The sequence below is a fragment of the Zalophus californianus genome, chromosome 8 (genome assembly GCF_009762305.2).
Source record: "Zalophus californianus isolate mZalCal1 chromosome 8, mZalCal1.pri.v2, whole genome shotgun sequence".
Classification (NCBI taxonomy): Eukaryota; Metazoa; Chordata; class Mammalia; order Carnivora; family Otariidae; genus Zalophus; species Zalophus californianus.
The window spans coordinates 16,343,043-16,919,758 of record NC_045602.1 but is presented as its reverse complement, the minus strand read 5'-3'; the positions used below and the strand labels follow the sequence as shown (position 1 = coordinate 16,919,758).

The following is a 576,716-nucleotide window of genomic DNA, read 5'->3' as shown; positions in this document are numbered from 1 at the left end:
AAGGGAGCTAAATTGAAAGGATGTATTGACAGACTTAGACTATTTGCCATGTGCCAGAGTTGAGCCAAGTACTTTATCTGCATTAACCCATTTAATAATCACAAAACCTCATCAGGCAGGAACATCTGTTATGATACCCTTTTTACAGATAGAGAAACAGAAGGGACAAGAGACTAAATATGCCCCCTATTACAAAGCCAAAAAGTGACAGCTGCAGTGTAAGCCCAGGCCTTTGACTTCAGGAGTGTGTGTCCTTAACCCCTCTGCTGGTCCACTTCCTAAATAGAAAAGATATGTGAGCAAAGGAAGCACCAGTATCCAGCTCTGAAAAAAAATGGTGGGTTTCTGGGTCTGCCTGTGATCAGCTTGTCCTCCTTAGTCCATAGGTTACCTTGAACCAAGTCTAGCTAACCAGATGAATTAATCGAACACATATAAAATCTTTAGAAAGGGAAGTTACAAATGCTTCAGCATATCAGCATCAGCCTACACAGGCTGATTTCATACATAATGAAAACATCCAGTTATCTAAACTGGACCTGTATCTCAAAATGCTTTTTGCTAATTGATTAATTGATTGACTGATTGATAGGAGGAAGCCTTATTAATCTTTTATTTTTTGAGCCCCAGCTTCATTTATAGTCAGGTACTTCAACACCCCACTATCAGCAATTCATAGAACCAATACACAAAATAAGCAAAGCTGTGGAAAAAACTCAACAGCACCATCAACCAACATGATCTAATTGACATTTATAGAAAACTACAGCCAACTCAGTAAAATCGTTTTTTTTTTTTTAAGTAATCATGAAATATTCAACAATATAGGCCAAACTCTGGGTCATAAATAAACCCTAACAAATTTAAAATAATTGAAATCACACAGCATAAATTCTCTGACCATAATGGAATCAAACTATGGTTGAGTTCAGTCAAACTACTCAGCCAAGCAACATTATGCTATTTTTGCCTTATTTTGATATCATTTTTATGAAATAAAATATTACCATACTTTTCTTCTGTTTGATATCAAAAGTGTCACTTTTTAAATCTCCTAAATAGCCAAAAATATTTCTTCCAGCACTTCCTTAAAGAGGCCTGATATCTCACATAAATGATTCTTTTTTAATTCATAATTTTTGCACTTAATCTTTTCTTGCCAGAGACACCTTTATTTCTCTGTTCTCTACCCAAAGCTTCCACAGTGTCAAACCTTAATCTGCCCTTCCAGATTAGGCCAAGGTCGCCCGGCTGCGTTGTCTCTGGAGCTAAGTGAATTGCTGGCCTGGAGGTAGAAGGGCGTCCATTGCTCTTTGGGAGCCTATCTTTAATCCCCTAGAGACGAGTTTACTCTGCTAGAAGAAAATTAGCCCCTGGAGAGTAAAAGTCAACAAGCTTTATCATCCTTCTTCCTGGGTTATTTTGCTATTGTTGACAGGCTGTCTTAATGTCCCAGGGTAGTTGCTTTCTGGATTTGTCTTACCCTTGGAATAAATACCCCAGGATTTCATGGCTGTATGGCCCCAGAGTGCAGTAGCAATGCTGCCCAGCAGTATGCCCTAGATGCACTTTCCAACAATAGCCTTCCACTGCAGCAAGCACCATGGCCAAAACCCATCTTGGGAAGCACTTGGACACTAAGGAAGCCATACATAGGTCTGTGAGGCAGATACAAGACCATTTGGATCATAGTCCACAGTCAGGTAATCAGCTATCAGGATCTCCTGGACCCTTCTCAGGAAAACAAAACAAAACCAAAACAAAAACTCCCTTCTCAGGAGACACAGAAAGTATAGGTCTGTATCACAGCCCACTATAAGGAGATCATGTTCTTCTGTTTGTGGTCCCTGCTCAGACTATTATGGGCTCAATCAAGGGTGTCCACCACCACCCCCAAAATTCACATGTTGCTGTGGACTGAATTGTGTGGCCCCAAAATTCGTATGTTGAAGCCCTCATCTCCGATGTGACAATATTCACAGCACTTCTCTCTCCTCTCAGTCTCTTTCTCTCCCTCTCCTCTCCCCACCCCCCCTACTCCCCCCGCCACGTGAAGACACAGGCTTCCTGCAAGCCAGGCAGAGAGGTCTCACCAGAACTCAACCATGCTGGTGTCCTGATCTCAGATTTCCAGCTTCCAGACTGTAAGGTAACAAATTTCTGTTGTTTAAGCACCCAGTATTTTGTTATGGGAGTCCAAGCAGACGCAGACATATGTTGAAGTCCCAACGTCCGGTACCTCAGAGCATGACTATATTGGAGAAAGAGCCTTTAAGGAGGTAATGAAGGGAAATGAAGTCATTAGGGTGAGCCCTAATCCAATATGAGTGGTGTCTTTATAAGAAGAGGAGATTAGGAGACAGAGAGGGAAGACCATGTAAGGACACAGGGAAGAGAAGGCAACCATGTACAAGCCAAGGAGACAGGCCTCAAAAGAAGCCAACCCTGCCAACGCCTTGACCTTGGACTTCTAGCCTCCAGAGTTATGAGAAAATAAATTTCTGTGGCTTAAGCCACCCAGTCTGTGGCACTTTGTTACTGAAGTCCTAGGAAAACTAATACTCTTGGGGGAGCCATTGTGGTATATTCCACACGTGCCAGCATCACAGTCCATAAAGTCACTCAAAACAGTAATTACTTCAGAGATATGGCGTACCAAAATGGTGGGTATGATAAAGAAAATGTGAAGGAGCAGGAGTAAGACAGACACCTTAATGAAGTGGTGATAAGGCCTGAGACTTGGTGAGCAGGGCAAGGGAGTGAGCGCACTGAGAGGGACCCACGTGAGGTCAGGGCATGGGGGAGGGGTCGCACGCAGGAGCACCCCTTCTCCACTCATGGAAGAAGAATGGTAAGGCAGGGGGACACGAGGGAATGAAGCACAGGAGCCGGCTGAGAGCAATAGATGGGGGTCCAGTCATCAGAGGGATGAACTCAGAAGCTGCTCTAGTTTTGTGACTCTGCCATCTGTCTACCCCGCTCCCCTCAGGAAGGTTCTAGCTTCTCTGAGCAGTAAGGGAGTAAATAGTTTATCTGCCCTCTAACAAGGAGACACGGCCCTATTATTAATGAAGTGAGAACAAAGTAATTATCTGGATAATTCAGACAACCATCCCCATTTTCAACTAAAATGTTCAGGTAAAAGAAGGTGTAAGAGTCAAGAGGAATAGATTGATTTGAATTAATTGACTCAATTTACCTTTTTATATTGGACTTGTCCAAAGTAATTTACAAAGATGACCTTTAGCTGTGCTCATGGGTCAGCCAGTGATAGACAGTGTTATCAGCAGTGTTGCCTCAAGGGACTCCAGTCCCAAGACCTGGTCTGGAAGCAGAGGACTTACATATCATTTCATACTGAGTCATTCTCAGAGGTATTTTCTGGGTATGAAGCAGTGTCTCACATTCTAGAGCGTGAATCCAGTAGGATGAGCCATGCAAAGGCAGAACAAGTATGGAAAAAGAACTGAGGTATCTGAGCCAGCTTCTTATGTACCTACTTGGGGAAAATGCCCGAAGGCATATGGAAGGGGAAACTGCAATCAACAGCATTTACAGGAAGATCTCATCCGAAGAGCAGTGACCACCGGTGTTCCAGCATACCTGTGCATCCCCCCAAGCACACTGCATCAGAAACCTGAATGTTATCAAAGGCCTACCTTAGGAAATGCCACTCAGCCCCATCTCCTTCTTTAGTCGTGAGTGCTAGGATATTTTCTTTCTTTCTTTTTTTTTTTTTTAAGATTTTATTTATTCATTTGAGACACAGAGATACACAGAGAGAGAGAGAGAGCATGAGCAGGGGAAGAGGAAGAGGGAGAGGGAGAAGCAGGCTCCCTGCTAAGCCAGGAGCCCGATGTGGGGCTCGATTCCAGGACCCTGGGATCATGACCCAAGCAGAAGGCAGACGCTTAGCCATCTGAGCCACCCAGGCGCCCCAGTGCTAGGATATTTTCATGTTGCTTCCCTGAGTGTCCTCGTTGGGAGCCAGCAGGATCTAAAAACCCCATGCCTTAACTCCTTAACAAATGCCATGAAGAGTTCAGGATTGCCCCATCTTCTCATTGGACTCAAGATGACAGAGTACAAACTACTTGGGATATGAAGTCAGAACACCTGAGTTCGAGTTTTAGCTCAGCTAGTTATAAGCCAGGCAATCTGGAAAGTCATTTAATGCCATTTCCTCAATCCCAAAGGATTTGAGGATCCTCAAATACCTCACCTGTGATATATAACATAAAACACACAGGGTTATTAGAAGAATTAAAAGAAATAATGAATACCAAAGCCCTTAACAAACCTCAAAGCAATGTGGAATTGCACTTCTTCCTAGTAAGACACTAGCTTACTTCCTCAGATAGAAGGCAACATGTGTATGAATAGAGTCACTGAGATACAACCTTATGCTGCTTACTTGATCCTCTGACACATTCGTGACTGGCCCTTGTAGGTATTTGTGCTTAAACACAATGCAGACAGTAGAATCTGGTGAGTGATATAGAATTTATATTCTGGCTTCCTTATTTGTAAGATTGGTGGTTAAAGTATCCACTTTGCAGATTTTTTCTTTTGAATATTAAATGAGACCACTTATGAGTTAACTATCACAAGGATTGGTACATTTTTGGTGCTTGATAAATATTAGGGTTTTAGGGGCACCTGGGCGGCTCAGTCAGTTAAGCGTCTGCCTTTGGCTTAGGTCATGATCCTGGAGTCCCGGCATAGAGCCCCATGTCGGGCTCCCTGCTCAGCAGGGGGCCTGCTTCTCTCTCTGCCCCTCTTCCCTGCTTGTGTTCTCTCTCGCTCGCTCTCTCGCAAACAAATGAAATCTTTAAAATATATATATTAGGGTTTTAAGTTATTTATAATGATATGACTATTGTTCTGTTGCCACTAGGGGGCAGAGAGACGGGCATTCTCCCCTCTCAGGGTCTGGCATACTGTTATCATTGGTCTGTTGGCTTAGTTTGTATATTCCCCATTCTAACTCCCTACCCCCACTCTCAATTCCTGTTCTTCTCCTCCTCACCCCCAAAGTACCATTCTAAAGTTTTTGATGTCAGTTCATTTATTTTATTTATTTTTTACTAGTTTTGTATGTTTCCTTGTTAAACATGTTGAACTGTTTTGGGTGCAAAAAACAACAACAACAAAAACTTCATTTCTCTAATTCTCTAGCCTCTGGATCCTTTCTGGAGAAAAAGGAAGAATGGCTCTCACAGCATTATGGCATTTTGGACTATACCAGGAGCTTTGGAATTCAGCTCGAGAGACCAAAAACATCTTTTTTCTTTCTGAAAAGGTAAGGGCTCAGGGCCTGTCCCCTCAGGGATTGTGACTCTCAGTCCCAGGTGACTGGTCACTGCTTGGAAAGCACCAGGGAGGAGCAGCACCCTGATAAGGGACTGATCCTTCTCCTTGAGCAATATGACTGATGTCAACCTCGTGGGGAACAGGTCACGCCCTATTAGCAGGAGGGAGGAGAGGTTACTCAGGGCCATGTACGGGCTTATAAAACTTAGACATTTCTAAAAATAAGGCTGAAAAGGAATCTTCCATACACAATAATAGCTCTAAATGGATCATAGACACAAATACAAAATCTAAAGCTATAAACCTTTTAAGAGAAAATATAAAAGTTAATTTTCTTGACCTAGTTTTAAACAACATTTTTTTAGGTATGACGCCAAAAGACAAGCAACAAAAGAAAAAATAAATTAGACTTCAGCAGAATTTAAAACTTTTGTACTTCAAAAACACCATCAAAAAAGTGAAAAGAATCCACAGAATGAGAGAAAATATTTGCAAATCCTATATCTGATAAGAGATTCATATCCAGAATATATAAAGAACCCATGCAACTTAATAACAAAAAGTCAAAACAACTCAATTAAAAAGTTCAAACCGTGAGAGACTCTGGACTCCGGGAAACAAACTGAGGGCTACAGAGGGGAAGTGGGTCGGGGGGGATGGAGTAACCAGGTGATGGGTATTAAGGAGGGCACGCGATGTGATGAGCACTGGGTGTTACACGCAACTAATGCATTGTTGAACACTATATCAAAAACTAATGATGTTCTATATATTGGCTAACTAAACATAATAAATAAAAAAAAGAATTATTTAAAAAATACTTTTAAAAAAAAGTTCAAAACCCAAAGGATTTGAATAGACATTCCTCTAAAGGACATTTCTCAAATTGCCCATAAGAACATGAAAAAAGGCCCAACATCATTAGCTGTCATGGAAATACCAGTTGAAACCACAATGAGATACCCCTTCACACCCAATAGGATGACTATTATCAAAGAGATAGATAAAAAGAAGTGTTGCCAAAGATGCAGAGAAGTTGGAACATCCATACACCAGTGATGGGAATGTAAAATGGTGCAGCCACTTTGGAAAAGTCTGAAGTCTGGCTGTTCCCCAAATGATTAAACATAGAGTTACCATATGACCCAGCAATTCCACTCTTACCCAAGGGAGATAAAAAAAAAAAAAAAGATGTCATGCAAAACTGATACACAAATGTTCATAACAGCATTATTCATAATGGCCACTAAGTGGAAACAGCACATGTCCATCAACTGATGAATAGATAAATTAACCACGGTATATCCACACAATAGAATATTATTCGGCAATAAAAAGGAATGAAATGCTACAACATGGATGACCCTTGGAAACCTTATGTCAAGTGAGAAGACACCAGTCACAAAAGACCACCCATTGTATGATCCCATTTATATGAAATGTCCAGAACGGGCAAAGCTATAGGGACAGGAAATAGATCTGTGACTGCCCAGGGCTGGGGGAACGCAGAATTTAGGGGGTGTTGGTTAACTGGTGCAGAATTTCTTTTTCAGGTGATAAAAATGCCTAAAAATGTATTGTGGTAAAGGTTGTCCAATTCTGTGAATATAGTAAAAATGATTGAGCTGTACACTTTAAATGAGTGTGTATTAACAAAGCTGTTAAAGAAGTCTCTTCCGAGGGCAGATCTCCGAACACTGAAGGTGGTCAATATTTTTCAAAGTAACATTATTTAAGGCTGAGTGCCACCATTAAAAAAAAAAAAAGAAAGAAAGACAAGGGACCCCAGATACATGTTTCTACCCACTTTCTGTTTCGGAGACCAAGAAATCAAAGTAACCTGGGTTGTGGGGCTGGCCTAACCCCACCCCCTATGCTAATAGAGAGGAAGGAGATAAGATGAAACCATCAGGCAATCTGGTAATTCCTGGGTTTTGACTTCAGAATATCGGTAAGACCTGTCAGGGAAACTTCCACTCCCAGACTGGCACCTTTCTCAGCTTTCCCTGAAGTGGCTGGTCTGTGACCTGGACAGGGGGCAGAAACAGAAGAGACATGATGGGCTCCCTGGGTACCTCAGTCGGGTAAACGTCTGCCTCTTGATTTCAGCTCAGGTCATGATCTCAGGGTCGTGAGTCTGCTTCTCCCTCTCCCTTTGCTCCTCCCCCGCCCCCCCGCCTCGCACTTGCTCACTCTTTCTAAAATAAATAAATGAAATCTTTAGAAGAAAAAAGAGAGAGACCTTAGATATGGCCACAAACATTGCCATCCATGCACAGGACCATCTGTCCATCTGTAGATGAACAGGCTAGAATGCTCTGTTTTTAGGGACTCTCAATTCCTATGCTGACCGGAGCATTATCTAATTTCACAAAATTGCACCAGTTAGGCAGTGTGCTAATGGGTGACCAGGATCTCAGACTGATGAGACGCCTATATTGGGAGACAAATAGGATTCAATGTCCTTAATGGCCTTTGGAGACCCTGAGTCTCTATATACTTAGTTACGTAGCAATATGTATTCTGAATATGAATCCACAAAAAAATAAGTTTTTCACTTTTAATGAGCAGTAGCTTACAAGGAAACACCTCGATATCATGGAGTCACCTTCATAAAACAGTCTCCAAGCAATTTTATGTAGTCAACATAGATTTAGTGCAATTAGAGTAGAATGAATAATCTAGATTATAATCTAGGAGACCCAAGTTCTTGCCCTGCCTCTGCCCTTGTCTTGGACACTACAACCACAACCACAGGCTGTCTAGGCCTCAGTTTCTCTATGTATCTAGAGTCAGTCTCTTAAGATCTCTGCATCTAACCCTCTATAAATCCCTGCTCTTCCATCCCCCCTTTATAGCTCTGCACATGGAAGAACTCAGCCCTATTCTCATGGCCTTCTACACAACCTAGGGTGTCAGTGGCATATGCACTATATTTAATACCAGATATATACTGTGCAGTTTATACAGTAACTCTCAGTTAAATCAACGACTGAATTAGCCAGAAAGCTCAGTCCTTGCCTGGGTCACAACAAACTACTCCCTCCCAATCCCCCAGCCCCCTTTCTCCCCAGCCTTCTCCATGGACTCAGCTGGCTGGCTGGGTTATGGACTCTCGAGCACGTCATAGTCTCAGCTTCCTGCTACCTTTTATTTCAGCGATGTCACCCGGTACAGTTACCCAAATCCACCCCAACGTCCAAGACGCAGCTCAAGTCAGGACCTCTGAAACCCACGTTGGACCAGTGCAGTCTGCGCAGACCCCACAGTGGGCACTTTATACACACTGGCTATCAGCTGTGATGTGTTCTCATGCCCTTCTCTTCATCTGTAAGCTCTCAAGCACGGAGTGCTTACGACCTCCCTAAATACTTGAGAATCAATTGACCTGTGGGAATGGAGAGGCTTGTTAGCAAGCCAGCCATCTGTTTACCATCAGCACTGGTCTCAGCCTTTTGAGGGTAGTATATTCCAGTCCTTAGTCCTATGAGAACATAAAGAAAACTTATGGGGGGAAAAAAAGTCAGTAAAGAGCAGCTGACAAAAGTCAGCAAAAAGCCTTTCAAAGAAAAACTCAGGTGTATCTAAGAAGGTTTATCTGAAGTCAAGGCAAAGACAAAGACACAAGGAAGAACTCGCTGAGCGTTCCCCAGTACCCCCAGGAAGGCGTGCCCTCTCCTTATCTGGAAATCCCGTCTAAGATGAGTGGAAGGTTCTATTTCCTAGATGCAAGAATGAAAGTCCTTATGGAGGTAGGCGGCCTCCCAGAAAACCCTTCCTTCTCAATGATTCTGAATCCTCAGCCCCAGCCCCTAACCACCATGAGGTTGGAGCCCAGCGTGACTTATAAATTGTTTTTTTAAGTTGCAAAGTCTTCATAGAATCAAATTAGTTGGAGCTGTGGTGGGCATTAGAGGTCCCCTAGTCCTGTCCACTTATTACACAGGTGAGGGACGGACACTCAGAGTTTTGGAGACTGTCCCATGACCATGCTTCATAGCAGCAACTCTCTCTCATACAGATTCAAACGCGCCACACATTTTAAATTAAGGGGAGAGGGGTGGGAGGATGGGGTAACTGGGGGGTGAGCATTAGGGAGGGCACGTGACGTAATGAGCACTGGGTGTTACATGCAACGGATGAATAACGAACCCTACCTCTGAAACTAACAATACGCTGTATGTTAATTAACTGAATTTAAATATAATAAAAATTTTTTAAAAGATACAGACACATGTAGAGAGCACCCAGGAGTAAAAATGAAGTACGTGTATAAAGAATTACCTGTCTCACAAGTACCATCTCCCATTATAATCATGGGAAGTATACTCTTGCTACTTACTATCTGCCCAGCCTAACAGGAGGTATTGGTGAGCAAGAGGGACAAGGGATACAAAGGTGAAAACCAGGCACAATCCCTGCCCTCCTCACTTATCTCTCTGGTTGGCAAGGTAATATGTAAACACATGAAAAATTAAATCATATTACCAGAGAAAATATAAATTCAGGGCAATAGTAGAAGATTTGTATGAAGGCTCTTCATGGTCGATTGTTCTAAAACGAAACTGAGAAGAGACCAGGGTCAGAAGTCTTGAGGTCCAGCTGGGCTGGACCCAGAGAAAGGTTCCTTAAAGTAGGTGGGGCCACAGCTTGCCCTGGAAGGTAAATGGATGACTTGTGCATAATCCAAGAAGTGGTACTTCCCACGCATAGAACCTCACTGCACGTAGAACAGTGCTGACTTCTGAGGTCCCTCCCCTTGTAAGAACTGCTGTTCCACATTCTGACCTTATCTCTTGGATAGCAGAATGAGGGAGTAAGAAAATTTCTCTTTTGCTTCCTCACAGGAGTTTAATTATCCAACAATAATGCCTTCATTTGGTTGACAATGGCCCTACCCACTATCTTCCACCTATACCATCCACCTAAATGCATGCCCCATTTTTTGACATTTTCTGACATTTCTCATTTGTGTATGTGTGTGTGCATGGTGTGTGTGTGTGTATGTGTGTGTGCATGGTGTGTGTGTGCAATGTGTGTGCAGGCACACATGTACCGACCACACTGGGCCTGCATGGTTCCATCTACAATTCTTGAGGTTTCCTTTCCAGCTTCTGGGCATCATTTGCAATTACAATGCAGTCATAGGCAGAAAAGAGATAGGCTAATTAGTCATTGTCAGTACTGGTCCCTATTCGCCAGATGAGTTTTTTGAACAGCGTAGCTGGGAATAATTTGTATCAGATGGTATTTCCTTGTTTTATGTCACTGAGAAGATTTATTTGGCATCATGGTCACTGTACATAAATATCCTGGAATCAATGGGGTATAAATGAATGGCACAGATTCATCCATTAGTATGCAGCAAATTATGTATGGAACATCTATATCAGTATGTGAATTGCACTGAATTCAAAATATCAGGCTTCTGAGGGGCCTTTAATAACTTCCATAGTTCCCTGAACTTGGCCAGGACCCTTCTGGTCACCTGCAGATAAACACAACGCGGAATTTCGCTTCTGGAGACTGCAACTGGAATATTCAACATTATCTAATTCCTTGAAATTCTACTGGTCAGGTGGCTTTCTAATGGGGACCCAGAGCTCTGTGTTTACAACAGACTCGTGGTTCACCTAGACTTTGCATCTAGGAGCTGGTGAATCGCAGCCACTGGCTGGGATTGTTCTTCCCGACACCAGAATGCATCTCTGCTAGAGTCACTAGTCCACCTGCTGTAGGAAGGCCCCCATTTGCCTCAGAAAGGGCAGTGATTTCAAACACTCAGAAATGCAAGGAATCATCAAGGGACAAATGGATACTCTGGACTCCGGGAACCAAACTGAGGGTTACAGAAGGGAGGGGCTGGGGGGATATGGTAAGTGGGTGATGGGTATTAAGGAGGGCACGTGATGTGATTAGAACTGGGTGTTATATACAACTAACAAATCGTTGAACACTACATCAAAAACTAATGATGTACTACATGTTGGCTAACTGAACATAATAAAAAAAAGAGAGACAAACAGACAGCTATGCATAGCCCTCCTGGATGCTTCTGCTTTTCCTCAGCCCTGATTTCCTATTTGTGTTCTATTAATCTTTGCTTCTGTATACAGCAGGGTTAACTAGTTCAATAGGTATGTTACAAAGATACTTCCGCTCTGATACACACATAATAAGTAAGTTATTTCTCTTTCTTTTTTTTTTTCTTTTTTGGCCAGATATCATGCTATCAGTGCAATTATTTACATAATTGTTTCATTTAATTCTCACAAAAATAGCTAGGAGGAAGGTAGATATTTTTAATCCTGTTTTAGGGATGACTACACAGAGGCTTAGGAGGGTAGAGTCACTCGCTCAAGGTTACAAACTTCCCAAGAAAGCCAGAACTCAATCTCTGGTCTTCCTCAGTCTAATACTCACAGTGGTTTCCTTTACATCAGCTGACCTCTCTGGGCCAGTATGTTTTCCATTGAATGAGTAGCTTATATCATACGATTTCCTGAATCTTAATTCTGTTGATGTCTCTATGGAAACTAGTTAATATCCTTTGAAACTTAGAACTTGTTGAGAGGCGGGAACTGAGGAATGTTTTACTCAAAGGAAAGGGATGAGGGGTGATACCTGTGGTCACAAATAATGCTATGTTTTCAAACAGCTGTTGACAAAAGGTCCAAGTGGATTTGTAATTTAAGAAAAGTCTATGTATTGGGGCACCTGGGTGGCTCAGATGGTTAAGCGTCTGCCTTCGGCTCGGGTCATGATCCCAGGGTCCTGGGATCGAGTCCCGCATCGGGCTCCCTGCTGGGTGGGAGCCTGCTTCTCCCTCTGCCTCTGCCTCTCTCTCTCTCTCTCTCTCTCTCTGACTCTCATGAATAAATAAATAAAACATTTAAAAAAAAAAAAAGAAAAGTCTATGTATTAATCCTCACAGTATTGCTGTGAGCGCACTCAGGTCAACTCAATGACTCAACATTTGCTCTGTGGTGCTTGTGTCTGGGCCCTGTCAGTGAATGGAGCCCAGCACAGGGTGACTCTCCAGAGGAAATGAGGGAAACAGAGAAGCTGACCCGCATGTTTCCAAGTCTTGGGCTTTCTCCTTTAGGGATGGTGACAGCTCAGAAGCATCCAAACATCCCACAAGTTTTCCCTACATCCAAGTTATCAGATTCATTTTTGATTCCCCAATCACAAAAATTATGTTCTCTGTTGACACGGACAATGGTACAGAGACACTTCATTCATCATCTCTGTTTGGTTCTTCCTACCTAAATTTTTCACCATTCTCTTTAAAGTGAATATGGGTTTCCCAAAATACGAACAGCAGCTCCTCCTACGGAAAGTCAGTCATAAAATCGTTTTAATAAAATGCTCAGAGAAATGGGGTTTGGAGGAGGATACTTTTCTCAGACTTTCCACAGTTCAGTGGCTCAGGTACAGCTAGCCTAGTAACAACATTATTAATACAGTGTGGATGCCAAGCAGCTGATCACAGCAGGGAGTTCAGCTGCCCAAGGAGTTCCTGGCTAAAGACGACCATACATGAATGAGGAGAAATGTGGAAAATGAGTGCCAGGAACAAGGCAAACGTTGTAGTGTGCGTCTCCACTGAGAGCACGGAAGGAACCCTTCTGGAACCATCCTTCTTTACCACCAGAAGACTGAAACACTTCACAGGTAGTTTATTCCATCTGGATACAGAAGCACCGACTTGTGACAAGTAAGCACTGGCCCGTGCAACAGGCAATTGTGTATCTGGTAGTCCCCTGTCCCTGTGTCATAGCTCTAGGCTCCTTGCCCCCACCCCTGCCCTGCACTCCTCCAGCCCTTACACCGCACCCACTTTAATGCTCCTGACAGCCTACCTTCAGGGCCCACCAGCTGTTTCCTGTCTATGCATCTGTGTCACCCAGCAGACTGGAGGTGCCTTGTGGACAGGCCAGTGTCGGATGTCGGTCCATCCCATCTATCACACTCGAGGTCGGCCGCTGGGTCAGTAAAGTCCGTGCAGCTGAAATATCGATGCTGTGCGGGATACCCTACAGCTGGGAGAGGAGTGTACCTTTGTCAGATGACTCCTGTGGGGAGAAGGGAAGGATTTGTGGAGGACGCTCTGGGCTGTGTCCATCCACTGCTGGGCTTCTCACTGGCCTCCCCATCCCTGGAGGAAACCCAGGAGCTGGTGCATGCAGGGAAAAGCCTCCTCTCCCTAATTTCCCAAGAAGATGGGGAGGGGCACCTCACTGGGGTTTCTTAAAGATTTGGACACTTGGACTCCTGCTGGGAATGGGACTCGGTCCCTCAGGACACCCAGTCATTCACCAGGCCTCCTTCCTCTTTCCCTCTGCTCCCTCCTGGTGGGCTGAATCCCAGACAGGTGGCCCATAGACACAGGTACTGATCAAGATGAGGGGACCCTGCCACCCCAAAGTCCACTAAAACGGAACAGAACAGAAAATGTCTCAACCAAGAGACTGTTAAGGACTGGTTCTGGAAATGGCTACAAAGTCAGAGCAGGGAGGAGGGGTGGGGTTTGTCCAGGCGCCTGGTCATCTCCTGAAGGCACCGCTGGGTCAGGGCAGGTACCAAGCCCCCCGCCCCCCACCCCCCACTCCAGGGCCCCATTCTATACAGGCCTGAGGAGGGGCCCACCGAGGCCCTGGCTGGATCTGGTCTCAGCCCCCTCGCCAGCCCCGCCTCGAGCTCGGAGGCTACAGGAGCCAGGTGTGCAAAAGCAAACAGGCCCGGCTGCCCTTTGGACCTTTTGCAATTCGCCGGGCTTGCTCTCTAAGCCCGGGCGCTGCGGCCTGGGCGGGCGGCCTGGTATAAATAGGGCGCAGACACGGGCCGCGCATTCCCTCCTCAACGGTGCCGGGCGGCCGCCTGCGAGTGCCAGTCCCTGAGGAGCCAGCCAGCCAGCCCGTCGGCCAGGAGACACGAGGCGCAGCGAGGGAGCCGCCCGCGCCGTCGGCATGGGCCCTCCGAGGCCCGCGCTCCTGCTGCTGCTGCTGCTGCTGCTGGGGGCCGCCCGCGCCTGGGCGCGTGAGTGGGGCGGGCCGGCCTGCGGGCCGCGGGGTCCCGGGCCCGGGGCGGGGGCTGGGGGGGCGGGGACCCGGGCCAGCGGTGGCTGGTCCCGCCGCACAACACGGGAGGGGGGGGCAGCACAGGCTGGGGAGGGGCTTCTCCAGAACCTGCTTCTCCTCTGAAAGCGCAAGCGGTACCGCTCCCGGGGAGACCCTGGGCCCCATGGGAAGACGGGAGAAAGCAACCGCTGTCTCTCTCCTTTTCTTACAGAAGATGAGGTGCTGGAGAATGTCAGCCCCAGCTGCCCAAGTAAGGCGTTTCCCCACTGGGCGGGGAAGGGCGCCCCCAACCCCTAGCCCCTAGCCCCTCCTTCTGCACCTCAGCTCACTAAGATGCTGGGACGCTATGGTGGATGTGCTCTGCTCTGAGCCCCAAGAAGCCAGTTCCTTGAGACTGTGCCCACCTCCAAGGGCTCTCAGTTCCTTCTACCTGTATTTCTATTCTGTCTCAAGAGCTTGGCCTGGGGGGGAGGGACTGTCACTCTGTCGGCCCACGGACACATTAAAGAGACATCCCATTGTTTATCAGTGGCTAATCATTGATTCGAAGCACATGAGGGTGAGGAAATGCTGACTTTAACCTTTGTGGAGAAATCCAGACGCCCCCACCCCCGACTCCTTCATATTTACCTGACCTCCGGGGGTCAAAAGAGCTGACGTCGCGGTGGTACCCCGTGTACGCCTCGGAGCGGGAGGCTGGCCTCTGATGGGGCAGCAGTGCCATCTTGTGGCCATCTGGCATCGCTGCACCTGTGCTCTTTTTCTCACATTGTTCGGCAAATTCCTCTCAAGCACGATGGAAAACGCCAGAATTCCTTCTTGGGTTTTTCTTAAGACAGTCAGATAGCCATAATACTTAATGAACTTTGCCTCGGGGATTTGGGAGAACCAAAAAAAGAGCCACGGGATTGTGTTATTTTCAAGCTGAAAAGGCATCAGAGGTATTTGCTTTATGATGCCAGCTCTTAATTTGCCAGTCTCTCCTATAGACCTTCTGAGCCCCATTGTTTCACACTCCCCTCCTTGCACCTCAGATGATACATTCAAAAAATACTGGCAAACGTAAACATTATCCTCAACAAAACATAGCGGGGAAGTTAAATGTGTAAAGGGAAATTATAATGCAAAGTCAATTAAAAATAATTTGAGTTTCATTACCATTTTTTTGTGTGTGTGATCTTTGCCACTACCTCTCTCTTTCCAGAATAGACTACCCTTGGGGGAGTTATGTCCTATGTAGCTGACCTATTTCTCCCTATTTTAGAGGGTGCATCTCGATTCAAGCACCTCAGGAAGTATGTATACAGCTATGAGGCTGAGAGTTCCACTGGGGTCCCTGAGACCCCTGATTCAAGGAGTGCCACCAGGATCAACTGCAAGGTATGGAGGGGACAGGAAGAGCCACTGGAGGGACCCAGGGCTCCCATCCTTGCAGACCCAGCTCCTGCCAGGACTGCCGTAATCACAAAGTGAGGGACTGTCCCTGGGTTTGAAAGTCAGCCACTCTGCTGAGTTTCCTGCCGCAAAAAAAAAAAAAAAAAAAAAAATTGCCAACCAGATTTATTATTCCATTAGCTTCCAAGGTGTAACTGGAATACATGATCTAGAATATCAGCATTGCAGGACGGTAGATTTAACATGATGAAAGAGGCCCAGTGGGTAAGCCAAGGCAGGTGGGCATCTCAGGAAAGCTTTCTGGAGTGCAGTTTTTATACTCTGAGCCAAACAGAATATTTGCTTAAGACAAACAGGGGGAAAAAAAGAAAAATTTAAATATGCAGTTTGTTTTCAAAACTTTATCGCTGAGATGACTGTATTCATGTCAATGTTCATATGGAACAGATCTAAGGGCCGCTATTAGGGGCCATGTGGGAAAGAGAAGTCAAGCTGGAAAACTGACTTCTTTCTAGGGCCCCGTAGTCTGTGTTGTCAAATAAGGTAGCCGTTGGCCACACGTGGCTGTTTAAATTGAGTAAAACTTCTTAGTTATACCAGACACGTTTCAAGTGCCCATGGCCAGCAGATCTCTATCAGACACAGTAGATGTAGAACATTTCAATCACTGCAGAAAGTTCTCGAACAGTGCTAGATGACTGTTAGGGACCTCTGCAAATGCCACCAATACATAAAGCTCTGAATGGGCCCCAAGAGATACAAACAGTTGGGTTGCTTGGCTTTTTGGGGTGACATTAAGGAAACATTTGCTGTTGAAACCAACAATGGCCTTCTTCCTGCCCCGTTGTCCTTCTTCTAGCTCTTAGACGGCATTCCCTCTAGACAGTGGGTCCCCAACAGTATTTCCCTTGGTGTCCTGATTAGAGAGTAAGCCCTGGGCTGTGACGGGTCTCATGTTCTTGATGGAGAGTCTTCATGTACTGCTTGCTACTCTCTTCTCAGGTTGAGCTGGAGGTCCCCCAACTCTGCAGCTTCATCCTCAGGACAAGCCAGTGTACCCTGAAGGAGGGGTATGGCTTCAACCCCAAGGGCAGGCCCTCAGTGCATAAGACCAAGAACTCTGACGAGTTTGCTGCTGCCATGTCCAAGTAAGGCGTGGGCCTGTCTGAACTTCTGAGCTCTGGGATTCACTGGATGTGTTGTACATACGTGTCCGTGTGCGCGTGTGTGTCTCTGTGTGTGTATCCAGGGAGGGATGGAATGCATGCGTTTATATGAGGCATGTGTGTGAGGATAAGTATTTTATTCTGTATTCACCATGGATCAGGGAATTGCTAAGTTGTCACAAAAGTCAAAAAGAAGGAAGAATTATTTACCCTTCCCTAGTGAAGTGCCCCTCATTATCATTTAAATGTGCTTCTAAAAAAACGTCCATGCTTTAAAACTCCTTGAGACAATAAAGGTGAGATGGTTTATTTAAACAAGTGAATTCTTGTTTAAAGAATTAAACAAGACCGGTAGCCCACGGTCTTCAGGGAGGGTCCAGCAGGACTTGGTGTGGTGCAGGGTCTGTTCCATGGGGGCGGCAAGGCCCAACCTCAGGGAGTGCAGGGAATGCCAAGTCATCCTCCCCCAGGGCCGGCGTTCTGCCTGCATAGTGACCAGGCCATCCTGGTGTTTGCAGCTGGCCTGTCTTCCGACTGATCCGTGTCTGTATTGCACCTGTTGTAAGTATTTTGAACATCGCCCCTGCCTCAAGTCCAAATCACAGTTAGTAGTGTCCTAAGTGTGTGCAAATACAGGCAGCAATAGGTTTGTTGATCTGGGAGCATCAGAAACTCCCCACCCGTCTTTCGATTTGTTAAACATTAGACATGAAAGCCAGTCCTTTCTCTGCAGTCAGGCTTGATGCTTCTGTCTCTCGCCGAAATTTTATCCGAGACCTAAATGTGTATGAGGGACAAGGATGCAGTGACAGGAGGGACTGGTAGTTACTTTTTGGGCTTTACCTTTCTCCAAACAAAAGGGACTCCTGCTCTTGACGACCACAGGCTTTCCAAGCCTACACTGCAGTGTCTAGAACTTTCTGTGAGGATGTAGATCTGTAGGAGATGTGCCTGGTCTCCTTTTCCTCCTTCTGACTTAACTAGGGCAGGTACAGCCCTGAATTTCCAAAAGGAAGTCCCCAAAGGGAAGTTCCTAAGACCATAGTTGATATGGGCTTTAGACATGGTCTCAAACCATATTAAAGAGCGACTACCCAACAAATGTATGAAAAGAAGTTCAAATTCACTAGTAGTCAGGAAGTGTAATTAATGTAACAACAATATACTTATCACATTATGCCCATAAGATTACAAAAATGTAAAACCGCCAAGCACCTGTTGCTGGTGACCTCTGAGGCAAAGGGTACCTATAGCATTGCTGATGGAAATGAGAGCCAATAGTCAATATCATAATCAAAAACTTACTGCCTTTGACACAGCAATTTCAAAATGCTGGGACTCTAGCCCATGAAAAGAAAAGCAGTAATGTATGAAGATAATATGCATAAGGGTGTTTGTTCCAGTGCTGTTCATGTGGGGGGAAAAAAATCCAGAAAGAAAGTGAATCCCATCAAATAGGGAATAGGAATCCCATCAAATAGGGACACACTGAATCAATTACATATAACCATAAAATGAGAAAGCTCTATAGCTTTAAAAAAAAAAAAATCTGTTAGAGTTATACCAAATGAGTCAAAGGATTTCTGTGGAGTATAATTGAGAAAAGCAAGATAGAAAAAAATGTGGAAAATACAATGTCATCTGTGTAAAACAAGCAATGAAAAAATCTTTATGTGCAAATGTTTCCACCCCCACACCTCTAGATGGGATTGCCTGAGTGTGGAGATAGAAACGGAAAACCCAGTGGGTTGTTCTGTGAGAAGCATGACAGCAGAGACTGGTGTGGGTAGAAAACAGCATGGGGACGCATGAGGCAAGCAAAACAAGTAAAGTACGAGAATGCCAAAAACATACACATATTTGTATACTTTTTTGGAAAATGTACATTTATAAAGAAAAGATAAAAAAAAAAAAAAAACCATGAGTAGAAGGGAGAATGCAAAGCTACCTAGCTTACGTCCAACAGGCTCTCAGCGGAGAAAGGACATTTCTGTGACCGCACTCTCTCTGGAATAGGTACGAGCTCAGGCTGGCCATCCCTGAAGGGAAGCAAGTTTTACTTTACCCAGAGAAAGAAGAGCCTAAACATATCCTGAACATCAAGAGGGGCATCATTTCTGCCCTCCTGGTTCCCCTGGAGACAGAAGCGGATAAACAAGAGTTGTTTCTGGTGAGAACTCAGAAGGTTGATAACAGTGGCCCTTTGAACTCATCTTCACATATTTGAGCCGGGTCCCACTGTGTATATAAAGTGGATTATTGATTTAGCTACATGGCTAGCTACACACAAGAGGCCCTGTACTGGTATGAAGCACCAGTACCCAAGGCTCTCCCTGTCCCTGGGCTCACGGATGGATCCTCCTGAGCAGGTGGAGCAGGTTAGCCTAATTTTAAAGCAGTGTATGTGGAGTCCTGACCACCCTACTCTTTTGTTTGCTTTTTTGTGTCCCCACGAGGTATAACACAGTAAAGTTGGTGTGTATTTTAAGCACAGAAAATAATTGAATCTGTTGCCAGCCTCTCTCAAGAATTTCAAGTTTCGATCTGAGAGAGAATTCAACTTGAGTTGAGTCCCATGAACATTTTTGAGCCCTTACTGTGTTCTAGGTTCGATACTATACTACCCTTGGAGAAGACAGAGACATGTCCTGCCCAGAACTTTCCTCAGGGAGTTCTCGGGATCTGGGGAGAGAACCAAGACACACTGAACACAGGGCAGACTGGAATACATGCCGTAAATGAGCAATAGAGAAAATCTTCTGAGAGCACAGAATGCAAAGTCAGAGTCGCCTGGGTCCTAGGAGGGTCCAGAACCATCCTTCACTGGCCTTCTCACTTCACCTCTGGCCAGCCAGCAATGCCCACCCTGTGCCTAGGAAGAAGAAAGTCCCTTCCCAATCCAAGCTGCTCCTGCCTTTTCTCCCAGGCTCCTTTCCCAGCCCCTCTAAAGCACCCACGGCTGTTTTCCCACATTGAACATACCTGTTCTATCTCCTACTCCCATAGGATACTGTGCATGGAAACTGTTCCAGTGACTTAACTGTTAAAACAAGGAAGGCAAATGTGGCAACAGGAATAGCCATTGAAAGGAACCTGGAGAAGTGTGATCACTTCAAGCCCATTAGCACAGGAGTCAGCCCACTTGCTTTGATCAAAGGCATGGTAAGTTTCACATCCACATTGCTCCTTGCACCGAGCACTGTCCTCTTGGTTATTAAAATTCTGGAATGTTAGAGCTGGTAGGGATTTTAGAGAAGAATCAACCCAGTCTCATCTTCATCTAGACTATAGCAGGAAACTGAAGACCGGACCAGGAAAGGACTGCCCAAGGCCACATGGCCTGTTATTAATTGAGCCAAGACTAGAATCAGGTTCCGGATTCCCCAGTCCACAGCTCTGTCCTTCTTGCTGTCCTTCTGTCACTGGCAGCAAACCTTCCACCATCCCTGGAGAATAATGACTGTCTATCCCTGAAAAGGTTCTAGGGCTTAATGGAAGGCAGCAAAGCCATCTATTGCTGTTTCCTGTAAGAGGGCTGGATGTCCCCAGCTCCAGGCATCCAACCTCTGAGGAAGGCCCAAGACCTGTGTTCCATTCTCCTCTCCCTCACTCCCATGAAGTGACATTACCAAGAGCAATTCCAATGTCCTGTGTCCTTTCATCCTATGTACGACCATGATCGATGCCTGGCCTCTCTACCTCCTGCCTAGACCAGCCCCTTGGTATTAGCCTTCTCTCCTGTACCTCAACAGGGGTCATGTGGCACCATATTACCAGAGCTTGCCCAATGCCTTGTAATCTTCTGGTACATGAATCACAGCTTATCTCAATAAACAGGAAGGACTTGAGCAATCACTGCCATGCTTGGCAATGTTCCTGGTCATTGTCCTTGAGGCTGAAAATATGACGTCTGACGGCCACAAGGGTCATAATCAGAAGAGGCCAAGGCACTGGCTTATGTCTCTTTTCTGAGCACTTGCTGTGTGCTTAGCCCCACTCTGGGCAGCACTGAGGGCCAGAGGCAGTGGCAGATGAACCATGGACCTTCCTTTGTACCTACAGTCTAATCCAGGAACAAGGTTCCTACACATGCCAGTAAAGGACAATAAATGGCATACTTGATAAAGTTATAAACTGAGCAGTGCAGACAAGCAATCCTAGGCCTGACCATGGAGGAAAAGCACTACTCATGTAGTTCATTTGGCAAAGCTGGCGGTAGATCTGATTAGACAGAATGGCGGGTGAGCATCCATCAATCTAGCCTCAAAGATTTATGGAGGATGTGGACCATGAACCTGAAAGATACAAAGAACATGAGAGTGGAAGAGAGACATAAGGACAGGCTTCCAGGCAAAGAAAACTTAAGAAGCAGTGTGAAGTGTTAATGTGTGGTGGGCGGGTATATGTACGATACTGGGCTGTATACACTTTGTGCAAGATGAGAGATCCAGTGGGGTGGAACAAGAAGAGTCTACAGCTTGACTCAGCTTTGGGTATCCTGAGTTATTGCATCCCTTTCTTTAAATGTCAAGTACCAAGTTACCTTCTTTAGCTGAGTTTATCTAGTGGTGCAGAACTCCCATCTCCCATCTTCCTTGAAGGTAAATGCCCATGGCAGAAGAATCAGGTTCAAGCCCCAGGAACTGATCAAAATATTTTTTTTCCAATCTCATTTACAGTTCCACCCCTTGTCAGCTCTGATTAGCAGTAATCAGTCCTGCCTGTACACTCTGGACCCAAAGAAGAAGCATGTGTCAGAAGCCATCTGCAAGGAGCAACACCTGTTCCTGCCTTTCTCCTCCAAGTAGGTCACCTTCTGCACCCTGATTCATCGTTTATGGAGTTGATGTGAGATGAATGCTTCTCAATGCCCTGTTCTAGGCAAGGCTGTGCCTGGAGGAGGCTATGAGGAGGTACAAAGCAGAGCCCATCCCTGTCTCCATTTCAAGCTAACAGACAATTTAGCAGGAAAATCTTAGGAATACAAAACAATTTGAGACCAACCAAAGATATCTGAGACCCAGACTTTAAGGGTTATGGATCAGGAAACCCAGGGATCCTTGCAGGCTGCCATGGTTAAAAAGGCTTTATGGAAGTTTTGGGATTGGTACCAGAGACTTGTATACCCAATCCATTTTGAAACCTGATCCATCAACTAGTGTTTACTGATTAATTGCTCTATTCTTGGCATTGTGCTGAGGGAGATAACACAGGAATTTCAAGGCACGGTGTTAGTCCCTACCCTCTGGACACTCCAGATTGGTGAAAGGTATAAGGTACAGATGTCCCTCTGTGCAAGGACAGCTAGCATGACCGGGAAGAGGTGGAGGCTATTCATTGGCAGGGAAGGAAGTCAAGGAGGCTGGATTTAATGGTTTGAAAGGTAGGCAGGATTTGGGTAGAAGTAGAGAGGAAAACATTCAACATGAAAAGAATAGTACGCTCTAGGGAACTGGCCATCCATGACATGATGTGCTTCCTTCGTTACCAGGAATAAGTATGGGATGATGACACAAGTTACACAGACTTTGAAACTTGAAGACACACCTAAGATCAACAGCCGCTTCTTTAATGAAGGTAAGATTTTATATGCACATAGTTGCCAGGGCTGGGAAATCTGCCCAAGACACACCATGTACCATGGCTAAGAAATGTCTGCTGATTGATGAGTCAAGTGGGCTTTGACATTCTGGCTATGGGCTGCTCCAGTGAGAAAGCACGTCCCTTTCAAAATGTCAAGTGCCAGTAGGATAAAGGAAAAGGAGAAGTATCCCCAAACTACCTGGGTTTTTGTAAATAGGAAATTGGCCTCATAAGTCTACCTTTGGTAGATCTGACAACCTTATACACCCTATAATAGGCCTGGGACCTGGACGAGTTGGGGCAAGTGGGAGAGGGCCTTTGGGATCAGGAATCAGTCTTCAGAGCAGGATAAAACCTTAATGATCTCTAGTCCAACCCTAACCCTGCATTTGTCTTATATTTAAATCTACCGTGGGGCGCCTGGGTGGCTCAGTCATTAAGCATCTGCCTTCGGCTCAGGTCATGATCCCAGGGTCCTGGGATCGAGCCCCGCATCAGGCTCCCTGCTCAGCCAGGAGCCTGCTTCTCCCTCTCTCGCTCCCCCTGCTTGTATTCCCTCTCTAGCTGTCTCTCTCTCTCTGTGTGTGTCAAATAAATAAATAAATAAAATCTTTTAAAAAAAGACATTTATAAAAAAAAAATCTGCCATATGCATTCCCTCATTGTTCTCAGCAACCTATGATGTCAGGTGGTAGCCATGTGTGCTTTTATACCCATTCTACAGAGGGGGAAAATGATACTTAGAGAGGCTTGTGATGTATCCAGGGTCTCTGAATATTGGAAGTAGTGCAAGGTCAGACCTTGGGTCTAATTTAAGTCAGGACTCTTTCCATTGTACCACATTTCCCCCATTATTCCCCCACATTTCCCACATTAACCCCTGTCCTGTTCAGGGTGATGGAGGAGACAGAGAAGCATCTTCCCCCCCCCCCAATAAGCTGCTTATAGATCCCATTGGAAAAAATGACAGGTGAGCATCGATGGGTCTTGCCTCAGCCACAGCGTGTCAGTGGCAGCACTACCTCTAGTTCCTTCTAGCAAAGAGGTTATCTGATATCAAATTCAGACAAACCTGGATTCAATTTCAGCTCTGCCTCTTGCACTCAGAGAGGTCTTAGGCAAGGTGAGTTGCTCATCTCTAGGTCTCAGTTCCCCTGTTTTTAAATTGAGGAATAATAGCAAACCCATAAGGATACTGTGATGAGTCAGTAAAAACATTGAAGTCAAACACCTAGCACAGAGCCAGATACATAACAGGCATTGAGTATAGGATAGTTTTCTTTTCTTTTTGCTGATACCTCCTAATTTCCAGTTTTCAGTAGACCAGGAGGTGGTTGAAATGTGGAGGTAAGCAAGAATCCCTTTGACACTTTCACCCTTCCAGGTGCTGAGGAGGTGGGTCTTGCCTTTGAGAGCACCAAATCCACATTACCTCCAAAGCAGGCTGAGGCCATTGTGAAGACTCTCCAGGAGCTGCAAACATTGCATGTCTCTGAAAAGAATGCCCAGAGAGCTAACCTCTTCAACAAACTGGTTACTGAGCTGAGAAGTCTCAACGATGAGGCATTCACATCCCTCTTGCCAAAGCTGACCGAGGTGTCCAGGTATTTCTTGAATGGTTGCAGCTATATCTTTTGTATGACCTATGATAAGTGGCTGAACTTTCAAACCATGGCCAAGCAGAAAATCTCAGAGGCCACTGAAATATCAATCCAGTTATTCCACTAGTCAATCAGTTAATGTTTGCTGGATAGAGAAATATCAACTAACGTGCTTAGAGTTCCATGGGCCACACATACACACACACACACACACACACATGCGCGCGCGCACACACGCTCCATTCAGGGCAGATATGTATTTGTGTGTCAAAAGGGAAGAGAAATATTTCTCACATTTTGATGGGTATCTTCTAATTCCTCATTCTATTATGAGGACCGTGGAAAATTCTAGAGAAAAAGAAGTCTGTGTCCTCTGGAAGCCTGGGCTAGTGGAGAGAGAACTAGGCAAACAAAGAGATACTGTGATTTCTCTATACTTCAAGGCATTGGCTCTAAGTGCTGGAAAGGTCGGAGGAGGGACTAAGGACCAAAATTAGGCCATGCCAATGTTTTCCTGGCACAGTCTATGTTCTGAAGGAAGGGCAGTGGTAACAGTCCTCTTTTGGTGATTAATCTGGGGTCCTTCTTCAGACTTTCCTCCATGGTGCTTCTCCAGTGGACAGTGCTTGTAGGGAAGGCTCCCTGGGATCTGAGTTGGATTTTGGAAGATGGTTGGATTTGGAGAGTGAATAGAAAAGAAATCAGGGCACTCCTGTCAGAGGGAGCATCATGGGCCAAGGATATTGGAGCTGCCTGAAGGCGATCTATGTAACCTTCTCTGCTCTTTCCTTCTTAGCCCCATCACCTTACAAGCCTTGATTCAGTGTGGACAGCCCCAGTGTTACACTCACATCCTCCAGTGGCTGAGAAGTGAGAAGGCCAACCCCCTCCTGATAGATGCTGTGACTTACCTGGTGGCCCTGATGCCAGAGCCCTCAGCCGAGAGGCTGCAGGAAATCTTCAGCACAGCAAAGGAGCAGCAGAGCTGGGCCACCTTATACGCTCTGAGTCACGTGGTCAACAAGTGAGTTTCGCACTGGTTCTCCTCCCAGGAGCTGAGGAAGACCCCACATCCCTGTACTAAGATTATACCCCACCCTCCACTTTCAGACTCTTGCATACTCTTGTTTTCTCCACTAGCCATTTTGAGAGCAAAGACTTGCAATAAGAAATCTTCACACACAAGCCTGTATTTTAAAGTAAACTTAGCTATGCTTGCTAAGTCCTAACTCTTACTCTGTAGCTATCATAAGGCAAACCCTGTGGTGACCCAGGACCTGCTGGATATTGCTGATTACCTGTTGGAACAGATTCGCGATGACTGCACTGGGAACAAAGATCACACCTACTTGATTCTGAGGGTACTTTCAGTCTTTTGTATGATATGCATTGTTTCAGAAGCATTTTCCTGGACACCCCCTAGTTTTCCTTCTGCACCTGATTTGCCCTTGTTTCTTTTCAATGCAGGTCATTGGAAATATTGGAAGAACCATGGAGACAGTAACCCCAAGATTTACGTCTTCAATCCTGAAATGTATCAAAAGTACAGAGCCATCCCTGATGATTCAGAAGGCCGCCATCCAGGCACTGCGGAAAATGGAACTTAAAGATGAGGTGAAGTTCACAGAGGAAGTCTGAATGTAAAAACTTTATTCAGATTAACAAGGACTTGGAATGAGATTCTAAATTTCATCATTCTACTGCTTTCTAATTGCCAATTTTAACAAGCCTATTGACTGCCTAGCAGTATGTGGAGAAGAAAGAAATATCAGACCGTGCTACCACTCTAGCCTCGAATATGAGATTTTAGCTACATGCTGTCCCCCTACCAGATCAACCGTCACTCTCATCTTAGGAAAACATGACTGATTTCCCCCATTTTCCCAAACTGGGATAGTCAACCTGGCCCTGTCTTGGGTGCAAATGACTCCAGAACTTTGGAAAATGCCTTATTTATTCACCCCAAATTCTCACTATCCCTTCCCACCTTCATTCCCGCATTAAAATAATTTATGTTAAAACAAGTTTATTTTCACTTATAGTAGCAGATCTTCCTCAAGTCACAACTTGAGTATGTTAATGCAGTTGAATGTAACATGCATTTAATAGTCTTCTGAGACCCTTCCTTGAGCTGGTTGTTCTGAGAGACACTAGTGAGAAGATACCATACCAGCATTTGAAAAATTATCAGAAAGAAATTTGACTTGCATGTAGTAAACCACCAGTAGACCACACCAGTGTTTGCCAGGCATGTTCTATGTTCTGACCAAATGACAGTGGTAACAGTCTCCTTTTTTGGCTACAGGTCCGGGAAGTTCTTCTTCAGGTTTTCCTCAATGATGCCTCTTCAGGGGATAAGCGACTGGCTGCCTATCTCATGCTGATGAGGGACCCTTCCCAGTCAGATATTAACGAAATCATCCAGCTTCTTCCATGGGAACAGAATGAGCAAGTAAAGAACTTTGTGGCTTCCCACATCGCCAACATCTTAAACTCAGAAGAATTGTATATCAAAAAGTAAGTAAGAGTAATTTTCCCCCATCTGCCACAAAGGGCAAAGAGTAATCCACCACCCCACCCAACCCCCGCCCATTCCTAAAGGCCATTGCCTGCCCTTTATGGAGTGTTCTTTCTTCTGGGCAACCTGCACACAAAAATGCAGCAGAAGCAGACCTGAGCCAAGCTCTTGGGCAAATGAAGTCCAGATAGTTTGGTAGCGTTCAGCAATCCATATTTCCTTGGGGTGAGAGAGACAATGGACTCTTAACATGATGTGTAAGCTAAAACTATGCTCCTTCTTTCCATCTAGCTTGAAAAAGTTAGTGGAAGAAGCTCTGAAAGGATCTCAACTCCCAACCATCATGGACTTCTCAAAATTTTCCCGGAACTATCAGTTTTCCAAATCTGTTTCCCTTCCATCGTTTGACCCTGTTTCAGTCAAAATCGAGGGAAATCTTATATTTGATCCAAATAATTACCTTCCTAAAGAAAGCATGCTGAAAACAACCCTCACTGTCTTTGGATTTGCTCCAGCGGACCTCTTTGAGGTATGTGTGAGACTAAGAAGAGGCTCCCGTCCTCTCTCCTGTTCTGTACAACACCATAAATAGAAAGTCAAGGGAGTCATGAGCCAGCCTGGGGAGGAGCTATAATCAGGCAGCTCGTTCCTACCATCAGTTTGAGGGCTTCTTCTTTCCCTCCTTCCTTGCCCTCCTGCCTTCTAGCTAAAGGTCACCTGAAGCATGACTCTGTAGTATTAAGGGAAATGTAGATGTCTCAGGGAAGCCCTTAGAACCGAATCCAACAAAACACATGGGCTATGCAATCAGACTGATCTGGTTCAAACCCCAAATTCATTACCAATCTGAATCTCTTGTTTAATTGTTTATCCTCTCTGACCTTAGTGTCTTCTGGAAAAGGACAAGTAATAAGTTCTGCCTTTCAAGATTCCAGTAAGATTTAAATAAAACAACTCCTGTGGTGGCTGAGCTCAGCTCTTACCCCATAGTATTCATTAAATACTTGTTTAATTAAATGGACATGAGGAGAGGAATTGGAGGCTGACATGCAACAAAGCAACCTGACGGCATTTTCTTGCCTGATTTTCTTTCTCAGATTGGTTTGGAAGGGAAAGGTTTTGAGCCAACATTGGAAGCTCTTTTTGGAAAGCAAGGATTTTTCCCAGACAGTGTCAACAAGGCTTTGTACTGGGTTGATGACCAAGCTCCTGATCATGTCTCCAAGATCTTGGTGGACCACTTCGGCTACACCAAAGATGATAAACGTGAGCAGGTATGTTTCTATTAAGAAAAGCTTTGGATCTCAGTGCAAAAATATTTTTCTCCAAGCCTAGAAGTCATCAAGGAGCTATCTAGCTGAAATGATAATTATGTCTATTATTTACCAGTCCTGTGGGGGTAAAGACTAGGGTCCTCTGCAGTTATAAGCCTCCTGGAGATTCAGTGTGCCCAGGAGCCACACTTATTAGAGGCATTCTCCCATACTGATTAACAGTGTAGACTCTGGGGCATGGGTTTAAACTCTGACCTTACTGTCTTCAAAATGTGCACACCTGGGAAAGCTGCTTGATACTCTGCTTCTACATCCCCAGGGTGCTGATAGTCCATAACTCACTGGGTTATTTAGAGACTAAATGAAATAAAGTATGTAAAATGCTAATCAGAGTGCATGACTGGTACTGATTGTTCAATAGCGGACATTATTTTAATTTTTGAGTTCATATTTTCATTATTAACTGCTTTCTTTGGCTCTTACTCACTCATATAGTGGGAGCAAAATCTACTTTGAAGCTAGGATAAGCCCCCACTTAAGGAGTAGAAAATAGATCATATAATCTGGACTTCTTATTCTTTAATTTTTTGCTACTCCAAGTGTGATTCAGTCATTGGCTCACATCAGAGTTTGTTAGAAATGCAGATTCTGAGGCCCCACTGGGATCTACTGCATCAGAATCTGCATCTTAATGACATTCCCTAGGTGACCTGTATGTACATTTCAGTTTGAAAAGCAGGGCAATAATTTACTCCTAGATGCTCACAGATGGCCCCACCTCCACCTTCTAATTTACTCACCTCCACCTGAGGCTGAGGGTCTTTGCTCTGGGTCTCTCAATCACTCTTTTCTTTCACATGTTTAAGCATCAGTCTATGGAGTTCTTCTAATCTCTAAAAAGAACTTGTCTAGGATAGGGTGTTTTTCAAGCTTTTGGCCAATTTATATAGCAGCTACATTTTCTCAAGAAACCCCTAGTATTCATCCCTCATCAAAGGAGAAAGGGATAATCAGGGGAGACATGAGGGACAGACAATCTTCTGCTCTTGGTGAGCCTAGGAATCCTGGCATCCCAGAGAACAAAGGTCCCTCTTACTATGCCTACATTCAAGTTAAGAACAGCATGGAAGCACCCACTATCCCTGATAAGACCTCAGTTTCTCTTTTCATCTCAATTTGGAGGAGCTATCTATCTTTCTGTAAAAGGCAGGAGTGATTTCAGTGGCTTCCCTATATCCCCACCTGTGTACTTATATTTAGCGCATCATGGCTGCAGCATATGGGCCCCACATCAGGAATCTAAAGGTGTTTGACGATGCTGACATCTCATTAGACACTTTGTCGTTAAAATCCCAGGACATGGTCAATGGAATTATGCTCAATGTTGAGAAGCTGATCAAAGATTTAAAATCCAGAGAATTCCCAGAAGCCAGAGCCTACCTCCGCATCCTGGGAGAGGAGCTTGGCCTTGTCAGGCTCCATGACCTCCAGCTCCTGGGAAGGCTGCTGCTGAATGGTGTTCACACTCTTCCTGGTATCCCCCAGATGGTAAGTGGGCCAGGCACCATCACGGGCAATGAGATTAGCCCATGCCCATTTTAGATCCCCCAGACTCCTTAAGATCCTGTCCCACAAACCAGAGAAAGTACTTGTACTTCCTTCAAAGAAGCAGGTTTGCCTTGAATTTCAGAGAGGAAGATTCTTGGGTTGCAAAGAATTGGTAACATTTAGAAATTAGGCCTTTGGTAATATTAGGTGTATCTTTCAAGGGCATCCATTTGTTCATCTGGAAAACAATATTAAGTGTATCTCCCATTATCTATGCTACAAGTTCCCTATGTCTATGCTACAAAGATTATGAAAGGATGCATTTGACAAACTGTAATCCACTATCTAAATATGAGCTATAGTTTCCATCATTATTAATTTATTAATAAGGGAGAAAATATCCAAATATTATTCCCCGGTATTTGATAAATAATAATGTTGGCTTTAAAAAACCAGATTCCAAGTTATTTTCTAAAAATGTTATTTAAAAAAAAACAATGCATACTAATATGTCCATCAACTCAATATCTCTTTAGTTTAAAAAAGTGGTTTTGGGGTGCCGGGGTGGCTCAGTCACTTAAGCGGCTGACTCTGGGTTTCAGCCCGGGTCATGATCTCAGGGTCCTAGGATCAAGCCCTGAGTCAGGCTCTGCACTCAGCAGTGAGTCTGCTTGTCCCTCTCCCTCTGCTCTAAATAAATAAATCAATCTTTTAAAAAGGTGGTTTTATCATAATAGATTATACTTAAGTAAACCCTCATTTCCATTTAGACTCCAAATAACCAGAATTAATCTATGCCATCCAAGGCTACTTAAAGCTCATAAAGCTCTGAGGCACAGCGGTATTCTTAAGTGACTGAACCACTAGATCAAAATGACATGGTATCTGTCTAGGGCAATTTCTTATATCCCAATCTGTTGAAAGCAATAATCATGCATTTTATCAAATAGCTAATCAAAATATACTAGTCTGTTCCTTTCTGGATAAAGAAGAACAGTTATTGTCTGATATGTGGGAGGTTGCATTTCACAAATCCCACTTCGATGAGGCTTACTTGTAGTTACTGTCCCCTGTTGGATCTACAGATTGGAGAGGCCATCAGGAAAGGCTCAATGAATGACTTGTTTCTTCACTACATCTTCATGGACAACGCCTTTGAACTCCCCACTGGACTTGGGCTACAACTGCAAGTCTCCTCCTCTGGAGTCATCACTCCTGGAATCAAGGCCGGAATGAAGCTTGCAATAGCCAATGTAAGACCCTCTTCACTTTTTCATTCCTTAGGTTCGTCTCCTCCACGATTGGTTTCTTGTACGATTTTAAAATGTGTGTAGTTCAAGATGAAGTATATCATCATTGTCATTGCCTTATTCATTTTTATGAAAAACTTTAGGATTCCACTAGGAGGCTCCACCTTGCTAGCTCTGAGCAGTAAGGAGACAGCTATTCTCAATAAATGAGGATTCCTGTCCTCTTTTCATCCTGTTATGTTAACTTTAAGCAGTTAACTCGGGCACTTCCTAGTGCTGGGTATCAGTGTAATCTGGCTCTGGGGAACTGAGAACATGGCTTTTCTTCCTCCAAAGAAATCACAATAATGTTTCCTGAGGTGTGAGTGATCAGAGATGTTTGCCCAGGCATGGGGAAGCGCAGCTGATCTGCCTGCACAGGGACTGAGATATTTAATGAAGCTGAACAGGTCATTTTCTGACTTACAGTTGCAGACAGAGCTGGTGACAAAGCCCTCTGTGTCCGTGGAGTTTGTGACAAACATGGGCATCATCATCCCAGACTTTTCAAGGACTGGGATCCAAATGAACACCAATTTCTTCCATGAGACGGGCCTGGAGATGAAAGTTGCCTTGAAAACTAAGCAGCTGAAGTTCATCATTCCTTCTCCAACGAGACCAGTCAAGCTGCTCAGTGGCAGGTAATTCCATCTGCCAGATCTGACTACCAGTGTGAGAGGGAGAGTTGAAACTGGATCCGTAGGACTTGACTGCCTGAGATAATTCAGGACCCTGTGAGCCTGGGGGTGTGGGGGGAGAGAAGGTAGTGAATTACCTACTTTTAACCTAGCTTAGACTCACCAAACAATTACAATTTCCTCGACTGTCCAGGTTTTACCAAATTGACATTTAGGACTTACTGATTAGTCACTTGTTATTAGGTTATGTTTGTTTGTTTGTTTGTTTGTTTGTTTGTTTGTTTTGAGAATGAAGAAACACGAACTCTAGAGAAATCATCCTTGGGAAATGAACATATTTTCCACAGGAAAAATACCAGAGGACATACTAATCTGTGGTAGCTAGCTCAGTGGATAGAGCATAAAGGTCCTAATCTCAAGATTATGGGATGCAGCATATATGGAGAGCTCCATTTTCAATGATATCCTTAAACACTGATTTATCTTAGTTTCTGTATCTTGGACACACTAATTTGTTGATTCAAAAAGAGTATAAATAGTATTTAAGTGCCTAATATATATGAAGCACGTGGAATGAGATACACCTGACCTTCTAGCGCTTAGTTCACAGGAAGGACGTACAATGAAGCAAGCCATTAAGTATCAAGTGCAGGCTGAGAGGAAACACTGGAGGACATGAAGTTCTGTAAGATGTAGCCTGTGGCAGTCGGGGAAAGTTTTCTGAAGAAAGTGATGCTTGAGCTGATACCTGAAGGCTGTCAGAGTTATGCAGACCAAGGAGAAAGGAATGAGTGTTCCCAGGCTAAAAGAAGAGAATGGCTTGAAGGAAAAAGAATAGTTCGGGAGCTGCAAGAAAGTCAAAACTCAGTGTGGTGAAGTGCACAGGGCTCATGGAGGGAGGTGACAGAGGCTGGCCTTCTGAACCATCTGAAGGATGTTGTACTCTTCTGAAAGGCAGAGGAGTTTAAGGTGGGAGCATAAATAAAGCAAGCCCGGTGTTTTAGAGGACATGCTCTGACTCCAGAGTGGGGCATGGATGGACAAGGAGCGTGACTGGAGACAGGGTGACTGGTTGGAGTCTGTCACACCCACCTGTGGGTGAGAGATGCTCGCAGCCTGAAACAGGTGAGGGCCAGGGAGGGTGCGGGGAGGAGCGAGCCTACTCCAGAAATTCTTAGGAGGTGGAAACAAGAGCCCTTGGTGATTGACCAGATGCGAGGGGAGGAAGAAGAAGAAGAGCAGTGGGGGTGTCTCTCACTGAAACAGGGAAAGTGGCTGGTTTGGAGGAAGCTGACAAACTCGGTTTGGGATATACCACCTTTGAAGTCCTGTGAGACCACCCGTTCGAAGAGCTGGCAGCAGGACCAATGGGTCTGAGCTCAGTAAACAGGCTGGAGCTACACCTACGGGTTTGGGCGTCATCTGCAGATAGAGGTGGTTGAAGTCAAGCAGCAGTTGGTGTAGGGTAAGACGTGATAGACTAGGACAGAAATGGGGAAAATGTGAATGTGTGAGGCGGAGGAGGAGAAGCAGCAAAGAGTGGGGAGGAGTGGTCAGAGAGGCGGAAGAAGAGCCCTGGCTGTAAAGGCTCACAGAAGCCCAGGAGAGGCCCCCAGGGTGGATTGCCCCATGGGTAGCTAAAACTGGCACTTAGGGTTCCAGCCCACCAGCAAAGCTAGCATTTAGGGCACCCCTAAAACGACGGAAATAATATAGAGAAAAGAACATGATATTAAAAAAAAAAAAAAATCCTTGGATGAAATCAGGACATTGTTGAACTTTGTTGCACTTAACTAATTTTTTTAAGTACATACTTGGGAGGAGGACTCTAAAATCCTTTCAGAGGTTAGGGACTCTAAAGTCTTAATCTGGCCATAAGTGAGCAGTTCTCCCTAATGCTTCTGGGAGATCAAGGAAGATAAGGCCTAAGAAGGTCCTTTGGAGTTAGGAGCAAGAAGGTGATTGGAGATGCTGATGGCGGCAGTCCCAGAAGCACGATGGTATGGCATCAGATCACAGTTCATGAGAAGCTTGTTGAAAGAGTGGAGACCACGAGGCCGACAAGTTTCTTGATTGTGAGGGAGACAAGAGGGGCAAGCAGGGAAAGAAAAGGGTGTGTGTGTGTGTGAGTGCACGCATGTACGTGTGCACACATGCAATGGGAGAGGTGTGCAATGGAGAGGTATGCACGATGGGAGAGGCGTGCGATGGGGGAGGCATGCGATGGGAGGGGTGTGTGACGGGGGAGGCGTGCAATGGGAGGGGTGTGCAGTGGGAGAGGCGTGCAGAGGGAGAGGTGTGCAAAGGGAAAGGCTTGCGATGGGGAGGTGTATGTTGGGAGAGGTGTGAGATGGGGGAGGTGTGTGATGGGGGAGGGTGAGATGGGGGAGGCATGCAAAGGGAGAGGCTTGCAAGGGGAGAGGTGACTTGGACTTCCTCAATGTGGGAAAGAAGTGGAAAGAAGCCAGTAAAGTCAGAGTTATCCCTAGGCTTCCCTTCATGGGAGGGAAGGGGCACACCAGAGTTCAGGGCCCAGTGATTCTTATTTAACATCTGAATCTCTGTTTCCTCTGTAAAACAAGGAGCCTCCTAATGCCTGCTGTTGTGGGGTTCACAGCGAACAAAAGTAAACAACTCAGTGCAATGTCTGAAACAGAAGAGTCACAGTGTTTGTTCACCTTGTTGATGTTTGTACTGTTCACGGTTTCTGAGTAAATCAGATAATCTGAGGTGGGTGTGGACAGAAGGGAGACAGAGAGCAGGTTAAGGGGGCAAATGTTGACACTGCGACATGCGACTACCAGTGACGTTCAAGTCAACTGGTAACTTGAAGGTAACTCAGGTTTTTTCTTTCTTCACCAGTAACACATTGCATTTCCTCTCCACCACCAAGACCGAAGTGGCTCCACCTATCAACGAGAACAGGCAGTCCTGGTCGGCTTGCAAGCCTCTCTTTACTGGCCTGGACTACTGTACGTCAGGCGCTTACTCCACCACCGTCTCCCCAGAATCTGCCTCCTACTATCCGCTGACCAGGGACACCAGGTCAGAGTTGCTTAGTGTCCCACCCGCATCTGCTCACCTTCTACATTATGGCCGCTTGGCAGGGCAAAGGGAAATCTGCTGTGTGTTCTAAGAGGCCTGTGCCACCAGCCTTCGGCGTTTGCACCATCCTTTGATTATTTAAAATTACCTCTGTCCAGTGCACCTGAAGATTCTTAACATTCCTACCTAAACTTTGAGTAGGACTGAGTTTCTCCATAGGTGAGGCGGCAGGGCGGGAGGGGGTGGGTGCGGCAGTGCGGCTGGAAGGTAAATCATGACTCCTAAAGGAGGTCTTAGCTCAAAAAATAAACAACCAAGGTGATTCTAGCACACTCCCTCCAGGGAACTAAAGCCATTGCCCATGAGAAATATTCCTTTGAAAGTATCTCTTTATAGATGGTGTCCCTCTTTTCTCCCGTATGCATTAGAAGGTGGAATCACAGCACAGATTCCAATTTGCTCCTAATTCAGTGTCCAGGTTTCTGAGCCTCCAGACACATTAGCTGGACTTTTCCTGGAGCCCCCTGATGTTTTCGAAGCATCGGCCATGCTTGGGGGCTCTTTGTCCACAACTCTCTCCGCTTCCACTGTTTGTTCTCAGCTTTGCTGATACAATCAGCCAACTCCCGCCCAGTTTGTCCAAACACCCTGGGGTCTCCCCTGGCCTTGGGCTCTTGGAGGGACTGAAAGGGATCAGAAAGGTCCTCCTTAGTTAGGGACAAGAGACGATATTAAAATAAGGACTGTATTTTGGTTGCCATGGAGGCTGAGTTGTTTTGGGGGCGGTTAACATCATCACTGAAAGCTCTAACATTGTGCACCACATTACACTGTGATATCTTTAGATTTGAACTGGAACTGAAGCCCACAGGAGAAGTAGACCAGTATTCTGCCAGTATAACCCACGAACTGCAGAGAGAGGCTGGAGACCCGGTGGACATACTAACCTTTGTAACTCAGACAGAAGGCAAGTATCTAGAAAGGGCTCCTCCATCTCTGCCTCAGTCTCAGGTCCAGGACTCACAAGGAGGACTGATTAATTTAATGTATTTAACAAATTTATTGAATGCCTGAAAGGTGTCAGGCCACTTCTAAGAACTGAGGCTAGAACAATAAACAGTGGTGATAAACTCTGCCCACATACTGTTTACAGCCAACAGCCAAACAAGTAAATATTCAGAATGCCAAATTGGTGCTGCGGAGAAAAATAGAGCATAAAGGAGAAAGGGTGGAGGAAGACAGTGCCATTTGACATGATAAGGGAAAATGTCACTGGTAAAAGAACATTAAAAAGAGACTTGAAGGAGATAAGGGCATAAGCCATATAGAAAGAGTGTTACAGGCTGAGGGGCTCGTAGGTACAAAGGCCCTGAGGCAGCTATATGGCTGCCAGGTTGGAAGAAAAGGAAGGAAGCTGGTATGACTGAAGAGGAGAGATCAGGGAGGAATATGGTAGAAGATGAGGTCACAGAGGTAGGGGAAGTAGGGGAAGGATGGGCTTGTAGGCCATGGCAAAGACATTGGCTTTTACTGTGAGTGAACTAGGAAGTCACTGGAGAGTTTCCATGATCTGAGCTGAAGACTTTAGGGGGACAGGGACAAAGAAACTAGTATATGGGCTATTACAGTGATCCAGACCAAAGATATGGGCGCTTTGGATTAGAGCAGTGGCAAAAGAGATCTAAGAAGTAGTTGGATTCTGGACATATTTTGAAGTTTAGGCTTCTCGGGATTTGCTGATAAGGTGGGTATTGAATGTAAGAGAGAAAATGGAATCAGGATGGCTCTAAGTTTTTTGGCCTGAGCAACTGAAGAGTGGAGTTGCCATTTACCCAGATACAAAACGCTGGTGGAGAAGCAGGTTTTAGGGGATGGGGCAAACTTAGACATTCACTTTGGAAGATCTTTTAATGTAGGAATAGTATGTCACAAAATTAAATGAAAAAAACAAAACCCACAGGAAAGGGGGTGCATGCTGAAAAGAAAGGTTACATAACAACTTTCCAAAGGTGTAAAATGGGCACACCTGTGGATTGGAGAAAGCCTAGGAATCTTGTGACAAAGGAAAGAGAAGTCTGGAAGAGGGGAAGCCAGGGCTGGGGTGGCTAGGAACCAGGAAGTGTATCCCAGGTAGAGAGTCACATAGAGATGTCATGTCTGCCTGGCACAGAAGGACCTCGAGACTTTGTTGTTCCCTGAATACGCCAAGTGTTTCCCATGTCAGATCTTTGCATTCCAGGTCCCAGTGCCTGGAATGCTCTCCCCCCAGAACATGGCATGGCTCAGACCCTCTCTTCATTGCGGTCTCTGCCCACACACTGCCTTATCAGAGAGAACTCTGACCACCACGCAGGAAATAGCACCTCTCTGTCCCTCTCTTTATTGTCTTCTTCAGTTTTACTTTTCTTCATGAAATCTAGTATCATCTGACATGAGTAATGTGCCTGTTTATTGTCTGTACACTCCCCCACTAGAATGTAAGCTCCACGAGGGCAAGGACTCCCCAGTGCCAAGAGCGGTGCCAAACACGCGACAGGCAAGCAATAAATATTTGCAGAGTGAACAAATGTGTAAGTTAGAAATTTAAGGTAAAATCCTAAACTGTGTCCTCATTTGAGCACATTGAATGCTGAGGGTTTCTCTGCCTTTTCCTCTGCTTCCTTCCTAAACATAGCTTCTGTTCCTTGATTCTCTTGTACACGCCTTTTTAGGTGCGAAGCACACTGAGGCTACTATGATGTTCAAATATAACCACCAGACTAGGACTTTGTCCAGTGAAATCCAAATTCCAGATTTGGACGTTGACGTTGGGACAATCCTCAGAGTTAGTGATGAATCTACTATGGAAAAAAAGTCTTACAAGCTCACTTTGGACGTTCAGAACAAGAAAATCACTGAGGTCACTCTCACTGGCCACATAAGGTATGGAAGCCTTGGGGTGATCTGACCTGAACTGCAGGCCCAAAACTGACCAAACCAAGGTGCCTGGGTGGCTCAGTCAGTTAAGCATTTGCCTTTGGCTCAGATCATGATCTCAGGGTCCTGGGACTGAGCCTCACATCTGGCTCCCTGCTCAGCGGGGAGGCCTGCTTCTCCCTCTACCTCTGCCCGCCGCTCCCCCTGCTTATGCTCTCTCTCTCTCTCAAATAAATAAATAAGTCTTTTTTAAAAATTGGGGGAGAAAAAAGCTGAGCAAACCAGGGGCATCCCCAGTCTGTGGTCCAAGAGGCAGATAGAGCCCTCAATATTCTGACCCTCTGCACATGTCCAGTTGGATCTTCCTACCATTCGCTGGACACTTAATGTTCATCAGGTACTGTGCTGGGCGCTCTAAAGGAATTATCTCAGTTCTCATAATAAACTGCAACATAGATACGAGTTTCCCTATTTTGTAGATAAGAAAATCGTAGCTCAGAGGGGTTAAATAACTTGGCCAAAGCAGTAGAGCTAGTAAATGGTACAGTGGGATTCAAACAGTTTTTGAAAATCATTTGTTTCTCCCATATCACCCTGGAAAGTCCTGAATTTGTGCCAAAGTCGGCTTCAGAAGTTAATGAGCTCATTTTCAGAACTGTTCATGTATCTCATTTTTGTCGCCACCAATGACACTTCTGTTTAATCCTACGTATCTCCTTGGAATGGATAGTCATTGAGGTCAAATGACTTTCTTCTCAATAGCTATGACGGAAGGGAAGAAGGCAAAATCAAAGGTGTTATTTCCATACCCCGTCTGCAAGCAGAAGTCAGGAGTGAAATCCTCACCCAGTGGTTTCCCACAAAACTACTCCTCCTAATGGACTCATCCGCTACAGCTTATGGCTCAACAGTTTCCAAGAAGCTAGTATGGCTTTATGGTATGTACCTCCTCTCCCCATGAGTGCTTCCAAAAGCACTCTGGACATGAGTGTATTGTTGAGAGCCATGGGTTAAGGGCTGACCTGGTACTATGGATGACTATTTCACGTGTGCACTTTCAGATGAAGAGAAGATTGAATTTGAATGGAACACAGGCACCAACGTGGATACCAAAAAAGCGGCTTCTAATTTCCCTGTGGACTTCTCTGATTATCCTAAAAGCTTGCATATGTATGCCAATAGTCTCTTGGATCACAGAGTTCCTCAAACAGACATGACTTTCCGACACATGGGTTCCAAATTAATAGTTGTAAGTATAAATCAGTCAGTCAATAAATACATGGTTATAAGGACTAATTACATACTCAACCCTGAGTTAGGTGAAGGAGAGTATCCAAAGATGGATAAGGTATGCTTCCGACCTCAGGGAATTCCTGGGGAGCAAATAAACATTCATGCATGATTAGTTACCCAGTTACACAAGGCCCTATGTGATAAATACCTAATAAATACTACTAAGCAGAAAAGTTTACTGTGCCTATAATATCAAAGGAAGCTTCAAGACCCTGGCTAGGAGTTTGACTATGTTATATATTCTTTTTATAAAACACAGGAAGAAATCAATGACTAGCACCCAAAATTCATAATTTTCTGTGATTTCTTTTTAACTTTCAGTGCATCATTCTACTTAATGATTGATCTGTCAAATATAGATTATCACCTGATGTTAATTGTACTTTGAGGCCCCTCCATACCCATTGTTCTAAAAGCTTTTTTTATTTTGTAGGCAACAAATACATGGCTTCAGAAGGCATCTAAGAGTCTTCCTTTTGCCCAGAATTTGCAAGATCACCTCAGTGGCCTAAAAGAATTGTACCTCCAGAAAATGGGATTGCCAGACTTTCACATGCCACAAAACCTCTTCTTGAAAAGGTAAAACACACACACACACACAAATGCAGAAAAATTTCTTGAACCATGAAAAGTAAATGGCAAGTTTTACTTAGCATAATTTAGACTCTTTTTAAATGTACCTTTTTAAGGGAAATAATTGAAGCATCTTAAGGAGATTGGTAACTCTCACATAAACACAATGCCATTTTTGCATTATTGGACATGGGGTCGAACGTGAACAGCAATCGAGTCAGAAAGAACCTAAGAAAGTAATTGGGGGATTCTGGTACATTCACACAAAGAGGTTTTACGCACTGCAACCTGAATTTGAAAGCCATCTAGTTTTCCTCCATCATAAGTGAACTATCATAATAGTCCACTATATGTGCATAGTATTGAAAAGATTTACAAAGGGCTTTTAGGTGTCCGAGGCAGCTCTGTAAGATCAGCAGAAAGGGTACCATTATCCTCACTATACAGATAACATCACTGAGACTCAGAGAGGCATAGACACAGAGCATCACCACTCAGTGGAAACTAAAACTACAGCCCAAGATTACTGCTCCCCACACCACACTCTTTTCACATACCCAGTTGTCTCATTTCAGCTTAGCAAATAGGAAGTATCAAGTGTCACATGTGCATAAAATGCCGCACTAGGTGCATTGAGAGTATAAAAACCAGATAAGGTGTCATCCTTCCTCCCAGGAAGAGCATGTAGGCACTGACAAGTGAACCAGCTAATTATGTAAGCAGAATTGCAGCGTGTTCTTTGAGATAGACACAAGGACTGGCTCTTGGAAGGGTTTTGAATGGATTTGAGTGTTTGATGGATGGAGGTAAAAAGCACCATTCTGGACACAGGGGGCAGCCTGAGGAAAAGCGTAGAGTGTGGGTTTGGGAATGGGGGACATGCCCCACTGTTTGGAAGGTCAGAGAGCAGGGAACTTTGGGTTCTTGATTTCTGATTATGGGGATGTTGTCTTTGCTCTTCATTTTAGTGATGGCCGGGTCAAATACACGTTGAACAAGAACATTGTGAAAATTGAGATTCCTTTGCCTTTTGGTGGAAAATCCTCCAAAGATCTAATGATGTTAGAGACTATTCGGACACCAGACCTCAACTTCAAGTCCATGAGATTCCACCTGCCGCCTCGGGAATTCCAAATCCCCACCTTTACCATTCCCAAGTTGTATCAACTGCGAGTGCCTCTCTTGGGTGTTCTAGACCTCTCTACAAATATCTACAGCAATTTGTACAACTGGTCCGCCTCCTACACTGGCGGCAACACCAGTACCAACCACTTAAGGCTTCAGGCTCGGTACCACATGAAGGCTGACTCTGTGGTTGACTTGCTGTCCTACAGTGTGCAAGGTGAGCCATGGTCGGGCAGAGGGTACACAGGGCTAATTCATTGCAGGCTCTGACGGGATAGCCTCCTCTGGGAAGGAAAAGACTTGGGCTTTCTTACAGATATTTTCCTTGCTATTTAGAAGCCTATTCATTCATTCATTCATTCATTCATTCATTCATTCAACTAATAGAAATATTTACTAAACATATAATATGTACCAAGCATTCTACTTGGGCAACAACAGAGAAAGCAGACAGCTAAACTGGTAATGAAAATTCAGCATAGGAGGTGCTATGATAGGGTATAATGGAAAAGTATAAGGCACAGAGAAGCACTTGATAAAGGAAACCCCACAAAATCTGTGGTGGTCAGGGAAGCCTTTTGCTGTCAGATTTTATACTTGTGTCATGGATGGAGGAAGTTCCTCTTGCACAACTAACCCAGATCAGGGGGACTTTATTTATTTGGGGGGGTACTTTATTACTGAAAGACTTTCAACATAGAAATTGCTTTGGGAATTTATTATTTAACTAATGTGTTTTAATTTTTATGTCAGGATCTGGAGAAACAACCTATGACCACAGGAATACGTTCACATTATCATGTGATGGGTATCTACGCCACAAATTACTGGATTCAAATATGAAATTCAGTCATGTGGAAAAAATTAGAAATAATCCAGCCTCAAAAAGTTTGCTAACATTTGATGCTTCTAGTGCCTGGGGACCTCAGATATCTGCTTCAGTACATTTGGACTCAAAAAAGAAACATCATTTGTATGTCAAGGAAGCCAAGATTGATGGGCAGTTTAGAGTCTCTTCATTCTATGCTAAAGGCACATATGGCCTGTCTTACCAGAGGGATTCTACCACTGACCAGTTAAGTGGAGAGTCCAACCTGAGGTTTAACTCCTCCTACCTCCAGGGCACCAATCACATAACAGGAAGATATGAGGATGGAACTGTCTCCTTAACCTCCACCTCGGATCTACAAGATGGCATCATTAAAAATACTGCTTTCCTGAGATATGAGAACTATGAGCTGACCCTGAAATCAGACACCAATGGGAAGCATGAGGATTTTGCCACTTCTAACAAACTGGATATGACCTTCTCTAAGCAAAATGCATTGCTGCGTTCTGAGTATCAGGCTGATTACAAGTCATTGAGATTCTTCACCCTGCTTTCTGGATCACTAAATTCCCATGGCCTTGAATTAAATGCTGATATTTTGGGCACTGACAAAATTAATAGTGGTGCTCACAAAGCAACACTAAGGATTGGCCAAGATGGAATGTCTACCAGTGCAACTACCAACTTGAAGTATAGCCCTCTGGTGCTGGAGAATGAGCTGAATGCGGCGCTGGGCCTCTCGGGAGCATCTCTGAGATTAACAGCGAATGGCCGCTTCAGGGAACACCATGCAAAATTCAGTCTGGATGGAAAAGCTGCCCTCACAGAAGTATCATTGGGAAGTGCTTATCAGGCCATGATTTTGGGCATCGACAGCAAAAATGTTTTCAACTTCAAAATCAGTCGGGAGGGCCTGAAGCTTTCAAATGACATGATGGGATCTTATGCTGAGATGAAGCTCGACTACACGAACAACCTGAATATTGCAGGGTTATCACTGGACTTCTCTTCAAAACTTGACAACATTTACAGCTCTGACAAGTTTTATAAGCAAAATGTTAATATACAGCTACAGCCCTATTCTCTTGTAACTACTATAAACAATGACCTGAAATTCAATGCTCTGGATCTGACCAACAGTGGGAAATTACGGCTAGAACCCCTGAAGCTGAATGTGGGTGGGAACATAAAAGGAGTCTACCAAAACAACGAAATAAAACACATCTACACCATTTCTTACGCTGACTTATCAGCAAGTTATAAAGCAGACACTGTAGCTAAAGTTCAGGATACAGAGTTCAGCCATCGGCTTAACACAAACATCGCCGGTCTGGCTTCAGCCATTGACATCAGTACAAACTACAACTCAGACTCACTCCATTTCAGCAACGTTGTTCACTCGGCCATGGCCCCATTTACAATGACCATCGATGCACATACAAATGGCAATGGGAAACTGAGTCTCTGGGGAGAGCATACTGGGCAGGTGTATAGCAAATTCCTGTTGAAAGCAGAACCTCTGGCCCTTACCTTCTCTCATGATTACAAAGGATCCACAAGCCACCATCTCCCATTGAAGAGCAGTATCAGTACTGCTCTTGATCACAAAGTCAGTGCCCTGCTTACTCCGGCTGAACAGACAGGCACCTGGAAACTCAAGACCCAGCTGAACAAAAATGAATACAGCCAGGACTTCGATGCTTACAATAATAAAGACAAAGTTGGTGTAGAGCTTAGAGGACAAGCCCTGGCTGACCTCACCATGCTAGACTTCTCGATTCAAGTGCCATTTTTACTCCGTGAACACACCAACATAATTGACACTTTAGGGATGAGGGATGCTATTGCCCAGCCCCAAGAATTCAGTGTTGTTGCTTCTGTAAAATATGATAAGAATCAAAATGTCCACACCATCAACCTCCCATTCTTTGAAATCCTGCCAGAATATTTTGAGGAGAAACGAATGGTGATTATAACAGCACTGGAAACCATACAGAGAGAACTGAAACTCATCAATGTTGATCAGTTTGTGAAGAAATACAGAACAGCCTTGGACAAGCTCCCACAGCAAGTCGATGGTTATCTGAATGCACTCAATTGGGAGAGACAAGTTTTGAGTGCCAAGGAGAAACTAACTGCTCTCACAGAGAATTATAGAATTACAGAAAATGATCTACAAATCGCATTGGACAATACCAAAATCACCCTTAATGACAAACTGTCTCAACTAAAAACATATGTGATACAATTTGATCAGTATATTAATGATAATTATGATTTACATGATTTTAAAAGAGCTATTGCTAAAATTATTGATCAAATCATTGAAAAACTGAAAATTCTTGATGAACATTTTCATATCCATGTAAATTTAGTAAAAACAATCCATGATGTGTGTTTGTTTATTGAAAAGACTGATTTTAACAGAATTGGAAGTAGTACTGCATTTTGGATTCAAAATGTGGACACTAAGTATAAAATCAAAATCCAGATACAAGAGAAATTGCAACAGCTCAAGACACAGATTCAGAATATAGACATCCAGCACCTAGCTGAACAGTTAAAACAACAGGTCGAGGCTATGGATGTCAGAGTTCTTTTACATTGGTTGAGAATTACAATTGAGCATGTCAAATACTATATTATAAATCTTATGGAAGATTTTGAAGTAGATGAGAAAATCAATGCGCTTGGAGCCATGTCCCATCAGTTAATTAGGATGTATGAAATAGACCAACACATCCAGGTTTTAATGGATAAATCAGTACAGTTGGCCCACCAATATAAGTTGAAGGAGACTGTTCAAAAGCTAAGCAATGTCCTACAACAAGTTCAGATAAAAGATTACTTTGAGAAATTGGTTACATTTATTGATAATGCTATCAAGCAACTTAAAGCATTGTCTTTTAAAAAAATCATTGGACAAGTAAACAGATTCCTTGACATGTTGGTAAAGAGATTAAGGTCATTTGATTACCACCAGTTTGTAGATGAAATCAATAACAAAGTCCGTGAGGTGACCCAGAGACTCAATGGTGAAATCCAGGCCCTGGAACTTTCACAGAAAGCTAAAGCGCTGACACTGTTTGTAGAGGACATCAAGGCCACGGTCTTAATCCATCTGGAACACCTAAAGGGCACCCAAATAAACCTATTCTTCGATTGGTTGCAGGAGGCTTTAAATTCAACACCTTTAATCTACATGAGAGAAAAATTCCAAGAGACCCTAGAAGATATACGAGACCGGGTGTATCAAATGGACATTCAGTGGGAAGTTCAACGGTACCTGTCCCTGGTCGGTCAGGTTTACAGCACACTTGTCACTTATATTTCTGACTGGTGGAGTCTCACCGCTAAGAACCTCACTGACTTTGCAGAACAGCATTCTATCCAAGACTGGGCTGAGAACCTGAAAGTCTTGGTAGAACAAGGGTTCGTTGTTCCTGAAATCCAGACCACCTTCGGAACCATGCCTGCGTTTGAAGTCAGTCTCCGTGCTCTTCAGGAAGCTACATTTCACACTCCAGACTTCATAGTCCCCCTGACAGATCTGAAGGTTCCGTCAGTTCAGATCAATTTCAAAAGGTTGAAAGATATAGAGATGCCATCCAAGTTTGCCACACCAGAATTTACTGTCCTTAATACCTTCCACGTGCCTTCCTTTACAATTGACTTGGTAGAAATAAAAGCAAAGATCATCAGAACCATTGACCAAATGCTGCACGGTGAGCTGCAGTGGCCAGTTCTGGAAGTGGACCTGAGGGACCTGATGGAGGTAGACACCATTCTTGCTAGCCTCACTCTGCCAGACTTCCATTTGCCAGAAATCACAATTCCAGAATTCATACTCCCAAATCTCGATTTTAAAGATTATCAAGTTCCTGACCTTCACATACCAGAATTCCAGCTTCCCTGCATGTCACCCACAGTTGAAGTCCCTACTTTTGGCAAGCTTCATAGCATTTTGAAAATCCAGTCTCCCCTTTTCACATTAGATGCAAATACTGACATTCAGAATGTAACTACTTCAGGGAACAGGGCAGAGATCGCAGCTTCCGTCACCGCCAAAGGAGAGTCCAAATTAGAAGTTCTCAATTTTGATTTTCAAGCCAACGCGCAGCTTTCAGGCCCTGAGATTAATCCACTGGTTATGAAACAATCCATGAGGTTCTCCAGCAAGTACCTGAAAACAGAGCACGAGAGTGAAGTGCTATTTTTTGGAAATACTATTGAGGGAAAATCAAACACAGTGGCAGGTTTACACACAGAAAAAAATACACTAGAGCTTAGTCATGGTGTGCTCGTCAGGATAAACAATCAGCTTACCTTGGACAGCAACACAAAGTACTTCCACAAATTGAACATCCCCAAACTGGACTTTTCCAGCCAGGCTGAGCTGCGTAATGAAATCAAGACCCTGTTGGAAGCTGGACGCATAGCATGGAATTCTTCTGGAATAGGGTCATGGAAATGGGCCTGCCACACATTCTCAGATGAAGGAGCACATGAATCACAAGCTAGCTTTGCTATAGAAGGACCCATCGCTTCCTTTGGATTGTCTAATAAGATCAACAGCAAACACCTAAGATTAAGCCAAAACTTCATTTATGAATCTGGATTCCTCGACTTTTCTAAATTTGAAATCCAGTCACAGGTTGAATCCCAACATGTGGGGCGCAGTGTTCTAGCCGCTAAAGGCACAACACTGCTTGGAGAAAGGAAGGCAGAGATAACTGGCAACCATGATGCTCATTTAAATGGAAAAGTTATTGGAACTTTGAAAAATTCTCTTTTCTTTACAGCACAGCCATTTGAGATTACTGTATCCACGAACAATGAAGGGAATTTGAAAGTTAGTTTTCCATTAAAATTGATAGGGAAGGTAGACTTCCTGAATAATTATGCATTGTTTTTGAGTCCTAGTGCCCAGCAAGCAAGTTGGCAAGCAGGTGCCAGGTTCAATCAGTATAAGTACCATCAGAGTTTCTCTGCTGGAAACAATGAGAATAGCACTGAGGCCCACATAGGAATAAATGGAGAAGCCAACCTGGATTTCCTCAACATTCCTTTGACAATTCCTGAAATGACTCTACCTTACACAATGCTCACAACTCCCCAGGTGAAAGATTTCTCCTTGTGGGAAAAAACAGGCTTGAAGGATTTCTTGAAGACAACAAAGCAATCATTTGATTTAAGTGTAAAGGCCCAGTATAAGAAAAATAAAGACAAGCATATCATCCCAATTCCTTTTTATGCAAAAGATTTCCAGGTATTGAGTACCCCAAATGATATTTACATTCCAGCCATGGGCAATGTTACCTATGACTTTTCTTTTAAATCAGGCGTCATCACCCTGAATACCAATGTTGGACTGTATAACCAGTCAGATATTGTTGCTCACTTCCTAAGTTCCTCTTCTTCTGTTACTGATGCACTGCAGTACAAATTAGAGGGCACCTCAAGTCTGACAAGGAAAAGAGGCTTGAAGCTAGCCACAGCTTTGTCTCTGACTAATAAATTCGTGGAAGGCAATCATGACAATACTATTAGTTTGACCAAGAAAAACATGGAGGCATCAGTGACAACATCTGCAAAAGTCCAAATTCCCATTTTGAGAATGAATTTCAAGCAAGAACTTAATGGAAATACCAAGTCGAAGCCTACTGTCTCTTCATCCATTGAATTAACGTATGATCTCAATTCCCCTGAACTGTACTCTACTGCCACAGGGACAGTCAAACACAAACTCAACTTAGAGAGCCTCACCTCTTACTTTTCCATTGAGTCATCTACCAAAGGGGATATCAAGGGTTCAGTACTTTCAAGGGAATATTCAGGAACTATTGCCAGTGAGGCCAGCACTTACTTGAATTCCAAGAGTACTCGGTCTTCAGTGAAGCTGCAAGGGGCTTCCAAAGTTGATGGTATCTGGAACCTTGAAGTAAGAGAAAATATTGCTGGAGAAGCCACTCTGCAACACATCTATACCATCTGGGAACACAACACAAAAAACAATTTACAGCTAGAGGGCTTCTTTTTATCATCTGGAGAGCATACAAGCAAAGCCACTCTGGAACTCTCCCCATGGAAAATGTCAGCCCTTGTTCAGGTCCATGCAAGTCAGCCCAGTTCCCTCCTTGAGATCAATTACCTTGGCCAGGAGTTGTCCCTGAATGCTAACACTGAGAACCAGAAGGTTAGCTGGAAAAGTGAGGTCCAGGTTCATTCTGAGTTCTTCCAGAACAACATACAGCTTTCCAATGACCAAGAAGAGGCACGCCTCGACATTACAAGTTCCTTAAAACTGTCCCTATGGTTCCTCAAAGATATTGTCCTTCCAGTTTATGACAAGAGCTTATGGGACCTCCTAAAGCTGGATGTCACCACCAGCATTGATAGGAAACAGCATCTTCATGCTTCAACTGCCCTTGTGTACACCAAAAACCCCAATGGCTATCATTTCTCTGTCCCTGTGCGAGAATTGGCTGATAAATTCATTATTCCCAGACTGAAACTAAGTGATTTAAATTCAAGTTTTGTCATACCTACATTCCAAGTCCCATTTACAGATCTTCAGGTTCCATCCTACACATTTGATTTCAGTGAAATAAAAATCTACAAGAAGCTAAGCACTTTGCCATTTGCCCTCAATATACCAACACTACCCAAAGTGAAATTCCCCGAAGTTGATGTGTTAACAAAATATTCTGAACCAGAAGACTCCTCGGTTCCCTTTTTTGAGATAACTGTGCCTGCATCTCAGTTAACTGTGTCCCAATTCACCCTTCCAAAAAGTATTTCAGCTGGCATTGCTATTGGGTATCTAAATGAGGTGGCCGGCAAGATTGCAGACTTTGAGTTGCCAGCCATTACCATACCTGAGCAGACTATTGAGATTCCTTCCCTTAAGTTCTCTGTACCTGCTGGAATTTTTATTCCATCCTTTGGAGGACTGACTGCACATTTTGGGGTGGCCTCTCCCCTGTATAATGCTACTTGGAGTGCTGGTTTGAAAAACAAAGTAGAATACGTTGAAACATTCCTGAAATCCACGTGCAATTCAACCATTCAATTCCTGGAATATGATCTAAATGGTAAGAAAATGTCCTGACTCCTCTTCTATATGCTCTATATTTGCAATGAGAGTTGTGAATAAATAATTGCATATTTTTGTAAGATGGGAAGTAAAATTACTCTCCGTAGCAAAATTTAAAAAGAGAGAAAGAGAAGGATATATACCCCACATGTAAAAACCACCCTGTAGAAAACCTATAACAGGGGCACCTGGGTGGCTCAGTCGTTAAGCGTCTGCTTCAGCTCGGGTCATGATCCCAGGGTCCTGGGATCAAGCCCCACGTCGGGCTCCCTGCTCCGCGGGAAGCCTGTTTCTCCCTCTCCCTCTCCCCCTGCTTGTGATCCTGCTCTTACTGTGTCTTTCTCTGTCAAATAAATAAATAAAATCTTCAAAGAAAAAAAAGAAAACTACAACATTCAAGAGGAATAGATTCAAAGAAAGTATTTATTTTTGTGTGATGATCTTAGGACTAATAATGTCTCCTTCTAACTTTATTTTTGTTAAACATGGACTGCACATTTCAAACATGTAAAGCATGTAGTTAAGATAGAATTCTCCTGGTTTTCACAATGAAAATATTTACATCCTGCAATTATTAATCTAATGAAATATATAACATTTCTCCTCTACAGTTGTGGGAACACACAAAATTGAAGATGGCATGTTAGCCTGTAGGACGAAGGGAACATTTGCACACCATGACATCAGTGCAGAATATAAAGAAGATAGCAAATATCAAGGACTTCAGTATGGAACTTTTATGGAAATCTCATCTCTTTTCAAATCATTGTGATTTTTTTTTTCCATCTCCATACCCTTCATGATGGCTCATCTGCTTTTCTGCTTTCAGGGACTGGAAAAAAGAGATTCGCCTTGACATCACCAGCCCAACATTCACTGATGTCCATTTGCACCACCAACTAAGTAAGAATAGCCTCTCCTCCTCTGTGGCCTCCCCAGCCATAGGCACTGTAGCCTTGGACTTGGAAGACAGTAACAGTACCTTAAAATGGAACCTGTACTATCGCCCTCAGGTGAGTCCCATCTAATGGGTTACATACCCCAAAAATCGGTAGAGAATTTGGGAAAATCTATTCAATCTAATGCCAAGCATTCTCTTAAGGCTTTCCCAAAGTAGAGGAAACCAAGAAATGAGCAGGTTGAACTTTTTCTCTGAGAAACTACTCTCCAGAATGTACTACAATGATTTTATTGATTTTAATTATTACAGTCACACATGACATCCTATTTCCACTGTTATTCTATTACCTTATGGCAAATTTAGAATGATGAGGTTATGCCTCATCACCTAAATCATGAGGAAACTCCCCTGAGTACATTTTTCAGATAAGGGTTTCCAGAGTATCTGAGGCTTCAAAATTTTTCCCCACAAAGAAGCGTTAGCTGAGATATGCCAAATTTCTCTCATGTACTTTGTAAGCTCTGCCAGGGCCAAATCAAAGATGCCATTAGTAGAGAAGAAGAAGCAATCAAGTTCTACTGCTAAAGTTTGTCACAGGTTTAGAGAATGAATGGCTCCTGGTACTGGGATTCTAGGTCTCTGCTAGATGGACTCTGGACTTTTTCCTTTTTGCTACTTCTCCTTTCTCTGAAGTAGTCTTCTCCTGTCTCTTTCTCCACTTTCTCCTCCCCCTCTCCCTCCCCATCTCCCTCTCCCTTTCCCAATCTTCAGTCCTTAGAAGGCCTTAATGTTAAGTGTTACTGTGTAAATGCCATGCATAATTTTATACTTCCTGGGACATATGATAAAGAGGAATTAACAACAGTGAACTTGTTTAACCATAAGACAAACACATGAACTGACATATGAAAGATAAATCCCCTTCAGAATATGAAAGATCCTCTGATCTTTACTTTTAACTGCTAATGAAGTTTTAATGTAGTATATTATGTAATCAGGATAATTGAAAACATGTTCTTTTCATCCTTTTTTTTTTTTTTTTTTGGTTTTAGTCCTCTCTAGATAAAAAACTCAACATATTCAAAACTGAGTGGAGGTACCAGGAATCTGGTGAGAAACGTCAGATCAAAGTCAGCTGGGAAGAGGAGGCAGCATCTGAACTACTAAGCTCTCTCAAATACAATGTGCCCAAGGCCATGAGGGCTCTTTATGACTATGCTAACAAGTACCACCAGGAGCACACAGGACTCGATCTGAGAGATGCTTCTTTAAAACTGAGAAAAAGTCTGCAGAACAGCGCTGAGTGGGCCTATCAAGGCGCCATGAGGCAGATTGATGAGGCAGACATAGGGCTCCAGAAGGTAGCCAGAAGCACCACTAAAACCTACCAGCAGTGGAAGGACAAGGCCCAGGGTCTGTACCAGGAACTGTTATTGGCTAAGGGAGACCAAGCTGATTTCCAGGGACACCAGAATGAGATGTTTGACAGATTAATAGGAGTTACTCAGGAATACAAAGTCATAGTCAGTCATCAGATTGACTCGTTGACTGATTTCCTGAAGTTAACCAGATTCCAGGTCCCAGGAAAAGCCAGGACATACACTAAAGATGAAGTCTGCACTGTGGTCATGAGGGAAGTAGGGCAGGTGCTGTCCCAGGTATATTCAAAAATACATAGTGGGTTAGAAATAATGTTTTCCTATTTCCAAGACCTGATAGAGAAATCTGAATTAATCAAGGACCTAGAGATTAAAATTCCTTTTGATTCACAGACCTTTAAACTAATAGATCTAACCTCGGAGTTTGGGAGACTGTTGATACCTTTATCACAAAAGCTACAGGATATATTTAACAACCTTCAGTCTCTCAAGACTACAGAAATGCTAAGAGATCTTCAGAGCTATTTACAAAGAAGTTTCCAAGAGCTAGAAGAAGATATTCAATACTTAAAGGAGATAAAATTTCCTTATCTCATTGATCACATTCAATACAAGATCAACAGAATCTTCAACAAATATATTCCATATGTTTTTCAATACCTGTACCTTAACATTGGCAAGTTTAGTGAACTTGTTGAAAGCCAACTTCAGGAAGCTTCTCAACAGTTACAGCAGTACCATCAAATCATAAAGGATCTTCACAAAGACTATGTTGATACAAGTGTGGTCAGCTGGACAGCAAGGTTTTATGAACTTGAAGAAAAGATCATCAGCTTGCTCAAGAACCTAGTGGATGTCCTTAAGGACTTGCACTCCAATTACACTGTCGGTACTACTATGTTTGTTTCAAAGGTCTCAAGTCAAGTTGAGCAGTTTGTGCAGAAAGATATCCAGGAATACCTTAGCATCCTTACCGATGCAGATGGAAAAGGGAAGGAGAAGATTGCAGAGCTTTCTACCAGTGCTCAGGAAATAATTAAAAGCTGGGCCATTGCAATGAAGGAAATCATTTCTGATTACCGCCAGCAGTTCAGATATAAACTACAGGATTTTTCAGACCAACTTTCTGATTACTATGAAAAATTCATTACTGAGTCCAAAAGATTGATTGACCTGTCCATTCAAAAATACCACATGTTTCTGAGGTATATCACTGAATTGCTGAAAGAGCTACAATCGGCCACAGTCAATAACATGATCCCCTACATCAAGGTTTCTCCGGGAGAATTTACTATCACTTTCTAATTGTTTATAGCAATCCTCATTCATTATTCTGTTCCAATTAAACTTTCATATAGTAGGGGAAAATTCAAACTGTACGTGCTGATATAACCACACACTGAGCCAGCCTTATGGCAAGCAGCTGACTCTAGGCAGAAGCACATATGACCTGGATCTGTACTGAAGCTGGCATCAGATCTCTGACGGTCTCTCAACTCTGGGAAATAACATTTTTTTTGCAAGTTAAAGAAAATCAGGATCTGAGTTATTTTACTAAACTTGAGGGAGAGAGAACAAATAAATGAATTCTTTATTGCATATTGTAGCACTCAATTTGACTCATTCGTATTGAAAAATAGCAAAATGAGGGTATTGATTCAAATGTCTGGCATTTCAAAACTTCTAGAAGAATACACATGGAGTTTAGAGTAATAGAATAAAAGAGGAAAGGGAGAATTTGAGGAGGGAAATATTTTGCCACCTAAAAGTTAAAAAAGGTAACTGATATCAGGGATTGTATTTGCCAAGTGAAAAGGAAGAACTATTTGCAAAGGCCTTCATGTAATTTGATCCCAAGGAGCAACTTATTCATCTTCATGTGCCACACAGTCTTCCTCATCCACCAGTCTGCCCTCTCCCGGCAAGGTGCTGTATGGGGTTCTGAGATAGTCTAATTCTGAGATTTCACTCAGCCTGCCAGGAATGGAGAAAGGATGGCTAGGAAGTCCTGGCCCTGAGGGCTTCATGATAATAGGGACCTCAGATGTCTCCCTGCAGCTTGGCCAAGATCCATTCAAGGCACAGAAAGTAAGGGTGGAAGACATATATTCCTAACATTTCTGAGACCAAGTGTACATTTATGTTCTTGAGTTCCCTTATTCCTCCAAATTTAATATCTAACAAGTCCAAGTATAATCAAAACCTAAGGATGCCTCTTGCCACATCCACTCACCTCAAACTCTTACTTTTAAACCTTGGCAACCTCCGGTCAGAGCATCCAAGCTGAGCTCTAGTAAGGGAAGCCTGCAAAGAACCTGTGCAGCACAACCATCACTAATATCTTGGGGCTTAGAAGGTGAGCTCTACGTTTCCTTTCAGTGGCATTGAACAACAAAAAAAAGTTATACCTCTGGGGAATAGGAAATTGGAGATTAGCACCCCCTCTGAGTCCTATATGAGGTCTGTTTGGAAATGACTCTTTTTATCCAAAAATACCTTCAACCTTCATTATTTCCTAAAGCCTTCATATTCCCTTGGATTCTTTGGAACTGAGGAGCCAGAAATAGTCCTAGGGAAGTGGAATACTTGGTAGTATATGGATCTGGTACTGAAGGAAAGTCTGTTGGATAATGAATCAATAGATGGATGGACAGACGGATGGATAGATGGATGGATGAATGGACAGATAGTTGAGTGAATGAGTGGGTAAATGAAGGGTCAATTCCAAATGTGATAGAAGGAGGAAAATTAGGCCCAGGTCCCAGGGCATCACATGAGTGGTTCTAGGCACAGCCCTAGAAGAGTTTCCCTGATGAGCTCTGAGTAGCAAGAATGTACTAAGTGCTCAAACTGAAAGGAGGCCTGGAATTGCGGCTTAATTTGGAGGGAAAGGAGGAGTCCAAGGTTTCTGGTGTTCATATAATGATATCTGCCTCTAGGGCATAAGAGGAAGAAAAATAGACACAAATTTGAAATGACCACGTAATCACACAGTGCCCACCTGTCCAGTTCCCTCACTGGTATCCCTTTACGAGGTGCTCCTGGATGGCCTAGAATACCTTCATTATGCTCGATAGAGTTGGAATAAGGGATACTTGGGAGGCCTTCAATTTTGCTTGATTTCTTCTTTGGTCTTCTACCATAAATCAGGATACTTCCCTGGGTTCAATTACTGGCTACATTCCTTACTTGCTTGTAGCTTTGGACTACTTATTTCCCCTCAGTGAGCCTGTTTTCTTAACTATGAAGTGAGGCTAATATCTATCCTGCCTGCCTTTGAAGGGTTGTTCACAAAAAAAAAAAAAAAAAAAAAAAAAAATCAGTTGAAGTAATACATGTGAAAGAGCTTTGCAACCTTTAATGTTGTATTAAAAAAAAAAGTGCCATGATTTTCAGATGATAATTTAAATGAGTTTATGGCAAGGAGAGGAAATAGAAGCAGGGAGACCTATCCAGTTCAATGAACAGTCATTAAATGCTTCTGTATGCTAAGCACAAAGGCTCTATAGAGGAAACCAAGGTCAGTAAGATGAAGTTCATAGGTACCTGTCCATTTGTCTATCAAAGGTGGAATGTGTTATCTTGTGATGGGTATTAAGTACTATGAGGGCTTATAACAGGAAAGAATGGAGAAATTGGAGTGAATCTTGAAGATGCATTGGTAAGTGATAAGGGAGATAGGGCATTCTAGATGAAGAAAAACATGTGGAAAGGAAGATGGCTGTGTGTGAGAGAGAGACACTGGATCATCTAGTAGCCAGAACATAGGAAAAGTAAAGGGAGACAGGATTGGAAAGGTGGGTTTGGCAGGATTGCAGAGATCTCAAAAACCAGAGTGAAAGGTGGTACCTTCTTTGCTGGAGAAAGTTTTGGAACAGGAGGAGTGATAGAAGTTGTAACTTAAGAAAACTGCTATAGTAACTCATGTAGGATAAATTGTAATGGGATAAATGTGGATACAAAGCTGTGCCAGCATCCAAATAAAAGATGCTAAGTGCCTTAGCCAAGCCATAGTTGCTAGGAATGGTGAGGAAGAGCATCATGAGGGCATATTTGACAGAACCAAGAAGCTGATTGCTTAGAACAGAAGTGATAGGGGCAAAAGCTATCAGAAAGAGAGCTGCCTTGGTAAATCACTGGAATCAAGAATTGAAGAGGGTACAGGAGACACCAGAAGAGCAAGGAAGAAGAATGAATGAAGCAGACTTGAGAGTTACAAAATTTTGAATCTGCATAACCTGAAGAGCTATGGGGCATCCATAGAAACAGGAGGAATGTGTTGGGGGCAGATTATTAGTGTAAGGCATGGACTCATAGACTATCACAGCTGGAAAGGGACTATGGTAAGTTTCAAGTTGAAGTAGTGTGTCTAAGCAGAAATTACTAGCAGGCTATTAAGCTGGACAGAGGGGCTAGAGAGACAATATTCAAAGGAACAGAGACAAAGGAGAATTTTTTTTATTTTATTTTTTATTGTTATGTTAATCACCATACATTACATCATTAGTTCTTGATGTAGTGTTCCATGATTCATTGTTTGTGCATAACACCCAGTGCTGACAAAGGAGAATTTTAACACTGCACTAATTTTATGAACTTTTAAGTATCTTTAGAAACTTAACAAGAAAACAAAGAGGGTTTTTTTCTTGTACAATTAACTAGGTATTATCTTGAGAGTGAGTCAACAAATACATCTTTTAAAAACATACTATGAGGTGACATGGAAAATCCTACTATAAACACAGATATTCTTTCTGTAAAACAAATGGCCAATGTTTCAAACCAAAGGAGAGGTGAAATAATGGAGCCCAGCCCAGGTCCCTGGAACTTTGGAAGCATGATCAGGCTGTGTGCTTTAGTTTTACTTCCAGTTCCTGCCTGGAGTAGGGGTGCTGTCCCCAGAATAAACCTTGCAATAAATGAGTTCACTGGGAGTGGGCACCACCAGGTGCATTTAGAACAAACTCCATTTTCTTTGCTTTTCACTTGAAGGCTGGTTAGTTGAGGAGCCCAATGGCCCTTTACTGGTGAGATGAACAAAGCCCCCTGCCCCAACTTCTTATTCTAGGTCCCCCTTCTGGCTCTAATTTATGACTTAGTCCCCATTCAGTCAGAAAAGGGGCCAACCTAAGCCCTCGAATAGGGCCTGCAATATGGGAGCTGGAGTGGCGAAACAGATGTTCCCTCTAAAAGTGTCTAATAACCAGAGATAAATGTGCAGAAACAGACCACTACCTCTTAGCTCATCTCTTTGTCTTGCTGTTTCACATTAAGAGGTCAGCTACAACTCTCTTCCGAGTTATTTGGGTGGTCACCAACAAATAACATTCCAGTTCCTCATAAAAGTTAGTGGGGTAGGTGCACATGTTTCTGTGAGGAAAGGGCCCTGCCGTCTCCTCCTACACAAACTGGCTCATGCCCTCTTCAAGTCTGAGCGGTGCTGCAGGTCAGTGATGCCTGGGACACCAGGCGCTAAGCTCTGACCTCTGTGTCAATTTTACACCGTCGACTGGCACCACTGAGGCCCAGTTTCAGGTGAGAGGGATAACTCAGGCCCGGGAGGTGCTCTGGTCCATGAGAGGTAGATCTGTGTCCCCACCCTTGTTTTTAAGCTATGGGTAGGACCGTGGCTGTGCTGCATGAGCTCTAAGCTACACCGAGCGGAGGAGTTGAGAGTTGAGACTCTAGAGAGTAGCCTGAGGGAAGGGTAATCGGTGAACAACCCAGCTCCACCAACTCCCCCTGGTTCCCCAAGTGCACAACACCCCCTCTCAGCTGGCATGTTGGTCCCTATAGTGCAGGGCGGGTGCCAGGACAGCTCCAGGAGCCTTATAGCAGGCCTGGGCTAGCTTGATGGGACCTGTGGTCATTAGAGCACTTCTGGAATTGCAGGAGGTACTAGAAGATCATAGAAACTCACTCACAGTAAGAAAACAACTCACAGTAGGAATAGGACAGGGTGCTGTCTGTAGCTCCACTTCGCTGAAGGAGGGAATCCTGGTGCAGCCTGTACTCGTCTCTTTTCACAAGAACGCCTAAGCATTGGGGCCAAATTCAGGCTTCACTCTGGGTGGTTTTGTAACCTCAGGAAAGTTACTTGGTTTTTCTAGTTTCATCTTTAAAATGGAAATCATGAAAGAATAGGTTGAGCCGCTCTGAGCAGTAGTAGAAAGTGGTTTCCTTTTATTCTTAGATAGGGTTGTAATGAAGATTAAATGAGAGAATGTAGAGGTGCCTGGGTGGCTCATTCGGTTATGAATATTCAGGTCATGATCTCAGGGTCCTGGGATCAAGCCCCACATTAGGCTCCCTGCTCAGTGGGGAGTCTGCTTCTCCCTCTACCTCTGCCCCTCCTCCCCATGCTCGGTCTCTCGTAAATAAATTAAATAATTAAGTTAAATGAGGGAATGTATATCAAGTGCCTGGCACATGAACAGTGGATAAATTAATAGTGTCATATTGACAGAAGTAAAAATGAATGATAAATAGTTACAATTATACACAACTATGTAAAGGGACCTCACAAATATAATATTGAGTGAAAAGTTAAGATTAAACGCAGCACAACACCCTTCTGATAAAGTTAAAATCAACTAAAACCAAACAATTTGTTTTCTAGAATTATAGTTTTAAAGACAGGGAATGATAAACTCAAGACTCAGGACAGGTTATATCTGGTGGAGACAGGCAGGGGAAAGGATTGGTATATTAGAGTATTCCAGGAAAATGCAACCAGTAAAATATGAGAGATTTATTACAGGAATTGGTTAAGAAATGGAGGATAAGAAGGTGCAGAATCTGCCCTCTGCAAGCTGGAAAACCAGGAAAGCTGGTTTTGTTCAGCTGATGATGTCCAAGTCGGAAGGCCTGAGAATCCAGGGGTTGTTGGTGTAAGTCCTGGTCTGAGTCCAAAGGCCTGAGAACCAGGGGCACTGATGTCCAAGGGGGCAGGAAGGAGAATACAGAGGTCCCAGCTCAAGCAAAGGGAGCCAATTCACCCTTCCTTGTTTTATTCAGACCTCAACAGATTGGATGGTGCCAATTCTTACTGGAGAGAACCATCAACTTTACTCAGTCTGCTGCTTCCAATGCTAATCCCTTCTGGAAACACCCTCACAGACACAACCCGAAACAATACTTAACCAGATATCTGGGCATCCCTTGGCCCAGTCAAGGTGACACCTACAATTAGCCATCCCAATGGGAGAGGACATTATGAATTATGCCATGTTCTTATTCTTGTGCTGGCTCATGAGTTTTGGGGTGTTTATTATGTTATGAATTACTTTAACTATGTTGTTGATTATTTATGTAAAACAAAAGACAGAAAAGACAAACCTTTAAGTGCCTGGCACATATTAAGCACTTAATTTATCTTGTGTTTCCCTTTCCCCTTCAGGGTATCAACCTAGGATTTTTGGATGGACAAACCCTCTTTTCAAGAGAAAATCATCTCAAAGAACTCCATGTTAAACATCTTAAAAATAAAAATAAATAAATAAATAATCAAATCAAATCAAAACCAAAAAAAAGAGAGAGAAAATCATCTCGTATCTTCAGTAGCTGTTTATTAAGCCCCTTCTCTGGGCCAGGTACTCTCCTAGGCATTCGGGGCACTGCTGGGGGAAGCTAGGGGAGGCCCTCAGTGTGGGAGGGACCCAAATGAAGAGGACTAACAGGGACCCTGGGACCCTGGGGTGACCATGGGGACAGGCAGGGAGAAAGTGAGACTAGCTAGAGGGGCCTGGGACAGTCACTTTACCTCTCTGACCATCATTTTCTTCATCTGCAAAATGAGAACTCCACAGTAATACACTCCAGATGCACTGAATTAGCCTGGGTACTCCTGCAATATCTGTACTTTCTTATCTCCACAACCGGCTCTTCTATCCTCACTAGGGAAATCCTTCAAGGCCCAGCAAACAATGTCTCTTAGTCTTCCAAGTCTTCTCTGATCATCTCCGGAGCACACCCAGGCCATGTGCTTGCATTGGTCTCTTATATCTTGCTGATTCATGTTGCTGCCCCAGACCAAACCCTGAAGTCAACCAGGCCATGTGCAACGGGCTTCAGCTAGGGCCTTGTCAGTTTTCTTCTAAGTTTTACCTTATGGCTGGGGAGATGAGGGACCCATCCCTTCTTGGGGGTTCACTGAGTTTGCTGAAACAATCATTCCCTTCTATGAAGTCCGGTCAAACAACTCACTCAACACTGGCATGTGCTGTTTGTTAACTGACTAACCATTTCATCGAAGTGGTACTTCAAGGTTTTCCTCTCACAAAAGCATTTGGACGGTAGGAGGAAGAAGCTGAGGATCCATGAGGCTGACTTTGGTCCTTCAAAGGGAGACTATCCAGGTCCTCCAAGGAGGATGTGGCTTTCCTGAGGCTCCCTAACACATGACTGTCCTGTGAGCTGTCTGCTCCTGTCTGTCTAGGTCTGTCTCCCTGTGCGTCCCCCATTTAACTTTCCCCAGGTCCCCAAACCCTGTCTGCTCCACCGAACAGAGGAAGACTCTTGTCACCACAGAGTGAAGAGCAATTTGACTCTTCGATGGTTATATCTAGGGAGGGGGTGGGGTCTCATGTTTTATAACCAACAGGCCCATTGACCTATTTTCATTTAAGAAAAAGCAAGCAGTCTTCTTACTAGGAAACATTTTGCCTTCCTTTCAGGACCCAGGCTCCAGCTGCATGCAGCCAGCTTTAAAACACTTTTTTTCATCTTTCACAAAATAAAACAGGGCAATGACTCATCCTACCATGTTTTTAAAAGAATCTATTGATCTAAAACTCTGCATACAGTTTTCCTGGGACACGGTAGATTGGTAAAGAGAGGCCCACATGCACTTGCCTTCTCCTAAGAGGTTGAGATGGGAACCTTGCTCAGGGGAAATTAGTAAAGTCTTTGGTTTTGTTCTAAGAGACAGGTCCTATGGATTCAAGTTTCTGATAGCACATTCTTTGCCTGTGCCCTTTCTGGGCCTAAAGGAAGGAAATAGATGGGAGAGGGTAGGGGATAGAATTTGGAGAATTTGGAGTATTTGCAGAATTTCTTTTTATTATTATTATTATTATTATTATTATTATTATGTTCAGTTATGCAGGCAATTTTCTATCTAAGAGTCACTGAGGTTGTAAGCTGATTGCTGAGCCAATCACAGCTCTGTCTCAGCTTCCATACACACTTACTAGGTTTAATAAAATTTGGGTATTCCCTTTGATAAATCAAAGAATATTTGAAATTTACAATGTACGAGAACCTGGTGGGGAATATTCTTATAAAGCAGTTTCCTCTTATCCTGTGAACCATTCTACCTAAAATGAATCTTCGTTGCAGATTTCAGGTTTTTTATGGAGTATGCTTCAGTCCGCTTGGTACCAAGCCATGTCCTACTGAGGCCACTGGAAGACTGTATGCAGTAAACCCACCTTCGTAGAAAGAAGGATTTTGTTCTATTGTTACAGAAATTCTTCTAGTCCAGGGAATAATCAGTCAAGAAAAATCAAGCAAGTTACTTGTGCATTGTCCTCACAGAGGCCCTAGACTGACAGAGGAACAGGAGACGCTTCCTGTGACCTCATCATCCCTGACACATACATGAGAGCAAGGTTTCCTCCTGCCCCCTTGGCTACACAGCATGCCTTGCCACCCACCTCCAGGCTTTTTTCACTCCCTTCCCCGTGCCTAGAACACCCTCCCTGATCCTCTGTGGAAAGAGTCGAAGTCTTCTCAAGTCCCACTTCCTCCAGGAAGTCTTCCAAGACCAGACAGCCCTTGCCTTGATCATCTGTCTGCTCACAGTGGAAGTCCACCGTTCCCTGTCAGGCCTGACGTTAGCTCTGTGCCTGACCCAGCCTGGGCATGCTACGGCACCTCAGCAGCACCTGCCTGCGTCACTCTGGTCTGCAGGCCCTCTCCTCAGAGTGGGGATGAAGTTTCCTGCACCCCCTCATCCCACTTTGAGGACAGAATTTGGCTCTGCTCCACCAAGAGTGGCATCACCCCCCAGCCCTAGAGGTGGCCTTGCTTCCGGCCAGCCCGCAATTCCATTGTGGTGGAAAGGGCAAGTCGGGTCAAGAAAAGCCTGATGTGGGAATCAAGAGGACCAGATTCTAGTCCCAGCTCTGACCTAAGGCTAGGAAGTCACCTCACCTCCCTGAGACTCCTGTTCTTCATCTTGTAATATCCCTCTCACAGGAGCACAGAAACATCTGGCGAAGGCTGACAGCACTGCGCTCAGGCTTGCCCACCGCCGGCCATGGGACAGATGCTCCATGAACGTGCGCTGACTGGATGAAGGATGATCAGGAGTCCATACTGTCCCAGAGCAGTGACCCTTCCCCTTCTGGGCTCTGACTTCAGGAACCAGCCTGGCTCACTTGTTGGTCCAGCTCAGGCCAGCTCTCTGCACCATCTTGATTCTTGCAGAAACTTTCTCTTGTCAGACAGAACACACGCTTCCTGTCAGCTTTTATTTCTGTGAGGGCTCGCTTACAAGCAGGGCACTCTGTTCTTGGAATTTCTTGTTAAAATATTTCATTTAATTAAGTTTTTACAACCAGCTCTGCTTTGTGTCTGTCAGAAGGTAGGGGCCAGGGCAGCGCTCTCCTCGGCTCCCTGGGAGGCCAGGTCACAGAGACTTTGGGGAGAGCCGAGGCCAGGCCTGGGGGCCATGTCCCTAGGTCTCCAGGCATTCCTATGCAGCTACAGGAGCTGGGATCCTCAAAGGGTGCATCTCTGTGACAGGCCCCACTTAGCCACCTCTTAGCACCCTCAAAACTCCAGTCAAGACCCACGCCTTGTCCCCTTCCTACTCAGGACCCTCCTCAGCCCATTCTTCTGGTCTGTTAAAGCCTTACTCGGGTCCTTCTCCCTTGTGGGTCCTACCCAAGTCCCTTGGTTATAACTGCTTTTCTCTTCCAGCCACACACTGCATGGAGATGGTCCCTCCCAGGCCAACCCGGGGATTCATCCACCCTCTCGTCCCTACCGTTGCACACACCCAGGCCATAGTCAGAGCACCTCTCTCCCCTCCCCAGGCCCCAGCTTAGGGCCTTGCTGGGGAGGCCACAGGAGGTCACTGAACCCAGCTGAGCATGTCCTTCCTTCTCTCCACAGAGCCCAGCTGGTACAGGACAGGAATTTGTGGTCAGGGATGTGGCAGAAGGTGCTGTTCTCCTTCACCCATGTTTTGAAAGGCTACAGAGCACGTGTGCCTGACAGGCAGAACATGAGGTTACTTAGAACAGCGGGAGAGGAGGGGGCCCATGTGAGCAGGTGGATTTGTGCAGAGTGTTCTCAGCAGAGATGTGGCTGCACCCAACGCTCATCATGGAGCCTTGGCAAACTCTCTTTTTATAACAAACAAACCAACATTTCTGCATTAGTCTCCAGGATTCCATGGCAAAGCCTCCCCCAACCCCGCCCTCACTGCCCCAGTGCTGCTGGAAAGCCTAGGACCCATGCCATGGGGGCCTGGGAGGTGGGCTGTTTCTACGCCCTTCCCAGCTCACCACTGGGCTAAGGCTGTGCCCTGGCCTGTCGCAGGGTGGCACTGGTGGCCAAGGCTCTGCCTCTGAGGCCTCCTTTCCCCCAGCCGGCAGCCTCCTGACCTGGCCCATACCTGGCCTAAGGGAACCACCGTGGCCCCTGGATCATTCCAGGCTCCTTGTGGGTTGCTAAGAGCCTGGCTGACACCTGTCAGGAATTTGCGGTCAGGGATGTGGCAGAACGTGCTGTTTTCCCACACTCATATTTTAAAAGGTTACAGACCATGTGTGCATAACAGGCAGAACATTAGGTCACTTGTCTCACTTAGAACAATAATCCGTTTTGCTAGGGGTCAGGTTGACACAAAGAATCTGTCCAGACCAGGTCTCTGGATGGGACTTAGCCCTCCCCTCAAACTAATGAAATTTTCAACTCGTGGGTACTTGAGTTAATAAAGTGTGCCACACATCTGCTCAGGCCACTGGCAGAAGAAAGCCCTGGGGTTCAATTTTGAGATCACTGACATAATGTTTGAGTGGCCTCCTGCCGGCGCCCGGTGGGGCACCAAATTAAGGAAAGCCGCACAATGAATGTGTGAGAAAAAACATTAGTGTATAAACATAGAGGCCAAGGCTCCCCGAGGGGAGGGTGAGCGAGGGGAGGCCTTGGAATTACAGAGAGAGGATCGGTGGGGGCTACCGCTGGGATTTCACGCCAATGGCCTGCAGGTAATGAATTATTTTAAAGGAAATTGGCACCAACATGATCTTAGGTCAAAAAGATGAAAAAAGTAAAAAGAGCATATTTTCTATGGCTATTGAATTAAGTGCTAAAGTATAATGTGAGCCGTTCTAAACAAAATAAAAACCTGGAGGTGAGAATATAAAACAGCCCCAGGAGAGGTTACAATTCAAGCCTGGGGACCCCTGAGAACCTAGCCACTCCCTCCACCTGCCGCCAGCCTGGCTGGGGCAGGCCGGTGAGGTTGGACCCAGGCCTGCTCCCTCCAGGGCCGGGGAGGAAGGAGCCCCTTGCGCACAGGCACAGGAACTCCTCTGAGTCTTTCTCAGAAGCCCACAGACAGAAGATGAAACTGAAAATTTCTCAGGAGATGCAAATCCTGATGGCGCCCCTCCCCCAGAGACTCCCAGGTTCCGGAGAGGAAGGGGACAGACAGCACCCTGAATTTTCTCTGGTCTTTCCTTTGGGAAAAGAGAGAGACTTTCTTACTTCCATGGCCTGGCTCCCAGGAAATGCCATGTGTTTGCTCTGAGGTCAGTGCGGCTCAGGGCTGAGACCTCCCACTGACACTTCCCAGCGTCTCCCGCACCCTGCCTGGTGGTGGTAGACTCTGGGAAGGAAGGGGGCTGAGAGCCCCTCAGGGCCTCAGACCAGGCCCCCAGGCTGCAGGTGGGGGGTCCTGGAGGATTCAGCATCACCAGAGCAGGCCAGCTTACCCCCAGACACCAATCCAGAGGTTGTGCGAGCTAAGGCGGTACATACCTAAGGCAAAGTGAAGGCCACCTGAAGTCCTCCAGGCTTGGCCAGCCTTCGGCTCCAGGTGCTCTGCTGGGGCACTGAGGTCAGGGTAGGGAGCCACCTGTCTTTAGTTTTCGTGTTCCTTCAAGTGCCTACCATGTGCTTTGGGGCCCTGCCCCAAGGGGTACACAGAGAGGCCAGGGTGAACCAAGCACAGGAGATGATGACACAAGCCTGTGCCGGGGGGTGGGGTTCAGACCTCCTGACACATGAGGAAAAGGGCTCAGCAAATGTGGCCCCCAGGGCTTTGCCAGCACCACCCCTCCCCTCCCCCTTCCCAGGGACATGCCACACCTTGTCTATCCCCTTCCTCTGGGAAGTCATCTCTGACCCCAGTCCCTCAGCCCGTAGGGCCCTACCTGTCCTCTGAGGCATCGACCCTCTCTTCTCCTGACTGCGTGGTTTGGCCTGAGTTTCACACACCTGGTCCCCTCTGTAGCCCACTGCTGGGGCCCAGGATCTTGGTGGGTGGGGGAGGGGGAGGGGTGGACAAGACACTGTAGATCAACTTTGGGGCAGAATTGGTCCCAGCTACACACCTTCAAGGCCAGAAGCCTACCCACCGAAGGAAAGCCATGGTACCCTTCTCGGTGAGGACTTAGCAAGTGAGAGGGGAGAGGCTGGGCGAGGTGCAGCCAGTCCCCACAAGGGGCCACACCATGATTAATGATCTTCCCCAGAGGCTCTCCCAGCAACTGCATGGGGCCACCGTGGAATGCAGAGCAAGTGCCTTTCGGAGCGGCCCAACCACGCCACGCAGCTCAGGCCTTCCCACTTTGCTGAGAGAAATGTCCATGCTCACAGTCTCCCAGCACTCAGCCCAGATCTCCCCCAGGGGAAAGACGAGGCTTTGTCCCGTCTTCAGTCCCATCTTCCAACAGATGACACGGAGAAAACAAACTCCAGGGCCCGGCCACCTGGATCTCATTCCAGCTCCCTCCTGGCCTTTTGAGGGCACTGTATCTCCATTCCTCATACGTAAAGTGGGGATGATAATAGGACCTCCCTCACAGAGTTCTGGTGAAAACGGTAGACATTCATATGTGTCAATGGCTCAGAGTGGTGTCTGACACAATGAAGTGTTATATATGGACTTGCTACTTGTATTATCTGATAATCTGATTTCAGAAACTTGCTCTTCCTTGAGAACCAACTCAACACCTCATGGGCCATCAGCCTCTACCTCCCTCGTCAACCCTGGAAAGTGGCAATAAATTTCTATAATGTTTAATAGCCAGGGTACGGGGAGGCCTTGTGTTGCCTGAGTTTCTTCCTCTGCCACTAACTCAAAGGCAGCATCTACGCAGGCTTCAAAATGTGGAGAGGAGGTTTTGCAGGGGATGGGGCCAGTGCAGCCAACGGACCTGCACACGCCAGCCAGGCCACCTCTGCTCCCAGCAGGGAAGGAGCCCAGCGATGCCGCCCCCCACTTCTCCCCTCTCTCAAAGTCACCAGGGAGCCTGGGCTCCAGGGAGGGTACGTGGAGAATGGGAGCAACAATCCACATGTTTATTGAAAGTAATGAAAGTTGTATATGGCGCCATGTCTCAGAAAGCCCAAAGGGCAGCTTTGGAGCCCAGGCTCAGCAAAGTGAAGAAGGCGGTTCCAGCCAGAGGCCCACTGGCCTGATGCCTCAGTTGGCTCCCCAGGCTGCTGCCCCCAGGGAGGCCTGAGGTCAGTCACATGTCACGCTTCTCTAGGCCACAACAGGCCCATCTGTACAATGAAACGGTTGAACCGGGTGATTTCTAAAGCCCTTCGGGTTCTGACAGACTGCAGAGGGGTCCCTCCATTACCATCGTCATCGTCGTCATCACCATCATCATCATCATCATCAGGAATAATAATAACAGGACTCATCTATAATTACTTTGTGCAAGGCATTGTTAATCATTAGAACAAGCCCATTGTAACATTTTGTGGTCTTTGTGGGGACCACAGACGGGGGAAACTGAGATTCCGAGAGGCTGAGTAGCTTCACTTACACAAGTTATCAACAGCAAAGTGGGTTAAATCCAGATCTCTGTGATCTCCAAAATCATACCTGGTAAGATACACACTATGTCATTTTTATAGTAACAATGATGACACCAGCGGTATTAACAACTCCATGCCCAGTACACCGTATGAATGTGATCTCATTTCGTCTTTACACCAACCTTAAGTAAAGGTAGGTATGGTCATGGTTCTCCCAATTTTCCAAGGGCATTACATAACTTATCTAGAGCCAATAGAGTGTCCCTTGAAATCTGATCCTGTCACTCCCTTTAATGAAAATGGAGCTCCCGGTGGCCAGAACATATTTCCCTAATTACTGACCCAGCTTGATTTTTGGTGACAGCAGAACTGATGTTCTTCCCATTAGCACAAGGAAAGCTACACCAGTTATTAAAATATTGAAATACATCCGAGCCAGTTGGTACACAGCCACTGGCCCAAGCTGCCCGCAGGCTCCCCTACCCCACCCCAAGTCATTGTCGCCACTTCCAGGGGACCTGTGGGCCTCCCCTGGACTCCAGTGCTGCTGTGTTCTGATTGGTCAGTGCCCACATCGGGCTGGGTGTCACCCCTTGGTGACGGCAACCTACGTGCATCCACAGGCACGTGGGGCACATTCTTTACATACACACCCGGCCCTATGCACTTGCACCCAGGGGACCCGGGAACTCAGAAGTGCCGATGTTAAATCAGAAGTGCCGATGTTAAATTAATTAAACACGGAAGTCATCAGCCTGAGGTGGTTCCAATGCCTTCGTAGCTTACATCAGCAAACCAAAACCAGCCTGTAAATGCCTCAAGGTTAAAAAATTGAAACTGAAAGCAAACCAATCACAAACAACTAGGCTTTCCCAAAGAAGGCAATCACTTCAGCTATAGCCAATCAGACAATTTCCTTGCTTTGCTTCCAGGCCTTCTCTACAAGTCTTGCCCCCAGCTCTGTCGGTGCGGTGTTCCTAAGCACTTCTGCTTTGGCACTGCCCGATTTGAATTGATTTTGCTCACATAAACTCTTATAATTCTTAATATGCCTCAGTTTATCTTTTAACACCAGGCCTTTGCCCAGCGTCTATGTACAGACACCAAAGCACATGCGTGCACACACATGTACACACACAGATACACACATCTGCGGGAATGCACACACACACAAATGAGCAGGTGCACCTCCCTCATACATACGCCCAGCTCATGCCTCTTGCTGCCTCCCTGTAGCTGCCAGACACACTCCTTTCCAGGCTTACTACCAGCCTCTGCTTCTGAAATTCTCTCTTTCCTGCTCCATGGTGCCTTCAGCCGCTCCCTTGAAATCCAGGGCTGTGCCACTTGATACGCGGAGGCAGAGAGGAGCACAGTGACAAGGGTCAGATGAAGGGGAGCCGAGAGCAAGTGCTTTGTCAGCCTGGCCTGGCGCACTGAGCATACGCTGGTGCTCTGCTTGATAGACGTCACCTCAACTAGAAGGGAAGTAGCCCGGTTACTGGCAGGCAGGTGCTCTTGCCAGCAGTCTGCAGGCTTCCAGTAAGTACACACGTTCAGCTTCTTATCACAGAGGGAATGAGGAGGCTTTGGTTCTACCAGCTTCTGGTGAGCCCCAGCTTGACGCCAGCTTCAGGGAGGGACGAGGGCATTCCTCACTTGGCCTGATGCTGTCCAGGGGGTGCTCAGAGACAGCCAGGGAAGGTGGCCTTGTCACCTTCTGTCGAAGGGATGGAAATCTCCAAGAATGCATCACAGCACTTTGCTCTCAAATGAACTCCTGTGCAGGTCATCCCACACCTCTTGATTTGAGCACAAATTTGCAGGGCGGGGGGCCTCCCTCAGCTCCCTGCCTTCCACTCCGGCTAGAACCAGTATGGTGCTGAGATAGGCCCAGGAGTGGAGATGGGCTGTACTTGTTCATCCAGCAAAATGAATGAGCACCTCCTGCGTGCCGGTTGCCCTTCTAGGAGAGAACAAAATAAGAAAATCTCTTGATTCTGTCCGGAGTAGCTCTGTCTACAAGCCCTTATCCCCAAGTAACACAGTGACATTTTGGTTGTTGGCCTCTGTGACTTCTCCTATTGGGCCACAAACTCCCCTTCTGTTCTACAGTGTATTTGGGTCTTAGAAACTCTCATATCCCTTCTAAGTTAAACTTGTCTAGCCGGGTAACCTCCAGAGACATCTAATCTCTCATGGCCAGGAGAGCAACTGAGCCTCCAAGGAAAGGCCTGCAGTGTCTGAGCAGGGTGAGCACAGTGTCAGCGAGCGCTCCCTTCTAGCAGGGCACCAGGCTTGGGTTTCTCCAGGGAGTATCTCCCTTTAGTAAGATGCCCTGAAACAAAACCCATACCACCTAAAGAACTTCACCTAAAGGCTGGTCCATGGTCCTCACTCACTTTTAAGCTGCACATCTGCTATCTCTGTTTCATTCCAGGTAGAGTGGCCCCTGGGAACATCAGAGGTGATGCTGATAAAGGGAAGGCATAGGACCTGACTGCCAAGACCCACAGGGCTGTTTGGGGGAACTTCCAGCCAAATTTCTGTTGCCCAGGATTTGTTTACTAGAGGTGCCACCACTGGACCAAGCCACTCTCAACTGGGGCCACCCACCCACCTGCCTATAGCCTGAAAGTGCCCTTGTGCCCTCTCTGTGTGCCAAGGCCATGTCCCACAGCATCTTCACACGCAGTGCAGGACCAGGCACAAGAGTAATGACCCCATAAACATACTGATTGTGTTTGCCTCCAGCAGAATCAGCTCAATGAAGGCAAGGTCTCTGTTTCAGACCCTTTCTTTTCCTGAATCCTTATGTGTTCTTCTCCCCACCACCCATCACCTTTGTACTTGAGCCACCTGCCTCCAGGTGGACATCAACTGAAGGAGTCAAGGTAGGGAGCCAGTTTTCTGGATAGCTCCTGCCTCCAGGAAGCTGGCTTAAGTCATCCCTGCTGCTCATCTCCATTTCCCCTCATACCTGCAAGCCACTTGGAGCAGAGGAGGCAACATCTGCACACCAACTGTCCCTAGCCCAAGGGCATAGATATTTTATATGCAGCCCTGAGGTTCAGGCTAAGGCCCACTATTGGCCCCAAGCCAAATTTCCAAATTAGTTAAAGCTCAAAATGCGTCAAAAACGCTCAGCCCAAGAGAGGGATTTACAGAGCATCAAGCAAGACATGGGTGTTAAGCTGATGGTGCACTCCTCACTGGCTGGAGGACCAGTGTGGAGCAGACCCTGGAGCTGCTCTGAAACCCCCAAGTCTTCTCTAGGAGGGGAGATATTCTCCCCTAGCCTTGCTGCCCAACTTTACAGTTCGGGGGCCGGGGGGGGGGTTGCGCCATGTGGTAGACCACAGTCACTGTCCCTGACAACCAGCTGGACACCAGAGAGCCTCAGGCACGGCCAGTCTTGCTGCCAAGCCTGCTGAACAGAACTGTACTTTGCTCCCTCCCCTTCCTGCACCAGGAATAGAACAAGAGGGAAAAAAACAAGAACAAAATGTTGCTCTGACTTTGACTCACCTTGGTAGTATTTGCCATTTCAGGTACCTTCCATCCCTGGAAAACATACTTAGAAGAAAACTTCAGCGCCCTCGGTAACATTAAGAATTCGCACAACTTCAAGCATTTCCATTGAAATGACAGCTGTACTGAGGCCTGAACTATACCCCGTGATCTCAATGCCCAGAACAAGGTGGTCATGTGGCTAATATTCTCTAATGAGTGACAAGGGACAAGTTGTTTCTGTTTGGTTTGTTTTGGTTTTTTGTCTGTTTCTTAAGCCTCTCACCATGTTTTGTTCATGCCACACCAAGAAAAGCCCTAGATGTCCAGCCCAGCCAAGAAGACAGGTATTCGGGGGCCAGTGAGAACTCGGGGCCTCACAGGAAATCTGCAGGCCTAAGCATAAACCTGGGTTGAGGACCCCATGTCCCACAGTCCGCTAAGGTGAGTGAGCATTGCTTCCTTTCTCCTCCCGGGGCTATGTGTTGGTCCTATGTCAGGTCTTCATTCTGTTCCAGCATCCCTTGTGACCTTGGGAAAACCTCCTCCTCCTTCTAGTCTTGGTGTCCTTAGTTTCTTTGGAGGGAGGCCAAAAGACAGAAAAATGCTGAGGGACCCAGAGAGCTGCCCCCCTGGAAAAAGATGCTGAAGTAAATGGAGTCCCACCAAGGGCTGATTGATGAGGCTGTTGTCCTGGCTGAGGTGCGAGGCCAGAGCCCTTCTCCTAGGCCCTTGGAATCATGCGAGTGGTCAGGTTCCCTGGACCCACAAGGAGGACACAGGGCAATACAAGGTAGGAGAGCGGAGGCAGGGCCCTTTCTTCCAACTCTGGGGTGCATGGCAGACTTCCTAAGTCACCACATGTAGCAAAGCCCCCAAGGCAGCAAGCCAAGCTACACCCAGGCCTTTCTCTCATCCTGCACTTGCACTCCTCTGCAAGGGAAGTTGGTTAGCATGGTCCCGCTTACTTGGTGCAAGCTTCTACAGGACAGAGGTCCAACCAACCAGCCCTGGGGCAGCTCGCATGCTCTATGACCTTATGTGGGAGTCTTATGAAATTTTAGGCTTAAAAAGACTAAATCCGTAACCTCTCCGAGAGTGAAAACAGGTAGTAATCTCCACATCCGGGGATTCTTGCGGTGTTTCTGTAAGATGCCAACACTGTGACAACCCCGTTCTCCTCTCTGCCTTCCTTCTGCCCTGGGAAACAAGGCTGATGATCCGTTTGAGAATCAGGCAATGGGAAAATGGGCCCTAGAAAGACAGGTGGAAGGCAAGTGGGGAGCCAGGGATTGTTCGCCCATACTAGGCTGTGAAACAAACTAAACCAGCACCTCCCAAATCCTCCCTTTGGTCCCTTTGCCCCAAGTGAAGTCCCAGCCATGAGGATTCCAGAATGTGCCTCACAGGCATCCCAAGACCCAGCTCCTTATGAAACATTACCATACTCATTTGGGCACAATCAGAATTTTTTAATCATCTTCCTGAGCCTCAGTTTATGGGGCTAGATCATTTCCAGATGTAATTCAACATACCAAAAAAAAAAAAAAAGCACACTCATTGATTAACAAATAATTTCTAGATGGCGAATACATGTGACTAGCAATCCCTAGTCGCAAGTTGCATCGAATTTTGTTTGAGTGTGAAACAAGTCAGGCACCACTACCCCCGCCCCCTCCCCCCAGAGAAATCTATCTCTTTTCAGCTGAGGGCTCTTCCCCAGACTGGCTCTAGGCACATCTTCTTCTGACCAGATCAAACAAGAGCTGGAGAAAGAGCTTTGGCCTTTACCAGATCCCCTCTACCACTTTTACTGATGACTTCCCACTGCTGCCGTGCCTTGAGCCAAGGGCAAGAGTAAATGATACATAGAGGAAGAGTTCAGGGCTGCCAACCAAAAGAAAGCTTTCTAGTCCACACTCTACAACAAGCTGCCTATGTGAGCTTCAGGAAGACATTTCACCTGTCCATTGTGCTTACTCTTCATTCGCCTACTTGATTTACAAACTTTTCTAATTCACTTACTGTGCACTAGTCCCTGATTAGCCTATGCATTTATGCCCTTGTCCACTGCAGACATTGTTAATCGATGGTCGCACACTTTCCCAAAGCAAGGTTCCCGAAGAACCTTCACTGAGTGCATTAGGTACCCCTTAAAAATCTACTTCTGCCTCAGGTAAGAAGTTGGTACCAGTCTGGTGGGACTTGGTGTCCTCAGTGGAGCTGGCAATTCAACAAGAGACAGATCCAGGCACAGCCGCCTCAGAAGGCAATGGGAATGGAAGATTCCGGAAAGGGAGGAATCTGGGCTTGGTGTTTGGACCCTGATGTCGGAGCTTACGGGTTCAAAGGGAGGTGTGCCCATCCTAAAAAGAAAATAAGGACCCTGAAAATTTGGAAGGATGACTCGGAGCCAGTCAAAGCCACTGAACTGGCTTCCGTTCCAACCAAACTTAGCCCTGGGAGCCAACTCCTGTGCACATGGGGACCCACTTTGCTCTTTCCTTGGCCTCTCAGAGCCCCTGCAGTTCCCCTAGATGCTCCACATTCCATCAGTTAATTGGTTTGTTCCTTCCATTCTGTGGCCAAATGTCACGTGACATTTGCATTATTCCCAACCCTCTTTCAAAGGGTATCAATTCCTCCAGTGACCGTAAGTGATTCTCCATTCCTGCATGTTTCACGGGGCCACTGGAAGGGTGGATGCGCCTATCAAAAAGGAAAATGTCTGCATCTTGGGCTGCAACCAAGCCACAGCTTAATTTCCTCCTCTGGCTGTACTTCTTGAGAATTAAATATGAAAAATGGGGCTGGGGTGACTTTGTCTCAGATAAATAGGCTACACTCCGTAGCTGGACAAACAAGGTGCTTGGCTGGAAATAAGATGTTTCTTGGCTGGCATCTCCAAAACATGACAGATTCTTCCCAGATGCTATTTAAAGCACGTGGCAAGCTTTCCCTGACTCAACACATTGCTTACACCAGACTTTAAAAATCAGGCAGAGTGCAAACGTAGCACCAGCAATGTTGATCCTAATAAAACTAATGTTTCCGAAGCACATGCTAGGGAGCAGTCACTGGGAGAAGCCTTTTGCCTGTGTTTTCTCACTTAATGCTTACTGCGACCCTCTGATGAAGTTGGTGTTATTATCCCCATTTTACAATTAAGGAAACTGAGACTCTGTGGGGTTAAGTAAATTGCCCAAAGACACACAGTTAATAAGTGATACACTAGAGGTTTGAACTCAAGCATAACTTCAAAAGGCGTGGTCTTAATTGCTGGAGGCCATGCCTATTGGCTCTCCGTCCACCCCTCTGCTGGCCACCCCATGCCCAGTGGGTCCTGGCTGAAGATTGTCACCATGACAACAAGCCCTGATCTGGGCCACAGTGATTTCAGAGATGCTCAGCAAGTCAGAACTGCTTTCCGTCCTTCTCCCAGGAAGTTTGGGGGCTATTTTCCACAGGTGGGGGCCTCTGACTGGCAGAGGGCCTTGAATGCCAGGTCTCAGCCTCGGCAGAATGATCATTGCTCTGAGAGAGAGATGGGCAGCTTTCTGATGAACACAGAGCAGGCTGAGAGGAGGTATGTGGTTGGTTACTGCCTCACAGCAGGGACGGAAATGCAGTGTGAAGGCCAAAATACAGAGAGTTGACAATGGTTACTTTTACAGCCAAAAGCCAGTGTTTCGGGCAAAGCAGAAATTCTATATTGAACACACCCCTCTGTCACAGCCCAGGATGATGACTTTCAAATGCAAATATAAAATAACACACAGAAATGTGTCATGGATCTCATTAATGACTCCCTTTTACCCTCCAGATCTATCCATTACCACCGGCAAGCATTTCCAGCCACATTTTCTTTCCAGCTTCGTCTACATCTCTGCGTTAGGCCAGCTTTTCATTTCCTATAGAGCAATGGTCTTTATCCTGTGGGCCTGGATCTTTATCACATCTCAGAGCTACAACTAGGGGCCCATGAGGCTGTTCACACATTAATGCCTGAAGCCTTCGTATGTCTTATTTCACATAAACTTTTACTACTTTTTTAATGCCTATTGATGCTACTGTGACTAAAACATATGCATTTATTTCAAAACCTTCTCAAATTTATGGTAACTCAGTTATTAAGTAACTTTTCAAACATTAGATTGTGAAAGGCCATCAACCATTCTGTGGGGTTTTTGAAACTTTTTGACATTAAAAAGGAATCCTTATAATCTCCCAGACATTGAAGTTCTTCTCAGATTCTCTTTTCACAAATTATTTGGTGGACTTCAAGTGCTGGAAGGAAATCCTTAAAGCTACCAAAAGCACAGAGGACACCTGTGGTTTTTTGCAAGAATTGCCACAATTCTTTTCTGCTCCTCCCATCAAAAGGTAGAATCTATGTCTTGAGCCGGTGATTTGGTTTGGATGATAGAACTTAGAGAACATGACAACGTTCCGTAAGTTCCAAGCCAGGGCCTCAAGTGTTTCACACGTTTCCATGGGCTCTCCTGGGACCTTGCCACTGCTGTTATGTGATAAAGTCTAGCTTTGCTGACGGAGGATGGGAGAGCAGCTTGTAGGGCTCTGCACCTCTGGGAACACTACATTCTTGAACTTGGCTGACAGTGACCCCTGTCTTAGCTTGGACTGCTATAACAAAATACCATCGACTGAATGGACTGAACAACAAACATTTATTTCTCACAGTTCTGAAGGCTGAGAAATCCAAGATCAGGTTACCAGCAGATACAATGTTTGGTGAAAACCTGCTTCCTGGCTTGTGGATGGTGTCTTCTCATTATAACCTCACATGGCACAGAGCAGAGAGGAAGGAAACAAGCTCTTATGTGTCTTCAAATAAGGGCACTAACCCCATTCACGAGGGCTCCACCCTCATAACCTGATCACCTCCCAAAGCCCCACTTCCTAATACCATCACATTGTGGGTTAGGTTATCAATATATGAATTTGGAAGGGGACACAAACACTCAGCCCCTAATAACCTCTGAAGGCAGAATCTTCACAATTGCCCAAAGGAAGGGGTCTGAAATTTCAGAATGAAGTTAAGAGAGTTAGCTGCACTTAATTTTTGGCATCTCCCACCTGTTTCCTGCACTCAAGCTAGCCAGACTGGACATACTGTTTCAGCACCTGTCCTTCCCCCTCCAGCTTGGTGTATCTCACCCCGCATTCTCTGTGAGTGTGGTTCCTTTTTAGTCTCTCAGTCCTCTTACTGGGATTTCCATTTTGACCCATTCTGCCTAAGGTTGAGATTATGCCCCCAACCATTTGCAGCAACATACCTCAGTTCTTTTTTTCCATAATAGTTAAAGTCCCTAATGCAATTGTGAACAAAGTGCATGGACCCTCTGACCACTTTAGGGGTCTAGGGTCCCTGGAGAGTCCGTCAACATAATACACTTAAACCTTCTAATTAAATCAGGTCAGAATTAGTAATAAAGGTATATGTCAAGAAGATCCATGTCCCCATTTTGTTATGGTGCTAAATCATCTCTACAGTCAACTGCGGTGAGGGGTGAGGACCAGAAGACAGTCTTCCTGGGAAAGGCTCACCCTCAGATTGCAATGCTCAGTCCCTGGGCCAGGTCTTAGTCTATGGCCTTTCTCTTTGGACTGTTTCAAAAACTCCTTTTCCTCCTATGAGGTCACTGTCCATCAGTAAATCCTTGAATCAAGGAACCACGATATTTAATAACATGCTTCTGAGAGGAAAAAAAAATCAGATATGATGAAGTTCGCTTTAGTCCAAAACCCAAAGAGCTGGGTGGGCCAGCCTCCCTCTGTGGGCCCCTGCCAGTCAAACCCAGTAGGGTCTGGACTCTTCCCGATACAGAAAATGGAGCTCTTCTTTAAAAAGTAAAATAAAAATTTCCCCCCAGAACAAACCTGGTATACTGGCTCTAACTACTATTCTCAGGATACAAAGGCTAGAAGGGGGAAGTGACCCTTCTTGCCCAGCCCATTGACTGCCCAGGTAATAATTTCCAAGTATTTGGACTGGAAGATATTTTGGTTAATATCACAATAATATCGGCAGCTTCTTCCCAGGAAGGAGTGAGAGCTCATAGCCAAGGGAAGGAGTGCCTGTGTCAGAGTAATTATCATCATATAAGTCAGTTCAGCATTATGTAGGGCTCTGGGTGCCCCCACAGCCCCCTCAGGTCAACCCCATCAGGTTTTGCCCACTGCAGCATTTAGCGTCAACCCTTCATCTGCCAGGACTTCCTAGGGGTGACCCATGACTGTTCACAAGAAAGAGTCAGCTCAGAGACTGCTACCACCTCCCACAGAGAACCTCAGAGCTAGCTAAGGTCCAGACTGCAACAAGCAATAGATCTTTTGAGACCAACCAACTCTGTGCCCAGATCTGTCCTGGGTGCTACTGAGCACAAGGGAAGAGAAAAATCATCACCACCATCACCACCATCATCACCATCATCATCACCATCATCGTCATCATTAGCCTCACCATCATCACCATCACCATCATCATCACCACCACCACCACATCACCATCATCACCACCATCACCATCATCATTACCATCACCATGATCTTCATCATTACCTCACCATCATCACCATCACCATCACCAGCACCACCACCACCATCACCATCATCACCACCATCACCGTCATCATTACCATCACCATCATTTTCATCATTACCCTCACCATCATCACCATCACCACCATCATCATCACCATCATCTTCATCATCACCATCACCACCATCACCATCATCACCATCATCACCATCACCACCACCACCACCACCACCACCACCACCACCACCACCACCATCATCATTATCACCACCCCCACAAAACTTACATAGTTTGTGCCAGGAAGAGTTTAGTATTAACTCATTTAAGTAATAGCAACTCTATGGGACAGATAGTAACAATATCTCCCCTTTCACAGGTGAGGAAGTTGAGGCATGTAAAGATTAAGTAACTGGCTCAGGATCACCGGGTGCTAAATAGTAAACCTGAATTCCACCCCAGGTAACCAACACCTGTGTCTGTGCTTTTCATCCTTCGATGAAAAGAAATGGACTTCCTGCCCTTGGGGTAGATGGACAGTTGAGACTAGCACACAAGGAATAAGAGAGCAGGTGCCTGAAGTATTAAGTAAAAGAAGGGGTGTAGAGAGTAAGGACTGCAGTGGGCAGAAAGGTAGTTGACTGCTGGAGGAAGTCTCTCCACATTCCAGCCACAACATGGTAAAGCATGCTTCCACTGGGTCCAACACTATGAAAATCCTGGGGATATCATAATTTCTCTTTAAAAGTTGCCCACACCTGAATCACACTTTGTCCTGAGACACCACACAGGATATAATGACTGAGTTGATCCTTAGCTTGTCATATTGGGAAGAACTAAATCATCCTCCCAGAGCACAAAGCAAGCTCAGGGCTTTTTGGAGTTCAGTACGGGAAAGGAACAAGGTGGGTGGGCAGAGGGAAGGGGTTTAGGTTGGTATTCTTGGGACCTTTCAACAAGCTACACAGTGACCCCTTGACTGAGAACCTAACTGATAATTCCTACCAACTGTCACTCCCTTGCTTGCACAAAGATACATCCAAAAGACCCAGGCCTAACCATTCCTAAGGAGAGGTATTTCATATCCTTAAAGCTGAGCTCCATTTCTCTGGATCTCAAAACAAACTTCAGAAGTTTAGTCTTAGGTTCATGAGCAGCTATGAGCCAATAGGACTTGGGTTATAAATTGCCAAGGGAAAATCCAGAGCCGGCAAAACAGTGGCAAATGGTTAGTCCCTGATAAAAGAGAATGTAAACTCTTAAAAATCAAGTCAGTCCTTTGAGAGATAAGACAATAATGAGCAAGCTAATTGTAGCTACATCTTATTTAGTGTTTAATGTTTACCAGACTCTGTGTTCAAGATTACACACAAAAATCACATTTAATGCACATTTAATACAATAGCAGTGCAAATTGGTTCTAACTTGAATAAAGTCTGGCTTTCTGGCTCTGCTTTTAAGAGGACTGTCACATTCAAACGAACCTCTGTGGAGCCATTAAAGTGATGGAAAAACAGACTCAATCAATACTGTAGTCCCTCAAGGAAATACCAAAGTGGCATCACCATCCTAATGTACAGAGAACCTTCTTAAAGATTGTCATTCCCTAGTTCCATCTGTTACCATGGTTCACATGCTTTAGAGATGCCCCCAAATCCTCTTTCTTCCCTCAGCCCTAACGGCAAGAGAATTGCTCCCCTGAGCCTGCACGACTCCATCTCCCTCTCTAGGTCCCCACTCTGGCTCCATCCTTCTTCTTAGCCAGTAAGTAGCACCTGTCATTCGCAATGGAAATCCTATAAGGCTCTGTGTTTTACCCTCACCACACCACCCCTCCCCCAAGTCTGGGTCATAAAGACTCCAGAACTGTCAGGCAAAGATAGCAGATGCTTCTTAACCAGCAAGAGGAGGGCAGGGGGATGGTAGAGACAGAGCTTTTGGTACTTGTTGGACCATCATAAATGAATCGTCAGCCATAGTTTACAGATAAGAAAACTGAGGCTGGGAAGTAAATACTTTTTCAAAACACACTAATAAATGGATTTGAACCCAGGTCATCTGCAAATAAATAATAAAAAGTTACCACTATCCAAATGTTATTAGTTCATGTGAAATATATATGCTCTTCCCACCACTTTTTCCTGGGTTGATACACAAAATATCTTTTCCTATTTTTTATTTTTGGCCTCCGGGGTATCATAGACACAGATACACACCTGTGTATACACACTCACCACAATACACACTCGTGCATGAGAAGCACACTCCCACAACCTCACCTACTGTGTGGGTGAAATCTCAGGCTGCTTATACACTGGCCAATGGGAGCCTGTTATGGGAAATGGCTCCTGAGAATCCAGCACTTCGGCATTTAGCCTTGTCTGCTAATTTGCAAGGAAACAAATTCTTTTTGTCAATGCAGAAATTGCCCTAAGTATGTTTGTGCTGCAGTAAAGGAGGCAGCTGACCAACATTCATTTACTAGGGCCAGTGCACATAGGCCAACCAGCCAGGGCACATCCTGCTACCCACTGGGAAAAGAGAAAGGAGGGCAGAGTCTGCCTCCTGGAAGAAGTAGGGCTTTGTTTTTTTTTTTTTTAATAACAAACACTTTGTTTATATTTGTAACAGAGAAACATTTTGGAAAATAAGGATTTATTTTCTTTTTCTCTTCTGCAACTCCTTACGCATGACCTGTTCTTTAGGCAGCTAAGGTATACATCGGTCGGGTGAGGTGGAATGGGGGTGGCGGCTATGGTCATAACAGGAATGCATAAAGAAGGAGTTAATGGTCAGCTCATAGTATTGAAATACGATTTCACAGTAAGACCATAGCCTGAAAGCTAGCCATTGACAGGAGAGAAAGGATGTTCTAAATCACCTTAGCTTCTATTCAACATATTGACAATCAATCAGGCAGGCAAGCAAGCAGAAGTATTTATTGAGCCCTTCTCTGTACTATTCCAGAAGATTAGCTTTGTCCTCAAGAAACTTAGGGCAAAGAGACACACTACAAACAAACAGAGGTAAGATAATATTAGGTATTAATAAGTGTTATGAACAAGATACAACAGGATAATGGGATATGGGGTGTGTGTGAGTGTGTGTGTGTGTGTGTGTGTGTGTGTGTGTGTGTGTGTGTGTTGGAAGGTGAGCAGAGGGCCTGTTTTATTTAGGGAGGTCAGAAAAAAACTTGTTGTGGAGGTGACATTTAATCTGAGGCCTGAGAGATGAGATAGCAAGCAAGCAATGATCTGAAGAACACCATTCCAAGGAGCAGTAACAGCAAGTGCAAAGGTCCTGAGACAGGAACAAGTTTAGAAAGTTGGAGAGAAGGACAAAAGGTCACTGCTGCTGGAGTATTACAAATGAGCAGAATGAAGAAATAGGGAAAAGAAAAGGCTTACAGAGGACAGATTCTACAGGGCCTTGAGACTAATGCAAAATTTTAAATTTTATTCTTATTGCACTAGCAATCCATATTGTTTTAAGCTTGGAAGTGACAGGATCTAATTTATACTTTAAAAAGATCACTCTTGTCACTGTGTGAGGAGGATAAACTCTGTGGCAGGGTTTCTCAGACTCAACACTATTTACCTTTTGGGCCAGGTGATTCTTTGTTGTGGAGGGGCTGTCCTGTGCACTGTGAGATATTGGGCAACATCCCTGGCTTCTGTACACTAAATACTAGTGGCACCTTCCTCCCAGTAGTGACAACCAAAAATGTTTTCACACATTGCCAAATGTCCCTTAGATGGAGAGGGATTGCCCCCAGATGAGAACCTCTGCTCCTTGGGGACACAAGGAGAAGTCAGAATCCCAGTTAGGATTCTGTAGCCATGGTCTAAGTGAGAGAGATGGTAGCTTAGATGCTGATGGGCTCTTCCTCTTCTTAGAAGGGCACTAATCCCATTCATGAGGGCTCCATCCTCATGACTAATTAACTCCCAAAGACCTCACCTCCAAATATCATCACATTGGTGATAAAGATTTCAAACATGAATTTGGAGGGCCGAAAACATTCAATCCCTAGCCAGTGGTCTAGGAAGATGTGATTAGAGAGGCCTGGCACCCTACCACCATCATGAGTCTTGATGCCATCCCCATAGGCATGATATTACCTCATGTAAGAAGTACCTTCAATACCTATGGTAACTGAGCTGTCACCAAGCCAGCAGGCAGAGACAAGCCACAGGGAACTACCCTCCCCAGCTCTTCCCCAGCAGCACTGGCCCACCTGGGGTAGTTGTATTGGGGGGGGGATGGGAATATAAACAGAGCTAATACTTCAAACACCAGCTTTCTTAAGCTGCACTCTACAAAATATAGACCACTCGATTTGGTTTATTTTTGACTTCATACTCGCATTTTACTGAACATATTCTTTGTACATAAAATGGGACCAACTTGTGATTCCATGCTTACCTTTCAATCTGGCAATGAAGCAGAAACCCAAGGACCTGGTTCTTCCCCGGGCTCTGACCCTTGCACTAGAACCTGGGTGGGGTTCTTTATCTCTCCAGATCTTCCTTTCTGGGCAATGAAGGGATTGAACCTCAAGCTCTCTAAGTCTCCCAGCTCCATCCAACTGGGCTTTGAAGAATGAACAAGGTGTGACAGCCTGCTTCCCACCCATCCTCCTTCACTACAGACAGTGGGGGTAACGACTGAACCAGCCACCGCATTCCTTAATTCTTTGGTCCTCAATTCCCTGACCTTCAGGAAACAGTGGGTCTCGTTTCTCTTCGGGATGTCATTCCTAGTCCTGTGGAGTTGGCCATAGGGAAGGGGAGTGGTAAAGAGTAGTCAACAAGGAAGACTTACGAACATTTCCCCTTGTGTCCACGAAAACACATCAGAAAGAAGGACCCTATTTTCCTTCCTCCATTCCCTCAATGCTTCCTTGAAGCTGAGGGGAATGACGTCACAACAAAACAAAGTGGCCAAGACATACTCTACAAAAATGTCCTCACATGGTTACATTTTCTGCAAATTATAGCGTTTGGAGTATAAATCAGAGTAATTGTTTAAATCAGAGTGACTGCTGAAACAGATTTCCAGTGATCAAATCAAAAACGCAATCATTCTTGCGGTCGCTTCGGTGCTTGGAGCCCCACATACTTCTGAAACTGTCGGTTGTCAGTTACACGGAGTGTTTACATTAGCATGCTGCCCTACAGAGAAAATATATATTTTAAGAAGAAAATGTGAATCCAGGGTTACAAGAATGTTTCTGAAACAGCTAAGTCATCTTGTTTCAAGTAAAACCAGATGTTTGCATCAAGAGAAAGCCAATCATTTCTTTTAATTATGCTCAATGGTCAGGCCACCAAGAATACCCACATGTGTACACATGAGCCGGTGGAAATCAAAGGCTTTGTGACAGAGAAAGCAATCAGCAACTCCCAGACCACCAAATGGCATCCCCAGCACCAGCTCTGGCCACTGTTCGAGTTCCTGATCTGAGAAAGCCGGGATCCCCAGCAAGGCCAGGCTCAGGAGTGGATTCTCTAATCAAGGCTGAAGTTCCCAGAAAAGGCACCTCAACAGTTAAACTGTCCTCTTCAGTGTCCTCTCAGGACACTTCTCCATCACCAAAGACTCAGGAACGTGCATAAAGGCAGAGCCCATGCCCCTTGTCTTATCCCGAAGGAGATGCAGTGGGGGCTCCCATACCAGCCTGCATCCCCGAGTAGTGGAGGAGCCGGAGTTCACAGATGACACACCTGTTGGCGTGGCCTCTGCTCGGATGCACCATGAGGTCTGATGGCCCCGGGGGAAAGTCATCCATGTGGCTGGCAATGCTATCCCTGACAGGTGGGCAGAGGGCAAGTCTTTGGAGCTGTCAGCTTCCCCCTGATGTCCAGGCTGCATCTAAGAGAAGGTCCACTCTCCTGAGCAGATATCACTGCCTGCTGAGTGTCTTCACTGGTGGACTCACAGAAACTTGATCTAGGAAGATCCTTTTGTCAAAATGCTTCCCATAACCCAGGAGAATGGCCGCGCCCTTGAGACTTCCTCCAAACACAACCACAGTACCTGAGCCTTCCCCCAAGTGGATGGCAGGTCCTGAATGTTTATTCTAAATATCGAAGCAGAATCTGAGTATTGCTCCTAACAGTGCTGTAAAAATGCTCTTTTGAATCTGTTTCCCAAGCTTCATTGTGTAGGTACCAGCCTCACAATATCACAACATATTATTATTAGTTTTCTTTAACTTAACATGCCTTCTTTTTGTTCTTACTTAAATAGCTTCTTTAGCCTTTTCCTAAATTATTCGTGAAATCACAGGTAAGATGTGTTAGTTCTGTATCATTTTAATATGTGTTAAAATAGATATATGCCATTAAAATCAATGCCATTAAAATACATTTGTTGGGGTGCCTGGGTGGCTCAGTCAGTTAATCCTCTGCCTTTGGCTCGGGTCATGATCACGGGGTCCTGGGATCGAGCCCTGCATTGCGTTCCCTGCTTAGCAGGGAGCTGCTTCTCCCTTTGTATGTTGCTCCCCTGCCTGTGTTCTCTCTCTCGCTCGTTATTTCTCTCTCTCTCTCGCTCTCTCTGTCAAATAAATAAATAAAATTTAAAAAATAAATAAATAAAATACATTTGTTAAAATAAATATATGTCATTAAAATAAAAATACTTATCCATGTCTTGGCTAGAATCATGTCGCATGCTACATTGGTACTCGTCCACAGCTGTGGGAAATGCAGCTGTAAATTATTGCATAGAATTCTAGTGTTTCTGCCAAATCTTTAATCAATTTATTTTAAATGACATGGCAATAAATGACATTCAAGGCCATGCCTCTCCTTCTCCGTGATTCTGTGAGCCCTGAAACCAGCTTCCAGCATGGTGTTTGCTGGTGGGAGAATTAAAGCCCATGCTTCATTTGTCCCAGGAAACAACCACCATTTCCCATCAAGAAAATGAAGGAGAGACATTTTCTCCATGATTCATCATGATAGAGTATGGACAAAAACTCAAATACACCCTTCATGCTTTCTCAAAGTCTTCACTTGTGCCCCCAAACTTCCGGGGTATTTCTGGGTTGTTGTTTGTTTTTGTTTTGTTTTGTTTTTCAAAAGGGTTCCAGCATGAGAAGTTGTAAAGGAAAGCAAATCTTATATTATTGTTAAGCTAAGGATTCTGCTTTGAACTCAGCCTAGAAGTCAGAGCTCTGTCTGTGAAGAAGGCAATTGGTAATCACTTCTAGACTGCGGTTGACTGCTCATGTCCTCAAAACCCAGCCATCATGGGGATTCCTAAAGTCAGAAGACAAGTGAATTGTTTAAAAATACATCACTCCTACTTTAGGCCCTCAGATCCCCATGAGATAATGGGTCGAATAACATAAATCATTGTTTTAAAAAGTGCTTTGACTCCATTTTGCCAAATGTTTACTTGCGTCTTTCCATTTCATCAACTAAGTACCCTGACTTGGCTCCAGGCCCTCTGTCCTATCAGGTAATAGTGGGGTTCACACGTCCAATTTCTTCACACAACACTGTGGCTTCGTAGCCCAGAAGCTTCATCTGAAGTACCATTGCTGAGATTCCACCCATCCATTCGTCCATTCAGCCTTTTAACAAACAATTGTTCGGCACCTATTAAATGCAATGATCCAAGATATTTGCTTTCGGGGATTCGTAGAAGCATTTCTCCTGCTGACAACTAATTTTTTTCAATCCAGAGACAATGCCAGGAGCATTTAGTCCTCTTAACTTATTCAAGATAAATCTCAGAACAATACAGCATGCTGCTTAGGTAAGAAATTTTTCAGAAAATCACTTGTCTTGGAAGAGGTTGAGTCAAAGACTGAAGGGAATTTAATTAGAGCTTTAACTGGAGATGCAAATAGGTGCTGATACCATCAGAAAAGGAAGAGATTGGGGGAAGTGGCAAAGCAAATAAGCTCCGTGCCCTAAACATCTGCTCTCTCTCTCGGCAGCTCCAGAGAATAGATGCATCCAGAGTACCTGGCATACAGCAAAGTACCCCAAGCAAGTGGACCTCATCAGGCTACAAGGTAATTCCCCTGGGAGGAAGCTTCAGCCCTTGGCCCCACTCAGCATTGCTGACATTTGGTAAAGACACCCGCAGAGAAGGAGACCAGCTGTGGGCAGTCAAGAAGAGATAGCACCATCTTGAGACTCAGGGGCCTCATACTGCCCACCCCAGAACCACTGTCCTTCAACCTGGCCATGCCAGGCAGTGCCCCTACAGTGAACTCCATACTGTGGAAAGCCAGCAGCTGTTGAGACTGGTGAAGGCTGCTACCTTAATACCATGGCCTGCAGCCTTCCGTAGCCTGACTTCCCACACTTTAGAAGAGTTACTCAACATTCCAAGGTCTGTCCTGTACACTCTCACATGGGAGTATTTCTCAAGGCAAGAGCCTTTGAGGAGATCTCACAACACACACATTGGGGTACTATATACTCCACCTGGGAGTGAAGCTCACCTTGCCCCTTCTCACAAGCAAAGAGTCTGGAGAGCCACACACCGATCAGCAAACCCAGTTGGAAGTCAACGGCTGCAGCAAGTTACAGAGCTCACCGCCAGAGGGCAGCCCTGCACACAGACACAGCGTGTCTCTCCCCATTTGAGAGAGGAGAAAACTAAGGTTGGAGGAGGGGTTAGCAATGCACCCAAGGCTCACAAGGAGTATAGGACAGATCCAGGCTCAGAACCCCAGTCTCCCGCCTCCCAGCCAGTACTCCTCCACTTGCCCCCAAGGTGTCAGGAAAGGGATGTTTGGGATGGTTTATGTATCTTTACTTACAGTCAATGAAGTTGCCTGGTGAGAGCGGTAGCTTCTTCCCCCAGGGAGCGTGGGATCCCCAGCCACCCCTGGGATGTTCTAACCTTTTTTACCTTGAACCACTGCAAGAAATACATTGCACATTGCAACCCTCATTTACTAGTCTGTGTATCATACACAAAACTGAAACACATTTTTTACAAAGTAATATCTGGGTCTGCCATTGAGCACTTCCAGCCCAGCGCCAACCTGCTCTTCAGTGACCCCTCCCAGAGCGACCCTGAGACCAGAGACTTCTGGCTCGACATGGCGGCTCTGACCGAGGCTCTGCGGCACCAGGCAGAGCAGAATTCGGCCGCCTTCTACTACAGGCTGGCGCTGCTGCGGTACCAGTTCTCCCGCCCGGGCCCCAGTCTGTGCCTCTACAGCTGAGCGCCCACTGGCAGTGTGGGGCGACCCTCACTCAGGTCTCAGTGGGGTACAGTTACTGGCCGGTGCCACGGCCGTGCCCACACCACTCACTGACGTCCAGATCCCGCTGCCTGCGGGGGAGCCTGTGACCAACATCTGCCCACAGCCCGCCACCACCTGGAATCGAGGAGGAGCGACTCCTTTGGAAGGTGCCAGCTGTGTCTGAAGCAGGGGGCATGCCAGCTGGGAGCCATGCTCGAGCTCCAGCACACCCAGCCCTGTGGCCGCTCAGTTCACCGGCGAGGGGACCACTCTGTCCGGCGGGGACCTGGAGTTGGCGGGCTGTGGCTACCGCGTGTTGCTTGTAAAGAGGAGGTTTACCACAGGGATGTTCCTGGTGAGCAGCTGAGCCTGCAGAGGCCCCCAGCTCTGCACTGCGTCCTGGTGCTCGCTGAATGATCCCTGCCTTCCGGCTGGACCCTGGGATCCCACCCTGCCTCCCTTGGGGCCCTGACTCCCTGGAGAGGAGCCCCACACCCAGCCTGGCTGAGCCGGGGATTCCCTCCTGCTCAAGCCAATTCCCATGCAGGTCTTTGGACTTTTAATGTTCTTTGAATAAACTTTATCTTCTAATAAAATAAATAAGCCTTAAAAAAAAAAAAGTAGTATCTGTATGCCTAAGATACATCTGGTATTTTCAGTTATACTTGATTCAATGTCTTCTTCTTTTTTTTTTTTTAATGCTTGACTACATGAATTTCACTGCCCACTAATTGGTTGCCAGTCCCGGTTGAAGGGTGGCCTGGAGAATACTCAAGGCCGATGCATCGCCATCCCTTGTGTGCCCCAGGTCTCACAGGCACTTAGGAGGGTAGTCTAAGGACCGTGTGTTTCTCCAGTTGAAGAAGGAGAATAATGGCCCAGGGACAGTGTCAAAGGCAACCTTGACTCACCATTCAGCCTCACTTTATCCCCTCAGCAAACATTAAGTCACCACCCTGAGTTCAGCCCCGGCCTTCGCCAGCCCTGCCAGGAGGTGATTTCTGGCTTCAGACACCCTTAGGGTCAGGCTTCAGGTCCTAGAAGCCAGGTAGGGTCCCCATTTAGAAGCTCTGTGTGAAGAAGAAGATAGGAATGAGGGGAACAACCTGAGGCCAGAGGGCCAGAAGATGCTCGAGCCCTAGGGCCCTCACCAGGCAGAAGCTTCAAGGGGAATTGTTTTGACCAGAGGTCAAAACCTCAGAGCAGGGGCCCAGAGGCAGAGCCCCCAGGGTGCTCCCTCCTATAGCCAATACAGGACTCCCCCAGACTCAGGCAACAGCCCCCTCCCCCTGGGGCACAGCTAATAGATCTGCCCAGAAAGTGCTTCCTGACACTCTGCCAAGTATTTCACTTGCTCAATTTCATCCTCTTGCTCCCAGCATGTTATTTTATGATGAAACACAAAGGAGGAGACATCTATCACTGATCAAGCCTCAAGTGATCCTATAGCCCTGCTTGAACCCAAGGGTGGCTCTCAAATCCAGTTCCTTGATGTCTGGAAAGATTCCTGGTGAGGCCCTAGCACTGGACAAGGGCTCCCAGCTTCAGTCCTGGTATTCATCTCTCATGGGGGGAAATGTATGACAAGAAAGAAAATTCTCCAAACCCTGGGGCCAGGACTCTGCCCTGAGGATGCTGGCTCAGTCCCCCTCTTGGGCAACAGTCCCTGACTTCCCGGCACATCACAGTCCAGCAACCGTGGCCCTAACGAGAAAAATGAAAGAGTTGAGTCAGTTCCTTGCAAGTGGTATATGTTGGGTGTCTATGGGGTATAAAGCAGTGAGCTCAGCATTGAGGAAAGAGAGAGGATGAGTTCACCCCAGTCCCTGCCTTCGAGTTTTTCCACAGTCTAGCGGAAGAGTTAAGCCAAGCATTGGCTTGGGTAACAGGGCTCAGAGGAGCGACCCGATCTTGTCGGCTGCCACCTTGCTCCCTCCCTGAACTCATGCTTCACTTACTGTACGACTGCATTTGTTGGCGCACCTGGCTGCTACTCAGATGGAGTGTGTATTCTCTGTGAGCAGGTCACAGACAGGTGACTCTGCTGGCTTTGAAAAGGAAGGACGGGGCCATGAGGTGAGGAGCGCAGGCAGCTTCTATAAGGTAGAAGGGAAGGGAGAGCCTTCACCCCTAGGGTCTCTGCCAAGGAACACGGTCCTGACAACAACTTAATTTTAGCCCAGTGTCACACTTGGCCAGAACCATGGGATACTAGATTTGTGTGGTTTTAAGTCACCAAGTTGTGGCGATCCATTACAGCCCCGATAGGAAGCTAAAGCAGATGTTGGCCATTTCCTCCGGAGTCAGAACTCTGTTGACCTCTCTTCTGTATTCAGAGCAAGAGGAGGGAGACGTCATCATGCGCGACAAGGTGGGCTTCTCTGGAAAGCCAAGTCACACAAAGACAAGTATCTAGTTCTGTCTTCGTGGGTAAGGTATCTAGAGCTGGTTCTCTGAGGGACCGAGGGAGGCGGACTGGCCCAGGGGAAACCTGCACTGGAGGATGGAACAGATCCCTAGCCTCCCCACACACAGCCCAGGAGCAGGGTGCCTGCTGCAGGGTGCGGGCGGAGATGCGGACGAGGAGCACCAGGGCCCGGCAGACCCTAACCCCAGAGGCTCCTGTGCAGAGCAGGCATGCTGCTGCCCCAGGAGTTGGCTGCCTTCTAATGAAGCGCCTGGCCCTGGCAAGAAGCCACCTCGGCGACAGGTGGTCCTATGGGTGGCCCCTGGTTCTCCCGTGCCTCCCCTGGATTGCAAAGCCATGAGGCTCTAATGTAACACAAGCGAGGAGGAGGAGCCACGGAAAGTCACAGGTACTATACATCCACTATGTGCAGGGGTACTTTTACTAGATTTAGTTGTGCTGTAGGGAAAGAAGGAATGATGACCTTTCTTGCACGCCTTCACAGCTCTTGTAGCCCTGGTTCCTGCCCTATCTAGGACCAGACAGGCCCTCTCCCTCCTCCCCACTCCTCTCTCCAAACAGGGCACAGGGTGTGTCATCAGGCCTTTCAAAAGACTCAGTGAATAAATGATGCGGAGGAGGGTGAATAATCGAGCTCTGACTCTGAGCCACATTTAACTTCGTAACTTCGGTCATCCTGGGGACGGGGCTATCTCCAGGGGGCAAGTCGCCTCAGAGGACCACGGAGGCCCCCGTGGTCATCAGTCACCAGCCCTGGCCAGCTACACCCAGACTTCTTCACCCTGGTCCACGCTGCTGGTCTGGCGCAGCTCCTGTCCCTGGGGACCCTGGTGCCCAGGTCCCTGCCTCCCTGGGGCACATCACAGCCACCCCCTCTATGTGCTGACCCCTCCTCAGGGCATGATCTCAGGCGGATTGGGCATCCATTGTGATTCCCAGAACCCAGAGCTCCCTCCTGCCCCATCCAGTCTCCAGAAATCTCCTTCTGGACCTGGTGGGGTGGCTGATGGGGAATATCTCCTTCTTTTTGTTTCCTGCAGAATATCCCTCCCTCCTCCGTCTGTCCCACCCTCACTCACTCCCTCTACCTCTATCTCTGTCTCTCCGCCCCGCCCCCACCTCCTTTTCTCTCTCTCCTTAAACCCTCCAGGCTCCAGCACCAACTCTTCAGCGGTGGTAACATTGTGGAAACAAAATGCAGGGAGGAGAGTCTTGTAGACAACTTGTGCTTTCAGCCCAGCTGCAAATCTCCCCTGAGGAAAGAAGCCCACAGCCTGCTACCTGCTGGAAAGGGGGGTGGAACTTGGGAAAAGACAAGGAGGGATAAAAACACAATTAAAACGTTGAAAGGTTACCCTGACACACTCCGCATCCTAGCCATCATTTCTGCAACCATGTATCCAAGAGCTCGTGCACCAGACACTGGCTTCTGAGGTACAGTGGTCCATGCAGAGGTGGGTCCCTGCCCCCACGGGCCTTCCTGCCAGGAGGTGCCAGACAACACACTCTTAAACAGGGAAGCAGGGAAGCATCCGTGCCCTGCAGAGGACAGGGCACTCAATGCCCTGAGCTGGTGCCTGCATTCGACCAGAGCGGGGGAGTCAGAGATGGTCCCTTGACATTTACACCTCGACCCGAACGACAGAGGACACAGACCCAGGCTCACCTTCCATGTGCTGAGCACGCTCCACACATTGTTCTATTAGATTCTCACAGCTGACCTACAGAATCTACACTACTATCTCCATTTTACAGATGACAAAACTGAGGTTTGCCGAGATTCAGCTTCTTGTCTGAGATAAGTGAGCAGCAGACAGACCTGCAGTCCGTCTGGCTCTAAAGCCACATCCCCCCTACTCTGCTAGGAGAGACTCTAATTGCAGCCCTCTTGGAATTTTCCCAAATGTTCCAGAGAGAAATTTCTTTCCCACTAGGCGCTGACATTTCAATCTTTCCTCCTTGGTCCCCTGGCAAGGGCAACCTGAGTGGCGGTTTCCATGCTCACAGCCGTCTCTCGTGAGAGAGGACAGCCGTGTCCACCAGCCACCCGGACTGGCCTCGCTCTGGCTGCATGCTGCTCTTCTCCCCGGGGCGGCAGCCTTCCTGCCCCCCTGTCCCTCGGGCTCGGGCTCCGGCTGGGACCGCCGCCCCTCCGTGCCACTCTGTCCTGCGGGCCGGTGGCTGGGAGAGAACTAGACCAGACGGGCTGCGAGGAGCCCCAAGTGACTGGCCAGTGGTATTCAAGCCTATTTTTATTCACAAAAATCTGTTCTGTATTTTATTCAGCTTTGGGGCAAGGAGAGGTCAACTCTCTTCACCTCTGCTGTAAGATGAGAATACAGCAGGAAATGAAGTGACAGGGAAGCCAGCCCAGGAGAGGGAGCAGGGCAAATTACAGGGAAATTAAAAACCTGTGTTCAGATCAGAGCGGAGGGTGTCAAAGCTCCCCTTCCACGGGGGCCCTTCTCCCCAGGCCGTGGGCCATGTAGATGCCCTGCTTGACGGACCCCACGTGAGGGCCGGTGACTCCAGTGTTGGTGGCCCGGCAAGGTGCCACCCATCCTGGCCCCCCGAAGAGGTCCTGGCTTCCGCCCACGGCACGTCACCTGTCCCTTCCCCCTCCAGTGGGGTCACTGGAGGGGACTTCCCCAAGGAGGGAGGCCCAACAGCTGGGTGTGCTGGCGCCTGGTCCATCTTCATCCTCATCACGGTTCCTCAGTGACTTCTGCGCACGAGGCACAGAGTCCCACTGCCATCAAGTCAAACACATGTGCAATTATTTGGAACTCGGGTTAAGCAGCTCTCTGTCCCCTTGCTCTCACAGAGGCATGACTGCCACTCACATATCCGTCAAAGTCCACCTCAGATGTTCCCTCCTCCACGCAGCCCTCCCTGAACTGGAGCAGAGACTGCAGTTTGCGTCCCAGCATCCCAACAACTGGAAAATGCCAGACAGGCAAAATGTTCTCACTTTTCCTCGGCCTGCTGGATGCAGAGACATAATTTTAATTGCATCCAGAAAACAATCTTTGAGCACCTGTTCCGTGCTGGGGCACTGTGCTGGGTCCTGGGACACAGGATGAGTTTCTGCCCCCTAAGACCCCCCAATATGGTGAGAGGGGTAAATGTGGCAGGGGGTGAGAGCAGGACTGAGGCTTCCACCCGTTGTGGGAGCACAGAAATGAGAGGATCGGAGTGAGTTGCTTGGAAAAGGAGGCATTCAAGTCAGACCTTAAAAAATAGGCAGAATTCCATTTTACCTGGTTTTGTTGGATTGTGCTGTTGCAAAAGAAAGACAGCGGCAGAGCCCTGAGGGAGGAGAATGGAGCCTTATGCAGAATCCCGGGACGGAGCACTGAAGCCTTGGGGTGCACTTGGGGAGCAGCGGGGAGAACTGTGAATCAGTCTTGTCCAGCTGCCCCAACAAAATACCACGACAGAAATTTATTTTCTCACAGTTCTGGAAGCTGGAAGTCTGAGACTGAGGTGTCGGCAGGTTGGCGTCTCTTGGGGCCTCTCTGCCGGGTTTGCACGGCCCCTTCCTCCCTGTGCCCTCACATGGTGTTCCCTCTGTGCGGATGCCGGGCTGCCACCTCTCTGCGTGTCCTCATCTCCTCTGCCTGTAAGGACACCGGTCATACTGGATATAGGGCTCACCCTAATGGCCTCATTCGAACTCCATCTGGGACCTGATGCCCTGGCCCCGTCCTCCTTAATGGTCTTACCCCCCAAAACAGTCATATTCTAAGACACTGGAGATTAGGATTTTAGGGCAACAGATCTCAGCCCATAGGGACAGCATGCTTGAGGAAAGGGATGCATGGAATATAGGGAGGAAGAGGTGAGACAGGGAGAAGCTCAGGTTGAGGACAGATTTCATCATCTCTTGAGTGCAAGGCTAATTCATGTGGGGGTTTTTTGGGGTTCTTTTTTAAAGATTTTATTTTTTATTTATTCATGAGAGACAGAGAGAGAGAGAGAGAGAGGCAGAGGGAGAAGCAGGCTCCCCGTGGAGCAGGGAGCCCGACGCGGGACTCGATCCCAGGACCCCGGGATCATGACCCGAGCCGAAGGCAGACGCTCAACCGTCTGAGCCACCCAGGCGCCGTAATTCAAGTGGTTTTTATGCTGTAGGTTAGTGTGACCAAAGCACGTCCCAGACTCTGCTGTGTGCTAATAGATGTTAAGCAAAAAAAAAAAAGACAGAGTCCATTGTCGAGCTTGGGAAACCAATTTCTTCCCTGCAGGTCTTCTCAGGGCCCTTAAGTATGCTAATGTGTGTTGCAAATCCTCAGGAGGGAAGCATGATCACAGAAGCCAATTTTTAATAACACCTCCTGTGACAAATACCCCAGTGAGCACTGTTAAAGGGAGCCAGCAAAGATTTTTGAGCAGAGGAGCAATATGATCAAATCTTTAGTTTAAGGCTATTGCACTGGGGGTGACAAATCTAGACTCTCAGAGATGGTTGAACACCAGCAGCGGGGCAAGGGTATGTTCTAGAAGGCTGGGCCTCCATGGGTAGAGTAGCCTGTGACTGAGTAGAGCTATCTGGCATTCAAAGAAGCTGCTCTGCGGCCTCATCGATGCTTGCATTTAACAGGTATGAATTAGGCGCCGACTGTGTGCAGACCCTCTGGTCTCCCAGCCTGCTGGTGCCCCAACCTAGAGAGCCTGGCCCAGGACACACCTCCTCCCTCATTGTCCGCGTCTCTGGGCAGGTTTCCTGTTCCGTGTGGATGCAGGTCCAAACCATCTGGGACCTGATGCCCTGGCCCCTCTCTCCTTCCCTTTAAGCACACAAAGACCTAGGACACATATGAGGGTGACAAGGACCTTCCTGGTGCCTCAAAGCTGAGCTGAGGCCCTGCTGCTCTGGCCCAACAAAGCAATTACGGGGAACTCAAACACATTCCTTTTGGAACAAAGACTTCTATTTTCCAACTCCCAGGGGGTCCCAGGCGGTATAGACACATTCCTGGAGGCAGTCATTCTCAAGAATTCAAGAGGTTCAGTCTCAGTTGAAGGCTCAGGGCAGATTGCAAGTGCTGATGTGGGGGAAATAAGACCCAGGTATCAAACCCCAGCGGATGAGACTGTGCCGGACAGGAGCCATAAGGAGGCTATAAATGAGGCTGCCCAGTCTTGCTCCTCGGGTCCGGGACTGAGCCCCGCAGGAGAGTGGCAAGGACCCCATGGGCTGGGGAGTGGTGTGCAGAGATGGAGGGCAAGAGGGGCAGGGAGCTGAGCCCTGGGGCTCAGCGGCGCCCCTGACTGATAGTAAAAAGCCCTCTCTGCGGTCTTCCCCCAGGGCTGCTAAGAATCCAAGTGAGATATTTAGATGCAGCAGTTTGTAATCGGGGACTCTCTGATGCAGCCCCTTCCATATATTAAAAACTATTTTTTTCTTTTTTGTTGTGTTTTTTTGCCAAGTAATATATATATATGATTCATACCCCTATGACCCAGGCCTCAAGGCTCACCTGGGTGCAGAGGAGTCCTCTTACCCATATTGTTAGTAATTACAAGTTTCTTTTTATGTTATGTTAGTCACCGTATAGTACATCATTAGTTTTTGATGTAGTGATCCATGATTCATTGTTTGCGCATAACACCCAGTGGTCCATGCAATACAATTTAAAAAAAAAGAAAAGAAAAGAAAAATGAAAAGAAAGAGCTGAGCATTCCATGGGGTATTTTTGTTTTTTTATTTTCTTTCTAGTATTTTTAAATTTTATTTCACAGGGTATTTTCTTATGCCACTAAAACATGTCCCTACGTCAAAATTCCAGCTGCCCTCCAGGGCCAAGGGGCGTCCTCTCGCCTTGCATCTCCCCCCCACTCAGCACACGCATGCTTCAGGAAACGGGCTAAGGCTCTAGGGGGAGTCTGGCCCCAAGGTGGCAGAGAGCCTCCCCCCTCCCTCCCTGGGCTTTCTTGGCCAGTCCTGAGCAGCTTCATAGATCAAATGAACAGCCTGCTCCCATCCAGGTACCCTTTCTGGCATCTGCTGGGCCTTATCCACAAAGGCTCATGGCAGAAACGTATACAGCCGTTCCTTCCTAGTGGGACCCATCTTCCCTCTGGTCCTGGGGGGGAAGGGGGAGGCGGCAATTAAGTACCCTACTTACTATCATGAGCTTCTCCTTGCCACAATCAAGCCAATGACTTTGGGTGTCCCAAGGGGCACAGAAGTCAGAAGAGACAGCCGCCCCTTAGGCCCATATCACCTCCTCACAGTCTGTGACCAAACATGGCTACCATTCAGATGGCAGGTGGCACAATCCAACTCAGCTGCTGCCTCAGATAACCCCGAGATACCGCCTCCCTGAAATGTGGCAAGCGTCCTGGGGGCTCCCGATCCTGCCCTTTCATCTTGGCTCCAGGCTGGGAGCATCCTTCCCCGGACCTTAGCTTCTTCATTTGTAATGTAAACTCTAGAATCCCTTCCAGTTCCCAGAGTCTATAATCCTGTTCTCCTATGGTTGAGCATACGTAATGTTTATTTTGGGAGAAAGGGATTTTGGCGGGGGGGGGCTTTGAAAGTGTAACTTCACACTAGTAGTCATTTTGGATGACATCACACGAATTCAGGGCTAAGTGCTTAGCTAGAATACTGCTGTAGCATGCTTTCTATGGGGACAACAGAATGATTTGGGAAGCTTCCTGTCCCTTAAAACATATGTTCTGAGCACAGACTTTCTTTCTCAGCTTTACTTCTGAAATGAAATTTTGCCATTTTCTTCCAGACTAGAGGGACAGGTCGGGAGACCCCCTCCTAGGTCTACTCAGAATGCCGGGTTGGGGGCAGGGAGTAGGTGGTGAAACTGGAACGAGTGAATCTGTTGACTGAGGGACGACGGGTCTTCCAACCAGAGCCTGGTGCTTTGCCTCCAACACTGTGCTTCTCTAGGGCTAAGGCACCTAGTGCTCTGGGGGAGCTTCGGGCAAGCCTCGCACAGCTGTTGGGACCAAGTGGGGACAGAGAGTCATTTAACCCTTTGGGCATCAGCAACATTCCCTTTCAGCTTTAAGACCTGCCAGATGCCAAGAGGGCCTGAGCCGAGAGGGCCAACAACATCCGGTGATACCAGAAATGTGAGCGAGGCTACACGCTGTTTTTGGAACACAGCTGAAATGAAACAGAGTCTTGAATTAAGACAGTTCATAAATGTAAGGCGTTGCTACTGAGAATATCAGTATCTCCCCAGATATTTTAGGGTTTAATGCCAAGAGAATGTTCCGGGAGGCACGGAAGGGAACAGGCCCTTGAGCGGCCTTCAGGCTACTGAGCAGGGCAAGCACTGTTGCCCAAGACCTCAGGTGTTCCCCACATAGCCCTAACCGCAGGCCGCGCAATAAGGTTGGCTGGGGCCCAGCAGGGCAGGAAGCAGCAGGTCCGTCAGAACCTCCAAGTAGGACAGGCTTTGCTGCCCGGTGGAGACTGATGACTTGGGGAGGCTATTTTCAGGGCTTTTCTGATGTGAAGCCAGGAAATCATACAGTCTCCCCTTGCTTCGCTCTGCAACTGGCCAACACATCCGAGGAACAGACCTAAACTCAAATCGTGAATTGCTAGGTCACAAGAGGACACAAATTAATCATACTATTTACAGAATCCTATCCACACATGCCAGAGGGAGCAAGCCAGCCGATGCCAGTGACATTTTGTGAAGTTCTTGCAGCATGTGTTTTGCCCATCCTTTTCTTATTAAACGTTCAAATCCTCTTCACGTCCTCTAGAACGGGATTTGGTTGTCTGCTCACCGGCTGAGTACCAGTAATCAAAGACACATGCCCTGAGCCACACTGGACTGGATGTCCCCAGGGTCCAGGTTCTACCACATCATTCACAACCCATACAGAGACACACACACCAGGCAGGTGTCATGCAGATGCTGCAAAGCCAGGGCCTCCCCTGAGACTCAGTCTCTCAGCCTCTGCCCCGGGAGTCTTAAGCTGTCCCTGCAGAGCTGACCCACTGAGGCCTCAGCACAAAACACCTGATTTCTGCAGGTATTAGTAAGGCAAATGCCACCCCCTTTTTTGTATGGAGAAACTGAGGCCCAGATGGAAGAAGCAGCTAGCCCAAAGTCACAGAATCCTGCTTTGTAGTCAGTCCAGGTTTGGGGTAAAAACAAAGATGGGTTTCTATCCTTCCCCAGAGAGGAAAGGCGCTCTGCCTGGCCTGAGGGAGCACCAGCAGCCTGGGTTTTGCCTTAGCTCTCTACCCCCGTTCGGGGACTGACCACTGATCACCACTGCCCTCCTGGTACTCTAACCCATAACCTGAGCTATAAAAGCCACATTCTGACGGTGTCCCTCATGCTCAGAGGCTCAGAGCTTTGTGCTGGCTCCTGACAGCCAGTTGTTAAATGTTCAGGAATCTTGCTAGTCGGGTATTTAAAGGTGGGTGTTTGAAATTGACCATGTTGGAAATGGTAATCAGCAAATGGTAAAACCCACAAATCAGGGATTTTTCTTTTTCTTTTCTAGAGAACGGTTTGTCAGCACATCACTGCTTGCCAGACAGGATCACTCGGACTTCAACAAGACCTCAGGCCTCTGTGAGCAGAGGGGTTTTATCAAAGGGTTCGTGGTTGTACAAACAGACGCTAACTCTGGGAAGCACGAATATGATTTTTAGGAAGGCTATCAGGTAGCTTCCAGAACCCACAGGAAATATGGAGAATCAGGATCAGGAAACAGGCTGGAACCCAGGGTGGCAAGGCAGGGTGTGCCAGTCGGGGCCACGGGGAGGCTCACCTCCAAGCGGCTGGATGCTCATCACAGGCCCTGCCACCAGGGGGCACTGGACCTGGACCGATGGTGCTTGCACCTTCTGCCAGAAGGAAGTCTAAATAGCTGCTGCCTCTTGGCGTCCCTTGCTCGGGTTCTGAATGGGTGCATTTGATTGGCTGGCCTTAAGTCCTAAATCTGCAACCCCCAGCAGTCAGAGTCTTAAGGAGCAATCTCAAACAATTTCTGCTTCCGGAGCAGGAGGTGGGAGGCTCACACCTAGTAGATTTCCCAGACAAAATCCTGAAAATGCCTACTACAGAAACACTCTCCTCAGACCTGTAGGCTGATGAGTGGATTGGTCCTAGAACCCTCCCCTCAAATCTGCTCCCACCCTTACAAAAATGTTTCCCCTCATCTTCCCACTTACTTGGGATTTTACAACTTAAGTCTTTCTTTTACCCAATAAGATCCTTCTCTGAAACGGAATAACCTTCCCCATTCTTCCAGGGCTCAAGTGGCATATTACTCACTTTAGTGTGCATCTACGTAATCTGACATTTTCCTTTTATCTCCTTGATTCAGCTCAACTAAGAGAGTGGGAGCCACTCTTAATCGCATACATGAGTAGAAGAGTTAAGCATGGATAATCTAGAATAGCAGGTAACCCAAGAAATATTTCCATGTGCTCTGGGTTATGGCATATGAATTTTTAATTATAAAAGGAATTAGAATTGCCTATGTAAATTGTGACTTCACAATCAATGGAGATAGGGCTGCCCTAGCCCACAAGTCCAAGAGTGCCTTTCAGCCTATAAACTATAAAATGGATGGTACCACTTGTGCAGTGCACAGCCTGTGCAACTGTATATGGTAGCTCTGGAGGAGGCTGTTCAGGGCTTTCTGGGCAGGAGGGGAAGATAGCTAGGAAGAGACAGCAACCAAAGATCACATCAAATTGATCGCATCATTGGGAGAGAACAAGATTTAATACGTAAAATTTAAATGTACACACAGCCCACAAACACCTATAGTAAGGGCTCTTCACCTTCACCCAGACCCACCCTAATTTGTATAAAAAGAATCAGGAGAAGCACCAAAGAACTTCTTACTGCTAATTAGGCTTATGAAAAACAAAGGGTTAGGGACTTTTAGTATTCGAGGATGGGCAGGTAGGAAGGGGATAGGACTGCTGGTAGGCCGGTGAGAGGGCACTGAGCTGCTCATCAACCTATCCTTCAGGCTGTGGGAGTCACAAGGGGCTGAGAAGAGACAAGCACATGGCTTGCCCTGCTTCCCCAAAGGCATGTTTCTTTATAACAAGGGAAAGAAACTTCGAGAGTACCAAGTACCCGATGTAGGAAGACTTTGGTCTCTAAGTGATCCCACGTTTGCAGTCTTTTGTTGATTTGACTCTGAAATGAGGAGGCAACTCACCACTTTTCTCTTGGGGGCCACAGTCACAGGCCTGCCTCAGTCTTCTGGTCATCTCAGTAGCCCATGCACCGCCAGCAGGAGTCTGAACTCAGCCAGGCCCAGGCTGCAGTGCAGACCTCCAGGTCATCCGTGGGGCCCTTGGGGTGAGGAGGCATGTGAGCCCATCAGCCTCAGAGCTGAGCTCTCTAGTTTAACTGGGACCAAGCTGGGCTTAGGCCCCTGAAACCAGAGAACAAGCCCTCAGCTTGTGGTTACCAGATCTGCGCTCCAATCCTTCCACCACCCAGCTCACAGAGTGGCTGAGAGGGCCCCTTCCCTTTCTAGGCTCCAGAGGGAGGCTGTGTGAGCTCTTCCTCCTCCCTGGTATGGCCGCTGGAGTTCTCAGGGAGCTCTAGAAACTGACATCTGACCCATAACTGCACACGCGGAACAGCACCAAGCCAAGTGCAAAGTTACGTGGCCCTGTGTTCCTTTCTCCCTCCTTCTTCGGCCACCTCCCAAAACCCATTTGCTCAGGATCAATCCAGGCTCCTGGTAACATGCCCTGCCAGGTAGGACCTCTCAAGGATTAAACAGGAAACATGAAAGTAGGCATATCCCCAAAGAAAACACCAAAAAAAAAAAACGTGTTTAATAATCCAGCAGGGGGAAAGGGCTTTGTAAACATAAAACACACAAAACCTCAAAATCCACAAAATATGAGATTGATAAATTTGACTAGATTTCCATATAAAGAAAAAAATGCCAAACAGCCAAAATGAATAGATAAATGGAAACCTAGAAAAAGTATCTGGAACTCCTATCATACAGGTAAATGATGAATTTACTTAATACCTACTGGTGTGGTGTTTGAAGAGGTCTAATAAACAGCACACCTTTTCCTACAATTCCAAATCAACTTGTAATAGCAACAAGAGGAGGCAAATGAGGATCCAAATGTCAGCTTTGTTACTGACAGGGCTGTTGGAGAACGCTACTTGGGTGGGCAGACCAGAGGTGTCCTCATGCCGGGCCCCAGGATGAGGCAGATTGGCCCACCAAGACACGGGTAGCTCTGCAGTGCCTTCATTGCTAAGCTTAGGGCAGAGCCAAGGGCCCCCAGGAGCACCTGTGTTCTGCAGGCAGGCGATCCCAAAGGGTAGGAGGAGAGAGGTAAGGAAATCCACTTCCTCTTCCCAAACTTACTGATTAGACCATTTACACCTCTTCTCCACAGTTAGAGTGAGCAAAGGGGAAAGCGGCAGAAAGCGGACAAGATTTACACTTACTGATGTCCTTTTACTTGGAACTATAAAGCCATGGAGAAGGGAAATGCCTCCCTCTCTTCCAACAAATCCCAATAAATCAGTAGAAAAAGCCATAATACAATAGCAAAATGGGAAGAACATGGGGGCAAGTTCCAAGCCTCAAGGGTCTTCACCTGTAAACAGATCAGGCTGGAGGAGATGCTTCCTTAGATCCCTCTGGGCCCACAAGACCGGGTAAAAACAGATCTCAGGGCTTGTCTCAGTCAGCTCAGGCTGCTATAGCAAAATACCTCAGACCAGGTAGCTTAAACAACAAACATTGACTTCTCACCGTTCTGAAGGCTGGAAAATTCAAGGTCAAGTTACCGGCAGATTCAGTGCCTGGGAAAGGCCCTCTTTCTGGTTTGCAGACAGCTGTCTTTTTGCTATGTCCTCCCATGGCTGAAAGAGGACTCTGGTCTCTCTCTCTTCTTGTAAGGGCACTAATCCATCATGGGATGGACCTCATCGAAACTCGTTTATCTACTACAGACCCCCCCCCCCTACAAATACCATCACACTGGGGATTAGGGCTTCAACATATGAATTTGGTGGGGATGCAAACATTCTGTCCACAGCAGAGCTGATAGACCCATAGAGCTGCTGAAAACCATCTTGAAAGAGTATATTGTGCTTATCACACACCCTCCTTACAGCCCTCCCCTCCCTTCCCTTCTGTCTGACCACCTGCTTGCTAGCTAAAGGCGTGGATTGCAATTCTGGGGAACCTCAGTCTCTCTTCCAAGTCTTCATTCCCAGACCATTGCGTAGCCTGAGCCTTCACACCCATTCTTCAGGGAGAGTGAGGACTTTGAGCATAAGCCAGAGGGTAACTGGAAACCCCTTTGCTCTTGTGGTTCTCAGATCCACCCCCCTGAGGACTTGCATATTCGAGCTTGTTATTGTACTCATTTGCTGAAGCCAAACAAAGAACTTGCACCTGAAAAACACTGAAACTTGTATGGTACTTGGAGTTCCAGGGTATAAAACTGGAGGTTAATCTTAGACTCCTGCACAAGGGAGAGAGCTGAAGAACCAGAGAAGGAGCTTTCCAAAGCACACAGCTGGCCCTGGATATCTTCCCAGCTGGGCTGGAGGAGGAAGGGTGGGGTACTCCCCAAGGGCCAGGCAGCCAACCCATCTCCAGGCAAGGGGTCCGGCCAGAGGAATCCCAGAGCCCACGGTCCCTGGCAATCCTGGAGCCTGGCATGCAGGGATGGCAGGAAGCTGCTGGAACCACCTTCCGCCACCAGCCCTCTTAAGGAGCATGGCTTATGGCTCTCGTGACCATACAAATAGCCAAAAGAGATGTTTAAACCATCAGTGATCCAAGCACCTATTACTGCTCAACAAGCCACTCCAACTTGATAGTATTAAACAATGACCACTTATTATCATCGTCATCATCATCCTCCTCCTCATCATCATCATGGTCCTAGAGGCTGACTGGGCTCAGCTAGATGGCACTCTCCCAGGTCCCTCGTGTGGTTGTGGTCAGCAGTGGCTGGGGGCAAGAGAAACTCTTGACATTTCCGCACATCTAACGGGACCTCAGCTAACACCTCCAGCACGGCCTCTCCATGGGGCCCCACTTATGGTTCTGCTCTGTGATTGAGCTAAGGGGGAACAAGGGGGTGTGCGCCATGGTATCCACCCTCCCTGAATTCAATCTCACTTGGAAGATGGAGAAAAAAGATCAAGAAAACCTTAAGAGCCACAGGAGGGAGCATGAGGCGGGCGGTGTGGACAGAGGAGATGAGTTTCTTTCAGCCTAGAGGAGGGGTACCCCGCCGCCACGACAGACGGGATGCTGGGGGCGTGGCATACCCTTGACATCACTGGTGCTACCTCCGCTCTGCCTTTGGCCCCACGCTGGTAGCAAGTGTGTTCGCCTTGTTTGTGTTTGTTTTATTCCATGTTGCTGTCAAACTGGAGTGAATACGGCAGGGAAATCCATGTTGGGCCCCCAAATAGGAATGGAGGGCAAAGATCTAGTGTGACCTAATTTCCCCCTCACCTTCAATCATTTGTTGCTCTCGTGGGCGGTTCAAATGGACCCACGTGGGATGCAAGGATCAGAGCTAGCTTAGGAGGCCCGACTAAGGTATTCGGTAGCGAAACAGCCCAAGAGGGATCTAAGCCAAATCCCAGACAGTCCTGAGCATCACCCAGCTTGACAAGCCAAGTTCAGGTGATGAGCCCAAAGCGAATGGGCTAAACTGAAAGTGAGAGAAGCCGAGGGTCAAAGATAGGCTGCAACAGGACTGAAACAAGGGCCCCATCACGAGCACGGGAGCAGTATACGGAGCGCCTGGTTTGACCCTGTGGTATCTGGGTGAGTCAGACCCTCTGCCAAACAGCCTGATTTCTGCTTGTATAATGGCAACGACGGTGAAGATTCATGGAGGGCTACCGTGTGCCAGGCATGCTGCTAAGCAGGTACCGTGCCCATTTCCCTTAATCCTCTTAACAACCCTGTGAGGTATTAGTATCCCCCATTTTATAGAGGAGGAAGCTGAGACTCAGAGAACTGTGCACCTCAGCAGTCGGCCCCGTGTCCATGCAGGTGCTCTCCCCAGAGCCACCACCGAACCCACAAGGAGCGCGGGATGCTGGAGCCTTCTTTGCACAGTGAGGAAACAAGATGACTGACTTGCCTGAGGTCCCGCAAAGCTGGTGAGCGATGGAGTGGGGATTTGAACACATTCTAACTCCCCAGTCTAAGCTCTCTGCACTGTTCCAAAGGCTCTTACTTGGGGGGTGTCCTCCCCTGCAGCCCAGAATGGTCTGGAACAAAGTTAAGGAGGAAAAGAATGCCAAACAGAGCTCTGTGTAGCCCCAGCAGGGGGAAGAAAGCAGATCGTTAACAGAGGTGAAGGGCAGGGCAGGGAGCAATGCTAACCATATGCCATCTCCCATTTCTCCCTTAAAAAGAGAAAATCACCTTGTCATTTTTTTAAAATTACCTGTCCTGAAGAGGGAAGGGAGCAGGTACTCCAAAGAGCTAGACACCTGCTTTCCTAACTGTCTGCTTCCAATCTGTTATCTGGCCTGGCACATGTCTCCTGTTCCTGGGATGTTTTAAGGGGCCTTCCTAGCTGGATCCAAAGAAAACATTCATTTTGATTACAGAAAAGAGGCGCATCTGCTAGCCTGGATTTGTGGGAGAGCCCATAATCCCTGCATTTTACCTCCTATTAGTCCTCTTCTCCAGGAAAGAAATGTCCTGCTCTTTAAAGTCAAGGCCATAAAACTGTGACAGCTCGCTTGCAAACAGAGCTGATTCTGGAACATGAAACAACCCTTCAGATAAAATATACAGCTCAGGTGTGGGAGTGAGAGGGCTGAGGTCTTAAAACCGAATCAGTTGTTAGTTACATTTTGTTTTATGGATCTATCTGGGCCGTTCCCTACTGTAGAACATCACCAGTTCCAACATTTTGGACATATTTCCCATTAGCCCTTTATTTGAAATTTTATGTTTCCCCTCATAAAAACCTTCAGCAGATTAATGTGCTGGGGATGTTTATTTATAAGTACAGCTGGTCTCCCTGTGAGTTGCTTTTATTGTTGGGTTGCCTGAGTGTGCCCTTTGGGCAGAGAAAAATGGTAGGACTGCAACCCAGCAACCCGCATTATCTCCGAGATGAGGAGACACATGGCGGGGGCGGAGCTGAGGGTAACGGAGGACATCAGGCAGGCCTTTGAGGTTTGCCACGCATGAGGCACCTGGGAGCCTTCTTTCGCTGGCCTGCGACTGTATACCCTGGGAATGGGCTGCGTGGGGCTGGTAGGTAGAAGGGGAACTGAGCCGGCTGTCCTCGCCTCCCCGGGGGACCTGTCCTGAGGACCCTTCCCTTCAACACACGGGGCCTGGTTGACTTTGTCCGAGTCATCCCTTCCTTCTCAAGATACATGATAACCAGACGTCTTGAAAGTTTCTAAATTTATACTGTTCTTTCCTTCATCTTCCTGCTTCATTATTTTTGCACTAAAGATGAGCGATATCATTATTTTTAAGCCGGGTCTTTATCAGGTTGTGTGTGTCATTTTATTGTTAAAGACCACCAGGTTGTATGTTCTCGTTATATATTTGGCTTCATAGGCATCATACATTACGGAAACATCGTTTAGCAATATCACTAGTGAGTACGGCCCCAGCTCCTGCTATCTCTCCCTAGGCCTAGCAGCAACACTGCCCTTTGATTGCTAGGAAGTTTCTATCTTCTGTTGGCCTATATATACCACATTTTGGGCCCTCTGGGGCCATACAATCTACTTCCTCTCCTTCCCTTTGACTAGTCCCCCCAAATCATCCTTTCCCTGGACCACATGTCCTGGTACCCTCCCATGTTCTGACTCAGAATCTGAATGAGTGTTGGCAGGTTCAGTCTGTTCTCTCTTCCTTGGCTGGTGGATTGTTCTGTCAGTGAGACCACTAAGCTCCTGTCACACATACCAGCCAGTATGCACTTATGTACTCTTGGCAAAGACCATCACTCAAGTCATGCTCTTGGGCTCCAGGGAGAGATGCTTTTTATCACTCAGATGTCTTTTGATTCGCCGGATATTACCAGAGGCAGCAGACGTGGAAACCAAAGAAAGAAATGGCAAGAGATTGAGATTTGTCTTGTCCTTGCTCTCAGAAATGTTTGGTGATGTCCAAAGCACAAGAAAATGCAATCCAAGGATCAAATATTAAAAACCATTCATGTGGTCTTTGGAGAGGCAAACACCTCATTTCCCAGAACTTCTTATGAGTCCCTCACCTCCTTGCTCTGTAATTGGTGCTCGAAGGCCCTCTGAGTGTCAAGAAATTCATGCCATCCCCCCAAATTCCGGAGACCAAAGGGGGAAGCAGAGGTAAAAGCAACTGTGGTCGTGGGCTCAGGACATTTAAGGGAAAAGATGAACAGTTGTTGGCATAAGTAATCTCTTTAAAATACTAATGATTATAACAAAGATGTTGCCCTAAGACTTAAAACTTTTCATTAACCCACAACAGGATAGAAGGCCCTGGGAAGTTAGGAAGAGCAGAGACCCATCCCTTATGCATCTGGGGCCTGGACCACACCACACTTAGGTACTCAGTGGGCAAAGTCAATGTCACACCCCTGTTAAGGTGTTCTGATTCATACATGACCTCACTTCCATCAGCCCCTCCTGCTTGATTAAACTCCAGGGTCCAAGTCCAAACTGGCCAAGCTTCCAGATTACAGTTCCTTAGGAGGAAGGAAACTTTCTGTAGAACAAGTCTGGAAGCAAGGCTGGGGTATTTCCCATTCTGGCAATCACCCTGTCAGGCAGTCTAGGCAAAGACCCAGGATGCTTCAGACTCTCAGAGGGTGAGGATCATGACTTGGGATGGACAGGGAAGACTTCCTGAAGAAGAAGAGAACTGGGGGTGGGGGGGGTGAGGTTGAAGAGGCAGTGCTTGAGGAATGGGAGTGTGAGAACTCTGCTTGTCAGTTGGCAGCACATTTGCAAAGGGAGGAATGGACAGGTTCAATGCATAAAACTGATTCAGAAAAAGATTTGGGTACCTGTGAACATCTATGCTTTCCAAAGCTAAGCTAATCTCCACGGTGCAGAACTCCGGGGCCTGGAAACATGTCTGTGCCCTAGGAAGGGTTGCAGTCTGTTTTGACCTCTCCCACAATGTCCGGGTGCTCACACCTGGCGCTCCCAGCACAGGGAGCCCCCCTCAGAATTCTTGCCTCTGACCTCAGGGGAAATGAATGCTGAGAGGCTCCTTCTTCCTGCTAATATGATCCAAGAACTGAGTTTTTTCCTTATAATAAGCAACAGAAATGCAATCCTGTCTCTTGAGTTCCAGAAACTGCAGCTCTGGTGCTTTAGGGCCCAGACTGCAACAGTTCCCACCAAAGTCAGATGGTTCACACAACTCCCAGGAAGAGGGAGAGGCATACGGGGAAGGATTGTGGGGGGACTTGCAAAGACTAAGCTTCCTTCCAGAATTGCTTCTGACTGGAGGTACAGACCGGAGCTGCTTGTGACAGGGCTTGCTGCTCTGATCGTTGCTTTTATCGATAACCTGAGCGTGAGGGACTTTGGTTGTCCTCTTCTACCTGGCCCTGAGTCATAGACTGCGGAGCAAAGACACACCTAGACAGAGCATCAAATTCTTCCCCTGTCACTAGACAGGGTAGAAGTCCAGTCAAACCTCCCAAATAAATGAGAGCCTTTCCCAAAGCTGGGGTGCAGGTAACTAGAGATGGCTTTGGGAAAAGCTCCCAATGCTCCCACTCTCTTCCAGGCTTAAAGTCTGCTTCATTTCAGCCTAAAAATGTCTCATGCTGTTTGCTGCAGGCCAGTGCCCTCAGGGAAGGCAGAGAGGGCTAACAAAACTCTATGGGGAGGCTCACACATGCACGTATACACACACACATGCAGACCCAGCATAGTGCTTAAGGGCATTGTTATTCCCCCAACTTACTTTGAGGGAGTTAATTCACTTGCTGAATAAGGCTACTTGATGAGTCTCACCTATGAGGAAACAGAGCCCACCACCCTCCCACCAAAGATTCTGTAGCCACCATACAGTCCAGCAATTGCACTACTGGGTATTTACCCCAAAGATACAAATGTAGGGATCCGAAGGGGTACGTGCACCCCGATGTTTATAGCAGCCATGTCCACAACAGCCAAACTGTGGAAAGAGCCAAGATGTCCATCGACAGATGAATGGATAAAGAAGATGTGGTGTATATATACAATGGAATATTATGCAGCCATCAAAAGGAATGAGATCTTGCCATTTGCAACGACGTGGTTGGAACTGGAGGGTGTTATGCTGAGTGAAATAAGACAATCAGAGAGAGACATGTATCGTATGACCTCACTGATATGAGGAATTCTTAATTTCAGGAAACAAACTGAGGGTTGCTGGAGTGGGGGTGGGGTGGGAGGGATGGGGTGGCTGGGTGATAGACATTGGGGAGAGTACGTGCTATGGTGAGCGCTGTGAATTGTGCAAGACTGTTGAATCACAGATATGTACCTCTGAAACAAATAATGCAATATAAGTTAAGAAAAAAAAAAAGAAGATAGCAGGAGGGGAAGAATGAAGGGGAGGAAATCGGAAGGGGAGACGAACCATGAGAGTTGATGGACTCTGAAAAACAAACTGAGGGTTCTAGAGGGGAGGGGGGTGGGGGATGGGTTAGCCTGGCGATGGATATTAAAGAGGGCACGTTCTGCGTGGAGCACTGGGTGTTATGCACAAACAATGAATCATGGAACACTACATCAAAAACTAATGATGTAATGTTTGGTGATTAACATAACAATAAAAATTTAAAGAAAAAAAAGATTCCGTAGCCAATACAGAGTGTCCGTGAGAAACACCACGCATATATGTATGAGGATGTGTGCACCTGTGCGGGCGCCAAGGGCCAACGCGGCAGGAAGGGCTGCAGGAAGCAGGCTCCAAACAGATCTCGGGATTGCATATGTCCTGGATAGTCTAGGACTCCCCCGATCTCCAGGAGGGTGTGGGCAACAGGCTGGTTGCACGAGGCCAGGAGGAAGAGAAGTGAGGAACATGTCTCCTTGGGGTCCAGCAGCAGTGGTTGCAGCCCTAGAACTGGCCCAGGAATGCTTGGGGGGTCAGAACGCAGCCCATTTGTCATCCTGCTCCTCCAGGGAGGGCAACGGTCAGCTCTGGACCTTATGTCCCTCACAACGCAGCCTCCTGCAGCATTATCTTCTACGGGCAAACTTTTCGTCCCTGATCCAAGCTCCACCTGCCTCAGACCCCCTGGTCTGCCTTCATGACCTTTCCTGTAGCCGGGTCCCTCCCATTCTGAGTTTGTAGAGTCAACTTTAAAAAAAAAAATAGGTTGTTGCACAGTTAACAAGGCCAGAGGGGTTTTGTTTGTTTGCTTTTATCAAAAAAAAAAGTAAAAAGGACCCATGGTATTGTCCCTTTAATATGTGCAGGCCATTAGATTTATTATACCATCCCACCCAGCCAGATTTTTTTGAGATTATCTCTAAACAATATATAACGACCAAAGGAATGTGGGGCAGAGTGTCCGCCTCAGGGGAGAGTGGGAGGAAGTAAGATCACAGGTGAGAAGAGCTTTGGAAATGATCCTGCATTGGGCATGCTGGAATGTTTACAGGATTATTCTACCACACCCTGGTCCCTGCAGTCTGGATCACCACAGGCACTTTTTCCTGCCACGGGGCTGTCCTGCCTGGACTCCAAGTGCTGACTCCCGGAGGTGGATCAGAGAAGGTGCCACCGGGTTTTGCAAGGCGTTGGGATAATCACTGCATCGCACAGGGGCTGATTCTCAGTGAAGGGGCTCCAGAGTTGTCAAAAGACAAGACAGGTCTCAGTTCCCTTCCAGCCTTATGTTCTACCCGTCCCTGGTGCTGCTTTGCCCATCTAACCCCTGGGGACGATAGGGGGCCCTGCAGGTTTTCAAGTAGAGCTGACCCGACCTTTCACATGGGTGCAGCCAGATCTCCACAGGGCGTATAATAGTCACACAAGTGAAAAACACTCACCTCCCTTGCAGGTTCTGGGCTGCAAAAGGTGAAGGGAACTCCACGAATGCTTTAGTTCATGTTTCACTTTGGATTAGAAGAAAAACCGCAGAAAAATAAACCGTGTCAGTCAGCCCTGCTGTGTAAACAAGGGGTTGATGATAACCCATGAGACAGTTTGCATTTCTTTATGGAGTAGCCAGCGACAAAGATCCGAAAACAAACCTTCTCTTTTACGGTTATTTGGAAAAGGAACAAGGAAAGCATTTGTTTTCCCTCTGGGAGCTGCTACAACCAACCACTAGCTCCCCGAATAGCCCCTCTGCACAGCAAGCCTGTGGTACTTCTACGACCTGGACCCCACTCTGGAGTCCACCAAAGCCCACAGGGGCTGAGCTAAGGCTGCCTGAGCACTGACTCCTGCAGTCTCCCACCCTCAGAGGCGTGGCTGGGATCTCCTCCAGAGGGCCTTGCTAGCCCACTAGGCAACTTTGTGCAAATTAGGAAAAGACAGCCCCTACCTTTCAGAGGCAACCCTGGCTTGGCAGGCAGAGAGAACCTTTGCAGATTCTAAAAAGTTGCCCCTACCTCCAGATCAGTGGTCTCTCAAGGGCCAGATAAATATTTTAGGCTCTGCAGGCCAGAAGGTCTCTGTACAACTACTGAACCATCTGCCGTTTGTCACATGAAAGCAGCCGTAGACAATACATAAACAAATGGACATGGCTATGTCCCAAAATATTTTTATTTGTAAAAATAGGCAGTGGATCTGATTTGACTCACGGGCTACTCTTTGCCAACCCCTGCTCCAGATGGATGTAGCCCAACACCAGGGCTTGTAAAATGGACACTGGCTAAAACTCATCCACTTACCCTTCAATTGGTTACCCTTGTGCAAAACCTACACAATCCTACACAGTGCCTCTGCTTCTGAATCTTGGGGACCTAAGGGGACAAACTTCTCAGACCTGGGACGGACCACCCCAGTGGTCTTAGCATCCCTGAACCCCCACCAACTCTCCACTGTTCCAACAGCCTCCAGATCTTGGGATCAGAATACCAGTGGTACAGACCCAGAGCCCCTTCTTCATTCTACTGAATAGTCCCCAGCCAGTGAACTGCACTGAGCATAGCTCCTAAAACCAGACTTCTTCTATTACTTGAAGAGATACAAACAAGGTCTGCAAAGACAGGAAGTCCAGCAGAGCCAGATCACTGGGATTCTCAGATGAGCAAAGCAGCCTTTCTCCAGAGATCTCTTCTTTGGCAAGATACCATTTAACCAGTGAATAATTGGTTAAAGTGGAAGATTAAGACAGTTGGCAGAAACAAGTTATTTCTGGACACTTTCCACCTTTTTTTCCCAACCAGTCCTCCAGTTATAATTAAAATATGGCGGTGGTTTCATGCAAACCATGGACAGTCCACAACCTTGCAATACAAGTGGAATCGACAGAAAACCCATTTCTTACAGCACAAAAGAACAGCCACAGTGGTCGTTTGCAGGAACTGGTCTGACTTTAAGTGGAATACTTTGTTGTATTACTCACCCTCCATTTGACCTTCATAAATATCAAAACCTTACTACCCTGTATCCTGACATTTAATTCTTTCCTGTCGTCTAATGAGGCCACATTTGGTTAGAAGGTCACTTGTCATTTACAATGCTGAGAGAGACATATTTCAATGAAGCTCCTAATTCACAGCAAGTCATGGAGTTGTGGACAAAGATTACAACATGTGCTGGCCTCGAGACAGCGGAGGCCCTCAGACTCAGCCCCGCCTTTGTGGGATCACACTAAAAGAATGAAAAACAACTGAGGGAGGCTGGCATTCCTGCATGAGCTGCAGAGTCTGGCCGATGTCACTCTAAATTCAATTATCTAGAAGAAAGTGTGGATTCATGTTAATATATTTTACAAGGTCCTATAATTTATCATCTTTTGTTTTTCTTTATGAATAACAGATTTCCCCTCAGTTAAAAAGCACATTTGGGGTTAGTTGGATGAAAGAAAGACCAAGGGCCACTTGATTTTTCCTCAGTGGACAGGAAGGCCATACAAATTCTTTTCCCCAAGATAGCTTGGCAAAGATTTGACAGGGAGAAGTGTGAGGAAGTAGATGGTAGAGACACAAATTGCAGATGCACCCACACTTCACATTCGGGGGAGGGAAATCAGGTGAATGAAATAGTCTGGATAAAAATGATGGTTGATGATTACTCCAAACCCTGCGCTGGCCCCAGAAGGTGAGGGTACAGACTTTATGAACAGCAAGAGGAACTGTCCAAATACCACCCAGAATTCAGCCCAGGTAGACACAAACCTTCATGCCAGAGGTGAGAATCTGATGTCAAGGATATGGAGATTGACTTGATTGGGAAAGGCAAATCTTTTCAAATAGCTCACTCATGACAGCGCTGTATTCTAACATCATCTCTCAACTCATGTATCTGCCAGGGGTCAGAGTTTACCCAAAAACCTCTGATAGCAATGCTTCCTGCCATGCCATGCCCCCTCCTTGCCAACACACACCCAAGGGATGAGATCTCATACTGGCCTCTTTCATGCTCTTGAGGCTGCCCCATGTTGTTGTTGATGCAAATCTGGTCAAAAGTAGCTGCAGAGACCCTTGGTGTAAGACTGTGAAGAAGCACTGTCAGCTGTCTTCTCTGATGGAGATGTGAGAACAGAAGAGAGGGAGATCTGGAAAGGGAAGGGGATTCTCCCAGTCGGGCCATGGAGGCCCACCTGGGAAGGAGAAAAGGCTGTAGCAGGAAGGGCAGGGAGACATCAGACAGACCAAGTGCCAGACTGGTGAGCTTTTCCCACAGTGATTGGCACAGATTTTGTTTTCCAAGAATGAATTTAATAGGATCTCCCACTCACATGCTTTTCTGCAATATGATCTTGGCACTCTCCCACCCCCTTGAATCTGAAAGGGCCTTTTACAGCTTTGACAAGTAGACTATGGTGGCGATGGCACCGGGCTGGTTCAGCTTCCTGCCCTGGGCATGCTGGCTCTTGGGATGCTACCTCTGGAAGAATCAGCCACCCTGCTTTGAGAAACCCAAGCCACTTGGAGATGTTAGTGCTCAAGTTGGGTGGACAACACCACCAAGCTCCCAGCTGATGGTCACATCAACTGCCAGCCACAGAATCGAGCCATGTTAGATTCTAGCCCAGCTGAGCCTTCCGATAACGTCAGGCCCAACCACCATCGGACCGCAGTCACAGGAGAGACCCCAATGGGGAGCAATCCAGTTGAGCCTGGTAAACCCACAGAACTTTGAAAGATAGTAATAAACTGCTGTGTTAAGCCACTAAGTTTCAGAGTCGTTTGTTGCATATCAATAGATAACCAAAATGTATGGTATGGTGTGAACACTGGCAATTAGAATTGATGCTGACTGGCAGTAGGGCTGGAGCAGAGTCCTTAGAGATCTACTGCTGTGTCAAATGTTTATCTTCTAATTCCTGAGGGAGGGCCAAGGTGGCAGAAGGGTGCTCAGGGAGATTGGGGCAGCAAGCATTTCAGTATTTTAACACCAGTTATGGACAAACTCGTGAGCACCAGCTGGGCATCATCCCTGGCATCTATCATGCTAGAATTCATGCCTACATCATTGCTGGGCTGTGTCAGATATGGAAAGGCAACATATACCCAGATCCTAGGACCCAACACCTTTACCATTTTTGTACCTCTTTCTATCCATTATTGCACTGGGTCTTCACAATAGTCTTGAGAGGCTGATGTTACTGGCCGCCATTTGACAGGTGAGGAAATCTGAGCTCCAAAGAAATTAAGTAGGGATGGAGGCAATAATGGGAAGCATATTGGTTGGGATACTTTATTTCTAATTCTGGTTTTGACACCACCTCAGTCTGGGACCTTCAGCCAGTGCTGTGACTTCTTAGAGCCTCCCCATCTCTCAAGTGTGAGAAATGGAAAGATGATCCCTAAGGACCCATCTGGCATCACCATTCTCTGATTTTGTGACTTGCCTGACGTCACCAGGAAGGAAACAGAAGAATCAAGACATGGTCTCAAGGCTCCTGACTCCTTGTCCAGTGCTCACATGACTGCCCCCACAGCTGTCTTCCTAAGACATCTCAGTGTTATTATACAATGGGGAAGACAAATCCTATCCCTAGCTCCTATATAGGAGAATATATCTGGGTCTCATCCAGATCTGCTTCTGCCTCTGGCCCTGGGCCTTCTGTCCTGATATGCAAGGACTAAATCTCCACCTTCATGCTTTGTAGGGGAGTACATATGGGGATAAGGAGAGAGGAGGATGGGGAGAGAGATGAGGTGGGGAGTTGATTCTGAATCTCAGCCAGATCTGCCCAAGCTAGCTCTGAGTAAATCCTGCAGCCACCACACAGGAAGCTGCTAATCAGGGCAGACACTGTCTCATTCAGGGGTCCAGGGCCCCTGTCCTGACCTAGTCTTAAGGCAGCATTGGGAGGTGATGAATCTCTCCTGAGATTGTGTGGTTTCCAGGAAAGCATTCCAGAATCTGAAACCGGCTTCAAAGGAATGCGTATCTGCTCACTCCCTCCCTGGCTGGGAACCAGCCCAGGGCACCTTATTCTTATTAGGCTGGAGATGTCTTGGACACTAAGCTTGAAAAATGCACCAAGGATTTTGACACAGATGGGGAATGGTGTAGCTATGCAGAAAACCCCACTGTTGGCAGCACTAGACTTTCTCTGAAAGATTTTTGGGGCAGAAATTTAATTCATCTTCATTTCACTTTTTATAGCTTTGAAATAAAAGTGAAAAAAAATTTTCATCTTATAACCTTCCTATACCTGTGAGGATCAGACAGAGTAGAAACTGACACATCCATTACCTGCTCAAAGGTGCAATATGAAGAATACTAGAATCAAATGTGAAGGAGAATCTCCATGTAGAGAACAAAGAAGAGTGTCCAAAATAGGTGTCTGAAGAAAGGAGGCCTGAAGTGATAATTAGATTGGAGAATTGGGAAAGATCAGGTTGGAATGAGCAAATATGATTGAACAGGTATGTGGCCCAACCCTTCCTCTTCCTCCCTCCCTGGAGTACATATGTGTGGTGAGCATGGTGAGAAGGAGTGGGCATGTGGGTCATTATAGCAACTGTGAAGGGGCAGGTTATTCTTTATTTATTATTTATTTGCCCTCATCTGAACCTGGGTGAGAGGCTTCTGGTGGGTGTCCCACCTTGTGGTGTTTAATTTTAGGCATCAACTTGACTAGATCACAGTACCCAGATATGTAGTCAAACACTAGTCTAGGTATTTCTGTGAAGGTATTTTTTAGATGACACTAACATTTAAATCAGTGGACTTTGAATAAAGCAAATTACTCTCCAGAATGTGTGTGGGCCTCCTTCAATCAATGGAAGGCCTTAAGAAAAGTTTGATGTCCCCCAAGAAAGAAGGAATTCTGATTCCAGTCTGCCTTTGGACTCAAGACTGAAACATCAATTCCTCCCAGTGTTTCCAGCCTATTGGCCAAACCTACAGATTTTTGGACTTGCCAACCTGAATCATCACATGAGCCAATTCCTTAAAATAAATCTATCTCCATGTATCTAAATCTATATCTATATAATATATGTAAATATATGTCAGAGGAGAATAAAAAAGAAGTGATTGGAATGACATCAGGTTGGTGATGAAGTAGACTGCGAGCAGATGATGAGAGCCCTGTGGCAGACTCATTTATCAGTGCCTCTTTCTCAGCATACCTAGAAAATGTATACATCCCACCAAGACCTGTTCTCTCCCCTCCTCTCCTTCCTCTCCTCTCACGTGACACCTTTTGCCTGGTTGATCTAATCTTCTTTCATCTCTTCAACCACATTCCCTTCGTGGGCAATTCCTAAACCTCTACCATCAGCCCTGACCTCTCTGTTGAGCTCCAGAACCATGTGCCCAACTGCTACTGGACAACCCTTCTGGAAGTACTACTGGCTCCTCCCACTCAACATGTACATCATCCCTCCTGCCCCAAAACCCTGCTAACCCTCCTGGTGAATGCCAGTATCATCTGCTCAGTTTCCCAAGTTATTAGCTTGAGAATCAAGGATGACTTCTTTATCCACCCCAAATTTCACAGGCAATACTCACTAAATCATGCTGGTGTTGCCTCTTAGGATCCTCCCCATGATAAAGTCACTGCCCCAATTCAGTACTCATCTCTGGCTTGAACTATCAAGTAGCCTCCTGTTGGTTTCACTGGTCCCACTTACAGTCTATCAACAGGATACCCCAAGTTGCCCCCCTTGTGTTTAGATGCTTTCTAAAAGGAGCGTATTCCTACTTCTCAGAGGTGATGAGAATATACTGGTGTGAACGTATCTGACTCAAGGGTGGTTACTTCCAAGTAGTAAGGCATTTTGAGTCAGGCTCCTCCAGGCATCTCGGGGATGCATCATTTTTACATTCTGGGGTTTGCTCAGATCTTTTGGTCAATCTTCCCACATCAGTCTAGAGAGCCTAAGCAGCATCTTCTTTCCCTCAAACCTACCAGGCATTCTAACCCAGCACAAAAATGGAGGCAAAAAAGATACTCCAGATGACATGGGTGAGCTTCAAGGCACATTTGCTGTGTAATGTGTCCTCTGGGGGAGTTGGCCTGAGCTATCAGCACCTTGGAGAGCTCCAGCTCTGACCTCTGTTGGGGAGCTAACTGGACCAGAGTCCTGGATTCTTCTGAGGGAGGTGGCAGGGAAAGGAAAGTGTTGGTGTTGAGCACCTCCGTTAGCCAGCTACCCAGCCTGGTAATTTCTGGGATCCCAAAAATACAAATGGCCCTGAAGTCAGCCCAGAGTTGGGCTTCAGGTGTTCTACAGTCTCTCCTCAGGTGTCCGCAAGAGGTTGGTGGTTATGATCCTGAATCACAGCCGAGCTGGTTTAACGCTGAAGACTAGTGCTACACAAGGTTCTGTGCCCAGACTGCACAGGATCCAACAGCATTCATGATTTCATTTCAGGTTAATTGCCAGTGAAAAGACAATGAGTTACCCCATCTTTCTGAACTATTGCCACTTATGCTTCCTAGAGCCTACCCCTGCCATTCCCACTATGGCCACTCCAACATCTCAACCCCAGCACCACAGGATGAACTGGGCAGTAAGGACATCAGGGATGTGGAGGCTTCACCTGACCTCTGGCTCAGAGCCCATTTGGGGGGAGGAGGTGTTGCCTCTGGTCACTTGCTCAGGGAACCCTGAGGAGATTCATACACTGGGTCAGTCTCTGCCCTGCTCTTTGTTCCTACTCGACCAGAAGCCTCTAAACCTGGAGTAGAAAGGAGTGGGTCTCCAACTAAAGACAACATATGTCTTTGGGCTGACAGAAAATGTCTTTACTCCCTGGAGTTAAAACAGTGATTCCTCCACTCATCTAAGCTCCCTCAGATCCAGCCCTGCCCTGCTGCTGCCCTCTCTGACTTCTGACTTCTGCTTCTGTGTAACAACCCTGCTGAGTCCCTGTAGCTGCCTATCACAGCCTCCTGTCTGCTCACAGCGTGTTTGACGTCTCCAGTGCCCCATGCAGTTTTCACGACAGCTCAGACATGTAGATCGGGCTTTTTTGTTATCTCTCCTTACAAATAAGAAACCCCTGGAATAAAGGTTAGGTGACTTGTCTAGACACACAGAGCTCCTGACTACAGTCAGGGGCTCTTTATAAATCCTTAAAAACTGCCATTAAACCAGGACCCCACGGTGGTGCCCAGAAACACGACAGCATGAGCTTGTAATGCTGCCAGTGAAGAAAAAAAAAAGAGAAAAACAAACAGAAGGAAGAACCCTACCTTTTGAAGATTATACTCATCTGCCCAAGTTTGTCAAAGTCCATCTATTACTCTGCCTTCAGAGCACAAGCAAAAACCCAGTTCACTGGAAGCCAGTCAGCAGCTTCCTCTGAGGTTTTGGAGATCTCCTGGGGACATTTCCACCCCCTCACACATAAAGGTCAACCAAGGCTCCAAGAGAAAGAGCAATTCTTTTTTAAAAGACTCCCTGGCAAACATTTTGATCCCTATTTATTTTGTCAGACTTGCCTTTAACTGTTCAGGTACAACCTCCTCAAAAAGAAGATTTGAATCCAACAAAGATATATTCAGCTTTGCCCTTGACTCCAAGTCCCTGAGAGACATGGCCATACAGAGAAGATGTTCCTGATTAGTCAAGGAAATTGGTGGGGTAGGCTCTAGGAAGCACAAGTGGCAATAGTCCAGAAAGATGGGGTAACTCATTGTCTTTTCACCGGCAATTAACCTGAAATGAAATACAGAGAAGATGTTCCTGATTAGTCAAGGAAATTGGGGAGGGGGGCTCACCATCCATAGCTGTGATCAGCAGCAACCATAATGGTACACATTTTGGTCTCAAAGGATAACATTTTCCTTTAAGTTTGGTTACAGTATATCACTCCATGTTGTATCGTTAGCCACACTGGACCAGACAAAACTCAAGGCCACGTGGGGTACCCCATGTTGAAAGCCAGTAAATTCACATTCCCCTGGCCTTCCTCTATAGCTCCCTGCGCCTCTAAACAAATGCAACATCATACAGAATGAGCAAAGATGATTTATAGGGCAGGCCCGCCTTATTCTCTATCAAGGAAAAAACCTCTTCATTTTCGTTTGATGACTCTTGAGGCCCAATTAGAGGTTTGCTTTGGATAATAGATGTGTTCTTGTAGGTATGTGGGTCAATCACTTTCTGTACATGTGACTCTAATCCTATCTGAAATTTGCTCTTTAAGAAAGCTCAGGTTTGAGCCTTTTTACAAAGAGAAGATCTCTGTTCTAAATTGAAGTATGAATCTTCACCTTTATTGCTTAAGGATGGTCAGACCCAGGGCCATCCCTGTCCCAAGAAAACATAGTCACTTCAAAATGCCCCACAGGATTAGGCTCTTTCTTCATCTGTTTTATCCTGGGGCAAATTAGGTCAAGATGGCCTCATTCTTTTGTTAATTGCTCTCCTTACCTCTCAGGGATCCTGTTCTGCAAATTCAGTTTCTCAGGGCCCTCGCACTGTGTCTGCTCTCAGGCAGGAGGCAATGCCGGCCACTTACCCCACCACGACAATCAGAACCCTAGCTCCCTCTTCAGGAGTGTTAGGATCTCTACCCTCCATTCCAAATAGGGAAGGAGAGGCTCTACTTCCTAGGAAGGGGTTTCGAGCCTTCTTGAAGAAGGGATAAGAATGCCTGGGGACAGGAGAGACTAAAGGAGATCATTAGCCTATTCTCCTTACAGGTAAGAACAACCCCAGAAAGGGCCACTCTTAAAATGCTGCCCACAATTGGGTGCTGAGCTCCTGCCAGAGAGAACCAGCGGTCAGGAGGAAGAGGTTGAAGAAAGCAGTTCTGCGTTGAGCATCCAACATGCTCCAGAGCAAGGCTTTTCTGGCCTTCTTGGGGGAAGTGTGGGAAATTCTGGGTCCCTCTTTGCCATGGCTCACTGGGGAGGTGCCATCTGTGAGCTAGGAATTCACAAGAGGCCAATACTGCCTCATGCGGGAGACACAACGTGAGATTGGCCCAACAAGGAAAAAAGCAGGAGTTGGGAAGGAAGCAGCGCTAGCTCTTGATATTCAACCCGAACACTTGGAAAATGACCCATCATCTCTGTCTTAAACTTTTCCATACGCTCAACATTATTAGAATCTCTCGTTAACTACACAAATCATCCTCAGGATCCGGGACAGCTGGACAAAAAAATGTTTCGCTCCCCACCCTTTCCCTTGAGTTCTTATAATGAAGGTGCTTACTTAACACAAATTACCAGCTTTGTTTTTTACTTTTCTGACAGATGAACAAACATAAAACCAAGCATAGAGGCTTGGCTGACCAAATCCGTTTCAATTATCTATCACCAGGGCAGAATTCTCTCGCTGAGATGGGAAGACATGGATGGAGATTTCTGGGTTGTACTGTTCGCTCCAGTAAGCAGCCTGTTTCCTGCTCATCGTGAGACTATAAGAAAGCCTTAAATGTAAATCAAACTATGGCACTGGGGTATCTTACTTATTAAAAAAACAAATAACGGGGGCGCCTGGGTGGCTCAGTCAGTTAAGCATCTCGGGTCATGGTCCCAGGGTCCTGGGATCGAGTCCCAGGTCGGGCTCCCTGCTCATCAGGGAGTCTGCTTCTCCCTCTAACCCTCCCCCTCCTTGTGCGCACTCTCTCTCTCTCTCTCTCATGCTTTCTCTCTCTCAAATAAATAAATAAAATCTTAAAAAAAAACAAATAACAACAAAACACTTTTTTACTCAGACGAATTAAGAGAGATAGAGAATATAATTGAAGGAGCCCTGGGGTGGGGTACAGGAGACCTAGGTTCTCACCCCAGCCCACCACCTAGTCTCTGTGTGGGCTTGACATGTCCTTGTCACATTGCAGCTCTCAGTTTACTCATCTGTGACATAAAGGGGGTAGACTCAATCAGCGAGTCATATCAGTGCATTCTGGGCCCTAGAGAGTCAAGTTACTCTATGGATTCCAGAAATGTTTTATTTCAAAATTTTGTATTTTAAAAAATAGCTTTCTAAGTTTGGGATTATAAAATAAATATATTTGTCAAGTTGATTTATTATTCATTCCCTTATTTATTATTTATTCACTTCTTTGTCATACGCTTGAAATTGTACAATAAATATGTCAGTAGGATTTAATTAATTTTCATGAATCACTAATAAATATCAATATAGTCCTAAAATCCTGCTTTGCCTGCTTGTGTAGTTCAAGCTTCTATATAAAATTTCATTTGAAAAAAAATGGCTCCAGTCCTTTACAAATCTTGAAAACCACTGGACTAATTATCTCTAATTTTCCTTTCAGCAAGAGGATACTTTATTCAAATCCTTCTCTGGGGATAGGAGAATTGTATGATTTCAGGAAGTTTCTGGCTTACTCAGAACATTCATGAGAAAAACAAACAAACAAGCCTGATTCCCACATCTATAAATTCCCCTGAATTCTCCAAGGTAGAGGAGTCTTGAAGCCGGTTTCACAGCCGCCCTAGCGGGGTGAGCCCACGTTCCCTGTCGGGTACCGCGCAAGACACAGTGGGTACCAGAAACGCGGACTCCGCCCCGTGGATCTCACAGCCTCGCAGCGGAGACTTGCGGTCAGGGAGCAGGAAGAAGCCTAACCTAGTGCGCGTACCTACTCTGTGCCGGACTCTGTAGCAGGCACTACACACATCACTTTATTTATTACACACATCGCTACTCAAAATATTTTGCCATATTGTTTCTCTCTTATAGACGAGGAACTCAAGATGGTTGTTTACCCAGGCAGTGAGCAGACGGCAGGTCTCAGACTGTCACCGTCCCCCACCCCCCACCCCCCGGCCAACCAGCTCCGGGCAGGTGGTGAGCAGCATCAGAAACCCCCCAGTGCGGGGCTCCGGTGGAAGGGTAATCCAGGCAGACCACCACGGCAGTCAGGGAAGGCTGCAAGGAAGAGCTCGCATCTGAGCTGGAGCTTGCCAGATGAAATTCTCCAGGAGACAAAGAGAGGAAAATTTTCCCAAGAAGAGAAGACAGTGTGAGAAAATCACAGAGAGAACAGGAGTATGGCTTTTCAGGTGACAAGAGCACCTTGTGCCACAGGAATTAGAGGTGTGGGTGAGAACACAGCGATGAAGCAGGTAGGGTGGTGATCTAAGAGCAGAGCATGGCTCACCAGGACTAAAGACTGAGACTCAGCCTGGGATGCCAAGCTTCATGCCACCTTGTGCCACCAGGCTCATCTCCCTCCACCCTGGCACAAGGACCCTGGCCACCAGCAAGTCAGACTATCCTCTGTGCCTTTGTGCTCCTGGCAACCTTCTTCTAGCCCACTCGTGCCTGGCAAAGTTTTTCCTATCCTTCCAGACCTCGCCGAAGCCCGTCTGCTAGATGCAGCCATGCCTGATCCCCCTTAACCAGATGCAATGTTTCGTCCTTCTGCATACCTAGAGTTCTTTTATTGGTTCAAAGCTGTGCCTCAGTGGATGAACACACAGTGAATGTTTCTTGGCAAGAAATATTCTCTGGCAAAGATGCTGAAATGGAGTCTGGGGTATCAGCCCCAGTAATATCTCTATGTCAACTTCACGTTTCAACAACCAATAAGCCCCAGCCTCTAGCCCCTACTCCTTGTAGCTCTGGACCCTGGAGTCCCTAGCCCTGGAACTGTGGAGCCAGGTGTGGCCCTGGGTGCAGCGCACTCCAACTCTTCTGTCTGCATTTTCAGGACATTTCCCGGCCCCATGGCAGAGGTCCAAGCACCTAGGAGGTGCCGGGAAGTGTTTGCTGAACCCAGCTGAACCCTAGTCCCAACTTTTCCCAGGATATCCCCCTCCTGTGCATTATGCATCTTTTCAAGGAACTCAGGAACTTCTATGACCATATTACTAACTTACAAGAAATACTGCCATTTTCAAATTAAATGTAGAGTTAATTTTTCTCAGATTAAAGTTTATGTTTCTCCCAGCAAACAGGGTTTTCACTGCAACCCCTGTTTCCAAGCCATTACCCAAGGGCTTCAGTCTGCTATTCAGACCGCAGGCCCAGCTCAGACCACACAGCAGGGCCCGCGCACACCCAGCCGTCCTCCCCCGCAGCCTCTGCTCCTATATTCCCTCAGTTGCCCCCTCCACCACCCAGCCCCCAGGCATCTACCCTTTTGGGAAGCCTGTGGACCACAGGGCTGTTCGAGTCCTCTGCCTCCAAATAAAGTCCACCTTGCTGGCCAACTTTTTGCATGAGCTCTGTCCCTAAATGGGGGTCTGAGGGCAGAAGGAGCACCTTCTCTTTCTCTCTGATATCCCACGGCCTGGCAGAGAACCGGGCTCTCAGAAGTGCTCAACAGAGACTCATCCTAGAAGCTCTACTTCCTGTGCAGACGTGGAGCTGGAGCCCAGAACTCTCTTGGACTGGCCCTGAGGGAAGCATTCAGAACAACCCTCCAAAACAAAGCCTGGCCTTGGAGGCCAGCTCGGCATGCACAGAACATCAAATGGCTGGACATGAAAGAGCCGGGAAGGATGCTTGCTGGAGAGGCACTTAGCCCGGAAAACCTGAAACCATCTACTTGACTGAGGGCCGCTAACCACAGCTTCAGTGAATGATTAATGATTATGGCCAGAGCTTATTGCAAACAGGCATGTGACAGCAGGGCCACTACCCACCCGCAGGCCCTGCCCGTGTGATTGATGAGCCACTGAGGGGCGCAGAGGGGCTGCAGCGGGAATGGGCTGGCTAAGGCTGCAGCTGCCCGGGAGCACCCATCTTGGGGGGCCCTGGAGGGACCCCAGTGTTTATGCTTGGGTGGCAGGCTTACTTCAGGCACGCCATCCAAGCTAACTGGCACTAACCATCTACCCGGGTGATGAGGGGAGGGCACAAGAGGCCTGGGCTCAACTCCCATGAGGAGAGAGGTGCCAAAATGGATCAGAAGTGGCCCCTGGCCTTGCAGCATCTCTATCCAGGGTTGTGCATCAAGAAGTAGAACTATAGTTCCAGAACTACCAAGAGAGTGCAAGGTGCTTTGAGAGAAAACTGAGTGCTCCATGCAGACAGAGCAGGCTGCCCGGCCCCCCACCGGCCCCCCACCGGCCCTCCCAGCACCACGACCGGCCAGAGACAACCTCCCCTGAGCCCTAGGTCACTTTTCAACACGGTTGGCACGCGAGAGAAGAGGGTAACTGAAGCTCCTTCTCTCATGCTTGCTCTGTCCTTCACCAGAGAGGGAAGGTAGCGCTATGTCCCCACCCTGCCTGCCCTCCCAACCTGCAGCTTCCAGAATGGCTTAACCAGACTTCCTATGTCCCCTTCCAAAGCCTCCTCAGTCGGGAGGCAGGTCCTGACTCTGACACGTGGGTTCGGTACAGCCCAGCCGGATTCACAGAGCACAGACTGCGCGGGCTGGCAAAGACACGGCTCCTGCCTTCAGGAGTTTGTAGACTCATCAGCGAGGCAAGCTTCCCTCGCGGGAAACACAGACAGAACAAAGCATAGCCCCCAAATGTGCTGCCAAGAGACATGAGGAAAGGGAGAGTGATGTGGAGTTGAGATGCCACTGAGGGTGGCCAGGGAAGCTGAGAAGGGCCCGCGACGCCCCCCGGGCTGCAGACCACCATCCTGTCTTAGTCTGGGCCACCTAAGGGTCCAAGCCCGCCCCCTCCAACCTGGAGCTCCAGAGGCACCACTGAGCAGGCCTGAGGCAGTGGCAGCAGCAGGTAAGCCCAGCGGGGACCCAGGAGCCGGCGCAGAACCGGGCTCTGAGATGACCCAGAGAGCCGCTCGGGAGCCCAGGACGACCGTTGTGGGGGCCTGGCCGCTGTGCAGACTCTAGCTGCGTTTCATCTTAATACACTCCTGCATGTACCTGACATTGGATACCCGTCCTAGAGCATGCAAATCTAATAAATTCTTGGCTCCTGCAAGTTTCTTTAAAAAATATAAAAGAGGATCATATATAAAGAAGTTGATTAATATACACCCTGGTAAAACAGCCTGGAACATCTGTGTATTAAGTTCATTTATTAAATTACACCAATCTGTATTTTAATGAGTGAAAGATACAGTACTTATTCTGTCATCCATCAAAATAAACTCAGGAAATACTTAACATTATAATCATTTTTCTTGTTTGAACACGAGTTATGAAATATGAATCCCACACTAAGAATGCTGGACTTGCCATCATGATCAAATATGTTTTCACAGGTGCAGCAAATATTCAGTTTTCATTTCTTTCTCCAACTGTTGAAAATATAAACCATGCTTTCTAGTTCGTAGCTGGGTAACATTGCCTTCCCTCCACATGGCAGCCATTATTACAGAATTATTACCCCACCGTCTTTCTTTCCCCAAACACACTCCTCCTAAAGTTGCTTAGTAATGAAAACACAGGCTTCTGTGGGGCCCCCTCAACACAGGCTCTTTTGGCTCAGGCTGGGCACTGTCCCCTTTTCTTCCATCCTGGTGGCACCTAGATCCTCCGGGTTAGGGCCTGAGTTTCAAAAGCCATCTGAAGCCAACGGTACACTTGGTTGAAGCACAAAAGACAGTTGGGCTTTGGCCTTATCGGTGAGCTCCCTCCAGCCGTGGGGGACCCATGCCCCACTTCTGCCCACCCAGAGACCCTTCTCCTCAGACGAGGCACAACTTTCACATGGACTAGAGCCTGAGGAGCGAGTCTAGGCTTTACGTGTGTTCAACTCTCCCAGAATCAGAAACCATAGGACCCATGGAGCAATACCACTTACAAAGCAGCCAGGCTCCATGAGCCTTGGAAGGCTCTGCTCAGTGGCCAATGGGAGCTCATCGAGACATAGGAGCCTGGAGAAAGGTCCAAACTGGGGTAAGCTGCTGGGCAGAACCACAAAAGGAAGCTATGAAGCCCAACTACAAGCTGGCTGGGCTTCTGTCTGCTTCACTCGCCCAGTGGCTCCCCATTGCCAGAAGGTAAGTCATACTTCAACTGCAAGGTCCCTGCCTGTCTCTTTGATCTCATTCCAGCCACCCCACCCCGGTACCCCAACACACACACAACACACGTGCTTCTCTCCAGCCCTCCTCAACTACCTACTACTGGTAGACGAATCCTCTGAGCTCCCTCCACCCATCTTCAGCCCATGCTGTTCCCTAGGAAGCTCTTCTGTTCCCCCTCTTCTTCACCTGGGTAATTTAGCTTTGATCTAAGGCCCCACCTGTTGGGAAAACCAGTAAGGGGAGCCACCCATTTGGCCACTAGGAGTCAGGGAAACGTCACAGAGGGATTGTCCCCAATGGGAAGAAAGGGAAGGCATTCAAGGCAGAAGGAACCCAGTGAGCAAAGGCATAGAGGGCAGGGAGACTCCAGAGCTGTTATGGGGTTGGAGGAGAGATGAAAGGTAAAAAGGTGTCTATGGTGAGGAGGGCTTTGGGACACGGGGCAGGATGAGAGTTGGGCCAGCTGCGGGAAGCTCTTGTGTGCTGGGCTAAGGGACTTTTCACTATAGACAATGAGGAGCTTTCCTTTCTTTCTTTTTTCTCTTTTCTTTTCAAATTCTCACCTTTATTCTTGGCAGATTTCAAAAAAAAAAAATCCAAGTCCCAAGCTGTGGACATTAAAAATATAAAACAATGAATGCAACCATTTCAGAGTAGTATAATCCCAAAACAATCTCGGTAATCAAAGATTTCCTTCTCATATTTTTCAAATGTTTACACCTAAGCACTGCACTTCACTTTTGGTGAAGAACATTTAGATTTTTATCCATTGTATAAAGCTAAAAGGGGTCCAACCAGTTGTGCTCCCTGGATAACACAATGCTAATAAGCAATAAGGAGCTTTTGAAGGGTTTTGAAAATTCAAGAGATATGTCCAGATTTAAAGTTAGAAATAAAGAAATAAAGTTTGCTTAGAAATGAAGTTTTAGAAATAAAGTTTACTTGGGATTTAGTGTAAAGAATGGGTGTTTGGGGGAGAGGCCTGAGCAGGCAGAGGCTAGTAGGACATAGTAATAGAGACAGGTGTGTGGAGCTGGTGTGAAGGCAGCGGCAGGACACCCTCCCCCCACTCACGCCAGGGACGACCATAGCAGGTGTTCAGTAGGCCTTCCTCAGGAATGTCACTGATTACCTGGGCTCCCCGTAAGCACAGCTGCAGGCCCCTGCTCTTCTCTGCCCAAGGAACCCCCGGTGTCCTCGGCCCTACCTTCTCCCAGGCCCTGAATCTGTTTAGCCCCTGACCTGAAGACCTGATGATTCTCACAGGGCACTAACCGAGGGAGGCACCTGCCTAGACCCTTCCGCCTTTCCTACCCCACGCTCACCACCACAAAAGCCCTGAGACCTGAAAGAGCATCATCCTGGATAAGGTTTAGAAACTCCATAGGAAGATTGCAGAAATTTATACCCAAGCAGTTCATGGAAAGGAAACAGCTCCTTTTCAGGGTGATTTTCGGAGCAGACGCGGCACGGGCACTGACCGACAGAACAGACTGCCTGAATCCCTGGGGCAGGGTTGTGGAGGTCCCCGGTGGTGCTAGACACCCTTGTGAATACTGGATTATGGAGAGGTCCAGGGGGCCCCAGGGGAGGAGCTGAGTTGGTTGGGCCAGGTGGGGGGGCAGCATTTGGGGGTTCCAGCAGTGGCTATTTTAACATCTGGTTCTAACTGGCTAAATCAGCTTTACTAAGGAGCACATAAAGACATTTTCAAACTCACCAGTAATCGAGGAAATGCAAATCAAAACAGCAATGAGATACCACTTTCTCAAGTCACATTGCAGGAAGATGTGTGCCCGGATCCCCATTGAAGGAGGGACGTGCTGCCCACCTGTGAGAGTGCCTTCAGCAGAGAGACTTGTTCAGGTTCGGCCTCAGCTGTCGTGGGCAAAGTGGAAAAGAAAGGCCTGGCCTTTGCAGCCTTTGCAGCCCAGCGCAGAACACTGACAAGCAACATTGAATCCAGAGCTGCTTCCAAGGTCAGCCACAACTTGCCCAGCCTTCCCTAGGCCTGCATCACCATTCAGCTTCTTCCTCCCAATTTTCCCTCCTCCTCCTTCCCTTCATAGGTGTTGATCCCTAATAAATATCTTCTTGCTCACCAAATTCTGTCATGGTGCCTATTTCTGGAATACCCAGCCCGCAACACAGGGAAAGTCGATCTCACCTTTGCTAGTGATAGAATAAATGCGCAGAGCCACTTTAGAGAGAAACCTGACCATACTCCTTCAACCTCAGCACTCCCATGCCTGGGTGTCTATCCCAGGGAGGCTCACTGACCTGTCTCACTCATCCACATGGAGAGGGGGCCAAGGATGGCCAGCCCAGGGCAGGTTATGGGCAATGGAGTTGTCACCAGGGAAAGGGATGTGTGACATGTAGTGAACTCCCCGGTTGGGATTCCATGAAACTGAAGTGTGTATAGCAACTCGTAGAGTTCTCGAACACAACATTGAGTGAAAAACAGAAGCAGAACCTAAGACAAGGATCCGAGGGTAACTAGTTTGCTTGGGTAGTGATCACAGGAAGAACTGGTAGGTGAGTGGGGAAGGGAGATGTGGAGGGGAAGATGAGGAGAGGGAAAGAAAGAGTTGGTTAATGAGCAGGGCGCTTCTGTGGGCAGCTGGGCCTCCCTCCTGCCGAGGATCTCAGGGGAACCACAGAGAGCACTCCCCAGGGTTGTAAGAAAGCTGGGTTTTATCACTTAAGTGACTGAGGACTGTTCCCAGGGATGATGCTCACCCTGCACTTCCTACCTGTCCCACTCTCACAACAGAGCAAGTCCCCCAAAAGTCCCAGGAGCATGCAATAAACAGTGAGCGATGAAAGGATATAGGGGTGGGGGCACCAGGAGCAAGTGCTCCAGGAAGAAACTGAGATTTATAGCACAACACCTTCTGCAAAGTAAAAGCACACCCTGCATTTTAATTGGCTATCCATAGGTCTAAATGAAATTCTGGTTTGGAAGTACATGCATGAAACGCACAGAGCACTGTTCTCATTACCAACTCTTCAGCCCATTGCCCAAAGTCCTATGAGTCCTGCAACCATGACACCAGACACAGGACAGATGAGACTGACAGCAGTTTATTAGTCACGTGTACTCACAGCCACAGGGAGGAGGACACCACACACCACACAGGGCCATCGGGGTTGCACTAGGGAGCAGAGAGAACCGCCAGGGGCTGCAGGCAGCAGACATTTAGTAACTGGAGGGTGGTGTGCCCCTGGCTCCCATGGGAGAATGGGATTGGCTTGTTTGAATAATTCCACAGGCTGGCAGGAGGCAAAATCATTAGATGGAAGACCAAATGGGGTGCAGCTTGTCCAGCTGGTAGGGGAACTAACCAAGAGGGGGAGAGTTTCCTGCTGGGTGGGGACATGTCTGGTGAGAGCAGGGAACTCACAGCTAGGCCTGTGGGGCTCTGTGAGGCTCAGAGAAGGCCAGGCAGCACATAGCATTTCAGGCCTTGCAACTTAAGTGGGTTCCTACAGAGGGAGAGAATGGGACAGAGATGGAGGAAAAAATAAAACAAAAGGCCTTGATGTTAGTGTGACATGAACTAGAGCATATATATGTACTTCGCTTTTGTACACTGGAGGTCCTCAGAAATAAATAATATTATTAAAAACAACAACAAAAAGCAAGAAAAAATGAGGTTCGGCCTGGGGGAAGGGATGGGCTAGGCTCTCAAATACAACCAGGCTATAGGCCAGAGGCCTGTGTTCTCAGTGGAACAGAAAATGCTATTTGTTATAAAATGTCCTAAGAGCGATTGCCCATTGAGATAACAAAAATAGAAGGAAATAAAACTTCAAACAGAGTTTAATGGCTAAGCTAAGCCAGTTGGCTGGTAAGGCAGGCTGCTCTGTGTGTGAACAGACCAGGGTGAGCAGCCAATAGGGCCGAGGGGCTCCAACAGGGCTCAAACTTGTTTTCTCTGTCACTTAGACACTTTCCCCAGGAACAATGTTAGTGTTACCTTCTGGAGTCCACAGGGAGCCATGCAAAGACCTGGACACCCAATAAAATATAATGAGGCAGGTTTTATAATCATGAAGCTTCTAGACATCAGGGCTTTTCAGAAATGTTGACAGGGACAGGCTGAGGTCAGCCACTGTAGATACTTCTCCCAGCCTGTATCACTGGCAGGGAAATAACAAAAGGAGTGTGGATCATCCCAGCACCGTCTGAGATAAAGCAGGAATCCAAGTTCAGTCTGGGGCACCCACAGACCTAGAGACCCCAGATCGAGACCAACGTTTCTATCAAAGGAGCCCCCCAACAAGAAGTGAGTGGTTCAATCAGGCTGAAGGGAATTACATGGAACCCACATCCAAACGTGTGGAGGGTTCTTCCCTGCTGCTAGCCGTGAGCAATCAGACAGCTTTATGATGAAGCAATTGTTTCTTAAGGACGTTGCCTCTTAAGGACATCAGGAGGGCTCCCAGTGACATACTTCCCTACCTCACCCACAAAACAGACTCCATTATCCATTCACTTGACATGAATTTACAGCACACTCACTTGCCCATCTTATAATAGGAAAATAAAATAACATCATGCATGGTTCTTCGTGTAGTGGAGCAGGGAAAGAAGGCAGAGCACTCATAATAAAACAACAACCACACACACACACACCTTATCACCAAGCCCAAGATCAGCAGAGGAAGTTGATTCTGTGGGAGTCTGAAGGTGGGCCTCAGAGTCACTGGGTCAGGAAGATAGAAGGAGAAGGGATACATTAAGCACAATCCCTGGGGAACATTCTAGAATATGTGGCATCCCATAAAAGAGCTGTTCTGGATTGAGAGACACTCTCACATTCACATTCACATAGGCACTCATTTATCCCTGGCTCTGGTTGGGTCCATACGTATAATGGAAAATATGCTTCTGTAACCACACCAATCTTTCAGAGCATGCACACACGGTCCTAACTGTGATGATCTGACACAAAGTTCAAGGTTACCCAGCAAAGGTGTCCTTAACCCTACCCAAGGATTCAACCACACCCCAGGGCCCCACGACACTGCTTTCCCTAAGAGATATAGCCGTGCAGAGACACCAAACCTTGGGAAGGGCTGCAAGGTAGAAAAGAGGCAGGTATCACCCATTTCCCTGTGCTCCACATCTTGTAGCAGCTGTAGACCTGGTTCACAGCCTCAGGGATAAACTGCTAGCCAACCACTCTTGGGCCACAGGCTCTGAGAGTCAAGGGCATAGGTGTGACAGGTCCTACCTCTACCACTGATGTGCCTTGGCCAAGCCACTCCCACTTGCACTTTGCTCTGCCCAGCCCAGCGCAGAGGGCACTGTGAGGTTCAGATGAGGAAATAAGAAAACAAACGTTTTGTGAAATGCAAAGTTCACACAGTCCTACATCGTGAGGAACAGCCATCCAAAGCCAGAAGCCCTAAGGACACAGTAGATGGGAAAATGATTAAAGAGCCATAGATATTCTCTTCTACCTAATGCCACTGCCAATCTATCCCTGTTCCTGTTTCAACACCAGGCAGATGACCACTTCTAGCCAGAAAACAGTCCTGCTCACTGTAATATGAAGTAGTATTTCCCCTCTGCTGACATGAGACACAGATGAAATGGAGAGGCAGAGACTGAGGAATAGGCTGCTGTGTGAGCCAAAGACTCATCTTAGTGGAGATTTCCAGATTTAATCTATGAAAGAAGGAATAGTCAGGGCCAGTTGTGCACTTTGTTTGCCCTGACTTGTTCTGCATCTTAGTAGGGCAGAAGAGAAGCTTCAAGCACTGAAGATGAGGAAGAGAGGGGAGAGGAATCTAAAAATCCTAAAAAGCATTCTGAATAGGTGAATCTCCTGCTAGCTTGTCTCCTTATCCTTATTATGGAACAGTCTGTTTCCTGTACAGCCTTGAGTTATACTGTCATAAAGTAAAAATATTTTAATTTCTCAACCTTAGGAGGCATCAAACTTAAAGAAGAAGAGGTGATGGGGTGCACAGTACATTTGTGTGGAGAAAAGCCCGGCAGAGTGCACGTTAAACCCTAACAGTGCTCCTTTCAGGGATATAGGCTTTCTACCTGACCGTGTGAAGCTTTGTATACTACCTAAATTTTGCATAACTATATGTGACTTCTTGCCAGAACAGTAGATTCTTCACATAAATGGAAGTATAAAGAACTGTTTAAAGTGTAGTCAAAGTTGAAAGAAATTGAAGATGACACAAACAAAGGGAAAGATAGTCCATGTTCATGGATTGGGAGAACAAATATAGTTAAAATATCCATACTACTCAAAGCAATCTATAGATTTAACACAATCCCTATCAAAATACCAACGTCATTTTTTAAAGAGCTAGAACAACAGTCCAGAAATTTGCATGGAACCACAAAAGACCCTGAATAACCAAAGCAATATTGCAAAAGAAGAACAAAATTGGAGGTATCACAATCTTAGATTTCAAGATATACTACAAAGCCATAGTCATCAAAACAGTATGGTCCTGGCACAAAAATAGACACATAGATCAATGGAACAGAATAGAGAGCCCAGAAATAAACCTACAGTTATATGGACAATTAATCTTTGACAAAGGAGGCAAGAATATGCAATGGGAAAAGACAGTCTCTTTAAGAAATGGTGTTGGGAAAACTGAAAACAACGTGCAAAAGAATAAAACTGGACCACTTTCTTACACCACATACAAAAATAAACTCCAAACGGATTGAAGACCTAAATGTGAGACCTGAAACCATAAAGTCATAGAAGAGAGCATAGGCAGTAATTTCTCTGACATCAGCTATAGTAATATTTTTCTAGATATGTCTCCTGAGGCAAGGGAAACAAAAGCAAAAATAAATTATTGGTACTACATCAAAATAAAAAGCTCTACAAAGCAAAGAAAACAATCAACAAAACTAAAAGGCAACCTACTGAATGGGGAAGATAATTGCAAATGACATATCCCATAAAGGGTCAGTATCCCAAATATATAAAAAACTTATACAACACAACACCCCAAAAAACAAATAATCCAATAAAAAATTGGCTAAGGACATGACATTTCTCCAAAGAAGACATCCAGATGGCCAAGAGACACATGAAAAGATGCTCAACATCTTTTCATGCTTCAACATCAATCAGGGAAATGAAAATCAAAACCACAAAGAGATACCACCTCATGCTTGTCAGAATGGCTAAAATCAAAAACACAAGAAACAACAAGTGTTGGTGAGGATGTGGAGAAAAAGGAACCCTCATGTACTATTGTTAGGAATGCAAACTGCTGCAGCCACTGTGGAAAACAGTGTAGAGATTCCTCAAAAAACTAACAGTAGAACTACCATGTGTTCCCATAATTCCACTACTGGGTATTTACCCATAAAATAAGAAAACACTAACTCAAAAAGATATACAAACCCCCATGTTTATAGCAGCATTATCTACAATAGCCCAATTATGGAAGCAGCCCAAGTGTCTATTGATGGATGAATGGATAAAGAAGATGGAACATTATTCAGCCATAAAAAAGAATAAAATCTTGTCATTTGCAACAACATGGATGGAGTTAGAGAATATAATGTTAAGCAAAATAAGTCAGAGAAAGACCAATGTTCTATGGTTTCACTCATATGTGGAATTTAAGAAACACAACAAATGAACAAAGCAAAAGGGGACAAACCAAAAAACAGACTCTTACTATAGAAAACAGATGGTTAGCAGAGGGGAGGTGGTGGGCGGATGCGCAAAATAGGTGATGGGGATTAAGGAGGGCACTTATCACAATGAGCGCGGAGTAATGTATGGAAGTGTTGAATCACTGTATTGTACATCTGAAATTAACATAACCCTGTATGTTAACTATGCTGGAATTAAAATAAAAAATAAAGTGTGGTCAAAGTCATTTGCTTTGGTCACTACAAACGAGCATGGAGCCGTGCACAGGGAAGCTCTGAGGGGACCGTAGCCAGGAGCTGCAGGAACTGGCCCTGGGCACAGTCAGGAGCCTTCTAGGCAGAACAAAAGAAATAGAAAAGGCCATCACCAAGGAGGCAGATGACAGGAGGGAGAAGGGCAAGAGGCACTCCTGATACTGAGCAGTATTCATTAACGTGATGCTATCGTTTTAAACTACAAAGCCCTGTTCCTTTGGGAAATGTTGCTGCTGTCATTACTATAAGGGATGAGAAAGGAACCCTCTAAAAGGCCAGGCACATAAATGGGACAGGATCTCTGTAAGGTTTGATTTTGTTTTGTGAGAGAGAGAGAGAATGGGGAGGTAGAGAAGGGGTAGAGGAAGAGAGAGTATCCTAAGCAGACTCTGGGCTGAGCACAGATCCTCACTCTGGGCTCGATCTCAGGACCATGAGATCATGACCTGAGCCAAAATCAAGAGTCGATGCTCGACCGACTGCTGTCACCCAGGTGCCCCTCCATTAGGTTTTTAAAAGAACTAAACTGTTGCCCCAAATCAGGGAAAAGAAACAGCAGAGATTGTCATACTTAAAATACCAAAGAGCTAGAAGAACCATACAGATCCTTCTAGTCCAGTCTCCTCATTTCCCAGGGAGGAATCGGGGACTTGGAGAAGTCTGCGCAGGTGCTGTGCCCCCCCTGCACACCCTGCCAGAGCCAGGACCAGGATCTCAGCAGCCAGCCACCAGCCACAGCACACTTGCCCACCCGCCCCTGCTGTGCTGTGAGGGGGCACGTCCTTCAGAAGTCAGAGAGGCGGAGCTGGATCCCAGGTCGCAAAACACCTTCTCACTCAGAGTCTGAAGACAGGGCTGGACTCTCAGAAGACTCTACGGGACAGAGCAGGGGCAGGACAACTCCTTGCTCAATGTTAAAACATGAGCTGCCATCTTTCTCTGGCCACAGGGTGAAGCCTCTCACCCCAGCCCCCACCCCAGCAGCCCCACAGCCATAGCAGGTTTCCTCTCCAGAACGTGGGTGCTGGACGGAGGAATTACAAAAGCAAAGGGAGAGATGTGGGTGGAGGGAGTCAGAAGGGAAAGGTGGGCTTTATCCAGATCTGGTTTATACAGATTCCACAGCAGGTTCGGATCCCTGCTCACCACTCAGGTGTGCGATTCACCTGTTTTTCTATAACTTCATGTTTATTTTGAGTTCCACTGCACTGGGGTAGCAGAAGCTTAATCTCAAGCACCTCTGTTTTCCCCTGGACTGTGTGTGTGCTGGGAAGCTCACATAGTGCTAAGGGACTGGCTGGGAGGGCTCACGGAGCCTCTGCAAGCATCCTCCCCCTTGGTCGTCAGTTTTCAGTCCTTGGCAGGACATCCCTCATTCCAGGCAGAAATCCCTTCAGATCTGACTATTCCATTAGCTTTCCTGTGCTGCCCATGAAGGCACAGGACACATTTTATGCCATGTCGGGGCTGGAGAATCTTCGCAGACAGAATTGCCAACAGGTAGACCACAGAGCTCTCTATCAACCCTCCTTCCCCCAGGAGGGCCCTTCCTAAAGATGGCAGTAGTGGGCATCTTTGCTCTTATTTACGATGTCCATCCCATCTTGTCTTAACACAGAGTCCTTAAAGTATCAGCTTCTGGAAACATATGTCAAGACAACCCTTCATTGTCTCTTCTTCCTACTACTTTCCCCATCCCCTTGCTGAGGGACTGAGTACAGAACAGCCTTGTTGTTTAAACTGGCTGAGTGGAGAGGGAGGGGCAAATCCTTAACTATAGGGAGGAAAAAAAAACCTCATATAAGTTAATGTCACCAAGTGTCGCCATGCTATGCATCCCATTGCTATAGGATGTGCATATGGAAGAAAATTCTTCATGTGCGCTGCATCTTTGCGGGCGGGAGAATCACTGAAGAAGCTGAAAATAAATAGGGAAGATTAAGCACTTGTGGACAATGGCAGGAGAGAAGAAATCCTCCCCCCTGGTCTCTCCTTGGCCCTAGAGAAGCCTGAGGGTCCCCTGGAGGCAGAGGCCAGGGAAACACCAAGATGCTAAGGAACAGAGCAGACATAGCTTACAGGCCTACCGGGCAAGAGGGTGCCCCTCTGAGAGGACAAGTTACACAAAGATGCCCCACCCTCTGGGCCCACACAGCCCAGGACCAAAGTGTAAGGCCTGGCCGGCAGAGGAGGGCTGCATTCCAGCCCGACAAGCACCGCCCTCCTGCCACCCCACCCCCCCCCCCCCCCGACCTGGGCCATGTATTTTTACACCTTGCACCAACTGCATGACTCTGAGCGGGAACCCGCTACTTTTCACTACAAAACCATGTTGTACTTTAGATTAAGATTTCAAGGGAACCTGCAGGAGGGCATGGCTCGATACTCAATAATCATGGGTAGTTAAGAAACTCAAAACACAAAACACCAAGGTCCTCAGACATTAGCTGTCGGAAGACTTGGTTAACTTTGGTCTGTTGTTTTCGTTAAAGGCACCTCCACCTCTCAGGTAATGAGCCAAAACTCAAGAATGACACGTTCAAAAAGTTCTACACTCAAAAGCTTCCTTGCTACTCTAAATGGTTTTCATCTGTTACGTATCTGTGCCCCTCGGTGTCAATGCCGCAGGACACTCTGTAGGGAACACAGAACTTTAGAAATCACCTCCCAAGGTTACAAAATGATAAACAAGAGCCGAGCAAAGACTAAAGTCGTTAGGCCAGCCACCACCCCCCGCGCCCCCGCACAAGCCCAATTTTCTGGTAACCCCGATCATATCTGATGCAAAAGCTGCTTCTAATCAAAGGTGGTTGCATAGCTGTTATAATACTTTCCACATTGGACATTTTCACTAGTGCATGGTGTATCAGGAGGTCTGTGCATAAACAGACTGTCAGGTTGAGGAGATATGCTATCTCAAAGGAAAGCCTGCAGAAACACATATGGAATGATAAACCTCCAAGGAACCTCCTGCCCTCACTCAAAATGACCCAGTGGAAAATTGCTGAGCAAGTTGCCAAGTTAACCTGATTCGAGGCTGCTTTTTACACTATGGAAGTGAACTGTTCAACTGAGGAGCTTTCCAGTATCATCTGAACCACAGAACATGAAAAATTACTGTGATGACTTTTTTCTCACTTTTCCAAGGACGGCCTATAACTGGCACCATTCCAAATGCACACAAGAGAAATTAGTTTGTTAAGTACTACTGAGGCTGGTAGCCTGTCAATCAGTGAATGGAAAGCCAGCAGAGTGTTAGGGAGGGTGGGAGACACGGAAGTACAGAGTGTTTATGATCTGATGGAGAAGGTTCTGATTTTGCACACATAACCAAGAAGGAAAAACTTACTCTGGCTCTGCAGAAAGGTCCTGGATGGTGGGGTTACTCAGTGGGCCACCACAGAGCGGGCAGCGTCTAGCTGAGGGTCAGCTCAGCTGTCATCCTGCCTCATGTTACTCTGGGATAGACTGTGCGCAAAATCATGTAGAAGGGACAGCAATCAAACCCTTTGAAAAGCATGACTAAGAAATTTTGGAAAATGTGAGGGTGGGTTCGATGTCAATGGGGGATTAAGATAATTTTTCACAGAAGACACACGGCCTGCCAGGCCTTTGAAGGAAAATGTAATCAGTGCCTGGGGATGGATTGTTTCCATGTGTTTATTTGTCAACAGCCTAATGAAATAATGCAAAAGCAGTGAGGATGTCCCAGCCCCAGATCTTCCAACTTGGGGTGCTAAGCAGCCCACCAGGCTTGAGGGAGCTGGGCTCTATTTCCTTCCCCTGCTCCAGAAAAGCCTTCAGCTCTCAGAGCCAGGGTGATAGGGTTTCACATCAGTGGGGACTTTGCCTTTTCCCCCGCATTGATCTTTTCCTCATTCTGCCCCAACACACACAGAACCTGAATGCCTTCTCCCCTTTGCTGGGGCCTCCTTCTTTTATGTAGAAAATGGTCCAACTTCCTTGTTGTCACAGAGTTGGGGGAAAGGGACTTTTTTAAAACGATGGGTGTGATAACAATTGCTAGGTCTAATGTTTGCTCCATCCGTGGGCCAACACCCTGACCCTTTGGTATGATGGAGGATGTTACTTTGGCAATCCTGGGCTCTATCTCAGACCAGGTAATGGGCTGACCTGGGATAAGAAAACCAACACTGGCCATAGTCATTGACAGAGACCTGTAATCTTTTTAAAAATGTTTTGTAGTGAATTCATTAGGTTATAAGGATGCTTTTCTCAGAGACACTCTCCTTAAGTCAATCAGTCTCTTGAAGGCGGGTGGGAGGGGGGAGTAGTAAAATTATTCAGAATAACACAGATTAAAAAAAAAAAAGCACAAGTTTGCCCGTCCAGCCCAATGCTTAGGTATGCCTAGGCCATACATTGGAAAGAGGTTCGCACCCAGGGAGTGCCCAGTATTTTATGTCATTCCTGATATTTCGTATGGAATATTTAATGAACTAACTAACACATGCTCCTTCTCCGAGGCCCTGGTTACACTATTCCCCTGTCTCTCTTGGTTGACATGCTCCTGATGCTCCATTATTAACCATCTAATGCTTCACACACACCCAACAATGTGTGCCCATTGTTAGGGAATGATTTCCTCATCTGGCTCTGAAAAGCAGTCATTTCAAACATCCATTCATTCATTCATTCATTCATTTATCATTCATTCATTTGTTTATCCAAAATTACCTGAGGGCTTTCTGTATGCCATGAACAATGCTAGGCATCAGAAATAGATGTACTGCCTTCAGGGAGCCTACAGTCCAATGGCCAAACAGAGATGAACAGACGATTATGACACATGCAAAGAAATATGCAAAAGGGCATACAAAGGGGGCACAGTGGAGGGGTTGTGAAGTTCACTTTATCAGGGATGGGAAGGCCTCATAGAGAAGGTACATGTAAGTTGAGTCTTAGAAGACTAGCAGGAGCTATCCAGAGCATCATCAGTCATTTCCAGGAGTTTTGATTTTCCTATTCTGCATCAGACCTGCTCATATAGCAATTTATAATTATAAGAATACTAAACCCTCAAAAATCCTTCCCTAAGACACTGACAGTTGTTGCCAAGTTGGCTGTCTATAACCACGGTGCTCTGGCATCAGTGAGCTAATGCTAGCTCTGCAATCACCGGGCCCCGAGTCAGCCAATCCCAGAGGAGGACTCTTTTAGGCTCACCTCACTCTGCAAAGATCTCCCAAGCACACACCGTGTGACAGGGTCTGCATATTCTCAGTCATTGTATGGCTGTCTTAATATCGGTCATTGTTCAATTTAGAAAAGAAACAAGTGGGTCTCTGGGGGCCTTTCCTCAGCTCCTATTCCTGACCATGCTTGTCCTAGGGCCTCTTTCCCCTCCCATGGGTTCTGAAAACCTTCACTTCCACACTGTGCTTCCCTGAACACAGTGATTCCATCCTCCTGTTTTCTAAAATGGTGGATTACAAAGTAGCTAGAGAACCAAGGCTCTACGATAAGAATCAGGAAGAGTTTTGAGGATGGTTCGAAGATAGAAGGACAATATTATTTCCCCAAATATTCAGGCCATCTGTTTTGCCTGTAGTTGGTTGGGGATTTCTTCTTTGCTTCTTAAGAACTACAAAATTCACTTATCTGTAGTCTATGCCTTCTGTCACCAAAACTCCCAACCTGTCCATTCCTTCTACCAACCAGACACTCTTCAGGTACCTGCAGCTATTGGGGTATGGATGCTGGAGAAGATCCTTTGGGGTGGGATCAATTATATAATACTCTCTGGAGCCTCTCTCAGCTGCAATAGGCCCACTATGCCCTTCACTTGTAGGGACCTGGCCAAAGCACCAAGAGATGATTCACATGTGGTGTGAAGAACAGAGAGCTGAGATGGGTTCCCGAGGAGCTGCCAGATCCAAGACAGAGGATGCTACCATGGACGGTGGTATGGTCAGCCGGTTGGAGGGAATGAGAGGGGCGAAAGCCAGCAGTCATTCCAAAAGAATGCACTGATGCCAAGGGGTCATATGCCCCAAGGAGGCCAGTTAGACAGGGCCTAAATGGGTATCCACCAGAGTCAGGGATCAGAAGGCTGTTCATGAGCAAGAGTGGTCTCAGTGCAGTGGTGTAGACAGCAGCAGAATGGACGACGGTGGTGTACTTAATGCCCCCGAATTATACACTGAGAACACTTGAAGGGGTCGGAACGGTGCCTCGTATGTTATATATATATATGTTACCACACACACAAAGAATAAAACACCAAAGGTGGGCAGGGTGGGGGAGGTGTGTGCAGGGGAGGCAAGGAAAGAAGAGAAGATGGAAATGGAAGAGATACGAAGTCGTGAATTTCTGCCTTGTTTAAGACAGGAGTGACTTGGGCGCCTAGGTGGCTCAGTTGGTTGAGCGACTGCCTTCGGCTCAGGTCATGATCCTGGAGTCCCGGGATCGAGTCCCACATCGGGCTCCCTGCTCGGCAGGGAGTCTGCTTCTCCCTCTGACTCTCTTCCCTCTCGTGCCCTCTCTCATTCTCTCTCTCTCAAATGAATAAGTAAAATCTTTAAAAAAAAAAAAGACAGGAGTGACTTGAGTGTTCATAGGCCCAGCGGAACGACTGCTAACAATACAGGACAGAAGACTCGATGGTCTAAAAGAAGGACAGATGAGGGAAATGCAGTCAAGGGCAAAGCAGAATGACTGGCCTTGGGAAGGAAGAGGACTGGATCCTTCTGAGAGCCAGAGTGGAAGACGGGAGGTCAGAGCGAAGTCGAACACCCCAGGGCCGCAGTGAGACAGCCCACGTGGGGTGTGGTGGAAAGCGCAAGACAGCTGTGGTAGGGCCGGAGAAGGCACTCACCTAGAGATATGTGAAAGGTCCCCTAGTTTTCGTACCAAGTTTATCAAGTAAGAAAAGGCAATGAGTCTTCTATCTACTCTTGGTGACTTGCTCTCATCCTGACTCCAGCTGCTGAAGTGTCTTCAGGAGGACACCTGGACAAGTGCTCCTTGGCCCATAGGTCAGGGTGTCAGACCACCACAGCTGGGCAGAAGCCAACAGAATTCTGACCGGACCCCCAGGCTCAGCTTTGGACAGCAAACACAGGCTTGGGGATGACCCCAGGTTGGCAGCCCCTCCAGCAGAGCGGCTGGGACTGGGAGGACCTGCAGTTACTGGGTCCTATCCGTTGGGCTTCCTGTCCAATCGGCCAGGACAACATGCACCAGACAGGGCCAGACCAGTGTCAGGATCCCCCCTTGGGTTCCTGCTTTTCTCTTTTATCATCACATGGTTGTTGTGATTGCTGATGGTACTATTACCATCACCATCATTATTGTAGTTGAATTCCACCCAATGGGATTTGGAGGCCAAAGTGGAACACTGATGCGGCACAAAAGCATTTTTTTATCTTGCCTGCCTCGTATATTAAGTTTCAGTTTTATGGGATTAAAACCAGCTGAGGTCTGAGGGCCTCCTCAGGCCCTCTTGACTACCTTCAGGCATCCTACTGTGGTTTGCCACCCACAGTGGCAAGGACCCTTCTGGGATGTAGACAGCAGGGCCTTAGGCCGGCAGGCGGGTGGTCTGGAGAAGCCTCTAATTAAAGCTCTTCAGACCTGCAGCCATGGGATCCTAACCTCTGCTTCTCAGTGTCTGAACACATCTCAAATCTCAGGCCTTTCTCAGGATTCTGAGGAACAGAAAACCCAAAACGTAAGGGGTCTGCACGGAGAGAGGGCACGGGGGCAAGGGTTGGGCTGGAGGCTGGGTCTGACTCTCAGTTGCCCTGATTCTTCAGATGGCAGACGTCAGTGCCAAGGCAGCAAGAACTACCATCATGGTCTGTGTTCAACTGCGGGAATAAGCCTCTGGAAAAGGAGCATAAACACACCATTCTAGAGCTTTTTGGGGAATCATGGCATCATCCCTGGGGCTCCCCAGCAATCCAATACACCTTGGCTGAAGCTCTGGAGTTGAGTAAGCATGGACACTCCTGCTCCCCCCTGCTCTCGGAGGCCCCGTCAAGGCTTCCTACACTGAAAGTCCCTCTTGGCAAAATAATTCCCTGTGAGATATAGGCATTCATTCAATAAAATACATTTATTGGATTTTTCACGTACACCTGCTTAAAACACCAGACTCCAAAAGAGATTTAACTCTGAGTGCCCCTTAGATATGGTTTTCACACTGGGAATGAGTTGCAGATCTCTGCTAGGCAGAGAGCCAAGGGTGTGTAGTGGTGGAGTGGTGGGCAGGTAGCTCACAACAAGATCGGGCCTTGACTACCAGGTTCAAAGACTTCCCAAACTTCCTGCATGCAAAACTCCTTTGATGTCCTAACAAGATGCCAGAGAACGCTTGGAGACTACTTTCAAGTTGGGCTTTCTGAAGGCTGTGATAAGTGTCCCTGGAGCCAGGACTCCAACCCAGGATGTCCTGGTTCTAAAGCATATGGTCCTCTAGCTTTACTTCAGTCCGACTTCTCTCTTGCATGTTCCCACAGATGGCTCCTGGGACAGCATGCATTCCCCGGTTATCTTGGGGGATATGTGTTCCCACTGGATGTGCTTAGGGGTGGACTGGAACAAGGAAGCCTGCAGAAATGAACATGGTAAATAAAATCAGTCCCCATTGGGCCACAGATAGATCCTTGCCCACTGGGCTCAATTTTTGTTCTTCCTTCCTAGAGGGAAAATCCAGACAGAATCCAGGGGCCAGAGAACACTGTTCTCAGAGAAGTTATTGGTCTCCTGGATGCTCCAAGCTGATGTGGTGGGAAGGGGAATGGACAAAGCTGGGGGAGTTGGAGAAAAGACTAGCCCTATGCCAGGAGTAGCTGCACATCATTGCGACATACCAGAAAGGAATAGAAACTAGTCTCTTAAAGGAAAAACAGATTTAGGAATGAGAGGAATAGCTTCTTCATGGAAGGCATGAAGTGTAAGATCAGAAGGAATGAGAGACAAACAGAAGGAAAAAATACCGGCAAGGGATTAAAACTGAAGAGAAATTATATGAAGATGCTAAGAATAAAGAAGTGACTAATGCACAAGAGATATGTTGTCAGAGAATAGCTAGCCTCTAACTTGGGTTTTTTTCTGGCTTCTCTGAGAGCTAAGCCTGTTTTCACAGGCCATGATCAAGGAGGGTCATCCCGGCTTCCTTGAGCATGTCTACTTGCAGAAGAGCAGTGACACTGAGAAAGGGTAAGGATGGAATCCAGTCTAATCAGACCCCAGCATATCAGACCAGACGCCCCATCCAACCAGCTCACAAATGTGTGTGGATTCATGTCATATTTCTGCAACTTACAGCCTTATGACTTCGGGCAAGTTTATTTAAATTGTCTGGATCTTAATCTCTTCACCAGTAAAATCGATTTATTATCTACCTCAAGTAGTCATTGTGGGGTCCACATTAGATAAGATAATGTTATAAACACCTAGCAATACACCTGGCATACAGTAAGCCCTTACCAAATGTGGCCATTCTACTGATCCATCTGGATTTCTTGCATTTAATTACATTTCCTAGAGCAAAATATCCAAGACACCTCAAAAATTAGAGTGAGCTTAAAAACCAGGCAAAGCCCAGTTAATATCTAGAGATGTTCAGCCATGCTTCCTTTCAGGGGTTTGACCAACTTCAAATGGCCAGAAAGTAGATTCCGCTACTCCCAGCCCTACCACCATTAAATAACGTTTAGGTTATTTTTTTAGCCCACCATCCCCTTCATATGGGACTCTGAGCTTGTGAATGGCATGCTGCAGCCAGAGTATTAACAAATCCTGGCTTCTCTCTCCACTGGATGTGGTGAATGGTTAGACACACCATGTTACACTTTGTGCTCTAGCATTGCTGTCATTTAAACTCCATGGTCAACATTATTTCAGTGGTATAGTATGCAATGTGGGTTTTGGTTGAATGCGTAAAGAACTTACATGAGAAGCTCTTCGTTCAATAGGCTTACAATGATGAAGGCAAAGTGTTTCCCAACACAGACATTAGAATCACTTCTTCAGGGCGCCTGGGTGGCTCAGTTGGTTAAGCGACTGCCTTCGGCTCAGGTCATGATCCTGGAGTCCCGGGATCGAGTCCCGCATCAGGATCCCTGCTCAGCAGGGAGTCTCCTTCTCCCTCTGACCCTCTTCCCTCTCGTGCTTTCCATCTCTCATTCTCTCTCTCTCTCTCAAATAAATAAAAATAAAATCTTTAAAAAAAAAAAGAATCACTTCTTCACTGTTCTTTGTATTTTCTACTGGGGCAAGTGGTTTTCTCAATAGAATTGCTCCTCTGAAATGGAATGGAAATTAGAAGGGAAGTACACATTTTTACTTTTCATACAGTTTTTCATAGCAAATAGAAGTAAAATAAGATGACTATACATGTAATGTACATTATTATATATAAAATACTATGTTATATATATAATGTGCTTTATGTATGAATTATGATATATATTACGTGTCTATATAAAATATCATGTATACATTAAATATTATGAAGATCATATAGTAACTGTAGCAGAGGCAATAATGCTCACCATACAGTTCGTTTGCTCTCCTTCTAGCTTATCTGGTCAATGGATTCTGGTCAGAAATGAGACTTGTCACTTTCAGATCCAATCATTGAAGAGCAAATGTGATTTCTCTATGCTTCTCTCTTCCTCTGCTTTGGCAAATGAGGTGTGTTCCACATAGGTGTAGCAACAATCTGGCGGAGCATCCATTAGCTGGATCCCAGGAGCAGAGCCCCCTCTCCTACCCAATCCTTTGGCTGACTCACAAAGGACAGGTTGCATGAGGGGTAAACGCTTGTTGTGTTAAGCCACTGGGGTGCTGCAGTTAATTTGTTATCCCAGTATAATTTACCCTAATCTTGGTTGATACAGTAACTATTCCTTGGAATTCTCTAAATCAGACCTCAAGTAGAAATTTAAACTCAGAGTGAAGAGTAGCAGGTTTTAGAAGTAATGATTGCATTCTATGATCCTTTTTCAAAATGATGTTAAAAAATCAAGTAATCACAAGTAAATTAATAAAAATATTTAATATTTTATTAAAAATATCTAAGTGTTCCTCTTAAATCTGGATAATTTTGTTTAAAATTCCAAACTCTTTTATCTGGATGAGGTTTAAATGATTTTAAGTCTTCAAAGTTCCTCTTATTTCTATTTTTTTAAAGAATTTATTTATTTATTTGACATAGAGAGAAAGCACAAGCAGGGGGAGTGGCAGGCAGAGGGAGAGGGAGAAGCAGGCTTCCTGCTGAGCAGGGAGCCCGAAGTGGGGCTCCATCCCAGGACCCCGGGATCATGACCCGAGCCGAAGGCAGTCGCCTAACCAACTGAGCCACCCAGGAACCCCAGTTCCTCTTACTTCTAGACTATCTTTCAAGCAAAGGGACTTTCCTTAATAACTAATAAGAACATTTCCAAATCTAGTAAGACAGAGGGCTTAGAGTTGTGTCTCACTTGCACTACAGAAGGTATTCACCAGATATTTTTGTAACATTAAGATAATTGAACTAATGCTTACAATGTAAAAAATAATAATAATCATAATAAAAACAAAAACAGCAGACTTCTGCCAGCTTTATAGTTTATGGGAGACAAAAATGAAATGGTGAAGGAAACATTTTTATTATTATTTTCATTAACATACAATGTAATATTTGTTTCAGGGGTACAGGCCCGTGATTCATCAGTCTTACACAATTCACAGCGCTCACGATAGCACATTTTTCACAATTCATCCACCCCAGGTGGATCCAAGTGATAGAGAAGGAAGCAAACACACTTCAGTGGTTTGAGTTTGAGACTATGAAGTGAGAATACTGTACTGTTTGCTGACTTCCTCACCTCACAGGGGTTTTCTGAGAATTAAATGGTTAAAACACTTTGAAGATGACAAATGCTTAAGAGCTAGGCATTATTATTATCTGAAACTATTATTACATCAATTCCTTGTATAATCAAGTATTATTATTGGAAGCGCTACAAGAAAATCTAATCTTCGGAGATTTTCGGCTCTATTTGCAGAACAAAGGGGCATGGATATCATTCATCCTAAGTACTTTAGACATGTGAATCGAGAGTATCTCGACAGTGAGTGAGTATTTCTTGTTTGTCCATATTTCAACTAATAAGAACTTTGTATTTATTGGCATGACCCAAAAAGCAATATGGTACTTTGGGGAGGAAAAAACCCACAAGATTTAGATTCTAGAATAAGGTAAAACTAAAATGGAACCTACCCAAACATTTTCAGCTGAGATTAAAACCCCTCCTGGCTATTTGAATAAATTGCTCTTTCAGTAATTAAAACTGTAACCTATGGTCTTTAGTAAATTCTAGCAATTTCTCTGTAGTCAATTTCAAGTATTTTCTAACTGGCTTCTTTCCAAAGAGTACACCTGTGTGTTAGTTGAACAATGTCTTACTGAAAGATGAAATTAACTAATTTTGTTTGATTTGGATCTTGGTTAAAACTCTGAAGTTAGATATTTATATGCAGAGCCACATAAAGAATACTAGTTTAAATTATTCCACCAGGGACTATAATAAGATTTCCATTTAGCTAACAGAACATTAGAATATGCTTAGCTAATGAAAACGATTTATCTGTTTTACTATCAAACACAAGAATTGGAGGAGCGGCAAAGAACTATTATTTTAAGTACAGAACTTCTAGTATTTTACCTTTCTTCCCTTCCATACTACATCCTTTTCCTAAATTTATTCACTTTTGTTTCTGAACTTTGAAAAGACCTTGATCTACTTTAATTCATGAAAACCCAGTAAAACATTGTTTTGACTTTAAGTAATGGGCCTTTAATGCCTTTGATCCCCCTTTTCCATGTAAAATAAAAGCCTAATGATTCCTATAAATGGGAGGAATAAAGTTTATTTCAATAACTATTTTCATTTTATGAGGGTAATTTAAGTTTTCACTTTTGTCCATTAATTATATGGGATGTCACAAGTGTTGGAAAATGGGATTTGCTTATAATTCCAGTTTTGATCTCAGTTTTTGCTTTGTATGGAATTAACACGTAAGAGCATGGGTGCCACCATCCACCCCTGTACCACCTCAAGAGTGCAGGTGTGTGCAGTAAGAATCTGCCGCCATTCACAATCCTACTACAATTCCTGAACAATCACACTTTCCACGGCCCCACAAAGGCCTCCAAGGAACCCCCATCTTGCTGTCAGAACATGCAAGCTCTCCTTACCCTTGGACATGTGGACTTCATACAGCCTTGATGGGAAGGAATGTGGCTGGTTTCCCATGCCATGTTCTCTGGGACCCAAACCTAGTCAAGATTAGGAGAGATACTCAAGTTTATGAGAGGAGACTTTTAACTGTGCCTTGTATGCCTCCTTTATTACCTCCCCAGTTTTTGTAGCCTACCTCTGGAAAAGTAATAAATGTTTGTGATTTTTTTAAAAAGAATATTCAAGGGGCGCCTGGGTGGCTCAGTCATTAAGCATCTGCCTTCAGCTCAGGTCATGATCCCAGGGTCCTGGGATCGAGCCCCACATCGGGCTCCCTGCTCCGCGGGAAGCCTGCTTCTCCCTCTCCCACTCCCCCTGCTTATGTTCCTGCTCTCACTATCTCTCTCTGTCAAATAAATAAATAAAATCTTTAAAAAAAAAAGGAATATTCAATTCTACAATCAAAACATTAGAGAAACAAATAAATGAGGATAAATGAAACCAAGCATGGAAATAGATATCATGTGAGAAACATTTAAAAAAAAAAAAGTAGAACACACATGTGCTAAAAACATTGGAATGGATGGAAGGCCCGAGTAGGCACTAAATATTCATGAGGCATGTGATCCATCAGATTTTCATGAGGCACTAAATAAATATTCATGAGACCTTTAATTAGCCACTTGGTGGTGGTACCCATTTAACCTCCATTTGTTGTCAACCTACTACTCAGTTTGCAAGCTTGTTCTGCAACAATATTATTCATGGGACACTAGTGACCCACAGGGCTGATGCCCAAAGAGTAGCATTTGCGTCTTTGAAGGGCATATGTTCTAAAACTTTAAACACACACATACAAGAAAGTCCTAATTATATTAACATATATATAAAGAACTCTTATAAATCAATAATATAAACACCATAAAAAATTGGCAAGAATTGGGTGCCTGGGTGGCTCAGATGGTTAAGCGTCTGCTTTCAGCTCAGGTCATGATCCCAGGGTCCTGGGATGGAGTCCCGCATCAGGCTCCCTGCTCCTTGGGAGCCTGCTTCTCCCTCTGCCCGCCCCCCCTCTGTCTCTCATGAATAAATAAATAAATAAAATATTTTTAAAAATTGGCAAGAATTATAAACATGCAGATTCACAGTAAAAGAAATATATGTTAAAGCATGTTTTAGGAGTATATAAAATCAGAGAAAGAAAGAGAGAGTCTTTCAGATACTCTCATAGCCACCCTCTTGTAGCTCCTCCAGGGTTGGGGTGGGACCAGAGAAAGGCGGGAAAAGGCAAATGGATGCTGCACCCTCTTCTCTGTGGGCTGTTGGGACCGACAACCCAATGGTGGCTCTCTCATCAACACACATGTGGTTGGAGGGCCACATACTTCTCAAATTTTATCCGGTTCACCAAAACAATATTTTTCTAAGCATTCCCAGAGAAATCTTATGTATGCTGCCTTCTACACCTCGATTGCATGTGGCAGCTTCTATTAAGTCCTTTTCCTGGAAAACTGATGCCTCTGCTTCAAAGGTTTCACTACCCTGAAGTCACGGTGTCTCCCTGCACAAAATGAGGAGAATGGACCACTCTACACTCTGCATCACCCTTTGTCACACAAACTCAAGAGAAGCAAACAGCTATAATTCTTACAAGACAAAATTCTGTCATGGACCCTACTAAGGAGATACAGTTGCAGAAGAATCTAAAGGACCTCATCTGGAAGTAGTCCCATGGCATGATCCACAGAGTAACTATTAGGGTTTTATCCCTCCATCCTTCCTTCATTTCCTTCATTCTTTTTCTACCTTATGTTCAATTTTTAGCGTTGCTACTAAAGTGGGGTCCAGCAATATTGCATCACTGGGCAGCTGTTAGAAATGTAGAGCCTCGGTCCTACCCCAGACCCACTTCAGCAGAATCTGCGTGTTAACAAGATCTTCTGGTTATTCAAAGGTACATTAAAGTTGAAGTACTGATTTCTAGAACAGAATTTCTGGATCTCCTGCTCCAGTCTCTCACGTCCACAGGCATTCTTGGCTGGGGTGGCTCCTTTCTCCAACAGACTCCACCTCATACAAAGCTGTCCTTGGCAACATTTTAGTCCCCATACCCCTTCTTTTCCGTTTTCTGATGCCCTTTCTTGTGACCTTTGTCCTTCCCTTCCTGTTGATAAATGTCCACTCAGGCTCCTCGGCTCCACTTACCTTCCTCCCAGAGAGGCTAGAAACACACTCTGAGGATCAGCTGGGACTGGCTCAAAGGACCCCGCCCTGCCTCTTCTAGTGCCAGATGTAATTTAATCATTCCCAGAGTTCAGAGGTTTATGACTTGTTTCTTGTAGTTCCAAATGTGCGGTCAAGATGCTCCGGTGTTGAGTTGGCAGGACTAATGGCTTATTTAAATATTTTCCAATTCTGCTCTTTCAGACCACTGCTTCCACATTGCTATCACTTGGAAATGAATGTAGTGAAATCATGAAGCTTCTGTCAAGTTTGCCTTTAAACTTTTATACTGATTAAGTCATTATACCAGCAGTTTCTATGAACTAAATCTATTCTGAAAGAAGGAGTATCTGGAATTGGGACCCAAAATCTTTCCATTGGTTCTTGGACATACTTTGTGAGTGCGCTTTTGTTTCCTAGACATGGCAAAAAAAAATTGTATTTGAAATCCAAAAAGGTCGTGGATGACTTTCTGTATTTCTGGGGCACTTAGAGAATCCAACTGCATCCACAGAGTGAAGTGCTTTCATCTGAGTGCGCACACATGCACACACACGCACGCACACAACTGCTGTACCTTATTGTCCAAACTTCTTGTCCCTGTCAGAGATGGGGAAAAAAAAGGTTATCACTAGGGGAAAAAAAATCAACTCTAAAACTGGTGATATTATGCATTTTTACATTGGACTATTGAGGACAATTCAGCTGAAAGACATCACTAGTTACACAACTCAGATGACTGATGCTGTGGTTCACAAAGGCTACAAAAAAAAATATAGGGAAACTGGACTCCATTAAAATTAAAAACTTTTGGGGGTGTCTGGGTGGCTCAATCGGTTAAGCATCTGACTCTTGGTTTCGGCTCAAGTCATTATCACAGGGTCCTGAGATCAAGCCCCATGCTGGGCTCTGCTCTCAGCACAGAGGCGGCTTGTCCCTCTCCCTCTGCTCCTTCCCCCACTCATGTGCATTCGCTCTTTCAAGTAAATGAATAAATAAAATCTTTAAAAAAATGAAAAACTTTTGTGCATCAAAAGACACTGTCAACAGAGTGAAAAGGCAACCACGGAAAGGGAAAAAATCTTTGCAAATCATACATCTGATAAGAGGTTAATATCCATAATATGTAAGGAATACCTACAACTTAACAACAGAAAGACAAAGAGCTCAATTAGAAAATGGGCAAAGGATCTGATAGACATGTCTCCAAAGAAGATCTACAAGGGCCAATAAGCAGGTAAAAAGATTCCCCACACCACTAGTCATTAGAAAAATACAAATCAAAATCACAATGAGATGCCACCTCACAACTACTAGAATGGTTATAATTGAAATGTTTAAAATAGCAGGTATTCCTGAAGGTGTGGAGAAATTGGAACACTCGTGAATGGCTGGTGGGAATGTCAAGTGGTGCAGGCACTCTGGAAAATAGTTTGTTGGTTCCGCAACAAAACTAAACAAAGAATTTTCACATTTGAACCAGCAATTCCACTCACAGTATACATCTGAAAACAGGGACTCAAACAGATACTTTTATGCCAATGTTCATAGTAGTGTTATCCACAATAGCCAAAAAGTGGAGATAACCTGAGTGTCCATCAACAGATGACCAAATAGATAAACAAAATGTGGCAGATGCATACAATGGAATATTGTTCAATAATAAAAAAGAATGAAGTTCTATGCATACAACAATGTGAATGAACCTTGAAGACATTATGTCAAACGAAATTAGCCAGAGTATCTAGAATAGGCAAATTCATAGAGATGGGAAGTGGGTAAAGTTTATCAAGGGCTGGGGGAAGGGAGGAATCAGTAATTATTGTTCAGTGGGTAGGTCACTAGATTCATACAGAGAAGCCATAGACCCCTCCCCTTAAGGGAAGGAATCTTGAAGAATTTGGGGCCATGTTTTAAGACCACCACACTCTCTGTAATGGGTTGAATTGTGTCCCCCCACACACACCTAGTCCTAAATCCTGGTACTATAAATGTGACCTTTTTTGGAAATAGGGTCTTTGTAGATCTGATTAAGTTAAAGATCTTGGTATGAAATCATCTTGAATTTAGGGTGGGCTCTAAATCCAATAACTAGTATCCTAATTAGAGAAAGGAGAGAGAAATTTGAGATGCACATAGAGTTAGGGGAAAGAAAGCTTTGTGAAGATGAAGGCAGAGACTGGAGTTATGACAAGCCAAGGAATGGCAGGACCACTAGAGGCTGGGAGAGGCAAGGAAGGATTCTTCCCTAGAGACTTCAGATGGAATGTGGCCCTGCTGACGCCTTGATTTCAAACTTCTGGCCTCCAAAACTGTGATAAAATACATTTCTGCCATTTTTGGCTGCCAAGTTTATGGAAATTTCTTATGGCCACTCTCATAAACTAATACACTACACCTGTGAAGAAATAAAGAATTGTGTTAAGTTTTTAGCTTTTACGTCTTCCAATAAATTTGGGGAATTGGGAGGTGCTGGTGTCAGGATAGAATCTGTCGCCTCTACTCTCCTCCTCTCCTCCTCTATTCTACCCTGTTTTCAGATGGTGGGGTCTCTGATACAGCGCTGTCGTCTTTGACTATCTTTGGTGGCAAATCAAGTTCAAGAGCACTCCTGCTATCACTCTGCTCATGATACTCCCATCGTTCCAGATAAGAAATTGTTGATTTTGCCCCTCAGGATAGGCCATCCACTTTACAGAACTCTGCTCTGCCAGCATTCTCTGAGACATCCAAGACACACGCATCATCTCCTGGTTTCTCCTGGTTGATCTCCACCACATTTCTCCATAGACTGTGGTTCAAGGTTATAGATGTTTCCTTTTTTGTTGAAGACGGGGATACATCTGACTTATTTTACTTTGTTGCTTTGATTTACTATCCAAGATGAGAAGGTAGCATAATCTTAACATTATTCTGCCTCTTAAAAACTGGGAGTCCAATCATGCCATCCCAAATTTTGATATTCTACAGCAGAGGTTGGTAAACTTTTCCTGTCAAGGGCCAGATAGTAAATATTTGAGTTCTTGCATTGCAACCACTCAACTCTGCCATTGTAGTAAAAAGCAGTCATAGGCAACATGTAAACAAATAAGCATGGCTGTTTTCCAATCGAACTTTGTGAACAACAATGGAATATACTACATGCAATGCGCAATGTGATTTTGGGGGCTGGGTCATAAAAGGCATGCAGCTTCTGCCCTCTTTTCTGGGACACTGAGAAGTCTGATCACCCTGAACTGCCATGCTGGAGAGCCTTTAAAATCCCTAATGAGATACTACACACAGAGACATGTGAGGGAGATCCTCTCCTCCTAACAGCCACCAGCACCAAATGTTTCTAGCCTTATGCTGTCTGTTACCTTACCCATGTGGCTAAGGAGTGCTTGAAATGTGGCTGGAGCACCTGAAGAACTGAATTTTAAATTTTAGTTTATTTTAACATTAGGGTTAATGTAAAATACATCGTTACTAATTTTTATACTAATGGCATGTTGAAATGATAACATTTTGGATATACTGGGTAAAATAAAATATATTATTAAAAATTAATTTTACCTGTTTCTTTTTCCTTTTTTAAAAATTTGGCTACTATGGGGTGCCTGGGTGGCTCAGTCATTAAGCGTCTGCCTTCAGCTCAGGTCATGGTCCCAGGGTCCTGGGATCCAGCCCCGCATCAGACTCCCTGCTCCATGGGAAGCCTGTGTCTCCCTCTCCCACTCCCCCTGCTTGTGTTCCCTCTCTCGCTGTGCCTCTCTCTGTCAAATAAATAAATAAATATTTTTTAAAATGTGGCTACTAGGAAATTCTAAATTATTTATGGCTCACATTATATATTTTTTTATTTTTATTTATTTATTTATTTTAAAACCAGTATAATTAACATACAGTATTACATTATTTTCAGGTGTACAATATAATGATTCAACAATTCAATAGATTACTCAGTGTTCATCAAGGTAAGTTTACTTTTAATCCCCTTAATCTATATCACCCACCCCCCCCACCCACTTCTCCTCTGGCAACCACCAGTCTGTTTTTTTGTTTGTCTCTTTTTTTAAGTTTGTTCATTTGTTTGTTTCTTAAATCCCACATATGAATGAAATCATGTGGTATTTTTGTTTTTTTCTGAACGATTTATTTCACTTAGCATTATACCCTCTAGATCCACATTGTTACAAATGACAAGATACTCTTTTTATGGCTGAATAATATTCCATTATATATACCACATCTTCTTTATCTATTCATCTATCAATGGACACTTGGGCTGCTTCCATCATTTAGCTACTGTTAAGTAATGCTGCAATAAACATAGGGGTACAGATATATTTTCAAATTCGTGTTTTCATTTTCTTTGGGTAAATAGGCAGTTGTAGAATTCTTTATATTTCTATTGGAAAGAGTTTCTCAAGCATCATCTCCAGGTTCAGGAATCCAGAGCTGGGGACCCTAGGCAGTTGTCTCCCACCTCACCAGGTAAGTCACTTGAACCAGATGAGCTTCCACAGGCCTTTCATGCCTCTGCTGTCCCCAAGCATGGAACAAACCTAAAATTCACAGTGGGTCCTGGTGGAGGTTAAAAGACACTTGGAACAGACAAAAAGGTCTTTCTTTGCCTGATGCTTTTTGCTCCTTTAGAGCACTAAGGCATTTTAGAACAATTTTAGTTGCTTACTTTCAACACCAGCTCATCTCATTATTAGCTGTGTGATCTTAAGTGTGTTTCTATACCTCTCTGAACATCTTAGTCTTCATGTTAAAAAGAGAAAGAGAGAGATTTATTGTGAATCCATCTAACCTGCCCTACTCTGTGAGTTTCTTGAAGATGTGATGTGATCCCTGCCTGGTGGAGATGTCATGAGGATCAGGCATCAGAGCCCACCGAACATCTAATGCTCAATCAACAAATAAATAAGACTCAGTGCCTAAGAGTTCTGAAGGACCAGGAGGGGAAAGCCCTTGAGAACACGGTACTGATGAAAGAGTTTACATTCGTGTGCGTGCGTGTGTGTGTGCACACATGTATATGTGTGTATGTGTATGTTGCTCGGGAGGAAGGGGTGCAGGCGACAAACAATAAGCAAATAAACAAATAAATACATAACTCCAGATGGGGTCTATACTGGGAGGAAGAATAAAGAAAGATGAGTTGCTGCTGAGAGCCAGGGTGGAGAGGCTGGTTGGGGAAGGCTTCTCGCTAAGGGGACCTCCACTGAGGGTCAGCGTTGGCCAGTCTCCATTTCATCAAGTGCCAAACCCGCAAGGATACAGCTTTTGGGCAGAAACCTGTCCTTTAACGCTGCCTCTTTTTGCTTTTCCTGTATCCATCAACACTGTTTTTCTTTTTACTCCAAAAACTGCCGGTATAATCCCAGAATCACCAGATCAGTGCAATTTTCTAAGAAAACAATTTAACAAAAGTCAATTTGCCTAAAATCAATCCCTCCAAAGTGAATTTGCATCTAGGCATCTTGCTCAGGGATGCTACTTTCACCTACCTTTTTAAAAAAAATAACTATTAGAACAATGGAATATTATGCAGCCATCAAAAGGAATGAGATCTTGCCATTTGCAACGACGTGGATGGAACTGGAGGGTGTTATGCTGAGTGAAATAAGTCAATCAGAGAAAGACATGTATCATATGACCTCACTGATATGAGGAATTCTTAATCTCAGGAACAAACTGAGGGTTGCTGGAGTGGTCGGGGGTGGGAGGGATGGGGTGGCTGGGTGATAGACATTGGGGAAGATATGTGCTACGGTGAGGGCTGTGAATTGTGTAAGACTGTTGAATCACAGATCTGTACTTCTGAAACAAATAACGCAACATATTTTAAGAAAAAAGAAAAAGAAGAAGATAGCAGGAGAGGAAGAATGAAGGGGAGTAAGTCAGAGGGGGAGATGAACCAGGAGAGATGATGGACTCTGAAAAACAAACTGAGGGTTCTAGAGGGGAGGAGGGTAGGGGGATGGGTTAGCCTGGTGATGGGTATTAAAGAGGGCACATTCTGCATGGAGCACTGGGTGTTATGAACAAACAATGAATCATGGAACACTACACCAAAACAAATTATGTAATATATGGTGATTAACACAACAATAAAAAAAATTAAAAAAAAAACTATTAGAGCTTTTTTCTATGTAGTAAGTCAGTTTTACCCTCGTGAAATTTTTTTCTAATTTTTCTGTTTCAGTCACTCGCTAAAACATCTCTTATTTTCCTGTTTCTGATAAATATGTCTGTGGTTATTCCCATATGATTAACCAAACTGATCACTCTTGCGATTTCTACCTGCTTGATTCTTTGTTTCTTTATATCTATGTGTCTCTCTGGGATTACTGACACAAATCACCCCTCCTGTGGTTGATGCATTTAATGCTGCGTTACTACTGGGACAGAGAACAAACCATTCTGCAGAAAGCTTCCTAGTGGAAAGTTTTTACTATGTGCTTCTAGCTTCGTAAAGTGGAAAAATAAAATGACAATTTCTGTGTGGCTGTGCACCTTAAACCCACTTGGCGAGGGCAAGCTTCGGTAGCCCACGTGTGTGGGCAGAGACCGGGTGAAGGTTTTTCTGACTCCAGACTCCGTGCGTCAATTAAGCACTCTACACTGCTTCCATTAATAACTGTGTAAATGTACTAATTAGGCTGCTAATTAGTTAAATAAGACACCGTTGATCTACCATTCGCTCAAACACTATCTCATTTGCACTTCCAAAATGTCATTTCTTGTTACCACTATCACTTTAATGAAAAGGAAATGTGATTGAATGGATGAACAAATTAATTATGTAAAGCAGCGTTTAAAAACTTTGTCCAGTGATGGAAGAAAAAAGAAAAAAGAAAAAAAAAAACTGAGACAAGGAAATAGTTGAACAAAGTAACAAAGAAACATCCTCCTTTAGAATATATAGGCCAGTCATTCTCAGATGGGGGAGATCTTGTACCCACCCATGGCACCTCTCGAAATGTCTGAAAATATTTATTGTCACATTGGAGAGAGGGTCCCACTGGCATCTCCTAGACGAGGTTACAGATGCTACTAAAACATCCTACAACGCACAGGACAGCCCCTCACAAGAAAGGACTCTCTGACCCAAAATTTTCTCTGACGGAGAAAAACCTGGATTTAAGGGCTGCTGATATAAGGCGATTAAAATGGGATGTACTCTGAGGACTAACTGATCTTGAAGGGGATATTCTTCTCTGTGTAATCTGTTTCCCCAGTAGTCCCTTCCATGTTTTGCCATTTACAGCCAAGCCCCATGTCAGAAAGAAATCCTGTTCCTATGTTCATTTTCTCAGCCTGCAGTCTTGGGTGAGGCTGTTCTGCTTGTCTGTTTTCTCTGGCACAGCCCCCTTCTCCATCAACTCTCTTTCCATGAGCCTAACTCTTGCTCTCAGCAGAGAGAAAGGCCATTAGGGCCTCAAGTTCTGTCCCTGCTCCCAGATGCGCTGTCTGGGCGAGGCTCCCCTGCTCAGGCAGAGTGGGCGGGGTCTCTGGTTCAATCTACTCCCTTCCTGGCCAAGGCCAGCCTGAAACCAATGGAGGCAGGGGAGGGTTTTCTGTTTCTTTCCGTCCGTCCTTCTGACACCACGCTCCCCGTGTCTCTCTTCTTCCTGTTCTTCCTTCCCTCACTCCCCCTTCAGACAGCTTGTGGGCTCCTTATCCCTGGCTTTCTGACCAGCCCGCCCCATGGATGTCCAGACCTCAGGACTCCTTTCTTTCAGGCTTCCTTTTAAACCCCATTCTCGGATAGGGTCACGCAGGAAAGAGTCAAGAAGTTGGTGACTGATAATTAGTGTCTGACCCCTTCAGGCAGAGCTGCCTTTTAGCAAAGGACTGTGGCAAAGTAGGACAACTACCTAATGCACCCCAACAAATGTGCCACACTTATTCTGAGGCCTGCCTTCATCTTAGCCCTGACATGGTCATCTGCTTTCATTACTGTCTACAGCTAAGCTTCCCTAACCCAGCTGGCCTCTCCCTGCTCTTTCCCTCAAAACTCCCAGGGCGATCCTACCATTCTTAGTCCAAGGTTTGTTTTGTTTTGTTTTGTTTTGTTTTTTCACAGGAAATTTACCTGTTCCAAATAACTTTTTTTATTTTTAACTAAATGAAGCAGCAAAGCTCCCGGAAGTGCATTGGTTTGGGATGTTTTCAACCCACAGATTCAGGGCCTAATAATCCAAGATCACGGGGATTATGACCAACGATGTATTGTCCTATTTTAAATTAGAAGTGGAACCAGACAGACTGACTCCAGATAGAGCCTGTCCCCTCTAGCACCTCATGCTAAGCTCTCCTGGGATGGCTGGGAGCACCATAACACAAAGCAAGCACTCTGGAAGTGTAGGAGGGACAGTGATTACTAAAGTCTGAGGAGATGCTGGAAAATTGGAAAGATGGGAGTTGGGGCTGGACCTTTAAGTCTGGTAGAACAGGAGAAAGGACCTGCAAGGAAATGGAACACCTTCAGCATGGCACCATGGTAGAGAAGGGCCTGGAGGGGAGAAAAATGAGTCCATCAGTGTTGCTGGAGATGGAAGCTCTGGGGTGTAGAAGGGCAGTAAAGGAGGAGAGGCTAGGTAGTTGAGTCAGAGAAGATCACATAGAGCTCTAGATGACAAGCTGGATGTGGACCTTATTCTGTATGGATTCCAATGACCAGTGACAGGCTTGAGAACTTTCACTAGGACACTTGCTGCCAAGAGGAGAAGTGAGGGGAAAGGAACTTTGTAGCAATCAAAGTGAGCAGACCGAAGTCAGGGTGGATATGATGGACTGGGGCCAAAAGTCTGGTATGAAGACAAAGAAAAAGCCAATGATTAGACAATGTATATCAAAATATTTTCCCAGTGCAAGGCCCAAGGTAGGCACTCAACAAATTCTTAGTGAAGTTGATGTCTCCAAGATTTGGAGTGTAAGTGACTGGTGATGTCATTCACTGGGATCAGGAAAAGAAAACTGGGCATTCGAGGGAGATAATGGGGTGAGCTGTGGGCCACGATGTGTTTGAGGTGCTTGAGAAACCTCCAGGTGGAGATAACTAATTGGCATTGGACATACAAATCTGGAGCTCAGGAGAGAGGGGTTGGACGAGAAGAAATCATCAGTGTTTAGAGCACAGGTGAAACCACAAAAGTAAATGATATCTTCTGAGAACCAGAAAACCCATTGTTCTCCAGGGATTCTTGTGTTTTCTCCTTTAATTGATTAATTCCGGATTTTGTAACAGCCCCACACTGTACAGCGTGTGGGAAGGAGAAATGGCTCAGCCCACAACAAGCCCGGCGTGCAGTTAAAATGGGTGTGTGCTCACTCGTGTGCACGCATGTGTGCACATATCCAACTGTAGTATGATCTGTAAGTAAGCACTGTATTCTGCGGGCACATAAAGAACAGTGAGCCTAGTTCTGTCTTAGAAGTAGAGATAAAGGCGGGAGATCATGGAAATGTTCACAAAAGATACAAAAACAGAGCCTTGAAAGCTAAATGAATTTGGGATTTTTTGTTTTTGTTGTTGTGGCTGTTTTTTTCCAGGCAGAAAGGGCCACGCAAGCAAAGATGATGAGACACAAGACAGCCTGAGTGTGAACTGTTTGAACACCTGCAGCAGCATCCCAGAAGGGTCTGAGATGAGTGTGACATCACTGGATTTGTGTTTGGGGAAGACGCTCCTGGCAGCAAGCATGGCTTTTGGTTTAGAGCCTGGAAAGATGCCTGAACAAAGAACTTTATGTCAAGGTGCCTTCCTTCCCATCCTGCTGTCTGCCCCACAAGGGCTTCAGGGGGTGCTGGGCTCTGAAGACCTACACGTATGAATGGGTTGAACCATTAGAACAGGCTGTCGACCTGAGCACCTGAGCATACACATGAATGCCATTGTGGCCAGAGGAATGCAAGGGAGGCACAGACTCCTGATTGTGGGGAATAAAAAGTAGGCTGCTCAAGAAAGTAGCTCAATGATTTGGTCCCATTTGTACTTACAAGTCTTGATTTGTCATAAATCAGACTTCTTCCAGTCGTTAGTAGGTTTACACTTAACTTCCTAAATCCCCTTCTGTGTTCTAAAGAGTTGTTTCATGTGTCAACACTGGCCCAGGCTCCAGCCCCAGCACCAGCTATAGGAAGGAACCTTGAGGGACCCAAAGGAAAAGTGCCTGAAGTCAGCAGAGATGCTCTCACTGGGCTTTATACTTAGTAATTTGCATTTTAACAACTGTTAACACAGTTCACCAGGCTACGAAATTCAAGTGGGATTTGCAAAGAACTTTTATGACCTAATACAGTCCCTAAATGGGATCTCAGAATATGCTTTAACCACCTCATCTAGACTCAAGTATTTTAACAAACCAAAACCATTTTTTAAAGTGCTGATTTAATTGCTGTTGTGTTTAACTGTGTTCTCACACATGTGCTTTAAGCATTTTGCACTATGTAACCACATGAACCGGAGACTGAATTTCTAATTTCTTAAGAGCCGAGAAATGAGAGTGGGGGATTTTTTCCCACAGTTCAAGAGGCACAAGCCCTAGCATGACCGGCAACAGAGAGAAGCATAGCCACAAAAGGACTGTCCTTTCCAATGCTGGGATACTTTAATTTTCTCTCAAAGAATAAACATGCTTCTTCCATCTGGGCCTTGGAAAATGACCTCTGTCCCGCAGTGCATGATGGTGTTGGGCCAGGTTTTGCATCAAGAAATTTTCAGCAATGACCACCTAGTATGTGCCTTCTGAGTCCCATCTATGTCTACCTTTGCTCTCAGCAGCTCCTCTCCCCTGGTCCACGATTAATGTCCCAAAGGGAGTTTTCTGAAATTTCCTGCTAAGTAGAATAGAAACCCACACTGGCTCTCCAGAGCACTGCCATCCATTCACTCAGCGCAGAGTGCAGAAGAGAGGTGTTTCCTCTAGGAAACCCTCAGCAAAGTCCGGCAGGATTGGCACTTTGACAGCATATGAGACTATACGCTGAGGGTCTCCTGGTAAGAGATGAAAATCCACCCTGCTAACCAGGAGAATCAGTGTTACCATTGACTTCCTCCAAGGGCTTTATTATTCCACAAAGCTTATTTTCACCTTGTACCTGAATTTTATTTTTTTAATTTTCCTTTTCAACATTTATTTATTTATTTATTTGAGAGAGAGAGACAGAGATAGTGAGAGAGAGCACAAGTGGGGAGGAGAGGGAGAAGCAGGCCCCCCGCAGAGCAAGGAGCCCGATGCAGGAACTCGATCCCAGGACCCCGGGATCATGACCTGAGCCGAAGGCAGACGTTTAACCGACTGAGCCACCCAGGAGCCCTGTGCCTGGATTTTAAAAAGACATTTTCACCCTAGAAGTCTCTTCTAATGTTCACCAAATTAATTACATTTAAAAATATTTGTAACAATGGATGAAACTAAACTCATTTACCTTTCTCTTTCTATTATGCTTTATTTCCTCCTGATAGTAGAACAGGAAAGAGCACTGGACAAAGAGTCCCGAGTTCTGTATTTCAGTCTGAACCCTGCAATAATGCTGGAAACCTTTGAAGGTCAGTTAACCCTTCCGAGGTTCAAATTCCTGGCCTCTCAAAAGGCACAGAAGCTTTCTAAGCTGCTTGTCCCACAAAACTGCTGTGAGCTTCCGACAGGAACTGTGTCTGTGAACCCAACCTAAAAACCCAGCGCAAGCCACAGCAAAGAGAATTTTAAATTTCCCACGGACATTTCACATCAAACGTCATGTCATTTCAATGTCCTTAATTTCCTTCGATATTATCCATAGCTTTGGCCCTAAATGGTTCACATTCTTGGAATTGATTTAATAACAATCTGACAGGGGCACCTGGGTGGCTCAGTTGGTTAAGCATCTTGCCTTTGGCTCGGGTCATGATCTCCAGGTCCTGGGATCGAGTCCTGCATCGGGCCGCCTGCTCAATGGGGAATCTGCTTCTCCCTCTCACGCTCCCTCTGTACTCTCCCTCTCTATCTCTCAAATAAATAAATAGTAATAAAATCTTTTTTAAAAAATAATAATAATAATAACCTGACAGCTGTGTTTCCTGCAATATTTATAGCCACCTATGAAGACAATAACTTTCTCACCTGGGAACTAAAGACTGTGATCGTTATTAATCCATATTTAAATCTATTTAAATTATGTAGTATTGGACCATCACTGAAACCATTCCAGATCTAAGAGATTTGCCAACACGGCCTCATGTACTGTCTACTACTGTTAGATTATGCTTTGAGCCCACCAGCCCTGACGAAGCAAACACTCTGCAGAGAGCAGGCCACAGAGATCACAGAGATGCTGGGAGCTAAGAATTGAGTGAAAACGTTAATGAGGAGCATACCTTATGGATTATGAATTTGGGGAGCATTTTGAGGGGAAATCCTTTTTTATGCAAAGCTTCTTTTTAAATTCCCATGCCTTATCATGAAAAATGACAATGATTTTCAAAATGTGTCTTTGGCAGTGAAGACTATATTTGGTCTGATAAAAATCTTAGCAGCTTCCTCTTTTAACCAACAGCTCATCTAAAGCTTTTTACCAAATTCAGAATGTAAGAAAAATTACAATTAAGTCTAGAGGGTAGGAAACACAAAATCGGCCGATAGGAAACTAAGTTTTGCTTGGATGCAGCCTGTGCAAAATCATATGCACTTCTGTGTCCAACTACACAGAGTAACATCCTTGGTGCTGAATGCAAAAGCTTCAGGTGCAAGGAGCAATGATTAAACTAGATCAGGTCCAGGAACACACACTGGAACTAGAAAGAGGGACCTTCCAAAGCTCTGAGTTTTGCTTTCATCTGTAATCATCTTGCAAATAAATAGAAATTCTATTATGTGAAATCCTGGCACCTTTTTACTACAAAAGAACCATGTGTACAATTACTAGGAGCTATTACACCTTGTCAATTCTAGATCACAGAGAAAGAAGTATAGGTGCCTTCACGTGGTTAATGATCTCCTAATGAAGTGCATTTCTGCATTGATAGGGACAATTTAAATATTTCTAACTGATTACCTGAGTTTCATTTCTCTGTTAAACAAATATCTGTAATATTGAATAATATGCTTCTGTTTGGGTTTATCTTGAGGAAATTTGAATTGTCTTAATATTTGCTAATCACGTACAGATTTCAAGCACCATATTTTCAAATTAAGCTTGCTTTTGTCTGAGATCTTTCCTTTAAAAAGATATAGACTTAGCTAACTAATCTACATTTTATTGTATTTTAAGCAAAGACAGAAGGAAGCTTTGAGGAAAAAGTTAGTATGCACTGTTTTCTTTTTTCAATAGCTGTAAAGGAAAATAGTATGATCAGCCAAAAGCAAATGACCAAAAGGATTGACAGGTTGTAAGATGACAGGTTTAGGAACTGGGTAGCTAAAACACACTGTCTTCTTCAAAAGGTTGCAGAGAAGAGATAAGCTTACTTATATTTCCAGCAGCATGGTGGATTCAATCCTCTGAATGACTCCTGATAAACACCACCAAAATTTCTGAGTAAAATAATTTTATTCACTTTTTTAACTTGACAAAAACGTCAGGGATCTTCAGAAGAAAAAAAAAGTGGGGGACTAAACAAATACCAAAGTCAACTAAATGAAAGCACATAAGTGCCAGAAGAAAACATGCGTGAGCACCACTTTAACCTCCATGTAGAAAGAGACTTTCTTGCCATAACTCAAAATCCAGAGGCAATAAAACCGGGAGAAAATATTCATGACAGGTATCACAGATAAAGGGCTCATAGCTCTAGTTTTAAAATTTGGGAGGAAAAAAAGGACAAAGCCACAGATAATTCACAAAAAGAGGTATAAAAATGGCTCCAAACATGAAAAGGTGTTGTTCTTACTCATGATAAGAAAAATAGAAGTAAAACCACACTGAAATATCATTTCTTACCCAGTAGATTAGTACAATTTAAAAATGTGACAGTGCACTCTGTTGGCAAGGCTGTGGGAAATTGATGGTACATTGCTGGTGGAGTTTTGAAAGGGGAAGGACCTCGTATAGAGAGCAGTTTGGCAATATCTAACAGAACCATGTATGCTTCTCAACCCATAAATCCCGCTGCTAGAAATCTACTTAGAGGATACCCCTCCAACAACACCAACATTCATGTGCACAAAGCTATTCATGATAGCATCTTTTGTAATTACAAAATGTTGGAAACTGCCTGAACATTCAAGCACAGGAGATCAGTTGAATCAACTCTGGTGTATACACTCAATGGAATACTACGCAGCTGTTAAAAAAATGAGGGCGATCACTATGAACTGCTGTGGAGTTATTTCTAGGAGATATTATTAAGTGAAAAAAGCAAAATGCTGAAAAGTATCCTACCTTTTGTGAAAGTCTGAAAAAAAAATAAGCATATATGCCTCTATTTGCCATTGTAAAACAGAAATACAGGATGCATTCACCAGAAAACAATGAAGCCGGTTACGAGCAAGAAGGGAGAATGGAATGTAAAGGACATGAGAGGGAGTGAAATATCTTTGACTTTTGAAAGCATTTCATTGTCTTCAATGTTCAAAAAGGAAATTAAATCAATCAGAACAGGAACGGGGTGGTAGAAGCTGGGAGTCACCTAAAACACAGAGCAAGAGAATGAGAAGAGAGAGGAAAGAAAGTGCAAATGAGAAACCCAGCGGGGTAAAACATTACCAACAGGTGTATTGGGTTGAATAGCATCACCCCCAAGAATTCATGTCCTTCCCAGAACCTCAGAATGGTACCTTATTTGGAAATAAGGTTGTTGTAGGTGTGATTAAGGTAAGCTGAGGTTACACTGGAGTAGAATGGGCTCTTAATCCAGTGTGACCAGTGTTCTTATGAGAGCAGAGGGAACACACAGACAGACATCACTGAGAAAAAGATGAGAAGATACACCAGGGAGAAGGGCACGTGATGAAGGAAGTGGAGATTGGAGTGGTCTGTCCATGAGCCGAGGGATGTCAGGATTGCCGGCAGCAGCCCCAGCCAGGAGGGCACGTAGTCGATTCTCCACAGGAGACTTCAGAAAGAGGAGGGCCCTGTCAACACCTTGATTTTGGATTCCAGCCTCCAGAACTGTTGGAGGATAAACTGCTGCTGCTTTAAGCTACCCAGTCTGTGGATTTGTGTTACAGCCACCACAACAAACCATACAATAAGCAGATCTGGGTAAAGGGAAGAGAGGATATATACCTTGTACTGTTTTGTTTTGTCTTCTGCAGCTCTTTCTAAATTTGAAAGTATTTCTAAATAAAGGCAAACAAAAAAAAAAAAATAGGGCTTCTAAGAATCTTAAGGGCCTGGCCCCATTGATTGCAGTCCCTCAGGGAGCCTAGAGATTTGTGAGTGTGACTTTGGTCTAACAGAGGGACTTCTACATTGATACACGAAAAGCTCACAACATCTTTTAAGGAATTTTATCAACTTAGACTGAAAGCAACAAAGAGAACACAAAGTGAAAAGAGGACTTTGTATTCCCAGACTGCTATAGGTAGGAAACTGCCATACAAAACTCCCCAGCTCCAAACACAGGCCATTTCTGATGGAAAAGGAAAGGGGACTCACGGGGTGGAACCAAGAGCCCAGAGAGCAAACGGTCCTGGAGAACAATTCCCAGGCAATCCATCTGAGCCCTAAGCAAGGAACAGGTGACATATACCTGGCTGAATTTCAGAATTACTCTGAACAAGTAACTGCTGTGTACTCTCCCGTCTCCTGTTTTGGGATGGGAGTGTCTGTAGCAGCTGACTTATGTGTGTCTCACTCTTTCGGGCTGAATGCATAAAGGACAGAAAACTTGTCTCTTCTCTCCACAGGTCTTCAGGTTAAACAGAATGATAGTCGAGGAATTGTACCTGAGGGACAGTATACCCCACAGAGGAGCTTTATCTGCACCTGGACCTGATCTAGATGGTGAGATCCTGACTTCAAGCTGACTGTTAAAGAGATGAGAACTGGTGGTTTAGGGGATGAGAGATGGGTGTATTTTGCATATGTGAGGGATAGCAACTCTTGTGGCCCGAGGGCAGACTGGGACAGGCAGATGGAGGGTCTTTTCCAACTATGGGCATGACAATACTGTCATTCCACTTGCTCTCCCTACTATGTGACTTTGACTCTTCTCCCATCAGTACAGGTCTGTAAGAGGGTTGCCAGCCGTAACAAGTGAAAATGGAAGAAACCCAAATAATTTTTTAGTATACATGTGACCCCAAAATTGTATGTGACACACTTAATGCTAAAAAATATTGTTATTTATCTAAAGTCCAAATATAACTGAGCATCCTGTATTTTATCTGACAATCCTAGAATTCATCCCGCTTAAGTCGGTGGGCTTGTGATTATGGCAGAGATGCTATGTGAGTTCCTGGGCGAGGTCATGAAGGATGGTACAGCTGCCTGGTCCTCTCCCTTAGGTTGTTTGCTGTTGGAATCTAATCACTGTGCTGTGAGCAAGCCCACATAGTCTGTGGTCCACATGGAGGGCAACAGGGCTTCTGGCCAACAGCTCTGGCTAAGCCCCAGACAGCAGCTAGCAGCAACTTGCTAGCCACATGTGAGAGTGATCTTTGAAGTGGATCTGGGGGCACCTGGCTGGCTCAGTCAGTGGAGCGTGTGACTCTTGATCTCCGGATTGTGAGTGCGAGTCCCACGTTGGGTGTAGAGATGGCTTTAAAAAAAAGTGGATCTTTACTCCAGTGCATCACTGAGCTAGCCCAGCTCGGCCACTAAGTTTTAGGGTTGTTTGTTATGTAACAATAAGATAACTAGAAAAACAGGTCTCATGTTATATTAATCGGGGTTCTCCAAAAAGATGAAACCAACAGTATAAATATATACACACAGCATATATAGAGAGAGACAGAGACAAAGAGACAAAAACAGAGAGAAAGGGGGAGACCAAGAGAGATTGAGAATTCAAGGAATTGTCTTAAATGATTGTGGAAGCTGGGCAAGTCCTAAATCTGCAGGGTGGGCCAGAGGCTGGAGACCCAAGCAAGAGTTGCAGCTGCAATCCAAAGGCAATCTTGTGGCAGAATTCTCTCTTTCTTGGGGGTAGGGGGCAGTCAATCTTTGTTCTATGAAGGCCTTTATCTGATTAGATGAGGCCCACCTGCATTATGAAGAGTGACCAAAGTCTACCAATTTAAATGTTAATCTCTTCTGAAAAATATCTTCACAGAAATACCCAGAATAAAGTTTGACCAAATATCTTGGCACCATGGACCAGCCAAGTTGACATATAAAATTAACCATCACACACATCAAAGGCTTGTAGCTCATGATTTGTCTAAAACAGCACTTTTCTTCTGGGCCCTAGAAAGGTCTTGATATTTTTGTATATGTGACTTCATAGGAAATGACAGAAGTACATGCTCTTTGCTGCCAAGATTTACCATGATTGGCCCTGAAATTACAACTCTGGGGGGTAACATTCATTAGATGACAGAACAGGTTTGAACAATCCCTTTAACACCATACAGAGAATGACCCAAGTGGCAGGTTTCTCTCTCAGAACCCCAGAAACTATAAGAGGAGGTTAAGACAGCCTTGATAAAAGGCATACATGTTTCAAGGCTTTGACACAAACGACCAGTGTCCAGAGATGAAAATGGATGGGAGGGTTACTTCCTACTTCCACTTACCCCTGAGCTGTGGAAATGGGGTGGTGAGAACACGCAGTGCTGCTCCAGCCATAGTTCTGGAATGTACCCAGCAAGGGAGGGACATGACAGGAGCGTCTCTTCCCGTCCTGCAAGAATCACAACGGTGGAGTGTATTGTTTCAAGGAGGCCTTTCTATCATTCTCTTCCCTCTCCACTTTTATGCTTTATTCTGGCCCCATCCCTCAACTTGCTTAGGCGAAACATTTTTTTCTTCTTTGAAAGGAAAAAAAGGGGGAACTCTTTATGCTATATACCAGAAAATATTTAAACACCTAAACCCAAGGTCACAAGACTTTTGCTCTCACCACAAGACTTACCGACCAGGACTCTGCCTTCCTTCAGAGGGATCGTGGATTGTCCTAGGACATCAGGAAAGAGATAGTTCCACACCGTGTGATTGGGTAGAGTCCGATCAAAAGCCCTGGAAAGAATGTCATAACTACTCCAGGGGCCACTGGTAGCATATTGACTGCTGCAAGGAAGTTTCTTTTTGAGAAGCTAGCCCCAAGAGCAAGTGGCATAGCCCCTCAACCCAGGGGATACTCACAAGGAGACTAGACACCCTGTGAGCACTGGCTTAACTGCTTTATGGCTCATGCATAGTGAATACCTTGGCTGCTTGCTCAGGTGAACACTGAATGGTCTCCAGATGCCATCTGTCTTCCTCTCCCATGGCCCATCCTCTTTCCCCACCTTCTTCCCTAATTAATCATATCTTCTCCCTTTCTCTCTCAATGCCGCTAGCCTAAGGAATGTCCCCAAGCTTTCTCTTACCACATAATCTTCCAGTTTACAGTCCAGGTACTGGAGGGAAGTTCCTCCCCTTTCTCTGAGACTTGGAGTTTTGAAACACAAAAGCAAGGATTACCTTCTTTCTGTTTTCTGCTGTGTCTTTCCTACCCTGCTTCAGGGAATGTGAAATGCCCACTCCACCAAGTGGGAGGAGGGCCAGAAGGACACACCAGGGACGAAACTGGATTAGTTATTATTTCAACAGCATCACACCACAGGCATGCTCATTTTGAAAGCATGGAGTAGGTAGGAGACACCGATGACCCAGTCAAGGTGAGCGGCAACTTCGCAGACTCCATCCGCAGCTATACCTGGACCCAATGTTTCTCCTTCAAAGCGTTGTTTATTCATTCATTCGCTCACTCACTCACTCAATGATGCTAACATTTTCAAATTTTATTTTGCTAACTACTTTGTCTGATTGGAGTGTGAGGCATAAACTATCTAATAAAATGAGTAAAGAAAAAAAATCACTTGGGAAAAGGACATAATTTTCCAAGTCCACAGAGGTCAGAAATTATATTGAATGAGTAAGCATCCAAGTTCAAATTATCATGTTGAACGGAGCAAACACTTGTGAAGAATGAAGGAAAATATCAGCACTGACTGTAGAGCACCAGGCCTTTCAATGCAGCCAATGCTGATAGAAACAAACGTTCATCTGTCAGCGGGTGGGGTGGCATATGGAAACGCCACACGCCTCCAAATGGAGCACCTACTATAATAAAGGTATTTTCCCAACAAAGCCTTAGTTACAATTACAGTAAAACATCAAAGAAAAAAAGTTTACAGTGAAAATACAAGCTACTTTCCTTCAGGAGAAACTGCTTGGTAGATAGAGTTAGGGAGTGGGAGGGACATACCTGTTGGAATCTCATTCACAGGAACTTGGAAAAACAGATGAAGAAGTTATTAAAATTGCCATTCTCCCAACCTTTACTGTTCATGCTATGGCTCATGGATGCCCTTGCAAATTTGATTTAAAAAAAAAAAAAAACCTGTGGATTTCTTCTCCCTAAAAATACATAAACATGCAATTTTTAAAATTTATTTTATTTCATTGAAAATTGATTTGTTCAGTGACCTGATGTCAATATTGCACAGTGGAAAGAACATTGGACTGGCTCTGCCACGAGCATGGGCAAGTTCATGTAACCTCTGTGGATCTCAGTTTCTCATCTGTAAAATAAGAAGTTTGGACTAAATGACCTCCATGTGCCCTTCTATTATGATGTGTTCATAATTGAAGGGAAGTTCAGTATTACTTAATGGACAGTCTTGCATTAGAAGCACGTGCTCTTCATGGAAGGGGTGGCTGGCCCCTTGATTTACTTTTCTCACTCTTTCTTCCTGAGTTCTCCTTTACTCTGTGGACCCTGGTCAATTCGTGCAGCTACCCTCATGCTGACTTCAGAAGGACTCTACATACCCTCAGGCTCAGGATGGAAACAGGCGCTGCCTTGGCACTCCTGAATAATGCTTAGATAGGGCTGAAACATTTAGAATGTAAATACACAGAGAGAGCAGCATGCATCTAGAGTGAATCGACTTATAAGCTATGGCTTACTCACTTTTACCCTGTGATGCACAACGGTCCCAACTTAGTCTGCATCCCCATATGCCTCCTCACCTGAAAGTGTCCTTATGGAAACCCAGATTCCTCACAGTTCAGGCTCAGAGAAGATGAGAAAGGCCGTTATTTATCAGCTGAGTTCCCCCTTACAATTGTTCTGGTTTTATCTGAAGACTTTGCCTGTTCTCTAGATGATAGACACCAAGAATGGCCTTTTGGGAAGGCCCCATTCTCACCCCTCACCACCAATTCAAGAGTCATGTCCTGGCAGAACTCAGCATGATAGTCTTGTTATATTAGAACACAACACAGTAACCCTGGCTCTCCTGCAAAATAACAGAGTGGGCGGCATATATATGAAAACGGATCAATATTATAACTTCGGTAATTGCTATAATGCGGATGCATTAGTCACAATTAAGAGTTGGTGAATATAAGAGAAAACCTAACTAATGACTGCATACCACAAGCATATTTCAAAAGCACAAAGTGGATAAACAAATTTTTATCTCTTAGGTAAAAGAAGTTCAGAGGTACATAGCCCAAGGCTATTAGCTATTAAGACAGCCTCAGCCTCACAGTGTCAATCGCAGATTTTTCCATCTTTCTGCCCCACCATCTCTAATACATGGTGTTCATTCTTAACAGGGCCTTATGGTCCAAGATGGATGCTACAGGTCCAGCCAATACATCCACATTCCAGGCAGTATGTAAATACAAAAAGGGTCAGTGCTAGCTATCAGTTTGCAGTCCAAGATTTCTTGGAATTTCCACCCAGCATCTATTTGTAGCTTATTGGCCAGAGATTGGCTTGGACACAAGACGTTTGGGAACTGGGCACACTGCCACTCCAAATAAAATTAGAAAGCCTTTATGAGGGAAAGAGAGAAGAATGGGTATTGGATTGACAGTAAATTAGCAATCTCTGCTTTAGTAGGTGTGTACAAAGTACACCTACTGTGTATGTGTGGGAATTCCGGAATATGCCTGAGGAAGGTAGGAAAGACTTCCTTGAAAAAATTTAGCATTTGAACTAAAGACAATTAATTAGCCTCCCCAGTTGGTGAAGGCCACCCAAGATTATACAAAATAGATGTGTAAAGACAAAGGGATCAAATTTAGCTTGTAGGAAAACTCTAGATTGTTCAACTCCTAGAGAAGGGGAGATGAGAACAGAATGGAAGATTAGGGCCAGATCATAAAGACCTTGTTTGCTGGATAGAGGAGTGTGGGTTTCATCCTATAAGTAAAAGGGAGTCAATGAGCAATTTTAAGCATGGGAGTGACACAGTCTGATTTGCACGACTGTAAGATTACTCAGCACTTACACCAGGATATGTCCATTGGTGAGTGGGACAAGGGGAATTCTGTCTTATCCCAAATGGCTCACCTCAACAGGGAGTCACTAACAGATGCTAAAAGGACATCTTTGGTGATGGGAGAAAAAAAAAAAGGAGGAGCAAGGCAAATAACTGGGCTAAAAACACTTTCCAAAACTTCCTTGCAAAGATCACACACACACACACACACACACACACACACACACTACAGACAAACCCAGTATAAACACATTCCAAATCTGCAGAAGTTTACAGGGAAATTTTGGGATTCAGATAAACATAAAGGAGGGAAAAAAATTAAGAGATGGATAAAAAGTCACAGATTTAATTCTGATCTATTTCTTTGTTCTGCCTTTTACAGATCAGTCTCCCCCACCACCACTTAAATTCTATCTCACTTTTAACATAATGGAGAGCCAATTTTTTAATCAAAAGCCATTTTTAGGATCAAAGAGAAACATATTTCTAGGCGGATAGTATGTTAGTTATATCTTGTAATATCATATGGTAAGGGGTATTCAACTAAAATTAGAGATGATATTTACTGAAATTCTCAAAAAAAAATCAAATGCCTCCAAATCCAGGGGAGGCAAAAATCTTTTTTCTTTCAGGATATTTTTCTCAAGTACTAGCGGAAGTGCTAATGAGAGACAGGCCTCCTTGCCATCCAGTGACAAATGTAATAGGTTACACGAAACCACAGAAAATGAGTCTATTTAAAAATGTCAGATACAACACTAAAGGAAAACTCAGACTTGTATTTTTTCCTCTTGATCAGGGCCTAATAGAGACAATTCAGAAATGATTTCTTCTGAACTTGGTGATATTCATGATTGAAATAGTGTTGCTAATGATAACAATGTGTAGAATTATTACATGGAAAGTACTAATAATGCAAATCATATGGTCTGTAGATGCAGCTCCCCGAAGATTATTTTTTCCTAGGCATATTTGATTACTCAGAGATTAGCATACTGGAACTCAGATTTGTACTAACATATCGAGAATTGGGGTTTATAAGAACAAAATTAGACATTTAACCAAATTTTTGCTTATGCCAGATTTGCCATGTACAATAATGACAACACAGAGAGGGATGTATTGAACCAAAATTAATATTTTCAAATACTTTTGGCATCTTATGCTTTTGCATAAGACAAAATGTGTTCCATAAGACATAATATTAAAATAATTGTAAAATTACGTAAGCACGCACCAAATAAAAGTACAACTCTTAATCTGCGGTTTCAAAATGAGATGCATATTTTGGAATCTTTAAACATTAGCTGACTTCTTGATGATGGTTTCAAGAAAAAATTAAAATGTTTTCTTTTTCCTATTTAAAGGAATTTTAACAAAGTATTTCATATATTTGAGAGAGCAGAGGTGGGATGGGGATGGGGGCAGAGGAAGAGGGAGAAGCAGACCCCCCACGGAGCAGGGAGCCCGATGCGGGGCTCAATCCCAGGACCCCAGGATCATGACCTGAGCCGAAGGCAGATGCTTAACCGACTAAGCCATCCCACTTACGGACATCAAAATAAAATCCTACATAAAATATTAGTCCATAGAATATAGCAGCATATTGACATCATATCTTATGATTGTTTATATCTTTGAGAATACTCACAAGATAGTACCCTTCATTGCCATCAGTGTTCTAAAAACACCAAGAAGACTAGGAATAGAACGTATGGAGACCAAAACACCATCTGGATTTCCAATACAGGCTATATTAGGGTCCATAGCTGGCATGTGAGTCCAAAAGAACCACCCAGTGAACCCCAGAATTAGATTTACCCAAACTGTTCTACTAGGGTGGAGACTTGCCCAGGTCATATCATGGAGAAGCAAACACCTCCTATACCCAGTGTGAAGCTAGCTCCAAGAAAAAAACAGAGATGTGTTAAGCATTTACAGTTTATTCTTCCAAAACTTACGTATCAGGCAAGTCACACCACTTTCCTGGGCAGAGTGAGGGAGGGATTGAGAGAGGCCAGGAATGTTACATTTATTTAGATCCTTCACCTTGAAAAGAAACATTGAGAGTGGAAAAAATATTCCAGGTTTTTTTATTATTATTCGTTTGGTTTGACCATGAGTCTATGGTTTATATCCCTCAAGAAAGAGACCCATAAGAAGAGTCCTGTTCTTACCCTCAGGAGGCTATTCTGCCTCTAAATGTTCTTGGGGTGCCCTGGGACTACTGATGGACAAGGTGGATTTCTCCCCCGAAAGGCTATGAACTGGCTAGAAGAGTATATTATTTTTTTTCCACTAACATCTTTTTTTTTTAATTTTATTTTATTTTAATTCAATTAATTAACATATAGTGTATTATTAGTTTCAGAGGTAGAGTTCAGTGATTCATCAGTCTTATATAACACCCAGGGTTCATTCCATCATGAGCCCTCCTTAATGTCCATCACCCAGTTACCCCAGCCCCCCACCCACCTCCCCTCCAACAACCCTCAGTTTGTTTCCTACAGTTAAAAGGGTCTTTCATGGTTTGTTTCCTTCTCTGATTCTGTCTTATTTTATTTTCTTTATTTATTTTTCTGAGTACAGATCCTTTGCCTCTTTGGTTAGATTTATTCCTAGGTATCTTATGGTTTTGGGTGCAATTGTAAATGGGATCGACTCCTTAATTTCTCTCTCTTCTGTCTTGTTCTTGGTGTATAGGAATGCCATTGATTTCTGTGCATTGATTTTATATCCTGCCACTTTACTGAATTCCTGTATGAGTTCTAGCAGTTTTGGGGTGGAGTCTTTTGGGTTTTCCACATACAGTATCATATCATCTGCAAAGAGTGAGAGTTTGACTTCCTCTTTGCTGATTTGGATGCCTTTGATTTCTTTTTGCTGTCTGATTGCTGTGGCTAGGACTTCTAATACTATGTTGAATAGCAGTGGTGAGAGTGGACATCCCTGCCGTGTTCCTGACCTTAGGGGAAAAGCTCTCAGCTTTTCCCCATTGAGAATGATATTCGCTGTAGGTTTTTCGTAGATGGCTTTTATGATATTGAGGTATGTACCCTCTATCCCTATACTGTGAAGAGTTTTGATCAAGAAAGGATGCTGTACTTTGTCAAATGCTTTTTCTGCATCTATTGAGAGGATCATATGACTCTTGTTCTTTCTTTTGTTAATGTATTGTATCACGTTGATTGATTTGCGGATGTTGAACCAGCCTTGCAGCCCAGGGATAAATCCCACTAGGTCATGGTGAATAATCCTTTTAATGTACTGTTGGATCCTATTGGCTAGTATTTTGGTGAGAATTTTTGCATCCATGTTCATCAAGGATATTGGTCTGTAGTTCTCCTTTTTGATGGGGTCTTTGTCTGGTTTCGGGGTCAAGGTAATGGTGGCCTCATAAAATGAGTTTGGAAGTTTTCCTTCCATTTCTATTTTTTGGAACAGTTTCAGGAGAATAGGTATTAATTCTTCTTGAAATGTCTGATAGAATTCCCCTGGGAAGCCATCTGGCCCTGGGCTTTTGTTTGTTGGGAGATTTTTGATGACTGCTTCAATTTCCTTAGTGGTTATAGGTCTGTTCAGGTTTTCTATTTCTTCCTGGTTCAGTTTTGGTAGTTGATACATCTCTAGGAATGCACCCATTTCTTCCAGATTATCTAATTTGCTGGCATAGAGTTGCTCATAATATGTTCTTATAACTGTTTGTATTTCTTTGCTGTTGGTTGTGATCTCTCCTCTTTCATTCATGACTTTGTTGGTTTGGGTCCTTTCGCTTTGATAAGTCTGGCCAGGGGTTTATCAATCTTGTTAATTCTTTCAAAGAACCAGCTCCTAGTTTCGTTGATCTGTTCTACTGTTCTTTTGGTTTCTAGTTCATTGATTTCTGCTCTGATCTTTATTATTTCTCTTCTCCTGCTGGGTTTAGGCTTGATTTGCTGTTCTTTCTCCAGCTCCTTTAGGTGTAGGGTTAGGTTGTATATTTGAGACCTTTCTTGTTTCTTGAGAAAGGCTTGTATTGCTATATACTTTCCTCTCAGGACTGCCTTTGCTGTATCCCAAAGATTTTGGACAGTTGTGTTTTCATTTTCATTGGTTTCCATGAATTTTTTTAATTCTTCTTTAATTTCCTGGTTGACCCATTCATTCTTTAGTAGGATGCTCTTTAGCCTCCATGTATTTGAGTTCTTTCCGACTTTCCTCTTGTGATTGAATTCTAGTTTCAAAGCATTGTGGTCTGAAAATATGCAGGGAATAATCCCAATCTTTTGGTACTGGTTGAGACCTGATTTGTGACCTAGGATGTGATCAATTCTGGATAATGTTCCATGGGCACTAGAGAAGAATGTGTATTCCATTGCTTTGGAATGGAATCTTCTGAATATGTCTGTGAAGTCCATTTGGTCCAGTGTGTCATTTAAAGTCTTTATTTCCTTGTTGATCTTTTGCTTAGATGATCTGTCCATTTCAGTCAGGGGGGTGTTAAAGTCCCCCACTATTATTGTATTATTGTCAATGTGTTTCTTTGCTTTTGTTATTAATTGCCTTATATAATTGGCTGCTCCCATGTTCGGGGCATAGATATTTATAATTGTTAGATCTTCTTGTTGGATAGACCCTTTAAGTAGGATATAGTGTCCTTCCTCATCTCTTATTACAGTCTTTGCTTTAAAATCTAATTTGTCTGATATAAGAATTGCCACCCCAGCTTTCTTTTGGTGTCCATTAGCATGGTAAATGGTTTTCCACCCCCTCACTTTGAATCTGGGGGTGTCTTTGGGTCTAAAATGAGTCTCTTGCAGACAGCATATCAATGGGTCTTGTTTTTTAATCCAATCTGATAGCCTGTGTCTTTTGATTGGGGCTTTTAGCCCATTTACATTCAGGGTAACTATTGAAAGGTATGAATTTAGTGCCATTGTATGGCCTGTATGGTGACTGTTACTGTATATTGTCTCTGTTCCTTTCTGATCTATGCTGCTTTTAGGCTCTCTCTTTGCTTCGAGGACCCCTTTCAATATTTCTTGGAGGGCTGGTTTCATGTTTGTAAATTCCTTTAGTTTTTGTTTGTCCTGGAAGCTTTTTATCTCTCCTTCAATTTTCAATGACAGCCTAGCTGGATATAGTATTCTTGGCTGCATATTTTTCTCGTTTAGTGCTCTGAAGATATCATGCCAGTCCTTTCTGGCCTGCCAGGTCTCTGTGGATAGGTCTGTTGCCAATCTAATATTTCTACCATTGTAGGTTACAGATCTCTTCTCCCGAGCTGCTTTCAGGATTTTCTCTTTGTCTCTGAGATTCGTAAGTTTACTATTAGATGTCGGGGTGTTGACTTATTTTTATTGATCTTGAGAGGGGTTCTCTGTGCCTCTGGATTTTGATGCCTGTTTCCTTCCACACATTAGGGAAGTTCTCTGCTATAATTTGCTCCAATATACCTTCTGCCCCCCTCTCTCTTTCTTCTTCTTCTGGGATCCCAATTATTCTAATGTTGTTTTGTCTTATGGTATCGCTTATCTCTCGAATTCTGCCCTCGCGATCCTGTAGTTGTTTATCTCTCTTTTTCTCAGCCTCTTTATTTTCCATCATTTGGTCTTCTATATCGCTGATTCTCTCTTCTGCCTCATTTATCCTAGCAGTTAGTGCCCCCATTTTTGATTGCACCTCATTAATGGCCTTTTTGATTTCGATTTGGTTAGATTTTAGTTCTTTTATTTCTCCAGAAAGGGTTTCTCTAATAACTTCCACACTTTTTTCAAGCCCAGCTAGTATCTTTAAAGTCCTAGGTCCGACGTTGTACTAATGTCCGTATTGAGTAGGTCCCTGGCTGACGGTACTACCTCTTGTTCTTTTTGCCCAGGTGATTTTTTCGTCTTGTCATTTTGTCCAGAGGAGAATAGATGAATGAGAGAACAAAATGCTACCAGGTTAACAACATCCCCAGCAAATATACTCTATACAAATCAGAAAAGACCTGAAACCAGGGGGAAAGAAAGGGAAAGAAAGAAAAAAGAAAGAGAAAAGAAAGAAAAAAAAACAAAAAGAAAAGATAAAAACAAAAACAGAACAATACAAAAAAACAGAATATGATCATATATGATCAGGCTAGTGCATAGATGAGTGCCACACACTAGATTTTGGGCGTATTTTGGTCTGTTAGAAAAAAGTGCCTCCTAAAATTTTAAAGGAAGAAAGACTTATATATGTACAAAATAAGGGTTGATACAATGAAGGGATGGAAGATGACTGTAAAGATGAAAATTATAAAAGATTTTATAAAAGGGATTGATAAGATAAGAAGTTGTTTGAAAAAAGAAAGAAGATTTTTAAAAAAAAGAAAAACGAAAGAAAAAAAAGGTTGAGAATGTGATCAGGCAGGAGACTAGAACAAAGCCATACACTAGTGATTTAGGGTATATTTTGATCTGTTAGAAGAAACTGTATCTCAAAATTTTAAAGAGAGAACAATTTATATATATATATATATATATATATATATATATATATGCCAAAAATAAGGGCAACTACTATGAAGGGATAAAATATGACTCTAAAAATGAAAAATAAAAAATGTTTTTTTAAAAAAAGGGATTGATAAGATGTTGGTTGAAAAAGGGAAAAAGAAAAATTTTTTAAAAAGTTAAAAAATTAACTTTGAAAAATTAATGAATCATGGTAAAAAAAAAAAAGCCATGAATTCTATGTGCAGTATTCCCCTAGCGCTGGAGTTCTCCCATTCTCCTTGATCGGTAAACTTGGTCTTGGCTTGCTGGCTGTTCGTGCTGATCTTCTGGGGGAGGGGCCATGGTTCCCAAATGTCTTTGCTGGAGGCGGAATTGCCCCACCCTTGTCGGTCCGGGTTAAGCAAGCTGCTCGGGTTTGCTCTCAGGAGCTTTTGTTCCCTGCAAGCTCTGGTACAGCTCTGGAGGACCAGGGTGAAAATGGTGGCCTCCCAATCTCCACTCGGAGGAGCTGAGAACTCGGGCCCCGCTCCTTAGTGCGCCCCCAGAGAAAAGCAATCACTCCCGTCTCCCTGGTCTCCGGCCGCACTCCGTTGCTCACCCAGCCTGTGACCGAGTGTTTCTATCTCTGGCACTCGACCCTGTGTGGAGTCTCCAAACCCAGCTGATCCCTGCAGTGCGTTTCTGCGCTGCTCCTCCCTGGGGATGGAGGGGAGTCTCCCCAGATCTGCCGCTTGTTGGGTCCCTGCTGGAGGAGCAGTGGCCCGACTGGGCTGCAGATCACAGTTTATGGCAACCCCGAGCTGAGAGCCCGCGCCTCAACTCCGTCTCTGCAGCCGGCTTCCCCGCTCCGATACCTGGGAGCTCTGCCGCACTCAGGCACCCCTGGTCTTTCTGTGACCCCGAGGGTCCTGAGACCACACTGTCCCGTGAGGCTTCCACCCCCCCGCTTAGCCACTGGAGCGACGTCCCTCAGCGGAGCCGGCTTCTAAACGTTCCGATTTTGTGCTCCGCGGCTCTAGCACTTGCCAGAAGCGGCCGACGGAGGCCCCCTCCCCCGCCGTCTATCCTCCCGAATATCGCCTCGGATTCACTTCTCCGCACGTCCTACCTTCCAGTAAGTGGTCGCTTCTCTGTTCAGAGAGTTGTTGCTACTCTCTTCTTTGGTCTCCTGTTGAGTTCGTAGGTGTTCAGAATGGTTTGATCCCTATTCACCTGAATTCCTGAGACCAGACGAAATCCACGTGTCCTGCTCCTCCGCCATCTTGCTCCGCCCCCTTAAGGCAATAGCGTTCTAAACAGAGGGCATGTGATATGTAAGGGCGCACAGGTTTGCAAGAGGATGGTGAAATAGACATGGAGGAGCTCAGGGCAGTTTTTCAGTAGAAAATGTGCCTATTTAACATAAAAAGTTCTATTTTTTTTAATTGTGCGGAGTTGAGACTGAGTCAACTTTTCTCCACTGGATTACACCATTTCAGACCAGTTAATTTTGTTAAATTTTCTCCTCATCTAGAATGCCATTTTCTTTTTTCCTTTATGAAAATACCAGCTAGGGCGCCTGGGTGGCTCAGTTGGTTAAGCAACTGCCTTCGGCTCAGGTCATGATCCTGCAGTCCCAGGATCGAGTCCCACATTGGGATCCCTGCTCAGCGGGGAGTCTGCTTCTTCCTCTGACCCTCTTCCCTCTCGTGCTCTCTGGCTCTCATTCTCTCTCTCAAATAAATAAATAAATAAAATATTTAAAAAAAAAAAAGAAAAGAAAAGAAAATACCAGCTATCTTTCAAGACAGGACTCAAGAACTCCCTTTAGTCAAAAGTTCTCCTTACCCAACTTATAGTTCACTGAATTCCCCCTCTTCTGACTTGACAGCAGACTTTTCATTGTGGTACTGGATGATGAGCTCATCTACAAAACCAGACAGTTTTATGTGGGATAATCTCATCTCCTTGGAAGACGTTATCTCTCAAGCCTAGGACAATCCTTAAGGTCTTATAGGACTCATCTATGGGGCATTTCCCCAAACACAGGGAGGGAGAGGGCCAGATATGGGCAGTCAAAAGTTCATGCATCCACTCAATACCCACAGATGCTCTTTGGGGTTGATATTTCAGTTTTACCATCTGGGGGGAAAGATCCCCCAGAAAGGGAAAATGAATGTGATTCCCTGATGTTTCTGAAATGTTACAAAAATGGATAATATCAGAACTAAAGCTGAGATGCTCTAATAATATTGGAATTTCAACATTTCTTTTAAATTTTTGTTTAACTTTGTCAATTTCACTCAAGATTTCTAAAGAAAATCATGAATTAAAATGGAATCTAAGAATGGATTTGAACTCTATGTTAACAATGCGACTACATTTTGGTTTTTAGGAACTAGACTATGAAAAGAAAGGCAAGCATGAGACTCTTTTAAAGGTATCTAAATCCAAGAAGGCAAGAGTTTAACAAAGAAACTACAATACAGGGTAAGAGGATAGTACACATTTTAGTTCCTCTGCTGTGTGGTACCCAGGATCATAGAGGGCAGTATCTCTGATGGATAATTCAGAGAGCTGAATTGTAGAACTGGGCCTCATTAAAGTTATTAAATATGTGAGTTTGGTTGGGTTGAGCTGAGTATAAAATGGTTTTGCAATTTTTAAGGTTACAACATACTGTAATTCTAAGTTAGAAACTTAGAAAACTAACACATATGGCTAAGCCCAAAGAAAACTAAGCATTAGAGAAAAACATATATTAGTCAGTTGGCTTTCTCTCTGTCGAGACTGAATATATGTCAAAAGTCACATCAAACAGGAATATTCAGCCAACAGTAGGATAAAGGTACAATGAAGAGTAAATGTTTGGTGGAAGTAAGAGAAGGCATAGTATTTTGGCAACAGCTAAAACTCTGAAGCTTGAAATCTACCTGGCTAATATTATTCACTTGTCTACAAAACAGAAATGATCTAAACCATTATTTAGTTGGTATATTCCTTTCCTATTGCTGCTGCCACAAGTTACCACAAATCTGTGGCTTAAAACAACACAAATTTACCATCTTACAGTTATGGAAGTCAGAACTTCAAAGCCAACCTCACTGGCCAAAATTAAGATGGCGGCAGGCTTGTGTTCCTCCAGAAGATGTAGAAGAGAACGCACTTCCTTGGTTTGTCCGGCAATTGGCTGCCTGCATTCCTTGGTTTTTGGCCCCTTCCTGCATCTTCAAGCCAGCAGCATATTACTTTCTGACCTGTCTTTCTAAGAGTGTTGTTTCCACCTTCATATTCTCCTCTCTGATTCTTCCCCCTCCAATCCCCTCTCCTATGGTCCCTTGGGATTACATTAGGTCCACCTGGATAATCCAGAATAATCTCCCCATCTTGAGATCCTTAACACAGCTTAATCACATCTGCAAAGTCCTTTCTGTCATGTAAGGTAGCAGATCCACTGGCTCCAGAGATTAGGACATGGACATCTTTGAAGGGCCGTTTTTCAGTCCACAACAGTTCGACAAATGGATGATATGGGAAGACATTTTGATTTATGAAAAATTCCATTCTTATTTTACTGGGGAGTTTCCATTAAAAAATTAAAAAAGAAGAAATAATTTGTAAAAGTAGCAATATGATTAGCCCAAAAAAACCTTACTGAACAGAGCATTAGTTTCTGAAGAATCCAATAAAATGGAAGTATACAATACTCTAAAGGAATATTCATGTGTAGCTAGTCCCAAACTCTGTCTTTAATTTTTAGAGATGTTGAACTACCTATCCCCTATTTTCTTATCCTCACCTTTCCCTGTCCTGACATTAAAAGCTTCTTTATGATGTGGTTTCATTGAGGGGAATTAAGGGATCATATCGATGGATTATAACAAAACATTTGGAGCTGCAGTTACATTATATATGGTGAATGACCCTAAAACTGGTAAATGTATATACATATATAAATTGTCGATGGCCCAAACATCAAAATGTTGATGTTTGCCAGATTTTTAAAAATTCATTCTTTTTATAAGCCCAGTGCCTCTGTGAAGGCAAGGCTATCAGTGAACAATCCTTTAGAAAGAATTTCCAAGTCTCACAGCTCAAGTTTTCTGGCTCTTAGGACCATCTATCTCTTTTGGTCTCTGCATAATTAAATGCCAACTGGAATAGGATAGATATAATACAGGAGTTAAATATGGCTTTGTCAATGGTTTAGGTACTGATTTTGAACTTATGCTTAAGATAAATCATTATGTAGATCAGTTTTCTTGATCTAAGGTGTTTGAAAAAGATACTAATATGGATTTCAGGGTGCACCAGAGCCATCTTATGGAGGCTGCATGAAGCAATCATATGTTTACAAGCTTTTAGAATTACCTATACTAAAAAATTTACAAAGGAGAAAATTCACTATTTGAGCCAGTGGAAAACCACAATTCAAAAGCTAACTGATATTTATGACTAGTGATTCTATCTCTAGAACATATATTGAGAATAAGTTTTAGTTGTCTTCTATATTTAGAAAAAAATCTTTATTTTCTTCTATTTCTTTGCTCTTTTTCTTCCTCTTGTTCTTTTTTACATAACCTTCAATCTCCATATCTTAGTTCAAAGGGGGTCTAACCAAGAGTTTCAACTTTCTGTGCAATGGAATAATGAGGAAGAGGAGAACATATTTTACTAGTAAGTACAGCTCCTTCTAACATCTTTCTAACATCCACCAGAAGTATTCTTTCCTGTCATAAATATCTAAGTGCCACACTTTTCTCCGTTTCATTCTCATTGCTATTGTGGGTCCTCCATCCCTTCTGCAAAGTGTCCCCAGCAACTCTCTTACCTTCACTAAAGGGTCCTCAACAACCATGGCAATTTCTAGGAGTTGTCTTCAAGGGTCCTACATAATTGATTGGGGCCATATCAGAGATGCTACAATTTTTCCTCTCTTTCTCTTCATTGACATTGCCCATTTCTGATACTACCTCCACTGAAGCTCCGTCCTCATAAAGGCTGCATGTGGCCGACAGTCCCCTGAAATCACTTCATCTCCACAGGACACTGTGCAGAGGCCCCCCTGGCTCAACAAGAGACATATTTCCTTGGTACTATACTCTGTCTCGGTAGTTCCTGAGGAGTACTGCCTTGGGATCCCCAAATCTCTCATAGATTATGTGGGAAAATTACTTCTTTCTGCTTCCTGCTATAATCCTTCTCTCTCTAAGACTCAGACATGAATTAGAATGAATAGGGCAAAGAGGAGACCATTTATCTCAGATCATCATCCTGAACTCTGTCCTGAAATTTCTCTTCCTCTTCTAAAACTCTATAAAGCATTTGGCACAAAACTCAGCACATAGTAAATGTTCAATAAATATTAATTGACAAAAGTCTCTCTCTCCTTCTGGTCATTTACAATCCTTAGAGTTCTATAATTAGCCTCTTCTACATAAGCCTCAATTTATAATTTGAAGCTTTCTTTCCATAAATTATACCTTGCCACCCAGTCCTGAAGTTAATCAGAAAACCTTGTATTGCATCTTTTTGTGGACATTCCTTCATCAATGAAATGTGGAGTCGTCTCCTGAAGGCTTTTATAATGAGCCCCAAGATGCCCCCGGAGTAGGTCAGCCACTGGCCAGCAGCCAATGAGGAACAGTGACTGGCCAATAATCACATGATTGAGCTCAGCCGTAGGTTCTCCAGCCCCAGTGGAGCTTTGAGATGTCTGCAGCTCTGCCCAAACAGCTTGGCTGAGACCTTACAAAAGACTTGGAGCTAGATCTTTCCATTTAGGCTGCTCCTGGAGTCCTGACCCTCAAAAACTCTGTGGGATAATAAATGTCTACTGTTTTAAGATGCTATGTTTTGGGGTAATCTGTTAAGCAACAATAGGTAGCCAATGCACTCCTCTCTCTTGATTCTTACCCTTTCAGTTCCCCCATCATTTTATATCAATGTATTTTCATTTATTTGTTTGTTGTGTTTCTGTGAGAGCAAGGGTTTTTCTCTCTGGATTGCTTTTGCGTCATTGGTGCCTAGAAGAGTTTGGAATGTAACAGATGGTTAATAAACACTGAATGAGTAATAAGAGTCTAAAATTTTTATGTAAAAGATTAAAGTGTTTCAATTTCATATACTGTTTTAAATCAGTATGCAATGGTCTAATTTTATAGCCATGTGTTTACAGTAGACACCCTTGTGGAATATTTGCCTACTCCCTATGATCCCCTTTACTGTAGCAGAGGGCCCCTCTGTATAAGGTATAGTATGACCCCTGGCCCTGGTCATTGATTATTGGGTAACTGCTGGAAACCAGACCCAAACTGAGCCAATCAGAAAATCTCCCCTGAGTATTTGGAATTAAAATCAAGAGAAGAGAAGAAAGAGCCTCTCTGTGTGGCTGTCCCCGTGTGTCAGTCTGCACAGGCGACATTTTACTGCCATAACAACACCAAAAATAACAATAGAGATGTATTTCTTTCTTTCATGTGTCCATCACAAGATGATGAGTAGGCTTTATACAAGAGCAGCTACTCAAGGATACAGACTGTTAAGACAGATACCATCTTGAATGTTGACATCACCTTGTCAAAGAAACAAGTGAAGCTTTGGAGGAACTCACATAAGGAATCAACTGCTTAACCTGGAAGTGACATAACATTTTTCTTCACAACTCATTGGACAGAACTACTCACATCCTCTCAATCACTCCCCTCCTCCTGCCCCCCCCCGAACTATAAAGGAAGTATATTCCTAGCAAGTGCCTAGAAGGTAGAAAGTAGAAACTATTTGGACAGCACAAATGACTCCTCAATCTACCACATAGATTGTATGAGCCGTAAACAGCCATATTCTGTCATGAACCTGGGGATCAAAGAATGATGACAAAACAGAGACCCAGAGAGAAGTAAAGGCAGGAGAGAGAATTCTGCCTTGGTTCCCAACTGTTTTGTTTTTTTTTTTCTTCCAGATCCTGTTTCAACTTTGTACTCAGATCTGGATGCATTCCTGCCCTTGGAGTGGGAAATCAATAGTTCTGTGTGCTTTGAGATGCCTATTTGGCTTTCAAGTGGAAATGTTAGGGAGACTGTCTGATCTATAAGCCTGGAACCCATGGAAACAGTTTAGGCTGGAGATGTGACTTTGAGAGTTATCTATAAATGGTATTTAAAGCTGTGGGGGTGGGGAGAGTGTTTAGATAGAGAAGTGGCTCAAGGACAGTGCTCTAGGATACAAGTCAGCTAGTATTAAAGGACAGTATGGAGGTTCCTCCAAAAATTAAAAATAGAGCTACTGTATGATCCAGGAATTGCACTACTGGGTATTTACCCAAAGAACACAAAAACATTAATTCAAAGGGATACAGGCACCCCTATGTTTATAGCAGCATTATCTACAATAGCCAAATAATGGAAGCAGCCCATGTACCCATCGATAGATGAATGGATAGAGAAGATGTGGTATATATATATACAACAGAACATTACTCAGCCATAAAAAAGAATGAAATCTTGCCATTTGCAACAACATGGATGGAGCTAGAGAGTATGACGCTAAGCGAAAGAAGCCAGTCGGAGAAAGACAAATACCATATGATTTTGCTCACGTGTGTAATTTAAGAAACAAATGAACAAAGGGACAAAAAAAGAGACAAACCAAGAAACAGACTCTTAACTATAGAGAACAAAATGGTTACGGTGGGGGAGAATGGGTGAAATAGGTGACAGGGATTAAGAGGGCACATGCCGTGATGAGCGCTGAGTAATATGTGGAATTACTGAATCACTATATTATACACCTGAAACTAATATAACACTGCATGTTAACTACACTAGAATTAAAATTTTTTTAAATAAATAAATAAAGAGGGGTACCTAGGTGGCTCAGCTGGTTAAGCATCTGTCTTCAGCTCAGGTCATGATCCCAGGACCCTGGGATCAAGCCCTGTGACGGGCTACCTGCTCAGAAGGGAGTCTGCTTCTCTCTCTCCCTCTGCCCTTCCCCACTGCTCATGCACTCTCTCTCTCTCAAATAAATAAATAAATAAAATTTAAATAAATAAATAAATGGCACAGGAAATGAGAAGGAATGCAGGAATTACCTTCCACTACATCTTCTGGCTGATTTCTTACCATTTAGGACAGCTCAGATGTTTCCCTGACTGCCCACCTAATTGAGCCACTCTCTTTCACATTACCATTTAATTTTCTTTTTTCTTTTTAAAGATTTATTTATTTATTTTAGAGAGAGGGATAAAATAAGACACAGAGAAATTAACTTGCCCAAGGTCATAACCTTGCCCATAACCGTGGGTGGGGGGAGGACAGAGGGAGATGGGGAGAGAGAGAACCTCAAGCAGACTTCCCACGAAGTGCAGAGCCCAACACAGGGCTTGAACTCACGACCCCAAGATCATGATCTGAGCTGAAATCAAGAGTTGGACGCTTAACTGACCCATCCAGGTGCCCCACCATTTAATTTTCTTTTATTACTTTCTTATTTCTTACTTTCTCACATATTGTTCGCTGTCCTTCAAGAAAGCAAAGATCTTTCTGTTTTGTCCCTAGCACCTGAAACAATACCCAGCACATAGTAGGCACTCAATATATATATTTTTGAAAGAATGGATAAATGAATGCTGTAGTGCAAATCTATTTCACAAAAATATTTTGTGGAACTTCTGTTGTGAATGCTAGAAGTGAAGACACTTATACATAGTCTTAGGTAAAAATGACTGTAAGTCAAGACCATCGCCCTCCCACAAAGCACTGTCTCTATGCCTGTCATATAATGCAGAGCCAGGAAAAGTATGACCTGAGGAATAGCAATAGTAGCAGCTTTATCTGAGTTTGAAATGCAAATTCTAGACTACCCAAGACCTACTAAATCAGAATCTCAGTTTTAATAAACTCTCTGGATGAAACTTATGCACACTAAAATTTCAGAAGCATTGATGGAGGATAATACTAGAAAAGATTATTTGATTTCAAAATATCCAGCCCTTCAAATAAATTAATACATGTACAAGAACATTAGCACTCTCTTTATTCAAGGACTGTATGGAGCATAATTTTCAGGGCAATCTCTGTCTTAATTAGACCTGAAAAATGTATGGGAAAAAAAGATACTCACACAAAAACTCCAAAATGCCAGTTTACTTGGAACACATGCCAAACAGATCCTACAGGCCTCACAGGGCACTGCACTCCACTTGAGTGGAATCATTTACACATAGACTTATGGAATGCTCACCATGTCTCAGACCCTTTTCTAGACCTAAGGAATACAAAGATAAAAGAAGGAAGGGGTACTTGTCTTCTGGAATCTCAGTCTGATGTTGGAGACAAATAAGCACCCTCACAGAAGAAAGCAAATGTGATACAGGACTACAAAGGAGGGACCTCACCACAGCTGGGGGCACCAGGGAATGCCATGCCAAAGTGAATCTTTCATATGTGTTAGAGTTAGTCAGGGGTGAATGGAGGGATAAGGAAGGGAACCCCAGCAGAGAGAATAGTGTGCACAAAAATATGAAAGCTTTACTGAAGAGAGCATGGGCATTCCAGAAACAGCAAGGAGAGAAGACGTAGAAAACAATGAGGCTGCTGCAAGTAACCCAGGTGTAGAAGAGTAAGTGCTTCAACAATAGCAGAGGTGGTGGGAACTCATCCAAGCATGGTGTACTATATAGAGTTGTAGAATCTAGCTCTGCCAAGTGACCTTGGGCAAGTTAATTTCTCTGTGTCTTATTTTATCCCGCAGATAAAAATGCGGATAATAATAGAGTGGCCATCAGTCTGGAAAGATAGATTTTTTTTTAATGATTGAACTCCCTTGGTTAGGTTTTCTGGCATAGGCTTCTTCAAGGAAATCAGAGTCATAAATCACTTGAGCAGTGCACCACAAACGCACTTGCACTTGCAAGGATTGGAAGAAGGGTTGCATTAGTGAATCATGTTCATTGAAATGCACACATTGAGTTGTGCATTAGTAATGAGAGAGAATACCTTGAACATATCGCGTAATGCCATTGTAATGTAATCACTCATCTATTTTGTGTATTTGTGTTTCCATATTAATATTGACCTCATTAGGCTGCTATGAGGATTAAAAATGAGTCAATTCATTAAAAAAAAAAGCTAGGCAGTGAGAGGCTTTTTCTAAACTCATCGTGTTAACTATTGTATTAAGGAAGTAAAACTGAAAAGTGGAAAGGTAATGAACAAGAGGTATGCCTTGTTCTATGCCAACGACTGGTTGGAGAGTGGTGCCTATCACTGAGATGTTGAATACAAAACGTTCAAGGTTTCTTTCCTACCTGTGGGTAAGTTTCACTGGTTTGCCAGTCTACTCATCTGCTTTTCCCCCTGACTCCAAAACGATGTCACATTCACTACTGCACTTTTGGACATCTAAACACTGATCACCTACTATGTGGCAGGTGCTGAGAATGGAACAGTTCACAAGGCCCAGGGTGATCTTTATCTTCACAGAGGTTAGGTGCATTAAGTTCGAGATACCTCTGGAATCGACATTTTCCACATTTTGCTAAAATGCGTAGTAGCAGAGGCTGGCCATATTACTGCTAATAAACAAGGTCAACTAATAATCAACTGTCCTGTGTATGTGGGTAAGGGAAAGGAAGAGATGCAACCATTAACGGGGGTAGGAAAAAATGTGCACGGAGAACGGCGTAAGGGAAGCAGAAGTATATCAGAACGACTGAAGAGGAGGAAGACATTCAAATGAAAGGGAAGAGAAAGTTCCAGCACAGCTACACCCTCCCAGCGGTCTCGCGGAACCTGGAACACACGCCCCAAGCCAGGTTCCCAAAACCTTCCAACCCTGAGCAGGTCGCGCATCTAAAAGGACCGCCTCCCCGTGGCGCGGCGCGGCGCGGCGCTGTGACGTCAGGGTAGGCGGGACTTCCGCTCCCGGTGACGTCAAAGCAGGAGCGGTGCGGTCGAGCCGGTTGCTTTCTAGGCGGACAGGTGAGGCCTAGCTCGCAGTTCGGGGGGGGGGACGACTTGGCGCAAGGTCTGACTGGCGAGCAGGCGCATGGGAGCTAGAGCCCTTCCTTTGTGTGGCTCCTCGCAGAGCCCGTGCTGCCCTGGGCCAAACGGCCCGCAGGGGCGTGAATAACCCTGCTGCGACCGCTCGGGGTTCAGAACCACTTTGGTACTGTCCCAGCAGTCGCTCCTCTGGGCGCAGTAACGAGCCATTTGTACTGCTAACTCTAGTCTGCCGGCTGGGCGTCTTAAAACGACCCTTTTGGGGGTTGGGGCCAGGATATTGGGCAACTGACCAGGAGGAGTGACTAGAAGGGGCCAAAGTCTGGGCCGGGGACTCCAAAAATCAGAGTTTTTGTACCACCTAAGCCTCTGACTAGCCCTGGACAAGTCACTGTCTTCGCTCCGTGCATCTCAGTTTCCTCACTTGTCCATCGGCGGGGTCATTAAAGGCTCTTTTGGTTTGATCTCAGGTTTTTCCGTAGGATAAGCCTCCTCCCCCACTCCTCTCCCAAATTTGTTACACCAGGTACCTTTGAGAATTGGGCCAGTCTCTGAACTTGACACGCCCCTAACCACATGCTTGATGTTCAGCCTTAGTTGCGCAAGTATTTTTCTGCGGCATAGAGGTGCCTTGGTGGCTCAGTCGGTTGAGTGCCCACTCTTGATTTCAGCTCAGGTCATGATCTCAGGGTCGTGGGATCCAGCCCGGAGTGGAGCTCTGAGCTCAGCGCGGAATCTGCTTGAGAGTCTCTCTCCCTCTGCCCCTCCCCCTGCTCACGAGTTCTTTCCTCTCTCTAAACTAAAAAATTTTTAAAGTATTTTTCTGTGGCACCAAGGTCAGAACGGAGCTTGGTCCCTTGAATTTAGAGTGCAGCATGTTCGGCAAACCATTGAGGCTTTCGGTTGCCTCTACCACTTGCCTGGCATTGTGGTATTTTACGGAAGGCGTCTTGTGCCTCAATTTTTCTCATCTGTAAAATGGGATACATTAGTATCCATTTGTTAAGATTGTTTTATTCATTGAGGTAATTTATATAGAACTCAGAACAGTGTTTTACACACAGTAAGCACTCATTAACCGCCAACTGTTTTGGAATGACAAACCCATACCCACAGCTCTCTAGAAGATCTTCGCGGCAGGCATCTGGTACTCACACTGCTTTACAATCACCCTTCACCCTGAGGTCTTAACTGTAAACTCTCACTCACCCTTGAGTTTTTTATTTTTCCACACAAGGCAGGATGAGATATGTATTCTTTGATTCACAAATTCATTTCTTCCCGCAGGCGTAGTAACCTGACACCTGCTTTGTGTCTGGTATGACAACACTGGAGAGTTCATAGTTTAACGTCGGGACCCATAGTTCTTAACCATTTTCATTCAAAGAGCAAATCCCTATGGTGAAAGTGACAAGTATAACAGAAAGAAAAAAGAAACTCAGAAAAGTTAGGAAAATCTCTGGAATCTTTATTCATGAAGGTTTTTGTTTTGTTTTGTTTTTTAAACTTCTTTCTGAAACGATAAATAGGAATGTCTCTTTTGGATTTTTTTTTTTCCATTTTTCCCCCTAAAGGTAAAGAAGGCTTATAGACCTAAGGCCCCTCTTCCCAGCATAGGTATATAGTGGGGCAATCAAAGCAACACAGTAGGTGCTCCTCTAAAATTGGTATTTATTTTCATAACTTAGACCTTTGTAATAGGTGATTTTCTTTTTCTTTCCTAAAAAGCCCATCTTCTTTTCAGCATTTTCTCATTTGTAGTAGTATTATAATGTATTTAGAATTAAGTGCTAATTCTGAAATCTACTTTAAGTATACGTCAAAGAAAAATTAGTATATTACTTTTAATGAGTATTTAATATATAAATAGAACAGGTCATACAAATATGTAAAATTCTTAGTTTTCACTGATGTCCAGAAGCTGACTGGGACATAAAAAAAATTATTTTGTGTGTGATTACAATACAATTTGAAGTAATAGTTGGTAGCTTAAAATCCCCAAAGGAGTTACGGAAAAAAAAATTTTTTTTTTGTCTTTTTCAAGAAAAGAGAAAAGGTAATTCTGCAAGTTCATCATGAGTGTAGTATGTGCTTCAGTTTTGATATTTCCGCAGTGGGGGTGATAGACTTTATATTCATCATATAAGCTCATCTAGTTATACAGGTTGAGAAGAATCTCACTGGTGGTTAGTATGCAGTCATTAAAATAGCAAAATCAGATGAAATATAAAAGTTGTAAAAAAAAAAGTTGTAAAATTGCTGGCCTCATGACCACTTATCAAGCAAGAGACTGTTGCACAGAATTTTGGTATAATGTGCATCATGCCCTTCCTTCTCTGACCTTCTCCTACAATATTACGCTATTTTTTTGGATTCTGTAATACTGCATAAACTTTCAGAGTGATATGTGACTGGAAAATACTGGAATAGGAGTAAGAAGACTATAGAATTGATTTTGCCATTTAAAAGCCCTATAACCTTGGACAAATAATATTACAACAGTTGTACTGCCTATTTTGCAGGCATTGTTAAGGTCAGATGAGAAGGATGAGAATGTAGTTCACAAATGAAAAGAACTACAAAAAAGAAGGTGGTTTTATTGCAGTTGGTGAGATGATCATCAAGTCAACATAGAAAATGATTACCTCCTCCAATATGTTCTTTGGAGAAAGATGGAATAGAGGTAAATTTAATGGTTAGAGCAGATTGTAAAAAAAGGTTCTGTTCATGCATTTGTATTATGTGTTGACTTTCAGCTGTATGTTTTGAAGCTTACATGGGGCTGTGTGGTAAGATTCCCAGTTTTTCTCTTTAATTCCGCTTATAACACAAATAAATATATGTGTAGTTTTAATTTTCTTATTTTGAAATAATTATAGATTAACAGGAAGTTGCAAAAAACTGTACAAGGAGGTCTCCATGTGCTATTCAACTAAACTTCCCCAATGGTAGCATCTTGTATAACTGTAGTACAATTTTTAAATCAGAAAATTGGCATTAGTATATCCCTAGAATTTACTGAGATTCCCCCATTTCACAAGCACTCATTTATGTGTGTATACATGTATATAGCTTCATATAACCAACCATCTCATCCCACCCCAATCCCTAACCGCTGGCAACCACTAGTCTGTTCTCTAACTCTACAATTTTGCCTATTTCAAGAGTGTAGTATGAACACAATCATACAGTATATAACTCTTTTTGAGATTTCTTTACTTTGCATGATTCCTTTGGGATCCATTCAAGTTGTTGAGTATGTCAATACTTTGTTTCTTTTTATTGCTGAGTAGTATTCTGTGGTATGATTGTACCACAGTTTGTTTAACCATTCACTTGAAGGACATTTGGGTTGTGTCCAGTTATGGGCTATTACAATTACAACTGCTATGAACCTTTGAAGTTTTTGTGTGAATATGTTTTTATTTCTCTTAGATAAATGCCCAAGAATGCAATTGCTGGGTCATATTGTTTGTATTTGTTAATTTATATGATCATACGCTTTTTCTTCTTTAGCATTTTGATATGGTGGATTACACTGATTAGTTTTTGAATGTTAACCATACCTGGAAGAGGTCGCACTTGATTGTGGTATATAATACTTTTTATACATTGCTGGCTTCTTTTTGCTAATATTTTAATATATAGGTATGAAGGTATTGGTACATAGTTTTCTTTTTTGTGTTCTGTCTGGTTTTTTCTTTATCAGTGTACTATTATTCTGTAGAGTCTTTAGTGGTAAACCTGTTTCATTCCTGATATTAGTAATTTGTGCCTTCTCTCTTTTTATCTTTCTCAGTGGCGTTTTGTTGATTTTATTGGTCTTTTTCAAAGAACTAGTTTATTTAATTCATTTTTTTCTACTTCCAATTTTATTGATTTTTGCTCTGATATTTATCATTTTCTTCCTCTGCTTGCTTTAGGTTTATTTTACTCTTTTTTTTCTAGTTTCTTCATTATTGATTTGAGACCTTTCTCATTTCTAATGTTAGCATATAGTGCTATAGATTTCCCTCTCAACATTGCTTTTGTTGCATCTCACATATTTTTATATATTGTATTTTCATTTTCACTGAGTTTTCTGTATTCTTAAAATTTCCTTTGAAACTTCCTCTTTGACCTGTGGGTTATGTAGACATGTGTTCTTTAGTTTCTGAGTATTTGGAGATTTGTCTTGTCTTTCTATTGTTTGTTGTCTTTCTGTTGTGTTTGTTATTGTCTTTCTATTATTGATTTCTAGCCTTATTCCATAATGAAGAGATAAGCTATATGATTGTAATTCTTTTACATTTACATATGTTGTATAACCCAAAATATGGTGTATCTTGGTGAGTGTACCATGGGCACTTGGAAAGAATGCCTATTCCGCTGTTGTTGCATGTCAGTTACATGTCAGTTACATCCTGTTGGTTGATGGTGTTGTTCCATTCTTCCACATATTGTTGATTGTCTATCTAGTAGTTCTTTTCATTGCTGAGAGATTCCCAACTATAATTGTGCATTTTTCTTGTTCTCCTTTTCAGTTCTATTAGTCTTTGCTTTGTGTATTTTGAATGTCTGTTGTTCATTGCATATACCAGATATCTTTTTGGTGGATTAATCCTTCTATCATTATGACATGTCTCTCTATCCAGTTATTTTCTTTGCTGTGAAGTCCACTTTTTCTGACAGGAATATAGCCAGTGTTGCTTTTAAGAAATAATATTAGCACAATATATCTTTTTTCATTCTTTTATCTTCAGGATACCCCTGTCATTATGTTTGAAATGAGTTTCCTGTAGACAACATATAATTTGGTCATGTTTCTTTTTAAATCCTTAATACCAGTCTCTGCCTTTCAACTTGTATAATTAAGCCATTCATATTTAAAGTAATTATAGCTATGTTAGGACTTAATTCAGCCATTTTATTATTTGTTTTCTGGTTTTTTCCTCTTATTATTTTTCTGTTTTTCTTTTCTTGCCTTCTTGTAGGCTACTTGAATATTTTTTAGAATTCCATTTGGGGGCATCTGGGTGACTCATTCAGTTATAAGCATCCAGCTCTTGATTTCAACTCAGGTCATGATTGCTCAGTCGTGAGATCAAACCCACCCCCACTCCCCGCCCCTCCGTTGGGCTCCGTGCTGCCCCTGGAGCCTGCTTGGGATCCTCTCTCCCCCCTCCCTCTGCCCCTCCCTGCCCCACTTGCGCTCTCTCTTTTTCTCTCTCTCTTAAAAAAAATTCCATTTGACCTATTTGTAGAGTTTTTGAGTTTATTGCTTAGTATACTATTTTTTTAGTGATTGCCCTAGATACAACAGTATACGTACCTAACGTCACACAGCCTACTAGTATTGATATTTTACCACCTCAAGTGAAATGTAGAAACCTTACTTACATTTAGGACCTTTTACCCTCTCCACTTTTTATATATAATTGTCATGTTTCCTCTACATACATTGAGCACCACATCAAATGATGCTATAACTTTTAGTTCAATCATCAAATATGATTTAAGAAATTCATAAGGATAGTCCCTTGTATTAACCACTGCTTTTAACTATTCCATTGTTCTTCCTCTTCTGAAGTTAAACTTTATTCACTTATTTCTTTCTGTTTGGAGAACTTCCTAAGAATAGGTCTGTTAGTGACAGATTCCTTTAGTTTTTCTCCATTTGAGAATATCTTTATTTCCCCTTCATTTTTGAGGGGTCATTTTTCCTGATAGGGAATTTGGGATTGACAGTTATTTACCTTCAGTACTTGAAAAATGTTGTCACATTTTCCTGGCCTACCTGATTTCTGATGAGAAATCTGACATTCAAATTATTGTTCCCCTATAGATACTATGTCATTTCTCTCTCTGCTTTTAAGATTTTTTTCCTTGTTTTGGTATTCTAAAGTTTGACTATAAGGTGCTTTGTATTTCTGTAGTTAAGAAGCTCCCAGTAAGGGGCACCTGGGTGACTCAGTCAGTTAAGCGTCTGCCTTCGGATCAGGTCATGATCCCAGGGTCCTGGGATCGAGCCCCGCATCGGGCTCCCTGCTCAGCAGGAAGCCTGCTTCTCCCTCTTCCACTCCCCCTGCTTGTGTTCCCTCTCTCGCAGTCTTTCTCTGTCAAATAAATAAATAAAATCTTAAAAAAAAAAAGAAGGTCCCAGTAAGTATGAAAATTTATTATATGAAAAAGATTGCATTTTAATTCAATGGAGAAAAGATGGTTTTAGCACATGTAGCTCTCTATCTGAACGAAAACAAAGTGGATACTTATATAGGTGGATTAAAGGTTTAAATGTGAACACTAGAATAATAAAAATGAAAATAAACATCTAGGAAGTTGTATGTAAAATATAGGAGCCCAGAAAAGTGTTGAGGGTCAGCAGTATACAAAATTCTCTTACAAGCCAATAAGAAGAAGATAAATAACCCATTTGAAACATGGGCATAGAATATAAATAGTTCACAGAAGAAAAAGTTCAAAAACCCAGCAAACATGAAAAGATGTTCAAATGCACTAGCAGCCAAAGAAATGCAAACTGAAGAGTGCGATATTTTGTACCCGAAGACTTAAAAATAGTGGTACCACTTATTAATGATAGGATTATAGAAGGAAAATAGATTGCTAGAGGAAATGTGATTCTTACACTCTTTTTGAGAAAACAATCTGGCAATACCTATTAAAATTCTACCAAGTAACTCCACACTTGGGAATCTGGCCATTAGAAACAAAAGACCTGGTATATATGGATATATGTAAGAACATGGGAGATTTAAGAGAACGTACTGTGACATTGTCTCAAAACACTGGGAACTAATTGAGGCCTGTCAACAGGGAAATGGTCACATGAATTATGGTGTACCCATATTATACAACCATTAAAAATAATGAATTAGAGTTATGCTATTTGACTTGGCAGGATTTTCGTGTGTTACTAAGTATGAGAGCAAAATGCATTGAAGTGTGTACAATATGCTCCTATTTATCAAACACTGACAACTCATATTTATCAAAATGTGTATAAATGCTTATGTATATTTGTAGTTGATTATAGAAAAACATGGAAGACTTTTTACTGAGTTAATAACGTGAGTTTCTGAGTGATATGCATGGAAGTGAAAAGAAGTAGAGATGAGGCATGTAAAAGATGAAAAAACAGCTATTTTAGAAAATCCCAGCATATATTATATCTCATCCATTCAAATGAAATTATATATATATGTAAAATTTCTCAAAGAACATGACCTCTGGAGTCATTCAGACATCTGGGTTCAAATTCTGGCTCTACCACCATCCAGCTTACTAGTTGTTACATAATTTCCATAATATCTTTCAGTTTTCTCTTCACTTGTTTTGTTGGGGTAGAGGGAGGAAACAATAGTATGCATCTCATAAGACTGTTTTCAGGGTTAAGTGGTGCAATATAAAGTGTTTAGCACAGTGCCTGGTTTATAGAAAGTATTCTTAAAATGTGAGCTCTTACTGTTGCCTCATTTCTCTTGCTCTTTGACATTTATATATTTTTAAAAATTCATTACCAGCCCCTAGCTTACTTGAAGCATTCCCCCATGGTTTACATGATTTTACATATCTTCTTAGTTCATGCCTATTTCTAATTGTTCCTTTTCATTTTTTTGCTGGCTTTTTTTCTTACTTAGGGATATCCCTCCCCACCCCCCACCCCCTCAAATTCCAGCAGGAGCTGTCTGTCAAAGAATCTTTTGAGTTAGGTGACTGGGTGAATAATGGTACTCTGAATGGTGACAGAGAAGTCAGGATATAGGGTCTGTAGAGTTGATTTTTGAAACAAAATGATTTTTATTTGTGGCACTTATTAAAGTTTGATGCATCAGTAAGGCACCCAGATAAATGCTCAGTAGTTAGCACTCAAAAGGAAGAAGAGGGCCCAGGGCAGAAACTTTGGGTACAGGGAATGGGGGAGGAAAATGTTCTCATTGAAGATGGGGAGGTATCAGTGAAGCCAAGATAAGGGAGCTCCTTAGGAAGGAGCTGGGCAAATCATATCTCTACTGTGACCTTCTGGAGCTTTAGTTCTATGGCTCCCACTGTCTTCTGGTCTTGTCCCTTATTTTCTTGAAACTTACTATGTTTGTAACTGTAACTTCCTCCAGCTAACTTCCCTTCCCTGGTAGTTCCCCTCTATGTGCATAGTGCTTCCATTCTCCTCATCTTTAGCATCAGAATCCAAGTCATCTTTGTCATTTACCCTTCCCTGGCTTCTCATATAGAATCGTTACTAAGACTGGAGTCTCACACTCACTCCTTTATTCCCACCCTCATTTCTTGCTTAGGTTATTTTGATAGTTTTTAAACTTTAATGTAGTCTTCTGTTTTTTTTTCTGTCTTTCACAATCTTTTTAAAAGAACTACATTAATCAAATCCTTCCCCTATTTTATTTTTTTATTTAAATTCAATTAGCCAGTTTATAGTACATCATTAGTTTCAGATGTAGAGTTCAGTAATTTCATCAGTAGCATATAACACCCAGTGCTCATCACATCACATGCCCTCCTTAATGCCCATCACCCAGTTACCCCATCCCCCCACCCACCTCCCCTCTAGAAGCTCTCAGTTTGTTTTCTATAGTTAAGAGTCTCTCATGGTTTGTCTCTGATTTCTTCCCATTCAGTGTTCCCTGCCTTCCCCTATTATCCTCTGCACTGCTTCTTGTATTCCACCTATGAGTGAAACCATATGATAATTGTCTTTCTCTAATTGACTTATTTCGCTCAGCATAATACCCTCCAGTTCCATCCACATTGATGTAAATGATAAGGTTTCATCCTTTCTGATGGCTAAATAGTATTCCATTGTGTGTGTATATATGTGTGTGTGTGTGTGTGTGTATACACACATACATACATACATACATACATACCACATCTTTAACCATTCCTTTGTTGATGGACATCTGGGCTCTTTTCATAGTTTGACTATTGTGGACATTGCTGCTATAAACATTGGGGTGCAGGTGCCCCTTCGGATCCTTACGTTTGTATCTTTGGGGTAAATACCTAGTAGTGCAGTTGCTCTATTTTTAACTTCTTGAGGAACCTCCATACTGTTTTTCAAAGTGGCTGTACCAGCTTGCACTCCCACAAGCAGTGTAAGAGGCTTTCCCTTTCTCTGCATCCTCGCCAACATTTGTTGTTTCCTGACTTGTTAATTTTAGCCATTCTGACTGGTGTGAGGTGGTATCTCATTGTGTTTTTGATTTGTGTTTTTCTGATGCCAAGTGCTATTGAGCAATTTTCCACTCTCACCACTGTTGTTCAACATGGTACTAGAAGTCCTTCCCCATTTTAAAAACCGTCAGACTTTCTGTGCCTTCAACATTTTCCCAAACCATTCAGAAAAAGTGAGATATTAGTAAGAAAGGTTAGCAGGATCACCATTGACAAAATTGGTCAAATTGCTTTTAGAAGGTTGTATGTATACTTTGTCCCTCTCTTAAAGGTTCAAAAATTCTTATTAGTGTAATTTGAAAAGTTCTGCAGAACTGAAATTTATATATCTTTGTTTAACCTATTTTGGCAGATTGTGTTTCCCAAAGTTGGCCACAATAACTCCCATACTGCATATTCTTCCAACAATTGAACTTTGACACGCCCTCTATTGAGAGAGGTCCACTTTTCCTCCCTTTGAATATGAGTGGGCTATGGCTAACATGGAAGTGATGCCATGTGACTTCTGAGGCTAGGTCTTAAAAGGTCACATGGTTTCAATCTGGCCTTCTTGAGATAATTGCTGTTGAAACTCAACCATCATGTTCTGAACAAGTCCAAGTAGTCCATGTGGAGAGACTATATATAGTCAGCCCATGTATGTGTTCCTGGCCAAAACCTGACAACAGCATCTGTCATCAGACATGTGACTAGAGGTACTTCGAGATGACAACAACTCTTGCCCTCACTGAACATATCACACCCAGCTGTTGAACCTTCTCAGCAAAGGCCCCAGACATTATAGATTAGAGATGGGCTATTCTTGCTGTGCTGTTTGTCAGTTCCTGACCCAAAGAATCTATGAGTATTATAAAATGGTTGCTTTAAGCAACTAAGTTTTGGGGTAGTATGTTATGTAGCGAGAGTAACTGGAACACTCATAAATATATATATCTACATATATATATAATATATATTATCTTGTTATTTGTGAATAATGACAGTTTTCTTTCTTCTTAGCCAATCCACATACATTTATTTCTTTTCTGTGTTGTCTTACATTGGCTAGGACCTCAAGTACAATATAGAAGTGTTAATAGCAGATTTCTTTGTCTTGATCTCAAACTTTCAGAGGGGCTTTCAGCATTTCACCCTTAATAAAATGTTTACTGTAGGTTTTTTTTTTTAAGGTTTATTTATTTATTTGAGAGAGAGAGCATTGGGGTGGGGGGAGGGCGGGAAGAGGGAGAGGGAGAGAGAATCCCAAACAAGCCTCATCTCATGACCTAAGACCACCACCTGAGCCAGGACCAAGAGTTGGGTGCTCAGTGAACTGCGCCACCTAGGCACCCCACTGTAGGTGTTTTTTAAGATACTTATATTTCATCAAGGAAGATCCCTCTATTTCTCCTTTTCTTAAAGAGATTTTTCATGATTCTTTATTGGATTTTATCAAATGTATTTTCATTTCATTCATTGGTTGAGATGATTCTATGATTTTTCTCCTTTTCTATTAATGTGATAAATTGACTAAATTTTGAATGTTTAACAGTCTTATATTTCTGATATATACACATTTTGGTTGTATGTTTCACTGAATTTGGTCTGCTAATATTTTGAATGGAGTTTTCGCATCTCTTTTCATGGGAGAGGTTGGCTTGTAATTGTCCTTTCATATGAAGACTGTCAGGTATTGATATCATGGTTTGCACAGCTCATAAAATGAATTGGGAAGTGGTCCCTCTTTTTCTGTTTTCTGGACAACTCTGTAAGATTGCTGTTATTTCTTCCGTAAGTGTTGACTCATCTGGACCAGGAATTATGGATTCAGTGTCTTTGGTAGCTATTGGACTGTTAAGAGTCTTCTAGCCTTTTTGTGTTACAGAATTTTCCCATATCAAATTTATTGGCATAAAGCTCTTCATGATATTCTTTCATTATCTTTTTAATGTCCATAGAACCTAGAGTGATAATCACTTTTTCACGTCTCACTGGTTATTTGTGCCCCTTTTCTTGATGAGTCTTTATTTATAGGTCTTTTCAAAGGCTAGACTTCAGGCTTTGTTAATGCTCTCAAATGTAAACTTTTTCACCATTCTATTAATTTCTATTCTTTATTACTTTTTTCTATTTTTCTTTATTTGGGTTCATTTAGTTTTTCTAACTCCTTAAGATATGTGTTTGATCTTTGATTTCCAGCCCTTTTTTCTAATATTTTAGAAAGCATTTTAAGACTTTGAATTTTCTTCAGTCATGCCTTTATCTGCATCCCATACATTTTGATATCTTATTTTCATTATTTATTTCATTATTATTTAGTTCTCAGTTACATTGTGAATTCTTCCCCCACTCATCAGTTATTTGGAGGTTTATTGCTTAATTTCCAAAATTTGGGGGATTTTCTTACTATTTTTGTTATTTTTAGCTTAATTCCACTGTGATTAGAGAATATATTATTTCACTTTTTGGAAATTTGTTGAGACTTGCTGTGTGGCCCAGTATATGGTCAGTTTATGTTCCATGTCACTTGAAGAGGATGTGCATTTTGCCATTATTTGGTATAGAATTCTACACATGCCAGTTATGTTCATTATGTTAATATAAACAATTATTCAAATTTTCTATATTTTCATTGACTTTTTTCTTTGTTTATTCTATCAGATACTGAGGTATGTCAGAATCTTCCATTATGATTGTGGTCTTTATTTCTCCTTTTACATTTGTCAGTTTTTAATTTATCTCTGGAGGCTAAAATATCATGTACATGCTAATTGAAAATTGTTATGGTCTCCTGGTGGATTGACTTTTTGAAATGCTCCTATTTATCTCTCATGTACTTCTTACTTTAAAGTTTACTTTTTAAATCTGATTTCAGTATAACTATACCACCTCTTCATTCATTAGTATTTCCGTGATATATTGTTTCCACCTTTCACTTTTATTCTTTATTCTTAATGTGTATCATTTATAAGTAGCATACAGTTAGTTGTTTATTTTTATCCAGTCTGATTCTTTGCCTTCAATTGGCATAATTGGTCTATTTACATTTAATTTATTACTGATATATTTGGGTTTAAATATAAAATTTTACTACCATTTTAAAATTTAAAAAAAACAAAATTTATTTGTTATAACTGTTCTATATTCTCTGCTTTCTTCTCATTTTCATATTAAATAGATTCTCTACTTCCTCTTTTATTACACATTCTTGAATGGTTCTTTTATTGGTTACTGATTTTTTTTAACAGATTTTTTTTTTTCCAACATTTTCTCTGGCTTTTCAAATTGTTCTCAATGGAAGGTTGTTTCAACACAAGCTAGTCTTTCCTTGCTAACACGGGATTGAACTTAATTTTAATCTACATTTTAAACTAAAACAAAACAAAACGAAAAAACCCTCTACTTTAAGACAACTCCCAGATTGACCAGATTCGTAGAGATCGCCAGCATGTTAATGTTAGCTACTAGAGTAACTAAAAATTCACAGAATTTAAAAACAGCTTCTGCTGCTGTTTTTGCACATATGTGTACTTCTTATATTGTGTTTTGAAAACAATTACAAATTTAAGTATTTGTGAGTTGAATATAGTTAATAACTTTAGATTCTCTTCTGGTGCAAGTATTCAGTTTACCAGTGTCTTCTCTGATGGTATTCTACTATAAGGCAGTATAGAACAGCTAAATCTAATATTGTTTCCAATGTTTTATAAATGTCATAAGACCTTTATAAATATAATGTATTTTGTGACAGTTTAAGAGATTGGACTACAGTGACATTAATAAACTAAAAATCAGTCCTTAAAATGTGAGATACTTTTATTAGTCAATTTATTTTGAATGAAGAGGAGTTCCCACTTTTTGAGTGAGAATTTTTTTATTTTCTAAGTAGTTTTATTTAAGAGACTTTTGGTCACACATGGAGATTGGAATATGTTTACTTCTTCCTTATTCCTAAATCCAGTAAAATGATGGTAAAATTAATAAGGGCATAATGAAGAAAATGAAAGAGGCAACATAATATCTGACTAGAGAAGTGAGGTTTTAGAAATGTTAGAAAGCAGATGGATAAATTATCACCATTTAGCAGAGCTGAGCAGTTTTGATTGAATATAATAGTGGTCAGAAGATTGAACTGTAACATCCCCCTGAATGTTGAGTCATATATATCATTTTTAGTGTCTGTATAATGAATTATCGTATTTTATGTAACCATTCTCCCATTAATGAACATTGAAGTTCTTCAGCTCTTCAGTGTTGTAAATAGCATTCCGTGCATTTATTCTTTGAAAAATATTTTAGATACCCTTTTTAAAATTGTTTCCCCAAAATTGCTGAGTCAAAGTTTATGTCTTATGGATATTGCCCACTTCTGCCAGATTGCTTCCCAAAGGCCATTCTCACCATTACCATCAATGTGGAATCTCTGGTGTCACTACATCCTAACTACCATTACGTTTACCTTAAGGTGGGTGTCAGGGGAGGAATGGGTAGTCTTGCAGTAGATTTATTGACTGTTGTGCTGGGAGAGACATGAATAACAAGTGTACAGATTACTAGGTAAAGTTTACCTGGCTACCTTTACTATTGTTGACTTAGGATAACGACAGGTGCTATGAGTTTAGAGGAAAAGGAGATTTCCTTTATTTGAGATTTTCAGGGGAGACTTCCAAGTAGGAAGTAGAATTTGAGCTACATCTAAGATGGCAAAGATTTGAAGAGAAAAATTTGGATAGACGACGAAAGATATGTCAGTCTAGATCCATTCAGGAGACAGAAACCACACAGTAACTTAAATAGTTAAGGAATTATTAAGCTGTGGAAAAAGAGAAACTCTAAAATTATTATATAAAGAAAACTGTATAAAGATAGCCTAGGGCTGAGGGAGAGTACCCAAGAAAGGACAAACATAGAATGTGGGTTTAGATCTCATTGAAGAAGGTGTGGTTGCAGGTGTATGGTAGAGAAATTTGGTGGTTGTCTGCACCAAAGCTGGTCCACAGTCACTGTGTCAGCAGGTGAACCAAGACTGGTGAGAGGTTGCACAGAGTGAATCAGGGAGCTGGTGCAGGTGTGAGGTCGGGAGTGGTGGCGCATCTGTTGGAAGGGCCACAGTAAACCACTCTGGGATCCATCCAGGTGAGTTGAGGCTGTTAAGCACAGTCAGAGGAGTTTGGGGCACTGCTTTGGGTACTGCTATGAATGGGCGGTTGGAGAAGCTTCCCTCTTAAGCAATTCAGAGCTCTGTTGGGCAAGGCAGTTCCAGGCTACTGTGTGGTCAGGTGGCTGGTTCTTTAGTGTGCCTGTGGGCTGAGGAGAGGGTGCAGGGAGCAGCCACCTGGTCTGAGGTACACACCTGTGCTATCTGGGACTCTTGCCGTATTGTTGCTGTTGCTGCCAGAAGAGAGAGCAAGAGAAAGAGGAAACACATAGCAGCCAGCCAGATGCTGGAGAAAGCTGTACTCTTCAGGCACGTTAGCACTAGAGCCGGGCATTTTTTCAGTCTTGGTGCTATTGACTTTTTGGGCTAGTTAATTCTTTGTTGTGAGTGCTGCCCTCAGCACTGTAGGATGTTAGGCGGCATCCCTGGCTAATCGGATCCTGATTCACACTGCTGTCTAGTCTTTCACTTCACTGAAGACATGTCTCCCTGTTTCTCCTTACTCTTATGGTTTGTTTTAATTTTGTGTGTGTGTGTGTGTGTGTGTGTGTGTGTGTGTGTGTGTGTGTGATCCTATAATCCAGAATAGTTGACTAGTCCTATACCTTCTGTATTTGCTTGTGTATATTGAAAGTTGCCTTTTTAAAAATTCTTGAATATTGCCTTTGGCTCAAAGCTTTACGTCTTAGCAACTCACTATATTGTTTTTCTCCTCTTATTTAGAAATGGACTCGGAAATCAAGGAAGAAGTTCCTGTGCATGAGGAATTTATTTTATGTTGTGGAGTTGAAACCCAGGTTCTAAAATGTGGGCCCTGGACTAACCTCTTCAATGAGCCAAGAGCCAATAGGCCTAAGCTGCTTATTTTTATTATTACAGGTAAGTTTAAAAATCTGGATGAGGAGTCTATCTACAGATACTTACAATAACTTTTTCAGATTTTAAAGAGAAATTGATAAATATAAAAAAACTCTGTGGAAGGAAATAAAATTACTCAAACCATTGATAACAACCACCCTTGGTTCTTTAGTGGCTGGGCTTTTTGGTTTTTTTTCTCTGCATTTATATTATGTATGTTATGTTGTCTGTTATATATATTTTAAATCATAATTGGAAGTATACTATACATATAGTTTTACAATCCACTATTTAAAATTCCTTAATATTTAGAATAATTAGAACTATCACATTTTTGACAGTTTTCTTAATATTTTCTGTCTCATTCCAAGATGATTATAAGTTTAGTAAAACATTTATCCTGAGATTTGGCAACTGAGTCATTTGTGACTTTTGCTGGATCACTATCAATAGAATGTTAGGTATGGGTAGATGCTTGATTGTAGGTATTCAAAGTGCTTTTAAAATTGTGAGTTAGAACATATTTATATCAGCCTGAAAGATTAAAAGTGAAACTGTAAATATGTATCGTATCATATATAGCTAAGTCAATGGGGTATTATGATTGCATTTCCTTTTTTTTTTTTTTTAACAATTTTATTTGTTTGAGAGAGAGGCAGAGATAGCAATAGAGAGCACGAGCAGGGAGGAGAGGGAGAAGCAGGCTTCCCCTGGAGCAGGGAGTCTGACACAAGACTCCATCCCAGGACCCTGGGATCATGACCTGAGCCCAAGGCAGACGCTTAACCGACTGAGCCACCCAGGTGCACCGCATTTCTTTTCTTGTATATTTTTTCTTGTTTGTTCTCCCTGGGTTAATGATTGTCTTATTTGCTTAGTTTTTCTGTTTTTGAATCACTATTTATCCTTAAATTATTCTCTAGGAAGTGGGAAAAAAAAATCCTCTTACTGGGTTTGAGTAATCAGTCAGGTTTTGTTTTTTTCTTTCTTTGGAGATATCCTTCACAGAACTCTGTTCTTTGGCTCCAGTCTGGACTGACTGACCTGTGGGTCTGCTGCACAGGCCATCCTGGGGATTCTTTTCACTTTCCTCCTGGGTTAGATTACATTTCCCGGATCCCACATTTTCTTATTTCTTGGTTTATTGCTTAAGCACATCTCCTAGTAACTTCCTGAGAATAGGTGCATGGGAAGTAATCTTTTAAAGATCTATCATGTCGGAAGATGTTTTAGACTTCTAGATTGCAGATCATTTTTCCTGACAATTTAGAGGGCGTCTTAGCTGTTTTCTAGTACCTTGCTGTGGATGTTTTTTCATCCACTGTAAGCTTTAGTGGACCCTTTTATGCCAGAAACTCATATACTTCAATTCTAAAAGCTATGTTTTTTCTTTTTTTATAGTCTCTTGTTTCCTGGGTACATACATTATCATTTCCTCTGGCTTCTTGCATTGTTAGAGTTTTTACCGTTTGTTTACATTAGTGTTTGTTTTTCCTCAAATGTTTGGTAACCCTTTCATTTTTCAGAGGAAGACATAAACAGCTAATTGAAATCTTTGTGTTCAGTGATGAGACTTGTCTACAGTTGCGCCTAGAGTGACCAACCATCGTAGTCTGAGAGATTTTCCAGGACACATGATTTCTGGTACTAAAACCACAACAGCCCTAGGCAAAACAGGATGGCTGGTCACTCTAGGAATCCTCATGCTAGGGTAATCCATTTCACTGGAGAATTTCCAGCTTTCATATCTGTAGCTGTTTCTCGGGCCGTTCAATTTTTCCAGGAAGGAATCTTCCAGTATCCAGTTTGAGGAGTGGAAGCCTGTTTGCTGATGTTCAGGGCTGAACAAGGGAAAGAAGGTTGGGAGTTTCAGTGTTTAGTAAACAATTGATCTAACCCCTTCTCAGTATAGTGCTTCTGTTTGCGGCTGGCCTAAGATTCCTGATCCAAAACGTCTCTTCCATGGGGCACCTGGGTGGCTCAGTCATTAAGTGTCTGCCTTCGGCTCAGGTCATGATCCCAGGGTCCTGGGATCAAGCCCTGCATCGGGCTCCCTGCTCCGCGAGAAGCCTGCGTCTCCTCCTCCCACTCCCCCTGCTTGTGTTCCCTCTCTCGCTGTCTCTCTCTGTGTCAAATAAATAAATAAAATCTTTTTTTAAAAAAAGTCTCCCGTTTAATCTCTTCTGGAAATAAAACTTCCAGTCTCCTGCCATGATGTAAAAGTCTTTTTGGAAAGCAGTCTGTTGACATCTATTAAAATTAAAAATACATATGCTTTGCTAGCAGCGAGGGAGAGTTTGAAATTATAGACATGACACATGCTATTTGATGGAGCAGAGATTTGAGGCCAGGGCAGAGCGTAGAATTGAGAAAGTAAGTAGAAACATTGTCTTAGACTGGAGATGGAATATTCTTCTGAGGCGAGCATGAAGGAGGTGAAGTTAATTACTCAAGTGGAGAAGCGTGAAGGCATGTCAGAGGGAGTAAAGTAGTTCGTGCCTCCTGTTCTCTGCTAATTAAGAGTTGAGGTGATCTGTTGAGAATAAGTATGGCAGAGGGTAGATAAGGGCCCTGAGGAAAGTAATCAGCATTGAGAATAGCAGATACGTAGGATGAAAAGAATTATCAACCAAAACCAAGTAGAGAAATTTTGAGCAGCACTGTGATGGAATAGTGGGTGTATTGGGAGTAAGATCTGAAAGAGTAGAAGGCCTATCAGAGTGAGAATGGTTTGAATGTTAACCATTTCTGAGTAATGAGAAAATCTAAGCCTGTGATTCTTAAAGTTGGGGTCGGGACCAGCAGTATCATCCGAGAACTCCCTAGATATGCAGGTTCTGGGGCCCCATTGTAGACCTTCTGAACCAGAAACTCTGGGGATGGAGCAGCCTCTGTTTGTTAAAACAGAGGATTGTGATATGCACACCACTGATTAGGACGTAGCTCATTGTATAAGCTTAATGTACCTGAAGTTCTTTGAATTTGATCAAGGTAATGAGTTATGAGACAAAGATGTTGGCTCAGTGAATCCACCTGGAATTTAAAATCTCCTGACGTGGAACGGCAAGTGAAACTGTCATTTAAGGATCAAGGTTTTCGAGGAAATGTGTGAGAATGACTAAACAGTTGATAGATGGAAATGGAGGCGGAGAGGTTGTTACAGTAAAATGGATTAGTAAGTGGAGCTGATTGCTCACTGTGCTTCCCCACTCAGAGGTGCTCATTCACCCACTCATGTGCCCTCGGTAAGGGGAATCCTGTGTTGCAGAAGTCTTTGCTTTCCTTGAGGCATAAGAGGTGTTAGAGAAGAGTGCCTGCTCTACTACACAGGCTTGAAAGGAAGAGTCCGTGCTAGGGGAAGGCCAGGTTTAACATACGATGAAGAGGTAGATAGAGGGAGCATTCGGTGAACACCTGGTGGAGAAAGGGAAACTTAAAACATTTGTTTTATGGTGTTGCTGTTTTATAATGCTTTGACATTTTCAGATGATACTTAGTTTCTTAGTATTCTTTTTTTTTCTTTTTTTTTTTTTAGTTTCTTAGTGTTCTTTCATGTTTGCCCTTCTATTCTCATTGCTGCCCTTGGCCCTTTTTCTTGGAGTTCATGGGAGCTGTAGGCTGGTGCTGCTCATTAGTTTTTGGAATTCAGAACTGTATTTTATATTTGGGCTGAGTCTATTTATACTGTGGGGAAAATTAGTACTTAGAAAAAGTAATTACTTTTAAGTTGGTAATGATAATGAGGAGTGATTTATTAGAATCCACAGATTGAGGAACTTTTAATTTCATCTTTTCCAGTGAACCTATGTTTTAGAGTTTTTGTTAAGTAACAGTATCCTTGGACTTTCTTTAAATAGGGAAATGAGCAAAGGAAGCCAATTTGAGAACTCACTCTAGAACATATTGAGTCATTATAACTCTCAAGGGGTCATCTGGGTATAATAGTCATGTAATGTATCTTGTATGGAGTATAGTGATTGAAAATGGAACGGACAAGGCTCCTTAGGTAAGCCCAAAGTTCTGTCCACCTGACAGCCTTCTGTATAGATGCTGTGCCACATTAATTTTATATGTGGCAGTTTTTGTCCCCTACAAGATTAACTGGAAGGTATAAGTCTGCAATTACAGTGTTGAATGGTTAGAGTTTATTGACAGTTGGGGTCTAGAGATGGTCACTGCAGCCCGTTATATGTCGCTCAGGCATTTGACTATATGTTCAGTCAAGTATGTGTTTATAACACATTTTGATATGCTTTGATAAAGTGTTTTACTAGCATTTTTATATTGGAATGTTTTCAAACATCCCTACACCTGAAGATACAAATATACATGCAGGCGTGTGTATGTATCTGATTTTAGTTGCATAAACAAGACCCTTTTCAATCTTTTTTGGTTTCCTAACCAAGAAATTAAGTTCCTGGCTCATAAAGTGTATATGTTACACTTATGTAACCATAATATTTACATGGCGAAGTATGCAATGACCTTTAAATAGTGCGTTATGTTTTCTACTTCCATCTCAGTTGTGAGTTGGATCTTCATGTTACTTACTGGCCATTGTGGACTCTTCTGTTTCTTCTGGAGCCAAGCTTTTCATTGCTTGAGGGCCTTTGCACCTGTTCTTCCCCTGTCCTGGTCTCCTACCTCACATTTTTACAAGGTTGATTTGTTTTCATCTTTTCAGTCGTAGCTAAATGCCGCCTCCTCAAACATTTTTCTCAGGCCACCCTAATTTCTTCCCTTCTCTACCACACGCTGTTTATTTCCCTCATAGAAGTTAGCACACTCTTGAGTTATCTTATTTACTTATTAAGTTATGTGTATATATTTTCCTACTAGACTATGAATTACAAAAAGACCTTTATCTGTCCTGTGCCTGACACAGTGACTTCCATGTAGTAAGTGGTCAATAAATAACTGATAACTAAAAGAATATACAAAAGAAGCTATAGCCTGACTAGAATGAAATCAGAATGGAGTAGTTGACATTATCATTTACTTAATGATGATAAAATGGTGAACAAGAAAGCTTAAGATCTTGTAGTCATTAAGGGAAAGAATCAAAACCCAGAGATAGGGAGAAAACATTGTTTTATAGCAGTTCATTAGCTAGTACTCTTCAGTTTCATATTGTAACTCATCATAATTATTGCATCTAAATCATGTAGTTGTTACCTCTGGATTCTTCTGAAACCAGTTTTAACATGCTATACACCTTAAACCACAGAACGTCACGTGTCAAATTTATTCAATAAAAACATAAATATGTAATAATAATGTTAGCAATAATAGCTACCATTTATTCAGCATTTACTATGTGCCAAGTATCATGCAAGGGATTGCCTGTGCATTACCCCTAATGATAATGCCAGCTACTTTGTGGGCCTTTTGTAAGATTAACTAACGGTATGCAGAAGATCCTAAACCAGGTAATTTATGCTCTTTTTTAAATTCATTATTACTGTTTTCTTTTGTATATTCTTCCAGCCATCAAATATTTATTGAGCCCTTATCATCTGTGTGATCTTGGGCAAGCTATTTAACCTCCTTGTGCCTCAGTTTCCTCATCCATACAATGGAAATAAGAATAGTACTACCTCATGGGAGGACTAAATGAGTTAATACGTGCAAAACACTTAAATGCTGCCTGGCATGTAATAATGTACAGCACTTTAAAATGTGGACTAGGGGCACCTGGGTGGATCAGTTGGTTGAGCATCCAACTTGTGATTTCAGCTCAGGTCATGATCTCAGGTCAGGAGATCAAGCCCTGCACTGGGATCCACACTCAGCGGAGAGTCTGCTTCAGACTCTCTCTCCTTCTCCCTCTGCCCCTCCCCTGCTTGCTCTCTCTTTCTCTCTCTCTCTCAAATAAATAAAATAAAATGTGGACTGTTATTATTTTCTAGCCTTATGAAAACTACTGTAAAACTTTGTGAGAGACATAAAACATTTGAATGAGACATGACGCATTCCTAAAAGATTATACTCAGTAATGTAAAAAAATAAAATCTTTCTAAATTAATGTATAAATGAGATGAAATTTCAGTCAGAATTCCAAAAAGATAAAATTGAAGCTGGTGAAAGTAATTCTAAAGGTTATGAGACCAGGCTAGAAAATTTGGGAAAAATTAAGAGAAGGGACTTGCCCTGTCAGTTACTGAAACATTAATAAATAAATTAATACATAAATTAATAAATAAATACATACATACATACATACATACCCAAGACAGTAATCAAGACAGTATGGCACTGGCAGAGGAGAAAATAAGTAGAATTATTTGGAATCAGAATTAGCAAGCTGGGGGCGCCCGGGTGGCTCAGTCAGTTAAGCGGCTGCCTTCGGCTCAAGTCATGATCCTGGGGTCCTGGGATCAAGCCCCACGTCCAGCTCCCTGCTCAGCGGAGAGCCTGCTTCTCCCTCTCCCTCTCCCTCTGCCTGCCACTCTGCCTACTTGTGCTATCTCTCTGTCAAATAAATAAATAAAATCTTATAAAAAAAGAGAATTAGCAAGTTAATGTAAAAATTCAGTATTAAATTCAGAAGACATTTCAAATCAATGCAGAAAGAATGGATTATATAATAAATGGTCTCGGGACACTTGGCTAATCACTTGGAACGAAGTTGGATTGCTACTTTGTACTTTACACTCAGAAATATTCCAGACTTACTGAAGATTTAGATATAAAACATGAAACAGTGCTACCCACATCCACCACAGATGTTACAGCCTTGGTGCTATACACCCCTCCTCTCTTCCTCCTCCTCAAGCTGCCCCATGTCAGTCATGGGGCATATTACTGTGTTCGAGGAAGTTTCTGTGCTATTTAACAAAGATGACACGAGCACAATAACAAAGAAATTTGGAGCATGGGTTAGTAGGTCAGAATGCAGCAGAAGCAAAATAGCAATATGAGTGAATAGGCCGTTTGTTACCGTCATGGCTAGACATGACAAGTCTGAAGAGCCAACATTTACGCAGCACTTGTGTATCAGGCAGTGTTTAAGTACTTTACATACGTTAATTCACTTAGTTCTTAACGTGACGTACTTGATTATTATCCTCATCTTGTGGACAAAGAAGCTAAGACCCAGAGAGGTTAGGTAACTTGCCAAAGGTCACACACTTGGTAAGTAGCAAAGCCAGGATTCGACCTCACACAGGCTGGCTCCAGAGTTTATGCCCTTAACCACTTTGCTTCTTTGCCTGTCTAGGACACTGAAAGATGCAGGTAATGAAGAAATCAGTGTCATGTGACAAGGGTGGCAGAGGTTCAATCAGTGCAGCAAAACCATGTCATGTAATTGCAAAGAGGAGAAAACCTAGTAGCATGAAGAAATAATAAATTGATTGGCAAATTAATATTGATGGAAGTGGACCAGTATCTGTGAAAACATTATACAGATGATGATTGCAGGATGAAAGCCCCATTTCACTGTCTTTTCCCCTAAAAATGTATCAGATTGACTCTTCTTCTAAAAGGTCATTATTCATTCTATTTCTCTATAGCAAACCCATGTCAAAAATACCTTCTGTATATACACAAGAAAAGTCTATATGTATTAGTTGGTGGTCTTTTTCCCAAAAGGTGAAACTATACATCTGCTTATAATATTAGTACTTGTGATAAATGATGAGGAAACCTCAGTAAACTCCTCAAAGTACTGTTTGTGAATGATTCTTACACTGATTTGTTTTCATGCAGCTTGCTAACTAAGCACAGTAAAATCTTGAAGGGCTTTAGAGACAGGATTATAATGACTTTGAACTACTAGGATGGTCATGGGAAGCCTCTGAGAGGTGTTTAAATTAGGATACTGCTATGAGTTGATTTGAAGTTTGAAGGTATCTTTCTGGGTACCCTGCAGAATGGGCTCCCCGGGGACAAGAGTAGATAGAAGGCCCATGAGGAGGCTGCTGCAGGAAACTCAAGGTGGTAATGCTGATGGAGAGACATGAGATGCATAAGATGTAAGATCTGTTTTGGAAACAAAGTTGACAGGACTTATTGGTGAATTGGAGGTGAAAAACAGGGAGAAACCAAGAGTGACTCCTGGTGTTAGGACTTGAGTATTGGGGTTTAGGATTGGTGGTTCCTTTATTAAGCTGAGGAATAGGGAGGAAGAATTTATCTTGAAACCATTGGGGAACAAAGCAGGAGCAGAAATTTTCTGAGTGATCATTCCCAGACTTACGGTATAAAGGATATTAAAATTGAAGTGTATATATAAATGTTAGTAGATTTGTAGAAGAAAGCGTGAGGTCAAATGGATCCTTCTTTTCCACTCTGCATATCTTATGTGAGCTTATTGCTTTAGTTAACTAAGGTCTGTGTTTCTTTTCTTAGGTAATCCAGGTTTTTCTGCCTTTTATGTACCATTTGCAAAGGCTTTGTACTCCTCAATAAACCGACGCTTTCCAGTTTGGGTTATCAGTCATGCTGGACATGTTTTGGTCCCCAAAGGCAAGAAGATTCTTATAACCTCAGACGGTATGTCTTTATTAACATCTCTTTTCCTTTACAGCGAGTGGGTATTCATGTGTCTAGAAAGTCTGCTAAGGTTAAGAGTTACACCATTGGAAACCTCTGCTTGTGGCATTGGGCGCATGCTGCCACGTTTTGGTAATTTTAGGATTTTTAAAGTCCTTTTCATTTTCTGCAGGTAGTTTTCTCTAAAAATTTGAGTAGATCAAACAATTGTCTAAAACTTGCCTTCTCTGTGGACCAACTAGTAATCAGCTATATATTTATTGATCAAGCACTATATTTCCAGGGCTGTACTAAGAGGAATGGTGGAGGAAAAAATATTGTAAGCCATGGTCCTTACTCTAAAGAGGCTCTTACCCTAACATTTAGAGAATGATGAAGTGATAAACTCTGGCCTGCTGATAATGTGGATATTTGGGAAATAAGGGAAAGAACACGGTATGGGTTCGAAAAGACTGTGGAGTAGATGGGTCCCAACAGTTGAGTAGAATTTGGATCCAGGGGTTGTGCGGAGTGCAGAGGTGTAACAGGCAGAAGACATAGCGCAACAGGAGAGATTCAGTAGGTGTGCTGCTGGTGCTGGGCAGGGCCAGACCTAGAGGAACCTTGGAGCTGGGGAGAGAGCCATGACTCCATTGGTAGACTCCTGGAGGCCTTTAAATGGAGAAAGTAGCACCAGGTAGCTGCAAATTACCTGCTTCTAACATATGAAAATTCAGCATTCTCACTCTTCTAGAAAAGAAAAATATAACTTCACTTCTCCGTAGGCATTCCATTTAAGGGCCGTTTGTCCCAAGCATGACCCTTAGTTAATCTGAGGTGGGGGAGAGGTGGCTGTGGCTCTGGTTTGCTCCTCTTTCTGGTATGCTTCTCCTATGGTATGCGCATCTTACTGAGCATCTAATGATAGGGGAAACTGTGTGGGGAAGGAGGGAGAAAAGAGCAGGTGATACAGGAACTCTCTGTGCTAATCTCTTCAAATTTTTTATAAATCTAAAACCATTCTTTAAAACAAAACCTGTTAAAAAAATACTGGAATTTAAAAATAATTTGGTATTTAGATTTTGCTTTTTATCATTGCTGTAACAGAAACCGTAGATTAGGTAGCTTCATTAACAGGAATTTATTTTCTCATAGTCTGGAGGCTACAGGCCCAACATTAGGGTTTCAGCATGGTTAGGTTTTGGGGAGAGCCCTCCTGGCTTGCAAGTGCTCTCTTTCTCTTTGTGTCCTCATATGACAGAGGAGAGAAAATGATTTCATGTGCTCCAGGAAGCTCTCTGATATCTCTCCTTACAAGGCCACTAATCCCATCATGAGGGCTCCACCCTTATGGCCACCTTTAATCCTAATTAACTCCCAAAGGCCCTATCTCTCAATACCATCACATGGCAGTTAGGGCTTCAATATAAGAATTTTAAGGGACACCGGTACCTGGGTGGCTCAGTCGGTTAAGCATCTGCCTTCAGCTCAGATCATGATCCCAGGTTCCTGGGATCAAGTCCCATGTCAGGTTCCCTGCTCAGTGGGGAGTCTGCTTCTCCCTCTCCTGCTGTGTGCGTGCTCTCTCTGTCTCTGTGTGTCTCTCTGTGTCAAATAAATAAATAAAATCTTTAAAAAAAAAAAAAGGAATTTTAAGGGACACAAACATTTAGTCTGTAACAGTCCTGAGTAGGGATGCTATATACCAACATTCCAAATCTGATCACAAGTATAGGTCAGCATATACATGTGAACATTGCACCTGAATAATAGTAAACATACAAGTTACTTTTTGAAACATTTTTACTAAATATTTATTCAGGTTTAGTAGTTGCCTTTGGTCTATCCTCAAAAGTATTTCCTGACAGTTTATAGAAACTGGTCCTTTTTGAAGCCTTGACCCTATTGAGTAACAGAAGAAGTTTCTAAGTGGAATTTCTTTGCACATTTATGAACATCTGCAGGTATGCTAAGTTTATAAAAATTGCTTTATTTGAAGAAGTGGGTGACAGTTAAAAGATGATTCATATTTTTATCCACATCCTATTTATGGCTCTTAATTGGAGCATATGGTCAAGACACAATATAATTATTGCAGAATTTAGGAAACAAAATCACCATCATGCATACAGGGTAGGTACTCTTCAGTTCTGTAGTTAGTATGGAATTTGGTTGTCTTTTCTTTTCCCTCCTAAAGCCATAGCTCAAACTCTTTGTGTGTCACCTCACTGTGAACATCTCAGTGATTCTTTTTTTTTTTTTGAGAGAAAGAGAGCTCCCAGAGCACAAGCAAGTTGGGGGGTGGCGGGGAAGGAGGGCAGAAAGTGAGAGAGAATATTAAACAGGCTGCATGTACTCCATGCACTGCGCTGATGCCTGCAGCTCAGTCTCACAACCCATGAGATCATGACCTGACCCAAAATCAAGAGTCGGACACTTACCTGACTGAGCCACCAGGTGCCCCACAGCTCCCCAGTTCTTGACCTCTGTCTTACTTCTCACATATAGTAGTATAGATCAGCTTCCTGAAATCTTAGGTCTGGTTCCAGAATCCTGTGTTAACTTTAAATTGATAACGTCAGATACCAGCTCTTGAGGATGGAATTCAGTCTCCTTTTTTTCCCCCTAATTCCACTAAATTTAGTCATTTTTGAGTACCTGCTGCGAATATGCCTCTTTGCTAGCACTTAGGGAAAAAGACACCTGTACTTAAAACACATCTGTTGCACTTACATTGTTTATGGTTAGGTAATGTCACCAGCCAGACTTCCTGTGTCCTCCTCTTTAAGGCATCACATGTAAGATTACCCTCCTCAGGAAACCCTCTACTCACAGTTTCCACTGTCAGTGCTCAGGTCCTTGGTGAGCCTTCTTTGTTTCCATACTTCAGCCACTCAGAGTTCTACTGCCACCTTCACTACCTTGTTTACTGCCCTAATTATCTTCCATATAGAATTACAGATCTATAGATTCAGAGCGATCCCTGTAAGAATTCCCACCAAAATTCCAATTGTGGCATTTTTCACAGAAAGAGAAAAAAATCCCAAAACTCATGTGGAATCATAAAAGTCACCAAATAGCCAATAAATCTTGAGAAAGAAGAACAAAGCTGAAGGCACCACACTTCCTGATTTCAAACGATATTGCAAAGCTGATAATCAAAACAGTAATAGCACTGGCATAAAAACAAACCAGTGGAACAGAATAGAGAGCCCAGAAATAAACACATATGTATAGAGCCAATTAATCTTTGACGGGGGCTCCAAGAATACACAATGGAGAAAGAGATAGTATCTTCAATAAATGGTGTTAGGAAAACTGGATATCCACATGTAAGAGAATAAACAGAAATACACATAAAATTAATTCAATACTTAAATTTAGGACTGGAAATCATGAAACTTCTAGAAGAAAACATAGGGGAAAAGCTCCTGTCAAGGTCTTGACAGTGATTTCTTGAGTATGACACCAAAAGTACAGGTAACAAAAGCAGAAATAAATATTGGGACTGTGTTAAACTAAAAAGCTTCTGCAAAGCAAAAGAAACAATCAACAAAATGAAAAGGCAACCTGTGGAATAAGAGAAAATATTTGTAAACCATCTATCTGACCCAAAATGTATAAGGAACTCATACGCCTCAATAGCAAAAAAACTAATAGCCTGATTTAAAAATGGGCAAATTTTTCCAAAGAAAACATACCAATGGCCAGCAGAAATATGAAAAAGATGCTCAGCCTCACTAATCATTAGAGAAATGCAAATCAAAACTACAGTGAGACTCACTTCACTCCTGTTCAGATGACTGTTATCAAAAAGACAAAAAATAACACAAATTGGCAAGGGTGTGGAGAAAAGGGAACTCAGCACTGTTGGGACAACCATTACAGAAAACAATATGGGAGCTCCTCAAAAATTAAAAATAGAACCCCCATATGACCCAACAGTCCCACTTCTGGATCTATATCTAAAGGAAATGAAATCAGTATCTCAGAAATATCTATATACCCATATTCATTGCAGCGTTTTTCACAGTATGTGGATAATTCCAAGATATGGAAACAACTTAAGTGTCTGTTAATGGATGAATAGGTAAAGAAAATGTGGTATACATACGCACACACACACACACACACACACACACACACACACACACACACAATGCAATATTATTCAACTATGAAGAAAGAAGGAAATCCTGCCATTTTCAACAGCATGGATAAACCTGGAGGATATTATGCCAAGTGAAATAAGCCAGACACAGGAAGACGAATACTGTATGATCTCAGTTATATAGGGAATCGAAGAAAAGTCAAACTCATAAAATCAGAGAGTTCTATGAGCAGTTGCCAGTATTTGAGGGATGGGGAAATGGGGAGATGTTGGTCACAGGGTACAGACTTCCAGTTATAAGATGAATAAGTTCTGGGGATCTAATGTACAACATGATGATTTTAGTTAATAATACTATATTGTATAATTGAAATTTGCTAAGAGAGTATATCTTAATGTTCTCACCATCACAAAAAAAAAAGAAGGTGGTTATTCCCTCCATCCCAAGCCTCCTGATGGCAGTGGCCTCAGTTAGGAGTGCCTGCTGTGCTTGCCTGGTACACATCACTGGTAGGGAGCTCCACAGACATTTCCTCCATGGGGGCCCTTATTTATGGCTGGGCTAGGTCTTGTGGTTCTAATTATGATTGCAGGATGCACTTCAGGAAGACACCATGAGGGAACTTTGAGGAACAAGATTTATTACCTACAGTTTCTTGAGGGTACATGGAAGGGGGAGCAGACCTGGGGCCCTGCCTTTATTAGAGCCCGAGGGTGGGGTGCCTACAGTTTTGCACTTCCACTCTTTACTGGCCAATGTAAGGCATAAGAGCCAGAGTTAGGGCTTGGGAAGGAAGAAGTGGGTCATACAAGAAGTCAGTCATTACCCAAGGCTTTCTGAAAGGTACGTTTGTGGGTGGGGTGGCCTAGTTCCTTATCTGGTTGTTTTACTAGCAGTTGTGTCATACAGGTGGTAATATGCTTATTCAAGATGGATGTCTTTTGAAATGGAGGCCTAGTCAATCAAAACCTTAACGTCAGGCACTTACACTACATTATGTGAGGTGATGGATATGTTATTTTGATTGTGGTAATCATTTCACGGTGTATCCGTATATTAAATCATCACATAAAAACAATTATGTGGTTCAACCTAAGTATATACAATTTTTATTTGTCAGTCATACTTCAATAAAGCAAAAAAAAATTATAGAAAGTGGAAGATGGGTACATGCAGATCTATTATATGTTCTCTCTACTTTTATGTATGTTTGAAAGTTTCCACTATTAAAAAAGAAAACTTTAAAGAAAGAAAAAAAATTATAGAATCGTAGAGCTAAAAGTATCCACATCAAATCTTACCTTGAACCCTTATTTTTCCAAGGAAGGAAAGTAAGGCCCAACAGGGCTAAATCACCTGCTAGTGAGTGGCAGAACCTTGACAAGAAGCCAGCACTTTGATTGTTTAGTTCAGTGTTCTAGTCCTGTTGGTGGGTCATCTTAGGTGACTAATGCAAAGTGCTAATGAGACTCCGTTTTTAGGTTTAGTTACTCTGTGAGCTAATTCTCAGATTGACCCTTCCATGATCACCAGTTATACCTGGTCTGTGACCCTTTTCCTGCTGTGGTTCATAGGGGAACAGGGTAATGGGGTGTAGAAGAAACAGTGCAACTCATGGCAAATGCTTGTATAAATACTTCAAAGTGCCTTTTTTCATAGTATCTTTTTCTCTGTGTTAATGCACACTCGTGTGTGTCTGTGTGTGTCTGTGTGTGTGTGTCTCTGAATGCAGTTCACTTGAGAGTCTTTAACACTTCACTTAAAGACTAGGGTATACTTTGAAAGACAAGTAAATATTGATTACCTAGCAGTGAAAGATTTTAAGAGCAGTAGTGAGGTGAAACTGAATATACAGATTTTGCGTCCTTGATTAAAAACATGTATTTAAACAGCCATTGTATTGAAACGTGACTGAAGGTGAACAGAATGTGTAGCAGATACTTGCTTTGCTATGAAATATCTTAAAAGATACAACTTTATTGTTCTATGTCCAAAGAAAATTTTAGGTTCAATACCATAGTTTTTCCTTTGTCAGGAAGTGTATATGTTTGCTTGGGAGTGTGTTTTTACTATCTTAGGCTGTGTTTGGAAAACAGAGGTGTTAGAATTCTTCTTAGAAAACAGACTTGAGGGACACCTGGGTGGCTCAGTAGGTTAAGCATCTGCCTTCCGCTCATTTGGCTCAGGTCATGATCCCAGGGTCCTGGGATCGAGTCCTGCATCGGGCTCCCTGCTCAGCTGGGAACCTGCTTCTCCCTCTGCCTGCAGCTCCCCCTGCTTGTGCATGCTCTCTCTCTCTCTCTCTCTCTCTCTCTCTCTCTCTCTGACAAATAAATAAAATCTTAAAAAAAAAAAAAAAAGGAAAACAGACTTGAGGTGACTTAGTCTGTTGAGTGTCTGACTCTTGATTTCAGCTCTGGTCATGATCACAGGGTTGTGAGATCAGGCCCAGTGGGGCTCCGTGCTGGGTGTGGAAATGGCTTGGGATTCTCTCTCCCTTTCCCTTTGCCCCTCCCCTGTGCATGTACGAATGGTCTCTCTCTCTCTTTCTTCTCTCTCAATAGATAGATGATAGATAGATAGATAGATAGATAGATAGATAGATAGATAGATAGATAGATAGATAGATAGATAGATAGAACCTTTTTTGAAAAAAGAGAAAAATGGAAAACAGACTTGATTAACATGCTAAACCTCCAGAAGCCTCCAGCCCTGCTGGTCTGTTATTGCTGGCCTGTCATCTTAACTCTGTCAAGAGATAAGCCCAAGACAGAAGGAGCTAGGAAGTAGTGAAAATAACCTCAGGATACTCAGTGAAGAATAATACATCTTTCATGTATGTAGGTCATATGTCTAATTCCTACATTCTTAACCTGGGTGAGAAGCTACGTACTGGATTACTTAATGAGAGCAACGTTCAACTCCATTATCACAGTAAGCCCTTAAGTGAAGACAAAATCAAGCATTTGGACATGAAGAGCAACTTTGAAAGTTGCAAATAGATTCAAAGGGTAACCATAGATCAGGGCTTCTCAAATTTTGGCAGGCATCAGAATCACCAGGAGGATTCATTAAAACACAGATGAGTGGGTGTCACCTCAAGTTGTTGATTCAGTAGATGTGGGGTGGGACCTGAGAATTTGCATCTTTAACAAGTTCTCGGAGTAATGTTGATGCTGTTAGTCCTAGGACCCTATTTTCAGAACCACTACCATAGATCTTGAGGAAAACCAGTTGAAATGATCTGTTTTGTCTCTGAATTTCTGGGAAATGTCTTTAGTTCTCATTTTAAATTGACATCTTATTATTTATAACTTTGAGTATGCTTATTGCTTAGGCTGCTTGTGTACTGTTGAGTTAATAACTTAGTAATTGGAGCCTGGTTCCTTTGCTACCTAATGAAAACAGTGCCATCTAGAGGCATTAGCCCAAAGGGCCACCAGAGGGCCAAAGGAAGCTGTGGTTTTCTAGAGAGGGTGAATGGGCAGCTCCTCATCATCAAGGATTTATTGACAACCTACTAGGTTATTACGTTGATACCACGGGGTCTATAAAAAAATAGACATTCCAGTCTCTTCCTTGTAGGTTAGTGACTTTCCATCTGTGTTCTGAGGAGCCCAAAAGTTCTATGAAGGGCAGGCGGGGCTCTGGGCCCCACCAGCACCCCCATTCAGCCAGACAGTTCTGCTTTCATCTGTTTTACATATTGAAAGATATGTTTGCAAATGCATGCTATGGTAGATTGTTTGGATCAGCAGAACAGATAGATTATTCATCATCCAAAGTTATTGCTCTAAAGTACCAGTTTTCTGACATGCAAAATATGGTGTGAAAAATATGTAATCATTGAGAGAGAGGACATAAGCTGTAACCACCCATCAAATGTTGAAAGTATGTTTTGCTTCATATTAGCACATGTTAAAATTATGAACAGTTGGAAATAATATTCTAGTTGCACCACATTATCACAATCATAAAATGAGTATAATTGGGAGAACAGATGTTCACCAATGTCAGGAGGGGGTGATTCAAGACAAAAAAAAAGTGTGAAAAGAAAATGTGAGGAATTAGAAGTATAAACTTTTTCTGGCTTTGATTTACTATAGAGTCAGCTTACTTGACGGCAGATTCATTATCAACTATTTTAAGTCGTTTGTTCAAAAAGTGTAACATAAAAGCTAGAAATCACATTGGTTTAGTTTCAGCTGATAAAACACTACCTAAAAAAGTTACACAATCTTTCAACTAATGATGAATTTGGGTCATGCTTATCCAGAGAAACAATAAACCACTCCCATTCCAGTATTCAAACAGAAGGAAAGAGAGAAAAACAGTCGGGTGTTCTCTCTTGCCAGGACCATGATTGGCAGAGGAACATGGAGGCAGAATGGAATGGCTAGAAGAGCCCAAGGCAGGAACAGTCTGTCAGTCAGTCTCGGGGGCTCACAGTCACTGAAAGTAAATGAGTCTGTGAGTAGGTGGGAAGAAACAGGAAAAAAAACAAAGGGTGGAGCCAGAGAAGTTAGGAACCCAGCACATTGTTAGAGGCTCAGGGAAGGCGAAGTGGGAAGCGCAGCAGGACCGCGGAGAGCAGTCGTGCAGTTAGTTAGTGGCCCACTGCCCGGCCGGCCCACCGCCCCTGTCTTCGTGGGCCTTAGCATCTTTTCAGTGCTCGCGACGGTGGAGCCCAGACTCCGTGGTGGTGGCCGGTGTCCTCCTTCATCTAGTAGCAGCCTTCCTTTCCGACCTCATTTGCTCCATCTCCCTATCAACCACAAACAGCCGCAGAACTCATCACTGTCCAGAATTACACCTTATACTTTTATGTCTTTGGCTTTTTTTATTTGCTAAGTCAATAAACATTATGTTCTCCTCGCTAAATTAATCTCTCGGTCTCTTTCTTTTTCTCTCTCATTTCCCGTATTTTCCCCACTGAAATCCATAGCAGAGCACTGGGTTTTGTTAGGTGGAAAGCATCATTTAATGACCCTGGTTTTTAACCATCTATTTGGAGAATAATAATAAAAAATTATTTTTGTAAGGTATGTTTGGGGTTTACAAAGTTTTGTTTGCTTGATAGCAGTTTTAAATAGGATGCCTACCTACTGTAAGCTAACCACAACCTGTGTTGCATGCCTTAAAAGCTAACATAATCGCACCAATGTTTAGATGCAAGGAGCTTGCAGAAATACTTAGGGGGCCAGGGACAGTGGAGGCCTAAACTATGAGAGTATGCTTTCACATCATCTTAGTAAAGTCAGGGTACAGTCATGAAAGGAAGGCCTTTGGATCAGTGAATTAAATAAGCATAAAGAATTAGGGACAGTTCTCATCTACCCTTTCACTGATGTTTTGCATAAACCTAGTTAAAGTCCTTTGGGGCTTTTGTATTCCACTGAGAGTAATGGAGAAGTGAATGGTAATTTCCCCTATAAAACTGAGATAAGGTAGGTGGGATCATCATGTCAAAGCATTCTAAAGTAAAATTTTTTATTTTGAGAAAAAAATTTTAAATATAGAAAAGTACAAACAATAGTGTAATAGTCCAAGATTCTGTTACTCGATTTTCTCTTCATAGTTAACACTTGGCCATAATTGCCATATTTGCCATAATTGCTTTAATATTTTGTTAATAAACAAAACAGTACAGAAAAAGTTCCATTTTTTTATGCACAATGAATCATGGAACACTACATCAAAAACTAATGATGTAATGTATGGTGGTTAACATAACAATAAAAATTTAAAAAAAGAAAAAGTTCCATTTTTAAATTTATTTTTATTTTTTTTTTTTAGAGATGGGGGGAAGGAGCAGAGGGAGAGAATCTTAAGCAGGCTCCACGCCCAGCGAGGAGCCCAACATGGGGCTTGATCCCACAACCCTGAGATCATGACCTGAGCTGAAATTAAGAGTCAGGCGCTTTACCTACTGAGCCACCCGGGTGCCCTGATAAAATTCCATTTCTTAGATCCCATCTCCAGTTTTACTGTTGTAAATTTCATGTCTCTTTTTATATTTTTGGTGACATTTATGTAATGATGAACAACATATGATACTGTTTTGTGTTTTTAAAACTTTACCTAAAGAGTAAACCATATAGATAGATAGATAGATAGATATCTTCCTCAAAGCATTCCTTAAAATATGAAGTGCTCTTTTTAGCCTTTTAATCTCCACATGTAGGTTGTTTAAATTATTATTAAGATACAGCTTTGGAGTAATGTTGGGGGCAGGATGGAAGAGTTCACAAGTTGAGAAATTCTGGTATGAGATTTGGAGAGTTACTGTGTGCAGACTCAGTCCTAGCAGAAGGCTCATGTAGCACTAATCTCCCAATTTTGTTAGTTCTATGGTCACAGATGACTTATAAATAAATCTGCTTATGTGATAATATATAGTAAAACTTATGCATTTATATTCGGTATGTACCTAGACATACATATATGTGTATGTATTATTAAATTTAGGCCATACGATTGCATTCAGATATATAAAGTTTCACATTTATAGTAGTGTGCATTAGTAAAGAATATTTTCTAGATATTTATCTTGGTTTATTTGGAGAAGGTCCCAATAGTTTTCATGAATCCAAAGGGGCATTACCTTTCAATTGTGATGCAGTAAAAATTTGTTCTTTTTTCAAGGAAATGCTTGAGATATACTTATATCAGTGTTTTATAATTATGTTTTTATCTATTTGTTTGCTCTTATTAGATTGTGAACTCCTTGAAGATAAGGGGAGCACATTGTATTTATATCTGTATTTTCAAAGTCACCTTCGGTCATTTAGTCACTGTTTTCTGTCAGAGTAGTCAATTTAGTTGACGTAAAATAGAAGAAAATAATAGTTATCAGATACTTGTGTCCTGAAGCTGTAAGGAATACATAATATTTTGATCCAAAATTGACAAAATTTTAATTACTGGATCAATCAGTTTGTATAACTAGATGAAAAATAAATGTGAAGTACTAATATTACTTAATTCTTCTATGAACTATGTAGGAATAGATTATACATACCTTTTGAAATAAACTCCAGAATCAATAAATGAGCTACAAAGTAAATTCCATAGAAATGGGTCTAAAAAATAGGGTCAGGTTCTTTTTTTTTTTTTTTTTTTTTGAGAGAGTACAAGCAGGGGGAGCTACAGAGGGAGAGGGAGAAACAGACTCCCCACTGAGCAGGGAGCCCGATGCGGGGCTCGATCCCGGAACCCCGATCGTGACCTGAGCTGCAGGCAGACACTTAACTGACTGAGCCACCCAGGTGCCCCAAATAGGGTCAGGTTCTAAAAGGGATTTGTCAGTATCATATTTAAAACCATATCTTGATAAAGTTTATGTTCCAAAATTACTTAGTTGATTGTAACTTGGAGTACATTTTTCTACAGGAAGAATGGCTTAAGTAATTTCCATATCATTCTTCTGATCTTGGTACAATTGAATATAATTTTTTTTACTGTATTTCATGGAAAGTTAATGATTTCTAGCATTTTTTTCAGAGATATTAAAATAATAATAGGCGTGAAAATATATGATGAAGTATATAGTCCTTTAACCTTTAGTTTTTGCTAGTAAAATAATGTCCAGATAGCACATTTAATATTTGCTGTCATTATTATTTCTAGAAAGTGTTTTCTCCTCTAACCTCATGACTACAGCAGACACTAGTAAGTAATATCTTTATCTTGGAAAGCTACTGAGCAGTTCCCAGAGGTAAAACCAGATTTACTTCTGAAATATTCATTTAATTAATCTTTTGAATTATAATGTTCATTAAAGTTCATCTGAAATACAATCTTTTAGAATCTTATTTCTGGTGTCAGTGAAGTTTTAAAATGTTTACTGCATTTAGCTCATTTTCTTTCTCTTTGCACTATCCAAGTAAATATTCTTGGTATATATTCGAGGGAGGACTTAAATGACAGGAATTGAAATGATAGCAGTCGTAACTCATTTCTCTCACAATTTATGCCAGACACTTGTGCTATGTGCTTTAAAAGTATTATGCTTACACTCTTAGGAGGCTAGAATTATTATCTCTGTTATAGATAAGAGGACACTGAAGCCAGATTAAAAGATTTGCCCTAGCCACCAAATTAATAAGGTGCTCAGCTGGGATTTAGACCCAGATTTATCTTATCTCCAGCACCCATGATGTTATTACACCATGTTGTCCCAATGAAATGAAGATTTTTACATTTTCAAACCATTATGTATTTTGAAAAATAAAGAATTTGGTTTGCAAGTATTACAGATGTTTGTTTGGGGGTATCTGAGAATAATATGATCCCTTCTGGGTGGAGTGATCAGAGCAGATAAACTGAAAGGGGAGCATAACATACTCAAGTGTAATACTCAGTGAACATTTGCCTTTGAAGCTCTCAGGAGCCCTACCAAGGTCAGACTTCCAGATTCTCTTCCCCATTCTGTTTTATGCTGAACTTCCTTGTTAAACAGAGAACGGATTCTAGGCTGACCTAGGAAGGTCAGAGCACATCTTAACCTGAGAGATCAGTAATACCATGGAAAAAGGGAACTAAGCCTCATTGACTCAGTAAAAAGGTCTTCAGTAACTGTATGCCAGCACTGAGGGACAGAGATAAGCAAGACATAAACTGTAAAACAGGAGTAAGCTCGGAGTTGGGTGGTAAGATAAACATGGGCTGCTGGGGGACCTGAAAGGAAGGCTACTCCACCCCCTGCCCACTGAATCATACGGTGGCTTCTCAGAGGAGCTCACACTCGCTGGGAGTTCGAAGGAGGAAGAGGAGTTAGCCAGATTAACAAGGGGAGCTGAGCACTGAAGGAAATGGAAACAGCATGCACAGGTAAAACTGAAGAGCAGTCCTTTGCAGTGAGTTCTGGGTGTCTTTCAAATGAGCTGCATTGTGGCTCATTACAGTTCGCATCAGTAACTTGTAGGAGTCGAAGGCAAGAAATTTAGTATTTCAGTAATTCAAACTTTAATAAACAATTTGCTACCTTGTGATATTTTGAAATATTACAGGTGCATAGGGAAAACCTATTGAAATTTCCCATATTTATAGACTACCAGAGCTGGCAGCATCCTCAGAGACTATCCAGTGAGTTCATTTTTTTCACTCCACATTAGTATTTACTGTGTGCTAGTCACAGAGGACACAGAGGAAAAGGTGGACCTTGCCTCCAAGGAGCTCACAGGCTACGAGAGGAAATAAACAGACAATTATACAAGTATGATAAAGTGCTCTAATAAGAGTGGAGGGGACTGGTTAAGCACAAAGGGAGGCTCATTCATTTTTCTTGGAGATTAGCTAGATAAAGTTTTAATTAGCTCTTGAAGATTTCAGAAGACAGTTCATTTATGAAAGGAAGAAAGGATATTTTAGGTTAAGACTGCTAGTTAAAAGGAACAATTTACAACATTTCTCCTTAAGCCCTTCAGTCTAAGTTTTTCAACAAAGATTATCTAAAATAATGAAGCCGTGTCATGGGTTTTCTTAGTTGTCTATTAATAATATAAAATAGCCTAACCAGTGGTTCTCAGTGTGTGGTCCTGGGACCAGCAATATCAACACCTCCTGGAAACTTAGAAATTTTTTTTTTTTTTTTGAAACTTAGTAATTCTTGAGCCCCAACCCCGACTTACTGAATCAGGGAGTCTGGTGGTGGGGCCCAGCAGTTACCACTTTCCTAAGACCTGCAGAAGATTCTGATACGTGATCAAGTTTGAGAGCTAGTGGCCTGAGCTAACTGTAGTTCATGGACTAGTTGAAAGTTCATGGACTTTGAGGACAGAGAGACCTAGGTTTGAATCTCACTGTTCTCACTTCATAGATGTGTGACTGTCAGTCTGTCACCTAATGTCTGTGAGCTTTGGGATTTTCATCTATAAAATGAAAATAATGCTTCCTTTCTGGGGCTGTTTTGAAGACTTGTTGATGTCATTTAAGTAAAGTGTTTAACACTGTAGCTAGCACATTGTAGGCTTTAAATAAATGGGAACTACTACTGTCGTTAGTTTTTTTTTTTTTTTTTTAGTTTTCCCAGTGAATTTATTACTTTCCCTTACTGAGTGAAAATATATTCATATTTTTGCTTTTAGATTCAAATGCTCCAGAAATTAACGACATCTATGGACTACAAGGTCAAGTGGAACACAAGCTAGCTTTCCTGAGAACTCATGTGCCAAAGGAAATAAAACTTGTGGTCATTGGCCATTCAGTAGGCTGCTATATTAGCCTTGAGATTTTGAAGCTTGCTCCTGAACTCCCAGTAAGTATGCCCAGTGACTGTAGGTGCTAGATTATGCACTTGTGCAAATCCTTCTCAGCTTTCCTTCCCTCTTTTGTCTCTTGGTCTAATTGATAAATATAACAGAGGGGGATATTTGGTAGCTGCCTTTATCTTTATCCATATTACTGTGGGCCTATGTGGGTGTATGTTCATGCAATTTCCATGTGTTTTAAAAAAATAATACTGAAGGAGGTAGAATTTTCCAGATGAATGCCATTTAATCTAGGGTTATCTGGAAATCTGAAGTTGCATATAACTTGCCATTTATAAAGGAATACTTAAGAGTAGTCCCCAGCCAAGACCTAGATAAGAATCTGTCTTTATCGAGAGAATATTTTGCAAATGTTCGTGCCTCCTTTCAAAAGGAAGAAAATTTATCATCATCATCATCAATAAGCAAACAGCTATCCTTATGGAACACTAAATCTTTATTTAGTCATAAGCCTGGATCCTTCTCCATTCTATAGATTGGCAGCCTTTTTGGGTTCATTCGTTCACAAATGATTGGGTACCACTGGGTGTCAGATAGTAAGTGAGATGCTGGAGACACAAAACCTATTTAAAGTGCCCAAGAAAGCTAGTAAGCTAAAAGAGACTTCAAAATAAAACAGAAACTCATACTCTCAATAACATGTACCATTGAAAGGATCTATTGAATGGATGCAATTCACAACATAAATTATTTCTTGATTCAACAAACACATATTAAACACTGGCCATGTGTCAGGCCCTGAGCTGTGTTTTGAGGACATCCCAGTGAATAAGACAGTCTTTGAGGTAAGAGAGTCCAAAGTCTAATGGAGGAGACACAGTAATCCACAGGTCTGGTAACTACTGGGTAGGAGCATGAGGGAATGCTATTTAACCTTGTAATCTGAATGCAAGAGAGGAAGTGATTCCTTCCTGGAATCTTGGTGTCCTAGGACTTTGACTTTTCTCATTCCATATGATAAAAATTTCGAGAGGAGTTTCAGAGATCCCTGGAAATTTTCTTCTACTTCTACCAGCTTGGCAAACGTAGGTCTCACTCATAATTGCCCTTAGGAAATGTACAACTATAGCCTCCCTGGGTGTGGTTTTTAATACCAAATGGAGGTTGGTAATTTTCATTTATTGGGTATAAGAAAACGTATTTTTCATTTCTAAGTGTGATTTCAATAAATTCAGGACTGCTTTCCATTGACTGTATTATTGTTTCTCCTCTTTTTTTCCATAGAAAAGCCATCTTAATTGGAAAGGAGACTTTTTGTTTTTAGCATTTTGCATGGCTTCTGATCTTTTTTGTGTCTTCTAAATCTCCTCTAGTACTGTGTGATGAGGTTACCTTTTTTATGGTGCCCAGCCCTGCCATTCTGTGGTTCTGTCTGCGCAGTTGCCAAAAGCCCTGGCTCTAGAGCCAGGACACCTAGGTTCATGTACCTGCTGTGTATTTTGTCTGTGTGACCTGGGACAAGTTATTGAGTATCTCTGTACCTCCCTTTCCTCATCTGTGAAATGGGGATAATAATATGTTCTCCAAGGGAGAATTAAGAATGGTGCCTCAGCCTTAGAAGTTTCCTAATAGGTATTAGCTGTTATTATGATGATGGAAATGACAGTGGAATCATCGGCTCAGTCACTAGGTTAAGTACCATATCAGTTATCTACAGCTGTGTAACAAATTGCCCCAAAATATAATGCCATAAAACCATACATATTTATTCTCTCACAGTTTCTATGGGTCTAGGATCTGGCCACAACTTAGCTGGGTCCTCTGCTTCAGGTTCTCTCATAAGACTGCACTCAAGATATCTTCCAGGACTGTAGTCTCATCTGAAGATTTGAATTGAGAAGGATGTGCTTCTAAGCTCACTTACATGATTGTTAGCAGGACTCCGTTCTGTGAGGGTTGTTGGACCGAGGGCCTTGGTCCATCAGTGGCCTGTGGGTGGAGGCCACCCTCAGTTCCTTAATATGTGGGTCTTTCTAACTTGCCTCATTGGAGCAAGTGTGGTAGAAGAGCCAGAGAAAGTCTGCTGGCAAGATGGAAGTCACAGACTATCCCCTAGTTATGGAAATCACATTCCATTACTTGTACAGTATTGCATTTGTTAGAAGCAAGTCCCTAGGTCCAGCCCCCACTCAAGAGGAGCAAATCACACTGGAGCCTGAACATTAGAAAGTGAGGGTCATGTCAGAAGCTGCCTGCCTCCTCCCCCACTACTACAGTTAGTATTTCACTTGTGATGTACAAGCAAGCATATGGGTACATGGATACATATAAATTAAAATGCCCAGTTTACTTCCCAGTGCAGGAGGTGAGTTGGTCCTGTCTAATAAAACACAGCAAACTGATATGAAATACAATTTGGGGTTATTAGTTATCCCAGGTGTTTTGAAAACTTAAAAAAAAAAAAACTTGAAGAAAAGAGTACTTGCATGTGTGAAATAATAATAGCATTACTATTTGTGATGGTTAATTTTATGTGTCAGCTGGACCAGGCTAAGGGACAGCTAGATAGCTGGTAAAACGTTTCTCAGTGTGACTTTGAGGATGTTTCCAGAAGAGACTAGCATTTGAATCAGTAGACTCAGAAAAGATTTGTTCTCACCATTATGAGCAGGCATCCTCCAATCTTTTGAGGTCCCAAATAAAACAAAACTCAGGAAAGGGGGGGTTCTCTCTCTCTCTGTTCTTGAGCTGAGACATCCATCTTTTCCTTCCTCTGACATTGGAGCTCCAGGTTTGCTGGCCTTCGACTCTAGGACTTATACCATCAGCTCCTCCAGTTCTGAGGCCTTTAAACTCAGACTGAATCATACCCCTGGCTTTCCTGGTTCCCAGCTTGCAGATCGCATACTGTGGGACTTTTTGGCCTCCATAATCATGTGAGCCAATTCCTATAATAAATCTCTTTTCATATATATGCATACTTATGTATCCTATTGGTTCTTTTTCTCTGGGGAACCCTGACAAATACACTATTCTATAAACATAGGGGGGAAAATATTCATTGCTGAGTCCTTCACAGTCTATTAACTTAATCACTGATCTTTTTGGTTTTTGTTTGCTTCCCATTGATTCTGCATGTATTGTATAGTTTCTCTTGTGCATATTTGCGAACAGTTGTTAACACATTTGTTTTGAACCCATCTCTCCTTTTTGGCATGCACTCACATGTCTATTAGGAAAGAAGTACAATGCATCTTAAGGTTAATGCAGCTTCTTATAGCTCCTTTTGCTTTAGAGCTTTCTAATTATTGCTCTCCTTGCAGGAACCGTGGTGAAAAGGGGAAAGGGAAATGAGACATGAGCGTAACGTAGTCTCTTTGTGGAGGCATAACTCATACTGCGATTATAGAGTTTTCAGAGACATATAAAACTGTGTTTTCTTAGAAAGGGTGTTTTCTAGAAAATAATGCGTGCAATAAATTGTCCATAAAGGTCACCCAGGGAGGAGGGTGAACATCTGTATGTTTTTTTTTTTTTTATTTTCAAAAGCTTTGTCTGGTTTCAATTAACTGCATTGTTGAAGTCCCCCCACCCCTCTTTAAACACCTGGCCCAGTTAATATCATTGTTGTGATCCCTGCTGAAGTGTTGAAATTTCAGTGTCTCTGGGCTACTCTAAGACAGCACAGTGCTTGCATGCCTGAAGTTAGCATGACACGCTCCATTTAAGATGCATTTGACAATCAAATAAGTTTGTGTAAGCCAGAGTGTTGCAATCCCTAATCATTTTGCCAAAAATAAGTTAGCTGTTACGTTTTATAACATATGAAGTGTGATAATAAGAAACTTGTGTTTCCATCTCTTCTGTTATTTTTACTGGAATATTTGACTCCCATAAGATTTTAAAGACATATGTGTAGTTTAGTAGCTGGTTTATTTGGTTTCATTTTGGTTCAGTTGTTTACAATATTTTTATAACTAATTATAGGAAACTTTGGTCTTAAAATCATTTTAAGAGACTTAATGCATACTTTAGACAAATTATCTGGCATATTTTAATATGCTAAGAAATTGGCTCTTTTAAAAATCTGGTATTAAAATTTTTTTGTTTCTTTAAGCAAATTTGGTACATAGAATTACAGAAATTCTTCCTGTTTTGGAAGTAATGTCCAGTAATAAAGAATTTAACAAGAAGCCTGAGAAAATAGGTAATTGGAAGACTATTCAATAGTAGCTGTCATGACTTGTAATAACAAACATAGTTTTAGATTCGTAGAATCTTAGAACTGAAATAGGCTTTAGAAACAGTCTTGTCCCGTCTTTCATTTCATGGTTAGGAACTGAGAGCAAGGTCTGTTGCCAGGATGCAGCCTCAGCTCTGTCTCAATCCAGGGGTGGGGTACAGTTATATTAGCAGTGGGTATAAAGAGAGTCTAAGAAGATATTTGATGGCTCTTTCAAACTTTGGATGATAGCAGAGCCTATAGATAGCATGGTATACTCCTGGACTACACACAACAAGCTTCATGCGGTCCATTATATTGCAGCTCAAGGAGCAGGAGACCCCATAAAAATGCTGCTTTAGCAATTGGGGCCTGGAGGGGGAGTAACTGGAACAAAAAAGTGGTAGTCCTATCCCCACTATTTAGAGTCTTCTTTCAACACTGGTCCTCTGTATGTTAAAAATGTGCCATCTGATTTTGCTGGTAAATTGTTTGCATAAAGTTCAAGGTTGGGAGTTGAGAGACCTTGATTCTTTTTTTTTTTTTTTTAAAGATTTTATTTATTTATTTGAGAGAGAGAATGAGATAAAGAGACAGCATGAGAGGGGAGAGGGTCAGAGGGAGAAGCAGACTCCCTGCCGAGCAGGGAGCCCGATGCGGGACCCGATCCCGGGACTCCAGGATCATGACCTGAGCCGAAGGCAGTCGCTTAACCAACTGAGCCATCCAGGCGCCCGAGAGACCTTGATTCTTAAGTGGACTCTGCATTGAGTTGTGAGGTGAACCTCAAGTAATTTTACTTTTATTCTCCTCTAAGCATTTGTATAGCATTTTATGAAAACACTTCGTTCCCTTGCAGGGATAGCAGATCCTTCAAAAACTTAATTTTTTATATCATTTGGCCTTTGTTGGGGAAAATGCACAATAATATAGAGCTTCCTTTGTCTGTCTTGTTAGCAAAAATATCTTCTCTCTAAATGAAATTTCCAGATTACTTAAACTCAACTTTTTTAAGCACCAGACTCTTTTATCCAGTTGGATAAAAATTTGTCTAAAATATATTATTTACTTGTCTATCTTCTTCAACAATGCATATTGATTGTGGAGGAATTAGTGATTCAAGGGCATCATTTTGATAATGTTATTATACTAGAGTAAAATACAATCAAAGAGATTTTGCCTATGTCCTGAAATTTCTTAGATGATAGTGCCTTTAAAAAAAAAAAACTTGTCTATTTTATACTTTCTCTGTCTTCTCCCTCAGTGTTAGGTTCCACTTCTCTTCCCTACTTATAATATGTTACTATAATTTGCTTCTATTAGAGAAAACAGATAATCATGTTAGAATTTTGTCTCAAGTAAGGATGAACAGGTCTTAAATGCATACACAAGAGTAAAGATGATAAAGTTAAGTACATGGATTTTGTTATTGCTCAGAGCTTTTTTGTTTGTTTGTTTCTTTTGGGTCCCCAGTGGTGTTTGAGAGATTCAAAATACACCACAGGTACAGCTGAGAAGCTTGAAAATTTTTACTGAAAGAATTAAAATAGCATGTTAGATCATGTGTTTGTTGATTTAGGAGTACATCTTGTTGGAGAGGGGGAAGAGATGGCGGAGGAGTAGGGGACCCTATTCCAACCGGTCCCTGGAATTGAGCTGGATATCTACCAGACCACTCTGAACACCCATGAAATCAGCCTGAGATGTAAGAAGATAGATCTGAATCTCTACAAACAGAATATTGCAGGCGGTTGGTTTCGAGGTACAAAGCGGGGAGCCGTGATTCCGCGAGCAGATATCGGATGATAAACAGAAGGCGGAGGGAGCAGAGCCATGGGGATCCTACACCACCAGTGAGCGATAGCCTCCCGTGCTGGGGACAGGGCACAGACTCGCAGACCACTAGCGGTGGGGAAAGGACTTTAGGGCAGCCCTCCAGATGGAAACCCAGAGCGCGGGGCCAGGTGTGCAAACTGGGGATGACTGGCAGTTTCAGAAGCACAAAGGGCAGAGACCGAGCCCTGACCTGGAGGTAAGGACTGGGAGTGCTGCTGAGGGGCGCACAACCCAGGACCCTACAGTTTTAGCAGCACAAACAGAAACGGAGATAGTGTGGCCTGGAGAGCTCACTGAAGAACAGACTGTGATCTCTCTGCTCTGAGGCAGAGGGTTAAAAACCATCTCTTCTGCTCTGACTTTCAAAAGCTGCCAGGGAAAGCCACCAGAGAACAAAAGCCTCAAAAAACCGTTTTTCACTGAGCCCATCCCCCGCCACAGGGGGCAGGGCAACTCTGCCCAAACAGGGTTGCCTGAGTAACAGCGTGGCAGGCCCCTCACCCAGAAAACAGGCTGGGAAAACAAGAGGCCAGCAACCCTAAGATCCCTAGAAAAGAGGTGCATCTTGCTTGGGTTGTGGTCAATAATTTGGACTCTATACATTCCCTCAACCACCCCTCAACAGAATGACTAGGAGGAGGAACCCCCAAAATAGAAAAGACTCAGAGATTATGATTTATGCAGCAGATTTACAAATGGATGCAGATATAACCAAGATGTCGGAGATGGAATTCAGGCTAACAATTGTGAAGACAATAGCTAGAATGGAGAAATCGATTAATGGCAACGTAGAGTCTCTAAGGGCAGAAATGAAAGCTGAATTGGCAGAACTTAAAAATGTCATCGATGAGATCCAATCTAATCTAGATAATCTAACAGGGTAAGTGAAGCAGAAGAACGAATCAGTGACCTAGAAGACCAAATAAAAGAGAAAAAGGGAAAAGAGGAGGCCAGGGGAAAACAACTCAGAATACATGAAAATAGAATCAGAGAAACAAGTGACACCATGAAACGTTCCATTGTCAGAATTATTGGAATCCCTGAGGGGGTGGAGAGAAAGAGAGGACTAGAAGATAATATTTGAGCAAATCATAGCTGAGAACTTCCCTAATCTGGGGAATGAAACAAACATTCGTGTCCTAGAGGCAGAGAGGACCCCTCCCAAGATCAAGGAAAACAGGCCAAGACCCGGGCATGTAATAGTAAAACTCACAAATCTTAGAACCAAGGAAACCATCCTATGGGCAGTTAGGGGGAAAAGACTCCTTACATGCAGAGGGAGGAACATCAGAATAACATCAGACCTATCCACAGACACCTGGCAAGCCAGAAAGGCCTGGCAAGACATATTCAGGGTACTAAACGAGAAGAACATGCAGCCAAGAATACTTTATATGGCAAGGCTGTCACTTAGAATGGAGACATACAGAGCTTCCAAGACCGGCAGAAACTGAAAGGATATGTGACCACTAAGCCGGTCCTGCTAGAAATATTAAGGGGGGTTCTATAAAAGGAGAAAGACCCTAAGAGTGATATAGAACAGAAATTTACAGGGACAGTCTATAAAAACAAGGTCTTCACAGGCAACATGATGACAATAAATTCATATCTTTCAATAATTGCTCTCAAGGTGAACAGCCTAAATGCTCCCATAAAACGGCACAGGGTTGCAGATTGGATAAAAAGACAGGACCCATCCATATGCTGCCTACAAGAGACTCATTTTGAACCTAAAGATACATCCAGACTGAAAGTGAAGGGATGGAGATCCATCTTCCATGCCAATGGACCTCAAAAGAAAGCTGGGGTAGCAATTCTTATATCAGATAAATTAGATTTTAAACTAAAGACTATAGTTAGAGACACAGAAGGACACTTTATCATTCTTAAAGGGTCTATCCAAGAAGAAGATCTAACAATTGTAAATATCTACGCCCCCACCATGGGAGCAGCCATCTACATAAGCCAACTGTTAACCAAAATAAAGAGTCATACTGATAACAATACGTTAATTGTAGGAGACCTCAATACTCCACTGTCAGCAATAGACAGGTCATCTAAGCAGAAAATCAACGAAGAAACAAGAGCTTTGAATGACACACTGGACCAGATGGACCTCATAGATATATACAGAACATTCCACCCTAAAACAACAGAATACTCATTCTTCTCGAATGCACATGGAACTTTCTCCAGAATAGACCACATACTGGGTCACAAATCAGGTCTCAACCGATACCAAAAGACAGATTATTCCCTGCATATTCTCAGACCACAATGCTTTAAAACTGGAACTCAATCACAAGAAAAAATTTGGAAGAAATTCAAACACTTGGACGCCAAAGACCACTCTGCTCAATAATGTTTAGGTCAACCAGGAAATCAAAGATGAACTTAAACAATTCATGGAAACCAGTGAGAACAAAAACACATTGGTCCAAAACCTATGGGATACTGCAGAGGCGGTCCTAAGGGGGATATACATAGCCATCCAAGCCTCACTCAAAAAAATAGAAAAACCCCGAATTCACCATCTAACGCTACACCTTAAAGAACTAGAGAAAAAGCAATAAACGAAGCCTAAGCCACGCATTAGAAGAGAGATAAGATTAGAGCAGAGATCAGTGAATTAGAAACCAGAAACACAATAGATCAGATCAACAAAACTAGAAGCTGGTTCTTAGAAAGAATTAGTAAGATCAACAAACCACTGGCCAGACTTATCCAAAAGAAAAGAGAAAGGACCCAAATTAATAAAATTATGAATGAAAGGAGAGAGATCACGACTAACACCAAGGAAATAGAAACAATTATTAGAAATTATTATCAACTATATGCCAATAAGCTGAGCAACCTGGATGAAATGTATGCCTTCCTGGAAACCTTTAAACTCCCAGACTGAAACAGGAAGAAATTGACAACATGAATAGGCCAATAACCAGTAATGAGATTGAAGCAATGATCAAAAACCTCCCAAAAAACAAAAGTCCAGAGCCTGATGGATTCCCTGGGGAATTCTACCAAACATTTAAAGAAGAAATAATACCCATTCTCCTGAAGTTGTTTCAAAAAGTAAAAACAGAAGGAAAGCTTCCAGACTCATTCTATGAGGCCAGCATTACCTTGATCCCCAAACCAGGCAAAGACCCCATCAAAAAGGAGAATTTAAGACTGATACCCTGATGAATATGGATTCCAAAGTCCTCAACAAAATCCTAGCTAATAGGATCAAACAATACATTAAAAGGATCATCCACCACGACCAAGTGGGATTTATCCCCAGGATACAAGGGTGGTTCAACATTCGCAAATCAATCAATGTGATAGAACACAATAAGAGGAGAGAGAAGAACCATAAGGTCCTCTCGATTGATGCAGAAAAAGCATTTGACAAAATACAGCATCTTTGCTGATTAAAACTCTTCAGAGTATAGGGATAGAGGGAACATTCCTCAAGCTCATAAAATCCATCTATGAAAAACCCACAGCGAATATCATCCTCAGTGGGGAAAAGCCGAGAGCCTTTCCCTTAAGATCGGAACACATCAAGGATGCCCACTCCCACTACTATTGTTCAACATAGTACTAGAAGTCCTAGCAACAGCAGACAACAAAAAGAAATAAAAGGTATTCAAATTGGCAAAGAAGAAGTCAAACTCTCTCTTTTCACAGATGACATGATACTTTATGTGGAAAACCCAAAAGACTCCACCCCAAATTACTAGAACTCATACAGCAGTTCAGTAATGTGGGCAGGATACAAAATCAATGCACAGAAATCAGTTGCTTTCTTATACACTAACAATGCATCTGTAGAAAGAGAAATTAGAGAAACGATTCCATTTACAATAGGACCAAAAACCATAAGATACCTCAGAATAAACCTAACCAAAGAGGTAAAGGATCTATACTCTAGGAACTACAGAACACTCATGAAAGAAATTGAAGAAGACACAAAAAGATGGAAAAACATTCCATGCTCACGGATCAGAAGAATAAACATTGTTAAAATGTCTATGCTACCCTGAGCAATCTATACCTTCAGTGCCATCCCAATCAAAATTCCAATGACATTTTTCAAAGTGCTGGAACAAACAATCCTAAAATTTGTATGGAATCAGAAAAGACCCTGAATCTCCAAAGAAATGTTGAAAAAGAAAAAGCTGGGGGCATCACGGTGCCTGATTTCAAGCTATATTACAAAGTAGTGATCACAAAGACAACATGGTACTGGCACAAAAACAGACATATGGACCAATGGAACAGAATAGAGATCCAAGATATGGACCCTAAACTCTGTGGTCAAATAATCTTCGACAAAGCAGGAAAAAATATTCAATGGAAAAAAGACAGTCTTTTCAATAAATGGTGCTGGGAAAATTGGACAGCCACATGCAGAAGAATGAAACTCGACCATTCTCTTAACACCATACACAAAGATAAACTCAAAATGGATGAAAGACCTCAATTTGAGACAGGAATCCATCAAAATCCTAGAGGAGAACATAGGCAGTAACCTCTTTGACATTGGCCACAGCAGCCTCTTTCAAGATACATCTCCAAAGGCTAGTGAAACAAAAGCAAAAATGAACTTTTGGGACTTCATCAAGATAAAAAGCTTCTGCACAGCAAAGGAAACAGTCAACCAAACAAAGAGGCAGCCCACAGAATGGGAGAAGATATTTGCAAATGACACTACAGATAAAGGGCTGGTATCCAAGGTCTATAAAGAACTTCACAAACTCAACACCCAAAAAACAAATAATCCAGTCAAAAAATGGGCAGAAGACATACAAATGGCTAACAGACACATGAAAAAATGTTCATCATCATTAGCCATCAGGGAAATTCAAATCAAAACCACACTGAGATACCACCTTACACCAGTTAGAATGGCAAAAATTGACAAGGCAAGAAACAACAAATGTTGGAGAGGTTGTGGAGAAAGGGGAACCCTCTTACACTGTTGGTGGGAATGCAGGTTGGTACAGCCACTTTGGAAAACAGTGTGGAGGTGCCTCAGAAAATTAAAAATAGAGCTACCCTATGACCCAGCAATTGCACTCCTGGGTATTTACCCCAAAGACACAGAGGTAGTGAAAAGAAGGGCCATATGCACCCCAATGTTCATAGCAGCAATGTCCGCAATAGCCAAACTGTGGAAAGAGCCGAGATGCCCTTGAACAGATGAATGGATAAAGATGTGGTCCATATATACAATGGAATATTACTCAGCCATCAGAAAGGATGAATACTCAACTTTTGCATCAATGTGGATGGGACTAGAGATTATGCTAAGTGAAATAAGTCAAGCAGAGACAATCAATTATCATATGGTTTCACTCATTTGTGTAACATAAGGAATAGCATGGAGGACATTAGGGGAAGGAAGGGAAAAATGAAGGAGGGGAAATCGGAGGGAGAGATGAACCATGAGAGACTATGGACTCTGAGAAACAAACTGCAGGTTTTAGAGGGGAAGGGAGTGGGGGGATGGGCTAGCCAGGTGATGGGTATTAAGGAGGGCACGTACTGCATGGAGCATTGGGTGTTATATGAAAACAATGAATCATGGATCACTACATCAAAACTAATGATGTATGGTGACTAACATAACATAATAAAATAAAATTTAAAAAAAATTTCAACAAAAAAAAAGGAGTACATCTTGTCTACAGTAGGGAAAAAAATAAAATCAACTATTCTGTGAACAATGAGATTATTTAGACCATGATGCACTTACACTGTTCTGATGAACCTTCATGTCTGCAGTCAAAGTTAGATTTGCTTGTGATAAGCATTCATATATCACTGCATTGTGTTCAACAGGCAAGATAAACTGGAGAGAGGGGAAAGAATAGGAGGTCATTCATATGTCAAAGTAACGGTTGTCAGAGTCCTGTCCCTAGATTAACATAAGAAACAGAAGGCAAAATGAGGAAGTACCATAAGGCTCTGAATATTTTGAAGAAAGAGATGGATCCTAACTGGGAAGATCAGAAAAAGCTTCATGAAGAACTGGTATTTGAGCAGGGGAAGACTGAGTCAATACTTTGAAATGTTCAGAAGTAGAGAGTTTGATGTGTTGGTGGTAGGGGGTTGTTGTATATTCTAAGCAGTGGGAACAGTATGAAAAAATGGTTTGTATCATTGGACACATGAAAAGAGCAGTGAGTGGTCTGATCTGGATGCAACCTAGTGTGCATGCACAGAGCAGTGGGACGTAAGAACCTAGGCTGATAGAAGTGCAAACAAGAAAGTTTGCACTAGGGGGTGTGGACTCTTCTTGGACAGTAAGGAGCCACTGTGATGATAATAGTCCTGAATCAGATAGATTAATCTCTCAGCAAAAAGGAGTGGGCTGGAGAGAGAGTGTAGAATAAGAAGCTAACAACCAAGTGATAAGCAAGTTATAGTAGTTTAGACGAGAAATAATGAAGATGGTATTTGGGATTTGCCAAGGGAAATTGTTAAGAGAGAAAAGAAACAGGTCATAGATGTATATTAGGAGAATGACTTTATTTGGCAGAAAGGAGGAGGAAGGAGAGGAAGAGGCACAGTTACAGTAATTTTCCAAATTAATGACTACATTAGTCCATTAGTGGATTCTGGATTCTGCAGTGGGTTGCAGCCAGTGGCTCAGTCAAGGTAGGGTAGACTGTGGTACAGTAACACAGTGTCAGTAGCTTTTAACAAGAAAGATTTATTTACTGCTCATGCTACAAGTCTTCTGAGGGTTGTCTGTCCCATGTAGTTGTCACTGTGCACTCCTCCAGAATCCAGATTGATGGAGTAGCTTCTATCTGGCATACTCCAGTCTCATGGCAGAAGATAAAAAGGAAATAATGAACCACCCACTGCATTTTAAAACCTCTGCCTGGAGGTGACATTTGTCACCCTTCACACAGCATTGCACAGAGCAAGTTGTATGACCAAGTCTACCATCAAGGAGGCTGCAAAGTGTCATCCTCCTCAGAGCAGAGAAGCATATGTTTGTGAACAATAAAATAGCATTTTTAAGTATATATATAATAGAGTAAAATAGAATAGAAAATATTAGAGTGGACTGTATTGTGAAACTTCTGTTTCACTTTTTGTGTGTTGATTATCCTAGATTACAATGTAGAGTATGTATCTTACTGTGGATCAAGGTAAAAAAAAAAAAAATGAAAGCCATTACCCTAGACCAGAGTGTACCACATGCTAAAAGAAGAGAAAGGAGAACATCAAGAAAGATGTAGATACATCTTTGTATCTACAATGTAGATGGTGGATTAAAGATGGCCACAGATTCTTTGCCATTCTTCTCTCAAGGGGTGAAGTCTCTTTCCCTTCTCTTTTGAATTTGGGCTGGACATGTGACTTTCACCAATGGGATACAGTGGAAGTGATGTTAATTCCAAGGGGACTGGGAGCTTCTATTTCTTCCCTCTTGGAAGCCAGCTTCCATATACAAAGTTCAACTACCTGAGACCACCATGCTGTGAAAAAGCCAAAGGTGGCCACATAAGAGGATCATGCGGCACCAGATGTCGGTGAAACCTTCTTGAACCTTTCAGCCCATCCCATCTGCTACTGAATGCAGCCCAGGGAGTGACCCCTGCCAATGACATATGGAGCAGAAGTCCAGCTGAGTCCTGTTTGAATTCCTGACCCCACAGAATAAGAGTAATCACTGTGGTTTTAAACCATAAGGTGAGCAGATAGTACATTATATAGATAACTGAAACAGGATAACAGAGTTTAGTTCAAAGAGAACATAAAGCTGCTGGTATTGGTAATCAGAAGGTCACTAATGACCCAGAAGAGAACATTTTTAGTAAAATAGTGGGAGAAGGGGGTCTCAGGCAGTTGGTGATAAATGAGTCATGGTCCAGGAACTGGCCAGTGAAGAGGAGGAGACAAGATGATAACTTAAGGACAACATTTTTTCCTGTAAGTGGAAGAGACTTTAACATATGCTGGGGGGAATAGCCCATGCAGAGAGAGATGTTGAAAATGAAAGAGGAACAGGAACATTTGTTGGAGGAACGTCAGCATCTATTTGTCTTTTAAATCTGCACACATGAAAACTAGGAAAGTTGACTTTTTCTTAATCGTTGACTACATCCTTGTGAAAGCGTTTTTGTGATTTAGCTTGGTTCTTCATTTGATACATGTGCCTTGTACTTTGTTCTTCATTTGAGTCTGGAAACCTGAAACAGTTTTTAAAATTGATGTATTGTCATTACTAACAATTATACCCAACAGTCATTTGAAATTTACAGAACATGTTTACATGTAACAAGGTCATGTGACAACTTAATTTTTCCATTTTGCAGATGTGGAGACTGAAGTAACTGGGAGTTACTAACATGTCAGTTAGCCATGAAGGCGCACAACTAGGACTCTTGTCTTTTGTTTACTGACTTTCCCATTATCTGTTTTCCAGGTGAAGTGGCCAGGGAGGTGATGATTGTAGATGGGATAGAATAAGTTACTTTAAGAAACCACCAAAACCTGTTTGATCTAAATATAAGGTTTCTACTACTGTTTTTTTAATACTTGAGTTCTTCAAATAACACAAGGAAGACTTTAGTGGGAAGCAGGTCGATGCTTTTGGGGGCAGTTTGGAGAGAATTTGGAGAAGTGAGAACATGTGTGTTTTCTAGTACAAGAAAGATAAAGGGACTTGGTGTTGAGGCATGGGCCAAGGGCAGAAATTGAACTTGGAAGACAATGAATTAGAATCCTAGACTTGAGCTAGGGGTAGCAGGGGGATGGGAATATGAAAGGAAGTGGATGGTTCTGGAGACACAGGGCACAGGAGTACCACACTTACGTCCTCGGGAGCCATCAGTGACCCCTGCTACGTGAAAACCACAGGTGTCAGGCAGTCAACAGCTAGCTACTCTACTTGGTGAAAGACTCTCTTACGGGAAACAATAAATCCCCTCCTGAGGAAGGCTTGTATTGAATATGATGAAATGTGACTTTGCCAATCACTTGTGCGTTTATTTAAATGCATATGTTTATCTGTTTGTGTGCATACACATTATCTTTTCTAATTACCCAGGAGACTACCTTGCTAAAAGCCGAACACATGGAAAGTTTCAACTTTGTGACTTCAGCCATGTTTTAGTCATCTGCATATTTTTTTAAAATCCTAAAATTGCTTTCAAAGTGGAAAAATTGTGTGGGCTTTTTTCATCTTTTCATAACTCAAAAACTATTTAATATATTTTTCTCAAACTTTGCAAAAAAAAAAAAATCACCTTTGGGCTGAAACCAAGCATGGAAAATTTCACCACAAAGGGCTAATTTTTTGGAAAGCTGCAAGAAAGTGAAAACAGGGGTTTATAATAAAACATTCTTCATGCATGTTAATCCTTAGTACTTTATCTAATGCATTTCATCTGAGTATTTCTGAGCACTTTTCAGATTTAAATATTGAACCATTTTAATATTGGTGTATCCACAATCCAGTCAGATATGGAAAATGTCCCCCATCTTCTCACAGGTCCAGTGTATTGAGAGTTAGTGAGATGTGTTTAAAGGGACAAGGAGGGCAAGTGAAGTGAAGTGGCCACAAGGCAGAGAAAACCTTACATACTGCTCGCACACATGTTAGCACCTCATCTTCCTGGCCCGGGAGTAGTTGTGCGCAGAATGTGGGAGAGGACAGTAGGCACTCATTCAGATAGCTAAGCCAGCATTTCTTAAAGCAGCATCAGTGTTACTTGGGGTGTTGTTAGAAATGTAAATTATCGGGCCCCTCTCAGAACTCCCGAATCTCAAACTTTCTCGGGCTTGGACCCAGCGATCAGTGTTCTCACAGGTGCTCCAGGTGGGGGGCCACCAACCTAAGCTTTCCAAAAGCTGGGAGCACAGAATGAATGGAGATTTTGTGGACAATTAAATCTGTCCTCGGTCTTTCGGGAACCTGTCAGTCTCTCTGGATACTACACATCACACCCTAGAAGCAGGAGGAACACTAATCAGGTTCTCTAAAGGAAAGTTCTTTTTGTCTCTATTTCTTGTATCCTTGCTGTTTCTGCCTATGATCTGATCCATAAGCATTGCAACCCTCTTGAGTAAAGGTGCTGGTACCCAGATTGTTCAGGGAAATGGCGCTACCCAGAAGTATTTTCTCATTTCCTTGAGTTATCAGGGTCACACCTGGGGTGGACCCATGTATGTCACTCTCATTTCTTTGCAGTCTTACGTTCTAAGATTTAAGTGGCAAGGTAGCAGAAGTCTGTCAGTGGAAGCTGACTTAAGCCCCTCTCTTCTGTGTGCAAGTTCTTAGTCATGTTTTGCATCGGCGCTCTGCATTCCAGCAAACCCCAGTGTCTATGTTATTGTGTCCCTAGGCACTGAGGTAGCTGTGTTCGTGGCATTGTATCAAATTCTGAGAATATTCTCCTGGTGATGGAAGTCCTCAGTCTGCTATATGTGGACCTTTAGCTAACCACCCAATGCTTGTTGTTAGGATGAAAAATTCAGACATAGCCTGGGAGAGGTGTTTAAGCAGTTTAAAGGTATATTCAGTTACAACCCATCTCAGCGAAGCATGAATACAGCAACCTAAGCGGATGTGGATGGAAAGGAAAAAGAGACTCATTTTTCAATTGATCATTTAAAATTTTTATTATGAAAAACTTCAAAAAGAAAAAGAATTGTATAATGAATCTCCAGAACCCATTATCCAGATTAATATAGCTACTAAGATTTTGTTATCTTTACCTCATTTTTTTAATACTTTAAGTTGAATTGTAGCCTTCATGGTATTTCACCCATAATTACTTCACTGTGCATCGTTATAAAAGGACCTTTTCTTATATAACTACCATGTCATTATCACACCTAACAAAATTAATGGTAATTCTTTGATATCATCTAATATAGTCCATATTCATATTTTCTTTGTCCCCAAAATGTTTTCTTTACAGCTGGTTTGCAAGATCTTTCTTTAGTTTAAAAGTTTTCTTTCCTATTACCAAATGTTATGTTTTTAAGTTTCAGGAAGGTAGGAGAAAAAGTAAAAAAAAGTAATTACCATGAATTGTTCTCATAACTCAACAAGTAGCTTTTTAAAACTGAACGTAAAACTGCTTAAAGAAAAGTATGGATAGATCATGACTTTATATAGGTCATTTTAAACCTAACTAACTGTCCCTTGAGTTTCCATGTTTAGACCAGAGGATAGGGCGCCTGGGTGGCTCAGTTGGTTAAGCGACTGCCTTTGGCTCAGGTCATGATCCTGGAGTCCCGGGATCGAGTCCCGCATCGGGCTCCCTGCTCTGCAGGGAGTCTGCTTCTCCCTCTGACCCTCTTCCCTCTCGTGCTCTCTATCTCATTCTCTCTCAAATAAATAAATAAAATCTTTAGACCAGAGGATAATACAGCACACCCTCTCAATTTTGTTTTTGTTTAATAAGAGAACAAACTTTGAACTGTTTTTGCATTGTTATTTATTAGGATTTAAAAATTTATGTAAGATACTTAGTTCTTTTGTAGATAGAGTGATTGAAGATTAAACTATGCACTGTTTTTACTATGACAATTATTATATCACTGTAGCTATCATTTGTGGGTCTTAATCCGCTCATCAAGTCTTCGATGGGCTCCTGTTCCCATTTTCTACATGAGGAAACCAAGACCTAGTACAGAAATAAGTTGCTCAGGGTTAGATAGCTGGTAAGTGGCTGTGCTAGAATTTGAACCCATGTGTGTTTGACTCCAAAGTCCGTACTCCTGCTGAAGAGATAGCTAATAAAATCTATCAAGAAATATGTACCCAGAACAATGCATGACACAGTGCTTAATAACTTAGTATATGGTAGCCCTGGGTAGTGTCTGCTTATTGAGTATATAGTAGCATTTACTAATGCTTGCTAAGTGGACCTCAACAGTTATCAAAATGAGCTGCTACTATTGCAGTATTTAAAAGAAAAATGTAGTGTGATGTGTGTATATACTTCTGTATACACTTTTAGAAAGTCTGAACAGGTAAACACCAAGTGGCTTACAGTAGTGACCTCTGGGGTTAGAGGTAAGGGTATATTTGTGGTAGAGACTCTGCATTGTTTGTGCTATTTCACTATGACTGTGTTAGCAGAAGAAAAAAATAATTCTAAAAAACGCCCATTCTTTTCTTTGGAATCTATGTTAAGAAAATAATCGCAAAGATAGAGAAAACATGTACAAAAAATATTATTTGTTGTAACGAAAAATTGGAAACACCCTACTGTCCTACTATAAAGAAAAGGTTAAGTAGAGTATGGAATGTGCAAGTATCAAAAATACATTCTCAGAAGACACTGTGGAACATAAATTATAAAATGTTAAGGGTGTTAAAATATATACATAATAGATGACTACAGCTATATTGAAACATCCATTTAAAGCCTTGAAATAAAATTACCAAAATGAATATAGTGATTGTGTTTGAGTGGTGAGTTTGGGGGTGATTTTTTTTTCTATTTACTTTTTGTCTTAAACTTCCTTTAACGGCATATGTTTCTTCACTGTCCTAATCATTTGGGGGTTATACATTTTCTCTGTTTTTTAAAAACAGCAATGTGATTGTAAGAGTTCCTAACAGAAAGTTGGCTCAGGAGAGGACATTTTTGGTTACTTGTTACACGGTGACAGATAACTAATAAAAGGGGAAAAGTAGAAAGGTCAAGTCTGCATCACGGTTCTTGTGCAGGAGAACTCGCGCCTAGGACCAGTAGCGGCACCAGGTGGGTGGCAGCGTCTTTAGCAACAGCTTTGACCCGCGCCTCTTATCTGACCTGCGCTTCCTCCTCTACTCAGGTGGCTAGGCTTTTGTCCTGCCTTGCAATTTTTTATTAACCTGCTTCTCCCCACTCCTAGAATAATTGGGATTATTGATAGGTATGTCTTTTGATGGTCTCTTCATGACTGTTATTTGAATGTGATTTAAAAAAAAAAAAAAACAACCACAGGCTGGGATTAGCATCATCATTCAGCATACTGTTAGAATGAAGCAGGTTCCCTTTTAGAATAGGAGAGCCATCATCGGACCATGAGGCTCATAGTGGCTATGACTCCTAAGAGGCTCTGGGGTGTGAGTGAGTAGCCATGCTAAAGCAGAAGTGTTATCTTTGTGAATACCGTTACAGTTAGATGGATGCAGGTCTGAAAAATAGAGCTCATACCTTGCTACATTTCGACTTTGTTTTGCCAGTGAACTGGGCGTTCACAGAAGAGCAGATTCATAGAGCCGATGGAGGACGGAAGAGATAGCATGCAAGAGTATGAAAACAGATGAACACATTTCTGTGATCTTCTGTGGCTCTTACTTATTCTATCCAGAAGATTCTTTTTAGGTCTGTCAGTTTGTGGAGATGAGAATGGTGAATGTGATCTAGGAAGGAAAAGGCTCTCTAATATGGTTATCCTGCGTGCATGAGGCTGTTTTACCCTCCCCTCTTGCTCTTACGGAAAATCTGTGAACAATATGCAATGCAGGCCACAAAAAATTCCCTGAAGTGGAAAAAGCCTAGCAGGCACTAAATGAAAGATGCTTCGCAAGAATAAAATGTGGTTGCTTTGAGATCTTGCATTCCAAGCCAGTTCAGACTAATTGCATTTGGTTGGGAAGAAGCCAGATTATCAGGTGTCAGAAAGGTATATTGATGAATGGGCAAAGATTGAAGCCAGCATCATTTCTGGCAGCCGGTCCCTAGGAAAGCAGACTGTAAATCATTTCCCAGTATCAGTCCTACAGAGACCAGAGGGAGCGTGCATAAATGAAGCCTATAGACAAGCCAGAAACTCCATTTCAACAAATAATTTGATCTCCTCACCAGTAGAGTTCTGGGAGCTTCTGTAGTAAACCAAATTGAGGGTTAGAGATTCAGCCTTTTCCTTTTTCATAGCCCAGGACCCTTAGGGAAATGCTGAGGAGCCTCTTGATCCCCATTGCAGAGGGGAAAGGCCCTGAGGGCTTCCGTCATATTATATGAATGTTGACTGATGCCAATTCAGAAGTGATTTCATAAAATCTTAGGGGCAGATTGTGATTATCTGGGTGCCAGGGAGTTCTTCTCCAGGTCCTCTGAGGGAGATGGCCTCCTCTGTCTCCCCCGGCCATAGTCCCCGCACTTAGTGCGTACCTAGTGCTCCGTCCTACCTGTTAGTATTTCTTCTTACCTACTTCCTTTCGGCTTCCTCCTATCACCACCCAAAAGATGCCATCCGTCCATCTTCTGAAATCATCTCAGATGCCAACTCCTACGTGAACTCTTTCCTCATTCTTCTTAGTCATTTTTATTATCCTTCCTTTGAAACCGTTTTCTCATAATTCTTATGTATTCCACCTTGTATTATAGGTATTGCATATTTATTTGATTCTCCCTATTAGATTTTTAAGCTTTTCTTTTTTTTTAAGCTGAGGTATAATTTACATACAACTTTTTTTCTCTCCCTGCCTCAATCTAGATATTTTCTGCAACCTATTTTTCAGTACACCAATCTTCCCTTCAGCTATGTATAAACTCCATTTATACCCATTTTTTGTAGTCTCAATTCAGTTATTGTAATTTTTGCTTGTAAAATTTCCATTTTATTATTTTTGTTGTTACCAATTCTTGAAATTCTGTTGTGTCTGATAATTTCAATATCCAAGTCTCGTGTGGTTGCATTTCTTTTCTTTTTCCTTGTTTGTTTCTGGTCGTCCATCTTGTCCCTCATTATGTTTGTATACAAACCAGAGTTCTCTAGAGAAACAGAACCAGTAGGATATGTGTACATATAGAAGGAGATTAACTGTAAGGAATTGGTTGACACAATTCTGGAGGCTGACGAGTCCTAAGAACTGTAGTCCGTAAACTGGAGACCCAGGAGGACAGATGGTATATAAGTTCTAGTCACAAGGCAGGCAAACTTGAGACCCAGGAAGAGCTGATGTTTCAGTTAGAACCCAATGGCAGAAGAAAAACCATGTCCCTGCTCAAAAACAGCAGAGGAATTCCCTCCTACTCAGCCTTTCTGATGGGATGAGGCCCCCTTATATCAAGGAAGGCAATCTCTGCTTGACTTGATCCACTGATTCAAATATTTATCTCATCCAAAGCACCCTCACAGATGCACCCAGGATAGTGTTTGACCATATCTGATCACCCCATGGCCCAATCAAGTTGACACAGAAAATGAACCATTGGGGCGCCTGGGTGGCTCATTTGGTTGAGCATCCAACTCTTGGTTTCAGCTCAGGTCATGGTCTCATGGATCATGAGAGCAAGCCCCATGTCAGGCTCTGTGCCATCGGGGAGTCTGCTTGAGATTCTCTCCCTCTGCCTCTCCCCCAGCTCGCTTGCTTGCTCTCTCTCTCAAATGAATAAATAAACAAATCTCAAAAAAAAAAAAAAAAGAAAAAATGAACCATCACTGCTTAGTAAGGTGTTCCTTTTTTAATTGAATTCCTGACATTATATATGAAAAATTGTTAAGACAATATGAGGCTTCTGTATTCCTCCATGGAGAATTTCCTTTTGCTTTTGACTAGCAATTACAGTAAGGACTGATCACACGTTAATGCTGTCTGGACTCAGGCTGAGTCAACGCTACCTCTGTGAGAGTGAGAGTTGGTCTATGTCCAGTTGGTCTCTACTTCTAGGGGGTAACCCTTTAGTGGTTCCCACTGAAAGCCTGGGGTGTGCCTTCTCTTGAGTGGGCACCAAATGCCCAAATTTTGACCCTTGAGCCATGGCATACTTCTAGAAAGCCAGCTTCTTGTCCTCTTAGCTACTGCTCATGAATTGGTAAAAAAGAAGAGCTATTTGAATAACACACCTCTCTTGAGTTTCCTTTTTCTCTAGGATTTTGGCCCTTTCAGTCTCTTCTGCTTTTGATGCTTTCAAAGGCACTTTTAAAAAATACTTTTTCCAGCTTTTCTAATTGTTCTTGGCAGGAGGATTGCTTTACAGTAAGCCAGTCTGCCACCCCCGCTCCCCATCTCCACCATTACCAGCTGTTGCCTGGCTTCAGGTTCTTCAAGCTCTGCTGTTGAAAAGTATGCCATTTCAAGTTTTTGATTCTTTATGTAACTCGTTTCTTCTCTGGACAGTTTTAGTATCTTCACTTTATCCCTATTATTACATTTTATGATGATAATCCTCAGACTGTTTATCCTTTTTAATATGGAAACTGGCATCCTCACGTACCAAAAGCTTCTCCTGTATTTTTTTCCTCCTCGTTTTCTCATTATTTGCATGTTAAACATCCAGAAATGATTCTCTTGATTTATTTTATATTTCAGTCTCTTTCTTCCTTCCCCCTCTTTTTAGTTCTATACAGTGAGAAATACCGGATATTTTCCCAACTTTTTCTTGTAATTTATATAATTAAACTTTTTATTTTGGCCTTCATGAAAATAATTTCTAAGATAATTTCTTGTTCTTTGTTCCCTTTTTGTAGTGTCCTTTTTAATTCACGGCTTACTTGCTTTCTCTCTCTGAGGAGAAAAATTTCTGGACTTTTGTTGTATTTCAGCACTATCACGATTCATTCTGAATTCCTTTTTTCATGTTTCGTTTATGTTGGTCTGTCTAGTACAATTGAAGCTTTGCTTAAATGTCTGACATTCCTTTGTTATCTATTCATATGTAAGAATGAAGCACTGAAAATCCTAGGAGGTTTTGTGTGAGAGTGGGCCTTATCAGCTAGTCAGCCTCACTGCAGGGTGATTGGACAGGTATCCTGACATTTTGTGTGTGTGTGTGTGTGGTATTCCTCAGCGTCACTATCTGTATGGTTTTTCTTTAGAGCCATTCAGTTTCTCCAAAAAAAGTTCTCCAAATATCCTGCCTAAGGGCAGCAGCATCAGAGCAAAACAGCATGAGAGGCTGGTGTTTGCATGTGAGAGTTTCAGCATTTAGTGTTTGGGCTTTCATTTAATCCCTCTTTCCTGTGGGCCCTTTGCCCTGCCTTACTCTGTGCCTGTGTACCTAGCTCAGAAAAGTTCTTTCCTTCGGTTTCTAAATAAACCCACACTCCTGAGCTGGGCTTGGAGAGGAGTTGTTGCTTGGGGATATTGGATGAGGCAGTCATCTTGGAAGCCTCACTGCCCCTCAGCCAGACCTGCATTCATTCAGTCTGCTAGGCGCCGTGCACCGTCACTGAGCACCTGTAATAGACAGGAAGGTACCCGTGAACAAAGCAGAAAAGAAGCTCTGCCCTCTCAAAGTTCACAGTCTGCTAAGGGGAAATGATAATAAACATGAAAAATGCAGAAATTAATATGTTCAAAGGTGATATCACTTTGATAAAGAGTGGAGCAAGATCAAGGGGATTGGAAGTGCCATGGCTGGGGGATAGAAGGCAGTGGTGGACTGTACTTTATTATTTATCATTTTATTTGGAAACAGTTTCAAACATACAGAAGAGTTAGAAGAATAAGAATAGTATGTAGAACACCATATACATTTTACCCACATTTACGATTGTTAATATTTTACCTCATTTGCTTTATTATTTGTTCTCCCTCTCCCCACCCTCATACTCCATCTGTCTCTGTCTTCTCTCATATATATAGGATAGGGGTATGTATACACTATGTGTGTGTGTGTGTGTGTGTGTGTGTGTATTTACATGTGTATATACACGTACACACATATCATCTATATATGTGTGTCTGTGTATATATATTTAAAATATTAGTTGCTGGGTAAAATTTGAGCTGGTAACAGAGTAAATGATGCCCATTTCCATCATAAAGCATTTTCAGATACCATGGAACATTTTTAACTGATAAATTAGTGACCTATCATATTTGTATGCCAAACACTCTTAAGAGCAGAGATGTTTGTAGGCTCTCAGGAGTGCCATCCAACCCTGTTAGAGAAGGTAAGGAAGGGTCTTCCCAGGGGCACTTGTCCTCTGTCTGAGCTCCGTAGAAGCCGAGGTCTCAGAAGTTCAGTGAATTGCAGCATTAGGACTCAGAAACTAACTCAGGTGTTGGCCGAGCCCAGGAGACCACCCAGAGGGATATTACCTTCAAGAACTGGGGAGTCAATGGGAGGAGGAGCACCCTGTTCAGAGGTCTAGAAGGGAGAAGATACGTTAAGATACTTCTTCGATATATCTCTGTTTTTTCCTGATCTGAAAGGAGGACACCCTTAGCTCCTCCATTATCAAAGCTGTAATGGAGTTTCTGCATGAACTTCAGTTATTTAGGCCTAACCCTTTGCTGTGAATCAATTCTTTTCTCAAGTTTTAATCTCTGTCTCCTGGGGTCTTAGCTGCCCTGACTGTTGGATTTGCTTTTTGCCAGATAATATGTAGCAAGAAAGCCATATTTTGAGCCTTCCTTTTGACTTCTGAGAAGCTAGGAGTGTTGTCTGGGACAGCTTCTGTGGCAGAAGTCACTCACTGTGTGCTGCTTGGCACGCGCCCAGCATGTGCCTCGGGCCATGGGCCTTTCCATTGTTCTACTCTCTCTCCGTCTGAAAACCTGTGATGGATACCTTTGCCTCATCTTAGCTCAGGTATTAAAATGGTACTTTAGTATATGAAACAGAGGTGTACATATTTCACAGTGTCTTTAGCAAAGTTAAATGGGGAGGAGTCTTTTGTACAGATTTCCCCCAAATAACCCTGAGCTCTGTCATCAGCACTTTGCTCATGGAAGTGCCCGTTGAATATTTGTCAATTTCCCTTTCCAAGGCCCTTCTCAAAGGTTCCTAGGCCATGATGAATCAGAGGTGTCTAGTGCCCGTTTTATGGTTCTGTTGTACTCTTTCTTTCCTGTAGCGTACTTACTATCATGCATTATTATAAATGTCTCTCTGCTCAGACTCAGGTTCTCTAAAAGCAGAGACTACTTTGTCTTGTCCCCCAGTGAGTCTCCCACACTCCCCACAGCATTGGTGTATTGTAGGTACCAGTATATCATGAATGAATGAATCAACCAACCAACCAAAAAACAAGCAATAGACCCAATGAATGACCCTTCCTTCTCAGTCATTCTTGGCTTAAGCTTTTAAAGACTGCCATTTCTAACTTTGGAAAGTCCCAACCCCATTGTGAACAATTAGGATTTTTTTTTTTTTTTGCTTCCTGATCCACATCGACTACTCCAGCTCCAAGTTTAGGGAATTGCCAACCAGCAAAACCATCCTTTCTGATTCTGCGTAGCTTTGCCATTGAAAACCAAGAGAAAGCTGAAATTGCCAAAGGCCCATAGTAGTCCTGTGAGAATGTTGTAGTACAGTGTAGACGTGAGGATAGATTTGCTATAGACGCCATTCACTGAGGCCGCCTGAAGGACACTGTTCAGTTCAGAGTAACATGCTCTGTAATAGAAGGCTGTGCTGCCCAGCAGCCTGTGAAGAATAATCTGCAGTGGGTCTGTGAGCATCACTATTTTCTGTTTGAGTTTTTTGTGATTCTGAAAGAATCACAAGACTCTGAAAGACTGAAAGTGAATTCCAAGAGATATGAAGCTGAGAAGAGCACTTTGCATTCAAAAGAAAATAAATGTGAAGTGTATGAAATGACAAAAGCTTGAGAAGAACGGGCTCTAAGAAGATTTTGAACCTATGTTTCAAATGTTTAAGTGTAATCAGTCATAAGCTATATAAATCTGTCTGCAAATATGCAAGCATTCCTTGTAATTAGCAACACCAACATGTAGGTTAAATGCATGGAATGGCTTTTTTTTTTTTTAACATTCACGTAATTAAAGTATAGAAAAATCTCTGTCCCAGAGGGTAATGAGTATAATTCACATGAATGGAAAATGATAAAAGTGGTCATTTTCTTGAATGCCACCCATCTTAAGAAAAACATGTTGGGGCGCCTGGGTGGCTCAGTCGTTAAGCGTCTGCCTTCGGCTCAGGTCATGATCCCAGGGTCCTGGGATCGAGCCCCGCATCGGGCTCCCTGCTTGGCGGGAAGCCTGCTTCTCCCTCTCCCACTCCCCCTGCTTGTGTTCCCTCTCTCGCTGTCTCTTTCTCTGTCAAATAAATAAAATAAAATCTTTAAAAAAGAAAGAAAACATGTTGAAGTGGCATAATTTTTTTCAGCGATCAATTGTTGAAGGATCTCATGCTTTACTTCTTAGGATATGGAGTTAGTAATTTCTGAAGCTGAATGGTTTGAAACACTCGTAAATATTGGCCTGCCTCTAACAATGATGGTGATTGGCTCACCTGTAGGAAATTAGGTCACAAACAATAATGATTGCTAAGAAATTATTTTGTATGAAAGCATTTAGTGTATATAATAGTTAATGGCATGGGCTCTGGAGTTACCCTGCTTGAGTGCATACCTCATCTTTGTAGCTAAACCTCAGTTTTCTCAAGAGTGAAGAAACTTACTTGATAAGGTTGTCACAGGTATTAAAGGAGATAATGTATGTAAGGTGCCTTAACATAGTTCCTAGAAAGTAGTAAACAGACAGTACTACTATTATAAGCACTTCCCTACTGTGGGGCATATTCCTATCGTACTCCTCAATGAAACTGTTAAGACAGAATACAAGATCTCAGAAAGCAAGCACTTGATCATTAGAACTGAGTGGCATCTGCAGTTTATAAACTGCGTACGTATGATTAAATAAGCTGAATAGTCTTATCCTAAGGAGAGGAAAACATGCCTCATGGGGAGAAGAGAGAAACAGTTTGAACTAGGATTATTTCTAGGTCTGTGCCTTGATCCCTAGCAACTTTATCTTTAAAGGCTATGTGGTTCTCTCACATGTCTTAACAATGTTGGCAATCATATAAAAGGAAAAACCATGTGCTCTGTGCTCTTGTTTTCACCATTGCAGTAGAGAAGCACCCAACGCTTATTGCAGCAGGTGGGCTCAGCTAATAAACAAATAGGGAAAGTGGCAGTGATACTGCTCCTTTGACAATATTGAAGTACCATTTATCTTGGCTTCATTCAGTCCAAACGTAGAGGCATCATGGCTGCATCCCAGAAAGATGGATGTATCTGTAGTATACTATCTGAACAATAACATTTATTGATGATTCTTTAGATTGTACTCTTTAAAAAACATGCCTATTTAATGAAACAGATTGCATATAATCCATGTCTGAACATCAGACATCTTACCTTACCTTACCTTCAACAAATTGTTCCTAACTTCCTTTCTATAAAATAATTAACAATAATAAATTCAGAAAACATAAATATCAAAATACTTTCTCTAATCCCCCAAAATGTATCTTCTATAAAAAGTCCGAATGTGTATATTTACTTTCCTGCACTATTCAAGAAAACATGGTGGTGCTTCATCATCAAAGTTGACTCTGGTAGATTTCAAATGAGCATGTGAAGTATATGAGAATGTTTCCTTAGAGTAGAATGAACTGGCCAGCCTAGAAGTTCTTTCTTTAATGAGACCAGAACATAAGAAAATGTTTTGTCATGTACACAGATTTGGAAACCTTCTCTGCACAGCTGTGTTATAAAATTGGGTATACTTCCTTGACCTTGGTGATTTTTTTGCCAATAGGTTTCTGTATGAATAAAAAATGTTTATTACTGTGGCTTATCCTATCAAATTTGGACTATAAATTTCACTGAAGTTGCCATTATGGTATCTAAGAAAAGTATAAGTTTCACCCAACAGGTAATAACTGTTGTTCTCCAAAGGCAAGAGAGGAAAACCAGTCTCATCAACTAAGTATTAGTTGTGATAAGCAATCTTTGGTCTTCTTACAGTTTTGAGAGGTAATGATGCATTCAGAGTATGTATTCTAACTTCCTTATTGTTTCAGTACATTCCCATGATTTCAGAGTGCACTTGAATTCTCATTTTGTTATTGATACAGATCAACCACATGTAACCCTGTAGTTGCTCGTGTATTTTTAGAGTTTCCCTTGCATGCAGTTTTGTTTAACATGGGTCACAGTAATGGATCATTTATACAAAGTAATGGATTGCTTCCTCTTTCTGCCAACTGATTTGATCAGTCTGAAGTTCTTTGTACTGTGGGTTACATAACTAGTATGGAATCTGTATGGTGTATTTTTTAGTATGACAGTAACTGTATTAACCATTTATATTCTCTAAATCTTTTAAGGACATTTTAATAAACACAAAGAAGCCCTTGTTTTGAAGTGAGTAAACTTGAAACTAAAATAAGCAATGAGTTATCATAAAGGACTAAACCACCAGACTTCTTGGAAAGCAGGTCATTTTCATCAGTTGATTGTTCTGGTTTAACTGTGGATTGGCCAGGAAAAAAAATGAAAATATTTCTTTCTAGCTTTCTCATTTAACATATTTTTCTGCTTTTACAGAGTTCAAGAGAACATATATTCGTTTTACTTTCCTAATGAAGAATTTGTAGCACCTGAGGGTCCTAGTTCTGAATATTTTCATTTATCATCCACGATGCTATTTTATAAGTGGCAGAAGGTTTAGGGGATTAGGATTAAATGTACTGATCTCACATTATTCCCTGGAATTTTCCTTTTAGCCAAATCCCTGATGATAGTAGTTGGTTTCGTTTTTTACTAATATGGCTTAAAAGTTGCCTGGAGGAGAAAATAAGATTGAGAGCTGAACAGTTAAATTCCAGTTGGTGGAGACTGCATTATTCAGTGACGTTAATTCTCCAGGTATCATTCATAAGATGTAGTTGAAAAACCTGAAAATAAGCAAAATGGCCTTTGTGTTTTCAGAATTGAAAGCCCAAAGAGCATATGAGCCCAAATGCATAGAATGTTTCCTTTAAAGTTTGCTAACTCCCTTTTATTCACAGTCGCAACCAGCTGGTCTCAAAAAAGAAAGAAAATTTGGACATCCTTGTTGTCAGCACATGCAAATCTACCTGATGTCTCATTGTAATATAGTTTTCCATTGTATGGGCGCACCACCATATGTGGAGCCACTCCTCCTTATGAACTCTCATCTCCAGTCCTTGGCTACTCCAAGTAATTCTTTTTTCCAGTTTTCCCAACTGCATTTATTGAACAGCTTTTCTTCTCCACTGATGCTTTCATCATAAATTTTATTCCCGCATGTATTCAGGTTTGTTTTGAGACTCTTATGTTCCACTGAGCTATGTGATGGTTTTCTGATAAATAGTTTCAACTATTGTAGCTTCATAATCTGTCCAGTATTTCAGAGAGCCAATCTCTTTCTCTTCTTTTTCAGAATTCCTAGTTAGTGCATTTTATTTTCCAAATGAACATTAATACAATTCATTAAATTTCAAAATAAGCATCATCTTTTAGTATTTTAATTGAGATTGAAATGAATTGAATTGATCCATTAATTTAGTGGGAGAATTTAGATCTCTTTTGCAACGGAAGAACAAAGAAATGTCCCATTGTGTTTTAAAGTTTTCTTTAGATAAGTGTACTACATTTCTTCTTACATTTGTATTTAGCTATTATTTTTATACATGGGATTTTTTAGTGTTTTAAACATAAGTCATAAATAATGGTAATTTTGCCTTTCCAATATTTGTAACTCATTTTTTATCTTGTCTAATTTCATTGATTTAGCACTTTTGAGACAGTATTTAACAGTACAACAGAGTAATTCTATTAAAATGGAAGTCAAACACATCAATCTTGTTTCCAGAACCCTTCAAAGGCTTCTCAGCTACTCACAGTAAAACCCAAAGTCCTATCAGACCCTACATCCTCTCTCCCCGCTGCTGTCCCCGTGATCACAGCATGAACTGCTGTCCTTTCACACACCCCACCCCAGCGATACTGTTCTCCGTGCTTTTGCTCAACACACCAGATTAGGTTCTGTCTTACACCCTTCGCACCTGATTTGCTCCTCCGTCTTCCAGAAAAACTTTTTTTCCAGATATCTTCCAGCTCACTCCATGACTGCCTTTGCACAAATAAATGTCAGCTTTCTTTGTAGCCTTCCCTCGACACCCTATTTAAAACTACACCATCACTTCCAGTAATTCCTAATCTCCTTTCATTGTATTTCTTCCCTATATCACCATGGACTTGAGTTTACTAACATGCACATTTTTGCTTATTTATTATTTTATTATTTATTGTTATTTATTCCTTAAATTGTCCTAGAATTATTAATCATTTTTGTGACTTACATACATGCTTTAATCACTTTTGGATCATTTACTCAATTATTTAATATTTATTATCAATTATATTTATTATTTATATCTTTCTCATTGCAAAAGATAGTAAGAAAGAAGAAAAAAGGTGAAGGTACACAAAAAATAAAAAGCAACAAAGTAAGATTTTAGGTTTAGATTTTAGACTTAGCTCCAAAATATTAGGAATTATTTAAATAAAAAAGTAGTAAGCATATTAATCATACTAGTTAAAAGACAAAGGCTGTCAGATTAGTCAGAGAAAAACATCCAAATATAACTTCTGAATATAAGGCCATAGAAAGGTAGAAAGTGAAAGAGTGGGAAAAGTTGTTTCTTATAAATTCTAACCAAAAGAAAGCTGTAGTAGCTATGTTCATATTAAAATAAGCCCTAAGGGAAAAGCATGCTAGAAATGAAGAGAGTTCTTTTTTTTTTTTTAAGATTTTATATTTATTCATTTGACAGAGAGTGAGTGAGCATAAGCAGGGGTAGGGGCAGAGGGAGAGAGAGAAGCAGACTTCCCACAGAGCAGGGATTCCAATGTGGGGCTCGATCCCAGAGTCCTGGGATCATGACATGAGCCCGAGGCAGACACTTAACTGACTGAGCCACCCAGGCGCCCCTGAAGAGAGTTCTTTCACAATTATAAAGGTTTACTCTGTCAGGTAGTAATAGTCAATATCAGAAATGAAAGAGGTTATATCACTACTGTGGTCCAGAGATTGAAGTATAATCACAGGATATTATAAATAACTTTATGCAAATAAATTTTGAAGTTTAAATGAAATAGACAAACCCCTAGGAAAAGAAAACATGAAACATATTGAAGAAGAACTGTTATTATTTTTCCAAGAAGAACTTTTAAAAACCAGAATGGTCCTAAGCCATTAAATAAATTGAACCCATCAATAGGCAAAACTTCCTAAAACTATACTCCAGCCTTCAGTGATGAATTCTATCAAATATTTGGAGAATAAATCATTATTATTTTACAAAATCCTCTAGGCAACAGAAGAGGAGACCATACTCTCCAGCTCAATTTCCTCAAACTAGCAAACCCTTTACATCTAAACCTGGAAAAAAGGTAATACAAGAAAAGAAAGTCATAGACCAGACTCGCTTATCAACATGCAAAAGTCCTACACAAAATACTAGGAAACCATGTAAAAAGGATGAATCATGACCACATGGGTTTATCCCAAGAATGAAAAGTTAATTTTGCATTAGAAAATCAATTGATAGTTTACCACATTAATAAATGAAAGGAAAAAAAAATCATAAAATCATCCCAATAGATACAAAAAAAGTAATTGATAAAACTCAACATCCATTTATGATGTTTATTTTTTTTTAAGATTTTATTTATTTTACAGAGAGAGACAGCGAGAGAGGGAACACAAGCAGAGGGAGTGGGAGAGGGAGAAGCAGGCTTTCCGCCAAGCAGGGAGCCCAATGCGGGGTTCGATCCCAGGACCCTGGGATCATGACCTGAGCCGAGGGCAGATGCTTAACAGCTGAGCCACCCAGGCGCCCCCCATTTATGATTTTTAAAAGCAATTAACAAACTAGGAATAGAAGAAATGTTTTTAATCTGACAAAGTATATCTCTAGAAAACCTTCAGTGCATATCATGTTTTGTGATTATATTAGAAAAAAAATTTTTTTTTAGTTTGGGAACAAGAATTATTTGTTAGCATTGTATTAAGGTTTTGGTTAGCTTAGGTAATGTAAGAAAAAAAGATACAAGGATCTGAAAGGAAGAAATAACACTATCATTATATGTGGATGATAAGACTATGTACTTAGAAAATCCAAAAGATCTACAGACAACTTATTAGAATTAAGGGACTTTAATAAGTTTGCTGGACACAAAATCACATGTAAATATTATTTATATCATATATAAGCAGCAACCATTTAGAAAACGAATTTTTTTAAAAGACTTTATTTGAGAGAGAGAGTACAAGTGGGAGGGAGAGAGAATCTGAGGCAGACTCCCTACTGAGCACAGAGCCCAACGCGGGGCTCGATCCCACAACCATGAGATCATGACCTGAGCTGGACAAAACCAAGAGTCGGATGCTTAACCAACTAAGCCACCCAGGCACTCCTAGAAAATGAAATTTTTAAAATACCCTATTTACAATAGCATAAAAAAATAAGTACCTAATAATCTGACAAAAGTTACACAAGATGACTACATGTAAGATGTATAAACATTTTTAGAGACACAAAAAAAGAGAACTATCCCGTGTTCATGGGTTGGAAAACTCAATATTGTAAAGATATTACTTCTCCTCGAGTTAATTTTTAAATTTAGCACAATCAGAATCTCAGTGAGATGTTCCAAAATGTTTATGGAAATGCAGAGAGCCAAAAATACCCAAGACATTTTTGAAGAACAAGCTGGGGTTTAACTTATTTACCAAATATCAAAATATAATGAAGCTTTTCTAAGTATGACACTGTGCTCTTGGCACGGACTGAGAGAGGCAGGCCAGCAGAACGGGTCAGAGAGCACTGCAAAGAACCCATTCACATCTACATGGGATTCACAACAGGAGTGTCCCAGCAGAAAAGCAGGGAAAGGGCAGCCTTTACAGTTCATAGCGCTGGGACAATCGGGTTTCCATATGTTAAGAAATTAAATTAGACCCATATTTCACGGCACACATAACAATCAGTTTCAGGTAGATTATGAACGTAAGTGTGGAAGACGAGACCACAGAGCTTTTGGGGATACTATTAAAGAATGCTGGCTGCCGGGGAGCCTGCCGTGCCCATGGACTGGCTCACCTGGATTTGTCAGCGTGGTGTGTTCCTAAGGCTCCTGATGAGACTGGCGAATGAGAGCCCAGCTGAAGCCAAGAAGTCAGTTCCTTCATCTTTTCCTTTGCGGCCACCACAGCTGCTAACACACCTGCTTCCAGCCTCAAGGGAGAAGACTTCCTGTGGTTGGGAAGAGTAGCTCCTTCTTGGCCCTTCTGCTGGGAGGCCTCCGCAGGGCAGCTAGAAACCCTGCCTCTCCCAGCATCAAAGATTGCTCCGTGTAAATCCACCCCTGTTTGAATCTCTCAAGTCTTGTTGAGTCCAATAGAACATTGGTAGCACTTACAGGAATAAAAGGACTCAGGATGTTAGAACTACCCAAAAGATAAGGAAAGACTTCTGAATTTGAGGGTGTAAAAATCAGTGGTTAATTGTAACAGCACTGCAGTGCTGAGAGAATTCATCATTTCTACATCTTGGACTCTTAAAGCATGCTGCTTGGTAAACAAGTAAGTGCCAGATCCCCAAATTAAACTACTAACATGTGACAAAATGATAAAATTGTACTTTCTGTGTGAGTTCCAGACACCCACTAAAGTGGGGTCTCAAAAACAGAGGCAGAAAGTGTAATAGTCATTAATGTCATGTTGTGCAGGAGTTCGTATTGGTTCACATCTTTAACACTTGGTATTGTGAGACTTCGTAATTTTTGCCAGTCTGAAGGGGATATTCCACGTCTCTAAGAGTGACAGCAGTCACATTTGACTTTGAGCCATTGGTCATGGTCCTGAAGAATGTCTTTGGACAGAAAGGCAGAGGTGAAGTAGCAGCATACCACTGTTAAGGGCTGTTGGATTCTTTACAGGTGCCTCCTGCGATGGCAGAGGCCTGCAGTTATGATGCTGGTGCAGTGTGCCCTGCTTACCCTGTGTTCTCACCCTGTGGTGGTTACGGCAGAATCAGGAATGCTGCATCCCGGTGCTACACCAGAGGGGAAGATGAAGACCGAATATCAGAGAAGTCCTGGGATTCCAGAGCTGATCTCATTCCTTCTCTGTCTGTGTTTGAATACACTGGGTTGGAATTCACACTGAAAGTGGCATCCAGGGAGGATGATGATTCCTTTAACTGACTTTTCTTGGTTAGTCAGACTTCACAGAGATTCCATAACCTTTATGTGAATCTTTATATATAATCTTTGTATAAACCCATTGCAGAGTAGGCAGCTGGCTTTGAATGGAGGATTCTGGATCATACCTGATGCTCTCGAGTCCACAGTCATCTGCATCACAAGTCCCCATGAATGCCTTTATTAAGCACACATAGTCCATCTACCATCTCCTCTGCTTTGTACTAAAGAAGATGCTAAGGTGGCAGAAACTATTCCCATATTCTAGCTGAAACCCTACATTCACTCCAGAAGCACATCATGAGCATTTTACATGTAAAGTTGCCAAAGCCGCATTTTAAAAAATTATCAAAAAAAGCTGTGGCTTCCTGCTCCCAAAGAATGTCTTATTCACCATCAAGACCACAAGGAACAGCACATTCTTACTGATGTGACAGAGGAGGAGACCTAGTAGAGGTCAAATTATTATGACCAAAAAGGAAAAAAGTAGAATATCTCAGCTACTATTGAGAGAAAAGGAAAAGTCTGTAGGAAATGGCTGAGCACTCAACTGACAGATATGACCAAGGAAAAACAAGAAAGATGATTAGAAAAGAGTCCTCCACAGTTTCACCCTCAAATCCCTGTTTAGAGACACTAACAGAAGACTGTATATTAGTGAGAATTACAGATCAACTTGAACGTTTGGGCAGTGCCGCCCTACAGGTTATTATGAAAAAGGACTGTCAGTGTAGATGTCCTGTCAGGTCCTTCCAGGAAAAGTGCATTCAGTTCATCCAAAAGGAGGAATGTAAACACATAAGGGAAATGTAAATCACTGATAGCTGGAATCAAAGGAAAAGACTCCAGTAAGAGGTAACTTTACCTAATTTCTAAAGGAGCATTTTGAATGAAAAAAAGTAATATCTTCATGATTTGAGGTTGGACAAGAATTTTTTGAGCTAGGCACAAAGAATAGTACAAAAGAAAAGATTTAAATTCAGCTGCATCGAACTTAAGGAACTTATGTCCATTAAGAAAAAAATAAGAACAGGCAAGCCAAGACTGCAAAATGACAAAGGACTAGTATCTAGAATAAAAAACAAAAACAAGACTACAGATCAAGGAGAGAAAGTGATAGGCAGCCTAATAGAAAAGTGTGCAAGAGACTTAAATAAACATTTCAGGGGATCTAGAAAATGTAAACACATAAAAGTTGTTCAACCTTACTGGTCATCAGAGAAACACAAAGCCACAGTGAAATACCACTATTCATCAGGTTAGTCAAAATTAAAGAGTTTGTCAGTACCAAATGTAGTGCAGATATGTAACAGTATGAGTCTTATGTCTGTTCGTATGGGGGTACGTTAGTACAACTAGTTTGGGAAACTATTTGGAATTATCTACTAAAGCTGAACTTATAGGTACCATATGACATAGTATTTCTACTTTGAGTGATATTATCAACAGAAATACATGCACCAAGAGACACGAATAAAAATGTTCATGGCAGCATGTTTGTAATATCTCTGGACTGAAAACAACCCAAATATCTATCAGTAAAATAAATAACAGTATATTCATACAGTGGAAAACTTTAGAGCCAAGATAATAAGCTGTTGCTACATATATCAACATGGATGAATCCTACAGTGTTGAGTGAAGGAAGTAAAACACAGAAACATACGGCTGATTGCTTGCATTTATATAAAATTCATCAACAGACAAGATTTAACTTTAGTACTAAGGAATATGTATTAGTCTGCTGGAACTGCCATAGCAAAATACCATAGACTACGGGGCTTAAACGAGTGACATTTATTTTCTCGCCATTCCGGAGGCTGGAAGTCCAAGATGAGCATGACGGCATGGTCAGTTCCTGGTGAGACTTCCTGGCCTTTAGACGAACGGCTACCTTCTCCATGTGTGTTCACCAGACCTCTTTGTGTGTGCTTGGGAAGAGAGAGCGAGCTCTCTGGTGAATCTCCTTGTAAGGACACTAATCCTACCTATCAGAGCTCCACCCTGTGACCTCATTTATCTCTACATATAATCACATTGTATCACATTTCAGGGGAGTCACAATTCAGTCAATTGCAGGATGATAACAATGTAAAGCAAAAGAAGGAAGTGATAATAGTATTAAGGAATGTTAAGTATTGGTATAAAGCAAAGTAAGGAAGTCAGGATAGAGGTTACCTATGATGTGAGCAGAGGTAGGAGTTGGGATCGGAAGACGCCATGCTGGGAGTGTTTTGTTGTTGGATCCACATAGCTGTTCATTTTATCCATTATTTGTTAAATTGCCCATTGAAGTTTTATATGCTTTTCTGTTTGTAGCTTATACTTAATTTAAAGTTTTTTTAAAGAAGTAAAACCATTGTGTCCATTCTCATTTTCTGTTCTACAATCTGTTAACATTGGTGATCTATTTCACTTACATTACTCTGTTATTAATAGGGATCGTGCTTAACTATTTGCCTTTTCTGGCCCCTCATAGAAATTATTTTTATATATTTTTAAAATATTAATATGGTAGATAATGGTAAATTTAAAATGTTTTAGCAATGCTCTTCTTTCTTGTGGAGTATATGTTTCCTGATATCCTGATGAATTCAGTTGAAATTATATTTTTGTCCTTGAACATTTTCCCATGTAGGTAGAAATTTCCAGCTTTGCTTGTTTCCAGCCTGCACTTTAGTAAGGTTAAATTAGGTGTTAGAAATGTATTTGGTGTATTTGGTCCTCTTAAAGATTATCTTTTATTGGCAAGAGTAAGGAAAAGAGGAGATTTTCCAAAGTGAACTATCCCCAAATATAATCAGTAAAAGAAATGCTGACTAGAACCAGAGTTCTTTATGTAGCTCTACTTTCTTCTGGTATCACTAGTCAGTCGAGGTGGTGTAACTACTGAGATGGGACATGAATTCCTAATTTCAGCAGTCTTTCAAAAGGATTGTGAATTGCTGTCCCAGTCAGGAAGGTATCTAGGAACCTGGCGTGCTCCTCACCCTAAAAATTAACCCCAATAACTCAAGGGGACATCCTTATATTCTCCCCCAGATGGCTTGTGCAGTGAGAAGACAAGCAGATGGTGGTTCTCTTTCACAACAGATCTTTAGTCATATTCTGAAACCCCGTTTGTCCATACTGTATGGAAGAAACAATAAAACAGTGGGTTATCCCTTAAGAAAACTTCTCATCAAAGTATGTTTTTTATTATAGATAATTCGCTCCTTTCTGCTCTTTCCAACAATTGAGCGAATAGCTGAGTCACCAAATGGCAGGATCGCCACTCCACTTCTGTGCTGGTTTCGATATGCTCTCTATGTTTTTGCCTACCTTCTACTTAAACCATGGCCTGAGAAAATCAAGTCCTTTGTGATCAGAACTGGCCTTCGAATGATGAACCTGCAGAGCGAATTTTCAGTTCTGAATATATTAGAACCATTCTGCCTTGGTAAGCACATTTTAAAATGTGTATGTTTTTCCATCTCTTTGTGTCTTCCTCACTTTCTTTCTTAAGTTTCTATAGTTTTCAGAGTACAGATCTTTTACCTCTTTGGCTAGGTTTATTCCTAGGTATCTTGTGGCTTTTTGGTGCAATTATAAATGGGATCGATTCCTTGGTTTCTCTTTCTGCTGCTTCATTATTGGTGTATAGAAATGCAAACAGACTTCTGTGCAGTGATTAAAAGAATGAAGTCTTAACTGACTTGCCATTTGCAACTACATGGATGGAACTAGAGTATTATGTTAAACGAAACAAGTCAGAGAAAGACAAATACCATATGATTTCACTCGTGTGGAACTGAAGAAACAAAACTGATGAACATAGGAGAAGGGAAGGAAAAATAAAATAAAGAGAGGGAGAGAAACCATAAGAGACTCTTGACTATGGGCTAATTGGGTGATGAGCGTTAAGGAGGGCACTTGATGTAATGAGCACTGGGTATTATATGTAACTGACAAAACACTAAATTCTACCAATAAAACTAATAATACTCTATGTTAACTAACTTGTATTTAAATAAAATCTAAAAAATAAAATTTAAAAATAAAAGAAAGGAAAAATAAAATGTATATGTTTATTCTAGTATCAGAAAGTGGTAAGAGAATAACCTCAGACAGTTGGTGAATATTGAGCAAGGAATTATTTGTTGGTTTCTTTCTCCCAAAAGCTAAAAAAAAAAACAAAACTAGACATAGAAGGTTTAATTTTAATTTTCATCAAGCTTTAATTTAAAACTTATCCTTCTGATTCTCCACTCTAGCTATCAGATGGTGGGAAAAACTCTGTATATAGTATATATGGAATCTTTATAGGAATCCAGGGTGCACCCTGTTAGTCCAGTGTGAGAACTTAGGAGAAACCAACCAAGGAAACCAGGCCCAATATTCCTGTAGATTGAACAGGCAGTGCTTTTATTTTCCTCTTTAAATGTTTTTGAAGGGGTTTAAATGATAAAAGTAATAAATAATGGTCATGGTAATACAACACTGGGTGTTGTGCTGATTATATTTTCTGAATGTGCCAGGAAATATTTGCTACTTTACTTTTTGGCTCCAACCTTGGTTTTTAAATGTAATCTACCTTTTTAGTTTATAGTAATTAGAATATTTATAAATCATTTTCATAGTAAAATAATCCTTTCTTAAATGAAGAGGGGGGAATCAGAGGGGGAGACAAACCATGAGAGACTGTGGACTCAGAAACAAACTGAGTTCTAGAGGGGAGGGGGGTGGGGGATGGGTTAGCCCGGTGATGGGTATTAAAGAGGGCACGTACTGCATGGAGCACTGGGTGTTATGCGCAAACAATGAATCATGGAACACTACATCAAAAACTAATGATGTAATATATGGTGATTAACATAACATAATAAAATTAATAAAAATAAATAAATAGATAATCCTTTCTTAATCTATACCTCAAAAGGTTATTGTAGGATTAAATATAATATATGCAAAGTATCTAATATTTTATTTATAATAAGCCTTCAGTGAATGATATAACAACAGTTGCAGCAGCAGCTAATGGCACTGTTCTAAGCTTTTACTTGTAGTCCTCAGAGCTAATCAGGTTTGGGTATTTTGCTATCACCATTTTACAGATGAAGATACAGAGAAGTTACATGATTTGCGCCATCATACAACTAGTGGGTAGTGTTCAAACTTTGGCAATCTACCACTATGCTAAAACTTCCTTTTACCATAACTGCTACTATCATCTTTTTGCCCTAGTTGATCATAAAGGCAGGACTCCCGAATAAAGCTTACCATGCTCACCTGCGTTAAGAGTGCCACACTATCATGTACGTAATGAATCTAGAAACAAGTCACAGCCCTGTTGTACAGCTACAGATTGGTTGTATGAGGTATTTTTTCCAAATATGTAGTAAGAAAAATATATTCTGTATTTGTAGATTTTTGTCTGTTCCATACTCTCTCCAACCCCCATTCTTTATTATAGACTTAGCATAGCAGTGGAAGAAGATGAGATAGGAAGAAGGGAAGCAGGGCTAAGGACAGTTATAAAAACCACCAATGACCAAAGTTGGAGAGGCCCCTTAAAGATGTGGTCCGGCCCCTTATCCTTCCCTCCTATTATAGAAGAGAAAGAGATGCCCTAAGTGAGGAAGGCATTGACTGCAAGTCAGAAATCCTTTCCCTGTCTGGTTCTTGGTCATTGATCAGACCAAAAGTTAGACTTGATGATTTCTAAGGACCAATACACCTTTAGAAATTATTTGAGACCAAATGGAAGTTACTTGAAATTGTAGCAAATGTATATAAAATTACTCTACATATACTTCAATAAATCATTTTATTTCCCTAGATATAAAATAAAAATAGAAATAGAAGGTTTAATTTTAATTTTCATCAAGCTTTAATTTTAAAACTTATCCTTCTGATTCTCCACTCTAGCTGTCAGATGGTGGGAAAAATTCTGTATATAGTATATACGGACTTTTTATAGGAATCCAGGGGGCCCCTGTTAGTCCAGTGTGAGAACTTAGGAGAAACCAGCCAAGGAAACCAGGCCCAATATTCCTCTAGGGTGAACAGGCAGTGTTTTGGTATTTTTTTTTTACCCTATAGAGGAGATTATAAAAAGCATTTTCCAGTTAGGAACTCCATCTTCCAAGGAATTCTGCTTCCAGGAAAATGGAATGGATGTACTTTTCCCTGCTTTTCCTACTAAGTACCAAAACCCCTGCATATTCAGTAACATGGAGGAAGACGAGAGAAAGAACACAAGAGAAACAAAAAATAGAACAAACAGAAAACAAATAATAAAATGGCATAGAAGCTCTAACATACCAATAATTACATTACATGTAAATGGTCAAAATACACCAATTAAAAAACAAAGATTGGCAGAGTGGATTAAAAAACATTTCCTAAGTATATGCTGTCTTCAGACATCCCAGTTCAAATATAATTATATAGGTAGATTGAAAGTAAAAGAATGGGAAAAGATACATCATGTAAACATTAATCAAAAGGAACCAGGAATGACTGTATTAATATTAGATAAAATAGACTTCAGAGCAAAGAAAATTACGAGGGACAGAGAGGGACATTGCATAATAATAATAAAAGGTTCGGTCTACCAAGAAGACCGAGGACATAGCAATCCTAAACGTGTGTGCACCAAACAAGAGAGCTGCAAAATATATGAAGCAAAGCCGATAGAACTGAAAGGAGTAATGGACAAATCCCCAATTACAGTTGGGTACTTAAGCACACCTCTCTCAACAGTTGATAGAACAAGACAAAATTAGCAAGGGTATAGAAGAATTCAGCCACAGTATCAACCAACAGGATTTAATAGACTTTAATAGAACACTTCACCCAAAACATCTGAGTTTCAGATAGGCATTAGATAGGCAGCCACCTGTGCTTTTCTTATACCTCCTTAGAAATATTTTCTAAACCCAAACCAGGACATGGAGTATATGAAAGTTTTATTTGTTTTTCTATATATGTTTAGTGACTATGTAACACATATGACATATAGTAAAGTGTTTAATGTTTTTAACTAAAAGAGGTAATTATATAAAGGTATTTTCCAATTTTTCTACACCAGAGTTCTAAGCACCCTCTTTGAGAAGTGGGCTGATTAAGCTGCACATAAGAGAAGGGAATCATCCATCCACCTGTAGCAGTTGGCCTCCTGCTGTGTCTTCCAGAGGACCCCAAGTGCAGGCATCAAGAAACAAGATAGTTCGGACATGACACACTACCCTCCTTGGCTCAAGGCAACCAGAGCCTTCCAGCCACATTGCTGCTTGGGGAGCCCTGGGATTCCTTTTCCACACAACCACTGTAGAGTGATACTATGTACAAATTAGACTCTAGACTGAGCTCCCAGCTGCCTTGCTTCATTTCTGTGCCAAACAACGAATCTGCAAACAAACTTTTGGAGCACAGGTCTGCTATTTCTGCCATCCTTCCTTCCCTGATTCTCTATCCTCTTTGTTCTAGATCTGGCCTTCTGATGTTCAAGTGAGCCGTACTTCAGGGGTCTTTTTCCCCATTACCCACTTGGTCTGTGTACCTTGGGTAAAGGCAAAGCACGCAAAAATTACTTGTCTTTTTTCTTTGGGTTCTTGGTTCGTGGTTTACATGGGTCTTAATTAAGTCTCCTGGTAGTGACCCTAGGCTGATCCTTAACCGATCATTTCAGTCATCCTAGCCACCTCTTCCTGCCTGTCTCCTTGGGATCCCACATCACCCTTGTCTCCTCTTGCAACAAGTACCCCGGGAACTGCCTTTGCCCGGGCTTGCCCTGGCTATCCCTTAGGTGATTCCCATTACCTTGCTTACTATAAAAGGAAGACGGTCTCAGGTGAGCAAGACCAATACTCATAAGACCTGGGCTTTTGCAAATGATTAGTGGGCTCCTGCCGAGCTTGTATCCTATGAATGGTGAAGGTAATCAGTATTCAAACCAACCCACTTGAGTCAGAAGGTATGATTTTTAGGTTATACAAAGGGCTCACCAAGGGAAAGGAAGACTGGCTCCAAGATCATTCTCAGTGGTCTGTGCCATCCGTGACATCCCCTGCAGACCTGTTTCTCTGGCTTTCCTGTCATCTAGACAGTGACCTTTAACACACCCGCTTGACTTTTAGGAAGCCTTGCAGTGTTTGCACATTATGTAATGTCTGTGCTCCAGTAAAAATCTCACAGAAACAAACGGAGGAAGTTTGCTAGTCCAAATAGTGGATAATAAATCCTGCCCTATCTAGATAGACACTGATTTTCTGTATCCTTTAGTTTATACACATATTTTTTTGTTGTAGTAAGGTCTGAAAAATTCAAGGAACCAAAATATTCAAGTATTTCAAATGCTATTGCACTTTTGGCAAAGAGGGCACTTCCTATAGGCTGGGAGTCTACGCATTAGCCTTCTTCAGCAGATTGAGGGAGTGAAACATCACTTCCTACCCAGCATTCAAAGAGTACCCTGATTCTAGTTAGCATACTTTATGAACTGTACCACCATGTTCATCAGATCAATTTACGTAATTAGATTGTTTTAAATGTTGTTTTTAAAGAAAATATATGGGTTTTTTTTAGTTTAATTTTAATTCTGGAATGTTTGCTACTGCATATTTTCTTTACAATAGATGTTCTTCTGTTTCATAAGAAATAGACTTTTCACTGAGACAGCTAAGTTGGATCTCTTGATCAAAGCTAAAAGCAAATATATTTTAGCTTAGCAATATCACAGGTCAAGATAATTAAAAAATATTCTAGGGCCTTTTCATTAGTTAGGCCAAATTCATGTTTTAATTCCTTTCAGTTACCTATCTAGAAAATCATAGTGCAAAGGGCATTCCTGGTAGGTTCTGTTACTTTGTTGCATACATTCTTATAAAAAAAAAACTTTCATTATCTTTCCTTTCCTTGATCTATATGGAAATAACTGTTTTAAACATTTACAGTGATATGAAAAGAATACATTTCTTCTCAAAATATTTTTAACTCAGTCTCAGAATAATTTTTTGAGTAAGACAAAACCAGATTCCCATGTTACCTATTCTCTCATTTATGTGTGTAGCTTAGAAAAATCTATTGTTAAAAAGCAACTGCAGCTTTAATAATTCATGGAAATTTAGCCTAAAATGCAACATGACAGAAAAGTTTTGTGTATGTGTATGTGGTCGGTATTAGGATTTAGGACAAAAGGTGATTGGATACAACACTAGAATATCATCTCAGATTTAGAATTCAATGATTCAATGAAAGTTTTACTATATTTTTCTAAAGAAATTTATATGTATATATTATCTGCTACTCTAAAAAGTTGTATTATTCCCCCCCCAAAAAAAATCATACACCTTGAGTTGTGTTTTTCCCTTTGGTGAACTCAGCATCACAGAGGTAAGATGATCTGTTTGCAGACTAAACGGATGGTTATAATAACCAGTATAATGGCAAAATCAAACGAACAGGGGCATTCTACTGTGAAACCTTACAGGAGGCTCTAGATTACCTGTCACCAAACCAGCAAGACAACTTGGCTTCCAGTCCCCAAGTTCTACCTCGGAAAACTGTGTGCGTACACTCACTGTGGGTGTACCTCCCTCTGCATTTTCCCTCACTGCTGAGACCAGTGCTTTATGAGGCCTAATTTTTGGTCAGTCTCAACAGAATCTCTTAGACTCTCCCTATTCCCTGCAGTGATTTGTGCTAGTCTTATACCAGTACCTCCCAGCTCAGCTCACCAGTGTCCGTGTGCGTCTGCCTTCAGTTCTGGTCTCCACTGTAATGTCAGCTCGTGCAGCACTTCAAGGAAAGCAGCAGGTTTTTCCTTCTGGCCACCACTCCCCCACATCCCCCCAAAAAACGAACACCAGCTCAGTCTCTTCCCATTTCATTTAACAACGCTTACTGACATCTGCCATGAACCAAGTACTCAGCTACGCCCTGAAAAGAATAGTAAATGAAATAAAGCTCCTGCCTTTAAGCTCACTTCCAGCATGGCAAGGGAGACAAATGTGAAGAATTGTCATCTGTCACAGGGCTATCATAAGAACAGATGCCCAGCATGAGTGGTGCCAATAAAGGAGAAATCAGTTCTACCTAGGTAAGGAAGGGAGAAGAAGACAAATGAATTTGGACTTGAAGATGAGTTGGGATTTTTCCAGAAAGACAGAATAGCATCAAGATAGGTGATGGAGTTCAGCAGAAAGCAGTTTTCCGTCATAAATTATGTGTACTTGGAGAACTTAGTGATGCCATCTGACCTGTGAGCTGAAAGTCCTACTGGTCTTCCAACGTCAGCCCCCACTCCTTTCTTTCCAATCGCCACTCTCCTGCGAGGGGAAGTCCTGTAGTGATACTTGAACACTAAGCAGGTTTCAGAAGATACAGTAGTAAATAGAATAGAATATTAGACTCCTCAGTGAGTTTTCTTATACCTGTATTTAGATTTGTAATGGGAAAAAAGTAAACAATTCATTCACATTCTTCTAAATCATTCTCTTTCCTTCATGTTCATGTTTTTGTTTCCATTACTCCTGCCCCTGGATATTTCCTTCACTGTGGTGCTTGAAACTCTGAATTCTGCTGGGTTTCCAGGAATGCTGTTGACAGTCATTGCCAAGAGAAATGTGTTTTCCCCTTAGGAAATTACATGTCCATTTGGTATTATTATTTCTGACCACTGTGTTGTGTTATGAGCATTTCTGAGGAATGAAAAAGATGGCTTCCTTGGAGCAATTACTGGAAAGGAACTGCTATATTACTTTCTTTAAAGTATACTTAGATCAGAAATTATCAGGGGGAAAAAAAGAATAGAAATAAAGACAGGGTGAGGTACATTCCCTGATTAAAAAAAATTACTTTTAGAAATATAAAATTCCTTATAAATTATTTGAATTTTTAAGTTGTTTCTGATTCAGGAATAACACTACAGAAAAGTGATTAAAACATGAATGTTTTTACCTCCATGAATTATCCCAAAGTAAACTCCCATGTAACTCCCACCCAGCTCAAGAGTCACTGTTGCCTTGATCTCAAAAACCTCCCTTATGGCCCTGCACATCCAAAAATCCACTTCTGAGCTCATTTGGGTTGTTGACAAAGTCCAGTTTATGTGACTTTATGACTCAGGTACTCACTGTCTTGCTGTGAGCCAGGGGTCCCTCTCAGCTCTAAGAGGTCACTCTTCGTTCCCTTCCACATGAACTCCAGCTTCAAACCAGCAGTGGTACTTCTAATCCTTTTAGCACTTTGAATCTCTGACTGCCTCTTCTCCCACCAGCCAGAGGAAAACTCAGATTTTGAAAGACTTGTGTGATTTGGTTGGGCCCACCAGGATAATCATTCTTAAAGTCATCTCTGCTGTATAACATAACCTACTCATGGGGGTAAGATGTCATCAGATTCACAGGTGACACCCACACTCAAAAGGGAGGAGACTGTAGAAAGGCAAGGATTATTTGTGTCAGCTTAGAATTCTGCCTACCACAGACCACTGTTTTCTGCTGCTCTAAATGCTACCTCTGTCAAAAACCCAATATCCATATATGTGTAGTCATTTCTGGAAGAGTTTATATAAAATCAGTATTATTTCTTCCTTAAATGTTTGGTAGAGCAGACCAATGAAGTCCTCTTACCCTGGAGTTTTCTTTGTGAAAAGGCTTTAAATTATAAATTTAGATAAAAGACTTTTCAGGTTATCTGTTTGTTTTCAAGTAAGCTTAAAATTTGTGACTTTGTTCGTTTTATTTCATTTGTTGAATTTCTTGGCATAAAGTTGTTTAACAAGATTACCTGATTATCCTTTTGGCGTCTGTAAGATCTTTAGGGTGTCACTTCTCTTTCCTGATATTGAAAATGTTTTCTATCTCATGTCTTCTCATGTATTTTTTTTTTCCTGATCAGTCTGGTTAAAGGCTTATCAATTTTACTGAATTTGTTCTTGGTTTCATTTATTTTCTCAGTTGTTTTTCTGCCTTCTGTTTCACTAATTTCTGCTATGAATATTATTTACTTTATTCTCCCTACTTTGGAGTTAATTTTCTAGTTTCCTACAGTGGAACTGAGGTCATTCATTTGAGATATTTTTCCATTTTTAAAATAGGTTTTTAGTGCTTTATAAATTGCTCTCTAAATACTACTGTGGTCATGTCCCACAAATTTGGATATGATGTGTTTTTATTTTTATTCACTTCACAATAGTCTCTTATTTCCCTTTAGATTTCTTCTTTGACCCAGGGATTATTTCGAAATGGGTTATTTCATTTCTATATATTTGGCGATTTTCCAGGTATCTTTCTGTTATTGATTTCTAATTTAGCTCCATTATGGCAAGAGAAAATGTTTTATATGATTTTAATTGATACATGTTTTATGGACCAGGATGTGACTTGACTTGGGAAATGCTTTGTGGATACTTGAAAAGAATATATATTCTGTTCTTGTTGGGGAGACTGTTCTGTAGATGTCGCTTAGGTCAAGTTGATTGATGGTGTCATTTTCTGTATCCTTACTGACTTTCTTTCTTACTGTTCTCATCAATTATTAGAAGATGAGTGTTGAAATCTCCAACTGTATTTGTGGATTTATCTGTTTCTTTTTATATTTCTATTAGTTTTTACTTCACATATTTTGAAGTTCAAACATATTAGGTGCATAAACATTTAGGACTTTTATACATTCCTGATGAATTGACCCTTTATCTCTGGTAATATTCTTGTCTCTGAAATCCAGTTTTTCTGATATTAATATAGTCATTCCACCTTTCTTTGGGCTAATGTTAGCATGATGTATCTTTTTCCATTTTTTAACTTTTAGCCTATTTATGTCTTTATATGAAAGATCCATTTCTTGTAGGCAGCAAATAGTTGAATCTTGCTTTCTTACCCACTCTGCCTTTTTATTCGAATGTTGAGACAATTTATATTTAATGTAGTTATGAATTGGGCTGGCTTAAATCTGTAATCCTGACATATATTTTCTATTTGTCTCCTATGTTCTTTGTTCCATTTTTGCTTTTTTCCTACCTTCCTGTGAATCAGTTGGGTATTTTTTATGGTTTCATCTCCTTTATTGGCTTCTTAGTCATTCTTTGTTTTGCTGTGTCAGTGGTCACTTTAGGATTTACAGTGAACACCTTTAACTTTTACAGTCTTCAAATGATATTATACCACTTGAAGTATGCCATAAGAAACTCAACAACAGTGAGCCCTTTCTCCCTCCTAGCATTTGTGATACTGTTGTCATATATTTACTTCTTTGATATGTTATTACTGTTTTCGATTAAACAGTCAATCGTCTTATAAAGAGATATAAATAACAGAGAAATGTATTTTAAATTTACCCACATAATTACTGTCTGATGTCCTTTATCTCTTTGTGTAGACACAATTTCCATCAGATATCATCTTCTTGCTTTAAGTATTTCTCATAACATTTCTTGTAATTCCACTGATAGTTAATTCTTTCAGCTTTTGTATGTCTGGAAATGTATTTTCTCCCATTTTTGAAAGCTATTTTCACTGACTATAGAATTCTAGATTGGCAAGCTTTCCCCTTTTGTTACTTTAGAAATGTTCCTCCATTGTCTCCTAGTTACATCATTTCAAGAAGAAATCTGCTGTCATGTTAACTCTTAGTTCCTCTGTATGTAATACAGTTGACCCTTGAACAATATGAGGGGTGGGACACCAACCCCCTGTGCAGTCAAAAATCTGTGTATAACTTTTGCCTCTCCAAAAATTTAACTATTAATAGCCTACTGTTGATCAGAAGCCTTACCAATAACATAGTCAATTAACACATGCTGTGTATGTTGCATTTTTATATACTGTATTCTTACAATAAAGTAAGCTAGAGAAAAGAAAACATTATTGAGAAAATCATAAGGAAGAGGAAATACATTTACAGTACTGTCCTGTATTTATCAGAAAGAATCCATGTATAAGTGGGCCCACACACTTCAAACCCATGTTGTAAAGGGTGAACTGTATACCATTTTTCTCTATCTACTTTTAAGATTTTCTCTTTATCATTAGTTTGCAGCCATTCATTATATACTTTGGTATAGTTTTCTTCATGGCTCTTGTACTTTGGGATTCTTTGAGCTTCTTGGATTTGTGGGTTTATGGTTGTAATATTTTAATATTTTTTCAGGTATTTTTTCTGTACCTCCCTCCTTCAGGGACTCCAGTTACATGGTATATGATGTATGACACCACTCTGAAGTTCACCTGTGGTTCACTGAGGTTCTGTTCTTCCCCTTGCCACCCCCCCACCCCAGTTTCTTTCTCTCTTTGTTTCCTTTTGGATAGTTTCTATTGCTATGTCTTCAGTTCACTAATTTTTCTTTTATGATATCTACTCTGCTGTTATCCCATCCAGTGTATTTTTCATCTCTAGAAGTTTGATATGAGTCTTTCTTATATCTTCCCTAATTCTGTTTAACATGCTCAATATTTCTCACCTCTCAAATATATGGAATAGGTTATAAAACTTTCAATATCTCTGAATACCAATTTTTTAAAAATAGCCTAATTTTGATATAATTAAAATGCAATAAAACTCCCTCTTCAGTGGTTGTTTTTTAGTATATTCTCAGAGTAATGCAACCTTGACAACTATCTGACTTTAGAATATTTTGATCACCTCAAAAAGAAACCCCATGCCTATCACTCCCCATTTCCACCTTCCCGCAGTCCCTGACAACCACTAATCTACTTTCTCTCTCAATGTATTTGCCTATAGTGGACATTTAACATAAAAGGAATTATACAGTACGTGGCCCATTGTGACTTGCTTCTTTCATTTAGCATGGTGTGTCCAGGATTCATTCATGTTGTAGCATGTATCAGTACTTCATTATTGCTCAATAATATTCATTTTATGCATATTTTGGTTTTCCATTCATCAGTTGATGACCATACAGATTGTTTCTACTTTTTGGTTATCATGGACAATGTTGCCGTACACATTCACATCAAATTTTGTGTGGACCTCTGTTTTCAGTGTTCTTGGGTTTGTGCCTACAAATGGAATTGCTGGATATATGCAGTAACTCTATATTTAACATTTTGAGCAGCTGTCAAACTATTTTCCAAAGTGCCTGTACCAATTTACAGTGCCACCCACAATGTATGAGGGCTTCAGTTTCTCTGCATCCCTGTCAACACTGGCTTTTGTTTGTCTTTTTTCTTGTAGCCATCCTGTTAGATGTGATGTGATATGACACTGGTTTTGATTGCATTTCTTTGATGACTAATGATGTTGAGCACCTTTTCACACACTTATTGGCCATCTGTACTTCTTCTTTAGAGTAAAGCCTATTCAAATCCTTTGCCCATTTTTATTTTTATTTTTTTAAGATTTATTTATTTCAGACAGAGAAAGGGAGTGCATGCAAGCATGGGGGTGAGGAGCAGAGGAAGAGGGAGAGAGAAACTCAAGCACACTCTGAGCTGAGTGTGTGGAGCCCAATGCAGGGCTCAAGCTCATGACCCTGAGATCACAACCTGAGCCGAAACCAAGAGTTGGACACTTAACTAACTGTGCCACTAGGCACTCCCTTTTGCCCATTTTTAATCAAGTTTTATATAAAGAGTTCTTTATATATTCTGGATACTAGATCCTTTTTGGATATACGATTTTTTTTTCATTCTGTGGGCTGTCTTTTCACTTTCTTGATGGGGTCCTTTAAAGTGCAAACGGTGGTAATTTTTATGAAAACCAGTTTATTTTTCCTTTTCTCACTTGTGCTTTTAGTGTCATGTCTTAGAACCCATTGTCTCATCTGAGATCACAAAGATTTATTCTTATATTTCCTTCTGAGACTTCTGTAGATAGATTTAATTGTTAAATTAAGGACTGTGATCCATTGTTAATTAATTTTTGTATGTGGTATAAGGTAGTGGTCCAGCTCATTCTTGTGTGTATGTATATCCAGTTTTCCCAGCACCATTACTTGAATGTTTACCAATTTTATTATCTTTGTCATTTTGGAGTCAGTTTTAACTATTTTTTTCCCTTATTTTGGGTTGTATTTTCTTGCCTTGCATGTTTGATAACTGTTTATGGTATGCTTTACATTGTTAATTTTACCTTTTTGGGTGCTGGATATTTTTGTATTTATGTAGATGTTCTTGAGCTTTGTTACAGGACAATTATGTTATTTGGAAATAGTTTGATACTTTCTGTTCTTGCTTTTAAGCTCTGTTAGTTGGTTGCAAGACACATTTAGTTTAGGGCTAATTTTACCCCACTACCAAGGCAAAACTTTTCCAAGTTCTATAGTTGGTACACCATGAATTACGAGATTTTCCTACTAGGCCGGTAGGAACAATAAGTACTCCCAGTTTGGGCATTGTTCCCTCCAAGTCCTTTCAGGTGGTTCTTTCCCCAGCTTCTGGTGGTGTCCGACATGATAGTGCCAATTAGTACTTAGCTGGAGCTGAAGAGGAACCCTCTGCTGATCTCTGGAGCTTCCTCCCCACCCCCTCTTTCGGCAGCTCTCTCCCCTCCACTACTCTGCCCTACAAAACCAGGGCACTGACCTCCCCAGAATACCAGCTCGGCCTCCTTGTTTTACAGTGTGTCTAGAATTTGTTTGAATCAACAGTGGTAAAGTGACAGGCATGGAGAACTGCCTTTGGAGTAAGAGTTTATTACCTACAGTTCCCAGGAGGAGACAGGGTAGAAGGAAGGCATGAGGAAAGTGCAGGATGCCAGGGGCCACCTTGTTTGGATGGAGAGATTATTGACACTGATTAATTCCAGACAGCAATAGAAAAAAATACAAGTTTTCCAAAATTTTAGGTACAGCTAACCACTTGGTGAATAAAAATAGAATTCGTGCTTTCACACTATTTAGTGAAAAGAAATTTTTAAGAGATAGTAAAGGGGCATGTGGCTGGCTCAGTCAGAAGAGCGTGCGACTCTTGATCTTAGGGTTGTGAGTTCAAGCCCCATGTTGGGTGTAGAGATTACTTAAAAAAAATAAATGAACTTTAAAATAAATAGGAGAAAAAAACATCATTCACACTAAAGGGAGTAGAAAGGAGAGTTGGAAATCAAAAGAAAGCAAAAGCATATACAAAACAGGATGACGAGTCAGACCAGATCTCTCTTATATTAATATATGTGACTGTGTTAAGTCCCTTTATTTAAGAGATACTTTCAAATTACATTTTTAAGGAGGTCTGCTTATGATTTCAAGAGACATACTTAAAACGAGAAAAGATTGAAAAATAAAGAAAAGGACACATATACTAGGCAGATGATGACAGAAAAGCAGGCAAAGTGACAATAATATACCAATCAAAATGGAACCCAAGGCACACAGCATTTAATGAAAATTTGCAGACCAGTCTAAGAAAGCCACATAAATTCACATTGTCTCTGATTCTCTTTCTCTTTCTCCGATATGTGACATCTTGAAAGGGAGAGGGTCAACTTTGCTCAGTATGCAGTCAGTACAATGGAACTAACCCTCAGTAAAAACTCTTTAGGGAGCCTTTAAACCTATTTTAAAATAAACATTCATTTTAGTTGTAACTTTAAAAAATAAATAAAGGGTCAGGAAAGTTTCACATTAGTAACTGCATGCAGTTTCCCTGGTATACATGATTTAGCTGTAGAAGTGTGTGCTTTTAATCCTTAAATCACAGGGGCGCCTGGGTGGCTCAGTTGTTAAGCGTCTGCCTTCGGCTCAGGTCATGATCCCAGGGTCCTGGGATCGAGCCCCACATCAGGCTCCCTGCTCCGCGGGGGGCCTGCTTCTCCCTCTCCCACTCCCCCTGCTTGTGTTCCCTCTTCGGCTGTGTCTCTCTCTCTGTCAAATAAATAAATAAAATCTTTAAAAGAAAAAAAAAAAATCTTAAAAAAAAAAGAAACCTTACAATCCTTAAATCACAAAAACACATTGATCGGGCACACCGTACACCATCAGCTGTGGCGGCCAACGTTAAGCAGTCCTGTCACTGCTGTGTGTCACTGTCGAGAAAGGCAGGTGAGGGGGACATACCTCTCTTGGCCTCTGTGACACCTCACATCAGACAGTGCTTGCTGCAAGGAAAAGGGGGAACAGGAATTAAATCCAATTAATTTGACATTTGTGACGTTTGTGTTCGTTCTCTGTATTCTAAGTGTTTGACTCTTTTTTCTAAATGTAGCTAACGCTGCCTACCTTGGGGGCCAAGAAATGATGAAGGTGGTGAAGAGAGACAACGAAACCATAAAGGCATACTTACCTAAGGTAATCACTTTGGTGCTGCAAGGAAGTAAGTAGATGGGCGGAAATATTTACTGAGCATGAAGTGCTAGAATTGGTTAAGAGTCTGTAAGACCTCAGGGTTTGTAGATTTCACATAGAGTTCTACTTCTAGTTCAAATAAGGCAGTTCTTGAAAGTTGCATAGGAAGTCAGTAAAGCTGACTGTACACTTCAGTATATACTTAAATAAAGTTTACCACCTGTTTTTGTTAGGTTTGTTTCTAGAATCAGTGCTTCTGTCTAGGGTCTTATGCTGAGGAGATCTCAATAATATTTATTGAATAATTGAGTTATATCAAAATGTGAGTAAAACACTGGACAAGAACTAACATCACTATGACCTGTTGACTCAGCCTGTCTTTCTTTATTCTCCAGTGCATTAGAACAGGAATGTTCAGCTCTGACACCAAGACCAGATTTCTATACAAGGAGGTGCAGAAGGGCAAAGATTGAAATATTTAGCATTTGGGAGTTAACTGCTCCAAATGTTAGCATCTTTTTTTATTTTATTTTATTTATTTATTTCAGAGAAAGAGAGAGAGAGCATGGGCAGGGAGAGGGGCAGAGGGAGAGGGAGAAGCAGACTCCCCGCTGAGCAGGGACCCTGATGGGGGGTTTGATCCCAAGACCCCAGGATCATGACCTGAGCCGAAGGCAGACGCCCAACTGACTGAGCCACCCAGGCACCCCCAAATGTTAGAGTCTTACACAAACACATTTGGAAGCACCAGTCTCTGAAACTATGAGGGTACTGTGTTTGAGAATATGTCTAAGAACCCTAGAATTGGTGGCTCTGGTACTCCCATGGCATCATTTGTCTGCTGTCCATTCTGAATAGGATAGAACTGAACTGTCTAAATATGATAGCCACCAGCCACGTGTGGTTCTTTGTGGCTAGTCTGAAAGGAGATGTGCTGTAAGCATAACAGACATATTGGATTTCAGAAACTTAGTACCCATAAGAGAGAAAATATTTTTTATATCGATTACATGTTGAAATGATAATATTTTAGACTATTGGGATAAATAGACTGTTAAAAGTAATTTCATGCATTCTTTTATACTTTTTAATGTAGTTACTAGAACGTTTTAAAGTACGTATGTGCTTATATATTTCTGGGGAGCTGTGCTAATCTGGAATCTAGAGCTTTACAGTCAGTGCTGAGCTGTGACATCTGCAGAGCCCAATGCAGTGAGCCCTGCTGAGTGGTCACCTCTTCCAGGGCCCAAGAACCTACAGTCTGCAAGTCAAATCTCAGATACCCTCCCCTTGGGTTTAGAATGTCTTCATAAACTTTGAGACATTTGACTTCAGCTTGCTACAGTGTTAATTCGTATTTCTAGAACCTCCCAATACAATTATCTTAAAGCAAAAAATATATATGTTCTCTTAAAAAAAATATTTTCAGAATATTGATCTATAGGAGCTTCACTCAGAGAGGACTTTTGAAAATATGTGTTTGACTTATGGCCATAGTGGTCATCTTTTTATAAAACAGCATTTGGCTAGAGATTGAAATTTTGAAGCCAGAAGGAAACCCTCACTAGCTGAATGGGGGAGGTTGGGGCCTCAGAAAAACACTTTCTTCGGGACTTTCAGCTGTTTCCAGTCACTGAAGGATGTAAAAATACAAAAACAGTATTTTATTTTTCAGCTAAATTATAAGTGAATTTGTTTCAAAAATGCATTTAAGCTCTCAAGGCCAGAAGTTCATAAAAACAACTCAATTCCCAGTTAGTAAGATACCCACTTCCAAAATTCACACTTGCAGAATGACTAGACCCATCACATGTCGAAGCCTGTCTTACCACCTGTGGAAGCCAGCTGCTATAAAATACTCATCATTTCTGGATTCTGTTTGTATGTTGTGCTCAGAAAGAGGTCACAAGAAGGTGCTAACTTATTCCTGTCCTAAGTTAAATCCATATGCAAGTGTAATCATTCCCAGATCGAAGTCTGCTTATGGTAACTGTGTCAGGACTGTAAGTTCACTGAAACTTTTAAAAGAGAAATGGGGGTATAATGGTAGATGGCAGGCCATTTCAAGGTTATTATTAACACAGTCACAGGAATAAACTTTTCCAACTACAGAGAATAGTTTTGTTTTGTTTTTTGAGACAGCACTAAAGGGACTTGTGGAACTTGGGAAAGCAAGGCATTGTTTAGTTTAATGATGCAAAACTACCTTGCCATTAATTGATTATCCTTTGTACCAGCTCAGTTTGATCTCTCCACTAGAATAATACAGTTCCAGTTCCTAAGCGAAACGAGGTACAGAGAGACAGGAAGTTTATTGCAACTTTTTGTTTCTGTAATGAAGAAAGAGGAAACATGCTGTAATTTAATATTGGTGAAGGTTGATTCAACAGACGTCCCAGTCTGCTTGAGAAAATAAGGAAACTTGAAAGGGCCCATAGTCTTAGGAAGGTGGTGAGCATTGCCTCCTTCCTTCCAAACAATCCTGATACGTGGTTCAACTTGAAAACCGATTCCCAAGACGAGACATATCCCTTTTTAGATACTCTAGTCAAGGATACTCTGTCCCATTTCAGCCGCAAACATAGGGATTTCAAAAACTTCCTACCTATCCAGGACTGTCCCGTGTGGAGACTCCATGAACCACATATTTTGTTGCAAAAATAAGGTATCTCAATTATTCAACAAATTTTAAAACAGTTCTGAAAAATGTGTCTTTGTGCCATCTAGTCAGGAAGCCACAAGAAAGTCTAAAAGTAGTCTCTCTACTACATCATGTGGATGGCTTTGGGATTCTTTCGGATCCCCTAGAAAACTATCATACCATAATCAGCAGGCTTTGGCTCTACATTCAGATTTTCTACCACTGGATTCCCATTGTCCATGTGAAGAGAACTTTTATCTTCTTGAGGAAAATGGGCCTTTTTAACTCTGAAAAATCCACTGGGCTGATTGCCTGCCTCCCTCCCAGGTCTAGAGACTTTATACACAGTATCAGACAGTTGCATTTATTAGCAGTGCTTCAGTACTACATAAAGTTGTTTCCCTTTCTTGGAGCAAATATACCAGACTCATAGCTGTTTCCAAAAGAGTGTACCATGACCTGTGGCATCATAGATTGTGTTCTGTCTTCACCTGACTGAATCTTACCTGTCCTTTAAAACTTGGCTCCAGGGGCACCTGGGTGGCTCAGTCGTTAAGCATCTGCCTTTGGCTCAGGTCATGGTCCCAGGATCCTGGGATCAAGCCCCACATCGGGCTCCCTGCTCGGCGGGAAGCCTGCTTCTCCCTCTCCCACTCTCCCTGCTTATGTTCCCTCTCTTGCTGTGTCTCTCTGTGTCAAATAAATAAATAAAATCTTTAAAAAAAAATAAAAAGAAAAAATAAAACTTGTCTCCCTTGTCATCTCCAAGAGGCCTTCCCCAGCCCCTGGTTTTGGTTAGATGCCCCTCCTCCAGCTTCCCTGGCTCCCTGTGTAGTTATAATATTGCATTTTTTACACAGTATTTAAGTAGTCAGTTTGCCCCTCTTGTCCACCTACAGGTCAGGAACTATGTTTTTCTCATCTTGGTGTCTCTAAAGACTCAGAACAATTTATGATACCTGCAAAGTTAATAAATAAGTTAATGTATACTAGATGGATGGATGGGGAAGCCATTAGGGTATAGATTCTCAGCCTTTTTTGTGCCAGGGGTCTCTTTGGCCCTCTCATGTATGGACCCCTACTCAGAATAACATTTTTAAGTATGTAAGATAAATACATGAAATTACTACCAAAAAAAGCAATAGTATTGAAGTATAGTTATCACAATAACTTAAAAAAACAAATTTGTGGTATATAGTATGTACACCTTTATTAACACATTAAATAATAAGATAAATAGAATTAAAATTGTAAATGTGTAGCAAGGAGCATAAATAACTTTTTAGTTATCTTCAAGTTTCCTGTGATTTGAAAATTTCCATAATTTTATAGGTAACAAAATATAGGTGTTACTCATACAACTATTGTTTGTTGCCTATATTACTAATTGAAGGAAATATGAAATTATAGTTAGAGGTTAGCAAAAATAAAGATGTCATCTTTTTCCCAAGCAAATTTACATTACCCTTCCCCCACTCACCACATCCACATGAACTCATGTGGACCCATAGACCCCCCCCAGTGAGGAAGCCCTACTCTTGTGACACCAGACAAGGTTGGGCAGCATGGTGGTGTGGCTTGGGGGCTGGCCTGAGAACAAGAAGCCATGAAATGCTACACTAAAAAGATGAGGTTATTTTGAGCTGTTGGGGAGCTAGTGCATGGTTTCAGCAAAGGGGTAATGAGCAGGGTGATATACAAAATGTTTGACCACCGTCTGACATAGCGACTTACCTCTCTAAGCCTGTGCCATCCGTGAACAGCTAGCCAGGTGAGAGCGACCGGTTCACATCAGTCATCCCTAGGAATGTGGCTGGCTTAACAAATGAGAGGGATTATTGGGGGGGGGTGTGTGGAAAATACTGGAACAGAGGGAAATCTGAGATAGGGAGATCATCCAGAAGGCTTTTACAAGGACCGAGGCAGTGGATGGGGGCGGAGAGGAGGTGGGATAGGGGGAGAGTGAGGAGGTAGAACCAGAAGCACTTGCACTAATAGGACACCAGAGAATGAGAAGGAGGAGTCTCAGGTTGTGTTTCCCTACGTAGACTGGTAACAAGGTAGGGAATGGGGGAGAAGTACCGGCAAGTCATGGCAGGTGGTGGAGAAACTAGGTCATGGGGGCACCTTGTTTGAGACACCTGTGGGACTCCCAAGCGGACACATGTCTGGCGGGCAGCTGGACATACGGGCGTGAAGCTTAGAATGGTGGTCGGGGTGGAATTTCGATTTGGATATAATGAGGATAGACTCGAAGCCATGAGCCTGGGTAACAGTAACAAAAGGGAGTCGTATATGGAGAGAAGACATCTACAGATTGATCCTTGGGAGCACAGCTCACAAGGTTGAGAGGAAGTAGAGGAGCTAATGAACAAGACAGGAGTGGAGGGGGAGGGGTGGGAATGAGAACCAGCAGAGAATAAACCCAAGTAAGAGAATCAGCTGTACCTTTTCGCCACCCCAGTCCCAGTTCTTTGGGGAACCCCTGGGGTATGTTCTGCTTTATGAGCCACCTGGTGTGTCTGAGGCAAATAGGTTAGCATTCCCTTGTTCTGTCATTGTTCTAAACTGTAAGGGAATGTATGTCTCACTCACAGAAAAGTGAATTAGTGTTTGGTTTAGAAACTTGAAGTTTTCATTTAAAACTCACTTAGGAGGGAAATTCTAAACTGCCGTGACCATCTCTGGCCTAGGCGTATGGAAACAGCTGGTCTGTGCTACTGCCAGACCGAATCTGAACACCCCTGTCAGTCGGCAGGGGTCTCAGATCGTTCCTGGCAAGTACACACGAGGTGCAGCTTTGTGACAAAGGCAGGCAGCCGTCAAGGGGCCACCTGTCGCCAGGCCAGGGCGACAGGGGGGTTGGGAAAGGGGCAGAATGTCCTCAGGAACAGGAACCCCTCTGCTATGGCTCTTTCTTGGCCCCCCCTGAGCCCAGAGGTGCACGTTGCCTTTGGGAACAAACCTTGTGCAGTTGTTTGCAGACTCGGGCATGCAAATCCTTCAGACACGCACAAGTCCTGCTTAGCGGAGCATAGGAAGTCTGCCTGCACCAGCTAACCAGGACTGCCTTCCGCCACGCCTCCATCTGAAACTGATGGTGTTAGTTCTGCCTGTGTCATCTGAAACCTGTTCAGAATGTCATAATCATCCTGGAAATACATAGGTTTGTTTTTATCTCAATCATTTGAGATTGCAAGGAGCTGGTGTGTACTGGGGAGCAGTCTTCTGAGTCGCAGCCTGGGCAGCTGGACGTATGGTATGAAGCTTAGAATGGTGGTCGGGGCAGCATTTCGAACTGGATGTAGTGAGGATAGACTCGAAGCCATGAGCCTGGGTAACAGTAACAAAAGGGAGTGGTATATGGAGAGAAGACATCTAAAGATTGATCCTTGGGAGCGACCAGTTCATATCAGTCATCCCTAGGAATGTGGCTGGATTAACAGATGAGAGGGATTGTGGGAGGGGGGCTCTACCACTAGTTTACTTAGGGAACCTTGATTAAGTTACGTGACCTCACTGTGCCTCCTTTTTCATCAATAAAACGGTTTAATAATAGTCTCTAATATCATACATTTGTTCCAAAAATATAATGCTATAATTGATATGAAGACCTTTCAAGAGTATCTGTCATGGACTAAGCACTCAAAAGTTTATTATTATTATGATTACTATTGTTATTATTATGAAGTTAGTTATATCCTAGATATGCCTCTGAGTGCTTTAAAAAGACTATTTGCTTAACTTCTCCCCCCACACACTCCTTCCCAGATATTTTCATTCTGCAGTGAAAGATTTGGGTGATATTAAGTATACAGCCCAGAGACCCTGGAGTGCCCCAACCCCATTCTAGATCACAGCCACTGCTCCCCTTGAGATGCCTAACAGATGTTGTACAGGAACGAACAGTGGTGAAGGAAAGTGCAGGAGTACTTAATCTTTACCAGGACTTGGGCCAGTACCCCCGTGCAGAGAATTCAGATGGGCTGCGCTTGGCCATTTCCCTGAGTTAGTTAAACATGACCCTTGAGCACATTTGCCGGTTTCCTGAGGCACGTGACCGGGGAGAAGCGGAGACAAGGGGATACGGGCACGTGACCGGGGAGAAGCGGAGACAAGAGGGGAAGTTTGTTGCCGACACCTCAGACCCTGTAGCCTCGGCCGAAGAAAGTCGATGCCTCGGGTCAGCTTCTTACTCTAGTCCCGGGTGAGAAAGAGACAAAGCCAGTCACTAGCTCGTCCAGTGCCTTCCATTTGGGAGCGTGTTCTGGCCCTTTACACTTGAGCCGCACAGAAAGGGGGCGCCTCACTTGGCAAGCCTGTGGCTGCGAGGGGTCCCGGCCGTGGCGCGCCGGCCTCTGCCCTCCTCATGCTCCGCTTCCGTCGCTGCGTCGAGTCCCACCGCTCCCTGAGCGGCCCGAAGAGGGCTGGCGGCTCTGGCCATAGAGCGTTATGTCGTCACCTCCATCCTCAGCCACGCCTCTTCGTCTTTGGGGATTTTAATTCTCATGGTCTCAAGAATGATAATTGAGCCAATACCGGATAAAAGGAAGAAAGGAAACAAGGTAAATTGGAAAATGAATTTCCTAAACTATCTCCCTTTCTTTAGCAATTCTTCAAGTTCCTAAAAAGGGTTGCTCAGAAAGACTGCAGTGAAATTGTAAAGCTTAGTGACTGCTCTCCGTCTGTTCCCAAGAGGAATGTGGTTTTTAAATAACAGAAAAGAAGACCTTATGCTACGGAGTAGGACTCCTCTGCGGGTGCAAGATCCGACTGTCCGGGGAAAACAGCAGCCTGCCCCGGGTTCTCCGCAGGGGTGGAACGCATGAAGGAGGGTTAGTCCCCTGAGCCTGGGAAAGCTGGAAGGAGGGGGGGATGCAAACAGGGAAATAAAGGCAGGACAGGGAGATCTCGCTGGGAGGTACCTAGATGTGCGAGGACTGATTTGACCCCTTGGCAGGCAGCCAGCTGCTTTGTATCTGATCTTTGGCTTCTTTGAGCATAAACAAAGCAAACAAAAAACAAACCCAAACTTGTCAGGTGGCAGTTATTTCTGAGAAGGAGAGGAAAAGTGGAGAAAGCAGGAATGACAATTTTTCTGACTTCTCAGAGCACGAAGGAGAAAATGTCTCTACCCTGAGCATCTACACCATTGCTCTGTGGTTACTCTCACAATGCGGGGGGCTTCCCCTGCTGCACAGCATGACGGCTCAGCACTCTTTCTAAAGAAGTCGTCTTGTACATGTACTGGACACCCAGGGAGCTACAGCTCTTTGTGGAATGCTAACAGAGGAATCTGCAAAAGCAGCCCAGGAAAGCAGGGGGACTTATCTCTGCTGCTGCGACAGCCCGGGGCTTCCCCCTGTGAACCCTACCAGGAGGCAAAGTGACAGTCTCCGAATGCGGGTACCGTCCTTCATTTTAGAAGACACTCAACCAGGAATAGCCAGATGGCACTGCAATGTAGGCTCCAGGTCTCATTAATAAGTAAAACTGGTGAGAGTCACCTCAGCAAGCCAAGCGTGAGTGGTGGCTTGAAGACAGGGGCTGTGTTTGTGTATTTGGTTGACAGCTGATCTTGGATCTTCCAACCAGTGTCTTTCCCCATGGTCTTCTCAGGGGAATACAGCGTGTGTGTGTGTGTGTGTGTGTGTGTGTGTGTGTGTGTACTATATGATAATGTATATAGTAAAATGCTTTGCTTTAGGCTTAAAGAGTGCATAAGGGGCGCCTGGGTGGCTCGGTTGGTTAAAGCAACTGACTCTTGATTTCAGCTCAGGTCATGATCTCAAGTTTGTGGGATCAAGCCCCATGTCAGGTTCCATGCTTGGCAGGGAATCTGTTTGAGATTCTCTCTCTCTCTCCCCCTGCCCCTCCTCTCCCCCCAAAAATAAATACATCTTTTTTTTTGAAAAAAGGAAAGAAAGTATATAATACTTAATATATTTTCTGAGCCTGACATATCAAAAGCAGCTTATCAGAAGAAAATATATTTTCTTAAAAATTAATTTAAGGTCATGTGGTTGCTTCCTCCTCTGACCTGAGCACAACTCCCACTGTAGGGAAGAACCTAGACAGATGTTACCCCCACAGGAGATTCCTTTGTCTTCATTGTCATCAGCAGTAGAATAGCAACTGCCCTTTAGAGTGTTTACTATATGTCAGGTACTTGATATGCTTGTTTTCTGATCTTACCATCCCACACTTTACAGAGAAGGAAACAGGCACAGAGAGGCTAAGAAATTGGCCCAAGATAGCAATGCTAATAAATGGAAGAACCAAGATTCCAGTCGAGGCAGGTATGGCTCAGGGTCCAAGCTCTCAACACTACACCTACTGCACCGTTCTTCCCCTGTAACTGCATAATGAACTTGAGCAGTTTCACAGATTATTTTACCATAATAGAACATGAAGTCTTTATGAGAAGCCCTTTCACTCTGAGTATATTGGCCCTGAAATACCATTTACCCCTCTGCTCAGGTCTACACTCTATCATGAAACAGATTGCCTAAAGACCACTTGAAGAGAGGAAGTTCAATTTGTTTAACCACCAGGAACAAGTTTATACCAAACTTGGCTACATGGTGAATTATGTTCTGAGGAGCTTCTCAAATTCAGCTTACCCGTAGGGTTAACAAAATGAATAAATGAATAAATGAATGAATACATAAATAAGTAAAATTTAAATAAATAACATTCTAAGACTATGAAAACTTCCTTTTATTAGAACTGTGATTCCTGTAATGCCTATAGTCCTACTGGATTGTTGAACAAAGAGAAGTAATACAATTAGAGATTTTTTTCCAGTTTTATTGAGATATAATTGACACAAAACATTGTGTTAGTTTAAGGTATAAAACATGATGAATTTGGTATATGTATATATTGCAAAATGATTACCACAGTTAAGTTTAGTTAACATAATCACCTCACGTAGTTATAAATTTAAATGTCTTGTGATGAAAACTTTTAAGGTCTACTGTCTTAGCAGCTTTTAAGTATACAGTACAATACTGTTAACTATAGTCACCATGCTGTGCATTAGATCACCAGGACTTAATTCATATTATAACTGAAAGTTTGTACCTTTTGACCACTTTTACCCAATCCCTCCACCCCCTACCAGCCCCCATCTCTGGAAACTACCAATGTGTTCTCTGTTTCTAGGAGTTCTTTTTTTTTTTTTTTGGTAGAGCCCACCTATAAGTGAAATCATACAGTATTTGTCTTTCTCTGACTTACTTCACTTAATATAATGCCTTCAGGGGCTATCCATATTGTCACAAACAGCAGTATTTCCTTCCTTTTTATGGTTGAATAGTATTCCCGTGTGTGTGTGTGTGTGTGTGTGTGTGTGTGTGTGTGTGTGTACACCACCAGATAGAGATTTCTGTGTTTTTTTCATGTTTATTATTTTAAGATATGTCATTGAAAGTGATTTTTATTAGTTATTAGCTAAATCAAATACATAAACTTAGGTCATAAGAGGGTTTCTAGCATTTCTTTTGTTCTTAAATCCTCTGTTAGTAATGCATAAAAGCCAGCAACACAAAACGTGTATTAAAACAAAGCTTTGTTGACTCCTTCAGGGCAGAATTTGGGTTTTCCTACGTTGGGCTCCTGTAACAGTACCTCTCTCTGCCTATTGTGTTGAATGGCCAGTTTGTACATGCCCATGTTTTTCCCTAATCTGGCAGCTTCACCAGGGCAGAGCTGTTTTACTCACTGGTGAATTTCAACCACTTAGCTAATACCAGATGGGAAATAGGGTTAGAGTCATTTTTAGTGAGACTGCTTTGAAACTGTGAGTTTCAGCAGCAAAAAGTGAGAGAAAAAAACACCCACATGAGAAAAGACAAGTGTGGTTTCTGTATGGTGGCAAACTGCAACCATGTGCAGGGACATTTCTGCAGGGACATATCTCCTTAGGGGCGCACTGAAAGGTTAAAGGATAATATGTCTGTGAGCACAGAGACCATAGTAACCATAATTCCACCTTACCGCAGAAAACACATGAGGAAAAGCAAAAAGCAGTCCTGAGAAGTCAAAATGTACAAAAACTGGGAAAATTAAATTTTGTGTTTAATAGAGAAATGGATTACTTAACATGACAGCAGTTTGGAAACAGAATAATTCCCATTCAATAATGTGTACTTCTTATCAAGTCTCATGTGTATCAAAGCAAGTGCCAAGGAGAAAGAAACTACAGGAAATACTTGATCTTCATACAAACCTTTGGATTTAAATATGCCGCTGATAGCCTGAGATCTTCAGGTAACAATTCCAGTAATTTCCCAGCAGTTATCCCGCCCATGACACGCAGCGCCCTGGAACTACATAGACTGTGAAGAAGGCTGTAAGTACAGATGTTGGGTGTGCTCCTGCCCTTGCTGACCACACTCAGGTCTCATAGCCAGTTTAAGACCCTCTCCCCCCAGTCTTTAGCTTTTGTGTTTTCATAACATGGGTCAGTTCATTTTTTTTATTATGTTATGTTAATCACCATATATTACGTCATTAGTTTTTGATGTAGTGTTCCATGATTCATTGTTTGCATATAACACCCAGTGCTCCATACAGTATGTGCCCTCTTTAATACCCATCACCAGGCTAACCCATCCCCCACCCCCCCAGAACCCTCAGTTTGTTTCTCAGATTCCATAGTCTCTCATGGTTTGTCCCCCGCTCCGATTTTCCCCCTTCATTCTTCCCTTCCTGCCATCTTCTTCTTCTTCTTCTTTTTTTAACATATAATGTATTATTTGTTTCAGAGGTACAGGTCTGTGATTCAACAGTCTTGCACAATTCACAGCGCTCACCATAGCACATACCCTCCCCAATGTCCATCACCCAGCCACCTGATCCCTCCTACCACCCACCACTCCAGCAACCCTCAGTTTGTTTCCTGAGATTAAGAATTCCTTATATCAGTGAGGTCATATGATACATGTCTTTCTCTGATTGACTTATTTTGCTCAGCATGATACCCTCCAGTTCCATCCATGTCATTGCAAATGGCAAGATTTCATTCCTTTTGATGGCTACATAATATTCCATTGTGTATATATACCACATCTTCTTTATCCATTCATCTGTCGATGGACATCTTGGCTCTTTCCATAGTTTGGCTCTTGTGGACATTGCTGCTATAAACATCGGGGTGCACGTACCCCTTCGGATCCCTACATTTGTATCTTTGGGGTAAATACCCAATAGTGCAATTGCTGGATCGTATGGTAGCTCTATTTTCAACTTTTTGAAGAACCTCCATACTGTTTTCCAGAGTGGCTGCACCAGCTTGCATTCCCACCAACACTGTAGGAGGGTTCCCCTTTGCATCCCCGCCAACATCTGTCATTTCCTTACTTGTTAATTTTAGCCATTCTGACTGGTGTGAGGTGGTATCTCACTGAGGTTTTGATTTGGATTTCCCTGATGCCGAGCGATGTTGAGCACTTTTTCATGTGTCTGTTGGCCATTTGGATGTCTTCTTTGGAAAAATGTCTGTTCATGTCTTCAGCCCATTTCTTGATTGGATCATTTGTTCTTTGGGTGTTGAGTTTAATAAGTTCTTTATAGATTTTGGATACTAGCCCTGTATCTGATATGTCATTTGCAAATATTTTCTCCCATTCTGTCGGTTGTCTTTTGGTTTTGTGGACTGTTTCTTTTGCTATGCAAAAGCTTTTTATCTTGATGAAATCCCAATAGTTCGTTTTTGCCCTTGCTTCCCTTGCCTTTGGCAATGTTTCTAGGAAGAAGTTGCTGCGGCTGAGGTCGAAGAGGTTGCTGCCTGTGTTCTCCTTTAGGATTTGGATGGACTCCTGTCTCACGTTGAGGTCTTTCAACCATTTGGAGTCTATTTTTGTGTGTGGTGTAAGGAAATGGTCCAGTTTCATTCTTCTGCATGTGGCTGTCCAATTTTCCCAACACCATTTGTTGAAGAGACTGTCTTTTTGCCATTGGACATTCTGTCCTGCTTTGTCAAAGATGAGTTGACCATAGAGTTGAGGGTCCATTTCTGGGCTCTCTATTCTGTTCCATTGATCTATGTGTCTGTTTTTGTGCCATTACCATACTGTCTTGATGATTACAGCTTTGTAGTAGAGCTTGAAGTCCAGAATTGTGATGCCACCAGCTTTGCTTTGCTTTTTCAACATTCCTCTGCTATTCGGGGTCTTTTGTGGTGCCATACAAATTTTAGGATTATTTGTTCCATTTCTTTGAAAAAAGTGGATGGTATTTTGATAGGGATTGCATTGAATGTGTAGATTGCTCTAGGTAGCATTGATATCTTCACAATATTTGTTCTTCCAATCCATGAGCATGGAACATTTTTCCATTTCTTTGTGTCTTCCTCAATTTCTTTCATGAGAATTTTATAGTTTTCTGAGTACAGATTCTTTGCCTCTTTGGTTGGGTCAGTTCATTGTTAATTGTAAAGAGTAGTAAAAAGAACTGATTAGGAATGTTGTCCCTGGATTTATAACCCAGCTTTACAACTCACTAATTGTTTGAACTTAAGCAATGTACTCCCACTAAGCCTCAGTTTCCTTTTCTATAAAATAGGGATAAAAGGCCTTCCTCAGAGTGTTGTTGTGAGGACTCCATGAGTACAGACCTTAGCACATTATTCTCAGTTTTTATCAGTTCATTATCATGTGTTGTGATGGTAATTTGCTTTGACATATGGACATAATAGTAGTATACACTCTTAACCACCATGCTTTGGTGTCCAGTTCTTCCTTTCTTTCTACTTCACCTGTCTGCCCCCAACCCCCACTAGTACCTCTACACACCCCATCCTTTTTCAGTTTCCTGTTTAGGGTTACAGATGCAGAGTCTTCTGTTCAGATCTATTGCCTGTGACTTGTAATCTATAGGGACGGGAAGTATCTTGAGCCAGTGTATGTAAAGGCATTCAAATAACCATGTGTTTTACTTGTAAGCCAAGATTTTCATAGAGGGCCCTTCAGTGAATATAGTCTGAAGAAGAATTACAAAAAAAAAAACAAAAGACCTTACCGCACCATCACTTAGAGATTTAACAATATCTAGCCCACTCTAAATGGTTACTGGTCATGAAGGATTGAGAAATAAAATTACATGAACATATGGGCAATCTGGAACCCTCACTATTAGGCTGTCTGTGTTGTGTTAAGGTTCCTAGTACATGCCTTGGGTAGCACATGCCCGTAACTACTTGGACATGACTTGTCTCTTCATACCCGAAGCTAGGTGTAGGGTCCCTGGAATCCATGTGTATTATTCCTGCTCAGCTGTCTAACACTTTTATGCATGAGGGAAGGAATGGTGTTTCCCCAGTGCTAAGGCTCATCAAGCTGGACTTCTCAGGGGAGACATTTCAAGTGGTGATTGCCTCACCGAAAAGTAAATGCTAAGTTTGCCATAGAAAGAGTCTCTGAGATGTGAGGCAGAAGCAGCAGCGGGTGCAGGATGGTGATAGTCCTCTTCGTCGGAGAGGCTCCTGGGGAGGTCTTTCTGCCTGGCCATCCTTCCAGCTGACCCTTTCATAGTAGGGCTTTTCCCAGGACTTCACCACCAGTTTGGGCTGCTCTGAGGGCTCCCAGAGTGCCTCTCTCGGTGTTCAGGAATCTTCCAGCAAGAGAGTGCGCTGGAGCAGAGAAACACCCCTGATGGCCACGAGCCCAAGTCAGCATTTCCAGATTTCACAGCACTGTTTCCTACTCTGAGGAAGTGCAGAACCACTGGACACAATGACTGTTCCATACACTATTTCCCAGATAGAATTTCAAAGGTTCTTGTGGGTAAGGGTAGGACGTGGTGTAGAGAGAACCTAAAGTTATTAGCCCTGTTGGTAGGTAATTAATGCCTGCAGGCAGCTTGTCCTCCCAGGATACCTCAAAGGGAAGCTGTGGCCAGGTGGCCCTGACGGAAATAGTCACCCACTGGCCGTGAGGCCACACACACACCTGAGCTGTAGAGACACTGACCCCCGAAGGAAGGAACCAGGCCACTGCCAGGTCCTCTGGTCTCTAGCAACAGGAAGGACTTCACATTCTGCTACGAGCCATGGCAAAATGAATTTCCGTTTTAAGGCCTTTGGAGTGCCCAGAAATGGTTGCAGTGAGCAAAAACCAGGAGAATGGGAGGAATAAGTGAGCCGCCTGTGAGCCACAGATCCTTTGCAGCATTCAAAACTAAGACCCCAGGTGACACCCAGAAAAATCTCTGTGAAGTAATTCATAGGAAGTCTGCACCTCCAGGTTTAGCTGTTAGTAACTGACTCTCTGGACTACTAAGTCACATATTTTCCTCTTTACAGGATTAATTATCCTTTTAAACATTGGTTAAGTCATAAGGGTATTGTAATAAAGACCAATGTTTTTATAAGCGCAGTCTCTCTTTTCCATATTCAGCTAATGGATTTAATGGCTGTTCAGGCAGAATCAGTGGACAGTAACACACATGCCCGTCTTGTCCTCCCACCACACCTTGACTCCTCCAGCCTCTCGTTGCCACTGTAGCCAGAGTACGTGGCCTACCATGCAGACCTTATCATGACACTTCATTGTGTGAAGTCCTGGGGACTTCCTGTTTCCCCCACTATCTGAAAGTCGAGCGTTCCTGTGAAAACTTTTATAAGTTGAAACGGCATAAAGGAAAAAAGCCATCGCCTTTAACCTGTATGGTGAAAATTTTTCGAGTGTTCCCAGGCCCCAAAAATAAGCTCTCGTAGGCTTTTCTGATATCTTAGGACACAGCTTGCTAGTGTGTGCACACAGTAAATTCAGGTAAAGCACGGACGCTTGCAGACACAGTTCAAAGCTCTAGTGGCTGGATGTGGAATGGAGTTCCGGCGGGGGAGGTGCTCCGGGTACAACACGCAGCCTCTCTACCTGCCCACTGCCAAACAAACACTGAACACTACTTTCACTTTTAGCCTTTATTCATAAAAGCGAAGATCTCTTTGGGTTTCTTTCAGTTGGCGGAAACAGGTGCTAACATAGGTATTTCATAAAAGCAAAGCAGCAGAACACAGACTTTGGAAAAGCAGGGGTTACGTGTGTGTGTGTGTGTGTGTCATGGGCAGGGGTTACATGTGTGTGTGTATATATATCATGGGCAGGTCTAGATCAGTATCCAGTTGTGTGTGTGTGTGTGTGTGTGTGTGTGTATGTATGTATGTATCATGGGCAGGTCTAGATCAGTATCCAGTAAGGGTCTTAGTAATGTCTTCACAGAGGCTCTGTCTCCATGCAGCTGCTTGCTCTCACCTGAAGTATGAGATTATCACCTGCCCACTGAATCAACATGCTCTCCTGCTACACGGAGCCTATTCGTACAAATGTTACCAGGGTTCTGGTCACTTTTCATCTGCTACATTGAGAAGCCTGAGCTTATCTGATTCATCTTTGGATGCATTCAACAAACCTTTCACATCTGCCTACCATGTGGGTGCATGGAAACGGCGAAGTGTGTGGTGAATGGATGGTCACTAGTCACTCAGTGATTATGTCTCAGTAACTCGTCCTTGTCCTCAGCAGTCATCTCTCCAGTGCCCATCCCAGCCTCCATGTACACAACGTGGCTGGCACGTCCTTTTAGTGACTCACGGGTGATCTCCACACAAGACTCTCCCTAGATGGGGATGGGTTTCTTTCCATCACATGCCTCTTAATTCACTCCCGTACACCATGAAGGTCACTGCCTTGAGAGAGCCATGCTCTGGAGGGAGCCTTGGGACTAGCCTACAGAGCCAGGGACAGGAGCTGTTTTCAGAGCACTGCAGCTTGCTGGTGTCATGTTTGTGTTGGAAGAGGAAAATGTTTTCTAATAAAATGTTTTTGTCTTGTCTTTTAGCTTACATTTTACTATGGAACTATAGATGCTTGGTGTCCAATGGAATACTATGAAGACATAAAGAAAGATTTTCCAGAAGGAGATTTTCGACTCTGTGAGAAAAAAATACCTCATGCTTTTATCCTCCATTTTCCCCAGGAAATGGCTGACATGGTAGCTGACTGGCTAAAGGATGATCTGTCCAAAATATAAGTACTGGCCCAGAAACATCACTGACAGCTAATACGTAGCAGCAGTGCTGTGCCTTCTCTTAGTAGTTAGTAGTATCCTTCGTAGGCAAGTGTTCATTGTTAATGTTTGATATTAGAAGAGGAAAACAAAAAAGAACCTCTTGGCTTACTGTCCGCTCCCAGCTAGCTCCCCATACTACCAGCTGAAGTAAACACAATTGATGAAATACACCATAGGTTTAACAGCACATTTTCCAAGACTCAGGGAACACAGTGATCAGTGACCTAAACAAGACCCCTTCCTTATGTTTGCGTGAGATATGCCAGTGGCGCCAGGCAGTTGATATTAGTAGGCAGAATCCTTGCAGACAAAAGGAAGTCTAAATTTAGCTGATTTTAATCCAGTTACCATGTACAGTAGGCTCTCCTAGAAGAAATTATGAAACACCTACTAGAAAATGTGAAAGAGATCAGTGAATGTGAAGTGTAGAGTCAGATATATAAGTGTATGAGATCATGAGGACACACAGTCCAGTAGCAGGAAGTGATGAGTGGTGGATCTTGGAAGTGGACCTGGGTCTCCCTTAAAGACAGAAGCTGAAGATCAGCCCGGACTAACTTTGTACAGGTCTTGGCTGAGGTCATCGGAATCAGGCTGGATACCAGCACGGCCTCCGTCACCTCCCCACTCCCCCTCCCACCCTGTTCCCACCTTACAGCATGTCATGAACCACAAGCAGAGCTGACATCAGGGCGGGAGGCACCACTTCTCTGCATCTCCGAGAAGGTCCCCCGAGGAGTGAGACTTCATGATCTTCCTGCATTAGACAGAGAATAAAGTTCACCAGACATTCCTTTGGCAAAGGAACCCGGTAAGAGTTGTTGAAGGATCCTTACTGTGCCTCCTGCCACAAGACAACCAGCAAGCTCTGTGCTGAGCCCTAGGCTGCCAGGTTGTCTGCTCCCTGCAGGCTCCTCTTCTGCAGGGCCAGGATGTGGAGGCCCCGGGTGTCCCAAAGCCAGCCTGTACCTGTCTCCTGGAGTTGCCTCTGCTGTGATTTTTCCAAGAAAACTACATTGAGGGCAAGCTATGAGCCAAATACTATGCTAGGCATCAAGGACCAAGTTCTTAGCTATGTCATGATTTTTTCTTCTGAAAATCTTCCAGTAAGTAATTTTTGAGAGGGCATCTTTCAGTCGCTGAATAGAGAATTACCATAAATGAGTTCTACGTTTCTGCCTTGGTTTTGTTAGTTGGAAAGAAATTGACTACTGAACCAAAGCAAGCCATAATGAATTATGTGACTTCACCTTCTCTGGATGTCTTGAGGTCCAGTAGAGAAGAAGCTTGTTCTCCAGCTCACAGTATTTTTGCCTTCCCTAAAATGACTCAATCCTGGGACCCTAGGGGCCAATAATTCCCACTGACAGCAGTGCTAGTTGACAATTGGTCAGAAACATTCAGTTTTCTCCTAGAGGAGACCCCTCATGGTGTTACCATTCCTTAAGAACAATAGAATGTTGTCCTTCCTTTCAAAGCCTAAAGCCCCGATGAAAGATCCTGCTCTGATATGCTGCCACCCCAGTGGTGAGTGTTGAACAAGTTACTGTCCCTTGGCATGGCTTCTGCATCCAAGCAAATGACTTCTCAGAGGGGAAGAGCCAAACCCCAGGCCAGGAGTGCTCTTGGCCCTGGAGAGAAGCCAGGAGACACACCTTGGCACGGGGCTGTACACAAAATCCTGATCGGCCTCTGTGTGGGGAGGCCTTCTGGAAATCTGATGTTAGAAGCTTAGGATTCATGGCTCTGGAGTGCCTTGTGTATAGAAGATGCTCAGTACTGACTTGAAGCACTCGAGCAAGTCCTGGGTGAATCACACCTACTCAAAGGATAACACCACCCCAGCTTTTCTTTCTGCATTATTTTATTTTACTCCATATTTCACAAGTCCACATGTATGACATTGTGTCTTATTTTAGTTTTTCAGAGCTTAAAAAAATGATGTAAAAGATATGGGCTTGTTTTCTGTTTATCGTCTGATCACCAAATAAATTTGCAAAATAAATGTTTTACCAGCATTTATGATTGCCTGGCCTGATTTCTGTGTTGGGGGAGGAAGGTATAATCTCAGCAGTCCTCTGAGTTAGACTCAGGCCAAAGTCTCTCTGTTAAACTGAAAAGCCATTTTCTCAGTACTTCTTTTAGAGAAGGAAGATTCCGATTTTAGGAGATTGAGGTTCATTTTATTTCATTAGGAATTAAACAAAACACTAAATGTTCTCATGCATGTGTATGAGGTAATGATACGGTATAAGAATTCTGGAGGCCTCATCATCTGATTTTTAGGCAACTTTCTCTAATTTTCCATGCCTCGGTGTCCTCACTTATAAGATAGGATTAATAATAAAGCATACTTCATATTGTTGGAAGAATTAAGTGGGATGATAAAATTAAAGCATTTAGTGCAATTCTTGGCCAAGAGTATCTTCTCAATAAAGATTGGCTATACTAATTATTATCATTATTAAACATCATCACCATAAAAAAGACTAAAATTGATAAGCAGTGGATGAAATTCATTTTCCAGAAGCATTTCTGCCTGTATGTACCAGTCAGCCACACAGATTGTCTTTGTCAACGATTTAGCTTTTTAAGGGTTTATCTAGTGCTGAGTGAAAAGTCTAAGCTAGAGTCATACCCAGCACCTACAGCTTGTTCTCAGGCTGCCCCGGGCCAGGGGACAGATCCAGAGACAGCTCCCGTGGCCCTCTGGACTCATGTCCGAGGTGGCTAGGGACCTCTCACCACCCACTTCTCCACCCAACCCTTGGAGAGTCAGGGACCTCCAAAGCCTTGATTTCTCTTCACCCTACATTATATTAAAAGTAATTCCATTATTTTTAAAAGATTTATTCATTTATTTGAGAGACAGCTGGCACAAGTGGGGGGAAGGGCAGAGGGAGAGAATCTTCAAATAGACTCCCCACTGAGGGTGGAATCCAACAAGGGGCTCAATCCCACAACCCTGAGATCATGACCTGAGCTGAAACCAAGAGTCAGATACTTAACCAACTGAGCGACCCAGGTGACCAAAATTAATTCCATTAAAGGAGACTAAAAAGACATGACAATGTAACACTTGATTCTGGATCGGATGCTTTCTTATAAAAGAAAACATTGTTGGGACAGTTTGCACAACTTGATCAGGGTCTACAGATGAGCTAGGAGTAAGAGATGAATGTTAATTTTCCAACTTCAGTGGTTTGTGAAGAGAATGTCTTTATTTGTACTGAAGACACACTGAAGTTTCTGGTGGTGATAAGGCATCATGTCATTTTACTCCAAATGGTTCAGAGAGGAAAGAAAATGTTCTTTGTACTTGGCAATTTTTTTATAAGTTTGAGATGAGTTTGAAACTTGTAAAAGCAATTTTTAAAAAGTCACCCTGCTCTGTCCTGCATCTGTGTCTCATTGCTTCTTTTACAGAAAGTAAATTTCTTCTAAGTAAGTAGAGATCTGAGTTCAAATCCTGAATCTGTCATTTACTGGGTTTGCGATGCTACATTGGCTTAGCCTCTCTGAGGCTCCCCGCCCCCCATCTTGTTGTCCATGAAAATACTTGCTTTCATTTTGGGATGTTAGAATGTTAGATTTGGGGAGGGTTTTTGTTTGTTTTTAATGGGGCTAATTGAGGTCATGCATAACAGCATCTAGCACCCTGTCTTATGGTAAATGTTCTGTAAAATGGTACCTGAAGGAAAGTAGAGCAAACTTTTGCTGTCTCTTCTCTTTGGTGCAGTGGACGACCCGGTGATGTCTCAGCTTCGACATGGTTTCACCCAGCCTGCAACTTGATTCTTGCAGTCTTAGCATTTCTGGTTCCTTTGAGGGGTGGGGGGGTGGAAACGGTTGCTCACCTGGCTCAGCTTCCTGGCCCCAGGCCATGCAGGCCTCCCACATGCAGCACAGGATGTTGGACCATCACCTTGAGGACCTTATGGTGGATTTAGAAAAGGTGCAGAAAGCAAAACATTTCTTAACCTGAGACTTCATCTTTGTCCTGGCCTTCTCTTGCAGGACAGAGGGGACATCCTTGGGCTGCTCCGTCCCATGGGAGGTGGGGTTTAAAGAGGGGTCAGTGGCGAACTAAGTGTGTCCTGTGAACAGATTTCTCTCCGATGCCTTAAAGCGGAAGCTGTCCTGCAGGAGTCCCTTTCCAAAGGGGCTGTGATTCCTGCCTATGCCCCGTAGAGATGTAGGCGAGTGAAGGCTCCGGTCCACGGGGGGAGCCGCTGTGGGACACGGGTCTGGCCTCCTCCACCAGCCTGAAGGCTCTGGTTTGCTGCAGTCCTGTGAAGAGGAAAGCCCCAGAGGAAGAGGGGAGGCGGCTGCTCCTAGTGCCAGAAAGACAGGGAGAGCTTATGTGGTGTGGGAGAGAGGAGAGAGCCCACAGAAAGAAGCTGCTGCCCGCCTGCCGCACTTCCAGTGTCTCAGTTAAGCCTTGCGGCCCTGTAGGCCACAGGTTATGGCCGTACTCAGGACAGACAGGTAAGTGACTGGCTCAAGATCTCACAGCTACTGAGAGGCCGCGGGAATTCAAAGGCAGCCTCTACTCAAGAGTAAAGGCTTCCTCCCCTTTCCACAGCACCGTGCTGCCTCCCGGAGGCAACAGTGGACAGCCCAGCAAGAGCGGAAGTCTGGACGAGGGGATCGAGGGAAGGGCAAATGAGGGCCAGGTTAGCAGGCCCAGCGTAGAGTAGCTAGTTGGTAACACGGGGATAGTTTTAGAAGAAGGAGGGAGAGAACAGATCAGCTGGCCAGGGAGGGGAGGATGGGGGGCGCAGTGCGTCAGGCAGAGGATCGCAAGGAGGAATGCCTGCCTGCAGGAGTCAGCGCAGAGGCCACCGTGCCTCATTGTGTCCCTCTGCTCCCCGCCGCAGCCGCTCCGGCCCTCCAGGTGCTGACCTCTCCGACCGCACCTGTGCTCTGAAACCTTAGGAGTCAACAGCTCCAGATCAGAGCGTGCCCATGCCCCTACCCTCCCCCGCCCCCAGACACAGCCCCAAAGGCCAACAGCTCCTGCCTCCTAGCGTAGCTCCCCCGCCTCTGAGCCCTCAGGGTGCCCTGGCCTTGTCTCTATTGGAGTACTTACCAGATACTGCTGGAATTCTATTTTTCCAATCTGCTCCTCCTACCCCCACCGCCAAACTCCTTTCTGCTCTTGAAAGGAGAGTCCTAGGACATGGAACTTGTGTCTTGTCATCTCCGTGTTCTCAGGGCTTACAGAATAGGGCCCGCCACACGGAATATTCAACAAGCTTTACTTAATTCAATACAAGTTTCTACCATACCTGATAGTCAACCTCTCAAGAAACACAATTCTCTCAGTTGGTCAGACTTTCAGGGAATCACATCTCAGGGACTCTGAGTCCCTCACGACTGAATGTGTAAATGGAAATGGGAGGTGGACTAGCTCTTTTATCCCTGAAGCCTCTCCCCAGCTAAGCAAGGCACAGCCAGGGCAGTTAGACTCAGGGACATGGAATGGTGGCTTTCTGGCACTGGGGAACCACAGAAAGCAAGGCCCCCACACTTCGTGGCCATTCTTGTCCCCTCCAGCTGCGACGGTTACTTCCATTCTCCCATGGTCAGAAAGCCTCTGGAGTTTGAGTCTTAGCAACTACCAAATATGTGGTTAGTATTTGTTGAGCGCTAACCCGGTGCAGCACCCCAAGTGGGAATTAAAGCCACAATACATGAGACGGGGCTTTGGGAGAGCAGAGAGTTTTCATTTTGGCTTGCATTCCTCAGACATTCTGGCAAAGGGGCCTGTGCTGACCTCCCTACGTTGGGACAGACTTCCTTGCTGGGTAAGTCTATGGGAAAATTCCTCTTCCCTGGGATGGGAATGTGACCCGGTGACTGGGCGTCCATTAGAGCCAGGGGTGCGGGTGCACCTGCAGGGCCTCCCTCCTCACAGAGGGACCAGAATCCCATCTCTGCAAGTCCAGCCTGCACCGGCTCCACACCACAGCTGGGCTTCCTCCTGCTGGCACTGCCGAAGGGCTGCGCACCTGCATGTGATTAGGACTGGCAGACGCCCATGGCCTCGCAGTCCAAGGCTGCACGCTGGTGACACGTTGCAACGGAGGAGTTCCTCCCCAGATCCCTCCTCCTCCCGCACAGAAGAGTGTGGGATCCGCTGGGGCGCAGGAACACGATGCATGCACAACCAGGTCAGGGGGACACCAGCCCCGGCAGGACAGCAGGTGGCACACATCCGCCTCGGCTGCTGGGCGGGGACAGGCAGGGGGCACGCAGGGCGGGTTGGGCGCACCAGCACCCACCAGGGAGGGCGCAGCGGGCAGGCAGCACCTCCCATTAGCGTCTTTCACTGTGGACCATGGACGCTTGCTCGCATCAGTGTTCGGGGACCCGGATCAACGTCTAAATGCTACCCCTGACTTTCCTTTCTCCCTGAAACTGCCCCTTGTCTTCTGACTCTGCATGCCCCTCACCACGGAATGCCAGGGTAAGCCACGTGGAGACCGAAAAAGAGGAAAATGAAGAACTGACCCAGGATCCTTATAAACAATCATGACAAGACTCCACACTCTTCGATGGCAGAGTCTGAAATCTTACACTTGAATGTACCTACCAAGTGAGTTACTTGAAAGGTGAACATGATTTTCTTCCAAAGAAAAAAGACTCCCTTATTTAGTAGTAATGAAATTAAGAAGCAAAAGGGAAGCAGACTTTCTTGATCTACCTTTCACCAGAGAGAGACAAACGTGACCACGGGGACTGGCGTTGACCCACTGCAGGAACAGCCGGCACTGCTCTGCAGGAAGGGGGCTCCCCCTGGCCGCGCCTAGGTCCCAGAGGAGATAATTCTGGTACCAAGCCATTCCCGAGGGCAAGGCCCTGTCACCTTCCCCATACAGCTGCTCTGTCACTAATCCTCTCCCAGAAGTACGTGAGGAACAGATGAAATAGCTTTCTCCTTCCTGTGTTAGAGGAAAAAGTTGTGAGTGCCTGGTCCGCTCCCACCCGGTCTGGGAGAGGTCCTGAAGGACGCGAGGTGGTGCCACAGAGCACAGGTCGTTGGACTCGTCTGAAGAGTCCTGAGCAAAAGCGGCCACAGTTGCTGTCGGACTTTGTTGGTTTCCCTAAAATATGTAACGGGCCCTGCAGAGGAAGCTGCCGCAGTTGGGCATTGCTGTGGGCTATGGATCACAAAGGCCTCCCTGAGCAGCCTCAGAATGGGGGTGCTCAGGCTTTGCGGCCTGCTGTGTATGGAGCAAACTTTCCACTCGGACTGTGTTGGCAGGACAACACTCACTCGCGACACATGGCGATGCTAGTTTTCTAAAGTGAAAATGCTTTCTGCTGCATGTTGGCCCCTTCACCCCCGAACCCCAGTTTGGATATCTTCCTGTGCAGTGGCTTCATCCAGTACGGGCTGTGCCGTGTCCTACGGAGCCGCACCAGTCAAAAGACCCGAAGCACGTGACAGCCTGAGCTGTTTCAAGGGGGAACGGTGGACATAAAGACCGACAGGCCCAGAGCTACCACGGAGCCCCGTTTCTGTGCAGGTGTCCTAACGTCTAAGTGGTCGGCTTCTGTTCTCAGTGCACAGCAGTGGGAGCAGACCACCAGAGAAAGGCTGAATAACAAGGCAAAACACAGTTCTCTAAAGGCCAGCCAGGAGCAGGTTTATCAAAATATTTAATCAACTTATCTGTACAAAATATTAAAATGGTTAATGTGAAGAGCATACAAGAGCACATTTAACAAATATATACTGCTATATAACTGTCAAGAAAAATAGAGATTGCTGTTTTACAGTTCATTTACATTCCAATATGTACAATCCATTTAAACTTGAGAATACATATACACAGTGGGTTAGTATGAGCCTTGAGCTCCCTGCCAGCCCGCCTCACAACATCAGCTCCTGCTGCCCCAGCCACCCCGCGGAGCAGAGGGGAGATGGCCCGGGCTCCAGCTTCCAGGCCTCGGAGCTCTGCTCCAGCCAAACCAGAGCTGGAAGACTACCGACAAGGAGATTTCAGCTTGCATTCAATGAGTTTACAATTCTCACCACCTGCCCCATCTTACTCCCAAGCCGAGCTGAGAAATAGTGGGTATCACTGCGAAGGGAAAGGGGCTTCAGCCCCCCAAAATAATACATTCTGTCTTCAGCTGCTGGAATGTGCGTATTGAGCTGTGATAGTATTGCTGTCACTTTGAGTTTTGCCCATTTCCTTAGAACCACAGCATTGGCGGCAGAGTCAAGGCACTGGCTAAGAGGCAGGGCGCCTATCTTGTCAGACGACGCTGCCCACGCAGAGCGTGCACAAAGAGGGGCACGCCGTAAGCTGGTGCCCGTGGTCTGCGGCAACCTCTTGATATGTATTTAAAAAAAAAAAAAAAGCTTCCCAAACTTTTCTGAATCCCCTATTCTCTGATGAACGGCAAGTTGCAGTCAGTATGCTAATCCTTATAAGAAAAAAAAATGTATTAACTTTTCATTTGGGGCGAAATACTTCCAGCTGAAAGACCTAAAGTGACTCAGTTATGACTCTTTGTCACAGAAAACACAGAAGCTCTTTGCACTACTGTCAAAAGTGGACTACAAAACAAAACACCCCAAACAACAACCACAACAACAAAACAGCCATTACTGTAAGGAAGCTTATGTTGATCTGTGACTTATCCGAGGTGGAGAAAGACAGAGAAACTCCGCCTTCTAGAGTTTCTGTTCCTGGCTTGGAACACTCGGGGATTTCCCAGCCAGAAAATACATTCTTGCTTTCTCCCTGAACATGTATCATCATTTTCTAAACAGAATGCTGAATGGCTGGCTTTCCTTGGACTCTGACAGGCCCTGACCCGGAAATGTAAACTGCAAAGAAAAATAAGCCCTGCTTGCGGGTGCACCCCATCCTCGAACCAGCCTGCTCATCTCAAGCCGCGCTGCTGCTGTCCCGAGCCCCCGGGGAAACCTGGGACGTGTGGGTCGTCTTGGGCCCTCGGCAGCCTTCAGTCACTCGGAGACAAGCACGCAGACCGGGAAAGGCTTCCCCTGCACATCGTCAGACTTGCTTCTCAGACTCCCTGGGCTGACAAGTCCAGGCTAGGGCTGCCCACGCGTGAGATCTATGAGAGGCCAGGCTCGCCGGGAAGCTGTGCACGGACAGAAGACGGCCGCACGCCGTGTGCAGGTGCACCGGGCCACCACGCCCCCTCCCAGCCTTTAGCCCAGGGACCGGCTTCACGGACTGGTTAGCCTCTGTGCTTCAAATGGGTTTGTGTTTGCCTCCAATTCAGCAGGATTCCCACGAATAAGCCTCACAGGGGATCTGCTTTCTGTGAACCATAGGCACACCTCAGCACCAGAAGGTTCGGACAAGGTTCTAGATTCTGGCCACCAAGCGGCCGAGCAGGGTGTAGGCTCAGCACAGGTATCTGCACCACCACCACCCCCACTCCCCCACCCCCGCTCTAGCGGCAGGAGCTGGGTGTGGTCGCTGCCACTGCCTGTCCCACGGAGCAGTGCAGAGAGGATTATGCAAAGAAGGACAGCCACCGGCCCACCTTCTGCCTGGCCAAATCTCCAGCTGCCCCAGGGCCACGCTCCTGTTCGCCAACAGCTCAAAAGATGGTGGAATACAGATGCAGAAACCAAGCAGCTAGCCACATCCCGGCAGGTCTGTACTACCGAGCAGCAAGGTGCCCCGGACTCACTCGACCATCAGAAGCTGGTCCTTGTTTTTCTCAACGACTTGTTTCAGCTTCCTATCACCAACTTACAGCAAGGAGAGAAAGTTTCTGCACGACAGCTCTTACCTGGTGGGCCTGTCTGTAATACAGAGCTTCTAACCTGGCGGAAGGAAGTGCTCCCTAGACCAGCATGCAAAGCGGTCCTGCCAACAGACCCCCTGACTACAGAAACACCTCTTTGCAGAAGTCTCCGTGCACACTGAGCCCTCTTACCCTTGTAGGAGGATTCCAGGGGGAGACACCAGCCCCTTCCTTTGCATGCCCTCACAGCCACAGATGCTGCAGGGGCCTGAGGACTGCTCCCTGGGGGTCGGCACAGGCAGGAGCAAGCGGTCCATCGCCCACCAGTCGAGCTGCTCGGAGGGCGTGCTTGCACTTTTCAACAACTCTAAGCACAATTGGAAAGGCAGACCAGCTTTTCAGTGACCTCACACTCTGACTCTACCGTTCCCTGGGTTGCTCCGCCGAAAGTGCGGCTGCCACCGTGAAGCGCCAACCCAACTCTGCGCAGTCAGAAGGCCTATGGCCAGGTCCCAAGCCGGCTTCAAGCACGGCCCCTGTGCCGGCCATTTTGGGGCCGGGGGCAGGGGAGAAGCCCAGCTCTGGTGACACTGGGTGTGCGCACATCATGAGCAGAGGATCCCTGAACCAATAAGCAGAGCCCACACAGCAAACGTCAGGCCCTCGGTCACCCCCATTGATTTACTAAGCCAACCTCCAACCCTCTTCCTACAGCTACATCTGGGTAGGTGACTCCACATAAGGGACGTGTGGCCTTCCTGACAAGAACAGGCTTCTCTCACCTTGAGCCCCTTTGGGATTTAACTAATTTAACAGATTAAAGTCCAAAATTGGCACAAAAGGAGGAAGAATCTTGCTCCAGCCTAAATGGCCAGAAGGCTCTAAGGACAAAAGGCAGAGCTGTCTGAAAAAATTATAAATAACCTCTTTTGACTCCTCCCTGTTTCTTAATGTTAAACTCCACCACCATTTTTCACAAAATGGTGAGAAAAAGTTCTCAAGGTGTCCAGTCCTGAGTCACTCCTCCAGCAAGCTGGACCAGACATGGGCATGGCAGTGAGGAGGGGGTGGGGGCCCATGGGGACCTGCTGGGGCATGCCACCTTTACTACAGGCCTGCTTGCCTGGTCCGGGGACTCTGGGACAGCCCCGGGGCCATGCCAGGCTGCCAACAGGGCCTGGGCTTGCTTGCTTCCACTGCTCCCACAGAAGCACCAGCAGGAGGCAGCAACCCTCCCAGGATTGGGTCACAGAACAATCTCGGCAGGCCTGGCCCTACCCACCCTTACAGCCCCTCACCTGGAACACAGGAAAGGTCGTGGCTTTGGTGAACTGAGCCCTACCCATGAGATCCTGGGCTCCCCTGCACCTTGCCATGACCCAGGTGGAAATCAAAGCCACATACATGAGGCACCAACAGAGGCCAGGGATATAACACACACACACACACACACACACACACACACACACACACACGCACACGTACACACAGGCAGGAGCTGTGATACTTGTAAGAAGTGGCTTTGGGATGGGGATGGGACCCTTTCCAGGAAGAGTCACATCTGCTCTGCCTTTAAACTATGTTAGTGGGCTTTCGGGCCAACTAGAATCCTAGAACCACAGGACTGGAGAGCTTCCCCTTTTACAGGGACTGAAATGGAAGCTCCGGGTAGGGAGGTGGCTGCCCACGGTTGTCCCAGACCTCTCAGGAGGCACAGTGGGGAGCTCTAGCACTCAAGTGACTCAAGTGACCGTGCATCAGGCAGACAGCAGGCGACAGCGTGGGGCGGTTCCCTCCTGGGTATGCAGAAGGCCCCAGACACACCAGTGCAGCTCAGACACACCTCAGAGGGATCTAGTTCTCTCCCATCTCTCCCAACATCTTCCAACTGCTGGGTTCACTTGTCAGCTGCCTCTCTTCCCTTCCCAATCCAGACCCCTGAGGGGACAATGCAGGTCCTTCCCTGCCAATGACAGATGGCTGCCTTCCAGACCCCCAATCCTCCCAGCCCACTGGGCACCTGCTTGAAGCCTCCTGGCCCAGGCCCACTGAAAGGGCCCTGCTTTCTCAGCCCAGGAAGGCTTCTGCATCCCCACCGACATGCTCTCAGGAGATCAGCGAGGCCCCCATGACGTCTGTGTCCCAGAGACAGCTGTAGTTGCTGGCTCTTCTTCTCACCCCATTTTCTGGAGACCAGATTCAAGCAAGGCAAGAGTCTGCCTTTTTCTGTGCACAAGCTCCTCTTGGAAAGAATTCAATTTTTCTCCCTGCTTTAAGAAGAAAATCAGTCTACAGTCCTGGGTTATTTTCTGCTATGAGTTTCAATAAAATTACAAACAGGTAAATGACTTGTAGAATTTGAGTTACACTCTGATTACATCCACAGGGTGGTCCGTACTCCCTTCAGCACTGACAGCAAGGTCCCTGCTCCTGCTGACACTTCCAGGAGACTGTCCTGGGAGCAGTCACCGCACTGGGTTTGCCAGATTTGACTCGACATCACACAATCCATGGCTCTTCTTTTCCCCATGCCACTGCAGTAGTAAAATGGCGGCACACTAGGATGAAGGGGGGTCTATGTGTAAGGAATGGGTAGAGCTCAAGCTGAGACAACAGAGCCTGACACCCTCTCGGGAGGACACAACCCTGCTGCTTGGAAAGCCAGAATTCAACCAGGCAAGTGTTTGGGCATCATGTCTCCCTTAACACAGAAGCCTGGCTTCCAGCAGCACTGACCAGACTGTCTTCGTGTTTAGCAGACCCAGCACCAACCCCCTTGGGCCTCAGCTGGCCCACCCTGTGCTCTCCAAGCAGGGATGCCCACCCTATTCTCTAGCAGGAAGGAGTGGTTCACATGGTCTCAACTGGAAGTGCCCAAGTCTTCCCCAACAAAATGGAAAATTCGCTGGACTTGAGGAAGAATACTGTGGTGGCCCCAGACCCAGGGGGTCCTGAGTTGGGAAGGGGACACTCCTTTCGCTTACAGTGCTGACACACTTTAACCCTGCTTGCCAGCAGCCAGCTCTCCGGAGGGTGGGGACTGGGGCTTCTAGCTGCGTGGCTTGGCCCCGCATCCCCCCCACCCCCCACCCAGAGGACAGCCAGTACAGGGCACTCCCAGCTGTGCCGGTAGGATCCTTCTCCAAATCCTGGCAAAGCGGCTCGAACCCCATCACAGTAGCAAAAACACGTCTGCTTCTACATGCAGTGGCCCTTCTGCTGTCATTTTTACAAAATGTGACACATCTTCTCCCTTCACCTACTTTTAACTCTGAGATGCCAGAGGCCCAAGCAGAGTTGTGGCAGGCACAGGTGGTCCCCCGGGGGGCGAGAGGCAGCTCCAGAGCAATTCCCGGAGGCATTGCTTCTAGTCGGTAAACAAGCACACACTGAGGACATCTGAGACCATCCGAGGAACTGTCACTGCCCATGGACAACCCCCCCACCCCCCAATGCAGCCGGGACCTCCAGATGCAAGAAGATGCCTACTTTCTACACCACTTACAACACAACTTGGTAGAAGGAGGTCATCAGGAAAAAAAACAAAACAAAACACACACAGAGAAAATGGACATTTTTTTTCCTGCCACAAAAAGCTCAGGCTAAATCAAAACAGGTCTTCTCAAAACTTTGTTTTTCCTAGTCACTAAAAAAGAATCAAAATGTTTCCTTTTGTCCAGGATATTAAATAACCTAGAATTTCTTCAAAGTATAGCTAGTTTTTTCATTAACTCCCTTTCTAAAACTTCAAATACTACAACTTTTAATATTTTAGGGTCATTTTTTTATTCTTCGCTATGACAGAGCAATCACCATGCAATTATTAAAAACAGCTTAGAAAAGCGAAGCTTCTCTGGCAAAATCCATAAATGTAAGGGGACCACAGGTCACTGAAATTGGGAGGAAGTGTACCATAGCTGCCACCTCGGGAATTTTGTTTGTGTGTTTTAACCTAAAGGGACTTGCGTTTTCTCATTATTTATAGCTACTCAGATAACCACAGCATATAAATTCACATTGTAAATGTATTTTCTTTTCCTTTGGGGGAATTTTAGGGGCTAGAACGGACTCAGGTGGGGCCCTTAAGTAAAGTAGCTGTATTTAAATCCTTAGTGTTCCTCCTCCTTGAATGTTTAATCACTGAGAATTAAAATCTGTACAACTCATCTGGACCTTAGCATCCAAGACAAGAAGGATGGAATGGATGCCTTTCTCAGGGACCCCAAAGGTGAAAGCCCAACACAGCCTTAAAGAGGAGTACTCAGGAGGAGGGCTGAAGGGGTTTTCAAAGAAGCCCTGGGAGCCCCAGACAAGTGGAATCCAAATTGTTTCTCATTCCTCTCTCAACCACTTACACAAGGCCACAAAGGACTCCGGGGCAGAAATGAACCAAATAAAACAATGTAGGCTGGCATGTTCTAGCTTCCCTAGACAAGGACCGGCAATCCTACCATCAACAAGACAAAGACAGGATTGCGGGAAGAGGCTTCCACCTCTGCCCTTCCCCCTGCACCAAAGCCCCGCCCTTCTGAAGGGGCCACAACAGCTGAGCTGCAAATGCCCCTCTACATTGGGGTGGGGGGGAGCGGCTTCCTCCTGCTCTGAACCACTGGGTTGTGGGGAGCTGAAATCTCACAAAAGCACTTTTGTGTAGCTTCACTTCCCGTTACTATCACACTGCCAAAACCTACAGCAACAACACAGTGAAAGCGTGTAAAAGCCAACAGACTTGATAGCTAAGCGCAAGCACATGTTGGCCCATTCTGAGCACACCATTTGGAGAGGGTTGTGCCTACCTGGCAGACAAGCCTGAGTCTTCTGCAGAAGCCCGCCCCAGATGCCTCCCCGCCTCTTTCAAAGCCCTAAGAGCCTCTTTCCCAGCTCCTTAGCAAAACCTCCTGGCAGGTCTCTAGGAAAAGGCACAGCTGCCCACCTTCCCCCATTCCCAGCCCCTGCACTAAGCCTCCTCCTCAGCACCCCCCAAGGCACTGCCACCACGTTGAACTGCCCAGCCTAGGAGCTTCAGAACCTGACATATGCCATCCCACCCCCAAGTTCATATCAGTTCAGACTGGCAGTTTATAACCTCTCCTCCATTTCACTCCCCCCCAAAAGAAAAACATTTTTTTTCCACATTCTAGATCATTCCCAATTGGAACTGATTTTTTTAAAAGGGTAGTGCTGACCTTTGCAAAGATCTGGGTAGTTCCACCATGAATTCTTTAGGACAAATGTTCCCTTTCAAAACTGAAGAGGCACGTTAGATTTTTTTTTTTAAATTAAAGAATAAACATGCCTTTTTGCAGCGGTTCCTTTCCAGAGTAAATGGCCTCCGTGCAACGCAAACCTTGGGAAAGGGCATGACAGCCGTTCTGTCCGTCCCAGGTGCAACACCAGGCACTCAGCCACCCAGAAGGGCGTTCCCCCACACTCAGCCACAAACAAAAACGGGTGAGATATAACTTACTCCAGTACCTCCATTAATTCATCCATTCTGGAACCCCCAATTCCCTAACCTATTTCTACCCGATTTAGTGCCTGTTATTGTAACATTAACACAAACAGCATCCTCTCTCCAAAAGGGGGCGGTGGGTGCGATGGTGCGTTTGCAGAGTGAGTACACATTCGGTAGCGTCAGGTCGTCTCTTCCCAGGGCTTTGGGTGCTGCCCAAGGTAAATGTGTGCATGAGTGAACGAGTGTGTGGGTGTGAGTGCTGGTGTGAGTGTGAACGTGCGCTCGCCCTCCACCGTGCGGGCCCGGGGCTAGTGTCCGATGCGCACCCACGCTCGGCGACAGACCCCGGCCGCAGCTGCTCTTCAGCAGGGGGTCCTCGGTGGCGCGGCCGCCCCCTCCCCGGGCCCGCAGGCTACCTGCAGCCGCACGCCTCCACCACCATGTCCTCGTACTGCTTGTAGACCACGTTGTTGGCCGCGTCGATGTAGAGGATGCTGATGGGGCTGAGGCGCGCGGGCACGCAGCAGGAGGCCGGCGCCGCGTCGGGCGCCATGGAATTGAGCAGCGTCTGAATGATGGCGTGGTTGGTGGGCTCAAGGTGCGAGCGCAGCGGGAAGTCGCAAACGCCCTCGCAGTGGTACGCCTCGTAGTCCAGCGGCGCGATGATCCAGTCGTCCCAGCCCAGCTCCTTGAAGTCCACGTGCAGCGGCCTGCGGCTGCAGCGGCTCCGGCCCCTTCGCCCGTGGCCCCGGCCCGCGCCCCCGCCGCTGCCCTGCGCCGCTCGCGCCCCGGCGAGCGCGGTCCGCCGCCGCCTGCGACCGCCGATGACCGCCGTCGGCGGCCCCGTGCCGGGTCCCGGGTCGGGCGGCGGCTCCGCCGCCAGAGCGGCCCCGAGCGCGCGGGCCTGGGCGCGGATCTCCCGGAATAGGCTCCCCTTCCTCTGCGTGCGGGAGGAAACGACGAGCAGAGCGCGCTCTTCCGCCGCCGCGCGGCCCCTGCCCGGTGAGCCAAAACCCAGCAGCCGCAGTGCCAGCGGGCCCCGCGAGGGACCGGCCACTGAGCGCAGCAAGAGGCAGAACGCACGGGTGGCGCGCGGCTCCTGGCGGTGGCGCCGCACGGCGTCTGCCACGTCGAACACCTCCCAGCGCGCTCCGGCCAGGGGCTGGGCGGCCCGCGAGTGCAGCAAGCGGGGCGCTCGGGCGGCGCCCGGGCACGTAGACAGCAGGAGCAGCGGCGGGGGAGTCGCGCCGCCAGGGCCCAGCTCCGGGGACTCGTGGCGCAGCACGCGCAGCTCGGCTCCCACCACCTCGTCGGTGTCGGGAAGGCTGGACACGTCGAACAGGAAGCTTTGGCCGGTCTCGGCGGGCGATTCGTCTGCAGGAGTCGGGCAGAGACAGAGAAAGAGCGCGGTGAGAGCGGAGAGCGGAGTCCGCACTCCCGGCCGCGGGGCCTCCAAACTGCAAAGAGCCCCACTGCCCGGGTTGCGGGAGCGAGCCCGCGGCAGGCGGCGCCCGCCGGCGAGTCCCGGCCCAGCCAGAAAGCTGCCAGCCTGGCCCAGAGTAAAGGGAGCCTTCGCCCTATCGATTATCGGGACCGGGGCTTCGGTTCATCGAGCCAAAGTTCTGCCACCGCGACAACCCACGGGCATTCACTTATCGCCGAGCCCCGGGGCCAGGACCACACCCCTACACCGGATGCCACTACAGTTCCGCTGCCTGACCCAGAGCCACGGGTTTGCGGGGCCTAGGTCGGAAGCCAGACTTTCGGGCGTGTGGCGGGGCGAAGGCCGGGTGAGCGCCTCAGAAGTCCTGAGCCTCTTCCAGGGTCCGCAGGCCAGGCCGAGGTCCCGCGCTGGGCCGGGACTGCTCATTATTGCCCGGCTGAGGCCACGAAGTCTCGGCTGTGCGAAAAGGGAAAATTCGTGTCCCCTGAAAACTTTGCTCCTTGCGCTACCTCTCTTCCCCAGCTCAGCCTGGACATCCCTGCCGGCCACCATCTCCCGTGCAGGCTGGGCCTTGCGTGCGAGTCGTCCAGAGGGGAACGCGTCAGCGGGGCTGCAGACCCTCTGGCGCATCCAGCCTCCCGGCTATGCTGAAGGGGAGCTAAGGCCCAGATAGGGAGGGGCCCCGGCTCGGCCCAAGGTCTCCTAGCGGTGAGCGCTGCTGGTGGCGATGGGAAACTCCTGGCTTAGCTTCTCCCGGCTTTCCGCGACCTCCGCTGGAGGAGGGAAAGCGGCAGAGGAGGGCAAGGAAGCTTCTCCGAAGGGTTGGGGGCAGCCCAGGACTGCCTGCCTTGCTGCACTGAGGGCAGCGGTTCAAGGAGGTCTCGCCTCCAGGACCCACCGATCCTTTGGCATATTCTTTCCCTCCGTTATGCCTGCTCTCTCAGAGTTTGGGGGTTTTATTTCTGGCCATGGGCACTTTTTTTCTTCTGGGGCTCAGGAAAAAAAAAGTTGAAATTCCACCGAGCAGCAGATAAGGAGCTCCCTTTGAAGAGGGTCATATGGTTTCGTTTTGCCCCAAACTCGGAGAGACTGCGCAGACTGCCCCACCGCTGGAGATTTGCTCACCCACCACTGCCCCTGCCGGCCCTCACCTCCTGAGGTCCGAAGTCTGGGCTCTGCCGGTGGCTTCCGGGCGCCTCAGGTAGCCCTTCTCCAAGTTGAACCACAGAGTGGAGAGGGAGGGAGGCCCAAAGTGCTCGCCAAGTGCGGCCTCCTCCCTGCCACTGCTCTCCCCCAGGGCTCCCTGGAACACTTTTCCTGAGCTGCCCCTACAGCATCTCTCTGCTCCAGGGTGCGGCCGCCGCTGGCCCTCCTTCCAGAAGGAGGAAGGAAAGGTGCCCTCAGAGCCTTGCCAGCCAAGCAGAGCTCCACAGGAAAAGATTTAGCTCAGGCTGAGGCTAACAGTAGGCCTAACTCTACCTAAGAAAGAGCAGCTGGTGCCTCTGCAGCTCAGAGTCCTGCACACCCATCTGTCCTCTATCCCGTGGGCCCGCACAGCAGCCTCAGGGCTGGGGCCTTCCCTGGCCCTGTACACCAGGACTCAGGCTTGGTAGGAGTACCCCAGCATCCAGTCCCGGGGGCCTTCAGAGAATGCTTGGGAGTTCCCGCTGCCCCAGAGGACCATCTGGGCCCAGGATGTCCCAGCACCCAAAACAAAGCAGTCTGTGGGTAGGCATCGTGTGTGTGTGTGTGTGTGTGTGTGTGTGTGTGTGTGTGTGTGTGTGTGTGTGTGTCAGAGGAGGTGGGTGATTTGGTTACTGCACCACCTCTACCTGCTTTTCCAGGCTAGGGTGTGGGGTGCGCGCCAGCAGATCCTCCCAGGCTCAGCCTGTCTGCTGCTTCCCTTCCAGCCCTACTCCCCTTTCTTTCCCTCCTGCCTTCCATGCTGGGTCTCTGGCTGGATAGAATTAAGGCCAACATTACTTGCATTTCCGCCTGAAATTAGTTAAATTTTCCCTATCTGTCTGCTTTAATGACTTCAATAGAGATTAATAAAATCCAGATGACACACAGCAACCACCACAGTCATACCCACGTCCTACCTTTGAAGGACCCAGGGCAGAGTAAGGTGGGGTGCCTGCTCCCAGCGAGGCCTGCATTCCGGCAGGGGCTCACTGCCCATCCTCTCCTCCTCCGGTGCCTGGAGTCCTCCACCTCTGGTTGTCCTGGGGCGGCCCAGGCACCCATAGCCACACAGCTCCACCCTGACACAGCCTGCCCAGAGGGGACCTCCGTGTACCTGGTGATGCCACCAGCCTCTCCCGGGGCCATTTACTTCAGCCTGCCTCTTTCCCTCATTCCCCTGAGTTCCCCCCAATTTATGCGGCCCCTAGGAGACTAGAAGCTGCAGAGTTTGCTGCAATGAAACAGCCGCGGCCACCACCATCATCACTGCGCCGTCCCTCTCGGCCCGGGCCCCTTCTTGCTTCCGATCCTGCCTCTCCTCGAGGGGACCCGCCGGCCGGCAGGGCCAGGGCAATCAGGCGGAGGGACGGGCTCAGCCCCGAGAGCTGCCGCGTCTCTCGCCACAGTCCAGCGGGTTCGGGTGCGTGGGCCTCGGCGGAGTTTCTACCACCTGAGGCTGGGGCGTGGGGGGGCCGCGCCCCGAAGGGTCTGGAGCTGGGGCTCGGGCTCTGGCGGTGGCCTCAGCCTAGGAGCGGACAGGACGGACGGGCGCAGAAGAGGCGTGAGTACCTTGGTTCGCCTGGTCTGCGAAGCCGGTGATTGTGTCCGCGCGGCCGTGGCGGCCAGAGCCCGAGGTGGAGGCGGCGGCTGCCCCGGCGGGAGCCCTCCCGGCCAGGTTCCGGTAAAGCGACATCATGAATTGGTGCGGCACCACCGAGCCGTTCCTGAAGCCGGAGCCGGCGGCCCGGCGCGCGGCGCGGGCTCCGGGAGCCGCGGTGGCCGGGGCAGCGGAGACGCCCGCAGCCGGGGCGAGGGTCCGCCCGCCGCCGCCGCCGCCGCCGCCGCCGCCCCCCGGACTCTCGACCGGCCCTGCCCCCGCCGCTCGCAGCACAGCGGCCGCTTCGAGCCCGTCGCGGGGCCGGCAGGCGCTCAGCAGCCAGAGGCACAGCGCGGCGGCCGCGCTCAGGTCCATGGGCTCCGTGGGCCAGGCGGGCGGGCGGCGCGGGCTCCGTGGCTCCGGGAAGTCCCCCGGCGCCTTTTGAACATAGTGTTTAATAATGGGGGAAGTGTGCGCAGCAAGTCGCGGCCCCCCCTACTCTCCCACCCCACCCCCGCCCAACGCCCGGAGCAGCGCCCCCTGCTGAACACTGGAGTGGCAGCACCGCGCCCCCCACTCCGGCCTAACGCGGAGTCCGGGACAGGAGCCTCCTCCTGGCGCCGTAGTGCTTCGCCCCCACTCTCGGCTAGCGAGTGTTGACCCGCCGGTGGCTCCCGCCACAAACCGGGGCCCCGCCCTCCTTCCCCACGGCAGTGCGACCCCCCGCCGCCCACGCCGCGCCCCAGCTAAACGCGCCCTCCGGAGTTAGAGACTCCGAGGCATCGCGTGCACCAGCCCAGCTTCGTCCCCACTCCCCGGCGGAGTAGCAGCACCCGCCCCCTGCCCGCTCCAGTTCTGGGAGTGCCCGAGACGCCAGGGGTGGGGCCGCGGAAGGGCAGGGACCGGCGGGGCCAGGACGCACCGAGAGGCCACCAGGGCGTCCAGAGGCCATAGGGGCGCGCAGGGCTGCCACAAAGGCGCGTTTCTCATCACCGGTTCGAAGGCTGCCCAGCCTGCCACAGCCTCCAAAGACCGGAGCGCGGGGCCGGAGCGGGGGTGGGGACCCGGAGGGAAGAACGGGCTAGTGGCTGGAAGGGCAGGTCGGAAAGACAGATGGACGCGGATCGACAGTCGGAAAGCAAAGGTCTGGGCGGAGAACGTGCGCTTAAGGTGGAGCCAAAACCTCAAAGGAGCGCAGGAATTACGGAGGCAGCCCCGGGTTGATGAGGGGACTCCTGCGCCGGAGCGTCGTTCCGAGTTCATTTGTGCGTCGAAAGTGATGACCTTCCGCCCTCCTTCTAGGGAGGCCGGTCAACGGAAACGGGCTACCTGGTATGTTGGGGCGCCGCCAGAAGCCGGGAGGGCGGGCGGCCGAGAGCCCCAGGGTGGTGCCTCCGTACCGCTCTGGCCGCGGTGATGGGTGATGGGTGGAGGGGACGCCCAGCGGCCACGGCGGCAGCGGCACCCCGGAGCGCCCTGGGTTAGGGTAGGGAGGTGGTTGACCGATACTGATCGGTTCAGCTCCACCGCAGCCCGACATACCCAGTGCGGGAACATCCAGCGGAGGGACGAAGTCCTGGTAGGCAGACAGAGGGCCTGAGCCGGACAGACCCTTGAAGCAGCGCAGATGCGTCCTTTATCCTTTAAAATTTCATTTAGTACTGAACTTGAAATCTAGACGGTCACTTTGAGTGGGTGACCAGCGTCAACACGATGCCATAGGACCCAAAGCCGAGGGAGTCCCGAGTCTCTCCCGGTTGCGCCACACTGACCCTCGGAAGGGGCTCGGCCCAGGGTGTTCCCCGGGCGGATTCCAGCCCAGGCTCGGTGTTCCCCTGCACCACTGCCTGGTCCGGAGCGAACTCCTCAGTCATCGCCATGCGGGCCACCTCAGAGACGCCATGGCCTTCATCTGGGCACTTTGGTCCACCTATCACCATCGAGGTCGTGTTGGGGCAGGAGTGGTCTGGCCAGGGGCCACTCCTCCCGCACTCCAGGCCCATCCGGTGGGCAGAGGAGAAAGAGCTGAGATTATTGTGGGAAGGTGTGGTTGGGAACGGCAGTGCGGGGCTGCCACAACAAGGGCTGCATTAACCCACCCTGCTTTGGGGACTGAGGATGGAGTGCCAGCGACAAGGCCTTAGCCCCAGGTCTCCCTCTCTGGGTAGTGCTGGTACAAAGGGCCCTGCAGAAACCTCCAGAGCATGCCCCTAGAGACCCCAGCCAGGGGTCTCCGCCATTGCCAGTGCTGGGGCCCTGCTGTCTTTCTCAGCTCCTTCACCCTACAGCCACAGGGGAACAGTCTCAACTGATTATGATTTGCACAAACACCCTGGAACCCTGGGCTGAAGTCAGTAGTGCAAGTTCTAGTCCTGGCTTTGACCTCGTAATAGCAAGGAGAGAATGGAAAGGTGCTGGCACAGACGTGGTATAGCCTGTGCCAAATAAACATGTGTGGATTATGTGTGATTCCCTTGCCCTGTGGCAGTCCTTGGGCTTAGGAATTAGTACTGGGTTGGAATCCCTGCATTGCTGCTGCCCCAGTGGGAGCAGGCCACTTAGCTTCTTTGAGACCAAATTCCGTCATCTGTACAATGGGAGGATTCTCACCTCGGGGAGTTGATGTGTGTCCAGGATAACAGGCTGGCACGGACGAGGCTCAGTAGCCTTGCCCCCGACCCGCCCTGCACCTGGTCTGTTCTGGGGCCCAAGGGTGATGATGGCCCCAGAGAGGAGCAGCTTGTAGGCACCAGAAAGGCTCTGGAAAAGACTGCCTGCCCGCTGTCTTTGCTTGAACCAGGACTTAACCACTCTTACCTGTGTTTCTTGTCTGTAAAGTGAGGTCATCATTCATTCCTTCGTCATTTATCCATCCCCCAATTCATTCTTTCTTTCCAGTAAATACTCACTGCCAGTAGCCTTCTCTGTGTTGCCGGTCCAGCGATGCACAGGTCGGATGCATGGGAAACCAGGGCTGGGGGGCTTTCCAGTCAGCAGCAGAGGACACCCTAGAGCTGAGCCCAGAGAGGAGCGGGGCACAGGGCCGCCTGGGCCCCGTCTGGCTCCCTGTCCTTCCCCTGAAATCGTGACAGTAACCCTTTGTTCTCTGAATGCTGGGCACCGTGCCATCTGCTCAGCCTGCCTCATGTCACTTCTTTGCCACCGCTGCTGTCTCCCATGAGGTAGGGATGGTTATTCCCGTTTCGTAGACAAAGACGGTAGAGCTACAGAGAAATTAAGCGCCTTGCGCAGGGTCACCTGCTAAGTGGCAGAGCCTGGAGTTGCCAGCTGTTTTTGCCCAACCCTTGGCTGCCCATGGGGGAGGCAGGCATGGGAAGGACTTGGTCTGTAATACCCTCCCCAACCCCGGTGAACAGGCAGAGGGCCCTGCCTTTCCTCTCTAGCTCCCTGGAAAATTCTTGGCAGAGAATAAACTCTCTGGTCCGGTGCAGGTGAAGACCATGACAGTGTCTCCCTGCCACTGCTGCTGGCTAGGAGCTGACGACATCTGCTGTGGAACACATCCTGTCCTCCCGGCTTCAGGGCCACAGAGCTCAGAGCAGGGCGGGCTCGCAGGAGCATGTGCTCCAACTGCTAAGTTTCCATGATGTGACCTGATGGCCTAGCGGGTCAGGCCCACACACACGGGGCCTGACCTGATCCCTGTCTCTGGATGTCTTGGGGCCCAGGACTAAGTATCTGTCTGCAGTGAAGACGGTGCCCTCCCACAGGAGAGAGAAATGTGAGACCAGCAGTTTCTAGTCCTCCATCCCTGACTCTCCATCCCTGTGAAGCTGAGCAGGTGGCCCTCGGTGGGCGCACAATGCCAGGCTGGACCAGGCATGCTTGGGGCCTCCTCTTGGGGGATGGGGGAGCCTTCGGGGGGGTGGGCCGGGCAAGAGGGAGCTTGCACTCCCGGCCTGAAGACTCAGAAGTCGTGTTCTTCATGATGCTTTCGAAGGGAGTTTCCTCTGTTCTCTGTGTTGCCCCAGAAGTCACTGGGAAGCTGTGGATGAGGCCCTGAGGCCAGTGCAGGAAGTTCCAAGAGGGCTGCAGAAAACTTCTCACTTCCGCTCATCAGTCTAGTGACCGCTCCCTGACCCCCCAAAATCCAGACTCCAGCTGTCTTCCCTTCAGAGAGAGGAGGTGAGACTGGCTGCAAGGGGGGAAGAGGGTTAAAAGCAGCCTGGTGGTTGGGGTGGGTGTTCACTGACTGGGGTGGGCAGAAAGGATCCCCACATTCTCACCTCCAGACCCGGCCCGTGGAGAGCGCTTTGCTGGTCCTCTGTTCCTTGCAGAAGCTGTGTGCTTTCTCAGAGCACCAGGACTCTGGTTCAGGTCACAGAATCCCAGAACCCAAAGGAACATTTTGAGTTATTTGGGCCAATGTTCCGCACCATACCTGAGTGATGACAAATTGTGCACCTGTAGAGATGAGAAGCCCCCTATCCCACGCACCCTTCTGAGAGTTCTGAGTGTGAGCAAGTTCTCCACACTGCACCTGTGATGGCCACGACAGCTCTCAAAGGGAGGTCACATGTCATCCGGAGCACCAGCCTGGCACGCTGGATCGATGCCCTTTAGGAAGTTACATTTGACCCTTGAACAAGGCAGGGGTTAGGTGTCATCCCCCTGCCCCTGCGCAGTCAAAAATCTGAATTTGTTTTCTCACTCCCTCACAACTTAACTATGAATAGCATCCCACGGACCAGGAGCCTCGCTGATAACATAAACCGTCAATTTTGGTTATCACACACGTTTTGTATATTACATGTATTATGTACTGTATTCTAACAATAAACCAGAAAAAAGCAAATGTCATTGAGAAAATCATAAGGAAGAGAAAACACATTTACAGTACTGTCCTGTGTTTATTGAAATAAATGCAGATACAGGTGGACCCATGCAGTTCAAACCCTTGTGGCTCAAGGGTCAGCAGCTGTCCTGGATTCCGCCAGCTAGAGCCTCCTCATAGTGACCTTCAAGCACCAGGAATTGCACTGGCCCCAGCTGCAGCCTGCTCAGCCTTGAACAAGGTCTCCTGCCACACCAGACACCGGGCCTCCCGGTCTGATGATAGGAGCACCGGAGGTCCCTCAAAGGTGGCCTGCTCCTCGGCTTCTGCTGTCCACAGAGAAGCCAAGTCTCTGGGAAAGGAAGCGATCAGCGCTCTGTTCTTTGGCCTTGAACCGTCCAGGATGGCGGGTCCCTTCTGTGATCCTGTGCCTTTGCTGTCCATGCAGCTCAGCTGGTCTCATCCCACCTGTGCCTCAGGCGCCCTGTAGATGAGGCAGATGAGGGCTCAGCCTCTGCCCTGTCCACCAGGCAAGCCAAGCATTATTCTGGAAGGGTTCTGGGTCCCTGCAGCCAAGCAGTATTTTGGAAGATAAAAGAGATGCCCCCTGACTGTGACTGGTCGAAGCTCCTGAGAGTCTAGAGACCAGAATCCAAATCCAGCCCCTAACCTGGGGCTGCATGTCCCTCAGCCCTTCCTGGCAAATGCACAGTGAGGTTGACAATCAAATGGCCACCGTGGGCCCAGCTGTGAGAGGTGGAGAGCCTGTGAGGGTGGGGCCCACTGCCGGGGACCCAGCCAAGAGCCTTCCTCAGTCTGGACCCACCATGGCCCCCGGCCTTTGCAACACAAAGCTGGAGAGAGGGTTAGTGGTGAGGAGGCAGGGCCCCGGGTGAGCCTGGGGTTCTGCCCCTGAAGACAGTCTCCCTGGAAGGGTGTGAAGGGAAGATGGTGACCAAGGCCCACAGAGGGAGGGAGCCAGCTACCATTGCATCCGGGGCTTCTGGTCTCTGCAGCAGTCCTCTCCCCCGGAAAGACCTGGGCGGAGGCTGCTTGGGTGTGGGAAGATTGCGGCAGGGCTCTGGCTCAGCCCCATGTCTGATGTCCCGGGCTTCGGGCGGCATCAGGCTCCCAGGAATTTGCCATGCTCAACCCAGGGCTGCCTCTCCCCAGGCTCCCAGGCAATGGCTCTGGCATCCACACCGGGTCGGCTGCAGCCTGGCCTTGGGACCACCTGCTCAACCCACACCCTGGGCCCTGGGCTGCTGAGTGGGGGAGGAGAGGGGACAGAGAAGAAAGGAGTGGGTGGCTTCTTTTCCTGGAAGTTCCACAGGGGATCTCTCAGAGCCCTTCCTTCCCCTTGGGACAAGTGGTGAAGGGCTGGTGGACACCGCCATCTGCTGGTCACTCATTATAACAGCATCACAGTGTGACCGAACTCCCCGCTCCCCTCACATTTACAAAGACCAGGACCGCCCTGCCGGTCTGGGGGAAGACTCTGGAGCCCCTGCCGAGGGACTACAGGCCTCCACTGAGGTCAGGAAAGAAACTACAGTATGGGGTCATGATAAAGACCTGGCTTCCAAACCACCTTTGCAGGGCACTAGCTTTGTGACCTTGGTTCAGTTAATAAACCTGCAGTCCTCTGTCTCCTCATCTTTAAACGGAGGTAGGGATTCCTACCTGTCAGGGTGTGCCAAGGTGTAAAGGGCATAAAGTAGGTAAAGTCCTTACCACAGTGCCTGGCTCAATAAATGATGGCTTTTACTGTTTTCTGGGCCAGTCTCAGTTTAGCCAGTTGGAAGGCTAATTTATTAACCTGTACATCCAGTATCCTCTATCCGGCCACTGTCTTTGAGATATTTCCCTTCTGTCAGCTTGTTATCTTGTGAATATCAGTAGTCTGAATGTTCTGGAGATTTTCTCGGAGACCTTTGTAGACACATAAGATTTTTTAAAAAAGCCCCTTTTGGAATAAAAAACAGGTACTTAGAATATCCAATGATTTGGAATGCCTGGTCCTTTGATCTTGGTCAAATAGGAACCCAGGATTTCTGTTGTAGACACACAATGAATAGGGGACCACACTGTCTTCGTCTGGGAAGACGGGGGCTGGCATGGGTGAGGAGCAGATTGGAGGGGCCAGTTGTGTCCCCCAATCTGGGATGTGAAGCCTTGCAGCCGCCTCCAAGGATGAAGACACTGGGGCCAAAACGTGTCATGGTTCCCACAGCAGAGTGTCCAGTGGGAGCATCCTGGGGCTGACCTGGGGACCCAGTGTCATCAGGTTGGATGGCCTCTCTCGGGTCTTCTGGCCCCACGAGGCAAAGGCATCTGTGAGATCCGTCTGCGAGAGACAGTCTCTGAGGCTGCCCTGAAGAGGAAGAAGCTGGTTATGAAACTGGGAACTTGGCCCTAGGCCATGGCCACCCCCGCGTGCTCCCTGCTTACCTAGGTAGCTGATCCACCTCTAAGTAATACCTTAATTTAGGGCAACACCCCAGCTGGGTTCTGTCCTCCCAGACTTCCTTCCTGGGTTCGATAAAGAGTTGGAAGACTCTAATTAAAATGCTTATCCTCATTGCTGGGGACACAAACCTGAGAGACTTCGGAAAACATTGGGTGACAGAATCAAAATCCCAAAAGCCACCAGCAAAATCATGGCAAATTAAAAGAACAGCGAGACGTCATTTTTTCTTTACTTCTCAGGTTAGTAAAACCACAGAAGATAAAACCCGTTATTGGTGAGCAGTGGACAAGCGGGCATTCTGTAGATCCTTGGCAGGAACGTAAGTTCGTAGATTTTCCAAGAGCAATGTGACAGCATCAACATTTGAAAGAAGGAAATGCTTTGAGTCAGCACTCCCGTAGGAATTTAAGTTGTTATGGGTATACTCACACAAGTAAAGATAAATATACAAGCATTTTTAATATTGAGGAAATCATGAAAACTGGAAATTACCAAAATGGCTTTTAATAGGGTCATAATAAAATAAATTATGATACACCTTCACATGGATTGCTCTTCCCCTGTTATAAGACTGAGTTAGCAGTCGGCGTGTGGCATGGAAAGATGCCTGTAATATATGATACTGAAATGCTAGGTGGAGAGAGTAGAGGAAGGGGAAGGAGCCTCCATCCACACCAAAGGTTCAAGCTGCGTTGATAGATGTGTGTCTGTCCACCTGTCGGTCACTGTCCCACCCAAGCTCTGTACCCCAGCCCTCTTCTCTCCTCAGGGACCTCCCTTACTTCTTTCTCCTCCATCTAAAAACAGAGGCACATTGTTTACATCATAAAACAATAAATCTGCCTCGGAGAGCTTCATTATTAGATATCAGTATAAAGGAATTCCCGCGTAGCACGGATTGCTAAGCTGAACTGACGGATCAAGGCAACAAAATAGGGAGTCCAGATCACAATGTTTGCAAATAATAGTGTTTGTGAGTATTTAGTATACAACATAGTGACAATTCCAGTGGAAGAAAGGACAAATTGTTTAAAAAAACTTACCAATGAATGGTACTGGATACTTAACTAAGTATTTAGGGGAGAAAATGACCCTTGCCTCATGACATAAACCAAAACGAATTCCCAGTGAATCAAAGAATTGGTTGTGGAAAATATATCTGGAGAAAATGTGTGACTATTTATATAGTCTGGGGTAAGGAATACTTCTCTAAGTATCATTTCATTGTAAAAACCACCAAGGGTGGGAACTACATAAAAAACTTAAAAACTACAAAACCTGCATGTGAAAAATTTAAAAAACAGAATTGACCTTAGGAAAATTATCCAACTCGACATCACCAATCATGAGAGACACTGGCAATCACGTGTCCCGCCTAATCACCTGCAGGGAACCCTGAGAAATCACTAGACAAACACCAGCCAAGGAGCAGCCTGCACAATTGGTGTGGACGCCCCACAGATGTCAGCGTCAGGGAAGACGGAAAAGCCTGGGCACCATAGAACGAAGGAGACTAAATGCACACGACAGTTGAATACGGTGCATGACCCTCAACTCGATTCTTGCTTAAGAGGAGGACAGGCGAGCCATTGTGAAGAAAAGCCATCATTGGGACAGGTGGGCACACTGGGATATGATCGTATGTTAGGTAAGAGTAATGCGTCCGTGTCACATTTCCCGAGTAGGACCACTGCACTGCGGTTATGCGGGACAAGGCCCCGCGCTGTGCTTCTAAGAAAGCGCACACTCCAGTGCTGAGAGTGAAGTGTCATGGCGTCTGCGAGGAACGCTTCAGTGTTTCAGGAAAAATGCAGAGAGAGAAAGGGAAGGCAAATGGCAGCGTTCACCACTGTGCAGTTACTCTGCTAGGGCAGCCCCACACCCCTCTCTCTTTCCGGGGCTGAAGGACTGACCCCCTCGCTGCTGCTGGGAGGGTTGAGTCTCTGCTCCCTGGGACTTGTGGTGACTGAAGAGAGTGAGCTGCCTCACCAAGGTCAGACCCCTCCTGGGGGGGCCCACAACCAACAGCTGGTCTAGTGAGTGTGAGGGGATCAAGTCCTGCCTCCTCCTCTCAACTCAGGAGGACCTGCCCCGGGTTGTGCCTCTGCTGTAACCTTAGCACTCGGCCCCCCTTTGTCCAGCCCTGCTCCCCTGGTCATCTGCGGGTTCCATCTCGGAAACCCAGCGTGGGCCTTGACGAAGGGTGTACATGTGGCGTATGAACCGGTCCACTTCTCTGTGAATCTGAAACCTTCTCAAAATAAAAACTTACGGGGAACAATAAGTTAAAGACAAACGGGATAATAGGTATCAGAAAAGGTTAGGATCTTTCATATATAATGCATTCTTACAAATCAGTAAGAAAAAGACCAACGGCCCAATTTTTAACACACGCAAAGGAAATAAACAGGAGTGTTAGAAAGAAACATTCTGAGACCGAGAAGCCGGCGGAAACATGTTTAACCTCACTGGAATCGAATACATGTCCTTCTAAAACAAGAAATATCACTTTGCCCTTAACAAATTTGAGAGGATTTAAGGAAACGAACCCAGGGCTGGCGTGGGTTTGGGGAGGAGCTCTGTGCCCAGCCTCCTGGGAAAGGTCTGGTGGCCGATATCAAAGCCACTGAAAGCTTTGTGTCCCTGTGTGTGCGCCCAAGTTCTCCAGACTTGGGCAGCCCCTTTCCTTTAGCATCCAAACAGAAAGGCTGGATTTGCCGTGCCCCAGGCGGGGGGGGGGGGGGGGGGGGGGGGTCCTGGAGGAGCATCACAGAGCAGAACAGGGTCAAGGCAGCCCCGGGACGCCACCTTCCCAGCAGCGCCCTTCTCCAGCTGGCTGGGGTACGCACCTCACCTGCCTCTCCCGGAGCTCACGAGCTGCCAACAGACAACTCCTCCCAAGTGTCCATTACTTTTTAACACAAAAAGATGAAGCTCTTGGTCTTCCTGCTCTTCTCCCCATCTCCTGAGACCTTCGTTTACTCAACAAAGGACACAGAGACTCACCAAAGTGTTTTTTGACACATTAGCACTTTGCTCCCAAACGGCCTCCTGGTGTATCTGGCTCAAACAGCCAGCTAGCCTTGAAAAGACCACCCAGTCATCTCCTGCCCCACACCCCACCTTTCCATCATATACCCATACCTTAAGGACTGGACAAGTAAGTTATTGTATGTCGGTACATGGCATCCTAAGTAAAGATTTAAAATGATGGTTTGGGTATCATATGATCTCACTGATATGAGGAATTCTTAATCTCAGGAAACAAACTGAGGGTTGCTGGAGCGGTGGGGGGTGGGAGGGATGGGGTGGCTGGGTGATAGACATTGGGGAGGGTACGTGCTATGGTGAGCGCTGTGAATTGTGCAAGACTGTTGAATCACAGATCTGTAGCTCTGAAACAAATAACGCAATATATGTTAAGAAAAAAAAGAAGAAGATAGCAGGAGGGGAAGAATGAAGGGGAGTAAGTCAAAGGGGGAGACGACCCATGAGAGACATTGGACTCTGGAAAACAAACTGAGGGTTCTAGAGGGGAGGGGGGTGGGGGGATGGGTTAGCCTGATGATGGGTGTTAAAGAGGGCACGTTCTGCGTGGAGCACTGGGTGTTATGCACAAACAATGAATCATGGAACACTACATCACAAACTAATGATGTAATGTATGGTGATTAACATAACAATAAAAAAAGAAAAAATAAAATGATGGTTTGGGAGGGAGATAATTTAACATGGAAGAATGTTTACAGGGTGACAAATGATAAAGCAAGTTACAAAATAGTACATCCAGTAAGATTTTGTATTGTTTAAAGAGATATATATAGAGAAAGAGAATAAAATGTCAAGAGAGAAGGAGCAACAAAATGTTCATAGTTGTTATGTCTGATATAGAATGAATGGTGAATTTTATGTCATTTTTGCACTATCCATATTTTCTGTATTTATTCTGCAATGAGGATGAATTAGATCTATACAACAGTTCTAAAAGACCCCCTGCTTGCCTCCTCTGCTTCAGAATCACGCTTCTGGCGAAGGGTGCCTCACTCACTACCCCACCTTGTCATTTCCATCCTGAGGCCCACCTTGACTCTGGCCTCAGCTTCCTAGAAGAGTACTGTTCATCACACCCCAGTCCCCGTCCTGAAATACTCTTTCCTTTGTTCATTCTGTGAGTCCACTCACTTCTCCTTTGGAATAAATGTAAACTCTTGGGCGTGGCACACAAGGCCCCCCAAGGGCAGGCCCCACATGGTGTCTGCTGCCTCCTGACCTAGCCACCCCTGGGCACACCCTCCTCCCCAGCCCCAAGGACACTGTGCTCTCTGGAGGCACGTTGGCTTTGCACGGCTAGCCAGGACACACTTTATGTCTTCTCTCTCTCCTCCTCCTCCTCCTCCTCCTCAAGCACCCCTACCCCCTACTGAACAGTTTCTAGTTCCGGCCTTACGGAAGTGCTTTACAGCTATACCAATAAGAAGCCATTGCAGAAAACCCCCACTTAGAGTGGTCTAAGCACTTGTGCAAGGAGAAGTCTTGACACATCTCAAGAAAGAGTCTAGGGGCGCCTGGGTGGCTCAGTCGTTAAGCGTCTGCTTTCGGCTCAGGTCATGATCCCAGGGTGCTGGGCTTGAGCCCCACATCGGGCTCCCTGCTCCATGGGAAGCTTGCTTCGCCCTCTCCCCACTCCCCCTGCTTGTGTTCCCTTTCTTGCTGTGTCTGTCTGTCAAATAAATAAATAAAATCTTAAAAAAAAAAAAGAGTCTAGGGCTTGTATGATAGTTCATGAGCCATCAGGTCCCCACCTTCAATGGGTAAGTCCCAAATTCATGCTTGTGCTTCACAGCCACAAGACGGTTGCTGCCTCTCCAGCAACACATCTCCTTTCCAGGCAGAAGACAAGGAAGAAACAAAGAGTTTTCTCCTAGCAAGGTAAATCATCCTTAGGAATTTCTATATATGTGGCCAGAATTGTCACATGCGCCCTCCTCAATGCAAAGAGGGCTGGGGGTATGAGAGTTTCACCTTTCCAGCCTCCATGGCAGTAAAAGTTGAAGAGGAAGGGTACTGTGAATGGCTTCGGGGTCGCTAATCTGCAGGGCTTACCGTACATTTCCTCTCATCCCAGTCATATTTAGTCTCAAGCAGAGCTGTGAATTAAAGGTTTCCATTATGTGTGTTACACCAGTAAGAAAACCCAAAGCTCAGAGACAACATTCACATTTTTCCATGACCCAGGTCTGGAACCACCTCCTCCCGGAAGAGTTCCTTGTATGGCCCAACCCCAGGCGGAGTTAGTTGTTTGTCTTTCCCTGTGCATCTTGGGCCTGCATCCGTGTTGACATCTCCAACTGTTCCTGAGTGATGTATGAGCCCCCCAAGGGTCTTCTGCATCCTCAAAACCTGGCAGGGTCGCAGGCCCAGAGCTGTGGTTGGGAGCGTTTGCTGAGTAACCGGGGAGGTGGTGGTCCGGCTCCACTTGGGATGCCTAGACCCCTACAGTGCTGAAGCATCACTTTAGAGGACAGAGAAAAATCAGCAGATCCCCAGAAGACCCACCCCACCAGAAACAAGGGCAGTGTTAGTACCTGATGTGGCCAGAGCTCAGATGAGACTCCCCATGGGCTGCGGATTGCACTGCCCCTGGGGCCCAGGGACTTCCCTGGGGTACGGGGAAACTGATGCCTGCAGCATTCCTCCAGGGCAGTGCGAAGGGAAATTAGAAGATCCTCTGCAATGTGGTTTGCATTATTGCCGCTTCAGCCATGGAAGGGGCTCCCTGAGTCAGGCAGGAAGCAGAAAATATCAGATTTAGATCCCGCATTCCGTGCATTGTATACAATTATCCACTGGAGCCACATAGGGGCAAGCAGGACCCACAGACACAGAAAGTGGGACTGCTCTCAGGGACCGGGTCACTCTGTTCTGGGGAGCCAGTCATGTTCTTGGCAGGCACCAGGAGCCCCAAGTGCCCCAGGGCTGTGCTCAGGAACCCTGGGGCCAGGGGTGAGTTTCACTTCCCTGCAAGCCACGGGTGACAGGCAAGCTACCAGTTGCAGCAACAAGGGGGAGTCCCCTCAACCCCCCACCTGTGCTCAGGGTGTAAGTGCTTCCCTAGATCTTCCTGGACTGTCTCCTTGACCAAACTTCAGGCTCCTCTGATCCCTCTTCTCCAATCGGCCTTGACCTTGACCCCACTCTCCCCCTGCCACCTGCATGGATGGCCCAGTCTTAGCAAGAATCCTGTTGAGTCAGCTAAGAGACAATTGCCTCCCACCATCCCACCACCCCACCCCACCCCAGAGGGAATCTGATCACCCTCCACATCTGCACCTTTGAAGTCTAAGCTCTGGCCTGCCTTCAGCAAGAATCCTGCTAGGTGGGCTGAGCAGGAACCCCCTCCCCTTGCTGTCTCCTCCAGACCCTTGGGCATCGATCCCCACGGGACCTTGCTCTACGGAGCTGAGCCTGATCCCCCTGCTGTGATAGTCCAGAGCCCACTGAAGTAGTCTCAGGAAGTCTTCGCTGGGGTTTTAACAAGAGTCAAAACAATTATCTCTTTAGCAGGGGAGAGGAAAGAAGCTTTGAGAAGCTTTTGTTGAGAAGGCCCTGTTGGCCTCTTTCAGGAGAGCCACTGGAAGGCCTCTGGAGTCGTCAGGGGCTGCTTCTTGGGACAACGCCCCACCCGCGGGTCTAACTGATCTTGTTTGCTGGGTTATAGGTTACCTCATCTGACCCTCCTCTAAGCACCCCCGGGGCCATGACCACTGGCTGCCTTGTTTCCCAACACTCTCCCCAAGGCAGCAGAGCCCAGTAATTTACCGTGTGAACCGGGACACTCTGGGCACTCTCCTAAGTGACCCGGGCGCTGTCGCCACCAGGACAAGTGGCGCAGCCCAGGCCTTGAGGTTACCAACAAGCCTCCTGCGCTTATCCTCGCGTGCCTCCAGGCCGCCGCGTTGGCTCAGGACCCTGGTCCGGGCACGGGGGGTGCGGGTGGGGGGACAGGGGGCGTGGCCTAGCTGGACACGGGCCTCCGGCAGCGCCGAGCCGGCGCAGGGCAGTCGGTGCGCGGTCACTGCTCAAAGTTCCAGAAAGGCCGGAAATTCACGGCGGCCGCTGGCGGAGCTCGGTGGCCACCAGGGGGCGGGCGGAGGCTGGAGCCGGGGCGGGCCGAGCGCGCGGGGCGGGGACGCGGGCGACGCTGGCGCCCGCGGGTCCCGTGACCGTGCGCCCCGCCCGGAGTCGCCGCGGTCATGCAGTCCCCGGCGGTGCTCGTCACCTCCAGGTGAGCCAGACCCCAGTGCCCGGCGCCGCGTCTCGGGTGCGCGCGAACGAGCCGGACGCGCCCTCGTCGGAGGAGCAGGCGGAGGCGTCCGGCCCGGTGGGCCCGCCGCGCGGCCTTGCCAGCGCCCCGGCGGGTTGTCCGGGGTGGGCCCCTCCACCGCCCTGCAGGAGAGGTGGGCGCATTGAGTGTCCCCGTTTTACAGATGGGGAAAACTGAGGCCCTTAAAAGGGTAACGAACTCGCCCCGGACCCAGTGGAAGGCCGGGATTGGCTGGCCCCGCAGGCGGGCGGAGAGGGGGGTCTCCGGTCCCCTTTGCCGACGTGCGTTCATTTCTTTTGAGCCCGAAAATACAGTTCATGGCTCCTTTCAGTGCTCACTGTGTGCCAGGCCCGGTGCGCGGCCCTGGGGATGGGGGTGAATCAGAAAAGGCCCGGCCCTGCAGGGGACACGGAATGAACACACATCTGCGGGGGGCCAGAAGCTAAGGGGGGGCAGTAGGTTCAGGTTCCTTGGGAACACAGTGCAAGTGCGGAACCCGGCTTCGAGGAGTGGGCGAATGAGGCCACGTCCCTCAGGAAGAGTAGGAGTTAACCAGGTGAAGTGGGGAGAAGAGGTGGCAGCTCCTCAAGGAGGTAGCTCAGGAGAAGTGCAAGTAGAGGCCTCAGAGGCAGAAGGTGCGGGGCGGGGGGGGGGGGGGGGGGGGGGCTCACCCTGACCCAGACCTGGGGGACCCTGTGCAAGATGGATCCTGGGAAGCGTGGGATGCACATGCTTTGAGTCTTTTGTAGAGTGACTCACTTAAGGTATTTTCATAGACCCCACTCTCATTCCCCCTACACAGGACCTTGGTCTAAGGTGCCAGTTTATTGCATAAATGAATGTATGTCTTTCCTAGCCCAACTGTTCTTTTACCAGCTGTAATCTGAGCTCCCCTGTGACTTCAGGTCTAGAAAAATGTGATTCTGTAAGTAAACCCTGATCCCAGAACCTGCTTGGTGCCCCCCTGCATGGCCCAGGGAGGTCACAGGCTGTGTCTTCATAGGCATAAGAGGTGTACCTGGTGCTTCCTAAGTCACCTCTCCCTGAGCCTGTTTCATTCTCTGCAAAAAGGAGGTTTGAGATTGGAAAATATGAGTAGTACCGGCCGCAGACACCCCTCTCGGCCACACGCAGATGGGGTGTGACTTTGGTGCGGGTGCTTGGGAAGGGGATGGGTGGCTTTCCTCCCTCCCCCAACCCGGCAGGGCCTGCCCACGGTCATGGGTGCTGGTGATGAAGGCCCAGGGGCCGGTGCTCACTCCCTGCTTGCACCTGGCCCACAGGGTGGGTCCAGACGCTTGAGACCAGCCACTGGGCAGGCTCTTCACAGTCAGGCCCCAGCGCAGCCCCCCACCGCTCATCACCGCATGCACTCATACCTGCGTTCGTCCAGCAGCTACTGACCTGCTCTGTGCCAAGGACTGGTTCAGATTCTAGGGCACAGCAGTGAACAGAATGAAGCCCATCTCATGGAGCTTTAGTGGGAACAGCTGGACAGGAGGTAAACAGATGATGTGTCAGGGATGATAAATGGTATGAAGGAAAATTCAGCGGCAGGGAAAAAGAGATAGGAGCGAGTGCTGTTTTGTCCAGGAGTGTCGTTCTGTTGGGTGGCAGTTGGGCAGATCCTGACAAGCTCCCTAAGGGAGAGAGCCACGAGGATATCTTGAACAAGACTGAACAAGCAGAGAGGACAGCAGAGCCAATGTCCTGGGGCAGGGGCGGGGGGGGGGGTTGGTGCTTGGGCACCAGCAAGGAGGCCAGCATGGCTGGAGTGGAGTGGGCCTGGGGGAGTGTTGGGTGAGGCAGTGAAGAACTGTGGGTTTGGGAGCAGGGGGACAGTGGGAGGGGGTGGAGGGAGAGAGAAGGGGGGAAGGAAGACTTGCAGAAGCTTGCAGAAGCGTGCCTTGAGTAGGAGATGGCCTCAGGTAGGAGCCAACCAGTGTGTCCCCAGCAGTGGGGGAGGCTCAGGGATTTCTCTCATTGCCGCCCTTCTCGGTGAAATAAGAAGCAGGGCTGTCAGGGGAGAACAGGCATTGGGGGGTTATCGGGGGTTTGTTGAGAGAGGCGGCTTAGACCCCATGTCTAGCTGCTCAGTGGATGGTCCCGGGAACAGCAGAATAGCATCAGCATCACGGGGGAGCTGGCTGGAAATGCAGACTCTCGGGCCCCGTCCCCGACCTGCTGAATCCAGATCTGCCTATTGGCAGCTTCCTCAGGTGGCTCGAATGCCCGTGAGGTTCGAGAAGCTTGGTCTAAGGCGTAGCTGACCAACCTACGCCCGTGAGCCACATCACGCCCATAAATAAAGTTTCTGTATCGGTTGTGGCTGCTATCATGCCACATGGCTAAGTTGAGTAGTTGTGACAGAGATCTCTGTCCTGCAAAGCCTAAAATGTTTATCATCTGGCCTTTTATGGCAACAGTTTGCCTAGGGCCCAGGGGCGTGGGAGAGTGAGTTGGCTCAGGTGCATCGGTTCCCTGGAGGAGTTGTCAACATGAAGATGGTGTGTCCACCGCCACCCTCCCCCCCCAACATCCGGGGCTTCTGATGCAGTGGCCTGAATTTCCCAGGTGGCACCGATGTGGCGGGGACCACACTTGGAGAAGCCCAGGTCTAGAGCAAGGGAGGGGTGCCAGGCCCGGGCTGCAGCTTGCTGCTTGTGGCCATGAATTCCCTGTGGGACCGGCTGGCATGTCTGAGCGTTTGTCCCCGTCCCGGGCAGCTGCTGGGCCCCAGTACAAAGGAGGCAGAGAACTGGAGAGTTCGGGACAGGGCGGGAGAGCTGGGGCCTGAAGCCGTGGTTCCAGCCGTGGCAACCCAGGGCCTTCCTGCTGAGGAGGCGTGACGGGAACAGGAGGGACAGCGGAAGGCAGCGGGATTGTGGACTGCATGTCCCGTTGTGGTCAGATGCGGGGTACTGAGAGGGAGAGCGTGAGCCCGGCCGTAGGCCCCCCTCCTCTGCACTTCCACCCACCTGTGCTTCATTGCCATAATGATCCTGAGTCCTCCCTCCACCCTGCAAGAGGCAGCCCCGGCTCTGGGGTAGCTCTGACATGCGGAGACCCAGGCAGGTGACTGACTCCCTTGTTGTCTCCTTCCCGCTCTTTAAATGGGTCCCAGCGGTGGTGTCCCCCGTAGAGCTGCCAGAGCAGGAGTGGCTCAGGTGAGGTCCCGAGAGCTTGCAGCAGTGCTGGCTGCCGCGAGGCTCACCTTGAGTGGGCTCTGCATTCCTGCGCTCGCCACAGGAACACGCGTGCACACCTCGCGCTAAGCCAGGAGCAGCCCGGCTCGCTCGGCGGAAGGCCAAGCACGCTCATTCAGTTACTGGCCAAAGGAAAGGAGGGCTGATACCTTAGGTGTGGTTTTCCATCTCACACAGGTACATCTGGTGTCTCCTGGGCCTCCCTGAGTCATCAGTGCCTATGGCAGTGTGCTCTGTGTCCCATGAAAATGCTCGTGTAGGTGCACACTTCACATGCGGGCGTATGGCGTTGTCCCTGGTGGGTGACAAACGGCATCCTCATGGTGACTGTGTTGCATGCCTGGTGTGCAGGTGGGAGAAATCCGTGCAGAAGGAGTCCTGGGGGCCAGAGTGTCTTTGAGGGATTGGGACCTTAGTCCAGAGAGGGAAAGGGCCTTGCCCTGGTACAGTTTTAGCCCAGAAGCACCCTCCTCCTAGGAGCACCCCTTTACTTGTGTTCTGGAAGTCCTGCCAAGCCCGTAGTAGGTTTCGACCTTGATGATGAGGGGTCCTGTCCACATGTATTTGTATGCATGGATCTGCATTACCCCCTTACAAAGGATGGGGATGCAGTTACCATTTTTTTTTTATCACTTCAGGGAAAACGTTTCATGACTTGTTTGCCCCCCATACAGCTCAGTACCCTGGTGTAGCGTTGACAGATTCTGCAAGAGCTGTGTTTTGCTGAGCACCCTCCCCAAGCCTCATGCAGCAGCCTTCTCAGTGCCTTGCAGGGCCCTGAGGCTAATGAGGACCCTGCATCCAGGGCCCTGGGCAGGTTCTGTTGTAGCCCCGCTGCCCTCCGGTTCGCTGAAGATGCGTGTCTACCCAGGCTCCCGGCGGCGTCTTGTTCTTGCACTACGCGCAGGGAACCAGGCACTTTCCTTGTCGGGAATAGAGCCCCCAGATGCCATCCCTCCGAATCCTGCAGGGGCTCATGCACCAAGTGTATGGTGCATGAGTCCTCCCCGTGGGTGACTTTCCACAAGCCCGTCTCTTCTGCTCTCAGTTGTTTTGCTGCTGGGGACGGCCCTGGGTCTGGGAGCAGCCCATAGGTAGGGCCCATGCTTGAGGCTTGGGAAGCCAGGCCTTAGGAGGGGCTGGTGTGTGGCGGGGCAGGTGGCCCAAAGCAGTGACCACTGAGGACAGCCTGCAGAGTGCCCCCCACCCAGGCCTGCAGGATCCCCCTGAGGTCCTGTCTGCGTGTCGCTCAAGAAGCCTGCTGACTTGAACCTGAGCTTCCTTTGCCTTCTCTCCCTTTGGCAGGCGAGTTCAGAATGTCCACACGGGCCTCGACCTGACCGTGCCCCAGCACCAGGAGGTGCGGGGCAAGATGATGTCAGGCCACGTGGAGTACCAGATCCTGGTGGTTACCCGGCTGGCTGCATTCAAGTCGGCTAAGCACAGGCCCGAGGATGTCGTCCAGTTCTTGGTGAGCTGGGGGCTCTGCCAGGATGTTCCTGGGGGGGCCCAGGGGGCAGGGAGCCAGGCGCACAGACACACCTGCCACCAAGGTGTGAGCAGCATCAGGGAGTGGGCGCTTCTCTAGCCAGCACTAGGGCACAGGGGCATCCCTGGCAGAGGGCACAGCCTAAGCGGAGGCTAGCCATGGGGGTCGCGTGTGGGGAACTGAGTGCAGTGGAGCATCATCCTGAAGGAAGCGGGAGACAACGGGCAGAGTCCAGGTCATGGAGGGCGTGTAGGGAGCCTGACTTGTCTTGCAGCCAAGGAGGAGTTTTAAGTAGGGGAGTGACTCACTGGCCCATCCGGTTGGGAGTAGAGTGGGGTTGGAAGGAACCAGGCAGGGGCAGGGGGCCCAGCGACCAGGCCAGTGATGCTCCAGGGGAGGGCTGGAGGCAGGCCAGCAGTGGTTGGTGTGAGGGGGACGCAGAGGGTTGTAAAATATCTCCACGGTAACGTGCATATCATCTGCTGACCGACCGTGTGCACCAGCGGAAGTAAGGAGCGGAGGGGCAGGTCTCAGGGGGATGTGTAGAGTGTAAAGTGTCTGTCTGACAGACACAGGAGGACGAATCCATGAGGCTAGAGCCAGGGACCTGTCAGGCCTAGGAGGCAGGTGTGGGAGGCGTCAGCTTGGAGGTGATGTTGAAAGTCTGGGAGCGGATGAGGTTGCCCAGAGAATGGACGTGCAGGGCGGAGGGAAGGGCTTAGGAGGGAACCCCAGAGACCCAGCAGCCCAGGGACGGTCACGGAGAAGGAGGAGCCTCTGAGGCCAAGGGAGGAGAAGGGGGCTTTGTGGAGTCACAGGAGCTAAGGGAAGAGAGAGCTTTGAAATAAAGGTAAGATGAACCAGAGCCCTGTGGTCTAGACGGGATCAGTAGCTACAGGTTTGCACGCAGTTCGTTCTGAATCTCCTGGCAGCCAAGACAGGAAAGGGAAAGTGAGGGACCTCGCTCCGGTGCCCTAGGAGCAGAGACGTCACCTTCTCAGAGATAAAAATGTATGGCACGGGTCTTTCTTTGAGGGAGATTTAACACATGGGAAGCATCTAAAAGACATGTTTTTCATGTGCTACTTCGACTTTGGGTGAGAATCAAGGTCTAATGGTAGGTGGTAGTTCTGGTTCTGCTTGGCCCTGAGTGGTGGGGATTTGCAGCTCCTGATCATCTGTCCCGACCCCCTGTGGAGCTCCACATACACCCGTGTTCGGGGACGGGAGCAGAAGAGCTTATCTGAGGTCACGTCTCTGGGCATAATGGAGAGGCAGCGTTCAGGGAGCCTCGAGGAGCGTCCAGGCAAGCCTGTCCGTGCTGTGCCGACGGCCAGCCTCCCGTGTGAAGACAGCTTGACCCCTCCATGCATCACACCAGTGCCCCTTTCTTCTGACCAGTAACACCCACGCCCTACGAAGGGTGCATGTGCATGGCCTGGGTGGCCATTCCTGCAGGTGTTTCTCAGACATTTTGAACCACCTGTGAGGGCAGAGGAGAATGCATTTGCCACCACCACCCCTCCATGAAATCTGGGGTTGCAACCCAAAGCCGGAAAATCTCTGAAGTTTCATGATTTAGCTTTTAAAAAAAAAAGCATTTTGCATTCTATTCCTGCAAAGGATACACATGCTTTAACATAAAAATGAATTGAATTGCTAATCAGAAAGTAAAACCAGCCCCAGAAAGGGGCACTGTAGATATGCTTGCCGATTAGCAGGCTCCCCGTGTGCTGGTGCCGTCTGCCCCGCATGTGGACACACCAGACACACGGGAGTTCCCATCCTCTGCACTCCCTGCCCCTCTCAGCCCCCTCCTGCCGCTGTCCAGGTAGCTACTTAAAAAGCCCTGGCTTTGGAACACTGATGAATGTGGGTCCTGGAGAGGGTGACACCCCTGACTTAACACTTCCTGGCCCCTCGCACGGTCAGTGCTCTGGAGACTCCAGGCTTCCAGGCCCGCAGCCCCGGTGGGTCCGTGGGCTGGGCCCGTGTGGAGCTGTCAGGCCAGCAGAGGGCGCTCAACCCTCAGGGTCAGAGCTTCCTGGATGGGGGCCCAGCCCCTGCCCAGCTGGAGTCCTCTCTTCTCAGGACCGCGGGGGCGGGGTTGGAGCCTGCATCCCTTGTGCGAGGGGACCCTGTCACCTTTCCTTGAGGGCTGTTCTCAGGAAAGCTCCAGAGCCAGGCTCTTGTGTTGACAACTGCAGGCTACAGTCCCCTGTCCCAGGTGACTCCCCAGCGTGTGGGGGGGTGGGGGTGCTAGGGATCTAAATTCCGCCCCAGCCACCTGCCGGCATCTGAACCCCTCACAGTCTGGGGGTTCTGGGGAGAGTTCTAGTTGGCCAGGGGTGCATGCTGTGACACCGCTGTGCCCTGGGGTTCCCAGGTCTCGTCCATCAGTCACACTGGCGTTTCCAGCACTGGCCTGGGAGTAGGAATGGGACTGTCCCTGTTTGTGTGCTCCGTGCTCCCTCAGAGGAGTTGGGGAGACAGGTGTCGCAGAAGGGGAGAGCACAGAGTCCAAGACAAGGGAGGATGCTGGGCGGCTGGTGGGGTGTGTGGCTGGGAGCTAAGAGCCCACCTTGGGTTACACGGTCTGCAGCGATGCCTCGACCCTGCCACGCTTCAGCTGCTCACGCCACGTGAGGCCTGGGCCGTGTGGGGCAGAGACCCTGCTGGGGTGGCCTCACACAGAGCGGACTCAGCCGGAGACGGGGTGCTGTGTTGGTGACTCAGATGGCCTGGGACGCCCTTCCTGCCTGCTTCCCCGAGGTCCCAGGGTGCAGGGGGGCGGGGGGAGTCGTGGTTGACAGTAGCACCAAAAACAACCTTGCTATATGTGTTTCTTCTCCACGTGAGCACTGTAAGGACCATCCCCACCAGAAGGCTGATGCTCCTGCAGGGGAGAATGATCCAGAGATCCGTGCTGAGGAGAGGTGACTCCTGTTGTTGTAGGAAGATGACCTAACAGCCGGCCAGACCATGAGGTCACCCCACTAATGTGCTGCAGGCCCGAAACGGAGGCAGGCAGCCTCCATGGTCACCTGTGGGCCAGGCTGGGGTCCCTGTGTCACAGGTCTCTACCTGGACCTGTGACAGTGCATGGAATCCACCATGATTATATCTCCCCTTTGGCTACTAAGACTTTCATAATTTAGCCTAGTACGGATTAGGGGGTGTTGGGAATGGAGCCCCAGGCAGGGGGATGAGTGGAGGGTCAGAGGGAGCAAGGCACGCCCAAGGCACCTGTCTGTCTGTCCTGTGGCAGCTGTCCTGGGGACAGGCTCTCCAAACAGGCCGGCCTCCGCGCTGTCTGGGCAGGGTGAGGGGGAGAATATTCGGGAAGTCTCATGCTCCTCTCATTCCAGGTCTCGAAAAAGTACAGTGAGGTCGAGGAGTTCTACCAGAAACTGAGCAGTCGTTACCCCACGTCCAGCCTTCCCCCGCTCCCCAAGAAGGTCCTGTTCGTTGGGGAGTCCGACATCCGGGAAAGAAGAGCCGTGTTCAATGAGATTCTGCGCTGTGTCTCGAAGGACGCCGAGTTGGCAGGAAGCCCAGAGCTGTTAGAATTCTTAGGTACCTGAGGCTCTGTCCCTAACCTCTGAGGTCTCCGTTGGCCCAGAACCAGGCCTCACTACCCTGGCTGGGCCGGAGCGGGCCCACCACGGCTGGCAGGAGGACGCTGCCTGCCTGGATGCCGGATGGGGCTCACACGGGGCCTTCTCTGTGGTCTGACCCCACCCGTGCATGCCCCTCCTGGCCACCCCCAGAGTGCCCCAACCCATACACACACACACACACCCCACGTTGCCTCCTGCCAGCCAGGCCTGCAGACCTGGCCCTTGGGACACCCCCCTCAGCTTGCGCCCGCCGGCAACACTGATGGCTCTGGCAGCAGGCGCAGGCTCAGCCCACACTGGTCCAGTACTGGGGACCTCAAACCCTTGCAGGCCGTGTCCACAGCCATCTCCTCCCCCTTTCCGGTTTCCTCAGTTGTCAGACGGGAGGATGCTTGGCTGCCAGGTGGCATGAGCATTCCACGAGCCCCTGCGTGTGAAGGACAGCTGACGTGCACCCCCCACTCCGCACACCCCAGTGTCCAGGCCTGCACAGAGGCCCCAGGGCAGATGAAGTGCTTATGTGCCCCTGGGCGGGGAGGGATCTCCTCGGGAGGGGCTGGGCTCTCCCCTCTGACTTTCTCCTTTCTTTGGACCACTCTGTTCAACTTTTCTTCCCAGTGACTGCCGTCTCTAAGCGTCACAAGGCAGATGGGGGTTTTTCAGAAGACAGTTAACAGCAAATAAGCCAAAAAATTTTTTAAAGGGGTGAGGAAGAAAAAAGCAAAGCCAGTGAATGCACAGAGGCTGGGGCAGAGCACCGGCTACTTGTCTCCTTTCCCAGCCCCTCCCATGCACTTGTGGGCCCCGAGTTGTTTGCTACGAGATCACAACCTGCTTGCCCCGCAGTGGGCTGTGTTGCCTGTGATATGGGGGCTCCTGCTGATCCATACTGGAAGAAGCTCCAGATCTCCTGGCCCCTCTGTTACAGAGAAGCGAGATACAGTGGTCTGACTCTCCAGCCTTTCTCTGCCTCCGTTTCCTTATCTGTAAAGTAGAGGCACGAACAGAATCTCTCGTGTGGATTTTTACGATAGTTCAATGAGTCCTTACCTGTAAAATGCTTTTTACACAATGCCTATTACGTGGAATTGAAATTTTGAGTGGTATTTTCACATTTGTCCTAATAAAATAACAAAGCGTAATATAAGGCAACATATCATTACTGCCTAGATTTATGTAATGCAGTAACACATATTACTTCGATGTATGTGTTAATATCTCGTTGCCAGGCATACTGTAGGTTCCTTATCTAAGGGGTATTTTTTTTTTAATAGGAACTGCTTTCAAAGATCTTCTATTCAGTTACTCTCTGGATAGAGGTGAATAAGTAGTCTAAACCCACGTTCAATCCATCTGTGGGGAAGGACTAGATTTATATTCCCAATCTGTCATGGACAGGATACTTCCACAAATACGAAATCACATGTCTAGATGCCGTGACAATGCCCAGCTGCTATGGATGTTTCCAGATGCTTGCTCTCCTTTTCTGTGCTTACCACATCATGGATATCCATCTGGGGACCATGCTTTGAGAAGTGCTGATGTAAGCCACTTTGTAATGGAACCATTACAGTTCGTTCTGGAATCTTCATGAGCTCACTGTACACCCATTGGGTTCATAGTCTTAAGCACCCAGACCCTTGGAGCCAGCCTTGGCTGGATTGCCAGAGCTCCCTGATATGCCCCACAAATGTAAGCTGGCCGGCTTTGTTGCCCTTAGCCAGGGGACGTAGGCTTGGCTATTGCCCTGCTGCCAGCTGGTTCCAAGGCTCACACCTATAACCACTCTGCTCCAGGCTTCGCTACAGGCTCTAGGCTTGGAGCCCCGGCTGCGCCCTGTGCACCCAGACCTGGCACCCTGTCCCAGGACGCTGCAGGAGACCCCCAGCTCAGGTCCCAGCACAGGAGCTTGGGTGCAGGGCAGCGCTGTCTCGTCCCCTGGTCGTGGACATCAGGGGCTCTCCTCCATCTCCTTCGACAGGCACCAGATCCCCAGGGTCTGCGGACCTCACCAGCAGAGATGTCTCTGTCCTGGATTCACACAGCCAGGCCCAGGATGACGAGGCTTTCGACTTCTTCGAGCAGCAGGACCGAGCGGAGGCTGAGGGTCTGCCCATCCCAGGCCAGAAGGGTGAGGATGCAAGAAACTCCTCCGAGGACGAAGAGGAGGAAGCACTGGACCCTCTGGGCATCATGCGGTAGGTCTCCACGTCCTGGGTAGGGCCTCCTCCCGGCCTGCTCCAGGCTCTCTGGTGAGGGCTCCTCTCTCCCTCCCTCCCTCCCTCCCTCCCTCCCTCTGTCCCGGGCGTCTGAGAAAACCTGTCTCCCTGGGTCATCACTCCCTGTGGCCTGGTGTGCTCGGGCTGGGCTCAGATGTTAACCTTCTCCCTGGCCACAGGTCAGGCCCCTGGTCCCCAGTTCTGTACTGAGTCCCAGCAGGGCTGCCCCCACCCCTGACAGCTCAGCAGCCCAGGAGCCCTGGGCTCTCCACCCAGCTCATCACTGATGGCCTGGGGCTTGTGGCAGGTGATTGAAGCCCCCTGGGCCCCATGTCACTGTTCTTAAACAGGCTGTTGACCTGGGCCCCGCCTTCCGACAAGGCAGTTGTAAGGACCACGAATCACATGGGTGGAAGGGTCTGATAACCTGGAAGGTGCCACCTGTGTGTGATGAAGAAGGTAGAGTGAGCCCCAGGCCCCCGGCCACTCAGCTGAGTTCCCTTTACATGCACATACATGCACACAGGTGGGCACACACAGGTACCCTGGGGAAGTAGAGGTAAGCCAGGTATGGTGTCTGCGGTCCCTCAGTGTCCTGGTGCTGTCATCTGCCGCCTTCCCCTTTCCTGACCCCCTGACTGCCTTCCCTAGTCAGTGCGCTGCTCCCAAGCCCCCACTGCACGACCACCCTGTGCTGGGGGCAGCAGGAGACCAGAGAGACATCTGCTCCCAAGGCCCGTCCAGTGGGCACAGGCTGAGGTGTTGGGGCGGGACCTCCCAGACAGACAGACTCAGCCACCCCACGGCCCTCACCACCTCTGGGCCCAAACGTGCAAGAAACAAGGTGGGAATCAGTGTTTCTGAGCACCTCCTACACGCTGAGCGTGGTACTCTGCACTACTCTGTCTCCTTGACACACTGCCTGCAAGGAGATGCTATCATCCCATTCTACAGATTAAAGAAACTGAAGCCTGCAGAGGCCGAGTGCCCTGCCCGAGGTCAGGCAGCTGGTAAATAATGGTCCTGGGATTCCAGTCTAGCTCGGGGTCCTGGACACTGCTTGGCCTTGATCCTGGCTCTGCCATTTACCAGCAGTGTGTCCCTGGCAATTTACCCCTTGTCTTCAGTTTTCTGCAATGAATAGGGTCATGGTAGCATCTCTCTGTAGGGCTCTTGTGGAGACTGCGTTACCATGAATGCTAGCGCTCACTCTTCTCATGGCCGCAGCTTGCTGCCCCACCCCCTCCGCCGAATCAGATCACAGACCTGGGGTGACAGTCCCCCTGCCCTGATGAGAGATCAAAGTGCAGTCACCAGACGAGAGAGGCCCGTCTCGCGGGTCCTGTTCCAGAAATCAGGGAGGGGCAAGTTCAGTGTAAGGGACATGAAAACCATAGTCCCGAAGCTCTGCCCACCATCCACCAGCCTTCCTATCGTGGGGCAATTGGGGGGCATGTGAGGCTGGGGACACGCAGGAGAAGCTCAGGGAAGACCTGGTGCTGCGGGAGACCCGGGCCCAGAGCTGGAAGTCGTGCAGCACCCTGATGCCCCGAGTCAGGTCCCCCCGGCCCTCCACAGCCGCCCTGACCTAGACGGGGGGTCAGCAGCCCTGGGGGCGAGGCAGCGAGGTTATGTGGGGAGACCTCTGTGGTAGCCTCTTATCGGCCTTACATGACCTGCAGGCCCTTCTTGGGCTCTGTTTTGGTTAGGAGGAGGCTGTGTTTGAACTCAGGCTCTCTGTTGTTCTGAGTAACCACACGTAAAGCCAGACCGAGAAGGACTTCAGTGGTTTGCGCCAGCCTTTGGCTGAGGGTCATGCTTAGCAAAGCGGCTCCTTTTTTGGGTAGGAAAATGCTCTTTGGGGTTGGCAAGGGCTGCCTTGAATTTCCTACTTATTCTGGTAGCAGATTGTCGAGGGATGTGTCAGCTGTCTGAGACCACCTGCCCCCCGGCACTGTCGCCAGTCCTGGGAAAACATAGCACCTAAAAGGGACCCCAGAGGCTTAAGACCTTCTGCTCGTTTCCCCTGTAATGGCTAGTGTGACAGTAGTCAGTACTGCCGCCCTCATCGGGGAGAATAACACCTAAGGTTTTTGAGAGCCGGTTCCTATTCCTGTGACGAGACATTTCTAGCTCTGCTTTTTTTTTTTAAGAGGTCATGACACACCACATGGCTCTCGGGACCTATGTGGGTTTGGTGTGGAAAATGGTGCTCTAGAAAGCAGCAGTGGTGTCAGGCTTATGGTGTGTGTGTGTGTGTGGGGGGTGTCTGTGGAAGCTGAAGTCAGGGAACAGGTAGCTCCTCCAAATCCATGCAGCCAGAAATGGCAGGTCACGACCCGGTGGCGTCACCCTGACTGTCCCTTGATTCCAGTCATTCTGCAGCGTGGGAGGTGGGCAGGGCCCTGGGATTATCCCCCTTTCACAGATGGGGACATTGAGGACAGCTGAGCAGGGACTTGGCGGAGCCTTGCGGGTGGCAGCCCCCCCACCCCGTGTCCTCTCCTGGGGCACCCAGGTGGGCCTGTTGACTCTTGAACAGGCTGCCCACCCTGGCTGTTAGTGGGGAGTGGGGAGCATTCTGGTTTTCGCAGGAGACGTGGGCATTGCATGCATATTTCTCCCCTCACCCTGCAGGGCCCTCAGTCGCCCTGCAGATGCGGCATCCCGCTCCCCCAGCTGTGCGCCCCACCCCCGCCGGCAGGCGCCCATCTGCGCCTGGCTTTCTGGAGCAGACTCGGTTCCAGGGCCCCGGCGTCCGTCCTTCCTGCCATGGGCCCGGCGGGGCGCTGTTGCTCTACCTCAAGGCTGCTGGAAGGGGGGCCGGCCAGCACAAAGCCCCGTGCTGGGACTGGCCTGGCTTTTCTTTGTCTCTTAAACCTGGTGTAGATTAGGGGCAAAGGCGAGTTGCTGCACCAGTGCCGAGCGCCCCGAGACAGAAGGAGCTTTCGGCTGGCCCTCCTGCTCCCCTGTCGGCGGGGTCTGGAGCCATCCCCGTGCCGGGGTGACCCGCGGCTTGCACGCAGAGCGCACACGCCCCTAACGCTGGCTCTTCTCTCCGTGTCCTCTCTCTGTCCTCTCCTGTCCCACGGAGTTTTCGGGTTTTGCTCTCCGTTTTCGAGACTTCGCACGTCTGAGAAAGATGGCGTTCTACCATAATAGTTCTGCCTTCTGCTGGAAATACCCTGTTAGGAACATCTTTAATCGTAACTTGAATAATATACGACTGGTAACAGAAAATCTGAAAACACAGTGAAAAGGCCTTTCGCCCTGAAGGAATACGCTTCTGGCTGTACGTTTCTCATAACCCAAAATGGGGCTGTGTTGTGTGCACCATTCCATAATTTGCTTATTTTCAGCTTATATACTGGGTCTTTCCAGATCAGTAAGTAGACTTCTACGTTCTTAACTCCGTGCTAGTCCACTGGGCCGATGTACTGTAAGTGACATTGTCAGGCGCCTGCCTGGGGGCATTGTGGTGTTTTCCGGAGGTTTTTGCTGTTACGGGCAGTGAGGAACTTTATCCTGTATGGAGCTTTTCCTCCCAGATAACTGCCCTAGAGCCAGGTCCAGGAAGCTTTGGCCTGGGGGCCTTGGTTGTGCCCCTCCAGTGAAGGATTCTTTAGGGACTTAATCCCTCTCTTTTGGGAAGGCCTCTCTGCTTTTGCAAACCCTGCCTACCTGCGAGGCCGCTGCCTCCCACCTCTTCCTCCAGTGCCCAGGGAGCGCCCCCCTTCCCCAACCAACCCCCGGTCCGGGAGAACCCTCAGCACTCCAAGGGACAGGCTGGTTCCTGCATGGACATGCCTTCCCTCAAGGCTGGACTTCCCGCTCTCTACTCACAGGAGGGGGGCCATGCACAGGACATGGCCTCCAGCGGGGAAGCTGGACCTTTTTTTGGAGTGTGAATCATGTATTTTGTCACAATTGTTTATACAAACTTGGTTTATCTTCACAGAAGAATCATATGCGTTTTAGTATAAAAATGTCTTACTCCCTGCGTTTAGATAAAATCACTGCTCTGGGATGACCCTGTGGTTTTGAAAACCTCCCAGCACACTGCCAAGTACCCCCAGACTTGCTCCCGTTGGAGATTTATTGATTTCTGCCCCAGCTTTATTGAGAACTAATCGGCATATAGCAGTGTGTGAGTTTAAGGTGTACGATGTGACTTAATACGCGTATATATTGCGAAGTAGTGACCACAGTAAGGTTAGTTGCCACGTCCATCAATCGTCACACAAAACTGCTGTTTCTGAGATTTGGAAGCAAGATGGCCCCCAGGTGGGCCGTGGCGGGGTGTGCAGGTGATCTCGGCCGCACCTGGGGAGATGCGCAGCCGTGGCTTCTCAGCCGCCTCACTCGCGGGCTTGGGACGCCTTTGGTGTTCTGGCCCCCGCCAAGGGTAGCAGGCCTGCTGGGGACCCTGCAGCACCCTGGAGCGCGTGAGAAGCCCCCTTGGACTGGGGCTTTCGGGAGTTCTTCAGTGATTCACGGGGAAATTCATGCTTGAGGAGCCCCAGAAACCAAAGTTGCTGAAAGCCTGGGATATGGCAGGAGGGCAATGAGGCAAGAGCAGCAGGTCCACTGGCCACGGGGCTTCCAGGAGGGTGGGCTCGGGGGTCCTCGGGGGCCCCCCTCCCACCTGCCACCTGCCACCTGCCGGGAGCAGTTCTCCCGGTCACAGGAGGGCCAGGAGCCAAGGCTGGCAGGCCTTGTCGTGTACCTCTGCGGACAGCACTCAGCCCTGGCCTGGCCGGGGACCAAATTCAGTGAGGAATGCAGGGGGCACGGTGACAGGCGTCCTGCTGGTCACTGCCACATCCCCCACTGGGGCAGCAGCACGTGCCCTACTGACCGGCTCTCCCCATCCATGTTAGCGCACAAAGTCTGGCCTGAATGAACAGTGTGGCGGTGCTTTCTCCTTCTTTGTTTCTTTTTTAAGGGGATATTTTGAAGATTTATTTCTTCATTTGTCGGAGAGAGAGAGCACGAGCAGGGGGAGTGGCAGGCAGAGGGAGAGGGAGAAGCAGGCTCCTCACTGAGCAGGGAGCCCAACGTGGGGCTCGATCCCAGGACCCCAGGATCATGGCCTGAGCCAAAGGCAGATGCTTAACCGACTGAGCCACCCAGGCATCCGTTTTCCACTTTTTTAATTCGGTAGCAAAAATTTCAGTGCGGGAGAAATCTCCTGCAGAGCCCCAGTGTGTATCAAACAGCCTGAGGGAGAATTGGCCCAGCTGGGACAGGAGCAGAGACTGGATGTCTGCCCCCTCGGCCTCAGCTCACCTCCCCGTGGCCCTGAGTAGCTCCGTGGAAGGCCGAGGCCCCTTCAAGCGTGGTGGTCTGAAAGGCCCTGGGAAAGCTGGGTGTGCAGTCAGCCCAGAGAGGAATTAGAGGCAGGCAGTCCCAGGTTCAAATCCCGGAGGGCACTGGGCACGTCGTTGACCATCTTAGCGCCTCAGGGTCTCTCTTTATAAATGAAAGACAAAGTCCAGCTCCAGTGGTAGAAGGATGAAGTGACACGTAGTACAGGAAATTTCCTTTGTGTGTTGTTGTCGCTACTTCAGCTTTGCTCTGAGGAAGCCCTGGGCTGTTTGAACTAAAGGCAGCCTTCCCATTTCCTGTGGGGTATGCAGCTCCCAGCACCCAGTACAACCTGTGGGGCTTGCTGCAGCCAGGGGGCAGGGCCGCCTCCTGCAGCCTGGCTCCCCAGCAGCCGGCTTGATTGGCTCTCCCTCACAGGATTGAAGGGACAGTCCCTGGGGATTGGAATCTTGGGAGGTCGTACCTGCCATTCCCCTGCCTCAGGCTGCCCCCAAGGAAGAGCATTAGAATGACAGACAGAGCCTTTCACCTGAGGGACTGGAGGGCAAATCCAGTGTCTTTGTGGTTATTACTCGGGAACCTGCCCGAGATCACCCAGTCACGCACCCAGTCATGCACCGTGGGGCTCCAGGCAGGACCTTGCCTGTTCCCCCCAGGCTAAGACCCCACTTGGGCCAGATGCCAGTTTCCCAGCCCTCGTCCGTGCATTCTCTGGGGTGGGTGATGGGGGTGAGGGGTTTTTGCAATCGCAGGGACTGCCAGGCCTCACGGGTCACGTGAGCATCTGGAGTGTCACCGGGGATGTGGGAAGAAACTAAGACAGCCCAAGTGAGAACAGGCAGAGGCCTTGATTGAGAGCTGGTCATAGCAAGGGAGGGGTCAGCCGCCAGAACCGCATGTAGCGGAGCCTTGAGGCTGGCTGGGAGTAGGAACAATTCCTAGTGGGAAAGAGAAGGCTCGGGTGTGCCCCAGCTGGAGGCTGGTGGCGAAGGAGGCTGCCGCCTGGAGGTGGGGCGTCCTGCACGCTCTGCGATCGGTTGGGGGAGCATATTTGGCCTGCTCTGGCTGGTCCTATGAAGAGGGAAACCAGGGTAAAGATTAGGGTGGCTGGCAGTTATCGATCAAGCCCTGGCCATCGCGGGCCCTAGCTGCAGAGTTGTGGTTTGATTTCCTGGGCTGGTTGCTGCAGGGTGTGGGACACAGGTCTGTCTGACCTCTGCTCTGCCCATTTGTATATTCAGTTTCTCAGGGCACTTCGGGTGTGGCCAGAGCTGGGTCCTTGCTTTCCAGCAGTGGGGGGCGGAGCCCCTGCACCCAGACCAGCCTGGTTCAGTGGTCGTGCAGGTGTGTGCTAGGTGAGGGGCAGGGTTTGGCCCCCATGCAGAGAAGAAGCGTCAGCACGCACAAGCTGAGAGGGCAGGGGCATCATGAGGACCTGGTCAGTGAGCCCTCAGGTGGAGCTCAGTGGCCTGGGGAGTCAAGCTCTGGCTGTTGAGAAAGATCCTTGAGTGTGACCCTGGGACTATAGCAAATGATGGGTGTTTACCAGGCAGGCCTTATTTATTTATTTAGGGCCCAGAATAAAGTCGTGGGGCGGAAACATGATGTGAACCTAGTCGGCATCAGGCTCCCACTGTGCCCTGTGCCAGTATGCATGCAGGCTCCAGCTTCCAGAACATTCCTTAACGCCCATATAACAGCTAAGGGAACAGACCCAGAGAAGTGAATGACTGGCCTGAGGTCATATGTGGATTCCCTGGCATTCCCCCTCCAGGGCTGCTCCCCTGGAACAGAAAGGCCAGATTCTTCCCCAGGCCCTTTGGGCTGTGGCCCCAACTTCCCCTCAGACTCTCCTCCCCCATGTGCCTGCTGCCTGGCTCTTGGCCACTTGGCATACACCAGACGCTTCCCACCTTGGCCTTTGCGCAGGGCCGGTCTCTGCCTGGAGCACCGCTTTCCCGACTCTGCTCAGCCCCCGTCCAGCGCTTCCCCGAAGCTCCCATCCGGGGAAGCTGCCCCAGCTCCTGGGGCGGCTGCCTGTCCTCCATGAGCCGCACCACGCTGATGACCGGGTCATTGTGGAGGCCCCGAGGCCTGGTGCTGCTACAAATAGCAATGTCCCGGAATATGTTTCACAAAAGCTCATTTATGGGCACTCTGAGGATTTTCCCTCAGTGAAAAAGAAACTGAATTTAAAATTTTAAAATGAAAACTACTTTATTGGAAAGCAGGAACATTGTATGATTAGAAAGGAGGTTGACTTCTGTATTTGGTTAAGCATCACCCTGGCTTGGAAGGTAAGTCATGCTGTCTGAGTCTTGGCTTCAGAAGGATCCAGCGCCTTCTGTTTCGTCCAGGAGATGCTCCCGCAACTCAAGTGACGCAGGTCCTGGGCAGCTGGGTGCCCGTCGGTAGTCGGCCAGGGGGGCAGGTACATCCGGGAACACGGACACAGGCCCCCTGGGTGGCTGGAGGGGAGCCTGCCGTCGTGTGTCTGTCGCTATCATCACAAATCCCTGAGCCCTGTGAGCCGGGCTGCTCCTTGGACTGTCGGAGCTGTCGGCCTCTCCAGGCCGCCACCCTCCAGTTTGCTCCGCCTGCACCATGTGGCCCGCCCTGGACCGCTGTCTGCCATCAGGCACACAAAGCAGGAGAGCTGGACCTGCGTGCCACAGGAACTTGCTTCCACACGCCTGCTCTCACCCCCTCCCCCCATGCCACCTGTGCTGGGCCGGAGCCTGCCCAAGTTCAGGTGACCTCCTTCCTGCTCACCAGGAGGTCTGTCCACCACTCACTTCTCTGTTCCGTGCCCCGTTGCCCCAGCCCTGGTGACAAGAGTCTAATCCTGTTGGCCCGCCCTTCGGTGAAGGGAGAAGAGAAGCATCCTTTATCATGGTGCAGCGGTGGGTGGCAGACAGGCATGGCAGAGTTGGGCGGCGCATCCCTCAGACAGCGGGCAGGAGCAGAGCAGGGACAGGGGCTGGTGGGGGCAGGCAGGGCCGCAAGCCCTGTATGCAGCCTGAGTCCGCGTTCACGCAGTCTGTGAATGAGGGGAAGAAACCAGGCTTGGAGACTCACCTCACCCAGGGCACGCCTGACCTCTCCCTGAGGCGAGAAGTCTGGCATCGGTCTAGACACACCCCTTCTGCTCACTGATCACTTCACAGTCCACATGGTCTAGGAGCTCTTTTGCCTTCTGACGTTCCCCCTGACCCCGTCTCCTCGTCACACTGCGGTGCTCCCCCAGGCCAGGCCCTCATCCTTTCTCCGTGGATCGTGAGCCAAGCTGCCCTGGGGACCCGGTTCCTGATCATGCCCAAGCCATGCCCCTGGCAGACCCCCACAGATGAGGGGCTCACTTTGCTCTGCCTGAGTCCATGTCTATTTCGCTTTGCCTCCTCCAGGAAGCCCTAGGGCTGGGTTGGATCCTTCCCCTGTGCTCTGCGTATTCCGAAACTGTTGCCCTGTGTGGTCATGACGGGTTTATGGGCCTCTGAGTCTCAGCTGTGAGCGTCTGGGGACACTGCTGAGCCTGGAGGTGCGCATGGGAGGTGCTTCGTGAGTGCTGGGTCACAGAGGGCGTTCAGAGTGAATGTACCTGCTGCGTGCAGAGTGGCTGAGGGCGGGTGAGGAGACCAGCTTCAGAGGAGCAGAGCCTTCCAGGTACCGTCTGTCTCCCGACTGGTGCTGGGAACCCTCTGTCTTCATGCCCTTTCTACTCTTCCTGGAGGAGCAGGTGGAGATAAGTCTGGACAAGAGATGTACTATCACCTGTGTCCATCTATCTGTTCATTTGTCTGTCCTTCCCTTTTCCCCCTCCTTCCTTCCTTCCATCCATCCATCCTTCTTTCATCCGGTATCTCTTGAGCGTCTGCTCTGGACCAGGCACACTGTCGCATCCCAGAGACGAAAGATTGGGGGCCGCCCAGAGCAGGACCCTGGGGCTTTGAGCTGTCGGTGTTCCATATTTCCTGCCTGTTCTTTGTGTCCCCTGGAGACGGTCAGGGACAGTTGGGGACGGAGGATGGCCTGGGTGGATGGGGTAGAGTACAGAGGGTGCCCGACTGAATGGCCCCACATGCCATAGATTCGCTTTATGTCAGTTCAAGACAAAGATCAGAAATGTCTCTGGGGAAAAAAACAAGATCATTCATCCAGTTTGAGAGGAAAGTTCACATAGCAGGAAAGTCTGGCCTAACCTGTGTCCTCAGAACCAGAAGTAGGTGTAAGAAGGGAAATCACTGAGCTCTCTGGGAAGCTCCTCCAGACAGAATTCATCATGTGTGTTCTCTCACTTCCTTTGTTCTCCAGACAGTTTTGTCCTTTCTGTGGTTCCTCTGATTTCTGGTCCATGGGAAGTCTCTGGCCCCCCTGCTCCGGGGCGCCAGGTGAGGGCTGGCTGTTGGGCAATTGAGGGTAGCAGTGGGGCAGAACCCACAGGCCCCAGGCTGGGCCAGTGGCTCCAGATTCCTCAGAGAGTCCAACACAGCTTCCTGGGCCAGCCCTGGGGTTCTGACTCCGTAGCTCTCAGCTAGAGCCGTCTCTGGCTGGCCTGCCTCGAGGGGCATGGCCTGTCATTGGTACCCACTTCCCAGGGGTCATGAAGGCGAACTGGCTCGGCCTGATCTGTGAAACTAAAAGCAGGTGTCCCTGTTGGAGCAGGCTACCTTGGCCCTTCAGGGTGTGTGAGGTGGCATGGCTGACGTTTCTGGAAAGCACTCGCTGTGAGGAGGGAGAAGGCCCGGCTCCTTCCACCTTGCCCAGCACCACAAGCGGGGCCTGGGGCTTGGCACCAAAGCAGAAGCGGGTCCCTAGGGGTCTGTGACCTGAGCCCGTCTGGCTTGTGCCCAGGATGGAGGAAGCAGGGACAGGGGCGCTTGGGACTTCCAGACACAACCTTGCCACTGAGCCTCTGCTCTCCATCTCGTCCTCGAAATGTATAGGCCCGAGCCTGTCCTCACCCCATCCTGGATGTCCGCCCTGCTGCGGGGACAATTCAAGGGCACAGGGGCATAGGACCGTGAGCGGGGCCTCGGCCCCGAGTGCCTAGGTGTGCTCCGTCCTGGAGGTGTGACCCTGCAGCAGGTGCCTTTCCAGCTCCCGCAGCTTTTCCCATCTCAGCTGAGTCCGAGATTCTACCGGAAGTCTGCAGCCAGACTGTGGGAATGGTCGCCTCTGAGCACCCTGCCCTCCAGCACCCAGGGCCGCCTGCCGTTCTGTCCATCTGCCGCGGGTTGGTCGGTGCCATCGAGGAGGGCAGGGCTTCTGTGTGCAGTTTCCCACGTTGTGTTGCCAACAGGCGCTCAGACGGTGACCTCTGTCCAGCGGATCTGCCCGCCAGGCAGACAGGCACACCAGAAATCCTGTTTCCAGTAAAAAGCATATTTTCACTATTTGCAGGAACCTTATAATGGCTAATTTTGGCATCCACAGCAGGGATTGGATCGCCATGTTAAAGTAAAACCAAGTTTGTTTATTTATTTGCAGTGTGATTTAGGTATGCAGACCTGCAGGGTTCGAGTCCGTAAAGGCTGCCATGCGCTCTGTGTCACCACCACCCGGGGCAGGAAAGGAAGCAGTCCCATGGCCCAGAAACTTCCCTTGTGCCCTCTCCCAATTTCCCGAAGCACCATCTGGTCAAAGGCAGGACCTAGGCCAGTGGATGAATGAGACATCAAGGGACCTTGGTGGGGGTGACAGAGCCAGTGGGGCTCTTAGTAGCCAGAGAGGTTTTCTGAAGGAGGTGGGGTTCGCTCAGTGGGACTGAAGTGTTTGCTGGAGTGACGGAGGTTTCACTTCTCGAGGCTGCTTTCTGCTGGTCCCTGGGTACCACCTGTTCCCAGCCTCAGACTATGTCCACCCCCCTTTCCAAGTGGCTCTGAAGTGACTGAGCCTGGCCCTGGGAGCACTAGGGGCAGTTGGCCCCCACAGCCTCCGGAAGGAGAGCAGCTTCTCTGCCCTGTGCCCGTGCAGGCGGGCCTGAGTCCTGGCTGGCCCGTCAGTGCAGGGAGCTGTCCGGCAGTCATCTGGTTCATTCAGACATTCCCCTGCTCCTCCCGTACACCCTGACAGGGGCACAGGGCTCAGCCATCCGGTAGCAGGGTCTCACACCTCAGGGCACCTGAAAGTTCCTTCTTCACACAAGCTCAAGCTCACCTCGCCTGTGTGGCTCTGACCAGGCCACCTGCACCAGCCGGCCGGGCTCTCATGAGCCACAGCTCTCCTAACCTTGAGCTGTGTCTGTGATTCCATAGCTCTAAGAAGTCCAAGAAACGCCCCGAAGTGGCTGTGAAGCCTAAACCCTCACCCCGACTCACCATTTTTGATGAGGAGGTGGACCCTGATGAGGGGCTCTTCGGCCCAAGCACGAAGCTCTCCCCGCAGCGCCCCGCAGAGGACGTGCCCCTCGAGGACCGTAAGTAGAGCCTCCAGGTGTTTCCTTCACTCTGGGTGTCTGCTCAGTGACCCAGCCAGCCTTTTGTAAGTGGTTTTGGACCTGCACGTGTGAGCATGGTGGAAATCTTCTCCTTGTCCTGTTTCGACGTGGTACACACTCGGCTTATGGAGATTTTCTGCTGGAGAAATCTAGTCCTGCACTTTGTGTCCCCATAGCCTGGAACATTCCAGGGCTGTATGTTTATTCTGATCATCCCATAGAAGAGGAGGTGGCATCTTTGTCATTCCAGTGGCCAGATGTGAGCACCGTCTGGGAAGGAGATGCAACCACCCACGTGTGCTGGGACTCTGTATGATTTGGATTCTAATGAGAGATTTTGTGTGACCTGAATAAACCCCACCGGAGGGTCCTGTGCAGAGTCGGAAAGGGGAAAGCCAAGCAGCCTTGGGACTTCTATACTCGTCCCTGGGTCTGACCTTTCGTCACCCCACCTGGGTCCTCATTCAGGATGGACAAATGCTGTCCCCATTAATCCAGCCAGCACTTAATGACCACCCACTGAGGGCCAGGCTCTGTGCTGAGCCTGAGAACACACTGATGAGACAGACATAGTCCCAGCCTCACGGCTGAGGACACGTCCTGACAATTTCAGCGTCGCCTCTGAGTGCTGTCCCTTGCCTTCTTCCTGTCCCCACCTGGGCCTCTTCCTCGGGTTCTCTGTGCTCAGCCTTGTCCCTTGCCCACTGTCTCCGGGCTGGGCCAGGAGGCTGGGCGAGGCTGTCTCCACCTGTACCCCCTTGGCCCCTGAGGACAGGCCAGGACGTCCTCTAACCATTCTGCTCCTCCCTTCTCCACAGCCCTGAAGTTGTTTGAAGATCCTGACCTCGGTGGTGCCGTCCCTCTGGATGACCCCTTACTGCTGCCTGCCGCCCGTGAGAGTAGAGGGCCCACGTCCCACGCGGAGCTGTTCAGGTACCACCTGTCCCTTGCGGTGCTTCTCCGCCAGCCCTGAGAGTAGCCTGGACAGAGCCAGGGACCTGTCCCTGTGTGGGAGCATCTCCCAGCTTCGGCCTCCAAGGGAGGCCATCTTGGCCCCTCCGAGGCAGGAGCCTGTGGGTGGACGCTGACCAGGAGGCAGTGGTGGGGGCTGGGCTGGGCTGGGGGTGGGCCGCAGCCCAGCACAGCTCCGCAGGTTCCAGAAAGAATTTCATGAATACAAGTCTTTTCTTTTCCACACTCACACTTTCATAGTTTATGTGAAGAATAATTAAATTATATCATTGCAAGAGCAAGTATTATTGGCATAAGTGGGTTTGGGAACAACTAAGACGGGCTCTTGGTAGCACACGGCCCTCCCGGAGGGGGGCAAAGTGCACATGTGCTGGACCGCGGCCAGTCCCGGCAGGGCCTCAGCGCGGGCTGGAGAGGGGAGTGTGAGGCATAGTCTGTTCCGCGGAGGTGGGTGGACGAGTGCCCGCGCCTGCCTTAGAGCGCTTGCCGTGGTCCGTGTGCTAGACTCCACACGCGGCCCGATTTCATCCTCACGACAGCCCCCCACCTAGGCTCGATCTCTGTGTTAGAGAACAGAGTGTGGGAGAGGTAACTGGCCCAAGGCCACGGCTCCCCCGATTGGAACCCAGTCCACCAGCCCGTGTCCTGTCTTCCCCACTCCTCCCAGGGCTCTCGAAGCCCTTAGAGGAGAGGAGGCTGGGAGATCTGCCTCCCGCCCCGGGCGGGCAGTGCTCCCCGGGCTTCGGCGTGTGCCGGCTGCGTTCTCCGCGTGCTTGGTACTGTGCGTCACCGTTGCGTCGTCTGTGCCGCCAGAATGCGGCCTTGCTCAGCGGCGTATGGGAGGCCGAGCTGTGTCTTTCCAGGAACGGTTACATGGTGTCTAGAGGCTGTCACCCGCGCCCTCATTAGCAGCCTTGGCTTTAGGCAGCCCTGTCAGTGCCCGAGTCACGGCGAACGCTGTCTTGTCTTTACATCCGCCCGTGGTCCCTGGCGTCTCTTCGCCGTCATCTGTGTCCTTGCCCCGACCGCCCCGGCAGGCTGGCAGAAGCTGGGGTGGTGCTATCTTGAGAGGAGAGACCGAGGCACGGGGAAGCAGACTCAGCCGTGAGGACGGTGGCAGGGCGCCTCTGAGTGCGCCCTGCCCAGGGAGGCTCCGCCATCTCCAGGACTCAGCGCATCCCAGGGAGGCCATTCCCCGGGACTTTGCTGGCACGGTTCCTCCTGAGTCTGTGACACCAGCACCTCCTGACCCACATCCTTCTGAACTCCGGTGTTCCCTTCAAGGGGGTTCTGTGGCCGGATGGCTGGGGCAATACCAGTGTTCAGCAGGACTCTGAGGGCATGAGTGGGAAGCAGCGTGGAGCGCTGCACATTCCCGTTGGTCTCGGGGACTCTTTCCCTTTGGCGTGCCTCTTGGCATCCTCCAGAGCCCTCTGGGAGTCACTGGAGAATGGGTGTCTGCGGCCCTGCCTTCACTCTGCCACACAGCTGGTGATAAAGAATTCACGTTCGGAGAGCAGGAGCCGGGTTTTATTCACCTTTGTGCTGGCTCTGGGACTATCCAGGCAGCAATTGGGGTTCTTTACGATAAAAAAGCTTCCTGATCCTCATTCATTCACTGATGCTGTCACCCGTCTGCTCATGCCATCGTGGCCATCAGGGAGCCTGAAGCCCCCCAGAGCGCTGTGCCCGGCAGGTGCTGGAGTCTGACAAGCCTCATTTCCCTCTTGCTGAGCAGCCAGGCCAGTGGGCGGTCTGTCCCCTGCAGGGACCTGGGGAGGGGGACTGGGACTGGGGTCTTTGGAGCTTCCCGTAGCTTCTCCGTGGGAGCTGGACCTTGCGTTAGTGGGACCCAATTCCAGCCGTGACTCAGGGCACCTGGGTAGAAATAGAGCACGTGGAAAGGAGTGCCCCGCCGCCACCTGTACCCCGAGTGTGACTGCCTCCCCTCCCCTGCCACCTCAGCAGCTTCTGGTGAGTTCCCAGCAGCGTTTGCCCCAGCCGTATAAATCCTAGACGCTGACACAAGCTGTTAGCTGCTGGTCTATTTCCCTATGGGCCCCTGCGTGTGGATAATTCGGTCCCCCCGAGCTTTCCCTGAGCTCCAGCTCCGGTGGAGGATGCAGGAGGAGCCAGCACCTGCCGTGGGGAGCTCAGGGAAGAGCTGCTGCTTGGCGGGGGGGGGGGGGGGGGGGGGGGGGGGGGGGGGGGGGCAGGAGCAGCCCATGCTGGGTTACACTTGTGGGGATTGCCGCAAGCCCAAGACAGCTACCTCTCTTCGGAGGCCTGGCTTGGGCTGGGCCCTCTTGGTCTGGACTGGAAGGACATCTCTGCCATCCGCAGAGGCTCTGACTTCTGCCTTTGGGGCCTCTGCCCCGCCGCAGGGGTGACCCGGAGCTCCTCTGGCAGCTGGTACCTGGCAGGTAGGGTGGTGCTAGGCACGCCACGCTCAAACAGGCCTTTTCCTAGGCCAGCCGATGTCTGAGCTGGATCCCATTGAGAGATGGGGAGACTGAGGACCGGGGAAGGAGCATGATGAAGCAGACCCGAGGCCGCTGGTGAAGGCGTAGTGGGAGAGAAACAGAGCTGCGCTCCGGGCTTGGTGCTGTGCTTCCGGGCCCACGGCAGCTCTGCAGCCCTTGCTGGGTGATGCCGCCGTTACCGTCTCGCAGATGGGGACACTGGGGTCTTCTGCCGCAGCACCTGAGCCCTTCTCCCCTGTCCCCATGCGGCCTACTAAGATGCCCTTAGACACCTTGCCCAGGTGTGGGCAGCACCAGTCCGGAGGTCTCTGCTGGTCGCTGATTTAGGAAGCATGTAAAGGGCCAGGAATACTCTTTTAAGAATTCAAAAATTGGCCCTAGGATTTCAAAGGGAATTTTCCGTGTGACTCTGTGAAAGCCCCCAGGATAGTGTTACCAGACTCCTCCCTGCCCCCAGCCCTGGGTCTCCTTCTGTCTCCTGGTTCCAGACCAAGTGGAGTTCCTCCACCAGGAACTGGCAGCAGGAGCTCCTCAGGCAAAGAGGGCAGAGCCGGGCTGTGGTCTGCTTTGCTCAACCGCCGTCCGGTACCTGGGGCAGGTCCTGTGTGACCGTCCCCCTGCTGCAGGCTTTAGTCCCACCGCACGGCGGGCTGTCAGGTCCGGGACCATGGCTCCACTCTCGGAGGGCTCTGTCTAGCACCCAGGTAGCCCACAGTGGGCACGGTGGACAGGCAGCCCCACCCCACATGGTGAGATCCCCTCATTTAGTCTTTCTCCGGCTGAACTTCGTCCAGATGAGGGCTCAGCTTCTGAAGTCAGACGCCCTGGTCCTGACTCAGGCAGCATCACACGCGGTCATCTCACAGGCAGCTTGGCCTGGGGCTTGAGCCTGCACATCTGGAGGGTGGATAGCAGCTGTACCCCCAAAGGGTTTGGGGATAAAACAAGATACTGTGTCTGGGGTGCTTGGCACGGAGCGGGAGCTCTGCATCCAGCAGCTGTTACTCTTACTTCTTGAGAGGCTGAAGGACAAGTCCCCTAAAGGGTCATCGTCTAGAGGGGGACCACGTGAAAAGCAGAGCCCTCCAGAGGCTGCCGAGGGGCCGGCTCTGCTCCCTCTGTGCTGTGGGGCTGTGGGGCGGGCAAAACCTGCCCCCCAGTTCCTCCCTGGGGGCAGGCTGGCGGAAAGGCCAGGTTGGGGCGCAGCCTGTCATGCTCCCCAGAGTGGGGTGCCATTGCCTCGGGGCCTTGCTCCCTTTGCAGGGGGGTCATATTCAGAGCTTTCCCTCTGGTTCCCTAGAGTTGAAGAGGACTTGGACCAGCTTCTGAACCTGGGGCCTGAGCCCACCCCCAAGCCCCAGCCTGAGCCCAAAGCACCAGTGGCAGCTAGGCCAGCACTTCCCAGAAAGCCAGCTGTCCCCCCCCGAGTGGGCCTGTCAGAGGCTGTGGTGGGGCAGCGGAAGCAGCAACAGATTCAAGCCATGGACGAGATGGACATCTTACAGTATATCCGAGACCACGATGCACCCGGCCAGGCTGCCCCCAGCCTCTTCTGATGCCCCCACCCTCCCCCCCGGACTGGCCCTGGGCCGGCAGAGCCTCTCCCCGGAGCGATGTGGTGAGGTGGGCACTGTGCCCTGCAGGGCCAGGACCTCTGTTCCCAGGGGAGGGGGGTGGACGCCCAGGTCATAGGACCCCTGTACTGCCTTGGGTTTTTCTCTTGTCTTGTTTGCCTGTGGGGTCATAGAACCCTGCAGGGCACAGAGAAAGAGGTCATCATAGGAATTGGAGCCTGAATTGTCTCAGCCACATGGATGTGGAGGGGAGAGCATGTGGGGTACCTTGCTAACCAGGAGCTCAGCCCCCAGGATGAAGTTGAGACTGCAGGGACCCTGTGATGCCCTACTCAGGGCAGGGAAACTTTGTGTCCGTTCGTGTCTACTGCACAGTAGGGAGGGTCCGCCCAGCCTGGGAGCGAGGGCTGGAGTCCCTGGGCAGTGTGGCTCCTGGGGGCCTGCAGGATCCAAGAGGGTCCCCGGGGGACGGATGCTGAGTGGGTACCTGGGAGAGCCTGGTTGGGTGGAGTGTCCCTGAGCTGCCTCTGGTCATCAAGGTGCTAAGCAAGATACTTTCCCATGTGTCCATCTTGAGGGAGACACAAGGCCCAGCCCTGCCTCTCTCGGGTGTGGACAGCCTGACAAGACCCTGGTCTTCTTCCCTCCTTTCCCAGGGAATGCCTGGCCAGACCATGGCCTCCTGGGGTCTGGCCATATGGCCAGTGTCCACCCTTGCAGCTCTGAGCAGAGTGGTCAGAACGCTGCCTGGGCCTGCAGCTAGGCCTACTCAGGGGGGCCTAGGTGGATGCTCCTGGCTACTGCTTGGAGCACTTTGTCCAGAGGTGGGTGCTGCCAGGCCTTTTCTGGTCCCCAGATCTGGACATGCCCACCGGCCTCTCAGCAGTGGGGGCCGTCTCTCCAGGGAGAAGGAGCCCTGTGCCAGAGCAGGGCCAGTGCCTTAGACTTCCCCTGGACCCCCCACGCCCTGGCACCCGGGTCGGGGCATGGCACAGTGCTCAGGAAATTCTCAGTGAATGATGTTTAATAGAGCAAAGAATATCTTTTTAAATTTATTCTTCATGTTCAGAACTAGTTTTTAATGAAACACGGTTTTTAGTGAAATGCAACCCTTGTTGTCCCTTGGCTTCTCCTGCTTGAAAGGACCCTGGAAGGAGGTTTGGAAGTAGGACCCCAGATGCTTTCCTGATCGGGGGCAACAGCAAACCCTGAGGGAGGCCCTCAACCAAACTGGTTGTTGGCCACCATCAGAGGCTCTAGTACCCTGCTCCTGCCCCGTGCCCGGGCCTGTAGGGCGTGGGAGCACCCCCTCTGCTCTGCCCTGCGTCTCTTGCACCCCAGCACCCTCAGCAGCTGCCCAGTCTGAGGAGGCTGCTCTCCCCCAGCCTGGGCCAGAGGGGCGGGAAATAGGCAGTCGTGAGGTCTGAGAGCTGCATGCCTTCTTCTCTGCCTTACCCGGGCTCCAAGGCCTCTCTCCCCAGGGCCCTGCGCAGGCTCCAGGGCTCCTCGCACCTGCCACTGCACTTCCCCTTTCAGTGCCGGGCCTTGGCGCCCCCACCCCGCAAGGCCTGGAAAGCAGCGAGTGCTGAGGGGAGGGCTGCCCCTCTGTTGCGCCACCACCACTCGGCGACTGTGACATCGGAGCAGGGGGCTCAGCTGCCAGGTGCGTGGAAGGGGTCATTCCAGTGTGGGTTCATCCACACAGACTGGCCTCCTCCCTGGGGGCCTGGTGCTGCCTAGACACTTGAGTGAGGATGTGCACGTCCCCGGATAATGACGCTTGAACTGTGGCTGATTCTCCACCGCGGGTCTGTGATCCCCCGGTAAACCCATGACACCCAGTGATCCAATAAAGTTCATGTCAGTGACTCATTCCAGCATTTGTTAATGGTGGTTTTTCTGTGCCTGGGCTGATGGGGAATGTTGGGGAGGGTGGGGGAGTATCTTGTTAACAGTGGGCCCGGCAAGGGGAGCTGCCCCGGAAGGACCCTGGGGTCTGCCACGGCTCTACCCAGGCCCCCAGGCTGCTGCTTGGTAGGGTGAGATGAGCCTAGAGGGAGGATTCCACTGTGTAAACTGAGGCAGAGGGGCCAGAGGCCCAGGCCCTGCAGGAATCATAGGGTCAGTAACTAGCCAGCCAGGATGCTTGGAAACAGTCTGGAAAGAGGACCCTTCCCTTCTCCAGCCTTACCATCTCCTCATGGTGCAGACTGGCCTAGACTTGGACTGGTCTTCGGCTCTTTAAGCTCCGACATCAAGTAAACCCATCCATCCATGCACACACTTGTCCTGGCCTCCTCACCCGTGCTGGAGCTCAGAGTCTGAGATGCTGCTTTGTGCCAGGACCCCAGAGGTCCTGGGCAGATGGCTCTGCGGACTGACAGCCACTGGAGGACTAGAAATGGGTCCCCAGGAGCCAGCGAGGCCCCGAGCCGGGGTGGGCTGTGGGCCAACACTGGCCTCCTCCCACTGCTTGGCTTTGGCTCTTGTAGCCAAGCTCGAACTGGGGTCTTGGCTCCCAAGGACAAACAGTTGGGCTCTTCTGAGAAGGACCCCACAGCCAAGAGCCTGCATCCGAGAGCTCACCATACAAAGAAAACTGAGAGGTGGAACTGGGGGGCAGCGGCCTTTGGAAGCTGCTGGGAGCTCCATGGGCAGGATGTGCCATCTGTGCCCGGAGTCCCCTTCCCTCCCGGCACTGTTACTCTCGGGAAGCCAGGAACTCCAGTTCTGCTGGAAAGTCCCCCTCCTACCTCCTGGCCTGGCCAGGCTGTGCAGTGGGCCTCCCTGGGGAGCGCCCACTCTTCTGAGCTCTAGTGCCCCGTGTTCACATCCGTGCAACTGTCTGGAACGTTCCTTCTCCTCCACGAGCTCTGGCGGCTGCCCCAGAGCTCGAGTCCTCACACTGGATACAGACAAGAGAGCAAAAGTCCAGCCACTTTTCAGGGCCCTCTGGCCTCAGTGCCCCACTGCCCCTTGGCACCGTGTTGATACACTCTGTGCAGAGATTAAACACCCAGCGTTAGGCTTTGGTTTGCCTCCACCCCTGGGAAGTCCAGGGAGGCCTGGTGTGGGAAATCCTGCTCAGCCGTCCAGCTCTGCGGCCGTCCGGCTGAGCATCTCCTGGGGAAGAGAGAAGGGCCCGGATGCCGGCCCCGACTGGGCAGCAGGCACCTCGCAGTGCTGCTGGGGCTTTGCGTGGGTTGATGGCTGCCCAGAGCAGGCCTGGTCTGGGCCTTTTTGAGTGGCTGACCTTTCAGTGTCAAGTTTTGGAGGGTACTATTCAGTGCAAACCCTGATCACTCCAAACCATTCCCCGTCAGCACCCTGAGGCCTCCCCGGTGGGGATCCTTGACTGAAGGACCTTTGGAGAAACCAGCCATTGGGCTTGGGGCATGGAAGGATCTAGGTTCCAGTCCAGCTGGGCTGTGTGACATCCTCTTACCTCACAGCCCACAGTGCCGTGTGAAGAGACTCCCCTGGGCTCTCGTAAAGGGGCCAGCAGGACTGTGACGTCCCATTCGTGCTGGAGGAGTTTCCGTGGGCTGGTCACTCACGCATCACAGGGGGACCCCTGCCCGGGACGAGCTGAACGCTGATGGGAAGCGGCCGGCTGTTGGGTGGGCGGTCAGAAGGTGCCAGCAAGCTCAGCTCGGCCCGGCGTCCATCCTGGGCACTGAGCACTCATTGCCAGGTGCTGAGCTATGGACAACGTGGTGAATAGAACGGCGTGGTGAGCATAACCTGGAGGGCCGATGCTAATCCCGCTCCTGGCTGACCTCGGGCTCTTGCTCTCCATGGCTCACACTCAGGATAAAACCACAGCTTCTGGAGCGGCGATTATGGGCTGAGCCCGTAGCCGGGGTAAGCAGGAATCCCTCCTGACAACTTTCAGAGGTGCCAGTGCTTCTCTGCCAACTCAGCAGCTAGTAGCAGCCTCTAAATTGGTTTTTTAGTAAAGCTGAGTTAGCTCCCTCCAGCCCGACTGGCCAGTCATGCCATCGATCCAGGGCGAAGCAGAGGGAGGCCAGGACTAGGTAGGAGGCACAGCTCTGGGGCTCGGGGGATGCAGGGAACGAGATGCCACGAACATTTCTTGAGCACCCACGGGGTACAGTACCTTTCCCAGGCACGACAGGGGTCCCAAAGATGGAGAAACATGAACCGTTAAAGCTGGATCTGCCATGAGCTGTGCTGAGCCCCCAGTTTCAGTTCTGTTCCGTGGACCTCCTGCCCAAACAGCAGACGCAGCTGAAGGAGGTACCCCCTCCCGTGCAGCCTCTCACCCCGTCTCCCCTCCCCTCTGACACCTGCCCGCACAGAGTGTTGCGTGTGACCTGAGGCCAGCCTCCCGTCTGCTATAACGAAGTACCAAAAACTGGGTGACTTGAAGCAACAGGAATTTATTCTCTCCCTGTTCTGGAGTCCAGAAATCCGAAATCAAGGTGTTGGCAGAGCCACACTCTCTCCTGAGGCTCCAGGGAGAATCCTTCCTTGCCTCTTCCAGCTTCCTGTGTCGCTGGCACTCCTTGAACTTGCTTGGCTTGTAACTGCGTCCCTCCCATCTCTGTCTCCATGTGGCCGTCTCTTCTGTGTCTTCTCTGGGTTTGTGTCCAAATTCCCTCTTCTTGTAAGAATACCAGTCATTGGATTAGGACCTGGTATGATCTCATTTTACCTTAATGACACCTGCAAAGCCCCGATTTCCAAAGAAGGTCCCATTTATGGGTGCAGGGGGACATGAATTTTGGAAGGACGCTGTTCCACCCGGTATGGTTACTAAGGGCCTGGGACCTTCCGGCAGACTGAAGTGATGATTTCTGCACCTCTACTGTCTGCTCCAGGGCCTGGCAAGGACCTTCTCTGAGGGCCCGTCGGCCACCATCTGGAACTTACCATATAAGGTTTGGGAGACACTTTACGATGGCGTCTGACAGCGGACGCAGCCTCCATCGTCACTTGTAACCAGAGGTTAGTGTGTGACTTGTGGAGCTCCAGGTCCTTCCCCACGCGGCCAAGGGGTGGCCTGACCCCCCTGGGCTGTCGTGCCTTCTCTTCCCCGAGCGATGACAGGCCCAGAATGGGTCTCCGTTACTTCCTGTCCTGAGCCATGGGCTGTTAGGAGGAAGCTGAGGTAGGCAGCGTCCCATTCCGTCCTGTCATACGGGCCAGTGCAAGCCGTGGCCTCTGTGCACTCCCTGTGGGCTCCGTGGCTACGGCAGCAGGACCCTGTCTGTGCCGGAGAGGGCGCGGGGAGGGGAGTGTCTCTGTGGGCCGCCCGCCACGTGCCAGGGTCAGCGTTCTCGTTGGAGCTGCCCCCCGAAATGTCGAAACCTCTTCGTCAACCGTTGCATCTCTTCACTGAATAGGGAAACCTCAAAAATTACTAAGAAAATGACTCTTTGGAGCAACATGTAGTACACAGTGGTGAGTCAGCCGTGGTCGGAGCGGCCTCAGCTGACAGAGGGCTGTGTCTCCCTTCCTAGAGGGGTGCACCGTGTCGGAGGAGGCCTCTCCTGGTGGGGCTGCAGCACCTCCTGCTCAGAACCCTGGCTCAGTGGAAACCCGATGGCTCTCCCAGGCCGCTGGCCTCCAGGGCTGCCCTCCAGCCGTCACCCCATCCTCTTCTCGCTGGGCGTCTGAGGAAGCTGGAAAAGGCTGTGACAGAGCTGGTGGCGGGAAGCGGCCGCCAGAGTGTGAGGGCCACTGGCCCACTCCCCAGGCGCCCGAGGGGGCCTCCCCTGCTCTCTCCAGTAGCTTTTCTTCCTCGGCGAGATCTCTCTTGACATCTCCACATTTTCCTTTTGGTTCAATAGCCACTTTGCTGATTTCCCCTCAGCAAGTGCTGTTGGTCCAAGAAGGTGATCCTTCTAGATGAGACAGCGGAACAGCTGACTTCGTGTCTCCCTGTTTCTCAGACCATCAGGAGCAGCAGAGAGGCTCTGCTTGACCTTCCGGGGGCCCGAGGGCCTCGCTTTACTGCCTGCTGGTCTGGGATTCTCATCAGGCTCGTCCGGTTTTATGGGTGGCCCTGGGACGGGACCCCTGGCCCCCGCCGACTGCAAAATCCACGGGCACGGGAATGGAAGATGCTTCAGCACCTCGGTGAAAGTCTGGCAGTTTCTTCAAAGGTGTACGTGAATTTTCCATATGACCCAGCAATTCTACTTCTACAAATATACCCAAAGAGAGAGAGAAACCCATGTCCTCACAAAGAGTTGTGGACAAATGTTCACAGCGGCTTGATTCACCATGGCTAAAAAGTGGAAACCACCACCAAGCCCACGAGCTGGTAAATGGATAAGCAAAATATGGACTAGCCACACTGTGGAATATTACTCAGCAACAAAAAAGCACAAAGTGCCGACGCCTACACAACATGGACCGATCTCAAAACCATCATGCTGAGTGAAAGATGCTCGACTCGAAAAGACTACAGAGTGTATGATTCTATTTCCATGGCATTTCCACAAGAGGCAAATCTGCCTCAGGCTAGAGGTCAAAACGAACAGTGACTGCAGATGGACGCAAAGGATCTTTTGGGGGGTTTGTTGCAATGATTGCACCATTCTATAAATCTACTGAAATTCTTCTACTGCACATTTAAAATGGGTGAATTTTAAATTAAGTTATACCGTTAAATTATACCTCAATAAAACAGTTTTACAAATTAGTGACTGTGAATGAAACCAGCAAACCGACCCGTGGGCAGCAGAGTGCAGTGGCCGAAAGTGTGGGTCAGCTCTCCGCTCTCCCACCAGCCAGCTGTGTGGCCCTGGGCCAGTTACCTACTCTCTCCGTGCCTCGGTGTCCTCACCTTTAAATGGGGATAATAATCTGCTTCACTGGGGTCATTGTAAGGAGAAAATGAGTTAATATTTGTAAAGTTCTTTGATCGGGACTTGATGCATAGTACACATTATATGTGAAAAACTAAAACTCCACTACATTGTGACTCAGTTGTTTGTTGCACTGCAAGCAGTTCTAGGGTTCAAGTGCTCCTTCTCACTCTTCTGAGAGTGAGAGCCAGACCTTTGGGGGAGAAAGGGGAAGCCGATGGGGCTTGCTGTATGAGGATGGCCAGAGGTGAGAGGCTGTGTTCTCTGCCAGCCTCTCAGCTTATCTGTGCCCATCTGCCACACGGGGCAACACAGCCTACTTAGCCACCACACGTAGGGTCGGGGTCATGGGTGACAGCTGTGGATCCACAGAGGGGCCTGGTGGCTAGGGGCTCTGGGATGTGACCTGCGTCCTAGATCTGGATGGGCCATGGAGGGTGACCAGAGGGAGGGCAGATGGAACATGCTGGAAACGAGCCTCTGGAGAAGACATCATTCTGATGGGGATTACTAATAACACCTGCAGGGCCATGCAACAGGGGGCTCGTCCCAGAACACCCCGCACCCCAAAACAAGTACAGCTTTTCCCAGCACCATGGAGACAAGGAAATAAACACATTACTTCCCTCTCCTGGCCCCTGACCTTTTGTACAGAGCCACTGGCCAGGCGGGGCTGGGGCGGGAAAGTGGGGTGGAGAGAGGTTTCTGGCAGTCCTGGCTGCTTGTGGCCTGCCCAGACTGTGAAGAGGGCCTGGACGTGATGCCCCTTCCTCTTTATGCCTTGAGCCTCCTCCAGCTTCTTCATCTCCCGGGACTGGGGGTGGGGTTCCTGCATTCCCCTTTGGAAAGAAGCTACACCCACAAAGACATATGCAGATGCTTATAGCACCACAATTCAGAACACACCCAACCGAAAGAAGGAACCTGCGTATCCACGAGCTGGTCAACAGATAAACCAACAAGGACACCCATACGGTGCAAAACTGCTCAGCAAAGAAAAGAAAAATGCTAACAGATACGACCACATGGTGGATCTCAGACACAGACTAAGTGAAAGAAGCTAGACCCCAAAAACTGCAAACTGGGTGATTCCATTTGTATGAAATTCTAGAAGAAGCAAAACTAGAGTGACAAAAAGCAGATCAGTGGTTGCCAGGGGCTGGGCCTGGGCAAGGCTGCCTGAGGAAACTTTCTGAGGTGACAAACACTCTAAAATTTGAGCATGACTATAAACAAAACTCAGTAAGTTGTACACTTAAAATAGGGGAACTTTATTGTATGTAAATTGTATGTCCATAAAGCTGTTGAAAAAGGAACCATAGTACAAAAACTAAACATACTCTTAACCCTTCAGTCCAGCAACCCTGCTCCTCAGTATTTACCCAAATGAGTTGAAAACTTACATCCACGCAAAAACCTGCACACCGATGTTTATAGCAGCTTTATTCACAATTTCCAAACCTTGGAAGTATCCAAGTAACCAAGATGTCCTTCAGTAGGTAAATAGATAAACAAATGATGATATATCCAGACAATGGAGTATTACTCAGCACAAAAAAGAAATGAATCATCAAGGTACGAAAAGACCTTCCTTCCATGGAGGAACCTGAAATGCATGTGAAAGAAACCAATCTAAAAAAAGGTTCCAGTGCAAGACTGTTGAATCACAGATCTGTACCTCTGAAACAAATAATGCAATATATGTTAAGAAAAAAAAAGAAGAAGAAGCTAGCAGGAGGGGAAGAATGAAGGGGGGTATATCAGAGGGGAGATGAACCATGAGAGACGATGGACTCTGAGAAACAAACTGAGGGTTCTAGAGGGGAGGGGGGTGGGGGATGGGTTAGCCTGGTGATGGGTATTAAAGAGGGCACGTTCCGCGTGGAGCACTGGGGGTTATGCGCAAACAATGAATCATGGAACACTACATCCAAAACTAATGATGTAATGTATGGTGATTAACATAACAAAAAAATTAAAAATAAAAAAAGGCTCCACACCCTATGATCCCAACAACAGGACATTCTGCAAGAAGCACAACTGTGGAGACAGTAGAAGGATCAGTGGTGCCCAGGGACTGAGGGGAAGGGGGATGAACAGATGGAGCACGAAGGATGTTTAGGGCAGTGAGACTATGCTGTATGATACCGTAAGGAGGGATACGTGTCATCCTACATTTGTGCAAACACATAGAATGTACACCACCAAGAGCGACCCCTAATGTAAACCCTGGACTTTGTTGAGATGATGGGTCTATGCAGGTTCATCATTTATAACAAACATACTGCTCTGGCGGGGAATGGTGATAACAGGAGAGGCTGGGTGTGCAGGCAAAGGGGATGTAGGAATTCTCTGTACTTCCTATTTAATTTGCTGTGAACTGAAAATTGCTCTAAAATGTAAAGTCTGTTTTTAAAAACAGGAACCACAAGTTGAGGCTCATTAGCCCAGAAGCTGTCTGCCTCTCCAGGGGGTCAGCCCTGTTGCCCCAGGCCGTGCCCCACCTTCAGTGACACCCCCCACAACCTCCAGAGAGCCCTGGGCTCCAGCTGAGGCTCACAAACATTTGGTTCATAGTGGTAGGGGTTCCTGGTCCAGCAGATGGGCAACCCTGAGGGAAGGAACTGGAGGCCCCCCACGAAGGGGAGGACCTGCCCCAGGTCCCCTGGGGAAAATGAGGGGTCAAAACCCTGTCAGCCTGGAAGCTTCAGGCACTGACTGGCCTTGGTTCTTGGTTCCTTGAAAGCTTCTCTCTCTTCGGTATGATTTCCATCTTTCTGTTTTCCTCCCTGTAGTTGTCCTGCACAGGCAGATGGAGAAGATTTATTGCAAGATAGCACAGTGCTTTTCAGAGGTGGGTGAGCTCCCCTGAGCAAATCATGAAGCAGCATGATCAGGTTTTCCTTCTGTCTTCTCATGGAATGAAGCTGAGGGGCCTCAGTACTAGGAAAAAGGGGCTCTCCCAAAGGCCATCAAGCTCCAGGGGCTTGGACTACATGGGCCCTCAAGAGAATGAACCTTGGGGCACCCGGGTGGCTCAGTTGGTTAGGCATCTGCCTTCGGCTAAGGTCATGATCCTGGGGTCCCTGCTCAGGGTGGCGGGGGGTGGCGGGGAGTCTGCTTCTCCCTCTGCCCCTCCCCATGCGTGTGCTCTCTCTGTCTCAAATAAATCAATAAAATCTTTAAAAAGAGAGAGAGAGAGAATGAACCTTCTTGGGAGGAAACTCAGTGGTCCACCAGGACCCCAGGAGCGGGCTTTGAAGTCTCAGTCCTGCCGAAGGCCTCCACCAGCTCTCCTTTTGGGTTGGAAAGTGCACGAACCTTTGCTTGCTGGGATCAAGGAAGTCCTGTTATGTGGCTCTCAAGGGGTAGCGAGCCAAAGACTGCTCACGAGGCCCTGCAGCAAGTAGGGATGCTGGCGTGGGCAGGGCTGGGCCTCTGTCTCCCAGGAGAGCCTCATCCTGCAGTGGCATTGGACAGAGAGGTTTTGTTTTGTCCCGTGGTCAGCTACTCGTGGACACGCTACATGGCTACGTTCGAGGAGGTTTACACGGGGACCTCATTTTCCTTGAATGGAAGCCTAAGGTGTTATTTTTGCTAATAAATGAGAAGCAGCTCCTGCTGGTGTCACTGCCTGTTCCTGAAGGAATTTTTCTCTTGGCATTGGTGTCTTTGGGCTCAGCTTGAGGAAGATGCCTTTAGACCTGAGGCTTAAGGGTCCCAAGTTTAGAGAGAAGAGAGGAGGGAGCCCAGAGCCTGAATCCAAGAACCGGGTCCCCAGGCTCACGTGGAGATCAGAATAGACGTGCTGTAAAGGTGGTGCAGCACCTGGTCAAGCTCCCCAGCCAGCCGCCAGGTCTGCCCCTCCTCCCCGCCCCCCCCCCACGCTGGGCCCTCATCCCCACCAGCCACGCACCTCTGAAAGGTCCTGCTCTCTGGAGGGGCTTATTAGCTCATTGTAATTATTCCAGTTCTTCGATGAACGTGAATTTGCTCATGTTTTTTAAGTCTTTTCAAGTTAATTTTGATCGTTTAGATTTTTCTAGGAAGTTGTCCAGATGTCAAATACATATCATGTTCTTTTATAACTTTAAACATTGTCTTCATGTTGGTGGCTATTTTCATTTACTGCAATTTTAATTTCTAGGGTTTTTTTTTTATTGTCTCTCTTTTTTTTTAAGATTTTATTTGTTTGTCAGAGAAAGAGACACACAAGCCGGGTAAGCAGGCAGAGGGAGAAGAAGGCTCCCCACTTGAGCAGGGAGCCTGATGCGGGACTCAATCCCAGGACCCTGGGGTCATGACCTGAGCTGAAGGCAGCCGCTTAACCAACTGAGCCACCCAGGCATCCCTTTATTCTCTTTTTTTAGTTGGGTATATTTGTCAGAAATTTATTCATCTTTTCAAAGAACTGGTTTTTGGTTTTAAGGATCTATTTTACTTCTTTTTCCATCTAATTCATTAACTTCCACTTTAACTTGATCCATTTTTCCTTTTCGTTTTGTTTGGGGGTTTTTTGGTTTTTTTGTTTTTTTAGTTCTTTTTTTTAGAATCACATTTTTTATTTACTTTCCCTTTTTTGTTGTTACTTTTAAAAATATGTAAGGCTACAGAATTTTCTCTGGCACAGTTTGGGTCACCGCCCACAGATTTCATAATCTTCTTATTTTCATTAATTTTTTAGAAGTCTAAACTGGAAGTTTTTATTTCCTGTTTAAAAGTGAGGAGCTATTTTAAATACTAGTAGTGTTGATGTGTTTGTGCTTTTGCTTCCAAGGTTTTATCACTATTATTATTATTATTCCTCTGTGATTCATTTCTAGTCTTATTGCATTATGGTCTGGGAATAGGGATCCATATGATTTCTGCTTTCCATAATTTAAAAATCTTTCTTTACAGCCTAGCACTTAACTAACTTTTATAAATGTTCAATGGGTATTTTAAAATATTTATTCCTCGGGCGCCTGGGTGGCTCAGTCGGTTAAGCGACTGCCTTCGGCTCAAGTCATGATCCTGGAGTCCCAGGATCGAGTCCCGCATCAGGCTCCCTGCTCAGCAGGGAGTCTGCTTCTCCCTCTGACCCTCTTCCCTCTCGTGCTCTCTGTCTCCCATTCTCTCTCTCTCAAATAAATAAATAAAATCTTTAAAAAATATATTTATTCCTCTTGTAGAATATATGGAATTTTAAAATTATTATCTTTCTCAGAATTCTATATATTTACTCTGGGTCCACCTGACCCATCATTTCTGAAGGGGCATACCACCATCATGATGGTTTTGTCCGATTCTCCTGGGAGTGGTTGGTGCCAATCCTGGCCAAGGATCCCCCACAGACTCTGGCCTGGTCTCAGAGAGGTGCTAAGGGCTCCCATGAGGGTATGACCTCACATAATGGTGCTAGACTCATCTGGTTTCTGTTTCTGGACTTACGCTCCAAGCTTGCCTTTTCTGTGGCTCAAACCATTGTCTTCACAGAGCTTCCTGGGGGCTTCAGGGGCCTGGGCATCACTGTGGGCACTTACAGGATTTCTCTCCAGCTAAGAGGGAAGGGAGCAAGAGGGCCTGCCCACAAGCAGACGTTTTCCTGCCAAGTCAGCAGCCTCCACCTGCCATGGAGCCAGGTGCCCTAGAACACCTGTGTCTCTTGGATGGCCATCAGTTCTCTCTGGGCACCTGCCAGTCAGACCAGCAAGAACTGGTGATTTGTTTTTCCTCTGGCCAGGCAGGCCCAGATATAAACATAAAATTTGTATCAAATTGCACGGAACCCTGAATAGCTAAAACAATTTTGCAAAAGAAGAATAACACTGGAGGATTCACACTTCCTGATTTAAAAACTTCTACAAAGCTACACTTATCAAAATAGTGTGACGGGAATGCAAACTAGTACAACCAGTCTGAGGACAATTTGGAGATTCCTTGGAAAGTTAAAAAGAGAACTATCCTACGACCCAGCAACTGCACTACTAGGTATTTATCCAAAGGATACAAAAATACTGATTCAAAGGGGCACGTGCACCCCAATGTTTATAGCAGCAATGTCCACAATAGCCAAACTATGGAAAGAGCCCAAATGTTCATCAACTAATAACGGATAAAGAAGATGTGGTGTGTACACACACACACACACACACACACACACACACACTGGAATATTACTCAGCCATCAAAAAGAATGAAATCTTGCCATTTGCAATGATGTGGATGGAGCTAGAGTGTATTATGCTAAGTGAAATAAGTCAGAAAAATAATTATATGATCTCACTCATATATGGAAGTTAAGAAACAAAACATGAACATAGGGGAAGGGGATAAAAAAGAGGCGGAGACTCCTATCTGTAGACAACAAACTGAGGTTGCTGGAGGGATGTGGGCAGGGGATGGGCTAGATGGGTGATGGGTATTAATGATGGCACATGTTGTGATGAGCACTGGGTATTGTATGTAAGTGATGAATCACTAAATTCTACTCCTAAAACCAATATTACACCAGATGTTAACTAACTAGAATTTAAATTAAAAAAATTGGAAAATATATACCAGAGTTTAAACAAAATAGTGTGGTACTAGTACGAGGATAGACATATAGATCAATGGAATGGACTGAGATTCCAGAAATAAATCCATTATATCTATGGTCAATTGATTTTTGACAAAGGTGCCAGGAGCATTGAATGCAGAAAGAATAGTCTTTTTAATAGATGGTGCCAGAGAGGATATCTACATGCAGATGAATACACTTGGATCCTACCTCACATCACGTACAAAAATTGTCTCAAAATGGATCAAAGACCTAAATTAATATAGAAGCTAAATCTATAAAATCCTTAGGAAAAAAACCATAAGGATAGACTTTCATGACCTTGGATTTGGCAATGGATTCTTGGATATGCCCCAAAAACACAAGCAGCAAAAGAAAAAACAAATTTAATGTCATCAAAATTGAGGGAGGTCGTGCTTCAAAGGACACCACCAAAAGAGTAGAACATTTACTCAGAGAATGGAAGAAAGTACTTGTGGACCATATATGTGATAATGATCTAGTATCCAGAATGCATAATAAGCTCTTACAACTCAACAATACAATAAATAATTTAAAAATGCCCAGAGGACTTTGATAGGCATTTCTCCAAAGAAGATATACAAATGGCACATGAAAATATGCTCAACACCAATCGTCACCAGGAAAACGCAAATCTGAACCACAATGAGATACCATTTCACACTCACTAGGATGGCTTTAATTTAAACAGATTGGAAAAATAACAAGTTTGTGAGGCTATGGAGAAATTGGAACCCTCACACACTGCTGGTGGGAATGTAAAATGGTACAGCTGCCGAGGAAAAAAATTGGTGGTTCCCCAAAAAGTTCAACAAAAAATTACCGTAATATCCAGCAATTCCACTCAAAGGTATATGCCCCAAAGAATTGAAAACAGGTGTTCAAACAAAACTTGCACAAGAATATTCATGGTAGAGGGGTGCCTGGCTGGCTCAGCTGGTAGAGCATGTGACTCTTGATCTCAAGGTTGTGAGTTCAAGCTCCATGTTGGGTGAAGAGCCTACTTAAAAATAAATAGAAATTTTAAGAATTAAAGAATATTCATGGTAGCCCTATTCATAAAATCGCTCACAGATAGAAACAGCTGAAATGTCCATCAGCTGATGGATGAATAAACAAAAGGTGGTAGATCTGCACAGTGGAATATTATTCAGCCAGAGCGCGTCAGCCCATGAAGTACTGATATGTGCTCCAACATGGGTGAACCTTGAAGACATTAAGGCGAGCAGAAGAAAGCAAACACAACAGGCCACATATTGTATGAAGCCATTTATATGAAATGTCCAGAATGGGAAAATCCGTAGAGACAGAAAGTGGATTCGTGGTTGCCAGGAGCTAGGGGCTGGAGAAATGGAGAGTGCCCATTTCTGTCTGTCTAATGACTATGGGCTCTCCTTTTGGGGTGATGAAATGATCAGAAGTAGATAGTCGTGATGGGTGTACAACAATGTGAATGTACCAGCCCACTGGATTGTACACTGTAAAATGGCTAAAATGGTAAATTTTACGTTATGTGTGTTTTACCACACACACAAAAGTGTACCTAAGGCCTGTTGGGAAACAAGCCCAGCAAGGGAGTTGGCCTTGCCTGCCACGACAAGAGGCCATGGAGTCACTAGATGATGGGGAGCAGAGGGGCGGCGGGGAACCCAGGGGGCCATGGAGGATGGAAGGCGTGAGGCAGACGGAGGAAGGAGGGCAGCATGTTTCAACAGCTGATGTTGAAATCCTGGCCGCTGGAGTGCAGGCCTCCCAGGTTTGAGAAGCCCGTGTGTGTTTGCGCGTTTCCTGGGAATGATATGGGCTGGGACTTGTCTTTCTTGGCTGCTTCTAAACCAAAGACAAGCTCTCCCCTGGTTTGGCAGGAAACCTGTGAAGTTATTGCCAGACATCTGTTTCATTTTCCTTGGCAACAAAAGACATCCTAAAAGATAGACTCAAGGCTTAGAATTAGGAATGTCCATAATGCTTTCTCCTTCTCTCCCATGGGAGTTGAAACCCAAGCTCTGAAGCTCAAGTTGAGAGAGGGCCAGACCTGGGCTGCGGGGAATGGAGCTCCTGGAAGAAGAAATGAGTGAGGTGGGAGGGAGGGGGAGGGGAAGGGCAGCTTCACAACCAGGCCAGGCGCAAGCAAACTCTGGAAATCCAGAGTCTAGAGCAGGAGTCCTTTGTGGGGGATGGAGGCGGAGGGTGCCCCTCTCCCTGTGACCTGCTTGACTTCTGAAATGGAGAAACCAGGAGACCAGTCCGAGAGAGAGAGCATGGGCTTTGGCATCAGGCAGGCTGCTTTGAATCCCAGTGTGCTTACTCTCCGAGTGACCTTGGGCAAGTCTCTGTGCTCCCATCTGTAGAAGGGGAAATGACATCTACCTCATCAAGTTGTTGCTGGGATTAAGTGCAGGAACACACTTGAACAGTGAGCGGAGCGGAGCACACTAGAGGGGGTCCGTGAATGTATCTGGATCCTCCAGAGAACTGGGCTGGGGAGGCCACTGTGGCCGGGCCTGCCCATCTCTGCACCTCTGTCCCCTCATCTGGAACAGCAGCGGCCTCTCATTGACTTTCTATAATTTTATGACTAAGAATTCCAGACCCAGGCTGTTCCTGGGGATTGTTAAAAAGTAGGGCAACTTATGGGGCGCCTGGGTGGCTCAGTCGGTTAAGCATCTGCCTTCGGCTCAGGTCGTGATCTCGGGGTCCTGGGATCGAGCCCCACATGGCACCAGGCCCCCTGCTCAGCGGGGAGCCTGCTTCTCCTTCTCCCTCTGCCCCTCCCCCCTTCTCGTGCTCACTCTCTCTCAAATAAATAAAATCTTAAAAAAAAAAAAAGTAGGGCAGCTTATCTAGGGCCTAAGAGACACACAAGGTATAGACTGAAAAGCTCTTCATTTCTCAGCTGAGGTTCAAGCAATGAAATGACCATTGACAGGCAGACAGCCACCTCTCAGACCATCCCAGGCCCACCCTGGGCCAGGCTCCCTGGGGAATAGGGGTGGAAAAAGTGGCCCCAGCTACACTCCTGCCTTCCAGCACCTTCTCTGATTTTCTCAGACCCGTAAAGTCTGAAGTACTGTTACTTAAATATTTAAACATTAACACGGCCAATGGCAGTCAATTCCCATAAAGAGAATCTGCAAGTCCCAGTCATTTAGGAAGGGTGGGGGTGGGGGACTTTGGAGGGAACAGCAGGGTCTGTCCCTACTGAGTGCCAGCCCTCTTAGGACCAGCACGAGCCCACCGTGCATCTAATATCACTGTCTCCATTTTAGGGAGGTGAAGGGACTCGCGTGAGAAGGTTACTCAGCAGGGAAGTGGCTGAGCTGGAGTTTCAACCCATCTCTGCTGCCATGTAGACCTGGGTTGCCAAGAACATTCAGTCTACTGAGGGGGCCAAGCATGGCGACTTCCCAGGATTTTTTAACAAGCTTTGTTGAGATATAATTCACATACTGTACAATTCTCCCACTTAAAATGTACAATTCACTGGTTCTTATTATATTCACAGAGTTGCACAACCATCCCCACAATCAATTTCAGAGGGTTTTTCATCACCTAAGAAACCCCACACTCTTTAGCTACCATATGCCAGTCTCCCCAACCCCCCTAGCCCTAAGCATTCAATCTATTTCTGCCTTCTATACATTTGCCCATTCTGGACATTTCATATAAGTGAAACGAGCAAATATATGGCTTTTTGTTCCTTGCTTCTTTCACCTAGCACAATATTTTCAAGCTTCCTCCATGTTCTAGCATGTGTCAGCATTTCATTCTTTTTATGGCCAAATAATATTCCCATGTATGGCTAGACCATACTTTGGTTATCCATTTTTTAATTGATGGACATTTGGGTTTCTACCTTTCGACTGTTATGAATAACATTGCTCTGAATATTCACACACAAGTTTTGTGTAGACACATGTGTTCATTTCTCTTGGATACATACCTGCAGTAGAATTGCTGAATCATATGGTAATTCTATGTTTAACTTTTTGAGGAACTGCCAGACTGTTTTCCAAAGTAGATGCAACACTTTGCATTCCCAGCAGTGCTGGGTGAAGTCTTGGATTTTTCTACATCCTCCCCAACACTTGTTACTCTCTGTCTTTTCATTATAGCCACCCTCATGAATATGAAGTGGTATCTCATTGTGCTTTTGATTTGCATTTCCCACTAATGATACTGAGCATCTTTTCATGTGCTTATTAGCCATTCCTGTATCTTCTTTGGAGAAAGGTCTATTCAGATTCTCTCCCCATTTTGTAATTGGATTGTTTGACTTTTTATTATTGAGTTGTAAGGGGTCCTTATATACTCCAGATACAAGTCCCCTATCAGATCTATGATTTGCAAGTATTTTTCCCCTGCCGTGGGCTACCTTTTCACTTTTTCTGTAGTGTTCTTTGAAGCACAGAAGTTTTAAATTGTTATGAGGTCCAGTGTATTTTGTTTTTCTTTGGTAGTGTATACTTTTGGTGTCATAGACTTCCCTGTTTTTTAAAGCAATATTTAACATAGAGAAATATGCCCATACCAAAACAGCAAAAGCTACTGATTCTCTTTTTTGTTTTTTCAAGCTGAGACTTTTTAAAGATTTTTTTTATTGATACTACACATTGATCCAAACATAATTTGATGCTACTTATGGAAATTCAAATAAGAAGGATACTATACATAAAGAATTCTAGGGAAAATGAAAGTAGGCATCTCAGAGAACTAAGGGTAAAGTCAGTGTGTGAATTACATACACAGGGCTTCCTAGTGGCCAAAGCAAAGAGGAAAGTGCAATTAGTTACAAGATTCACAGGCCAATGGAATAAAAATCTATCTACAGCTTAAGGGAGGCCTCCCTTTTCCTGTCACAGAGGCCAGAAAGAAATTTCTCCTATGGCTCCTCCTAAGGGGAGAATGTGTTTGGGCTCATCAGCTAGAAGACAACACACACATAATGTCCCCAATAACCTATTTATCCACAACCAAATTCCCTTCCCTTCGTGTTTCCAGACCCCTGTCTCTTCCTGCCAACCGTTTTGCCCCACATGAAATTGTCCTTATAGTCATCTGTTTACAAAACACCAATATGAGTACCTCACTTCCCTTCTTGAAATTCTTCGATAGCCCCCAGCTGCCCTTAGGATAAAGTCCAAGCTCTTCAGCTTGACTTATGTGATGCTACATTATTTGACGCCAGCCTACAGGAGCCGGTAATTTTGAACACGTTCCCCAACTCTGGATCTTAGCTTGTCAGGGCCTCCACTTTGAGGCCTCACTCAGCTCTCTGTTCTCTTAATTCACTCACGCTTTTAACAAGTACACTGTCTACATCTTTGTCCAAGGTGAGATCAGATTTGAAGCACCAGACTAGAAGGAACAGGAAAGAGTTGCTCTAGGCAGGATGCTCATATTACCAGTTTCTCAGCAGTGGGACAGACTGAAAAATTACAAAAAGCAGGTCTAGGTACTCAATAAGTTGGGTAATCTGAGGCCATTCATTCACCACAGGTACAAACACTCTGCTCATCCAATAGCCATGCTGATCAGCCTATGCCGTAATACGGTAGAATTTGGACCCTTCACAATGATAAAGCTAATGATAAATTCTTTTCATTGCACTGTTGTAATACTGCATGAGGATATGCAGTATCGCTTAGAATAATTTCCTCATATACCAGTTGATGCAAAATTTAAAATATATATATTTGTTCTTGAGTTAATATTACATTATAAATATTAGAATATAAATATTCTTTATAAGAAAACTTGACCCTCCAAATCAATGAATTTTATTAACTGAAGTTTGATTACAAAGGGAAAGGATGACCACCCTCTAATTCTCTGTACCAATGTTTAAGAAAATAAAAGTTTTTAGAAATACAAGAGAAATCAATCTATGTTCATTATAAAAAAAGAAAATACAGATAAACCAAAAGAAAAAAATGACACTTTCCAAAGATAATCACTGGCAATATTTTAAAATATTTTCTTCTGTATTTTTACTGTGTGTACACATATATATGTAAATGATTTATATATATATATATATATATATACACACACGATGTACATATATGATTTTTTTTTTAAATGTCATCTCATGGACAGATTTTGTAACCTGTTTCTGTGTACCGTGAGGACATCAATGCAATAATATCATGAACGTTGGCGTGTGCGTGAGTGCAGGCCGGGCTGTGGTTTGGCCGCACTATGCTTTATGTAACCATCTATTGGACATTTGGGTGTTTCTCATTTTTCTCCTCCTCCTGTGATTCTGGGCTCAGGGTGACTTGGAGGCTGATGCTGGAACCATTCTCTTTGGCGTACTGGGCTCTCTGTGACTTGAAAACATGGTGCATCTCCTGGTAGGGCCATTTCGACTTGTAATAATGGCGCTTTGTGGCTTAATGAGAACAGGGCTCTATTATTCCCTCTTTGTCTGACCTCAGCCAACCTCGCTCTCAGTGAAAGCAGGATTCTTAGGCCCTGGGGACCCTATTGAGCTGTTGTCATAGCGATTGGTGCCGGGGGCAGGGTCACTGGGCCAATGTCCCTAACCAGACCATCTCTGTCTTAATGACACACACAGGTCACGGCTGTTCAACCCCCAACTCGGAGAGAGACATGACTAACCCTACTGCTATGCCAGTGTTTGTCCTGACTGCCCCAAGGCTGGGGGCCCCTGAAGGCTTTCGGAGGCCTGGCATACTCTCCCCAGGAAGGGCAGCTCAGCTTACCTGCCCATGGAGCCCCTGGGCTGCTCTGCTGTCCCCCACGGCCCTGGGACCATGCCCAACCCTCTGCACACTTGCAGCTCAGAGGACATTGCAGCTGAAGTGAGCCCTCCCCACCTTGAGAAGGCCCAGGGGAAGCCAGACGGACAGGCCATTTGCTGCCTCACACAGCGAAGCTTCTTGGTACCTGATGTCAGGGCTGGAAGGACCTTGGAGACTATCGGGTCCACCTCCCCGTTGGACAGATGGAGAAACTGAGGCCCAAGGAGCCAGATCTGATGCCAAACCACCTGGCAAGTCAGGAGAACTGTCTGAACCAGTCAATCCCTACCCCCATCTCAAAATAGGAACATGTTTGGAGTCAACTGTAAGACAGTTGATATTTTTACGGGAAGTTCTTTAAGTTATTTTTTTTATTATTATTATTATTACCCAAGTAGTCCATGAATACGTTTTCCTTAGGGGGAAAAAAAAAGAACATTGCAGAGAAGGTTCAAAGTTCCTTTGGCCTCTGTCTCCAATCCCATTTCTCTCCCCTGAGGTAGACTCCCAGTTTGGAACGTATCAGAATCTGACTTTAAAGTACCCACATCTCATTGGCTTTACCGGGGTGGCCAGGATGGTTGGGGTGATGCAGGCTCATGTCCCCAGCTGGGCATGAATCCAGGCGCTGCACTGTGGCTGGGAGCATTGCCCACGTGAGAGGCATTTCCCTGGCCCCCGGGGTGGAAGGGAGTGTGGGGCATGCCAGCACGGCTGTGTCCTCACTCAGCCCTGGGCTGTAACAGCTCCTCCATCTTCTTGCCCCAGTGTCTGTTTTGGAATCCCAACAGCCCCTGCTACTGGCCTGGCTTGGATGCCAGGAGCCTGAGCAAAAAAATAGAAACTTTTCCAGCAGAGTTTAGTAATCTCTCCAATAGGCCATGGGCCCCAGGGGCTGGTGCTCACTCAGGCTTCAGGTCCCTGTGCCCCTCTTGCGTTTCCACACACCCTCACCCCATTCCAGCCACTCCCCAACCTGACCCTACCTCCCCAGCATCTGTCCCCTCCCTCCCATATGCCAGGGAGAAGCTCAGGAACACATGCAAAAAGAGGAGGGAGGTTTCAAAGAAGAATTTAAAGAGCACAACAATGTATCCGAAGTAGTCAGTCTTAATGTGGAGGAAATGCTGACACTGAAGGCAGGAGACAGGGAGGAGGGTCCCTGGGTGGCTCAGTTGGTTAAGCGACTGCCTTCGGCTCAGGTCATGATCCTGGAGTCCCGGGATCGAGTCTCGCATCGGGCTCCCTGCTCAGCGGGGAGTCTGCTTCTCCCTCTGACCCTCTTCCCTCTCATGCTCTCTCTCATTCTCTCTCTCTCTCAAATAAATAATAAAATCTTTAAAAAAAAACAACAACCAAAAAAAAGAGACAGGGAGGAAAGAGGCTTTCCAGGCCCCCCTACCTTGCAATGTTGTAACATAGCTGAGGTTTGCGGCTGGGAAACAAAGCAGCTCCTTTTCCCTCAAACTTCTCTCAGTCCCAATCTTTGAGAACCTGCTAGAATTTCAGGACACACTGTTTGGATTTCTAAATGCATCGAAATTTTCAAGTTTGTTTTTTTTTAATCAGTTAAAATATTTATTTTTTTTCTCAAGCAAAGAATCTTACCCAGAGCTTTAACATGTCTGACATCAAAAAAATCAATGCGTGTTCTCCAGGCAAAGGTAGTTTGCTTGGCAAAAGTCTCCTTATATCTGTAGAATCCTAAGGTTTCTTCAGCCCAGTTTTGATCACCTCTCACCAAAATCAGCTTCCTTCTCTTACAGCCTAGAGAACTGAAGCAGAAGGCTCAGGGGCTTTCAGTAGGCACCCCCCCCCCGCCCCCCCGCCAAATAAGTCAGCGGCAGGTCTTACACCACCCAGGATACCTGGAGATCTGGCCAGGGCTCAAACACTGGCACAAGACCTTCCTTAGCCTAAAACTGTAAATTTGGACAAAACCCAAGCTTGTGAGGACACTTGGCTAGTCTGCAGTTACCAGGGGAGAGGGGAAGGGAGGGGATCTTGCTGCCATGGTTACCCCGGCCCAGGAAGTGACCTTTTGCTCCAGAGTCCTGGAATGGATGCCTCTTTCCTACTGGGCTGGGAGCAGAGGGGGATGACCGGAGCTAAAGTGGAGGGCCTTATAAGGCCTATAACACCCGTCCCCCACTTCCCCCAGCCCCAAGGCCACACCATAAACATGGAGGGAGCCTAGGGTCCCTCCCTCCTCTGGGTCTCCCTCTTCATGTGGAAACTAGCGATGATGCATGTGTGTGGCCATGAGGGGTGGCCCTAAGCTGGACCTCCAAACACAATCAAGTGGCCCAGATCCCACCTAGAGCCCGGTGAGCCGAGTCCCTCGGGTCCAATGGAGCAGTCACCTATATGGGGCAGATGGGTTCCCAGCCCAGGGAATGCAGGAGGTGAAGAGACGCCAGACTCTGAAGGAGATTAGACACTTGTGGGGACAAACAGGGAAACAGGCACTTCAAACACAGTAGAAGGAATACTTTGATGTTGGTGGTGGGGGGTGGGGGGAGGAAGTATAGAGAGAGGAAGAAAGGGCCACTTTGTCTCTGTATGCAAGGGGCTGGTGGAGGGAGATCAAGGTAAGCTTCTCTGCCAAAGTGGTATCCTAGCTGGGGTCTTGAAGGATGAGTAGGAGTTTTCCAGGAGAAAAAATGCAGGGATGGAGGAAGAAAGGGAGAGAGATTAGCATTCAGGATGACAAAGCAGATAGTGTCCAAACCTGTGAGGGCCTGGACAGGGACAGGAAGTACCTGGTGTGGCCACAGGTGGGGCTGCAGAGGCGTTGGGCAAACAGAAGGGAAAAGTTACAAAGAGATGTAAACATTTGGGTCACATCCTGTGGGTCAGTAGTTTTCAGACTACTGGTGGCCCAAGAAGTGTTTCAGGAGGGCTCCCAAAAAGTGGGTAAGGGGTAAGTTCTGGGTCACTCCTTCCTCCATCTTATATTCTGGGGCTCCACACAGGAAAATCTTTGAATTAAGTTTCCAGTGGTAAAAACAAAACAAAACAAAACAAAAAAAACAAAGAATGTGAAAAATCCAGCCATGAGCCATGCTAACTCTTGTTGATTGGCGTCAAACTCTGGCCCCTGGCTACCCTCTCTTCTTGGCCGCTCAGGGGCCTTGGGGCCCTGAAAAGGCCTCCTCGCCGGCGGGGCCCGGGAGGGCAGGCACCGAGGGACAGGTTGGCCCAGCTTCCCGGCCCAGCAGGGTCCTGTGGGGACAACTCCCTCCGCAGGCCTCCTTGGCTCTGAAGTTGTTGTGCTTGTTGTCTCATTTGCATTTATGTCACAGAAGAATCAGCAGGAACCAAAATATAGAACTAGGAAAGAAGACTGCTGTGCTGGGAAAGGCAGCAGCCCCGAGCGGGCCACGGTCCCCTCTGGGGGACGTCAGCAGTCCAGACTCGGGCTGTGGTTGTCATCATGTCTACGGGCCCCGCAAGGCCCAGCTCCAACCCTCCCTCCCCCATGACGCCTTCCGGGTGCCACGTGGAATGACTCCCTCTTTCTGGGCCCACCTGACTCATGTAGAGCATGAAGAACTGGAACGATGATGCTGGTGGTTCAGCATGATCTGGACCCCAGAGCTACCCACAGTCCACAGGGCCCCTCTGAGCACAGTAGGAACAGGTGGTCCATCCTCTAGGAGAGCACGGCGCTGCCCCAGAACACGGGGCTCCCACTCACCCACCCAGCCGTTGCCTTTCTGCCAGCCACAGCTACACCTGCCCCACCTGGAAAGTCAATAGCTGGTGTGATTCCTGCCTCACAGAGGGGAAACTGAGGCTCTATTCATGTTGGAGCAGCTCCTCCCAAGGCGGCCTGTCCCGAGAAGTCCTCACTTCTGGCAGCTGAGGAGGGCACTTGGCCAGGCCCGGCCAGGCCCACAGCCGTGTTTGTTCCAGCCCCAGGCCAGAAGCCAGCCTGTGCCGGCAACCACCAGCTCCACACCAGTCAGAGGGCAGTGGCTCACCGCCCTGTGGCCCCCACCCCAGCCGAGCAAAGGAGCAGTGTCCCCACTGGGTCATCGGGGATTTCCCGGCCAGCGGCGCCCGCTAGCTTCCTCAGAGTCACCAAATGAGTTCAGCACGGACTTGTGGGGCGACAGCAGGCATCCACAGACCCGTGTAGACGTGTAGTCCGAAGCACCCTCAGGTATCATCTCACTGAGCCTTCCCACACCGTGGCGCTCACTCTCGTGTCTCCCATGGCCAACATCACAATTGATCGCTGTGCTTCTTGTGACCCTGGACTGAACCTCAGAATCCTTCTCAACTCTGTGCTCCAGGCAGCCACCACAGAGCTCTTTGAGTCAATATATAAGGAGAATCCTATTTTAGCTAGCCCTCCCATGTTCAAGTGCCCGGATTTGGAGATGAGGAAGCAGAAGGCCAGCAAGGGCTGTGAGGGGAAAGCCAGTGTCCTGTCTGCCTCCAGGCCCAGGGCTCTCTCTTCTGGACCATCATCCACCTCTTCTCAAGTGGAGACTCTGGTGGTTAGGGATTTTCAACCAAATGTAGGGGTTGTGTTTTGGGGGAGTTCCCCCCACAGTTAGCCCTGCCCCTGTGCGTTCCTTTAATGCCCACCCTGGAGGCCTTCATCCCAGGCTTTAGTGCATCAGCAGGACCTGCCCCACCCTCCACCCCTCCCCCATGGCAGCTCTGGAGGGGCACAGGGGCAGCAGGGCCCACCTGTCCATCCCACACCGGTCCCCAGGCACACGTGGCTGAATGTGACCAGGGCAAGAATGGGCCAGATGGGAGCAGGAAGGGCCAGAAAAGATCCAGGACCTGGGGCTGACTTGGTTGTGGGCTCGGGGAGCGTCTGCAGAACCAACAGTGACCCTCTTCTAGACTTACGCTTGATAAGGAGGATGCTCACAGGTTGACTTGTGGGCCCTCCGAGGCCAGGTTGTCCCAGGAGTTCAGGGGAGTGGGGCTAGCATGTCCATGAAGGCTTCTGGGAACCCAGAACTCAGCCGGAGCGGAGGCTCGTCCATTCACTCATTTGTTCATTCATTCGTTCATGTGTTCATGCATTCATGCATTCAACCAAAGGCCGCCTAGCCTCAGGCAACTAGCTGCTGGGACAGAGCAGTGAGCAGAACCAGCAGAAACCGCCCTGCCTCCCAGGGGAGGGCAGACAGCACACAGGATAAAGGAGGAAAATGCATGCGTGTTCAATGTGATAAGCGCTGGCAGAAAGACACAGCAGGAGACCGGGAGGAAGTGCTTGGGAGAGCGTCGAAAGTTGAGACGAGGAGGCCGGGGAGGCCTCCACATCCAAAGACTGACCCCCTGAAGAACGCTCTCTGCCGGCGGGAGCCGTGGGCAGCTCCGGGAAAGACCTTAGCGCGGCGGAGCCCAGGCCCGAGCGAGCCTGGTGTGCTAGAGAAACAGTGGGGGCCCTGGGGCGGGAGTGGGGGGCAGGCGTGGACAGCGGCGGGCTGAGGGCTGGGGGCCATGAGCTGGGAGGGGCAGAGGTTGGATAGTGTAGACCCCGGCCCACGTAGACATGCGACGTGTTATGTAATGACCTGTCACGGGTTGAATTGGGGTCCCCCCAAAAGATATGTGTACATTCTGACCCCCAGAACCTATGAATGTAACCTTATTTGGAAAAGGTGGTTTTTATAGATGTAATTAAATTAAGGATTGTGAGATGAGATCATCCAGGGACAAGGGTCCTTATAAGAGACGCTCAGAGGGTGGACACAGAGCAGAGGAGAAGGCAGACAATGGAGGGGACGCAAGCCAAGGAACGCCTGGGGCCACAGAAGCTGAAAGAGGACAGGAGGGATGCTCCCTGGAGCCTCCAGACGGTGTCCTAGGCTGGGGCTGTGCTGTCCTTTGACCGGCTGCGGGAGGGAATGTGGAACCAGCCCCTCGCGGACCTGCCAGCGACTGTAAGATTTCATCGCCTCCCTGGCCCAGCTGCCAGTGGTGGGGCTCCTGCTCGCAAAGCTCGGACAAGATCCCAGGGGCTCCGAAGGGCCAGAGGGCAGCAGGGCAGGCTGTGCGGCCGGTACCCGTCTGACAACAGACACCCTGACAGGAAATCCTCAAGCGACTTCTGGTCCCCAGCAGCCGAGGCTTTCTGGCATCTGATGGCCGTGCTTGCGTCCGAGGCTTTCTGTGGCCTGGCGGTGGGCAGCTCCAGGCAAGACTGGGTCCTGTTTCTGTGAAGCAGGGGAAGGGTGTCCCGGCGGTGAGTGTCGTCGGAGGGCTGTTTCTTGCTCCAGGAAGGTGACAGAAGGTTTCTCTTCCCTTGGCGGCTCCCATCGAGGACAGCCGGTGGCATCGCAGGGACATGGTCACAGATGGAGATGCCCCTCTCCGGCAGCCGGGACAGCCTTTGATTCTGCCCCCTGCGTTGTGAGGACAACTGTAAACTACCAGCATCTGGCTGGCTGGCTCCAGGCGCCCCCACCCCCAACGCCCCTCCCCCCGCCCCACCCCACCTAGACCACTGTGCCCGGTGTCCTGGCCTGGAGCCTGGCTTTCCTCCTGAGGGCTCACATGGCTCGGAGAAGCCATGTTTGCCAGCACTCAGGGCCTCTGCAGGGTGAGTAACACGTAACGCCGGCCGGCGGGGGGGGGGGGGGTGGCGGTCCCTGGGTGGCTGTGTGGAAAAACACCAGCTCTGCTCTTTGTCCTCAGCCAGTAGCTTCAACCCTCTGCACCTCAGTTTCCTTGAATGCAACATGGAGACGGTACACTGAACTTGACAGAGTCCGACAAGGATCACCAAAGTCGGTAGAGGTGAAACACCAAGCCCAGTGCCAGGGCTGTAGCCACACCTGCGTGGACTCTGAATCTAGAAATACAGGTTGATCCGGTTACCCAGCGGGGCCCCAACCATCTGTCAGCTCTGTCGGGTGGGGTTGGAGTGGGATGAGGGGCCAATGAGTCAGACATAGCTGGGACCTGGGAGAGGAGAGAGGCCAAGGAGCTGCTTCAGGGTGAGAGGCAGGCCCCACAGGCCCTCTGCAATGACCCAAGCCCACTGTTGCCTTCAAGGAGCCCCAGAGGCTGTCAGCACACCCTTCCACCAGCTTCAGTGAAGAGGAAATGGAGGGTGCCACTCACCCGCCCCTGGTGTCTCCCAGACCCTGGAAAGTAGGAGGAAGGGAGGCCCACAGCCAAGTTGGACGTGAGGGGGATACAGGGAATGAAGATTAGGCTCAAGCCTGGGGCCAGAGGGCACGCACAGAGCCCAGAGCCTGAGGTCCAAGCCACTCAGAAGGGCCAGGGCTGGCGGGCTGCCTGGCCTCTGCCTCAGCACCCCCATCTGTCCACCTGGAGGGGAGTGGGGAATCCAGCAAGGGCAGCCTGCAAACTGCTGAGGCCTGGGTGACTCGATGCATTGGCCTCATTCGTTCATTCATTCACCCGTTCATTCATTCAGATGTTGACTGAATGTTGACAGATGTTGACTGAGTGCCACCTCTGTACCAGGCACCAGGGACACAGCAGTAAATGGAGAGCTCCTGGGACCCACTGGTCCAGTTGGAGGTTCTGGGGCTCCGGCACCCACAGGAGCCTCCGTCACCTTTCCACTCCCGGGGCATGAGACCTTCACCACCCCTGCCCCCGTAATTCTCCTCCCCAGCTGTGAAGAGGATGGACCCTGGAGCTGGCCGGGGCTCCCACGCCCAGTGTCACAGCTTCTCCTCTATGGCCTTTTACTGGGGACGTGAGTGATCTGGTGGGAGGACTCTTGGTAAGCAGGACATCGATCCCTTTGTGCAGGGACCACACGGCTGGGAGAAGAGCCTCCTTGCTCAGACAAGTCCACGCTTCCCCTCTGGGACAGAGGACAGGCCATAGAACTTGGTGGCCAGTTCTGTGGCTATCGGATGCTGGGGCCCGAGGACAACCCTCCTCACAGAGGTCCTCCTCAGGACCGATCATGGGACCCCTTTCACTAAGGGGACCCAAACATTTAGTTCTAGGCCCTTGCTCCAGCAGCTAAGGGGTTAATGAGTGTGTGTGTGTGTGTGTGTGTGTGTGTGTGTGTGTGTGTGTGTGTGGACCCAAACATTTAGTTCTAGGCCCTTGCTCCAGCAGCTAAGGGGTTAATGAGTGTGTGTGTGTGTGTGTGTGTGTGTGTGTGTGTGTGTGTGTGTGTGTGTGTGTGTAGGGGGTGGGTGACAATTCTGTTCCAAGCACCTGGGACACAGTAGTGAACTGAGAGTCACTGGGACCCTCTGGTTTTTGTTTAGTGACAAAAAACCATAGAGATACATACATACATTCAAAGTCTGAGGTGACTATGTGTCAGAGCGTGTGAATATATCCGGATCCACAACGGGTTCTCGGCCTGGAGGAAAGCAGTCATTTCCTCTGGCCCCTCAGTGATGAGAGTCGGTGCTCCAGGACCCAGAGCTGTTCTTCCCCATCTGCAGCGGCATTTTAACCTACAGGGCCCCCCACCTGGCAACTGGCAGCTGTGCAGCTGTGCTGGGAGCGCCCTGGGAGGGCGCTCTCTAGACAGACATACTGAGGGTCTCACGTCCCTGTGTTTCATTTGCACGGGCCCTGGTTTTCGATGACTAATTAGCACCTCCCCTTTGGAGAACTCACCCCTAGTTTTCTGGTGACAGGATTGCTGTCGACTGCTTCTGGGCACCTGACTTACCTAAAGTTAAGGGGAGGCAGGGCCCCCACGGGTTTGAATAGGCTATGCGTTTTCTGGGGAGGAGGGCAGCCATCCAGGAGATGCTGATCCTGAGAACATGGTCTCAGAACCTTAGGATTTACACCGCTTAGAATTCTCTGTCCTCTGAATCTCAAGGTCCTGGGTGCTTACAGGCCTGGAACTTGATGCTTTGGGATCTGGAAGAGAGCTTTGACGTAACACAGCCCATTGGGGCACTTGTAAGTTAAACAGCCTCAGCTAGTGGCTCCAACACCCCTTACCTTCCCCCAGCAAGAGCCTTGTCCCTCAGTGGATTTCCACCATCAACAGGTGCAGGGTCTGGTCTCTAGACAGGCCCTTGAGTAAACCTGCGGCAGTGCCCACACCCACCTCCAGGGGGAGGCAGAGCAGAGCAGCCATACAATTGCCGGGGACACTGGTCCATCAGCCTCAGAGACAAGCATTTCTCAACTCCCACCATGTTCTCCAGACAGAGCTTGGGGCACAGTGGATGGTCATTGGTAGACAACCATCTGACAATGTAATTGTAAAGACAGGCTTTTCACACATGAAGCAGCTGGGGACCCAGTGAAAGACAGGATCTGTGTGGTCAGGCAGAAAGCTCTGGAGGGGTCCAGAAGAAACAGGCCCGGGGGCTTGCAGAAAGGGAAGGCTTCCAGGAAGAGGCTGGCTTTGGAGGGGCCCATGGCTATTAAGTCCTGGATTCAGCCCCCTCCCTCAGATGCCCTCAGGGATCTACAGATCCCTGCACCGTCTACACGGCCTGCTTCGGTCCTCACCACAAGCAGGCCAAGGGGGGGCTAACATCCAGTGTTAGAGATGAGCTAATAGAGGCTAGAGAAGCTCGGACTCTCACCAGGATCATGTGGTGACTTAGGGCAGAGACGAGGCTGACCCAGTTCTCCTGACTCCTAGTGCAGTAGTGGCTCGGCCCGACCCTTGAGCATGCCCGCGTCCATGGAGCCGATCTGGGGGCTGACTCTTGAAACTGTCATCTGGACTTGAATTGTGATTATATTCTTGGTCCACTGGCCCTGACACTCTCTGACCTACCATTACTGGTGGCACCTAGTCATCCTGCTCTTCAGGCCCTTTTGCTCTGGACCTTCCCCCAGGCTCCTTCCCGTCCCCAGCCTCACCTCTGTCCTCTGGAACATTAAGGGGTCTCATGACATGCCTACCACCCTTGGAGGGCAGGGGGGATGGTGCCAGATTTCACGCCTTAGAGATCGTGCTTGAAGGGAAAGCATCACGACTTACACTTCCTGCCATGGATGTACCTGGTCGACAGTCATCATGTTTGTACATAGCCATGTCATTTATATATGTCTGCACACTTTTTTTTTTTAATTGGGACCATACAGTTGCTTTGCAGTCTACTTTGCTCAATAATATTTCATAGTTCTTTTTGCTCTGCATGAACATTCTTCAAAAATACCATTTTAAAGGGCTGTGCAATCACAGAGCTGCATTTAATTTTAATTAATCTATTTAATTTTTCACCTATTTTAGAGTATCTGGGCTTTTTTTTTTTTTTTTTTTTTGCTACTCCACATTCCCTTTATGGATCATCTTTGTCTATAATTTTTTGTTTGAATTTCTAATTATCTCCTCAGAGAAAATTCCAAGGCATTTATGTCTTCTAGTTAAATATACTTGATACATTCTGTCAAAGTATTTCTAGAAGGGTTGTCCCTGACTTCTATGCCCCCACCAGCAGAGGTCCGAGAGGGCCTGTGTCAGGGGTCTGCACCAGCTCATGGAAATACCAGCAAAGCAAACTCTATGATCTAAAAGGCAAATAATGTTATTTCAAAATTAGAACTTACATGATGATCAAGGACACAAAAATGCTTATAATTATTAAGCCATTTTAAATTTGGGGGGTCAATTCTCTGCTTTCTTCACCAGCTTTTCTAACACAGTTTTGATGGACTTATTTAAAAATCATTCTACGAAACCTTCCTACACTGTTGGTGGGAATGCAAGCTGGTGCAGCCACTCTGGAAAACAGTATGGCGGTTCCTCAAAAAGTCAAAAATAGAGCTACCCTATGACCCAGTAATTGTACTACTGGGTATTTACCCCAAAGATACAAATGTAGGGATCCGAAGGGGCACATGCACCCCAATGTTTATAGCAACAATGTCCATAATAGCCAAACTATGTAAAGAGGCTGGATGTCCATCAACAGATGAATGGATAAAGAAGATATATACAATGGAATATTATGCGGCCATCAAAAAAATGAAATCTTGCCATTTGCAATGATGTGGATGGAACTAGAGGGCATTATGCTAAGGGAAAAAGTCAATCAGAGAAAGACAAGTATATGATCTCACTGATATGAGGAATTTGAGAAACAAGACAGAGGATCATAGGGGAAGGGAAGGAAAAATGAAACAAGATGAAACCAGAGAGGGAGACAAACCATAAGAGACTCTAATCTCAGGAAACACACTGAGCGTTGCTGGAGTGGTGGGGGGTGGGAGGGAGGGGGTGGCTGGGTGACGGACACTGGGGAGGGTATGTGCTATGGTGAGCTCTGTGAATTGTGCAAGACTGTTGAATCACAGACCTGTACCCCTGAAACAAATAATATGTTGTATGTTAATAAAAAAATAATACTAAATAAATAAATATCATCCTACAAGCTCTCTCTACATTGCCGTTGCGACATTTGTGGCGTATGTGTTTTACTAATATGTTGTTTCCTTTTATTTTTGTTTTTGATGGTTTTTAACCTCCCAATGTCTTATATTTTTACATTGTCAAAGCCACTGGCTTTTCCTCTTGTGACATTGTCCATTACTTACTTAGAAAGTCCTTCCTGGGAAATAGCTTTTTAAATGGGTCAAGACTCTTGTTATCTATTTTTGGTAAATTTTGAACAAACATCCTTTTCCCAAATCCCCTTTTCCTGGACCATCTGGACTGTGCTTGCTTTTATTTCTCCCTCCCCCGGGGCCAGCGTGTTGGGGTGGGAAGAGGCTCTCACAGCGTACTGATCTCCGGGTGTAGAAACTGGAGCCAGGGCCTCTGGGCTCCAGAAATGGTTTGTTCTCCACCTTTAAGGTGAACATGCTCTGCTGTGAACATTGTCTGATCTTTCCCATGAAAGAAATGAAAACGCTGTCCAAAAACCTTTTAAATGTGTTGTATCTGCAAGTGAAGACTATCTGTATATGGGCCGTAGACCCATTCACAGGGCTCATTGCTGTGCTCTTGGGCAAGACAGCCCTGGCTCCTTGGTAGCCAAAACGCCTGGGGGCCTTGAGGGTCTTTGGGTCCATAACGTGGTCCAGCCATTTGTCTCTGCCATGGGCGCATTGGAATCTTATTCCCTTGCAGCCCACACAGCGATCCATTGCTGAGCTTCTGTAGCGTATGGAACCAAAATGGCATCCTGTGGAGAGTTCGCTTGGCTCAAAGCTGGGATCTCCGCATTCTGACCCCAGCTCTGCCTCCTTGCAGGTATACGACCTCGGGGAGTTTCCTTTCTGTGCAAGGAGGACCCTAACAGCCAGCTCGCAGGTGAGGATACTTCTGCCACCAATGAGCAGACCAGATTTGTGCATGCTGTCTCTCAAATAGGGAAGGACATGCCAAAGATAGCCACAGTGTGGGACTGGGAAGAGAGCCAAGATAAACTCCTGGACTTTCATTGTTGTTTCTCTACTATTTGGAGATACTAGATTCTCTGCCCTTCAAAGCATCAAAGGATTTTAGGAGAGGAAATTTGGTGTTGTGGCTAAGCCAAGGGGCTTTGAAGTCAAGAGCTGAGTTCCTAACAGTTTCCGGATCTGCCCCCTTCCGACTGTATGACCTTGGGCAAGTTACTTCTCTTCTGTGAGCCTTAGTTTCTATATCATAAAATGGGGCTATCAGCAGTGCCCCTCTTGTAGGGCATTGTGGGGATCAAATAAGATAATATCTATAAAATTAGGGTGAATATATACCTATCTTCCAAACCAGGACACTTTTGAGAGGGAAAAGAGATGCTATTAATAATTGTCCAGGGACGCCTGGGTGGCTCGGTCATTTGGCGTCTGCCTCCAGCTCAGGTCATGATCCCAGGGTCCTGGGATCGAGCCCCGCATCGGGCTCCCTGCTCAGCGGAAAGCCTGCTTCTCCCTGTGCCTCTCCCTCTCTATCTGCTTGTGTTCCCTCTCTCGCTGTGTGTCTCTCTCTCTCTGTCAAATAAATAAAATCTTTAAAAAAATAAAATAAAATAATTGTCCAGCAACCCAGGACTGTCCCAGGCAAACCAGGGCAAACGGCTTCACAGCATAAAGGGCTTGGCGCAGTGCCTGACCGAATATGCCCTCTGTGACAGCCGCCGATTTACTGAGGAGCGTGTGGCTTCACTCTAGGGCTGGGCGGCTCATGTTGGAGACAGAAAAGAACCATCTCGACACAGCGCCCTGGATGGAGCAGAGGCAAGGGGCTAGGATTCACAGCCATGGCTCAGGGGGAGCCAGGAGCCACCAGAGCCTCACCCAGCCCTTGGGGCCGTCCAGGAGGTCGTCCTTCCTGGAAGGAGGTGGTGAGGGGCCAAGTCCCTTTCCCAGGGTTGCTGCAAGGGATCCCTGCTTGGACTGGTCCCTCTGCACTCTGTCCCGTGGGATCAAATTAAACCCAGCTCTGGACAAGGCAAAGGCTCCAGTTCCTGCCTGAGTCTGGCCCTTTCCTTCTCGGGTCCTCTGGGGCCCATGCAGAACCTCGGCTCAGTAGCTCCAGAGGTCACAGCCTCTCGTCCTTGCATGGGCCCCTCATCCCTCACCCGAGCCAGCCGGACACAGAGTGACCTGCCTATGGTGTGTGCAATCCCTCTCGGGCCCTCAGCTCTCCTCCCAAGTGTTAGCGCACACACATTCCTGAACACAAGCAGGAGCCGGGAGTGACTCAGGCCTCAGGAATGTGCAATCTGATCCCCTTGCTTGGGGGGCAAATTCCTTATCCTGAGGTGGGCAGCTAGCTGGCCGAGCCCAGAAGCCCTGGAGGGTCTGAGCCTGGTCTGGAAGGCTCTGAGGGAATAGGCTCTCTCTGTAGTAGCCTTCAGACCCCAGAGCCTAATGGTGTTGGGGGTTGGTTGTGGGGTCAAGGGAATGCTCAGAGACCCCATTCCATGTTCAGGGCCGGTATTCAGATCACTGGAGCAAGCAGGCTGAGTCCCCAGGGGCAGGAGTCTGGAAGCAGAACCATGGGGGGGATGGGCACCTCACCCTCCCCGGGCCCATCCCCTGAGCAGTGGGAGAGGAGAGAAGCCTCTAGACGCAGGACTGAGAGAGCAGTCTGTTCTACCCCCCTGGCCTCGCAGCTGTCCTGAAGGACGCAGGCTATCTTCAGTTGGGAGGCTGTAGCTGCGGGTCACTCACGCCCTGCCTGGCCCAGCCTCGGCCAAGGATTCTTTACGTCCTTGTGCAGTACCGCCAAACAATTGGATAGGCAATCTTTTAAAATCATAGAAGAAATCCCCCATTTGATGACCCGGAGGCTGGATGTTCGCTAGAGGAGCAAAACACTAGTTGAACCTAAGTCTGTGAGTCAGGTACCAAATCTGGTGAGTCAGAAACCCCAAGTAATGGAACATAAATAAGAAATGCAGGCCCTTTGGCCTGAAACGGACACCTGGGCAGCTTGGTGGGGGACCGGGTTCTGGGACAAAAGAAGGCACAGTTGCTTGCCATCACCATAAGTGGAAGAGTGCGCCAGCCAGGTCCACAGAGTGACCTGTCTTCCAGCCACCCGGAGACAGGTCAGAGAGACCTCAACCCACCCTGCGTGGTCTGGTGCGCACGGGCAGTGCTGGGCCCCAGGTATAACGATGGCCAAGACGGCGGGTCTAACCTGAGAGGGTCGTGGTCATGCCCTTCCTCTGTTGGATGACTCCCAAGCAAGGGGAGCCCACCTCCTCCTACCACAGAAGATGATGTGGGGCTGCTGTCCCCTCCTCACTCCTCAGCCAGAGTGGTAGCTGGGACTTGTGCTTGACCAATCGAACCCTTGTCCCTGGGGCTTGGAGTCTGGAGGGAGTGATACAAAGCTTCCGAGAGAGGCTGACAGGACTGGGGAATCCAGCAAGGTCCATGTGGGGGTGGAAGGTATTAGCACACTGTCCCCTTGGGGGACACTGTCCAGCGGTGCTCACCTCCCTTGTTCTCCAGCCTTCCTGATAATCCAGTGTGAGCAGCCCCACATTCTTCCACTCAAATCTTTTCCTAAGTAAGTTAGCCAAAGCTGGTTTCTGTGGTTTGCTTATGAAGGCCAAGTGCAACAGCCCAGTGTGTGCCAAGGCCAGCACAGCTCAGAGGGGTTATCCATAGTGCCAGGGCCCCACCTTTGATTGCATATGTCTTGCTCTAGAATCCTTGCTTGCTTAAGGTGTGAGCAGAGGCTGGGGGTGACAGGGGAGGTTGGTTTTGGGTGGGGGAGCTGGTCCTGGGAGCACTCAGCTGAGGGTGAGAGTGGCAGGTAGGCCAGAAGGTGAGGGGAAATTGAGGCAGTCAGTGGCACAGGGCTGGGACTCCTCGTTGGCCTGGGCAGAGGAGGCAGGTATGCAACCCATCCAGCTCACAGCCTGGCAGGCACAGAGGGATTAAAGGTAAAGGTGGTTCAGGTGCAGAGGCAGGGCAGGGAGAAGTTCTCAAGAACTGGGTGGGGAGGGGGGTCAGGACAATTGGGCAGGACCCCTGATTCAAGTACTCACGCCCACCCGGGCCACTGGTGCCTCGAGCCTTATCTCTCAGCACGGCATGGAGTCCTGAAGCCTGGGCTGCCACGGCAGCCCACAGGCACTGGAGGCTCTGACCCTCCCAGAGGGTCCCCGCTGGATCTGAACCCCACAGTGGGAGGAGCCCCAGCATAGTGGGTGCTTGTTCCTATTCGACAGTGTGCCTCCCTGAAGCAGGCTGAGCTGAGGCCAGCAGGCTGACAGTCCTCCCACTGTCCCTCTGTGGGGACGTACAGTGCCCTCCCATCTGCCCCTTAGCTGACTTCTTAGGTGCCTGTGAAGGCCGAGTGGAGGAGGGGTGGGTCCCCCGATGGCAAGGACAGCGGGCACAGAAGATACAGTGTAAGGGGTTGACATGAATAGGGGGGTGCCTGTCCCCGGGGCCCTCTCAGCTGGAAATGAAGAAATGGCCATCCCAGGGCACCTGCAGAGCACACCGCCGCTCCCAGCCCTTCCTCACTTACTCCTGCTGCCTGAGAGGCCAGCCCTGCCCAGGACCTCTTTTCCCACCCACCTCTCTCTTAGCGTCCTCCACACCCCAGGTGGACAAGCACCCCAGCACCACCCCTGTCCACCCAACCTCCACAGCCCTGCCTTGTCCCACCCTGCACTCATTACCCCGTCCCACCCTGCACGGGGAAGGCTGCATCTCCCAGGGCTGTTCTGTGCAGCCTCCCTTCAGTAGATGTGGAGCCTTCCTCTACGGGAAGACAGAAAAAGTGGTGGACAGACCCTAGAGTGGTGCCGTGTTTTCCTGCCCAACGTTTGGTCCATAATTCCCTCCCTTTGGGTGTGGGCAGGACCTGTGACTCAGTCCTAGCTCGTAGAATATGAAGGGATTTTGCAGGTGTCGTGAAGATCCCAAATCAGTCGGTTTTGGGTTCATCAAAACAGAGATTATTCTGTGTGGGGCTGGCTTAATTGGGTAAGAATCCGTAAACATGGGATTGGGCCCGCTCTGAGTACAGAGCCCGTCCTTGCCCGCTTGATGGAATCAGCAGCCGTCAAGGAGGCCCACCTGGCAAAGAACCACAGGTGGTCTCGATGAGGGGGTGGCCTCCAGCTGACAGTCAGAAAGAGCAGGGCCTCAGTCATCCAGCTGCACGGAAATGCCTGAACTCAGGGGAAGACTCTTCCCCACGGGAGCCTCCCGATGAGAAGGCTGCCAGCTTCCACTTAGATGGCAGTCTTATGAGGCCCCAAGCAAAGGACCCAGCTAAGCCAGGCCCAGATTCCTGACCCACAGCAACTGTGAGATGAGAGGATAAATGTGTGCTATTTTAAGCTGCCAAGTTTGTGGTAATTTGTTACCCAAAGACAGAAAGCTCATATTGAGTTGGAAGGTTTGGGGTGTTAACCTGGAGCTTGGAACAGGAATGGGGTGTCTTGCCTTCTTTAGAGTCAGAGCCCTGAACCCAAGCCCCCAAGGGCCAGAATCCACAGCCGGATAGTGGCTGGCTCCAGGCAGGACAGCAGCTGAGGGCCCTCACTGGGGCCTGGTTTCCAGGTTTTGCGGATGGAAGCCCGCATGCTGGGGAGTATGTGGAGGTATGGGGGAGACCCTTACCTGGGGAGGGGTCCTCTGCTTTGGTACTCTAGGGCCTCATCCAATACTCTGGGGCTGAGCTCCACAGGAGTAGGGTTCCTGTTCAGAGGCCTATACACACTGAATTTACATGAAGATTTTCGATGAAAACTCATCACGTGCCTGCCTAGTGTTCACTCCCATCAGCTCCTGAGGCCTCCCTCCTCCCCATGCCGCCAGCTCTTGAGAGTATCTGTCTTGGTCATTTTTGCCAATCTCATGGGTGTGAAATAGTACCTCATTGTTTTAATTTACATTTCCTTGATAACTAGTGAGGTTTACAACCTCTTGGTGAACTTGTTAGTCATTTGGATTTCCCTTCCTGTGAATTCTCTTTTATATCCTTTGATTTCTCTAAAAAAAAAAAAAAAATGATTTTTTTGTTTTTTCCCCTTGAGGTTTCTAAGGGCGCCCAGCTTGGTCCATACCCAGGGGCAACAGGTCAGCCCGCTCCTCCTTCCCCAGCTCGGGCCACCTGCCGTGCGCGTTCCACGCCAGCCCCTTGGGTCTGTGTCCCTGAGGGGGCCCTACATGAGGGCCTGGAGAGAGCAGAGAGAGACAGGTCCTAGCTGCCTCTCCTGCTGGCCCACAACCTTTCCACTCGCTTTTTTTTTTAAGCCAGGAGGGAGAAAGAGGGAGTGCCGTATCAGGGTTATTCTTGTGGGATTTATGGGAGGAGTGACTGGATACTGGCTTTCCTCCTGTTGCAGGGACCCAGGCTGCCTGGTAGACCCCATCCCCTTCCCCAGGACTCTGGTTCCAGAGAACCCGGGAGAAAACACAAATGACCCCTTTGAGCCTGCAGGGCCAGCAGGGGCTTCCGGGGCAAACAATGGTCCTCTGTGTCTGGTTTCTCCTGAGGGCCGGAAGCCCCTGGTGCGTGGCCCACCGATGAGTCATGCAGGATATCTCCTGGGCCTGCTTTGTTGTGCCTGAGGATCTCTCGGCCCAGCCTGAAATGGCAGATGATCTCATCGGCTGTTCAGGGGAAGCCCTGTCAATGGACAGCCCCGGGAAGCTCACCGCCCACGAACGCCGGAGAGTCCTGGTCCCCCGGCCTTGAGCGAGTTCCTGGAGGCGGGGGTGGGGGTGGGGGTGGGGGCGGGATGCTGGGCAGAGAGAGCCAACAGGAACAAAAGACCCCGTGCTCGTGGAGTCCAGGGAAAACCCCCCCACCCCGCTCTCCCTGGACTCCGCACGCGTGTGGTGGCCGCCCGGCTTCAGCTGTGTCCTGAGGAGTTTCCTGAACTCAGGAGAAGCCCCAGACAAGTGTATTAGGAACATCCCGAGCAGGGTCAACCTGGGGCTGGCAGGCAGTCAAGGGCTGGGGTGGCCACCGATCCTGGCTCGGTCTATGAGACTTGGAAGGGAACAAGGGTCGGACTTTCCACTTGGCTGGACTCAACTGAGATTTCAGAAACAATGAGCCATGTGGTACTGAGGCCATTTTAATTCTTGGAACTTGGACATTTCTGTTAATGGTTGTCGTTGTTGTTGTTTAAAAGATACCTCCCTGCCTGGTACAGAAGCATGGCCCCTAAGTCACAGAGCCACACACCCACTCACTGTGTGGCCTTGACCAAGTTACTCTACCTTTCTGAGCCTCAGTTTCCCCCTCAATAACTGCTCCCGAGGCTGTTGCGGGCAGACCCAAGTGTACAGACCCCAGCCGCCCCACTCATAGCTGGCCCTCATTAACCAGTAGTCTCCTCTCTTCCCTTCATTCCCCCATAGCTTTGGAGACGCTCTTGGTTGGGCTTCTGTTCTGGTTCACCCCCCAGAAGCTCACAGCTGAACACATTCCTTGGACGGCCCCCCTTTCCTCTGGATGCAGGGGATGGGCAGGGCCACCCGCCAGAGCCTCTGAGGAAAGAACCTCCCCGGTCGGTCTGAGGGCCAAGAATGGGGGCGTGTCGCCTTCTGCTGGAAACACCATAGGCATAGAGTCCAGGCCTGCAGGTGTGGGGAGGCCAGAGCTCAACCCCAGAAATCACCGAGACCAAGGTCCCTCCCGCACAGACTGCATCCATCCCACCGCTGAGGGCCACCCTGAGCAGCTGAGGAGCCGCAGGGAGGAGGCCAGGCACCAGGCAAGAGAAGCTCTTCCCGGCGGGCTGCCTGCCCAGCTCTGCCCTACGCCTCTGTCCCGAGATTCAGGAGCACTGCCCCCAAGCCTTCTTCCTGTACCCCTCACCAGGGCTCGGCACGTTACCTGAGGGGAAATGACACAGCACTGAGTGTTCCGTGTCAGAGGTTGCCAGCCTGGTGGGTTATCGTGAGAAACTGGACACGGTACCATGGCTCTTGCAAGTCCATGGTCGGCCCCCGGCCACCAAAACATCCACCTGGGAAGTGAGTCGAAGAGTCACACGGCTAGTTTTGATGAAAGAGGCCATGTTGGTTCGGACACAGCCAGCAGGTGTGTTCTGACCTGTGTTACAATCTCTGGAGGGCCCATCCCACCCCCCGTGCCCCAGCCTCAGTGCCAGGGACAGATGCTTGGACAGGAGCCCCTCGCACGGCCCCCTGTCCGCACGCAGCAGCTGCTCTAAGAACGTGACTTGCCTCAGGCTCAAAAGTGTGGGCATTTGCACTTGAGCGCCAAGGCCTTAGTCTCTCTGGCCCCTGCTCAGCCCTAGCTCCTGCCCATCCCTACTCCCAGTCTACCCTCCAGCCACGGGGAAGCCGCCTCACACTTCCCAGATGGGTTCTTCTTCCCCCTGGAGGGTCTTTCTTCCCCATGCCCCCTCTGCCCACGTCGGGGCTGTATGAAAGCCACTGACGTGTCTGAGGGAGCACAGAGAGCTGGGAAGATGGCGTGAACTAGAACTTCTCTCAGGGAGAACAGTGCACATGATTTCAAAGGAGTTCTTGGACAAGACCCTTGGGAGGAGGTGAGACCCCCAAGAATCACACTGGGCCCCACAGACGGTTGGGAGATTCCTAAGGAGGCCTTTGGTCTCTCCGAATGGGCCGTGTGTGGGGTCAGGGCTGAACGGGTTCTCCTTTCTCTGCTTCCCTCTTCTCAGCCTCCCCCCCACATACAAATATCGAGCCGACATTAAAAGAACATCAATTTCTAGTGTCCCTATTTCCACGTCCTCAGCCCGCACTGGACTGCCCCAAGTCTTAGCGGCCCACCCTGCTTGCCCTGCAAACCCGACTCAACGGCAGGTGTGGCTTTTGTTCTTTCTCCAGAACTTATCCCAGGCTTGGCCGCGTCTGTGCTCCACAATGTTTGCAAGGACTGCAGGGCCTCCTACCCCAAGTCAGCGGTGGGCGCGGCGTGATGCCCCCTTACAGCCCAGCATGTGCGGACATAGGGGTGCATGCAGAGAGACATGTGTGTGATCACATGACCAGATTCATGCCCTCTCCTGCACCAGATATGCTCCTGCCTGGCCCCAGGAGCCTCTCAGCCAGCTCGGCACAACTGCAGTCTGTCTTCAAATCCATGCACATCTAACTTCTTCATCCCACCCATGATGGCCAGGCCCCAAATTCAGGTTCCAATCATCTCTTTTTTTTTTTAAGATTTTATTTATTCGGGGCGCCTGGGTGGCTCAGTCGTTGGGCACCTGCCTTCGGCTCAAGTCATGATCCTGGCGTCCTGGGATCGAGCCCCGCCATCGGGCTCCCTGCTCGGCGGAAGCCTGCTTCTCCCTCTCCCACTCCCCCTGCTTGTGTTCCCTCTCTCGCTGTGTCTCTCTCTGTCAAATAAATAAATAAAATCTTTATTTATTCATTTGAGAGAGAGAGAGAGAGCATGAGCGGGGGTGTGGAGGCAGGTGAAGAGGCAGAGAGAGAAGGAAAAGCAGGCAGGGAGCCCGATGCAGGGACCCGGAGATCGTGACCTGAGCCAAAGGCAGAGGCTTAAGCATCTGAGCCACCTAGGCTCGCAGGTTCCAGTCCTCTCCACTCAGACCCCACCAGCTATACCAGACGCAGTCAGGTCAGGAGTCCCTGGCCCAGCTTTCTTCTAGACAGGACTCGCCTTCCAGATACAGCCACAGCTCCGCTGTTACCCACTGCCCCCACTTAGGGCTCCTGTGACACGGCCTGTTTTGCGGAGCCCCTCTAACATGCACCCTCTGCTCCAAGCCTCTTTGTGGTTCCTACACAGTTCACAGTCCACCCCAGGTCTGGGTCTTCACTGCCGACCCTTCTCCACCCACCACGCTCCCTTCTCCTCTCTGCCGGCCCAGGGCAGCCGTCAGTCACCCCCGTGTCACCCTCTGGCCAACATAGCTGCCACAATTCTGCCTTCCTCTGTACTCCTGTGGGCTTGATTATGCCACAAAGTTAGGGTCTTTGAGCCTCAGTCTAATCCACGTTATCATGAGCACCTCCTACGGACAGGACACTAATCCAAAGTCAGACTGGCCGCGGCCGGACCGAACGTGGACTCCGCACACAGAGCCCCCCGGAATCCGTGTTGCCCCGGGGCAGAACCTTTGGGGAAACTTGCATGATGCTTCAGTGCAGGCCTGGCTCCCGCAGTGGTCAGATCTGCAACTAGGCCTTCAGGCAAAGGGGCTGGTCAGAGACGGTAGACCAAACAAATTGCTGCTGGGAATTCACAGAAACCATCCATCCTGGACATCTCCCTGGGAAGGGATCCCTTCGGGGGAATTCTGACTTTATCATTTGTTTTCCACTGAACAAAAGGATATGACTGTGTATCCTTTGGTTCATAGAAAGCAACCACTCCATCCAGAACAGAAACAGAAACTTCAGCCTTCATTGTCCCTCTGGAAATCAATTCCGTTTCCCAGAAGGCAGGGAAGGCCCAAGAAACAGCACAGACTCAGTGTGATGGGGTCGGCTTCCATTTTGTTGTAGAATTTAAAAATCCCCAGATTGTGGCACGTACCCTGGACTCACACTGAGGGAGCCACTCCAGTCTCCCCCTCTGCAGAATATCGGGGGCACCTGCTGTGTGCCGGGCACTTCCAATACTGTGAGGGAGGTAATGCTCTCCCCACTTCAGAGAGAAAGTCATATGGCCAGGAAACGGCAGAGCCTCTGGAATCAGGCCTGATCTCAGAGTGGCCCCATACAAAGCATAGAAAATGAGATACCGGTAGATGTGGCTCCCGTGGCAGAAGGGTCTGCGTGGGGAAGGCTTCTTGGAGGTCGTAAAGCTCAGGCTGGTTCTCAGAGGGCAGGAAAGAAGGGGGGACAGGCAGCATCCCAGGGGAAGGAAGAACACGAGCAGAGATGGAGAGAAGCCTGGCCAGAAAGAAGATGGGACGGGATGGATTGGAGGCCCCCCATCGTCAATAACCTGTCAGAGGCGTCTTAGTCATCACCCTTTATGTAGATAGCTGTCTTTTAACAGGCAGTCCCTCCTTGAGTGCGGGCATCAAGGGCCTCATAGCAGCTCACACCTTAAAGGAATTCCTCAGCTGCTCCTGTCCTCCCTGGAAAGGGTGGGTCCAAGGGAGGGGGTGACACAGAGGGCGTGGAGGAATCACAGACCGGCACCCCGCGTGGAAGAGCTCAGGCCTGCGGGCGCCAGGCCAGTGGTTAAATCACGTGGGTGCTTTGAGGCCCAAGCCTAGAGAGCCCAGGAGAGAGGAGGCATGCTTGGCTTCCTCCCTAGGGTCCTGCCCCTAACCTGATGCTGCAGTGAGGCCTCCAGGGATGCTTAAAGAGGGGCTCACTACCTTTGGGGGCCGACAAGGTAGGAGCCCCGTGGCTCAAGAGCTGGGGAGCCTGGTAGCTAGAGACTGCAGAGGCCATCAGAGCTGGAGGAAGGAGTTGGCACTTCTTGGCCTTTTCCGACTTAAAGAGTCAGCTGAAGACTTAAAAGAAGCACAGGAGACTTTGGGCGAGGCCTGCAGGGCTGACATGGCAATGCCCCCTGGCTCCCGAGGCTGCAGGACTGAGCCAGGGAAACATCCCTCCAGACCCCTTACTCTCAGAATGTGGCTGCAGCTCTGCAAATGCATCCTTGGGGGTGTGAATAGCTGCAGAGCCAACCCCCAGACCCCATTGTTCTGGAAGTTCCAAAACAACCAAAACAAACTCTCAACAATATGGGAGCGAGGAGGGAGGACGGAAAGGGCCAGTGGGGGCCTTTGTCCTGAGGCAGCCAGACGTTTACATTTTCCACATTAATGAGCTAGGAAATGGTTCTTTTTATGCCAATAATAACAACCACCACCCCCTCCATGTTCTCATCTAATCCTGGCAAAAAAAACAAGCAAGGCCAATATGAGCATCCTGTTACAGAGATGAGGGGCTGACGTTCCGAGGCCCATGACCGCCAATGTCGCGAACGCTAGAGCTGAGGCTTGAACCCAGTGCCCCAGCTTCTCTCCATCCAGCTCAGTGGGGCCAGCAGCACCGGCCCAGGGACAGGATCGGCCTGAAGGAAATTGCCTGGTTCCCTTGAGCCTCCCAACACCGTGAGCCAGAAAAGGAAGCAGACTCTTGCGAGGTGGCCAGGAGGCCAGGCTGACCCAGCACTGCCTGCCCCCAAGTGCCACTGTGTGAAGGCCAGGGGCCGGTCCAGTGGGGCTGGCCAGGCCATCGCCCTCTCATCAACCTACGCTGACTGGGTTCCCTGTCTATAGCCACACAGTCTCCCGGCCAGGCAGTACTCCTGTCTTCCTGCTGGTGCCCTAGCCCTTGGGGGCCTGAGAATGAGGTCTCCCACATTCCTTCTCCCAGGCCAGCTCAGCCCTGCTCCCCGAGCCCCGAGCCTTGTGTGGTGGTGGGAAGAAGGTAGCGATGGATCAACCTCTTGTACACAATTAGCAATCGACTGTATCTCTTCCAACACTGTAAGATTTTCCCGGGCTAATATTTTTAGCAGCAAAAGAAAAATTGCTGAACTCATAAATTGTGATTTTGTGTACTCATCTATTTCCAAAGCTCATTGCTAGATAACTAAGAGCTTGTTCTTTGATTATGGCCATTTAGTAAAAGGAGTTCTAACAGGCTTGCTCGAGTCTCACGAGCCTTTCAGTTTGCACCAAGAAGCTGTGTGTGACAACACTTCCATCTGGCAGATGGCCTCACTGGAATGCACTCAGAAGTCTGGAGAATGGAGACATCAACAGAAGCACAATTAATCAGCGCAATTGTTTTCCCCGCTGTGAACAGGACATTTCTCTGGATTTTTGAGGGCAACACACATGGCAAGGACCTGGCTTGGCGTTCTCTGTGGCTTTCAAAACCATGTTTCGTGGCGGGCATGATTTGGTTTCTGATACTGCTCTTCCTGCTCACTTTCTGCCTCGGGCCAGTGCAGCGAAGCCCTTAGCCCTCCTTGCTCCAGTGGGAGTGAGCAGCCTGAAGTTACTGGCTCTGACTAGAGGCTCTCTGGACACTGGCTTTGGTAATTGTTATTTTTATGAGGAAATTTCTTGGTTTTGTAACTTGCAGACCAGAAAAAGAAAAACCGTTTAAGCCAATATCTGAACAAGAAGGGGAAAGCCAAAAACTCCTTACTGAGTGAACTGCTGGGAGTTGTAGATTTGGTGAAGCCTCCAGAAGCACTCCTTCGGAACTGCTGGTCTACCCTGAGCTAGTCCTTTTTAGGGAACCTCTGAATCTAAGATTTCTAAGAAATCTAAGATTTCTCAGTCTACAAAAGGCAACTCACAACCTGCCAAATGACGTAGGTTTCAGGATTAACATGAATGAGACCGGGGCTTTGGGGTCTTCCTTGAAAGAACAATTATAAAACACACCTCCGGGAGAGACCCAAGACACTGTGGGTGGGGCAGGGAGTCTCAAGGTTGAAGAGGAGAGGGCTTTTCTGTGGGAAGGATGAGGTGGGGGGAAGGCCAGACAAGATCATGGAGCTGACAGCCTTTCTTCCTCAGGACCGCAGGGCCTGGCTCTCTGGCCCAGAGCTGGCAGAAACCCAGGGGCCTGGGCTGGCAGCACCAAGACAAAGTCTCCCCTCTCCCAAGTGTGGGGGCTCCCAAGCCTCCCCTCCCCCACGTTAAGAGGGAAGAGCCTGATCACCCAGTTTCCAACTGGTTAGAGGAAAGGGTCCTCAGTGTTTTCACAACATCATCCTGTCTTTCCTTGGAAGGAACCTAGAGTTCTAAATCACAGGCATGGAAGGGAGGAGAATGTGAGGAAATCATTTCAAAGCCTTAGGGCTACACCAAGACCTGAATCAGGAGTCTTTGTAGCCCCAGGGCCTGGGTCATGGGTGGCTTGGGCCAGCGAGAGGAGATTCTGATAGAAACAGAAGTCTTCAAAAAACAGTTGTTATGACACTTGTTACAGAATGGTAAGGCAGACGTCACTCAGGGGGACTGTCACAATAGATACAGGGAACACAGCAGTGGGGTTTTTTGCAGCGGGGGAGAGAGACCGGGCTCACTCTGACTACAGGGAAACGAGGGAATTATAGCCAAGGAGCAAGGGTTCGGTAGGGATGGAAAACTACTAAGAGGAAACACCAGGGGTCAGGGGATCCTGGCTACGCGAGCCTCCCAGGATTCCTGCTGAAGGCAAGCCAGGGCGACCACAAGTCACCCGGGGAAGGTGGGGGATGGGAACCCCATCGGATGTTGCGGGTGATGAGATATCGAGGAGGGGGGATTCTGGAGGAGCTGATTTAGCAGGATTCTTGCTAAACTGGACATGCAGAGACAAATACGGAAGGCCCAAACCAAGGCCTAGTTGAGAAGAGAGCTCAGAAGAGGCTGACAGGAGTTCCATCCAGGGGAGAACGTCAGTCAGAGGAAAGTGGCCCCAACCCGGAAATCTGGGTGCTCGGAGCTGGAAGGAGGCAGCTGAGCCGGATAAGGGCCTGATGGGAACTGCATAAAAAGTTGGTGGCAGAGTCAGGCCTGAGCCAGGCTTCCCAGCCTCTCCCTGGGCCTCGCGCTCCCCCTCCTTCTCCGCAAGGAACCAGCTTCAGGACCAATTCACCCCTGGACACAGGGAGGAAAGAGCACTGGGTGTGAACCCAGGAGTCCGGATCTCGGGGCCAGTCCTGGCTCTATCAGCTCTGTGGCCTTACAAGATGACCTAAACCCCTCGGAGCCTGAATTCCTTGGAAATAAAGTGAGGACATATAATAAAGTGAGGCACGCAGCTTTGGCGAGGTGGTTGCAAGTCTGCAGCCCCGTTCCCCTCTGCCGCGCCCGCCTACCAACGAGATGTGCAGACAGGACTCAGTGATTTGAGGTCTGTCCCGGTGGCCTCAGGGAGGCGGCAGGTTCCGTCTCAAGTTCTTGAATCGACGCCTGCTGCCATTAGGTCAGCCACCAGCTTTGCCTGGGGACCCAGGGACTTCACGGGTTCTCCGCCCCTGGGACACACAGGCCACCTCCAGAGAAAGCCTCTCTTGGGAAGGCCCGTGGACGTGGGTCCAGGACAGGATCAGAGAAGCCCGTGCGGGCCAGGACGAGGGGCCCATGGGGCCTGGGAGGGCCGGAGGGGAGGAAGCAGGCTGGGAGGGTCTCTGCCGCCTTCCTCAGCAGGAGGTCCTGGGGGTTTGGGGGACTCTGTTTTCTCCAATCTGTGGCGCCAGTCTTGAGTTTGGCAAATGACCCCTGGAGAGAACCAGGGCAATAAAGTTAGAAGAGCGCAGGCACAGGAAAAGGGACACAAAGGTGAACAATGTGGGGAGTGTTCAGCAGGAAGCGACGGGAACAGGGCCGGGGCCCCGGGGCAGGCCTAGGCTCCAGGAGTCTGGGAGTGTGTGGAGACCCCGGGGCTCAGGCCGCGCCAGGAGGGGAGGGGGCCCGTGTCCAGAGGTGGGCAAACACAGAGGGAGCGGAGGAAGGGGAAGGCCTGAGGAAAAGGGGTGCAGCCCGAGGAAGAGGTTTCTGGTCTGGAGGGCTGAGGAAGAGCTCTCTCCAGAGTCAGGCCTAGTTTTTGTCTTTTTCTTCTTTAGGGAGCAGAGATTTCTGTCTGTTCAGACCCCAGTTGACTTCGCAAACATTGGGCCCCTGCTGCATGCAAGGTCTGGGCTACAAGGGAGTGAGTGATGAAGGAGATGGAGTCCCTGCTTCTAGAACCTGGACACCCTCCCCACCCCCGCCAGTGGCCCCGCTGCTCCTATCATGGCTCAGGTGAGCAGGGGTCCCTCCTTGAATTCTGCGATCCTTCCTAGCCCTCCCGCGGCTCTTTAGGGTAAAATCCAAGCTCCCAGCCAGCATCCAAGGCCTGCCCTGCTGCCCGTCTGGGGCTCCCCTCCCCCAAACCCTCTCACTCAGAGAGCTACTCGCTCCCAAGCCTCCAGGCCTTTGCTTCCCTTGCTCCCCTTTCTGAAATGCCATTTCTTCTCTCCTTCCCCAATAGAATCTTAACTAACTTCTAGGGACTCAGTTCAGGCATTACCTCCTCGGGGAAACTCACCCTGCTTTCTCAGTTTGGGTAGCCCCCAAACTCGTGCCGTGGCAAGCCTGGAATCATCATAAGGTGATGAGACATGTACCCATCTCTCTCCTTCCATCCTCAGCTCCTTGAGGCCACAGTGGAGCCTCTTTATGTCCAAATCCCTGAGACCAAGCTGGGCCTTGCCGAAAGCAGGTGTCCAGAGGCTGTTTCCAGATAAGTGAGCCAAAGAGCTCAGGGTCAGTGACCTGCGGGTGACCTGTTGGAGGTGATGGGACAGAAGAGAGGTATTTCATCTGTTCTAGGGGTCCATGAAGTTGGAAACAAACGTACCTCAATAGTTAGGCTGTAATGCTTTCAAATGGAAGTGGGATACCAGATTCAGGTATCTCAGCCAGCAAAGAGGGAGAAGCCCCCCCCCACCCCCCCGCTTCAAGTGCTCCCTTCGGGGCAAGTGCTGGGGGTGAGAGGCCCAGCTCTGGGGCCTCAAGAGCCCTAGTGGAGTTCGTGCCCAGGGAGCAGCAATGCAGGACTGTTTCAGGGGGAGGCAGCCCCCCTTGTAAGGGGCCCAATTTTGGTTTGCCTTCCTCGTGTTGAGGCCAGAAAGCCAGGGCAGGGGTCAGGGCCAGGGCACAACTCCTCCTGAAGGACCAGGTTGAGGGTCCTGACCTCAGGGAGGAAGACTGTAAGGGGCAGGGGACAGCACCTCTTGTCCGTCGTTGCTGAAAGGAGAGAAAGAGAGGTGGGGAGCAGGGCAAGGCTTAGGGATGCGTGGGCTAGAGCTTCGTGGCGGCTCCAGAGCTCAGCCCCCAGCCTGGCCTGTGACCTGAGGGCCCCAGGGCCCACCTCCCGGGACACCGGCAGAGCTGAGCCAGTGGTTGGGAGACGGGGGACCCTCCCTAGGGTCAGTGGACTCAGGAGGGGCCTCGGGGACTCATGGGGCTGGTGGCCAGGAGTGGCATGCTCAGTGGACTGAGGGGCAGGTGGCTAAGTAAAAAAGAAGTTAAATTTGAATTTCAGATAAAAGAATAATTTTTTTTTTTTTTTAGTTTAAGTATGTCCCAAATATTGCATGGCACGTTCTTAGACTAAAAAAGTATTTGTTCATTTGAAATTCAAATGTAGCTGCACGTCCTGTGTTTTTATTTGCCATATAGGGCCATTCTATTTAGGGGTCAGCTTGGTCTGGGGGCCAGCATGGCCCACAGACCCCATAACAATAAAACGTTTCAAAAACAAACACCACCCCCGGCAGCTTGCACAGAAAAACAAAACTTGTAACTTCCTGAGAACACATTATTGTCTGAAGGTGGAAGTCTGTGAGTTTGAAGGAAAAAACAGGTTTCTGCTAAGGAAGAGTGAGTCACAGGCAAGCTGAAAATGTGTCTCTGGCTTTTGGGGTAGGGTGGACACCGGCCCCCTTTCTCGCTCCTTTGCATGTTCACTCATTCTGCCACCTTGGGCAAGGCCCAGCTGGCCTGGGTGCGCTGGGCTGGGCCCTGACTCTCAGTTTACCAAGAACCCCACCAACATTGCCACTTCTGGCCCCACTGGGTCCCTGAGGGCCCCCCCTGACTCTGCTGACCCCAAGGGGGGTCCCTCTCCCAACTACCGGACCAGCTCTGCCTGTGCCCTTTGGAGGTGGGCGCTGGGGTCCTTGGGTCACAGGCCAGACTCAGGGCCGAGTTTTAGAGCAGCAAGAAGGCCTCTTGGACGGCAGGCAGGCGCTGAGCCAGATGTAGAGAGGGTGTGGTGTGCCCACAGGGAGGTCTCAACCCTGAGCTCTGGGGCTCAGAACTAGGAGAGGCTGCCTGGGCCTGCTTCCCCATCAGTAGGGGGCTCTATGGGAGAGGCACAGTGTCCTGTGGCCATGAGTCCCATCCTGTGCTCCAGCCCAGAGCTTTGTCCACTGAGTGTAGAATGGATGTATACTTGGCAACTGCAAAACCCCGGGCCCTGGGCACAGGCTGCCGTGGGACAGGCAGAGATGTGTGCAGGCTGGCCAGGCCACCACTGGGCCTGGGAGCCTCCTCGGGTGACTCCTGCCTCCACCCCCAGTCTGGTCTGCATGGGCAGCAGAGGGCCGTGTTAAATCCTGGCGCCCCTCTGCTCAAAACCCCCAAAGGGCACCCATCTTAGCCAGAATAAGCACTGAGACCTGGCAATGGCCCAGCCCTCGCTCTGCCCCCCATCACCCTTGGACTTGGCTCCTAGGAGCCTCCCCTTGCCGACATCGCTCTTCTTGCTGTGCCCTGAACAAGCAGGACTTCGTACTTGCTTCCTTTTTTCTGGAATGCTCTTCCCCCCAAAAGGCTCACCTCCTTCAACTCTTCACTCAAACTTCTCTTTTTCAAACCTCCTGACCACACTGACTGAGATCGCTTCCCACTACCCAGCACCACCCTCTCTTTCTCCGAAGCACGCCTCACAATGAGGTTTGGCCTTATTGTCCATCTCCATTGCTAGCACACACGCTCGCTCGTGAGGCGGGATTCACATCTGCTCCTAGGACTGTCAGGGCTCCCGGCGGGTGTGTGTGTGGGGCCTGGGGGAACAGGGGAGGTGGGGGCTGGATGGGCCACTGCCCAGGGAGCCTCCACACTGGGGAGGAGGGGGACCCAGATGCGTCTTCAGGGTAGGGTCCAGCCTCCTGGGGACAATCCGTATGAGCTCCCAGTCAGTTCTCCCTCTTCTCCTTCCTGAAGGTGCTGCAAACTTGGGGCCAGTTCCCCCTGTCATGGAAGGGACACTGAGGTTCCCAGGAGGGAAGCCCAGACTTCCCCCAGAGACAGAATGAGAGGGCAGGGTCACAGGTCAGGGAGTGACCTTTCTAATTTGGGGTCAGTTGTCCAGGCAAACTGCACACAAAGCCAGCACGCCCCTCTGCAGGAGGCTGTCTGGGCGCACGACATTCCAGGCATTCTTTGGGGTCCTTGTGGCCGAGGTCTGTGTCTGGGGTGGAAGTAGGGCTTTGTGCAGTGAGGAAGTGTCTGACTGCAGACCCCTTTGTTTGGCTGTGAGCACTGCCTGCCTTCCTTAGGGGGGCCCCACTGTCTGGCCCAGCTGAGCAGCTGGGGTGGGGGGCAGGGCAGAGGTCCGAGGGCTAGTGCCCTGCGGGTGCCCCCTACTGCCCTGTAGGCACACAGCCCTTGCCAGGCCCTGCCTGCCCAACGTGGTTCAAGGCTGCCCTCAGGCAGTCCAGTAGGGATCGGGTTGAGGGCTCCAAGCTTCTGCCCCTCATTCCAGAAGTAGCACCTTAAATGGGATGCAGTTTGGCCTGTTTTGAAAACTCAAACCCAGGGGTCACCCACATGGGTTTGAATCCCAACACCACTGCTTACTAAGGAGGTGGCCTTCCCCCAGCGATGTCAGCTCTCCAAATCTTAGCTTTTCTCATCTGTGAAATGGGCTAGTAATACTCGCTGGATAATGCAATTGAGAGGTGGTTTCTGGCACATACACCCCATCACTGTGAATCCCATGATGTCGGGAGGCTCTGAGAGGGAGAGGGGCCATGAAGAGTGAGGGGCACATAGTTGTCACGGGGAAACAGCTTCAACTCAACCACAGAGAGAATAAGTCCGGCCACCTCAGGAAGGGCTCCGTAAGGGGGAGCTTCCGGTCAGTGGTGGGCGGGGCAGAGCGGCTGAGTGTCGCTGTCCTGGGCAACGGGTCATGTCCAGCCCTGAGTCCTCAGAGCTCCTAGAGGAGATGTACTAGCCGCATAACCTTGACAAGCTCATTAAGCTCTTTCTTCATTAGGAAAATAGGATCCTCATAACCACGGCGCTGAGTGGCAATGCCTGGGAAATTGCTAGCCCAGAGCTTCTGTCTACAGGTGATGGCTGTTCCCATAAAAGCCTCGGCCTGTGAGCCTGGCTCAGCTCAAGCCTGGCTCAGCATCCAGAGTGCTGTGTGGCCCCAGCGGGTCTCTGGCTCTCTCTGGGCTGCCCTTTCTCTCTCTGTATCCTGAGAAGAGGGACAGAACTTCCTGCTCTGGCCTACTTTGTGGCCTTGGCTTGTCCCGGGAGGGTCTTGCTCAGCGTGGGTGGAGCAGGGTCAGAGGTCCTACGTTTATCTTCTAGCACCATAACAGCTGCAGGGCATGCCGGGAGTGTCCCACAGGGCATAGCTGGCCTGCCTATGGCAGGGAGCAGGTGCCCACTGCTGCCCTTTCCGGGTGTGCCTCAGGCTGCAGATGTCTGCAGGGGTCAAGCCCCAGAGGCAGCCTCCTGAGCACCCCTGGGTCAGGCCTGGTATGGGCAGAGAGGTACCCTCTGCCAAGATCAGTAATTGTGGAGATGGGGCTGGCAGGGGCCAGGGTGCTTGGAGGGATCCCTAGACCGTGTGTCAAGTGAAACAGGAGTGGCAGGGCGCAGTGGCCTTGGAAACGTCTGGGCGGCCTGGTGGAGGGCCAGTTGTGGCAGGGCTGAGAGCAAGCTGCGGGCCAGGGAAGGCAGCCAAGAGATGTGCGCCACAGGGGAGCGTGCAATATTTGCAGGCCACTAGTGTTCAGGATCCTGAGCTGCCTGTGCCCTTGCCTCCACTTCAAGCATCTGGCGCTGAGGACTCTCTGTTGGCCGGCTGAGCTGGTGGGAGAGACTGGCCCTCCCTCTGGGGTAAAGCTTCAAAAGTGAGCACCTATCCGTGGCTGGACACTGTAGCCCTGTACTCCCCCCCAGAGAGCCTTGGCTGCTGCTGGGAGGAGAGGGGAGCTCCAGATGCAGAGTGAGCTCAAGGCCGGATAAGGCGTGGGCAGAGGCTGGACCTGCTGCCAACCCTGTCCTGAGCGCCCAGAGAGCAGAATGGAGCTCTGATGGACAGGACAAAGGCTCCGTGTCTTTGCTTCAGGGTAGCGAGTTTGGACAAAGCAGGGCATGTTGAACTTCAGCAACTATTTCATGGAACCCCTGATGGACTCAGCCTTCTAGATCAGAGGTCTCAAACTGAAATGTGCATCTGACTGATCTGGAGGGCCAGGGGATACACAGATTCCTGGGCCCAACCCCCAGAGCTTCTGAGCGAGCAGGTCCAGGGTGGGGCCCAAGACTCTGCATCTGCCAGCCATTCCCACTGGGGCTGGTGCTGATGCGGCGGCACCCCGACCATGCAGAGCAGGACCATAGGTCTTTGCTGCTCCAGGTGCTGGGCTTAGCCCAGCCCCTTGTCGGAGATGCAGAACCTGCCCCACCACCAGCCTCGGAGGCCAAGTCTGCACCTTAATAAGAATCCAGGTGATTCCAGGCACCTGGGTGACTCAGTGGGTTGAGCGTCTGCCTTCGGCTCAGGTCATGATCCCAGGATCCTGGGATCGAGCCCCGCATTGTGCTCCCTGCTCGGCGGGGAGTCTGCTTCTCCCTCTGCCCCTCCTCCCACTCTTTCTCTCAATCTCTCTCTCTCTCAAATAAGTAAATAAAAAAATTTTTTTAAGATTTTATTTACTTATTTGACAGAGAGAGAGAGCACAAGCAGGGGGAGTGGCAGGCCGGTTAAATAACCACAGGTTTCCATTGGTCAGCACAGCTCTAGAGTGACCCAGCTCAGAGGGCCCATGGGGGTTGACGTTGTGTAAACAGGGAAAAGGTTCAGAGAGAGATCAGAACCTGCCTGAATCAGGGACAGGGTGGGACCAGAACAATGTCCCTGGGCTCTGAGGCCAATGTTTTCTCCCCCGCATAGCGCTGCCACCATGCGCCTGGGCCCTGGCCCTGCCTCTCTCTCCACCAGCCCCTGGATGCTACAGCTCTCTGGACTGACCGGTCCGTGGAATCTCAGGAGGCAGCCCGGTGTGAATGCTAAGCTCGGCGGTACGAGAGCCGAGCCATGTGTCCACAACTAGTTATCGGATGTAGCTGTAGAGATTGGCCAACTGAGAACGGACACATGGCGGGCTGTGTACCGCAACGGACACACGGCCTACAACACACTCAAGTGCACAGTGGACTTAGGGTAGAGACCATATGCAGCATTCACCATTGTAAGTAATCAAGGTTAAATGAAATCATAGGGGTGGAGCCCTGATCTAACAGGATTAGTGTCCTTATATGAAGAGACACCAGAGAACTCGCTGGCTCTCTCTCTCCACCACTTGAGGACACAGCGAGAAAGTGAGTATCTGCTAGCTGGGAAGAGGGCCCTTACCAGAAACCGGCCCTGCCAGACCTTGTTCGGGGCCTGCAAAACTGTGAGGAAATAAACCGTGGCCAAGCCATGCAGTCTGTGGTATTTTGTTATGGAAGCCCGAGCAGACCAAACACAGGGAAATTGGTTTGACTTTTAAAACCTAGAGGAGAAAAAAAGTACTAATAATAAAAATAAATAAAAGTTAGAGGAGAACCAGCTACATCTCAGAAACACTGTTGTCTGCTTCCTCCAGGAAGCCAGAGGACCCTGGGACAGAGCCCGTGCTTCCACTCCACAGTGCAGCAGTGAGTAGGGGGGGGACCCCCATCGACCTCTAACTCCATAGCTGAGAACTTTGCAAGACTCAAAAAGGATTTGGGGACCTGATCCTTAACAATGGCAAGAGTTACCAGTGTGTGGGACAGGGAAGTTTCTGGGGGAGCAGAAGAGATTTCAAAGGCAGGGGTGCCTTCTTCCTGGAGGGGAGAAAGAAGGGTGGGGAGAGGGGTGAGGAAGGGCTGCAGAGAACCCTAAGATTTGGGCCCTAGCAGGTCTGGCCTCAAAGCCCATAGTGCCCCCTCGACCCCCCCAAACCCTGAGAGACTTGTGGGCCCCACTAAAGAGACTGAATTTGGTGCCACAGGCCTGGGGTTTGAAGAATTGCAGACGAGCAGGTTTCTGTGATAGTGTTTATGTTTCAGAAAGATCACTCCACCATTCGTTTGGATGGTAGACTGTAGGAGAGACTAGGCGTATAGGACCAATTAAGAGGCAACAGGTAAAAAGTTCAAGGGCTTAGACAGGGTCACTAGCAATGGAGCAGGGAAGAGAAAATAGAAGAGAGATCTGAAGGAGATGGAATTAGCAGAACCCATCCCAGAATTCGTGGAACTCCATAGGAGGCATGGAGGAGATGAGGAGGGGGGAGGAGGAGGGGGGAGCCGAAGGTGGCCCCTAGGTTGTGGCTTGGACTCTGGGTACCAGTGGCACCACTCAGAAGGATGAGACACAGCCCGGTGCAGGGCAGGGGAGGATGAGTTCAGCTCTAGAAGGTACGAGTTTAAGGCCTCTGGGCAGTCGGAGGTGTCCGGAGGTCAGGAACAGGAGCCCCATGGAGAGTGCACACTGGGGAGCCCAGTGCCCCGCACGTCTGCTGTCTTTAACAGGGCTCACTGGGGTTCCTGGGGCCCTGCCCATAGCAGTGGGTGATGTTGTACAAGCCAACCACCCCCATCTGCCATTTCCAAAGACCCGGGGTGGTGCCACCTCCCCGTGCCTCTGGTTGCCCCAAGGCTGCCTGGTGCCCCCTTGTCCGGTGGCCAGAAGGAGGGAAGAATGAGACCAGTGCTGTAAGCCCCAGCAGCCCACGTTCTGCCTCTGTGGAAGCCTCCACGCACAGTGGGGAAAAAGACTCTCCACGCACAGATAGACTATTTCTGGAACTAGAGAAAGAGCAAAGTGGTGGAGTGCCGAGGATCAACGGAGGGACAGGCCTGGTTACCAGCAGCCCCAGTGGGACCGAGGGCTGGAGAGCAGGCCAGCTCTGCTCCCTGTCAGGGGGGCCTCACCAGGCCCACAGCTGTCCCCCTCCGATGGACCGCCTGAGTAGTGGTGAGCTCCCCGTCAGGCTGGGAGCCCGGGCTAGGCCTGGAGAGCAGCTGTGAGAGGGACTGCAGAGGAGCTCCTGGCCTTAAAAAAAAGGGCAGGACAAAATCTCTCACGCCTTATTTTCCCAGATTGAATCATCCTATGAACCTCATTTCTCCAGAGGAGCTGGGTAGCAGTTTCTACTCTTCACATGGATTTGCCATCTTCGGGCCCCAGCTTTTCCTATCCCAACACACACACCCCAATCAATCACACCGTTTGTGTGCAATTACCCACAGGTGTCCCCTGCCAGGTGAGTCACTGCCCGGTAAGGCCTGCTGCTTAGAGCTTCCAGAACCCTGATGGGCGTAAGAATGCCCTGAGGATCGGATCCAGCTGGTCCAGGGCAGGGCCTGAGGCTCTGCATTTACAGCAAGCTCCCAGGTGCAGCTGCTACTGGTCCTGAGGGGGACCAACCATGCAGAAGCAAGGCTGGAGCTGCCAGTGAGACCCATCAGGGTTCTATGATGGGAGTCGGGGGTGGGGGGGTGGGGGGTCGGGGAGTGCTAAGAAGAATCCAGCGCAGGAATCTCAAAAGAATGGACTCCGCTCTTTCTAGAGCAGAACTAAGTCTATCCCCTGCCACTCTCTATCTTGGGGGTCAATCCTAGTCTCCCCTGCTTGAGAAGCATGAACCTGCTATAGGAAGAGAGCTTCATCATGGCTTTGTTCGCCTTCCCCCCCAACCCCCCCTGTCCCTGGTGAACTGTTTCTGCCTGGTGAACTCTTTACTTGATCCGTGGGGTGGCCGGGGCCCCATTGCAACCAAGGGCCAGCCCAGCCGGGACCCTAGACAGAGGAGCTTTCTTCCTCCCCAGCCCCAGCCGGCTGCTGGCCACAGAAGCAGCACCCTGCAGGGCCCTTCACTGGGAACCAAGAGGCCTCAGCCTCGGATCCTCCCCCCTCTGGGCCTCAGTTTCCCCCCCTATAATGTGGGGGTGAATGAAGGCTCTCTTGGAGGTGGCTCTGCACCTACCAATTCAGGCTTGTGGGGCTCAGAGCAGGTGGGGATGGCCTGGGCAGTCGGGGCAGGGCAGGCTGGCTCCGTCAGGGATGCACACGCCTTTGCAGCCTCTCTCTGTACTGAGGGTTCTCAGATATTTTTAGGAAGGTTGGCGCCTCTTGGGCTGTGATTCATTAATGCAGCTGACAGCGATCAGCATCTTTTGAAATCACAGGAGGAAGCTGAGAAAGTTCCCTAGTGCTGCTGTGTGTGTTGGTGGAGAGAGGAGGGGTCACGGTCCTGGGGTTTCTACCTGGAGCTGTGTGTGGCAGGGAGTGGGGAGGGTAGAGGGGACAAGCGAGTTCAAGAAGGGCCTTGGTTTAGAGCAGCTCCTAGCCTAGAATGGTGAGAAAGCCAAGAAAACAAATGACAGGGGACCCCTGGGTGGCTCAGTCGGTTGAGCGTCTGCCTTCGGCTCAGGTCGTGATCCCAGGGTCCTGGGATTGAGTCCTGCATCGGGCTCCCTGCTTAGTGGAGAGTCTGCTTCTCCCTCTGCCTCTCCCCTCCACTCATGCTCTCTCTGGCTCCCTCTCTCTCTCAAATAAATAAAATCTTAAAGAAAGAGGGGCACCTGGGTGGCTCAGTCGTTCCTGCCTTCGGCTCAGGTCATGATCCCGGGGTCCTGGGATCAAGCCCCGTTTTGGGCTCCCTGCTCATCAGGGAGTCTGCTTCTCCCTCTCTCTCTCTGACTCTCCTCCCTGCTTGTACTCTCTCTCTCTCTCTGTCTCAAATTAAAAAAAAAATTAAAAAAAAAAAGATTTCTGGGCCACTTTGAAGTAAATGTGGAGAACGGATTCCAGTCGGAGGCCTCAAGCTAGGCATTCTCAGTTTTACAAGGAAGAAAGGTGCTATCCTGAACCCTCCTGCCCAGACACTTCCTAAGCTTTGTGGCTGGTAGGACGCTGTGTGGACTTCTAGGCACACTGAAGTGAGTTCATGCTTGTGTGAATGTGTACTGGGGGTGTATCAGACTATAGGGATGCATATCTGAGGACCTAAGTGGCAGGAGACCATTCGCCCCAGATCTCAGGTTTATGCACATCTTGCAAAGTGAGCGCCAATACCCTTTGTTCTGGATTATCTATTCTTTTCTTTTTTCTTTAAGATTTATATATTTATTTATTTATTTTAGGGGGGAGGGGCATAAGGGAGAGGGAGAGAGAGAGAACAATCTCAAGCAGACTCCCTGCTGAGCGCAGAGCCCCATGCAGGGCTCCATCCCACAACCCCGCGATCATGACCTCAGCAGAAAACCAGGAGTCCAACACTCAACTCACTGGGCCACCCAGGAGCCCCCCATTTTATCTTTTCAAGGATGTTGTAGAGCAAACAGCCTTGGTAGATAGACTTTGCATCTCCCTCCTGAGCAAAGGGCAGACACATTTCGTAGTTACTGTAACAGGCAGGTGTCCTAAGCTTGGAGTTCCTCCCTCTAGTGCAACCCGTTGTATGTGGGGTGTCACCTGATCCTCTTCGCGTCACCCTGGGGGAACTAGGGTTCAGAACTGGCACTAAAGTACTGTGACTCTGGCGACTGTGATTGTTGTCAGAAATAAACTGTCCTGCCTCCCTGACTCGGGAAGCTTGTGTTTTCTGCCCGCATCCACAAAACCAGGACGGGTTAACCCGCTCGCAGGCTAGTAGAGAAAATCCCAGACCCTTCAGTTATTGACGAGATGTTTGTAAATATGTGTGTTTCAGTGAGTCTGGCTTTGACCACATTTGTATGGACATGCGAGAATTAGAGGGCTGTGGTATCTCTGGTGAAAGAGGGTTCAAGAGCTTGTACATATTGGGAAACCAGCCTTTGGGTGTTGGGAGTCTGTATGGGAAAATGATGAGCATATATGTAATAAGAGCTGCACCAGCTCTCCTCATTGAACCATAGGAAGGAGACGGTGAATTAGGAACACGGAGAGACAGATGCCCCCTCCTACACCCACCCACCTGCCACCTGGGCTTCTGGGGGCCCCCGAGGGAGTGCTGCGTTTCCCCTGGGATGGCTGCAGAGCTACAGGAATAAGTCGTCGAGAAGGGGCCCCTGCTTTGTGGGATAGGTTCTTTCTCCCCACCCCATCTTAACCTCACCGACCTTCGCAAGCTCTATCAACCCCGGCCCACCCAGGCCAATTAAGTCAGACTCTGGGCCACAAGCCCCAGCACCAGTTTTTAGAAATCTCCCTGGGTATCTCTTCTCTAGCAGCTAAGCACGAGAACCTCTCCTGGAAGGTGCCTATTATCCCTTCCCAGCCAAGAAAACGGGATAGGGCATTTATCAATTAACGCTCATATCATGTGGTTCCAACAGGAGCCTGAGTCCATCCCCACGGGATACCACTTCAGCCCTCCTCCCGTTTCCAATTATTTTGCTTGCATCTCTCGACACAATTGGCCTGGTGAAGCGGGAGGTTGGGTGGAAAAAGAAATAACACCTGAGTATTTATTGCTCTGAGCACAGCGCTGGGTGCTTTCCCTGCAGTAAGCTCTCTGCCTCAAATAATGCCCAGTGGTGGATGCTGTTATCCCCATCTAAGAGGAGAAAGCTGAGGACCAGAGGAGCTTGGCAATCGGTCCAAGTTAATGCAGAGAAGGCAGAGCCCAGCCAGGCTTGGTGGTGAGGAGGGACAACAGAGGGAGTGAGAGAACCCTTGATGTCGGGGGGTACAGAGTATGCCCCCTCCAAGAGTATGCTAAGGCACCAAGAAGGCTTTTCGGAGGGGAATTGGCAGGAGGAGGGTGGGTAAGTGTTTTGAGAGGCAGGCTAGCTAGCTGGGGCCCCGAACCTTGTAATGGATTGAGCCAGAAGCCCTCCAGGCCGTAATCACAACCACATTTATATTCCTCTGCATCATCTAGAGACCAAACTAGCCCCAATCCCATATCCACAACCACCCCAGAAATCCATGGTCTATGGGTCTATGCTGGCGGCTCAGCCCCAAGAGCAACGGAGGAGGCACACAATGGCCTCATTTCCTTCTCTGGCTTCTCTCAACCCGTCTTATTAACATTCAGGCAGCTCCTCACACATTCATCGAAGGCCACAGAGGAGTTGAGATCTGATCTAGCCTGGCTGAGCCACATTAAAATCAATTAAAAATGAGAGATAAGCCCCTTCTTTCCGATTGAAAAATCCACAGGAGCAAGAGAAAGACACACACAGCCCATCGATCATCCAAGACTCTGCCTTCCTTGACTTTTTTTTTTTTTTCCTAAGCAGCTTCTAGAGGAGTTGTCTGAGCAGGCGGGCAGCTCCCAGGCTGGATCTCGGCTGCCAACGGAACACGCCTGCTATCCTGTGGCATTGCCCACCTGGCCAGCCTGACAGCCTGGCAGTCTGACCACACTGGGAGTGAGCAGAGGCAGCCAGGGGAGAGTGCAGAGCCTGGCCCGTGAGCCCCATTCCGGGATCGGACACAGGTGCCCCTTTCACTCCCAGGCCCAGAAGGTAGACTCCAGGAAGACCATGGATTCCAGGCTGGCTCAGCTGTCTGTAGGGAACTGGGCAGAAGGAGGCTTCTTTCTTGTTTCTTCTTGGAGAATTCTTATCACTGTGGTAATTCCTATGAAGTTGCATTCCCTGATTTTCCAAGTAAACGTGTGTGTGCATGTGTGCATGCGTGTGTGTGTGACGTGCTGGGGCCTGTGCCGCAGAGCCTAGAACATCAGCAGGCACTGAGTAAACACTTGTCAGATGAATGGAAAAAATGAGGCCGCTATACATCTGCCATCCGCCAGCCATAAGCAATCAATCCAACAGCATTTGGTGCTGGTTTTGGTATTTCTGAGCTTATCAATTGAACTTCTTTGTTCGTTTAGTTATTCCACTGGGGACCAAGTCTTCACTGGGCCTTTTAACACAGTGAGAAAGGGTTCATATAGGCACACTTGGCCCCAGCACGGTGTCATGCCAGGATGGCAGGCTCCCTGGAGCAGATGGGCCTGACGTTCATCTGTCGGCATGAGTGGACTTGGTTAGGCAAGGCTGGAGGGGAGAGCGTAAATGATCTTAATTGTCAGGGAAAGGGGTCTGGGCTTTCTCTGTGGCGGGAGGGGGGGGGCACTCCTGTTTATACCACAGATGGCCCATCCGCATGCAAATAACAATTTCATACTCTCACCTGGGTCAGGGGTGACCCTAGAGTGGGGTTTCATGAACAATGAGAAAGTGTCCAGATCCAGAGCCACTGGGGTTTTTTGGGTGTTCCAACATAGAGGCAGTGATTGGATTGGATTTAGAATACAATTCTTCTGAGCAACTTACGAAAAGTATTGACTCCAGTGCATAATTTTTTAAGTAATTGGAGCACTTTGAGTTCATTGGGTTAGGAGCTTAACCTGTAATGTGAGCTGTTAAATTACACTCACAAAGGGTGAGGCCTCAGTAATGATCCCTCTGGTCCAAGGATGTCTGCTGACTTACCCAAAAAAAAAAACCATACAATGCATTTCTTTGTAGGGTGGGGGTTTTTTCTGCTTCTAACAGCACAAGTGTGTGAAGATCTAGCAAGTTGGAAAGAGATTGACTGTTAAAGGAGTTCAAGCTCTGATTATTTGCTATTGCGTGGTTCAGAGAAAACTATCATTGGCTGAGGAGCTCGGACTTTGGGGCAGTGCAGGATGTTTCAAATGCCAGCCCAGTGGTAAAATAGAAGTGCCTTAGTCACCAGCTCTGAGATGGGGGGGCCTGAGTGTGGGGGCCTTAAACCAACGCACTTTGTGACTTTGAAGCCCAGATCACTTTGTTCATTTCAATTTGTTCAACAAATATTTACCAAGTGCTTTCTTTCAAGGCCTTTGGAAGGGGTAGTCTTAAAAATATTGAACAAGCAGGATGGTACGGACCACAAGCACTCAGAATGAGGAACTGACCGATGAGAATGGACACTGCCTATAAACAACCAACACATTCTGATTTCCGCAGGCGAGGCCTCAGCCCTGGAGCTGGGAAGACAGGGAGCACAACATTCTAGTGGCCTTGATAGGAGGGGTCAGTGGGGCTCCCCAGATGAGATGCTTCTAAGCTGAGTCTTGCAGGACAAGAGGAAGCAAGGAAGGAGGCAGACATTTCAGGCACAAGTAGGGTGCAGGGTGGGCACCACACAGACAAAAAGTCAAAGCAAGAGAGATCCTGGGGTTTCAGGAACCTTCCAGTAGCTGATTGAGGCTATGGGAAGTAAGGATGCTGGGAGGGACCAGACCAGGAGGACCTTGCATGATTTAATAATACTTTAGGATTTAATTCCTCAAGTTGATTTGGAACAGTTGAAGGATTTCTGATCAGGGAGAAATAGGACCAAAGTGTTTTTAGAAAGATCAATGCCTATATTCTAATTAACAGGTGAGCATAAGGGGACAGAGGGGTAACCAGAAACTCTCCAAGTGAGAGAAGATGAGCTAGGGTTTAGAAAAGAGTTGCTCTTGGAATGCCTATGTGGCTCAGTTGGTTAAGCCTCTGCTTTCAGCTCAGGTCATGATCCCAGGGTCCTGGGATCGAGCCCCGCATCGGGCTCCCTGCTCGGCGGGAAGCCTGCTTCTCCCTCTCCCACTCCCCCTGCTTGTGTTCCCTCCCTGGCTGTGTCTCTCTCTGTCAAATAAATAAATAAAATCTTAAAAAAAAAAAAGAGTTGCTCTTATGTACACCCTCAGTTTAGAGGGGTATAGGTCCTCCTAACATCTGCCTTCCACAGGGCATTTTCAGCTTACAAACAAGAAGTGATGCTTTGGTGTGTTACAGCCCAGGTAAACAGTCATGAACGCCGTGGAGGGGGGTGTAGGTGGGGTTTCCCTGATTACTGCAGCCATTCGTGTCCAAAGGACTTATCTCCAACATACATGCACTACCCTGAGACATCTTGTTAATGACTCGGCTACCAATGAAAGAGAGGCCTGACAAGGACCCCAGCTGTTAAGAGGCCTCCTTGTTCCACATCAGGCATTCTCAAACTTTTGGGTCTCTGGACCGCTATTTTATATTCTTGAAAATTATTGAGGACCCAGAGGAGCCTCTGTGTAGATGGGAGATAGCTATATCAATATTTACCATATTAGAAATTAAAGCTGAGAAATTTTTAAGTTGTGTATTAATTCATTTAAAAACAATAATAATAAATCATTTGTGTGTTGGCATGTTTATTTTTATGAAAATAACTATATTTTCCAAAATAAAAAGAATTAGTGACAAAGGTGGAATAGTCTTTAGTGTCTGGTTTAATAGACAACTAGATGATCATATCTGCTTCTGCATTCAATCCCCTGCAAAATGATGTACCACATGGATTCTGGAATATTCCACTTTATTATAAGAAAGAATGAGAGTGAAAAAAGGCTCATAACGTCTTAGTACAGTTATGAAAATAGTTTTTTAGCCCTGAATACCCCAGAGAAAATGTCGGCGCCCCGCGGGGGCCACTGCTCTAGACCTTGCCCTGACAGATGTGCTCTTAGGAAGGAACCAAACCAATTTGCTAGTTCCTCATTGTCTCCCGCAAGGGTGCCATCTGCTCTCCTAGACTGTGAGCACCGACAGGACAGGGCCACGCCCAGAGGCCGGGGGTGGGTGGCACTGTGTCCTGGAAACCGCTGGGCACTTCCCAGACAGAATGTCGGGGTCACACAGCGCCCCCACCCCCATTAAGTGTACTTGTCTGGATCTATCAGACCAGTTCAATCCCCAGATCATCCACCGGTGTATGACCTAGACCTTCTCCCAGGCAACCCCCTGCCCTTCACCCCCATGGCCATTTCATCGCAAGTACCCTCGATTCAACCCATGAACATCTCTCAATCAGCCCACCTCCCTCCGTGTTCATTAACACCAACCGTTAATGGTTCTAGACACCCTGTCCCCTTCCTGGGCTCCTGCCAGAGCCCCCTCTACTAAAATCTGCCAACCAGGTGCCACGGGAACTAAAAGAACCTTTGCAAAAACAGACCTGAACATGTTACTCATTTTCCTAAAAAACCCTTCAGGGGTGTCTGTGGCATTTAGGCTGAGGAGCAAATCCTTCAGCAGTAGAAGGCCCCTTCTGCCTTTCTAGGCCCGTCTGCGTGCCTCTCTCCCTCACTGCCCTTCAACCCCTTGGCCTCCCTGATATTCCTGTGCCTCTGGCCCCGTCCCCACCCAGGGCCTTGGCTCCAGCTGCTTCTCCACCTGGAGTGCTCTTCCCCACTTTCTCCGCCTACTTTACCTGTGCTTATCTCTCAGCCTCAGATCAGCCATCACTCCCTTCCAGAAGCCTTCTCTGACCTCGCCAACTCGGTCAGGGCCCCCTAATGGAGGCATTTATAGCAACTTTCACAGTTGCCATTTTATAGCTATTGGTGCGATTGATCAATAGCTAGTTCTCAACCAGACTGTGCTATACTCTGAAGACCAGTGTATCGGCTATCTATTGTTATGCCACAGATTTCCCCAAAACGTAGCGGCTCGCTGTAGCCAACAGTTATTATCTCACAGTTTCTGTTGGTCGGAAATCTGAGGGCAACTTAGCTGGGTGATTCTGATTCACGATCTCTCATGAGGTCGCAGTCAAGGTGTCAGGACTGCTGTCCTCTGAAGGCTTGACTGGGGCTAGAAGGTCCGCTTCCAACATGGTTGCTGGACCTCTCCATAGGGCTGAGCGTCCTCACAACATGGCATCTGGCTTCTGTCAGAGAACAAATGATCCAAGAGAGTAAGGCAGAAGCCACAGTGTCTCTTACAACATTGCTGTAGACCTCCTACCCCATCATTTCCACAATATTCTCTTGATGACACAAGTCAGCCCTAATCAGTGTGGGAGGGGGCTCTGGAAGTATGTGACTACAGGAGTCACCGGGGGCCATCTCGAAGGGCCATCTAGCACAGCTGAAAATCCCTTCTGTCTTTGCTCTCGTTACAGCTTCAGTGCCTGGCAGATATTGAAATCATAGGTTTTGAATGAATGAAAGAGGGGTTCACTAAGTTATCCACTCCAAACAGTAAGTGAGGATGGGTAGAGGGAGCCTGCTTACCTCCCTTAACATTTCCAGCAAATTCTCAGGGATGATTAAGCCCCAACCTTTGCCTTGCCCCAGATCTCAAAGCCTGGGCATCTGTGTCCCACTCAGAGGGTCAGAGAACACAGTCAGGCCACAGCCCAGCCCATAGTTAGCTGAGGCATCAGATGTCATTTCCTGAGCATAGTCCCTGGACAGCTGTTCATTCCTCAGACATTTGGATCAGAGGAACAGCAATTAAGAGAATTGGAAAGTGGTGGTTTCACCTTATTTGCATGTTCCATATCAGCTGCCCCCAGCCAGTCTGTGGCAAGGGTGGGGTGAACCGCACAGACAGCTCTGTCAGGTGCCTATTTTTAGTGGCTCTGCCGAATTACAAAGCTCCACCACCGCGGAGCGAGGGAAGCAGCTGATACTCCAGCCTGCAATCTGGGTATCTCCCTGAATGTGTCTGCCACTGAAACGTGGCTCTTCAATAATGCATGGGGCTATTAGCGCCAAGCTGGGGATGCCTTGCTCCCTCCTGGTGATCAAAGCTGCCGCCTGGGAGCAGAGTCGGTGATCAGATTTCATGGGCTGCCCCTTCCTATGAGATTAGAATGGGCCGTTTCATGTCCAAGGATGAAAGCAGCAAGGATTTGGGAGAAAATCCGGCTTCCTAGAGAAATCAAAACACTTCCATTTCATTACAAATGGATGCATGGCACAGCTAATAGCTCCTCTGAGAGAGAACGCTGCGGGACCAACTGTCTGCCTCACAGTTCCTCTCAGATGCTGTGTAAAATGTGTGAGATGCAGGATTAGGGATGCCACTCCATTTCCTTATGTTCAGGGCAGATCCCAGAGCATGGGGCTCTGCCGCAAGTCCTTGGGAGACTCACCTCCGCCGCGCAGTGTTAGCGGGGGTCAGAACAATACCCATGGAGGTGATCCGGTTGTTGAAGAGGGACCCTGAGGAGGGAGTGCCCACAGCTAGCAGCTGTCATGATATTAACGGCCCTCACTGCTGCGTGTGACCCTGTATCTGGCACTTCGCCCACAGCGCCTCCCATCCTTGCAGCACCTATAGCAATGTGTTATTAGATATCGGTACCCCGACACACTGCGGATCATGGAGCTTACGGGATCTGCTCAAGGCCCCCCGGTTAAGAGGTGCCAGAGCCCGGAGGGGAGCCCCAGCCTGGGCCCGTGCCCTGTACTGGCCGCCCCCGCAAAGTCCCTCCGGAAGCAAGGCCAGAGCCAGTGGCAAAGGGAGAGCTGCTGCAGGGGCGGGCCTATCGGTCCCATGGGAACTGGGGGCCGGGGGGGGGGGGGCGGCAAGGGGGGGCGCTGGTCTGACTTCTGAGGCTTTCCGCAGTCAGACTGCGACCTTCATCCCAGCTGCCTTTCTGTGCCTACACCAAGGAGCTCCCTCCTTTCCAGCCCATTCGAACTGGCCTGGGTACAGTGCAGCTGAGAAGCCTCTGGGTGGTCCTTTATCTTCGCTGGCCTTGTTTCCATCCTGTGAATGGGAGGGAGTGGTGAGGCAGCACAGAAGACAGTCAGGAAGTTAAATGGAAACTTCCAGGCTTACCCTGTAAAACACACCAACCCACCTGCCCTTCCTTTCCTTCCTCTGCAGGAGATTTCCCTGATGCGTCTACATCCCCAACCTATGGAATGCTTGGGCCAAATCTGCTCCTTCAAGAAGAACCTCCCCATGTCAACATTCCCACGGGCAAGAAGCCCACATGGGCTGGGCCCCCCACCTACTGTCTAATTATCTCTGGCTTTGTGAGATGAGTTCACATCGCACCAGCATGGCCAGGAGCTCCGTGGGGCAGCATGTGGGTCTTTCTACCTCCACTGCCTATATGCCTCGTCCCCCAGACCTGCCTGAGCATCGGGCACAAGGCAAGCCCCAGCAGGGCTGATGGCAATTTTGCGGGCCTGCTTTCAGAATGTTGGGCAGGCTCTGGGCACACAGGCAATCGGCTCTGTCAGTCTCCCTGCCCAGTGGACAGGGGATCCTCCCGCAGCATCTGGTCAGAGGCAGGAACCCTCAGATAGTGTTGGCTTCCCTGCCTGGGCCGGGACGCGGAGTCTTAGGTATAGTGGGGAGCTAAAAGGGAACAGGACTGAAGTCTGAAAATATATGAGGGTCTCTTGGGCACATGAGGGGCCTCAGAGATGCTGATTTCATGAGCAGAAGGGAACCCCAGTGACTGGGCTCTGTCTAGGGCATTTACGAAGAGGCATTTGCAAACCACAGAACTTGTGCCATTGAACCGAGCTCCCAGCCCCTGTCAGTCCCTTGGCCAGACTCAGTCTCATCTGCTACTAAAGCCATCTTTCCGCTTTCCATGTCACCAACCCCATGCTGAGGAAGGGATGGCAGTGTTCATGCACCTACCCCAGTGCCTGCTACCTTGTGGGTGCTGAGCGGGGTTCAAGGGCAGACACACCGGGAAAGTCAGCGTGCCTCTGACCCAGCTGCAGGCCACACAGCCCAGAGGCTCCTCAGACCCCCTCTGATAGCACTTCCTGCCGCCAAGCCCTGCCTTCCTAGCAACCGATCTGAGTTCTTCCCATGGAAATGTAAATAGCTGTTGGTTTAGAGATCTCCCAGAGCCCTCCTGTTCTCCTGTCCTCAGCTGGTTGGCAACTCCCTTTCTGACTTGATGACACCGGGCCACGGAGCAGACACCATCCCTGCCCAGTGCCCCACGCCTCTTCTTGCCAGTCATCAGGGGTCTCCAGGTGCTTCCTCGCCCCTTCCCCTGCAGCACCCTCGCTCTGGCACCCTCTCGGCTCTGCTCCCTGTCCTTTGACACTCGTGGTGTTGGGTCCAGAAGTCACTGTGCTCACAGAGCCAGCCCAGGCGCACGCCCCTGGCCCACTGTTCACCCGGCTAAGCTGTCCACTCCCGGCTGGCTCCCCTGCCCCTCAGACCTCTTGTGCATCCAGCTCTGAAGTTTTCTCCTTCCTTTCTTTTTTTTCTAATTACACTTTTTATTTTCAGATAATTGTAGATTCACAAGCAGTTATAAGAAATAATACAGAGAGGGGCGCCTGGGTGGCTCAGTCGTTAAGCGTCCGCCTTCGGCTCAGGTCATGATCCCAGGGTCCTAGGATCCAGCCCCGCATCGGGCTCCCTGCTCCGCGGGAAGCCTGCTTCTCCCTCTCCCACTTGCCCTGCCTGTGTTCCCTCTCTCGCTGTGTCTCTCTCTGTCAAATACATAAAATCTTTAAAAAAAGAAAGAAAGAAAAAGAAAGAACACAGAGAGCTCCTGTACCCTCCTCACCCTGTCTCTCCCAATGGTGACACTTTGCAGAACCCTAGTGCCATGCCGCACCGGGACATCGGAATACTGACAGCGCAGCCAAGATACAGAAGGTCCTGTCCCCACGAGGATCCGTCCCCGTGCCCTTTTACAGCCCCCCCCCATCCCTTTCCTCACCTCCCCCACCATGGACCCAGCGCAGAGGTTTCCGAAACTCCTCTCAGTTCAGACCCCAGGCTCCTCAACCCCACTCCTGGTCCCTGCCACTCTCCCTGGGCCTCAGCTTCCTCGGTCCTGCGGGGGAGCGAGAGTTGGGGTTCTCTAGAGCCCCATCACTGCCCGTGGAAGGAATGGTCAGCGTCAAATTCTCGGTGCTCTGGGCTCCCAGGAGTCCCCACCCCACAGGCGGCGGGCAGAGCCCACCCTCCCACAGCGTGCTATCATCCCGTGGGAAGCAAGACTTACCCTATCAGAGGCCCCCCTTCCTTGGTCCTCCCCACTCTCTCAACCTCCACCCGCTGAGCTGCTCACCTGCAGCTGGGGGTCAGGACCCAGGCCCCTGTTTGCTCTTCGGTAGCTACTTGAGGATTGAAGCAAAAGTATTGGCTAGGTTATCAGGGACAGCCAAAGGCGTCTGTGCTCTCCGACGCTGCTCCTCATCCGAGGAGGGAGGCCCCTGAGCCACTTTGATGTGCAGAGGGCCTTGAGTGAGCAACTAGGTCTGCGGAGAAAAGTACAAACAGATGTCCCTTTACTGAATATAAATTGTTCCTCTTGCTGGACATCTTGGCTCGAGGTTGCCTCCGGAGAGACCCCAGCGTGGGAAATGCTGGATTGAATTCCTTGAGAAGGGAGTAGAACATACGACACAGGTGTGCTTATCAACAAAGGACTCTGGAGCCAGGAAGGCAGCTGAGAGGCAGGAGGGTGGCCCAGGGCACTGCAACGCTCCCGGACAGCCCTGGACCCTGCAAACCGCCCCTCCCCGACAGCTCCCTCAGGCCGCAGACTGCTCTCAGCTCAGGGCAGCGACCCCCTTGTCTTCTGCCAGAGTCCGGTTTCCAAGAGTGAGCTAGTCAAGAGCTTTCTGGGATTTCTAAGAATAAACGTGGTGGGCGTGGTCACTGCTTTCTAGATCACTCAGTGTTTTACCGGAAACACTGGTTTTTTTGTACAGTCGCAGCCAACACCCACAGCCTTAATCACAGAACGTTCTGGGCTCACCCCCTTCTCTGGGCTGGGAGAGCGGAGCTCAGAGCAGAGGCTGTGCCCAGAGCAGCAGGGCAGGTCTGGGCCCGGCCTGGGCCTTTGTGAGGCAGGACCTGCCTTTCTGAGGAGAGGCTCAGTGATGAGCAGCTGTGTCCTGGGCTGGCCTGGACTCCAGCGGGGCCCTCCCACATGCGGTTCACTTGTCAATGCCCAGGATGCCCTAAGAAGCTTGGCCTGGCCCTGCACTCCTTTATGTGCCGAGCCCTGAGCTCAGTGCCAGCCGTGCTGGGGGCCAAAGGACATGAAGGCCACCCAGGCTCTCTGGGGGCTCCTTGCTCCAGGGAGTGTCTGCTGGTGGGACAAAAGATGTGGGGAGGCCGAAGCAGAGCCTGGGAGGACGGCCGGATGGGAGGGCGACAGCATCCGGGGCCTCTTCCAGGACGTCTGCCGTCCCTCTGAGGACAAAAGAGTGACCGAGGAAGCCACATTGTGGGGGCTGGGTGAGGAGAGGCGTTCTGAGGAGGCCTGGGTCACTTTAGGTCCTGCCAGGACCTTGCAGGACCCCCACCCCGGGCCTGGCTCAGGTAGAGGCAAGACAACACAGCAGGCTGGTCCCTGTGCCCTGAGGCTCCCTGCAGCCAACACCTGGGAAGCTCCAGACTGGAAGGCAGCCTTCCATCATCCGGGTTCAAGAATGAGAGGGCGCAGAGGGCGGGGCCATCGGAAAAGTTAGGGCTGCAAGCCCAGTGCAGTGGTTCCTCTCTGCCCACCCTGGGGCCTGGGGCCCTGTCCCAGGAAGCATTTCAGGCCTTCCATGACCAGCTGAGGCAGGCAGAGGTGCAGCCAGATACCTGGGCAGGAGAGCAAAGCACTCTTTTTTTTTTTTTTTTAAGATCTTATTTTTTTTTTTTTTAAGATTTTATTTATTTATTTGAGAGAGAGAGAGAATGAGAGATAGAAAGCACGAGAGGGAAGAGGGTCAGAGGGAGAAGCAGACTCCCTGCTGAGCAGGAAGCCCGATGTGGGACTCGATCCCGGGACTCCAGGATCATGACCTGAGCTGAAGGCAGTCGTTTAACCAACTGAGCCACCCAGGCACCCAAGATCTTATTTTTAAGTAATCTCTACATCCAGCCTGGGCCTCAAACTTAAAACCCCGAGATCCAGAGTCGCAGGCTCCACTGACTCAGCCACCCAGGTGCCCCGGGGGCCCGGCACACTCGATGCCTTCCTGACTTGGCTGAGCCCAGGCCTGAGAGCATCCTCTGACAGAGCCCCACAAACGCCTCAGCCTACTTCACTCCTTCCCTAGATCTCCTGGTGCCAGGCCCTGGGCTGGGCTCTCGGGGAGCCAGAAAGGCAGTCTGACAGCCCCGTGGGACGTGAGAGTGAAAATAAATCAGTGACTCTAGATAGGCCAGTCACAAATGCCATGAGAGATCAGGAGGATGGAGTTGGATGTGGACCCTGAAAAACTGAATTTGAATATCGTGAAGACAACAACAGCAAGGAATAAGCAAAGGCCCTGAGGCTGGCACTTCGGGGGGCGGGGCGTGCTAGCATATGGGGTCAGCAGTGACTGTGGAAGGAGAAGCCGGCTGGAGGCTGGAGGCCGCTGAAAAAGACCCGGGTGCTGGATTACAGAGTTGGAATTCATTCTCTAAAATGAATTCCAGTGCCAGTGGGACACTGAAAAAGACCCGGGTGCTGGATTACAGAGTTGGAATTCATTCTCTAAGCTGCCAAAATGGTGTGAGCAGAGCTGCCTTTGGGAAGAGGCCCCTGGCATTGGGTCTGGATAGAGCCAGAGCAGTACCAGAGTGGGGCCCCAGCTCTTTGTCTTCAGTCTGTGACTGGAGAAGGGGAGTAGCCAGACCAAGGCCTCCATCACCTGCTGGGCCCACCCAACTCCACATCCACACGGGTCCCCAAGCCCGGGGCCGCTGAAAAAGACCCGGGTGCTGGATTACAGAGTTGGAATTCATTCTCTAAGCTGCCAAAATGGTGTGAGCAGAGATGCCTTTGGGAAGAGGCCCCTGGCATTGGGTCTGGATAGAGCCAGAGCAGTACCAGAGTGGGGCCCCAGCTCTTTGTCTTCAGTCTGTGACTGGAGAAGGGGAGTAGCCAGACCAAGGCCTCCATCACCTGCTGGGCCCACCCAACTCCACATCCACACGGGTCCCCAAGCCCCCCCAGCACTGGCTGGGGAACCCTGCTCCCCCAGTGCTGGCTGGGGAAGGCCCCGCTCTCTCCCAGGGAAGACACAAAGGCCCCCGTTGGAGAACAGGGAACACCAGAAAACCAGCAAAGCTCACAGACAAACCACTGCCGGGGCTCGGGCACGGGGAGCACCCCCACCTCTTGCCTGCGTCCATCTGTCTTTCTCTGGCGCACCCCCACAGTGTTGGCGCCCGATCCTTAGGGCCGGCTGAGAGCCAGCTCTGGCCACCCTGGCCTCTTCCGGGCACAGCCAGTGGCCCAGGACCACACCAGGCCCCAGCATCCCGGGGTAGTCCAGGTCAGGCTTTTGTTTGGGTTTTTTTTTAACTTTTTATTTTGGAATAATTTTAGATTTACAGACAAGTTGCAAAGAGAGTACAGAGAGTTCCGGTACACCATCACCCAGCTTCCTCTAATGGTAACGTCTTACATAACCGTGGAACATTTGTCACAACTAAGAAGTTAACATTGGGACAATATTATTAACAAAACTATAAACTCTTCGAATTTCACCAGTTATTCCTTAATAAACACGAACGGTTCTTTTCTTCCGTCCCAGGATCTGACCCAGGTTACCGCCTCGCCTTTGCTTGTCATGCTTCCTCAGTCTTCCATCTCCGAAGCTCCCTCAGTCTTTCCTTGTTTTCCATGACCTTGACAGTTTTTTTACTTTTTGAAAATCGTGATAAACTATATACACATGCTACATAAAAGGCCGTAAGTGTTCGATCCAGTGGCGTCAGTTATATTCACAATGTTGTGCGACCGTCACTACTGTCAGTGTCCAGAACACGTTCATCACCCCAACAGAAACTTTGCAACCACGAAGCAATAGCCCCCCATTCCCCTCTCCCAGGTACCCCTTGAGAGGTTCTGAGGGGCCCCCCAACCCAGCCTCATGCCTAGGAAAAAGGCCTTGTTGTTCCTATTGCCTGCTTCTCTCCAGTCCACCAGTCCCTGGTTCTAGGTGAGAGCTCCTTGGGTTAGCCGGTTAACGCTCCTAGGCCTGGCTAGCAGGGGGGAGTCGCTGCCACGTCTCAAGCAGCTGGGACTTGGTCAAGGGGCAAGCTGGACCTGGGCCTATGCTTGCTGATCCCTGGAGCAGAGGATGTGTACCCGCTCAGCAAGGGGAAAGCCTTCCCCACCCCGGGTCTCCATCTGGACCCTGGGGCCTCCTTGCAATGCTGTTCCTTGTTGCTGAGCAGGGCTGCTGGGTGGTCAACCCCTCACGGCCCCTCTCAGTCACAGGGGGTTCTTTCACTACTGTTCACTGAAGCCTGCCCTGGCCAGACCCCAGGGTGGCCAACAGGGACCCAGAGCCAGGAAAGCCGAGTGGCCCTGGGGCTGCTTGCTGGCGGGGCCTATGCCACAGACAGGGACACCAAGGGTCAGTGCAGGCCTGTCTCCCAGGAGCCTCCAAGTCCCCATCTTCAGAGAGATCCCGGCCAGCCTCGGCTTTCAGGCCCCAGTACCTGGTCCCTGGCCTGCCAGACCCTCACCCTGAGATGATGATTCAGTGGTTCAGAGAGCAAGTTTTGGAATCAGCAACTGCTTATTTTCTGCATGATCAGGGGCCGGTGACCTAACTTCCCTGACACTGAGTTTCCTCCTTTGCAAGAGGGAGATAAAGATTCCTATCAACATGGGGACCAGCGGGCTTGGTTGTAGAAGATTCTTCCTTCCCTTCTTCTTCTTCTTTTTTTTTTTTTTTTTTGAGATTTTATTTATTTGACAGAGACACAGCAAGAGAGGGAACACAAGCAGGGAGAGTGGGAGAGGGAGAAGCAGGCTTCCCGCGGAGCAGGGAACCCGATGCGGGACTCGATCCCAGGACCCTGGGATCATGACCTGAGCCGAAGGCAGACGCTTAACCATCTGAGCCACCCAGGTGCCCCCCTTCCCTTCTCCTTTAAAAAAAAAAAAAAAAGTAACTCCTCTTGGCTTAGAGAACAGAACTGCAAACTTCTTAATAGTCTGTTCAAAGCCTGTTTCTCTCAGAACTCAATTTCACTTTCCCAGTACAGTGACCAACTCATCCCAGTTTGCCTAGAACTGGTGTTAGCACTGAAAGTCCTATGTCTTGGGAGGGGTCTCGGCTCCAGAAAGCAGGACCGTTGGTCACCGGATTTCCCAGCACCCTCACCTACCGAGAAAGCCCAGATCATTCACACCCCCCAAGATGGCCATCCCTCCTGACCGCCAGCCCTCACTAATGCTGCTCCCTTCACCTGGAAAGACTTTCCTCATCTTTGGCAGTTGAAAATCAGTGCAGAGTTCAAGGCCACCTCCTCCATGAGGGCCTCTCAATGCCCACATCGGAGTCACAAGCCCCCACTCATTCCCCAGGGCTCCCTGTGTGGCCCCACCACAGCTGCAGCGACCTCCCTGTCCTCACAGGGCAGGCACAGCTGGTGCTACCCGCCCCCCACAGCAGGTGCTCAGGAAATGTGCTACCCCGGCACTACAGCCTCTTTCAGCTGGGTTCGCGGCCTCACCAACCGCAAGTCTTGGCCCTGGCAGGTGCACTTGGTAGGAGAACCAGCCTCCGAGCAACTCAGGTGAAGGCACAGCCAGGACAGGCCACACCCAGGGTGAGGGGACTGATCTCCCAGGTGGACTGCACCCTGTCCTGACCCTACCCCCAAGATTAAGAGCCCTGGACCAGGGCCGACCTCCTCTCAACCACCAGCAGGCCATCCCTGCCTTACTCAGAGAGCGTTAGCAAGCTTCTGTTGAATAAGTGCTACGGAGGGATGTGTGGCTGTCTCTTAGGGGCCCAGGGCCATCGATGCTTTCCTAGGGGAGTGAGTGAATGGAGAGCAGGAGGGAGCTGGGTGAGGGCTCTGGGGAGAAACATCCCGGACACCAGGCAGGGTACAGACCCCTGGGGGGAATGGCAGCAGAGGAGGTTCCAGGGGAATGTTTGGGCCTTGCTCAACCACAGGGTCTCCGGAGGGTGCTCACGCCTCCCACCCAGAGTGCTGCGAACAGCACTGGCTAAGCGTTCTTCCAAAAGCAGTCGGTTTGGAGTGGGTGGCAGAAATCTGAGCATTCTACTCAAACCCCAGAGCAGCCAGCCAGAGGCTAGGGATGGGTCTGGGATGATCCTAAAACTACAGTTGGGCTTTGTGGGGGCAGGGGGAGATGGTGCGGGTGTGAAAGGAGCAGGTGCTGAGGGGAGCTCCTGTCCCAAGCCAGAAGGGGCAGCCCAGCAGGTCAGGGAGTGGTGGTTGAGGCCAGCCTGGCACTGAGGGGAGCTGGGCAGGAGGACAAGTTAGGGCAGGGCAGAGGGGGCTGGCCCAGTGGAACCCAGGGACCCCTGCTCCCTTTGGGGAGATAGCCTTCACCACCACACGCCTCCGTGCCTGACAGGGCAAACGATGGAGGCTTCTGGCAGCCTGCAGAGAACAGGGCACGGACATCCCTCACTGATGAAGTTTGAATGGAAAGGGCCACAGGGCTGGGGGGAGCACGGACCCCTGAGCCTGCAAGAGTAAGTGCCACTGAGGGCGATGGAGGCAGTGGGCAGGCTCAGCCCATCGAGGGCAGCAGCTACACTGGCTTTTGGTTCTTTGCAGGCACTGTACCATGCACTTCACTTGCATGATTCATTCGACAGACGTTTACCGGCGGCCAGCTAGGCACCAGGGATGCGGCAGTGACCGCTGTCAACGGGACCGCTCTGAGCTCTCACTTGGGTCTCCCCCCGTCACACGGGCCAGATGAAGGAAAGGGAGCTCAGACAGCTGTCTGGGCCCAGGGACCCACCACCAGGACATGCAGAGAGACTCCTTCCTGCCCCTGATGCCACCTGACTGGGCCTCCGCCTCCCACCTTCCAGGGCCTGTCAACCGCTGACCCAGCTTCCAAGGCTCCCGGGACCCTCCTCTGAACTCCGATGACGTCAGGACCCTTGGTGGGCCATTTCCCGGCAGTTTCTGGGGACATGTGGATTGCAGCAAAACCGTGGCCCAGAGACAACCCCCCGCCCTGCCCACCAGCACACCACCCTCACAGTTGCCAACCTGGACTCCCAGCCCGGCTGCTCTTGGAGGATGTTGTCATGGGTTTTCTGTGGGTGTGTGGGAGCTGGGGAAAGTATTACACTTTCTCCAGGGCATTTGTTGAAGGCAGAAGACCTATTCTACAGAGGGAGACACTGAAGCCAGAAAGAGAACCTAATTCATCAGCATCACACAGTAGGCCGTGCAGAGGCCAGAGCCCGGGGCCCCTGCTCCCAGTCCAGTGCTCTCTGCAGGACACCAGGCAACCAGTCGGGTGGGCCTGTGCCCTACTCCCTTCTTTCATTCCAGTCCCTCGGGGCCTCTGCAGGCCTGAAGGGCTTCAGCTTCTATCAAGAAGGGCTCGTTCTCAGCGCTCTCTGCAAAGGGAATAACCCTGAGAAGGACTATCAACTGGGGGGCCAGGCGGACTCTGGGCTTTAGCTTGGATGCGCTCTCGGGTCCCCCTCAGGTTGGCGCGGGGGGTGGGGGGGCAGCCCCCAAGCATACGCCCTGGGGCATGCCTGCGCCCACCCTAACAGCCCCAGGGAAAAGGCCCCTCCCCCTTCTCCCTCTTCCGACCGCTCAGAAATTAAAGGAAAAAACCCTCTCATTGGCATTCATCTGAAAACAGTTCTATTTTCTGCTCTTTTCCTGTTCAGAATAAACAGCAATATGAAATTTGAACAGAAGGATGGGAGTGATTTCCACGTGGGCCCCTTATTTGGTGAGATAAGAAATAATTAATCACCGGGATCTTATGAAGGGCTTGTCCTGGAGCAGAACCTGTTTCCTTTCTCAAAGAAACCCGGGCCCTGGAGTTGTCCCGAGAGCCCGTGTCTGTTGTTGGTGCCGAGTCACGGGAATTGGGTCTTCACTGTCCTCACAGCCTGGCAGGCTCTAGCTGGGCAGAGGGCAGGGCCTGTCAGGGGGCGGGGGATCCCAGGATTTCCACAGAACAGCTCTCCCTATCTGCCTTCCAGTTCTCCTCTGAACCCCGGGGTCTGGCCTGCCCCTTGGGAGCATAACGGTCTCCTGCTGCGCGGGGCCCTCGCTAGGCCTCGCACCCACTGTCCTGCCAACCCCTATACTCCGCTCACGACCAGAGAGATCTTCTAAAAACACGCATTTTATCAAGTCTCCTCCCTACTAATAGCTCTCAAGACAAAGTGCAGACTCCTTAACATGGCTTAAGAGGCACTCCATGATGTGGGCCCTGTTTAGCTTCTTCCGTCAACTCTAGCTCTCCACATTTGGCTCTTTAGGCCACAGTGCCTTTGCACAAGCTGTTCCCTCTGCCTGGACTGCCTTTTCAAACCTCTCCCAAGAGCTGTCCCTGCACCGGGGATGCTTGTGCCCTTCTCAGGCCCTGCACCTAATGCAGTAGATGGCCTGTTTCTACACTAAGACACAGCAGCTTCTCACAAATGTTCTATTTGTGACACATGGAAGCTTCACGGTTATGTTACAAGAGCAATGTCTTTCTGTGGCCTACAACTCTGGGCTTCTTTAATGGAAAGGACATGTTTGATGCCACTCTGGGTCCCCAGCACCTAACACAACACCTGGAACAGTGTAGGCACTCAGTAACTGTTTGCTGATTGAAAAAAATAAGGGAGGGCGCCTGGGTGGCTCAGTCATTAAGCGGCTGACTTTAGCTCAGGGCATGATCCCAGGGTCCTGGGATCGAGCCCCACATTGGGCTCCCTGCTCAGCGGGAAGCCTGCTTCTCCCTCTCCCACTCCCCCTGTTTGTGTTCCCTCTCTCGCTGTCTCTGTCTCTGTCAAATAAATAAATAAAATCTTTTAAAAAAATAAGAGAATGAATGAACAAGAGAGCAGGTGCTCAGGAAATGCCTGTCTGTTGAAAGACTAAAAGAATGAATGGACAAAAGTCCTGCATGCCTGAAACATCAGTCCCTTACCTCCTTCCCCTGTCAAAGCTAGATTCATGAGCAGGACGGGTTCCGTTTCTTAAGAAACACTGAAGTATCACTCGAATGTAAAGGGGACAGAGAAAAAGTATATTCAGTAGGACTCTTCTAAAGAATAAAACTGCATGTGCTTAGGAGTACCAATGAGCTATGTGGACTGAACCAAGTCACAGAAAATGGCTGTTCATTTGTCTTCTAAGGAGGCGGAGCCTTTTAATTGGATGGGTTTTGACTTGCTAAGTGGAGTTTGTAGGTTCAGAGTCAGGGTGCTCAAGATCACAGAGGAGACCCTGAGCCCTGTCCTCCCTCCCCCCACACCACCTTCAGACTGTCAAACCAAGACACCCATGCCTTCATCCAGCCCTGCCCCCAGCAAACCCCACCAGGCCTGACTCTCAGGTGACCTCCTCCAGGAAGGCTTCCCTGATGCCTGGATGGAAATGTTTGAGTCTCCTTCCCAGATCTCCCTTCTGGCTCTTAGGCCAGGTTGTGGGTACCCCATGCCTGTCCTGGGCCTTACGCTGCTGGAGGGCGGAGCTGTCTCCTTCACCTCTGGGCCTGCGGAGGAACATAGCACAGGCCTGATGTCAGAGGAACTACTATACATACCCTCTATAGAAGGCTTAATAGTGTCACGTTTATAAAAAAAGTGTTCCGTTGGTAAGAAAATATGGGAGGTGCTGGTTTAAGTCAGACTAAATTGGTGCCTTTAAAAGGGGACTTCTCAGAGCATGTGCCGACATGCACTGTGGGTCTCTAAGAGTGGACCAAGATAGGCAGCCTTTCTCAAATGTATTTGACTATACGGAACCCCTGGTTCAAGCGATGCCTTCTTCCATGGAACCCACGTTGGGAAACAGTAATGAATACTGCCAGATCTAGATATATTTTCACAGCCCCCAAATTGTATAGAGGAGGAAGTAAGCCCCAGCGACATACTAGCAGAGTCAGGACGGAACCCAGCGTCCTTCCCATCTCATCTGGACCTCCGAAGCATTACCCCGGGGTTTGGGGGGGAATGAGTCCTCAGCTTCAGGCCAAGGGCATCAAGGCAACAACATGGCCTTGAGAAAGTCTGGGCTCAGCTCATCCCGCCTGGCCCCTGGTGTCCCCTAGGCAAAGCCAGAGCCACAATCTGAATCTTGGACCCAGTAGGGTGCCCACTTAGGGGGCTGCAGGGGCTGGAGTGCATGCAGCCTTCAGGAGCTTACTGGTCTTATATTACAGGGCGGGGGCAGGAAAATAAATGCTGATCAGGCCTTTGCCTCGGCCATCCCAGGAGAGCTAGGAGGGGCCTCGGCCGTCCTGGAGCTCTCTTCCTCTGTGGGGACCTTCAGAAGCTCACAGGGGTATGCTATTCTTGAATAATAGGTCTTTCCGCAGCATCCTGACACCTCTCAGCTTCCCGCCGGCCTCCACGAGGAAAGTCTCCAGAGCCCGTTCTAGGAAGCCCCATGAGGCAGGAGGCATGGGCCACGTGGGCCACCCAAACACCCAACAGCAGAGGGTGGTCGAGCCAATCTGAGGTCAATGCCATGGAATCCTGGGTAACAAGATGTGGGGTGGGGGGCAGCAGGGAAGAGGCAGCCCCCCACCAGGGAGCAGGGTGTGGTGGTTAAGTGCACCGGTTCTAGCTGACACTTCCAGACGGTGTGGCTAGGGGCAAATTCTAGACCCTTTCGTGCTTCTGTTTCCACATGGGTGCAATGGGGGTGAGGATGGTAATACCTACTTCACAGAGCTGTTAGGAGGATTAAGTGGATTAATCCCTTAGACCAGCCTCTGAGATGCTCTAAGTGCCCAGCGGGTAGGACTTCCCGTTATCATGGAGCAGCCTGAGGGCTGGGCCAGGTCCCCGTCCTGTGTGACCTGTACGCTTGTCCAACCCTTGGTCAGTGTTCTTAGCTAGAAAGGGGGCTGATGAGGTGCCTGTAGAGTAATTGTGGGGTCGAAGCAAGCTAGTTTCCATAAAGTACTTGAAAGTTGGCCTGCTATGTAGTCAGTGCTCCAGCATGTTAACTATTTTATCAGGGATAGAAAGTAATAGGAAATTTAAAGATCAGGGTGCACACTGGCCTGCGTGTGGTTTGCGGGGCTACATGAGCCAATTCCATCAGCCTCCCCTGGTTGAGGGGGTGCCGTGCAGAGCACCCCCACAGGCCTGGAGCCTTTGTCCTCACAAGGCACAGGTCCCACAATGCTCTTCTTACTGAGGGTGAGTTTCCTGGCCATCTGCCACCTCCTCGGAGAGTGGGGAGGTCTCCCTTTTAAAAGACGCCACACCAAAATCCCAGGGGCCTCAACATGGACTCCAAAGTCCCTTCACCATGCTCTCCAGGGGTGCTCAGGAGTATGAGCAGGATTCTTGGTTTTCGGCAATGTCTTAGAGTTCCCAGAGAGTGATCCAGAGAAGCCCCAGACCAATCAATTCTCAACCTTACAACGTGTCTACGTGAGTTCGGCTCTTCTAGGCCAGGCTTCCATAAGGGTCAGAAGTCAGGTTTAGAGCAGTGTAGTCAGAGGTCATGTGTGTCTGTTCTTTTTCCGTAAAGTTTTGAAGTAAATGACAACACACACACTCAACTTTAATTTTCTCAGTCCCCAGGGGAGTGTGCAGCCTGACAGAAAGCCTCCTCTCGTTGGATGGTATCTTTAAGGATTTGACACTTAGCAGAGGTTTTTATGAGCACATTCATTAGTAATTTTTCAAAGCAACCCCACGAGATGGGTCAGGGGCTTCTATTCTTTTAGCAGAAGGAAAGCTGGAGAAACCCACAGGATTCTGACATGGTTTCAATGTGTAGAGAGATCTATGAATACAAGCATGTACATATCACTCAAGCTGTACTTCTCCCCAGTCATGGTGGGGGGAGGGGAGAGAAGATATTATTAAAACAAGGGCTTTTTTGAAAATTTACCATGTGCCAGAATCTATTCCAATCATTTCATAAACATAGCTCATGTGATTCTCAAGGAAACTATAGGAGGTAGATATGATTACTGATTTTTTTTTAAGGTTTTCTCTCTTTTTTTTTTAAGATTTTATTTATTTGAGAGAGAGAATGAGAGATACAGAGCATGAGAGGGAAGAGGGTCAGAGGGAGAAGCAGACTCCCTGCTGAGCAAGGAGCCCGACGTGGGACTCGATCCCGGGACCCCAGGATCATGACCTGAGCCGAAGGCAGTCGCTTAACCAACTGAGCCACCCAGGCGCCCCTGATTACTGATTTTTAACCAAATGAGGAAAACAAGCCTCAGAAAGGTTAAGTGACTGGCCCAAGGTCACATAGCAAGCAGGTGACAGAGTTGGGCTTTTCTGGCTCTGAAGACCAGGCCTTATCCATTGCATGGTCCTGCTTTCTCATGAAATGGAATCCATATAGAAGCCCTATGCTTCATTTGAACAAATAACATGACCATCCTGGCTCTGGGCTTAAGAGAGCGAGAAGTCCTCCGTGACAAGGGTCAGCCCCTAAGAGTCTCCCGTAATATTCCTCCAGGGAAAGAGAATGGAGGCTGAGGCCAGGCGGATCTGGATCCACACTCCAGTTCTGCCCCTTACTAACTGTGTCCTCTCAAGGGGCTCCGCAGGGACCTCTCCCCGGCCCGCATCCCTGGCAGAGTATTTGGATAGTCCCCTGGGCCTTGTGTTGCCATCTGCTGGGTGACACAGGGCCCAGATGCGCCCTGCAGAGCCTTCCTGAGTCTGGCTCCCACCACACCTCCTCTGTGAGGAGGGGCTGCCCATCAGCCTCCGTGAGCCCTCTGGTTACCAGGGCCAGGGGGATTGGAACGGAGATATTAACGTGGAGTAGGGTTGCTGAAGGCAGCCAAAGTCTGACAGGTCAGAACACCTTCATTTAAACAGACCGACGTCCTGACACACAGGTGCCTGGTGGGTACATCTGCCAAGAGCCCTCTCTCCTGCCGGGTCCTCAGCCCCGGCACCCACCCCACACTGGGGAAGGAGGGGTCCAGGAGCCGGCACCGCAGACTCATCCGAGGTCACACAGGGAGGCTGCAGGGCAATGGGGGAACAAAGCTCCCCATGTCCTAAGGTCCCCTGAGCCCCATTTTCTATATGGAGAACGTGTGTTTTGTCCTGTGGAAAATCCCCAAGTGGATGAGCTCACAGTTGATTCTAGCTGCACTCCTATGCTAACTCTGTTAACTCTGGCTGTGTTTCCCCTATTTCCATTCCCGTGATCCATCCCTTGCCTCTTCCGGATAGGAAAGTGACCTCCGGGACTCCTCGGGATGTGATTGTGCCCCCCACCCCATGCCCCCAGATCTGGGGCTGCTCCTTCCTGGGGAGAGTCAGCCGATGGCCCATCGTCAACCTCCTGAGCCCTCCCCCCTCTCTGCTGGCTTTCCTGTCCCGCCACCAGCCTCCCTGGGGGCTCATTTAAACTGAAGACAATGGTCTCAGATAAAGAACCCCTGGCCTTGTCCCCCTGTGGCTAAAATTATCAGAAACTGACTGGGGTGTTGCTGACCTCAGCCTGCCCCCAGCCCTCCTCCCACCCTTGTCCATCTGAATGTCCCTCTGGGAGCCTATGACAGGCCCCCATTCAGGCCCACGTGCCCTTCCAGAATGAGGCGGGTTCCTTCTAGAAGAGCTACCTGCTGCTTCTGGCCCCACATCACGTACACACAGGGTGTGGGATCCCGGGTAACTAGCGTGTCTCTGGGGAGGAGTAGAAGCTTGGACCCCTTCACTGGGGCCACCACTGTCTTTGCCAGGGCCCCTGCCAACCTGAGCCTCCACCCTGGCGACACACAGCCAGTCTCCATGCCTCCCACCCCTCCTGACTGCTGCCCCGTATCTCCAGGCCTGTTTCCTCCTCACTCGTGGAAGTTTCTCAATTGCTCGCATTCTTGCTGTTGGATAGACCCTAGTTGCTGTATTATTCCACTGCATCCAGAATGCTCTGAGGAAGGAATGTCATAGACCCTTTTCCCCTCTAGGAGGGGATGTGCTCGGGGTTAGGTCCGCAACAGAAATATTTGGTGAGTGTGTGGGTTGAGAGCCTAGAAGTGCCTCTGTATGTTTGTCCTGCAGCAGATAGTCCAGGAGAACACCTAGCACAGGTACCGGGCAGGACCAGTGACCGCATCTTGCAGGGCACAAAACCCCTCAGCCACATCATCCCTCAGAGGCTTCTCCAAGCTCCCAGGAGGCAGGCAGGGCAGGAAATATGGCCAGTTTATAAAAGGGGAGGACCTGGGGCCCAGGCCAGGGAAGTGGCTGGCTCCACTTACATGGGTCCAGAACTGACTCCCAGGCCTCTGACCTCCAGCAGAAGGCTCTTGGCCTCGGCTGTCCCAGCTCACAGAAGTCAGCCTAGGATGGGAACAGAGTGAAAGACACAGAACCAGCACCCCCGGGGCCCCCTCCCTGGAGAGTTCTCCCTGCTTTGAGCCTGCCTTTCCCTTCTGTCAACCAATGACCACTCCTGGGCTGTATTCCCCTGAGCTGAGTAGCAAGGAGATTTTGCTTTGTGGTGTCAGGCAGGACTGGGTTGGAACCCCGGGGTTCTGTCAGGGATGGTCACGTTTACACCTGTTGTCCTGGTATAATAATACTGCAGAGCTCCTTTTCCCTCTAAAAATGCCCCAGATAGGACCATACACTGCGTGTCACCTTACCCTAAGGCCAAAAGCACAGCACACAGGCAACCGTGAGCGACCTAGTTTGGGACCCATCTAATTCTGTGATTAGAGAGGACAGAGAAAAAAGGGTCCCCTTGAGGACCCTGCTGCAGGGGTCTGGCTATGTCTGCACAGAGATTCTGCAGCCCCAGGAGGAAGCCCTGGCCGTGTCCCAGAGGCGCTTGGCAAAATAAAAGCACTGGGAAAGAAAAGCAGACTGAACCTGCTGAGCCAGGACCAGCATCTGGAGGCAGAAGACACCTGGAAGCAGGGCCACCACCTTGCAAACCTCCAGAGGGTCCTGTTCGCATCACAGTCTCAGTGAATGGTGCCCCTGGAACAGTCCAATACCCAGCCTGCCCAGCTGTACAGAGCAGCCTGCCTAAAGGGCACACTGAAAGGCAGGATTTGGTGAGCTGAGGCTAGATCAAGTTCAAGGGCAAGAATAAGTGGGGAGCAGAGAAGCTACAAACACAGGAGCTGAGTACACCTTCATGGAGTGGAATCACTCTCAGTAGGGGGAGGATCCCTGAAATCCATTTACTCAGGTCAGGTCAGCAAGCACTGAGCAATTACTATAACCGAACCAAATAAGAGTCCTTCTCCCCGATGCACAGCAAGACAGAACAACTGACACCAAGCTTTTGCAGTGAAGAAAGCTAGGGTGTTTATTCGTGTGGGCTACCCGGGAGAACGGAGAACTAATGCTCCAAAGTTCCCAACTCCCCGATGGCTTACAAGCATGGATTTTTATCGTTTTTATTTAAATTTAATTAATTAACATATAATGCATTATTAGTTTCAGAGGTAGAGGTCAATGACTCATCAGTCTTATATAACACCCAGTGATCATCACCTCACGTGCCCTCCTTAATGTCCATCACCCAGTTACCCCATCCCCCCACCCAGCTCCCCTCCAGCAACCCTCAGTTTGTTTCCTATGATTAAGAGTCTCTTACGATTTGTCTCCCTCTATGATTTCATCTTGTTTTATTTTTTCCTCTCTTCCCCTATGATCTTCTGTTTTGTTTCTTTTAAATTGCACATATGAGTGAAATCATATGATGTTTGTCTTTCTCTGATTGACTTACTTCACTTAGCATAACACCCTCTAGTTCTATCCACATCGTTGCAAATGGCAAGATTTCATTTTTGATGGCTGAGTAATATTCCTGTGTGTGTATGTGTGTGTGTGTGTGTGTGTGTTTGTGTGCACACCCCATCTTCTTTATCCATCCATCGATGGACATCTGGGCTCTTTCCATAGTGGCTATTGTGGACATTGCTACTATAAGCATTGGGGAGCAGATGCCCCTTCGGGTCACTACGTTTGTATCTTTGGGTTAAATATCCAGTAGTGCAATTGCTGGGTCATAGGGTCGCTCTATTTTCAAATTTTGAGGAACCTCCATACTGTTTTCCAGAGTGGCTGCACCAGCTTGCATTCCCACAACAGTGTAGGAGGGTTCCCCTTTCTCCACATCCCCGCCAACATCTGTCTTCTCCTGACTTGTTCATTTTAGCCATCTGACCGGTATGAGGTGGTATCTCATTGTGGTTTTGATTTGTATTTCCCTGATGCCAAGTGATGTTGAGCTTTTTTTCCCGTGTCTGTTGGCCATCTGTATGTCCTCTTTAGAGAAATGTCTGTTCATGTCTTTTGCCCGTTTCTTGATTGGATTATTTGTTCTTTGGGTGTTGAGTTTGATAAGTTCTTTATCGATTTTAGGTACTAGCCCTTTATCTGATATGTCATTTGCAAATATCTTCTCTCATTTTGTCATTTGCCTTTTGGTTTTGTCGATTGTTTCCTTTGCTGTGCAAAAGCTTTTTATCCTGATGAAGTCCCAATAGTTCATTTTTGCCTTAGTTTCCCTTGCCTCTGGAGATGTGTCTAGAGAAGTTGCTGCAGCTGAGGTCACAGAGGTTGCTGCTGGTGTTCTCTAGGATTTTGATTGATTCCTGACTCACATTTAGATCTTTCATCAAGCAGGGGTTGTTAAAGGGTGAAAATTCAGGGTAAGCGTCTCAGGGTCTTGGATCACGCTGACTGATCAGGTGCTGGGGCAGCGGTATTATCTCCTTTCTTAACCATCTTGTCCCTTCTGTCATCTCCCTGCCTGGTTTCCATGTGTGACCGTAGTCAGGAAGTCGTTCTGCCCTGTGGCCTGGAACTGCATAACCTTCTCAGCTGATTGCATTAGAGATGTCCCCTCTGAAGAAGGAAGGCAGAAGTTGAACATCCTGTGACTCTTACTAAGCTGCAAACCATTAGTATGAATTTTTTCTTGTAAACATGGCACATTGCATTTGTCCTCTCGGGCGGAACAACATCCCACAGACGATTAGGAGGCAAGTTTATGTTATTTCCTATGTTTTACAGGTTTCTCTGACAGTAACTAAGGGCTGTGTGACTCTGGTCAGAGGTAGCTAGGAGCCATCTGTCTAAATTGTGGGGACTGTGGGGGTTTGCATCCCCGGGTTCATTGCTGGGTGCTGACCCAGGCAATGACTGAGGGCGTCACACAGGGCAGAGGGGGCTCAAGAATTTGCAAGGTGGGACAGGAGTAGAGGAGGGGCCCCGGGTGTCCAGGCAGCTCATTGTGGCTTCATGGACAGAGAGCTATGCTCGGGCCACTTGAGAGATGGGGGTGTAGACACGCAGCCTGGCATCTCAGGTAAAGAGCCAGGCCTCTCAGAGCGGGGTCGACATCAGGGATCCCCAGGGGCCAGGAATCTGGCATGGCCCGGGGCCAGATGCTGAAGTGCCTGGCATTCCAGGCTCAAGAGTTTGGACTTGATTCTGGAGGCAGTGAGAAGCCACAGGATGTTCTTGAGCAAAGGAAGTTACTCAATCAGATTTCTTAATAACCTGAGGGCACCAGATGGCCGGCCAGCGATCCCTCCCCTGCACCTCAGTCAATGAGACTGGGGCTCATACCAGAAACAGCCTGAGTCATGGGCAGCACAAAAGCAGGTAGCTGCCAGAAAGAAAGAGCTCTTGGCCTGGGCTAGGCCCACTTCATCTGTGGGAATCACTCTGTCCCTGCAGAGAGCAGCTTCCCAAATAAGGTGGCTCAAGGCCACTTGGATGTACTACCTAAGTCTGGGGTCAAACGGGTGCAGCTAGTCTGCAAGGATCTAAGAGTCCTTATGAACGTTTCCACCGCTGTTTGCTCCAGCAAGTAGATTTTCCATGGCCATTTTATAGCAATAAAATGCAATGCCATACATTGCAAGTGAGTGTCCTAGGGCTGCTGTAACAAAAGACCATAGACTGAATACCTGAAAACAGCAGAAAGGGATTCTCTCAAAGTTCTGGAGGCCTGACTTCAAAATCAAGATGTTGGGAGGGCTGCATTCCCTCCAAAGGCTGTAGGGGAAGATCTGCCCTTACCTCCTCCAGCTTCTGGTGACCGCAGGGGTTCCTTGGCTTGTGGCCACATCACTCCAAACTGGCCTCTGTCCTCACGTGGCCTTCTCTTCTCTGCGTCTTCTCCTCTCCTGTCTCTTCTAAGGACACTCATCTTTGAGTTGAGAGCCCACCTGGATAATCCATGACAATCTCATCTCAAGCCATAACTTAATTGCATCTCCAGAGACCCTTTTCCTAAGTAAGGTCACAGTCACGGGTTCTGGGGCTTAGGATGAGGCACGTCTTCTTGGGAGCCACCATTCAACCTATTATACACAGTCTGGAATCAGACAGAGCCAGCTGGAAATCCTGTTTTAACTACTTACTAGCTAAGCTGGTCTTGGGCAAGGTTGGTAATCTCCCAGAACCTCATTTCTTTATCTCTAAATAGGAATAATATCTGTGCGCCTGGGTGATTCAGTCGGTTAAGCATCTGCCTTCAGCTCAGGTCATGATCCCAGGGTCCTGGGATCGAGTCCCGCATCATGCTCCCTACTCAGCAGGAAGCCTGCTCTCCCTCTGTCTGCCACTCCCCCTGCTCGTGCTCATGCTCTCTCTCGAACGCACACACACTCTCTCTCTCTCACGCGCAAATAAATAAAATCTTTAAAAAATAAAATAAAATAGGAATAATATCTATTTGTAGGGTTGTTATGAGAATTACATGAGGTGGTATTTGCTTGGTACATGGTACGTAGTAAATGGCATCGATGACAATGGTGAGTCAGGAAGTGAAGGGATCTGCCCCAGGTCACACAGCTACGTGGGTGGCAGAGCCAGAACTGAAGCTCAGGTCCATCTTACACCAAAGGCCACCCTCTTGCCATACTGTCTCCTCTGATGACCTTCACTATAGTTTCGACCTTGCTCTGTTGGCTCGTTCCTCATTGACGTCTCATTGACATCTATCCCGTGGGCCCCTTGGCGGGAAGGTGAACAGTTTCCCAAAGTGGCGTGAATAGCCAACCATTGGCCCCAGGAAGCGAGATCAGGATCAGAACTTGGCCTTGGGTTATTCCCCTGGCAACAGAGGAACTCAGCCTTGGCCTCACCTTGGATAAGAAGCAACAGGTCACAGCATCCCTGTGAGGGGCTGCTGACTATTCACCATGGGGCAGCCGTGAGAGGGTGGGCTCCATCCACATGCTGTGTCATCGCGGCTTGCCTCTTCCTGAGGGGTAGGAAGAGTGCCCCATTCAGGGTTGAACTCCCTCACGGTAAGGAAACAAGGCTTCCTCTGCATCTGGGGAAGCAGCCTCTCTAAGGAGGAGAGGACCCCACTGGCCCCAGTGAAAGAATTGGTGCCAGCAAAATAAAGGCAGGATTAATCCCTCCTTCCCAGAGCCCTTTGAAACCTGATCTCCCCTCCCCCCCCAAAAAGACGCGTCTGACTTTGATCTTTCAAGCCACTGCCACTCAGATTTCCCCTGCCGGCTGCCTTGTGGGGTCTCTGCCAGCTTTCACGGGGAGGCTGTTCTTATTAGTGCAGTTGCTACTTAACAGCAACACTGAGCTTGGTTCCAGAATCTGGGGGAGAAAGACGTGGGCCTGGGCTTCTGTCCTGGGTGGGGTGAGACCAAATAGGTTCCAGGTCCTGGCAGCACCTGGTGCTGCTAATCCCTGGGTAGGCCCTGAGCTCCTGGCTCCCCCAGGACTTGCCCGCTCCCCGCCGGGTCCCCAGGAATCTCATCAAGGAACAAAGTTATCATCCAAAAAGGGACGCTGGTGGAGGAGGCAGGGAGCAGAAAGAACAGGAGCGTCTCCTTCCTGGTAAAACACGGAAAGGTTCTGGCAGCAGAAAGAAGGGAAGAAAGCAAAGGGAATTGAGTGGACACTGTGGTAGGAACGTGGAACTCGGAAGAGGGGTCAGCAGTGGCTCTTGGCCAAGTGGTGACTCACAGGGACAGAGCCCGCCAACCACAGGGAGCGTCCAGAGCTGTGCCCTGTCGCCTAAGGGGGTCTCAGAGACCCGGGGCTCAGGCTGAGACTGTTTCCATTGGGCACTTGGCAAACTCTCACCAGATGTCCGGTCTGCAGCCAGCACTGTGCTGGGGCCCTGCCCCCAGGAAGTGGCCCCAGCCCCAGCGTCTGGGCCGACCGATGAGGGTGGTTGTGCGGGCCAAATGCTAAGGCGGGTCTATAGCTCTGGAAGTGGAAGGGCTTTCTCCTGGGGCTCTGCAGCCCCTCCAGGGAAGGCTCCAGGCTCAGGAGCACAGGAGGGGAAGCCTGGGGCAAGAAGGGCATCACCAACTCTGTGCACGCCCCAGTGTCCAGAGCCATTTTTCTCCTTCATTCTCTTCCTCTTTGCTTTCTATCCTGGCCATGTCCAAACTCAACAGATTCGATGGCCCAAGAATGGGGACAGCTCCTCCCCTGGGGCTTGCACACATCTGAGATCACCCCGGGGACTCTCCTGGCCAAGACAGTGGGCTGAGCTATAGCAGTCAACAAGGGGGTTCAGGCAGGGCCCCTTCTCTGTGGCATCTGCTTAGATGGCCCATCATGCCAGGACCTATGAGGGACAAAGGCCAGACAGGGGCTCTTTCCCCAGGGAACTGGTAAGTCATCATTTGCCATCTGGACGGTCATAGTCTAGATTATGATCTGAGAACTCCTTGGAGAAAGGGGACCATTGTAGATGTGCTCCTGGATAGAGGATTTAAGATACTTTGTATAGTTGGGGCGCCTGGGTGGCTCAGTCAGTTAAGTGTCTGCCTTCTGCTCAGGTTATGATCCCGGGGTCCCGGGATCGGGCCCTATATTGGGCTCCCTGCTCAGTGGGGAGCCTGCTTCTCCCTCTGCCTCTGCCCCTCCCCCAGCTTGTGTGCGCTCTCCCGCTCTCTCTCGTTCATTCTCTGTCTCTCAAATAAATACATAAATCTTAAAAAAAAAAAAAGATTCCTTATAAACTGTTGATCTCAGAAGCTTATTTCCCCCTTAAATCATTCCAGGGGCTCCCATGCACACCAGAAGAACGTCTGGAATTCTCAGTGTAGCTTATAAGACCCTGCACTTTACCTCTCCTGCTACCCCCTGACGTTCCACAGGCTCCCTGGGCCCCAGCAGCATTGGATTAATTGCTGGACCCCATGCAGACCAAACCCGTTGGGTGCAATGCTCCTTTGCACAGAACACCATCCTCCTTGTCTTTCTGGAAAATGTCTTTTCATCTTCTAACACAACTCAAACCATAGCTCTTCAGTAATGTAGTAGAGGACACTCAATGCACGTGTGAGTAGAATGGAGTTATCCCTCTTAGAGCTACATTTCTCTCTTTCTGTGAAACTATTAAAGGTAACGGGAAATAAATGAACCTGTGTGTTTAATTTTCCAAATCCAAGGTAAGTGCTCCAAACATGCACACATTCTTTTTTTCTTTTCTTTTCTTTTCTTTAAGATTTTATTTGTCTGACAGAGAGAGACACAGCGAGAGAGGGAACACAAGCAGGGGGAGTGGGAGAGGGAGAAGCAGGCTTCCTGCCGAGCAGGGAGCCCGACGTGGGGCTCAACCCCAGGACCCAGGAATCATGACCCGAGCATGTTGAGCAGACGCTCAACAACTGAGCCACCCAGGTGCCCCACATGCACACATTCTAACTGTACTGTCTATTAGATTGTGGAAGAGATGATACGCAGGGCACCGACGTTTGAGTTTCTCATCTTCCCAAATCATGGGGACATTGGAATAAACAACATCATAAGCCGTCACCTATGCTGTCCGCTGATCCACCCCTGTAGTGGGGGCTGAAGGAGAGACCCAAATGTTTCTCCAGGGTACCAGGGTCCATTCTGGAATCCACCGGTCAGCATGCTCCAAGAAGATGGGGACCTCCAGTGTTTGGTGTTTGGCTTTATTGGGTGGGTTGAGGGCCTAGAAGCTGGTTGGGAGGGAGTTATTAATGGTGGAGGCCCTTCCTGAAGAAAACAGAAGGTCCCTCCAACTTCTTCCCCTCCAAAAACCCCCTCTCCAGCTCTGCCCTGACATTTCCGCCAGGCCCATGAGCAGACCTGCTTGTTGGCTTCCTTCTCCAGTTCTGCACAGAGCCAACAAGGGTGGATCCGGGCTGAAGCTGACAAGGAATGAAAGGTTGTTTTCATGAAAGATGGTATTGATTCTGTTTTTTAAAAAGACAAAACCCAACTTCTGGAATGAGTCACCGTGGGGACGATCTGAGATGTGACATTTTTCTTTTCATTTCTTCTTTTTCTTCTGGAATTTCCAAGTTGAGTCTGGTGATAGAGATGGGAAAGATTTAACAAAGTAAGCTTGTAGAATGTTCCTTCTTATTTCTCCCTCTCTTTCATTCACTCATCCCCAAGAAGCATGTGGTGCAAATGACAATTGTATGGGATCTAAGCCAGAAGATGTGAATCAAGGTCCCACGTCAACACAACCTGGAGGCTATGGTCCTCTTGATGGCCCCTGCAGGGGTGCCCAGCCCTCCCTGGAGTCTCTAGCAGGCGTCCTGCAGCTGATGCTGACCCAGCCAGGGGACGGGCAGTGAGCAGGAGGATGTGATCACCTGGCTGGCCCGTGGCATTTGCCAGGATGTTCCTCTGAGAAGCCAGGGCACCTGCAGAGAGCATTCCAACCACCCGGGGCAGGGGTAGAGGGAATGACAGAGGCCTCCTCCCCTAAGCCGTGTTTGTGGGGTTTTTTTAATATTTCCTTAAATAGTTAACAAACTGAAAGTTTTGAAAGATCCCTTATGAAAGTGTTCCCCTTTAAAATAGAAACTCTGCAGGGCGCCTGGGTTACTCAGTCATTGAGCGTCTGCCTTTGGTTCGGGTCATGGTCCCAGGGTCCAGGGATGGAGCCCCGCGTCGGGCCCCCTGCTCAGCGGGAAGCCTGCTTCTCCCTCTCCCACTCCCCCTGCTTGTGTTCCCTCTCTCGCTGTGTCTCTCTGTCAAATAAATAATAAATAAATAAATAAATAATAATAAAATAGAAACTCTGCTTAATATTATTTTCAGCTAAGAATGAGCCTCAGATCCCTCACCATGACCCCTTTGTCAAGGAAGGTGGGGAGAAGGCTGGGAAGGCAGAAACCCAGAGAGCTCGAGGTTGTCTACTTTTAGAATCACAGAACCCCAGTCATTTCTGACAGACGTCTGCTTCCTGGGAAACATCTTAAAAACTAAGAAGGGCCTGTCCTCTATCTAATGCGTTCAGTTAGGTTCCTATGACCCGGGGCTGCTGCAGTCTCTGTCTGCGTAAACGAGCAGCAGGGAATCTCTGGCTGCCGCGGGTTGACGGCAGACACACTCGATTCTCCGAGATTTTGCCTGTATTGGTTCGGATCGTCCCACCTCCCACCTCCCCATGGCTGCCTCCTCATTTCTCTGCAGAGATAAGCTGGCATGTCCCCTGCCCTGCCCCCACCAACCCACAAACCCACAGTGCCAAGCAGACAGCAGGCGCTCAATCAATGCCTTGTAGCCTGAATCAGCCCATGCACCAGCCAGCCTGCCCGATCGCAAAGCCCCTCCGTGCGCTTAGTGGCAGGCCCATCTTCCTGGAGTCACCTGTGACTGATCAGCACTCTGCAGCTTCAAAGCCTTGTCCCTCCATCAAGCTTCAGGAACTTTGCCACCAGCAGGGCACAGAAGAAGCTCCAGGGAGCCCAGAAATAGTCAATTTCTAGAAGGGGAGGCCTCCATCTGGGGACCGCCTTGGAGGACACGTGGCTTCTCATTAACTGTCAGGGCTCTGGGCAGGACAGACCTGGGACACCTTCCCACACTACTTCCCCACCCACCCAATCCAAGTCCACTCCCAAGAGGCAGCCAGCTCTGCATGTGTCTGGGACGTCTGCCCAGCTCTATCCTGACAGGGCTGTGGGGGCAGGTGTATCCTCCCCCTCCTTGACCTTGTCGTCACTGAGGGTCCGGCGTTCTCAGTGCTGCTGTTGGCTCTCAGGACAGGGCCATGGGAGTCACGTGGCCCGGGAGTGGGCAGAGAGCAGAGAGCATCAGAGCCTTTAGAACTGTGAGCCATGAAGAAGGTTTTACCCTGCACTGAGTCAGGGTTGAAACCCCAACCCCGCCCCACCACCATCCACCTTCCCTGCCTAAGAGAGGTGCCATGGGCAGCAAGGCCCATTAGGAGACAGGTGTCGGGGCAGGTAAGTGATGATAGGCCTTGGGGTAGGGTGGTTGGGTTGCTATAGTGAGAAGGGGCCAGGTCCAGAATATATTTAGGAGATCAGGTTAATAGAACTTGCCGATTGATGAGAGTCAGAGAATGGGGGTGGGGAGTGGTAGTGAGTTAAATAACATCCTCCCCACTGTTCACGCCCACCCAGAAGCTCAGATTGTGACCTCATTTGGAATAAGGTCCTTGCAGATGTAATTAAGATGGCTCATACATGATTAGGATAGCCCCTAAATCTCTTCATGTTCCCAAGATGCCACAGCAGCTCTTGGCATCCCTTTTGATCAGGAGAGTAAAGGCCCCAGGAGGCTTTAGCGCCCTTCCCCTTTGTTCAGTGGCTAATGCTGCACCATGCGTCCACACCTCCCCACACTTCTCCAGAGACTAAGGAAATGAGGATGCTGTCTCGTCAGCCTTGAGAGCCAAATATGGCCAGGACAGGGGAGCGGGAAACACTGGCTCATCCAGCCAGCAGTCCACCACACGGACGATCATGGCTTCGAGGCTTCCTTCTGTGTATGTTGGCTACTTATTAGAATATCACCCCCTCCCAGATTATCCCACAACCACCTTGCAAATGAGGAAGACCAGGCACTACTCACTTCCATTTACAGGTGAGGAAACAGAGGCCCAGAGCCAGAAAGGAGTTGTCCAAAGTCATAAAAAGTCCATGACTGAGCCAGCCCTCCAGCTCGGTTTCCTGGCTCCCAGCTGTGCGTGCAGCATGCCCAATAAAATAACTGAACCAGATAATCCTCAAAGATGGGTCATTGTTTCTGGTATACAACCTTGAGGGGAGGCAGGCACGGTCTCCCGGGCAAGCACCTGACTGCCTTTTGAAGACCAGACAACAGAAGCTGGGGCACAGTCCTGCTCCATTCAACAGAAGGTATAGTCCAGGCATTTCCCACCGCTTGATAGGCTAATTGCTTAATTGAATTGGTGCAAATTCCTGATGTCGCTTAGAGTTGAGCTGTCTACGAAATAGGCTGACTTGGCAGGTCAGAAAGACAAAGGTAGGGAGGCAGCAGGAGAACTCGTGGAACCTCGGCCTGGGCTGCTGGAGGCCTTCGCTTGGCTTGTACCTGTGTGTGCTCTTGGTTGGCAGGGCGGGCACGCTAGAGGCCGGGCACCGTGAAGCCCGTGCCAGTGCCCAGTGGGTCCGGGCTACTCACACATGCCGCCTGGCAAAGTCGAGCAAGGAGCTCAGAGGCAGGGGCTGGTGAGGGGAGCGGCTCCCATTCAGCCCGCGTGAGCACAGTACCCAGGATGGAAGGCATGGTGGAGGCTCCTTTCACCCCTGTCCGGCCTCCAGCCCAGCCTCCAGCCCAGGCTCCAGCCCAGCCTGGCCAGGACAACTTCTCAGCAGTTAGGACAAGAACGGACACAGGACAAAGGGGCCCGAAAATCTATTCTCTAAATTTCTCCACGGAAAACAGTGTCTTGCCCTCACTCTACCAGAAACGTGAAGTGGGGCCTTTCCGTTCACAGCATTTTGTAAAGATTGGCTGGTTTGCACCCAGATCAGTCATTGACTTTGGACGTGAGTTCTGGTGAAAAGAAAAATATTTGGAGGTGGATTTGCCTGAGACACTGCTGTGTGATAACCAAGTCCTGGGTCCTAGGCATCCAGTGGGGCCACATTTCCCACCCTCCTTTGTAGTTAGGTGAGGCCCATGAAACTAACTAGTGGAATAACATGTTTACCACTGAAATGTAGGGTTCCCTCTTCCAGCAATAAGCCTGTCCTAAGTTAACAACAGTGACACTGACATTTTGTAACCAGCTCTGTAGTGAGGCAGCATGGGAGGGGAAGCTTGAGAATGAGGTATGGCTAGGTTCATGTGTTGACACGGCCACTTAGGAGCTGTGTGACCTCAGGAAAGTTACTTAATTTCTCTGAACCTATTTCCCCATTTGTAAAAAGAGAATAATCTACTTGTTCACAAAGAGGTCGGAAGAATTCGGTTAGGTAGTACATATGACGTGCTGAGCACAGGGCCCGGCCCACATACAAGCATATGAATCATAAGTGCTACTATTTTATTGAATTGAAAAGAGATTAAAAGCTTATTTAAAGGGGTGCCTGGGTGGCTCAGTCGTTAAGCGTCCGCCTTCAGCTCAGGTCATGGTCCCAGGGTCCTGGGATCGAGCCCCCTGCTGCGCAGGAAGCCTGCTTCTCCCTCTCCCACTCCCCCTGCTTGTGTTCCCTCTCTCGCTCTCTCTCTCTCTGTCAAATAAATAAATAAAATCTTTAAAAAAAGAGAGAGCTTATTTAAACATTTTTATCGATTTAAAATTGTATGATTTATTTCATAAATAACATAAACAGAAATTGAGATGAAAAAAAGCAAAACAGTCACTCAGTCCCCCAGGATATCCTGGACTATGACATTACCAGGCTGGGAATTCAAAATAAATTGATTTTAGAAGCAGTTTGTTCTGAGTGGTCCAGAGAGACAGAGCAGGGAGCCTGGCTTTAAGTTGGATCGAGGGCAGCATGACCCTGGCTGGCTCCTTGCCTGTGTGGTGGCACTGATGGAGGCCACAGGACGGGCTCTTGCAGATAGAGAGGTGTCCACTCTCTGGACTGAATCCTCCCAGTATTGGCTTCCGAACAGCGCTGGCTGGACACCAGGAGGCCCCTTGCTGGCCACGTGACCAGCTGTCACTCTTAGTCATTCTAACCATTCAGATAGATGTGTCACGATAGCTCATGGTATTTTAATTTGCATTTCCCTGATGGCTAGTGATGCGCTTCTTTTCCTGCTCAGTCCCCACCTCTGCATCCTCTTCTCTGAAATGTCTCTTCGCGTCTTTCATCCATTTCTAATGGGATTGTGTATGGGGCTTGCTTTTTTTTTTTTAACTACTGACATTCAAGAGTTCCTTAAGTCTAAATATTAATCTTTGGTTGTACATGTAGTTTGCCATTTTTTATCCCAGTTTGTATTTTTTTTTTCACCTTCTCAATAGAGTTGCTTTTTTGTTTGTTTGTTTGTAGGGCAAGAGTTTTAATTTTGGTGAGGTCTGCTTTACCCATCTTTCCTGTTATGAATCACTCTTTTGTTGTCAAAGTCTAAGAACTCTTTGCCTTGCCCTAGATCGCAAATATCTACTGCATTTTATTTTTCCTAAAAGTCTTATAGATTTACATGCTACCTTGAAGTCCACAATTGATTTTGAGTTAATATTGTAGATAAGGTGGGAGTTTGAGGTTGAAGTTCAACCTAGACAGACTGCTCTAGCTCTGTTTGTCAAAAAGCCTCTCTTGCATCCATTCGATTGCCTTCCCACCTTTGCCAAACAGCAGCTGTCCAGACTTATGTGTCCATATCGGGGTCCTCTATTGATTTGGGGGTCCATCCCTGGCCAATACCACACCATCTGGATCACTGTCGCTATATAATAAGCCTCAGTATTGAGTAGAGTCCTCATTCCCGCTTTATTCTTCTTTTTCAAGATTATTTTAGCTGTTCTGGATCTCGTACATTTCCATATAAAATTTAGAACAAATTTGTATATGTCTGCAAGAAACTTCTCTGGAAATTTCACAGAAATTGCATTTAACCACTATAGGTGGAAGGGAGAATGACATCTTTTTTATGGCTGAGTTTTTTCAATCCATAAACAGTATGTTTCTCCATTTCCTTAGGTTCTGCTGCCTTAAAAAAAAAAAAAGAAAGAAAGAAAAGAAAAAGGGAGCACCTGGATGGCTCAGTCTGTTGAGCATCTGACTCTTGATTTCCACTCAGGTCACGATCTCAGGGCCGTGAGATCAAGCCCTGCGTCGGGCTCTGTGCTCGGCACAGAGTGTGTTTGTCTCTCTCTCGGCTCCTTCCCCCACTCTCTCTCTCAAATAAATAAATAAATAAAATCTTTCTAAAAATAGGTGAAAAATAATCAAACAGCGCCTTGTATACTGTAGGTGCACACTAAGTATTGCTGGATGAAGTCTAGTAACTAACATTTATGGGACCCTTCATACGTGTCAGAACCTACTCAGTTATCCTCACAACAGGCCTATGAGGGGGCGCCTGGGTGACTCAGTTGGTTAAGTGACTGCCTTCGGCTCAGGTCATGATCCTGGAGTCCCGGGATCGAGTCCCGCATCAGGATCCCTGCTCAATGGGGAGTCTGCTTCTGCCTCCTACCCTCCCCCCTCTCATGTGCTCTCTCTCTCTCTCATTCTTTACCTCAAATAAATAAATAAAATCTTAAAAAAAAAAACCAACAGGCCTATGAGGTAGGCACAATTATTTCCTCTATTATATAGATGAGGGAAGTGAGGCTCAGAGAAGTTAACTTGCCTGAGATTGTACAGCTCATAATCCAGAGAGCTGGGATGTGAACCCTGGCAAGCTGATCCCACAGCCTAATACTAAATCAGTGCACTCTCCTGCCTTTCAAAAAACTAAATCGACAAAGAAGAAAGTTTTTTTAAGTCACTGAAAAACTCACTATGGGGCGTAAGGACTATTAACAATTTAGTATACATTGTGGTATATTATGGACTGCATCCTGTTACAGACTGTCTTCTGTGATCTGTGTACTGTTCTACGTTACATACTGTTAACAATGTATACATTGTGGTGTATTATGGACTGCATCCTGTTACAGACTGTCTTCTGTGATCTGTGTAGTTATATGTTACATACTGTTAACAATGTATACATTGTGGTGTATTATGGACTGCATCCTGTTAGACTGTCTTCTGTGATCTGTGTACTGTTATACGTTACATACTGTGATACACCATATACTCTGAATACTAGACACTATTAGATACCAGATACTGTAGGATGTATGTACTATATTATGCACTGTACAAGGTTCCACACTGTATATCATCACGTACTGTATACTGTTGGACACTCTATACTGTTACATGCTCTTATTGTTATATGCTGCATACTGTTATAGACTGCCTACTAGTAACATTGTGGTTTACGTCCTACTAGATGTCTCTGTAAGCACAGTATGTGTGTGTACCTATTATTTGTGTACTTTTTTACATATATATGTATATATTAGAATAGGACACCTGGGTGGCTCAGTTGGTTAAGCGGCTGCCTTTGGCTCAGGTCATGATCCTGGGGTCCTGAGATCGAGTCTTGTGTCGGGCTCCCTGCTCAGCGGGGAGTCTGCTTCTCCCTCTGCCTCTTGCCCTGCTCGTACTCTCTCTCTGTCTCAAATAAATAAATAAAATTTTAAAAAAATAGAGTATACTACACACATTATTCTGTACACTCTACTATACATATTATTTTGTACTTTTTTTCCATTTTTTCAGACTTTTTCTGTTGTTGAATATAGATCTACAGTATCCTTTTTGGCAGCTATGTAGTCAACCCACTATTACTGGCATTCTTAGCTATTTCCCTACCGCCATTTAGGTTGTTTGTAACTGTGAACAAGGATAACGTTGAATGATGTAAATATAAAGAAGTCCATTCAACGTTATCCTTGTTCACAGTTACAAACAACCTAAATGGCTCCTGAAATTGGAGCCGCCGTGTAAAAGGGTGTGCACGTTTTAAATTTTGCTGTCTATTGCTAAACTGCCTTCCTCGTGGGTTGAGCTGACTTCCATTTCCAGTGAGAGTGTAAGAAAGGGTCCCTTTCCCAAGAAACCAGGAGGCCCGACCAGCCTCTCTCAGGGCTGTGAACTCTCATGGCCTGGTTGATGCCCGTTTTGAAAATGGCCAAGGGCTAGTGAGACAGGGGAGTGGGTGGATAGAGGGATTAATGTCTAGGGAGACAGCTTTCATAGATTTAGTGGGTGAGGGGTATGGCAATCACTGGACAATGCTCTAGAAGTTGAGTACTTTCTGGGTAGTGGAGGAAACGCTAGACCACGCTGTCCACCACCCTGCTTAACCAGCAGCTCTGGGGTGCTCACTGGGCATCCGGCATGCCCCTACCCTCTCATTCATCCACAAACCCCTGCTGAGTGGTCACCCCATGCCCTGGCCTGCTGCGCACTGGACAATAGTCTGTTCCCTCTCTAACTCCCGGCCTCTTCCCAGTGGATGCCAGGAACCCAGGCTCAGTGACCCGTTCTGCCCAACACAGCCCCAAACCAGACCTTGAACCCACTAGTAGCTCCGTGCCTGAGGCCCAGCGTCTGGAGAAGAGCTGCTTGTCACCCGAGCCCCCAGCTTTGTGTGTCTGCAGGGAAGGACAAACCGCCTCTTTGGTTTGGAGACTCTTGGTGATGGCCAATGTCTAAATGGGCCCACTCCCTTGTCTGCAGGTGGTCACTGTGACCCCTGGGATAGCAGATGTCTTCTCCCTGGACAGCCTCCAACACGCCCTCGGTGAAGAGTAAACAGGAGAACAATTTGAAGATTTATGGATTGTTCTTTCAGAGGGGACTTCAGATCTGGGGGCTTTTGCTCCATTGCAGACCCCTGTAAAAGACTTTAGTCATCGTGCTCCCCACCCCCGCACCAGGGGACAGTTAAGCCTCCGGAGGCAAGAACAGCTCATTCGACTGACAGCTCACCTCCTTCTCCACCCAAATGAAGTATAATTCATTTCCACTCACAAAGAATTAATGTCTAATTATTCATTAAGCCCTGGTGGCTAGTTTATTCCTGGGTGCCAAATCCTCTCCATTCTGGGCCAGTAATTTGGGCATGACCTCGCTTATAGACCTTGAGCTTCTGGCAACGATGTGGCTAACCAGGGAGATCTCTCCCAGTAGGAAGGTGACTCATCCCAGCCTTACGTTTCCTGGGGGGTGATTGGTGAGGATTGGTCACCAAGTGAGGGTGGGTCCTCCCACCAAAAGGCCAGGAAGAGTCAGGTTTGGAGGGTGTTGCAGGGGGAGCCTGGGCAGGTTCCAATTCTGGGGCCCGTGCCAGCGTTGGAAGGCCAGAAAGGGCCATTTGCCCAGTCCCCTCACGGTTCAGTGGAGAAACTGAGGTCTGGGATGACAGAGGCAGGGCATTTGCCAAAGCTTAAGAGCAAGGAGACTTAGATTTTGAGAATGTAGAGGTAAGCTCGTAAATAAGGGGGCTCTAAGAGAACAGACTCTTTCCCCAGAAAAATGTATATGTGCTCGTACACTCCAAAATTTGCATGAATGACAAAGGATTCGGGATCCTTGAAGTCCATCTTTGTGATCTTAGCTATGAAGTCATGATCTTTACAAAACAAAACAGAAAAAATTTTGAGTGACAAAAACCCACCATAAACAAAGTAAAAAGTCAAGTGCAAAACTACAAAAAATACTTGCAACTTCTATAAAAGAGGAGGTTAATATTCTAATAAGTAAGGAACTTCTAAAACTAAAGGAGAAAGCGACAAACAATCCCATTTTAAAATGGGCAGAATTAAATATATATATTTCTAAAAACTACTCAACCTTTCCCATCAGAGATGCACATTTAAACTACCCGACATACCGTTTCTTACCTATCAATATGTTAACAAAAATCTGTAAGTTTGACATCACACCCTTTGGGAGAGGCTGTGGCATTTTCAGACTTACAGGAATGAAAAATGTTACAACCCCATGGAGGGCAAGATCCAGAAAAATTCCATGTGCATTTATCCTTTGTTCCAGCAATCCCACTTAGGGACCTATTCCAAAGGTACAAAGAGACACATGCACAAAGCTCTCTTTTGCAGGATCATTTATACCGGTGAGAGACTGGAACCGACTCCGGAGGACTTGTGTTCTCCAGGCCCCTTGTGAAGTCTGCTCCCAGGGGAGGGGACAGCCTTGAGATATTGTTGTACCAGGACTGAGGACAGAGGGGAGCTGATGGAAGACTGAATCTTCCATTGCTGCCCTCCTGCCCTTTCTACCACGTCCTTCCTTGTCCTGTACGTAGTCTCCCACCTGGGTCACTGGACAGCCTGCAGTGTGCGTGCTCCATCCAGCTTCCTGCGACCCTACAGGTAGATCTGCCTCCTGATCTTGCCCTTACCCTGCTCAGAACCTCTCAATGTCTCCTGAGCACTCAACTTCCACAGCTCCCCTGCACGCACACCCTCTTCCAGCAATGCCTCCCTCAGGAAGAAGTCAGGTAATGCACCAGAACTGTGACCAGGTCCTCCTCTCGGAACTCACGGACGCCTGGCCCAGTGCCACCTCTGCACTTTTGTTCCGCTTGTCCTTTGCCTCTTCAGACACCTGCCCCCGCTGCACCTGCTCAAAACTCGCTGCAGGGGGAGGGCTGAGTGCCTTCCTTCCCCTGCCAACCGTAGCCCGCAATGTAGCGGGGGGGTGGGGGGAGCTGGACCGAAGGTTGTCTGCCAGGCCCGAGGAGGGAGAGGCCATGCTCAGACCCATGCTGGGGCTCTGCCGCCCGGCTCAGGAATGGCCCCAGAACCCCTCCCCCACCGCCCCGGCCAACCGCAAGTTGATCACGGAGAGGTAGCTACTCCTCTGAGCTCTTCGCTGCCTCACCCCACATTGCCCTGCCCTCTCATACCCTACTGACAACGCAAACCTTGATCCCAGGAGCCAGGGAGCAGGGATCGTTGGTCTAGAAGCCCATAAAGTTCCAGAAGGTCATGACAACTATCCTCACTGTAAAAAACAGCATTCTGTGTGCAGAAATTGACAGACGATGTTAGCACATTTCAGAGCAGTTCAGTGCTCCCCAAAGTGTGAGCACCTGTCACTGGAGGAGGGAAGTGTTTGTGCCAACTGTTTGACAAGTTTCCACAGAAGCCACCAAATCCACAAAGCTGCCTGGGAGCAGCCGGCTTCTCAACCAGGTACCACGTGGGACACCCTCGAGTTTCCTGCTGACCCCAGAGCAGTGCTTGGCACCCTGGCCCTACCCTGTCTCCTGGCGGGAGGCCTGCTCTAGAACATGCTACGGCAGCAGGCTGGGTCTGCTCCTTTTGCCAGGACATGAGCAGAGCTGGAGGGACACTTCTGCTATATTCCCTTGGAATTGCGTTCATCTTGCCATCCTGATGAGGTAGAAAGAGAATGGGAAGTGAGGGAGAGAGAGAGGAGCTCTGTGTATCTGTCTCCTGAGTGCCCCCCACCACCATGCTGCTCCAAATCTAGAACGTGCCCACTCATCCCAGAATGGCAGCCCCTCCCCGTGCCTGCAATGTGTTTGCATGCCACTGTGGCCATTAGCTGGACACTAAAGGGACTGTCATTCCCAGCACCGTGGGTTGCTGGTTGACAACTAGCTCCTCCACCAAAGAAGGAGACCAGGGATCAGGAATTACCAGCTGTTCTTGCTCCAGTGGATGCCAGAATGCCCCGTGGGGATTTTCAGTACTCCTCTCTAGAAATAGAAAATGGATGTTGAGAGCATTAGAGTCTCAGGGCCTATCCATTAATACAGGGTAATATTTAAGAGCACAAACTCAGTAGGCAGACTGGGTGGCTCAAATTCCACCTTTTACATTTACATGCTGTGTGACGTCAGGCAAGTGACTAACTTCTCTGTACTTAGTTTTCTTATCTGTAAAACGGGGATGCTAAGAGTACATACCTCTTCAGGTTGTCTCAGAACAATTGACATAAGTTAATACTTAAAGTACTTAGAATGCCCAGCACACAGTAAAGATACATGTGTTAACTAGCATTGGGGGAGGGGGGGTCAGTATAAGAGAAGTCAAGAGCACGGGCTCTGATTACTAGAATTTGGATCCTGGCTCTGTCCCCTTTTAGCTGCATGACTTTGGGCCAGTTATTTTTTTTTTCTTTTAAAATTTTTATGTATTTATTTGAGAGCGAGAACATGAGCAGGGAGAGGGGCAGAGGGAGAGGAAGAGAGAGAGGAGAAGCAGACTCCCCTCTGAGCGGGAAGCCCAGACGTAGGGCTTGATCCCAGGACCTGGAGATCATGACCTGAGCCGAAGGCAGACACTTAACCGACTGAGCCACCCAGGTGCCCCTGGGCCAGTTATTAAATGCTTTGTGCCTCAGTTTTCTCATCTGTAAAAGGGGGATGATACTAACTAAAAAAGGTTTAGATGAACTCATGTTTGCAAAGGGCTGGGGGCAATGCCTGGCATTCTACGAGCTATTGTTACGGTTCCATGTTGACTATTGTCATTATTATCACTATCACTGTCATTTCTCAGCTGGGATTACTGACAGTGGCTGTAGGTTGTAGCAAGTAGAGGTCCCTGATTTCCCAGGAGCCAATATGTCAGGGCCCAGAAGACGGTGGCCTGCTTTGACCCTGGGCTTAGGGACGGGCCACACCCGGCTTGACTGGAGGGTCCTGGGTTCCCAGCAGAGCAGAAGAGGGACCTACCCACAGCTGTGTCCTCCTCGCTGGGAAGGCGTCATCGCGAAGGGTGGCCCAGAACATCACCGTCCACACCAGACTCTGGACCTCCGCAGATGTAGCTTCAAACCCCGCCTCTCACTCCACAGCCCTGTGACCCTGGCTGAGCTGCTGAACCTCCTGACCCTGTTTCCCCATTTCCCAATGGAGGCGGGAACTCCTTCCCTATGGAGCCCCCCCTGGGAAACTCCCGACCCCACCCCCTGTTCTGCAGAAGCGGGACCTTCTCTTTCTGCCGCTGTCCAGACCTCTTAACTCTGTGATTTGGGGCCTGCAGAGGCGGCTGGGAGTTTTGGATTTGAGGGAGCGAATAGTCATTTCACTTTCCTTTCTCCCTCAGGATGAAAAGCCGCAAGTCAGAGTCAATCAGACAAACCTAAGGAGCCATTGAACCTCCTTGATTGGGATCTCAAAATCCCAGCGAAAGGCATCTATGCTATGATGTGGAAGGTCTATTTCTGATACTGTGCTTTGTTTTCCCTTACCCCAAGGAATTTTATTTTAGACCTATTTTATTATAGACCTTTTTCTTATGCATTTGCAAACATATTCATTACTTTCCTGCGATGGGTTCTCCTATCTAGATGATTCTCACACAATCCACTTGTGCCTAACTACCTGTCTTCAGTCCACACGGAGCTTCTCCTGCTTTCAACGGCTGCAGATTATCCATTTGTGTGGATGGACAATTCGTGTTGCGTCTCCTCTATTGTTAGGCATCTAGATGTTTCCGATGTCTTGCTTTTATGAACTTTTGCACTTATGTCTCTTTGCTCATGTGTAAGCATTTCGGTGAGTGCTTCCCAGAAGTAGAATTCCTAGGCCAAAGGATTGAAAGAGTCACACGTACCCCACACTCAATCTCCTTTCCCTCCTTTTTTTTACTCATAACACTTACTACTAATTCCAGGATAGACTTATTTGTGTTTTATCTGCTTTTCCCACAAAAATATAAGCTTCACGGGAGCAGATACTTTATCTGTCTGATTTACTGCTATATCCCCAACACCTAGAATAGTGTCTGGCTCAGAGTGGGGACTCAATAAATATTTGTTGAAGGAAGGAATGGATAAAAAGACATGTACATTTTTAATGTTGATCGGTGTTGCCAAGTTATTTTCCAAAATAATTCATACTCCACCAAGAGAGGAAGAGACTGTTCCCCACACCCTTGGCAACAGTGAACATTATCAACTTTTTTTTTTTAAGATTTTATTTATTTATTTGAGAGAGAGAGAGAATGAGAGATAGAAAGCACGAGAGGGAAGAGGGTCAGAAGGAGAAGCAGACTCCCCGCTGAGCAGGGAGCCTGATGCGGGACTCGATCCCGGGACTCCAGGATCATGACCTGAGCCGAAGGCAGTTGCCTAACCAACTGAGCCACCCAGGCGCCCGAACATTATCAACTTTTTAAAGTAACTTTTCCCATGGGCGCCTGGGTGGCTCTGTTGGTTGGGCGACTGACTGCCTTCGGCTCAGGTCATGATCCTGGAGTCCTGGGATCGAGTCCCGCGTCGGGCTCCCTGCTCGGCAGGGAGTCTGCCTCTCCCTCTACCCTCTTCCCTCTCGTGCTCTCTATTTCTCATTCTCTCTCTCTCGAATAAATAAATAAAATCTTTAAAAAAAATGTTAAAGTAACTCTTCCCATCTAATAGGCGGCAAATGCTATCTCCTCGTTTACACCATTGTTTTATCAAGCCTCCTGAGTCATGCCTGGCCTCTCACGGTGATGGAGCCAGACTGCTTCGAAGCCATTTGTTTGCAGTAAATGTTCAGTGAGCACGAGGAGAGCTGGCACACGCGGGAGCAGGGGACAGGGCAGCAGGAACGGTGCGGGACGACGTCACAGCCTTCCCCCCGCAGCTATAGGAGAATGACCACAGCTGCTCCACAACAGGAGGCAGAAGGAAAGCTGTTCCAGGCCCTCCAGAGAGGGGCCCTAAGGGAGCGGGAGGGCAGGGCTGGCACCCCATCCAAGGGGACAGTGTGTGGGCAGGAGGCTGCCTGGCCCCGGCCAGGCCCCACCCTCGCAGAGGGCTCAGAGGCACCAGGGTGCCCGGCCCTAACGAGCTTTGAGTCATTGACCCTCATCTTCAAAGGGTCCTTCCCAGAGACTTTGTGTGATTCCTCCCTCCCTGAGGGGCTGCTGTGACCATGAGTGTCTCAAAGCCTTTATTCTCATTCTGGGCCATCCTCCTTGACCCCTCTCTTTGTCACAGTGGCTCCCAAAGGAGGGACAGCTTCTTCAGGCTTCTGGGCTTCAAAACAGAAACACTTCAGGGGCGCCTGAGTGGCTCGGTCGTTGAGCGTCTGCCTTCGGCTCGGGTCATGATCCCGGGGTCCTGGGATCGAGCCCCGCATCGGGCTCCCTGCTTCTCCCTCTCCCACTCCCCCTGCTTGTGTGCCCTCTCTCGCTGGGTCTCTCTCTGTCAAATAAATAAACAAATAAATCCTTAAAAAAAGAGAGAGAGAGAGACCTAAGAGATATCATGATCTAATGCAACTTGGTGATCCACTTGAGTTCTGGTCTAAGTAAATCAACCATAACAGACATTGTTGTGACCACTGCAAAAATTTGAATACAGACGGTCAGGCAATATCACAGAATTGTTCATTTCTATGGGTGTAACAATGATATTTTGGTTATGTAGAAAACTCTTATTTTTTAGAGATGCAGAGTGAAGTATTCAGGGTAAAATATATGTCAGTAGTTTGCTTTGAAATACATAAGCAAAATGTAGATGAAGCAAATATAGCCGACCGTTACTCCTCGGTAAATCTAGGAGTTGGGTATAAAGGGTCTATTATAGCATCCCCTCAATTTTGCCATATGTGTAACTGTTTTCAGAATAAAAATTTTAAAATAGAAAGAAAAGGGAGGGGGAGGGGAAAGAACAAGGCTGGAGCTGAGCACATAGAGCCCGGGGTCAGCATCTGTCACTGAGCACAGTGAGAACCCAGCCAGAGAGTCTCAGACAGCAGCCTCTGGATAGGGTTGCCTATTTCTCTACAAGTCATAAGTAAGCACTTGGAATTTGCAAGTGTCCTGCCATGACGGCCCTGGTTTCCAGGCCTACGGAGCTGGGATAGGGTCTCACTGACTTCCAGCAGTCAGCACTCTCCCGGGGAGAGAGGGGGACACCCCAATGTCAGCCTCAGAGCCTTCCATCCTAAGGATCCGAGGTCCTCGCATTGACAGGCTGTTCCTCGTTCGGCCCACCCAGCAATGGCCTGCCAGGCCTCTCTGAGAGCTGCCAGCCAGCAGGAATGCATCACAGTCCACAGCTTTGACTATCTTGTTTCCATGAGCCCCCGCCAGGCACATGATACAGGAGGTGGCGCCTTAAGATGTCGTGATTTGAGGCAGAGAAATGGAGGACCTGGCCCAGCAGACCCCCCAGAAAGTCGGAGCCCAGCACCATCTGCAGTGCAGCCAAGCATGAGCTAACCTGTCTGTGTTTGCAAAAGTTGAGACAGCCCAACACTTCTCAGAGGTCAGAATTGGCCTGTGTGAGTGCAGAGGAAATCATCTGCAGATCCCACTGCAGGAGCAGGCTTGCCAAGCTGAGTCTTTACAGGAAAAGCTGGGGCACCCCCCACCAGACCCCAGGCTTAGAGCCTCCTGGAGAGAGGATAAGGCACACTCCCCCAACCTTTTTTTCATAGACTATTTTTTTGGAGCAGCCTTAGGTTCACAGCAAAAATGAGAGGAAGATACAGAGATTTCATGGACCCCTGGTCCCCACACAGACATGGCCTTTCCCCCACCCCCATCAAGATCCTCCACCAGCATGATCCACTGGTTACAGTCAGGTAGGAACTGGTTCCTCCAGTTCTATTCCTATCTACCCGAAAATAGCATCGGATCCACTTGTAGGGCTCAGTCCTACCAGACAACCCCGCCCCACTTTGGACACCAGCTGCAAACCCAGGCTGTCACCTGTGCTTCTGACTGACCAGCCATAGATGGGAGGTTTTAGTGACCCCCTCTCTGGGTTCAATTAATTTGGTAGAGGGACTCACAGAACTCACAGAATCATCTTACTTACTCGGTCACCGGTTTATTACAGAAGGATATAACTGGGGGAACGGCCAGATGGAAAAGATGCATAGGGCAAGGGGTGGGGAAGGGACACAGAGGCTCCATGCTGTCCAAGAGCACCGCTCTCCCTGAACCTCCATGTTCACCAACCCAGAAGCTCTCTGAACCCCATTCTTTCAGGGATTTTTGGAAGCTTCATTACATAGGCATGATTGATTAAATCATTGGCCATTGGTGACTGACCTCAGTCTGAAGCCCCTCCCTCCACCCAGAAGGCTGGGGAGTGGGACTGGAAGTCCCAGTCCTATAGTTGGGTTGGCTCCCCTGGCAACCAGCCCCCAACCCTAGGTGTGGCCCAAAAGTCACCTCATCAACATAGCAAAAGACAGCTTTAGGGCTCACATCACTTGGGAAATTTCAAGGAACTTAGGAGCTCTGTGTCAGAAATGGACAAAGACCAAATATATATGTTTCTTATTAGAAATCACAACATCACAGCCAGGACAGGCTACAGTATACGATGGTAACACGTGGCCCCCAAATCTCATCAAGTTTGTTTCGCACTCATGCGAAGGCTGTTGTAGCTGGGGCCTCTCCAGGGCCCTGTCCTCGGTGCACAGTCTGGGTGACCCCGGAGGCTCTGATCCGCGGCTCTGTCGGCTCTGTACAACCCGCCCGCATCGATGCTGAGACAGAAGAGAGTGAGCGAGCGAGGCTGGGGTTTTTACCGCCTGCACGCAGAATCCAACACACATTGCTTTTGCTCGTATTCCACGGGCCAGAAATGCCACTCTGCTCTTCCTGACTGCCAAGGGACTGCAAAGTGGGGCCACCCACGGATCCAGGGAGGAAAGGAGAAGCACCGGGAACATCTACCACAAGGACAAGCTTCCTTTCAAGGAGATAGCAGGAGGCAAAGGCGGGCAGACAAGGCCGCCATGCTGGAAAGAAGGTCAAGTACTTCAAAAATCTTTTCCGAACTTGAGGTTCTATTTATCTCTAATTCTTCGGTTCTGAGAATGCTTTAAATTGCCAAGGCATTCTGTTTCCAAGAGGTTCTATGATTCCGGGAAAGTTTACTCATAATTCAGCCAGTAACACCAGCGCCGCGCCACGGGGCCTCGAGAACGCAGGGCCCCGCCGGGCAGAGCGGGGTGCTGTGAGTGATGCCCCGGGCCAGCAAGGGAAGCGCACAGGGTCTGACACGCCTGACCAGGCCCGACCAGGGTCAGGGGCTAGGGCTACGAGCATGCAGACTAGTCCAGAGTAGGAATCAGCCTTCTCCCAGGTCAGGCTGAGGAAGAGCAAATCACAGCCATCTCTGGAAACAGAAAAGAAGAATGGGGTCAATCCCACATCCCTGGCCCTGTTCCAGCCTGTGATTCAGGGGTTGTGGAGCAGGGCAGCAGCTGCAGCAGAGCCAAGTGCATAGGTGCCGACGTCAGGCCGACCCCTAGAATACTACCCCCTAGAATACTACCCCTCAATACTGTTCCAGCCTGTGATTCAGGGGTTGTGGAGCAGGGCAGCAGCTGCAGCAGAGCCAAGTGCATAGGTGCCGACGTCAGGCCGACCCCTAGAATACCACCCCCAACCCTGCTCCCCATCCCTCCAGGGCAGCCCCCTCAACTGCACCGAGGACACAGCAAACTCAGGGAGTGAAGCACACTAGGGCACAGAGCAGGGGGTGGGGATCCTCTTTGCAGCAATCAGGAAGGAGAGGCGGGGTGGGGGGGGGAGCAAGTGAGGAAGAAGGGAGAGGTTGAGCCAATCTGCACAGGCTCCTGAGAAGCAGATCCTCCTCTCTTGTCATCTCCATGAGAAGGAGGGGGTCACCCCTCACCCAGGTCCACTCAGCCCCTGGTTGTGCTGTGTGCCCCCTTACCAGCCCATTTTAGTTAAGATGTCACCATTATGGGAGCACCCCCAGAGAAGACCTTAATGGGGTCAGGGCCCCAACACTGACTCAGAATGCCGCTTCCTTCTCCTGGGGACAGACGGGACTGATGGCCATTGTTCTGAGGCTCGATATGTTAAGTCACTGTGTGCTTTGCTGAAAGATAAATTGCACATCTGCCCTGAGGGAGAATGAATCACATCGATAATTCCCTTGCTTAAAGCCCATTTATTTAGGATCCTGCTTGAGGTTGTTTTTTAATAGATAGATTAGGGAGTAATTCAAAAAAGACCAAAAGGCACAGTAATTGGGTTTCCCCTTGGCCTACAAATTTTGTCCTCAGAGAAGCAATAAAAAGATGTGTTCAAACCTTTGCCTGGAAGTCTTACAATGATGAGAGAGGGAGAGACAAAGAAAGAGACAGAGAACACAGTCTTGCAGCCCAGTGTTAGGCCCTCAGGCGTCCACTCAACCCCTAAACCAAGCCAATGGGAAACTCGGGGTGCAGTAGGCAAGAAGAGGCAGGCTGCCAGTCCCGCGGAGACAGAACAGGGCCCCATTGCCCCATGGTGCCCCGGGCTCCATCCTCGGCTGTGCTGCCCCTTTCGGATTTCAGAAGTATTCTGCAGGCTGCCTGAGCCCCCAGGTCACAGGGACCCACAGCTCACACTCAGAATCCTTGCCACTCCATGGGCCTGGAGCCAACAGACTGGCTGTAAGGTGCTGTTGTGAAGGCTGAATCAATGGTTCTCGGGCCCCGCCCCACAGGCCCAGATAGCTGGGCCAGCCCCACCCCCCAGAGGTGGGCTGCAGGCCTGCAGACAGGCCCATCCTAGCAAAACATCCCTCCTCAGCAGCCACAAGCCCTACGGCAGGGCCAGGGAGCTCCTACCCTGATGCGTGACCCTGGGCAGAACCCTTGGTCTCTCTCAGCCTTGGTCTCCCTAGCTGCACAAAACACAGGGTGGGAGGCAGTCCGGAGAGGCCTGCTGGGCCCCCCCCCCCCACCTGACATCAAAAGTTGCTCCATGCATTCTATTTTTTTTTTTTTTTAAGGAAACGCTACCCCTAACGTGGGGCTCAAACTGACGAACCTGAGATCAAGAGCATGTTCTACCAACCCAGCCAGCCAGGTGCCCCCTGCACCAAGCATTTTAAAGTGCAGCCAACTCTGTCAACACCACCTGGGCAGTTTGGAGGAGCAGACTCTCAGATCTGATTAAGCTGGAAGCATTCTGCGGGGCCAGTGGGTCCCTCTGGGTGTGCCCCCCTGACAGGAGCCCAACAGAACAGGAAATGGGTTTTTGTGGGGAGGGCCGATGGTCTACAAGGCTGAACAGAGAGACAGGACGGAGGTGTATGTCTGCGGCCACAGGCCCATGCCCAATGACTGAGGGTCCTCCCTTTCCCAAAAGGTACCCAAAAGTGGGGCATCCAAACCGCCACCTCAGAAGCATAAACCTGGGGCTGCCCAGGTGTCCACAGCCCCATCCTTGGGCCAGCTCCTCCTCAGACGTCACCATCTAGGCTTCTAGAATCTTCTGCATTACCCTCTCGTCCCTCTTCTCGGTCCTCCTCCCAACCGCCCATTCAGCTGTTCAAAGGCAGCTTGAAACAGTCTGCTCACACTCACAAAGCCAAAGAAAAGTGCCTTCGGGATGCACACAGACAAAGAGGAGGTGGAAATCAGTTCTGCAGAGCACAGAGGTTTCCAGCGGCCAGGAGGGGCTGGCTCTCCATATTCGCTCAGGTCAGAAATCCCCGCAGTGGCTTCCCCTCCAGGCTGTGGGGCTCCCCCAGGCTCAGTGACGCCTGGGCTCCTTATTGGTGGCCATGGCCAAACAGCTTCTTTCCATGACTCTTCGTTGGAGGCCAGCTCAAACCCTGGTGCCGGGCCCTTCCGCCTGGATAGACTCATCAGCCAGAAATTCAACTGTACACGAACCATGGGCTGGGGTGACTAGAGAGTAGGGGGAAGGCTCCCAGACAAAGGCCCTGAGGCAGGTCTGACACATACCCAGGAGACCCAGTTCATTTCTCCCCACAACCCAGCTTCCCTAGGAGTAAGACTGAGAGCACACCTCCCCTCCTAAGGGGAAGGAAGGAACTCGAGATCTGCTGAGCCGCTACGTGGCCAGCCACAGGCCAAGCCTTGCCACAGACAGAGAGCTGAGTGCCAGGCCTGCCACGGACCCAGCTGCGCATCGCTGTTCATCCTTTAATTATACACAGTGGGAGCTAAAGTGCACGTCTGGACCCGAAATCACCGCTCCCTCCAAAGCAGGCTGTCTGAGGAAGTTACCTGTCTCGGCCAGCCCAGGCAGGAGGAGGGGGCAGGCTGACAGACCCAGACGAGAATCTGGGCGCGTTCTGTTCCCACCAGCAACCCCATCTGCTGCGTAGCCACCTTCCCGCCGAGCTTCTGCCTCCCCACAGCTGGAACTCATAGCCCAGGCTCCCTTTCCCGGAACTCAGGTCAGAAGGCCGTGCCCTGTCATTTCCAGCTGCCATGCAGACTGGGTGGCTCAAACAGCAGGTACTTGTTCTCACAGTTCTCAGGCTGAAAGTCCGAGATCAGGGTGCCCACTGGGTCAGATTCTGGTGAGAGCTCCTCCTGGCTTCCAGAGGGCTGCTCAGAGCTCCGGCTGCACCAATCCGGGTCGTTTCCAACGTATGACAAAGTCAAGAGCAGCATGATCAGACATTTGGACACACACACATCAGGACATGGGGTACACAGAGGCAGGCACCCTCACACACACACACACACACACACACACACACACACACACACACACCCCTGCACACAGACACATACAAGTGTACACATGGATCACAATTCATTTTGCTAAAAAACTGAACAGAACTCAAATGTGTAGGTCCATTAGCATTTTGAAAAACATTTTTCCCCCTTTTTGGGATTGAGGCCAGATTACACTGTTCCCAGAGAACCAAGACAGGGTCATGTAGGGGCTTTTTTTTTTTTTTTTTTTTTTGATTTATGGTTTTTCTTAAAAAGAAAAGGAAGTTGGATTAATTTATTCTAGTGAGGGGCACCTGGGTGGCTCAGTTGGTTGAGCGACTGCCTTCGGCTCAGGTCATGATCCTGGAGTCCTGGGATCGAGTCCCGCATCGGGCTCCCTGCTCGGCGGGGAGTCTGCTTCTCCCTCTGACCCTCTTCCTTCTTCCCTCTCGTGCTTTCTATCTCTCATTCTCTCTCTCTCTCTCAAATAAATAAATAAAATCTTTAAAAGAAAAAATTTATTCTAGTGAAAAATACTACTTCCCACTGCCCCCAAAGTAGCTGCCTTGGTTCTGTTCAGTATTTGGAGCACCAAATGTACCAAATCTTCAAAAAGAGATAAAGAAAGCTGCTTCTCGTTTCTAGCCTGGGCCTATAAATCATGTCCCAGAGGACAAGCAATGCTGCTCCCAAACAGTCCTGCAGGACACTTCTTGGGACCCCAAGCCTGACCCTTCCATGTTAGGTCATGGTCTTGCTAGCGACCTTATAGACTCACAGAGCACTGAGTGCCAGAACACATTAAAATGACAGGTCAAGGCCACAATGAAAGGCCACCACAGGGTCATAGGACTTTATTGTCCTACAAAGGACAATACAAGACCTCTCAGAGTCTAGAGGTCACTTCAAGTTGGAGCGTCCAGAGAAGACTTTAGAGAGGAGGTCAAATGGTGGCTGGCCCGTGAGATGGGCACTAGGTAGCTAGTCAAGGTAAGTGCAGACGGCGTTCCAAGAAAGGGGGTGAGCATGAACAACGGCAAGGAGACCAGACCGATCAGAAAGCTTCCCCGAGTTTGGGGTCCAGTGACCGGACCACTGTCATGAGCACACTAAGAAGGCGCACACACGAGTTGTGTCCTTCCACAGTGTCAGCCTTATTCAATCATAAAGCAAAGTTAAATCACGATGATAAAGCAGGTTTGGGATTCCAAACTTAATGACAAGTCACCATGTGATTAAACTTGGCTTATTACAGCACACAGAGCAGGACAGAAGACAAGCCATAACAAACAAGATAAGAGAAGGGTGCAGGAAGTGAAGGACCAAACGCGAAGGCAGTCTGTGGGCGTGCAGTTGAGATAAGGCCTCGGTCTGGCCCGGCTCAGCTCTCTGCACTTCCTGCTGCTTATGTTCAAGCAAGGAAGGCTCTCAGTTCTGTTTAGAGATCAATCAGGCAGAGCCTTCCGCCGTAGTTGCCTTTTTAAGTGGTCAGACATAGAGGGGTCAGGTCTGAAGAGTCTGACGGTATGCTGCCCAAATCCTTCCCTTTTTAAAGGGATTTCATCAGTTTTGGGTCTCTGCTCCTTATCAGTTCTGGGGGGGGCGGGGGTCAGCTGACATGGGTCCCGGGGATATCTCCTAGCTGCGGTACCTTAACTGCTTGCGTCAGTGCTTGACACAGGCTCCTGCTTGACATGAGAGACTCCATTTTGCTCTCTACAACCACAAAGGAAAGTTTTCTAGGGCATAATGGAAGAAGAGGGGTTGAACTTTATCCAGGAGGCAAGAGGGCTGGGGAGGGGGGGTGTTACAGATTTTTGAGTAGGAAAGAGAGACAATCAACCATATTTTAGTGCCATACCTCTTAAGATGTTGGCAGGGGGCCCCAAATTATGTGCAAATTATGCTCAAAAAGCTTTTCCATAAAGGTCCTGGGCAGCCCCAACTCCTGGAGGTTCAGCTGAGTGAGGTCTGCCTGGAGCTGGTGAGAAAGATGAGCAGATCCATAAATCATCTTCCTCTTTGGAATCACCCTGGAGTTTCTTATTTGCCTATTCATAATTTTCCTTGAATTAAGTATGGAAATATATTGTTTACTTTTTTTTTTTATTTAACATTTTAAACCAGAGTCTGGACCCTTGAAACTATCATCATTATATTTTTTATTATGACTGCTTGGATGTCAACCTCGTCTACCAGATAGTAAACTCAAGACGCAAACAGGATTTTCTTTATCTCTGTCTCTGTAACCCTATCTTTCACAGAGGCTGGTGGGGGCACCTGGGTGGCTCCGACGGTTGAGAGTCTGCCTTTGGCTCAGGTCATGATCTCAGGGTCCTGGGATCGAGCCCTGCATCAGGCTCCATGCTCAGCACAGAATCTGCTTGAGATTCTTCTCTCCCTTGCCCTCTGCTCCTGCCCCCTGCTCACCTTCTCACTCACAAATAAATCTTTAAAAAAAAAAAAAAAAGAGATAAATAGATGATGAATTTGTAGAATCAGGTGGTAGTATCTTTGGTACCACACTGTTTGCCCTAGTCAAGGCATTGTAAATGACTTACTGTGTTTTAGAGGTTAAATTATGAAAGTGGGTATCTTTAATTTACTTTAAAAAAAAAAAAGACTGTCAGGCCCTGTAATCTGGATTTTTTTAAAGAAAGGATTAACTCTGGGCTTTCTTGCTAAATGTTTATTCAGCAGAGCTTTGTGGCAAAGAACTTCTTTGAACTAGGTAAGGGCCTAGGGCCCACTGAAGAGGGCCATCTCCTCCACCTTCAGCCCATGCTGACTGATGCCAAGGATACAAGAATGCCCGTCCTTCCTGCTGGGGACACCACCCTCCTCCAGATATCACACCTCCTGACGGAAGCCAGTGTGTAAATCTGCAAGCCCCAGCTAATCTTGCAAAACATCCTTGTTGCACTACCCAGAAAGCAGATTGTGACAGAGAACAGGGTGCAGGAAATTTCCTAAGGAGTGCCATTGGGATGACCATCTATGGGAGAAGGAAGGAAGCAGGACTGGGCAGAAGGAGAAGGTGGGCAGTGCTGCAATCGCTGAAGTCTCAGCTGACCCCCACAGGGAGCTCTGAAATTGGGATGGCCCTTCTAAGGTGCCCCCAGGTGGGACAAGTGTCACACTTTTATACCTGCCCCCAGTGGCTGGGTATGGACCGTCCCCTAGAAGGGGTATAATCTTGAGCAAGGCAGATGTCTTCAGTAGATGACAGTTCTCAGAGAGGTCAGCAGCCCCAGCAACTGGGGGGATAAGTCCTCCTGTCCTGAGTGGGTGTCTCAGCAGAGGAGAGCATCCACCATAGTCTTGAATGGTCTGTGCAGGTACTTGGGTGTGGGTAGCCAGGTACTCAGAGACCAGAGAGGGGGAAGTAGAGTGGTTTGGAGAGAGACCTGGATCCACATCTTGGTTCTGCCACTTACAATCTGTCAGCTTAGACTAGTATCAAGCTTTCTGAGTCTCAGTTTCTTCATCTGTAAAATGGGAATAATGATACCCACCTTAGAGGGTTTTTATGAAGAACACGGAAGTATGAACAATGTGCTGGCACAGCACACGTACAAATGGTGCTCGTAATGGACAGCCACAGTCACTGTCATTATTTCAGCAGCTGTGGCAACAGGGATGCTACCCCCATATTGGTACCAGATGCTCTCAGGTGGGAGCTATGCCAAAGTCTGTGTGGGTCATGAGCCATTGGGTTCATGGACCGCCGGGCTCCAGAAGGTCTGTGAGAATGGCTGGTCCTTAAATCTCAAGCCAGTGCCCTGCTGGGTCCAAGGACAACACTATAGAGACATCACCAGAACAAAGAACAATAGTAAGAAAGGGGTTTCAGCGGTCCTTGCCAACAGAACACATGGCAGGCTCCATGTGCCAGGCACCAAGGGGCTGGGCCACAGGGGCAGGTGGAGCAGTCACTCTGCAGGCTATGGGCATCCTCGTGCTGCTGGCCTGGCCAATGGGTGTGACCGCATGACAGATTAGGGTGTCTGAGTTCACTCTTTCCTCTTTCAAACAGTCAGCAAGTAGAAAGACATCTAGCTGGGATGATTTTTGAGCATATGGGAAGCTTAGAGTGTAATATCACAGTCAAGTCCACCTTGAGTGGACACCAGGGCTCTGAGCCTCCGTCTGACTGGGAGCCTCCCTCGGGAGCTCGGAGCACTGTCCTGTGCTGAGATTACTCATTTTCACTGTCCCCTATGGTAAAACACAGGCTCTGGAATTGGAAAAGCCTGATTCCTCAATTTAAATCCTGGCTTCACCCCTCATCAACTGTGGACCCTGGCCAAGTGTCAACAGCCTCTGGGAAGACCACCAAGATCACACCTATAGTTAAATAAGCTGGGCTCATCACTCACTGCAGTAAAGGGGACCACACAGTAGGGGTGTCTCAGTGAGAGGGAGTTAGAAAGGACCAATTGCAGGATCAGAGTTTGGTTGGATAGTTTGGGGGAGGCCTAAGGAAGAGGGAGTGTGCTTTGGATTGGATGTTGTTAGAAAGTGGGGACAAGTCTACAAGTGGGAGTCTCAGTAAATCTGTCTATGAGGAGGGTTATGATGAAACTCCAGCCACAAAGAAGTTGCAGGCACTCATTTGAGGGGGTGTCATATTTTGTGGGTGGCATAGTGACTTTGTCCCTGTGCTTAGACAAAATGAAGTGGCCTTGCTTGGTTCCATCTTATCCTGACTCAGGGTGCCCTTGTGTGTGGCTGCTAACCTGTGAGAGTATTTATGTCCAACAGGAGAACACAGGCTAGCTATGAATAGAAGGCCAGCTTCCGAACGTCAGGGGTTGCTCTGTTTTCTCTCCAAGTATAAATTCCTCCAACTGTAAAATGGGGGCATGAAGATCTACCCAGAAGGTGCTTTTGAAGAATAAAGAAGATAAATACGGAGCACAGAGCAGGAGCTCTCTGCAGGTCAGTCTCCATGCTACCCCACGAGACTATCACATGGCAGGGCTCAAACACCCCTTTTACAGGTTAGAAACTGGGACAAAAAAGGACAGCACATTCTGGTGAAAATCAGAGGTGAAACAGCCATCCACCAAAGCTGCAACTCAGATCCCCACTTGGAGTCACCTCTCTGTCCATCAGGGCTGGCACTTTCTGAATATCCTTCAACAGCAACTAACTGCTGGCGATCATAACAGACTGGCAGGTTCAGACCAGGCTCCACGTGGGGCCAGAGCACCGCCCAAGACCTGGGGAGGAGGGGGAGTGTCTGCCACCAGGACCTGGAGGTCACTCCAGGACCAGCAGGTGCAGGGGTCACTATGGGGACCATCATCCCTGTGTTTCACTCAGCAGCTTTCACACTGAGCTCAAGGAGAGAGGCCTCAGACACTGAATCCAGGGCGCCAACCCCCAACCCAGGGGGCAGGGAGTGCAGCCTGACTCTGAGCCAGGGGCAGAGTCAGAACCAACCGCTTCTGTTTCCCACACATAATCTTGTCTGATAATAGTAGAGTTAATCACAAGTGAGATTTCCAGAATAAAGCCCACCCAGGCTGAGTTCCCCAAATTATACCCTCTCCCTGGTAATTGCAGGGTTGTTCTTCGGGGCCTGCATCTGGCTTATAACAGCATTTCCATGAGGACCAGATTGAGTGCCACCTCTCATTTGATGGAACAGAAAGAAAATGACACATTCTGACAGCCCGGCTTCCCCATTTAGGGCAGTAGGAAAGCATCAGGTGTGGACTCTCAGGTCAGTTCCTTCCCACCTGTGTGGGTCAGAACACATTCAGCCTCAACATGCTCCGCAGGAAAATGGGAATAACAAAACCACACCACCCTTCCTATCGCCCAAGACTATTGCAAATATCGAATGCCCTATTCACATGTGAGCACATACAGAACTCTACAAAGAATTATAAAGTGAAATATAAGAATTGTCCTGGCAGGCCTGGGTGGCTCGGCAGTTAGGTGCCAGACTCTTGGTTTTGGCTCAGGTCATGATCTCAAGGTCATAGGACAGAGCCCCACGTTGGGCTCCACACTCAGCCAGGAGTCTGCTTGAGAATTCTCTCTCTCCCTCTGCCCTTCCCCCTAAAATAAATAAATAAATCTTAAAAATTGTTCCTATGTAATGATTTTTGTTTACCAGCAAATAAAACAGATTTGAGGCAGAAATGTAAAAGTCACACTATAACTAGTGTTCTGTGGTGATACAGTTAATGCTCCTCAACATTATTCACTCCTGAGGGTTATTCCAGGACCCTGCAATTTTAGAAGTCATCGAAGAAAGTCTCTGATGTCTGAGCTCTGCTTACTGAGGTAAAGAAGTTGACTTACTATGTATTATTTGATCAATCCATTGAGCAAAAATACACAGAGGGTCTGCTCTGCACTAGCTCAGCTCTAGGAGCTGGGGAGACAAGTTGGGAAATAAAGCAATCAGGGAGCCCTGGAACCAGTTCTTCTGGCTGCACAGTGACTCAGTTGGCTCTGCTTGGGCCCTGACCATCAGGGACCTGGGGGCGGCCTGCAGACGCCCAGTGCTCCGGCGGGGCCCATCCCCCAGGATTCAATGACGCTGGCCTCAGCAAACAGACCCCGTGATGGCGGCCTTGGGCTGAGAGTGGCTGGGATCTAGACAGGACAGTTGCTTTCAAGAAGGGTCCCCAGGTCCACAATAGCCAAACTGTGGAAAGAGCCAAGATGTCCATCGACAGATGAATGGATAAAGAAGATGTGGTATATATATACAATGGAATATTATGCAGCCATCAAAAGGAATGAGATCTTGCCATTTGCAACGACGTGGATGGAACTGGAGGGTGTTATGCTGAGTGAAATAAATCAATCAGAGAAAGACATGTATCATATGATCTCACTGATATGAGGAATTTTTAACCTCAGGAAACAAACTGAGGGTTGCTGGAGTGGTGGGGGGTGGGAGGGATGGGGTGGCTGGGTGATAGACATTGGGGAGGGTATGTGCTATGGTGAGCGCTGTGAATTGTGCAAGACTGTTGAATCACAGATCTGTACTTCTGAAACAAATAATGCAATATATGTTAAGAAAAAAAAAAAAAGAAGAAGATAGCAGGAAGGGAAGAATGAAGGGGGGGAGTTTGGAGGGGGAGACGAACCATGAGAGACAATGGACTCTGAAAAACAAACGGAGGGTTCTAGAGGGGAGGGGTCGGGGGATGGGGTAGCCTGGTGTTGGGTATTAAAGAGGGCACGTTCTGCATGGAGCACTGGGTGTTATGCACAAAGAATGAATCATGAAACACTACATCAAAAATTAATGACAGAATGTATGGTGATTAACATAACAATAAAAACTTTAAAGGGAAAAAAAAAAGAAGGGTCCCCAGATTGGGGGAGGATCCTCACTCTGTCTTAGGCAGAGGCGGAGTTTGGGGGGCTTTTCCTCTTCACACAGACCCAGAGCTGTGCTCAGATCTATGGCTTTCCCTGAGCGCAACAACCTAGTTCAACGTCTACAGAGAGAATCTCCCACCCCTGCTTGAGGAAAACCCCCAGCCCTCTCCCTCAGCAGACACAAAGTGCTCCGACCCCAGGACCATCTGCCCCTCTATTATGGAATCTAGGAGAAACCACGATCCTTGGCAGTCTGTTTCCCAGTCTGAATTGTTTAGTGTAGCTCCCGCCCAATGCCATCGCCGGCCTGACAGGATAATTCCAGTTGGGCTGTTCATCAGCAGGATCACTCATGTGGTGCTTGGGCTCTGGGCATGACATTTGGGGCTTTTCTAGGTCTCCCCACCGGTGTATCGGGCAGACAGCCTCCTCATTCTCTCAGGTACCAGATGGGTAATGCTCAGCTCTCTCGCTCTCTCTCGCTCTCTCTCTCACGCACACACACACCCCAAGCACATCCCCCAAGCACAAACATTAATTCTCAGGCATTACCGTGTGTTGAAGGGAAGTGTAAACAGCATTTTCCTAAGTGCACTCGCCCCCCCCCCATTCCCCAGCAGAGCAGGCGAGCGCCTTATTGTTCTTCCTGCTTTAAGACGTTGCCCCTATTGGTGCATAAGAAACAGGACCCATTCCAGGGTCCCACACACACTCCGTCATGCCCACCACTTAATCCCCCAAAGATCTCGAAGACGCTTTCCTTTATTTTCTCCTGCACTTACTAGGTCAGGTCACATTCCTGAGACCATTTATACTCTTGTCCAAATAACCCCCAGGGGTTTTGCTGGTCCAGTTATGCAGGCAGGGAAAAAATCATTTTCGCCAGGATTACTCTGCTGAATATAAATGTTGCCGAAGAGCTGAAAGGGCACAGCCCCCATGTGCCTGGGTGAGCTCATTAAGGAACAGTCCTGCAGGGTCACCTCTGGAGCATCAGGGTCACACTCTGCCCCCAGAGCTCCCCCAGCTGCACTGCAACCCAGCCCAGCCTCAGCCTGGGTGTCTTATCCAGACACAAGCCAGAGGGCCCATGGTTAACAGTCGAGCCTGACATGACACGACCCGGGGACCTTACCCCACCCACAGATCTATGTCTACTCCCACTGCTCACCCACCCACAGGCTTCTGTGACCAGCAGCCCCATGTGGACGTGTGTCCAGAACACAGCCCTGAGTGAGCCCGGGGGCCTGAGTCCCCACGTTGGGGCCCACAGCTGAGGTGGTTTGTACTCCAGCTATTTCCAAAATACTGAGAAAATTCTCTGCCTCCAGCTGGAATTCAGGACTCAGAGAGGAAGAGGGCCGAGGTTTAGGGGGGCGCTAACTGAACCCCTGGGGAAGAAGGCCTATGTCCGCAAGCCAGTAGGTAGGAAATCCCAAACACTCAGTGGTTTCCGTGCTCCATGTTGCTGAGAAGCGTCTGAGGCGCAGGAGAAATCAGCCCCACTCAGCTCTGCTGGGGTCAGTCTCGAACTAGAGTTTTGGGCTTTTGGTTTTCCAGTAGTTCTGCAGCTTACCCTTTCAGGAGCCCCCAGCGCAGGGAAGGGTGAGGGCTTTGCAGCCGTGTCTGGGAAGAAGGGCCCAGACCTGACCTGCGGATGACCGGCCCGCAGCACTGCAGACACCAGACTCAGACCTCCCCTGGGCTGCAGACATTACCGGAAGTCGGCCTTGCCCCCACAAGAGCCCTGTCCAAAGCTGGAAATGCTTTGGTAAAGAAGAGCATGCCCTGTCTCTGGAGGAATGCAAGCGGGACGGAATGCTCTGGAAGGCGCACCTGGGTGCCTAAGTCGTTAAGCGTCTGCCTTTGGCTCAGGTCATGGTCCCAGGGTCCTGGGATCGAGCCCCACGTCGGGCTCCCTGCTCAGCGGGAAGCCTGCTTCTCCCTCTCCCCCTCACCCTGCTTGTGTTCTCTCTCTTGCTGTGTCTCTCTCTATCAAATAAATAAATAAAATCTTAAAAAAAAAAAAAGAATACTCTGGAAAAAACCCATCCATGGGAAGTAGGGACTCTGTCAACTTGAGGTCTCTCCCACTCAAGAAGCCCTCAGTTCTGAGTCTGTGGATGGGCTGAGTTGCTTAGAGAGGGAGGGAGGGCCCTGGCCTTCCTGCCGCATCAAAGCCTCCTGCCCCTGCAGGGCGTTCCTGAACAGCTGTTATCGCTGGGCTTTGAAGGGAGAACAATAATCCCGCACTTAAACCAAAACATCTTGTGGTGGAGCCACAGGCTTTGAACACATCCTTGCTCCTGCCCACCACCCTGCAAGCTCCTGAGGACTCCCTGGGCTAGAAGGTGGGGCCAGGCGGGCTGGCTGGCCCAGCACCCGCGCCAGCCCCAGCTGAGATGTCTCAAGCCTTTGTCAGAGGGAGGAACTGGCAACGGGGACAGCCTGATTGGACACCCAGTCACTTCAAATCCTCCATAATAGCCATGACTTCCCGGGATTCTACGAAGGAACTACAGGAGACCATGCCTCCTTGATGCCTCTCCAAGTTGTCATCTTAGAAACCGGGACATTGCAGATGCCGTCATTTCTAAGGGAAACCCCTTCCCGTTATTCAGTTCCCAGATAAACTAAAAGTAGAAAGAATCCACTAGCTATCTGGATTAACTAATTTATCTAGTTAGGCAAGTGGTTAAACTGCTCTGGGTCTCCATCTTCTCATCTGACACTGCATGGCGGTGTGTGTGTGTGTGTGTGTGTGTGTGTGTGTGTGTGTGTGTGATTTTACATACGTTCATGCCTAGTCATTTGCATAGATGCCTCCATCAGCCAATTGGACAGTGTGCTCAGGTCCGCCTCCTGCTTTGGCTTAAAATAAAGCTGAGAAAGACACCTCCACCTGATGGGTCTCTGGGACTACTAACTCCTCTGCCTTCCAAAGTCTCAGAACCAGATCTCTCAAAGCAGGATTCCTAACTGGAGGTGTTGATACTAAGGCAAAGTGATCTCTTATAAAGGATACTACAGAGGGAGCTTCTAGCTGGAGGCACGAGCGTGCGCGCGCGCGCACACACACACACACGGACACACACACACACACACACACGGACTCTTAGTATAAGTTGTCTCTGAGGATGTAAACCATATCTGATTCTACGTGGTATTCCTGGTACTGAGCACAGGGCCTGGCACAAGGCAGTTGCTCAGTGAAGAGTTGGTGATGAATGGATCATGAAGGGAAAGAACAAACAGCTATAAAACCTACTGAAGCTACTGCCAATGTTCTAGAAACATACGCCCTTCCAGTTATTCCTCAAATCTTTAACTGTGAATGTTTAGTTAATAACCAAAGTATCTGAAGAACTTTATGTTGGAGAGAGAGCAGGGCCAGGAGCAGCCTGAGTTCTTACTTCTGCTCCATTTGAGCTGTGTGACCTTGGGCAGCCCTCCAGCCCCCATGGACCTCAGTTTTCCATCTTTAAAATGATGGAGTCAGGTTGAATGACCTCTGGTCTCCCTCCCACATCCAGTAGTGTATGGAAATTAAAAACAACACTATTTTACAGAAAACAATAGTAATTCTAATGACATCAACTTTGATGTAAAAATCTACCTTTACAATCTTCTCTTTTCTATTCCTTAACTTGATTTCCCATTTTTTTTGTTTTCCAAGAAGTGGTAGTAAAGGTAAAGAACTACTCTGGGCCACCTTTAAAAGCCTGATATGCACCTGTCCTGGTAGTGAGACCTACCTGAGCCAGGAAGAACAATGCCAGGGATTCATTCATGACTGCTCCCTGGACACCCGGAATAAACCCAGAAACTCAGGGAAACCACCTTTCAAGGAAATCATGAGCCCTGCTGGGTCCATCCTAGGCTCCATCTCAGAGTAGCAAGAAACAGTGAGCAGCAGAAACTGGGCAGTATGGATACGGCCTTTGGAGTCCCTTTTCCAAAGCCCAGCCACCCTCCCTATCTCGTGTTCCAGGGGAGAGGTAGGTGGCTCCTCTCAGGATCAAGTGTGACTCCACCAATGACTGGTTCATGCTGTCAGACACACAGCAGGTTCAGATCCCTGGGATGGAAAGGTTCTCTCCCTGTGAGACTCTGCCACCCACTACCCAATAGGCCCGAAAACTTGGTGGCCTCCCTAAAAGAAACGAACATTGCTTTGGGCCCCAGCCCACCAAGATCAAAGTCCTTGAACCAGAGGGAGAGAAAAATCACCCCCACCCTGAGAAGGTGCTCCAGTTCTCTCTAAAATCAGTCTTAGCTAGAAGGTTCCTTGAATTCAGCCCTAAAGAACTAGAAAGTGATTGGCATCAGCAAAGGGCACTCTAAGGGTACCACTTAATGTCTTCCAGCCACGCCAGCAAAATGCCCTAAATTCCTTGAAATGGTTGTGGGAGGGGGTCATGTGAGAACCACGCTGGTGAGGCCACAGTTTACAAAGTATGCCGCCACACGGGTGTCCAGCTGGTAGGGAGAGAGCCCTCCCCAGGCCAGTGACAGCATGCTGGCAGTGACAAGAGGTATGAGGTCTCTTCTTATGGCTGCCCTACCACTCCCTGAAGTCACTTCAGGTCAGAGAGAGCTAAGCAGGAGAAATAGCTGCAGATTCGGGTCAGGCAGGAAATGGGAGACAGCCCCTGAATGGCTGCCCGGGAGCCCCCAGGAACAGCCCAAAGGCCACAAGGCAAGTCAGTTTGCCAGGTGGGTTTCCAGAGCCAAAGATTCTTCTTGCTTCTGCTGGTCCCTGCTGTGGATTGACAGTGTCCACTTCTGTGGGCAGAATCAGCTACCTATCTTGTGGACCCAGCATTAAAAAAGCATGGGCTCCCCGTGCAAAAACTGAAAATCTCAAGATGACCATGGCATTGCATGCCTGTGAAGCCGGCTCTGGCTGTGGGAGTCTTCTGATTCTGTGCCAGTCCTTCCCATTGCAGTTCACCTTCACAGTTTGAGGACAAGTTAATCACCGAAACCATTTCTATCTGCTTGAAGAAAACGAACTCCAGGAACTAAAATGCTTCCATTCTGCAGGTATTTATTGGGCACCGACCTGGTGCCAGGTGCCCAGCAGTGATCAAAGGCTGGACCTTCATGGCGCTTACATTTGAGCAGGGGGAGAAGCATGTTGCTTCCGTCCTCCCCAAACCTGTCAGAGATGGCTTGCAGGCCAGCAGACTCCACAGTAGCTCCTTCGTGAAACAACTGTCCCTGAAAGTCATACAGTTCAATACGAAATTGTTCCTTGGAGGTTTGTCACCTGCACTGATTGTTGCCTCCACAGCAGGGTCAGCAGCTCTTGGTCTCACATGGAAGGTCTTTATTTAGTCTGTCGCTCAACAAAAGTTTATTCAGTGCCTGGGCCAGGGCCAGGTCTCGATGCCTGGGGTACAAATAATTATAAGATGGGTTCTTGGAGGGGCGCCTGGGTGGCTCAGTCGTTAAGCGTCTGCCTTCAGCTCAGGTCATGATCCCGGGGTCCTGGGATCGAGCCCCGCATCGGGCTCCCTGCTGCACGGGAAGCCTGCTTCTCCCTCTCCCACTCCCCCTGCTTGTGTTCCTTCCCTTGCTATTTCTCTCTCTCCCCCTCTGTCGAATAAATAAATAAAATCTTAAAAAAAAAAAAAAAAGACGGGTCCTTGGACTCCGAAAGATCACATTTTAGATGGGAGCCATATAATTCATTAAAGACTCCACTGAAGAGGGATGGGGATGGTAAGAAAGGCAGGAACAATGTGTCTTGAGCAGAAGAGGGAGACTGAGGAAGTCAAGAAAGGCAGATGACATTTGAGCTCTCCTTGGAAGACCGTGTGGGAACAAAAGTCAGGCACGGGGACCTCTGCGAGGAGCACCCCTAACTAACCCCAGATCACCTTCCCTCCTCCTATTCTTCCCCAGCCCCTGGGAACACCTCCAGCAAGTCTTGCTTCTTGAGAGCTCCACCCACCTGGTACTTGAAATCTCCCACAACGTTTTGGACCAGAGTATCCAGCTGTGGCATGAACATGTTCAACGACAGGGAGCTCATGACCTTTGCCTCATGACCTTTTAAACTGTCCTGCCTGCTATGGTATTCTTTCTTCTTTTGGGTCCAAATCCGCCTCCTGAACTTCTGTTGGTTCTGTCCTCGAGGCACCACGCAGACTTGACCGATAACTGATTTGCTCCCCAGAAGCACACTGAACCCCTTCCACGTCCCAGCCAGCATGCTGACACCACCTCAGCCCCCAGGAACTCACAGGCTGGTGCGTGGTTTCTGGAATATAGTGGGTAAGTGTTGAGATAAGGATCAGGCGAGGTGCTGGAGGACACACAGAAGGGCTCTCCCACCCAGTCTCGAAAGGTCAAGCGGAGGCTCCCCATAGGAAGTGATTTTTGCTCCGAGGCCTGCAGTACAACACCCAGCTAGGCCCCAAAGGCCCAGAGAAGCAGCCACTACTCACGAGAAATGGAGAGACTATTGCCTTTTGAATTCCATGTTTATTCTCCAGAAACAAATACTAGAGGATTCTAACTGTGGCAGCCCTGCCCTCTAGCCCGTTCAGTGAAATACCCAAATGTGGAAAGGAGCATCACCACGGAGAGGTCCCGGGGATGGGGAGTTTAGCTGGATGCTCTCCTGTGCCCCCGACCCAGCACCTGCTCACGCAGGCCTGACACACATTATGTGCACAACGCACGTGTGTGGAACGGATCGGGCAGCCTTTAGGTGATTTCCTAAGTGTGGTCCTGATGCTTTCCGGCCGGCTTTGCTGTGAAAGGTTGGTGGAGCCAGGGCAAGGTGAGGGACAAGGGGGAGACGGGGAAGGCACAGGAGCTTCACTTTAGGAAGTGAAAGAGAGTATGCCTTCACAACTTCCTCCTCCCACCAGATCTGCACCCTGAGCAGCACAGGCTTAGGAGGATGAGCTGAATCAAGATGCGCTTTAGCTCTTAAAGGCACAATGACCCTGTATAAGAGGAGGCAGGATGTCTCCTTAAAAGAGGAAGCCCTGACTGTTCCTTGAGGAAGAGCTCTCAAATGCCCTTGTCTCTGCGCCCGGAGCCCATCCTCCTGTGCTCACCCCAAAACTGCCTCCTCACCCTGTTCATGAGCTCTAGCACCCTCCACCAGCCACACACAGGGGCAGGTCGCAGGGCTACCAATGATACAGGGAACCATACTAATTACCAGACCCAGGGGCCCCGATGGGAGCTGGATCAAGTCCCATCCATAGATCTTAGCCTGTCTGTCTTTGAGAGGGAGCCCAAAAAGTTTTTCCTCAGGCCCTGAACCCCATTCCTGGTGGCCCTGACCAGTTGAGCCTCTAAGCTCTCAGATTCCTGGACCACCAGGATCTGATAGGCTGGGCCACTCCCGCCAGGAGGTAAATTCAGATCTTGAACTCAAATGACACTTTAACTCTTGGCCTAGTCACAAGGGAGAGGCCTGACAAATCGTGTGGTTTGACGAGGATGCGTCCACAGCCCCCTCAGGGATCCATCCCAGATGCCTGTTTCCAGCCCCAGCTCTGAAATCAGACTTTCCGCTTCTAAACAAGGTAAGCCAAGGGAACCGTGCCTGACCTCGCCTTCCACCACTGACCACCACAGCACAGTCTCCCCAGGCCTGGAGGCTACCAGGCCACAGACCCCCAAGTGTGGCCCAGAGTCTTCAGAACTTGGAATTTGGCACAGCTGAATCGATTCAGACATCTATTTCCAAGTCGCTTGCAGAAAACCTGCCAAAGCGAGCTGGCCAAGTCTGCATTCAGCGGCCAACCCTCCCCAGGATACTGCCCCGGGTCCCATCAAGGTCAGGCATTACCAGAAACTCAAGTTCGGGGTCGGCTTTCTGAAAAATCTGATACGTGAGGAGTTTACCGCTGAATGAGAATTTCCATACCACACCCCTGCCCCGTGCTTCTGCCCCGACAATACAATTTTTTGTTCTTATTTAACAAGAAAGTAAAAACAAAACAAAAACAAAAACTGGAGCCAACCCCGAACAAAGGCCTCTCCTCCAGTCAAATCCTGCAGTCTAATTAAGCTCGGCTCCCACCTCATGCCAGGAGAACCAGTTTGCCCAGACTTAAAGCGATTAACAGCTCACTTGCGGTGCGTTTGGTACATTCCTGCAGAAACAGAGCTCTGGGCTCCTGCTCTCAGAGGCACTGTGGTCAGATGATCAAGTCCCCTCATTTGTTTTCCCTTTCCACGGCGGGGTCTGTTGGTTTTGCTGAGCTCATAAAAGGCAAGGACTTGCTTTCTCAGGTTACGAACGCAGCAGCTGTGCCCAATTCCTGGGTCTTGGGCGCACACACAGTACTAATGGCTGGATCTTTCCAGCATACGTTTCTTGATCACATAGGAGTTATCAGTGTTTTTCCTGGCCTTTGCTTCACCTGTAAAGGTTACCAACTCCCCTTCCATTTGTGGCCATCCATGTCAGCAAGGTGAGGCTGAGCAGGCTCTCCCTGGCTCTGTGCCCTAGCCACCCTGCTCTTCAACCTGTGTCCATGGGTCAACAGACTGATAAAGTGTCCATCCAGCCCCTGCTGAGGACTCATGAACACCGTGCTCCTAGGAAGAAAGCCTGCTGCTTCCCCGACCTCCTTCAGCACTCAGGGGACTCAGTTCCTGCTACCACATCCTCTGGGCCCCCAGTGGTGGGTACTTCCTTCCTGAGTGCTGATTCATCCTATGCAATCCCGAGAACCCCCAGTTTATCAAGGACCCTCTGAACTCAAGCTATTATTCAGCAACTTAGCCAAGCATCTACTACGCACCAGACCCTACAAGAGATGCTGGGGTTGCAAGAATGAGTATGATGTGTTACCTCAAGGAGCTTGCAGTTGAAAAAAGTCCTTGACAAACAAAAGAGTTATTATTATACACTCATTTATGCAGTGACATTTATCTGACCTCTACTTGGTGCTTAAGGCGCTAAGATGAACCCACTAGAGGGAACGGAACCAAGATTTATTGAGGACTTAGGATGATCTGGTCTCTGTGCTGAGTGCTTGGGTTGATCTTATTTAATCTTCAAAATTATTTCCATCCTACACATAGAAAACCTGAGGTGGTAGAGAATAAAAGTAATTGGCCCAAAAATGCACAGATGGGGCACCTGGGTGGCTCAGTCGGTTAAGCGTCTGCCTTGGGCTCAGGTCATGATCCCAGGGTCCTGGGGTCGAGTCCAGAGTCCGGCTCCCTGCTCCACAGGGAGTCTGCTTCTCCCTCTGCCCCTCCTCCCACTCGTTCTCTCAATCTCTCATAGTCAATCTTACGACGGTGCTGAGCATTCTGAATTTTCCTGGCTAACTGGTGTGTCGCGATGTCCCGGAAGCAGGCTGGACCACCTCAGCCAGCTGGAAAACTCATTGCTTTCTAAGCCTGATTAGCACCCCTCTTCCCTTTGAGTTGTTTATGCCTTCCTTGCAGTTCATCTTTATTTGTTCTTTCCAACTTGGCAGGGAACCAACTCTACAGTCTGTGAGTTCTACCATTACCCATGAAGTAAAAACTTTGAACAATCCTCCCCTGGCACAGCTAAACACACCTTCCGAGAAAGCAGGCTGGCTAATTTATGTTGGTGTTATCTTGTCAGTGGAGTCTGGATCTCCATGTGGCCTACAATTCTAGACGTCCTTAGAGGAAATTTGTAGCCACAAGATTGCTCAGCCTAGAGAAGGGGGGATGGATAGATGGATCCTCCCACTCACGGTCAGCTCGGTTATGTGACCAGATATCACACTTTCCCTTATTTGGCGACTGCTGAAGAATGTGTATTTTACAAGTGACTTTTTGTTAGCACTCATATAAATAATACTTTTTATTCTGTCAGGGTCCCATTTATAATCTTTCTACCATTAAATAGCAAATGCATTCCTGCATTCCTTTTAGGTGCCTCCAGAAGGTTTCAATTGTTTATCCAAAGGTCAAACAAGTTCTGGAATGAAATGAAATCAATCATTAACAAAGTGATGAGACACTTGCTTCTGGTAATATTCGTTTCTTCCCTTTTCAGGATTCAAGAGAGAAGAAAAAGAGCTCTCGATGACAGCCAGGGGACAGAGGTCCTAGAGTCACAAAAGCCCAAGGCCTAGTTCCATAGCCCTTTGAATTGTCCCTTCAGGTCATGATTTCTAAAATGGAAAACATGGGCCAGTCATGCCAAGCTCCCAAGCCAGAATCCAAAACCACCCAGCTTCCTCCAGCACTCGAAGCTCAGCCCACAGTCCCTGCGGTTGAGCACATGTAGCCACCCAGGTAATCCTGGGGAGGGTGGCCTACAGCCTTGGAAAAGTGCTCCTGCCTGCTCATCCCAGGGTCCCTGGGAGTACCTCCCCAGGGAGCTTGTTGGGCTAAGCACCCTGTGGGGGCCAGAGAAGGCCTTCTCTCAGTTGGTATGTCAGGGCCCAAAGCCCTCCCTTACAGGAGCACTTTCTTAACCTCCCTGGACTCAGCTCCTGGGAGTCTGGTTACTCATCACGGCTGCATTACACGTAACTCACGTCAAAACAGAGCAACTTCCCTGCTTCCTTCTTGCCTGGCACCTGACGACCGCTGGAACCTCCATGCGGCCCAGCCATTCTTTAACAATCCTTCCCCTTGTTCCCCACAGCAGCCGTTCCCAATCTCTGTCACTTCCTCGGGTCTCTTAGAAGTTGGTGCTCCCTAGGGAGCATGACCTGAATAGCACACACTGAGGTGGTTCGGTCAGTTAAGCACCCAACTCTTGATTTCGGCTTAGGTCATGATCTCAGGGTGATGATCGAGCCCCACGTTGGGCTCCATGCTCAGCTGGGAGTCTGCTTGAGATTCTCTGCCCCTCTCCCCCCTCCAAAATAGATAAATCTTTTTTTATTTTTTTTAAGATTGTATTTATTTATTTGACAGAGAGAGACACAGCGAGAGAGGGAACACGAGCAGGGGGAGTGGGAGAAGGAGAAGCAGGCTTCCCGCGGAGCAGGGAGCCCTATGTAGGGCTCAATCCCAGGACCCTGGGATCATGACCTGAGCCAAAGGCAGACACTTAACAACTGAGCCACCCAGGAGCCCAATAAATCTTTTTTTAAAAAAAGGAAGTTGATCGTCCCTAAATTTCTGTCTTTTCTTTAATTAATTAATTTGTTCATTCATTTATCCTACAGCTTATTGAGGTCCCAGTATGTGCCAAGCACCATATTGGGCATTAGGGACATAGCGGGGACACAGACATGGCCTCTAGGCGCATGATGGAGCTTATGATCTAGTTTCCCGTCTCCTCTCTCCCACACACTCTTCCCAGGTCATCTTATCCCTTCTCCAAGACTCCCACTGCTGCCTGTGCCCTGATGGCTCTCTCTTTGCTCAGCTGACCCATAAACCCATCCAACTATATGCCAGACCATGCCACATGGGCATCCTGACTTGTGGCTGGCAATGAGGAAACGAGTCTCATGTAGAGAAGGACAGTTGACCATCATGACCACGAGTCTTATCCCAGAATGTTTTTATCCTGGGGATACCTGTTCTGATTCCAGATGAAACCACCATGATGGGAGCCCTCAGAAGTGCTGCTTCTCTTTCCCACCCGCCCAGGCATGGATGACATTATTCACGGCAGAGCTAAATCCAGGCTAGAACATTTAACAAGACTTTATTGAAGATTCCAAAAGAACAGAAGGGAAATTAAGAAGCTTGGGTAGCTGAGTTGGTTGAACATCCGACTCTTGGTTTGGCTCAGGTCATGATATCGAGCCCCGTGTCAGGCTCCACACTCAGCGCAGAGTCTGCTTGAGATTCTCTCTCTCTCCCTCTGCCCCTCCCCCCACTCATGCACCTTCTCTCTCTCAAAAAAAAAAAAAAAAACTTAAAAAAAAGAACAGAAGGGAATTTTTAAGCCACCAAGTGTAACTTACAATTGGCTGTTGGATACAGTTTCTCCTGAACCCCACTGACCTGGTTGGCCCTCATGGGGTTTCTGCCTAACCTGGCCACCCCCTTAAAGCAGAAGTCTCCTCCCCTCCCCACAGAGCATCACCATCCAGCAAGACCTTAAAATCACCTAAAGCAGCTCCTCAGGGAGACAAAGGAGCTCCCTTTCCCTGTTGCCTAAATGCCACTTTCTAAGACCTATCTCCCAGTACTTGCTTCTTCCAAGGAAGGTTGATCCAATTGATGAATGTCTCCTCGCTTCAGGGGAGACTTTTCTCATCCATATAGATTGCAGCCTTTCCTCGTGAACTGAACAGCACACACTAGTCTAACTGTACAGAAAGCACACGGACTGTGGTCTGAGAAGGAAGGTGAGAACAAGAAAGACGGTGTTCATCCAAAGGTACCCCATACTCAGTGCATATAAAACCATATTCAATGTGGCCTTCCAGTGCCTTCCAGTGCCCTGCCTCCAAATGCTTATTCTTGCCTTAAATAATGGCATCAGCATCCTCAATGTCACCCAAGCCAGAATCCTGGAGGTCAGCATGGTGCCTCCCACTCATATTCCCATACCTTCTACCTCCTGGATGCCTTTCTGACCTGCCCTTTCCTGCCCATGTTGGTGTCTTGGTTCAGGCCTTCTCATCTCTACCTGGACCAGGAAAAAGTCTTCTTCACTGACCTTCTTGCCTCTGGTTTTCCCTGCTCCAATACATCCTCCACACTGTAGTCAGGGTGATTTTTCTCAAATCAGTATCCCACCATATACGTAAGGTTGTCGTCCCGGAGCCAGACAGCCTGGGTTCAAATCTGTATGAGTTCTGAGACCACAAGCAAGATCTGTTTGTCTAACAAAGCAAAATGTTTGTCTAACATTCTGAGGCTCAGTTATCCCACCAGGAAGTGAGGATAACAGTATCTACCTGAGTGTCGTCATAGAGATTGTGGTATACTGCTTCTAAAATGGCTCCCCCCAAAAAATAAAAAAATAAAATGGCTCCCAATGGTCCCACCTTCTGGTGTGCATGCCCTTAGGTAATGCCCTCCCACTTACTGTGCATTGGACCCAGTTACTTGCTTCTCATAAATAGAATACAGCTAAAGTAATGGAATGTCACTTCCAATATTAGATTATAGAAGATTTGGACGTCTGTCTTGCCCACACTCTCCCTCCCTCTGGCTCTTCTCTCCCACTTGCTCTGATAAAGCAAGCTTCCATGTTGTGACTGCCCTATGGAGAGGCCTACATGGCAAGGAGCTAAATGTGGCCTCAGCCAATGAGAACTGAATCCTGCTAGCAACCAAGTGAGTGGGCCGAAGAACAGATCCTTCCCCGGGGGAGCCTTGAGATAAACCCAGCCCCAGCCAACACCTTGGTTACAGTTTTAGGAGAGACCCTTAGCCAGGGCACGCAGCTAAGCTGTGTCTGCATTCCTGACTCACAAAAACTGTGAGATAATAAATGTTCTGAGCCACTAAGTTTTGAGATAATCTGTTATGCAACAATAGATTACTAAAACGATACAGATGAAGGGTTTAGAATAGGACCTGATGCAGAGCCAATAAATATTAGCTCTCATCATCATCATTATAATTACTTGTTTGGACATCCTGCTAGATGGAAGGCTCTAGGAGGGGATGGAAGATGCCTGCCTATTTGTCTACTGGGTCCCAAGCTCCTGGCATAATGCTAAGCACAGAGTCTTTTAGTCAACAGGAAATACTGATGAGTAGAAGAATGGTCAGGAAGGAATGAACTGGGTCCTCCAGACTCATACCGCTCAGGCCAGAAAAGGGGCTGCTGAGGGTTGGGGGGCTGGGGAGCAGCCCGGGTGCCCAGGTTCTCCCTCCAACCAGAAGATGGACCAAGTAAAGTGGGAAGAGACTGTCCCCCAACAGGCTGGAGTACAAGGTCCCTTTGTGGTAGTCCAGCCTCCTCGAGCCCAGGCTATATGTTTCCCAGGAGCCCAGTTACCACAAAGCTCACCCTTGTATCCACCCGAGCCCTGGAAGGCACAGAGAAAACAATGAAACCATCATCACCAAACTTCTTTCCTGGCCTGTGTGTGGACAGGGAGGGCAGGGGAGTAGCTGTGTTTGTCTTGGCTGGGTAACACCATTTTTCTTCACTGAAGAAATATATGCCAGAGGTCCTAAAAGTAGAAGGTAGCTCTCACCCAAGAGAGCTTTATTCCCAGAGGCCCAGCCCCACAGTAATACAAAGAAGCTATATCTCCTACCTACACATCCCTGGGCCCTGTTTTAAGACTCAGTTCGAATGCCCCCTCCTCCATGAAGCCCTCCCCAACTTCCCAGGCTCCTGTTGGCACCCTGGGCTTAATGCCTCCATTTGAGCATGCTGTATTCAAAGTACTAGTGAATGCATTTCCGGAATTGCCTGGCCCACCAGGCCAAGGACCTTGCCCTATTTGCTTTTGTATCTCTCATCTTAGCAGCGCTGACAAAGTAGGTGCCAATGTTGAGTGAATTACCCAGAGCTGTTGCATTCTGAATTCAGAAGTGGCAGAAATAAATCTCCAGAAGGGCGGGAAACCCCCCGTTGCACAAGAATGTAGAGAAGATAGGGGTTACATGCAGTGCATCGGAGAAGGGAGGCTCTCAGAAAGTGCTGTACCCCCTGGGGTAAGGAAGTGGGGACTGCAGGGAGAGACCCCCCTCAGTCTGAGGAATTCCAGCTGCTTGACTTCCCTCCTCTGTGCAGGGACAAGGACCCTTCCTTATTCTAATCCAGTGGTTCTCAAAGTGTGGCCCCTAGGCCAGCAGCATCAGCATCACTGAAGATCTTGCTAGAAATTCAAGTTTTTGGGCCCCACCTCAGACCTCCTGGATCAGAAACTCTGGGGGCTAGGCCCAGCCATCTGTGTTTTAACCAGCCCTCCATATCATTCTGATGCATGCTTAAGTTTGAAAACTGCTATTCTAAGTACACTGAAAAAGAAGTACACACATATGAAAAAAAAATTGGAAATACAATCCAGATTGACTTAAAATCAAGATTAAATGAGAACCCGAGCCAATGCCCCTTGCTATGAAATGCCCAGGATCAATGAAACACCCCACTATTCTCTATGAAACAGCTCAACAGGCAATTAGATGAACTCAGCACATTTATTTTAAATGTGCAAAATGAATTTTCATATCCTAAGAGTAACACCAGATGTTTTACCTCTTTTTCCTAATTGATTTTCCAGCCTACAGCAATTCGTCTTTATATTTTCCAGTTGGATCCCAATGCAGCAAGAAGAGTGTGTTCCGGCAGGATTATTAAATGCCATGCATTTTAAAATAAGCATAACTCAGGCCGCCATGCGTCATCTGGGTGGTTGTCTCCCCAAAATTATTTAAAAAAAGAAAAAACGCAGACAGCCCTAGGTACCAGGCAGATTTGAGCAGGCAGGAAACCCAGAAAAGGCCCTTTCAAAGGGCTGGGTCTCCAGGCTCTTGGCTGGTTACAAAGCTGAGTCCTGGGCAGTGAGCCCAAGCCTGAGCTCTTCTCCAGAGTCCTGCACTCCCTGGTACAGAAGGATTTGCTCGCTGTAAAACCTGCAAATCAACATTTTGTTTTTCAATGGGAAGTTTTGTCTTTAAAATGGAGAAGAAAAAGTAGGCTCTGGGGATGGAGGTTGAGTGGGGCCGAGGGGCCAAGGAAGGGGGGAAGAAGTGGCTCAGAGAAGAAGCCAGTTTGGGTGGACCCTCTCCCACTCCGCACTTGGGAGAAGCCCAGACGATTCCCCTCTGTGGGCTGATAGGCCTGGAGGCGTGGGAGGCCCTGCTCTGGTCAGGTTGAAGTGGGGGAAAAGTCACCAGCAACCAGGTTTGCCTCACACAACAAAAGCCCTTGGGAATCTGGGGAAAGACAGGGAATTGAAGCCTCAAGCTTTGAAGGGAATGACTTCAAAAGGAAACTTCTCCGTCTCTGCTCTCTGCCATGATTGCCAGAAAACCAGAAAGTGCTGATTCCAAAAACAAAACCCACAAATCTCAGGTCATTGGGAGAGGGGGGCACTATTAGCCATTTTCCCTAGCAGCTGCAGACAGCAGGCAGGTTTGAGCCCCAACGCCTGGAACAGGATTTTAATGTGGTCTCCCGGTGAAACTCTGCCCTGCCCCGTCCCCACCGATTCTGAGACCCCCTGCAGCCGACTGGGTGTCTGAAATTGGAGCTCATCCTGACTACATCTCAAAACGTGGCTGCCCCAACTTTAAATAACAGCCACCCCAAACATCCAATGTTCTGTCCATTACGTGGCCAGTCTCTGAACTTCAAATACAGCATTCTAGCTTCCTAATAGACACACACCCAGATGAAAGTTTGATGATCGAAGGATCAGGTCATGATTTGGGCTCTCCCCCACTTCTACCCCCAGAGCTCTGGCCCCAAAAGTAACAATCTACAATCCTACGGGGTGCTGTGGAACCCTTTTGAGGATGTGAAGGGAATCCAGTAACCAGCCTCCTAGACAGAGAGCTCGGCCCCACACCTGTGATTAACCAAAAAAAAGTTACCTAAATTTAAAATGCACAGATGACAACTTTTCAAGTTTCAAGGGGTAGGAAGCAAAGGCTCCACAGACTTAGACACAGTGTTTTTAAAGACAGACAGACAATACACATCAGGTCAAAGGTTTGGGACCTGGGTGCCTGGGTACCCCAGTCATCTTCCTCGGAATGGGGACAGGAGTAACTGGTTTCCCATGGCGACTCAAACCCCACACAGCCCCCCAGGGATTTCAGCCTCATCTACCACAAACACTACCAGGGAAATGGAGTGGTGGCAAGAAAGTATCTTGCCTAGCAGAAGTATCCCCTTGCCCCAAATTCACGAGGATAAATCTTTACACACTATTAAATCACAGGAGCCATTTTATAAATGTCATCATAGTCTTTTAATATTTTACATAAAAAACTGTATACACAGCTTATAGAACTTTTATGTAAACATCGTAAGCTCACCACTTTGTCATTTGTCAGTTTATTTAAAAAATAAAAAAACAAGACAACAATTTAGTAGAAGTACCACTGGGTGGGGAAGGGAGGGTGAGAAAGGAGAGACCAGGGGCAGGTTCATTCTCTGTACAGAGATGCAGAGAAAATTTCACATAGCTTTCGAGACTGCCTTGTGAAGGAAAAAAAAAAAAGGAAGGGGGAGTTAAATAGGTCCCAATACTTGTTACTGCCCTTTATCAAAATAGTGCGCATACCTGCACAAATAAAATCGCAAAACAGTGTTGCCACTTTTTCAAGAAAACAAAACAAAAATTAGTGGTTTCTTTTTGTTTTTTAAAAGTCATCTTTTAAAAAAAAATCAGAAGTAGATGAGGTTACAGCGTACAAGGATGGTCAGAATGCTACTGTCTTATGCAAATGACAAGAGCATTAAGTGTCAAACAATTGTGCAAAGAATTCTTTCAAAAAAAACAAAAACCAACAAGTTTTAGCTTTTTAAATAAATCAAATAACATCAGTTTCTTGGACCGAACAATTTCCACTTGTATGACAGGCACAAAGTTCGCTTATGGCAAATAACGACCCAAAGCACTCTCTCCCTCCTCCTGCCCGGGGCCGGTGAGGGGTTCACCTGGGGCTGGCCCGCAGGATCCGAGAGAGTCTGGAAGTTGTGTCCTCTCAGCCCCACGGCAGTTGCAAATGTCTTCCCCAGGGGTTGGCAAGCTGGCCAAGTCCTGTTCATGCTTGGATGGGCGCCCGACCCAGGCTGGGCCGGGGCTCTTCCGGCGCCCTGTCACTCCACCCACCACCACCATTAAATAACACCATCCCACCTTCGAAAATAAAATTATATCTATATTTATATAACACCCCATCCTCCCCGGCCCTCCCCTCCCGCAGTTCCCGCGGTCTATGGTACAGACAAGGGACAGCAGGCGCTCGCTGGGTTCTGGGCGAACATCTGATGGGGCGCGGCTGCACCCCGGCGCCAAGCTCTTCTCCGGGGACCAAAGGCGGGGGTGGGTGAAAGTGGGGCGGGGGAATGGAACAAACACACAGCCACACACTCTGAAGAGGCTTGCCTCTTCAGAAAAGGGTGCTCGGGGGACCCTTGGCACTCAGCAGGCGCCCGGGCCTGTGCAACACAGCCGGACGCACACAGACACTGGAAAGGGGGCGCCCCGTGCCTCCCACGCCGACTCCCGGCGCCAGAGCCAGAACCAGAGCCGCCGGGTCACAGCCGCCGGGCCGGTGGGGTCCTTGGGGGACGCGGGTCTCCCCTTCTTCGGGCTCGAGGTGCGGGGTGGGGGGTCGGGCCCGAGAGGGGGAGTCGCGCCGGCAGGGGCAGGCAGGGCGGGCGCGGCCCTCATAGCACCTTGCAGCAGTTGATGCAGCCGTTCTGGGAGCCGTAGCGCTTCTGCAGCGCGGCGCGCGTGGCCGTCTCGAAGACCTCGCGCACGCCCTCCTTGGTCTTGGCCGAGCACTCGAGGTAGTCGTAGGCTTGGATGCGCACGGCCATAGCGCGGCCGTCATCCGTGCGCACGGGTTCCTGCTTCATGCGGGCCAGCTCCGTGCGGACGTGCTCGTCGCTGCGCAGGTCTTTCTTGTTGGCCACCAGGATGATGGGCACGTTGGGGCAGAAGTGCTTCACCTCGGGCACCCACTTCTCGGGGATGTTCTCCAGCGAATCGGGGCTGTCCACTGAGAAGCACATGAGGATCACGTCGGTGTCTGGGTAGGAGAGCGGCCGCAGGCGGTCGTAGTCCTCCTGGCCCGCCGTGTCCCACAGCGCCAGCTCCACCTGCTTGCCGTCCACCTCGATGTCGGCCACATAGTTCTCGAAGACGGTGGGCACGTACACCTCGGGGAACTCGTCCTTACTGAACACGATCAGCAGGCACGTCTTGCCGCACGCGCCGTCGCCCACCACCACCAGCTTCTTGCGGATGGCCGCCATGAGCGGGCCGGGCCCGGGCAGCAGGAGGGGGCCCGCGAACGCCTCGCTGCCGTCCCGCTCGCCGCTCACCTCGGGCTGCGCGCTCGGGGGCGAGGGTCGCTAGCTGCACCCGGGCCCCGCGGTGGCGCGTTCTCTCGGTGCGCTCAGGCTGCCGCGGCGGGGGCGCGGGGGCATAGGGCGCGCCGGGCGTCTCCGCGCTGCTCCCGGGCGGTGGCCGCTCTTCTCGCCCCGGGCCCGGGGCCCGCGCCTTTGTGCGCAAACGGTGGCTGCAACAGCAGAGCCGGCCTAGTCCCCTCCCCGGTTTGTATAGATTTCGCCCAGGGAACAGGGGAGCACTCGACTACAGCCAGACTGCGGTGGCAGATGCAGGCTGCGGCCCTAGCGCCCGCTATTTAAAGAGTTCAGCCACTTTCTTAATATAGCCGCCCAATGGGAAGCGAGCCGACTGAGCTCATCGCTGCGGAGCTTGGCTCTGATTGGCCACCCGCTGCAGCCCAGGGGCGGGGCCGGCCGAGCTTGATTGACGGCCCAGGCCGCGGGGCTGGGAGAGGCGGGCGACTGGGGAGTCTGCGCCTCCGCTGGCGCTGCGGGGCTCTGGCCGCCCCAGTGTTCCCCCCCCGCTGCCTTGGCCGCGTCCTCTGCGCGACGGGCCAAGGCCCCGAGCTGGCGGCCTGGAGCCTGCGGGGCCCGGGCGAGCGGTTCCGAGAGAAGGCAGCACTTTGTGGGGCGTTGGCGACTCCCTCCCACTCAAAATTGTCCCGCTTCCGTGCAAACTCCCAGCGGTGGCCGGACCTGTGGGGGAGGGAGCGGCCCCTTTAAGCGGTTTTGTTTTTAAATAAACACACACACGTTGGTTTCCAAGGAAGGTTTTGTTCTTTCCTTTCAGAAGAGGCCCCTTCCCTCGTCTAGTCCGCCACTCCCAACTCCCCCCCCCCCCCCCGGGGACTCTTCGTGGGACAACATTAGGTTCGGACCCGTGAGGCCAAGAGCTGACTGTGAGCTGGGTGGGCCTGGGCCTGGCCTCCAGTTCTTCCAAGTCCTATCGCCACCGCTCCTCCTCTCCACGGTCCACACCAAACACCGTCCCTCCCCTCCATCTCTAGGTGAAGATCAGGGGAAGGAGGGACCGTGGAAAAGGAAGGTTGGGGCTGGTTGCAGGACTTTATGTCCACTTGGAGGAAGTTGCAAGGCAGAAAAATGCAGCTTTGGTCCGGTTTGCATGATTAATTCGGATCCTGGTAGTCAGGCTGCGAACTGTCTGAAGTAAATAGTACAATAAAATCCAACAACCTCCCACCCCACTGGGCAAGAAGAGGGTGAGGCCTGAGGCTGGGGACAGAGAGGGGCAGACAGGGAGCTTGCAAGTGAGGACACAGCAAATTAGTGTCTGGTGGGGTGCTAGATCTTCTCCTACACACCAGGACTTGATTCATCTACCCCAGAGTGGGATCTAGAAGGACCTCAGGCAAAGGATTTCACAGGACAGAAGAGTTTGAAAAAAACAGAGAGGTGAGGGGCGCCTGGGTGGCTCAGTTGGTTAAGCGACTGCCTTCGGCTCAGGTCATGATCCTGGAGTCCTGGGATCGAGTCCCGCATCGGGCTCCCTGCTCAGCGGGGAGTCTGTCTCGTGCTTTCTATCTCTCGTTCTCTCTCTCTCTCAAATAAATAAAATCTTTAAAAAAAAAAAAAACAGAGAGGTGGGAAAGAATAAGACAAACTCTAAAAACAGGGACTAGCTTAGGGTGACTGGCATGCTGCTGGTTACTCTTGATGGAGAGAGAGAGAGTTGAAACTCAGGTTGAGGCCAATCATGGAGGGCTAAAGTACCAACTACACAGTTTGGGCCATATCCATCGTTGAGGCAGCGGGGTGCCTACTGGTTTTTTAGCAAAGGAGAGACTCACACATCATGATGAGGTTATGGCCTCATATTTCTGCCTCCCTATCTAAGACTGGAAGCTGGTGGAGAGGCAGGATTCTGTCTTACCTCAACATCCTGAAGCACAACGCCTGACCCTATGAAAGAACCAGTAAATGACTGTGGAGAATTCACCTAAATGCTCAGGAACTCAGAACTTTCTGGGGTCTCCTACCTCAGATTCCAGGCTCTGTGTTGACAGCCATCCAGCCAAGCAGCCAGCTGTAACTAAGCTGTGGTCTTTTCACGTATGATTCGTATGTTGAGGTCTGGGTCTCTACATGAACACCACAGATAGAACAAGTCAAATAAGACAGTAGCACCCTAATCCCTAGACCCGGTCCTATAGGGAACATATTGAAACGCCCAAACCGGCTTCCCTCACACTGGATAAGCTCCACTGTTTGTGTTTTTCAGATCTAAGGAACAAGTAAATAATTTTTTCACAGTGGGATCCCACAGGAGAAAAGAAGGGTTTTTTTGATCATTGGTTTAGGGTTCCCACCTGGAAACTTTTCTTTTTTCTTTTTTTTTCTTTTCTTTCTTCTTCTTCTTCTTCTTCTCCTCCTCCTCCTCCTTCTTCTTCTTCTTCTTTTTTAGTTAGCCTGTTAGAAAAATTTTATCTAAATTTTTCTTGTTTTAGTCAAAACCTTTTATAGCTGCATTGTTAAAAACACGGCTTTCCTTTATCTTAATATAGCTTGAGAATCTTGGCTATGTCCTTAAGCTTCAAATATTAAGAAAAAATATCAAACAAAACTTTGTATCATGTATTTTTTGAAAAACTGAAATACAAAGAATCAGGAAGAGAGATTCAATTCACTCATTTCCTGACTCTCAGACATAAGATATGAGTGTTCCAAGCCTGAGCTTAAATATCGCAATAATTTCTAAAAATACTCAGTTGGTAAATATGCCAAAGTAAACAAAGAGAAAAATCCGTGTTCTGCAGCAAGTGCTCTTCATGCTGTTCATTTTTATGTCCAGGATACGTTGACAAACTCTGTGGAAACAGACTACTTCGAAGACTGCACCACTCACAGAATAAACTTTTCCAAACTAGGTGATGTGCCAGACAGGCTCCTCCCTGCGCCCCCTCTGCCAGCACAGGATACTCCCACTGAAGGGCAAGGGCAGGGATTGGTCCCTGAGAAGAAATCATGTTACAAATTAGCTTTGTTAACATATAGACTCACTGTGTGGCAGAGCCTACACCAGTGAGAGAGGGAAATGATCCCTCAGACAAAAGAGAGATGTTAATCTATCTCCAATCTTCAGTTTCATTTATTTGGGTCATTGTTTTGTTTCGTTTTGTTTTGCCCAGTGTTTCCTATAGATCCTGTAAATTACCCCCCAATTGCTCTCAGACAAGACCAGATACTGGAATGTTCATTAGATTTTAGTGCCACCTTGTGGCAATCTTAATAGGGTGTGTGTGTGTGTGTGTGTGTGTGTGTGTGTGTGTGTGTGTGTGTGTGTGTGTGTGTGTGTGTAATGTATATATGATTATAAAAACTCTTATCTAGTTAAAAAGCATGCGTTTTATGACGATTTTTATTTTAAGATTTTTTCACAGGATTTCAAACCCTAGAGTTTTACAAGTAGATTCTTTAGAAATTCTTCACATATATATTTATACATCTATTCACATAGATATTTATACACACGTACAGCTATTTTCATATACACCTAAGAAATTAATTCCTTCCTAAATAGTAACTTTTTTTTTCTTTTCAAGTAGGCTCCACACCGTGGACCCCAAACCAGGGCATGAACTCATGACCCTGAGATCAGGATCTGAGCTGAGATTAAGAGTCCAACACTGAACGAATGAGCTACCCAGGAGCCCATTACATTAGAAGTTACATTTAGTAACTTCTAAATGAGATTTGAAGAAAGAGATAAAACCTATGGCATCTCACTAATTTATGTAACAATGGACTTCTTTTGCCTAAATATAATATAGAGAAATGTAAAACAACTTTAACTACAAAAATCATCTTCTTTTTTCTCCAGTTCAGAAAATAATTACTGGATATTCTGGTATAATTAGAAGTAATAATGATTTATTTACCAATAGGCATTTACTGGGAATCAGAAATGCCACACACATTCCGGACAGTATTTGATTTTTAATTTTTTTTTTCCACTTTAAGGAGTAGCTTGAAGTCTCTAGGACTACTGTCAACCTTCCATCTCAGTGCAATGAGCTCTGAAACAGGAAAGTCTCTTCTAAAACCACCCATGCAATTGCAATGTGGGAAAACCAAGGAGGTCCCATTTGGTCCATTTGGGCCCATTCGGCCATGAGTTACATAGTGAGCCTTCGAGCTACTTTCTGAGGTCTCCAGCTATGAGCCACAGCAGGTGAAACATCCATCTCCTGCCCTAGGGTTGTGGTCCGATGGGACCCAGACCTAAGACAGGGAAGGCTGGGCTCACTGGAGAACCACCATAGCTAAACTGTTAAACTTCAGAATGTGGGCGTTGAACTCAGATCAGACAGACACCTGTCTGTCCAGCCCAGGGCCAGGTCAAGGGGAATAGGCAGTGGGCAGTGGGGCAGATCCTAATCACTCTAAAATTTTGCTGTGTCCCATTCCAGTAGCCGTTAGCTGCATGTGGCTGTTGAGCACTTGAAATGCTGCTCATGCCACTGAAGAGCTAAGTTTTTAATGTTATCTGATTTTAATCAATTGAAGCTGAAATAGAAAAACTGATATTCAGGGGGAGGAAATGGGGAGATGTTGATCAAAAAGTACGAACTTCCAGTTACAAGATGAATAAGTTCTAGGGATCTGCTGCGCAGCATGGTAACTGTAGTTAATAATACCATATTAATACTTGAAAGTTGCTCAGAGAGTAGATCATAAGTGTTCTCGCCACAAAAAAAAGAGATGGTAATTACATGATGTCGTCAAGGGCTTAGCTAACACAGTGGCTGTAGTGGTAATCATTTTGCAATATGTAAGTGTATCATATCAACACTTTAAACTTATCCACCTAGAACTTACCCAACGTTTTATGTCAATTATATTTCAATAATAATGCTAAAAGAAAGAACTGAATGAATACTGATATGGACCACAAAAAATTAAAAAAATAAAAACGGATATTTAATTCAGTTAGTGGGAAACTTTTACATATGTTTGAAACAACTTAGGTATGTGAATCTACTTTTTCCTACTGGAAATTTTATGGAGTCCAAATACAGATTGAAGGATGCCTGGGTAACTCGGTCAGTTAAGCGTCTGCCTTCAGCTCAGGTCATGATCCCAGGGTCCTGGGATTGAGTCCCACATCGGGCTCCCTGCTCAGCGAGAAGCCTGCTTCTCCCTCTGCCTGCTGCTCCCCCTGCTTGTGCGCTCTCTCTCTCTCTGACAAATAAATAAATAAAATATGTAAAAAAATAAAAAAACAAAACAAATACAGATTGAGTATTTTCAATGAAAATTTAGCACCCGAATTAAGATGTAAACATGTAAAAAACACATAAAATAGTCCATAAATATATTTTATATTAATTACATATTGAAATGATAATATTTTAGATACAGTGAATATATTTTTAAATATATTAGATTTAATATGTTGGGTATGCTTGGATATATAATTCAAATTAATTTACTTCCTTAATGGTTTTTAATGTGACAACTAGAAAATTTTAAATCACACACGTGGGGGTGCCTGGGTGGTTCAGTCGGTTAAGCATCTGCCTTCCGCTCAGGTCATGATCTCAGAGTCCTGGGACCGAGCCCCGCATCGGTCTCCCTGCACAACGGGGAGTCTGCTTCTCCCTCTCCCTCTGCCTGCCGCTCCCCCTGCTTGTGCTCGCTCTGTCTCTGTGTCGGATAAATAAATAAAATCTTTAAAAAAAAAAAATCGCACACATGGTTCACATTACCCATCTCTTGGATGGCACTGCTCTAAAATGTCTACCAGTCGGGGCACTGGGTGGCTCCGTCAGTTAAGCATTTGCCTTCCGTTCAGGTCATGATCCTGGTGTCCTGGGATCAAGCCCCACATTGGGCTCCTCGCTCAGTGGGGAACTTGCTTCTTCCTCTCCCTCTGCTGCTCCCCCTGCTTGTGCTCTCTCTCTCTCTGTGTGTGTCAAATAACATAATAAAATAAAATAAACTGTCTACAAGTGCACGTGGCTCTCTGGCTACTCCCTCACACATCGTCTCAGGGAGTAACTTTTGTATGAGCCCCCTGAAGCCTGTTAATCTTCCTATGGGTATAATTTCCTTTTATTTGTGCCAAACTCACTGCTGGGTTTCATTTCAGAGGGCCCAGACACTCAGCTGAACACTGTGGCTAGGATAATCTGGAGCCTCCCGACCCCCCTTTCCCCCGCTGCTCTCCAGGCCAGGCACCCCCTCGCCTTTCATCTGCCCCCACTACAGCAGCAGCCCCTCCCTAGTAAATCCAGCTCTCATCCCGACACCCGGGAGGTATGCTCCTCAACAGTGGAGGCTGTTTGGCCTTTCTACGTGGTGACATATTTTCCTCTCCAAATAAGAGAATCAAAATCTAGTCCTCTTCCAATTTTGGTAGTAAAGTGGGGGCTGTCGGTTTGTCTCTGGAACTCTCATTAAACCTCAGTCCTCTCAATTTAATTCAGCAAACACGGATTGAGGAGGGGGTGGAGGAGGGGAAGTAAGGGCACAAAAGATAAGTAGGGCCATCATGTAACCATCATGTAAAGACACACACACACACACAGGTGGGTCGCAATATCACTAATATGTAAATGAAGGGTGGAGAAGACTTCACACAGGAGGTCACATTGAGCAGAGCCTTGACTAACAAGTAGGATTTTTCCAGAAGAAAGAGATGCCCATTGGCACCATCTAGAGCACTGACTGTGTAGCTATTATGTGCACAAAGCTTCCAATCGGAGCCATCTGATGAAAAAGGAGAAGTAGCAATGGGCAGAAGTAGAAAAAAACGCTCCTCCTTCTATGCATGAGATTTGCCTGATGGTGGCAGCCACATGAGGTCGGCCTCGCCCTGAGGACAGAAGGGAAGGAGAAAGGTCACAAGAACGTGCCATTATCGACAGCGTTACAAAATCCACCCCAGCAAATGCTTGCCGATCCTGTGGCGAATGCTGAGATCGCACATACATTTGTTACTTTAGCAAAAGCTCCGGGAAAGCGGTGTGAAGATGAAATAAGCCGAAGGGAGGGGAGCCTCACACCAGGAGGCTGGAGACCTGCTCGCCAGACCTCCTAGCTCCTGGCCGCCCAGCTAGGAACAGACCCTCCCTTCTGGGTCTCAGTTTCCCCATGAGAGGTAGTACTCCAAGGCTGGAAACTCAGGTGTCCACAGGGGTCCTGCAGGTCGCATAACTGTGTGTAACACTGGGCGGTGGTGGAAACTGGGGGGAACCAGAGAACATGCCATATCTAAGTTATCAAAGTCCAGAATTGGAAAGCAAACCACTGCATTGCCCGAAAAGGACAAGCAGAGCAGACTAGATTTGGCCAGCAGAATCAGTTTGTGAACCTTACGAGATAAATTTCATTTTTAATGAATCAAAGGGGCTCACCTACAGAAAAATAATATCATTGATCCTTTCATAAAGTCAAAAAAATATATAAAGCAAAAACAAAGTTTTTTATTTAATTTTATTATCCAAAATCTTATTTCTTTGAATTGCTTAAACTGAGGTCCAAAAGATGAAATATTCCAAAGTATGGAATCTAGGGAAATGTGGTCTTACATAGAACATTCTCACAGCTGAGAGGGGGTTAGCATTCAGTTGCGGGGGGGGGGGGTGTTACCCCCTGATGTCAATCCAGAGGGCATTAACACCAGGTTTTTTCCTCTTCCCTGTTTTCAGTCTTGAAAGCAAATGATCTAATCAAAGTATTTATACAGAGATGATTCACTTCTTGTGTTATCTTATGATGTCAGAATTTTGCAATAGGGAGGAGCTGAATTCACAATGGATTTCCACACTCCAATGTGGCTCCAGTGAAGAAGTTTATAGCACGAGGCAGAGCCTGGATGGGGAGCCACTGCTCAGAACCGGAATCTGGGGAGCAGACAACATAATCTGGAGGAGGCAGTAATGGATATGCTTTACCTGCCATCCCTGGGCCTCTGTTTCCACCCCAACCATACAGGTGGGTGGAACATGGCTCAACAAAAGAAACCATTCTTCTTGAGAACCTTCAGTCAGAAAGGAGAGCACAGGAGACTCTCTCTTTTAGACAGCTCAGTTGGAACTGCTTCATCTTTGAAATGTGGAGTTGTGTGATTGCTATTCAGCTCGGTCACAGAGTATGCTGAAGAAAGAAGTTGGTGCATTTATAGTGTGGAAATCTCAGTGCTATGCCTCTGAAGGGACTGAACTTGATTCATTGCGCTAACATGTGTTGGTTGCCTCCCGCATGCCTGCCAGCCTCTAAGGAGCTCAAGAACTTAGCATATGCAGCATCTCACAGCTGCTGAACTTCCAGTGTCTGAATGAGGTAGAGGCAGGGCTTGAACCTGGCAGATAGGAATGGTGACAGCCACCTGCTCTCATTCAATCATTTGTTCTGCGAACATACCCAGTGCCACCAGTGGGATACAGGAGGAATCAGATAGAGCCCCTGCCCTCAAAGGAGCTCCAGTCCATAAATATGATGGCGACCCAGTACAATAATTATAACAACTAAACTGAATGCTTCAGTCTAGTGTGGTGAGTGCTACATTGGGTAGGCCCAGGGGAGGGGCCTGAGGAGGTCAGAGAAGGCTTGAACTAAGTGGTATGTTGGCACTTTGGTGGCCTTCATTGAACCACATCCCCTAGTATTCATCTCTTGTGTGGTCCCCTCCCATGATGAGTCTGAGTTTGGCCTGTGACTAGATTAGGCCAATGGGACATCAGCAAGAATGCAAGTTGCAGCTAGATAAGTACTCACACATTCTTCTTGGAACCTGGCTGCCATGCTTTAAGGAAACTCAATACAGCAGGTGGAAGAGCCCATATGGAAGAGAATTGCGCTTCTGACCAAGAGTCTCAGCTAAGCTCCAGCTGGTGGTCAGCAGCAACTGCCAGCTATGTGGGTGGGGCCATTTGAACCTTCCTTCCTAACACCTCAATAAACACCATGGGGAGTAGAAGAACGGCCTGAGTTGACCCACAGAATCCTGAGAAATAATAAATTGTGACTTTTGTAAGCCACTATCTGTTCGGATGTTTCGTTCCAAAGCAATGGATAACCAAAACAAGCAGGGTCTTGATGGTTGCACAGAAGTTAGCCAGGCCAAGAGAGGAAAAGAAAGGCATTCTAGAGTATGAAGGCATGAGATAGCAAAACAGTTACAGGTACTAGGCAGATCGATATGGCCGGCATATGGGACATAAGGTAGAGAGAAGCAGTTGCTGGAACTAAGACTGGCCGGGCTCAGACCAGAGCCTCTGCAGATGGGTGAGGAATTCCAAAACCACCCCTAGGTTCAATGATTCACTAAGAGGACTCACAGAACTCAACATAGTTGTACTCACAGCTGTGATTTATTAGAACAACAGGATGCCAAGCAAGATTAGCAGAAGGAAAGGCACATGGAGCCAAGTCTGGGGAAACCCAGGTGCAAGGGAAATTGTGTTTCTTGAGGGTGCTGTATCCTCTCCCAGGGAGTCATGGGAGAGGGTACAGGACACACTCACTTCCCCCAGCAGTGAGTTGTGACAACACATGTAAAACCTTGCCTTCTCTCTTATTAGAGAATCAGTGCCCAGGATTTTTACCAGCGGCCATGATGCTTGATTTTTTATGTCAACCTAACAAAGCTATGGTACCCAGTTATTTGGTCAAACACTAAACTAGACATTGCAATGAAGGTATTTTTCAGATGTGATTAACATATAAACCAGTAGATTTTAAGTAATGTGATTACCATCCACAATGTGGGTGGGTCTCATCCAACCAGTGGAAGACCTTCCGAGCAAGCCCAAGGTGTCCCGAAGAAGAAAGAATTCTCCTGGAGACTGCAGCATAGACACCCAGCCTGTGTTTCCAGCCTGCTCCCCTGCAGAATTTGGGCTCCACTCTGAATTTCCAGGCTGCCAGTCTGCCCTACAGATTTCAAAGTTGCCAGCCCCCACAATTACATGAGCCAGTTCCTTAAAATGAATCACTCTCTCTCTTTCTCTCTCTCTCCATGTATGTATATCCCATTGGTTCTGTTTCTCTGAAGAACTGTGCTAAGTACCCTCTGCCCGGCATGTGCCCAAATTCCAGACTCCCAGAAGAAACGAGGTGTTTAGCATGGGCTATTGTGTTTGCACAAACAGTTTAGATCGAGTGAGCTGCTCTTCTCAGTTAATGGTGGGGACAGTCCTAAAATCTCAGTTCCCAGATGCCCGTCAATGACAACCTGCTAAGCAGGCCTTTTTCTTTTTTTTTTTTTAAGATTTTATTTATTTATTTATTTGAGAGAGAGAGTACAGAAGGAGAGCGAGAGGGAGAAGCAGACTCCCCACCGAGCAGAGAGCAGAGAGCCAACGTGGGGCTTGATCCCAAGACCCTGAGATCATGACCTGAGCTGAAGGCAGACGCTTAGCCGACTGAGCCCCCCAGGAGCCCTGAGCAGGTCTTTCTAAGAATAAGCAGTAGGTCTGCATGTAAATTTCTTTCTGTACAGAAGGTAAGGAGTTTACATTGTAGGCAATAGAGAGTCATTGAATTTTTTAGGTGTAAATATATTGTTCCACGGAAGATTTTAGGTGTGCGTGAGGGAGAGAGGGAAGGATGACATACTGTTTTGTTTCATAAGGCCATGCCGGCAGCATGTGGGGAAGGGCCCAAAGAAGGGGCAAGTAGGGAAGTAGGCCTCCAACTCTCAGGCCTCTCTGGTCAACCAGGCAGAGCAAGGATGGAGAGAACGGGGTATATTTAAGAAAACAACAGGAGCTGTGGAAGGTGTGTTCCCACTTCCAGGCTGTTACTTCCCCTCCCAGTCAGTGAGAGCCTTAAAGCGGATGAGGGTGTGTGTGTCTGTCTGAGTCTGAGTCAGTCTGCGTCTGCATCTGGGTGTTGGGGCCATCTCACCTGCCACACCCATTCTCCAGAGGCTTCAAGAGAAGAGGCAGGAGAGGGCTAGATCTGTGTCCATCTAGGAGGTAGAGTCGGCTCTCTGGAACCCTGAGCCCCCCCACCCCCACCCCAGGGCCCTTGCCCTGGTCTCTCCCCTCCCACCACAATCCACATGGGGCTTGAGGCAGGGCCCAAAGGCACGCAGAGAATCTCAAAGCGGAAGCGATCCTAGAGTACAGCCCTAAGCTTGTACTGCTCCAGGTGTGGTCCGTGGACCAGCAACACTAGCATTTCTTGCAAGCTTGTTAGAGACACAGAATCTCAGGCCCCAGCCCAGCCCAGGCCTCTATAGAATCAGAACCCAGAGCTCCACAAAGTATGAACAGTCGAGTTTGAGAAGCACTGCGCTCAGCTTGTGCCCCGCCGACTGTGCTGGAGGAAACAGGGTAGCGGTGGTTCAAGGGAGTGTGTGCTGAGCCGGAGATCGCGGCTTCACCTGGGCCAGGGGCCTACCATCTGTGTAGTCCTGAGTATCGTCTTCCTCGGCATCAGTTCTCAGCCATGAACCGGGGCATTAATAGTGCCTCCCTCATTAGGCTATTGTGAGTTAAATGAGTTACAGCACGTAAAGTATTTAAAACGTGCTGTGTGCATCCCTGGAAACTGTGAGCTGTCCTTCCTGAGGGCTCCTCCAGCTTCTGCTTGTCCTGCCCCCTCCCATCAACACACACACACACACACACACACACACACACACACACACACACACACTCCCCCACTGCAGGGCCAGGGGAGCAGCCATTCTTCACTCGGCCTGCCCTCATGGGAGAAGACCCCTCCCAGGGCTCCTGGAAGCTGTGTCTGCTCCCTCGACCTAGGACAGCCCTTCAGTTCTTGGGAAAAGACTCCTTCTCCAAGTCTGCTCGTCTCCTGGCAGTTCTGGTCCCTACGACCCATCTCTGCAGGCCCTGGCTGCCTGCCTGGGAGCCCGCCTCTGAACACACGGTGTTTTGCCTATGCCTTTCTTAAGGGATGCTCCTGAGGTCAGGTCATGACTCCAGGGAGGGTCTCACTTGGCCCCTTAGACCTGCCAGTGCTGCAGGGCAGGCTGGTCTGATGGCTGCAGAATGAAGCCCCCTGCAGAGGCACTGCCACCAACGTATCCCAGGTGGAGTGGATTCTGAGCCACCCAGGTGAGTCCGTACGGAGCAGAGAGAATGTGGAACCCTCTGGCATCCTGGCCAAGGGGAGACCTAGGGAAAGGCAAGGCCCCTCAGTGGGCTCCCAGAATCATGAGAGGGTGGCCCAACTGTCTCTCCCATCTGTGTGAATCAACTTCAGCAATGTCCCCATTACCGTTAGGAGAGGGCAGAGGGTGGTACATCTCAAATGGGGAACGCGCTGCATGTCATTTTTTTTTCTTTTTTTTATTTACTTATTTTGAGAGAGAGCACGAGTGAGGGGAGGGGCAGAGGGAGAGGGAGGAGCAGACTCCCTGCCGAGCAGGGAGCCTGATGCGGGAATCGATCCCAGGACACTGGGATCGTGACCTGAGCTGAAGGCAGACGCTTAACCAGGTGCCCAGTGCGACAATCTCTTGACTACAGTTGAATTTAGAACTCCCTTTTAAACTTTTGGCTGATGTTCTTGAAATTTAAACAAAATAAATAAGCCCCTAGGAACAATAATGCCAGTGATGATTATTAACAATAAGTATCATAAATAACATTTTGCGGACTTGGTGTTAGCTATCGTTAAATTCTTGACATGTGTTATTTCATCTAATCGTCACAAGCCTGAGTAAGGTGTCAATATTGACAGCCTATTCAGAAGCTACCCCCTCCGCCTGCCCCTTTCTAGAGGATTCTGGCTTTGCCTGCTGGACAACAGGCTCTTTCCTATGATCATTAGTGGAGAAGAGAATCAAAAGGAGCTGAAAGCCTGAGTTGACTTACATTTTTGAAGGCCCTGGAGCTTCTCTGAGAAAAAAAAAAAAAAAAAAAAAAAACTTGTCCAAAAGGCCAGAAAAGTGGTCAAGAGAGAGCGGGGATAAGAGAGGAGAATCAGGGGGCACCTGGGTGGCTCAGTCGTTAAGCGTCTGCCTTCGGCTCAGGTCATGGTCCCAGGGTCCGGGGATCGAGCCCCGCATCGGGCTCCCTGCTCCGCAGGAAGCCTGCTTCTCCCTCTCCCACTCCCCCTGCTTGTGTTCCCTCTTTTGCTGTCTCTCTCTCTCTCTGTCAAATAAATAAATAAATAAATAAATAAATAAATCTTTTTTTTTAATTTAAAAAAAAAGAGGAGAATCTGTGGAGAGGCAGGCTTGAGGACAGGAGTCGGGGGAATTTGCTGGGTTGAGGGAATTCCTATTACATGTTTTATGCTATAGCTCCCCTTGGGCACTTTTTTGGGAGATTAATACACATGTTTTTATTTCTTTTCAAAAATTTTTTTGAGCTGGAGTTACGTGTCTTCTAGAAGCAACACAGAACGGAGCTAGAACTGAGCCAGCCAGTTTTATTTGTATTACACTATTATTATCCCCACCACTTAGAGATAAAGAAGCAGAGATTAGAAAGCTTAAATAACTTGCCTAGGGTTGCACTGCCAGTAAATGTCAAAAATAATTCCATTGAGCAATCTGTGCTCCTGGACAGCTAGCACTTACCCCGGTGGTTCAGAGGAACATGAAGACTGCTATTTCTAGGCTCCTCCAGGTCAAGGGTTTTCTAGTGGCCCAGATCGCACACAGAAGTGACTCCAGAACTCCTGGGTTGTGAATACCATTTTGTTCACTCCCTTCCTTGAAGTATGTTCCCCAAATTGTCCCCTCATCTTCCTTTCCCTCCATGACCGACACCCCCCCACCCCCCCCCACCGCCTACTTCCAGAAGCCGGCCTCTGGATGAGCTCCTCCCACCAGGCAGACACTGCCTGAGGTCTTCATCAAGCTTTGACCTTGCACTTTACAGCCAGTGGTTGCCATGGCGAGTGAGAGGCTGGCAGGCCTCGCAGGGCACAGCGGGTACAGGAAGTCCTGCCAAAATCATCCACTCCCTCCCTAATCATTTCTTGAGCCCACACTGGGAAAACAGCACTCCCTGGAGGCAATTCTCTTTCCTTTCTCTCTGAAACTCTTCCTGACTTAGAGCTCTATTGTCATAAAATAAAACTAAGCACGCCGTGGACCTCTTTAGGTTGTAGGACTTTAGCCCACATGCTGGCCGAGGGTGCCAGGAAGCCATTGTCGAAGAGATTGGACCATAGTAAAGACGGACCTGGCCGGTGAGAAGAGGGAACGGGGGACTTTTCTATTTTTTATCATATAATGGTTCGAGCATAAGAAAAGTATGAAGAATAATATCTGCTACCCAGCTCTGCTAATCTGTGAATTTCTCATATGCATTTCAAATCATTTTGGTACAGATGAAACCACAGCGTACCCCTCCCTAAGCCTGCTCCCGGACCTCCCTCTCTCAATTATGTTGTTTAACATCCCCACGCGTATATGTATTCATTCAGCACACACGCATGTGTCCGAAAGATATATGGTGGTGTTTTGTATGTTTTAAATTTTTATACCAATAGTGTCGTGCTTTACAGAACTTCTGCAACTTGCTGTTTTTATTCAGTGATATGTGTTTTGAGATGCGGCTATGTTAATACATGTAGTTCTTGTTCATTCACTTTACCTATATGGTATTCCATTTTATAAATATTTATGCATTCTCTTGTTGTTGGGTATTTGGGTTATTTCCAAATTTCTTTCTGATACAATTGTTTTAAAAAAGAGACAACAGGGCGCCTGGGTGGCTCAGATGGTTAAGCGTCTGCCTTCGGCTCAGGTCATGATCCCAGGGTCCTGGGATCGAGTCCCGCATCGGGCTTTCTGCTCCTTGGGTGCCTGCTTCTCCCTCTGCCTCTCTCTCTCTCATGAATAAATAAAATCTTTAAAAATAAATAAATAAATAATAAAAAATAGACAACAGGGGCGCCTGGGTGGCTCAGTTGGTTAAGCGCCTGCCTTCGGCTCAGGTCATGATCCCAGGGTCCTGGGATCGAGTCCTACGTCAGGCTCCCTGCTCAGCGGGGAGTCTGCTTCTCCCTCTGCCTGCAGCTCCCCCTGCTTGTGTGCTCACTCTCTCTCTCTCTCTGTCAAAAAAAATAAATAAAATCTTTAAAAATAAAAAAAAAAGAAACTTCCTTTTCCTGCCACCTTCTGCCTATAAAAGCCTTTCATTTTTGTACAGCCCTTTAGAGCATTCTTCGATTTGCTGGATGAGACGCTACCCGATTCATGATTGTTTACTAAAATCAATTTGATTTTTAATTTTACTCAGTTGAATTTTTTTTAACACAAACAATGCTAACCAACTGGAGAGGCCAATGTGTACATCCAGAAGAGTTTCTAGGAAATAGGCCTTTGTCACAGGAAGGAGCTTTTCATAGGACACGAATCTTCGGTTACATTTCAAGTTTAGAAATTGCAGCCAAGGGCATATGAAATGTGCAAAATGACTGCCTCCAGCTTCCACCCTGGGGAGCCCCACATCCCAGGTGAGTGAATGTGGCCATCTTTCCAAGAATAAGGTTCCTGACAACACCCCTACATCCAGATTCCGCTAAAGGCACACATACAGACACGACTCTGAATCATTTATCTTGTCTGTTTTCTCTTTTACAATTGGAAATAGCGACCTTCTGGAATGTTCCGATAATTCAGACTGAGTGTGACAGTGGGAGAGTCAGGAGGGGGGGCATGACTGTTTAGAGAAAAGGAAATGGGATTAATATGCAGAAATCAGGAGGACTGATGTTCCATTCAGCCATTTCTGTGTGATAAGCCACCCAGCAAAGATTTGTTATTCTCCCAATTACATGGGTTCCTCTGCTGGTTTCTCCTGGGCTTGCTCAGGCAGTTAGTTTCAGCCGGATGATCAGCCGAGCAGGAAGGCTCAAGAGGGTCCTACTCACATGTCGGGAAATTGGTGCTGGCTGTCAGCTGGGTCTCCTTGATACCCCTCCACGTGGTCTCTCCCTCTAATAGGCTAACCCAGCTTCCTTACACAGTGGTTTTGGGCAGCATGCCAAGAGAGTCAAAGTGGACACTGTGAGGGCTCTTGCAGGCAAGGCCTACAACTCACATAGCATCACTCCTGCCCAATTCTATTGGCCAGAGCAAGTCACGAGGCCAGTCCAGGTTTAAGAAGAGGACAAGTCGACACCCCTCTTGTTAGAAGGAACAGCAAAGTCCCGGGACACAGAAAAGGAGCATGGGACAAATTGATTCAGCCGTCTTTGAAAACAGTCTCCCACCACTGAGCAATTTGGGCAGAGATGGAAATTTAACACTCACCACTGAGACCTTAACTAGAGTCTTCTGTGCAATTTCCAAAATAGGTCAGTATGATATAATTCCCATCAGCCTGACTTTGCTGGCTAGAAAGAGGTTCACAGAGGGATAGAGTTTTAAAATTTCTGATGTTGCTGGTTCTTCTCTTCACCTGAAAGTCCAATAAGGAATCTACCTTTCGCTCCTGTGAATTAAGACTTGAACTAGGACTTCCTAGTGCTCAGACCTTCAGGTTTGGATTAGAGCTGCACCACTGGCATCCTAGGCCTGCAGATGGCAGTCAGCTGATTGTGGGCCTCCTCTTACCTCCATAATCACATGGGCCAGCTCCTCAGAACAAATCTCTCCCTATGTATCTACATATCTAGATCTAGATCTGTAAATCTGTGCCTCTCTATATATCCATTTGGTTCTGTTTTGCTGGAGAACCTTGGCTAATACAATGGCCCCATAAATAAAAAAGCCAGTCCCAACCTGAATTACTGGAGAGAGGTATAGCCTCAAAATGTGCCTGATTAAACCAAAGTCAGCCCTTAACATACAGAAGTAGATGGCCTCTCCCTCTGCATTCCACCCCCCCCACACACACACACACATCCCAATCCGGGATATTTAGAAGCCCAAATGTCTCGATCCATTTATAGGATAATCAAACCAAACAGAATGCCCAGTGAAACCCAGGAGTAACCCAGAAGCAGCTAAAAGAACTTAGTCAAGGACTTGGGGTGCTCTCTTCTATCCCCAACATTTGTTTTTAGAGCAGCATTTCTCAACCTTCAGTGAGCATCTGAACTTCCTGGAGGTTTGTTTAAAAATTCAGACTGATAAGCCCCACACCTAGAGCTTATGACCCAATAAGTTCCATTAGAGCCCAAGGAAATGCGCATTTCTCACAAGGTCCAAAGTGTGGCTGTATTAGTTGGAGTTTTCCAGAGAAGAACAAATAGGAGATACAGATCTGTTAACAAATATATATATATATATAACAAGTAGGAGATATAGATCTCCTGTTGGTTCTAATAAGCCTCTCCCTCTCTCTCATACATACATACATATATATATATATATATATATATATGAATAATAGTAAGAAATATATATGCTGAGAAGTTCCAAGATCTGCAGTCAGCAAGCCAGGAGAGCAAGGACTAATTCCAGGCTGAAGGCCAGCAGACTTGATACCCAGGACGAGCCAATGTTTCAGTTTTAGTCCCAAGGCAGGAAAAACCAACATTCCAGCTTGAAAGCACTCAGACCAGAGGTGTTCTCTCTTATTGGTGGGACGGTCGGCCTTTGTGTTCTAGTCAGGCCCCAGCTGACTGAATGAAGCCTGCTCTCCCTTTAGGGAGAGCAATCTGCTCTGCTCCGGGGCCACTGACTCAGGTGCTGATCTTATCCAGAAACACCCTCACAGCCACACCCAGGAGCATGTTTGACCAAACGTCGGGGCACCCCACAGCCCAGTCAGGCTGACATGGAAAACTCCGCCTCGCAGAGCCGGTACTGCTGGTCCAGAACACGGTCGTGATGTCCCTGCTGCAGAGTGTATTCCTCCTGCTGTGGCAGGCTGACGTCGGTATCCCCTCCTCCATCAGCATCCTCAAACCTAGAGGGGAGCAGGTGTCCCCCCTCCAGGGCAGGAGTCACAGGGGTGGCCACGCTCGACCAGCTTGCAGGCTGTGCAATGAAGAGAGCCCTTGGCTAAGTGGCCGGAACCCCATCCTACCAGGCACAGGACCCACGCAGACCACCTCGCTCCCTGGGCTGGAGCTCTTTCAGGTTCACAGATATGATACAGCATGTACGTACACTAAAAAGTATTTGTTTATCTGAAATTCAAAGTTCACTCGGCATCCTTTTTATTTTATTTTTTTGCTAACTTCGGGCAACCCTAGTTTCTTTCTTTGTGAAATGGGGTACCCCTGAAGCATGGGATGTGAGGAGGCGTCAGGCAGGCTGTTCAGACAGCGAGGCTACAGCTGCTCTCCTCAGGCCGCAAGAGAGGAGCAAAGGGGCGAACCTGGGCATAACCTACCTGCCAGGCTGCAGGGCGCACGGGCCTGGCTCAAAGCCCTGGACCAGGTGGGGGGCTGGGAGGACGTCAGCCTGAGGGGAGGCTGGGAGATGTCAGAGCCCACGTTAACCACAGAAGGATGTCCCTCTCAGACCATCCCTGACACCGACAGTAAACAGGAAGTCCCCTCTCCTGGCAGCCTCCCAGCTCTTCTTGCCAGGGTGAAGAAGATTCTAAACTAGGATTCAGAGTAATAGTCGGGTCTGACATTTGGCAATCCCGAACTGGATCGCCAAGCTCCAGACCCAGAGGTGCCTCTGGTTTTCCAGCCCCTGGGCCAGAGGAGGCCCCTACACCCATTTCCTCCCCGTGCTGGGGCCCAGACCAGACAGACAACCCCAAATCTGGCTTGGCAAGAGGAGGAGCTCCCCTGAAGGCCCTCAAGGTGCCCAGGAGGGGGTGGGGCACTGTGCAGGTAGACGCCCCAGCCCTGGGTGCAGTTTGCTGCTGGCCCCCCTGCAGCTTTCCAGCATGTAGGCAGCCCTGCCGCTGCACCCAGGCACCTCTGTCCCACACGGCCCTGTGAGCTCCAGGGTGGTCTGTCCTCCCCTGCCCTGCAGAGACAGGCCCCCAGCCCCACAGGCCCCATGTCAAGCCGACTAAGAATGAGTGGAGGCAAAGGCCGGGTCAAAGCTACTGAGGGAGGTATGGGGCTGAGACCCCCTCCACAGGGTTCCTTGGAAGCACAAGGTGGAAGGGTAGACAAAACCCTGGCCCGAGGGGCAATCCCCCCCTACACCCCGCCCTGCCCCGCTGCTTTGCCAGCTCTACAGTTTGCTTGGTGCTTGGCATTCACTTAGCTGCTCCCAACCTCAGTTTTCCTTCTGAAAAATGGGGATCTGATTCTTACCTTGCCTGCCTCCTCAGGCTAGTAAGAATCAAGTATCTGTGAAAGGGTGTTAGAAACTCTAAGTTGCTATTAGTTAGGGCCCTTTTACTCACAAGCATGAGAAACCAGGCAAACTAGATGAGGCCAAAGAGGAATTTACCAGCTCAGAGCCTCAAGACCCAGGGCAGAGAATGGATGCACTCTCCTTGTCCCCATGCCAGCGTCTCTCTGTGAATCGGCTTCTTTCTCTGGCAGACTAGCTTCTCCCTAAGCCTGGAGCATCCCCCAGCTTCAGCTCCCAAGAGGCACCTCCCTCACTGTTAGTACCAACCTGAAAAATCCCAGAGAGAGTTCTCATTGGTCCCACTTAGGTCCCACGTCCACTTGGTGGATATCAGTACGACGTTCTGCAGCCTCTTCTAGAACTATATATTTGGAGAGCTGGGAGGTTCAGTTCACCAAAAGAAAAGAGATTTTATTCCCTAGAGAGAAGAAATGTGATGGAACTTGATCTACTATGGAAGTAATGTTTTATCAAGAGTATGATTGTTGGACGGACCATGAGAGACGATGGACTCTGAGAAACAAACGGAGGGTTCTAGAGGGGAGGGGTGTGGGGGGATGGGTTAGCCTGGTGATGGGTATTAAAGAGGGCACAGTCTGCATGGAGCACTGGGTGTTATACAAAAACAATGAATCATGGAACACTACATCAAAAACTAATGATGTAATGTATGGTGATTAACATAAATAAATAAATAAGAGTATGATTGTTGGGGCGCCTGGGTGGTCCAGTTCGTTAAGCATATGCCTTCAGCTCAGGTCATGGTCCCAGGGTCCTGGGATGGAGCCCCGCGTCGGGCTCCCTGCTCCGCGGGAAGCCTGCTTCTCCCTCTCCCACTCCCCCTGCTTGTGTTCTCTCTCTCACTGTCTCTCTCTGTCAAATAAATAAAATCTTTTAAAAAAAAAAGAAAAGAGGGGGCACCTGGGTGGCTCAGTCGTTAAGTGTCCGCCTTCGGCTCAGGTCATGCTCCCAGGGTCCTGGGATCGAGCCCCACATCGGGCTCCCCGCTCCACGGGAGGCCTGCTTCTCCCTCTCCCACTCCCCCTGCTTGTGTTCCCTCTCTCACTGTGTCTCTCTCTGTCAAATAAATAAATAAAATCTTTAAAAAAAAAAGAAAGAGTATGATTGTTATCATGGTCATCAGCATAAGCTTGCCACGTTTTCCTAATTCCCATTATCCTTGGGCTGTATTATCTTAAATAGTGGCTAAGGGCCCGGGCTCTGGAACTCAGACTGTCTGTAATTCAAATTCTGGTTCTAGTACTTTCTAACTGTGCGAGCTTAGGCAAGCTGCTTAATGTCTCTGTGCCTCAGTTTAATGTTTGTGAAGATTAAATGAGTTAATTCCTGGGGAATGTGAAGAATAGTACCTGGTACCTGACAGGTGTTCAATAAGCACTAACCATTATTGTCAGAAATTAAAAAAAAAAAAAAGTGCCAGCTGTTTGAGGGGGAACCTGTTTGAGGGGGAACTGGGAATAAAACCAACACTCCCGGGGCGCCTGGGTGGCTCAGTCATTAAGCGTCTGCCTTCGGCTCAGGTCATGGTCCCAGGGTCCTGGGGTTGAGCCCCGCGTCGGGCTCCCTGCTCAGCGGGAAGCCTGCTTCTCCCTCTCCCACTCCCCCTGCTTGTGTTCCCTCTCTCGCTGTGTCTCTCTCTGTCAAATAAATAAATAGAATCTTAAAAAAAAAAAAAACACTCCCGACTTACTCCCTAGCTTTCTCCCACAGAGCACTTAACAACCTCAGGAACTACAGTTCAACAGAAACTTCCTGGGAAGTTTACAAGTTGCCAAAGTCTCTCTCCTCCAGAAGCTCGCAGCCAAGTAAGGGTGGCAGACAACAGAGAGGGCTTTCCTGCCAGTTGGCTTCTGCTGGTTAGAAGTGGGCACGGGACTCTGTGAGACACCAAGGGGACACTGGGTCCCAAGGAAGCTGGCTTGAGAAAACCACACGTGAGCTCAGACCTGGGGATGGGCAAGAGCTTGCCAGGCAAAGAAAGTGGCAGGGCACAGTGCTAGTTAGGCCTCAAGCTAGGGGGTCTCAGCTCCAGACCCAGGCTTCCCTGCTTCAGGCTGCTGGGGCGGGAGCTCTGCAAATTCCCGGATCCCCCTTTTTGTCAGCTGGTTCCCAGTAGGTCCTGCCAACAGGGGGCTCTAGAAGCTGAGTGGCAGGCAGGAGGACAGAAGGGACTTACTCCTTCTTGTCTGTTCGCTGTCCTGCCAGCTCCCCAGCAAGAGCCAGACAGCCCGGAAGCATCAGGTGAGGCCTCCAGCGCTCTGCACCTCAGAGCAGGAGTTGAGAGCCTGTGGGCAGGAAACATCAGAAAGTCAGGTGTGCAAATGGCCCTCATGCCCAGCACTTGGTACCAGAGAGGAGCGGCTGGGGACAAGAGCCATCCCTGGGGCAGTTCAGAAACAAGACCCCAGGCCCTGGGAGGTGGGGACCAACCGGGAGGGCCTGAGCCAGGGGAGCTCTAGTGCAAGGCAGGGAACCAAAGCGCCCACACACTCCAACACCCCCTCTGCCTTCCAAGCACCGGTGGTTTGTTCAGATGTCACCAAGGCCAGGCCCCTGAACATGACAGGTTAGGGGGCGGGGTGGCTCTAAGGAAAGGGGGTGGCAACCGCACCCCCCCGCAGACAACAGGAGAGCTGGCTATCCTCTGAGTAACTTGGAGGTGGCATGGACCAAGCCCCCAGCCCTATATTAAGAGGAAATTCTCTAAAAGCTCCTCTGAGTGATGCACACTCGATTCTTCAGCATGAGGTGTGAGTGTTGGGACCCGTATTTGAGAAGTACACATATGTGTATATGTGGTAGAGGATAGGGGGGTACTATTAAAACAGGCCTGGTAGATTTCTAGGAGGTTGGTCAGTCAATAGCTTATTTGTGGCATCAAAAACTTCTGTCTTCAACTCTCTTATTCGCTCCCGTGGCTTCGATTTCCACCTTTACTCTCTAGCCAAGGCTTTTGAGCTCCAGATATGCAAACTCACCCAACTATCTCCCAAGAAAATTCCATGGCATTCCAAACTGAGCAAAATTAAAGCCTCCCTTTGCTCCAAATCTGTCTCTCTTCCCTATTTCCATGAATCATAACACTTTTACCAAGTTACCCAGGCTGCACTCACGGGGCCGCTCCCGGGGCTGTGACAATTAACAGTTATGAGCAGGGCCAGGATCAATGAATCCCAGGCAGAGATGGGGCCCCTGGAGCAGGGTCGCCATGTGAAAGCAGTAACTCAGGGTCACCCAGGCTCCTGTGTCCCTCTCACAGCCCCCAGGGCCAGAGGGAGGGCCCAGGACGGGCCTGAGGCCCAGTGACAAGTGGCTATCTTTCTACTTGGCTCCTTTCTCACCACCTGTTTCTCGGCCTTTTCCTCTCTGACCAGATCACCAGGCATTGGTGATAGACTGATCTGACGGCCCGAAATGGGAAACGCTCTAAAGATGCCATTTGCTCTTACACTCAGAAATCCGTCTTTTCTGTTCTACTTTTGTGTTATATTTTAAAGATAGCTTTGTTTCTGGCCTTTTTTCTGAAGGGCTTGAAAAGGCCTTTGGACCAAAGCAATAAAATTCTGACCTTTCTTTTATATATAGAACATCACATCATTTTCCACCTTAAAAAAATTGTATAACATTTCTGGGTCTAAAATGAAAAACGTAGGTATACAAATCTAAACTTTATTCCAAAAAAAGGTGTTTCCTAAGGGGACATAGTCCGAGATGGCTTGCAAAATGTTTTTCTTTAATTTATTTAGCTATTTTAAGTGTTCCCAAATGCTTTATACTCACTCCCAAGAGTCCTGATTACATGACACACTCTGCGGGTCAGTGTGAGAGATATTTTAAAGAAAGTTCTGAGGGGCGCCTGGGTGGCTCAGTCGTTAAGCGTCTGCCTTCAGCTCAGTTTGTGATGCTAGGGTCCTGGGATCAAGCCCCATGTCTGGCTCCCCACTCCGCGGGAAGCCTGCTTCTCCCTCTCCTGCTCCCCCTGCTTGTGTTCCCTCTCTCGCTGTGTCTCTCTCTGTCAAATAAATAAATAACATCTTTAAAAAAATAAAAATAAAGTTCTGAGATTCTTCATTTTACAAAAAGTTTCAGTCCAGAGTTTACATAAATGAAACCAATCAACAACGATAATTTAAGAGCATCTGTGTTCCATAGACAATCTGTAGTTAACAAAGTTCACGGTCCATGTCACAATAACTTTATGGTTTAGATATATCTTCCTACACCTAAAACACAGATTTCATTTATAGAAAAAATAATGGCAAATACTAATTCAGGAGGATGACCATAACATAGAGGGAACAATGATGATTCGGGAAGAAAGAGGGTGTCTATTTTTGGATCATCACTTTTTTATATAGGAAGGTGGTCCCTCTAGCTTTGCTTGTAATATGATAAAGTGGAAACAAGGGAATATCCATGAGCAATAAGCCAATAATACTAAGCATCCACTAAAAAGAGATGTGCTAATAAAAAAAGTCTTATATAAAAAAGCTTTCCCACATTAACTGTTAAGGAATTTTTAGAAAAATCTGGAGGATAGCCCACTGCCGTTGTAAACGGGATGGTGTTAGTGTGCCCTTATCTGTTTGCGTCGGGGTGATGTGTCAAAGTAATAATCTGCTGGCTTTTGTGTGTGTGTTTACCTCCTTCTGTATTTCTGACTGGTACCCAAGGGCTGGGCTGGACAGTTTTGCTTTCTTCAGTGCACACCCAAGCAGGAACAAAGATTCAAAAGCCCTCACTAGCAAACTTTCTTTTAGGCGTATTTGCAGAACCAGTTTTTCTTCCCCTAGAGGCAAATTAAGACCGTGTGACTGTGGAAAGTAAAAGAAGAAAAGGCGGGGGGGGGGGGGGGGGGGGGGGGGGGGGGGGGGGTGGGGGGGGGGGGGGGGGGGGGGGGGGGGGGGGGGGGTGGGATGGGAGGAGCAGTGGCCAGGAGCAGGACAGGGAAGGCAGGCGAGGATTGACCGGAATGACGTGAGAGGGAGGAGGAGAGACAGCCCAGAGACCAGGGAGACGACGAGCTCACATCACATGTGCTTTCCTTGGCAACGCTCAAGTCGAGGCCCAGCCCAACTGGTCAGCAGTCCTGGGCATGCACTTGTAAGACGCGTGAACGGAGGAGGGATGAAGAGTCAGGATGGGCTAGATTATGCCGCAGTAATAAACATACCCCAGTCTCGGTAGTTTACACAACAGAAGTTAATTTTGCTCACACTACATGCCCACATAGGGTTGGCTGGGGGCTGGCCCCTTCCACACCACTGTTAAATCAGGACCCAGGCCAACAGAGCAGCCGTGAGGACACTGCCAGGCTCCAAAGCAGGAAATTGTGCACTGGCTCTTGAAACCTCCCCCTAGCAAGAACGTACATCATTTCAACTCACATTTTATTGACCAAAACAAGTCCTATGATCACATCTAACTCCAAGGGGACAGGAACTGCAATCCTACCATGTGGTCAGAAGGAGAGCTAAAGGATAATGAACAGTATGTATGACCACCCACAGTAGGGGACTCAGAACCCTGGTCTGGGGACAGAGATAAGGAAAAAGAACTGCTTCTCCTCGACAGGTAGAACTGAAGAGGTCGTGATTACTCTAATGAGCAAAGCAGCAGTGGACTCTCCCATGGTTTACGTGCATGTGCAGAAGCTTTCTGGAAGTAACAAGGAAACTGATTGCACTGGAAATGGGGAGTGTGGAGTAAGAAATGTTGGCTTTTACTTTGTACCCTTTGTAGTGTTTGAAAATTTAACCATGACATTCATTTGTATGTATTAATTTGAGACTCAGTTTCCCCCATTCTAAGTATTCAGCAGAAGACATTGTAAATGGTCAAAAGGAAGTCCAAAGACTTAAGTGCTTATGACTGGGAGTAGCCAGGCTCTGCCCCAAACAGAAACATCCAGATGCTGTTGGGTGGACCTAGGGTTAAAGAACACTGACCTGCCCCCAGGAACCCAGCCAACACCTTCCCCACACATTTCCTGGAACTTATTGCTTCTCTAGAAGGAACAATGAGGATTCTGACCCTGGTCCCCAAGACTCAGAACGTTTTTTCTCCAATCCAAAGACCAGCGTCATGACGCTATGTCATCTCTGATTATAGACGATAAGTAACAATAGAAATCGTGCTCTTGACTCAGAGGAAGGAAGTCCAGTATACTAATTTCTTAAGAAATCTCAGATTTCCATCTAGGATCACTCCCAACTACTACTCTGGAGCCCAGGAAGGGGTCTGGGGCAGAACAGGAGCTCAGGGAAGATGTCCTGGGAAATGGCAAGGAGCAAGAAGCTGCCCTCCCCGAGCCTGGCCTGGAGGACCCTTTGCACCATCACCAAAGGATGGTGAGCCCAAAAGGCAGTTGGTTGTGGGAAGGATGAAAAGACTGAGTCACAGACTGAGACATAGCCTGACTGGAGTGCATGATCCAAGGCCAAGCCTGGGGTACTTCAGCTCCCCTCTCTGTTTTCCACCTCTAGGCATGCATCCACTGGCAGCTGGATGTGACTGCTCAAGACTTGGGAGATGTCCCTCCTCCTTAGAGAACCTTCTCAGGACAGGGCCTGGGAGCCCAGGGCAGAGCAGGCCCTATGGGGAAGACAGCCATGCATGCAAATCCTAAAAAATATAAATGTGATGCATTCCCTCATGGTTCAACAAGTATTTCATTATTTTGATTCACCAAACATTATTGGTCAGCAAGGAGCCCAGGAGCATGAGAGGAAATGAGGGATGTACAAGCATGTCTAAGAACAACCCACCCTCCCCAAACCCACAGCCCATGAGGGGGAGCATGACACGCAACCAAGCACTAGGGTACATGGCCCGGTGAGGCTCACGAGAGACAAGGGCACAGTTTGGTGGGACCCAGAAGAGGAAAGGACAAATTCCTCCCCCAGGTGTTCAGAGCTTTCCCTGGGGACTTTCAGCCTGATCCATGGTCTCCTTTGACAAGGAACTGGATAGACCCAGCCTCTTATAATTTTCTTTCCTCTAAGCTAGGCTGTGCTGCTGGGGAAAGGGATATGAAGATTCTCCTAGAATTTCACAGGCAATGTGTCCTCAGGAACAGCACTGATAAAGAGTTCACAGTTCATTCTCAAACTCAACACCCAAAAAACAAATAATCAAGTCAAAAAATGGGCAGAAGATATGAAAAGACACTTCTCTGAAGAAGGCATACAAATGGCTAACAGACACATGAAAAAATGTTCATCATCATTAGCCATCAAGGAAATTCAAATCAAAACCACATTGACGGTGCCTGGGTGGCTCAGTCGGTTAAGCGACTGCCTTCAGCTCAGGTCATGATCCTGGAGTCCTGGGATCGAGTCCCGCATGGGGCTCCCTGCTCAGCAGGGAGTCTGCTTCTCCCTCTGACCCTCCCCCCTCTCATGTGCTCTCGCTCTCTCTCTCTCATTCTCGCTCTCTCAAATAAATAAATAAATAAATAAAATCTTTAAAAAAAAAAAAACCACATTGAGATACCACCTTACACCAGTTAGAATGGCAAAAATGGACAGGGAAAGAAACAGCAAATGTTGGAGAGGTTGTGGAGAAAGGGGAACCCTCTTACACTGTTGGTTGGAATGCAAGTTGGTACAGCCACTTTGGAAAACAGTGTGGAGGTTCCTCAAAAAATTAAAAATAGAACTACCCTATGACCCAGCAATTGCACTACTGGGTATTTACCCCAAAGACACAGATGTAGTGAAAAGAAGGGCCATATGCACCCCAATGTTCATAGCAGCAATGTCCGCAATAACCAAACTGTGGAAAGAGCCGAGATGCCCTTCAACAGATGAATGGATAAAGAAGCTGTGGTTCATCAAAAACTAATGATGTAATGTATGGTGATTAACATAACAATAAAAAAATTATTTAAAAAAAGATGTGGTCCATATATACAATGGAATATTACTCAGCCATCAGAAAGGATGGATACCCAACTTTTACATCAACATGGATGGGACTGGAGGAGATTATGCTAAGTGAAATAAATCAAGCAGAGAAAGTCAATTATCATATGGTTTCACTTATTTGTGGAACATAAAAAGCATGGAGGACATTAGGAGAAGGAAGGGAGGGATGAAGGGAGGGAAATCGGAGGGAGAGATGAACCATGGGAGACTGTGGACTCTGAGAAACAGACAGAGTTTTAGAGGGGAGGGAGGTGGGGGGATGGGTTGGCCCGCTGATGAGTATTAAAGAGGGCACGTATTGCATGGAGCACTGGGTGTTGTACGAAAACAATGGATCGTGGATCACCGCATCAAAAACTAATGATATATTGTATGGTGACTAACATAACATAATAAAATTTTTTTAAAAAGTTCACAGTTCAGAAGGATGGTATAACAAAAAATAAATATTAGGTCTTTTTTTCCCCAGTTCCTTGCCCACAGCTCCCAAAGTATTGGAATCCCTGGAGTGATGTGTCTTTTATGTGCTAATGAAATGACTGACGGCTGGTCTTCACCCCCAACACTCGTCCATAGCTTCTGGATGGGGGCTGGTTTCCAGAAAGTCCAAGACAGATGAGCAGGTTGGAACTTTCAGCCCCCCCCAGCCCTGACCTCTGAGGAAGGCCAAGGGCTGGAGATTGAATTCAATCACCACTGGCCAATGACTGATCCACCTACATAAATGGAACTTCCATAAAAACCTCTAAAAGACAGATTTCAGGGAGTTTCCAGGTTGGTGAACATATCAAGGTGCCCGGAGGGTGATGTATCCAAAGAAAGCATAGCATGGAAGTTCTGCACCCCTGCCCCTGTGCCTGCCCTATGCATCTCTTCCACTGGGCTCCTCCTGAGTTGAATCCTTTGTAATTAACTGATAATAGTAAATAAAGTGTTTTCCAGAGTCCTGAGTCATTCTAGCAAGTGACTGACCATGAAGGGAGGGGCTTAACCAAGTAGGGCAGAAGCATGGGTGATTGGGGGACCCAAGAGTTGAGACTGCTGTCTGCCCCTGGTGCCTAAGCTCTTTAGCTTTGGGGGTCTGCATTAACTCAGACAGTGTTAGAATTGAACGGAATCACTGGACACCCAGCTGGTGTTGGAAAAATGGAGAATTGGTTGATGGGAGAAGAAAACTTAACAGAAAGAGCTTGCGGGAGCCTTTTCCATATCTAGGCGATAAAAGGAAAGCCATACAGGGCGCCTGGGTGGCTCAGTCGGTTAAGCGACTGCCTTCGGCTCAGGTCATGATCCTGGAGTCCCGGGATCGAGTCTCGCATCAGGCTCCCTGCTCAGCGGGGAGTCTGCTTCTCCCTCTGACCCTCCCCCCTCTCATTCTCTCTCTCTGTCATTCTCTCTCTCTCAAAAGTAAATTAAAAAAAAAAAAAAAGCCATACACAGGAGTCTCGGTGCAGCTGCAGGAGGAGAGGTGCTGGCAGTACCCCTGCCCCTCCTTTTCTGAGTGCACTCCCTGACGGACTCAGAAGCCGCACCCCAGGCTTTCCAGGCCCTGTTGTCATCCTTCCTGTCCCACATTTGCACCTGGGCAGCCAGATATTTCTGCCCCCTTGCCTCTCTTTAGTCCTACAACCACATTAGCCTTCTGAGGTCTGTTCTAACTTTTCATCCTTTCTTCTAGAAATGTGACTGTCCTCCCTTTCACCCAAAGCCAATAAAAATCCCTCCCTCCCAGGGATCTTTGTCTTGCTTCTTTCTGTGTTCAAGCCATTTGGAGGCTTTAAATAGGAACTAAAGTCTCATGTCTTCCTGAAGAAATTTTGTCAGACCCAGAGGTTTTCCATTTGCAAGAAAGAAGAACTCACTCAAACTCACCTGAGCCAAAATTGGAAATTTATTATAAGGTATCACGTTGTCCTAGACAACAAAAAAACAGGAAGGAGAGTCAGATGGCAGTTGGGCCATGGAAGGACGGAGACCAGAACTGAAAAACAGCCAGGGGTCAAGACTGCAGCCTGCTCAGGTCATTCCCCCAGTTCTTGAGGACCATATAATTTCTCAACACCATTTCACTGTGTGTGTTCATTCCTCTCTCTACAGGGGCTTTCTCTACTCTGCCCACATAATGGAAGATGGTCCCACATAGATCCCAGAATTTATTGCTCCTCAGATCAGGCAATCATCAGAATTCTAACTCCAAAATCCCCAAAGAAGGGAACGTATTTCATTGCTGCCCGCCTGGAATATCAAGTGGCTATCCCCAGAGAGGCAGCCATGTAATACCAAGGCGGCTGTGAGATCCACCTGCATTGGAGGTGCAGTTCTTAGAGAAACGGGGCTGCTGTCCTGGTTGGACGCCCCCCAGACCTTCACAATAGCTGGATTTAGCATTCCAGTCACTTATTGGAATTATGCATAGCCAACCTGCAGAAAAGTTGGCAAGACCACTGGTGTGGGGATAAAAGTGTCTGCAGCGAGGAGGGCAGTGCACACCTGTCCAGTCCTTTAGTCAACATTTCTCATGGTTGGAGCAACTTCCAGGAGCAGCTGGAGATACAGGGTGGCCATCTGCAACCACTCGGGCTGGCACTGGAGTAGACAAGCAGGAGATAGACCGGGATGCCACTGAACAGGAACAGGAAGATGTACAGGAACTCAACCTGGGGGTGGTCAATGACGGGTGCCAGCACCAGGTACAGAGAAGCAAGGAGCATGATGACAGGGATGAGGGTGGGGACCTGCCATGGACACAGAGACCTGGGGGATGGAGAGGCACGGGACGTGGTGTATGGCCCCTGGGCCCTGTCCCTCCTGCCTGCCTGCCTGTGTCCACCTGCCACCAGCTCTCCATCTGCAGTCCCTGCCACATGCCTTGCCCAGCCACAGAAGCCACCTGCCAGGTTACAGGGGGCCATCCAAGGAGCCAGGGCTTTGGGACCCAGCTTGATCTTCTCTATGCTTTGTGAGTCCTGCTGTGTGTGAGCCTCCCCTCGGCGTGTGTCTCCTGTTGTTCTCCCTCAGAGTGCTCCAGGAGAGATGAGTCCCCAGCAAGCAGAATCAATGCCCTGTGATCCAGCGCTCCCTCCCCGCCCCCCAGGAAATACAGAAATTTTCTACCAAATGTGACAGTGGCCACCTCTCACATTCCTTCTCTAGCCCCCAGATGAGTCTGTGGACTGCCTCATGCAACAGTCTAGGGTTGAAAAAAGCCCAGTGTTTATTCCAAAGTCTACCTTGTAAGGTCGAGGAAGATTCCTCTTCTTTATCCGCAAGTACAGGAGACAGCCAACGGTGGTTCCATAGGTGATCCAGCCAAGAAAGCTGAAAGGCAAACAGAAGCCACTCACTACGAGGCCCTGCCCTGCGTGGGCCTGCACGAGGGGCTGGCCTAGTAGGTGCAAACCGGGGACAGAAGTGCAAGCTCATCAGGGGCCTTGCACCCACCCCCAGGCCCCTGGTCCAAGCAGGCTAAGGAAAGAAGGCAAGGCTAGGGCACCAAGGACAAGAATGCACTGGAGGGTATTCCTGCCTCTTTCATCTTCAATCACAAAGTGACACATATACAAGCCAGCCCCAGGCCCCACCTGGCTTCGGGTCGGGCCTTCTTTGACTGCCCCTGGCTGGACAGACGAGGACAGTTTGCAAAGGGAGGGAGGAACACCCGTGTGTCCAAGAAAAAAAAGAGTTTGGTGGAATTTCAAGGAAGTCTGTGCTCTCCTCAGGGACCAGCACACTCCTAGCGGATCCTCCTACCTTAGAACTGGTGACAGGGTAGGCTGTTGAGCACCCAGACAAGGCCCTGGCCTCTGCCTTCCCCACTGTGGGTAGTTGAGTGGCTGACGTAGGTCTGATGAAAACCTCATCTGACCTTGGCGACAGGATCCAGACCAGGCCGTCTCTTGAAGCTGTCAAGATGGGGAGACAGCGTGTCCTCATTGGGATGGATCATCCTAACACTCTCAACTCTGTGCCGGAACATTCTCAGTCATTTCCCCCAAATCTCAGTCTAAAGAAAACCTGGGTTCACCATGAGCTTGATTTTATTCTCACCGTATAAAGATTTTATCTTTTCTCATGGGAAGAAGATAAAAAGAAAAAACCAGGTCTGTTACTTAATGTTCTGAAGAAAGTCACATCAAGCACTGTATATCCTGTTCCAGAAGATTAATTATACTTATGACAACAAGGAAGAGAGCACACGATACGTGAAAAATTACTCTGAGAAATCCCTGTTACACCCAGACCCTGCGTTTGCTCGCCTGTGTGAGGACACACCCACTGACCCTGCTTCAGATGAGGTCATAAAATTATGGCTGGCTATGGGGCGCCTGGGTGGCTCAGTCGTTAAGCGTCTGCCTTCGGCTCAGGTCATGATCCCAGGGTCCTGGGGTCGAGCCCCGCGTCGGGCTCCCTGCTCGGCGGGAACCCTGCTCCTCCCTCTTCTCCCTCTCCCACTCCCCCCCTGCTTGTGTTCCCTCTCTTCGCTGTGTCTCTCTGTCAAATAAACAAATAAAATCTTAAAAAAAAAATTATGGTGGGATAGCACAACAGTCGGTCATTTCTGCCCCAGGGAAGGTAATAAAGGGGGTCAGAACATCTCCCCACTTTGATCCAATCACTGATTATACCTGCCCAGCTTGGTTGCGGGTCTGCCTTGAGTTCACTGGAGATATGCTGGGTCAGAGTCCTGAGCGCAGATCAGATGACAAAGGGAAAATCACACCACAGCCAAGAACTACAAGCAGTGGGGAGTAAAGCCTGATCTCGGTGACAGAAAAAAGGAACAAGGAAGAATAAAAAATGACAAAGACAATACAAGCCTTTCATTTGTCTGCCTCTTGGTGAAACATCTCCCTCATTGAATTTTGGGAAACAGGGCAAGGGAGGAGGGAGACACATTTAACTTTGGAAATATAATTGGGAGGGAATGGCTGAAATGTGTGTGCATGTGCGGGAGCCCTGAGCTCAGGGTTCCAGAAGCATGCATGCACATATGCATATAGATACACACGCATGTGCGTGAGTGTGCACACGTATGAGTGCATGTAAGTGTGCACACAAAGGCGCCTTGAGATACCCAAAATGGGAAGACAGTCTCACTTGCCTCAAGAAGTTCACGATGGTGGGCGCCTGGGTGGCTCAGATGGTTAAGCGTCTGCCTTCGGCTCAGGTCATGATCCCAGGGTCCTGGGATCGAGTCCCGCATCAGGCTCCCTGCTCCTTGGGAGCCTGCTTCTCCCTCTGCTTCTCTCTCTCTCTCCTCCTCTGTCTCTCATGAATAAATAACTAAAATCTTAAAAAAAAAAAAAAAAAAAAAAAGAAGTTCACGATGGTGCTGCAGTTTCCTGGGAGAACCAGGACCAGAGCCCCTGCGGTGGTAAATGTCAGGGCCGCAGTTGGTGTGAGGCGATGCACATCAACCATGGACAGAAGTTGGGGCTGGGAGCAAAGTCGGGTGTCGCCAGGCAGCCCCCCCGAGGGAGCCACAGCAGGTTTCTGCCCTGGGAAGCTCTCAGTCCTCTTCCCCTGCCAAACTCACTCTGGACTCAGGTGGGCCCAACCTAAGAGCCCCCAGTCTCCAGCACTTCCAGATGTAGGTCTCTGTGGCTCACGTGGGGTGAAACCAGGCCCAATGTGCAGCCAGCACGGGGAGGCTATCCCTCCAGGCCAGCCAAGACCCAGATAGCTTAGGATGTGGGCTAGAGTGTAGAGAGCTGAAGCAGGTGCCTGGCCAGATCGTTCAACTTTGTATTGCTCATCCCCAACACAGGAAGAGGGACCAAGGCTGGGAAGACAGAGGAGCGGGGAGGAGAGGGTAGGACAGATATGGACAGAGCATGGAGTGGGAGTGTGGGTTATCGCGGTAGACTGTATTATTACTCAGCAAATATCGCGGTAGACTGTATTATTACTCAGCAAATATCGCGGTAGACTGTATTATTACTCAGCAAATATCGCGGTAGACTGTATTATTACTCAGCAAATATCGCGGTAGACTGTATTATTACTCAGCAAATATCGCGGTAGACTGTATTATTACTCAGCAAATATCGCGGTAGACTGTATTATTACTCAGCAAATATCGCGGTAGACTGTATTATTACTCAGCAAATATCGTGGTAGACTGTATTATTACTCAGCAAATAATCAGTCTCCCCCTCTCACCTCTATGGGAGAAATACTGTCTAGTTCCCCATCCACTGATGCTGGGCTTGCCAGTGAACACGAGTAATACAGCAGAAGCTCAAAATACGCTTGTGTGGTTTGGCTTGCTCTCTTGAACCCCTGCCACCTGCTCTAGGCAAAAACATGCTTTGGCTTGGGTCCCTGAGACAAGAACAGACTCACAGTCCTGAAAGAGGAAATCTGAACCCAAACCCCAGCCCGAAGCAGAGCCACGGTAGACCCAGGGACTGACGAACATGAAATGTTTGCTGTTGTAAGACCCTAAGATCTGGGAGCTGTGTTATTCAGCACCATTGCTGCAAAAACTACCAGAGGGAGAGAGTCCCTGGGGGGAGGGCCCTGAGCATACGCATTGGCTCTGCTCCTTTGGCTTCGCCCGCTGCCCCCACACCCCTGGACTGCACAAACATCCCCATCCCCTACAAGCTCCACAGTGTGACCCAGTACGGTGATCTCCCAAAACCTGGAAGTCAAAGGACTGAGGTTTAAATGGAGAGGTGTGGGATGCTTTAAGCCCACTCTTAGAAAGAACAGGGCTCTGTCTTGTAGGCGGCAGGCCCGGCTTGGGCTCAGAGCTAAGCTCAAGCAGGAGAAAGCTTAACCTCTGCAGTCCTTCCAATGCCCTCCTGCAGGCCCCCCGACCTTGCCCAGCCTGGACCCCATCTCTCACCATGTGGCCCTCTCTTGCAGCCACATAGCACACACGGCTTCCGCCGAAGAACGTCCCATTGACAGAGCCAAATGTCGAGAGTGTGACAGCCAAGGGTACCAGCCAGGCCCAGGCTCCCAGCACCTGGTTCCTAGGACAACACAGGAATCAAGGGAAGGAACTCCAGCAGCAAACTGGAGGCCAACCACCAGGAAACAGAGCAAGCAAAACGTCTAGAGGCAAGTTGAAATACACGTGGGGCACGATCCTTCCCCACCCTGGATTGTCTGCCCGGTGGCCAAGGAACACGTCACTTGACTCACTCACCCCCAGCTCACAGCCATAGCATCAGAGGAAAGGATCTCATTGGGTGACAACACTAGCAGGTAACTGATGTTGACCCGGAGGTAGAGGCTGGTGACCAGAGGGATGGCGATCATCAGCGCCCACACCAGGTTTTGCTGCAGAGGTCAGGAAGAAGAGGCCACATGTTAGCGGGTGAAGTCCTTCTCAAGCCCCCAGAACAAGCTCATCTGTGCAGTGCTGAGCCTATCCTGGCCACAGGGAACATGCCAGGGGACCACTCAGGTGGTGTGCCCCTCCTCCATGTGCTCACAGCCCCACGGCGTGGACACACAAAGAGCAGGTGTGCTGGGAGGCCCTGAGGGGCACTAACCAGTCAGCAGGGGAGATACCGAGGGGGTGACAGGAGTGGGGAGGGGAGAGGAGCTATCACCAAAACTTCCAGAATGAGCAGGGCCTTATGCTGGGCTCTCCTTGAAGAATGGGAGAGATTCAGGCAGGTGGGGATGGGAGGCATTCCCAGCAAGGGCAACCGTGAGAGCAGAGGCGCAGAGAAGGGACAAGAAAGTTAAATATCTTCGTTCTTGGCTGTTCATTGATCATTCCAGCTGGAATAGTCCACGACCACCATGCCAACCCTGCCTTGTTTCTGAGTCTCGAGGACTCAGGCTCAAACTGAGGGCCATTACTCCCGGGGGTTCCACTCTGCCCCTCAGTCTCCTCAACTGGAAATTGGAGGTCTGTAAAGTGGGACTCCCCACTGCTCTGCCTCTCTGCAAGGTGTGAGGGTCAGCAAAGAGGAAGGGAAAGAAGGGCCTGGACAGAGGGGCTGTGGGCACTCGGAGCAGCCTGGACCATTGGAGCTGAGTGCCTCTCTGACCCACGGTCTCCCAGTAAAGGTACTGAGGGGCTGAGGGGCTCAGTTGGTTAAGATTCCGACTCTTGGTTTCAGCTCAGGTCATGATCTCAGGGTCGTCAGTGCAGAGTCTGCTTGAGATTCTCTCTCCCTCTCCCTCTGCCCCTCCTGCTTGTGCTCGCTCTCGCTCTCTCTCCAAAATAAATAAATAAATCTTTAAAAACAATAAAATAAAGGTACTGAGCAGGCATCCAATAAAAATGGAGGAGGAATCCAGGGTGCCTGGGTGGCTCAGTCATTAAGCGTCTGCCTTCGGCTCAGGTCATGATGCCGGGGTCCTGGGATCGAGTCCCACATCGGGCTCCCTGCTCAGCGGGAAGCCTGCTCTCCCTCTCCTGCTCCCCCTGCTTGTGTTCCTGCTCTCGCTGTCTCTCTCTCTGTCAAATAAATAAATAAAATCTTTAAAAAAAAAATGGAGGAATCCATGAAAACTGGGTAAATCAGAATGTACTCCCTTCCACTTCACAGCCCCAGCCTTGGCCGTCATTCTGGAGCCAGGAGCAAATGGAAGGAAGGGGTCTCCCTCAGGACCCACAGAACTCTACTCACCATTCCCCAGGCGTGGGGCACCCTGGATAGATATCGTTAGACTCCAAAGTAAGAGCACGCTTCGAAGAAGGAAAAGCATGCTACGACACCCCCAGCCTCGTGGAGGGCTTTCTCTAGGTGTCCTTTGGCATACCTTGTGGGGAGCAAGCAAGCATTGAGGAGCCCAGAGCCTCTCCCCTCGGTACCAATGAGACACCAGAACCCGGCATTGCTGTTACTGACACAATGTAGCATGAAAGAAGAGGTCAGGCTGTACCAAGAGGCAGGGAGGTCTCCTCCAGACTTGACACAGTGCTGTCCGTGGGAGGGCTATACCGCAGGCCCACACAGACCTCCTTGCCCACCGCTAGGGAGGACCCTCCCCCATTTAAGCATCTGCCCCTGGTTAGTGTATCTTCTGTTCTTCAACGTTATATAAAAAGCAATTTCCAGAGCTTTCTGCCCAGGGCTAAGATCTCCCCACAGAAAACTCTGGAGGGAAGCATGGGAGGAAGGGCATGGGGGCACTGAGGACAGAGTAGTGATCTCTGGGCCTATCCTCACGCCCCCTTCAAATGTCCTTGAGACACAAACATGCCCTGTTCTTTTGGGTCTCCAGGTTCGTGTTCACACTGCTTCTATGTGGCTGTTTTGCCACAAATCTCATCAGCCCTTCAGGGTTCAGCTCTAGCCCTCTGCTTATAGGTGGACTGCCTGACTGCTCTCCTGGGGATCTCTTTTTTTTGAGTTGCAGCAGAAAGTGGAGGCAAACTTTCTGATATCCAAGCCTCTGTCCCATCCTGTCCTGTCCTCGAAGGGCAGAGGCCAGGTAGGGTGACCAATTCACCCCAGTTTGCCTGAGACTTTCCTGCTTTTAGGTCCAAAAGTCCAGCATCCCTGGGAACTCTTCGGCCCCGGGCAACCAGGATGGCTGGTCAGCGGACCTAGCAGGTCACGTGACAGACATGTGCAAGGGAAGCCGGGAGAACGGCAATGGATTCTCACATAAAATGGGTCCTTCCACGTCCCCTCCAGCTCTCAAATCTGGGAGGGGATCTGGAAGCGAAGGAAGTTGCCCCAACCGCCACGTAGGCATGGCACTGAATTCCTCATCTTCCCAATGGTGAAAGTGTGTTCTACCTGGGCCCAGAAGATATCACTTGTAGCAAAGACGGGCTAGTGGAGCAGAGTCCTGGGTTGCCCCTCCTGCGGGCCTTGTCATGGGGGGCTCTCAGCAGGCAAGCACTCATCATGCACGACCCAGCCACATGCCAAGTCACAGGGAAGGGGACCTCGTATGCTTTTGAACTTGACTCATCTTGGACAGCCCACCTGCCGGCTAATGAGCTATGACAGCAAAGCCCCAAGGTGCACCACAAGAACGGTGAGATTTCCTGGTTTCATTCTCGAACCCCTTAACTCTTTGCTCAAATTCCAGGGCTCTGGGCGTAAGGCTGCCCCAGGTTTGGCATAGGTTCTGCAGTTTCTTGAAAAAAAGTGTGACACGAAGATACACTTAACATGTGCTTCAGAGGGCAGAGTTAGAACTAGCATTTCAAATGCCCAGCATTCATAGGCATGGTTTTGTTTGTGCTTTGAAACCCACATCTGTCAAAAATGCTCTATACACAGCAGAGGTCAGCAAGCTACCGCCTATGGACCAAATCCAGCCTGCTGCTTGTTTTTGTAAATAAACTTTTCTGGGGCCCCAGCCACACTCATCTGTTTACCTATGGCTGTTTTCATGCTACAACAGAGTTCAGTAATCTTGACAGAGACCTCATGGCCTGCAAAACCTAAAATATTAACTCTCTGATCCTTTACAGAAAAAGTTGGCTAATCCATGCTCTATGACGTGGGAGCTTGTCTCACGCATCTTTGGGCCCCTTGCCCTTTCCCTGGACCAGCTCTGAGCTCAGGGCCTGGGTCCAGAGAAAGTAGTCTACTCCCCATGAACTCCCTATAGCCCCCACGGCACCCCAGAGCCAACCTGAGCGCACACTAACCATTCACCTGAAATTACAGCTGTTGATTCTCCATCCACAAGTGATTATGCCGTTTGATCCTTAAAGCCCCGTGAGGTGGATGGGGCAGCTATGATGATCCTGTTTACAGGCCAAGAACTGAAGCACAAGGATTTACATGCAAGAATAAAAGCTAGATCCCAGGACTCCTGACCCTCACCCCAGTTTCTCTCTGCTCTTGGACTTCAGTCTTCAAGCTCCTCTTCTCCTCCTAAATTCTCCCAAGCCCCCCCCCCCCCCCCCGCCGCCTCCAGGGAGCCTTTATTGAGAGCTGAGACATGTAAAAGCCCTTGAGCCAGCCTCAAGGATGTAGAGGAAAAGACTCAGTTCTCATCCTCTGAGAATTAAAGACTCCTGCAGGAAAAAAAGAAAGGAAAGAAGAAAGAAAGAAGAAAAGAAAGAAGAAAAGAAAGAAAGAAAGAAAGAAAGAAAGAAAGAAGGAAAGAAGGAAAGAAGGAAAGAAGGAAAGAAGGAAAGAAGGAAAGGAAGAAAGGAAGGAAGGAAGGAAGGAAGGAAGAAAGGAAGAAAGGAAGAAAGGAAGAAAGAAAGAAAGAAAGGAAGGAAGGAGGAAGGAAGAAAGAAAGGAAGGAAGAAGAAAGAAGGAAGGATGGAAGGAAGGAAGGAAGAAAGAAAGAAGGAAGGAAGGGAAGGAAGGAAGAAGAAAGGAAGGAAGGAAGGAAGGAAGGAAGGAAAGGAGAAGAAAGAAAGGAAGGAAGGAAGGAAGGAAGGAAGGAAGGAAGGAAGAAAGAAAGGAAGGAAGGAAGGAAGGAAGGAAGGAAGGAAGGAAGAAAGAAAGAAAGGAAGGAAGGAAGGAAGGAAGGAAAGGAAGAAAGAAAGAAAGAAAGAAAAGAAAAAGAAAGAAAGAAAAGAAAGAAAGAAAAAAGAAAGAAAGAAGGAAAGAAGGAAGAAAGAAGGAAGGAAGGAAGGAAGGAAGGAGGAAGAAAGGAAGGAAGGAAGGAAAGAAAGGAAGAAGAAAGAAAGAAAGAAAAGGAAGAAAGAAGAAAGGAGGAAGGAAGGAAGGAAGGAAGGAAGGAAGGAAGGAAGGAAGGAAGAAAGAAAGAAAGAAAAGAAAGAAAGAAAAAAAAGAAGAAAGAAAGAGAAAGAAGAGGAAAAGAGAAAAGCAGCAACCTAAGCAAATACATTTGGTGCAAAGAGTTGTAACGATAACTCAAGAGTCCACATGTTCCAACTATCAAGATAGATAACAAGCTGAGTCATCAAGCATGGCCTCTTGCTAGTCATATGCCCTCAGAATCACTTCCCTTTTCTACACCTCAGTTTTCCCATGTGAAAAATGGAGGCAGAGTACCTACCTCACAGGGCAATGAGACCTCGGGTGTGTTCCTCTAAAGTTCCGTGCTCACTTGGGAAGTTATTATTCACATAATTCCATAAAACAAATGAAGGTAGACGGTGGGCTGGCATTCATTACTGCAAGAAGGGAGCCCCCATTTTCAGCCGATGTCTCATGGTCCTAGTCAGCTCAATACTTGAAACTGCTAGTGTCTGGAGACTTCACACCCTGAAGAAGTATCATGAACTCACCTTTGGTTTCTGAGCTCCTCCACCACGTAGTTGACATTATTCCAGCCATCAAAGGACCAGAGGCCCTGGTAGAAGACCATGCCAATGCGCCCGGCCTGCTGCGTGGTATTGTGGAAGGCAAAGAGAAAGGCTTCCGTGTAGCCATGGCCCTGGCCCAGCACCACAGCCCCACCCCCCATGATGACCAACAACGAGAACACTTCGGCAACCGTGCATACATTCATCAGCATGGTGGCCAGCCTCGAGCTCCAGCAGTTGACCAGCATCAGCAACAGGATGGTAGCCACACCCTTGAGCACAGCCTGAGGCATCGAGGAGCAGCCAGGGTAAAAGGGAGCGACTGCATACTTAGCAAAGCTCAGAGAGACAGCAGCAATGGCAGCTGGTCTGACCAACAGCACAAACGTGTAGATGATCAGGAAGGCTGGCAAGGAGCCAAAGATGTGCAGGATATAGGCATACTCCCCCCCCCGGATTTGGGAACCAGAGCACCCAGCTCAGCATAGCACAGGGCACCCATCATGGCCAGGACACCACAGACTGCCCAGACCACAAGACTGGCCCCAGGGCTGCCTATGTAGACCAAGACCCCCTGTGGTGACATGAAGATGCCAGAGCCAATCACACAGCCAGCAATCAGGGACACAGCACTCCACAGGCCAATCTCCCTCCTCAGCCTTAGCCCCCCACCACCTGGCTCCCATCCTGCCACCCCCTCACCGCCATCTCTTTCCTGACTTCTCTCCATCTCAGGACTTCAGTAGTCGCTGTGTCTAGTTGAGCAGAAGCAGATGCTCTGATAGATAATCCGTCTTGTGAGCTTCCTGCAGGAGTTAATGATTACAGCACTTGAAGAAGTCTGAACCAGAGACCAGACTACCAGGGCATGGCATTTAGAAGGGACTGAGCCTTCACTGATCTACCAGTCCAGTATAGGCAGTTTGCAGGAGCTGTTTGCCAATGTAACCCAGGAAAGATCAAGGAAAGGAAAGAGGGATTTAGTAGAAATCCCTGCTGCCCAATTGCACAACACTGTGTGTGGAATAACAGCTGGATGAGTGCTCTGTGCCAACAGAATGCTGAGCAACTGCACAACAGGAACCTAAAAAAAAAAAAAAAAAACTCTACAGTAGTTTTAAGCCAAGCAATAAAATCCCTATTTTATCAGGATTCCAATTAAAATTGCATGAGCCCTGCTTTAAGGAAGAACCAAGATGATCAAAGAAGAGAATTCAAATAGTACAGAACAGAACCTGTACCCCTAGCAGGAAGGGAGCAGGTGGTTAAAAGTAAGGTACAGGGTCTGGAATGGGATCCTGCATTCAAATCTTGGCTCTAGTCCCTCACCGTTGTGTGAACTCAGACAAGGTCTCTGAACCTCACCCTACTCATCTGTCAATTAATTACAGTACCCACCACATAGGGTTATTCTAAGGATTAAATAGCATAGTCCATTCAAAGCAGCTAGAATAGTAGATGAAATGGAGTAGGCGTTCCTGAAATGTTAGCCATTACTATGTGCCTAAGAGTCTCATTAGTTCCCTAGTTTCAGATATATATGAATATTATATATGTATATAAATTTAAATATGTATTTCACTGATTTATGAATAATGTTCATTTTAGGATATAGTGTATAACTTCTTTATTAACCCTCCCTTATGTTTTTTAAATCTTGGGTTATAGAACCTTTACCAGTGTTGTTATAGAAAGGTCAGTGAAACTCACTAGCATTTGGAGTAAAGATGCTGATACCCAAAGTGCGAAGAAAGGTACTTACAGCCTCCCAAACAGGCAGACCTAGCTCAAGGCAGCCAGCCAGATGGGCTACTTGGATCTCACGTACATGTGCAATTAATAAAGCTCTTGACAGATGCAGGAGCTTTGCTGTTAGTGGTTCCCGGGGTGTGCATCCTCCCCTTGTTGCACGGAAGCCTGTTTGACCTAGGTCCTCAGACAATGTAGAGCCATCTTCTTCAGAAAATCCTGAAGAGGGGACCCTCTAACATTCAGAAGGAGGTCCTCCAAGATTCCTATCCAGTAGGAAGAGGGAGAAAAAGGCAGAGAAGTAATTAAGAAGAAAAGGAGCTACAAGAATTAGAGGGAAAGAAGATAAGAAAGTAGAGAGTCCCGGAAGCTCAGGAAAGAAAATCAGCTTCCTTCCTGGCCACAGCGAAGTAGTCAATAAGACACTCTTCTTTTCCAGGGGCTGCCAACTGCAGAGGCAGAGGACAGTCCGCAAGACCACCCTCACCTCTAACACCGATGGCAAGATTGGAGGTTCCCAAGACTATCCTTATGTTCAATAATTTGCTAGGAAGCTTCACAGAACTCACAAAAAGCTTTTATACTCAAGTAATGTTTTATTATACTTAAAGGATCCAGATTAATGTCAGCCAAGGGAGGAAAGACATAGGGCAGGATCCAAGAGAATTCCAAACATAGAGTTTCCAGCTGTCTTCTCCCTGTGGAGTCAGGACAGCAGTATTCTCCAGGCATTACTATGTGACAATAAGCCCATCATATTGCCAACCAGGGAATCTCACCCGAGCCTTGGTGTCCACTCTTTGTAGGGGTCCTATCGCATAGACACGGTTGACTGCTCATGTGGCTGACTTCAGTTTCCAGCCCCTCAGGAGATCAAGCTGATATTGCATGACCCAAAGCCCCTATCCAAAAAATCACAGTGTTACTATCTGGCTGGCCAAAGCCCCCAGGCAAATAAAGACACTGTAATCAGGCATGACATTCCAAAGGCTTAGAGATTACCTCCCAGAAGCTGAAGGCAAGGGCCAGACCTCTCTTGGGGCAAGGTTAAATTCTTTACTACAAAGATGTGGAGGTTCCTGTGACCTGAAGAACATTAGGAGAACATAAAGACTGTTTTGAGTGACTCATCTTATCAAGCAGTGTGTCTAAAGAGGAGGACACTAAATGCCAGGCAAAGGAGCTGGAACCAGCCAGGAATGGAGAGAAGAAGATGATGAGTGGAAGCAAGTGGGGAAGGGCTCTCCTCAGGGCTCTTCCTGAATGAAAAGAACTAGAGACACTGAAGTTCTATGGGCGTCAATGAGCAACTCCCACTGCCCTTCCAGAATCTGACTCAGGTGGTCTTCAGCTCCAGGGTCAGGCCTGCCTGTAAGGAAGGGACCTCTGAAGCAGAGCTGAGCCTCTATGGTGTCCCTCTGCTGCCACCACAGGTGATGGGGTAACTGAGGGACCCAGTCTGAGGTTCAGTAAAATGGATGGCTTAGGAAGAAATTCAGCACCCAGGAGCCAGAGAACTGTGTTTTACCTCACTGTGCATTCGATGGGTTCTTTATTATTTCCATTTCCAATCAGGAAAAGGGGGCTCATGATCCTCCCACAAAAGTGTTCACGAGAATAGACCAAACGCCCTCAGGTCCCATTATCCTATGGAGATGAATGAAATTATGTTAACTTCTATTCAAAGAAATAATGGCAGAAAACTCTCCACATTTGATGAGTAAACATTAATTTACATATCCAAGAAGTTCAACTCCAAATAGAATAAACTCAAAGAAATACACAGACACCTCATAATCAAACTATCAAAAGTCAGACCGTGAGGGAAGCTTTAAAGCAGCAAGAAAGAAGCAAATCATCTGGTACAAGTGTTCCTGGACAAGATTAACAGCTGATTTCTCATCAGAAACCATGGAGGCCAGAAGGCAGTGAGATGGCATCTTCAAAGTACTGGAGGGAAAGGTCAGCCATGGATTATATTTCCAGTAAAACCCTCCTTCAAGATAAAAAAGAAATGAAGAAATTCCCAGATAGCCAAAAGCTGAGATGATTCATTTCTAGTGGACCTGCCCTCCAAGAAAGGCCAAAGAGAGTCCTTCTGGCTGAAATGAAAGGACACGACACAGTAACTCAAATCCACACAAAAAAATAAAGAACACTGATAAAAGTATCAACATAGACAAATATAAAGACAGTATAATTAATTTTTCCTATCTAATTTATTTATTTATTAAAGATTTTATTTATTTATTTGTTTGTTTGTTTGTTTGTTTGTTTGAGAGAGTGCACGCATGCAGGGGAGAGGGGGAGAGGGAAAGAGAGTCTCAAGCAGACTCCATGCTGAGCAGGGAGCCCAACTCTGGATGCCATCTCATGACACCGAGATCATGACCTGAGCTGAAACCAAAAGTTGGACGCTTAACAGACTATGCTACCCAGGTGCCCCTTTCCTATCTAACTTAAAAGAAAACCACAAATGCTGCTGGGGCATGGGGTATCTACATGAAGAAGAATTAATTTGCACCTCTGTCTCACATTATACATAAAATTAATTCAGAATGGATCAAAGACCTAAATGTAAGCTCTAAAACTATAAAGCTCTTGGCAGGAAACATAGTTGCAAATCATCATGACCTTGGATTGAACAGTAGTTTCTTAAATACACCAAAAGCATAAGCTACAAAGGAAAAATAAATGGGACTCCATTAAAATTTAAAACTTTTGTGCATCAGATGGTGTCAAAAAAGTGAAAAGAATGGGGAACGTGGGTGGCTCAGTAGGTTGGGTGTCTGCCTTTGGCTCAGGTCATGGTCTCAGGGTCCTGGGATCGAGCCCCACATTGGGATCCCTGCTCAGTGGGGAGTCTGCCTCTCCCTCTCCCATTCCCTCTGCTTGTGTTCCCTCTCTCACTGTCTCTCACTCTCAGATAAAAAAATAAAATCTAAAAAAAAAAAGTGAAAAGAAAACCCACAGAAAGGGAAAAAAAACCTTTGCAAAACTTAGACCAGACAAGAGTCTAGTATTCAGAAGATATAAAGAACTCTTACCATTCAACAATAACAACAACAAAACCTGAAACAAACCAATTTAAAAAATGGGCAAATGATTTAAAAGACACTTCTCCAAAGACAGTCAAATGGCCACCAAGCACATGAAAAGATGTTCAGTATCATTAGTCATTAGGGAAATGCAAATCAAAACCACAATGCGATACATCTTCATACCCCCAGGACGGCTATAATTGAAAAACTAAAAATGTGAAATTTTACTGAGGATATGGAGAAACGTGAACCCTCACGCACTACTATTAGAAATATAAAGCAGTGTCACCACTGTGGAAACAATTTGCAGTTCCTCAAAAATTTAAAAATAAACTTACCATATGACCCAGCAATTCCATTTCCAGATACATACCCATAAGAACTAAAGACATATTCACACAAAAACCTGTACACAGATTTTTATTTTTTTTTTTTTTTTTTTTTTTTTTTTAAGATTTTATTTATTTATTTGAGAGAGAGAGAATGAGAGATAGAGAGCATGAGAGGGAAGAGGGTCAGAGGGAGAAGCAGACTCCCTGCTGAGCAGGGAGCCTGATATGGGACTCGATCCCAGGACCCTGGGATCATGACCTGAGCCGAAGGCAGTTGCTTAACCAACTGAGCCACCCAGGCGCCCTACACAGATTTTTATGGCAGCACTACTCTTAATAGCCAAAAGGTGGAAGCAACCCAAATGTCCATCAACTGATGAATGGATAAATAAAATGTGGCATATCCATACAATGGAATATTATTTGACCATAAAAAGAATGATATATGCTACTACATGAATGAACCTTGAAAGCATGATGCTAAGTGAAAGAAGCCAGACACAGAAGGCCCCATATTATTATGTGACTGCATTTCTCTAAAATGTCTGGAATAGGTCAATCCGAGGGCCCGAAAGTGGATTAGTGGTTGCCAGGGGCTGAGGGGATTGCCAGGGACTGCTTCAGAATGGGAATGGAGTTTCTTTCTGGGGCAATGAAAATATTCTGGAATTATATAGTACTGATGATCATCCAATATTATGGATATACTAAAAACCACTGAACTGTACCTTTAAACAGTTAAAATGGCAAATTTTATGTTATGTTAATTTCATCTCGATTTTTTATGTAAAAAAAAAACAATTAGCTGCAGGGCTTTGAAAGAAGCAAGTCCACGTGAGGGGTCAGTCTCAAATCCTGCGTCCTGTTGCCTGTAAGGGAAATCTGCCTCTGTACCCACCCCCCCCACACACACCAAGGGAGCAAGAAGGCCAGTCTTTCCCCGTGGTTCTCCTTCCCCAATATCCCCAAGGCCCCTGGGGGTGCTTACACTGCTCTGTGAGCCAGTCTTCCTGTTAATCAGCTGCTCTGCAGGCATGCCCCTGGAGGCCAGATCCAGTGATTCCTAGCTTCTAGAGAGCCCCATCTGCTGGCCTTGGCTTCCTTCACTACAGAATGTACACGGAGTGCCCAGAAAATCACACGCTGTGGAGACATAAGAGACTGTTTATAAATGCACACTTTTTTTTTTATCTAAAACAAACTAAATATTAACCTATCCCCCATGAGGCACAAATGTACCCCCCACTGAGCCACTAAAGGCACAGGCCCTAGAGATGAACTGGTCCAATTCCATCCTGCTTACTGGGAAGGACACGGAAGGGCAAAGTAGGGCACTACAGGGCCCAGGCCACAGGGTCAGCTAATGATTCCAGCCACGCTGAGTGATGAGCACAGCCTCTGCTCACTTAGGGAACCTCACTCCCAGGAGAGCAGGTCAAGACCAGAGCCATGTCAGTGGCCCTTCCTGAGTTTTCTCTCTCTTCTGAGCTTCAGTTGCCTCTGTATCCTCTATGGTATTTGTCACCTTCTCTTTCGTTTTCCGATTATTTAATTGCTTTTTTAGCTTCCCTCTCACCAGCTGAGCTCCTGGAAGTTAGAAACAGGTCTCCTTTGCTTCTATACATTTTACAGTTGAGCCCAGCAGGAATGACGAGGAAATGTTTTCTGGAGGGATGACAGAGTGAGTAAATAAATGAGTGAGCGAGCAAATAAATAGATTAGGTCTAAGCCAATAAATGAGTGAAAGTATGAATAAGAGAAGGTGTGAATGAACAAACTCCCACTAAGCCCTGAATCCAGAAATCTCAGTCTGAGGACCAAGTGATTGGTGCCCACGGTCTGGCTGGGATTTCACAACGAGGGTCCCCTGGGCAAGATGGGATGTGGCTCAGAAAATGCTTTTAGCATTACGCAGGCCTGGAGAACAGTCCATGAGAAGTTCAGAGCAAGGAGACAGGAGAATGAGCCCCTGGGCAGAACCCCCGAGGATGCTGCCTGGAACAGTCTAGAAGAGGCTCAGCTGGTCATTCTGATCACTGAGTAAACACTGGGATCTCATCAGAAGCTCACCTGTGTTGTCCCTAGTCTATGTAGCATGGTTGACCTACTCTGCCCATCCACGAACTCCAGAAGTGTCCATACCCAATGGAAGCTTGAACAAGGATCTTGCTAGGTCCTTGCACACAAGCACAGACCTCTCTTCCTCCCTGACTCTCAGGGGTCCTGATCCCTGCTCCTCTCGGCCTCCAGGGTCTTCAGCCCCTCTTCTCTTTCATACCTGACCCCAACTACACAGAACCCCTAGGTTGACCTGGCTGAGGGAACCTGTCAGTCCTCACCCCTTTGCCTGCCCAGGCCCCTGTTCACCCATTCCGACCCCAACCTAACACTTCTGCCTGGCTCTGGCTCGTGCTCAGGATCTTCCCAGAAGGAGCATAAGAAGGAACAGGTACGAAAGATGCTAAAGATGGGCGCCTGGGTGGCTCAGTTGGTGGAGCGACTGCCTTCGACTCAGGTCAGGATCCCGGAGTCCCAGATCGAGTCCCGCATCGGCTCCCTGCTCAGCGGGGAGTCTGCTTCTCCCTCTGACCCTCCCCCTTCTCATGTGCGCTCTCTCTCTCTCAAATAAATAAATAAAATCTTTAAAAAAAAAAAAAGAAAGAAAGATGCTACAGACACCCCACTTCTTCCACTTGATTAGACCACGGTTGCGGTACGCAGCCGGCCTATGTACTATCTATAAGAGGGGATGGGAGGAGCCAGGGGTTGTAGCTGGGGCCTGACTCTGGGCAAGCACTCTGGCCCCAGCCTGCTGCTATAGGGGTTCCCTCCCACATCATTCCATTTTTCTTCTCCTCACTCGGAAAAACAGTTTTTCTTGGCCTAACCATGCCTTCGGAAATGCAGGCCCCGGGCACAGTGCTCAGACACAGTCTCTCTGAGCTGTGGTCACAAGGAGCCTTGCAGGAATCCATGGTGCTCAGAGACCCAGGTAAAGAGACCCCAGGTGAGGTGGCATGCAGCGGCCCAGGAACCAGCACTGGGCTTTTGACACCCTGGACAGTATCAGAGCCTGTTATTTCCAGGAAAAAATCCTTTCAAGAACACCCTGGGACACAAACAGTAGGAATAAGGTCTAGCCACAATTTCTGAAGGCTCTGTGGACCCACAGCCCCATGACAGAGAAGGGGGATCTGATCATCAACTCAGAGATCTCAAGGAGGTCCTGGCCTTTCTCTGGGCCTGGAGGTCCCCATCGTCCAAACTCAGGTACAGCGGGCACCGTGCCTCTCTACTTCAGGAAAGCAGGGCAAGGAAGAAGCAGTTCCTGCCCTCCCTGCTGAACGTGGCCTTTCCCCACATGACAGCCCTGTGAGTACGAGCCCGACCCAGGACAGGAGCTCCTGGGGCCCGGAGTGTCATCTTGGTGCTTGCTCGGCCCACCATCCCCAGAACGCAGAACACAGGCAAAGGCTCTGACGGTGGGCTTGGGGGCCAGGACTGGGAGCTGCCGCCCTCTAGTGGTCCCAGGGGAGGAAAGGCCAGAACCCGAGAGAGGAGAAAGGAGCCTCAAAGCCAAAAGCCTCAAAACAGGTTGAGGGAGATGGAGGAGGGAGGGCATGGGAGAGGGTGTGAGCTGAAGGGGAGAGTGACCCCGGGTGGGCATCCTGTCTCCGGGGCAGTTCCCCACGCAGTCACTATTCCCACCTCATTTGTACATCAGCTCAGGGAGCTCTATCCGGGTGAGTGACCAGGACTCTCAACTCCAAGAACTCTCACCGAGTTGGGAATTCCTAAACTCTCTGTTTTTTGCTGATCTTATCCAGATGTCTCCTCTTGTGAGGCCCCTGTAAGGACCGGCTGCCAGATGGTGAGCTCAGGTTTCATCTCTCCCTGATTCCAACTGCCCCAAAGATTCTTCTGATTTCCACTCCATTTTTATGGCTTCACTGAATCTGTATTTCTGCCTTGACCTTTCCCCGGAGCTTCAGACCCTATACACCCAGCTCTCCACTGGACAGCCCACCTGCCTAGCCCTTAAACCCTGAAAACATATGTCCAAAATGGAACTCATCGCCTTCCCCAGACCTGCTCTTCCTATGAACCCTACCACATTTCCTAACTGCCGTAGACCCAGCGACGGCCGTCCAAATCCTGCTCGGGAGTGACGGGGTTATTTCCCCAACTGCCAGGAGTGCGGGTGCTGGAAAGCCCTCAGCTGTCGGTCTCCAGCTGCAGGGGACCCCCCCCCCCACATAAGGCCACTCCTTTCCCAGGGAGATCCTCATCCAAAGACCCGTCAGTGTGGGAACATAAAGCCCAGCCCCGTTGCCTAAATTGGCACAACTCTGCAGGGACGTCCATGTGGGGGTCAGGTGAGCTCTTCACTGAGGCTGCATTGCAGCTCAGCGTTCCCATCTTCCTGATTCTTCGATCTTCCCTGCCTCAGGTGTTGATCCCATGAGAACAGCCTAGTCAATCTCTGGAATGAATCTCTGCCTCAGAGACTTCTGGCTAGGGAATGCAGGCTGCACACCTGGTCACCAGGATCCAAACCCTAAGGGTCACGGCTGACATCTCCTTCCCCTGACCCACAACCCAGACGACCAGGCCCGTCTTGCCCTGCTGTGCATCTCAGACCCATTCGCCCCCCTCACACCTACTGCTGCCACCCCAGGACCCCCGCAAAGCGACTCTCATCCTCAAACCCTTTCAGCACCAGGAGTCAGGGGCATCGCCTGAGCACCACTCTCCTCTCCAAAGCTGCAGTTGAACTCAAGCCCGAATGCCTCACTGGGGCCCCCTTCCCTGAGCCAGAGGCCCTGCCACCTTTCCTTCCCTGGGCCACCGGTCAGGGCCCGCCATATTCCCTGAGCAGGCCAGCCTGAGGGCCTTTCCTTGTTGGAGCTTGAGGCCAGGGACCCAGACTTCAGCACTGACCAGTGGCCCCGAGAGACAGGGTGGAATCTCTCCCCTGAGGCTGAACTCACAGGGCCACTCCCTGGGCTGTGACAATTGACAGTCATGAGCAGCACCAGGATCAATGAACCCCAGGCGGAGATGGGGCCCCTGGAGCAGGGTCTCAGGGTCACCCAGACTCGTTTGTCCCTCTCACAGCCCCCAGGACCCGAGGGAGGGCCCAGGACAAGTGAGGATGAGGCTGCTCTTCTCTGCCAAGTGGCTACCTTCCTACTCAGTTCCTATCTCACCATCTAGACTTCTGTCTTTTTTTTCTTAAGACTTTTCTTTGTCTTATATCACTGAATGACAGACAGTCTGATTCAGTGACACGGACTAAGTGATACATTAATCTGATTAGCCTCTCTGTGAAAGCAGGCCCATGAGTGCTATTTACTCTCGGAGTCAGAGGTTTTTCTTTCTTTTCATATTTTTTAGATTTTTCTGTTTTTAGCTTTTGAAAGTTTGTTTTTAAAAATTTGTTTTTAGTTTTGCTTTTTACACTGCATTTTTATTTTATTTTATTTTATTTTTAAAGATTTTATTTATCTGTTTAACAGAGAGAGACACAGCGAGAGAGGGAACACAAGCAGGGGGAGAGGGAGAGGGAGAAGCAGGCTTCCTGCTGAGCAGGGTGCCCCGTGCGGGTGCACCCCTACACTGCGTTTTTAAAAGAACATGTATTTGCTCTTTGCTCTGTAAGTTTTAAAATAGCATTTAGACAAAATTCTAAAATTCTGCCCCCTAAAAAATTAGTGAATATGTTTTCACCTTCATAAATTATAGATTGTTTTTACATTAAAAAGATGTGTATATACAGATCCAAACTTTACTTTCAAAAAAATACTTCATTTTCGGGGCACCTGGGTGGCTCGGTCGTTAAGTGTCTGCCTTCGGCTCAGGTCATGATCCCGCAGTCCTGGGATCGAGTCCCGCACTGGGCTCCCTGCTCCGTGGGAAGCCTGCTTCTCCCTCTCACACTCCCCCTGCTTCTGTTCCCTCTCTCACTGTCTCTCTCTCTGTCAATAAATAAATAAAATCTTTAAAAAAAAAAAAAACTTCATTTTGAAGTGATTTTCAGAGTTGTGTGCCTCTTCCATTATTCACTTAATTCTTAGTGTTGCTCCTAAATATTTCACAATTATTTCCAGGGATCCTTGTTCCCCATTAAAATTAGGGATCAGAGTGATTTGCTTAAGAAACCCAGTCGCATGTTTCCATTCTTAGGAAAGGCATCCAAATAGAGGTCCTTTATATCAATTAGCAACCAGGCCAACATTTGGTGTGATCCTATTTGTTTTTCACACATGCACGCATACACACACACACACAAGCATATATATTTGTGTATGCTTGGAAATTTTCTGGAAGGACAGAGAAGAAAATGGTAACCACCGTTGCCTTTGAAGCATGAGCTTAGGAAGTGCATACATGCTTCTATGACCGCCGACCTTTCTGCTAACAAGCATAGTCAAGGAGACGTTCGGTTTTCCTGTGGTTGCAGAAACAGAAATCTCAGTGGCTGGTACTAGCTTTGTGGTTGCAAAGAGACAAAACATGGGCATCCAATTGTTTTATGTGAAACACAGCTGAGTGGTCTATCCTCAAATCAGCAGCTGGGATAATGATTTCCTTGGCAGGCCAGCTGTGCGGTGCTGTTATAGGGGAACCATTCCTGGACGTTCAGCCTCCAGGCTGCCCCTCCTGGCCTTCCAACAATTTGGTAATCACCTAACTCCCTGTATTAAGTCTGTTTCTACTTCAATTGTCTGGAGTCATTTCCACCATCTGCAACCACACCCTGAATTGATACAGGAGATGAGGGTGGGGGGTGTAGAGAGAATTACAAACCAGAGGAGCTCTTTAGATCCTATTTCCAATGCCCCCCATTGTCAATTTCACCAGCTGGGGAGGAACAGGATCCCCTGACACAGATCCTGTCTCTGCACAGCAATACTCACCCTTTCCTTGTCCTGGTTTCTCTGCCTCTTCAAGAAGCTATCCATGTTCCTGTCTTAGGACTGACTATTTGGTTGCAACTGACAAAAACTGTTCCATCGTCTTTAGGAAAAAAACAATACTATATAGATATAGATATAAAATTAGACACAACCAAAGAGTAAGAGGGACTGGGATGAATTTGTCTTCTCCTCTCTCTCTCCCTCAACTCTCTTTCTGTCTCTTTCATGCAAATTTCGATATGTTAGCTTTTCCCTCTGAGACTAGCTGCCCCCACAAAAGTGTGATTATGATTGCTGGCAGCTCTTGGCTCTTCACAATTTGTAAGAGAAAAAAGAGGGACTTTCCTCCCCCAGCTTCAGTTTGAAAAAACCCTGGGGAATAATTCTGACTAAATTAGCTTGGTTCGTGTGCTTGTCCTTTAGATAAATCACTGTGTTATGAGAGTGGCTTAGCTTGATTCGAGCAGGGTCTATTACTAGAAAAGACTTTCAAAACCACTGCACTGTGAACCATCGACTTCTCAACACATACACAACCCTACGTGTGTGTGTATGTATGTATATATATATATATATACACACACACAATTCAAATAATGGTTATGCTTAGAAACTGTGACTCTCAAATAAAATTACAAAAATTCACTATGACATTTTCTTTCAAAAGCAGCTGCTATAATTCCTCTCTGTGTAGCTATGTCCTCAGATAGTCCTAGTGACATATTGGTAAACGACCTCTCTAAAAAGAGGGGAACAAAGCCCTGGCTTATAGCATTTGCCAATTCCTATGGTGTAAATACCCCCACAATAGGACCAATTTCAAGCTAGGAGCAGTTTAACAGGTAGCTTACAAAATTCCTAGAAATTTAACAGTTGGCTTTCAAGCCATCATATCACTGTCCCCTGCCAGACTAGTCCAGGGTGTGGCCTCATGTCACTTCATGCGAGCCAGCAGAGACTTTAAAGGTGCTTCCAATTTTTTTGTATTTTTTATTTAAATTCAATTAATTACCATATGTATTATTAGTTTCAGGGCATCAGTTGCACATAACACCCAGTGCACATTACTTCAAGTGCCCTCCTTAATGCTCATAACCCAGTGACCCCATCCCCCCCCACCTCCCCTCCAGAAACCCTGTTGGTTCTCTATAGCTAAGAGTCTCTTATGGTTTCCCTACCTCTCTGTTTTCGTCTTATTTTATTTTTCCCTCCCTTCCCCTATGCACCTCTGGTTTGTTTCTTAAATTCCACATGAGTGAAATCATGTAATTGTCTTTCTCTGATTGACTTATTTCACTCAGCGTAATACCCTCTAGTTCCATCCACATCATTACAAATGTCAAAATTTCATTTTTGATAGCTAAGTAATAGTCCAGTGTGTGTGTGTGTGTGCGTGTGTGTGTGTGTGTGTGTGTGTGTGTGTGTGTAAAGGTGCTTGCATATTGAAGCTTACCCTCTCATACTCCACTGGGAACTGACATCAACCATGCGAATGAGCTGGATGGGGAGAGACACAACCAATTGCCCCATTTTCCCCAGCCATTAGCTAGAAATGTGAGGCGGAACATTGACTAAAAGGCTCCCAGACTGGAGGAAGGCCACAGAACCTTGAGTGAGCCAGCCAAGACCAGAGGAACGGTCCCAGGGATCCAGCCCAAGTCGTTGACATACAGAATCGTTGGCTCATCAGTGATGACTGTGATCCACCACAGTATGTGAAGGTAATTTGTTATGAGGCAAAAGCGACCTGATACACTTATCCTATTCCTCAAAGGGAAGCAACCAAGGACTATATCCAGTCATTACACTCCAGTGAGTTCAGGATCTCTTCGTGATCTCTGTTCTTCCCTGAAAGTTCATCATGCACCAACCGGATAGTGAGAAATTGGGTCACCTCCAAAACACCTGGTAAACAATGATGGAGTAAAAACAAGACAAAAAGTCCCTTTCAGATAAGAGAGAAAGAAAAGTAAAATCTCTATCTAATAACATTGCCATGAGTTTTAGCTACCCAGCATTTGAATTCCTCTTTACATACAAGAAGTCCCTCACCTTATGAAGCCGTCTGTATCCCACTATCAAAGCCACAAAATACTCCTCAGACTCCCTTCCAGCTTGGGTAGGGGCACATGGCCTCGGTTCTGCCGATCAGATGCATTTACATTCTGAATCAGAAAACTGTGATGTGAAGAAGCAGAAAGCCCATTTGGTCAGTGAGTGGTGGCCATGGTGGCGGTTCTAGGGACGGTGACCAATGCCAGCATCAGGGCTGTAAGCAGGGCAAGCCTCACAGTTTCTCCCAGTGTCTTCACCACATCGTTTATATGTTCTGATCTGGAATATGATTCCTGATTTAATATCCTTCAATCCTGTCTTTCAGTCCTTCCCCCTCCCCGACACACGCAATGCTTCTACCCCCCATTCCACAGAGCGGGCAACAAAGAATCTCTGGAGCCCACCCACCTAGGTTTAAACCCTGGCTTTATCAGCTATGAGTTGTACGACTGGGGTAAGTTCCTTAACTTCTCCGTGTCATCTCCCCACCCAAAATGTGCAGTAAATCACAGACTCAATCTCAGAGGGGCTATTCTGTTGTTTTGAAGTTTGTGAAAAGGATTATGTGAGTTCCATACACAAAGAATTTCAAAGAATGTTTGGCAAAGTATAAATGTTTAATAAATGTTAGCTATTGTTGTTACTACTTAAGATCACATGAATATGTTCCTTTTTCTCCGTAAATCAGCTCCTGTTGCTTGCAACTAAGATTGCTGCCAGATACAATTAGTTACCAATCCAGAGGGTATACCATACCCTGCTAAATAGGAATGATAAGGTACATGTAATTATGATGTTTCAAATAAGTCACTTTGGTCACTAAAGATTCCACTGACCATGGGGATGCACCTTGTGCAGGTCCTCCACAGCCATTGCTGAGGTCTCTACCACCTTAACAACCAATTTGCTTTGGGGATAGATGAAGGATCATGGGGGATGTGTCAATACTCTGAGCCACACTCTGGAGCCATAAGAGGCCAAAAAGGATGTCTTGAGGCAGTGTCTAAAGATGCCATACCGACATTTCCACATTTCTATGGACTATGGTGCACCTTGGTCCATGGACCTGGACCATGCTGCCTTACATGGTGGGAAGGTTCTGCCCTGCACCATGGGGGAATTCTAGGACCTGGCATGTTTTCCTGGGTCTCCCTTGGAAGATCCCCAAACCTGTCTGGAGGTTCTCTTGCCTCTATGTGACTCTTGTCCTAACACATGTACACCTCTCACCACATGAATGTTACTGCGGGCCCTCCAATCTTATACACCAAGACAAGACTAAGTGTGCAAGAAATGTATTAGGGGAAACGCCAGGGAAGGAAAATGGGGAAGGAGTCAAGAAAGGCTGGGAGATATGTCAGCCCACACCACAAATCTGGCCTTGAGTGGAGGAGAAAGGCAAGGAAGCTAGAAGGCCAGTGCACCGAGGATGATGAGGAGTCCTCAGGCCAAAGTCACCTTCAGAGGAGTCCCAGGTCTTCCAGGAGCGGGCCTGCCGCGGTATCTCTGCCACACTCGGTGACTGGCTGGGAGCAGCCGGGAGTGACCCGGGCAGAGATGGATTTCAGAAGATGAAGGGGTTATTCAGCACATGATATTGGTACAATCAGCTACACACAGTGAAGAAAAAAAGAATGTCCTTACCTTATGTCATTAAAAATCCAAATGATTTTTTACATGAGAGATCATATAAAAAAAAAACCAAAATTATGAACAAACGTAAAGAAAATATGAATGAACCAAAAGACAGAAATGTACTCCTGTAGAAATAAGAAGTCTAAATGCCGGGGCACCTGGGTGGCTAGTTGGTTAAGCATCTGATTCTCGGTTTCGGCTCAGGTCATAATCTCAGAGTCATGAGATCGACCCCTGCGTGGGGCTTCCCACTCCGGGGGGAGTCTGCTGAGCATTCTCTTCCTCTTCCCCTCCCCCACACGCCCACACTCACTTTCTCCCTCTCTCTCTGTCAAATAAAATAAATAAATCTTTAAAAACAAAACACAAGGGACGCCTGGGTGGCTCAGTCGGTTAAGCATCTGCCTTCGGCTCAGGTCATGATCCCAGGGTCCTGGGATCGAGTCCCACATCGGGCTCCCTGCTCCGCGGGGAGCCTGCTTCTCCCTCTGCCTGCCACTCCCCCTGCTTGTGCTCTTTCTGTCTCTCTCTCTCTCTCTCTCTGACAAATAAACAAATAAAATGTTTTTTAAAAAATTAATAAATAAATAAATAAAAACAAAACACAAAAAGAAGTCTAAATACCAGAAGAAAGAAGAAAAAGTGGTACCCTCTGGGATAGAAGAGGATTGGGAAGGAGTGCAACTGGAATCCATGATATTATGATGGTTTTTGTTTTTGTTTAAAGATTTTATTTATTTAGGGGCGCCTGGGTGGCTCAGTCGTTAAGTGTCTGCCTTCGGCTCGGGTCATGATCTCAGGGTCCTGGGATCGAGCCCCACATCGGGCTCCCTGCTCAGCGGGAAGCCTGCTTCTCCCTCTCCTTCTCCCGCTGCCTCTGTTCCCTCTCTGTCTGTCCAATAAATAAATAAAATCTTTAAAAAAAAAAAGATTTTATTTATTTATTGGACAGAGAGAGAGACAGTGAGAGAGGGAACACAAGCAGGGAGAGTGGGAGAGGGAGAAGCAGGCTTCCCCCCCGAGCAGGGAGCCCGATGCGGGACTTGATCCCAGGACCCTGAGATCATGACCTGAGCCGAAGGCAGTTGCTTAACCAACTGAGCCACCCAGGCGCCCCCATGATATTATGATGTTTTAAACAATTAAATACAAATAAAGATAATTCAAAAAAGGAGGGTAAGAGAACACTTTTCTTACAAGTCTAAAATTAGGGAAAAAAACAGACGACTTGTATGCTATTATAACCATTAAATAAATTAAAATCGGGAGTTAAAAATCAACCAAACAGGTCCAAGTGGCCTTATGGGAACATTCTGCCAAATGATAAAGAACAGATAATTCTAATACAGTACAAATCTCTCAAAAGAAAAATGGAAACATTGCCCGAATCATTTTATGAAGTTAGGATAGTCCTACTACCACCAGACAATAGGACAAGAAAGAGAAATTAAAAGTCAATCCCATTTACAAATATGGATGCAGAATTTCTGAACACAGTATTAGAAAACTGAATCCAACAATGCATTTTTTTTAGTTTATCATGAAAAAGTTGGTTTCTCTCACCAACGCAAAGATGTCTAACTTTCAGAAAATCTATTAATATAAATTGTTTACTATACTAACAAATGAAGGGAGAAAAACCTATTATCTCAACAGCTACAGAAAAAAATATTTGCTAGAGTTTAATACTAACATGAAAAAAACTGAAAGTAACTGAAGAGATCTGCTTCAATCTCAGGTCAAAATCTCAGGTCAATCTACAAAAAAACTACAGTAAACAATGTACTTAAAAACTAAAGTAATGTACTTAATAACTGAATTCTTTCAAAATCAGGAATGAGACGAGAATGACTACAATCACTGCTTCTATTAAACACTGTGCTGGGAGTCTAACCAGTGTAGCAAGGCAAAAATTAAAATAAAATTATAATAATTGAAAGTGGAAAAACAAAACTGTCATCATTCACAGGCAATATGATTGTCTACATAGAATCAACAATTATTAGAATGAAGAGGGTTTGGCTTAGAAACAAATCACAGCTTGGTACACTAATAACCAAGAAATTAGAAAGTGTCCTTTTATAAAACACACTAATTGTATCAGTAATCAATTGCCACAGTAATGCTGTGTTACAGATCATCTCAAACTCAGGCGCTTGAAACAAGGATCTTGTATTCTTGCTCGCACACCTAAAGGTAGTTGGCGTAGAGCAGATCTGCCCCTGGCCCGGCTCTGTTTCACACTGTGGGCTTGGGGTTTGGCTGGGGCAGCTCTGCTCCTCCTGTCTCTCCCTCTTCAGAGACCAGTGGGCCACATCTGCGGTATAAGAACATGCCTAAGACAGAAGCACAAGAGGGGAAGCAGGAATTCACAATTCACCCTAAGACCTGGTCTCTATATTAATTGTATGTTCTATATTGCTGATGCTCTGCCATTTGCTGGCCTTCCAGAGTTGAGGAAGAGACTGCTTCTCCCAGAGCGAATTCCCAAAGACAGTAAACAACTGAACTAGGAGTATGTCTCTCATATGCAGGGTGACCACCACCTTTATCTAAATCACCCCAGGGTCAGATACCAGACAAGGAGACACCACCCCCATAGCCCAAACCCTGCCAGAATTAGTCCATCTAGCCAATCCTAAACTGTTGACCCTGCCCTGCCTTGCCTTTCCCAGGGGAAACCCCAAGAAAGGCTGTGGTCTATGCCTTCCCCTCACTCTTTTCTGCCTCCTGACCAAAACTGGTCCTTTCTGCTGTGGCCCTAAGTGGCCCAGCAGGCCCCCTTCGCCTGGAAAATGGAAGTAAAGCATTCTTCTTCCAATGACATTGGCCTCTCCACATCAGCACTCAGTCATTGCCATAAATTAAATCCTATGGGTACAAATGAGACAGTGTCAAAACTGGCACATTGTGACGTCTACCCAAATTCCACGGCACAAAGCAAGTCTGACATCAGTATTGAGGGTGGATTTGACTCCTTTTCTGAGAACAACTGCAAAGACACATGGCAAAAGTTCTGGATATGGGGAAGGATGAAGAACTGGAAATAACACAGACTACCATCTCATTTTATAGTAATAATTTTTAAAAAGATACCCAGGAATTACTCTAATAAAAGATATTTCATGACCTTTACAGAAAGATGTATGCAAATTTATTCAAAGTATTTTAGAACCTACACAAATGGAGAAATAATATCATGTTATTACATAGAAAGACTCAAAGGTATAAAAATGTCCATTTTCCCCAAATTAATCTATAATCCAATGCAATTTCAATCCCAGAAAATTTGGGGAGAAAAAGAACAAGGTGAAGAGTCTCAGCCTGAAGCAAGACTTACAGTAATTAAAACAATGTGAGGGGGCGCCTGGGTGGCTCAGATGGCTGAGTGTCTGCCTTCAGCTCAGGTCATGATCCCGGGGTCCTGGGATCAGGTCCCGCATCAGGCTCTCTGCTCAGCCGGGGAGACTGCTTCTCCCTCTGCCGCTCTCTCTCTCTCTCTCTATCTCTCCGGAATAAATAAATAAAATCTAAAAATAAAATAAAATAAAATAAAATAAAATATAAAATAAATAAAATAAAATAAAATAAAATAAATAAAATAATAAAATAAAATAAAATAAAATAAAATAAAATAAAATAAAATAAAATAACAATGTGATATATTGGTAAAGAGAAAGAAAAAACACAAGGAGCCAACCTGAGAGCCCAGAGAGGTACATATGCACCCAAACAAATTTAATCTATGTCAGCAGTACATTTTCAATTATTGGTGCTGGTAAATAATTTAGCCATGTTAAAAAATAAAGTAAAATTTAATCCATATGCAAACATCAATTCTACACGGAAAACACTAAATATGCAAAACTAAGTTTTTTAAAATGTTAAGGAAACAAGCATAGAAAAAAAATCTTTCTGGCCCTAGGCTAGAAAAATGTTTTTCTTTTTTTCTTTTTTTAATTTTTTTAAGATTTTATTTATTTATTTGAGAGAGAGAGAGAAAGCACATGAGATGGGGGGAGGATCAGAGGGAGAAACAGACTCCCTTGCCAAGCAGGGAGGCCGATGCAGGACTCGATCCAGGGACTCCAGGATCATGACCTGAGCCGAAGGCAGTCACTTAACCAACTGAGCCACCCAGGCGCCCTATTATTCTTTTTTTAAGTAGGCTCCACATCCAGTGTGGAGACTGAACACACGCCCCCAGGATCAAGAGCCACACGCTCCAATGACTGAGCCAGCCAGGTGCCCCCCAAAAATATTTCTTTTTAAAACAAGACCCTGAAAGCATTAACCAGAAAAGGAAAGATTGATGTTATTCTATTTAAAAACTAAACTTTTGGGGGGGCTTGGGTAGCTCAGTTGTTGAGAGACTGCCTTCGGCTCAGGTCATGATCCCAGGGTTCTGGGATCGAGCCCCGAATCGGGCTCCCTGCTCAGCGGGAAGCCTGCTTCTCCGTCTCCCACTCCCCCTGCTTGTGTTCCTGCTCGCGCTGTGTCTCTCTCTGTGAAATAAATAAATAAAATCTTTAAATAAATAAATAAATAAAAACTAAACTTTTAAAAATCAAGTGGCACTACTGAAAACAAGCCACAGACTGAGAGAATTCATGTGAACAGGCAACAAATTAGTATCCAGATTATGTAACATCTTTAAATCAATATTTATAAATGAGTAAGAAAGAGAAAAATAGCCCCTATAAGAAGACTTTGGGGGACACCTGGGTGGCTCAGTTGGTTAAGCATCTGCCTTTGGCTTGGGTCATGATCGCATGGTCCTGGGATGGAGTCCCACATCGGGCTCCCTGCTCAGTGGAGAGTCGGCTTCCCCCTCTCCCTCTGCCCCTCCCCCTGCTTGTGTGCTCTCTCTCTCTCTCTCTCTGATTAATAACAAAATATTTTAAAAAAAAGACTTTGGCAGTAAATTCTAATTACAGGGGACAGACAATTTGCAAAATAAGGGGGAAAAATAAATGGCCAATTAAAATATAAAAAGATGCTCTCCGTTAACAATAATAGGAATGCAAAATAAACTTTAATAAGCAAGATTCATTTAAAAAAGTTTTTTTAAATTCAGGGAGCCTGGGTGGCTCAGTCAGTTAAGTGGCTGCCTTTGGCTGTGGTCATGATCCCAGGGTCCTGGGATCAAGCCCTGCGTCGGGCTTCCCACTCAGAGGGGAGTATACCTCTCCCTCTCCCTCTGCCCTTCCCCCGCTCATGCTGCCGCTCTCTCTCAAATAAATAAATAAAATCTTCAAAACTTAATTAATTAATTAAAAAATAAGTTTTTAAACTCTCTTAATGGAGATAGATAAAACCCTAGAACAAGGGCGCCTGGGTGGCTCAGTCGTTAAGCATCTGCCTTCTCAGGTCATGATCCCAGCATCCTGGGATCGAGCCCTGCACTGGGCTCCCTACTCGGCAGGAAGCCTGCTTCTCCCTCTCCCACTCTCCCTGCTTGTGCTCCCTCTCTCGCTGTGTCTCTCTCTGTCAAATAAATAAAATCTTAAAAAACAAAACAAAAAACCTAGAACAAATGGAAATTCAAACCAAGACCTAGGTTTGGAGAATAATTTTTCATTAATTAGTTAGACATGCTGATTCTAAAGTTCTTATGCAAATCAATTAAGAATGGCCAGGGAAATTCAGAAATAAGAGTATGAGAGAAGATTAGCTCTCCAGGAGATAAAAATACAAAATTAAAATAACTAAAAGTATAATCCCAGCAGAGGAATAGACAGGTAGAGCAATGGAAAATTAAAAACCCAGAGTGAGACCCACAAACGGATATTAGTTGACGATAAAGGTGACATTACAGAATTTCTTTCCTTTAGTGCCTGTGGTTCTTGGTCACACACTTGGAAGAAGGCTAAGAGGTAGACCAGATGGAGAATGGTGGGCAGCAAGGCAAAGTTTATTTAGTGATAGTAAAGTGTAATACAAAGCTCCCAAAGAGGGTGGGACCGGAGAGGGTCGACACCGGAGTTTCTAAGTCTTGGGGGGTTTTACAGACTTTGTTGGAGGGCTGTTTTAATCTGATTTACCCTCCCTGCGCCTGTCATCCAATCAGGTTTTTGTCATCTATCTATCACAAGAGAAAGGGTGGAGGGCTCCGTTCAGAGTGGTGTAAAATTCTTTTAAGGGTGGTTTCCTCTTGGGGCACCTGGGTGGCTCAGTCGTTAAGCATCTGCCTTCAGCTGAGGTCTTGATCCCGGGGTCCTGGGATAGAGCCCCGTATCAGGCTCCCTGCTCGGCAGGAAGCCTGCTTCTCCCTCTCCCACTCCCCCTGCTTGGGTTCCCTCTCTCGCTGTCTCTCTCTGTCAAATAAATAAAATCTTTAAAAACAAAACAAAACAAATCAATGAGGGAAAAGATGGACCATTTAATAAATGGTGTTGAAACATCTAGGTAACCATCTAGAAAAAAACATTAACATATCTATATTTCATGCCTTATGCCAAGATAAATAACAAATGATTCAAGTATTTAAATGTAAATACAAAAATCCTAAAAGGACTACAGGAATGGAAAAACTTATCACAAAATCCAAAAGCCGGGTGCCTGGGTGGCTCAGTCAGTTAAGCATTTGCCTTTGGCTCAGGTCATGATTCCTGAGTCCTGGGATCGAGCCCCAAAATTGGGCTCCCTGCCCAGCAGGGAGGCTGCTTCTCCCTCTCCCTTTGCCCCTCCCCCCTGCTCATGCTCTCTCTCACTCTGCTGTCTCTAATAAATAAACTTTATTAAAAAAAAAAAAAAACAGGGCGGCTGGGTGGCTCAGTCGTTAAGCGTCTGCCTTCGGCTCAGGTCATGATCCCCAGGTCCTGGGAGCCCGCATCGGGCTCCCAGCTCAGGGGGGAGTCTGCTTCTCCCTCTGCCTCTGCCTGCCACTCCCCCGGCTTGTGCTCTCTCTCTGTCAAATAAATAAAGTCTTAAAAAAAAAAAAGCCATATATATCTGCCTGAGTCCAATCAGGTGACAAAAACCACACAGCAATTTTATTAACAGGAGGAAGTAAATATAAAGAACTGTTGACTACAGGGCGCCTAGCTGGTTCAGTCAGTTGAGCGTCTGACTCTTAATTTTGGCTCAGGTCATGATCTCATGGTTGTGAGATGGAGCCCCACATTGGGCTCTGTGTGGGGCTCTGGGTTAGGCTCCATGTTGGGCTTGTGTTGGGCTCGTGTTGGGTGTGGAGCCTGGTTGAGATTCCCTCTCTCCCTTTCCTTCTGCCCCTTCACAACCTCCCATTTCCGCCCCCCATTCGGCACACACGCGCTTTCTCTCTCTCAAAAAAGTTTTAAAATCTAAAAAAAAAAAAAAATTGTCAACAACATAAAAGCATTGAAATGGCAAAAGAAGAATGACCTATGTGAAATAATAGGAAATATCAAAATATCTACATCGGTGTCTGCCCCTGGTTCCTGCTAATATTTGGTCATTAAACTAAACCACGGTTCCTCACAGAGAACTACTAAAATCCTTGTAATTTCCTAAGTGACAGGATGATCGGAGTCTTACAAAGAGCTCCTAAATCCGCATCTTTTGTTCTTTTTATTTTAAGATTTTATTTATTTATTTGACAGAGAGACAGCGAGAGAGGGAACACAAGCAGGGGGTGCGGGAGAGGGAGAAGCAGTCTTCCCACTGATCAGGAAGCCCAATTCGGGCTCGATCCCAGGAGCCGGGGATCATGACCTGAGAGCCAAAGGTGGACGCTTAACGACTGAGCTACCCAGGCGTCCCTGCATCTTTTGTTCTAATGGGATGAATCTGGGGCCTCTGGTTGGGGGCAGGTCACGGGAAACACTAAACAGGATTAGAAGCTTGGAACTTTCAGCCCCACCCCCATCTTCCCAGGAGAGGTTAGGGGCTAGGGATTGAGTTAATAATTGAACATGCTATGTGATGAAGCCTCCATAAGAATCCCTAAAGTATGGGATCCGAGGAGCTTCTGGAATACTGAATACATCAATATGCCAGGAGGGTAAAACACTCCAACTCCATGCATAAAGAAATTCCTGCACCCGGACCCCTGCTGGACCTTGCCCTATGTACCTCTCCACCTAACTGTCCAGTTGTACCCTTTATTGTATCTTGTTTTTTAAGCTTTTATTTATTTTTTGACAGAGAGAGACACAGCAAGAAAGGGAACACAAGCAGGGAGAGGGGGAGAGGGAGAAGCAGGCCTCCCACTGAGCAGGGAGCCCAATGAAGGGCTTGATCCCAAGACCCAGGGATCATGACCTGAGCCGAAGACAGACGTTTAATGATTGAGCCACCCAGGCACCCCTCCTTTATTATATCTTTTATTAAAAACCAGGAAACATAGGGCGCCTGGGTGGCTCAGTTGGTTGGGCGACTGCCTTCGGCTCAGGTCATGATCCTGGAGTCCTGGGATCGAGTCCCGCATCGGGCTCCCTGCTCTGCGGGAAGCCTGCTTCTCCCTCGGCTTGTGTTCCCTCTCTTGCTGTCTCTCTCTCTCTGTCAAATAAATAAATAAAATCTAAAAAAAAAAACAAAAACCCAGGAAACATAAAGTGTTTCCCCCTCTTCTGTGAACCGTTCTAGCAAATAACCAAACACAAGGAGAGGATCATGGAAACCTCCATTCTAGAACCAGTTGGTCAAAAGTACAGGTGATGGGCTGAGATTTGCAATTGGCTTTCGAAATGCGTACAGCCTTGTAGGACTGAGTCCTTGACCTGTGTGGCCTTCACTAACTCCAGGCAGGTAGTGTCAGAATTAAGTTAAATTGTAGGACACCTGGTTGGTATCCTCCAAAAATTGGAGAATTGTTTGGTATGGAAAATCCCACACATATGGTTGTGTGTGTGTTCGTAGAGGAAACAGGAGTTCTTAGTATAGATCATGGGAAAAAAGAAAAAATTTCATTTTCAGCCCAATTAGGAGACAAAAGATCCATAGACTCCAAATATGCATAAAAGCTACCAAAAGCAGCTGAATTCCCTTCATAATCTTTACAAAGGTAAAATGAGGAAGCTCCCCCCCAGGGCAGAATAGGGAAATAAAATGCAAAACAGCCCAAGGGCAGTAAATCTAAGACACCCCCCCCCATAAAGACTTCCTTTAGGCAGAAGCTCAGCCTGAGGTGATAAATCAATACCCCTTGCATACAGTAAGGGCTGTGTCAGTTAAGAAGGCCCCAGAGACATCTCACTGGGAGAAGTAAAACAACCAGTAACGACCAAAGGAAGAAAAACATTAGCAAAAATCCAGCCTGTGAATCAACCTCTAACAAATGGGTAAGCCAGGGACATTCAAAGGCAGCCAGCATTCATAGAAAGAAAGGAAGGAAGAAAGAAAGAAAGGAAGGAAGGAAGGAAGGAAGGAAGGAAGGAAGGAAGGAAGGAAGGAAGGCAGGCAGGCAGACAGACCAGAAATTGCAACAAAATTTCCCAACTACAAAGAATCACCCCAAAAAGCTGCCTTGAAATCTATGAAAATCCCAAACAAATATTTGGCCATGACTTAAAAAGACTTAATGAGAAAGTAGACTTAGTGAAGAAAAAGATACAAAAGAAAAATCTCTCCTCTCAGAGAAAACGGTGTGAGAAAACAAGAGAAGATAAAACTTGATCTTACCCATTTGCAGAAATCAGAGCAGAGGTACAAGGGGAAAAAGAAACATCACAGAAATCAAAGCAAAAGCCAGGGAGCACCAGGGGGTATAAACACAGTGGGAAACACAGGAGAAGAACCAGGGCATAAAAATCAAACAGGTGTAGAAAATGAAATGGAAATAGAGTTTTAAAATAAGTCATAAAGAGGGGCGCCTGGGTGGCTCAGTCGTTAAGCGTCTGCCTTCGGCTCAGGTCATGGTCCCAGGGTCCTGGGATCGAGCCCCACATCGGGCTCCCTGCTCCGCGGGAAGTCTGCTTCTCCCTCTCCCACACCCCCTGCTTGTGTTCCCTCTCTCGCTGTGTCCCTCTCTGTCAAATAAATAAAATCTTTAAAATAAAATAAAATAAAATAAAAAAGTCATAAATATGCTGATACATAGAGAAGACGGGCAGTGGAGAGGCAATAAACAGATAAGTGGAGTCCCCAAAGGCAGAAAACAAACTAACGGAACCGAACAAGTAATATGAGATGATGTTCCTGAAATAAAAGGCAACTTAACATACTGTGTACCAGGGGAAATGGACACCACATGGTCACTGCAAAGACATAGTAGATGTTAAAAATAAAGGAACAGTCCCTCTTCCTCTTTCACTTCCTCTTTCTTTGTCCTGTTCCTTCTAATCAATTCAGACAAAAGTCATTTGTTGGCACCAGGTCAAACTGGCATGCATGTAGGGAGGGAGAACACAGGCAGAGGCGACCCCAAAAGTAACAGTATTGGAGCCTGAGCAGAGGAAGGAGGACGTCTGTGTACAAGAGCACAATGGACGGAATGTTTGTGTCCCCCTGGAATTCTTATGTTGAAATCCTAACCCCCCAATGTGATGGTATTAGGAGGTGGGGCTTTCGGAGGTGATTAGGCTAGCAGGGTGAAGCTTCACACAGAGCCCCCTTGCTGTCTTTCTACCATGTGGGGATGCAACGAGAGAAGTGAGCAGTCTGAAACCTGAGAGAGCGTCTCACCCCACCCCAACCCTGTTGGCACCCTGATCTCAGACGTCTGGTCTCCGGAACTGTGGGAAATCAATTGTGTTGTTTATACACCGCCTCGTCTGTGGTATTTTGTTACAGCAGCCTGAAGTCACTAAGACAGAGACTGACCTGTCCTAGGATGTCAGAGCTTCACTGGGGTAAAGAGGGGACCCCATGGGGAAGAGCTGGCTGGCACAGGGTGTCACAACCCAAGTGGGGTGCAGAGAGTGTCCATGTTGGAGGGCAGCCTGGCATGGGGTGCTGGAGCGTAAGTGGGGGAGGAGGGCTTCTGCATGGAGGGACAGCTCAGCCTGGGCCCAGGTGTTGTGGAGGGACAGCTCAGCATGGGCCCAGGTCTTGTGAGAATGGGATCAGTGCAGGAAAGGAGGCGGCCCAGCATGAAGTGTAGCCCTCTGACCGCGACCTGCGGCCATGAGGAGCAGCCAGAGCGACGGGGCTGGTGCATACTCCGCAAAGCTCAGAGAGGGCGGCCTGACCAGCCTGCCCAGACCGCGAGGCTGGCCTCAGGGCTGTCCATGGGAGCCACACAACAGCAAATACACAAAGGTGTCAGAGCTGATTGGGAAGGCGGTGCTCTGCAGGGCATTTCCATCCATCCCTGGTGCCCCACCGCCAGGCACTTGCCTGTCCCTCTCTCACTTCCATTTCTTTCCTTACTTCTCCCATCTCAAGACTTCCAAGAGAAGCGACCTCTAGTTGATCAGAGGCAGATCAGAGGGAGCTTCCTGCAAGAGTTAATGATTACAACAGCCCAAGAACATTTGAACCAAAGGATAAGCAGGCTACTCTAAAGACCTTGGTTCTGGTCCTTGGCCCCGGGTCTGGGACCTTACTGACTCAGGCTTAGGTAAATCCTGCTCCCTGGACAACTCGGCCCCATTCCAAAGGAGAGGTTTCAATGAGAGCTCCTGGCATTCACTCTCTCAAGTTGGTGCAGCACTAGTTGAAGAAATTTCTGTACCTAAAATGTAAACTCCAAGCAATTGCAGATGGAAAGACCAAATTCGTTTTAACAGGCAGTTCAGCAAAGATATCAAGAGACGTTCCTTCCAGGCCAGACAGCGTGGGACGAGGGACACAGATCAGCCTCTGAATCAAGGATGAGGAACATACAGACGGGAATTCCAGAGTGTGAGGAGGTTAGATTTAATGACATTCTAGAACTCAGCTGAGGTAAGACCGTCGAGGATGGTAGAAACGTTCTTTCCCCGGGCTGACTAATATGGCCGCACTAGCGATGTGTGGCTACTTAGCGCTGGGAATACGGCTAGTGCAACTGAAGACCTGCATTTTCAATTTTACCTAATTGTCATTAAATAAAATATTTAAATAGGCCCATGTGGCTAGTGGCTCCCATACTGAACGGCGGGCAGTTCTACAGAATTTGTGGTCGTTGCATAATTGACTGCTGGTGAACTGTGCGAATTATTCTAGTAGTTTTCAAGTGTCTCAAATAATCAAAAAGAATTATTTTTTGTATAAATAAAATTCTGAGTGAAAGAACCCTTTTTTTCTTTTAAGATTTTTATTTATTTATTTATTTGTCAGAGAGAGCGCACACACAGGGGGAGCAGCAAACAGAGGGAGAAGCAGGCTCCCTGTGGAGCAGGGAGTGGGATGTGGAACTCAATCCCAGAACCCTGGGATCATGACCTGAGCCAAAGGCAGACGCTTAACCGACTGAGCCACCCAGGCGTCCCTGAAAGAACCCTTCTTAATTCATGTAAGTCAAATTTGCAGGGCTCTGGAGTCCTGCTGAGACAAGTTACGTGAACTCGGACGCTAACTGTGGTCCAGATGGTGGTGTCCAGAGTGGTCAAACCACTCCCAGATAGGCACTACCAGAGCTTGATGGTGACCAGTTGCTATCTGGGTGTTTGTTCCTGGTGTATGAAGGGGCTTTGTAAATGGGTAAAGTGCCTTGTAGACCTCCCAGTGGGGGAGAATTCCCCAGTGTTCCCATCCCTACCTAAATCTTCCCACAAAAGCCTATCAGACATGTGTCAGAAGAAGTAGCATGGTTTTCTTCAGACCAGCACTCACGTGGTTTCTTATGCGTGGGAAGTAACACAGGGAGGGCGACAGAGATGGGGAAAGAAGAAAACAGATGGGAAATGAGGGGATAGAATGGGATCAACAGGAAAGGAAAGTCATCTCTTTTTTTTTTTAAGATTTTATTTATTTATTTATTTATTTGAGAGAGAGAGAGAGAGAGAGAATGAGAGACAGAGAGCACGAGAGGGAAGAGGGTCGGAGGGAGAAGCAGACTCCCCGCCGAGCAGGGAGCCCGATGCGGGACTCGATCCCGGGACTCCAGGACCATGAGCTGAGCCGAAGGCAGTCGCTCAACCAACGGAGCCACCCAGGCGCCCGGAAAGTCATTTTCTGTCTGAGGTAAGAAACCAGCAATTTCTAAGACCCCTTGGTGAGGATTTATTAATGTGTAAACAAGATGTTCCCCTTTCAACCCCAAAGACTCAGAAGCCTTTTGGGACCCATAAACCTGCAGGAAGAGGGGGCCATGAGGTGGGCTAAGCCGCTAGGCCAGTGGAGCCCGTGCCCTGAAGAGGCAGGGAGAAAGTAAGGTTAGAGCTTAGAACTGCCAAGAAAATAATGGGGAAGGAGAGGAGCCAGCTCAGGGTTTTCTTGGTCTAAAGGGACTGGGAAGGCTGAGGCCTCTCCCCCAGTTGTCTCCCACCTGCCGTACCTAAGTCTCCTGCAGCTTCAGTGGGGGCCCCTTGGGAGGCCATTGCTGGCCTTCCATCACTTGTGTGAGGGGACAGACCCTGCCTATGGCCCTGTCTGCTCTCAGCAGCGGGGATGAAGAGGAGCACCTGAGGGCCAGGAAACTTTGCTCTCTGGCTGCTTCCCTCTCTGTAACAGAAATCCTGAGTGCCTCCCAGGACTCTTGTAAGCATAACCCAAAAGTCCCCATATCCGTCAGTCTGTGGATACAAACAAATTATGTTTGCGTCAGTAAGTGGAGATGTCCTGCTCTCGTCCCCACTTGCCCACTCTGGGCTCCAGGGCCTGGCATGTGGCCCTCAAGTATTTTGGGCATTTCTCAGGAGGTGTGTCCTGTGTGCTCAGAAACCCATCTGTGGGCTAGAGTCAGTGTCAAGCACTTTCGCCCTGTCCTCCCTCCTACCCTGCTCCTCTCCGCCAGCGTCCCCCGTTCACAAGCCTGCGGCGAGGGCACCTCGCCTCGGCCTCGGCACAGGTGCCACTTGTGAAAATGCAGCGTCTGTCCCGTGAATGCTCTCCCGTGCTTCTAGCGCTGTGCTCAAAGGTGCCAGGCTCTAGGCAGAAACTTCTCTGATTTTGTGAAATACTTTACAACCCTGCTTGTTTCACTCCAGTGACCAGACCTCAGCAACCTGTGGCTGCCAGAGAAGGTCATTTAAGAAAAAAACAAAAACAACTTAATTTTGAATAATAATAACGAGCTCCCCTTTTGCCTCCCAGCTCCCTCTTTCTGAGGTGGAAGCCCGGTTCAGCCTCACCTCACTCCGGGTATTTTGAGGTCTCAGGGAATGCTTCTGCTGTCCTTGATTTGCTCTTCCTTGTCACTTGCTGGTTCCCCTGCCTGGGGAACTGATGTTCAGTCACAGCCCTGTGTCCAGACTCTGCCAATGCTCTGGTCAGCTCTGCAGCAGGTCTGGGTTCTCTCAGCAGGATCTTGTACGAATATGCCCTGAAAAATACAAACCACTGCACTCAGAGCTCGGAAATGTTCTTATATAAAAACTGAAAAGTCTACGAGCCCATGAGATACATCTCTTCTCCTCTGAATCAGACAACAGCGGTGCCGGAAGCACCCCTAGCAATGACCCAAAGTCATTATACTTGTGAGGACAGCCCCAGCCCCTGATCATGACCAGAACTCCCTGCACAGGCCAGGGAGAGAGTGCCAAATTCTGGAAACCAGGTCACGTCAGCTTTTGCGTGTTCTTCGCCTCACCCAGCTTCTTAAGATCTACAGGTGACTTCACCCCCTCCAGCTGCCAGGGAGAACACAGCCATCCGCAGTCTTGCCACTCCCAGCGTCCTGTGGGAAGCCGAGCTGGCCCTGTGGCCCGTGCCTAGGGGGTGAGTGGATTAGGCCAGCCTACAAGACTTCAGGGTTAGTATGTCCCACTGAGCATTCGGTGGATCTTCCATTGCCCTCCAGGCCTTGGCAGGGTCAGAACAGGCCTTGAGTGTCAGTCCCTGGGGGGCCCGTGTCAGGGACTGGGGTCCATTCTGAATTCCCAACATGACCCACTGGCCTAGAGTTTGGTCCTCTCTTATGGCTACCTGAGACCTCCTCACCACCAGCCCTGGCCAACATCCCTAAAGAAACGCCCCTAAAGATATGCCCTGAAGAAACATACCTTGCTCCATTTCCTGCTTCTTCACCGGACCCAGCCGGCTTCCTCGCCCCCAGCAAGCCACAAAGCCAGAGCCAGTAGCAGGCTCTAGGGCAGCTGGGGGAGGGAGGCCATCCGCAGACAGAGCTCTGGGTCTAGAGCACAGAACAGCAGTGGTGGAAATGACCCTCTGTCCCCTGGGGAGTTTGCAGCAGTTAGGACAAGGGGCTGAGGAACCCTCATGGTGAGAAGCCGTGGTGGAAACCTCCGGGGGCTGCCCAGTGCCTCCCTAGGTCGCCAACATCCTCGGTGCAGGTGGAGAGGCAACCCAGCCTCAGCATCCAGGGAGAAAAAAAGTAAGGCTCTGAACAGAAGGGGAGATCTTGGCACTCTCCTGAGCCAACTTGGGCCCCTCCCTGTGGCCCGTGGCCCATCCCCCAGGGCCTCCTCAGCTCCTGGAACTGTCTTCTAAGGCCTAAAGTCATGCTTGGCACATAGCACAGGCTCGGTAAACAGGTGCCAAATGAATGCATGAATCTGAAAGTGAGGCCTGCTCACCTGCAGTGTCTGCTTTCATGGCAAAACAGGCTGCAGCTTCGATATCCTTTGAGTGTTGGGACGCCGCCGCCCTGTCCCCCTCACCGTCTCAGCCCCTGTTCCTCAGCGACAGTGTCCTCCTTGCCCTTCTCACTCGGCGTGGACAGAATCAAGGCTTGGAGGCCCCCATGATTCTCTCTTTTTTACTAGTCTGGGCAGAATCCTGCCCTCACTCCTGTTGGACTGGTTTGGATGGCTCCATTTCATGGGGCCTGCCCTCCTAAGAACAGCGTCATAACCTCACGGCGACATCTCTCACACAGTTGAACCTCACTTTCCTGGGGCCACAGCCCTCTGTGCTGAGGGCAGAAGCAGAGCACCGTGTGAGGGCTAGCACCCTCCTTGACCACATCTCCTCAGGGGCTCTGGAGGAAATCCTTATAAAATCTTTTTTTTCCCCCCCCAAATTGCTTAAGCAAGTAGGAGTAGACACTTCCTGTGTGGAGTTTATTCATACACTCCACACATATTTCTCACCTGCTTTCCCTGTGTCAGGAGCTGCGCTAGGAGCTGGGGTCCAGCAGAGAGCACAACAAAATGCCCTCATGGAGCTTCCATTTCTACTGCGTAAGAGGGACGATAAACAAGTAAATAATACCTCAGGCGGTACTAAGTGCCAAGAAGAAGAATCGGTCAGAGTAAAGGGGTACATAATGGCTGGGAAGGACATGAGAAAGAGAGAGAGAGAGAGAGAGAGAGAGAGAGAGAGAGTGTGTGTGTGTGTGTGTGTGTGTGTGTTATCTGAGGGAATGTCTCCAGAGAAGGTCTTCCCGATAAAGTGATTTTGAACAGAGACCTGGAGGTAGTGAGAAAGTGAGCTGTGTCTTTGGGAGGAAGTTTATCTGTCCGGGAAGAAATTAAAAACACAGGGCGCCTGGGTGGCTCAGTTGGTTAAATGACTGCCTTCGGCTCAGGTCATGATCCTGGAGTCCCGGGATCGAGTCCCGCATTGGGCTCCCTGCTCGGCAGGGAGTCTGCTTCTCCCTCTGACCCTCTTCCCTCTTGTGCTCTCTCTCTCTCATTCTCTCTCTCTCAAATAAATAAATAAAATCTTAAAAAAAAAAAAAAAAAAAAAACACAAAGACCCTGAAGCAAGAGTGTCTGGTATGTTGAAGGAACAGCCAAGCAGCTGGTGTGGCTTAGGTGAGGGCAAAGAGCAGCAGATTTGAGAGGTAGCAGGGAGTCAGAACCCAGATGTCACGGTAAAGATTTTAGATTTATTCCAAGTGATATGGGAAGCCATTACAAGGTACTGAGCGGAGGTGAGATATTATCCAACTTGAATTATCAGAGGAACACACTTAAGGATTGGTCTTTTATAGAAAGCTAACGAGGGAACTTAAATCCTTTTAACATCTCTATTGATATCACCATTGAGCAAGTACTAGAGATAATACCTTCAATGGCTTACTTCCTTTTTAGGGTCCGGTTATTCTTTGTTGGTCACTGGTAATTATCATAAAAAAGACTCCCACCCCAAAGCCTAGCGCAGGGGCAGGGCGGTCCGGTTTGTTTCCTTTTCCCTGGTTTTCCCACACCTCCACATTTCTGGGATTTCTGTGAGCCTGACCACCTAGCCCCACCCGTCCCTTACTCATTGTTTCATACATTTGTTACCATTCATGATCTAGGATACACTGTTTCTGCTTATGTCTCTTTCAGAGGAGGATTTGCTTCTCTCTAGTATCCTCTATAAAATGCTAAATGCTGGGGGGCCTGGGTGGCTCAGTTGGTTAATCGACTGCCTTCTGCTCAGGTCATGATCCTGGAGTCCCGGGATCGAGTCCCACATCAGGCTCCCTGCTCAGCGGGGAGCCTTGTCTCTCCCTCTGACCCTCCTCCCACCTGTGCCATCTCCCCATCTCTCATTCTCTCTCTCTCAATAAATAAATAAAATCTTTAAAAAAAAAATGCTGAATGCTGTCTCTACAAGATGGGGTAGTTCTGTTTTCCCTGCCATGCCGTGTTTTCTCTCTAGGAGAAACTTTCTCCTCGAACTTCTGCTATGGGAGCAATATTTTAAAGCCCCTTGACACCCACAGCACACCGGAGACCATGAACACTGAGGGTGCGTAAGTAAGAAAGACTCATTTCCTCTGCTACAACAGCTGAAGGGAAAAACTCTGTTTCTTCATCTACTACCCTTAATACTTCATTCTGGTCACCAAATATGGGGGAGAGGGGTTCCCCACACCAAGCAATTCTCTAATTTTCTGTAGATAACAACTGGGTGTCCTAGAATTCAATTCTGACATGACCTACCTTGAGTTAGAGCATACCCCACTGGTTAAGAGCTAGTCCCAGAAGACTTCAGCCCCTCCCCCACTCCAGATAACAATTACAAGTCCATGTTGTTACATGTGCTTGTGACCAACTGGATATGTCAGAGGTTCCCAGGTTCCCACAACACCCACCTTGGGTCTGATAATTGGCTACAGCAGCTCACAGAACTTATAAAAATAGTTTACTTACTAGATTACTGGTTTATTATTTAAAGGATACAATTCAGAAGAGCCAAATAGAAGAGGTGCATAGGGCAAGGTATGAGGGAAAAGGTGTGGAGTTTCCTTGCTCTCTCCAGCACCCTCACATGTTCACCAGCCCAGAAGCTCTCTGAACCCCACTGTTTAAGGGCCTTACGGAGGTTTCATTACGTAGGCATGATTGATTATATCACTGGCCATTGGTGATTAATTCAACCTCCAAACCCTCCCCCCTCCCCCAGAGATAAGGGGATGGGGCTGAAAGTTCCAACCTTCTAATTACCTGGATGGTTCCCCTGGCAGCCAGCTCCCAGGTTAGAGGCTTTCAAAAAGTCACCTCATTGGGCACCTGGGTGGCTCAGTCGTTAAGCGTCTGCCTTCAGCTCGGGTCATGGTCTCAGGGTCCTGGGATGGAGTCCCACATCGGGCTCCCTGCTCCGCGGGAGGCCTGCTTCTCCCTCTCCCACTCCCCCTGCTTGTGTTCCTGCTCTCACTGTCTCTGTCAAATAAATAAATACAATCTTTAAAACAAACAAACAAACAAAAAAAAGTCACCTCATTAACATAAAGTTAGATATGGTTGAATAGGACTTGCTATGAATAACAAAAGACACTTTTATCTCTCTCATCTCACGAAATTCCAAAGATTTTAGGAGCTCAGTGCCGGGAATGGGGATGAAAATCAAAAATATACTTTTTATTATAATTCACAGTATTGCACTGAGCCTGGTGTACTACCAGGAGGTTTTCTTTCTTTCTTTCTTTCTTTCTTTCTTCTTTCTTTCTTTCTTTTTCTTTCTGATTTTATTTATTTATTTGAGATAGAGAGAGAGAGCACACAAGCAGAGGGAGCTGCGTAGAGAGAGGAAGAAGCAGACTCCCCCGTTGAGCAGGGAGCCTGACGCGGGGGCTCCATCCCAGGACCCTGGGATCATGACCTGCGCCGAAGGCAGACGCTTAACCGACTGAGCCACCCAGGCCCCCCTACCAGGAGGTTTTCAATAATAATTTGTATATATTTTTCCTATGGGAATGCATCTCTAATTTAATGACAAATGAGAAAATATAATCAACTTGCAAAATCTCTATTCCTGACAGTCTATAAAGTAGAAGATATCAGTAGATTTTCCTTGACACATGGACTGGTGGTAATTTATTTTTGAATTTATGAGCATTATTTGACTCCCTGACTCACCACACAGCCTGAGAATCACCCCGATGGCATGCAAGTCATACTCTGGGAATTATGGAGGTGTGGCATGTCTGAGATAGTACAGAGTCTCCTGGTCCAGTTTTGCCCTTGCCTAAGTCAGAGACATTGGACAAAATATCCTAGAGCTCCCTGTGTCCAGGACCTATTCTTCTTATTTTAAGTCAAGGAAAGCCCTACTCTTTACTATGCCCAAATGCGAGGACCAGCCAGGTTCTCCCCCCTGAGAAACTAGAACAAGCTGGGAAAACCTCACTCTACCCAGGCATGCTCTTGTTCAGGGAATTGCCTCTGGCCCTCCCTCTAATATTCAGTTGGCTTCTCCTTCGGGGCAAAAGGACATACAAGGCTATAACAACACTGGCCTCACGCACAAACGTTCAGAGAATACTAGCAAACAGACCCACAGTTACCACAGCTTCCTCATACCAGAACAACTGTTCCTAGAACCCCAAACATACCATGATTCAGATCTCCACTGTTTTATTGCCTGTCATTGGAGAATAAGTAGTTAAGGTTTAGCCAACAGTGGGGTCTTTGTTTTGTATAGGCTTTAGAGCAAAGGTGGGGATTCAAGCCACCACTGGCCAAGTTGTTCCTGACAATACCACCAGAATGACAGAAGGTAAGTTCGAAATGATTTTGAGTTGGGAAATAACAGCTTTGGAGAAATGCTCTACTTAAGACTGGAGGCCTCACTTGGAGAACAAGAAATAATTCCATGTTCTGCGAGGTCACTAGCTAAGACGATCTAAGAAAATTTTCCTCATAATTTTGAAAATGAGAAAGTGATATAAACCAATCTTCCACAATACACAATTTCTTTTTTTTTTAAAGATTTTATTTATTTATTTATTTGACGGAGAGAGAGAGACAGCAAGAGAGGGAACACAAGCAGTGGGAGAGGGAGAGGAAGAAGCAGGCTCCCTGCTGAGCAGGGAGCCCGACGCAGGGCTCCAGCCCAAGACCCCAGGATCATGACCTGAGCCAAAGGCAGATGCCCAACGACTGAGCCACCCAGGCGTCCCACAAATATACCATTTCTTAAGAAACTGGGCTATGTCCTGGAAGGGGAAAGGGAAGGAAAAGGAAGCTTATTATAGCTATGCATAGGCTGTTCCGGGCTCTCGCTTAGCTTTCGTACTGAGACAGGGCTCTCACAGACCAGACGGCTAGGATGGAACACGACAGGAAACAAAGTGCACGTCACCATGGTTTGCCATCTCCCTGGACACTCTGAGTTGACAGAACAAGCTGAACCGCACGGGGGTGGAATAAAATCCTTGAGTGGGTAGCATGGGCCTTGGCAAAGAATGTTCAGGAGGATCTCTACTGAGTGACCAGAATCTAGGTCCTCCAGCAAGAATCCAATTTAGTGCTGGGCGCCTGGGTGGCTCAGATGGTTAAGCATCTGCCTTCGGCTCAGGTCATGATCCCAGAGTGTTGAGATCGAGTCCCACATCGGGCTCCCTGCTCCTTGGGAGCCTGCTTCTCCCTCTGCCTCTCTCTCTCTCTCTCTCTCTCTCTCTGTCTCTCATGAATAAATAAATAAAATCTTTAAAAAAAAAAGAATCCAATTTAATGCTGAATAAGCTTATTCCCTCCTCCACTATGGGTTCCTCGGGCTACAGAAAAGTGGCATAAAATGGAGACTCCTACTCAAACTATAGCTCTGAAGGGAAGATACATTGGTCCCGGATGAGTGAGAAAGCTCACACTTGCTCAAAGCCAAAACGAAAATGTGCCAGGTCTGCCTACTGTGACATTGAACAGCAAGAAAAATAAGTGGCTTTTCCTCTAGGCAATTAGGTGAACATACAAGGGAGAAAAAGAAAGAACACCTCATACAAAAGGCAGAAAACCCAATCGAAGAGAAACTACAATCTAAGAACAAAGACACTGTACCCAAAAACTTGTTCACGAACATTCACAGAGGCATTATTCATAATAGCTGAAAGGTGATAACCACCCAGATTTCCAGTATTTGATGAATGGGTAAACAAAATGTGATATATCTGTGCAATGGAATATTATTTGGCCATAAAAAGCAACAAGGTACTGATGCATGCTCCAGCACAGGTGAATCTTGAAAGCATTATGCTAGGGACACCTGGGTGGCTCAGTCGGTTAAGCGTCTGCCTTAGGCTCAGGTCATGATCCCAGGGTCCTGGGATCGAGTCCCGCATCTGGCTTCCTGCTTCTCCCTCTGCCTGCCGCTCACCCTGCTAATGCTCTCTGTCAAATAAATAAGTAAAATCTCTTAAAAAAAAAAAGGCATTATACGAAGTGAAAGAAGCCAGTCACAAAAGACATACTTATATGATTCCATTTCTACAAAATATCCAGAATAGGCAAACTATCTATATAGACAAAAAGTGGATTAGTGGCGGTTTAGGCCTAGGAGGTGGGAGGACAGCAGAGTACTACCCAAAGGGTATGTGGTTTCATTCTGAAGTGATGAAAATATTCTAAAATTGACTGTGCTGGTGGTTGTACACATCTGTGGATATCCTAAAACCCACTGAATTGTACACGTTAAATGGGCAAGTTGTATGGCATGTGAATTACAGCTCAATAAATCTGTTTAAAAAATAAGAGCTAGGGGTGCCTGGGTGGCTCAGTTGGTTAAGCAACTGCTTTTGGCTCAGGTCATGATCCTGGAGTCCCAGGATCAAGTCCCACATCGGGCTCCCCGCTCAGCGGGGAGTCTGCTTCTCCCTCTGACCCTCTTCCCTCTCGTGCTCTCTGTCTCTCGTTCTCTCTCTCTCAAATAAATAAATAAAATCTTAAAAAAAAAAAAGAGCTAGCAACATTGTCTAAGAGACTCATTTATTTTTATTTTTATTTATTTATTTTTAAAGATTTTATTTATTCATTTGACAGAGAGAAACAGAGAGAGAGAGGGAACACAAGCAAGGGGAGTGGGAGAGGGAGAAGCAGGCTTCCTGCTGAGCAGGGAGCCCGATGCGGAACTCAATCCCAGGACCCTGGGATCATGACCTGAGCCGAAGGCAGATGCTTAACGACTGAGCCACCCAGGTGCCCCTATTTTTATTTTTTTAAGAGTTTATTTATTTGACACAGAGAGAGAGAGAGAGATAGTGAGAGAAAGAGAGATGCAAGCAGGGGGAGCAGCAGGCAGAGGGAGAAGCAGACTCTCCGCTGAGCAGGGAGCCCGACGCGGGGCTCAATCCCAGGACCCCAGGACCATGACCTGAGCCAAAGGCAGACGCTTAACCGACTGAGCTACCCAGGCCCCCCCAGAGACTCATTTAAACCAACCAACAGAAAAAAAATAGGTGCAGAAAAAATGCAATAAAGGCATGGGGAAAGATTTTTTTTAAAGTCAAATTTTCTGCAAATGCTTATGCTATAATATTTAATCACAAAACTTTAATAAATTCTAGAAAGTGATGCATCAGTTTAGGACCAGTCAGGAAAACAGAGACCACATTGGTTATTTTAACGGAGAGAATGTGGGGAATTGGTCAGGCTGACAAAACAAAAAGCATGAGGAGAAGCATGATGAGGTAGGTAGTAGAGTTAGTAACTACACTGTGCTGCCATCCCTGGGGAAATCGAGAAAAGAGGGGGACATTAGCTGAACTTAGAAACAAAGGAGGCGCCCCACAGAGTTGGGACTTGGATCTCTGAGGAGGGGACACCCTGGTTACTCCTGCTACCTCAAGAGTTTGGAGTTTGTCCCCAGAGAGCAGGGTCTCAGTCCTCTGAGGAGGGGGCACTGTTCAGCTACTGCTTACCTTCCAAGGGAGAATCAGCAGGCTGGTTCTAGGAACAGGCAAAGAAGTTAGAAACTGGAACCAAGTGCTACACCTCAAGGAGCAGGCAAAGAAGTTAGAAACTGGAACCAAGTGCTACACTTGGGCTGAGGTGCTGTCTTGGGATCCTTCTGACAGGAATAACAAGTGGAAAGAGCAAGAGGCTTCTCCTCTCTCCCACCTTCTCATCTCTTTCCAGGTACCCACTATTGACAATGTTTACCAGGTAGCCCACTGGTGAAGTGTCGTTTGCAGAATCCTAACCTCAGCACCGCAAGTTTGGAGCTGGGAGACAATAGATTAATAGCACAGATGATGAGAAAACATCAAAATGAGATGAAAGGGATGATTGGAGAGCTAAGGAAACATCAAAACCAACGGTGACATTGTACCATTGACAATTTGGCTGAAAACTGAATTTATAACATGGAGAAAATGCTTGATGTAATCGTAGTAAATTCAGAAGAAAAAGAGATATTAAAGCAATTAACAAGGAGATGATACATGTGGAGGACAAAGGTGTTTCTTTCTTTGTCCCCCAAATTCTTTTTAATAGTGTCTTCTCATTGGCTTTAAGTTGTACAAGATGTTTCAAACAAGAATAATTCTTATCCCCGAAGTAGAAAAATCTATCCAAGGTCAGAGAAAAAATATTTAGGGCTGTTATACAGCCTGAATTTCCCTGAAATGATTAAAGAACTTAATTTCAAATATCAAGGTTATACTGTAATACTGTTAGGAAATCTGTTAGGAACTGACTGACAGCGAGATACATTGTGGTTAAGACATCAAACTTCAGGGGCTCCTGGGTGGCTCAGTCTTTAAGTGTCTGCCTTCAGCTCAAGCTAAAAAAAAAAGACATCAAACTTCAAAAGTAGAGAAAAAAATTCTTTTTTTTTTAAAGATTTTAATTATTTATTTGACAGAGAGAGAGACAGCAAGAGAAGGAACACAAGCAGGGGGAGTGGGAGAGGGAGAAGCAGGCTTCCCCTGAAGCAGGGAGCCTGATGCGGGACTTGATCCCGGGACTCCAGGATCATGACCTGAGCCGAAGGCAGATGCTTGACTGACTGAGCCACCCAGGAGCCCCGAGAAAAAAATTCTTAAGTAGGTTAAAATCAAATCAGCCTAAGACTTTTCCATAAGATTCTCATGTAAGAACAGTGTCCACAAAGTCCTCGGGTGTGAGGGTGGTTGGGGGGCAGGGGAGAGACAGCATGACTCAAGAATAGTTGTTTAAGGGGTGCCTGGGTGGCTCAGTTGGTTGAGCATCTGCCTCCAGCTCAGGCCATGATCCCAGGGTCCTGGGATCCAGCCCCAGAGCCCCGTGTCTGGCTCACTGCTTAGATAGGAGCCTGCTTCCCCCTCTGCCTCTGCCTCTCTTCCTGCTTGTGCATGTTCTCTCTCTCAAATAAATAAATAAAATCTTTAAAAAAATTAGTTGTTTAAGTTTAAATAATACAAGAAGGCATTTTTTTGTTTTGATTTCTTTTATTTAAATTCAATTAATTAACGTATAGTGTATTATTAGTTTCAGAGGTAGAGTTCAGTGATGCATCAGTCTTATATAATACCCAGTGCTCATTCCTTCATGTGACCTCCTTAATGTCCATCACCCAATTACCCCAATCTCCCACCCCCCAGCACCCTCAGTTTGTTTCCTATGATTAAGTCTTTTATGGTTTGTCTCCCTCTCTGATTTTGTTTTGTTTTATTTTTCCCTCCCTTCCCCTATGATCCTCTGTCTTGTTTCTTAAATTCCACAAATGAGTGAGATCATATGATAATTGTCTTTCTCCGATTGACTTATTTCACTTAGCATAATACCCTCTAGTTCCATCCATATCCTTGCAAAAGGCAAATTTCTTTTTTTGATGGCTGCATAATATTCCATTGTATATATATACACCATAGCTTCTTTATCCATTCATCTGTTGATGGACATCTGGGCTCTTTCCACAAGTTGGCTATTGTGGACATTGCTCCTATAAACATTGGGGTGCACGTGCCCCTTCAGATCACTACATTTGTATCTTTGGGGTAAATCCCTAGTAGTACAATTACTGGGTCATAGGGTAGCTCTGTTTTCAACTTTTTGAGGAAACTCCATACTGTTTTCCAGAGTGGCTGCACCAGCTTGCATTCCCACCAACAGTATAAGTCGATCCCCTCTTTCTCCACATCCTCACCAACATCTGTCTTCTCCTGACTTGTTAATTTTAGCCTTTCTGACTGGTGTGAGGTGGTATCTCATTGAGGTTTTGATTTGTATTTCCCTGATACCTACTGATGTTAAACATTTTTCACGTGTCTGTCGGCCATTTGGATGTCTTCTTTGGAGAAATGTCTGTTCACGTCTTCTGCCCATTTCTTGATTGGATTATTTGGTTTTTGGGTGTTGAGTTTGATAAGTTATCGATTTTGGGGACTAGCCCTTTCTCTGATAAGACATTTGCAAATGCCTTCCCCCATTCTGTCAGTTGTCTTTTGGTTTTGTCCACTATTTCCTTTGCTGTGCAAAAGCTTTTTATCTTGATGAAGTTCAAATAGTTCATTTTTGCCTTAGTTTCCCTTGCCTTTGGAGACGTGTCTAGGAAGGCATTTTCAAAACTTAAGGAGTATAAGGCTGTCGAAAGATTGCAAATACACACAAATTCTTTGTAGCTGCTCCCATCAAAAGATGAAGTCTGTTTCTTCATCTCTTAAATCTGGGCTGGCCTTATGATTTGCTTTGGCCAATGACACAGCAGAAGGGACATGACATGAATTCCAAGCTGGCAGCTTCCATTCTCACTCTCTGCCACTGTTGAGAACAAACCCAAACAAGTCTGCAGGAGGGTCTGTCTACAGGTGCCTTAGCTGACCACCAGACCTGAGCCATGCAGCCCAGCCAGGTTTGATGCTGGCTAACCAGTTGTACAGGTAGGTCTAGGAGATATCAGCTGAACCTCCCAGTTGAACCCAGCCCAACTGACCAACTCACAGAACCGGGGGCTAGGAAATGATCATTGGGGGTGGTTTGTAACCCACATAAATAAAGGTCAACTGATAAATGATGAAATCCCTATAATTGGATCAAAATCAAGTCAGAAATGAAGAAGCCATATACAGTAAATACATTTAAATACTGAAATTAAGAAAAATCAATAGGCAAATGATGGATAAAAATAGAATGTAAGTGGGCGCCTGGGTGGCTCAGTTGGTTAAGTGACTGCCTTTGGCTCAGGTCATGATCCTGGAGTCCTGGGATCGAGTCCCGCATCGGGGTCCCTGCTTGGCAGGGAGTCTGCTTCTCCCTCTGACCCTACCCACTCTCATGCTCTCTCTCTCTCATTCTCTCTCTCAAATAAATAAATAAAATCTTTAAAAAAAAATAGAATGTAAGTATTATAAACCCTGACAAAGTGAAAAATAATATGATCCCAAAATTAGGAAGTACAAGGAAGATAGCAGGGAACTCGCTACTGAGCAGTATTGAAGCACATAGTTGAAAAAGTCCCTCTGTCCTATTATGATTTTTTTAATCATTTTAACCTTTGAGAAACCTTTTATGAATCAATCTCTCTTACAATGAAGAAACATGCATTTGAGCAGTTCTTTCAGTTCTTTTGTTAAATCCAAGTAAGACTAAGTTCAACGCTGTATTTTAAAAATAGCATGTGCAGGGGCGCCTGGGGGGCTCAGTCATAAAGCGTCTGGCTTCGGCTCAGGTGGTGATCCCAGGGTCTGGATCGAGCCTCACATTGGGCTCCCTGCTCCGTGGGGAAGCCTGCTTCTCCCTCTCCAACTCCCCCTGCTTGTGTTCCCTCTCTCGCTATGTCTCTCTGTCAAATAAATATAAAAAATAAAAATAAAATAAAATAAAAATAGCATGTGCAAACTGAGCCTATTCCTGTCCATTACCTTATGTAGCTCTCTATCTGTCCTTCTCTCTCTGTATTTATGCTTGTAATAATGCTGTTCACCACATGTGGATATTAGTGTTTCTGTGATACTGAAATTGGGATGGCTTGAACTTTTATTTCTTGAAATTTTTAGAGGGCACCTGGGTGGCTCAGTCGTTAAGCGTCTGCCTTCAGCTCAGGTCATGATCCCAGGATCCTGGGATCGAGCCCCGCATGGGCTCCCTGCTCAGTGGGAAACCTGCTTCTCCCTCTATCACTCCCCCTGCTTGTGTTCCCCCTCTCGCTGTCTGTCAAATAAATAAATAAAATCTTTAAAAAAAAAGAAATTTTTATAAAAGGCTTATTTTTATAAAAACAACAAATTTGTAAAAAGAGTTTACAAGAAATTTCATTAGCAGTCCCAGTGGAAAGTGACATTTTCATAGGGAATATTAAAATGGCATTATGCTCTAAGATGTGGTCTGTCTAAACTAGTGGTATGCAATGGCTACATGCTATAACCACCAGGGAATGTATTTAAAAATATCAATATCCAGGCTTCAGTCAGACCAGAACCATTCAATCAAAATCTCTGGGATGGGGCCTGAGAATGATATAATTCAAATGTTCACCCAGGAGATTCTGATGTGCAACTCTGGCTGAGAACCACTTGTCTCAACAAGCCATAAAGACACATTCCTAAAATGCAATGTGTGTTGCTGGAAGTCAGGCTCCTCATTCTACCCTATGTCTTTTCCAGCCCACAGGGACATCCAGAGGATCTGTTACTAAAGAAGACAGGGAGAATGAATATTCTGGGTGGGCTACTAGCAGATAGGATGCCTGTCAGCACGAACTGGGGGCAAGATGCTTTCTTGTTTACATCCAGAAGGAGAAAGAGCCTGGCTTTTTCCCCCCAGATGCTCTGAGTTGGCAGGTATTTGTGTCCCACAGGCTCTAAATGAATCCACTACAGAACCAGTTCCTATCAAGTGAGATGGAATTATTGTGATTGGTTTACCAACGCTTCTTAAACTTTATTATGTAGAGGAATTGCCCAGGAATCTTGTTAAAATGCAGATTTTGATTCAGTAGGTCTGGAGTGGGGCCAAGATTCTGCATTTCTAACAAGCTCCCGGGTGATTAGAATGGCTGTCAGGCATCAATTACAATGTCCACCTTAACTATCAAGCACACCTGATATTTACAGTAGCTGAGGAATGCATTCTTTCCTTGTAGGTGAATATACAAGAGAAGCCAATTATAATCAGAAGGTGCCTAATGAGCAAAGCCAGATTGCAAAGTGTGTATGAAGGCACAGAAGCAAGAAACTGCTCACGTGTAGGGTGAATCAGGAGCTGGAGGTAGGCAGAGTCAGATCCCTGAAGGGTTGGACTTTGATCTGTATTCTGCAGAGCTTAAAGCCTCTAAGAGATTTAGCATGAAAAAAAGTCTTTTAGAGTCAAATTTGTTTGGGAAGTGTTGTACGCTATGTCCCTCATTTGGATATTTACTATGCATAATTTGATTTTAAAGATACTAAGAAGCCTTTTGTCAAATAAATACCTCATAAACAGTACAGGTTATATAATTTGTGGAGCCCAGTGCAAAATGAAAATTTATCTTTTCCAAAAACAGGATTTTCTAGATGACAATGACAGAGCATTAAACCAATTGTGGAAGTCTTCTAAAGCTTCTAAAGCTTCAGGTCTTGTGGGACTGCAGGTCACATGCCTGTGAAGCTGCCCTGTTCATGGGGATATTGGGAGCATTAAATGAAACAATGTATGGAAACTGCTTTAGTGCTTACATACTGTAAGCATCACTACCAAAGCTACGGTTGGGTCTCAAGCCTGGAATCACCACCACCAAAGCTTATATACTGTAAGCTTACATACTGCAAGCACTAAATAAATAATGATGATGGTGTTCACACAGCTTTCAGTTAGGACTCTTGGTTGTAACAAAAACTCACTTCATTAAGCTTAAGCAAAAAAAGCAGAATTTATTATAATGATCCAGGTATGTGTTTCAGAATCCAAGGGTGGGGCTCCTGGGTGGCACAGTCATTGGGTGTCCACCTTCGGCTCAGGTCATGATCCCGGGGTCCTGGGATTGAGCCCTGCATCCGGCTCCCTGCTCCACGGGAAGCCTGCTTCTCCCTCTCCCACTCCCCCTGCTTGTTTTCCCTCTCGCTGTCTCTCTCTGTCAAATAAATAAATAAAATCTTAAAAAAAAAAAAAAAAACAGAATCCAAGGGTAGATGCAGCTAGCAAGGTACAGGAACAAAGGGAAAGAGAGGCATTATTAGGACTCTCCTTTTCTCTCTCAACTCAAGTTTTCTCTATGGGTTCCCTGTCCACACTGTGGGACAAATCAGCCCAGAGATGCCAGGTTCAAGAGACTGCTCAGAGGGAGATTGGGGTCTCTTAATCCCAATTCCACATTCTGAGGGAGGGCTTCTGATGGCTCCATCTATTTTCACCCAGACTAAACAACTGTACATAAAAACTCTTCAGCTATTATCAGCCCAAAGGAAGGGGAAGAAGAAGGCAACATATGTACATCCCAGGGTCTTCCATTCTTACTTGATCATGAGACATTTCTTGAAGGAACATCTATTAGTATTGAACAGAACATACTTGGGAGGGCGCCTGGGTGGCTCAGTCGTTAAGCGTCTGCCTTCTGCTCAGGTCATGGTCCCAGCGTCCTGGGATTGAGCCCCGCATCAGGCTCCCTGCTAGCAGGGAGCCTGCTTCTCCCTCTCCCACTCCCCCTGCTTGTGTTCCCTCTCTCGCTGTGTCTCTCTCTGTCAAATAAATAAATAAAATCTTTAAAAAAAAAAAAAGAACATACTTGGGAAATGCAGTTGTGGGTGACAGGAAGCAATGGAATGGCTAGAGGAGAGGCAAGAGAGCCAGGAATAAGATTTTCATTTTAGATGGCAGGGAGCAGAACTGACTAGAGAGAACAAGACTGAACACAAGAAGGCTAATTAAGAGCCTCCTATAGAAATCCAGACCTGAGATGCAAGGCTAGTATTAATGAGGATACATGAGGAAAAACTCTCTCCAGAAATATTTGGGAAGTGAAAATCCTATATGGCGAGAGAGGTATAAGAGAAAGAGACAAGGAAGCCTCAAAGAACTAACTTGGGGTACTCAATAGGTCATGGCACTATCAACTGTTGAGATAATACAAGAATTGGGGGGTGGGGGATGGGTGTAAGTTGTTTTTGTTTGGTGCCAGGAAGAATATTCAAGTGGAAATATCTAGAAGCCTGGAATGTGGGCCACACGTAAAGGCTTGAGACAGATTAAAATGTCACACATTTTCGATAATTAAAAACCAAAAAGCTCAGGTATTCAGCATGATTGTTGAACACTACTATGGCCCAAGCCCTGGGGGACACAACACACCTGCGTGAACAAAACACACATGTTCCCTGCAGCCCCTCGTGGAGCTTACAGTCGCTCAGGAAGATAAATTAAAAGGCACTCCGTTTCAGAAATACAGAATGTCCGAGTTGTGCAAACCATGGAGAACAAGGTGGACACATTGCCGGTGGCCCTACCACATTACAGCTGTGTGACAGGGGCACACTACGGTTGGGTCTCAAGCCTGGAATCACCACTACCAAAGCCACGGAGCCAGGAAGGCAGCGCGGGTTTGGTCTCTAACTGCTGGGGGTGGGGGGATGGGGGGCCGGACAGGGCGGGTGCACTTGGCGAGCGCGGGTGATGAAAATCCGCGGCGAGCGAGAATCACTAGCCCAGTACAACGACCTGACTCTCCTTTGTGTTTACCCCGGCCAAGCAATGTGCTGAGCTGGCTCCACTTGCCCAGGAGGCAACGACTAGAATGACAGTCCACGTAAGGGGTTCCCTTTTCCACCCAAAATGCGTCTCCATCGTCTTGCTGCGGGGAGAGGGTGAGGATGAAACCTAAGGGCCTGGATTACTGTCTGGCTCCTGTGGGTGCCAGCACCCCAGAAGCGAAGTTCGAGGAGTACCGCGCGGTCAAGGGCAATGACACCCGCACAGGCTGTTGGCGGAGAACAATGAGCTACCGGGGAGGAAGCGGAGGGTAAGCGAATTCGGAAGTCGAGGCCCCACGCGGGAAGACAGAGGCGAACGCGGTGCTCGGCGACATCACGCCTGCGCCGCCCGAACTCAGGCGAGCGTCCCCGGCTGGCGCCGCCGCCGAGCCCGGAACCAGCGGCGAGCCCGCAAGGTGAGGGCGGGGGAGCA

General features: G+C 47.1%; 5 protein-coding genes, 2 long non-coding RNA genes and 1 pseudogene across 16 annotated transcripts; 3 read left to right on the top strand and 5 right to left on the bottom strand.

Moving 5' to 3' along the window:
• Positions 1 to 12,690: 12,690 nt before the first annotated feature.
• On the bottom strand, positions 12,691 to 14,009 carry LOC113937778. Its single transcript, XR_003524713.1, has 3 exons — positions 13,946 to 14,009; positions 13,179 to 13,358; positions 12,691 to 13,004 (listed from the first exon to the last, which is right to left on the bottom strand). It is a non-coding gene; the product is annotated as an uncharacterized LOC113937778 (long non-coding RNA).
• A 176-nt stretch (positions 14,010 to 14,185) lies between these two features.
• On the top strand, positions 14,186 to 52,175 carry APOB (apolipoprotein B). 2 transcript variants are annotated; one of them, XM_027621822.2, is made up of 30 exons: positions 14,186 to 14,355; positions 14,608 to 14,646; positions 15,661 to 15,776; positions 16,794 to 16,939; positions 18,974 to 19,127; positions 19,964 to 20,119; positions 21,637 to 21,761; positions 22,449 to 22,534; positions 23,925 to 24,144; positions 24,938 to 25,165; positions 25,385 to 25,502; positions 25,609 to 25,755; positions 26,447 to 26,658; positions 26,951 to 27,188; positions 27,757 to 27,933; positions 29,290 to 29,481; positions 30,567 to 30,734; positions 31,200 to 31,411; positions 34,271 to 34,453; positions 35,299 to 35,420; positions 36,928 to 37,023; positions 37,165 to 37,375; positions 38,132 to 38,307; positions 38,431 to 38,618; positions 39,096 to 39,241; positions 40,204 to 40,577; positions 41,114 to 48,283; positions 48,897 to 49,011; positions 49,115 to 49,298; positions 50,239 to 52,175. In XM_027621822.2, exons 1-30 carry the CDS (start codon positions 14,286 to 14,288, stop codon positions 51,868 to 51,870), a joined length of 13,401 nt encoding a protein of 4,466 aa, XP_027477623.2. In that variant the 5' UTR covers positions 14,186 to 14,285; the 3' UTR covers positions 51,871 to 52,175. The 2 variants fall into 2 exon arrangements, with proteins under 2 accessions (XP_027477623.2, XP_027477624.2); XM_027621823.2 differs by lacking the exon at positions 36,928 to 37,023.
• A 132,650-nt stretch (positions 52,176 to 184,825) lies between these two features.
• LDAH (lipid droplet associated hydrolase) lies at positions 184,826 to 293,853 on the top strand. Of its 3 annotated transcripts, none has more exons than XM_027622501.1 (7): positions 184,826 to 184,883; positions 199,951 to 200,106; positions 208,438 to 208,581; positions 222,761 to 222,930; positions 260,100 to 260,334; positions 275,039 to 275,121; positions 291,605 to 293,853. In XM_027622501.1, the coding sequence occupies exons 2-7, from the start codon at positions 199,953 to 199,955 to the stop codon at positions 291,794 to 291,796; spliced, it is 978 nt and encodes a 325-aa protein (XP_027478302.1). In that variant the 5' UTR covers positions 184,826 to 184,883; positions 199,951 to 199,952; the 3' UTR covers positions 291,797 to 293,853. The 3 variants fall into 3 exon arrangements, 2 of the variants coding, with proteins under 2 accessions (XP_027478302.1, XP_027478301.1); XM_027622500.1 differs by lacking the exon at positions 184,826 to 184,883 and adding an exon at positions 187,465 to 187,587; XR_003524691.1 differs by lacking the exons at positions 184,826 to 184,883; positions 260,100 to 260,334 and adding an exon at positions 187,466 to 187,587 and having other exon boundaries at positions 291,605 to 291,740.
• A 13,537-nt stretch (positions 293,854 to 307,390) lies between these two features.
• On the bottom strand, positions 307,391 to 311,638 carry GDF7 (growth differentiation factor 7). The gene is made up of 2 exons (XM_027624011.2): positions 311,236 to 311,638; positions 307,391 to 308,411 (listed from the first exon to the last, which is right to left on the bottom strand). The coding sequence occupies exons 1-2, from the start codon at positions 311,636 to 311,638 to the stop codon at positions 307,450 to 307,452; spliced, it is 1,365 nt and encodes a 454-aa protein (XP_027479812.1). The 3' UTR covers positions 307,391 to 307,449.
• A 4,500-nt stretch (positions 311,639 to 316,138) lies between these two features.
• LOC113937522 lies at positions 316,139 to 325,485 on the bottom strand. 2 transcript variants are annotated; one of them, XR_003524637.1, is made up of 6 exons: positions 325,348 to 325,485; positions 324,114 to 324,304; positions 318,510 to 318,590; positions 318,325 to 318,432; positions 317,793 to 317,990; positions 316,139 to 316,542 (listed from the first exon to the last, which is right to left on the bottom strand). It is a non-coding gene; the product is annotated as an uncharacterized LOC113937522 (long non-coding RNA). The 2 variants fall into 2 exon arrangements; XR_003524636.2 differs by having other exon boundaries at positions 317,793 to 318,432.
• Positions 325,486 to 325,666: 181 nt separating this feature from the next.
• HS1BP3 (HCLS1 binding protein 3) lies at positions 325,667 to 419,145 on the top strand. 6 transcript variants are annotated; one of them, XR_003524635.2, is made up of 8 exons: positions 325,667 to 325,813; positions 330,364 to 330,529; positions 333,916 to 334,123; positions 336,149 to 336,365; positions 347,969 to 348,129; positions 348,969 to 349,083; positions 400,214 to 400,391; positions 419,028 to 419,145. XR_003524635.2 is itself a non-coding variant. In XM_027621894.2 (7 exons), exons 1-7 carry the CDS (start codon positions 325,782 to 325,784, stop codon positions 385,539 to 385,541), a joined length of 945 nt encoding a protein of 314 aa, XP_027477695.2. In that variant the 5' UTR covers positions 325,667 to 325,781; the 3' UTR covers positions 385,542 to 385,556. The 6 variants fall into 6 exon arrangements, 4 of the variants coding, with proteins under 4 accessions (XP_027477695.2, XP_027477693.2, XP_027477694.2 ...); XR_003524634.2 differs by lacking the exon at positions 419,028 to 419,145 and adding an exon at positions 412,647 to 414,960; XM_027621894.2 differs by lacking the exons at positions 400,214 to 400,391; positions 419,028 to 419,145 and adding an exon at positions 385,496 to 385,556.
• Positions 419,146 to 488,370: 69,225 nt separating this feature from the next.
• On the bottom strand, positions 488,371 to 490,783 carry RHOB (ras homolog family member B). Its single transcript, XM_027623444.2, has one exon. It carries the CDS (start codon positions 490,410 to 490,412, stop codon positions 489,822 to 489,824), a length of 591 nt encoding a protein of 196 aa, XP_027479245.1. The 5' UTR covers positions 490,413 to 490,783; the 3' UTR covers positions 488,371 to 489,821.
• Positions 490,784 to 519,569: 28,786 nt separating this feature from the next.
• LOC113938278 lies at positions 519,570 to 530,527 on the bottom strand (annotated as a pseudogene).
• Positions 530,528 to 576,716: the final 46,189 nt, after the last annotated feature.

Coding starts and splice junctions, on each gene's coding strand:
- APOB (XM_027621822.2), top strand. CDS start 14,286: ATGGGCCCTCCGAGGCCCGCGCTCCTGCTGCTGCTGCTGCTGCTGCTG. Junction 25,756..26,446: donor AAATGGAACTTAAAGATGAG/GTGAAGTTCACA, acceptor TTTTGGCTACAG/GTCCGGGAAGTTCTTCTTCA. Junction 31,412..34,270: donor GTCAAGCTGCTCAGTGGCAG/GTAATTCCATCT, acceptor TTTCTTCACCAG/TAACACATTGCATTTCCTCT.
- LDAH (XM_027622500.1), top strand. CDS start 187,542: ATGATTACCTCCTCCAATATGTTCTTTGGAGAAAGATGGAATAGAG. Junction 208,582..222,760: donor GATTCTTATAACCTCAGACG/GTATGTCTTTAT, acceptor TTTTGCTTTTAG/ATTCAAATGCTCCAGAAATT. Junction 222,931..260,099: donor AGCTTGCTCCTGAACTCCCA/GTAAGTATGCCC, acceptor TTTTTATTATAG/ATAATTCGCTCCTTTCTGCT.
- GDF7 (XM_027624011.2), bottom strand. CDS start 311,638: ATGGACCTGAGCGCGGCCGCCGCGCTGTGCCTCTGGCTGCTGAGCGCC. Junction 308,412..311,235: donor CGCAGACCAGGCGAACCAAG/GTACTCACGCCT, acceptor CGACTCCTGCAG/ACGAATCGCCCGCCGAGACC.
- HS1BP3 (XM_027621891.2), top strand. CDS start 325,782: ATGCAGTCCCCGGCGGTGCTCGTCACCTCCAG. Junction 325,814..330,363: donor GCGGTGCTCGTCACCTCCAG/GTGAGCCAGACC, acceptor TCCCTTTGGCAG/GCGAGTTCAGAATGTCCACA. Junction 349,084..352,905: donor TCCCACGCGGAGCTGTTCAG/GTACCACCTGTC, acceptor CTGGTTCCCTAG/AGTTGAAGAGGACTTGGACC.
- RHOB (XM_027623444.2), bottom strand. CDS start 490,412: ATGGCGGCCATCCGCAAGAAGCTGGTGGTGGTGGGCGACGGCGCGTGC.